Source organism: Rattus norvegicus, chromosome 5 (assembly GCF_036323735.1).
Source record: "Rattus norvegicus strain BN/NHsdMcwi chromosome 5, GRCr8, whole genome shotgun sequence".
NCBI classification, from domain to species: domain Eukaryota; kingdom Metazoa; phylum Chordata; class Mammalia; order Rodentia; family Muridae; genus Rattus; species Rattus norvegicus.
The window spans coordinates 20,677,984-21,254,699 of NC_086023.1; the positions used below are offsets into that span (position 1 = coordinate 20,677,984).

General features: G+C 39.5%; 1 protein-coding gene, 2 long non-coding RNA genes and 1 pseudogene across 4 annotated transcripts; 2 read left to right on the plus strand and 2 right to left on the minus strand.

Annotated features, from left to right (window-relative positions):
- The first annotated feature begins 16,449 nt into the window (after positions 1–16,449).
- Positions 16,450–417,367, plus strand: Xkr4 (XK related 4). 2 transcript variants are annotated; one of them, XR_010066347.1, is made up of 4 exons: positions 16,892–17,692; positions 264,125–264,324; positions 400,048–403,639; positions 409,901–417,367. XR_010066347.1 is itself a non-coding variant. In NM_001011971.2 (3 exons), exons 1-3 carry the CDS (start codon positions 16,896–16,898, stop codon positions 400,992–400,994), a joined length of 1,944 nt encoding a protein of 647 aa, NP_001011971.2. In that variant the 5' UTR covers positions 16,450–16,895; the 3' UTR covers positions 400,995–402,596. The 2 variants fall into 2 exon arrangements, 1 of the variants encoding a protein (NP_001011971.2); NM_001011971.2 differs by lacking the exon at positions 409,901–417,367 and having other exon boundaries at positions 16,450–17,692; positions 400,048–402,596.
- Positions 80,792–135,746, plus strand: LOC134486915 (uncharacterized; annotated as a pseudogene).
- Positions 307,387–317,191, minus strand: LOC103695237 (uncharacterized). Its single transcript, XR_005505167.2, has 4 exons — positions 316,347–317,191; positions 315,504–315,629; positions 314,803–314,902; positions 307,387–313,508 (listed from the first exon to the last, which is right to left on the minus strand). It is a non-coding gene; the product is annotated as an uncharacterized LOC103695237 (long non-coding RNA).
- Positions 417,368–520,679: 103,312 nt separating the features above from the next.
- On the minus strand, positions 520,680–548,633 carry LOC120103059 (uncharacterized). Its single transcript, XR_005505160.2, has 3 exons — positions 548,109–548,633; positions 533,517–533,604; positions 520,680–522,203 (listed from the first exon to the last, which is right to left on the minus strand). It is a non-coding gene; the product is annotated as an uncharacterized LOC120103059 (long non-coding RNA).
- Positions 548,634–576,716: the final 28,083 nt, after the last annotated feature.

A 576,716-nucleotide genomic window follows, 5' to 3' on the forward strand; every position in this document is an offset into this window, starting at 1 on the left:
CTTTCAGAAGATCATACTCATTGCATGTATACATTAATATTGCCCGTGATCAAGTAGGCTTCATCCAGGAATGCAAGGATGGTTCAGTATACAGAAATCCATCAACATAATCCACTATATAAACAAACTCAAAGAAAAAAACACATGGTCATCTCATTAGATGCTGAGAAAGAATAAATTGACAAAGTTCAACATCCATTCATGATAAAAGTCTTGGAAAGATCAGGAATTCAGAGTTCATACCTAAACATAGTAAAAGCAATATACAGCCAACTAGCAGTCAACATCAAATTAAATGGAGAGAAACATGAAGCAATTCCACTAAAATCAGGGACTAGAAAAGGTTGCCTGTAGGTTGAAGTCTTTATGCAGGTGAAGGCAGACACAAGATAAAATGAGGGCTGTCATTGGATGAGGAAAAAGGAGGGAACAAAGTATTAGAAGGAAAGGGAGAGGCAGAAAGGAGCAGAGAGACAACATGGAGGCAGACGTAAATGATCCTCAACATGTATCTCTATATAGATACAGGTTGTTATGAATATTTCTTATAAGATAGATTTTTATAGGTCAATTTATCTTATCTAGGTGGGTGGTTTTTATCTTTATCAGTTAGTTGTGAGTTTTATGGATTGAGATTTATCATATAAATCTGACTGTTGAGTAACAGTTTATTGAGTTATGATTAGTTTATACTCTAAGTACCAGGGGACTATTATTGGCAGTGTAGACAGGATCCGTGGCAGGAAGCCTCGATAGGCCAGCCCCATGCTGGACTTCTAGAGCCTTGATTTTACTGAGTAGTTGGAACCAGAGAGTTCACACCTAGTAGAGAGCCTCCAGGAAAGATCTAAAGAGAGATAATTCATGGTTAGTTCCATGTGGCTCTAATGGTGCTAGTACCAGCTTGGGATAAAAAGGGCAAGTTTTTTTTTTTTTATATTTACTACAACAGATGCATACTCTATCCCTCCCTATTCAATATAGTACTCAAAGTCCTAGCCAGAGAAGTCAGAAAACAAAAAGAGGTCAAAGGGATATAAATCGGAAAGGAAGAAGTCAAAATATCACTATTTGCAGATGATATGATAGTATATTAAGTGACCCCAAAATTTCCACTAGGGAACTACTACAGCTGATAAACAACTTCAGCAAAGCAGATGGATATAAAATTAACTCAAATCAGTAGCTTTCCTCTACTCAAAGGATAAACAGGAAGAGAAAGAAATTAGGGAAATGACACCTTTCACAATAGTCACAAATAATGAAGAATAATTTGGTGTGACTCTAACCAAGAAAGAGAAAGATCTCTATGACAAGAACTCCAAGTCTCTGAAGAAAGAAATTGAAGAAGATCTCAGAAGATGGAAAAAAAATCTCCCATGCTCATAGATTTGCAGGATGAATATAATAGAAATGGCTAACTTGCAGAAATAAATCTATAGATTCAATGCAATCCCCATTAAAATTCCAACTCAATTCTTCATAGAGTTAGAAAGAACAACTTTTAAATTCATTCAGAATAACAAAAACCCAGGATATTGAAAACCATTCTTAAAAATAAAAGAATTTTTGGGGGGAAATCACCATCCCTGACTTCCAGCTGTATTACAAAGCAATAGTAGTAAGAACTGCATGGTATTGGTACAGAGACAGGCAGGTAGATCAATGGAATAGAATTGAAGACCTAGAAATGAACCCACACACCTATGGCCACTTCATCTTTGACAAAGGAACAAAAAACCATCCAGTGGAAAAAGAGAATTTTCACAAATGGTGCTGGTTCATGTAGGTCAGCATGTAGAAGAATGCAAACCGACTCATTCTTATCTCCTTGTACGAAACTCAAGTCCACGTGGATCAAAGAACTCTACATAAAACCAGATACACTGAGACTAATGGAAGAGAAAGTGGGGAAGAGCCTTGAACACAAGGACACTGGGGAAATTTTCCTGAACAGAATATCAATGACTTATGCTCTAAGATCAAGAATCAACAGATGGGACCTCACAAAATTGCAAAGCCTATGTAAGGCAATGTATACTGTCAATAGGACAAAATGGCAACCAACAGATTGGGAAAAGAACTGTACCAATCCTACATCTGATAGAGGGCTAATATCCAATATATACAAAGAACTCAAGAAGTTAGACTCCAGAGAACCAAATAACCTATTAAAAAGGGGGATACTGAGCTAAACAAAGAATTTTCAACTGAGGAATACTGACTGGTTGAGAAACACCTAAAGAAATGTTCAACATTCTTAGTCATTAGAGAAATGAAATCAAAACAACCCTGAAATTCCACCTAACACAAGTCAGAATGGCTAAGTTCAAAAACTCAGATGACAACAGATGCTGGAGAGGATGTGGAGAAAAAGAAGCACTCCTCTATTGTTGGTTGCATTGCAAGCTGGCATAACCACTCTGGAAATCAGTCTGGCATTTATTCAGGAAATTGGACATAGTACTACCTGAGGACCCTGCTATACCACTCCTGGGTATATAACCAAAAGATGCCCCAATCAATGTATAACAAGGACATATGCTCCACTATGTTCATAGCAGCCTTATTAGCCAGAAGCTGGAAAGAACCCAGATGCCCTTCTACCAAGGAATGGATACAGAAAATGTGGTACATTTGTATAATAGAGTACTACTCAGCTATTAAAAACAACAACTTCTTGAAATCCTTAGGCAAATGGATGGAATTAGAAAATATCATCCTGAGTGAGGTAATCCAATCACAATTATATGCACTCACTGATAAGGGGATACTAGTCCAAAAGCTCAGAATACCCAAGGTACAATTCACAGACCATATAAAACTTAAGAAGGAAGACCATAGCATTGGATACTTCAGCCCTTCTTAGAGGGGGAACAAAATACTCAACGGAGGAAATATGGAGACAAAGTGTAGAGCAGAGACTGAAAAAAAGGCCATGTAGAAACTGTCCTACCTGGGCATCCATCCCATAGACAGAAACCAAACCCAAACACTATGGAGGATGCCAAGTACTTTCTGACAGGAGTCTTATGTAACTGTCTTCTGAGAGGCTCTGCCAAGAGCCTGACAAATACAGAGGCAGATGCTAACAGCCAATCACTGGACTGAAAATGGCATCCCCAATGGAGGAGTTAGAGAAAGGACTGAAAGAGCTGAAGGGTGTTTGCAACCCCATAGGAAGAAAAACAATATGAATCAACAAGATCCCCCACCCCAAGAGCTCCCAGGAACTAAACCACCAACCAAAGAGTACACATGGAGGGACCCACGGCTCCAGATGCATGTGTAGCAGAGGATGGCCTTCTTATACATCAGTGGGAGGAGAGACCCTTGGTCCTGTGAAGGCTGGATGTCCCAGTGTAGGGGAATGCCAGGACAGGCAGGTGGGACTGGGTTGTTGGGTGGGGGAGCACCCTCACTGAAGCAGTGGGAGGGAGGATGGCATAGGGAGTTTCTGGAAGGGAAACTGGAAAAGTGGGTAACATTTGAAATGTAAGTAAATAAAATATCCAATTAAAAATACATTAAATTTTTAAAAAGAAGATACTAAATTATATGGAAAAGGAATAAAGGGGAAACATATACAAATCAATCAGTGAATCAGGATACATGATAATTTTTAAGATAATAAAAAATATTGTCGCTGCTAAATAGTTGTGAGGGCATATGTGGATATTTAATACTTCTTCCTCAGTCAGTCTGTACTTCTTCCTTGGGCTGTGCAACCCTGGAAGAGAACAAGGCTTGGATCTTCACGTTCTCTTTTGTGTGTTGTTCTTTTAGGCAGTCAGTGAAAATATCTGAGTTACACATGTTGGGGAGCTTCTCTGAGGATATCAGTGTTACAGCTCTTTTATATGATTCTCAATGAAACAGCTCTCCTAGACACTACTCAGTGAAACAGCTTGTGCACATACACTTTATTTGAGGTGACCAAGGGCTTTGTGTGAACCTTGGAGAGTGAGTTTTCTGGCTGATGGGAAAATCATGGGCTAGAGATTAAAGTACTGGGAATGCCTCATTTGCATGGAAATGAAAGGTATTTCAGGAGTTCTAGGTACTTGCCCTGAAAGAAGAAATTGAACTTAAAGTTTGCCAAGGACTATGAGACATTCTTCAGGTTAAAAATTGGGGATCAGGCTCCGCAGATAAGGTCAGGTAGAGAAGAGGAAGCCCTACTGGAAAAAAGAGTTCTCCATTTACACTAAGCTCAAAGGACCTTGGTGTAACCTTAGTGCCAAGGTACACCAAGTGACCTAACTTGTGTTGGACCTTGTTCAAATGATTTTATTTTCTTTGATCACTATTAAAAAGTAGCAGAGGACCAAAATTCTCTAGGCTGGGATTTTCTATGAATAGATTAGCACAGTCGATTTCAGGAGCTGTGTTTTGTGACATCCTTCCAACTACATGCCAACCACCCACCCTGTCCCCCAGGTGACTCCATAAAGTCCACAAGGAAGGGTGGGTACCATGTACTTGGTGGAGGTGAAGCCATCTGTATGCTGACCATCACTCTGACTGTTAATTCTCTGTCTCAGGCTGTGAATATATCTGTCTGCTTACTCTGTCTCCAAGTACCTCCCTTACAGGCATCTCAAGCTACTGAAAGACTCCCAGAGCAGGGAGACCCTCACTCAAGTCTCAGGATGACACAACCCCTCCAAGAATTCACGAGAGATCGATCTTGAGGCAATCAATAAGAGTCTTATTGACAGGGACAACCGAAACCAGTGCACTGGGGTCAAGACTCGTATCCCACACAGGGGTAGAGGAGTTCGACCTCAAATGGCTGGGAGAAGGGGTATTTAAAGGAAAAACCATACCGAATCACAAGGAAGAACCTCCTGTTTCTCGTGATTGTTACTGAATCACAAGGGAGAACCTCCTGTTTCTCATGATTGTTCTTTAAGATTTTAATCTAACTTTATGGTTAACCAGTTCCTGCTACTCTGGTCAGCTGCTATTATGGTCAGCTGCTATTGTGGTTAGCTAGTTCCTGGAACAAAGTGGCTGAACCAGCTTGTACAATTACTCTTTCTGTGATCAGCTAATTTCTGGAACAGGCAGTTCCAGGGCCCAACTATTTTTCTTTCTTTTGGCTTCAACTTTTGTCTAGGGGGCAATTTTAAACTTTTTCCTTTCACTACAAGTCTGAAAGGGAATATAAGCTCTACTCTATTCTGGGTCTCCCACCCAAATCCCATGGTATGGGTTTTTCAATGAGCTCCTGTAACATTTTGCTGTGGGGACACACTGGGCCACTTAGTAGGTGCTGATTGGGTAGTGTGACAGTATGGCTGAATTCCAAGGAAAAGGAAATTTAGAAACTTATTTCCCAAAGCAGCACATTGAGTAATAACTTCTTAAGATTACTGTTATAGCCCCCACATTTACATCCAGCGGGTACTTGAGAAAACATAGTGCTTCCTTGTTAGGAGAACCTTGCCCTGTGTAGCCCTAGCATGGCTCACTCCAATGTTGTCTTAGGCATCTCTCTCATTTTTTCTTGTGGTGTCCCTCCCCTTTTCTTATGTTATCTATCCATTTGTTGTCCCTACTACACTCAATATACTCAGCTTTGGTTCAATCTTCTGACCATTTATATTTTGCCCATAGTTTCTAGGTTTCTCCAAGACTCTGTCCTCTGTTAATCCTCAGTGCGTCTCCCCAGAATTTGCCTGCTGAAGATAGTTTAAATTTTGGAATTCTGGGGACTCTGAAGAGGGTACAAAAATGTCAGAACCCTGAAAGGTTACAGAGGAGGCTTTTGCTCCCCTGACTGCTACTGGTTCCAGCTGCTGCTTTTCTTGGTTGCTGAATGCTTTTGCTGTAATGCTGCTTGCTGGTTGGAAATATCTTGACAAAGAAAGATTGGACTTGCCCCCAAAGAATTCAAGACCTCTAATCAGTAGGAAATAGTCTAAAGAGATCTACAGAGAGACCCCGTGGGAAAGAAACCTCATCGCCTGGTCAGGTGGGCACTCCTGAGGCTGCAGAGTGGAAGAGACCACCAACACTGCCCACCCAGGCCCACATCCCTGGCCCAAGAGGAAACTGTATAAGGCCTCTGGGCTCCCGTGGGGGAGGGCCCAGGAGCGGCAGGACCCCTGCCTGAGACACCGCCTGAACCTGAAGGAAACAGACAGGATAAACAGTTCTCTGCACCCAAATCCCCTGGGAGGGAGAGCTAAACCCTCAGAGAGGCAGACACGCCTGGGAAACCAGAAGAGACTGCTCTCTGCACAAACATCTCGGACGCCAGAGGAAAACACCAAAGGCCATCTGGAACCCTGGTGCACTAAAGCTCCCGGAAGGGGGGCGCATATCTTCCTGGTTGCTGCCTCCGCAAAGAGCCCGTGGGCAGCACCCCGCGAGCAAACTTGAGCCTCGGGACCACAGGTAAGACCAACTTGTATGCTGCAAGTGACCTGCCTGGTGAACTCAAGACACAGGCCCACAGGAACAGCTGAAGACCTGTACAGAGGAAAAGCTACATGCACGGAAGCAGAAACTCTGTCCCCATAACTGGCTGAAAGAAAACAGGAAAACAGGTCTACAGCACTCCTGACACACAGGCTTATAGGACAGTCTAGCCACTGTCAGAAATAGCAGAACAAAGTAACACTAGAGATAATCTGATGGCGAGAGGCAAGCGCAGGAACACAAGCAACAGAAACCAAGACTACATGGCACCATCGGAGCCCAATTCTCCCACCAAAACAAACATGGAATATCCAAACACACCAGAAAAGCAAGATCTAGTTTCAAAATCATATTTGATCATGATGCTGGAGGACTTCAAGAAAGACGTGAAGAACTCCCTTAGGGAAACACAGGAAAACATTAATAAACAAGTAGAAGCCTACAGAGAGGAATCGCAAAAATGCCTGAAAGAATTCCAGGAAAACATAAATAAACAAGTAGAAGCCCATAGAGAGGAGACACAAAAATCCCTGAAAGAATATCAGGAAATCATAAATAAACAAGTAGAAGCCCATAGAGAGGAGTCACAAAAATCCCTGAAAGAATTCCAGGAAAACACAATCAAACAGTTGAAGGAATTAAAAATGGAAATAGAAGCAATCAAGAAAAAACACATGGAAACAACCCTGGATATAGAAAACCAAAAGAAGAGACAAGGAGCTGTAGATACAAGCTTCACCAACAGAATACAAGAGATGGAAGAGAGAATCTCAGGAGCAGAAGATTCCATAGAAATCATTGACTCAACTGTCAAAGATAATGTAAAGCGGAAAAAGCTACTGGTCCAAAACATACAGGAAATCCAGGACTCAATGAGAAGATCAAACCTAAGGATAATAGGTATAGAAGAGAGTGAAGACTCCCAGCTCAAAGGACCAGTAAATATCTTCAACAAAATCATAGAAGAAAACTTCCCTAACCTAAAAAAAGAGATACCCATAGGCATACAAGAAGCCTACAGAACTCCAAATAGATTGGACCAGAAAAGAAACACCTCCCCTCACATAATAGTCAAAACACCAAACGCACAAAATAAAGAAAGAATATTAAAAGCAGTAAGGGAAAAAGGTCAAGTAACATATAAAGGCAGACCTATCAGAATCACACCAGACTTCTCGCCAGAAACTATGAAGGCCAGAAGATCCTGGACTGATGTCATACAGACCCTAAGAGAACACAAATGCCAGCCCAGGTTACTGTATCCTGCAAAACTATCAATTAACATAGATGGAGAAACCAAGATTTTCCATGACAAAACCAAATTTACACAATATCTTTCTACAAATCCAGCACTACAAAGGATAATAAATGGTAAAGCCCAACATAAGGAGGCAAGCTATACCCTAGAAGAAGCAAGAAACTAATCGTCTTGGCAACAAAACAAAGAGAATGAAAGCACACAAACATAACCTCACATCCAAAAATGAATATAACGGGAAGCAATAATCACTATTCCTTAATATCTCTCAACATCAAGGGCCTCAATTCCCCAATAAAAGGATATAGATTAACAAACTGGATACGCAACGAGGACCCTGCATTCTGCTGCCTACAGGAAACACACCTCAGAGACAAAGACAGACATTACCTCAGAGTGAAAGGGTGGAAAACAATTTTCCAAGCAAATGGTAAGAGGAAGCAAGCTGGAGTAGCCATTCTAATATCAAATAAAATCAATTTTCAACTAAAAGTCATCAAAAAAGATAAGGAAGGACACTTCATATTCATCAAAGGAAAAATCCACCAAGATTAACTCTCAATCCTAAATATCTATGCCCCAAATACAAGTGCACCTACATACGTAAAAGAAACCTTACTAAAGCTCAAAACACACATTGCACCTCACACAATAATAGTGGGAGATTTCAACACCCCACTCTCATCAATGGACAGATCATGGAAACAGAAATTAAACAGAGATGTAGACAGACTAAGAGAAGTCATGAGCCAAATGGACTTAACGGATATTTATAGAACATTCTATCCTAATGCAAAAGGATATACCTTCTTCTCATCTCCTCATGGTACTTTCTCCAAAATTGACCATATAATTGGTCAAAAACGGGCCTCAACAGGTACAGAAAGATAGAAATAATCCAATGCGTGCTATCGGACCACCACGGCCTAAAACTGGTCTTCAATAACAATCAAGGAAGAATGCCCACATATACTTGGAAATTGAACAATGCTCTACTCAATGATAACCTGGTCAAGGAAGAAATAAAGAAAGAAATTAAAAACTTTTTAGAAGTTAATGAAAATGAAGGTAAAACATACCCAAACTTATGGGACACAATGAAAGCTGTGCTAAGAGGAAAACTCATAGCGATGAGTGCCTGCAGAAAGAAACAGGAAAGAGCATATGTCAGCAGCTTGACAGCACACCTAAAAGCTCTAGAACAAAAGAAGCAAATACACCCAGGAGGAGTAGAAGGCAGGAAATAATCAAACTCAGAGCTGAAATCAACCAAGTAGAAACAAAAAGGACCGTAGAAAGAATCAACAGAACCAAAAGTTGGTTCTTTGAGAAAATCAACAAGATAGATAAACCCTTAGCCAGTCTAACGAGAGGACACAGAGAGTGCGTCCCAATTAACAAAATCAGAAATGAAAAGGGAGACATAACAACAGATTCAGGGGAAATTCAAAAAATCATCAGATCTTAGTATAAAAACCTATATTCAACAAAACTTGAAAATCTTCAGGAAATGGACAATTTCCTAGACAGATACCAGGTACCGAAGTTAAATCAGGAACAGAAACCAGTTAAACAACCCCATAAATCCTAAGGAAATAGAAGCAGTCATTAAAGGTCTCCCAACCAAAAAGAGCCCAGGTCCAGACGGGTTTAGTGCAGAATTCTATCAAACCTTCATAGAAGACCTCATACCAATATTATCCAAACTATTCCACAAAATTGAAACAGATGGATCACTACCGAATTCCTTCTACGAAGCCACAATTACTCTTATACCTAAACCACACAAAGACACAACAAAGAAAGAGAACTTCAGACCAATTTCCCTTATGAATATCGACACAAAAATACTCAACAAAATTCTGGCAAACCGAATCCAAGAGCACATCAAAACAATCATCCACCATGACCAAGTAGGCTTCATCCCAGGCATGCAGGGATGGTTTAATATACGGAAAACCATCAACGTGATCCATTATATAAACAAACTGAAAGAACAGAACCACATGATCATTTCAATAGACGCTGAGAAAGCATTTGACAAAATTCAACACCCCTTCATGATAAAAGTCCTGGAAAGAATAGGAATTCAAGGCCCATACCTGAACATAGGAAAAGCCATATACAGCAAACCAGTTGCTAACATTAAACGAAATGGACAGAAACTTGAAGCAATCCCACTAAAATCAGGGACTAGACATGGCTGCCCACTCTCTCCCTACTTATTCAATATAGTTCTTGAAGTTCTAGCCGGAGCAATCAGACAACAAAAGGAGGTCAAGGGCATACAGATCGGAAAAGAAGAAGTCAAAATATCACTATTTGCAGATGATATGATAGTATATTTAAGTGATCCCAAAAGTTCCACCAGAGAACTACTAAAGCTAATAAACAACTTCAGCAAAGTGGCTGGGTATAAAATTAACTCAAATAAAACAGTTGCCTTCCTCTATACAAAAGAGAAACAAGCTGAGAAAGAAATTAGGGAAACGACACCCTTCATAATAGACCCAAATAATATAAAGTACCTCGGTGTGACTTTAACCAAGCAAGTAAAAGATCTGTACAATAAGAACTTCAAGACACTGAAGAAGGAAATTGAAGAAGACCTCGGAAGATGGAAAGATCTCCCATGCTCATGGATTGGCAGGATTAATATAGTAAAAATGGCCATTTTACCAAAAGCAATCTACAGATTCAATGCAATCCCCATCAAAATACCAATCCAATTCTTCAAAGAGTTAGACAGAACAATTTGCAAATTCATCTGGAATAACAAAAAACCCAGGATAGCTAAAGCTATCCTCAACAATAAAAGGACTTCAGGGGGAATCACTATCCCTGAACTCAAGCAGTATCACAGAGCAATAGTGATAAAAACTGCATGGTATTGGTACAGAGACAGACAGATAGACCAATGGAATAGAATTCAAGACCCAGAAATGAACCCACACACCTATGGTCACTTGATTTTTCACAAAGGAGCCAAAACCATCCAATGGAAAAAAAGATAGCATTTCAGCAAATGGTGCTGGTTCAACTGGAGGTCAACATGTAGAAGAATGCAGATCGATCCATGCTTATCACCCTGTACAAAGCTTAAGTCCAAGTGGATCAAGGATCAAAGCAGACACACTCAAACTAATAGAAGAAAAACTAGGGAAGCATCTGGAACACATGGGCACTGGAAAAAATTTCCTAAACAAAACACCAATGGCTTACGCTCTAAGATCAAGAATCGACAAATGGGATCTCATAAAACTGCAAAGCTTCTGTAAGGCAAAGGACACTGTGGTTAGGACAAAACGGCAACCAACAGATTGGGAAAAGATCTTTACCAATCCTACAACAGATAGAGGACTTATATCCAAAATATACAAAGAACTCAAGAAGTTAGACTGCAGGGAAACAAATAACCCTATTAAAAATGGGGTTCAGAGCTAAACAAAGAATTCACAGCTGAGGAATGCCGAATGGCTGAGAAACACCTAAAGAAATGTTCAAATCTTTAGTCAAAAGGGAAATGCAAATCAAAACAACCCTGAGATTTCACCTCACACCAGTGAGAATGGCTAAGATCGAAAACTCAGGGGACAACAGATGCTGGCGAGGATGTTGAGAAAGAGGAACACTCCTCCATTGTTGGTGGGGTTGCAGACTGGTACAACCATTCTGGAAATCAGTCTGGAGGTTCCTCAGAAAATTGGACATTGAACTGCCTGAGGATCCAGCTATACCTCTCTTGGGCATATACCCAAAAATGCCCCAACATATAAAAAAGACACGTGCTCCACTATGTTCATCGCAGCCTTATTTATAATAGCTAGAAGCTGGAAAGAACCCAGATGCCCTTCAACAGAGGAATGGATACAGAAAATGTGGTACAGCTACACAATGGAATATTACTCAGCTATCAAAAACAACGGCTTTATGAAATTCGTAGGCAAATGGTTGGAACTGGAAAATATCATCCCGAGTGAGCTAACCCAATCACAGAAAGACATACATGGTATGCACTCACTGATAAGTGGCTATTAGCCCAAATGCTTGAATTACCCTAGATGCCTAGAACAAATGAAACTCAAGACGGATGATCAAAATGTGAATGCTTCACTCCTTCTTTAAAAGGGGAACAAGAATACCCTTGGCAGGGAAGAGAGAGGCAAAGATTAAAACAGAGACTGAACGAACACCCATTCAGAGCCTGCCCCACATGTGGCCCATACATATACAGCCACCCAATTAGACAAGATGCATGAAGCAAAGAAGTGCAGGCCGACAGGAGCCGGATGTAGATCGCTCCTGAGAGACACAGCCAGAATACAGCAAATACAGAGGCGAATGCCAGCAGCAAACCACTGAACTGAGAATAGGTCCCCCGTTGAAGGAATCAGAGAAAGAACTGGAAGAGCTTGAAGGGGCTCGAGACCCCATATGTACAACAATGCCAAGCAACCAGAGCTTCCAGGGACTAAGCCACTACCTAAAGACTATACATGGACTGACCCTGGACTCTGACCTCATAGGTAGCAATGAATATCCTAGTAAGAGCACCAGTGGAAGGGGAAGCCTGGGTCCTGATAAGACTGAACCTCCAGTGAACTAGACTGTTGGGGGGAGGGCGGCAATGGGGCGAGGGTTGGGAGGGGAACACCCATAAGGAAGGGGAGGGGGGAGGGGGATGTTTGCCCGGATACCGGGAAAGGGAATAACACTCGAAATGTATAGACGAAATACTCAAGTTAATAAAAAAATAAATAAAATGTAAAAAAAAAAAGAGATCTACAGAACCCTTCCTCTTTAATCGAGTTTTTGGGGGAGGGGCTTTGGAAGGGATTAGAGAGGAGAAGGGTGGTAGATATAAGAACCTGATAAAGTAGCCAAAACAGCATGACTATAGCACCATGTTCAAACAGTGCATCAAGCTTACAGATGTACAGAAGTCACCTGCATATAGATGATGCTTCCACTGTGCTATTTCATCAAACTGATAAGAAAATAAGAGCATATGAAGAAAAGTACAGGAACTGGTCTCATTTAAAGTACTGGAAATGAAGGAGAATTAGCAGAGGAGTAGAGCTAGGAAAAGGAAAGAAAGCCACTGAAACAGAGTGGAGAAAAGGGTGAGTATGTAGTCTAGGAAGGAATTCACCAAGAAAAGAACAGTATCCCATGTCAAATGTATCAGTCTTCATACGGGGATTCAGGAACTGGACGAGGACCACCTGTAACTTTCGGAGGCTACGCCTGGGAAATGTGCAAGAGAGGATGGGAGATAAAGAGTAAAAGAAAAGAAGTCCAGGAATATTTTTGCTGTAAAAAGCCTTCAAAAACTGCAAAAACCCAGGCTAGAAAGAAACTGGGGAGCAGAAGAAGTGGGTACAGATGCCTGCAGGTGACAGATAAAACAGTGAAATGTGTGTGCTCTGTTCTGATGGTGTTCCAATTTTTTTCTCAGTGAAATGAGGGCAAAAATGTGAAAGAATATGTCTAGAGTTTAAGTGAAAAAACCAACCAACCAACCAACCAACCATTTCAGTGGGTAGAATCTGAATGGATTAAGAAGATGGGGTGAGCCTGCTGAACAGCTGCAGGTTTCACTTTAGCTTGACAGTCAGGGGTGTAAAAGAGATGTAGTTAAGCACAGCTACGCCTCAGCCCGCAGCTCTGCATAAATGCCAACTGCACAAGCTCAGATCTGAATGAAATGGAAAGCAAGGTTTTGACCATTGTGTGGGGCCAGTGGGAGGGGACGTTTTCCCAATTGTGAGGAACTTCAGAGACTAAAATGCATTTGAGAATGAGCAGGCATGGTGCATAGAAAGGGTTAAAGCAAACAGGTGGAGGAAAAGTCTAAATTCAAGTGTAGTTTCTGGAATGAGCTGGCCATAAAATGGAGCTATTCAAAACAGGATGATTAAGGCTGAGATGATAAAGCTACAGACCAATGATAAGGTAGTGTTATATCAATATGAATTAATCTCCAGGATAAGGTCATTTACTATGAGATCACATTTCTGATAGACCAGGAATCTGTGTTGAGCAGGCGTTGATTTTGAGGTAAGTGGTGTGATCACTGTTTGTAGGTCTAATTTCAGAAGCTACACTGATACACAAAAAGGGTTAGTTATGAAGGGATGAAGGGTGGAAGAAATGGGGTGGGAGGGATGTGGCATAAATAACGTTCTGAGTATGCTGGACATGACACGGGACTGTTTCTTTGCAATTTTGAAAATGCGGTTCAGATATTACTGAATTCCAGAGATCAGAATCTCTGTTTTAGACAGAGTGAGCACTAAAGGCAGGGAGGATAAGTTTGGTGACCAATAAAAACTCTGAGTCTGAACTTTGATCTCCTATCCGTTATGTCCATCTTTTTTTGACAGGGGCAGTGATTATGGTGAAGTAAGTGAAATTAGTAACTAATTCTGAGATGTGGTTACTAGATCAATGGGATTAGAGACTATGGAGAACAATATTATGCTCAAAGCCTGGTTATATATGATCTTACCTAATCCTCATATTAATCTTGCTTATTAAATAATTTGGCAGGACCATGGGGCCAGAGATTGGCAGAGCATACCTATGAATATGCTCACTCTGACCTCTCTGTACTCCTCCTTCTAGCTCCGTGTAGCTATTTTCAGAGATGCACCAGTGTAACTTCAAAGAGTCTCTAAGTGGTTTGCAATAAATATACTAATAAGCATTACTAGCTATCTCTTTTTCAGAATCTACCAGAAAATTCTCGTAATTCCTATGTTTCCATGGGAACATTTGTCAGCACAGAATGTAGCATTCTTTGAGCTATGGAATGTTCTTTCTAGAAATTCATGCATTCACTTCACTAATATTTATTGAGCAAATAGTCTGTGCAAGTGCTGTGTTGGGGCAAAGGATTTGATCCTTTCAGTTGTACCGGAAGTGTCGATCTGATGATACCAAACACCTCAGCTACTCTGCAGAGCCTTCTGAGTCTAGTACAGTTTCAGACATTGCCTTTGACCTAGAATACACTCTGTCTCTGAGGACCTAGTTACCTAAGAGATCTCCCTAGTGGGTTTGGCACAAAGCACCATCAGCCTCAGTACACTGGAGAAGGATCTGAATTCTGGAGAAAAAGAACCGTGGTATTTTCCAAAAGGAACGTCCCATTCAAGATGGCCCAGTGTTGAAGTTGGATTTTAAAATGCCTGACGCTAAGTGACTCGGGGTGCCTCTCATCCTTGCCACCCATCTTTTACTAGAAAATTTGGTTTAGCACGTACATAAAACCACTAGGGCCCAGGGCCACAAAGTCTCCTAGGCAAAGACCAAGTAGCAGGAGCCCTGGGCACTAGTCTTTGAGGACAATTGGTCATGCATCTACTGGGTGAGAAGAATCTCAGTTTGGTCAGGTTGGTGCTAAAACAGTGGAGTGTTCCAGCACCGGGTGATGGTGTGTCAGTGAGGCTTTTTACCTGCAGAGAATGTCACTACACAGGAATGCAAACTCACCTGGAGCTGTCCAGGGGAGGGGTCAGAGAATGGGGAATGTTAAACTGTATCTCCAGATCCATAAAGAGGCTGACTGGAACTCTTCCTGGACCTATCACCACCTGCTTACTCTGAACTCCAAGTGTGTGAGTCACATTGCAGTTTAAGAATTACCCTCTTTGTCCCTTACATTTGAAAAGCTGAGAGAGGCAAACTAAAGCACAGCACGGGTTTTTCTTAATTTTAAAAAAAGTAAAGGATATCCCATATTTTACTGGGATTTAAAGATTTTTTTTTAAAAATGCAACATATTTTATTCTTACATTCTCTTCGAGGATAGATTAAATTCGAGTCATTTCTTCAGTTGTGAAACCACATAGTGAGTTTGTACGTTTATAGGTTTAAGGGAAGGTAATTGCAGTTTTGGAATAAGAGAGGTGGCATTAGCTTTGCGACCAGCAACTCCCCGTGGGGCCAATGGCTGGGCTGGTCCTCTTTCCCCTGGTTACTAGCCATGACCCTCCTCCCACTGCAGCCAGAGGTGCTGCGTTTCCCACCTGAAGTTAGGAGTAGCCCCACCAAGACATCTGCCTAGGACTGATACTTCAGGCTCATTAAACTCGCCGGTGGGGGTGGGGACGCACCCACCTCCTGAAATGGGTAGAGCCCCAGGGCCTTCGCATTTCTCCAGGCTGGGGTTTGCCAGTACAGCATCCCTGAGGCTGCCCTCTCCTTATCCCGAGGGCCCGCCCTCTGCTGCCGGCTTTGCTTTAGGTGTTCCAGCCCTACAGGTCCTCTGCCACCCAGGATCTCCAAAGCATGGCACGCCCACCACCGCTGCTAGTACAGAAGCCCAGCTTCCTAGTTGAAGCGTGCTGTTCACCCTCGCCGGCAACACACCTAGCACCGTACCACACCCAACCAGGTGCCCGAACTCCCAGTACAATACAAAGAGACCTGCTCTTCCCCATCCCTCGCCGCTGCCACGCCCGCTCGAGTCCACGGCCCCCTGCCCTCGGCGGTGGCCCAACACAGAGACTCCAACACGCGGCGCGCTCTGCCCACCCCATCCCCCCCAGCGTCAAGGAAATCCACCCAACGTTTTCCGAAATCCCACGAGCCCGGGCCTCCGACTGCTGTGCTGCTGCCCTCGGCGTCCAGCACTGGCCAGCCCGGCACCCCCACCCGCCGCTCCCCTCGATCTCGGCCCCTCCTCCGGGCCCTCCTTCTCGCCCCTCCCCAGCCGGGGTGGGAGCGGCGGCAGCTGGAAGGGAAGGGATGAGGTCATCCTCTCCCTCGGAGTCAGCTGGTGGAGGAGAGGCTGCGGGAGGAGGGAGCGCGCGCGAGGGGAGGAGAGGAATGTGCAGGTCCGAGGAGCGCCGCGGCGGCCGCTGCTGCTCCTGCTGCTGGCGGCGGCGGCGGCTCGTGCTGCAGCCGCGGGGCCGGGCTGGCGCGGAGCGCGGGCGGCTGTCAGGGGCGCGCGCGGGCCGGAGCGAGCAGCTGGGCTCGGCGCAGGCAGCCAGGCGGCGCACCTGCGGGTCCCGAGCGTGCGGCTAGCCGGGCCCAGCGCCCAGCCCCGCGGGCGGCGGCGGGCGAGCGGGCGCTGGAGTAGGAGCAGGAGAGCGGCGCGACCGGGGAAGGAAGCCGGGGCAAGGCGAGGAGGTGGCGGGAGGAGGAGACAGTAGGGACAGGTGTCAGATAAAGAAGGGCTCTCCTCCGCTGCCGAGGCATCATGGCCGCTAAGTCAGACGGGAGGCTGAAGATGAAGAAGAGCAGCGACGTGGCGTTCACCCCGCTGCAGAACTCGGACCATTCGGGCTCGGTGCAAGGACTGGCTCCAGGTTTGCCGTCGGGGACCGGAGCTGAGGACACGGAGGCGGCGGGAGGCGGCTGCTGCCCAGACGGCGGCGGTTGCTCACGCTGCTGCTGCTGCTGCGCGGGGAGCGGCGGCTCGGCGGGCTCGGGCGGCTCCAGCGGCGGCGGCCCGGGCGGCGGGGCGGGCTCGGCGGCGCTGTGCCTGCGCCTGGGCAGGGAGCAGCGGCGCTACTCGCTGTGGGACTGCCTCTGGATCCTAGCCGCCGTGGCCGTGTACTTCGCGGATGTTGGAACGGACATCTGGCTCGCTGTGGACTACTACCTGCGCGGCCAGCGCTGGTGGTTTGGGCTCACCCTCTTCTTCGTGGTTCTGGGCTCGCTCTCTGTGCAAGTGTTCAGCTTCCGCTGGTTTGTGCACGATTTCAGCACCGAGGACAGCGCCACGACCACCGCCTCCACCTGCCAGCAGCCTGGAGCGGATTGCAAGACCGTGGTCAGCAGTGGGTCTGCAGCCGGGGAAGGCGAGGCTCGTCCTTCCACGCCGCAGAGGCAAGCATCCAACGCCAGCAAGAGCAACATCGCCGCCACCAACAGCGGAAGCAACAGCAACGGGGCCACCAGGACCAGCGGCAAACACAGGTCTGCGTCCTGCTCCTTCTGCATCTGGCTCCTGCAGTCACTCATCCACATCTTGCAGCTCGGGCAAGTCTGGAGGTACTGTATCAGGGGTGGGGGGGGGGCGGTTAAAGGAGAGTACTGCTGTTTCTACATGCCTGTCCACCATGTCCACTGTTCTGCTTTTGCATGAAATCTTTCAAAAATGACTAGTAAGCCAAATCTCTCTGTGGTTATTTTCTTTTCTTAACGCTCCCTACCTAACTCATGTTAGGTGTGTGTGGGGAGTGGGGGGTAAGGGCAGGAATGTATTTGTGGTCTGTCACACTTCCCATCTTCTCATAGACTCACTAGCTTTTCTACATATGCTACAAGTCCTCCTCAGATTGTAGACTTATTATTTCAGTAGTAGAGGATTCCTCTCACACTTTCTAAAATACATTATGTAGAATTTGTGGTGTGCTTTACTTGGGTTGATTTCCTTTGTCCTGGGGGTGGGTCAGTTACAATTCTAATTGAATGGGAGTTGTTACTGCTCAAAGGTGCCCACACTTGAATGCTAACAGCTAAAGAAGTTCTAAGCTCAAAGTCCTGTTAACAAATATTTGACATATATATGCATATATAATGAATCAACATATATAATTGTGTGTGTGTGTGTGTGTGTGTGTGTGTGTGTGTACAAGTGATCAGACTTTAGGAGACTGACTTATATAGTGCACTTCTGTTTACTTTTCAGCTTCCCTGTGTCTATCTTCACATGTAACTGAGAACCTTTTAAAAAGGGCTAGCAAGCATGTTGGGTAAACTTTAATTGTGCATTTTTATTGGCTGATTTGCTGCTTATCACTTGACCCACCAAGTCTCTTGACATAGCTTTCGTTTTGCGTACACATTGAAGTACAAGACGAAACTTGTTGGGCAGGGTGGAGCCGTCACTCAGGCTTTACTGCAGAGATGTAGGAATGTGGTGGGACAATATGCTCAGAAATCTGTTCTTTTGACTTTTCTGTGTCTAGAAGGTTTGGAACACAGTGTTTAACACATAAAAAAGATATGTGTAGAAGAATATACAGGCTGTTACCTTAGCGACTCCTTGACTTTAAAGCAGCTTAGTAAATATGTAGTGTAATGTGTGGAAACTTCCTACCAAGAGGACAGACATTGGCCAGTACTCTGCACTTTGACCTGTAGGATTCTTTTTATGATAAAAGACATTGTAAGGCATTGGCATGATGAAATATCCCATAAAGAAACAGCTCAGAGCATTTAGATCATAGATTCACACACTTCTTGTTTCTGGCAAACAGCAGTGTCCTCACCTGAGGAGACTAAGTGTAGTGATCCCATTGTTCTTCCTAGAACCAATATTTGTAAAGCAGGGTGAGCATGGCCTTAGACCTCTTGCCTTAGAAAATATTCGTAGAAAAGATACTTTCTGGTAAACTGATGTACAGTGTACTGTCAGACAAATTGGTGTGGTAAAAATCTATATTTCAGACCCAGGGAGATTTTCTAAACTATCAGTTAACCGTGGCATCTCAATTTCCTACAGACAAGTATTGGAAGGCCCAGATTGGGCATTCTTCTTTAACTGGAAGTATTACTTAAGTACTCAAGTTGTTTAGTGGCTCTGATGTACAGTCTTAGCAGTTTTAATCTAGCAGTGTGGTACAGAAAACTTAACATCCTATCTGGTAACTTGTGAAAACTTTATAAAAGATTTTGAAAATTGCTTCCTTTTGATTATCTGTAAATGAGCAATAGAAGTACTTATTAGTTATAGTCGCTAAACACCCGTGCATGCTTCCTACAAATTGACATTTCCTGAGAAGCATGTGGTGTCAAACTCAGAAGTCATTTTAATCATAATGTTTATTAGACTTATGAATCTAAACATTGTTCCAATTGAAAAAAATGCTTCATCTCGCCAGGAAATTATGTGAAGAAAGTAAGAAGTAGGAAAACGTGGAGGACAATATCACAATGAGACAGTAGCCACTGGGTCAGTGGGTCTAATGGAGGACTCATGAGGGGGCAGAAAGTGAAAGGGTAGGGTTGAACATAGAAAGGAAACCACAGGTTGTTAGACAAGTATGTTACTGGCTGAACCTTGGAGAAACATGTGGCTCTCTTTTTGTTAAGATCCCTACAACATATTCCTGAGAGACTCTAGGGTTTATTTTGATAACTGGCTCATCTGAGTTGAGCGGTTCTTTTTGGAAATATCAGGCCTTTGTCATCACTGTGAAATGAGATGTCCACTCTGGAAATCTGAATTGTTTTTTGACCCATTGTTTTGTTTTGCTTAAAACATTTGAGGAATCTCATGGGAATCTTGTACAACTATGATCTAAAAGAAGCCTCTTTATTTCTTGAAATTATGCTTACTTTGAATGAATGTGGATAACTGTAAAGAATGAGGAGGAATGTGAAATTCAATCATCAGAGACTTTTTTGATATGTTCCAGTTTCTCCATGTTAAACATTTGAATAGAACTTTTGGGGGGGCAGGTACCTTTCATAATAAGTAATCAAAAGGGACTCATCTAAGAGTATTGTATTGGATCCAGTGTAATATCCAGTGTAGACCACCATACATCTTTAAATTAAAGTATTCCTTAGCCTGTTCCAGCTCTACTTTTCAAAGCATTCTATAAAAACATTACACTAACACCAGGGTATTGAGTGTTTTAAAGCTCAGATGTCATTATTCATGTTTTAGCATGCTGCTATCTTGAATAAGATAGATTTTTATTGAGATTGCTAAACTTTTGTTGCATTTGTCATGAAATCGTAGCTATTTTAGGGAAGGATCAGAGTCTAAAAATCTTTCTATATCCAAAACCTTTTAAAATAGCATCCATGGATTTGTTTGTTCTGAAATAAGCCACTTGAAACATCGTGAACAAAATTTGCATGTTTGTACATGTGTTATGAATACATGAAAGCAATGATACACGCTCATTTTAATTAACGTTTACTGATGGGAAATTAATGGAAGCTTTTACAGACATAGGAGGTGGTGCTGTGAAGGGGCCACACACAATAATGAAGTGAGATTTGCTACCACGTGGAAAGAGCAACCATAACTCTAAGGAACGGTGCCTGCAAATGAATGAGAACATGCTTCTTTATTATTCTCTTTATATAATTTCAGAATGACTAAGAATGCAGATCAGCCAGTGGGAATATGAATGGCACATTTGTTAACTCTGCCTTTAGTAAGTGCTATTCCTAAGCCTGGGCTAAAACAGTGATGGTAATATTACCAGGAAATGTTAAATTCTCACCTTTTAATATCCTCATAAATTGGAAGGGACTGGGCAGTATCTCTTTGTATAGAACTGGCCTAGAATTACTTTGTATTTTCTAGGGTCGCCCTGATAACTCACATTATATCTAGCATTCAGAACCATGTTCGTCTTACTCTAAAGTTGATGTTCTTTCTGGATTAATTGGCTAACTCCCTGTGTCCGCTTCGATGATAATGACAACAGTATGCTGGTTTTTCTGGAGGTTGGAAGGTAGAAATGGAGTTGCAGTTTAGCTAGGTGGAGGAATCTTTTCAGTAGTCACACATCAGATAAGGGCAGACTAGAGACATGTGCTCAGTCTGAGTCATGCCCTACTCTGGCTGCATCACTGGGTTATTGCATCAAGCCCTGGCTTTGTAGCATGATCCTATGGTAGCTCTTATGATTAGGTGGTACAACGTAAGTGAATATGCAGATAGCAATTTTAAATAATGCTGGTCCAAGAGAAAAGAAAGATGCAGAAAACAGAACATAGGTCACACTGTAAACTTTTAACTGATTCAGCATTAGTCTTGAATTCTGACAATATTGGTGCCATTTTCTGGTTAATTGAATAACCACTTTTTGTACATTTGCGTTTCTTCTTTGTACATACATATTATTTTATTTCATCAACCTATATTGAATATGTACAGAGTGAAACACACTGTTCTAGATACTAATTTTCCCAAGGTGGATAAAATATACATCATGGTATCTGCTTTCTCATGAGGAAGACAGAATACATACAAAATACATTAAAAATAAGTTTAAGCCCTTCAATAGAAACAAGAAATTCAAATAACCTTGATGGTTCATATGAGGCAGGAGATGTCTTTATAAGAGTTTAAACAATGATAAGACATTATGATTCACTTTATAGCCTTGAGAACAACTAAACATAAAGGCTGAGAGCAAAAAAAAAAAAAAAAAAACCGATATGGATAAGAAATGTGTGCGCCAAAACACAGAGTTGGGGAGAGTAGCTAGAGAAAAGACTGAATAGAGATTGAGATTTTATTCTGAAGTCAAGGAGGAACCTTTGAAGGATTACAAAGGACAGGGGCTTACAAATGTGTTACAACATTGTTTTATTCAAAGCAAATTTCACAGTTGAAAGTCTCAGAAGAGATGTCATTATCTCCTTTGATTGAACAATGTCTCTTCCATTCATAAATACACAAACTTCACAGGGCTTGATTTAGGTATTATTGAAACATATAAAGAAACACCATTTATCGAAGGGTTATTTCTCAAAGAAACGGAATGTTCAGCTCTGTGTATATAAAAGAAAGTTCTGTGTCAAAATGCATTTGGGGGTTTGCTGTTGTTTCAATGAGCTTTCCCACCCAGGGTATGGTAGAGTTTACTTTGTATAATTTGCTTTTCTTGATCTGTTAGGAGCAATTTTGCTAGTACTTTAAAATCTCTAAGAAGCTTGTTCTATTTTTTTTATTTGATCCTCAACTCATGTTTGAGGTCACACATCCATTTTACATATATGGAAATTGAAACAGAGACTTCTGAAGGTTATCCTCTCTAGATATCATGGTTCTGTGCAGATCCTAGACTTTAATATTCCCAGTTGAGGGTCGGGGGGAGGGGGAAGCAAGCTTAAAACAGTCAACAAAGAAAGCTGAGGGTGATGATGGAGGTAGAAAAGAAATAGGAAAATATGAGAGTGCTCCAATAAGAGGTGAAGACTCCTCATGGAAAGAGATGAGCGCATGTGGAGGCCCTCTGCCAAACGAGGAGGAAAGACTGAGCATGTGGCTTTACTGGTGGAGCACTTTGAATCTATACCAATAAAACTACCAAAAAACAGACAAGAACACAAAAGGAAAGAAGTCATGAAAAGAGATTTTCAAAGGAATTAAGTAAAAAAAACACCCACTTTCTGTAATTGGAGGGCCTCAACAATTAAAAATTACGCTACTTAATGCCAAGGTTGAGACACTTGTGTTTCGGGTGGAAGGCTGTGCTGTGCGTAGAGGGGTTGCTGGACAACTTCTCTTCGAGGCTTGAGCTCTTGTGACCATTCCCATCATTATATTCAGCTCCAAACTAAGCTTTTCGTGGATAAAGGAAGCAGAAAGCCTTTTTCCTTCAATCTGGCACTTGTGCCAGTTTAAAGCGATCTGTTGGTTTATGGACCTACTCTCTTCCCTAGAGCATCACAAATCCCAGTAATGGCCCCAGTAATCTCAGAGTTAGCTGATGGGTATAAATTCACACACACAGAGCTCCCTGTGCATTTACAAGGATTTCTCTATGAGTTGGAATAATTTACCTTCGGTAGGTGTATCTGTGTGTCATCCTTTTGATAATTAGAGGAAGAGTCCAAAGCTGATTGTATTTGCTTCATTAGAATGAATATTTTACACTCATTATTCCTCCATAGCATCTCAGCCTAGCTTATCGAGGCAATTGAATATAGCACCTAGGTGACTGTGTATTCCCTTGGTTTTAAACATTATCTATAAATCATTTGGATAGTAGTAATTTTGAAGACTTTTGATCAGTTACTTAAAAAACATTTTATTGGGGTTTGGGAGATGGCTCACTAGTTAAGTACTGCTGATCTTGCAGAGGATCTCTGTTGAATTCCCAGCATCCACTTGACAGATCACAACTGTAACTGCAGTCTCAGAGGATCCCATGCCCTCTTCTGACCTCTGCTAGCAGTAAACACTCATGTAGTGCCAAGACATGCATACAAGCCAAACACTCATCGCATAAGATAAAATAAATAAATCTTTAAAGATTCACATTGACAAAATTTTCAACATATTTGCTGTTAAACATTTTATGCTTTACAATAAAGACACCAGATAGTCTGTAAACCTAAATAGCACACATTACCATCTAACTGTGCAGTAACTTGTCTTTATATACTCACTTGCTAATCAGGCTACCCGTTTCTTTTACTTGTTTTAGAAAGCCATGTAGCTTACTCACTAGACCCACAAAGGCAAGGCTTGGGCCTTAGGATAGGATTGGTTGTTCTGCAGTGTGAAATGTGAAGTAATGTACAGAGCCAGTCGTGAGGATAAGAAGTACTTACCAGGTCTGAGTTTACAGTTCTGATGAGTTCTTAGATCTGAAGAAAAACCATGGCCAACAATTGTTGGCTGCTCTTTATATATTAGATTAGGGTCCTTCATGAATCTGACCACCCTAACCAAACCTCACCTCATTCCATCTACTGGAAGGCATCTCTGATACCTTTAGGGTATGGTCAGTTGGAGAGGTGACCATCAGAGTGAAGATGAAGTTCTTCTAGTGATTTACATAGAGAAAAATACATCTCCCTGATCTTGTTGTGAACTGTCGATAAAGCCCAGGCTGAGCTTGCTGCTTGGTGGTTTTGCTGGTTTTGTTGTTTAATGGTGCAGTGTATTGGAAAAGGTGCAGTGTTTTCTAGAACTGATAGAATAAATCAGCCTACCTCCATTTCAGTTTGCAAATACTAGGAAAGAAGGAGTAAAATGTATTTTTGTAGTCACTCTCTGAAGGAAAAAAATGCATCTACAAGCCTGGATTATAGTTCTATTCTTGGTGATAAATCAGTGAGCTTGGGGAAGCTTTGGGGTCCATGTTTTTGTTTAAATCTTAATTATATTTGGCTGATAGTATCTTTTCGTGAGGATTAGCTGGCCGTCTTTTGGGGTCTTAACCTCCTTTTCAAAGTTTGTAGCCTTATCATAAAGCATAATTCTATATACATAGTTACCATAGAGAAATTGATGTTGTTAAACACTCTGACCTAAGGTAAAGGTGGATAAAATTGGTAATTTAAACTGATAGTGTTAGAACTGTATGCATCCTAAGTAGTGGGATAAAGTTATAGTTAGATTGTAACTGATGAGACTATTTACAGATATATTTATACTTTTGAACTAAACTCGGTTTCAGAGAAGATGGTTTAACCATGCAGAAGCTGAAGTTTTACTAGGACATGTGCCACTCTGCATGATACATAGCACCGCTTCCACAATGCCTCAAAGCTTAGATCTTTCAGTTCACACCTGTCTTACTCTTAGGTTCTCCTTTAAAGGATATCCTTGATCAAAATTATTATCTATGGTTCTTTCCAAGTCTAAAATTCTGATTCTCTTCATGCTATAAATTCTTTTATGTATCTGATTCCCAGAGTGTATATACAAGGAAGTCCACATTAGTTCCTTCAGGGCCCTTGAGATAGACTCTTTTGTTTCTGTAAGTCACAAGAGATTTACAGTGGGCTTTTCAGGTTTGATAGTAATGTTGTCAGAACTTCTATGAGCTGAAATGACTTGCACATGAGGACAGAACCATAAACTGTAATGAACCTGCCATTATGTCATTCTCAAATTTTAGTTCCAATCAAATGAAACTGTTCTCATAAAAGCACATACTAAAGTATTGGAAATGGGTGCTAAAAGTGCTGTATTCACCAATTCCAAAATGTATATCATACAAACTTGGGAATTCAAAATTGCCATCTATTCATAGTGTGCCCCGCTGTAGCTCTGTCATTAACAAATAAGAACAGTGCTTCTGAGGTTTTGAACGCGTTCTCTGCAAGGAGAGTAAGAAGTCCATTGCCAAAGCTAGATTTACTTTACAATTAAAATTGGGTTATAATGTCACTCACAATGTGCTGGGAACTGAATTCAAGCTCTCTGTGAGATGTCATACTTGGGCCCATTCTGGGACAGATTGCACTCTGTTACAAAAGATGCATGTGTCAAACTTTCTTGGGTGGAAACTACCTGGATTCCTAAATATTAGAATAAGTTCTAATTCCATGTCAACATTTGAGATTTGAACAGTTGTAAAAAAAAAACAATTAAGCACTTATTTTAAGATTTCTGAACTGAGTATTATGTCAAAGTATATTCCAGTCTTTGTGGTTTATAAGCAGGCTGCTTGAACCAGTTCTGCTTCTTTTGTTCAATTTAAACACATGCTGAATCTCTCTGCCAGGAGATTTCTTTTGTGTAAGTGCAACAGTGGGCAATGTGTGAGGTGTGTGAAGATGAGTCAAACAAAGTCACCCACATGTAGAAAAGAGGGATAGACACAGAGTATGCCTTGTAAAAGACTTTAGGTGACTTTGCTTTGACTTCCTATCAAGTGTACTCTATTTACATGGGACAACAATGCCTATTTGAGTTGCCAACCTGAGAGATTTCATTTACATTGAAGCACAATTTGACTGGCTCCTTTCCTTTGCAGCTTTGACAATAGTCATGAGTAAAGATCCCAGTTTGAGGCTCAATTCTTTTCAGATTTCCAATCTTTCTTGTAGCAGAGAGTAAACAGTCAAAGCCAAGGAGGCAGTTGGAGCATAACGGTCCAAAGGCACTCTCCCATAATGCCAGCCATTAGTTCCTGGCACAGCACTGTATCATTGTGACAGTGATATGGAAGAGGGGATCTTCAGGGAAACAGGGAAAAGAACTTGGAAAAGCTTCTTTTGTCTTAATAGACTTTCAGCCTGTTAATTAATTTCCTGTTTTGCAAAAGTAAAATTAATAACCATCATTTAGAAAATGTAGGTCAATTCAAAAAGGCTTCCCCCAAACAATTTATCACCATTGGAGCTGCTACTGTAGCACAGATGAGAAGTGAGTCTCCTGAGGTTTTGTATTTCTAGGGGAGGTACTACTATTAAAAGTGGCAGTCACAAGTAACTTGTGGGTTTTTTTTTCCTTTCTGATAAAAGGATGGACTGGCTCAACATTTACTCAAGACTTAGAACAGTAGCCTAGCACTGACTAATGAGTGTACACACTAGAAGTGTTCTTATTTTGAAAAACAATCAAACAGCAACACTTAGCCGAAGTAATGTTACTTGCCTACTGTAAGGTTGAAATCACTTGAGTAGGGAGGCTGGAGCCTGCTTTTGTTATCAGATAAGCATACCCAAACATTCTCCAATTTGCACCTAAGATTTGCACCTAAGAGCCATCCTTAGGTCCACTCTATTAGCTGGAGAAAGAAGAAATTTAGCAAAGAGAGAAATAAACAAAAGCAGAGAATTTTATTCCATATCTAATATGGATGGGTTTTCAAATCTTAGAAACAGGAGTGGGGACATAACAATGAAGGCATTATTAAACTATGTCACCACCAAGCTTAGAGTAGTGTTTCATCAGTTTTCCCAAGTTCCTGACAAATGTGTCCATTCTATTGTAAAAAGAAGCAAAGTTTGAGTTGCAAAAGTGATCAGGCTGAGGAGACAGACTCGATATTGTGAGTGCCAGTGGGCTGTGCTGTTGGAGGGCTTTTGACTAGAGATTTTGAATTTCCTGTAACTTTGCTCTATTGCCTTTGCTCCACGAAGTGGCCATGCTACCAGCTCCCACCCAGCTTCCCTTGAATCCTCAGATAAAACACACACACACACACACACACACACACACACACACACACACACACACACACCGTTGTTCATTTTCAACCTGTCTTCTTGGCACAATTAATTGCTGTGCACTACTATCTCAAGTCTGGAAAAGTGTGCCCTTATCAATACTCTTAGCTTCGTACCTCTCACCTGCAGTAAACTTCAGTAGCTGGCTTTTTCTCCCTCCAAGGCATGGCAAAACATTCTCTCCCTCTCCCTTTCCCCCCTCCCCCTCCCCCTCCTCCCTCCCCTCCTCCTCCCCTCCCCCTCCTCCTCCTCCCCCCTCCTCCTCCCTCCCCTCCTCCTCCCTACCTCCTCCTCCCTCTTCTTGTGTCTCCTTTTTTCCCTCCAGGGACCCGGAAGTCCCACCTGTACCTTCAGTCTTGCAATTGGACCATGGCTTGTGTCTTTTTTAACTGACAGATCAAGAACTAATTGGGAACAGGACCTTAGCATCAAAAACTGCACCTACAATTTTTATTATAAGAACAAAGCAGGAAATCACCGTTCCTAGGGGTCAACCAAGCACACATAATTTAATGGAGAGAATATAGACTAAGAGCCAAGCATAACTTTGTGGTAAAAGTCATGTGTTCCTTAATTAAAATTTTGAGAGGAAAAGTGACTGAGATCTCCCATCTTTAATGGAGTTCTAAATATTTACAGATGTACAATGACATTTTTAAGGATGGGGTTCAAGTCTGAACACAGTTCATATATACAATACATGAACTTTCAATACACTCTATACATGTGCCTGCTTCTAATTTTATGCATTATTTTAGAGTAATTTTATTTATGAAGTCAAATTAGCACATCTTGACATATCAGAGAACAGATATAACTCTTACAACCACTTGTCTAGTTTAGTTTTGTCAATTTGAAACAAACTAGAGATGCCTGAAAAGAGAAAATGCATTACTTCTATCAGATTGGTTTATGGGCATTGTCTACGGGATATTTTTTGATTAATGATATATGTGAGAGGGCTCAGCCCAATGTGGGCAATGCCACCACTGGACATGTAGTCCTGGTGATATAAAAGAATAAGCTGAACAAGAGCTAGGAGCAAGCCAGTAAGCAGTGCCTCCATGGACACTGCTTCAGTTCTTGCCTCCAGGATTTTGCCTTTGGTTCCCCTCTTGACATCTCCTGATGATAGTCTATAAGCTGTAAGCCAAATAAACCCTTTCCTCCTCAAGCTGCTTTTAATTGGAATGTGTTATCACAGCAACCAACATCAGTTCCTCATTCTTAGGGCTGACTACCAAGGTCGAGCTGTCAAAATTCTTTATTTGGCTACACTGACCAATATGTCCAAGAGGGATTTACCAACTCACCATAGCACAAACTTCCCCCTTTTTTTCTCCTTAAAAATTATTCCTGGCTAGGTGTGGTGGCCCATATCTTTAATCCCAGCACCCTCTGTGAGTTCAATGACAGCCTACTCAGGACAGCCAAAACTGTTATACAGAGAAATCCTGTATCAAAAACAAAGAATCAAAAACAAAATAAATAAAACAAAACAAATATCAAAAACAAACAAAAACAAACAAACAAAACAAAACACCACTACTGCAGAGCCCACTGCCCATTCAGATTTAGTCACACTGTCTATCTTGCATAATAAAGGATCTTTTTGTGCAGGAAATTAGTGTGTGGATGTGTTCTGTGCCAAACTAACCTGGGGATGGGAAGGAACATCCTAGGGCAGTGCACAGGTCCCTTCAGTCTTTAGTAGACGTAGGTGATAATTTGAAATAGAGGGTATCAAATGCAAAGCTCTAGTGCTTCAAAATGGACAGAGGGACTTTCGGCTAATTTTTACTCTCAATATATAGTTTCCTCATGATCAAACATTAAGAAGAAGGCAAAGATTGGAGGTTTAGTTCTAACTCCACAGCAGAGAGGAGTAGTAGACCCCATACAATATCACACTTGACAATATTTGTGACATACAAAGCCACTAAGAGTTCCTTGACTAAATTACTTTAATCATTTTCCAGGACTAGAACAAAAACAATTGATTAGTAATAAGCTTTTAATTATGGATCCACATGCATCTGTTTAAATTTATAATAGAAAGAATATGAGAAAAGAGAATGTTTCCAAATTTACTAGCTAAGGAAGGATTTTGTACTACTAGAACTGTGGCCTTGCTACTGGGGGTGCTGGACCTATGCATGTGCAGCTTTAGGGGGACTCTCAGAAATACAGAATCTGTGTTCTACACCAGACTTAATGAATAACGACCTGCATTGTATAAGGACCCAAGTGATTAGTAAGCATAGGGACCTGAAAAGTACAAGGCAATACCTGTCAGTTCAGAAGTGTAATCATTCCCTTAAGTGGTCAAGGATGGTTAATTTGAGTTGGAATTTATCACAAACTAGATTATCCAGACACCATAACTGTCTTTTGTCCTTTGGTTCAAGGTTAGCTCATCTAGCATGGTGGTAGGAGTTGTTGCTTAGACACTTGAGACCCACGGATGACTTAGGTGAGTACACCACCACTTCCGCCTCCACCCCACACGGAGAAATTGCTCTGAAGATAATACTTTAAACAAAAATGTGAAGTCTTCTTCTAAGGAATGATTCAAAGCATTTAAACCTTTATTTATGTGGGTTTGGGGATGGAAAGATTGCTTACTGGTTAAGAGCAAGAGTTGTTCTTAAAGAAGATCTGAGTTCAGTTCCAAGCACACCTACATCGGGTAACTCACAACTACCTGTAACTCTATATTCAAGGTATCCAATGCCCTCTCTGTCTTCTACAGGGACCTGCTTTCAACTGCACGTGTACACACACACACACACACACACACACACACACACACACACACACACACACACAAACACTTTAAAAACTGCCTGAGCATTCATGTTTTTTCATGTCTGAGAATTGACCACTATGAAGTTAATTTGATGTCTTGAATGCCTTTCTTTTGCAGGGGCATATACAGTCAAGGTCCTGTGTAATTTCTGTCTTGGGGGAAGGAACTGTCAGCTTCGTGGTGTGAACTTTGGCAGTGTAGGAGGTGGATGTTAAGGAAAGCAAGGGATGCATAGTAAGAGATGCTGGAAGGATACAAATGGCATGTGTTTGCTCAGAAAAGCAGAGTGGGCTTGTAGTGACACCACACTCATATTTTTCTGAATTAGGAATTGTCTTGAAGATCAGCAAAGGCAACATGAGTTTCCCTTTGGTACAGAGGGATGAAATTTTTGGAGATCCCTAATTTCATTCTCAGTACTGTCTATACTGGGAAAGAAGGCTGAAACAGAAACTATGTCTCCAAGCCTAAAACAATTACAAATTCTAGCCACAAAGTCTGGGTATTAATGCACAACAATATAGAGTGTTTTCTCATGAACAAATGTTGCCTTGTAGTTCACTGTCTCACAACCTGTGAGGCCCCCAAGACACAGGCGTGGTATGAGAAATATCTGTGCTGGTGTCCTCCCAACAGAGAAATGCAACCTTCAACAAAAAGGCAAAATAGGTGTCTTTGTTTTATTTTATTTTAAATGTATTTTACTACTGATGTCTATATGTGGTCGATGGTGAAGACCTGCATGTCAGGATGTGCATGTGGAGGTCAGGGGACCAACTTCTTGGAGTTGGTTCTGTTCCTCTAACTTTATGTGGCTTTCAGGAATAGAACTAAGGTCAACCAGCTGTGTGCTCAATGAACCATCTTGTCTGCCCAGTGTCTACAGATTAGAATGGAGTGATAGTGAGAATAGTGACTGTGATGGTTTACATAGACTCCATCCAGGGAATGGCACTATTAGGTGTGACCCTGTTGAAGTAAGTGTGGACTTGTTGGAGAGTAGATGTGTCACTGTGGGTGCGGGCATTAAGAACTTCATCCTGGCTTCCTGGAAGGGAATATTCTGCTAGCAGCCTTCAGATGAAGATGTAGAGCTCTCAGCTCCTCTTGCTTGCATGCCACCATGATCCTACGTTCATAATGGACTGAACCTCTGAATCTGAAAGCTGGCCCCAATTAAATATTGTTCCTCCTGAGTTGCCTTAGTCATAGTGTCTGTTCAGAGCAGTAAAACCCTAACTATAAATGTGACTTAGTACACATGTATATCTGTGCATGGATCAGTTTCCTCCATATAGATTGGCATGCTAGAGAAGAGTGACTATCCAAGAAATGTTACTTTTCTAAATACTTCTCCCCTGGTTTCTCCTCCCTGCAGCCTGTGGCATTACTGTCTTGTTACTCTTGCTACCAGGGTCCCCATTCTTTAGGTACTAGTACATAATTGTTCAGTGATCACTAGAATCAGTGATGCAAATAGGAAGGTTGTGGTAATGGCCCTAGGCTCTGGACCTCTGTGAGATTTTGGTCTGTTAGCTAAACTTAATAAATGGCTATCAATAATCTAAAACATATTTGTTTCCTACTGAGATGTGATTGAGTAAAAACTTCGTTAATTGAAAGACTTGGTATGGTAAGAGGAAAATAGGTATCTACTAATAATTTCACACTGGCTATAGGTTAAACTCATGACAGTTTGTTTATTGGGTTAAATAAAATGTATGATTAAATACATTTCACCTGCCCATGGGGAGAGAACTGGACTCTCAGAAGAATGGACAATCCTGAAAACTCAGGAAAGACCACATGTTTGCTCACATTCCTGGCCCAAGAGGACCTTATTAGTGCCCTCTGAATATAGAAACTAATAGGCAGAAACTGGAAAGATCCCTGATGCCCTTCAACCGAGGAAGGGATATAGAAAATATGGTACATCTATACAATGGAGTACTACTCAGCTATCAAAACCAATGACTTCTTGAAATTCATTGGCAAATGGATGGAACTAGAAAATACCATCATTGAATGAGGTAACCCAATCACAAAAAACCACAAATGGTATGCACCCACTGATAAGTGGATATTAGACCAAAAGATTGAATTACCCAAGATCCAATCCACAAACCACATGAAGCTCAAGAAGAAGGATGACCAAAGTATGGATTCTTCAGTCCTTCTTAAAAGAGGGAACAAAAATATTTATAGGAGGGGATATGGAGACAAAGTTTGGAGCAGAGACTGAAGGAATGGCCATTCAGAGCCTGCCCCACCTGGGGATCCAGCCAATATATATACAGCCACCAAAACTAGACAATATCGATAAAGCCAAGCAGTACATGCTGACAGGAGCCTGACATAGCTGTCTCTTGAGAGGCTCAGCCACAGCATGTCAGATATAGAGGCGAATGCTAGCAGTAAGCCATTGAACTGAGAACAAAGTCTCCATTGGAAGATTTGAAGGAAGGATTGAAGGAGGTGAAGGTGATTGCAACCCCTTAAGAACAACAATACCAACCAACCAGAACTCCAGGGACTAAAAACCACCACCAAAAGACAGACCCATGGCTCCAGCTGTATATGTAGAAGAGGATGGCCTTGTTGGGCACCAATGGAAGGAGAAGCTCTTGGCCCTGCCTAGGCTGGACTCCCCAGTGTAGGGGAGTGTCAGGGCAGGGAACAGGAAGGGGGCTGGTTGTGGAGATGAAATACCCTTATAGAAGAAGGGGAAGGTGATGGGATATGGGGCTTGTGTCTGGGAAACCAGGAAAGGGAACAACATTTGAAATGTAAATAAAAATACCCAATAAAAATATAAAAATATATTTCACTTGACTTCCTTAGTGTGTGTGTGTGTGTGTGTGTATCAGTGTCTTGTATCTACTAAACATACACTGAACTACATGCCCAGCCCTCTTTTCCTATTTTTACAGCTTGATTATTACATTTTGTTTGTATTAGACATTGTTAGGCTTGGAGTGTCAGAGCTTCTGGAAGAAAGAAAAAAGAGAAGTCTAAATGAAATGTTTCAAATAATTAGGAAGACTTACTGGAAATAACTAGGGGAAGGACAGTGTGCTGACTCTCTCCTTAGGGGTGTCAGCAATGGAGTTTACAAAATAATTCCCTATTGACTCTTTGGGAGACAAAATCCCCTTCTGTGTGGAAGCTTATTGTGATTCCTACCTTTGCTCTGCTTCATGCCTACTAGCATGGTGGGCCTGTTTGTTATACAGAAAGCATCATTCAGTAAGGACATTAAGGATGCTATTTTTGCAACCACTGTAGTTGTCCTGGAAGATGGCCCAGCTGAGGTTCAGAAAAGAAAAAAGACTTGGCTGGGTTCTCAGAGGAATCAAATAGCAAACACTCATGCTTACCTACAACATTACGTTATCAAGCCTCAAGCTTCCTTTCTTTATTAATATTCTGTGTGTTAATAATTAATAAAACTGTGACTTGGAGAAGCATTTTCCTACCCTTTACACTACTGAACTATGCTGATGACCACAGGGAGTTTGCTTTTACTATGACAAGAGTAGGAACTAGTCAAGACCAACTATAAACGTTTCTCTGACAATGAGAATAGGAGACACACAGTCTTGGCTTTGCTCTTATCTTTAAGAGAGAGCAGAGTCAGCTCAGCTACACTGAACATGCAGATTCTCATTACATACCTTATTGAATTATGTACTCAGGGAAGCCTTCCTGTTTATTGTCCTGGATTGGGTTCTTTTTTATAAAACATGATTGATATTGATGTGACAGATCAAACTTCAAGTACAGAAATTGTGGATCAATTACATCTATAATGCTTCATGCTTATCCGATACCTATTAGGAAGAAAATGTATATTGTTTCCATTGAGAAATGTGTAGCTAAAAGGTACTAAGAGCTAGAGAGATGGCTCAGTAATCAAGAGTACTTAGTGTTCTTTCAGAATACCCAGTTTTGATTCCCAGTACCCTTATTGGGTGGTTCTCAACTGGCTGTAACTACAGCTTAAGGGAGATTGAAATTTCTGCTCTCCTCGGGCACTCACATTCAAGTGTCTTTATGTTCTGTGCTTCAAACATGTATCTTTAGTGACTAGAGGGGAGCCTGTAATGTGTAGGGATCTTTGTGTCCCCATTGGCCAACAACTCCAAGAGTTAATTTATTCCTAAAACTAGAGTTTTAATTTGCTACCATGTGGTATATAGTTGAGGGTGTTGTCTCCCCAGTGTAGGACAATTCCATCAAACCTCTCTTTATATATGTATATATTTTATGATGTTAAAAATAAAAGAATACTGTCTAAGGTTCATTCCCATGTGAACAGCATGTAATTAACCTGTATTTATATGCTCATTTTCAGGCAGTCATCCTTCAAATATGCTAGTGCTATATTTCATGACTTAAGAATGAACTCTACCACAATCACACAGGCACAGAAGCACTCCCCCTCTCTCCTCCTTTACCCTCTCTTCAAGTATGTGACATTACTTGAACTTCATCTCCTGAGTTCTCTCTCAGAGGATCAGCATATGCAAATGCTAGAAGATTTGCAAGCAATTCAAAATTTTCAGAATAAGACACATTTAACAATCAAAAGAAACCCAAGGTGTCCCTTGAATGTGGAATGACTTGTATTGATAGGGCTCTCTAGCTGCAGGCTGATCCTACTTTTTTGTTTTAGTGACATCTCATTAAACACATACAGTATCATTTTCCTTTTAAATTCAAAAGCATTTTTGTAAAGCATAATTATACCAGAGATACTAGCTGATTCCCAATAGTTTCATGTCAGAAAAGTTTTTATTTAGTTTTCGTTTGATCCAAAGTCTTATCCTTTAAGAAAAATGTGTATCTATGTCTTCACTATATTTTCCTGATCTTGTCCTGAGGAAACATGCACAATCCAGTAGTTGGTGTAATATCCTGAAAAGAATGCCTATGATTTTACTTAACTCAGAATACTTATTTACTAAATATTATCAAGAGCTCATTTCAGGTAGTTTCCATGCTCACAAGATTAATGATAAATACAATCTGGGTGTTCAGATTTTTCTTGGTTTGTAAGAGTTTCTGTAATTCCTAATAGTTTATGTTCAAAGGTGGCCTACATTCTGAAGGTCAGGGGGACAGAACTGCTTGACAAAGTGGGAGTCAGTAGTAAGTGGGAGTTTCTGAGTGGCAACTGAAGGAACACGAAGCAGAAAGGAAAGAATATGTGTGTCTTAGTTAGGGTTCCATTGCTGTGAATAGACACCATCACCAAGGCAACGCTTATAAAGACAACATTTAATCGGGGCTGGCTTACAGTTTCAGAGGTTCAGTCCATTATCATCAAGGTCGGAACACTGCAGAACCCAGGGAAGCGTGGTGCAGGAGGAGCTAAGAGTTCTACATCTTTATCTGAAGGCTGCTAGGAGAAGACTGGTTTCTAGGCAGCTAGGAGGAGGGTCTGAAAGCCCTCATCCACAGTGCCATATCTATTCCAACGAGGCCAGGCCCTTTCCAACAGGACCACACCATGGGCTAAGCATATACAAACCATGCGGATGAAGGCATTCTTTTATTGTATAAAACAAGAGGTCTGAGGCAAAGGATTCCAGTAAATGGAAAGGGCAGTTGGATCTGAACTTGAACAGGGATTTATGAGTGACTTTCCGAGGGATCTGAACGTGGTTTAATTTTTTTTATTTTAAACAAGTGAACTTGAATGTGGTAGAGAGATGCAGGATGCCGTCGAACATTGTTTATATAAAGCTAATTTACGACCTCAGTTTAACCCTGTTGGAGGAAGGCGCCCGTGTGCTCCTCGGAGTTAGGAAAATGAAAATATGACTGGGAGTAGGACTTAAAAACTTTAAAGTACTCTATAATGAATGAACACAATAAAAACAGGGAGGGGGGCATGGCAGAGTTATCACTAAAGAGTAGGGTAGTAGTAGTTTAAGACTATTTAATGAGTTATCGGAAAAGGCATAAACATAAACAGAGTTGGAAGCATGTTAAGTAAAGATGCTTGGTAAATGCAGCCTCGGCAATTAAAAAGATTTACCAGACTACATCTAAATACAGTGTAGCGGGTAATTAATGGGCGTGTGACAAGTCGGTAATAACCACCCTGAACTTTCACAGTGGCGATTAACGCATGCGCATGAGGCGGGCTGGCTTTCACGATCGTACAAGCTAGCTAGAATATTCTCAAGAGAAGTTGAAGGGTCATGGAACCCAGCATGCCGAGTGACCCATCTCCAGAGCCAGATGCCTAATTTTGTTATTTATTTATGAGTTTCCATTTGAGGCTAGAAAGACCTTGATTAAAATTCCATCCCCACTTTGACTATTGCTCGGCTCCAGTGTCAGAAGAGGTTTTTGATTTGTTTTCTGTGCAGGGAGGTGAATTCAAAGCTAGTTAAGACCTGTGTAGCTTAAATGCAGCCAACCCACCCTCCCCGGCTGTGAACCATTCAGATTATTAGAATGTGATGAATCTTCTCCCTTTGATACCCAGTAAACAAATTTCCAAGGAAGGGACTTTTGAGACCTCCTCCTTTTATTCCACTGTAAATTCCTTTGAGCAGAAAGTTTACAGAAAATTTGACTGGAAAGTACAGAATGTCCCTTGTGCCCCTGTCACATTCCCCAGATGCCACTTGCATTGCCTTGTTGTGTTAACTCGGTGTATTTGTTCCAATTAGTATGACGATTGACACATTATTGTAAGGTGAAAACCTATAATTGTCTATTTTATGGGTTAAAGAAGTTTTTAAGAGTATATACTTACCGTTACATTACCATACAGACTATTTTAGTGGTCCCTTCCCAAATCCCCTCTGCTCTCTTTAGTTATCCTCCTCCCTTCTGCTTCAGCCCATGATGCTTGTTTCTGTCTGTAGTTTTTCCTTTTCAAAGTGCCCTGCAGCTGAAATCATACTTGTATGTCGCTGTCTACTGTCTCTTTCACAGCCGCGTGCATTGGGGCTCCTCCGTAGCCTTTGGTAGCTTGATATGAATTAATCACTAGTTTATTCATGTATCTCCTGAAGGATATGGTGATGGTTTTCAATTTGTACTAATTATGAAAAAAAAGCTTCAATAAATATTTACATGCACTGTTTTACCTGGGCATAAGTTTTCATCTTATTTTTTTGTTGACTCCAAGTGGCATAACTGTTGGATTATGTAGGATAAGAATGGTCAGTTTTGTAGAAAATTGCTAGCTGTATCTCAAAATGCACACACCAGCTTGCACCCCACACTTGCTAACTCGAGCACCTGCTCCATATGCCAGGTGAAGCTCTGTCGGGGGGGAAACAGATGAAGATTCCAGATGCCACACACACATTCAGGTTGCAGACACTGTACAGCTTGGTAGCCATTTATTACTTAGCATCCATGCTCCACCATATAAATGGCATAGTTAATTCTTGTCAAGACATATAAGTTATTAAAAAGCTGAATTATTCTAGTGATACTACAATACTATTCCACTGGGTAGTTGTATGAACTTATCCTAAGACACCAGACATTGAGTTCTAGTACCAATTCTGTGTTTCCAAGGTGAAAAAAACATATAGAAGAAATTTTCCATATGCCTTTAGAATTAATTACTATTTGTGGATAAATTAACTTGCTTAGTAGTTATTATTTTAAGATGTAGCTCTATGGGGCTGTCAGGATAGCTTGCCTGGCATGCATAAAGTTTCATGTTCTAATACTCAGCACCACAAAATTAAGGGTAGTTGATACCTACGACAACCCCAGCACTTGGATGGTAGAGGAAATCGAATCAGGAGTTCAAGGCCAGCTTGGGCTACAGGACATGTGTCTCAAAACAAAACCAATGACCCAAGGGAAATAAACAAATGCTTTTCCTTTTAGGATAAAATTGCACAGTGATCACACATACACATGAATATATACCATATACATACATGTACACACACACACACACACACACTCAGAGAAAGAGGGGGGGATGTTATGATCTTTAATTGCCATTAAGAATTGATATGTATTATTTTTGTAATTTTTAAAGCCAGAAAATGACTTACTTTTTTTTCTCATCTATTGGATGAGTGGCTAAAATGATGGCCATGTGAATACTTTTTTTGTTTCTCTCAAGACAGGATTTATTCCTATAACCCTGACTGTCTGAGAACTTACTCTGTAGGCCAGGCTGACCTTGATCTCGGAGATCTGATTGCTTCTGCCACCTGAGTGCCAGGTTTGAATGCACCACCACTGCTCAGCCCCGTGTGAATAATTTTAACCCGAGTTATTCAGTTGGCTATTTTCCAGTTCATTTAATTCTTGTGATAAATGTTGGTGTCTGGTGTCAAACAAGCATTACGTACATCTGTTCACCTGATGAACAGATACTCATTTCACTCTGTTACTAAGCTGGTTTTATATCTCTAATAGCTGTAGGAGTAGGTAGGTTTATAATTGTTGACAGGTTATTCAGGAAACTTAAGTTTTGTGTGGTGTTTTGGTGTGTTCTGACAATTCTCAAATAGCTATCTGACTGAGAAAGACATTAACACCTTCCTGATTTCATCAAACAGAATTAGTCATTCCATCTGGTGGAGGCCTCCTAGCTCTTAAAAGGATTGAGACCTTTGCTTCTCTGTAGTAAACTGTCTGTGGATAGAGGGGGAACTACTCTGTAAATGGGCAGTGTGCAGCTCTTCCTGTCTCTGGACTTGCTTTCAGAGACTTGTAAAGACTTGGACTTCCTGGTGCTTCATGGGGAAAGAAACAGTTTGCCTGGCTTAGACGTAAAGCCTCTGAAAATCCACTTTCAAGCATGAGATGCAGTAATAATAAAGAATACTGTTCATGTGAAATCTGGATCTAATCTCAAGGTTGTGTGATCTGTGGCAAACCACCCCCGCCTGCTGAGTTCTCTCTTCTTCCTTCATTTCTTCTCTTTCTCTCTCTCCTTCCTTCCTTCTTTTTTCTTTCTTTTCTCCATTAAGTCACAATCACTTAATGCTGTTCTGTGCTCTTACTTTAGATGCAGCAAAGAGTTTTCCTACAAAAGTGTGAAGAAATGAAATATAGAACAGAGGAAGCAGGAAGGGAGGCCATGGCCCTCTAGGTTCCCTGGGTCGGTGAGCAGATTTCCTATTTGCTCAGTGGGATCCAGTGTTCCTGTGAGGCTGATACTTGCACAGGAACCTCTCCTACTTTCTGTGGGATACAGCAAGTTGTTAATTCAGCAGGACCCACACTTGTTAGATCCATTCCTCAATGCTGCCTCTTTCTGAGTTTTATTTTTTATTTTTTTTGTGAAGATAGCAACAGATGTGTTCAGTGCCCATGGAAGCCCTTGGCAGTTAAGACATTGTCTGATGATGAGTACCAAGTGGTTGATGAAATGAGTGGAATTAAAATTTAAACTGCTAGAGCACTTTCCCTTTATCCTAACACTAGATGCACTCCTAATTTCTCTTTGTTCTATTTTATGTGTGAATGACATCCTGCCTGTGTCATGGGATGCATGTCAATGTCCAGGCCAACCCCATGAAGCATGGTCAGTACCACACCTGATGCCTGTCAAGTATTATAGTAGGCGTTATGCAGTGGATGGAGGGAGAAGATTTCTGCAGCATCAGACAGACTTTGAGCTCAAAATGTGAGCTTGGAGAACCACATGATCATCACAGTCCCAGGAGTCCTACTTGATTTAATGTTGCCTCTTAATTTCCCATGAGACCAGGAGTGGCAACCATTGAGAATACTGAGTACCTTCCATCACAGACCACACCAAACAGCCCTTAACAGAGGGTTGGCCCTGCTGTTAGCTATATTCACTTCCTGAAGCCTCAGAGACCAGTGTGTCGGACATGCTCCTGCCTACGTGTTTGCAGGGAGTGCCACTATGCCTTTGCATGACAGCCATGACTAATTACGACAGGTGGTCCTGTTCTTCTTTTCCCTTGTTGAGTGAGCATGAACAGATGAGAAAGTGTACGCCTTTATTCAAGATTCTAAACCTACACCTCTCATGTAATGGCTTGATTAAGGGATAAAAAGTGCCGAGCCACCCTCTTTTGAATTATTCCCTTGTCACCTGAGCAGTAGCTTATAGTAATCCCTTTGCCCTTTGCCACTGTAGTTAAAACAAGCTGAAATCTCTTGTTGTTTTGTGCTTTTGTCTTGTTTTAAGATTTATCTTTATTTTATGTATGCTAGTGTTTGCCTATATGTTTGTATAGGTGCCTGTGGAGGCCTGAAGAAAGTGAAAGTCAGATCTCCAGGGACTAGCCATCATGGAAATGTTGGAAACTGAACCCAGGTCCTTTGTAAGAGTCACAAATGCTCTTAACCACTGTTACTTCTCTCCAGCCCCACAAAGTCCCTTTGTGGACCATACTACTCAAAAATTTTTACCAAAGAAGTTTTAAATTAAATTATATTAAAATTGTGTGTGTGTGTGTGTGTGTGTGTGTGTGTGTGTGTGTGTGTGTGTGTATCGGGGACTTGGAGAGATTCACATGCCATATGGGGCTTGTGAGGGTCAGAAGACAACCTATGGAAGTCTGTCCGCTCTTTCTACTGCATGGTTCCTAGATATCTAACAATATAGGTCTTCAGGCATGGTAGTGGGTGCATTTATGCATTGAGACAGTTTGCCAGCCCCAGTGCTGTAATCTTAATACTGTACTGTTCAGCTTCTAAACACATACCTGCTCCTGGCTCTGCCTGCTTGTAATGCCAGCTTTTTCCAAACAGCAGGAATGCTGTCTCCTGTGGTCCTTGACCATTCACTTATACTTACTGTTTCTGCCCCTCCCATCACCTCAGGGTCTGCTCTACCAGGAGAGCAGAAACTTCTCCCTTTGTCCTCAGCTATTGGAATCCTTAAGGGAACAGAACTCCCACACCCATGCCAGGGCCAAGGAGGTTCTAACCAATCACTGGCTGTCTTTCATTTGTTTCTAACACTTGACTGCCACTGGATTTAAAGCCAATTGTGAAGCTGTTTCTACTGGTATAATAGTGTCTCCTTGTATTAGTTCAGTTAAGATTCTATCATTGTAAACACATGTGCTCAAGAACATTTAAAGCTACATGTATTTTGATTACAATTGCACTTATTTTTATAACTTGGAAGTGAAGTCCATAAAAGTCCAGCCATGCTTTTCCTCTTTTCTGAGACACGTATGCCATCCTAGCCTTTCTCAGTATCCTTGTTTGTAGGTGGAAAGCCTACGTGAGATTTTCAAGTGTAGCACAGGATCACTGTCATTTTCTACAGGAATAGTTTCCCTGGACTTGAAATATTACTCTTACATTCATCAGAATGTGAGGCAGACACCTAGGCTTTGCTAATAAAGATCTTTTCAACTCAAATAAGTTTTATGATGTAGTTATTTTTCTAGAAATTCTGCGGATGAGAAAAATAAATACACCAAAATTTAACAATTTTCAAAAGATCGGATTTATCAAGGTTCTTGTTGTTTTGTTTTCTTTTGCATTGTTTTATAGTGACACGGTTGTTAAATTCTTTGGTTTTCAAATTGTCACCACATTGCCGTTTTAATTCCCTTACAAATACATTGAGTTGATTTGTCTATGAAGACCGTAGAATTCTTTTGCAAAAATATAAAGAAAATCAGCAGCAGCTGAAGGCAAATGGAAAACGAAACAACTTCAAACACACATTTCAAAGAATTACATTGTCTCAAGAAAATTCTCACCAACCAATCAGAAAAACTGACAAGCAATCATCCCTGAAAAATGAGCCAAAACCATACACAGACAGTTCTTAAGGAAAATAATGACAAGGGGATCAATTGTTTTGTCTGGTCCCGAGTGTTTTCACACTGTCTAACATCTCTGTGTGGGAATGTGTGAAGCCAGGGTGAACCCTTTTGCCTACCCATGGCTCTGTGTTACTGCACTTGCTTGAACCTCTTAAAGTGGCCCTGAAGTGCCTGAATCTTTTTTTGGTTTTGGTTTTGGGTTTTGCACTCCCTAGTTTATATAGAAGATAATAGAGCTGGCTCCCCAAACACCATGTTAGTTCTCATCTTCACATTCTAGGTGACAGACACTGGAAAGCTATGAAAAAAATAAGAGAGAATAAAAGTTTCAATCTTTTCATGCAGTCCAGAGGGCAGTGCCGCCGGACGAAGTCCATGCAGTATGGACTCTTGGTCCCAGCTTGTGTTTTGCTCTTCCTGGGATGCTGACAGGGACTGCTATGTCCTGTCCATCTCTGTTGTCCTCCTGCTGCTCAGCAGGCACTAGTGAGGCTTGTGTTTTCAGCTGCTTTGCTTCTGGCCTTGGGACAGCTGTGCCTGACTCCTTGATCACTCCCTAAATATCTTGCACTAAATCTTTCTCCACTTAAGCCAGTTGGAGTGGACTTAAAAAGAAGTGTATTTTGGCACATGGTAAACGCAAGGATTGGTAGAGAGAACAGAGGCCATTAGCAATCAAGCCAAGTCAAACCCAGAGAAGTTCACTAATTTTCCGTTCCACTCTCTACTAAAGAAGAAAGCGTTTATTAGTTAAGTCTAAATTTGCTTTAAGGTCTCCCCACCCAAAACTCATATAACGTTGTTTTTTAAGTACTCATGTGGTCAGCCAAATAGTCCCTGTCACTCAGTACTTCTTCAAATTAGCTAGAGGAACCAGGCATACTTTCATTTATGTAATATGTCTTGCTTAATATATACAAAGCCAGCTGGGCAGTGGTGGCCCAGGCCTTTAATTTCAGTATTCAGGTGGCAGAGGCAGAAGCAGGCAGATATCTGAGTTTGAGGCCAACCTAATCTGCAGAGTAACTTCTAGGTGAGCCAGGGCTACACAGAAAAATCCTGTCTCAAAAGACCAAAATTTAAAAAACACAACAAATTACATATATATATATTGTTTGGTGATAATTTGTTATTCTTTAAGTTATGAATAGGAATCACTTCACAAAGTAAGGATAATTAAAATATGAATACTATGTAGTCTCTCCCATGGGGACATTTCATCTATTTGAGGAACCTGGATAGAAAACCTGTATCAATGCAACGTGGCAACAGCCCTACATGCAAAACTCAGGCATACAAGAATCTGAGTTACAGAGCAGCCTTTTCCCACTTTAAACCAGTTTTCTTATTGAACAGAAGTGTTGCTGCCTACAGAGGAGCACTACTCTTAAGCAGAGGGGAGGTCCCCTGGAATTCTTCAGGCTTAGTCCTCATATACAAGGACGTTTTCGTGCTCCAGAGCTGGTACTCAAAGATGCACACAGCTGCTAAGGTAGCGTGAGCAGCCCAGGCTTCACTGCAGTCAAGTATGTCACGTCTCTGACAGAGGTCCAGAAATAGTCTTCGAAGCAAACAGACATGATTTCATTTTAAAAGGGCATCATGTGTCTTTGTAACGAAGAGAAGAGGGTGAAGGCTGTCTTGAGTGACTGTATGCATCCTTCACTTATTTGAACCTTGCCAAGTTAGTATACAAAGCAGAAGCCATCTAAGTCAATACAGGCCTGAAGACACTGTCTGGGTGATGAATCAGGCAGGTGATCCCTCACTTCTTTGACCAGAGCAGCAAATAGATGGCCTCTTAATTTGCTTTCCGAAGAAATCTTGTACAAGAATTCTTCTTTAATGAAAATTGACATAGGTAACAAAGATATCAGGGGCATCTGTTGCTTTTTATGTAGCTACTTTCTGTAGAAATGTTGAAACATGTGTACTTGATCCTGAGGGAGATTAAGGACTGACATTTGAGGGACATATATTTGCTTTAGGTTTATCTCACTGTGACTCATTGTAGCAAGCTGACTGGAAAGGCAATGGGTCAAACCAGGACATAAAAGAGCAAAAGAGGTTTAATGCTAATAGCAAGTAAGGGGCGCACAAAGATCATTCTCAAAGCAAAGGGCTTTGGTGGGAAAATTACATAAGTAGCACCGATCCCAAGCAGAGGGGCCACACTTCTGAGCATGTTCAGTTTGAGGTTATAAAAACATAGGAAGTTCACTATTATAAAGAAAAGATTTATTCTAGGCTATGTAAAAGGCATTAATCAGGGTGATTGGAAATTATGGATAGTAGTTCTGGGTAAGTTTCACTGGAGGGCTTGATTGATTTTGAAGGAACATTGATAGGCGTTTAAAGGAGCAGCTGCTCTTGGGAAGCAGATAGTCGGTCCTATGTGTGTTTGCTTAGTGCCTAACAGCCCTGTCTATGACAGAATTCCTTGAATTCTTCAGCCACAGGATTCTAAGAAAAATAAAGGCTTTTTACAAATATTCCTACAGGCCAGAGATACTCATGAGCTTTGGAGCTCAAATAGAGAAATATTAATCTCTTGTCAAGCAAGGCGCTTTTCATCAAAATCCTGGGAAGACACATACCTTCAGAGCTCTGACAACGGAGAGAACAAAAGGTCTGGGCTTTAAAAGAAAACAGACACTTGTTATTTTTGGCTTATAAGGCTGGTCAATCTATATTTGGAGTCAAGAAAAGACTTTGTAAGATAATGCTGTGCTCATGAGGGAGTTATACCTTTAAGCAAATTATGAGGAAAAGATTAACATCCTCTCCCATTCTTGCAAGTCTGAAACTAGGAAGTACATCTGCCTTGTGTTCTATACTATTTCTTGAGGATCCAGATGTCTGTGGACATAGAGTGTGATGAAAATTATCTTTGTGTTCTCTTCACTAGCATACTACATCATTTGTAAAGGTCACACCCCCAATCTTGACTGTGGGATATTTGTTGGCTTTAGTGACTTGATGACGGATTGTTGGAGAACAAGCTCAAATGCTCTGCCATAACTGATACAGAAACTGTACCTCTATTGATGGTGGTGAACTCGGAAGGAAAGGAATGGGGTAAGGTGAACGGGCAACATGAGCAAGAGCAAGGATTGCTGCGAGGATATGAGGAAAGGATGGAGATGCATGTGGTTCTAGGAGGGCAGTTCCAAGCAAAAATCATGGCTTCCACTCTGAAGGGGGCAAGAGAGAGTTTTCTCTTAAGCCAAATAGGGTTGTACCTGGTAGTGGTCATTGCTCTGACTGGGTCCTCCAGTAGTAGAGGATATCTAATGATGTGACACTTGATTGAAAATGATTCCCAAAGATCATATATTTAAATACTTGTCCCCAGTTGATTAAACTGAAAAGGATTAAGAGGTGTGACCTTGTTTCAGGAGGTGGGCATGGAGGTTTCGAAAGACTTGTACCATGGTCAGTGTTCCTGTTTGCTTCCAACTTTTGGACCAGGATACAAGTTCTCAGTTGTTCCTGCGGCCATGCCTTGGCTCGCCATCATCAACTCTCTGAAACTGCAAAGCCCCAAATTAAACACATCATTTTAGAAGTTGCTTTGGTCATGGTGTCTTATCATAGCAATAGAAAAGTAACTAAGACAAATGGTGAAAGACAGGAAATGTGGAAAACCTAGGGAATTGGCTTCGACATAGACCCACACTGGAGATAAGTAATTCATCAATGCATTAGTTGCGTGAATTGGTTAATTCTTTTGTGAAGGCTAAGCCTCAGTCATCTTTTAAATGCCTTACCTGGTTCTACGTTTTAATATCTCATATAGTGATTAATTTTTTCTGCTTGCACCCTTCAGGTCTGAATGAACAGATGCTCTTATTGGTGAAAGTCATCTGGTCATTTAGACCTGCAGAACGGGAGCAGAGACAGGTACCAGAGCTACGGGTATTGCGGACAAAGGCTCACCACAAAGGTATTCATGTAAGGTAAAACTGAAGAATGGGGGCTTCATGCTGGGCTGTATGCTCTTACTTCTGTCATTGTAGATAGTGGCCCCTAAAATCCCCATGTGAGGTGCCACCTCTCTCATTCATGGGACATTTCACCAATGACAGTATTCGCATAGTTTCTAAACTGTTTGTGTGTGTGGTTGTGTACAAGAATGTATATGGGGACGTGGTACAATGCTCCATGGTAGAAAGAAACAAAAGTCACTGCCTGACAATCTTGTATGAGCTGATGACCTGCAGTTGACTTTGCATTGCTAACTAGGACCCTTGCAGCTTTGCTACTCCATGTCTGCAACAACCTGCTGGTTAGATATGCTGATTCAGGCACCATCTCTGTTCTACTGCAGCAGATTGGGACCACAGTTAATTAGATCACCATGTGGTATTCTTATACTTTAAACCTGAGAATTCCTGCTCTTGAGAACCTCAGAGAAAACGGTTTTCCCCTTTGCTTAAGATCATTTTTCTGAGATTTTCCTTGCTGCAAGCAGTCCTAACAGGCCTTTGCTACTCTCTTTGACCAAAGTAGAAACATTTGTATAATTACTTTGCTCCAAAGTGGAGCATGTATCATCTAATCTCTGCTGTAATGGGAAATCGTTGCCGTTTCATCTTATCTGTCCTTTCAAGATCCAGATCTTTTGTCTTTCTTGATAAGAAGTCTCCGGCCTTGAAGCTGCCGTTACTCCAGTTACATCAGATGTCTGCCTTTATCGTATCTTGAATTTAGTGAAGCTAAGTAGCTCATACTACATAATGCTTATCCCAAAGGCTTTATATAAGGCGTTTCAGCACTTCCTGATTCCTAGTTCAGTCAGAATATAACTGTTCATGCCTGCCTCTGTGCACAGTTGTCATGAGAGTCATTTTGTGGATAAAACATTGCAGCTTCATTTAGTAGACAAAGCACAGAGCTACTTTTGTCATTGGTCAGGCTGTAAAAGTAACTGGACCACGTGGTAATATAGATGGATAGTAATATGTTTCCCTGAGCTTGGAGTGCCATACACTGTGCTTTGTATCTATAACTTTTCATCTTCATAAGACCCATAATATACTGTTATGCATCCCACTTTTCAAAAAGGTTGAGAGAGAAATTAAGGGTCTACCCATGACCATAAAATTAACAAGCAGAATTAACCTTTAGTTCCCAGTAAATCTGACTCCAGGAAACACTGTTAACCTCTGCACTTAAACTCCCTATCAGAATGGAGATCCTCAGACCACTGATTTCAAGGATCTGTGACTGATGGTCACAGCTCACCTACCTGACCGATAAAGAAACCTGGAGGGAAACATTGATAGGCAGTGAGCCAGTGACATGGATGGGCTAGTGTCATGTGGGGCAGTGGCCTGTGCCACCAGACAGAAGACTGGTAAAGTAGTAGCAAAGTTCAGAACCCTGATAAGACTCAGAATTGAGAATGGCAGGAGTTCAGACTAGCTCCCAACCAGATTCCTGCCCTGGACATGTGACCATGACATCCCACTAAGAGGGCCATGACAACAGGTCAAGTAGGAAAGTACCCAAAGTTCTTCATGCTATGAGGTATCTAGAGGCCCTGACTGTTTAGCCAATAGGCATCCCTTTGTAGGCATCCCTTCCTACAAAAGGTGTTTAATCTCTGGTTCATCTTGATTAAGTTGTGTGCATCCTCATTCACCATGAATAAACAGTTTGGACAAGCAAAGAATGTCTTCTTTATCAAGGACCACCATGGTGGGAGTTCTTCCCAGTGCCTAAGTCTCCCATAGAGGGTCTCTACTCCACTTTGAGCTAAGCCAGATTCCTCCAACTTCAGTAGTGTGGCGTGTTAGAGTCCTGTGCACCTGCCACTCCAGCAGCAAGGAAGAAATATATCCTAGTGCCCCTGGATTTTGCCTCACTGAGGGATATATCAATAGCAGAAGCTATTCCATAGCCCAGTACCAAGGCAGAAATGTGGAACCATACTGGCAGGCTAGAATTGTACCAGAAGGAGTAAAAGGCCGAAGTAGAACAGTTTATATACCAAATAGAATAACCAGTCTTGTATGATAGTTTAGACGTCTGCTGAGCATTGAGGAGTACAGCCTAAAGAGTATAACATGTTCTGGCTGGGATGTGCTTTAGTCTGAGAACAAGAAATGGCTAATTAGCCAGACGACCTCAAAAAAAAATACATTTGAGGAAATAGGATGGAAATAAGAGAAAAATATTTTTGTTTAAGTGGAAAAATGTTTCACGTGGCTTATTTCTTCAATTTCTACAAACACGTGCTTATAAAAATAGGGACAGTTAATAGGAAACATTCCTGAATTCAAGAGATGAGGGTGTAGTTCAGTAGGGTGAATAGCCTTTATCTGAAATGCTTAGATATGGACGTCTTTTCACTTCCATCCATTTGCCAATTCATTGTTAATGTTCATGAACAGCTGATCTCACATACAGTCACCAAACCCATTCACTATTAGGGATGCCAATAGGTGCATGCTAACAGGAGCCTGATATAGCTGTCTCCTGAGAGGCTCTGCCAGAGTTTAACAAATACAAAGGCAGATGCTTGCAGCCAACCATTGGACTGAGAACAGGGTCCCCAATGGAGAAGTTGGGGAAAGGACTGAGGTAGCTGAGGGGGTTGTGACCCCATAAGAAGAACAGTATCAACCAATCAGACACCCCTGAAGACCCAGGGACTAAACCACCATCCAAAGAAGACACATGGAGCAACCGATGGCACCAGTCGCACATGTATCAGAGGATGGGCCTTGTCAGGCATCAGTGGGAGGAGAGGCCTGTGGTCCTGTGAAGGCTTGATGCCCCAGTGTAGGAGAATGCCAGGGCTAGGAGGTGAGAGGGAGTGGGGGAGCACCCTCCTGGAGGCTGGGGCTGAGGATGGGGATGGAGGGTTTCCAGAGATGAAACCAGGAAAGGGGATAACGTTTAAAATGTAAATAAAGAAAACATCCACTAAAAGAAAAGGAAAAAACAAAACAAAAACAAAAGAGTCCAAATTAATCTGTGTATAAACTTAAAAAAGGGGGAATGGAAGTTTTTGTCATGTTTAGAAATATTCATAAGAGAAAAATACAGAGACAAAGTTTGGAGTAGAGACTGAGAAGTGCATGTCGACAGGAGCCTGATATAGCTGTCTCCTGAGAGGCTCTGCCAGAACATGACAAATACAGAGGTGAATGCTTGCAGCCAACCATTGAACTGAGAATGGGGTCTCCATTAGAGGAGTTAGAGAAGGGATTGAAGGAGCTGGAGGGGTTTATAACCCCATAAGAACAACACTACCAACAAACCAGAACTCCCAAGGACTAAACCACCAACCAAAGAGTACACATGGACAGACTCATGGCTCTAGCTGCATATGTAGCAGAGGATGGCCTTGTTGGGCACCAATGGATAGAGAAGCCCTTGGTCCTGCCAAGGCTTGATGCCCCCGTTTAGGGGAATGTCAGGGTGGGGAGGTGGGAAAGGGTGGGCAGGTGAGGGAACACCCTCACAGAAGAAGGGGGAGAGAGGATGGGATAGGGGATTTATGGACAGGAAACTGGGAAAGGGAATATTTGAAATTGTAAATTTTAAAAATAACCCAATAAAAAAAGACATATCTTCACATACATACTAGATTGTCTTGGAGATGAAAGCCAAATAAAAACCACGAGTTCATTTATGTTTCATATATACTTTATACCCATAGCCTCCAGAAATCTTACACAAAAATTTCAATGATTTTTATATGAGACAAAATTTGTATATAACTGAATCATTGAACTTTCAGGATTTAGATCAGCACTCACAAACTTCAGATTTTGAGTAGGGTTTCGTTGGCAGAGGGAGATGATCAACAAATACATGAAACAGAATTTGTAAAGTACTTAGCATGAAGCACAGAAAGAAGTATGAACAGCTTCCGTCACACTGAACAAACTTGGTTCTGATGTGCATCTTGTCTGTTGGTTTACATCAAACATTAGTATGTCAGATTAGCATGAAATAACGGTTCATGAGTGGGAAGTGTGCGCTGAGTTGTCACAAGTAAGAGTCGGCCGCTGAGGCAGCTCATGTCTGAGTAAACAGAATGATTAGCTCTTATTATGATTTCGATGAGAGGTGATATAGTCAGTTACTACTCAGAGCCTGGGAAATAGCAATGGGTTAAATCAGCATGGCAGCAGTACTGCTTTGCATGGGAAAAAATTGCAGTTCCAGCCCTTTTTCGCCTGGTTTATTTCATGTAGCATGAAGACTCTGTGGTGATGGAAGGACCTTATTCTTTATGTGGAAGAACTGCACTCCATTTCAAATTCTATTCTGCTGTCACAGAACTGACTCTGTGATGAACAAAGGTGTGCCTGGGTCTCTAACATACTGACCTCATTTCCTTTACACACATGATTAACAGAGGCTGTAATGGGTTATAAGGTGCCTGTCTTTTCAGTTTATAAATGTTTATTATTGTTTGTGTTTGAGTGCATACCGAGTACAGAGTGGTATAGATGCCTCTGAGCACATGTGGAGGTCAGAGGACAACTTTGTGAAGTTTGTTCTCTACTCCCTCGATTACATGTATTCCAAGGATTGAACTCAGAAACCGAGATTTGTGGAGCAAGGTCCTTTACCTGCTGACTTGCAGTCCCTAATTGTAGTTTTTGAAGAAACATATTATTTAACGTGTAGGGCTCCTGAGTTTAATTCCTAGAACTGCTAAAAATATATTATTTAAGAACTTTTTAGTCTTAACTAAAGCTAACTCAACTTAGTCTGGAGAATATGCTTGACATATTTTAAAATGAAGATCTTTGAATAGTTCTAATACTAAAAAAGAGAGGGGTTTTTTTTTTGTTTGTTTGTTTGTTTGTTTTTTGGTGCGGTGGGTTTTGATAATTTCTAATTCAACCATAAAATGGACCACAAAATATTCAGCTACTTAACTTGCAAAATGGGAACGACTATAGTTGCTGCATCAGAAGGTTTTCTGAGTATTTTATGTGCATCTGAGAACCAGGGCTCAGGAATAGTAAGCTCTTACTGTTGTCTTCCGAATCTGCATCAAGATAATGTCTGCTAATTTAATGGAATATGTGCACCCTTAATCACATGCCATCTATTTGCCAAATCATATTCTATTGAAATTAATGTATTTAAAAATCATTGAGTTTTCCACTTTAACTAGCTAACAATTGATCAGTAAACTAATAAGGTTGACATTTATTTATCTATCCACTTATCTGTTTAGAAAGCAATGTACTAAGACATTGAGGACTATGGCCTGGATTCCTCTGAGTGGACTAGGGAATGCGGAGGATTTTCAGGTTGTTTTCTATATGTGTAGTAGACAAAAGCATTGGAGTTGTATGGCAGAAATCAGTGAGCATTGCCCTGTGGATCCAGAGCTAACTGGTCCTTTGCTGTCTCCATCTCTGTGTGCCACTCCTCCGTATGCCCAGGTTGGAGCTCAACTGTCATAGCCAAGGATGCTTCCCTGTTGGAATATGACCTCCATTTACAAGACTGTTCTCTCTCAACGAGAAGAATGTCATTCATGTCACCTGGCAAAGCCTTTCATATGAACTATAGTTTTTTTTCCTCTGTCTATTCTCATTACATGCCGAAGAATTTTATAAATAGCTCATTGAGATAAAATCTATATACTTTACAGCTCATCTTTAAAAATGTACAATAATTTTTCTCATTAAATTTACAGGCTATAAAAGCATGGCCACTTATTTTGTACCCTCAGTAAAGAAAATAAATATCCTTGTGCCATCAGTTTGTGTTCCCTTCCTCTCCACACCCTTCTGTCACAAAGCAACCACCAATGTACTTTCTATCTTGAGAACTTTTGTAGCACATGCTTTATTTTTAACTTTCTACTAGGACATTCCTGGACAGCAACCTCACTGCTAAGGTATGCTCCCCAAACTCCCATTCCTCCATATCCTTGTGCACATTCATGGCTGAACTTTTGCTACGTCGCGGGTTCCCTCCTTCCTCCATCCTTCTCCAACCCTCTTTTTGTTCCTTTCAAACAGCTAACTCTAGGCAAGAGAGAAATAAGGACAGAGCAGAAAGGGGGCAACAGTTGGTTAGGTCCTGCTGATTAGGGATATTGAGTTCCTTGGGGCAAGTTTTCTTTTCACCTTTAGGATTCCTTCTTGGCTCTCTGTGCACTGACTGCTTGACAAACTGCAGCAAACCTCCACCAGCAACAACCCACAGCATCCACATACCAAGGAGCAAATCGGCCCCTTCTACTGTGGCTCTAGCATCTCTATACCCTCGGAAGGGTCCCCAGGATTCCAAACAACACACTAGGAGGAACTCTCTGCAGCTGCCGAATCATAGCTGCTGTGGACAATCTGTAGCAGCCACATATCCCACGCCTGGGATTGAAAAACAGACATTCTTATGATATGTCTATGTCTTTAAAGAAACCAAAATTCTTTTTTCCCTCCATCTTTATTAAATTGGGCATTTCTTATTTACACTTCAAGTGTTATTCCCTTTCCCGATTTCCTGGCCAACATCCCCCTAACCCCCTCCCCTCCCCTTCGCTATGGGTGTTCCCCTCCTCATCCTTCCCCCATTACCGCCCTCCCCCCAGCAGTCACGTTCACTGGGGGTTCAGTCTTGGCAGGACCAAGGGCTTCCCCTTCCACTGATGATCTTACTAGAATATTCATTGCTACCTATGAGGTTGGAGCTCAAGGTCAGTCCATGTATAGTCTTTGGGTAGTGGCTTAGTCCCTGGAAGCTCTGGTTGGTTGGCATTGTTCATATGGGGTCTCGAGCCCCTTTAAGCTCTTCCAGTCCTTTCTCTGACTCCTTCAACGGGTGTGCCATTCTCAGTTCAGTGGTTTGCTGCTGGCATTTGCCTCTGTATTTGCTGTATTCTGGCTTTGTCTCTCAGGAGAGATCTACATCCGGTTCCTGTCGGCCTGCACTTCTTTGCTTCATCCATCTTATCTAGTTTGGTGGCTGTATATGTATGGGCCACATGTGGGGCGGGCTCTGAATGGGTAGAAACCAAAATTCTTACTGCTCGTGTTCTTCATCTTTGTCCCGTCCTCCTCTCCACTACCCTTGTTGTGGATTTGCTCTAGGAGTGCCTGCCACACTAACGATGCCCATTATTTTTTTCTTCTGCAAGCTGTTTCTTGTTTTCCACTGAAACTTCAAAGTTACCTCAACTTTAAAGGCTATTGGGTCAGACAAATCAGGAATCTACAGAAACCCCAAAATCAATATGATTAAAGGAAGAGTGTGGGGAGCACTTTGGGAAACCCCCTATGGGGACTGAGTAGAACTATCACCCGTTGAATATGCTTGGCCCATCTCATTTCTGTTACTTTGCACTGTTTCTCCTCCTTTACCCATTCCCCCAGTATCTACCCCGTTGACACCACATCTCTTTCTCCTCTCCTTCCCCTAGTCTATCAGCAGTGCTTCTAAGTACAGCTTATAAGACTTTCAAATCTCACAACAAAGAGCATAAATTGGACCAAATTTGGCTTTGGATCTGTGAACTCCAATAGACAGAGGTAGAGTGGTCTGCAAACCCTTTACATTCACAGGAGCTGGCTCTCCCACTGGTGACTTCCTGTTTAGAGCAGCCCTTAAGCTTCCATCCAGAGAGGAGACAAGGGCACCATGGTTTGTCCTGAGTGGCTAAAGGCTTGACTCATTTGTCCCTCCTGATTCTTTGGCCTTACAGCCTTACAGGACTTTTCCAGCTTCTGGAGAAGTAACATCACTTTCTTCTTCTTCACCCCTCAGACCTCATGAGCCTCCAGACAATGAACCCAGAATTCTTAGCACTCTGTCTTTTATGCTCTTCATCTGCTGGGCAATAAGGTTTTTAGTCTCTCTTCACTCTCCTGACTTTTCTCATAGGTACAGAAATTCCCCATTCTTCTGGAGAATGCAGAGGGAGCAGCAGAATGCTCCCCTTCAACATCTGGCTGACCATGTCCCTTCCTCCCTCCTTACCCTTGCTAATGCCCATTTCCTATCTGTCAACCCTCTCGTGGGTTCCATGTGGCACCCCAGAGGTTTTCAGTGGCCCAGTTTTCCCTTCTGGGCTCTCCCTAAGGGTAAGCTTTAGGTTCGTAATGCAAGGTGAAAACTGAAAATTGCTTTAAAGTGTCTTCACTTGCTCCTGATTTCTGTATTTGGAAATTCAGATTTATTTTTAAATGCTCATCTATAGCGCATATCATTTCTCACTCCTGGATTGAATTATTGCAGTAACCTGATGGTGTTTTCCTCAACTGCATCTTGTCATCACTGACGTATCTCAACAGATTATTACTCAATTTGCATCTCTTCTGCTCAATATTCTTCAACTGGGGTTATACACCAAATACCTAGGAGGCAGGTAATAAAAATAAAAATGACTTTTCCATGTTCAGCATTCAGCAAAATTCATTAAGTATATAAATGATCTATTTCCTCTCTCTCATTTTATAGCATTCACAAGAAACTTTCACTTCCCCTTTAACGTTACCAACAATAAGAACACTAACCACACCTGTTCCCCTAGAGATAACAGAAGCCAAGAAGACCACAGTGAAAGAGAACTGACTGGAGCTCTTTAGCCACCTTCGCTGGCAAGGTCTCCTCCCGCTCTCACAAGCCATGCTTCATTTAGACACATTCCTCTCTGTCCTGCTTCCTTCACAGAACAAGTCCTTTCATGCCTGTGGCCATCCTTGCTCATTTAGAACCTAACTCCTCAACAGGTTCCTGCTACCAACCATGTCTTTCCCTTCTCTCCTCCATGTTAAGCCAACAATCCATTTTATCCAAGAAGCAGGCATACTGGTGAAGGATGAACTTAAACACTCTTTCTCTGAATAGACTATACATAACATAGGAATACATAATATCCCTGATAAATACAGCTAACAGTTAAATTAACAAGGAAGGAGTTTAGTTGAATAAGCAGAATTGTTTGCTTTCACATTTTAGGTTCATTTAATAACACTCTCCTCCCAGCAACATTTGTTGCCCTTTGGGGCATTGCAAGAGAGGGTTTGTTTGCCTATATGTGTTCAATGAAACAAGATAGCATCTAAAGGATCAAAACCTTTTTAGCAAGTGTTTGGTTACTTGTAGAGCATACATGATTTAACTCAGGATGTATTGTTTGCTGTTTACAAACCTAGAAGAGATTTAAGTACTATGGATTTTAAAAAACTAACTTCCTTAATTATATGTATGGTCATAAAAGTCCCTTTCCTTTATAAACAGCTGTCTATCTGTGTTCTGTGGCATGATTTTATTTTTTGTGTGCATGAAATGCATGTTGCCAGCCAGTTCAATGCAGAGACTCATGAGGAAGTTTGAGTGCTTTCATTATTGGGAACACATGAATCTTTGGAGCCATAACATTAGCATCAATTTAGATTTGGAAAAAATGCTTTTGGCTCATTTTGACTCATGATAATGTAAACATTATCTTTGGTGATTTCACTGATTACTTGAAATGTAAGGCAAAGCTGCCGCTTTAGAAATGTGAACCATGAAATGGCATTAACCTGAACTGGCAGTGTGACTGAATGTGCTCTGTGAGCCTTGTAGGTTTTGGAAGGTGACTTCACTAGGGGCATTCAGAGAGGTCCTGGGGCATAATTCTTTACCCACTGTAAAGAAAGGCAAACTTTCCAAGAACCCTGCTAATGAGCAGCCACTAACCTAACCAGAGAGCACAGGAAAGGGCAGATTCAAATGAGAAAGAGTGTAATGATAAGTCTGTGCTGGCCAACTTTCTTATTTGCAGTGTTGACATATGGCAAATGTAGCAGCTATGAAGAACAGTCATGTGCTTGTGGCAACCATGTTGGAGAACACAGTGCTGGAAAGTAGACTTTCTCTGTCTTTGGAAGAGACTCAGAATGCTTTTTGCTCTTCTATTTGAGTCAAAGATCAAAAGTTTTCACTAACCCTATTTAGTTCTAAGTTTCAAGGTGAAGAGTCCGTGGGAAATAGGGCATCAGAGTTCTGAATGTGAGGTGGGGCTGCCATGAAGCAAGAGGGAGAGTACTTTCTGTCCACTGCCATACTGCTGGCCTCTACTTCTGTCAGAACTGGTATTTGGGGTAGGGAGACTTCACAACACATGATTTAGAGAGAATGCACCAAGTATGTAACTCAAGAAAATGCTGGGCATTTTGAAAAAGTGTTGGGCACTTCATTAAAAACACAACACATCTCATAAGTCACAACATTAATCATGGTTATTGTTCCAGAGATTCTTGGTCTCTAAAGCCAAGTGTCTGCTTTTCAATATGTGCACCTCACTGGTGGTAAGATCCTCGACTACAAGAAAAATAAAATTTCATTAAGTTCCTCTCTGATCTAAACCAAACAACTTGAAGGGTCATTTGGGGAAAAAAACTTATTATTTATAAAATAACAGAATAAAGTAAACAATCAAATGATATAAAAAATAAACTTTAAAAAGATTTGAAGAAAGACCTGGAGTCAATGATTGGTTAGTTCACATCAAGAATGCAGGAATCACACTGAACTGAGGGCAGTTTCTCCTATACTAATGACGTGTAGCTAATGACCTTCTTCAGTAATCATGTCTTCTAATAAGGAGCAACCTACTTTGTGCTGAGCACCATGATTCAGATTCCAATTTACATGATCTCCAAACTCTTTTACAAACCCATGTACTGGGGAGAAGCTGTGGCACTCTGGGCTCTCTATGCTGTGTGTCAGAGTAAAAGTTTCTGCCTTGTGGGAGGAGGAAGAGGGCCTCAGTGATGTTCCAGTTCCCACTGGTTGAAACATGGGTTCTAGTAGGACACTGAGGTGAGGTCTAGAACTCAGGAGATATCTGTAGACAAAAGCAGGAGATGGCAAGTGGATGAGTTACCAATAAAAGCAAAATACTGAGTCATTGAAGCTCAACACTATGGCCCTATTTTATATATGTTTTATCACAAACATGAGAATTAAATTGTGGCCACTACAAGTATGAAACAAGATTGTTATAAGGTGATTTCAGTTTAGAACTCAGGATTTGAATAAAGAAGGAGAAGAGCTAGGCTTTCTCTCTTTCGTTTCTTCTTTCCCCACATGCCCCAGAGGGTTGGGTTTGATTGGCAGCTCATGGCTCTATGCTATATGTTAATATATGATAACACATGCTCTAGTAGTTCCATAAATCCTAAATCTCTCATACTTACTTAACTTCATTCATTCATTCATTCATTCATTTTTTAATCAGGGTCTCACTTAGAAGCACAGAGTGGATTGGATATACTATGTACTTAGCCAGTTTGACCGTGAACTCTGTCTTGGGATTACACATGGGTGCCATCATATCTAGTTTTGGTATATAGATGACACACAGAGAGATAATGTCTGTTTTTAGTACTGAACTGAGGTTAAGTTGGCTAAAGCCAATGAGTTTCATCCTTTATGGGGAAAGTATCATGTCCACATCTGTGTTTTTCTCTTTCAATTAATTGCTAAATCACAATTTTTCATTTATCTGTGAAGTAAAGGTCATTTTTCTTCACAATTAATAGCAGTAACCATCTCATGAAGTGAGCAGTGAGCTTACTACCCTCATTCTGAAGGGCACTTGGGTTAAGAGTGAAAAGGCAAAATGCTAATAGGGAGGCCAGTCCATGTGAGATACTTTTTATGTGAAAGCTCCAAGGCAGTGGCCATCAGGATTTGGGAGATAAAACTGACCCAAATGTTGAATGTGGGCATACAGCTTTAGCTCCCCACTAAACTCACTTCATGAGTCTGGGAGTGTGCTTTATTTGTGAGGAGAATTAAGACAAAATAAACTTTATTTCAGAGATAAACAAAACATTATAGTCTTACAGACATTTTAATTGAATAGAATCTAATGCTTTTTGTTAGGGAATATACAAAAGGCCAGAACTTAAAAATATAAGTATTTTTAAATAGTATGGCTACAAATTAGCCAAATCTATATGGTTTAATTAAGGGACTCAAGCATTGCTTTTTTTTGAAAACACACTATCCTTTCCTGTTTTCATCCTTCTTTTATTAACATTTAAAGTACAATATTATTTATTTTTTCTGGGAAACAGGTCACAGTGATCTTATTTGGTAATACACAGTATAGCGCTGAAGCATAGTCTATGCCAATTAAATGTCTGTGATGAATTCATGCTATGCTTGATTTGCCCAGGCATGTTAATTGCCCACAGATTCTCCTTATGACTTCTGCCATTGCCCTCTGCCAATTGGTCCTCATATGCCCATAGACTCCCTTTTTCAGCTGCTGAGGGTGGGGGCTGGGGGATAGTATGTCAGGAAGAGCTCCCCTGGACAAAGGAAGAAGAGAATTCTGAGAGTCAGAGGTGTGTGCAGAAGCAGAGGTTTTGCACAGGAGTGAGAGAGAAAAGAAATGGAGGAAAACAATGGGCTACATTGGGAGTGATGGAGGGCCTTTGGACCTGAGAAGAAGTTTAAATTTAGACATTGCATAACGGTCATCAAGGTTTTACAACCATGTAACTCTTGTTTTTGATAACTAATAGACTGATGGTTCCCAAAATGGTCTTCAATTTGGAAGAGCATTTCAGAAAATGCTTTGCTACAAGCTCTGTTCTTTAGAGTATTTATAGCTTGGCAGGATGTACAGACAGCAGGAAGAAATTATGACCCTCGCTCCTATATTAGAGCTTTTCTTTTTTCTGCCTACCACAGAAGCAAATGCCCCTTAAGATCTAACTCATGAACATTCCTTTTTGGAGCATTGGTTTTTGTTTTTTAATTTGCAGTACGATTTATTAAGAATAATCTCTATATAATATATGTGAAGACTTTAAGTTTACTGATAAGTAGAACATGTTCAGAACCCCACTTTTTCTCCTACAGTTTCCCAGACAGAGCCATTTGGTATATCTTGTTTGGTTGATTTTTGTTTTTTTCAAATGTGGGGCTGGTGAGTGAGCCCAGGGCCTTACCTATGCTAGTCAAAATGTCTCCCACTGGGCTAGTTACACCCATTCTGAAATGTATCAAAAGTGTTAGACTTCTTTGACTCACTCTTAGATTCCTGCCTATTATAATCTGTAGCAGTTGTTGCCTTAATTTTAGTCCCTCGATCAGTTCTTTTGGAGTAATTTTACTATTTGTTCTGGTTCCGTTTTTATAACTTTGACACAGCTTGATATCCTTGGATCCTTTGAGGATCCTCTATTGAGAAAATGTTTCTACCAAATTGCCAGTGAGCAAGTCTGTAGAGGACATTTTCTTGATTGATGATTGATATGATAGGGCCAGAACCACTGTTGCTGGAACAACACCTAGCCCAGAAGTCCTAAGTTTTATAAGAAAGCAGGATGGACAAGACAAGAACAGTAAGCACAGTTTCTCCATGACCTCTGCTTTACAGCTTCTGTCTCTAGGTTTCTGCCTTGAGTTACTGTCCTGAATGTCCCTCAGTGATGAACCATGATCTAAGAATGAATAAATCATTTCCTCCCAGAGTTGATTTTTTGGCATGGTGGTCCATAACAGAAATAAAACCCAAATTAATTGATGCTTACATTTTATACAAATGCTATAATGAGGTATTTTTTGTGAGAAAATCTAATCAATTTTAATTGCTATATCTAATCCTACATTTTGGGATATGCCACTTTTTTAAACCTACTTTGCTATTAATAACTACTAATTTAGTTTTATAATTGTTCCTCATTTTAAACAAGTCTATAATAGTATTCTTATATAGAGAATTCAACCCACCATTTCTGGGTAAATTTCATGAGGCACTGTCTGGCTTAATAATCTAACACCAAACGGGTAAAAGACAGAGGCAAGAGAAGATGTGGCTGTGGAAAGAGAACTGAGGATATGAGGTGGATTTCTACTGCCAGCTCCGTCTGTGACACGGGGCATGATGTCAGTCACACTGGCTCCTCATTGTCTGAAACAAGACTGGACAATACGGTGACCAGCAAACAGCCACATATGACAATTCAGGAACCCATACTGTCTGGGCTCCTAGCACAGGTATTAAACTACATGACGAAAATAAGACCACAGTAATTTGGCATGCATTTTAAAATATATTTAAATACTGTTTTCATAGTGATAAAACATATTTCTCATAAAATTAGGAAGTTTAGGAAAATTTAATCCACTCTACTCATTATCACTACTTTTCTACCTTTTAAAATTGGAAATAGAAAGACCACAGTAATAGGAAGAATTAGACTCAAGCTCAGAATGGTCTGAGCCCCACTATTTCTACTTAAACGTTCATTGTGAACTTTGGGTCATATCATCAAAAAGATCTCTGGAACATGACTTAATTCTATTTAATCCTTCAGTGAGCAAATTTGCCATGATTTATTAACCATTTACCAAACACCTCTGCTATTTTTACAGTCAAAGCACAATGAAACATTCTGTGAATAATTCTTTCTAAGTATCTTGATTTGTTAGAACTAAATCCCACAAGTATAATTGCTGGGTCAGAATATGAAGATTGTTGCGGTCCTATGAGAGAGGATGGCAAGTCTCCTGTCTTATCTCACATGCCTTCTAATGGCAGGAATGTCCACTTAAACGAAAAAAAAAATCATTTCTGTTCTGATGACAAAAAACGTAACTTTGAAGTTGACCTTGGCTGGGAAGCTTCTTGTGAATAGGGTGAATACAAAGACAATAGAGTGTTTTAGCAAGAATTGTTGAGCAGTAACTGTAGAGCATAGCCTCATCAGAGGCTAATGGGCTTGGAACTTTCTGGTAGTTTTGATTATCTCTCCAGAGAGTTTCAAGAACTGAAATATGGTAAGATGTTCACTCAGTACCCATTCCTCTTCCCTTTGAAGAAAAAAACGGTAGATTTTAAATTAAATATTCTAGTGATGTATAAACAAAACCAAGCAAAAATAATACATTAGCTATGAAAGTTATGTATTGTTTTTAAGGAATGATAATGCAATGATCAGTTATCATTTAGACTACAGAATACCTGTGTCTTGTGGAGAGTAAATACTTGTTAATTGATTATGTCCCACTGGCATATAAAATCTAATAATAGTACTTAAAGCAGTGAAAAATGGTGTGTGAACAGGAGTCAGGAAGATCATTTGCCAAGAAGCGAAGAGGAGGCTGGATGTATAGCTCTGTAGCAGAGCTCTTTCCCAGAATGCCTGAGGCCTTCAGTTCAGGCCTGCACTAGAGAGGATTTTCTATAAGCCCATTCATCAGCAAAGAAGAGGCACTATGTTTGTGATTGACACTGAAATCTAATTCCACCTTTGCCTTAAATAGATGTCACCCCAGGCCTGCTACTTTAGGGTTACAAGTTTCAATTGCTTTCACTTAAAATCAAATGTCTGTGCTTTAGAATGTGGTCTCAGGGCTTTTAGATTGAAACGGAGTAAGGAGAATAGGGGCTTCTATTTAGGCTCGTGACTTGACCAGTAATTTTTTTGTTCCTCCTCTTCTGGGAGAGTCCAGGCTTGTTGAGTTGATCTTCCTGTGCTCACATGATTGAAAATAACCAAAACTCAGGATATACATGTGGGAAACCATGACTGTCTTGATTGAAATTATAGTATCATAGTTCTGGCCTCCACACTATCCATTTTCCATTCCCCCAAGTTCAAAACCAGGCAATTCTTATTCCAAGTGTGTTACAGGAAGTCTTTTGCTAGAGAAACCATCAAGGAATTGATATTTTCAGTGTTCTCACCTTACAGCATTTCTCTCATAGGAATAGGTAACAGTGAATAGATATTTCTGAAAACACTGCAACCCTATTGGAAGAAACAGTCAAGGTCCATTCAGTAGCCTGAGTACCTGTTAAGGAGAGAAGTGACAAATTAGCATCTGTTCCCAAGAGAACTGTCTATGCATATGTGAATACACTATTGTGGTAAAGATGAAAACTGTACAAGTCTAATGAAATCACTTGTTTATTCAGCCTTTACTCTATATGCCACAGTCTGAGAGCAGACATTCCACAAATATCAATACAGAAGCTTTACCCAGGGATTAGAAACACTTTCTCTCTTCCTAAAGATTTAATTTGATGTCAAACTTTAAATACCCATTAGCTGCCCATATCTGGTATACTTCTTAACATGGAGATAAGGATCATGCCCTTAGTGTACATGGAGCCAATATTTGCTTTGGTAGGATGAGTGTTGTCTTAAGTCTGTGTAAATCTACTCAGAGAAAAAGGAAAAGTAGGTTTTTGAATGCATGGAAATATTAAAATTAAAGGCAAGTCAAAGATACTTGGGAGCCGACAGAGCATGTTGGCTTAGTGTGTACTTTTGATAAGAGTGTATTCCCAGGGAAGGTAAACACATTGATAAATTCACCCCCCATGATCTGCCAACACAGCTTCTCTTGAATTTCTTTCAGCTCCAGATTATGGGTATGTGACCAATGACTGTGTTGAGTGCTCTTCCTGACAAGGGGATTGAATTTCTTGCCATATGTACATAGATGAAGTTAGTAGCATTTTTGCCCTAGCCTCAACATATTCTTGGATTTGTAACTGTTTTAGGATTCTGTTTCCAGTTCAGTAATTCTTTTTTTTTTAAAGATTTATTTATTTAACATATATGCACTGTCACTATCTTCACACACACCAGAAGAGGGCATCAGGTCCCATTACAGATGGTTGTGAGCCACCATGTGGTTGCTGGGATTTGAACTCAGGACCTCTGGAAGAGCAGTCAGTGCTCTTAACCGCTGAGCCATCTCTCCAGCCCCCAGTAATTCTTTTAAAAAGATGTGGTCATCATTATCCTTGAACATTTGATATTGTTGTTTTAAGCATGATGATCCCAGTCATGGTTTTGAACTGTGTACATTTTAAGAAAGTTATTTGAAGAATCCTGGTATAATTTTTATGTCATTGTGTATGTTTTATGTCCATTGTGTATGATCAAATATAAATCTAAGTCAAATACCTGTGGGAAATTTTCTATTTGTATCTTCTTTTTTTTTTATTATTATTAACTTGAGTATTTCTTATATACATTTCAAGTGTTATTCCCTTTCCCGGTTTCCGGGCAAACATCCCCCTCCCCCCTCCCCTTCCCTATGGGTGTTCCCCTTCCAACCCTCCCCCCATTGCCGCCCTCCCCCCATAGTCTACTTCACTGGGGGTTCAGTCTTAGCAGGACCCAGGGCTTCCCCTTCCACTGGTGCTCTTACTAGGATATTCATTGCTACCTATGGGGTCAGAGTCCAGGGTCAGTCCATGTATAGTCTTTAGGTAGTGGCTTAGTCCCTGGAAGCTCTGGTTGCTTGACATTGTTGTACTTTTGGGGTCTCGAGCACCTTCAAGCTCTTCCATTTCTTTCTCTGATTCCTTCAACGGGGGACCTATTCTCGGTTCAGTGGTTTGCTGCTGGCATTCACCTCTGTATTTGCTGTATTCTGGCTGTGTCTCTCAGGAGCGATCTACATCCGGCTCCTGTCGGTCTGCACTTCTTTGCTTCATCCATCTTGTCTAATTGGGTGGCTGTATATGTATGGGCCACATGTGGGGCAGGCTCTGAATGGGTGTTCCTTCAGTCTCTGTTTTAATCTTTGCCTCTCCCTTCCCTGCCAAGGGTATTCTTTTTCCTCATTTAAAGAAGGAGTGAAGCATTCACATTTTGATCATCCGTCTTGAGTTTCGTTTGTTCTAGGGATCTAGGGTAATTCAAGCATTTGGGCTAATAGCCACTTATCAATGAGTGCATACCATGTATGTCTTTCTGTGATTGGGTTAGCTCACTCAGGATGATATTTTCCAGTTCCAACCATTTGCCTACGAATTTCATAAACTCGTTGTTTTTGACAGCTGAGTAATATTCCATTGTGTAGATGTACCACATTTTCTGTATCCATTCCTCTGTTGAAGGGGATCTGGGTTCTTTCCAGTTTCTGGCTATTATAAATAAGGCTGTGATGAACATAGTGGAGCACGTGTCTCTTTTATATGTTGAGGCATCTTTTGGGTATATGCCCAAGAGAGGTATAGCTGGATCCTCAGGCAGTTCAATGTCCAATTTTCTGAGAATCCTCCAGACTGATTTCCAGAATGGTTTTACCAGTCTGCAATCCCACCAACAATGGAGGAGTGTTCCTCTTTCTCCACATCCTCGCCAGCATCTGCTATCACCTGAGTTTTTGATCTTAGCCATTCTCACTGGTGTGAGGTGAAATCTCAGGGTTGTTTTGATTTGCTTTTCCCTTATGACTAAAGATGTTGAACATTTCCTTAGGTGTTTCTCAGCCATTCGGCATTCCTCAGCTGTGAATTCTTTGTTTAGCTCTGAACCCCATTTTTTAATAGGGTTATTTGTTTCCCTGTGGTCTAACTTCTTGAGTTCTTTGTATATTTTGGATATAAGGCCTCTATCTGTTGTAGGATTGGTAAAGATCTTTTCCCAATCTGTTGGTTGCCGTTTTGTCCTAACCACAGTGTCCTTTGCCTTACAGAAGCTTTGCAGTTTTATGAGATCCCATTTGTCGATTCTTGATCTTAGAGCATAAGCCATTGGTGTTTTGTTCAGGAAATTTTTTCCAGTGCCCATATGTTCCAGATGCTTCCCTAGTTTTTCTTCTATTAGTTTGAGTGTGTCTGGTTTGATGTGGAGGTCCTTGATCCACTTGGACTTAAGCTTTGTACAGGGTGATAAGGTTGCATCGATCTGCATTCTTCTACATGTTGCCCTCCAGTTGAACCAGCACCATTTGCTGAAAATGCTATCTTTTTTCCATTGGATGGTTTTGGCTCCTTTGTCAAAAATCAAGTGACCATAGGTGTGTAGGTTCATTTCTGGGTCTTCAATTCTATTCCATTGGTCTATCTGTCTGTCTCTGTACCAATACCATGCAGTTTTTATCACTATTGCTCTGTAATACTGTTTGAGTTCAGGGATAGTGATTCCCCCTGAAGTCCTTTTATTGTTGAGGATAGCTTTAGCTATCCTGGGTTTTTTGTTATTCCAGATGAATTTGCAAATTGTTCTGTCTAACTCTTTGAAGAATTGGATTGGTATTTTGATGGGGATTGCATTGAATCTGTAGATTGCTATTGGTAAAATGGCCATTTTTACTATATTAATCCTGCCAAACCATGAGCATGGGAGATCTTTCCATCTTCTGAGGTCTTCTTCAATTTCTTTCTTCAGTGTCTTGAAGTTCTTATTGTACAGATGTTTTACTTGCTTGGTTAAAGTCACACCAAGGTACTTTATATTATTTGGGTCTATTATGAAGGGTGTTGTTTCCCTAATTTCTTTCTCGGCTTGTTTCTCTTTTGTATAGAGGAAGGCAACTGATTTATTTGAGTTAATTTTATACCCAGCCACTTTGCTGAAGTTGTTTATCAGCTTTAGTAGTTCTCTGGTGGAACTTTTGGGATCACTTAAATATACTATCATATCATCTGCAAATAGTGATATTTTGACTTCTTCTTTCCCGATCTGTATCCCCTTGACCTCCTTTTGTTGTCTGATTGCTCTGGCTAGAACTTCAAGAACTATATTGAATAAGTAGGGAGAGAGTGGGCAGCCTTGTCTAGTCCCTGATTTCAGTGGGATTGCTTCAAGTTTCTCTCCATTTAGTTTAATGTTAGCAACTGGTTTGCTGTATTTGGCTTTTACTATGTTTAGGTATGGGCCTTTAATTCCTATTCTTTCCAGGACTTTTATCATGAAGGGGTGTTGAATTTTGTCAAATGCTTTCTCAGCATCTAATGAAATGATCATGTGGTTCTGTTCTTTCAGTTTGTTTATATGATGGATCACGTTGATGGTTTTTCGTATATTAAACCATCCCTGCATGCCTGGCATGAAGCCTACTTGATCATGGTGGATGATTGTTTTGATGTGCTCTTGGATTCGGTTTGCCAGAATTTTATTGAGTATTTTTGCGTCGATATTCATAAGGGAAATTGGTCTGAACTTCTCTTTCTTTGTTGGGTCTTTGTGTGGTTTAGGTATAAGAGTAATTGTGGCTTCGTGGAAGGAATTCGGTAGGGCTCCATCTGTTTCAATTTTGTGGAATAGTTTGGATAATATTGGTATGAGGTCTTCTATGAAGGTTTGATAGAATTCTGCACTAAACCCGTCTGGACCTGGGCTCTTTTTGGTTGGGAGACCTTTAATGACTGCTTCTATTTCCTTAGGAGTTATGGGGTTGTTTAACTGGTTTATCTGTTCCTGAAATAACTTCGATACCTGGTATCTGTCTAGGAAATTGTCCATTTCCTGAAGATTTTCAAGTTTTGTTGAATATAGGTTTTTATAGTAAGATCTGATGATTTTTTGAATTTCCTCTGAATCTGTAGTTATGTCTCCCTTTTCATTTTTGATTTTGTTAATTTGGACGCACTCTCTGTGTCCTCTCGTTAGTCTGGCTAAGGGTTTATCTATCTTGTTGATTTTCTCAAAGAACCAACTTTTGGTTCTGTTGATTCTTTCTATGGTCCTTTTTGTTTCTACTTGGTTGATTTCAGCTCTGAGTTTGATTATTTCCTGCCTTCTACTCCTCCTGGGTGTATTTGCTTCTTTTTGTTCTAGAGCTTTTAGGTGTGCTGTCAAGCTGCTGACATATGCTCTTTCCTGTTTCTTTCTGCAGGCACTCAGCGCTATGAGTTTTCCTCTTAGCACAGCTTTCATTGTGACCCATAAGTTTGGGTATGTTGTACCTTCATTTTCATTAAATTCTAAAAAGTTTTTAATTTCTTTCTTTATTTCTTCCTTGACCAGGTTATCATTGAGTAGAGCATTGTTCAATTTCCACGTATATGTGGGCATTCTTCCCTTATTGTTATTGAAGACCAGTTTTAGGCCGTGGTGGTCCGATAGCACGCATGGGATTATTTCTATCTTTCTGTACCTGTTGAGGCCCGTTTTTTGACCAATTATATGGTCAATTTTGGAGAAAGTACCATGAGGAGCTGAGAAGAAGGTATATCCTTTTGCTTTAGGATAGAATGTTCTATAAATATCCGTTAAGACCATTTGGCTCATGACTTCTCTTAGTCTGTCTACATCTCTGTTTAATTTCTGTTTCCATGATCTGTCCATTGATGAGAGTGGGGTGTTGAAATCTCCCACTATTATTGTGTGAGGTGCAATGTGTGTTTTGAGCTTTAGTAAGGTTTCTTTTACATATGTAGGTGCCCTTGTATTTGGGGCATAAATATTTAGGATTGAGACTTCATCTCGGTGGATTTTTCCTTTGATGAATATGAAGTGTCCTTCCTTATCTTTTTTGATGACTTTTAGTTGAAAATTGATTTTATTTGATATTAGAATGGCTACTCCAGCTTGCTTCTTCTGACCATTTGCTTGGAAAGTTGTTTTCCAGCCTTTCACTCTGAGGTAGTGTCTGTCTTTGTCTCTGAGGTGTGTTTCCTGTAGGCAGCAGAATGCAGGGTCCTCGTTGCGTATCCAGTTTGTTAATCTATGTCTTTTTATTGGGGAGTTGAGGCCATTGATATTGAGAGATATTAAGGAATAGTGATTATTGCTTCCCGTTATATTCATATTTGGAAGTGAGGTTATGTTTGTGTGCTTTCATTCTCTTTGTTTTGTTGCCAAGACGATTAGTTTCTTGCTTCTTCTAGGGTATAGCTTGCCTCCTTATGTTGGGCTTTACCATTTATTATCCTTTGTAGTGCTGGATTTGTAGAAAGATATTGTATAAATTTGGTTTTGTCATGGAATATCTTGGTTTCTCCATCAATGTTAATTGAGAGTTTTGCTGGATACAGTAACCTGGGCTGGCATTTGTGTTCTCTTAGGGTCTGTATGACATCAGTCCAGGATCTTCTGGCCTTCATAGTTTCTGGCGAGAAGTCTGGTGTGGTTCTGATAGGTCTGCCTTTATATGTTACTTGACCTTTTTCCCTTACTGCTTTTAATATTCTTTCTTTATTTTGTGCGTTTGGTGTTTTGACAATTATGTGACGGGAGGTGTTTCTTTTCTGGTCCAATCTATTTGGAGTTCTGTAGGCTTCTTGTATGCCTATGGGTATCTCTTTTTTTAGGTTAGGGAAGTTTTCTTCTATGATTCTGTTGAAGATATTTACTGGTCCTTTGAGCTGGGAGTCTTCACTCTCTTCTATACCTATTATCCTTAGGTTTGATCTTCTCATTGAGTCCTGGATTTCCTGTATGTTTTGGACCAGTAGCTTTTTCCGCTTTACATCATCTTTGACAGTTGAGTCAATGATTTCTATGGAATCTTCTGCTCCTGAGATTCTCTCTTCCATCTCTTGTATTCTGTTGGTGAAGCTTGTATCTACAGCTCCCTGTCTCTTTTTTGGTTTTCTATATCCAGGGTTGTTTCCATGTGTTCTTTCTTGATTGCTTCTATTTCCATGTTTAATTCCTTCAACTGTTTGATTGTGTTTTCCTGGAATTCTTTCAGGGATTTTTGTGTCTCCTCTCTATGGGCTTCTACTTGTTTATTTATGTTTTCCTGGAATTCTTTCAGGCATTTTTGCGATTCCTCTCTGTAGGCTTCTACTTGTTCTCTAAGGGAGTTCTTCACGTCTTTCTTGAAGTCCTCCAGCATCATGATCAAAAATGATTTTGAAACTAGATCTTGCTTTTCTGGTGTGTTTGGATATTCCATGTTTGTTTTGATGGGAGAATTGGGCTCCGATGGTGCCATGTAGTCTTGGTTTCTGTTGCTTGGGTTCCTGCGCTTGCCTCTCGCCATCAGATTATCTCTAGTGTTACTTTGTTCTGCTATTTCTGACAGTGGCTAGACTGTCCTATAAGCCTGTGTGTCAGGAGTGCTGTAGACCTGTTTTCCTCTCTTTCAGTCAGTTATGGGGACAGAGTGTTCTGCTTTCGGGCGTGTAGTTTTTCCTCTCTACAGGTCTTCAGCTGTTCCTGTGGGCCTGTGTCTTGAGTTCACCAGGCAGCTTTCTTGCAGCAGAAAATTTGGTCTTACCTGTGGTCCCGAGGCTCAAGTTCGCTCGCGGGGTGCTGCCCACGGGCTCTTTGAGGCGGCAGCAACCAGGAAGACCTCTGCCGCCCCTTCCGGGAGCTTCAGTGCACCAGGGTTCCAGATGGTCTTTGGCTTTTTCCTCTGGCGTCCGAGATGTGTGTGCAGAGAGCAGTCTCTTCTGGTTTCCCAGGCTTGTCTGCCTCTCTGAAGGTTTAGCTCTCCCTCCCACGGGATTTGGGTGCAGAGAACTGTTTATCCGGTCTGTTTCCTTCAGGTTCCGGAGGTGTCTCAGGCAGGGGTCCTGCCGCTCCTGGGCCCTCCCCCACGGGAGCCCAGAGGCCTTATACAGTTTCCTCTTGGGCCAGGGATGTGGGCAGGGGTGAGCAGTGTTGGTGGTCTCTTCCGCTCTGCAGCCTCAGGAGTGCCCACCTGACCAGGCGGTTGGGTCTCTCTCTCTCTACTTGTATCTTCTATTAGTTAAAGTTGTAGAAAGTAAAATTCCATGAGAAAAAATTATCAAATGCAATATTAAATAACAACTTCACCCAAGATGAGTAAAGCATTGAATAGGAAGTTGTTAACACTCAGTTCTCATGCCTTGCAATACAGATCCTATATAATCCATCCATATTTTCATGCACAGCAAAGCCTCCCCTGAGGATGCTTTCAGGAAAGATACACTGGGGCCAAAACACTCATCAAAACACTGTGCTTCAGTAGAGGTGAGAAACCCATTGCCATCATTAGGTTATTAGTAGCGGTAAATAACTTAAACTCACTTAAAACACTTTAATAGGGTACAGTAGTAATTAATTAAAATATAACCTGATTATTGAGAAGAAAAGAAAAGTGGTGAAATAAACAGAGATGTCAAGGAATGTATTGACCAAATATATCCATAACATTTGGACTGACATAACTAGGAAAGTTTTGTGAGTGTGTACCATAGAGACTAAGCTAGCACTTCAGCGTGAACATGAGAGAACTGGCATGGCCTTCATGGTGCTCTGTGAAGCTCCTCTCTCCTCCATCCACGACTGACAAATGGATTATTTTTCTTACTCTTTCTACAGACAAGAAACCTATTTCCCCAGAGAAACTGATTTTAACCCTCTGGACCTGGGTCAACAGGTCCAAAGAGAAGCAGGTTTTGCAGTGGAGGATCAGAAGTCAGACATAGACTATAAAAGTACACACTGGTCTGTGAGGTTTCCATCATTTCCCACTTTCACGCTCCAGAGACTGCAGCCAGCTGTGGGCTCCACAGCAATTCCCTGAAAGAGGAAATGAAATAGCATAAGCTTGATGGTAAGCAGACAGGTAAAGATCAATGGAAGCAGAACACCCACGCTGTAAAACATAGCCCCAAGCTATTTAAATGTATGAGACTTCTTAGGGAAAACATAATAGAGGGTTATAAGAAAAGTATTAAATTAAATGTCTATCATCCGTGCTGATGTTGCTTATAATGTAAAAATTAGATTCTATTGGAAGAGCAATACAATCAAATGATCAAGATAAATAAAGAAAAGATGTTAATGGTTTTGATGAAATTCATGAATCTCCTATAGAGCAGAATGAAAAATTAATTAGCTAAAATTAAACTAAGACTTAAAGGGGAAAGAGACCTCTTAGATGATCACCTTGAAAGAATTTACATGAGTAACTGTTCACCTCAAAAGGAAACAGACAAAAATCACAAGATATCTGAGAAATACAACATAAAAGTGTGAAAGACACATAATTCTTGTTTTAAAATGGACCACCAGATATTTAGAGTAATCAACAAGTTTTAAAAACCACAATCTAGTCATCATTAAATAACAAGAATAAATAATAAACCATAAGCGTTAAAATGAAATTCATCTACAAAGAACAGCAGCCAATGCTTATATCAGCATTAAGTAGTAGAAACTATTATATGGCATCTTAAATTCAGAATTATATGATTTTCAGTTAAAAATTATGCTACTTTCTATACTCAAGAACTCAACACACATGCAATTATCTCTCACGCTGTCTGAGAAACTTTCAGCAAAGAAGAAACTTAACTAAACATGAACATTATCAAGGGCAGTTTGGAGCACAGGAGGCTAACCATTGGGAGTAGGCTGTTTATGATTAGTGCTAAGAAGCAGGACAGTGGGAAAGCAGCCTTTATGGGAAAATGTGGGATAAGGTATTATTGTTTTGGGGTCTTTAGAAACAATCTTCAGACGTAATAGAGGTAGTTGGTTCCAACTATTAGAAAATACAGGGCACAGGGAAAGAAACAACCACATTGGAAAATTAGAAATTTTTGAGTTAAAAATGAATGCTCAGTGACTTCCTAGTAAGGGCTGGCAATCATAACAGGCTGAATTGTAGCTGTAGATGCTACTTTTGAAATATGTAAAGATAAAAAACGTGCAAAGTAGAAGGGAGGGCTAAGGTACAGATCTTTACCTTCTCTAATGACAAATGATCGAAATGTGATTTTCTAATTGCATATAAAATTCACAAGTCAACCAACACAAGGCATATGCCAACTGTGCTTTAAGAAATAACTACAAGGAGTTGAAAGTGAACCATTCAAGCCAGAAAATAAGGAAACATGAGCTTGCTTTTGTCCCCATTATGTCTCTTGGTTCTCTTTAATTTTTAAAATAGGCTATAGAAGTTTTTAAAGAATTGTAGAGAAAGGAAAAAATGTTTGTTTCAAGTGTTCAGGGAACCACAATCTTGTTATACCTCCCTAAGTCAGTATATGGAATTCAACCTACAAAGATGTATACCAACAAGTTGTTTTGTACATGATCTGTGTAGTAGTCCCCAAGAAACTGGTCACAATGGATGCTACCCAAGCCTGGAGTTGCAAATGTTGTTACAGACCATGAAGTATACAGCAGATCTTCCCAGACAAGCATTACACCATCTTCAGAACAACCATCAGTGAATATATGAAATTGTTTTTATTATGCTTTAAGGTAATGCATAGTTCTGTCATCTTGGCTAAAATACTAATGACTTGGAGAGCTAACAAATTAAATTAATCCCTGTCCATCTAGCCATTCGACCCACTAGCTAATGATCTTCCATTCAAATCAAGGTTTTAGGTTTTCTGCTCACCATACCTTAATTTTTAAGTCAGAATATGTGCAAAGTGTGTGTTTAATTAAGGTTTATGCTATCTTCCCTCAGTGAGCTGTTCTCATCAGCATTCACTTGCACGTTTATTCAAGGTGTGGATTCTGCCAATTTAACAATGGAAGAACAAGTAGAATAAAGTAACTTCTACCTCACTCACCAAGGATGAGCTGACTTATTTTTTCTTGCTGTCTGTTTGCTACTCTCCTTGCTCCTTTTGTAGATAATTGGGTGGAGGGATGCTGACTTTCCAGCATTCTGAATCATCTTGCCTACCTTACTTGGCATTCATTCAGGAGGAACATTTTTCTCTCTGGATTCTGGCACTCTTATAGTGAGAGTTGATGCTTGCTCCTGCTGTATTCATGGCCTCCATGCCATCACTGACCGTCCTAACCCTACCCTGTCCTGGATGTTAGTGTCACTGCATAGCACCTCTCCTTGGCCTAGTCATCCCCTAGAAATCAATGACAAACCATCACCTACCTCATGAAATTTTGAACACGTTATAAACTTAGTGATAGTTCTTTCTCTGTTGAGCAAACATTGATCCATGCCCTACATTATTTATAGAGATATTTATGAATATGTTTAAAAGTTGAAGTTGCTGAAGCTGTGATACAAGACTTCTGCACTCATTGCAGAATATTTATTTATAGAATATTATAGAATATTTTATATAGATATCAAATATCAAATACAGAATATAGGATATAGACTAAAACTATAGAACATAGACTATAGACAATAGATAGAATAGAAAACATAGAATATGGAATATAGAATTGATATGGTCAGGCAAAAGAAAATACAACCCAGAAACATTACTATGGACACAAGCATGATGGTTTTCACCAACACACCTGATGTTGTAGACAGCCTGTGTGAAATGCTGATCCACTAACTGACAGGAAGCATTCATATCTCCTTCTTGTAGCTACCAAGGCATGCACAGCATGGTACATTAATGCTTCTCCCAGTCCAGAACCACAGAAGGCAATCATCCATCCCTGAAATATCTCTCACTACTACTAAGCCAGAAGTCATCCCAAAACTGATCACCACCTTCCTTAGACTCTTGAGGGCAGTAAAGTTCTGTGAGAGATGAGAGAGGCATTCTCTTGTAAAAGGACAATACCTCGCAGGCCTAATATGACACATTGGATAATAATAAACTAAACCCAGCATGTTAGTCAGACTTTTATCACTTTGAACAAATATTTGAGACACACATATACAGCTTTTGATGTAGAAAGGGGAAATATCTATTTTGAATCATGGTTTCAGGCTATTCAGCCTAGAATTGCTCAGCTACATGTTTTTGGGTGAATATCATGGTGATAGGTCTATATCCTATCTTCATTATTAAATGAAGATTATATATAAATGAAGATTATCTTCATTTAATGACCATATGGAAGTAGGGAGAGGCAAAGGGACCTGAATCCGGCATTACTTTCAGACACTCCCCACAGTAATTAATTTTCTTCAAGAAGGTTCTGTTTACTGAAGTTTCTAGCACTTTCCAAAAGATTACTATAAGTTGGGGATCACATGGACTTTGAGGACAGTTTCAATCATAATGCTCAGGATAGAACAATGGGCTGGGGGACCACTGAGCTAAAAGAACTAGAGAGAAAGCAATGTATATGGTGGACAAAGCAGTTTGCTTTCTATGTCTTTATTTCAAGCCATCTTTTTCTCTGATCAGTACATGCACCGCAATGATTTCAGCAGAGAGAAGGTGACAGGAGGAGGCCTTCTAGAATCGCAGGGTCTAAATAAACTTGGAAAGGATCTGGATTGATATGTTCTTTACATAAACCTTAGCCGATAGCACATGAATCCCAGAGATGGCCTTTGGGATTTCCAGTTTTATAAATGAGTCCATAATAGTCTCTCCAAATCTCTTGGAAGCATGAACAGAGGAGAAATTGCTAAATCCCCGATAGAATGTCAATTTCAACCAAATTTGGGGAGATGTATTTTAAAATACTAAAATGTATCTCATTTCAATGGTAAATTTAGTGTATACTAATTGAAAGCAAATTTTGAAAATAAAAAGTAACAATAAAATTATGTAATCATAACCAGGCTGTTTAAAGAGCTTTGTGTGTGACATTTATCACAGTGTCTCTTATATAGTTGAGATTCATTAAATGTTTGCTAAGTAAATTAATGACAATCCACCAATAAAATGTACCTAAAATTTGAAGGGAAGACCTGCCATCTTTCATTGGATGGGAAAAATCATACAGGCAATATCAGTGATTAGCAGGGAGGTTCAGTGACTTCCTTAATCTAAGCAGGTTCTGTTATATGAGCTTCAACATGCATAGATGCATGAGAATTTTTTTCTGTCTGGCCAGCTGAAGGATCCCTTGTGACCAATCCTGTTATGGCTAGTGTTTCTGAGAGTGGGTGTCCTTATGGGTGTGTGTGTGTGTCTGTGTGTGTGTGTGTGTGTGTGTGTTATCCATGTGCTCTATAAAGCACATGGCAACATACAGAAACACCCTTTTGTTTTTTACACAGCCCCTAGTACAACACAGATAAAGTCCAACTGGATGATCTTGTTGCTGCTTTTGCAGACACAATTTATTATATCTGCTGACATGTTTTCACAACAAAATATAACTTTTATCTTATCCAATGTATCAGTGACAGTGTGTGTGTGTGTGTGTGTGTGTGTGTGATATGACATGGTAGACATACCTGTGCATATCAAGCATATCATGACTTACAGCCTTACAGCTTCTCTGTAAAGTCCCAGGAACAGCGAATTGCCAAAAAGTAGTACAGCGATGAGCCTTTACAGCCACTACCTGGAGAAAGGTAGGAGCAAGATTCTCTCCACCTCTGCTGTTCCAGTACAGAGCTGCTTTTAATCCAGAGCTGTGACTGCACAATAGATTAGATCTACAATTCTGGGTTGTAATAATGATTTCAGGTAATATCTGAGTAGTGTTTAGTACCTGGTACCTCCAATCAGTTGCTCCAATGATATAGATACTCATTTTACCATCATGGATTTCATTCTGTATTACACACTGACACACTGCAAACTTAAATATTCAAGGTCTTAACAACATTTTGGATACCCTTTCCCTTAAATTCTGCTGTACATTAGTGGTTTTAATAAACTTTTTTTATGATATGTTTCTGCTGTTCACCATTCTTGCCTTTTATTCTTCTAGCCAACACAGACAGGTTTTTGGGTCTACGGAAGAACTGATTTGCATATGAGAAGACCATATATATTTGCTTTATATAATACTGCCAGTCATTTATGCATTACTTGCAGAGAAACTTGTTTTCTACTTGGCACAGTGTACTCTAGTTCTGGGAAACAGACACAATGGACTGGAAGCTTAAGGACAGGAACCACTATGTGTATTTATTTGTATGGTAACACCAGCATTTCCCATCATGTTACAGGGGAGCACAATCAGAGCCTATTAAAATAAGTGAGTTAGGATGAGTCAGGTAGTTCATCTCCTAAGGACTCTTGTCTGCTACCAAACCTGACAATCACACGTGGGAAGAAAAGAATCAACTCCTGAGAGTGGTCTTCTGATTCACACACACACACACACACACACACACACACACACAGATACATACACACACACACACACACACACACACACACACACACACACACACACACACATATAGAGAGAGAGCTAATGAATCCTTCGATGGCATGAGAACCCATATCACTTCTGTGGGTTTGAAGCTCAGTCCACTATGCTTCCTAATTCTCAAAATAACACCTTTTCCAAAATCAAAACAATGATGTCTTCTCTGTGTAAGCTTTGGGAGGATTTCATGAGACAGACTTTATAAGCTTGCTCACATAAAGTGACACACAAGGTATTGCCATGATCAATGTTTTGAAAGCCACATTCAAACTCAGGCTGTTTGTTTGCTCAGTATTGCTAAAATTCCCCCCATGAAGACAAGGTAGGACCTTTCCAAGCAGTTTGTATTAGAGTGATGGCCATCAGGAGTTTGAGAAATGCTTATTCAGATTGCCAATTTCTTAATTGTGCTGCTTGTTTTCTTTCCATTAGGTTTCTTTACAACCCTTACATGTTTTGATGTTAATCCCTTCTCAGATGGAAATGGTTTCTCCATATTGGTAAATGAGTACTTCACTTTGTGAAGTACAATTCCTTTTGTATAGAAGTTTTTAGTTTGATTGTATCCTGTTTATTTTTGCTTTATTTGACTGTGCTTTGGGGAGGGGACCAAATCTATAAAACTCATGCCCAGGATAAGTCTTGGTTTTCTTATGTGTTCTAGGAGTTTAATACTTTCAGGTTATCTGTTTTAAGTAATTTGCATACTTCAGGATGATTGTTTCTCTTTTATTGAAAAATAGGTATTTTTCATACAATATATTTTGATTATAACATCCTCTCCCCCAGTCCATCCAAGAGCCTCCCCATCTCCCCTAGCACCCGAATCCACACCCTTTCTGACTCTTAGAAAACAAAAGAGCACCTAGAGACGAATAAAATAGTACAAAACAAAGACTGACAAACCTAGGTAAGACAAGGCATACAAACAAACAAAAATCACAAGGATATTTACACACATTTATACTGATATACACACATTTGCACACAAAGGACATGCATAAAACAGAAGAAAATAAGTTGTATATCTACACTGAGGATCTGTAAGGTAAACAAACAAACAAACAAACAACAACAAAAAAAAAACCTAACCCAAACCAACCAAACAACCAAACAATCGAGCCTGATAAGGCACTTTGAAACAAAGAACCTCCAAAGTGCCATCGAGTCTATTTTGTGTTGGCCACCTACTACTGTGCCTGAAACCTGCCATTGAGATTGGTTTGTATCCCAAGTGAGACTCATTTGGAGAAAACTAACTTTCCCTTTGTGAGCTGTCATCAGTTATCAATCAGTGGAAATAGCCTCTGGGATATGCGTCTACTTTTCTTAGTTCCAGGACCCCATCTTATGCAGACTCATGCAGGCCCTGTATATGTTGCCTCAGTCTCTGTGAGTTCATATGTGCATTGTTCCTTACTGGCTCCTTTAATGCCTCCATTAAATCCCTCCTCTCAGGTTCAGGGATCTCTGTAAAAGTCAGAGAGATTGTAAGAACCAGAAGGTATGGAGGACACCAAGGAAATTAGGTTATGTGAGATAAGAGTCTAATTTCATTCTCAGCATTGGTATAACCATTGGGGTAAATATCACGAACACTTGAGTTCTGTATGTGTCAGTGTCTTGGGAGTGTGGGAATGGATACTTTCATCATAGAAGATATAAACTATTTCAGGTGTTGAATAGGCCGATTTTCTTGATTTGGTCATTTCATATTGTATTAAAAGCATGACATCATTTGGTACTCTATAACTATAAACACCTATATGCAATAAAAATGACATAAATAAATAAGGAATAAAAACCAAGTAGTAAAATTTGAAAATAAAAAAAATCTAGGCATGGAAAAAGAGTATTTGTTGTTGAGAATCCAGAAAACAGTTCAGGGTTTTCTGTGTGAAACTTGAATGCATGAACTTTTGTCATTGAATCTTGAAACTGCTCAGTAAAAATGGTCAAACTCTACACCAATTTTTTTTCTAAAAATATGTACTATCTGTATGTGTAAAATTATTGCTTTTAGATAATCTGTAGAATATCTGAACCATAATACTAAGTATGCTCATAAAATTATTATTCTTAGCTAAATAAATTCTTAGCTAAATCTTGACTTCAGGCAGCATATTCCAGAACATTTTTAAAAAGCTGTATTTTGTAAACTTTAATATCCAAGTTGTTATACAGTGCATAACTGTGGGGTGCTGATGCTTCATATTTTTCAAGACTACCCTGGAATTCCTGTACATTCCTAGTTCTTCCCTCATCTGATTTCAGATAAGAGCCTTTGTGTTGCAATTCTAGTGACAGTGGAACTACCTCATTTTCTAAAATAGCCTTCCTTTCTACAAACCTGCTGGAACATTGGAAGCTTCTTCAATTACTTAAGTTTAGTAAACCTAAGTCTCTAACAGGAGAGAACTCTGGAAAGAGAGCTCTTTTGTTCATTTTTATATAACTGTGTAGCAACTTTCAGATGTGGCCATTATAATAAATATACTTACTTAGGGTTTTAATTCAAGATTAAAGGATCCCAGGAGACATGAAAACCAGTAATGGTACAAAGGACAGCTCCGTTTTTGTAGAGGTCTCATGGAGTTGCAGATAGACTCTCACTCCTTTTAGGCAGGTTCTTAATTTGCCCTGATGGATTTGTGGATCCATACCCCAGTTCACTACATTAAAAAACATGTTATAATAAGTGTTCAAAATATTATATAAAAATTTTAATCACACAAAATGAATATTTATGCTCACCATAAGTTGACTAGTGCTGTCACATCCTTTCCAGTACAGAAGGATGGGAATATGTGTACCATCACCCCATGCTCCACTTTCCAGTTTCAAGATAAGTGCTGTCTGAAAACATTTCATAGAAAGTTTCAATTTCAGAATTTAACAATTCATAAATTTTATGTTTCAACTGTTCTCACTTCATCCTGATCATGGAATGAGTTATCCATTTATCTATGTCCAGAGTATGCACACTGTAGGTAGGTTCCTCCAGTGAGTCATATAGGAGGCCATGTTATCAGATTGACCATAATGGTATGCAGTGATTATGTTCAAAATACTTCATTATAATTAATAATGACCCAGAAGCACATAAGTAATAATGCTTGGAATTCACAGAAAAATAGGGCCTATCAAGTACTTTCTTTAAGCCAAGAGGTGGAAGTCATTGACCTAATGAGTTGAGAGAAAAAAACTCCACATATTGAGGTTGATAAATCTTTATAAGAATAAAATCTTTGAGACTGGGAGGTAGCACAGTCAAGAAATGCCTTTTATAGAAGTCTGAGGACCAGAATTTAATCTTCATAACCCATTTGAAAAGCTAAAAGCCTTTGGCTTTGTTTGGCATGGTAGTGTGTACTTGTAACCCTAGGACTGGAGATTCAGAGACAAGGTCACTTCTGGGCATCACTGGTCAGCCAGACTAAGCTAATAGGTGAGTCCCATGTCAATGAAAGACCTTGTAAAAAATAAATTAGACTGTCTTTCTGAGGTATGACACACAATGTTGACTTCTGACCTTTATGTATGCGTATATATGTGTGCTCTCACACACACCTGCATATACATACATATATAAACAAAGACTATATCTATGTGTGGTATTTTGAAAAAGTAAAGTATAATAATTTTGCTGTTATTACTTACCTGTCAGAGGTTATACCCACAGTATATAACAAGGGCTTAATGATGACAGAAGACATTAACTATTTGGTTTGAAAAAACACAGAGAATATAGTTTTAGGACGAGCCATGGCTTCAGGCACAATTGAGAGTCTTCAGGTATATCATTTGAGGATAAGGAGTACACATATGCACAAACACACATACACACAAACACACACACACACATGCACACACATGCACACCATGCTCACACAGGCACACTCACACAGGCAAACACCACACCCATCATTCAAAAGGCTCTTTCTCTTTTATCTGTGAACTACAACTAATACTTTCAACCTCTCTCTATACAGACCATAGCCCCATAGCATTGCCCTAACTACAACTCTGCTGGTGCTTATAGGCACCCTGCTTCTTCTTAATGCTGCTCAGCTTCCATAGATTAAGAATGCAAGCTCTTCTGTAGCTCACTTCTGATGACATGCGTTCAATATCTTGCTGTGCAGCTTGGTAGAGATTGCCACCGGATATAAATAATCCCACATTTGTGTGTAGGGATTCAGCCTCTAAGAAGCTGATGTCCCTGGTTCACTGCTGTATCCTCAAAAGCAAAATGTAAATACCTAGGAGGGAGAGGTGGTTACACTTGTTGGATATTCTCCACAGCAGTAAACACAGTGTCTTGACAAGGTATTCTTCAAGAAACTCCAAGGATCCCTATTTTACCTTAGATATGTACATGTGGGCAAAATGAGTGGCCTCTGGGCCATCCCTGAGAAAAGATTCACTATATGTGAATAGTGACAACAAATTTTTAACATAATTGGTGCCAACAAAACTATTTCAAAAATATAGGCAACATAGATAAACATCTATCACCTGATACAAGATTGGACAGTCCATAAGATTTGGAAAAAAAATGCCAGTGTTAATATCACTTTGTGCCATCTAATCCAGGTCAGTCAACAGTATATATGTATATATATATATATATGTATGTATGTATGTATGTATGTATATACACCAATCTAGACAATTTTGATGAAGCCAAGAAGTGCAAGCTGGCAGGAGTGTGATATAACTGTCTCCTGAGAGGATCATCCAGACTGTGGCAAATACAGAGGCGAATACTAGCAGCAAACCATTGAACTAAGAACAGGGTCCCAGGTTGGGGATTTAGCTCAGTGGTAGAGCGCTTACCTAGGAAGCACAAGGCCCTGGGTTCGGTCCCCAGCTCCGGAAAAAAAAAAAAAAAGAACAGGGTCCCAATTGCAGGAGTTAAAGAAACAATCAAATGAGCTGAAGGGGCTTGCAACTGCATAAGAACAAGAATACCAACCAACCAGAGCTCCGAGGAACTAATCCACTATGCAAAGACAACACATGGACAGACCCATGGCTCCAGCTGCATATGTAGTAGAGGATGGCCTTGATAGGCAACAATGGGAGGAGAAGCCTTTGGTCCTGCCAAGGCTAGACCCCCAGCGTAGGGGAATATCAGAGCCAGGAGGCAGGAAGGGGGTGTTTGGAGAAGGGGAACACCCTTATAGAAGTAGGGGAAGGGGGGTTGGGATGGGGGGCTTATGGATAGGGAACCACAAAGGGGAATAACATTTGAAATGTAAATTAAAAATATCCAATTAAAAGAAATAAAATAAATCTGATTGCTAAATAAAAAGAAATGAATTGACATCACTTTGAGCACAATTAATGAGAATAGTGAACCATACATGTAGGAAGTTGTATTTAACTTTAATGCAAACAAATTGGGAAAATAGAAGATTTGGTAATGCTGAGCATATGGAAGCTGTGTGCCAATAAAACACCATTTCTTCTCCTTTGTACCAGGCACAATTGGTAATCTTGAGAGGCAATTAGACCTGGAGTCTACACTGGTATTCTGACACCCTCATTCTGTTAACTGAACATGAGGAGATGGGCTAGAATAAGCCCAGGCTGCTGGACTCTGTGTTTAAAGGGAAACGCTTCATTCATTCATTTCAGAAATACATATGCAAACATTGTTCAACAGTCTCATAACATCTGTGGGCAATGTATTAGCTTGTCTTCATCAACTTAATAAAACTAAAACTATTTGGAATAAGAGAGAGCAAATTGAGTAACTGCCTTCATCAGATTGATCAGTGGTCAGTTTTTTAAATGTGGGATGGCCCAACTCACTGAGCATGGTGCTATCCTTGGGAAGTACTGTAAGAAAGGTTAACTGATCAAGCCAGCAGAAGCAAGTGAGTAAGCAATGTTGCTCAATGCCCTCTGCTTCAGTGCCTGCCTCTAGGTTCCTGTTTGAATTCTTGTCATGGCTTCCCTTGGGGATAGACTGTAACACGGAAATAAAATTCAGATAAACCATTTCCTACCATGAATTGATTTTGGTCATGTTTTAAAAAAAGATTTATTTATTTATTTATTTTATATAAGTACATTGTAGCTGTCTTCAGACACACCAGAAGAGGGCATCAGGTCTCATTATAGATGGTTGTGAACCACCATACAGTTGTTAGGATTTGAACTCAGGACCTCTGGAAGAGCAGTCAGGGCTCTTAGTCACTGAGCCGTCTCTCCAGCCCTGGCCATGGCTTTATGAAAGCAACAAATAAGCAAACAAAGACATATATATATATATATATATATATATATATATATATATATATATATACACACACACAAATGTAAGTGGACAAATAATGCAATGTCATTTACAACAACCTCAAATAATATAAAATATCTAGAAATAAACCAACCAAGGAAGTGAAGGATCTCTACAATGAAAACTTTAAACCTCTAAATAGATAATGAAAGATACCAGAAAATAGAATGACATCTCATGCTCATGGATCGACAGAACTAGTACTATGAAAAATAACTATTTTACGAAAAGCTATTTATAGACTCAATGCAATTCCAATCAAAACCCCCATCTCAATTTTTACAGAACTAGAAAAAGCTATCCAAAAATTCTTAAGAAACCACAAAATATTCAAGATAGCCAAATCAATTTTGTTTTTTAAAAACTTAATTTGTTTATTTACTCTTTCCCAATGCTCCATGACTACCCCACATATTGTGTGTCTGTGTGTATGTCTGTGTCTGTGTGTGTTTGTGTGTGTGTCTGTCTGTCTGTCTGTATCTGTGTGTCTATGTGTCTGTGTGTCTGTGTGTGTGTTCCTACATGCTATGAATACTGCATGAATGTGGAGGTCAGAGGATGACTTGTCCTAATGAGATTTCTCTGACATATATTGTCAGGTTTGGTCACAAGCTTCCTTATCCACCGATACGCATGTCGTCTTAGGGCTTCAAAGTCAGTTTGCTGTCTTTTCCTTTACTGTTTCATTTCATAGAAAACAGGATGGGTATCTCATACTGAAGGGCAGGGGCAAGTGACTCCATCATCACAAATTGAATTTATCATGCTATCATGTTTCATTTTAAGGAATGTGAGACGCTGGTCGATTATTGCCACAAAATGATTTAAATATTTTGTAAAATGTACCTGTTTCCACTTCTGTGCCCTTTCTTGCTTGGCTGTACTTTACTCCTTAGTCCAGAAACTCAGCTTGTGAATGTTGCTCTGAGATTTATATTGAATTTACAAAGAGATCTATTCTAATTTAGTGTTTAATACTTATTTAATGACTTGCGTGTGTCTGTGCATGCATTCACAAGCACACAAATACACATGAAGGTAAATGTGTGTGTGTGAAGGCAAGAAGTAAACCTCTGGTGTCATTTTTCAGGGCTGTTCATCTTTTTCTTTCTTGAACACGGGTCTCTCTTTGGCTTGGAACTCACCAACTGGACTGGACTAGGCTGGCAAGATAACTCCAGGGATTGGCCTATGTTGTGTGTCTACTGCTGAAATCATTAGTGTACACTAACACATTTGAGTTTTTAACAAACTCTGTTTACATAGGTATTTGGAATCAAGTTCTTCTCTTCTTGTTTATGCAGCAAGCACTTATTGACTAAGCTATCTTCTTAGCCTCTAAGGAGCGATCTTGATCTTCATCTAGGAAGACATGTTGCCCCACTGTTCATTCACCTTGCCTTATCTCAGCTGTTTGCTTCAGATTTTGTCTCATATATTGTTGTCACATCCTAGGGAACATTTCATAGTGTGATGGTTTGTACATGCTTGACCCAAGGAGGTGTGGCACTGCTGGAGTAGGTGTGTCACTGTAGGAGTGAACTTTAAGACCCTCATCCTAGACTGGAAGCCAGTCTCCTCCTCTCTGCCTTCTGAACAAGAGGTGGAACTCTCATCCCTTCCAGCCCCATGTCCTCCTGGACACTGCCATGCTCCCGCCTTAATTATAATGGGCTGAACCTCTGAACTCTTAAACTAACCTCAATTAAATTTTGTCCTTTCTAAGAGTTGCCCTGATCATGGTATCTGTTCACTCAGAAAACCTCTAAGACACACAGCGAAATCAAGATTATGATGAGCATTGGTGAGATGGCTCAAGATTTAAGTGCACACACTGTTCCTTTGAAGGACTACACTTATTTCCAACATTCATGGTCACCTGTAGCTACAGCTTTAAAGAATTCAGAGTCCTCTTCTAGCCTTGGCAGCCACCTGTGCATACACACACAGACATACATACAGAAATCATATTAAATAAAAACTATGAAAAAGTCAAGATTATTACAGATCATGAGGGAGGGGCACTTGTCAGGTGTTTCACATTTCTGACTCAGCTTTCTGTGAAAATCATACTCTTCTTTGTAATTCACTAAGTTTCTAGCTTGTCCTAGAGATGCTCCCAACAACATTCCAGTTCTCTCCCAGTAGTACTCTCCCCTCCATCCTCCTCTCACCTGATACTTCCTGTCCTCACCCCTCTCACCACTATCTACTAGTCTATCCACAATAAGTATTCTATTTCCCTGTCACTTGGAGATTCGTTTATCTCTTTGTAACTTAGCTTCTCTGAGTCTGGATTGTAGCACAATTAACCTCTACTTTACAGCTATTATCTACGTATAAGTGAGTACATACCATGTATGTCTTTCTGGGTCTAGGCTGCTTAACTAAGGATGAGTTTTTTCTAGTTCTATCCATTTGCTTGCAAACTTCATGGTGGTGTTTTTTTTTAAACAATTGAGTAATGCTCAATTGTGTAAATGCATCACATTTTCTTTATCCATTCTTCATTTGAGGAACATCTAAGTTGTTTCCAGTTTCTAGCTATTATGTATAAAGCAGCATTGAACATAGTAAAGTAAGTGCCCTTGTGGTAGAATGGAATGTTCTTTGCATATATGTCCAGGAGTGGTTTAGGTGGGTCTTGAGGTAGATTGATTCCCAACTTTCTGAAAAAACACCACATTGATTTCCAAAATGGCTATACCAATCAGCACTATTGCCAGCAATGGAGGAGTGTTCCCCTTACTCCAAGTTCTCACCAGCATGAGCTGTCACTTGTGATTTTGATCTTAGACGTTCTGACAAGTGTATGAAATCTTAGAGTCCATTTGATTTTCATTCCCTTGATGGCTAAGGATGTTGAACATCTCTTTAAGTGCATTTTGGGCATTTGAGATTCTTCTACTGAGAAAACTGTTTAGATCTGTATTCCATTTTTAAATTGGATTATTTGGTTTGTTGATGTATAGTTTTTTAAAGTTCTTTATACTAATTTTGGAAATTAGTCCTCTGTCAGAAGTGGGGTTGAAAATGATCTTTTCCCATTTTGAAGGCTGTCAATTTATCCTATTAATAGTATCCTTTGACTTACAGAAACTTTTCATTTCTTAATTATTAATCTTAGTGCTTGTGATATTGGTGTTCTATCTATTGTCTCCTGTGCCAATGAGTTCAAAGCTATTTTCTAATTTCTCCTCTATAAGGTCCAGTGAATCTGGATTTACATTGTGGCCTTTGATCCCCGTAAACTTGAGTTTTGAAAAAGATGATAGATGAATCTAATTGCTTTCTACTATAAGCTAACATCCAGTTAGATGACCACCACTTGTTGAAGATGCATTCTTCCATTGTATAATTTTAGTTCTTTATCAAATATAATATATCTAAATGTGTGGATTTAATTTGGATATTATAATTAATTCCATTGGTCAACCTGTCTGCTTTTATGCCAATACTATGTAGTTTTTATTACTAAAGCTCTGTAGTATAGATTGAAATTAGGGATGGTGATACTACCAAAAATTCTTTTATTGTACAAGATTATTTTAGCTATCCTGGTTTTTGTTGTTATTGTTTGTTTGTTTGTTTGTTTGTTTTTCCATGCGAAGGTAAGAAATTCTCTTTCAGTGTCTGTAAAGTATTGTGATGGGATTCTGATGGGAATTGTGTTGAATCTATAAATTGCTTTTGCTAAGATGGCCATTTTTTTTCTATGTAATCCTGCCAACCAATGAGAATGGGAGATCTATCCATAACTTCTTCAATTTCTTAATTCAGAGACTTGAAGTCTTGTCGTTACACGCCTTTCACTTGCTTGATTAGAGTTACACCATGATATTTTATATTATTTGTACCTATTGTGAAGGGTATTGCTTCCCTGATTTCTTTTTCAGACACTTTTTCATATGTATAAACATATATGTGGGGTGTGTGGGGTGTGTGGGGTGTGGTGTGTGTGTGTGTGTGTGTGTGTGTGATTTCTTTGAGTTAATCTTGTGTGTGTCCAGATACTTTGCTGAAGTTGTTTATCAGGTGTTATCTGGTAGATTGTTTTGGAGTTGCTCCTGTATACTATCATATTATTTGCAAAATGTGATACTTTAACTTCTTCCTTTCCAATTTATGTCTCCTTGATCTCCTTGAGTTTTCTTAATGCTTTAGCTAGAGCTTCAAGTTCTATACTGAATAGATATGAAAGTAGTGAACAGTCTTGTCTTATTCCTGATTTTAGAAGGATTCCTTTGAGTTTCTCTCCATTTAATTAGATGCTGGCTATCAGCTAGACATATATAGCCTTTATTATGTTTAGATATGTCCCCTCTATTCCTGATATTTCCAATTCTTTTATCATGAAGGGGTGCTAGATTTTGCCAGAGGCTTTTTCAGCATCTAATGAGATGATCCAGTTGTAAATTTGTTCATTGCTATATTTTCATACGATGGTCATCCTTGTTTCTTGTCATCATAGTGAATGAAATTTTTGATATGTTATTAGATTCAAGCATTTTATTGAAATTTTTTCTGTCAATGTTCATGTAGAGAATTGGTGTTTCTCTTCATCGAGTCTTTTTGTGGTTTGACTATCAGGGCAACAGTGGCCTTATAGAATGAGTTTGGCAGTGTCCCTTTGTTTCTTTTCTGTAGAATAATTTGAAGACTATTTGTATTAACTCTTCTTTGAAAGTATGGTAGAATAATATGCTAAAACTATATGGCCCTGGGCCTTTTCTGTTTGGCAGACTTTTAATGACTGCCTCTTTTTTCTTAGGGCTTATAAGTATGTTTAAATTATTCGTGTGATCTTGGTTGAACTTCAATTAGTGTAATCTTTCAAGAAAATTGTCTATTTCAGTTAGGTTTTCCAATATAGTGGAGTACAAATTTTTGAAGTATGATCTAATGATTATTTGCTTTTCTCAATGTCGGTTGTTATGTCCATTTTATTCTTTCTGACCTTGTTAATGTTGGTATTCTCCTCTGTCTTTTAGTTAGTTTGGATAAGGTTTTGTCTATCTTGTAGTTTTTCCCAAAGAATCAAATATTTGTTTCATTGATTCTTTTTGTTGTTCTCTTCTTTTTTATTTTATTGTTGTCAGTCCTCAGTTTGACTATTTCCTGCCATCTACTCTACTTGGGTGTATTTGCTTCTTTTTGTTCTATAGCTTTAAGGTACACGGTTAAATTATTAGTGTGAGATCTCATTTAGTGCTATGAAATTTCCTCTTAGCACCACTTTCATTGTGTCCCAAAAGTATGGATATGTTGTGCATTCATTTTCATTAAATTCTTAGAAGTCTTTAATTTCTTTCTCTCTTCCTTTTTCTTCCTTCCTTCCTTTCTTCCTTCCTTCCTTTCTTTCTTTCTTTCTTTCTTTCTTTCTTTCTTTCCTTCTTTCTTTCTTTCTTTTCTTCTTGGCCCAGTGGTCATCCATTAGAGAGTTGTTCATTTTCCATGAGTTTGTAGCCTTTTTGTTTTTGTTTTTTTTGTTTTGTTGTTGTTGTTGTTGTTGTTGTTGTAATCCCATTTAAATTTATGGTAATCTGATAGGATACAGAGAGTTATTACAGTTTTCTTGTCTATCTCGAGACTTTCTTTGTGAAGTAGTATTTGGTCAATTCTAGAAAAAGTTCCTTTTGATGCTAAGAAGAACATATTTGTGTGTGTTCAGATAAAATATTCTGTATATATTTTTGGTCTATTTCAGTCATAATGTCTGTTAGTTCCAAGATTTCTCTGTTTAGTTTTTGTCTAGATGACCTGTCCATTGGGGAGAGTGTAATATTTAAGTCTCTCCCTATTAATGTGTGAATTTAAATGTATGATTTTAAGCTTTCAGAATGTTTCTTTTACAGATGTGGATGGGTACCCTTGAGTTCGAGGCATAGATGTTCAGAACTTAGACACTTTCTTGGTGGAGTTTTTCTTTGATAAATACAAAATGTCCCTCTCCTCTTGCAGTTAATTTTGATTAAAAGTCTATTTTGTTAGATATTAGAATTGCTACCCCATCTTGTTTTTTGGCTCCAAATATGGAGTGTCCTTCCCATTCTTTTTTGATTAATTTTGAGTGAAAGAATATTTTGTTAGATATTAGAAGAGTCACACCACCTAATTTTAGGTCAACTTGCTTTAAAAATCATGTTTTCTACCCTTTACACTAAGGTAAATTTTATGTTTGATGTTGATGTATATATCTTGTATGCAGCAGAAACATGAATCATGCTTTCCTATCCATTCTGATGGCCTGTGTCTTTTTATTGGGGAATTGAATTCACTAATAGTATAAGGTATTAATGAACAATGATTGCTACCTCTTGTTATTTTGTTGTTGGTGGTGGTGGTGATGCTTTTATGTTTTCTTGGGCATGGTTAATCTTCTTGGGTGAAACTTTCCCTTTATTTAGTACCTTCTGTAGGGTTGGGTTTGTGGAAAGATTTTGTTTAGATTTTCTTCTGTCATGGAATATCTTGTTTTATCCATCTATGGTAATGGAATGTTTTTCTGGATATAGTAGTCTAGCTTGGCATCTGTGGTGTCTTAGAGTCTGCAAGGTATGTATATAGTCCCTTCTAGCTTTTAGAGTCTCCATCGTGAATTGAAGTCTACTTCTAATAAGCCTGCTTTTATGTTACTTGGCCTTTTCCTCTTGAAGCTTTTCATATTTGTTCTTCATTCTATATTTTTTTGATTATTATGTGTAAAGCAGACTTTCTTTTCTACTCCAATCTATTTGGCATTCTGTAAGGTTCTTGTACCTTCATAGGCATATGCTTCTTTAGCTAGAAAAAAATCTTCTATGATTTTATTGAAAATACTTTCTAAGGCTTTGATCTGGGAATATTCTCCATCTTTTATTTATAAGAATTTTATGTTTGGTCTTCTCATACTATCCCACATTTTTCTGGATATTTTCTGTAAGGAACTTTCTAGATTTAACATTTTATTTAACCAATAATATATCAATGTCCTCTACTGTATATTCTTTCCCTGAGATTCTCTCTTCTATCTCTTATATTATATTGGTGATACTTGCACCTATAGCTTCTGTTCACTTTCCATCTCAAGGATTACTTCAGCACTGTGTGTTTTCTTTATTGTGCCTCACCTTCAGGTCTTGAACAGTTTTATTCACATTCTTTACCTCATTCGTGTTTTCCTAGATATCTTTAAGGGACTTGTTCATTCCCTTCTTAAGAGCCTTGTCATCTTCATAGGATTAGATTCAAGCAGAGTTTCTCGTGCTTTAGCTGTGCTGGAATAACTGCTCTTTGTAGTAGGAGAGCTGGACTTGGGTGATGTCATATTGCTCTGGCTATTGTTGACTGTGTTCTTATGTTGACCTCTATGCAGCTGGCTGATTTCTGAGTTTAGCTTTGTTAGATGGATATTATTTAAACTTTTTCCCTTGGTTTCTATTTTATCTCTGGTTTTCTGACCTGAGTAACCTGTTGTTCTTGTGAACATTGAGTCTTTAAGTCTAGTAGGGTGTCTTTACTTGGGATTTTGTGATCTACTTGGGCTCTGCAGTTGTGGGTTCTGGCATTGTCTTTTTGGTTCTGGGTTTCTGGGAATTGGTATGGCCTCTGTACTTCTATATACCAGCCTAGTCTATGGGGTTCCAGGTACCTATGTGGCCTCTGAGGTTCCTAGGACCAGCTTGGCTTCATGATGTTCCTAGACTAGTGTGGCCTCTGGTAGAGCAGACATTTTCTCTGAGAGTCGTTTGCTGGAATGGGAAGCTGAAGGAAGGAGTGCTGTAGGGAACAGCTAGAAGGACTCTAAGGAGTATTATCTTGCTTTGAGGGTCTCTTACCTAAGGTTTCTAGTACCAATATAGCAATAGAGCAGAAGTCTTCTGCTAGTATTGTGGGTCAAGATATAGAACTAAGAGGGAGGGCGCTCTTGGAACCTTTGGAAGCATTTTCTCGTATATATTTTTATTCTTTTTGAATATCAATTATTAGTAAATTTTAAAATTTAACTGCATTTTTAACATGCACCCTGACACATTGACAAGATCAAAGTTGTAGTATTAATAGCCACTTGTTAATGTCTTTATATGAAGGATGAAATATAAAACACGTCCATTTGGTTGTTATGACAGTGGATGCTGGCACAGACCTTTAATCTCAGTGGGCAGGAAGATCACTGTAATGTCAAGGCCGATTTGGCCTGCAGTGAATTCCATGCTAGCCAGGATTAAATAGTGAGTCTATGTCCTACCCTCTCCTGTTTCCCCCCAAAAAACTTTGTAAAAAAGCCTAAATAACTCATCTTTATTATTTTCCATTACCTCTATCCTGGGAATGGCTTGGTAGCTTTCTGAGCCTTTCTGCTAATATTGGATTCTAACAAGTCTGTTTCCATAGGATGGTGAAGGGAAGGAAGAATCAGGAAATGGTGGTAATGCCCATCAATGCTTTTATCCCTTTACAAAGATTGAATCTGAGCTGTAAATGCCAAAACTAATATGGAAGTCATCAACTGACGGTCACAAAAGGCCACCAACTTGTTACTTTCTCAGGACCCTCTGTATTTATGCCCCATTTTCAGCACAATACCAGGTAGACGAGGTTTCATTCTCAGGTTGTCACTTCCACAAAATCTTTAGGATCTAATTGATACCCAGGCCAGGAAAATCTCTCTTTTTCTGGCATCAGAAACACACAAGTGTACAAAAATCATTCCTATTCCCCTCGTGTTCTGTCTCAGTGCTCTGCTGATTTCAGTCAGTGATTTTTTTTTTCTCAACTGGATAAAGACTGAGGCTGAAGCACTTCAGTGAAATGATCATATTCAGACTATTTCCATGGTAAATTGCATAATGATATTTAGGTACCAAAAAGCCAGATATAAGGAAGCCATTTTGTATAAGGAGTTCTTTTGTACTGTAACCAATATGGCTTCTTATAAGGACAATCGCCGTCATCTTACTTGTCTTGACCTTAGACTAGCTTTCATTAATCTGTTATTTTATAATGTCATGTAAATCTTGACTTATTGCAGTAGACAATTCTATTGTATTCCAACAGAATGCTTGTTCCTCTCCTTTAAATTATTTGTATCCTTTGTTATCCAATCAGTTTGGAGTCTGTTCCATCATACCAGTCTTGGATTATGATTGAAAAGTTGATATGCAAAACACTATACTTGGCAAAATGAAGATTGCATTCTTTCCACAGAAAGGTGTCTACATGTTAATCCCTGGACCCGGTCACTATATTTTGTTTCAAAGAAAAGGGTCTTAATGACACAGAGGAAAATATTGTTACCAATCAACTGATTCCAGTGCACAGAAATTATTCTGAGTTATGTCAAGAAATTTCAATTTAAAAGTGAGAGAGTAGCGGGGCTTGTGGCATATGTTTATAAATCTACCAGTCAGAGGCTGAAGGCAGAATGTTGCTGTGAGTTCAAGGTTAGCCTGTACAACATTGCAAGGGCCTGTCTCAAAATAAATAAGTAAAAAAAATTTTATAGCGTATTTCTTTAAGTAGAAGAGTAAAGCAGAAATGGGAGCCAGAGAGAGACTGCATATCAGGCTTTGGGTATAGAGGACCAGACTCTCTAATCAAGAAATATGGATGGCTCTAGCACCTAGGAAAGATAGGAATTAGATTCCTTCCCAGATTCTGCAGAAGGGATACAACCATGCTGACATCTTGATTTTAACCCAGTGATTATACCATACTATTGACCCAGAGAACTATAGAAAAAAAAAAAGAGGTTTGATTAAGCCCCTGTTTGTGAAAGCTTTTGACAGCAATGATAAGAAATTTAAGAAGATACCCTTGTGGCATGTGCATTCATTTTTAATATCCATTGATTTTACTCTCAACAACAATGGTTACAGGCTTTATAAAATTATTTTGGTCACTTAGCAGAAAACATAGCACTTCAAGCAGCTATGCTCTCCATAGGTTGGTGTCTTAGCCAGGGATCTTATTGCTATAATAAAACACCATGACCAAAAGCAACATAAGAAGGAAAGGATCTATTTCATCTTTTACTTCCAGGTAATACTTTATTACTGAAAGAAATCAGGAAATGAGCTCAAGACATTCAGGAACCTTGAGGCAGGGCCTATAGAGGAACACTGCTTATTGGCTTTTTCCTCCTGTCTTGCTTAGCCTACTTTCTTATACTATCTACAACTACAGGTCCAAAGGTTGACACCACCCCTCAATGTGCTTGACTTTTCCATATCAATAATCAGTTAAGAACTGTCCAACAGGCTTCCCTACAGGGAGCTTGATAGGAGCATTTTCTCAATTACATTCTTCTTTCTAGATATTAGCCATCAAATCTGGGTTTCTTTGACGTTCCAATATGTTTATTGTCAACAGCCATGTATGTAGCAAAGATTAAAATGAACAGTTTGCTGTTTGTCAGATTTCAGAAAGTCAAAGACTCTCAACCCTTCCTTAACAATGAACTTCCTATTTCCTGTCAGAGTCCAGTGTCATTGTTTTTTAATTCTTCTAAAAAGTTTTTTTTGTATCAGATCATTATATACTTGCTGAAAATTAACATGTTTACTTATAAATTGTGTATTTTCTTCATAAGTGAACAGTGAAAATTGGTTATAAAACACCAAAGATTATTTTTGAGCTTATAATTAAGAAAATAAAAAAAATGCATTTCTGAATGACTAAGACTGTTTTCAGGTGATTATATGGGCATCTTATTTGATAATGAAGTTTTTCAATAGTAAATATATCTTTATATATGTAAGGCATGGCATGTAATTGAAGGGATAATAGGATAGAGAATGAATGACATTGAGACAGGTTGAGCACCAGTCCTAATATTTAGCAAAGGACCCACAAAAAATTAGTCAGCCCCTCAAGGCTCTATAAGTCCACCTGTACAAGTGACACAGGTCTTACAGCACAGTGTCTCATGACTTTCACCTCCATACTCTTTGTGTTTCCTTATTTGAAGCCCTGATGTGACACAGTAGTTTATCTAGCTGTTCCCCACACACCTATTCACATTTCCAAGATAACACTGTGTTTTGCATTTCCTACCTCTGTTTGGACCTGACAGTTCTTATAACACAATGATCCACACACCCTTAAACAGCTCTGACTGTTTCTTCCTTTTCCCCTGCCAGTGGATAACAAGTCCAGGTAATACTGATGTTCAGTACTCTTGAATGATATTTCTATTACAGATCATCCTTCTTGAGTTAAAATTCACCAACTGTCACCCAGATTCAGGCTGTCACTGGCTGCCTTATCTCCATCTCTTACTCCTGCCAATTCATTCTTTCTGCTGGAAGCTTTATAGTATCACATACCGTTTCATCAGAAAGCATATTCAACATACAGGATGCAGTCCTCAGGAGTTACCTGCTGTTTCAGTCCTCAATTTTCTCACTTCCGAAATGAAGATAATCATTATTTATAATTCATCAATTATTCAAATGTATAAATTATTTCAGAAATGCATGTCTTGTTCCTATGTGGAACTACCCATTCACTTATTTCGAGGCTCACAATTTATATAATTTTAAAGTATTTTTCTGCATCCCTTCTGAGTTTCTTCATACAAATAAAATGTACACACAAAAATACTATTATATAGAGTTGCCTATGGAAATAACTCCCCAATTTTCTATTTCTTACAGTAGAATCTAAGCATTTAGAAATAGAAAAAGATAAACAAAATACTCATTTGTACATAAGCACAAAGAATACATCCAAATTTTAAATAGTATAAGTATTGAAAAATTACGAATATATTTTAAATTTAAATTATTTAGAAATTTTTAAAAATAATTTTTAAATTAAATTATTTTAAAAAAATAAAAAAAAATCACACAGGGTTTTATAAACTTTTCCATGCAGCCCATAGAGAAAACATTTTTTCATGATTTTTACATGATTATCATACCCACAAAAGCAAGAAAAATACCCCCCAAACACCAAACAGTAATCAAATAAAAGCATACAAACACACACACACACACACACACACACACACACACACACACACACACACACAACAACGTGTGGAGTTCATTATATGTTGGCCATCTAATGCTGAGTATGAGCTCTGTCCTGGAGTAGTTGATATATACCCATTGTCATTCTATTGGGGAAAATGGACTTTTCCCTTCCTGGCAGGTATAAATGACAGTTCAGTTGTTAAACTTTACCCTAGTGGCTAGATTTTATTTATTTATTCATGTTTAAAAATATAACAAAATAAAAATAAAATAAGATAAAAAGGAACACACTGAAGTTGGACAAGACAAACCAACAAAAATAAAACAGCCCGGGAGAACCCACTTGTTTGCATGCTCAGGAATTCCATAAGAACACTAAACTAGAAGGCCTAATAGAGGATGACTTAGATCTGTCCAGGCCCTGTGCATGTTTCCTCAGTCTCTGTGAGTTCATGTGAGCTTTAACCATGCTGATTTAGAGGGCCTCGTCTTCTTGGTGTCCTCCATCCCTTCTGTCTCCTATAATCTTTCTATCTCCTCTTCCTCAGGGTTCCTGATCCCTGAGGGGAGAGATATGACTAAGACATCCCATTTAGGCTTGAGTGTCCCCCGCCCTCTCTCCTCTCTCTGCATAATATCTGTCTGTGGGTTTCTGTATTTGTTGCTCTCTGCTCTATGCTGACGGGTGAGCAAGACACAGATCTGCAACTGTAGCAGAATGTCATTGGGGTCATTTTATCACTACATTTTTTAAGACCACTATTATTTGGTCTTAGTCTAGGTCCCTGGGCTAGCTACAAACTGAATAGTTTATATACAAAAATTATGAAAGTACAAAGTTAAAGGGTCTACAAGTGGCCAAGGACATCTTACTTTTTAAATTGCTGTTAGAAGGCAGAATGGCATGAGTAGCAAGAAGAAAAAAGAGAGATACCAAACTCATCTATTTCAAGAATTCCTTCACATGATCATTAAATCACATCAGTTTAAAAAAATCATTAAGCCACTTGTACCTCTGATGATCTCTGTTTAAAAAATCATTGAAGCCACTTGGACCTCTGATGACCTAAGCTGTTTGTAAAGGTCCCATTTTCCAACCTTGTCCCACTAAGTATTGTCTCCAACATGTCAACTGTAGGGGACATAGTCAAATCATGGCAACCCTTCTTTCTACTTCAGATTGATTTCTAAGCACTCTTTTTCCTGCATCATCTTGCGCTTCATGTGCCATCAGCGGCTGATGTATACTATTTTAGAATATATAGAATGGCTTCATGCTTTGCTTGTTCTGTCTTCCCTTCTGGGACATTTTCCTACTCTTTAGCCAACATTTTTCTGTTTATTCATAAGGAAATTGCCTTCAATTCTCATAGGGCTTCCTTCCATAACTCCATTGCCTACTACATTGTTAAATGTGTGTGTGTGTGTGTGTGTGTGTGTGTGTGTGTGTGTGTGTGTGTGTGTGTGTGCGTGTTGGTTTCTGAAAGTATCCTTCTTAAGATTCTAATCAGGTTACTATAGAGACAGTGGCATTCACATCACCATTCACAATAGCAAATTATAGAATAAGCCTAGGAGCTCACCAAGGGATAAACGGATAAAGAAAATGTGGAAAATACACTGTGGAGTTTTAGCTATAAAGAATTGGATTATGCCATTTCAAGGAAAATGCATGTTGCTAAAGATTATCATGTTGAGTGCAGTAAACCCGATGCAGAGAGACAAACATCACATGTTTTCTTTTGTGGTAGACTCCTCTTAAGTCAAAAAAAGGAGACCCATGAAAGTAAACAGAAAACTACTCTGGATGTGGGAAGGATACAAGAGAAAACAGTAGTTTAGATACAATCAAGTTTATGACTGTATGGAAATAATGCAAAGAAACCCTGACTCAGTGCAGCTTCAATGTAATCCTAAAAGGTATACTAACCTTTTCCCAGAATGCACAGTTTAGAGGGCAATACCCTAAGAGATATGCAGGCAATGTTTGATCCAAGGACAGGTTTCATCTTTCATGGTAGATTTTTATTAATTAGCAACGGGGATATTTAGGAGCTTTTGAAGGTTTTTCATGTCAGTCCATCACTCTGAGATGTTATCTATTCAGCTCTTATGGGACTTCACTTAGGATGAAAGCACTTGAGCAAATGATACATGCTTCCACCTCAAAAAAAGAGTGAAGCCGGGTGTATTACATCCTATGTTGTTCTCATTCTTAAGATAATAAAGAATGATTGTCTTAAAGATGGATGGGGACACAGTTTTTATATCTCGGTGTGCACAACCTTGTACAGTGCTTGCACATTAGGCATTTAGAAATGCTGGGTTATTCCTCCAGAGGCCAACAATTAGGTCCTACCCACGTCTATCTGTAGCCAAAGGTTTCTTATTATAAGGTTTTGGTCATATTTAAATATGGAATGGCCTGGGGCTTTGACCTCATTCAATCCTATTTTATCAGGTAGTTAAAGTAGTAAGTGTGCATCCTCAGGCTATCAGTTGACAGCAAATATTATAGCAGTTGAAGATAACTCAGGGATGCTTTGTTGTTAAGGAGGCATGGCCAGAAATGTCTCACAGGGAGACAGGTGATGATGTATTGATCCTAAGTCATGGCCTGTTCATCTCAGGTTGTTCCCCTGAGTCTCACTGGAGTCTAAGATTTTACCTCTGAGAAGAAGATAATTAAAGACCAAGATGACTAAGACAGTATTATTTTTTAGGGATAATATAGGGAGAGGAATTATATGTAGCAAGACTTAAGATTTTCACATGTATATACACATTAATAAACAATGTTGTAATTCAAAATAACAGATGATAAAATGCTATTTCATTCTACTGAGAACATGCTGGAAAAGAGGACTTTAACAATTACAGTCATCTTATGAGCTCTGTCAGGGTCTCCAGGGAGATGCAATCTACCTGGAATAATGAGAGACCTAAAACTAACACTAATGTTATTTGTATGAGAGGTTTGGATTTTTTTTCAACAATAAAACTTTCATTGAAATTGTCTTTGTCAGAAGAAAGCTTTAGATCACATTTTTTTTGTATTTTTGAAAGTCCGTTTAAGCAGATTATGTATAATACAAGAAGAAAACAAGGTCTGGCTTCCATTGACTTGGTGCCAGGTTTGAGAGGTGCAGTTATTTGATAAATGATTGTTGATTCCATTTTGAATTGTCCAAGTTCTGCAACTGACAATACTTGCTGACACGGTCAAGATTTATGTTTGCTCACTAATCATTATACACACGACCTGTTGCAACATGCAGATCTGGATTGTCAGAACCAAAGAACAAATTGTGCATAGTCACTACTATCTCTCTATGCACATAGAATTTATGCTATATCATATTTCAAGGAGCTCAGAAGTGCCTCTTTTAGAACCAATTGTCTTGGGATGGGAGGTAGCCCTTGCTGCAGATGGGGTGTAGCCCCTGCTGCAAGCAAGAATTGTTCCTTTGTTGCTGACAGTTCATGGTGTTGAATCTGACAGCTTTGTGTCTTCAGCAGCTCCTAGCCCCTGCTTAGCAAATTACATGTTTAAAGGTAGAACCCTATTCACAAAGCTGTGTGTGTGTGTGTGTGTGTGTGTGTGTGTGTGTGTGTGTGTGTGTGTCCGATTGTCTGGATTGGAAGTGCACCACGAAGCCATTCTTGCTGAAGCATATCCACTTGATTTATGATAGACACCAGACATTCCCAACAGTTAGTCCTCTAGACCACTTACATTCTGCACTTCTCAACCTGTCAGGCTCTGACTTTAGTTTGACCTTGGTTCTATTAATAATCACTTATTTCTTGTTCATAAGAATCTTGGTGTAGTTGGATATAATTTTTGCATTCATTGAAAATTTCTCCCACAACACTGTCATATGCATATGTATTTGAACACACACGTGTGTGTATAGGTGTGTTTAGAAAAATAACGAAACTACCTAGGCACTTAAAATAACTGTAGCCAGGCATATTAAATGTGATTAAAGATCAATTATCTACCTGATTTTATTAATTTAATATATTCATCAAATTTCAGTGTGTAATTTTTTTATCATTTTTCTCTCCTCACCCTCCAACTTCTCTCATGTCTCTCTCTACTTCCTCTCAAATTAATGACTTCCTTTAAAAATATTATTGTTATTTAATCTATCAATCATCCTTTTATTTCCTATTTGTCTATATTTCTATCTATTATCATCATCTATCTATCAAACATCTGCCAAATCTAGTGAATCCATTTAATGTTGCTCAAATGTGGGTGTTTTTATCAATGATCATTTGGGACTAGATAACCTATCATGGAGTTCATCTCTAAAGAAAACTGATAAAGAAAACTCTAAAGAAATCTCTCTCTCTCTGTCTCTGTCTCTGTCTCTGTCTCTGTCTCTGTCTCTCTCTCTCTCTCTCTCTCTGTGTGTGTGTGTGTGTGTGTGTGTGTGTGTGTGTGTGTGTGTGTGTGTGTACCCAGTATGAGTGGTTACTTGCACAGGAGGGCATCAGAATCTATGGAACTGGAGTTGCATGCAGTTGTAAGCTGCCCAAAGTGGGTGCTGAGAACCAAACTCATGTCCTGTGGAAGAGAAGCAGGCACCCTTAACTACTGAAACATCTCTCTATCCCCATGCCTGGCATTCTTGTTCCTTCTCTTGACACTTCTCAAGCTCTAGAACTATAGGCACATACAACCAGTTGACAGCCAATTTATAAAAGATGCAATGCTTATAATTTTCCTGTTCAAGGTAGTTCCTTATTTCCTCAAATGCCCTTGACCTGGCCAGAATTGCATAGACCTCAGAAAATTAGTGTCTTATCAGGTCCAGAATTGGCTTATTTGGTGACATTTACTACAATGTAGGGATATTCTCTGATAAGCCTCTTTGAAGATTTAAAATAACCCGTTAAGAGCAGCAATTTCTAGGGAAAAGAAATCACTATGTGCAGATTTTGCAATGCCCTCTGATTTAAAAACCAAGGTTGTACAGATTCTTGTGCTATGTGCATACAGATGTAACCCAAGGTAAGAAGTAAAATAGCTACAAAACACATAGCATTGTTTGTCCATTCATTGACCTCATGTGAGGGTCCTTAGAGGTCACAGACCTCGATCTTACCATTGCTGTGGCCAAATCATAGCTTTAAGGTTTAAACATTCTAGTCATTCAGATTCAAAGACCAACAAATTTAAACTTAAGTATTTTGTATAGTTCTGGGTGGCTCAAAACTTCAACTCTATGCCTATGTTTCTGATCTCATCATGAAGAGATAGTAATACTACCTAACTTCCTGAGTTATTACTGAGGTGGCAAAAGATCTTGAATATCAAGTGTTTGATATAGTATTCATTGTCTTTTAACAAGTTTTCTCTGTAAAATTATTTCCCACCACTACTAAATTAGATCTTCCAGTGTTAGCCAGTGGAAAGCTTCTTCTGTAGTCTGACCTGTGTTGTCTTCACACAGTGTCTTACCCAAGTTTATGCCTTGTGGCCAAGGAGAGAGCTCTGAGCTGATCGTGAGTACTAGATCCCTGAATTCTAGGCTGTGGTGTTACTAATGAGTCCTGCAAAACTAATGTGACCTGTAAAAAAAAAAGTCAAAATCAGGAGACAGAAAATTTGTTGCCCCTCTCTCAACCATGGCCTTACATATATGAAAGGATCCATTTCAGGGTTTACTTTCATGATTCGGGGTCTTGATTATTACTGAGACTCAACTGGTTTAGCATTTCCCAGAAAAAATCCTTCCCCAGAGCGCATAATTCCTTATGCTAACTCTTTACATCTTGTCAGTGGGGTGGAATAAAATAGCAGATTTACCTGCATGCTGGGGAGACATGAGAAATAGTGACGACCTATTTGTTTTCCCAGAAGAATTAGACAGGAGGCAAGCATGTATCCGGCATGTCATGCTGGAAGTTGTGAAATTGGACACGGAGCTGGAAAAATAGAATATGGACTTGTTATGGGAGAGAAAATGAGACAGGCCAATTTCCCTGAGTTGGATGAAATAGACACTTGTATGGCAAATGCATCCTGTCAATCTACTCACTCTACTGTGTAGAGTAGGTAAGTGCCAGCTGGATGCCAGTGCTGACTTGTAGGACTTCCCAAAATCCCCTTCCATTATGAAAGTCTTCTGGCATATTCAGAGGGATATTATTTTGCTCAGATGACAAATAATATCTTCCATTTGTGGATTTCTACCAGTTAATGGTTTTTTTTTATACTCCTACTTACTACAGAGTGATCTGTGGTCTAGATACAATTGATTCAAAAACTGGTTCCTTAGCTTATTTGGAAGATTGAAGGAATATGCTTTAGTTGTAAATATCAGTGACATTAGATGCTTGAGGCAGAACATTTATTTTTATATTTCTACTTAGAGGATCATTGTTTGTTTGTTTTGCTAGCTAGGTCTTTGTTCTTGGATGGGTAGCCATCATGAAGAATGTATGAAATGATGGAGAGTGTCTCATGTCCTGGAATGTTGTAGGAAGTCTCACTTTTGCTCTTTTTACTTTTCATTTGTGCTGTTTGCATGAATATCCTTATAATCAAATTGTATAAATGGTCATAATTCTCTTCATCAAAAGCTATAAATTTTGAGAATGCTTTCAAGGAGAATTTTATCGTATCTTATCTGATGCTAGGGTACCCTGCTCTCCTGGAAAACCTCGAGTGTAATCATTCTTTGGGGCAATGATGTTTGAATATAGCATTATTATGGCTACTTGTATAATGAACTATATCATAATATCAATACGTGGGTTGTAAAATTTTGTAATTGAATGAAATACTGGTTCAGATGCTCTGAATCATCTTCTATTGGGTATTAAGAAAATTTCATGAGTCAGAAGGTGCTCTGAAAAGACCATTAATGACATATCATAGTTCAGCATTTGTTGGCTTTTTACGATTGTTTTATAGACACGGGTGCATAGAGTGGTATATGAATATTCTTGCCTTGGAGATAACACTGGTAGAATGTATATACAAGTCTTTGTTAAGGAAAATTGATATTCAATTTGGCAGTACTGAAGCTACCTCTTCAGGATTTATTTTCCAGTGTATATTTGTATAAAATGCCATGTATTTTCTTGTAATTATTTCTGTCTCCTCAGCCTTTCTTGTGTGCAAAAACAGGGATTAATTTGGTTTTCAAATGGTACAGCATCTCAAATTTCCTAAAGTAATAGTGACAAATGACACAGTGTCTGGTGATCAGAATGCAAGTTGGTTGATTGGTGTATTGAATCGAAATGATTTGGACTTAGTATACTATGGGAAAGTCTTCTGTGAAGATGTCTCACTTCTTACCATCTCAAGGAGCAAATCTGTAATTCCGTGAACATTAACTAAGTGTGAGATATATTCCCTGACTAAACTAGGTTCTGGCATTGTTCTAGGGCTTATGAATGTCAAAGAATCATCTAGGTTTTTAAGATCATCCTTGGACATGGCGTTCGATTTTACCATTGTTCTCCCTCCCCTGCTTTCACCTCTCCTCTTTCTGTTCCTTTCTTCTTCTGTTCTTCTCTCCATCTCTGTATGTCTCATCATGACCTAAATAAGCCACCATCAGCATCTTTTTACATGCCTCTTGAGTGCTATAGATCGTTTCCTCTGATGACTGTCCCACAAAACCATAGAGCCCTTTCTTCTATGAACCTTAACTTTTCCTCTGCTCCCCTCCTGTTTTCCGCTCTTCTTCCTTTTACCCTCCTAGAAAACATTTGCAAACCTATATTAGTAGGCATTGATACACATGGAGGGAACAAACACATGAATGCCTGGGTCATTTTAAAGTGTTCATCTGGGAATTAGCTTAAGGTTACACAATGCTCTTCTCTCTTAGCCTCTGTGACACCACCTTAAACTGGAATTGTTGGTTTCTGTAAAATTCAAGCATATCAAAGTTATGACCAAGTATAAGCTAAATATGATGTGATGCTGCATTGCTCTGATGGCTTTAGGTCATGAATATCAGGCCGAGACCCATGTAAGGAGACTTCTGTTCTAGGCTAGACATACTTCTTTTCCGTGAGAATGCCATACTTTTCTGTGAGAGTGTAAAATACATTTCACTCCTGTTAATGTTTTAGACTGTCATGTAGTGTGCATCAGAATTTGTCCAGTAATTTATATTACTATCCTGCATGGCCATGACATAATTATAAAAATTTAAAAACAAATAATAAGATTGTATAACATATACCTAACTAGCTCGTGTAATTAATCGGTGACTAATGAAAAGACTATTCTATAAAATAGAGATTTTATTATTATTTTCTCAAGTTTTCTCAGCAATATCCTTTTTCTGTTTCATTATTCAATAAAAGATCTTACAAATTGTTTTAATATTATGCTGGCTTCCTCCAGTTTCTCCGAGCCCCCCAGTCTTCAGGTCTGAATCTGTGCTTACTGAGTATCTCAGTTTGGCGTTGGCTGAATTTTCTTTCTGACTAGGTCAAGATCCTGAAATTCAGGGGAGAACAGCACAGGGTCCAGAGTTCCCCATCACACAATACCAGAGGAGCTGTCCCCAAGCTCTCTTACTGTAATATTAACCTGAACACTTGACCCAGATGATATTTACTAGGTTTCTTATGTACCTGAAAACACCTGTCTCTTTTCAGTCTATGTTCTTTGTGATGGAAATAATTAGATACAGCTTATACTTAAGGGAAAATGTAAATTCAAATGACTTATGAACATACATTATAACTATGTCTTAATTAGGGTTTTGATGCTGTGAACAGATACCATGACTAAGGCAAGTTTTATAAAGGAAAACATGTCTTTGGGGCTGGCTTACAAGTTCAGGGGTTCAGTCTAGTATCTTCCAGATGGGAGCATGGTGGCATCCAGGCAGGAGAAGCTGAGAGTTCTGCATCTTCATCTGAAGTCTGATAGCAGAATACTGACTTCCAGGCATCTAGGCTGAGGGTCTTAAGCCCACACGCACAGTGACATACTTACTCTACAAAGCTGTATCTCCTAATAGTGACACATCCCGGGCCAAGCATATACTAACCATTGCATACTACTCTCTGGCCCACATAGGCCTACTCAAACCCATGTGTCTATGGGGGCTATATCTAGCTATAGCATAATAAAAACATTTATTTAGTCCAACTTCCAAAGTCCCCATAGTCTCTAGCAATAGCAACAATATTAAAAGTGCAAAGTTCACAGTCTCTTCTGAAATCCATCCAATCCCTTAACTGTAATCCCCCAAATCAAGATAGGAAACCAGCTGGGCAAACTCCAGACATTGCATCTGTCCGATGTCAAAGTGGACTTCAGACCTCCAACTCCTCTTTCATCTTCGTTGACAGCAACAAACTTCCTGGGCCGGTTCCACTCACTGTTAGCAGCAGCATTACTGAACAGCTATCTCCTGCCTCTGGCATCTGGAATATCTTGAGGCCTCCAAGGCAACTTCAGTGTTGCAGCTTCTTGTTCCAATGTCTGCGATCCACACATGATGTTCTGGGTTCCCCTAAGGCCTGGTGTCACTCCTCCAGCTCTGCCCTCTGTAGCGCTCTAAGATCAGGTTGATCCACTCCATTGCTGCTGCTGTTCTTGGTGATCATCCCATGGTCCTGGCATCTCCAGTACGCTTGGGTCTTCTGCTACAACTAAGCTTCATCGATAGCCTCTTATAGACTCTCTTCATGGTGCCAAACCTCAAATCCTTTGCATGATCCGTTCAGTCCTGGACTACAACTGAGCCTGCACCTTCACCAATGGCCTTCCACGGCCTCTCACGGTGCCAAACCTCAGCCGTTCTTCAGGATGTCTTCATGCCTTCAAAACCGGCATATTAGCTACACATTACCAAGTACAGCTGCAACACAAGGTACAGCCTTGAGTATCTTGGGAACATCTTCTTTGTACTTTCAGAAAACACTTTCCAGAAGATTTCACCTCAGTGATGCTGGTCTCTTCTTAATCACAGCTAATTTCGTAGCTCCAGTTAACCAGCGTCAATTGTCCCAGTATTCCCTTTTATTCTTGATGCTAAAGCAAGAGTCAAATGGCAGAAACTGCTTGCTGGGGCTGGAACATGACTGACCCCACCCCTACCATCCACGCCTGCTGCCTTGTTCAACAGCAATGCTAGGATTAAAGGTGTATACTACCATACCTGGACTTAAGCTCTTCTTTACCTAGAACCTGCTCTGTCCCAAGTTGGCCTTGAACTCAGAGATCTGTTTGGCTTTATCTCCAAGGATTAGAGGATCTAAAACTAGCTGGGTAGGATCTTGCCCCCAAGTTCTTAATCTTTTCTCTCCTAGAACATAGGATTCAGCTCCATTCTACTTCCTGGTTCCTCTGTAATCATTGAACCATTTACTTTATATTTTTCCTTTCTAAGCTTGCTACACTTCTTCAAGACACTCTTCATGAGATTTAACCAGAGAATGAAGTCTCTGCTGGGCTCTTTTCAGACTTCCTTCATCAATGCAATTAATCTTAGTTTCCATTTTAGCCTTAGGCAGACTGTTCAGATAAGGCCAAAAGCAGCCAGGTTTTTCACCAAAAAGCTAAAAAAGTCTCTATGCCACATGCTGAAGTTCTTCTCCACTGAAACTTCTTGGGCCAGGTCTGTGCAGTTGCAGTCACTCACAGCAACAAAGTTTTCCATATTCCTACTAGGATAGCTCATTAAGCCCATTTAAAACATTCCATGGCTTTCCAAACCCAAAGTTCCCAAATCCATATTCTTCCCAACAAAAGCCTATCACAGCAATGCTACATTCCCGGTACCAACTTCTGTCTTAGTTGGGGTTTCACTGCTGTGAACAGACACCATGACCAAGGCAAGTCTTATAAAGAACAACATTTAATTGGGGCTGGCTTACAGGTTCAGAGGTTCAGTCTAGTATCATCAAGATGGGAACATGGCAGCATCCAGGCAGCCATGGTGCAGGAGGAACTGAGAGTTCTACGTCTTTATCTGAAGGCTGATAGCAGAATACTGACTTCTAGACAGCTAGGGTGAGGGTCTTAAGCCCACACCCATAATAGCACACTTACTCTAACAAGGCCACACCTCCTAATAGTGCCACTCCCTGGGCAACCATATACAAACCATTATAAATGAGTCCTATTTTGAAGGTGATTTAATGAGACTGTGTATTTTTGATTAATTCAAAGTTTCACCACTAATTTTTAATGCCTATCAATACATTTTTGCAGTAACTGTTGTCATAATTATTTAAAACATATTCTTGTTTCTCTTACTTATTTCCATTTATTGATTAGAATAGAATTCTTATGTAAAGAAAATGCATCTTTTCCCTTACATTTTTTGATTTGCTCATTTTTAGAATTTACTGATATCATGGAGCAATTTATGATAAACTGCACTTATAATTGAGTCCTAAAAGATAATGACAGAGATGAATATTTCCTATAACTTGGTATTTTATTGTACTCATCTGTGTTTGGATGTGTTTATGTATACAAAAATCATTGTCTCAGAGTTGCCTACAGATTGAACACAGTAATGTGCTGTGTTAGTCTGTAACCTAGAACAGTAGACTACACAACATAGCCTCCCTGAATAGTACAGTAGACTATTCATGTTTGTGGATGTATGCTCTGTATCAGTGCAAGAACAAAATGGCTCATGGATACATTTCTTGGGATGCATCACATTGCGTAAGTAATGCATTGCTGTAATCTTGTTATTTATGTTATTGCTCAAATTGTTCTAGTTTTGGCTGTAGAATGATTTTTGCAAATAATAGCCTTTTCACTCCCAGTCTCTTTTAACAATTAGAAAATGTAAGTTTTTAACCATCCCTCAGTAGCCACAGGGAGGTGGTTCCACACATAGATATTCAAGTCATATAAATGGTACACTTTACAAGTCCTCCTGTAAACTCTCCAGTGTACTTACTTGCTTAATAATGTATGTAAATGCTATATAGGTTGTTATTATGATTGTTGTTTAGGGAATAGTTTAAAGAAGAGTCTGTACAACTATTTTCCAGATGTCAATCATGATTGAGTTAATATATAATCTGTAGATACAGAAGATGAATTCTATGGTCATAAACATATCTATATTTCTGCCTTTATCAAAAGCCACCTTTGTAGTATTTTTTAAAAAAAACTATTCTTGGGTATTATACTCTGTTTCAGATATATTTATTCCTGTATTTTTACCAATACCACACAGCCTTGATTATTGTGGATGTATAGGACTTTGTAAAATTTTGTGATCTGAGTGCTTCACCTGTGTTTTTCATTAAAAATAGTTTACTTTTTCTTTATCTTTGATATAAACTTAAAACCAACATGTAAATATTGTTGCGATTTAATTGGGATTACATAGGATCTTTAAATGAATTTAGGGAACAAATTAGATGTCATTAATAATCACCTCTTTATCCAAGATCATGGCACTTAACTCCATTTGTTTGTCGTGAACCATTTCCATGAGCAATGTGGTTTGAGTGGCTGTTCAGAATGGGACCCTGTTCTGCATTCACTCCAGTTGCTCTTTGCTGGCATTTAGAAGTAAAATTCATGTTAAGATATTCACCTTATAGTGTATGACATTGCAAAAGCCTCTTATTAGGCATAGATACATGAGGGAAGCCATCAGAGAAGAGATTTCTTTTTTCAAAATATGCTTAACAGAATTCAGTCTTAATACATCCAGGGTATTCACAGAATGGTTTCTTGTTCAATGACTTTCGGAAGTTTGTGTCTTCTAGGAATTGATTGATTGGACCCAGGTTGTCCAGTTTCTGAAGATAGAGTTGCTCAGTGTATGCTATTCTATTATTAGCCTTTTAATGTCTGTAAAATCAATATACATTTCCTTTTTCATTTCGATGTTAGCAACTGTGTTTTCTATCATTTTCCTTGTTTAAACTTTATTTTTATTATTTTTTGTGATATCATGGGTTTACAAAATTATCTACTCTTGATTTCTACTCTAATATTTATTCCTATCTTTCTTCTGCATACTTACCATTTAAATTGATATTTTTGTCTGATTCTTAGTTGAAAATGCAGGTTCAAAATTGCAGACCTCTCTTCTATTTGAAAGTAGACTTCCATGCTTCCCACACATCTATATTTTCTACTTTTACTCCAGCACACAAATTTTATGTTACATTTTTCAGTTTCATTTAACTCAAAATACATTTAAACTTTTCCTGAAATGTTCTTCTTGGTCCACTGGTTATTTACAAGACTTGTTGAGAATTATCTGTATTTTAATTGTTGGTTTAGAGTTTAATTCTGTTATGATTGGAAAGCACATATTGCTTCCTCCTCCTCCTCCTCCTCCTCCTCCTCCTCCTCCTCCTCCTCCTCCTCCTCCTCCTCCTCCTCTTCTTCTTCTTCTTCTTCTTCTTCTTCTTCTTCTAAATTTGTCAAGTTTCATTTGTTCTACAGAGCTTATTTTGTTGTGGTTCTGCTCTGAGTACACTTGAGAGGAATGTTTTCTCAGATGCTGTTAGGGGAAATATTCTATAACTGTCACCTTGGTTCAGTCATGGAGCCTGTTGTTCACGTCACAATTCTTGTTCTATATCTTTTGCCCACTTGTCCCATCAAGCAAGAGGGGAAGGCTGAAGCCGTCGAGTAGAACTGCATGTTTGTCTATTTCTCTTTCCCTTTGTATGTAATGTGAATTTCTGTGCAGGTTGAACATATTTCATTTATTATTTTATCTATCTATCTATCTATCTATCTATCTATCTATTTACTTTAGCACCCCTTTTCTGTTACCATCCCCTACACACATACACATACACAACAACAACAACAACAACAATCCTGCCTGCTCCTCTTCTTTTTGTCTTCAGAAAAGGGTATGTCTCTCAGTCAGCCATAATATATCAAGTTGCAGTAAGACTGGGCACCACCTCTGCTATTATTGTTAGCAGGGCAACCCGGTGTGTGGAGAAGGGTCCCAAAAGCAGACAGAAGAGTCAGAGATATCACCCCCTCCCACCGTTATGAGTCTCACCAGAAAACTAAGCCTCACAACTGTTACACATGTGCAGAGGGCCTAGGTCATCACACCCTGGCTCCCTGGTTGGTGGTTCAGTCTCTGTGAGCCCCTATTAGCTGGGGTTGATTGATTTTGTGTATTTTCTTGTGATGTCCTTGACATCTCTGGGTCCTTCAATCCTTCCTCTGACACTTCTGCAGTATTCCCCGAGCTCTACCCAATGTTTGGCTGTGGATCTCTGCATACTAATATTTGGCTTTAGGTCTGCATCTGTTTCCATCAGTTGCTGGGTAAAGTCTCTCTGAAGACAATTGGGCTAGACACCAACCTATGGGTATGGCAGAATATAATTAGGAATCATTTCATGGATTTGGGGGAGCATACTTATATGGTTATATCCTAGGTTTCTGGGCTCTGCCAGCCTGCACATATTTAGATACTACTTACATTTCCCTCCTCAAGCCAGCTTCACTGAAGAGTCTTAGGATTCTTACCAAACTGCAGATTTTGTATATTCCAGTCTTCCATCTCCATGACATTACTTTCAATTCTAGTCCATATTTCATCTGAACAAATGTAATTCAAAAGAATATAGCTGAATCTCACCAGCTTTGGAGTCTAAATGTAAGCAGCTGCTAGGATCCACCACTCCCTGCTCACATCTGTACCTTTCTCTCCCCAGACTTTCCTTGTTGATGGCTTCTAACTCCAATTTTCCTGCTACTTAAAAGCAGGAGCTAGCTCACTGCTTCTGCAGTATTTTTCTATTGAAGGGATAGTGTGTGTGTTTGTGTGTCTTCAAGCTCAAATCTGACATTATAAATGCTTAGAGATTTATCTTTTGGGGAAGAATTTTAGGGAATTGAAACATCTGATGTTCTGTTTGTTCATATTTTACCTTTCATGTTAAAGTGTGTGTGCATGTATGAGTGTGAGTGCATGTGTGTGTGTATGTGTGACTGTGAGTGTGTGAGAGAAAAAAAAGACAGAGATAAACACAAATAGAGGGACACAAAGAGAGACAGACAGAGGGACAGAAACAGTAAGATAGAGAGAGAGGGGTATGCAAGAGTATGCATTGTGTATGAGAGACAGACAGACAGAGGGACAGAAACAGACAGAGACTGACAGAGAGACAGAGAGAGACAGCAGACAGACCAAAAGATACACACACACACACACACACACACACACACACACACACACACACACTCACACACTCACACACACACACAGGGGGAGGGGCAGACAGGGAGAGGTTGTATTTGAATTTAGGAGCATCCGTGCTCCTAAGTGTTCACTGGCACTTTCTGTGGTTAGGAAAAAGGCACCCAATTAAATATATAGTTCTGAGCCAGGGTTGGTGGCACACACCTTTAATATCAGTACACAGAAGGCAGAGGCAGGTGGATCTCTGTGAGGAGGAGGCACAACTGGATATACATAGTTAAGTTCCAGGACAGCCAGGGCTACATATAGAGATCTTGTTTCAGAAAACAGACACAAAAAACGATCTTAATAAAATAAAATATGTGATTCTAGGGGAAAATTACATAGCTCATAACCATAGCTCAATGACGTCATCCTTCACTTATTAATGGATAATGGAAATCTCAAAGAAAAATATCTTACAATATTTTTTTAAAAAATTTTATTGGTTATTTTGTTTGTTTACATTTCAAATGTTCTCTCCCTTCCTGGTTTCCTCTCCAAGATCTCCCCATCTCACCCCCTTCCCCTGCCTCCACGATGGTGTTCCCCCTCCCGCTTGCCTACTCCTGCCCGCTGCCCTAGCATCCCTCTATGCTGTAACCATTTCTACCAACTCTGGGGCCTTCATGCAGCCAAGTCATTGCTGAGTCACTGTGACACACTTCGGATTAAAGTCCACATATGTAGCTGAGGATGACCTTGTCAGGCCCTTGGTCCTGTCAAGGTTAAATGTCCCAGTGTAGGGGAATGTCAGAGCGGGGAGGTGGGAGGGAGTAGGTGGATGTGCGAGGGAGCAACCTTGAAGAAACATGAGGGATGCCATAGTGGGTTTCTGGAGGGGAAACCAGGAAATGGGATAACATTTAAAATGTAAATAAAAAAGTGGAATTAAAAAAGTTCAATGGTTGGAACCCAAACAGGGAAAAAAAAACGATTATTAAAAATTTGGGTACTGTAACTTGGATCTTGAGTGCAAACCCCTCCCCCACCCCCGTATTAAAGCATCCGTACCTAACTTATAGTGTAATTTGGTAATGATAAAAAAAGTCTAAGACCCGGAGCCTGGTGGAAGTGGTCATTAGAGGTGCATCCTTGAAAGGAATGTTACAACCCCAGTCCCTTTCCCTCTTTCATGTCCTTCCTGGAATGGGGTGGACAGATTTTGTCTGACCGTGCACAACAAAATAGTCATGCACGGAACATGAAACACTGAGCCAAGCTGTGCCTCCTCTCATTTTGAGATGACTACTTCAGGCATTTTGTCTGAGTGGTGAAGAGCTGACTAACATATATGGCAGTTGTTAAACTTATATTTACATTGAAATTAAGTTCCATACATCACCATACCCCAAAGAATGTGAGGAGGGCAGAACGGAAGCCCAATAATCTAGTTGCATAATTCAAAGGGTCAGTTTAAGTACCGAGTTGGCCTTTATAATAAAACTGCCGATCGGTGTTCTCCTACAGGATAGGACAGTAATAATTTTATAATAATAATTTTTTATGATTCCTTGCATACTCATCCACTAACGTTATAATATTAAAATGCTAATTAAAGCAAATAAATAGTAAAAATCAGTTAGAACTGAAAATAAGCCTTGGTTTTGAATATCAATATAGGGCTGATCCCTGTGACCAGGAAGGCATGCTATAAAGACTTTCGTATTGAATATTAATGCATGCACTTTTCACCTGTAGATGCGCTTCATAATATAGCCTGCTTCTCTTGAAGAAAAATATGTTCCCCACATTAACATAATACTAACAATAGTAATGAAATAATAGATTGTTATATTTGTAATTAGTGATTATGTATTCACCAAATAAGTGGCCAGTATCTAGGGAATAAGCAATTATATGCGCTATAATTACTAAAGAAATAACAATGAGAGATAAACCTCTTAGCTGTGGTTTTTTTTTTTTTTTTTTTTTTTTGCTTTTAGTGAAAATAATCTTTTTCTCAAATAATATATCCTGCCCCTTCCTCTACTCATCTCACTTTCTCCCTATCTCCCCTCCCATCTGGATCCATACTCTTTCCATCTCTCATTAGAAAACCAAGAGGCTTCTAATGGAATATAATATGATATGGTATGATATGATATGATTGGTATGATATGATAAAATTGTGTACATTTGTGTAGGAGAAAACAGGAAGCAAGGAGCCTGAGTAAAGGCACATGTAACAAATATCTATACAGAGACCCAGTTGATGGCCCTCTCAGGAATCCTGTAAAAACACTAAACTGGATGCCATAATAAATAGGCAAAAGCCTGGAGAGTAAACAGATATGTGACAAACTTTTAAGAAGTACTGGCGCTGCATCACGAGACAAGGAACCTCCGATAGCACCACTAAGTTTGTCTTCGAATTGTCCATCTAGTGTGGGCGTGCAGCCTACCCTTGAGAGTAGTTAACCTACCCTGCAAGACTCCCTTGGAGAAAACTAAATTTGTATTTGCAAGTGGTTATCAACTGAAGACAGCTTCTGGGTTAGAGCTGGGGCAGGTACACCCACATTTCTCCTTTCCGTGTTGGAACTCCTAGTACAGATATGTGCGTGCTCCTTCAGTCTCTGTGAGTTCACAAGCTTTCAAATGTAAATAAACAAAACAACCAAAGAAAAGCAGACCTGGATTAAAGAAAGGCGTGTGCTTTCAGCCTCAAGTCGAAGGCGTGCTGTCCTTCTACCTCAAAGTCTAAATCACAGATGTGCCCCCACTTCCAGATTGCAGTTCATTCAGATTAGTTAAGTTGACAATAAACTATAGTCCTCATACTGGTGCTGGAAGCATCACTTGGTGACAATATTTGTCCAATTGGGGATTTGTCTCACCAATCATTTCTCAATCTCATTTAGAACTCCTTCATATATCTATGTATTATAAGAAGCTTCTACCATGTTGTGTTTTTATACTACCCTTGAAATGGCCCTTAGTTTTAGGTGTCACTCCTTATAGTCCCTTCCTTTTTCTCCTCTTCACTCCAACTCTCGACTTGATGCTGCCATTCCAGTCTCACCCATCCATCTACAACTACCTATTCTATTTTCTTTCCTACCGAGATCTGTCTGTCACTCTTCCCCCAGGTGTACACTTTATATTTACTCTCTATGGGTCTATAGATTCTAGCTTGGTTATCATTGACTAATTGCCTAATGTCCACATATAGGCAAATACATACTATGTTTGTCTTTCTAGGTCTCAGTTACCTCACTCAGAATTTTCAGAGTTTTTTTCCCAGTTTTATGAGATCCAGTGTATTAATATTTGATCTGAATACCTGTGGTAATCATGTTCTGTTCAGAAAGTCTTTTCTTGTGCCAATGAGTTCAAGGCTATTCACGACCTTCTCTTCTATCAGTTTCAGTATATCCAATTTTATGTTGAGATCTTTGATCCATTTGGAGTTGAGTTTTGTTTAGTGCGATGAGTAAAGATCTATTTGGATTTTTCTATCAGGAATTCAATTTGTATAGCAAAATATGTTGAAGGGTCTTTCTTTTTTCTCACTGTGTATTTCTGGCTTCTTAATCAAAATCAAGTATCCATAAGTATGTGGCTTTGTGCCTGCATCTTCAAGTTAATTCCATTGATTGAAGTGTTTCTTTTTGAACCGATACCATTGCTGTTTTTATAACTATACCTCCATACAGCATGAAACCCTAATGGTGATACTTGCTTTAGCTCTTTGCTTTGCATGTTTCCATATGAACCTGAAAATTGCCGTTTCCAGATCCATGAAGTATTGTGTTGATGTTTTGATGGTGATTGAATCTGCAGTTCATTTTTGCTAGGGTGGTCTTTTATGATCTTAATCGTGGTGATCTGTGAGTGTGGAGATCTTTCTGTCTTTCACACCTTCCTCACTGTCTTTCCTCAATATCTTGAAGTTTCTATCATACAATTCTTTCACTTGTTTGGATATAGTTAGCCCAAGATATCTATATTATTTGATACTACTGTAAAAGTTGTTGATTGATTTCAGTATGTTTGTTGTTTTATATATAAGAGGGCTACCGTTTTTCTGAGTTAATTCTACATATTTTGCTAAAAGTAAAGTGTTTATCAGCTGTAGAAACTCTTCAGTATACATTTTTAGGGGCATTTTTGTAGACTATCATATCATCTCAAAATAAGGATACTTTGACTCAAATCTCAAATCTCTCTAATACTTTCATTGTGAAAACGTGTTAAATTTAGTCAGAGGTCCTTGCTACATCTAATGATATGATGATGTTGTTTTCATTTATATGGTTTATGATAGTGCTTATTGATTTAGATTTGGTGAACCTGATAGTCTTTGTTTAATGGTTCAGAGGTCCAGGTTAATTGACTCTGTTCACCTTCCTGTGGTGTTCCTATCTGCTTCAGGGCCCTTGATCCTCCCCATAATTCTTCAGTAAGAGTCCCCAAACTCCATCCACTGTTGGTCTATGGGTCTCTGCATCCCTCCAAATCAGCCGGTGGGTGAAACCTCTCAGAGGATAGCCATGCTAGAGTTCTGTCTGCAAGCATAGCAGAGTATCATTAATAGTGTCAGGGATTGGTGTTTGGCCATGGGATAGGTCTCAAGTTATTTGTTGGTCATTCCCTCAGTCTCTCCTCTATCCTCCATCCTTGCATTTCTTATAGACAGAATAGATTTTGAGTAGAAAGTTTTATGGGTGGGTTGGTGTCCTTATGGCTTCACTGAAATACTTGCTTGACTACCAGGGTGGCCTCTTCAGGTTCCATATTTCCAATGCTGTGAGTCACAAGTAAGGTCATCCCCATGGATTCTTGGGTGCCTCTCCTATCCCAGGTCTCTGTCATGTCCTCCAGAGGCCCCTCACCTCCTCACTCCCATCAGTTACAGACTTCCATTCATTCTCAAGGCCATCTCTCCATCCCTCATAATCCTCCCCACACATGATCCTGCACCCCTCACCCCTACTCTCTTCCCCATTCCCTCTTCCACCCAATCTCTCCCTCTATCTGCCTCCTATGACTGTTTAATTTCCCCTTCTTGATAAGATTCAAACATCTTCACTTGGGCCTTCCTTGCTTACCTTTATTTGGTCTGTGAAATGTAACATGGGTATCCTGTATGTATGGCTAATATCCATTTGTACATAAGTGAATACATACCATGGATGTCCTTTTGGGTCTGGGTTACCTCACTTAGGATGATGATTCTCATGTTCCATCAATCTGTCTGCAAAATCCATAATGCCTTTGATTTTAATAGCGGAATAGTATTCTATTGTGTAGATATATCATGTTTTCTATATCCATTGTTCAGTTTGAGGGACATCTAGGTTGTTTCCAGTTTCTGGCTATTACAAAGAAAGTTGCTATGAACATAGTTGAGCAAGAGTCTCTGTGGGATGGTGGAGTATCTTTTGGGTAAATGCCTACCAGTGGTATAGGTGGGTCATGAGGTATAACTATTCACAGTTTTCTGAGAAACTACCAAATTAATTTCCAGAGAGGTTTGCACTCCTACCAACTATGGAGGAGTGTTCCCCTTCATCTGTATCTTCAACAGCATGTGCTGTCCTGTCACTTGAGTGTTTGATCTTAGCCATTCTGAAAGATGTAAGATGAGATCTTAGAGTTGGTTTGGTTTGCATTTCCCTGATGACTAAGGACTTTTGACATTTCTTTAAGTGTTTCTCAGCCATTTGAGATTCTTCTGTTAAGAATTGTCTGTTTAGCTCTGTACACTTTTTTTTAAATCTTGTTATTTGTTTTGTTGCTGTCTAACTTCTTGAGTTCTTTGTATGTTTTAAATATTAGCCCTATGTCAGATGAAGGGTTGATGAAGATCCTTTCTCAAAAGCTGCTGTTTTGTTATAGTGACAGTGTCCTTTGCCTTACAGAAGCTTTTGAGTTTCATAATGTCCCATTTATCAATTGTTGCTCTTAGATCCTGAGCCTTTGGTGTTCTGTTCAAGAAATTGTCTCCTGTACCAATGAGTTCAAGTTTATTCTCTATTTTCTCTTCTATTAGATTTAGTGTATATGGAATTATGTCAAGGTCTTTGACCCACTGGGACTTGAGTTTTGTACACAGCAATAAATATGGATCTATTGGTTTGCAAGTATTATATTGAGATTTTTTTTGTATTTTTGCTCATAATGGAAGTTGCTTTATAATTGTCTTTCTGTATTGTGTTTTACATAGTTTAGTTATCAGGATAATTGTGACCTCATTAAATGAAATGTTTCTCTTTTTTCTATTTTGTGGAATAATTTGAGAAGTATTGGCATTAACTCTTCTTTGGAAATTTGGTAGAATTCTCTGTTGAATTCATCTGACACTGACTGGACTTTGTCTTGGGAGAATTTTACTTACCAGTCTAGTTCACTGATGATAGTGGGTCTGCTTCCATTGTTTACCCGTTGTTAATTTCACTTCTGTAGGTGCTGTCTTGAGAAAACTGTCCATTCCTTTTAGATTTTATAATTTGGTGAAATATAGGTTTTTAAGTTATGGTCTTATGATTCTCTGAATTTCTTCAGTGTTAGTTGTTTATGCTCTCTTTTTCATATTTAATTTTGTTATTTTGGATACTCAGTCTCCACATTTTACTTAATTTGGCTAGGAGTTTGTCAATTGTATTGATTTTTCTCAAGAATCAACTGTTCATTTCAATGAGTCAGCATTTTTGTTCATTTCTATTTTATTAATTCTATATTTGACTTTCATTAATCCTTTTGGGTATGATGTATTCTTTTGGTTTTAAAGTTTTAAGTTGTGCTATTATATTACTAGCATGATATCTCTCCATTTTTTCATGTAAGCAGTTAGTTGTATGATCTTGTCTCTTAGAACCATTTTCATTGCGTCCCATAATTTGGGGTATGCTATGTTTTCATTTTTCTTCAATACTAGAAAGTTATTGATTTCTTTCTTAATTTATCTCTTGGCCCATTTTTTCATTCATTAGAGAGTTCTTCAGTTTCCATAATTTTCTGTTGTTTTTATTGTTGATGATATATATCTTCAGTCTGTGGTGGTAAGATGGGATAAAAGGAATTATTTCAACTTTTTTGCATTTGCTGAGAATTACTTTGTGTTCACATATATGGTCAATTTTGGAGAAAGCTTCATGAGGTTCAGAGAAAAAGGTGTATTCTTTTGTGTATTGGTGAAATGATCTGCAAATATATTAGGTGCATTTGGTTTATAATATCTGTTAGGTCCAATATTTCTCTGTTTAGTTTTTGTCTGCAAACTGTTTATTGTTGAGCATCCGGTATTGAAATCTCCTACTATCAGTGATGAGGGTCAATATATTACTTTACCTGTAGTAGTGCTTCTTTTATAAACTTGGTTGCCCTTGTATTTGGTGCATAGGAGTCAAGAATTGCAGTGTGCTCTTGGTGGATTTTTTTTTTCTTTCATGAGTATGTAGTATTCTCTGTTACTTCTGACTATTTTTGGCTTGAAGTCTATGTTGTCAGATACTAACATTACTGCATAAGCTTGCTTCTTAGGTCTATTTGTTTGGGATTTCTTTTTCCACGTATTTACCCTGAGGTGATATCTATCCTTGATTTTGCAGCATGTTACTTGGCTGCAGCAGAAGGATGAATCCTGTTTTGTAACCATTGTCTTATTGTCTTTTATTAGGGAGCTGAGACAATTGATGTTGAGATGTATCAAAGAGCAGTGTTTGTTGATTCATTTTTTGTTGTTTTTATTGTTGTTTTGTTGTTGTGGTGGTGGTGATAGTGGTAGTGGTGTGTGTGTGTGTGTGTGTGTGTGTGTGTGTGTCTGTGTGTGTGTGTGTGTGTGTGTGTGTTTGCTTATTTTGTTCTATTTATTCCTTACATTGACTTTAGTTAGTTAACTTCTTTACAATGGGATTTTTCTTTTATATGTATGTATCAATTTGGTTTTACTATAGAATGTCTTCTTTTCTCCATCGACTGTGAGTGAAAGTTCTTCTGAGTATAATAGTAGGCTGGCCAACTGTGGTCTGTTTAATTCTGCAGTCTTTCTGTCCAAGCCCTGTTGACTTTTAGAGTCTCCATTAAGAAGTCAGATGTTATTTTAATAGATCTAACTTTATATGTTTCTTGTTCTTTTCCCTTTCTGCTTTCAGTATTCTTTCTTTGGTTTGTATGTTTTATGTTTTGATTATTGTGTACCAAGAAGAAGTTCTTCTCTAGTCTAGTCTATTTGGTATTCTCTATACTTCCTGATGTTTATAGGCATCTTCTTTTTTAACAATTTTCTTTTATGATATTTTAAAATAGTTTTGTGCCTTTGATCTGGGGTTTCTTCTCTCTCTTCTATTCCTGCTATTCTTAGACTTGGACTTTTTAAAATGTCCCATACTTTCTGGCTGGTTTATGCCAGAATATTTTTAAATTAAATGTATTTTCACTGAGGTATCCATTTCTACTTTCGTTTCTTCAATATCTAAGAGTCTTTCTTCCTTCTCTTGTATTCTACCTCTGTGTTTCCTAAAATTTGTGTTCCTAAAATTTTCATTTCCAGATTTCCTTCATCTTGGGTTTTCCTTATTTATTCTATTTTCACTTTCACGTCTTGAACTGTTTTATTCATTTCTTTCTAACTGCTTATCTCCATTTTCATAGGTTTCTTTAAGGGGTTTATTCACTTCTTCTTTAAGGAAGTGAATCCATCATACTCATAACGGCTATTTTAAAGTCTTGTGCTTCAGCTGTGTTTCAATCCTCAGGACCTACTTTGGAAAGTTGCCAGACTCTAGAAGAACTATGTTGCCATGGCTGCTATTGATTATGTTTTTATGCTGGCATCTAGCTATCTGGATTTAGGATAAATGCAATTCTAGGTGTTGATAGCTGGCCTTTCTTTGTTGGGTTGATGTTTTTATTTCTTGGCTTATATCTTAGGAGGATGTGGTGTTTTGTTTCTTGGTTTATCCCTTAGGAATATGTGGTGGCTATGTGTTGCCTGGAAGGTAGTTCTGGGATCCTGCTAGATGTGGCCAAGGGTAGTTCCTGTTAAAATGTGTTTTTAGGTAGTAGGAGTTGGTACTTTGGAATTGAGATTTACAAGAAGGGAGCCTGTGTGTGTCCACAGGGAGGAGAGCAGTATGTTCACCCAGTATCTGCTTGGTCCACTGGAGATGTGGGCAGGGAGTGAGCAAAGGCTCACTAACAGATAACAGGCTGTCTGCTAAGGGATAGAGATGAAGCTTTGGGGGTTGGATATGAAAGAGAGGAGGAAGAATCAAGATCTGAAGTGACCTGCTTTTCTGGCCTACTTGCAGTTCTGCTGGGCTTGGCTGTTAATTCCTAAGGAATGCCTATTGAAGGTGGGGACTGGGATAACAGGAAGAGTGATGAGGAAGATCAGGGAAATCTACTTTATCTGGTGGAGATGAGGGTCAAAGAAGAGGTGGAGGCAGCAGACTGTGTTCTGATACAGAGATGGAGATTTCACTCATGAATTAGATAAGGAGGAGCAGAGGGGAAGGGGAAGATTTTCAGTTAGGCTACTTGCTTCCCTGGCCAGTAGGGTGGCCTGAGGGTTCCCAGGAACTGCCTGCTGGATTTGGGGACTAGGATAAGGCAATGGGTGGGAAGAAGAAAATTTGGGGGGAAGATTTGTGTGATCCACTGGAGATAACCACACAGATGGAGTGGGCTATAGCCGGCGTTCTCCAGATCTCGGAATCATGCTGGGGAATGGACTTCAGGAGATGAAGAAGGAGTACAGGTCTGAAGTGAGCCTACCTAGTTCCCTAGGTTTGGTGATTGCATGCTTTTCCTTTAAATCGTTACCCTTTATATAGTTCATATGGAATCTATAGAGAATGTTTGTATTTGTGAGAATGTGTGTGTGCCATGAATAATTTTGAAGAGAAACCTGTAGCATTCATGTGTGACAGTGGAGCATCCACAAGAGTGATGGATGCTGGTCCTCATATGGGCATTTCCTTCTTATTCAGTCCAGGTACCAGCTAATGTGACTGTGTCACCCCATTTAGTGTAGGTCTTTGTCACCCATATTTGTTTTCATGGTGACTATAAATCTTTTCAGGTTGACAAAAAAAATATGAACCATCAGAAATCTACATTTATCAACCTGGCACCTGAACATATCAGGTCTAAGCCACTCCTGGCCTCAAACATTCTATTTTCATTTCATTGTACATAGTGTATTCAATATATCTCTGAGCATGCTCACAGTATTTAACAGTCTGAACAACGTCAAAAATCTAGGGTCCTTTCTGATACTCTATGTGACTTAAAATAGAAGTCCTTCTATGTACAGTAAAAAACAAGTTAAATATTTCTAATATATAATGTCAAAGTAAATACATCCATCCAAAAAGGGAGGCATAGTAATATGTCAAGGAAAGATCAAATCAAATCTCTGAAACTCAACAGAGAAAACAAACCATGTAGCTTCATGTGGGATCTGAGAATGGTAATGGATCATATAGGCTCAGGATGTTTAAATTCCCCTTCAATTATGCTGCCTACAGCACTTAGAGGTTCTCTCTTGGGCTGTCTCCTCTCCATGTATGCAACTTGCTCTGTGTCCTATGTATCTGGAATATCCACCATCTGAGAGTCTCCGTTGCATTTTAAGTTGGGCCTTTCAATGGCACAAGATTCCATGACTCTCTCAATCTTTCATTTTTTTGAAAATAAATGCCCTAAGGACAATGCTACAACCCATATTCACTGGGGAACATTTTCCTACCTGGCTATATTGAGCAAGAAACCCCTTTAGTGGCATTTTAGTATTAGCTCTCTCAAATTGCCTTTTATTTTCACAACATGGAGCCTTGCATTGGTAGACCTTGTTTCAGAATATCTCCTTTGGTCCCTCATTTCAGAGACCAAAGATTCCCCTGACTGGCACTAATCTCATTAACAACTTGTTGATTTCAAATCTTTACTGTCTACAGCTTTGAACTTATTACTTTATCTACTAAATTACACATTTTTCATATTTTTGCTTCCCTTGTTGCTCTCTTTCTCACCCTACACATGAATGAGAGCATTGAGCAGTAACCATGGCATCCAGAATGCTGTGCTGTCCTGAAATTTCATTCACCAAACATATTAATTCATAACTTTTAAATTCAACCTTGCCAAAATCACCAGGAGACATGAATGTTACAGACAGATTCATTTCAGGAATATAAATTGTATGTGCTGTAGCCAGCTCCATAGCCTGATAAAGTCATTGTTACTCTCTGAAATTTCCTAAATGGGGCCTCCACTGAATACATTTCTCTAGGCATTCTGGTTTTCCAAACTCTATGCCAAATGGCCTGTTGAACTCCACTTATCACATTATAGGGCTTTCTCTGGCCCACCATTCCAAACTCTTCCAGATTAATCCTGCAAGCTAGTTCCAAAGATCTAAGAATGACATAATAAGGTTTATCAAAGCAGCCACCCTCCTCTTGGTACCAATTTGAGTATTAGTTGCTTTTCTCACTGCTGTAACAAAATAACTGACAGCAGAGGGCTGGGGGTTGAAGGAAAAAGAAGAAGGAGGAGGAAAAAGAGAATTTACTTAGACTCACAGTTTGAAAGATCACGGCACAGCATGAGGGATCTGGTCAAATTTCATTTCCCATTCATAAGCAGAGAGTGATGAATGCTAGTGCTCAGCTGGCTTTCTCCATTTTTAAGTGCAAGATTCCAGTCCATGGCACAGTAATGCCCACATTTAGGCAACATCTCAGTTAACTCATTCTTACAGACATGACCAGAGGTTTAACTCTACAGTGATTCTAAACCCCATCAAGCTAAGAATATTAATCATCACAGAGGTTTTAGTGAGCTTGTTAGATATTTGAATCAAGTTAAATAAACTCCTTCCAACAATCCGATTATCTGATATCAAGATTGAGAACTAGAAATCTAAATGCATGCTTGTCACTCCAGGCCCAAGCTTAGGTAGATAGGACTGAGACTCATGACTACTTTCTGCCTAGACTCCTAAGAGCTCACTTTCATTTCAGTGAAATTGGGGCCACTGTGAAGTGCATAGTTAATTTTAACTTTTTGCTCTGAAGATGAGTCTTTGAGCTCAGAAAAGAGATTTATGTAATTTGTGGGATGTCCATCTTCTTATACTTGTATCTGTCGAGTTCTAAATTATAGATGCTGGGGACAAGATTGGCATGCAGTTTTACAGAGTGGAAGCTATGGATAGAGAAAGGACTGTGCCCTCAGGAGCAACACTGGGAGGGCTCAGTGCATTGGGGTGCTTGTTCAGCAATCCTGACATTGCTAGTTCAGTTCGCATCATCAGTACATATGAAGAGAGATCCAGCTCCATGTAGTTGTCCTCTGACTTCCACAGCATGCATGCACTTGTGCATATACACATTCATGCACATGCATGTGCAAGCACACACACACCAAATGGATACATGAATGGATATTTAATTATAAACATCTTGAAAACACATAAACATTGCCCGGCATTTACAATGGTTACTTAAAAACTCTCCTTTCCTCTGCTCCCTCCTCTGTATGTATATACAAAGCCCTGTCTCCCCCCCCTCTCCTTTCCTCCATCTCGCCCCCCTCCTCTGTGTATCCATAGGCACATCTTTCTCTCCCCCTCCCCCTCCTCTTTATGTGTACATAGGCATTTGTGCCTATGTATATCACTAAATTACAGTTTCCAGCATTCTCTGAGGGTGTTCCCCCAGGTACAGTATCCACCTGGGACTTTTCTTTCTCCTTTGTGGCTTACCTGTGCACAGGTGATGCACCTGAAAGTAAGATCCTTGATGAGACTCTCTGACTAGAGGTATACAGTTTCGGGGACTGAGGAGCGGAACAGTTTTTGCATGTCTTGGTGTAACTGTTACCAATTGCCTTCTAACTGGAATGGGAAATAGGGACCTTTTATCTGGCAACGTCTACCACCCTTTCCATCTTATTTGGCACCCTCTCTTTTGGCCCAATCAGTCTCCTCCAGTGTAATCTGGGCAATGAGGCAGGTTAGGTACAGGCAATGTCACAAAAACAGAGAGGGCCTCTTCTGGTTCCAGGACAGTCTTTCTGGTTGCTGTGTGCTGCCCTGTTACCTCATGCTTCTGAGGAATCTCCCTCTTTGTGTCCTTTGCAACGGACAGTGGACGCTATTTTGGGTGGTGTTTTTGTTAAGGGTTTTACTGCAGTGAACAGACACCATGACCAAGGCAACTCTTATAAGGACAACATTTACAGTTCAGAGGTTCAGTCCGTTATCATCAAGGCAGAAACATGGCAGTATCCAGGCAGGCATGGTGCAGGAGGTGCTGAGAGTTCTCCATCTTCATATGAAGGCTGCTAACAAAATACTGACTTCCAGGCAATTAGGTTAAGGGTTTTAAAACCCACACCCACAGTGACTCATCTACTCCAACAGGGTCGCAGTTTCTAATCCTCCCACTCCCTGAGCTAAGCATATACAAACAATCACAGGTAATCAAGAGGCTTCAGAGAGTACGGTGATCTCCTCTTTGTTTTGATCTCCTTGCTACTGAAGTGAGGAGCTCTTTCTCAGCACAGGGCTCCATGTAAAGGCTATAATCATAAGTAGGGCTGGCCTTGTCTTTTCCCTACAGATCCCTTGAGTTAGTATTAGGAGCTCATCTCATTGAGCTGAACTTTCTAGGTTAAGTAACTGCACCCAAACAGCCCGATCTGGCTTACCATTGCTGCCCCACTGCACCTGATTCCGTCCTGAGCAAAACTGCTCCCATCAGCATACAGTACTTCATTTGCTTCCTGCAAAGGGGCTTCAGTTTTGTTGGGCCTGACAGAGTGCTCCATTCCCTCAATACAGTCATGGAGAGTGTCTGCTCAGGTCATCATCTAGTAACATGCTAGCAGGGTTGAGGGCTGATGTTTTGCAGATGGATACAGGGCTGGTCCAGGAACAGTGCTTGGTAATGGGATACCTGGATGTTTAATATTCCATCTTTTCAGAATGCTTACCTGAATGCATGGCTGTCAGGAAGTTGGGCAAATAACAGTTTATTTCATTTTATACCTTGTAGTTCATAATCCAGGAGTCAAGGCAGGAACTAAAGCAGAAGACAGAGAGAATGCTGCTTATTGACTTGCTCCCCACTGCTTGCTTATATATTTTAGGACTACCTCCTCAGTAGTGGCACTGCTCATAGTGGGCTGGGCTCCCCCACATCAATCACTTATTAAGAAAATGCACTACAACTTTGCCCACAAGCCAACCTGGTAGGGGCATTTTCTCAGTTCAGGTTCTCTTTTCTTCAAACAACTCTAGCTGGTGCTAAGTTGGCATAAAACAAGCCAGCACAATTAACCCATTGCCTACTTGACACAGAAACATGTTGCTGTTAAATCATAACCTTTTCTTTCTTGTGAAGGAAATACTATGAATAATAGTATCATAATATCTTTTAAAATTCCAAATTCTAAAACTCGCCACTCTTTACAAATTTAAACACTAAAAATTCAGGCTCTTTAAAATATCTGAAGTTTCTTTCAAAGTTCAAGCAATATCCAAAGTGTCTTTAAAATTCCAAAATCTGTCAATTATGGGCTTCTGAAAAGTCAAAATAATTTACATGCTTTCTTATTCTAAAAGAGAAGAATCAGGGCAGAGTCACAATGAGCCCAAACAAATACCATGCCCAGCTGCATAAAGGTCAGTACCAGACCGCTGGATTTCAATGATCTCCTAGGCTCAATGGGCTTGGCAGTGATAGTTCTCCAGTTCTACAAGCCATGGCAAACGCATCTTGGCTCCATTCTAGTGGTTCAGGCAAGCTCCACTCCTGTAGTGATCACCCCACATTACTGACATCTCAAAACTAAGTAAATGTCAGTCGCTACTGAGCTGAAACGTTTTAGGTCATTTTAAAACTCTAAACACGCCTTCCACAAGCCACAGCTTCTCTTCATGACTGCTTCAGTCCCAATGCTTTTACTGCAACCAAGACTGCACCTTCACCAGTTGGTCTTCTCTGGTCTCTCACAGTGCCAAGCCTCCATTGCCGTCCATGACCCCTTTATGAACACTTCAGTCACTGTCTTATGTCCTTCAGATGTTTTAAATGTAACTCTCTTGTACTCTGTGAGATATTTAATAGACTTTAGCCATCCATAGGCTCCTCACTATGTAAAACTTTGCTGGTATATTAATGACATTTGGTAAGAAGTACCCATAATGACAGCAACTGTTACAGATCTGTTGCAAAAGTGGGAGTGGAGATTTTGATACAAGATATTATCTTTGAGGTATCTCTCATATGATTAATATAAAATGTATAAAATCGGCTTCTTATGAGAATGAGAATTTAAACTTTGAAATGGAGCCTGCCCAACACCAAGCCACAAGTTTAGTTAAAATTTAACAATCTCTGATTAAAGCTACAGGAAGTTTTAACTGAAACCCAAATGTGAGAGTGGCCTAAGAATCCTGACACTTTAAGAAAAAAAATAAATTTCCAACTCCCCAAAAATATCTTTACTGGTCAAACAAATGGCATCAATGAAAATAAAGATATAGATATATGGACAGTGTCAGAACCCCTCTACTCTTGATAAATTTCATATAGTATCAGAGTGACTATGAAAGATTTTAATGTGTCATCCAAAAACTAGATCAGTATCTTTCATCAATATCAATAATGGAGATTAGGTCTCCATGACATAACACTTCAGCCACTAGCCCACTACTAATGTGAGCAGGGCAGAAGCTCTTCCCTGGTGATCATCTGAAGTAAAGCAATCTGACAGTAATTACATGCCATGGGAGACACATTAACCAAACCCTACTCCCTACCCAAAGAGTGACCAGTGTCAAGTCACATTAGTCACACATTAACTAAGCCTGCTTCCTTACTGTCCAAGATCTTCTTCTCTCAGAAACCAAAAACAATGGACACCTTGCTTTGTCTGCTGGGTCTGGTGCCTCTTATTTTAAAACCTTGTATTCTGTGAGGCCTAAAGGGTTAGCAAAACTCTTCCCTAAAGGACACTGGGTCAGTACAGTCTTTTCTGACACTAGCCTCAACCTCTGTCTCCACAAAATTTTGCATGTTGTTGTCTTGAGTATTCTCTTAAGTAATGACTAGCCAATGCAATTAAGCTCATCTCCTGCCTGGTAGCTTAGAGCTTGATGACAGATCTAAAACCCAGCTTTCTGGACTTCAGTATATTCATGAAGAAACACCATGTAGATGATAAAAATCAATTTTAAAAAGTCAAGTATGGTGGCTTATGCTTGCCAAACCAACTCTTGGGAGGCCAATGCAAAAAGATAGCTATGATTCCAAAGCCAATCTGAGCTATATATAGGAATTACAGATCCTGTTTCAAATCAATAACACACATAAAAAATTTAAAACTAATAATGAGAATTAAATTATGGAAAGTTTATATTGAGAATTAGAAATAACATTTCATAGATAATTTTTACATTTATAGGTATATATTATTCATGCATATTTATATAAGTAAATACAACACATGATTGCCTTTGTATAAATTAAGAAATGGTTTCAACTTTTGAACACACAATTGTCATTAGTTAAAATCTATAACAAAAACATTGATGTTGTTAGGAAAACCAGACTCTTATGTTAGAAAATATTAGAAAAATACATTCCTATCTATTATGAATTTGTGGTAATAACCATTTTAAGATGAATCACATCCTGTGTTTGCACAATAGACAATCTCAAAATGTAAGTAGTGGCCAAAATATTTCTGGAAGATTAGGATAATTACAGCAAATGACCCAGCTTTCTATGAATGTATTATGTTTAGATGTATCATGGGGACATAGTCTTGAATCTTAAGATTAACAAAGGAACAGTCTAGTTTTTCAATCAGACATAAAAGCCTTGGCTTCTGCAATCATAATGGGCAGATAAAGGTCATTCAGCCTACATATAGGAAATGTCAAAAATTTTGGAGGCAACAAGATGAAGCCCTGTGTACATTCCTGGGACTATTGCTTCTCACACATTTGCAGAAAATAGTCTTTCTAGTGCTAAAGGTCAAGGTCCAAAGCTTTTCCCCAAACTACTAGAGACTGGTTAAAATTATTAAAAAGTAAATAAAGAAAGTCTTAAATCATTAACGAGCTCTGCAGATAGCCAAACAGGATTTTTTTTCTCCATTACAACTAGGAGTAGGTAAAGTGTTCAGTCCCATGTCTACCTGACAGTAATTATTGATTGTCACCATCAACTTCATATCCATTCATTGTAAGTGCCCATTAATAACAATTTCTACATCTCAGGTGCTTTGAAAGTTTGTGAATCATTTTTGTGCATGACATCTTAATTCATCACTCCCCTGGACCTTTTCCATTGTGCTGAGAAGGAAACCGGTTCAGTGGTGCTGATGAGCTGCGGTCAGTAAGTGGTGAATTACAACGGTTCGGCTCTGCATCTCACAGTCTCTTGTACATCCAAGTCTGATCATAGCTGTGGACCAGTAGCACTGGAGAAACAAACAAAATGTCTTCTTATTGAATCAATGAGAATCTGATGTGGACAAAGAAGGCTGTTGGAAAACAACCACTAACATTTCTCTAGGGCTTAGCATGTGGTATGTATTGTACCAAGCATTTCACAAGCACTGGTCTTTAATCTTTGTGAATTGAATTTGAGGTAGGTGTTAATGTCTGCATTTGTCACATGGAGAAACTGAAGTTTTAGAATATTCCATTTCTTGCCAGAAGTGCCATAGAAGTTTGCAGCAAACATCATGCCTCATTCCGGAATCCTTGGTTCTTAACTCCTCTGTGTTGGTTCACATCCATGATAGTTCTGAAAAAAAAAGAGACTTGTCCTAGTTTAAACTGAGGAACAGACAGGAGACAGGCAGCCAGAAATTGAGTACAAATGTAAGTAAATGCTCAGAACCCTTGGTAAGGAATTTACCTAAGTGTAAACATCAGTTTATACTGATCAAATTACAAAGAAAATTAAATATGAAAACAAGAGTAAAAATGTTTCTGGGCCTGCACCAAGAGCCTAAAGCCAGTTGCCAGAAGTGCAACATACCTGAGAGCAGAGGTAAGACCAACTCTTCTACTCAAAGTGACCCTGCCTGCTGACCTAAGGACACACAAAGGCAGAAGTCATCTGGGACGGGACCCTTCTGGTTTTTGCCTGCACCTGGAACTGAATTGAACTAGTTCCAAAGCTTTCTGTACACAAATCCCATGAGGGAGAGAGCTGGACTCTCAGAAGTGTAGACAATCCTGAGAGCTCAGGGGAGACAGCAACTTCTACTCACATTCCTGACCCAAGAAGAACCTGCCTAGTGTCCTCTGGATCCAGAAACCTAGGAGGAGTCAGGGGCAGGACTCTTCCTGTTTTTGCCTGAGCCTATAGAAGAAATCCAGTTGCCAGAAGGGCTGACAAACCTGAGAGCAGAGGTAAGACCAACTCTTCTGCTCCAAGCAACCAACCTGGAGGCTTCAGAACATACAAATCAAGGAGCGGCTCTCTGTTCCCAGATCCAACTGAAAGAAAACAAGTCTACAGGAGTGCTGACACATGGGCTTCCAGGAGGGTCAAGCCACTTTCAGGAGGGTCAAGACAATCTAACACCAGAGACAACCTGATGACTAGAGGCAAGCACAGGAACCGAGGCAAGAAGAAATCAAAAGTGCTTGCCAACATCAGAGCTCAGATCTGCCATCAAAGCAAATACTGGATATCGAAACACACCAGAAAAGCAACATTTGGATTTAAAATCACATCTCATGATGATGATAGAGGACTGTAAGAAGAACATAAATAACTCCCTTAAAGAAATACAGAACAACACAGGTAAAGAAGTAGAAGCCCTTAAAGAGGAATCACAAAAATCCCTTAAAGAATTAGAGGAAAACACAATCAAACAGGTGAAGGATTTGAACAAAACCATCCGGGATTTAAAAATGGAAATAGAAACAATAAAGAAATCACAAACGGAGACCACCCTGGAGATAGAAAACCCAGGGAAGAGATCAGGAGTCATAGATGCAAACATTACCAGTAGAATATAAGAGATAGAAGAGAAAATCTCAGGGTCAACAGATACCATAGAAAACATTGATATGAGCATTAAAGATAATGTAAAACACAAAATGTTCCTAACCCAAAACATCCAAAAAATCCAGGACACAATAAGAAGATCAAACCTAAGGATAATAGATATCGAAGAGAGTGAAGACTCCCAACATAAAGGGCCAGTAAATACCTTCAACAAAATTACAGAAGAAAACTTCCCTAATCTAAAGAAAGAGATGCCCATAAATATACAAGAAGCCTACAGAACTCCAAATACATCGGACCAGAAAAGAAACTCCTCCCATCACATAATAGTCAAAATACCAAATGCACAAAATAAAGAAAGAATATTAAAAGCAGTAAAGGAAAAAGGTCAAGTAACATATAAAGGCAGACCTATCAGAATCACACCAGACTTCTCTCCAGAGACTATGAAAGCCAGAAGATCCTGGGCAGATGTCACACAGGCTCTAGGAGAATATAAATGCTAGCCCAGGTTACTGTATCTAGCAAAACTCTCAATTAACATAGATGGAGAAATCAAGATATTCCATGACAAAGCCAAATTTACACAATATCTTTCTACAAATCCAGCTCTACAAAGGATAATAGATGGAAAACTCCAATAAAAGGAAGGAAATTACACACTACAAAAGGCAAGAAAATAATCTCCTCACAACAAAACAAAAAGAAGAGAGCCACACAAGCATAATTCCACCTCTAACAACAAAAAATAACACAAAACAAGTCACTATTCCTTCATATCCCTAATATCAATGGACTCAATTCCCCAATAAAAAAGATATAGACTAACAAACTGGATATGTAAAGAGGATCCAGCATTTTGCTGCATACAGGAAACACACATCAGTGACAAAGACAGATACTACCTCAGAGTAAAAGGCTGGAAAACAATTTTCCAAGCCTGGTCCCAAGAAACAAGCTGGAGTAGCCATTCTAATATTTAATAAAATAGACATTCAACCAAAAGTTATCAAGAAAGATAAGGAAGGACACTTCATATACATCAAAGGAAAAATCCACCAATATGTACTCACAATCCTGAGTATCTAATATCCAAGTACAAGGGTACCTACATTCATAAAAGAAACCTTACTAAAGTTCAAAGCACACATTGCACCTCACACAATAATAGTGGGAGATTTCAACACCCCACTCTCATCATGGACAGATCATGAAAACAGAAACTAAACAGAGACATTGAGAAACTAACAGAAGTTATAAATTAAATGGGTTTAACAGATATTTATAGAACATTTCATCCTAAAACAAAAGAATATACCTTCTTCTCAGCATGTCCTGGTACCTTCTCCAAAATTGACCATATAACCAGTCAAAAAACATTAAAAGGTTGAAATAACCTCATGCATCCTATCAGATCACCACAGACTAAGGCTGGTCTTCAATAACAAAAATAATGACAGATAACCCACATTATATGGAAGTTGAACAACACTACTCAATGATAACCTGGTCAAGGAAGAAATAAAGAAAGAAATTAAAGACTTTTTAGAATTTATTCAAAATAGAGGCATAATATACCCAAACTTATGAGACACAATAAATGCACTGCTAAGAGATTCATAGATCTGCGTGCCTCCAAAAAGAAACTGGAGAAAACATACATTAATACCTTGACAGCACACCTATGATCTCTAGAAGAAAAAGAAGCAAATACACCCAAGAAGAGTAGATGGCAGAAAATAATCAAACTTAGAACTGAAACCAACCAAGTAGAAACAAAAAGATCTGTACAAAGAATCAATAAAACCATGAGCTGATTCTCTGAGAAAATTAACAAGATAGATAAACCCTTAGCTAGACTAACCAGAGGGCACAGAGTATCCAAAGTAACAAAATCAGAAATGAAAAGGGAGACAAAACAACAGAAACTGAGGAAATTTAAAGACTCACCAGACCTTACTACAAAATCCTATATTATACAAAACTGGAAAATATTGATGAAGTGGATAATGTTCTAGCCAGATATTAGGTACCAAAGTTAAATCCAGATCAGATAAACCATCTAAACAGTCCCACAACCCCTAAAGAAATTGAAGAAGTTATTAAAAGTCTCCAACCAAAAAGAAGCCCAGGACCATGTGTGCTTAGTGCAGAATTCTATCAGACCTTCATAGAAGACCTCATACCAATCCTATCCAAACTATTCCACAAAATAGAAACAGAAGGAGCACTACCTAATTCCTTCTATGAAGTCATAATTACTCTTATACCTAAACCACACAAAGACCCAACAAAGAAAGTGCTTCAGCCTAATTTCCCTTATGAATATCAATGCAAAAATACTCAATAAAATTCTCACAAACGAAATCCAAGAACACAACAAAACGATCATCCATAAGTAGGCTTCATCCCATGGATGCAGGGATGGTTCAATATATGGAAATCCATCAACCCCATAAGAACAATACCAACCAACCAGAGTTCCCAGAGACTAAACCACCATCTAAAGAGTACACATGGACAGATGCATGGCTCTAGCTGCATATGTAGCAGAAGATGGCTTTATTGGGCACCAGTGGGAAGAGAAGCCCTTGGTCCTACCGAGGCTGGAATCCCCAGTGTAGGGGAATGTTAGGGTGCAGAGGGAGGAAGGGGGAATGGTTGGGGAGAAGGAACACCCTTATAGAAGAAGGCGAGGGAGATGGGATAGGGGGGTTATGGACGGGAAACCAGGAAATGGAATAAAATTTGAAATATAAGTAAAAAAAATCCAATAAAAGAAAAAACTTAAAAAATGTTTCTGAAGAGAGAAGCAACTACAGCTTTTTCAAGCTTTCAAAATTGTGTATTATTTTACCTATCCAATAAATTATGTCCTTTTCTAATTCAGATTTGCAGTATATTGTCCTAGTGTCATGCTTCAGTTTGGTGTTTTACTATTAAAAGTAAACCGTTTTGTGTGACGAGCATATGTGGCATGATTATTTTTGTATCTGAGTGTTACCTGCTTGGATTCCATGGCACATATCAGCAGGAACAATACTATTATCACGTCTTAAAAATGACTAAATCAGTTAAACATGGGATGGCAAATTCACACAGGGCTGTATATTTTAAACTTTGTCTTAGCTATGCCAGTATTGATACCTAGTTAACAAAAAGCAGCAGAGTTAACTAAAACACTAATGTAGCATTTACTAACTAAGCAGTTACTACTTGGATGTTATCTCCTGTCAAAGGTACATGGCATGGCTCTCTTTAGAGGTTCTATCATTGTTGCTTTTTAAATGATTTTCATTGGCTTTAACTAAGATGGTGAAACAAATGTGAATTTACATAGAAGTCAAATTAATGAAGCTGACTTTAGATCTCCTCAGCCAAACCCTTGAGGAAACTGGTTTGAAATTTCTCTGTCTTTTTGACATCTGTCTACAGACAGGGAAGACAAATAAAATGGAATGAGTCCTAGCTGCAATCAAATTGAAGAGACAATGCAGCTGGAAGATTATCACATCACAGACATGCTTCCTTGTCAACAATTGCTATGTTGGCAGAGTCCTGCTGTGGTAATGCATCCTGTTTTAACCTGAACACTGAGGAGAATACTATGGTATGATAAGTATCTCTGTCCTGTTCAGGATTCCTGTGAAATAGATATTGTCACTTGTCTCATAATATTTCTAGGGAGTTTTGTAACTCGAGAACAGGCCCACTAGTGCTGTATAGCCTGCAGCCTGCCCTCTAGTCTGTCCTTTTGTGTAAGGATGCCAATGTTTGACATTCTCAGGAGACTTTACAACTGTGAGCAATAGAGAGTCAAGCCTTAGACGTTTCCCGGAAATAGCCAATGCTTTATGTAAAAGGAAGGACAATTATAGAGACAGACTGAAAATTTGAGTTCTGGGGATTCAGGAGTGGCTCTGCAATAGCCATGTCAATCTGTCCAGACTGTAGTTGCCTGCAGGAAAGGAATTTGTTGGGAGATGAGTTCTGATCATTATCTTCAGGTATTTATACATCTTGCTTGAGTTATTAATCAAAAATCATCTAGTCAACAGGGCATTATTGGTATTTTTCCGCTAAAACTGAGCTTTGATTTGTTTATTTAGAGGATTTGGTGTTTTTTGTTTTTCTTAATATTGCCTGCACTAGAACAGCAATGGCTCAAGAAATTTCCCCACTTAGACAAATAGTGAAATGTGGGAAGATCTGGTGCCCAAAGCTTATAGAGTCTCAGACTTTAATGAAAATGAAATCCTCACATCTGGTTATATTTGAGCAGAACTTTGGTAACTGGGAAATAACCTTTCTAATGGTAGTAAGTACGTGTGGATGAAGAGATGGTTTAAGAGTTAAGAACACTTGATGCTCTTGCAGAGGACCCAGATTTGTATCCCAGGATGTAAATGCAGATTTACAAACTTAGGTAACTTTAGTTCCAATGATTCCAGCACTGTATCCTGGCCTCAGCAGGCATTCTGTACACATGCAGGCAAAACACTAATACATGTAAAGTAAGATGAATAACTTTATAAAATAAATGGAATATTTAATTAGTCCTTGACAAGAGCATTCTGTGATTCAATATTTATTTCAAATAATTGACTCACAACCTTCCTGGAAGGCCCAAGGACAGAGGCTCCTAAGAAAACCTGAGAATTTCCTAAACAGAACTGGAATCAAGGACTCAGTGATGTAGATCTTAGACTGGACCAATATCCTGAAGAGCTTTTTCATAAATTTAATTCTTGTTCAATGCTGCTCCAGTGACTCTGGACCAACAGTGAACCTGCCCAGGTGTTACTAGAAATAGAATATTCATGCTTCTTTCGGCTCAAATTTGCTGCTCAGAATTTTCCTTTTTGTCAGTGGGAGATGGCATTTGGAGAATTTTGTCCCAGCCCCTGCTCAGCTTTTAGCTCATAAGGGAACCCCTTTAACACCCTTCTAAGCTCACCTGGAAATACTCTAAGTTTATATCTGAGAGTTTCTTTGGTTCTGCAGAAGTTTTTTTAATTACATGTAATACCATTTGTCAGTTCTGCTTATAAAATCCAGTAGAACAAACAAAGAGATAAAGATTTCCAAAGGTGATGAAAAGTCTTTGGAGTGGTGCTGCTCACTCCCTGACCTTTAGAGTGTAGCTTTAGCAGCCAATCTACACTGAGGTGTTTATCCTGAAGGGTTTGGCATTTGAATGACCACAAAAGCACTCTCTTGAGTTCTTATTGAGTACAGAAAGTTCAAACAATTTCAGGCTTAGTAAGATGACGTGTGGAGCTTGGCATAGAGTAAGCCATCAGAGTGAAGGGTAAGGTGGCAGGCATGTGGGAAGCATGTCATAGTTGGTGTCAGCTATGATTCATTGTAAAAGTGAGCAAACTTGAGTGCCTGCCAGACTTAGCCCTGTATCCAATAACTGTAACTTGCTGTGTCTTATTCCCCATGTTGTCCCACTTGCTTCTCCAGTCTGCATCTTAGTCAGGGTTTCTATTGCTGGGCCAAAATGCTATGACCAAAAGCAACCTGGGAAAGGGTTATTTTGCTCGCACTACCATATCCCAGTCTATCATGAAAGGGAGTTGGGTATGAATTCAAGAGAAGAACCTGAAAACAAAACTGAAGCAGAGGCTATAGAAGAACGCTGCTAATTTCCCTCTCCCCCATGCTTTGCCCAGACTGGTTTCTTATACCAACTAGACACCAGTAGCAGTCATCAATCAATTATTAATCCACGAAATATGCCCGTAGACTTGCTTACAGACAAATCTTATGGGGGTGTGTTTTCAATAAAGATTCTCTCTTCCTAGTTATGTCTAGTTTTATGTCAAGTTCACAAAATCCAAGCCGTACAATTGAACTTTTGCCAACATGGTAAATAAACACATCGCTTGTCACTTCATAACTTTTTCTTTCCTGTTCATTCCCATGCTCTCATATTAATATCAACATCACAATACAAAACACTCCAACTTTTAAAAGTCCCACAGTTTTAAAACAGTCAACCATTTTAAAAGTTCAGTTTTTAATTCAAAGTCCATTTCAAATTCCAAGGTCTCCAGCTGTGGTCTCTTGTAAAATGAACATTAAGTTACATCTTACTTCTTGTAAGAGGGAAGAACTAGGCTACAATTCTAATCAAATCAAAGCAAAACCTAAGTTCAACAATGCGATATGCCCTGCTCTCCATGACCCCTTTATGCCTTCGAAATCAGTACCACCTGGGACCCCCTTCCACATTACCAAGTCTGACTGCTAGCACAATGTGCAACTTTGGCTGCCTCTGCAGAACAGCTTTTGTGTGCTGACTCCAAGGAAACACTTCCAAATTTATGACCCTCAATCATATTGGTCTCTTCTTAATCACAGCTAATTCCTCAACTCCAGCTGACCAGCATCAATTGTCCTAGCAAAGCAAAAATTTCTCCTTAGTAGTTCCTAATTTAAAACATCACATAAATGTCTCTGAAAGAGTCTTATCTTCTCCCCGAAACTCCAAGCAAGGTCGCCATCATCTGCCATGCTATCATCTGCCATGCTTTTGGCCTTATCTTCTACAGTCCAAACAGGCTCACTGAGCTCTGAGCACATCATGGCTTTTCTACCCCAAAGTCCAAATGATGCACGATCCTTCCCAAAACACATAATCAAGTCTGTTACAGCAATAATCTACTCTCTGCTTATAATTTCTGTCTTAATTAGGGTTTTGATTGCTGTGATAAAATACCATGGCCAATCCTAACTTGTACAGAAAGGCTTTATTTCAGCTTAGAGCTCTCAGCTCATAGCCCATCATGAAGGCAAATCTTGCTAAAAACTTGGAGTCAGGAACCGAAGCGGAGGACATGGAGGAATGCTGGTTCCTGGTTTATTCCTCTTGGCTTGCTCAGCCTGGTTCCTTATATCAAAAAAGGACCATAAGCCCAGAGGTAGCATTACCCATGGAGAACTGGATGCATCAATAAATCAACCATTAGTCTAGAAAATATCACATTACTTGCCTATAGGCCTATATAGTCACAATGACTTTATGAAATTCATAAGCAAATGGATGGAACTGAAAAATATCATCCTAAGTGAGGTAACCCAATCACAGAAAAACACACATGGTATGCACTCATTGATAAGTGGCTATTAGCCCAAATTTCCAATGCTCAAATTACCCCAGATGCACAGAACACATGAAACTCAAGAAGGATGACCAAAATGCAAATGCTTCACTCCTTCTTTAAAAGGGGAACAAGAATACCCTTGGGAGGGAATAGGGAAGCAAAGTTTAGAACAGAGGCTGAAGGAAAACCCATTAAGATCCCGCCCTACATGTGGCCCATACATATACAGCCACCAAACTAGATAAGATGGATGAAGCAAAAAAGTGCAGGCTGACAGGAACCAGATGTAGATCTCTCCTGAAAGACACAGCCAGAATACAGCAAATACATAGGTGAATGCCATCATTAAACCACTGAACTGAGAACGGGACCCCGTTGCAGGAATCAGAGAAAGGACTAAAAGAGCTTGAAGGGGCTCGAGACCCCATATGAACAACAATGCCAACAACCAGAGCTTCCAGGGACTAAGCCACTACCCAAAGACTATACATGGACTGACCCTGGGCTCCAACTGGATAGGTAGCAATGAATAGCCTAGTAAGAGCACCAGTAGAAGAGGAAGCCCTTGGTCCTGCCAAGACTGAACCCCCACTGAACGTAATTGTTGGGGGGAGGGCGGTAATGGGGGGATGGTGGGGAGGGGAACACCCATATAGAAGGGGAGGGGGAGGGGTTAGGAGGATGTTGGCCTGCAAACCGGGAAAGGGAATAACAATTGAAATGTAAATAAGAAATACCCAAGTTAAGAAAGATGGAAAAAAAAAAAGATTCCCTCTTCCCAGATTGATGTCTAGGTTGGTGTCAAGTTCACAAAAAACAAACTCCTCATTTTGCCTCTTAGTGCATTTCCCATTGGCAGTTACTAGGGGGAAAGCACTTGATAGAAGAGATGAAAATAGCTTGGTATTGATGAATATGTGTTGAGGGCTATGCACATAATACCTTTAGGAACTAGTCTTCTGTGCTTCCTTCAAGATTCTTGAAAAGAAAAACTAGTGAAGGGGGGCAATTTAGATTATACATGGGAGGACACAGCACTATTCTACTGAATGAAGATACCATAGGATAGGCATGGTCCTCTCTGTGATTAAGATACTGCCTGGTCTTTTTGCCCTGGAATGTTTAAAGAATTGAGTAACACAGAGTAGTGAGTCTCAGCCTTGGATAAAGTCAAACCACGTAAATTCTAATGTAAGAGCCATTCTCAGATTATCTAGGTCCTCATGAGGGGACCCAGGCAATTTTAAACCCAGGTATTCTTTTAAGCCCCACAGGAAACTTGAATGTGTAGCTGAGACTGCAAACCCCTGAGCCAGAAGGAGTAACCGGTCCATCAAGGGATCAATAGCTCTCGGACAGATCAGTCTTCAGAAGCGAGTTGGGTGCAATGTGTATTTGACACTTACAACTAGAACAAGATCTGTTGTGATGTCTTTTTTTCAGTGGCAGAGTGATTCCTGCCCTTATAGAACCTTTGATTCACAGGCAGAGATACCAGATGACCTTTCAATCCACAACCCAAAGCTGTATTAAAAACCACATTGTACAAAATTGACCACATTTTATGCCACCATCTAACACTTAACATCATCTTGCATTTGTATCGCATATGATTTTTCTGTTAAGTCACGCGGTTATGAAGAGGCTCATATAAGGTGTGCAATTCCCTGACATTCTGGATCAGTCCCTCAGCAATAAAGTTCACAGGAAAGGAATGTATCATTTTTAAGAGTGTTGATAAAATACCGACAGATTATCACTCACAAAAGCTTTACCCATTTCCTCTGTTGCAATCCAAGCCCACAAACAATATTCCACACTTGAGATGTCATTTACAAAATGAAACAAATCAAAGGAAGTCTGAATAAGACAAATGTGAGAATGCAGAATAGAGAAAGACAGGATTTGGATGAATGAGGGAAGACCGTACTTGGAAAGACTAATTCAGGCTATAATCTCAAGTGTAAAGCTCCTCATCTCTGTAAACACCTGAGCAAAGTTTAGGGTACACTTCTATATTTTTCATATTTTATGATAATAATGGAAGTGACAAAATGGAAGACAAAAGACTCATCAGTTTTATTGTCTGAATCTTATAAGTCCCACAAGGCTTATATACTACAGGCTTGTGTTATTGTTGAAATATTGTAAAACCTCTAGGATATGGACCCTAGGGGGAGGAAGTTAGGTCATTAGAAGTACACCCTTGAGAAGAATATGAGGATACTAATCACTTCATCGGTCTCTTCTTCCTGCCCACCATGAGGTGAGCTGCTGTGGTATCATACAGTGCTTCCACCTAGATGGACAACCTCAGCATAGACCCCAACTGAGGGCCAGAAACCACAAATGCTACAACTTCATTTCTATAAGTTGATTGTCTTAGGTAGTTTGTTGGAGATGACTAACATAATCAGTGATACGTTTTGAAAGATCACAAATTTCCCCAATTTTACTTACTGAGTCGACTACTGGTGAAAGAATAGGCTGGCTGAGTGGCTCTCTGACTGCAATGACTGGTTATGAAGGGACCTTGCATTCTGTAATTGATGAATAATAGGACAGATGGAATAGTGGAAAACACACACTTGATTCTGTTTTCTTACATGTGCTAAAACAGCAAACAATAAACCTTATTTGGGATGGCTACTGGTACAGCCTTTTGTGATGCTTTGGTTTTCTAAAGAGCAAAAACATTCAGTTGTCTTTCTAGTTGAGCATGCGTTTAAATTTCATGCCATTAAAAATACACATTGCAGCAACTTTTGTTGCATTTTTAACATAAGCGCTGTTCCGTGCATTTGACATGGGAGCACTTTCATCTGAAAAGAGAAGAAAGTCGTTCTTTACTGATTTCAAACTCTAGTATTTTGTGCTCAAAGGAAAATAAACATGCATGCAACCCTACCAAAGCAAAAAAGAAAAAAGTTTCTGAGGAAACGCAGAGTTATTTCATTGGGCATGCTAGCTAAAGACAGTGCATATAACTTCTCCTGAACAATAAGCTAATAATAAAATAATTGACATAGAGATATCATCATTTCCAGATTTCTATTCTTCTGCAATATATTTAAAAATAATTTTAAGGAAGTAAAGCTACAGCAAAGTTTCTGTGCTTCCGAAAATATCTGTGCAAAAGTCCAACTAAGTCATTTTCCTTTTAAATATCACAATCTGCTAATTTGCAGAAGGTGGGGGTTAGGCAGTAGAACCCCACAAAACTCACAGCATTTCATCTAGTAACAGAAGCTCAGGAAAAAGGTTTCATACTCCAAGCACACTGTTCAAATCAGGAATTAGTCAGGGGGATTCATGACCCCCACTCCTTTTCAGTATGCTGATTGAAGCTTTAGATAAAGCAGTAAGATGAGAAAAGGAAATGAAGGGGCACAAATTGGAAAAGAAACAAGTCAAATTATCCTTATTAGCAGAGTACACATTATACATAAGCAATGCCATAACCTTCACAAAAAAACTTTCAGAAACAATCAACACTTTCAGCAAAATAGCAGCATATAAAATCAACTTACAAAAATCAGTAGCCTTTTCATATACCAATAATGCTAAGAAAAAAGAATATCCAATTTCTAGTACTCTAAAACAATAAGACTAGGAATTAGACTACCCACATAGGTAAAGAATTCTACAATGAAAAATTTAAATCTCCAAAGAGAGAGATTGAAGAAGACATTGGAAGTTGGAAAGACTCCCCATCTTCATGAATTGATAGGCTTAATATTTTAAAAATGACAACAGATTAAGTCCAATTCCAATCAAATTTCCTGTGGCATTCTTCTTAGAATGGGAAAAATAACCTAAAAGTCATGCGGAAGTACATATGACCTCAGACAGCCAAAGCCATTCTGAACAAGGACACTTCTGGAAAGACTATTATTCTAGATTTTATCTGGATAGTAAAGAACTATAGCAATAAAAAAAACTGCCTGGTACTGGCTCTCTAAGTTACAAACTGATGCTGAAGGCACACTATTCTTCCCTAAAACCTCACAGAGAGCAGACACCAATGCCTTAGTGCTTCCCCTATTTTGTGTTTCATCTGCCTGCTTCAGTGGAAAGCACGAGTCTTTGGAATAGGTCAGATTACTTGGACAGGAGATATGCTCAGTAATCCTTTTTGTCATGCCTGTGTATAATTTCTGCCCTGAACATCCTATAGGTGGAAACTGCATATGCTCCATACCCTTCTTAAATGAACTGATGGATTTCCAGGATGTTTTGAAAATTTTTTTGTGCATGACCCTGGTCCCCTGCACCTTTTGCCTATTATCTTATTAGATCTAATAGATCTAAATATTTATATTTTTATCAATTCTATTTCTGGGATTCTTTCTTCTGGATATTCTTCAGCTCCACTAAAATTTGAGTTTTACTCTGTCAGGTATCATTATTTCATTATTGTAGTCTTGACTTTCTTGTTCCCCAACTGCTTTTCCCATGCTCCCACAAAACACAGACTTATCAATACACACACACACACACACACACACACACACACACACACACACACACACACAGGAAAAACCCATAATATTGTAATTTCCATACACCTAATTGCCTGATTGTTACTGTCAAGCCAACTGACTTATTATCTCACGTAGATACCACTTTATATACATCAGTTCCTGGAGTCAGAGAAGCATGTGATCTTTCTAGAGCACAGCAGACAAGTACATGTCACAGGCTGGATAGAGAAGATGAAGGACGGGAAGTTCTGTCATTTTGATGGCTATAATTTGTCATTGTCTTTGGTTTTCCCTCTTTCTTGTTCTTTCATATTTCAAATTATTTCTTCACCCAAAGACCAAAGATTGGCAACCATGCTTATACTGGAGGCCTGCTAGTAGCCAAATGGGTAATTAGAGAGTTGATGTGATCCAGTTTATAACCAGGCAGCATGTGTATATTTTTTCTCACATGCTCAATCCATGTTTTTCTGGGAAGTCATTGGGCTAATGGCTCTATGTGCTGCTTTGTGCTAGACTCACTTCCATTTCACTGGGTAAGAGACTGATTTAGACAGATCAGCTAATCAACCGGGCACTCAGTCTATCATGTTATCTGGCCTAGAATTTGTTCCTATTCATCCTGATACTGTAACTCGTTCCCTTGAATTCTTCCTAGCATGGTTCCTTCTGACCCTGTTCAGTAGAAAAGTAAGAAGACACACAGTAACTGCTAGTATAAAGTTTGCAAAGTTCTTTCATTTGTCTGCTGTGCCATGCTCGGCAAAGAACTGCTGGAGATATCTAGAGTTGTAATCTAGATGTGGAATGTCCCCTAAAGCCTTGACTCTTTTTTTATTGGATATTTTATTTATTTACATTTCAAATATTGTCCCCTTCCTCACTTTCTCCTCTGGAAACCCTTATCCCATCCCCCATGTGCACCTGCTGCAATGAGGGTTCTCCCCAACCAACCCACCCACTCCTGCCTTCCTACCCTAGTATTTCCCTACACTAGGACATCAAGCCTTTACAGGACAAAGGGCTTCTCATCTCATTGATGTCCAACAAGGCCATCCTCTTCTAAATATGTGACTGGAGCCATGGGTCCCTGCATGTGTACTCTTTGGTTGGTGGTTTAGTCACTGAGAGCTCTGGGGTGTCTGGTTGGTTGATATTGTTGTTCTAAGAAGAATAAGGTTGTTCTTATAAGAATAAGGTTGCAAACTCCTTCAGCTTCTTCAGTCCTTTCTCTAACTCCTCCACTGGGGATCATGTGCCCAGTCCAGTGGTTGGTTTGCCAGCATCTGGCTCTGTATTTGTCATGGTCTGACAGAACCTCTCAGGAGACACCCATGTCAGGCTCCTGTCATCAAGCACTTTTTAGCATCCACAGTAGTGTCTGCGTTTGGTGTCTGTAGAAGGGATGGATCCCCAAGTAGGGCAGTCTCTGAATGGCCTTTCCTTCAGTCTCTGCTCCACACTTGTCTCCATATCTCCTCCTGTGAATATTTTTGTTCCCCCTTTTAAGGAGGACTGAAGTATCCACACATTGGTCTTCCTTCCTCTTGAGCGTCATGTGGTCTCTGAACTGTATCTTGGGTATTCTGAGCTTTTGAGCTAATATCTACTTCTCAGTGAGTATATACCATGTGTGTTCTTTTGTGATTGGGTTGCCTCACTCACGATGATATTTTCTAGTTTCATCCATTTGCCTGTGAATTTCATGAAGTCATTGTTTTTCATAGCTGAGTAGTACTCCATTGTGTAGATGTACCACATTTTTTAAATCTATTCCTCTGTTGAATGGCCTCTGGGTTCTTTCTAGCTTCTGGCTATTATAAATAAAGATACTGTGAACATAGTGAAGCATGTGTCCTTGTTATATGTTGGAGTATCTTTTGGGTATTTGCCCAGGAGTGGTATAGCTGGGTGCTCAGTTACTACTATGTCCGATTTTCTGAGGAACCACCAGGCTGACGTCCACAGTGGTTGCACCAGCTAGCAATTCCACAAACAATGAAGGACTATTTCTTCTTCCTCCACATCCTTACCAGCATCTGCTGTCACCTGAGTTTTTGATCTTAGCTACTCTGACTGGTGTGAGGTGGAACTTCAGGATTGTTTTTATCGGCATTTCCCTGATGACTAAGGATGTTGAACATTTCTTTAGGTACTTCTCAGCCATTTGATATTCTTCAGCTGAGAATCCTGTCTTTATCTTTGTACCCGATTTTTAATAGGGTTATTTGACTCTCTGGAGTCTAACTTCTTGAGTTCTTTGTATATACTGGATATAAGCCCTCTATTGGATATAGGATTGGTAAAGGTCTTTGCCTAATCTGTTTGTTGCCATTTTGTCCTAAAGACAATGTTCTTTGCTTTACAGAAGCTTTGCAATTTTATGGTCTCATTTGTTGATTCTTGATCTAAGAGCATAAGTATTAGTGTTCTGTTCAGGAAATTTTTCTCTGTGCCCATGTGTAAGAGACTATTCCCCACTTTCTCTTCTAATACTTTCAGTGTATCCAGATTTATGTGGAAGTCCTTGATCCACTTGGACCTGAGCTTTGCACAAGGAGATAAGAGTGGATTGATTTGCATTCTTCTACATGCTGACCTCCAGTTGAACCAGCACTATTTGTTAAAAAGACTTTTTTCTACTTGATGTTTTTAGCTCCTTTTTCAAAGATCAAGTGACCAAAATGTGTAAGTTCATTTCTGGGTCTTAAATTCTATTCCATTTACCTACCTGTCTGTTTCTGTACCAATACCATACAGTTTTTATCACGATTGCTCTGTAATACAGCTTGAGGTCAGGAGTGGTGATTCCCCCCAAAGTTCTTTTATTGTTGAGAATAGTTTTTGATCTCCTGGATTTTTGTTATTCCAAATAAATTTGTAAATTGCTCTTTCTAACTGTATGAAGAATTGAGCTGGAATTTTGATGGGGATTGCATGAATCTTTAGATTGCTTTTGGCAAGATGGCCATTTTTAGTATATTAATCCTGCGAGTCCATGAGCATAGGAGATCTTTCCATCTTCTGAGATCTTCTTCAATTTCTTTCTTCAGAGACTTGAAGTTCTTGTCATACAGATCTTTCACTTGCTTGGTTAGAGTCACACTGAGGTATTTTATATTATGTGTGACTATTGTGAAGGGTGTCATCCCCCTAATTTCTTTCTCAGCCTATTTATCTTTTGGGTAGAAGAAGGCTATTGATTTGTTTTGGTTAATTTTATATCCAGCCACTTTGATAAAGTTGTTTATCTGGTTTAGGAGTTCTTTCCATAGGTTAAACAACAACTCCACTGAGAAACCTTGGCTGAGAATCACAGAGTTAATTTGCCTCTGCATCTGCTTCTGCCTCAGGATCCTGCTCTGCTTGGTTTTCTGGCCTCATCTCCCTAGAAGATGAACAGTGATATGGAAGTGTAACCCTTTCTCCCCAAAGTTGCTTTCGGTAATGGTGTTTTACCACAGTGACTGGAACCCTAGCGAGGACAGTCTACTAAAACATAATTTGGTAAATGAAGCAAGTTCTTATGTGCAAATTGTGAATAGCAATAACAGACAGACCTCCTGCCGCATCTTATCCCACCAGTACAGCGGTCAGAGATGTGTCCCTTGACCTTTGCCAGGATCGTAAGTCCAATAATCCTCTTCATAACATGAAAAATGCTGGCCATTATACGTACTAAAGGAAAGATTTTTCTTATACTAACCAGAAGCAACAATACTGCCATACTTAACTGCCTTTTTCGCCTATACTTGAAGTATGATCAATCGCTTACTTAATCGAGCATGCTATTTATGCCTCATATTGCAGACTGGTGTGTTTTCATTTAAAAAAAATCAATAATTAGGAAAGCAAGTCACAAAATCACATTGATCTTGAGGTTTTTATACTTCTGTAATGACTCTTGTACCTGATGAGCTGGAGAATGGAGTGGTAAAGATTCCAGCTCAATGGAGAGTGGCATAGACAAGGGAGAGCCTTCCTATTTTTAACTGGAAAAGTGTCAAAATAAAACAAAACATAATTCTGGAACTGGAAAATATCATCCTGAGTGAGATAACCCAATCACAGAGAAACACACATGGTATGCACTCGTTGATAAGTGGCTATTAGCCCAAATGCTTGAATTACCCTAGATGCACAGAACACATGAAACTAAAGACGGATGATCAAAATGTGAATGCTTCACTCCTTCTTTAAAAGGGGAACAAGAATACCCTTGGGAGGGAAGAGAGAGGCAAAGATTAAAACAGAGACCGAAGGAACACCCATTCAGAGCCTGCCCCACATGTGGCCCATACATATACAGCCACCCAATTAGACAAGATGGATGAAGCAAAGAAGTGCAGGCAGACAGGAACCGCATGTAGATCTCTCCTGAGAGACACAGCAAGAATACAACAAATATAGAGGCGAATGCCAGCAGCAAACCACTGAACTGAGAATAGGACCCCCGTTGAAGGAATCAGAGAAAGAACTGGAAGAGCTTGAAGGGGCTCGAGACCACATATGAACAACAATGCCAAGCAACCAGAGCTTCCAGGGACTAAGCCACTACCTAAAGACTATACATGGACTGACCCTGGACTCTGACCTCATAGGTAGCATTGAATATCCTAAGACTGAATCTGATTGTTGGGAGGAGGGCAGCAATGGGGAGAGGATGGGGAGGGGAACACCCATAAAGAAGGGGAGGAGGAGGGATTAGGGGGATGTTGGCCCGTAAACCGGGAAAGGGAATAACACTCGAAATGTAAATAAGAAATACTCAAGTTAAAAAATAAAATAAACATAATTCATTCATAAGTTATATTTCTTGTTGTCTGAGAAAATTGAATTCACAGAGTACATATATTTTAGAACCAAATGTGAGAGAACAATGCAAACATGATTGCTCCAGGTGTTTCTTCAGCAACGTAGGATAGTAAACTGTAATCCACTGTCAGTGTACATTTCCTGTACTGTGAATTTTGGCATTGTTATTTTGTGCCCATTAAGCTAACTGAGGGATAGAGGATGGTGTGATAGTGATCATCTAACTCCCAGGCTAGATTTCTTAGTGATGAGAACATCTCATAGGATACATCAAAACTCTATCATCCTATAGAAATTAATGTTGATTCTATAATGTTCAAACCTTAGAAAGGGTATGTAATTTATTCTGGTTTGGTGGTATCCTTTAGTTATATACAGAATGATAATACATTCTCTAGAGTTAACAATGAAGATTATGGCACTCTTACATTTTTCCACTGAAGGATAACAAGCGACCACAGTCCTAATTCGTTGTCTAATTTTGAACCTGTAAAAAAAAAACAAATGTTATAGCCAAATTATACTCATTACTATAGATCTATAGATGTAATGTTGCTTTACCAAATATTTGTAAACTGTATCTAGCAAAAGTTGGATTCATCTTAGAACAGAAGAAAAAATGATATTAGGAAGCCTATAAATATAACTTTCTGTAATAATAGACAATGGAGTTGGGAAACATTTGATTCTTGGATTTTTAGATTTAAAAGCTTTATTTAATAATCCTCTTACAGGACATAAAATTGTATTAAGTTCAACCAATAATCATTTTAGAAAAATTATCAGTCAAACACTAAAACATGCTACTTTATCTTGTTCAGGACATTTACTAAAAACCTACAGCACATTTTTAATAATGAGATATTGAAAATATTCCCTTTAAAACCAAACAAACTATCCGGTATTGTTGATTTTGCTTAGTAATGCTTTTGAGGTGTTGATTAATCCAAGAACCATGTTCAAAAATAATTGGTAGAATTGAAATTAGTAGAGTTGTTTGCCTGGTCTCAGCACTCTTGAGGCTAAAGCTAAAGGAAAAAGACTCCTTTTAGGGATGCCCTAGGCTACATAATGGTTTCTAGGACAGCTTGATATCCAAAATGAGGCTCCTCTTCCATAATCCAACTCAGATCATAAATCTAGGATTGTGTCTATCATCTATAGTCTTTATCTATAAGGATATATCACACGTACATCAATTTCTGTAGCTGGCTTGTAGCTGTGCTTCATTTGCTTACAGTTGGTGATTCATTTTCTTTGAGCAATAATCTATTGTTTAGATTATACCACAAAATTCCATACTCTGTATTACACATCCACTCAGGAAGAGACTCAAGAAGAGACTCATAGTTCAGATTTAGAAGACATTACTGTATTCATTTATAACAATAGAAATTGTAACTCAAATATCTTCTAGTGCTAAGTATCACCTGAATTTTTCAGTTTTAATCCAGAGGATAAATGTAATTTTTCAGTTTTCATTTGGAATTTTCAGATTGCTAATGCATATTAGCAATTTTGGTCATTCGTATAACTTTCCTAAAAGAGCATCCATTCCTGTTGTGAACATTTCTTTTACACAATTTTGCTCAAATGTGTTTGTTTATTTGCAATTCATAAGCTTTTTAAAACTTACATGTGTGAAGAATATAATATTCTAAGTCAAAAATCTCAGGAATATGTAGCATAGAATTTATTTTTGACATTAAATTCATATTGCCTTAAATTAAACAATTTTTCCTTATCCTCGGTTCATAAAGACATCTTTCTGTAGACTTTGAAATATTTGATCTTCATTATCTAAGCCTTTAACCCACTTGGAATTGATTTTTACTTATAAATGGCATAGGATCTGATATCAGTTTTTATACGTTGTCTATCACTACCTCTTCTGTCCACTTACCATTGATGCCTCCTATATTGTAACTGAGGGACAAGTCCATAGGTTTGTCTATTTCTGGGCTTTCGGTTCTGTTCCATTGGTACATTTATCTGTGCCTGCATCAGCACCACCATGCTGCCTCATGGAACAGAAATAAAAGATATGGGTTTGGGGGTCCAGTCTGTACTTTTAAGAACATGTTCAGAGTGATAAGAAAACCCCTTAATAAGCATTGTCTCTTAAAGTTTCACATCTTCCCAATAAGTATTAAGCTAAGCCTTTACCCTATGGAAGAACTTATGGCAGACAAAAACACAGATAGGCAGGAAGGTCAACAGATAGTTTGGCCAATGGATGGATAGATGGGTGGGTGGATGGATGGATGGATGGATGGATGGATGGATGGATGGATGGACAGAAGTGCATGGTACACACACACACACACACACACACACACACACACACACACGTAAGCACAATCTCAGAATACTGTTGCAAAGACAATAAAACCTTGATTTAAAAAAATCTTTGGAAAACAGTGACTTCTGTGTGGAGAGTTTTAACAGTGGATAGTAAAGGTAAAAGAGCTTCTTCTACAGAGTGTTTGGGTGACAAAAACAAAACACACACACCCATTGTAACTCATCCCCACCGCTTTCCTTTTCTTTTGCATTGACTGTTTTCAAACTCTTCTCTGAAAACGTTCCAGAAGTGCAGGAAGGGAAGGATCTGTGTGCCAACACGAAGCAGGGCATTAGCATTTGCTTCTCGGAAGGTCCGCTAAGCTGTATGTTACTTTGCTTTCTGTAATGATAGAAAAACCAGTGCTAGGGAAGTTTAGTTACCTGCACAGTGTCTCACAGCTTTGAAATAACGGAGCTAAGGCTCAGACTCATGTCTATGAAGAGCTCATTTTATAACAAGTGATACAATTAAGATCAAAAAACATTTTTTTCTAAGAAGAAAAAGAATTCCACTTAGTTTTTATCAAGAAAGTAAACAGTATACGATGGTCCAAAATTTAAGGGGATATAAAACCCATACTCTTTCGTTGATAAGAGATGAGAAATCTGCATATCTGTTTTAAAACAGGCTTTCAAACAATCCTCCTAGGCGTGGCCATAGATGCTGCATTTCTTCACTAGGTGAATCTTCATGCAGGACATGTCCATTTTCAGTTGCCAGATATCTGTAAGTTTTCAAATAATTTTGATTCGGATGAGAATTTGAACAAACAATGGGCAACAATTGCACAATCTTAAGATATGACATTCTTGTAAAAAGAACTGTCTTCCTTCCATGCTTTCAGTCCTGGCTTGACTTATTGAGGGGCTCTTGGAATTGTGGAGAAATTGGTTTCACTTCTAAGACATAAAGTGCTGGCATCTAAACTCCCCACATGCCAAGACATACTTGCCTTTACTGATAATAAAGTTTGAAAGCACATACCAGATTCTAGGAATGATCATTGTCTTTCTTTTTAGACACCCCGGATTTTATTCAGTCATGAGCATTGCAAAGAGGGAGAGTTGTAAACTCCTTATTAGAATTTGATATTCTCTGAGCTGCTTCTCAAGCATTCAAGAGTTTCCAGCTTCTCAAGTGAACATAGAAAATAGCTACCTATCAAAACCACTGCAGTTTTGCTGTGTTCTTAAGTGATTTATTCATGGTCCTACAATGGGTCTTAGTTCCTTTTCCATTCAGAATCTCTTCTCCTTTTGTCTCATTCTGGATGTTTGCAGTTCCTGCTGAGGAGCAAATTATTGTTGGCAGAGGACCCCCTAAGATGCAGATTGCAAGGCTCCCCTGCAGCTGTGGCCTGCAGGAAGTATAGTCAGCTGAGGTGCAGTGGGCCTCACTGGTTTTAATTTTCCAAGCTTTTAAGAAATTGATCTGTTCAGGAAAGGGGCCCAGAGAAATATCCCAAAATAACTCAGCTATTTTGGCTGAACTCTGACTTCCTGATGAATCAGGATAGCATCCAAACCCTAGCTTGCAAATTTATAAATTTTCAGTCCATCTAGTACCGAATCTCTCTAGAGTGCATATCCCTTTAAGAAGTCAAACCAGAAGCCCAGAGGAGTGTAAACCAGTCAATGAATTTACTTTTCTAAGGAACAGCTTTCATTGCTTTCTTTAATTAAATGATAAATACATAAAAAGAAAAATGACTTCTTAATTTTCTGTCTCTGGAAGCCTTAAGGGAAAAAATTATAATATCCCCTTTTTGTTGCTTATCTACAAATTTTTAACACGTCCATGCCCCAAAAATTATGTAGGTATCATTTTTATTTAAAATTTTATAAAAACTATTTTTCTGTTTGAAACTTTATGTGTGATGTACACACATGTATGGATTTGTTAGTGCACATGTGATTTGTGGGTACGGGGTATTCACATATATGTGCATATGTGTAGAGACATGTGTGTCAGGGTATGCACATATGTGTGCATATGTGTGGGTGTGCACACATGTATAAGCACACAGAAACCAGAAAAGGATCTTGTGTTTATCAGTCTTTGCCACCTTTAAGGAAAACTTTATTCCTGAAATCCTGAAATGTGGGTTTGTTATCTAGCCAGCAATCCCCCTGTCTATGTTCTGCAGGAACTAGAATTACAAGTACGTGTTGATATCTACTTGGACACCAAGAAACAGTTGCTCTAAACTCCAGAGCCATCTCTCTGGCCCTGTTAATTGTATTTTATGTGCACATAATCAGGTTATTGTGTTCTGAGAACTTATTAACTTCTCATGATCTTCCCTGTCTTACCTCATCCTGTTCTCCTCAGTTTCTTTGCTTCCTCCATCTCCTTTCTCCTTCCCTACGTGTGTATTCCCATGGGAAGGAGAGGTGTGTGTGTGTGTGTGTGTGTGTGTGTGTGTGTGTGTATGAATATGTGTGTGAAGTTGTATGTCTCTATACAATCTAGGATCCACAAATGGGATGAAACTTGTCATGTTTGTGTTTCTATATATGTATTTATTTATCTAATATGATGATTTCCAGTTATATACACTTTCACTAAACTAAACATAATTTTATTCTTTTTCATAGATAAATACTTTATATATACTTGTGGTTTAGTACTGTACCACATTTTCTCTATTCACCTGTTGATCACATCTAGGTTGAGCCCTCAGCCTTTTAGCTCAGGACACCAGGCTTAATATATGGCATCACTTCAAGAATAAGATACTAATTACAAAAGCATCACAACTTGTTGACTCATGAAAATGCAGTAACATCTAACTGAAAATAGTGGCCCCTTCAAGTCACTAATGAGGGACTGGCATAAAGAAACAAGGGTAATACAATGTGTAAGAGATAATCGATATTTAGGGTAGAAATGGAAAGAAAAAAAAAAAGCACAGCAAGACTGTTGATTAGGACTAAACCACAGGAAAAACAGAAGTAACAATAAACAGAAGGCGAGACAACAAAGATGAAAAAAAGTGAGATGGCTCTGTTAAAAGCAGAATGAAAACTGAAAGGAATGACATTGGCAAAAACAAGGAACCAAACAAGTACACAAAAGTCAAACGTTTTCAGCATTTGGGAGCCTCAGCCCAATCCCTTTGCGTAAGGCTTTGTCCTATCTCCGTTCATTGTTGTGGGTATAGTCATTGTTGAAAGAGATAATGTTTGCAAAATGACCCGTAGAGGTAAAGCTTTCCTAAGAATGATACACCCTTAATATTTTCTATTCTAGTCTAGTCATCAGCATCTTTTCAAAAGGCTTGACACAGCATATCACGTTGCTTTTAAAAAAAACTTATAAATAACCCCAAGCTCATACTCTGGAAAGAATATTCTGTAATGAATGTATTTACATAAAACTGTTGGCAAATTGCCATAGTGTATTACAGCAGTCTGGGGTCACTGAATCAAAAAACTTTAATAGTCCTTTGGATCATAAAACATGAATCTCCAAATCACTAATTATCTTTATAACTTTACAGAAACCTGTGTGCATTTTATTCATTTCTTTAGCCCTTATTTCTTTGTCCCCAAAACAGGAGATTCTTCATGGCAGAGATGTCTTACTTGTAGCAAAGTCCCTAGAACTTTTGGTAGCATTATTGAAAGAGTGAACAAAACCTTCCGTACATGTGTGGACAGCAGGGAACTTGGCTCACCAAGACCATTTCAATTCTGCAGAACTGACTCAGGCTGATTTCAGATATTTTAAAGGAAGATGATGTTGCAGGAGCAACATTTGTAATCACAGAAAATCACATCACAGAAAAGGCATGAACAGAGACATCCTTTGGGATCAGGCAGTTGATACAGGGGGATATGAATCTTTAGACCACACATAAGCTTGTGACTTAAGTCTTTCTCTTGTCCAAGAGAGGCTATATATAGTGAGAGGCATGGTTAGTTCTTCAAAAACAGCATCTGAAACTGACCATAAGTACAGATGGGAAGGCAGAATTAAAGCCATGTCCATTGTGTGTAAGCTTTTTGCTCTTGTTGTTCTTGTAGGAGTTTACATCTGGAGTGTGATGTTGGGCAAAGAACACAGGTTGTACAGAGTAGAATTCTCAGATATTTGAATCTCCAAACCACAGACACCCACAGGTCTCCACAGGTGTCTTCTCATGTTCCCTGGTTCTGTATTATTTTTTAATGGTGTTAGCCCACATACTCTAAAAACATTTATGATTGAACCATTTTGTATTCAGTAGCATATAGAACAATGTGGAAGTTTATAAAATAAAGATGTGATATTGAATGTCCTTCTGTTTCATAATCTAACTGACAGGAGTGACATTGACACCGGATGGAAGTGGTGAAATCATAGCACTTATTACACTTTGTAACAGCTTATGACCACATTTTTATTCTGTCTTTCCAGAAATGGACTACAGTATCCCAATGAACTTGTAGAAAATAGATAAAATTCCCCAAAAATCTTTGCACTAATGATAGTAAAACTTTTGATATTTAGCATAAACATCTTTAAACTATTTCATGAGTTATTAAGTGAGCTAACTCATGGGTTCAGGGAAAAGATTGCTCAGGGCAAGACCTCCATCAAAGACATGTGGACAGACACTGTTTACCCTTACTTGGAGGAGATGGATTTCTGATTCCCAGGGTTTATAGTTGAATTGTCGACTCAGTAAAGCTAGGCTACTTGATCTTATCTTATATTAAACATACATTTAATATATTATGTGTAAGTTAATATAAATATTATATTATATTAAATATATTTCCCAGTACAGAAGTAAATGATAATAATGTCATTTGTCCCCCCATAGACAAGTAAAGGAATCAGAAATAGTTGGCAAACACTAAAAGATAGAGTTCAGAAAAATAATTATTTAAACATACTTATATCATATTTAGTTAGGCTATAAGAACATTACATTCCTGAATTTTTATATATTTACACATTTGTTCCATCTATTTTTTTCTGCACCTCTCTTTTCTTCCTTCTCATCTTTACTTCCTCTCCTGATAAGTTTCTCTTCTTCTGATCTGTACTGTGTAACCTCTTTATCATAAAATAGTCATTTTTACAAGCATGGTGACTTGTAACACATAAAATCAGCTGCAGCTTACCAAATAATGGATTTCAGATATAGACATTGCCCAAATAAAGACCATAAAAATTATGGTTGCATTATGTTAGAAAGTTTACTTGTGTTATTATCAGTTTGGAAATGTATAAGCTGAAATACTAGGGTAAAAAATTAAGTGGTATTTGTACCTGAGCACTGTAAAAAGATACTTGGTGGCTTTATTATGGCTTTTGTTGACTCTCAACATTTGCTTTTGCAATTAACGCTCCACACTTGGCCTGGATCTTAAAATCTCTTAGAAATATACTTCCTAGTGTCCAGTATATCCAGCTACAGCTTTTTGAGTATTTAATTTTTCATTATGTGAGGACATTTTCATGAGGGCAATAACAGGTTATACAAATTTAACAAATTTCATTTTTCTTTTCTTTCTTTTTTTTTATTGCTCAAGTGTGTTTCTAGTATGCAGGAGAGTGATGGGTCCTGTTTTCTTTTTGTTATTAGATATTTTATCTACTTATATTTCAAATGTTATACCCTTTCTCCAATCTCCTATCATCCCTCCCCCTTCTCCTGCTTCTATGAAGATGCTCCCACTCCCACACAACACACTCCTACTTCAACACCCTGGCATTCCCCTACACTGGGGAAATTGAACTTTCACAGGACCAAAGGCATCTCCTCCTATTGATGCCATACAATGTCATCCTCTGCTATATATGCAGCTGGAGCGATGGATTCCCTCCACGTGTACCCTTTGTTGATGGTTTAGTCCCCAGGGGCTCTGGAGGATCTGGTTGGTTGATATTGTTATTCTTCCTATGGAGTAGCAAACCCTTTCAGCTCCTTCAGTCCTTTCTCTAACTCCTCCACTGGGGTCCCTGTGCTTAGCCCAATGGTTAGCTGCAAGCATCTTAATCTGTATCAGTAAGGCTGTGGCAGACTCTCTCAGGAGACATCCATATCAGGTTCCTGTCAGCAAGCAGTTCTTGGCATCAATAGTGACTGGGTTTAGTGTCTGCATATGGGATTGATCCCTAAGTGGGGCAGTCTCTGGATGGACTTCAAATCCATGGTATTCATGAAGATAAGATGTAATATTTAAAACGTTTTAAACATACTTAACTCTACATCTTTCTATTCCTTACACAGAATATTTGACAAGTGTGTTGCTAAATGCTACATTACCCCTTTCTGCAAAAGAATTATCTCAAATTGTGATATTTACATATTGTTTGCAAAAACACTGAAGAACTATAAATTTATTTGGAGGAAAATAAAAGGACTTTTCTGATATTGGTTTACAATGACAGTATAAGGACTGTAGCTATCCTGGTTTGGGTGCAATGGGAAATATTAATGAGTTAAAATAAGTGTAATGTTTATTACCGTGGTAAGTTACAGTAGAAAGTAGATTAAGCTGGCTTTATCTTTTCCCTCTGTCTTTATTGTTGTACACTTTGCCGCGTCCCTTGATCAGCTCCAGTAAGTGTATCTGTCCCTTTTGGTGCTTGCATAGCATGAAGTTCCGCCACGTGGTTCAAATTCCAGCGCTCACATTTGCAGTGGCTTTTTTATGTCTTCATTTGGCAATCTTAACTCTGGCAAGGTGATGTGTCACTCACAGTGAAGAGTGAACAAAGATAAGGACTAACTCTCCACATGGAAGTTGCCTAGAGAAAGCATGTGTAGTGTAGCACAACTGTCATACTGGACACTGCACCTCAGGAGGCCTACAGCGTATAATGAGCCATGTGATATCTTTGCCTCTCGGTCATTTCTCCTGCATACAGCCTCATGAAGGGACCGTTGCTATCATTGGCCACAGCATGGTGCTTTGTGGCAAACCGGCGCATGGAAAATATTCTAGTTCTGAAAAAGTTCATGGGGCCATTCTGTGGAGAAAGATGGTGGGTTTAGCAATGACCTACCCTACTCCTCTTCCCACTTTTGTTTTACTTGTAAGTCTTCAGCATCCAATGCTGAATTATGAGGGAAACTGCAACACCATCAGTACATACACACAATTACATGTGTTTTGATTAAGCGGTTCTGTGCCACATGTATGGGGCTGACAACGGTTTTCTACATGTCCCACACAATCTTCAGCAACTGCATTGTCAGACATGCATCTCAAGGGTTATTAGTTTGTTTGCTTTTTAAGAGTAGGAATTCTGTCTTATAGTATGACTATAATTGCCAAGAAGAAAGAAAGCAAACTCATAGGACCTACACCTGTCCACAATGAGACCCCTCTGACATGCACTGTAACTTCCCACTGTGCATTGTGAAGTAACTGGGGTTTACTCTGATAGTCAGCACAAAGTGGTAAATAGGTCAGAACCCCTGAAAATATATCCAGGAACCTCATAGCTTTATAGATGGCAGTCAGTAATATCTTTATATGTAAACATTAACAAATAAAATTTTTCCGAGATTCTTGAAAGCACAAAGGAGAGTCAGGAAATGTGATTTCATGAACTTTAAAAACAATGAAAGAGCATAGAGTGGGAGCTTTTGTTTTAATTCATAGAAGAACGTGTGAGCACAATGAACACACGAATTAGGCTGAAGCAGAAACTAAAAGACCGAAAAAGGAAGACATGGGGACAAAGGGGACATGGGGGTAAAGGAGGACATGGGGACAAAGGGGACATGGAGGTAAAGGAGGACATGGGGGGTATTGCCTATCACAAAATAAAGCCCTCTGTTCTTCACAAGAAGGTGAGCAGTAATGCTAGAGGTAGAGGTTTGGGGAGGGGGTGCATTCTTTTGACTGAAAAAGTCTCTCTCTCTCTCTCTCTCTCTCTCACACACACACACACACACACACACACACACTCCTTTAAAAGCTTCACCCTAGATTCCTTCCTCTTCCCAGTATCCAATAAATCATCCAGTGACCTGACCTACTTTCTAAATATCTCACAATTTTGATTTCTTCCCATCTTCACTGCTGCTACACTAGGTTCAGCCCTTATTGTTCTTGCCCAGATGACTGAAGTAACCTTCTAACACTGTCTTCCCACTTCCGTTCAATATCTCTTCTTGTTAGACATAGTCATCTAAAACATGAATCTAACCCATCATTTTCATGATTAGGATCTCCCCCCAGGCCCCTCCCTCTCAAGGTGTGAGTCATGAAGCCGAACAAGGCGTGTGAGGATATACATTCCCTTGTGCACCCTTTCCAGCCACTTCTTAATGCCTCACATACATTGTCACTTATCTTTGTGAAGTCCTACATATCATTGTCTGGGGCATCAAGTAGCCCTCATGAAACAGACAACACTGTGTGTCCTCCAGTGTGTAATAGGAGCTCTGTATCTACTGCTAGGTCATCTTGTGTATTGTCCTCATGACATCACAGATAACACAGCTGTCTATATTCTTATTTGTGTCCCTTTCTTACATGTGAATGACCTGCACACTTCCTGCTACTTACACACATGAAACACTTCATTTACTTCCCAGATATGATCTCCAGAAAATGCCTTCATTCAATCAATAATCAGTCAAGAGCCATCATGAGCACAGACTAAAAGTGGCACATCCATCCATCCATCCCCCTCCTAAAGGGATTGCATGGTCTAAATGCTCATTCCTTCCTTGGATGAAGAAGTGGGAGCCTCACTCGACATGAAGAATGAGCGAGCCCATTCACGAAGCGTGCTGGAGTTTAGACCTATGCTCAGCCCAGCTCTGATCAAGGCTGATCAATGTCACCTCCTTAAAACATGGGAACAAAGTTAGTTCTAAGCTTGTCTAACTCATACAAGTAACAGTTTTGTGACATCTCTGCAAAAACAACCTGGGACAATGCAGAGAGAAATGGAGGAAAAGAAGACACTTGCCACAGCACCTCTAGTGAAATTTATTTCAGGCAGGAGCTCCCTGTAACCTGCTTAGGCATAGCCTGGGATGAAGACTGAAAGTCTTCTGTAGATGTTCCCTCAAATTAGTTATGCATATCCAACATAATGCCATCACTGTTGAAATAGCTATACCCTGTGAAAACTGAGGTAGTCAGAGATAGAGACAGAAAGCAGATGTGGCTCAGAATACAGCGGATCTTACAGCACAGTAATTATGTGGAATTCACTGTAAAAATTAGACATTAAAAGAGAGTGACTTTTTTTTATTAACTTGAGTATTTCTTATTTCCATTTCGAGTGTTATTCCCTTTCCCGGTTTCCAGGCAATCATCCCCCTAATCCCTCCCCCTCCCCTTCCTTATGGGTGTTCCCCTCTCCAGCCTCCCCCCATTGCCGTCCTCCCCCCAACAATCACGTTCACTGGGGGTTCAGTCTTAGCAGGACCAAGGGCTTCCCCTTCCACTAGTGATCTTATTAGGATATTCATTGCTACCTATGAGGTCAGAGTCCAGGGTCAGTCCATGTATAGTCTTTAGGTAGTGGCTTAGTCCCTGGAAGCTCTGGTTGCTTGGCATTGTTGTACATATGGGGTCTCGAGCTCCTTCAAGCTCTTCGAGTTCTTTCTCTGATTCCTTCAACAGGGGTCCCGTTCTCAGTTCAGTGGTTTGCTGCTGGTATTCGCCTCTGTATTTGCTGTATTCTGGCTGTGTCTCTCAGGAGCGATCTACATCCGTCTCCTATCGGCCTGCACTTCTTCGCTTCATCCATCTTGTCTAATTGGATGGCTGTATATGTATGGGCCACATGTGGGGCAGGCTCTGAATGGGTGTTCCTTCTGTGTCTGTTTTAATCTTTGCCAGAGAGTGACTTTTTAAAGATAAATGTTTGTTATCAAAAAGGTTAATCCTTTAGGAAGTGTTAACTGGTAAAAGAACCCCAAATCTAGACTTATCCTTTGAAAAATTATTTTATTTAATATGTATTTCTTTCATATTAAAAGTTCTCATTTCTCAAAAGCTGAAAACAGACATGTGCAATAAAAATGACAAAATTGAATGTGGCACTTAAAATGTTTCAGAATGGAACATTATTTATTTGCGAATTGATTGAAGAAATTATTTAACAACTATAAAGTCTCCAGAAGTAAATAAAGCTTCCACTGTGGTCCAAAGAATGAGAAGACCAACCTGGTCATTTTGTTATTATTTATATAGGAACATCAAATATAGATTCTTCAAAGTTTACTGAAGCTGCTCTTACACTAATTGTTGTCTATGTACATATTTCTTTAAACGTTTTTGCATGTATATATGCCTGTGTTTATGCATGATAGCATTGCATAAATATACATGTATGTGTAATGCAGATCTCTCTTTACACACACACACACACATACACACACATCAATCATGCAAAATGCATTTGTGTATTATTTCTAGTTCTGGATTTAAACTGATTCAAAGTTGGGCGACTCTTCTATCTTGTTCGCTTTTTCTGTTTACAAGGTGTCCATTTGGTTGGATTCACATTGAGTACAGTCCATGATGTGGGAAATACTAGCAGGAACTTGAGGAAGCGCCTGATTGTACTGTATTCACAAAGCAAGTTTTGACCATCCCTATGTAAATAATAATTCCTTTGTGTCACTGGACTTAGGACCACTGAGTCATTCATCTCCAGTCCTCAGCAACCCACTCTTGTTTGAGCAGGGCGTAGGCAATGCTTGTGCTCAGTTCACTTTCTCCTAATGAAATCCAGGGCCCTGTGCCAGTGAATGGTGTTGCCCAGAGATAGCCAGTCTTTACATCTCAATTAACCTAATCAAGATAGTCTTCCCCAGGAATCCCAAAGGCCTGGTTCCCAGGTGATTTTACATCTCAACAACTTGGCAGCTGACATTAAACATCACAGCTTTGCTCATTCCTGTGTAAACCACAATCCTTTTGGGCAGTTAGACATAGATACTTTGAGTCATTTGCCTGTTGTCCTTGGCACCCAGCTCTTGTTTCAGGCTGGGCTGACTTCCTCCTACTCCACATAGCTTGTGTTGCACTGGTTTTCTAAGCAGGCTTCATGGATCCATTTTCTTTCCACTAAAGTTGATAGTATTCATTAAAGCACAATTAATTTTACCAAATTACTTCTCTGCTCATGTTAATCCCTGATTTAAAAATCTCTGGTGCCTTGTTATGGCTTAAGGCAGTAGCTTCGCAGAATGTTAGATATGACAGAGGAGTATATAAAACGATTAGAAAAAAATCAAAACTAGAAAACAATTAAAAAGGTAAATCACTTACTACTTATATAGAAAATAAATAATATAGATTTATTTCAATTTGCCATCTAAAATAGACCCTTTTGTATTTAGGGAAAGACAGTCTAAACCTAAAATGTGTGAATGAAATCCTCAGAATAGAACATAGTCTGGAACAACAAAACAATAATGATCAGTGTATAGTACCTTTCATGGGAAAGGTTACATATCCATCACCATTATCTTTTTGCTCCTCTGACTAATACCTCACAAGATTTCCTGCTGAGCCTCTGGCTTAGTTGAGAGCAGAGCTGCAGTGAGCTTTCACAGCACTGGGCTTGTCTACTCAGCCATTTAGCTTCTCATTCTTACCGTGTCTGAGCACTGGGGATTTGCTTCAGAAACAATTGCATGTTGCCTGACCTCTGTAGGACTTAGATTGCTCCACTGTACAAAGTCTAGGTAGAAAATGATGAGGAGGTTCATTCTGGTGCTATCACTTGATTGACTTGCTTATTCATTTAAGTCTGGCTTTCTGTTTCATAAAGCCAAATTAAAGTGTTGAGAATTAAAATCAAGGATAAAACAAAGGAAATGGCCGAAACCTTTTTATTCACTCCCAGTTAGCTTGACATATGCAGGGAATAGAGTAGAACAGGGTAACAAAAACTCTTGCTTCACACCCGGTAGTCTGATGTTTTCTGGGAAACATAAGAGAATATCTGCCCTTAGGTTTTAGTTAGCTATAAAAGAAATGTTATTGAAATTACACTGCTGACTTTGATCCCTGTCGGTTGTATATTTATTCACCACAATCCATATCTATCCTTCTTGCCCCAAGGTAGAGTTCAAGTAGATGTAGGCAAGACAGAAGAACAAGGGGACAATCATTTGATCAGTTTATTTTGTTTGTTGCTTTTTTTTTGACAGTGGAATTTACCAAGCTTGGGAATCTTCATCTTGGATGACGGGTACAATCTGGTGTGTCTGAGTTGGAGACTTCAAATGCCATCTAGGAAAAACCAAATGAAAACAGCCACATGGAAACACAAACACGGGGTTTAGCATGGAAAATATCACCTTCAGAAGATAACTTACAAACCCACCATAATTCTTCATTTTTGAAAGATTCTATTCTGTGAGTGTGAGGAGTGGAGATGAAAGAGCTTCATATACTGGGCGGCAACATATTCACATCCATTTCCCCCTACCTGACAGCCAATAACCATCTCAGATATATTCCATCATTACTGAGAGTTTCCCAAATACCTCTTTGATATTGACATCACTATTAAACTGACAGATGGTCTCATAAACGGAAGCCTTTGTCCCTTCCCATTTTACATTTCTCCAACAAGTCGTGGCTGTTCCAAAATAGAATTCCATCTCAGTTTTCTGTTCTGACCACAGATCACATCTGGCCTCTCCAATGTCATTTTCTATCATACTGTGTAGCCAAATCCCCTGGCTTTTGTGGCCAAGTGAAGGGTCTTCTGGGTGGTTCTCTGCAAATATGAAAGTGCTGTTCTCAGTTCAGGAGTGGGCAGGCAACTTGCTAGCCATTAGTGATGCTTGAGTGAGTGCCAGGAAGAAGCCATTAGCCGGTGCATTGCTGGGAAGAGCCTATTAGCACCCAGCTGTCAGGCAGGGTTTAGAATGTGTAGCATCCCATACATCCACAACCTAGAAATGGTTCTTCTCTCAGAGTACTGCAGATGGCTTGGCAAGCATAAAAGACGAATTGTCCTCTATGCTCATCGTGATGCTTTACTTCCTAAGACATGAAAAAGGTGGCAGAAAAAGAGAAGCATGGTTATTTTTCCCAGACATTTCATTTACATGAGGCTGCATAGGAGGCATACAATTTCTTTTTTAATCTTTGTAGGCAGACATATAGAGAGAATCAATTTTGAAGTTGCTTGTATACCCATAATATGTTTTACACATGAAACATTTTTTTGTTAAATATAAACCCATACAGTAAAAAGAATATACTGTGAGCAAGTAAAAATTATAATAACAGTGTTTCAAAATCTTAGGCTAATGACCTCCAGCCATGTTCAGGAAATGATAGGCTTTGCTCCTCTAGTCTGTGGTTTCGCTTACTCAGGCATTTCTAATGGGATGAGGGATAGCCTTGCTTGTGTACATTTTGTTGGTTGCTGGAACCTCCTTCAAGGCCCCAGTCTCTGTGTTCATATGTCTTGGTCTCCTTTGTTCTCTGCCTTCTGGTTCTGTGTAGTCTTTGGTCATGGACTGCTTTCCTGGGCCACAAGCTTTTCAAGGTATATCTGTCTATCTTTGCTGCCTGCTGGACAGGCCACAGGGACACTGCATGGGTTAAAAGTGAAGAGGGTGTATGTAGGTATATACTGGTTCTTTAAACAGCATTTTCTAGTTTATACCCATGCAGGAAAGTAACTATAATTCAATGCGCTCAACTGAAAATTGGCGTACATTACAAGGATACATAAATGCTTTGCAGAAATCCAGAAGGGACAACACCTGGCACCAGAAAAGGCAAGAAGCAGAGTATGTTTGTTGATCTCTACAGCAGTGGTTTAGAATTTCACCCAGGTTTTCCACTGTTTGTGTATTCTGTTTTCCTGACTGCTGTCAACTTAGTTTCTTCTCCTGTGCAAAGAGGAGAATATGGCCCATTACCAGGCTAGATAGAGTTCGAGCCAATCTGTAACCAGTTCCCTTTATCTCAGGAGAATCAGATTGGGTCTAATCAACCACATGTGAAAAACAAGTGGCCTCATGTGTGCGAGCATTTCATAGCCTTCAGAAGGAATAGGGTGTCCTTGAGCAGGCATAGGCATGGTACACAGGCAGAACATACAGAATCATGTCCAAGAGACATGGTCTTGCTACAGTACTGTGTGCTGAATTCTCTAGTCTCAGGGTACATTGGAAGTATGAAAGATGCCCCACATATGTAGTTGCCTGAACACTGATTTAAAAGAAAGTTAATAAAAGTATGAATTTAGACGTTTGTTTTATCTCTTTTATCCAACCCAAACACTCTGATTTGATGTTGCACCAAGAAAATACATCAGGTATATACTTGTCTCAAGCTTACTGCAGACAGTGGGCTTAGGAATAATGCAGCAGAAGTGGCATTTCAGACTGTGGCTGATAGATGAAATATAAACATCAGATAGGCACACTTGTCCCAAATAGGCAACCCAGAAGCCACATGTTAGAGCCAGAAAAACTACAGCGTTGAGTATCTCAGTCAATTTCATTATGAGTCCACAGAAGTCCAATGGCACACTGGAGTTAGGAAATTGTGGTCCAGATTGACAGTAGGAAAATCTAATCCTGTGGACTAGAGAGATGGCAGCTTCACTTCCCACGCATTCAGTTTTGAGTTTCACGTGTGTAACTTTAAAGCTCAAGGCTTCGCAGACACAGAGTGCTATCCATCTTGTACACACCCAGCCTTCTACTGAGTCTCAGGCCTTCTACTTGGCCCAGAGTTTGGGTCTTCTTTGAAACTGAATGGCCTCTAAGGTATCCAAAGCAGTGCAGGATTATTTTTCTTTATTTGAAAAGGAAACCTTGTTTTTCCATCTTTTTTCAGCATGGAGCAGCCTTGAAAATATTTCTCATTAAAGATGACCATGATAGCTGACTGAAAATGGTTAATAAAACAGAACTTGCAGTGTTTCCTTGGTTGCTGCATGTTGAATATAGACATTTAGGAGCCAATCTGAGAATTACTTTGGAAATGAGATTTTTTTCTTTAATCCCAATCAGACATGAGTATCTCTCAGCATTGCATCTCTCACAAAGCCTCAGTACCTCCAAATCCAAAAGTCTTGCTAAAACTTACAGTTTTGTAGTCTGTGTCAGTAGTTTGGGGCGGTAGGACACTGACAATGTTGAGTGACTCTAATGTAACTGGAATATAGTTATGTTAACAAGCATTTGAATCTGGAAGTCACTGTAGCCAATATTGGCATATTTCAACAGATTAGCATATTAAGCATATAACAAGCAAATGCTTAAATGACATGTGAGATCCAGGCTTAACAGCTCCAGAGAAGCCTCTCATGACACAGACGTCCTTCACCTATTAAGGGGATGAAGTAAAGAGCCTAGGAATATGGAGTTAGGATTTAGAGAACTTGGTTTGTATTAACAACCTCATGTCTCCGGACAAGAACCTCAGTTTTTGCATTAAGTTTCTATGGCTGACATATAAGTTACGTAAAGTGGGTGAGTTAAAAATACATTCTTGGGGTTGGGGATTTAGCTCAGTGGTAAAGCAAGCGCGAGGCCCTGGGTTCTGTCCCAAGCTCAAAAAAAAAAAAATACGTTCTTAAAGAATGCATTACTTGGGCTGGGGATTTAGCTCAGTGGTAGAGCGCTTGCCTAGGAAGCGCAAGGCCCTGGGTTCGATCCCCAGCTCCGGAAAAAAAAAATGCATTACTTAACAGTGCAGGACCAGAACTCCAAAGTCAGTCTGTGGAAGGATTAGCTAGTGGAGATTTGTCTCTACAACCTCTCAGTTCTAGAAGACATGTTATGCTTCCTATGTGTATAGATATTTGGTCATTCTCAGATTTCTGACGGGGTTGAAGACTGATTATAGTCTCATAGCCTATCAGGCTGTATAACTCTGAATATACATATTTTATTGAATAGTTATCAGATAGTATACAAGCTAGCCAAAATATAATATAGATTTTAAGCCTTTCTTAAGCTGGAATGAATAACTAAATGTTTTGTCTAACTGATATAGTGATGGACTGGGTGTTGAGTATATCATATGCTTTATAAATTGTAGAATGGTAATAATTGTACTCAATTTATATATAAGTAAAAGGCTTTTTAACTGGACAAAAAGGGTGAAATGTTGTGATTTGCCCTGAAGTTATCTGTATTTTGATGCTAATTCCACTGTCCCAAGGACAGCTGCCTAATCATGTACTCAGGAATCAGGTGACTTCACCAGAATCTTTTCCCCATTGAATTTGTAAAGTACAGGTGAGGGGCAGGTACAGGATAGAAGGAGGCCTGTCATTGGAGGAGAAGGAAGGATGGGTGGGAGAGAAGTTTGAAGGAAGAGGAGGAGTCTAGAACAGAAAGGAAAAAACAGGGAGAGAGAGGAGAGGGTGAGAAGCCATGGCAGGTGATGGTAAGATTCTGCTCTGTGTATTTACAGGTTTTTATTAATGTTCCTAAGGGATGGATGGTACCGGGCTTTGTTTGTTTAAGTGGACAATTATATCTTATCAATTGGATCTTTAAAAAAAAAGAGGGATAAAAGACACCTTACTTTTTTATTTATTTATTTATTTTTTTTTTACAACATATGACCTTTGGTGTTTTGTTTTGTCTCTGGTGGTTGCTGCATCTGGTGAAGTTTCTTGACTTATAAGTGCCTCTGACTCCACTCTAACACCTCACATCCTTCTGTGTAGCTCTGCCTTACATCTCCTCTTTGTATACAGAGTGGATGTAGAGTCCACACACAGTCAGAATGTGTTCCTCACCACCCTTGCTTTAATTAAACCTACAAAGCTTCTTTCTAAATGACTTTGTATTCTGAGATTTCTGGCAGACGTGAATTTTGAAATGGTCAATATTCAACTCTGCAGAATTGATTTAGGAGTATACATTATGTTCACCAAGAATATCAGCCTCCCAGATTGTTGTCATATGCCTGTTGATGAAGTAAATAGTATAGGATTGTGTAAATTTTGAACAGTGTGTGTGCACACGTGTGCGTGTGCATGTACGTACGTGTGTGTGTGTGTTAGGCATTAATGATAATGAGTTGAAAGTTCAGCTTTGCAGAATCCATGGCTGATTGCTTCTGTTGTAGACTCATTAGCAATGTATTTTTAATCTCTATTCCTCAAGCAGGTATTTCTAGTCCTCCCTTCTTCACTACCTTTCTCCTTCCCTTTCTTCTCTCCCGCTCTGACTTACCTTAACCTACAAACCCTTCCTGTTCTTCTGTGTGCATGTGTCTTTGTTTGTTTTTATAAATTAGAGAATGCAGGAAAACATTGGCACAAAGTGATGTCATAGCAGTCAGGAGCAAGGGAAAAAGAAACCTAGCCAGCCTAATTCTGGGTGACAAGGAATCCAAAACTCATTAAAAAAACAAAAACAAAAACAAAAAAAAAAAACCTCATGGCTGAAGATTGCCAAGTTAGAAATTGGCAAACCTTGTTGGGCCCAGATCACCAACTCATTTTAATTAAATGGCCACTGTTCGAGCTTTGGGCTATGTCTTTTCATATTGAATTGGCTGTGTGCAGACCCAGCTTGGCCCTCTTTGTTTTACATTGTTCAGAGATGTGTTCATTGGACCATAGTTTAACCCCCACCCCAACATGACTCACCGTAGGCTCGCTTCACTGGTGTTCCCAACAGTCATGGTTTGTACTGACCATGACCAATAGCATGTTCCCAGGTAGGTAGCAGAGCTTTTCCTCCCTCTCCCTGCTGTGAGAGAAGGACTGTTACAAGGAGACTCTGCGATGCTGTAGCTGGTCGATGCTGGCCTGGCTTCTAGTGCACCCAGCTTTGTGTCTTGCAGTCTGCATGAATGAGTACTTCTTTTGGCAGAGATAATGCCTTTGATTTTCCTGGCCTGCAGTCCAGATGGGGCTGGATGCCTTTTCAAATGCAGATGTTAGGGAGCCACCTGCTCCTACAGTCCTCAGGAAAGACACATAGAGCGGGCCACGGGTGTACTATCTGTCATCAAATACGGCATGACTAATGAGACTTGTCCCCAAACTGCGGGTGACCGTCACTGACTGGTGAAAATCAATATAGTACTTTTATGGACTGATGCTCCTGTCCTTACTTCTGCCCCATCTTGTCTCACCCCAGTGCCCATCCCCTGACCATCAGTTAAATTACCCTTGACTCCTCATTATTTTCGTTAACTATTACCCCAACATTCTACCCAGAAAATTGTTATTTCTCTTTAAAGCAGAGTCTTGGGTGGGAAGAGCTCGTACTTCAGGGAGTGAGCCGGGAAAGGGGTTGGCAGAAAAAGAGCCATTCCTTATCCAACCTGCCTACACTCTTGATTAGACACTTTCAGTCTCTCTTTCTGCTGCTGCTCTTGATGAATGGGTCCTTTAACCCTCCTATCAACTTTAATGAACTGACCCTGCATCTCACCTTGCAGTGCTAGAAAGCTGACCCCAATGGTATGCACGCAGGAAAGCTGTCCCTGCTCCTCACCTGGGCTCAGTGGAAAAATGGCCCTGGTGGGGTGCATGCAGGAGAGTTGGTAGGTTGAGCTCAGCCACTACCTAGGCTCCCAGAGCTTTGAGTTGGCTCACTCCAACATGTACCCCACTTATAAACTGCTGGAACATGGGAGGGGCAGGCTCTGCAGAACCAAAGCTGTAGGATCTTCATGACACAGGGCAACAACAGAACATCTGAGAGGAGTCCCAGTGAGAATGCCATATTGATAGTACAGCAGAAGCCAGAGGCCTCTAGTCAGACCGATGACTCATTGCACTGAACATTTTCAAGTAAAGCTGTTTGTGCGAAAGGGTGTGACACACTGTGACATCCATAGCTTCCACTGTAAGATTCTTTTGTTTTGTTTTGTTTGGATTTGTTTACTGTTTTTTAAATTACAAAAGGAAATTTATTTCAAAAGTATAAGGAAACATTTGCATTTAAACAAGAGGATAAACAGGTGTCCTCGTGGAAGAAAAAGATTCACGGCATGAAGATTTTCTTTCAAATTTCTGAAGCAAAACGAACACTAAGTTATGAACCACTGACTAGGTAAGGGAAAGGAAGCAAAAGGGTGAGGAGGGGATGAATGCAGGGAGCTCTGTCGTAGACATGGGGTCAAGTTACTTCTGCTGAGTTTACAAATACCCTCAGACAAGAGAGGAAACATGACTGTGTTCAAACTATATTGCTATAGTCCAATTCATTTTCGTTCTTGAAATGGCTTTAGGCCATGACTGACCTATCTCTGAAGTCCATAACTAGATGGTCAGAGTATTCAACTGACAATCCCATGTTCCTGTGTGTTCAGATTCCAAGGGAGCCTAGGTTCAGCTCTGTCCTGTGGAATGCTCAGAGTTTATTGCCAGCACTCCTTAGTCAAGCTGACCAACTTCCTATGCTCATTTGCATCATTCTAGACTTGCAGAAATATTTTTGCTATAAATACATGCAGTGATTCTCAGAAAGGAGATTGGTTTTTCCCCCAGTGGAGAAGTGACAGTAAAGAAGACACCTGTATAGGAATCAAAACCTCAAAAAAAAAAAAAAAAAAAAAAAAAAAGGCCAAAACAACAAACCATTACAAAGGTCACCTGAATTTCTGATTTGGATAGCAAACTTGGAGAAGAAAGATTAACTGTGGAACAAAAATTTATGGAACATTCAAATGAAGAACAGAGTCTAGGCTACTAAAAATGCCCAACATAAGACATTCCACAAACCTCCCAGCTGTTGTCTTAATCTAACGATTATTGGCTAACATACAATAATCTGATTAATAACCTAAGAATTTAAATTTTGAAAGTGGCAAAAGCAAGCTGAGTGAACAACTCTTATGGTAGGTACTACGTCATCAAGTCACTTTCCTGGGTAGCCTGATTATTAAGTCTCCAAATCCTAAATACACTATCACATCCCGTGGGAACCTGTATGTACACCAGATCTGGCTGTATTTCACCAACAAGAGTCTTTAAATTTGTCTCTGAAAAATCAGCCTTTTCTTTTAGTTTTAAACAATAATAATCATGTGAGTTCAACTGACTGAAATTCCTCCCTACTGGAGTAGAAACCTCAATACCAAGTCAATAATGGATCCAGTCTCAAAGGAATAATCAGTACGTCAGATGACCCATTCTAAGATTTTAACTTTTTATTTTTTTATTTTTTGTTATCTTTTTGTTGTGAGGTTTCAAAGGCAGACGGCAGATACAGAAGGACTGGGAGATGAGTGAGATTGGGGTGCATGATGTGAATTTCACAAAGAAGCAATCGTAAGGTTTGTTAAATCCTCATGTCTATTACGCATCTGCTGTTGAGAAGAAGTGCACACTGTGTGTCAGGAAGGAACTCACTCCTCATGTGCTCTGTTGTTACACTTTGCCTCAAGCTCAAGTTCGAGATTTGAAGTTTTCTTTTAGCCTTAAAAAGAAATATTTTCTTTTTCTTTTCTCCTTCCCCTTCCCCTTCTCCTTCTTCTTCCTCTTCCTCCTCCTTCTTCCTGAGTTCACAGGATTTTACAGAAAAAAATTTGTCCCCTTCTTTGTCTCCCCTCCTCCTCCTCCTCCTCCTCCTCCTCCTCCTCCTCCTCCTCCTCCTCTTCCTCCTCCTTCTCCTCCTCCTCCTCCCACTCCTCCTCCATGAAGCTTAGGTCCGTGGATAAGTGTAAAGACACAGAAGCTATACCTATGCCGTTGCATGCCTTGGCTACAAACAGAGATCTAGTAGATAACAGAAATTCAATAAAATTGAAGGAAAAATATTGTGTACTGTCATTAACAGCAGTGTTTATGTCAATGACTTTACCCTGATATAGGATTTCAAATTCTTAGGCCCTCAAAACTCTAGCAGGAAATGAATAATCAATTTATTTTCTATAAATCAACTGGATTTGTAGCACCAAGTTCATTTTGACGCCGGACGTTGAGAAATTAACGTGGCACACTCTTCCTCTCACTCTTTCTCTATCTCCAGGTTGTTGGTATTTGGTTGAGGGACTGTGGCTGGTACTTCATCCTGGGTAGGATGCAAGTGTGGCTCAGAGTAGCATGCTACAAGTGGAATGCCCATCCTGTGATCAAACACTCCACTGGACACACCTACACTCTGGACACTGATACCCTCTCTGGAGTGGCGGTTCTTTCTGCCTCTTGCCCAAGAAGACAGGCCTAGGCCTATGGTCTTGGCTTTTAAGCTCTTCCTTCCTCTTCTCCATGAAAAAGCTAAATGTTTTCTGTAATTTTGACTGGGCTACGGAAAAGCAAAAGAGAGAAAGCAAAGTCAGGGGGATGGGTTTTATATATATATATATACATATATATATATATATATTTCTTGTATTAATATTGTATAGAACTGATAGGATTTGGAAAAGTCAAGGGCCAAATGGTGCCACTAAGCAAAGCAACCTCCAAGTGCAGTAGCCTGACTCAACATAAACCTTCTTTTCATTTAAAAACAAATCCGGAAGTAGGCTGGCCACCTGCTACATAAACACCAGCTGCACACATGGCTATGAATCACAAGGTCAGTGGCACTGTCCTCTACACGCAGCCCCCATTTATGCATCCAAGGCTCCTGCTTTGCCTGCCTCACTCTCCAACCAACAGGAAAGAAAAGTCTGATTCAGGGCAAGCATAGCCAGGGCAAGAAGATGATGACCAAGAGCTACACATACCTTTGCTCACTTCCATGAACCCAGATGTAAATTTGACTACTCAGCCACAAGAGAGATTGGGGTAGAAGGAAAGCCCAGCCTATGCCAATATACCAAAACGATTCTATTAGTGAAAATGGGAGAGGAGTAATAACAAACCACAGATCATACAGAGAGATCAAGACTGCATACATTCCATAGCACGTGTCATCCAGATGTGCTGGCAGCAAGGCTATCTTATTCACTTTGAAGATCATAAGTGGAGATCAGACACAAACAACAACAACAAAAAAACCTCATTTATCTGCACAAGCAGAAACAAGCTCAGTGGTAGAGGTGGGACTCAGGTCTAACCCTGACTTTTATGCTTCTATGTTTCCGAATACTGCAGTGGTAATTGTGGTTCAGTGAATTGGTTCTAAGGTCATCCTTAGTTTCTGAGAGCAGCTAACAGACTTTTATATCAAGATATAGAAAAAATGGTAGTAATTGGGGCTGTGTTTTGATATTCTCTGTTACAGTGATATGGTCTATTAGTGCAGAGGTACTTGACATATCAATAAATTTTTTAGGTATTAAGTCTTCGAAGGCTGTTAGCTTGACTGTTCAATATTAAGTCGAGAGGTCATGAATCTATGTCACTTTTTACATGAAATACCTTGTTTCATTATGAGTGAAAGCATGAATTGTGTTCAGATAGGACAGAAAGTCAAGCCATCAATATCAATAAACCACACGCTGTTATATATGTGGCATTTTTATATGCAAAAAGCATAATGCCTAGAGCTATGTGGCATTTTTATATGCAAAAAGCATAATGCCTAGAGCCCTTAGCCGTTTTTGAAGTGTGACTTGTTCCCTGAGATCTAGGCAGTTTGTTTGCACTGACTGTTGGCTCTGCGGAGCTGGGATGTATCTTGTTGATTAACCTGTACTGGTTCCTGTCTGTTCTCTTCCCGGACATCTGCTGAGTTCGGCTCACTCCCTTCCTCCTCCTCCTCTCTATCAAAGATCCAGTAAATGGGCATAGAAACACTAGAGCTTTTGATTTCCATCTGTGGAGCCAAGTTTACAATAAGATTTTAATCTTTCCTTTCTAGAGACATGCAATACTATAAATGCTTTCAAAATACCTGATTAATCCAACCCAAAGAAAACCATCCTCTGTTATTAATTTAGAATCTGCATTTTAATGTCAATGCATGGGTATGACCATAGCTCAAAATTAGTGGATATTCCAGCCAAGCATGAAATCAAATCTCCCCACACACAGCTTTTTCCTTCAGGACCAGCATCAGTAATGAATATTTTATTTTATATAAAAGAATTTATATAATGGGAGCAGCACCATGTATTCATATTGGGCCTATCTTTCTGTCAATGCCCATTGATTTGCCCTCTCTCATTTATTTTCACAAGCTTTTCTAGTTGTTATTGTTGTTGTTGTTATTTTGCATGGAGGGGAATGACAAAACATAATTTAAGAATTCCTCAGTAAGGCATATATACACCCAAGCATATTTTCAAATGTAATATTTTTTCACATAAGACAAACGTTTTATATTTTTAAAGTTTTTAAAATTATTATATAGTTGCGTCATCTCCCCTTTTTCTTTCTCCCATTCCTTTAGTGAAGAACTCCAACTCTCTTTCAAAGTCGTGGTTCCTTTTTCTTTTATTTCATTACACACACACATACACACACACACACACACACACACACACACACACACACACACACACACACAGCCCTCAGGCCACATGTAACTTGTATATAAGGTAAACTTTTATTTTATTTTCTTCTACTAAACTCTGTCTTGCCACCTTCCCCTGTTAACTGAAAAGGCTCTGCTTTAGTTTGGGGGTGGTTTGTCTCCAAGTGTTTCCTGTGCCGAAAATTTGGCCCCTGTGCAGCAGTGCTCAGGGGCGGATCCTAGTAGAAGATGGTCATGATAGTTCTCTCCTTGAGTGTGGGTTCAAGGTTGTCTCTAGGAGGGGCTTAAGTATCATAGGAACAAATTATTTCTTAGGTGTGTTAAAATATGTGGCCATCATACATGCTTAATTTCTCCATGTGCCTGTATTTCTTCCTGCTTCTGTGCCATGCTGTCATACCAACAAAGACTTCACCAGAATACCAATGACAGGCTGTTTGGATGTATTGGTTACTTTTGTCTTTCCTGTGACCAAATACCAGATTAAAGATTCATACTGGCTTGCAGTTTAAGAGGGTACAGTCCATTATTATGGGAAGGCGTAGCAGAGTGCATGGTAGCAGGACCATGTGACCCCGGTTGTGAACATCTGAGCAAACCAGGAGTCTCAGAGCTTGCACCCAGCTAGAGTTCTCCTTTTCCCCATTTTATTCAGTCCTTGACTCTGCTCATTGATAATGCTGCTCACATCCATGAAGAGTCTTCTCAGTGAAATCCCTCTGGAAAAGCTCTTACAGAAATACCAAGGGGTGTATCTTTCTGGTAGTTTTAAATATAGTCAAGATAACAATTAATATTGAGCATCTCACTGGCCTTTCAGTCAACAAAATTAACTACTTTTCTTATAAAGTAATTGACCTTTGGTATTTTTCTATAGTAAATGATGTAAGACTTGAGAAGAGCTGCAGTCAGAGGTAGGAGACCCAGGTCTCAGAACAGCCTAGTGTGCTGTAAATTCACACTGACTTCTGACCTATATTCTCCTTGTTCTGCTTCATTATCAAATCTAGATAAACTTTCTAGAACCTAAAGCTGAGAAAAGAAGGTGTCACTGTCGCATCTCCTCAGTTCTTTTAATTTTTTAAAAATAATTTGGCAGATAGTTTCCTTATGTGACCCCAAATCTATTTGTCTCTCTGTGTGTCTTCCTCATCTATTGTACATTAATCAATAATCTTTGCTGACTGCTTAGTGTAGTTTGTAAATGATATTTAAAAGATGGAATCTGTTTGTGAGGCTCATACGCTGTCTAAAAATTGTTTTGGTATATGAAAATATCGCCCACACAAGGTCATTTGAGCCAAATCAAAACAAAGCAAAGTGATACAAAAAGACTATTGGATGGGGTGTTTTATGCAGTTCAGGTGTAAATATGACCAATAGTCTTGAAAAGTTAGACTCGGAAATTGAAGATCAGGCATAACTACCAGACTCTAATCCCAGCACTCAGAGTCTGAAATAGGAAGACTAGGGTGAGCTGAACTCCAAACTGGGTGACATAGTAAATTCTGGGACAGCCCGATCTACCAACGAGTGTTTGTCTCAAAAACACACAATGAAAAATACAATCCAAACTCTGTTGCTCAGCCATCACTGGAGCCACGGCCTTAACTTCTTTCCTTCTTCTCTTGCTGAAGCCTTGTGGCCTCTGTGTCTTCCTTTCCAGGCAGTATCATTCTTTCCCCTACTCACTGACTCCCTCAACTTGAGTTGTATATGCCCAAAATAGTTGCCTCGATGTGGTGTCAAATGAATTCCTTATAGAGTCTCAGGATATGCAGTTCTCATGATTTACCTCATAAGAATGTACAAGGTGGTCGTCACTTTGAGTAATTTAAATACTAAGTAAATCTTTCCTTTAGTGCCATAAAAACATTTGTCTTAGTCATGTTGAAAGAATGGGAGCTGTCACTTTCTATGGCCTTGATCATTCCTATATCTGGAAGAACCATGTGCTCATAGATTCTACAGATTTTCTATGGAGCGCATTGTGCAGTGCTGGAGACCCAATGGGGATGAGTACAAGTAAGGAATAGGTGTAGGTGGAGATGTAGGTAATGAAGTTACCATTTACTCTTGTCTGTTACATCACTGTTAATACTTTTGAGTTATAGTCTAGACCTCTGTGCATTAAGGGTAGGGAGACTGGCGTCAGAAATAGCTTTTCTGCCACCGAGTATGATAGGGATAATGAATATCAAATTTCATGTAAGCAGCAGACAGGTCTTCTGCTGGCTTATGTGGGAATTTGTCACTGCCACAACTGTGTTTATTAACTCTCTTTAAACATAAACAGTACCAAGTAAGATATTAGGTATGGGTCTGAACTAGAATGTATTCTATAGACCCATCTAGCTTTGAGAGGAGCTTTTTTCTTATGAATGATTTGGAGGCGTGTTGAATAAGAGCACAGAATTTTTCTAGACGCTGTTAAGACTAAATCTACAAACTGTGAAGAAAGCCTATTATCCCTTATTTGATTTTAACAGTATAGGACTAGCGGATGGGAATAAGCAAGTTTCAGGGGAATTCCTACTCTCGTTTGATGTGCTGCTTCTCAAGCTCAGTAATGAGGGCTTGTTACTGGCCACTCACACTTCTGTAGGGACTTGGCAATCCTGAGGATCACAGCTCATCAGCCTCTAGAAGAAGCATCCCTCCCTTCTCATTGTCAAGGATACTTTCCTCCAATATCTGGCGAGTTTTTATAGCTTGTGCTATTTGTCATTATTGCTGAAACCAAACCCTTTTCAAACCTGTCCTAATAAATGGTAACCCCGTGAATACTGGAGGCTTTGGCTTCCCATATAAAGGCACTTTGCTCTCAAAAGGAAAGCTCATATTTGTTCCATGTTGGGATAGAATGGATAAAACTTGGTAAAAAAAAAATAAGTCATTCCTTGGCCAGCAGGTTTAAATCACAGGCATTTGTGGAACAGTTCATGAAGATCATGTGTCCCAGGTGTTACGACAGATGACCCTGCCATGGCAACAGCTACACACCGAGCATGTGAAAAGCAAACACGTTGCTGCCAGTGCTTTTGCTTAATTTCTTGATAGCACTGTGGCAATACCTGTTTAAACCTCTTATACAGAACTCTAAAATGCAGATATGACACTGTATAAATAGTTTGCTCTCAAATATGCACCCTGAAAGGCATTGGTGCTGCCTGTGCTTGAAAACAAGCAGACTTTGAAAGACCGTTGAAGATGGGAGCCACAGGCTGATGGAGGGTGGAAAAGTGATGGGAGGCCTGAGCAATTTCCATAGCTAGAACATCAGGCTGCTCTGCACATGCTATAAAATTGACCTGGTCACATTGCTGAGCATAAGCAGCCAACGATGAGCTGCCTTAAGGACACACAAAAATAAAAGTACTCGTGTTATTATTTATGTCAGGAACTTCGTTGGTTATTGCCTGCTTATGGGCCATTTTCTAGGTTATTCTTCCCAGAAGAATTTCTAACCTAACAGAAACTGTGAGGAACTAGAGCTCGCCTTATTCATGGGTACAGGAACTCGGCAGTCGAAGACATAGTGGAGAGAGTGTGGATCAAATTCAGCAAGAGCCAAGAGCAAAGGGGAGATGTGTGGCTATTTCTGGAGTTCCCTGCCTCTGGCTTGCTCTGCTTTGAACTAAATTTAGGTGGAGCACAGAAGAGGGTGAAGTCATCATGACCCCAGGTTTTCTAAAATCACAGTGACTAGAATTTGATATAAAGAAGAAAATGGGAATAGCAAGTCAAGGAAGAGAGATCAGGAACCAAGTAAGTTTGCTTTATTTTAATAGTTGAGAAGTTTTGGGAGCTGAAACAGAATCTATTTACAGAAAATTGACTCTTTCAGTTATCTTATTTTAGTTTCTATACTATTCTCTTCTTTCCTGTACAAAGACTCTCTTCCTTCCTCAGCTCCATGGAAGTAAAAATCACCACTAAATCTTGTCTTCCCAGTGGGCACCATATGCAAGTCAGGATGTACTACCATGCCTTGTCCCTGAGACACCTTTTCAGTACAGTGATGGGTTGGATTCTTTTTATCAGATACATGCTATACGTGTTAGTAATTTGTATTTACAGGTTTTTGGCAGGCTTGCTTATATTATTATAATATAAGGTACAGTACTCTGAGTTCCAATCCTGTGATTTTTTTTCAGATTAGCCACTATGAAAATTCAAAGGCCAGCACATTCATACGCTGTTTCTTTTTGAGGATAGCCTATGTTGTGCCATATTTCAAGATCTTCACTGGTTTCTGGTGATCCTTAATGTAAGCAGCAAGTCTCATTTCATTCTAAAAAGACCAAAGCTCAGGAGGGAAGGGTCATTATTGTCTTTATGAAATGACATAGGTTTGTCTGGGCTATCTCAAAAGCTTATCTTGTGTTTACTGAATAATACATACACACACAAACACACACATACACACACACACACACACACACACACACATATTACTTCTGCTTGGTTCTACCATTTTCTCCACCCTTGGACAACACTAGTAAAATTTTTCAATCAATCCTCTCTTAATATTTGGTGCCAAGAAGAGAAAAGAGAGAGAAAAAGGGTTAGAAATAGGGGTAAAGGTTGATCTATGCTTCCTGCTATCAGAGCCCTTGTTTTCCTCTTTAAATATGAAAAGTTATTACTCACTCATATAGTGCCTGGAAGAGTAAACCTGAGCAAATTTAAGCACATAGTAACAGCTTATCCCAAGCAAATCATCAGTGAATGCATGCTTGTCTACAGTTGTCAGATATGGAGTGTGTCATAGCTCAAAGGGCAGAGTAGAAAGCAAAACCCCAGAAGACTTCTCTTCTTTCAGACAATGCCCATGAATCTGTCAGTTACCCCATTCAATACCTTGCCATATAACTTCATAAGAACAGCTATTCTTTCCTAGAATGCAAAGGAATGTTTATGATTTGGTAAGGAATCATCAACACCACAACTATCCATAGTCTGTCATGCCAAGAGCCATTAAGGAATTAGTCAGGGGCACAGATTTTGCCAACAGACTTGGAAGAGCATGCTACACTGGACGCATGAGCCCTATCAGCCAAGTGACCCCTACGGCCAGTCAGTCACTCTACTATTCAGCATGCTGAGCCCTGAACAAAGGACTAGATCTCCTAGCCATCTAAGTAGCCGTACATATAGGCTGAAAACTTTCCGATTAACAAAGACTCCTCCTGATGATGCTCACTAATAGTATCCCCCACCCCAAAATAGAAGCATTTGTTGAAAAAGCAAATTGTTTTTCTGAAGTAATAGTCTATATTTATACTAATGGATGTCATCAATTGTATTTCTGAAGTAATAGTCTATATTTATACTAATGGATGTCATCAATGACAGACAACCCAAGCTTCTGGGTGCCAAAAGAGACCCAATACCATCACAGCTTGTTTAATTTGCTCTAAAGCAAAGCAAAAAGAGCATGTGTTTTAAATTATTCTACAAACATTCATGATTACAAAGGGAATACGTAGTGGATTCCTGTATCTCAAGCACTAAAGGGCTTTAGAAACACAGTGACTGATCTGTAAAGATGTTCTCTTGTCTTCCTCTGGTTGGTGAAAGTCTGGCTTTTTAAATATAACAGATCCAGTTTGAAATTTTACTGCATGTGTGACCTTTAACAAATTCTATTACTTCTTATTGCCTGTAGGAAGAGCTGAAGACAAGATATATTAAGTGCTTGTAACTCTAGTTGGTACATGAGAGATCTCAAGGCATGTGTCATTTTTAAAAATTAGCAAGATTTTTTACTAACTACCACTCTCAGCAGCCACACAGTTTTGGGCATATAGTGCTATATTTTTAGTTTTGTGCAATAAAAGTTGACATAATAAACTTCCCAGGGAATAGTAATAACCACAGTGGGTGGGTCTTTTCCACTAAACAAGATAATCTTCTACAAACATGCTCACCGATTACCTGACTGTAGACAGTGATGACTCAGTAAGAACCTTTTCTGAGGTGACTGTAGATTGTGTTCAGTGGTATATAAGATTAAAAAATAGAAATAAGTATGTGTTTATTTAATTTATGAATGAATGACCAAATATAAAGAGTAATATTAAGTAATCATCACAGTTATATATTTATATATGTACAGGATTCAAAACAAGACATACGAATGAATCACTTGGTGAGAGCTATAAGAACAGGAGGTATTTAATCTTATTATTATGAAAAGGCTCTTTTTAAGTTTGTGAAGTAAAGACTTAGCTGTCTTAGAGAACTTAGTAAATGAGGTTTTGTTATATATAGGCCTGCTTCGTTACTTGCATGTATATCCCTCATTCTTCTTGGTGTCATAAGATTGGAGTTTTCCCCAGGATAGGCTGCCACTCATCCTGTTTTCTGCATCCTACTTGGCTGTACCTAAAGAAGGGATTGACATTCACTCTCCTGTTATAAGCCCTGGGGCAGCACAATCTGTTTATGATAAATTCAATAACAATTTTTGTCCGTGAAAAGACCTGTCTATGGCCTTTTGGACTTTATTCAGGACATGAAATAGAAAGTTCTACCCCAAACTACCCAGAGAGACATAAATAACCTTCCTCAAAAGAAACTTTATGCAGGGAAGGTTGGGTTGCCTGGCATGATACTCTATATGAGGGGAGCCATATTTTATGGAAACAGATTTGTAGGCAGTAGTCAGACATAGTCTAAAAGAACAGCTAGCTGTTGCATGAACCTTAGGAACAAACAAATGGTTTATTTATCTGAAGTAGTCTGAGGTTTTAAGCCTCAGTTGAAGAATTTACTAAGTAACTTCTGTATACAAAACATGGACAGCAGGGAACAGGAAACTGGGGATCCCCTGTCTTGCTGGTATCCCCACTGGCCTCTCTCAGTATGTCTTCCTTTTCCCTCCATTGCTTGGTTTTCCCTACCTCTTCTCCATTTCTATGTACAGAAGGACCTCCCATTCACATTGTTAAATTTCAGAATTTGCCTTTGGCTAAATTCAAAAAAACCAACGACCCTAGGTTGTAAAGCAAGTTTGGAGTCACCACACGCCCTTCTTGTGTCCATACACCATATACACATATGACATCATGTGTAAAGACTGTCAGGAATAGTGAGCAAATATAACGCTGGCCATCTGATCTCAAATTTTCTTTTATTGTTACTAACAACACTTATGTGAACACAAGGAACTCCCAGCAGGTTGATGGACCCATTAGCCATGCTTTTCATTACAGGGATCCACTGATTTCTGGGAGGGGCTTGGTTCCTTAAGTTTCTGGTATTCTGCTCATTAGAGCAGTCATCTTTGAGAAACTGCTGATAGTCTTTAGTCATTTACACTCATTGCTGCGATGAAGAGAAGAGATGAGGGTAATGTTGACCAAGTAGCCTTGTGGTTGCATGTCCTTTGGTGTTACTGTATCCCTAGAAGGAATGGCTGACCGAAAAGTGGCCAGGGCTTCAGATCTGTAACTCAGGATTCACGCTGTTTTAGAATATTTATATTTCTAACTCGTGGCTTTCATGCATGTGAAATGGTAATGAGTTCAAATTGAGAAGAGCACGGAATATTCCATATGTAAGCTGCTTAGTGCAGTGTCTTTAAGCATGATACAGAAGTAGGTTTAGTTTTTCTCCCCTAACAAAGCTGAGTAGCAAAGGTGCTGTATTTGAAGAAGGACTGCCACTGTAACAGATCTATTAGGAAGTAAGTGGGACCAGGGGTTGTTTTCAAGTATTTGTAACCACAAAGCCCCCTCTCCAAAGGCATGGAAACACAATTGTCAAAGTGTGGGCAGTCGTACTTGGTGTATGACAGGATGGAGCAATGCCCAGGGAACTGAGAAAGTAGCTTTTCTTTTTCAGTGCCTCTGCGTGGTCGGGATATAAATCATTAGCCCTACTGATCTTCTCGTTTGATCATTTTTATGGGGCATTTCAGTGTAGAACATGAATAAAACTACTAATTAATAAATCTGAATTCTAACAGGCTATCTGACACTTAGAAATAAGAAGGTACTATTAAATATAATTGAACCCAATTACTTTTTGGCCTGTATTCAAACAGTGCTTTGATGAGCCCTGTTTTAGCCATTCCTTCTACAGTTTCAGAAAATACTTGGGCGTGTACACGTATTTTTCCCTCTGTGTAGGAAAAATCCTATTCCCTGCCTTTCCTTACATATTCTTTTAGCACGCAGCAGTGTAGAGGATTTTCTGTTTCTCCTTCTCTAGAATATAATCCATGCAAGGCTATGCACATATTCACATCTTCCTGCATTAACATCTACAGCAGACCAACAATGAATGTATAAAAGGCCTTCTCTGATACCCTACATCTGTTCACGTTTCATTTGGACTTGATTGTAGAGCCAAAATTCTCCAGCTGGTTAAGCTCCCTACCATTTCACAATTGGATCCTAATATTCCTGGCATTCCAGCTCTGCTCTGTTAATCATTGTGACCTCAGCTCGGCCTGTAGATAAATATCAGAGATCTGCATTTCTTTAGTGATATTTAAGTTATTTGCTGGAAGGAGCTTACTTGACATTTCTATTATCCCACCTGCAGGATGAGATGTTAGAGAAATCATTTAACAGTGAAAGGGGAATGAGTGCAAGAAAAGATACTGTGGAAAGAATAACAGACAGAGAATAGGGAGAATCACTAACTCGTAGCCACTAACCATGTTTCCTTGGAAAAGCAACTAACCAACTTTAGTTCTCAGAAAAACCCTCAAAGCTCTCCAATGGACTTCTCTTATAAATCTGCTGCTCGTTAGTAGATTTTGTCAGCTCTAATGTTCTGACTGGGATAGGCAGGGGAGTGGTGGAAGGGAAGCGGGGCTGGAGAGGGAGCTCAGTAGTTAAGAACACTGTTTACTCTTTAGGAGACTGGGTCCGATGTGGTACATAACCACCTGTAACTCCAGTTACAGGGTATTAGACAGCTGTTTCAGGCCCACCCGGGTACCAGGCATGTACACGGTGTACAGACATAAATGCAAGCAAAACACGTATATTCTCATTCTCTCTCTCTCTCTCTCTCTCTCTCTCCCTCCCTCCCTCCCTTCCTTCCTCCCTCCTCCCCCCCCCCTCTCTCTCTCGTTTAGTGTGCGTGTGTATGACATTAAATGCCCTTATACAGATACTAGCCTTGGTCCCACAAGGTTTAAGTGAAAGATCTTTTTATTTTGTACTTTTGAACCTAACCCTTTATCTTTTTAAAGACTATTAGAAATAAATTGTCAGGATTTTCCAAATTGAGGGAAGATAGCCTTTGGCAATCCTTTAAATTTGTCCTCTAGGCTCATGTAATATAAGTTTCAAGCTGGCTTTGGAATTAAAATTGGCTTTCAACTAATAGGGATTTGGAAACAGCTAAGCAGACTCTTCCTGGGGCATGGGAAATTCAACAGGAGTGAAGCCCTGAGGGCCAGCAGAATAAATAGGAACAGACAATCTTGGGAGGTGGGGGACCCTCTAGAAAGTACTAGAGAACTGGAAGGTAAGAGACTCTCAGGATTCAAAGAGAGGGACATTAGATGAAATGCCTAACAATGGGGAGATGGAACTTGTAAAGTCCACTGCTAGAAGAAAGACAGGGCATCAAGGGGAGGGATAGGTTTGCTATCTCACAGTCAAAACCTCTGACCCAAAATTGTTCTTATCTAAAAGAACTGTAGGGACAAAAATGGAGAAGAGACTGAGGGAAAGGAGGTCCAGTGATCATCCCAAATTAGGATCCATCTCAAGGGGAAGCTTTAAGGCCTGACACCATTACTGATGTTCTGGTGTGCTTACAGACAGGACCTAGCATGGCTACCCCCTGAAAGGGTCAACAAGCAGCTGACTGAGACAGATGCAGATACCTACACCTGAGCAATGGACTGAAGTCACAGACCTCTGTGGTTGAGTTAGAGAAAGGCTGGAAGAAGTTGAAGAGGAAGGACACCCAATAAGAAGACCAGTAGTCTCAACTAACCTGGACCCCAAGATCTCTCAGATGTTAAGCCACTAACCAAGCAGCATACATTAGCTAGTCTGAAGTCCCTGACATATATACAGCAGAGGACTGCCTGACTTGGCCTTAGAGAGAGACGAGGCACCTAACCCTTTCGAGACTTGAGGCCCCAGGGAGAGGGAGGCCTGGCGGGGTGGAGTGGGTGAGGTGGAGTGAAGTGGGGTGGTAGAGATATCCTCTTGGAGACAGGGGAGAAGGAATGGGATGACAAACTATCAGAGGGCAGATCAGAAGGGGGATAATGACTAGACTAAAAAAAGATTAAAGATAATTTTTTAAAAATTAAACTCTATACTGTGGTATTAAGTGACCATCCAGTGGGCATGGTTTTGCAAACAGATTCAGGTGAAGAATAAAATGCTTGTCCTTTAAATTGGTTTGTAGAAAAGAAAGTGAATCTCATCCTATAATAAAAAAGAGGTTATTATTTAAGCCAAAGAGTTCCTTTTCCTGACATTGCTTTGATACCAAGTTCTTTCCACGGAAGACAACATGAGTTGTCTTCTCCTTCTCCTTTTCTTATTCAGCTATGTCTAGACTAATCATCTCTTTTGGACTATATTCAGTGCTTTCTCCAGGATCTGTAAAAACGATGGTTATTGGTTTTAATAAGATGAGAGGTCATAAAAGCAGAAAGTTTGGAAACTTTGGTGAACAGTGTCAGGACCAATATGCTTCGCAGAGATCATCAAAAGTATCCTAGATAAACTTGAAAATGGCTTTGGCTTTGGATAAGGAGTAAAAGGAAAAGTAATGGAACTAGTTTATGAACACATTAGCAAATAGGGAGTACACTGATAAATTAACCTGTTAATAAAAATGTTAACAAGAATGACATTAAGAACATTTCATGAACAAATTTTTTTTTCTTCCATTTTTTTTTTATTAACTTGAGTATTTCTTATATACATTTCGAGTGTTATTCCCTTTCCCGGTTTCCGGGCAAACATCCCCCTCCCCCCTCCCCTTCCTTATGGGTGTTCCCCTCCCAACCCTCCCCCCATTGCCGCCCTCCCCCCATAGACTAGTTCACTGGGGGTTCAGTCTTAGCAGGACCCAGGGCTTCCCCTTCCACTGGTGCTCTTACTAGGATATTCATTGCTACCTATGGGGTCAGAGTCCAGGGTCAGTCCATGTATAGTCTTTAGGTAGTGGCTTAGTCCCTGGAAGCTCTGGTTGCTTGGCATTGTTGTACTTTTGGGGTCCCGAGCCCCTTCAAGCTCTTCCAGTTCTTTCTCTGATTCCTTCAATAGGGGACCTATTCTCAGTTCAGTGGTTTGCTGCTGGCATTCGCCTCTATATTTGCTGTATTCTGGCTGTGTCTCTCAGGAGCGATCTACATCCGGCTCCTGTTTGTCTGCACTTCTTTGCTTCATCCATCTTGTCTAATTGGGTGGCTGTATATGTATGGGCCACATATGGGGCAGGCTCTGAATGGGTGTTCCTTCAGTCTCTGTTTTAATCTTTGCCTCTCCCTTCCCTGCCAAGGGTGTTCTTTTTCCTCATTTAAAGAAGGAGTGAAGCATTCACATTTTGATCATCCGTCTTGAGTTTCGTTTGTTCTAGGGATCTAGGGTAATTCAAGCATTTGGGCTAATAGCCACTTATCAATGAGTGCATACCATGTATGTCTTTCTGTGATTGGGTTAGCTCACTCAGGATGATATTTTCCAGTTCCAACCATTTGCCTACGAATTTCATAAACTCGTTGTTTTTGATAGCTGAGTAATATTCCATTGTGTAGATGTACCACATTTTCTGTATCCATTCCTCTGTTGAAGGGCATCTGGGTTCTTTCCATTTTCTGGCTATTATAAATAAGGCTGCGATGAACATAGTGGAGCACGTGTCTCTTTTATATGTTGAGGCATCTTTTGGGTATATGCCCAAGAGAGGTATAGCTGGATCCTCAGGCAGTTCAATGTCCAATTTTCTGAGGAACCTTCAGACTGATTTCCAGAATGGTTTTACCAGTCTGCAATCCCACCAACAATGGAGGAGTGTTCCTCTTTCTCCACATCCTCGCCAGCATCTGCTGTCACCTGAGTTTTTGATCTTAGCCAATCGCACTGGTGTGAGGTGAAATCTCAGGGTTGTTTTGATTTGCATTTCCCTTATGACTAAAGATGTTGAACATTTCTTTAGGTGTTTCTCAGCCATTCGGCATTCCTCAGCTGTGAATTCTTTGTTTAGCTCTGAACCCCATTTTTTAATAGGGTTATTTGTTTCCCTGCGGTCTAACTTCTTGAGTTCTTTGTATATTTTGGATATAAGGCCTCTATCTGTTGTAGGATTGGTAAAGATCTTTTCCCAATCTGTTGGTTGCCGTTTTGTCCTAACCACAGTGTCCTTTGCCTTACAGAAGCTTTGCAGTTTTATGAGATCCCATTTGTCGATTCTTGATCTTAGAGCATAAGCCATTGGTGTTTTGTTCAGGAAATTTTTTCCAGTGCCCATGTGTTCCAGATGCTTCCCTAATTTTTCTTCTATTAGTTTGAGTGTGTCTGGTTTGATGTGGAGGTCCTTGATCCACTTGGACTTAAGCTTTGTACAGGGTGATAAGCATGAACAAATTTTTAAAAGAAATTGTGAAAAAATAACCCATGCAATAGATATCTGATGGGAGTCATATTTACCCATTGAACTCATGGAAAAAAAACTTTGAAGTTCAGCAATTTCCCAAAACTAACAGTTTCTGGATTGGCAACACACACACACACACACACACACACACACACACACACACACACAGAGAGAGAGAGAGAGAGAGAGAGAGAGAGAGAGAGAGAGAGACCGAGGCAGAGAGACAGAGAGAGACAGAGAGAGACAGACAGAGAGACAGAGAGACAGAGACAGAAAGAAAGAGAAACAGAGAGAGAGAGACTGAAAATAGGCCTTCTAAGACATCTCAAGAGTGTGATTGTATACAAGCTAGGAACTTTCATGAGAAATATAGTCTTCCAGCATCTTGATCTTGGACTTTGTAGCCTTCAGAACTGTGAGATATCAATGTTTATGTGTCAGCCTACAAGGTCTGAGGTACTTTATTATAGAAGTCCATGTTGAGTGCCAGAGCTGATTATGGAACTCTGGTGTATCCATGCTGATGGGGTTTATGATGGACTGTGTGGAGAATGATCTACAGTAGCCATGCTTTCAGTTTGGAGTGAATGAGTTTATCAAGTCTGTAGCTTTCCCTTGGTTTTCTCACAGTTGATATAGGGCTATGGTTGATACAGGTTGACATACAGTTGATACAGGGTTCTATGATTACATCATCACTTCTTTCATCATTGGCCTCATCATCATTCCATCTCTTCCTTTTAGCTTTTACAATAGTCACTCCTTCAAAACAGAAATAGCATCTCATAGGTCGTGAGGATTATGCAATTATGTTTTGGACATGAAACTATTCACAACAGCCATAATATAGTTCTCAATGAGTGGATTTATTTAAAGATACAGCAAAAAGGAATGAAATTTTTATTTCAAAGCGTCAGATCAAATTGAAGAAATCCCTAAATCAGAGATTTTCAACCTGTGGATCCAGGGTCCTTGTGGGAGTCAAACTACCTCTTCACAGAGGTAACAAGATAATTGCGTGATTGGAAAACACAGATATTTACATTATAATTCATAACAGTAACAAAATTATACTAATGAAGTAGCAACAAAAATAATTTTGTAGTTAGGGTCACCACAATGTGAGGAACTATATTAGAGGAAATTTCATATGTATAAGCTTCAGGGAAGTTGAGAACCTCTGTTCTAAATATAGCAGCCACCTGGAGATCCTGGTTAACAGAGAGGGTCCCAATCAGAATGTCTTACCCCTGGGCAAGACTTTCCATTGGCCATTTCCATTGTAGTCATTTCTATGTACATCATGAAATAAATAGTAGTTGAGCCCTTTGCTTTGGGAAAGGTAGCTGGGATTGATTTCCCTTCCAGCTGTGCTCAGGAATATACTATTTTTAATGTTTTTCTGGTTTTTTTTCTCCAATCAAGAGTTGGGAGCTAACCTGGCCTAAGACTAGAATTTTGGGAGGACACAATACAAAATTCTTGGGTCTGATGTTGGAGGTTCCACTCCACTTCTAGAGCCAGAATCTTGATGTGCACAAACAGCACATGATAATCTACCAACATAATATACATTAAATAAGGATATGGTTTAAAAGACAGCAGAAGAGATGTGGATGGATGATGGATGGATGGATGGATGGATGGATGGATGGATGGATGGATGGATGGGTGGATGAGTGGAGCAAAGGACTGTGAATCTGTGTGGCTTAACAGGAAAGAACATGATAGAAGTGTCCTTTTCTACAGAGATAAATTTCCAGAGAGAAGGTATCTTCCTCTGTCTTTTGCTTTCCCAGCTTCCTGAGTCCTACAGCATCTTTCTGATTGGTTTCACAACTATAATGAAGCATCCCTTGTCTTCCTTCCTTAGGGCTAGCACATGCTATTTTCCTTTGATTGACACTTTCAGTCCATCTTAATTCAGGAATGATCTTCTTAAAACTATTTCTTTTGCTTCCCTGCTTTAAGTCCTTTATACAGTATAAGGATATGAGACATAAACATCTCATTAAGCAATATGGAAATTACCTGGTTTGCACTCTAAGGAGAACATAAGGATAGATAATACTGTAGTAGCCATTGATTGTGTCAAAAGTGGTGCTGAGGGCTGAGTTCTGTATATTAATCCAAGTATTATGAGTGACCAAGTATTGTCCATCATGACCCCATCATGACCTAATAACATTATTCTTAAACCTACCCCTGCTTTTCTTCTCACTATTGCTTAAGTTGCACTAAGAAGTATGCTAGGCAGGTAGGCTTTCCTGGGAATAAAGTGAGAAATAAATTTTAAAAATAGAACATAATGATTTTGTGCCTGAAATTGTATGCAAATACAATCAGTACATATTTAAAATAATCACTCTAACGCTATCTATAAAACACTTTTTAAATATTTATTTATTTATTTATGCAGATTTTTATCCTGCGTGTATGTCTGCATGTTCAGATCTAGAACATGTAGAAGCCAGAAGAAGATATTAGATCCCCAAAACTGTGGTTACAGATGAATTTTCACTGCTATGTTGGTCCTAGAAATTGAATCCAGGTCCTTTGGGAAATAGCCAGTACCCTTACCAGCTAACCAATTTCCCCAACCTTTTATATTTTTTTCATCCAACATGACAATGCAGTTTACAAATACTCTCTGTTCTTCAATAGATTGTTCTGTCCATGTTGTTTTAAACCATAACTTTTCCTAGCTTTCACCTACCTACCAAATGACCTTGTGGTTATTTGTTGTGTTGACAAAGGGACCACATTCAGAGGTAATGTCTTTGTAGATGTACACTGAAGGGCAGCACAGATGAGACAAACATCTGGATGTCTACAGACTCTGCAGTCATCTGTCAACACTTAGGTTGGCAGAAATTTATCATAGATCTATTAAAAACACTTCTTGATTAAAACTAGGTGAAATGATTATTGTGAGGGAGTTGACTGTTGGGGAATTTCTGTGTATGAATTGTTTTAATGGTGCATTCTTCTCTATCTATCGATGACACCATGTCAACTGTCTTCATTCACTGTCTTGCCTTATCCTCTGTGCCTATTTGACTCAGATCTCTGTTAGTAGAAGAACCAAATGCCAGATCCATTTGGCAGTCAAGTCCCATGTGAGCTCACTGGCTGCCCCAGGCTCTCCTCACATGTTATCCTATCTCCTTCCCTCCCTTTGAGTTCAAAGTAATATCTAAACAACCTTAGCTTCCCCTCATCCTATATCATATTTTTGCAGATTTTTATTGAGTTACTATTTTTTCTTTGTCATATTACAGCTTGAATGTGAACATATACTGAATCTTCTCTATCTGCCACTGCCAAAAACAATGTCCATAACATAAAAGGCCTCAAGAAATGTATTATGAATGAGCAAGCAAGTACATAAGCAACCTGCCTTGTCCAATATCAGTGGGTCAATGAGAATTAACATAATTATTTACAGCTGTGTTTGCTACCTATGCTACTGTTGTTTCATCTGCAGTGAATACCTTCATGTGAACAGGTGTCCAAAGGTCCATAGAAGTTGTAATTCTACCTAAATAGTCCCATAAAGGAAGATAGTTTTATGATCTGCAAGTTGTTGTTAAGGAGAAACTCCTAACTGCCAAGCAGACAGAGGATAAACTTGAGTGATGAACTACTGGGCACAAATGCTATCAATCACCATTCCTTTCATGCCCCAGAGAGCCTCTGTCTACATAGCATCTGAGACAGACTAAATCTGCATAGTACAATATATCACATGCAGGCTTTTCAGTTGCTTCTGAAACGCAGCCATAATGCAGTTGTGATATATGTGGTATATGTCAATAATTTCAAAGACTTTCTAAACCAAATCAAACAGAAAGTCTCTTTCAACTGCTAGATGCCAGATGGTTCTGTCTGTTACAGCTGTTTCCCAGAATTCCACAGGCTATCTGCATTGTCTTCCATTATGACTTTGACGCATTTCATTTGACTACTCTTGACAATCACTGTAGAATATTCTGCTTCTGTATTCTATTGTCAGCTCTCATCCATCTAAGATCTAAACAAGCAGAAAATATTTCAGCAAGTAGATAAGATTCCAGTCCTACCAAATAGATCAGATTACACAGTCTCATTCCTGCTGATGGTTCATTTAATCCCATTGCCCAGAGAAAAAATAGTTCCCACATGAATTTTGACCATCAGGAGGACCATTAGCCAACTATGATTCTGTTAGATGTTATTAATTTATCAGGTGATACTTTATACGGAGATGGAAAGGCAGAATACTTAAAATGTAACTTCACAGTTAGGCTAAAAACAAGAAAAGACATTTGTAAGTCTGGTTCTAGACTGATGATGGGGTGTCTGGAAGTGTATACATGAGATATGATGAGGAGTTGGGAGAGAGTAGATAGAACAGTTCAGAGGAGAAGCATGAGCCATTCCATTGTTCTCTGAGGCCTGTGTTCCCCACCAACCCTGTCTTTTTATAGAGCCTGATTCAAAGCCCACAGAAAGGTGGACCCAGACTTTATCCAAAATAGAGCAAAATAGGCCATGGCATTGTTAATGATAAAGTACAAAGAAAGGAGGAGTGGCTGGTCCTTTCAAAAGAAGATAGAAATTCGATACACCTTTGAACAAGTTAAGAAATGATCTAGAATCAAATACGGGAAGAAAGAGAAAAGCAATTTGCTCAAACACAAGATTAGAAATGAAAGGTTATGTGACTTTTTGGATGGTGTGGTTCGACATTGCTATTAAAACACAGGAAAACTAAGATCCTCACACAGGTCTATGAGCAGCAACTCTACTTCTCATGTTTGGGCCCTAGGATGTGGTCTTTTTAGAAAGACATGACATGACCTCTTCCTCAAATCACTACGAGGTAGAAATCACTGAGGGTACAGACCCTAAGTTACCATTCCTGTCATGATAAACTGATCATTACCCACTCACGGTGCCAGGGCAAAAAACTATGGAGCAAAAAACTATAAACCATGCATTTGTGTACTAACTAGGAGTGTAAATTCCTAATGAAAAGTTGCATTTTAACTTTGGGTGTCTGAGACATTCTGAGTAGAAACACAAATGATTCATATGTTTGAGTATATTTTGACACATTGGTATCTGTCTTTGTGCTACTGTGTAGTTTGATTCCCTCGTTTTTCTTACACAATTAGTGTAAATATCAGCAAAGACCAAAGAGAAAATTATGTATGCAGGAATCAAAAGAAGAGTTCTGAGTTCTGGCCTTGTGGATTTGGTGAAATGGTATAACAGATTCAAAGGAACCTGATGACCACACTTTGAGGATTATTCTTCTACTAGATTAGTAGTACAGTTCTATGCAAACCACAAACGACTTTTCATGAGTGATTTTTAACTTTACCTCAAAACTTAGGTCTTATTAATACTGAATTTCTTGCACTTCCTGTGCCAATAATTCTTAAATGTACTTAGTCTTGACCAAACTAAGTTCATTCATGTATTTCTGCTTCCTTATAAATCTCCCAGCCTACTTGATGCACTGTGATACATAGTGTCATTTCTCTTGCTCTTCCAGACATTTTGACACATTCTGTTAATGCCAATTTCTTCAATAAATTTTTATACGTTCCTCAAAAAAAAAAAAAAAGCTATGGAGCTCATGCACATGCTCACTGACAATAATTTCCAAAGTGAGTGTCTTGTCTCTTCTCCTGTCATACAGGGGGACATATCAAAACTTAGCCATGAATGAATGCCAGAACAAATAAAGAGGGGAAAACTCTGGTGAGGCTGAAGCAAGAAAATTTTGCATGTTTTAGTATATCCAGGGCTTGTGAGAGGTCAGAGTATCAAATACATATGGAAAAGGCAGTTAGATAGAGATCAATAGGGTTAATTTGGGCACTCATACAAAAATGTAAGGTAACTGGAATTATTCAAAATAGAAAGTATCTCTAGACATAATATGTACCTTTTATCAATTGGGTATGACAAATAAAATAAAATTCCACCCTGCAAGGAGTCTAATTCTCATAACTAATATTTATTAGCCCTTGTTCACTTTACAGTGAACAATTGTGTGAAGTGTAAACCTCAATTTTCTAAGCACTCCGTGGAGTTCGGTTGGTGTGATTTGTCTCACTTCACAGGTAAAGAATTAAGACCCAAGAAATTCAGCGATAGTCTTGAAGGCACAGCACAATCATTAGTTAGATTAATGGACCATGTGCTGATGAATCAAACATCCCCAGAGCAAAGTGGCCCCATAAGACATATGTTTTTGAAATAAATAAATAAATAAATAAACAAACAAACAACAAACAAATGTAGCAATAGGTTGAAGCATCATGTTAACATACTAATAGTAGTTGACAAGTTTGGTGAGTTTAGGTGTTCTATTCTTTTCTATTTTTATAATTCAATTCTTATTACCTTGTAATGACTCTCATGATGTCATCAATGACAAAGCATGCCTGGTTCAATGGAAAATCTTACTACTGTGAGGGAAGCCAATCTGGAGCCTCTTTCTCTTTGTGTGTCTCATGGGCATTATTCCACAGCCCTGTGCAAGAGGTCATAAGGAAAATAATGAATTGTATAAAATGTTGTGGCCCTACTGGGTAGTCATAGAATTAAGTAACTGAGACAAACTTAATTTCCTTTTTGAAAATGTTAATTTAGAAGAATCTTGATGAAGGAATGGAAGAGGAGGTAAGGGACTGAGTAGAAAAGAAAACTTGAGAGATTAATTGGTGAAAACACCCAGAACCATTTGCCTCTGCTTGATTTGGGATGTTCATTACACTAACTAAACGATGACACATAATGATGAAAAGACATCTTGGAATCAGCACAATTTGGACTTCATGTGTACTTTGAACTCTTCCATTCAACAGACTGAAATGAAAGGAGGGAATAACAAGTTTCTCTGTAATTTAAAGCCATTCCTTTTCATTTTCAGAGTTTAAAATGATATCAAATGATTAGCATTTTAATTGAACTCTAGCAGATGAGAACTTTACAAGGTAACTATTTTAAAAGAAACTTAAATCGAATAAATAGGTCTAGAGACAGCAGTGTTAGCCACAAGGTACAGTGTTGAAGAAAATTATGCTGTCACACATGCTTCAATATGTGTTAGGTGTTAGGGGTCGGTCTTCTGCGCTGTATATTCAGATGCTGATTTCTGTGCCCAGAGATCTGGTTACAGTACTGATGATAATGTTGTCATGAATATTGAACCATCTCCTGTATGTGTAGTGTAAAGAAAGAATGCTCCCCTATTATCTCTAATTGGGAATAAAGAGATGAACAGCCTGGGCAGAGATAGGAAGACTGGACCCAGCCAAGAATACCAGATTGAAAGAGAAGGATGTGAGGAGGAAGGTAGAGAGACCACATGGAGATACTAGGAGAAGTCACCACGAGGTTGAGATGAGAGAGCAGACATGAGGACACACATAGACAAAGCAAGCCAGGGCAAGAACAGATGGCAAGTAATGGGCATTTATGTAGGTGTTAAAATCCTAGTTGGGTTAGAATAAGTCAGAACCTGCCCAGTTTAGGCTTGCAGCTTGTTCGTAAAATTGCTGGGTCTCTCTGTCAATTATTTGGGATCTAGAATGGGAAAAGATTTTGATTTCATCTTAAATTACAATCTACAGTTAGATACAGTAATATTTTTAAAAAATCAATTTTTAATGTTAGAGATACGTGGTACAAATATACCAAAAGCAAGCCCCTCTTCTAAGTAGTTTAGAAAATAAAAAAGAATTTTAGTGTGTGGTTCTTGCCAGAGAAATGGAGGCTGAGATTAGAAAGGTAACACTAATAGAGTCCTGGGTTCTCAGGACCAAACCAACAAGAAGCAGAAGAAGGAGAGCCAGCCGGGGAAACAATGTCAATAGCAACTGTATCTGTGTTGGCAGAGCCTTGCACAGAATTGTGCCTATTGTACTAAACTAACCTGGTGCTGCCTCCATTTTCCTGTGCCATGCCTGGTATGTGGGACTTGTCCTGCTCAGGTGGAGATGACACTCTGATGCCAGCTGGAAAAGAGTTCTGCTAAAGTCAAGTTCCAGAGAAGCAACTCTGCATGTTCTCATTGATTCTACACATTTTAACCATCTTGACCAAACTTGGGCAAAAGTTTGGGCCCAAATTTAATGGAACTCTAGCTGCAATAGGTTCTCTGAGGAGTGACAGCCTGACAAACCAAAGATCATATGAAAAGTAAGAAAAATTGTCTCTAAATGAAACTGTGATGAAATGGCTATTTAAAAATGTGCGGGGGCTGGGGACTTAGCTCAGTGGTAGAGCGCTTACCTAGGAAGCGCAAGGCCCTGGGTTCGGTCCCCAGCTCCGGAAAAAAAAAAAAAAAAAAAAGAACCAAAAAAAAAAATGTGCGTGTGTGTGCGTGTGCGTGCGTGTGTGTGCGTGTGTGTGTGTGTGTGTGTGTGTGTGTGTGTGTGTGTGTGTGTGTAAGATGTATATGTGGGGCAGCCACATGAGCACTTATGCAGAAGCCAGATGTCTATATCATTTTTCACCATATTTGAATGTGATGAACCTGACGCTCACAGGTTTGCTAAACTGTCTGGACAGTAAGTCCTCAGATCATCTATGTCTTTTCCATAGCACTGAGATTACAGATACACACTGACAGTTTTTGTGGGGGTCACTGGGACCTGAAGTCAGGGTTTTAGGCTCTAGGCTTTTCACCAGAGGAACAAAGAAACAATTTGTGGTTGCCCTAGGGTTTCAGTCCCTTGTTTACTTGAATTGATCTCTATTGTACCTCCCTGTTCTAAGGTATTAAGTCCCTCCCCCACAAAAAGGATTCTGTGGGGTGTACTGCAAAGAGAAACTAAAGGCAATGTTTGCAGCTAAATTTATTTAGGATCACTAAATTATGCATAGCTGGTGAATTTAATTTGAGGGCTTGACATCAATGAAGGGACCCCTACACCCTGGTGTGCTCCCTTCCATACCCTAATTAGGCAGGCTACACCCAAACACCAATTTCCAGCACAAAGAGATCCTTTATTAAGGAAGATAGAGAGACAGGGCAGCTGAATCTGAATGGGCAGAAGCAGCAGCAGGTGGCTCTGTAGGAATGGATTTTAAGGAGAAAAACGGGGAAGTCCTTGCTAGGATGAATTGGTAAGTTGATCAGTGTAGCTACTTAAGGAATTTTGAGTAATCAACCTCAGCAATGAGGAAGTGACCAAGATTTTAGTAGGTAGCCTCAGAAATAAGGAGATATTCTAATAAAGGAATCTAAAGAAAATTGAAGGTAGGGGTCAGGGCCATGTGTGGGTCTGCTGAGCCCACCAGTCATCATTAGCCTTCATGATAAACAACTTGTACTTTTATGTGCGCAGTCTGGCCAAAGTTGTAGAAGGTGGATAAACATTCCTCTCCCAAAAGCCAACATACAATTACTTATTGGCTGACAATGAAGATATATTCAGAGACGTTCATATTCTGGTGACAATGTCATGGTGTGAGCATCACAGAACAGCACATTTATGACTAAAGAAGCTAGGGTCTCACTGATGATACCATCTGGTGAGCTGTTGCCATGGCTGCAGTCCTGTGCGTCCTTGAGCTTCTTTGTGCACAGGTAACTAACTACATTTCAACAGACCATCCTGGATTTAAATACCAGATGCACTGATGGCCATATCCACCTTCTATCCAGTCCTTCCCTGCCCTCCCTAGATTTGCTGAGTACTTTTATTCTACTCTACTTCTATATGATCAACGTTTTAGCTTCCAACAATGGGTGAGGCAGCTCTAATGTCCTATAACTCAGTAGGGTACTACGAACTACAATTACACACTTCAAAGTAACTAGAGGTGTCAGGTGTAGAACATAAGCTGTTGTTCCAGGACCTCCGGAGGCTGGAGTAGGAAGATTGTGACTTTGAGAACATCCTGAGCAAGTCTGTAAGGCCCTTTTTTTCTAACTAAAACAAACAAGCACAGCTATGGATGACAATAACTCCAAAACAACACTTCCCAACAGCACCATGACATCACCAAGCTGCCTCAGTGACACTCTTCTGGCCCTCCTAGTCAGAACCTTTTCCTGACAATTGCATAATTTGGGTTCCCAGACTTACTCATTACTGCCAATCTCTCCACATTTACAATGCTGGACCAAGTGTGAGTTAACTGTTATCACTTTATCACCAGCCCCTAGCTTTAACTCAGTATAAATGGAAGTGTATTGCAGGAATCTTCCCGGAATAAGCATTTTAACACCAATGTCAAGACTCACAGGCTGAGAACTGCATATATTATAGTTAGCAGGTGTAAGCTTTAGTGGTCAGGTTGCTGAGGACAATGGTGCATTGTTTCAGCTATTACTCCAGTCATTCTGTTCCAAGTAGCAAGTGAAGCCATGCTGTGGTACGTTCAGTGCTTTAAGTAAGCCAACAAATAAATCAGTAAATCAGTTCCTACTTGTTACCTTGAATGCTCTGATTCCACTGAGGTTTCCTGTACTTTAATCCTGTTTTCTTTCCTTTCTTCCTTCTTTCCTCCATTGCTTTCTTCTGAGATATAGGCTTGCCAAACTCCCAGGCTAGTCTCAAACTCCTACATTGTATCAATCATCCTACCTCAGCCCTGGAGGAGCTGGAAGTATGTATGACCTCAACTCTTCGCTTCACTATTTCATCTCGGATGAGGTCTTGGCTGCTTGGCAACTTTCTAATCATGCATTGAGTGGCAGCTGAAAGTCTCAGCACTCCCCCAACTAATTGCCCTGGAAGAATTAGGCATTTCCTCCTGACATGCCTCACTGTATTTGACCCAGTTTTACTGGGGCATTGGTCATACCCTGTTGTCACAATCTGGTGCTTATCACTGAACCTCCCCCACAAGAAGCACCATATGTTAATTAGGCTTGTGTCTCTGAATTCAAACAGAGTATCTGTAATGTTCCAGAACTCCAGTAATATTTGGTCTTGAGTGCGTTCCTCCCCAAGAAAACAATGAATCCTCTGAAATCCTAGAGTCCTCTTCCAGAGAGTCAACCAACTGTGGATGGAATATTCAGAACAACTTTGCAAGTACACTGACATGAACATATTTCACTTTATCGTTATTTCTTAAATAATATACTATGATTACTTATATATCACTTGCTTTGCAGTAAGCATCATAAGAAGCCTACAGGCAATCTGAAATCTCTGAGGGACTGTGTGGGTTATGTGTAAATTCTATGGTATTTTACATAAGGGACACAAACATCCAAGGGAATCCCATCCCAGAACTGACCTCCATAGATACTGAGGAACAACTAAATAGTCAAATGCATGGATATTAGACAATGTTGGACATACTGCTTTAACAGGAAGCCTTAAATTACCTGGAGTTAAAGAGTAGGTAACAAAACTTAGCATTCCACCTTGTGGATGGCTCCCTTCAAAGAAGAACTAATTCATTTGAATACATGACTTTCTAGGCCATTGTGCATATAGTCATGTTTGGTAGAGAAAGAGGAGAATATATGGACTTGGACATTTCAAGTGGCCAGAGCACATGACTCAATCCTGTTCTCCAGTGAATCATGGAAACATACCTAATGTACACAGGAATGGAAAACATAAACTTGGAGAGGCAACTGACATTCCCAATTACTAGGAACCTCTATCACTCCCTGTTCTTTACATTTATGAAAGACCAATTACATGTTTTATATAATATATTTGGATGATAATTTCTTCCACCAACAACTCCCAGATTCTTTATACTCTCTACTGCCCTCATTCTATCCCCCTTTCTCTTTACAAAACAAAAAGGCAAACAAACAAAAAAGAATTAAAAGTGAAATAGAAAAACACAAGAGATACATGCACATAAAATCCATATAAACACAAAACCAAAAACCATAATATACAAGTAAAAGCCTGTAGGACAGTACAAACAAATGGACAAACAAACAAAATAACCAAAAAGCACAAAGTAATAGGAGACAAAGAATCTACAAAAATAGCATTTAGTTCATTTTGTGTGAGTCAACTAGAAAAACCTAATTTCTCCTTGGTACATGGTTTTCAATTAGAGATAGCTTAGGGATGAAATCAGTGGGATGAACATCAGTGTTCACTTACCCCTTTCAGTGCTGGGACCTATCTGGCTTGAACCTGTGCTACATGGTCTGTCAGTCTTTGTGAGTTCATACGTGAGTCAGCCCTGTCTGTGTATAAAAGACATTTTTCTTGCTCTTATCCATCCCCTGTGGCTTTTACAATCCTCTACCGCCACTTCTACATAACTTCCTGACCCCTGAGAGGAATGACTTGATGACAGTATCCCATTTAGAGCTGAGTATTCCAAAGTCATCAATTATCCTCACACAATCCAGTTGTGAGTCTCTGTATTGGTCCCCATCCAGGTTAGGGTCCTTGGTCACTTTAGCAGTGTCAGGCAGGAGTTCCATCTCATGGAGTAGGCACTCCTGTCAAAGCAGAGAGTGGTTGGTCTCTCCCACAATGATTGTGTCACAGTTGACCCAGTATATTATGCAGACAAGTCACCATTGTCGATCTCAGGGTTTATAGCTGTGTTAGTGGTTACGTTTCCTCTCTAGTAGAATCCAGCATACCCTCTATTGTCAGGGTGAAGGCAGTAGTTAGGTTCTTCTTCTCCATGTTCAGACAGAGATGTAAGTGTTGATCTTCTACCCATCTAATATTATATTAGCAGTGGGATTATCATATAAGACATTTAATATATTAACTTATATTCCCTCCATCCTTAGTCTTTCCATGACTTTTATAATTATGGGATGTTGTGTTGTTCAAAGGCTTTTCTGTGTCTATTGAGATTAACATGTGTTTTAATCTGTTTATATAATGAATTCAATGAATTGATTCATAGGCTAAATAATTCCAGATAGCTACATTAAAATCAACTTGGTCATGATGAATGGTTATTTTAATGTGATCTTGAATTTTATTTCCAAACATTTCTTTCAAATTTTTATGTCTATACTTATTATGGAGATAAATCTGTAATTTTCATTTTTTATGATTTTGGTGTCAGGGAAATACTGACTTCATAAGGAAACCATTCTTCTTTTTCTACTGAATGGAATAATTTGTATAGTTTTGGTGTACAATCTTTGAAGTTCTGAAAAAGTTCTGCATTTTGTCCCACATTTTCTTAAATGTGCAGACTCTTATTACTGCTTCAATCTATTGCTGGTATAGATCTGTGTAAATTATTTATGTCAGCGTGTTTAATTTTGCATATTTATATGCAGCTAGAACTTCATCTGCTCCTTTCAGGTTTTCCAGTTTAGTGAAACATCTTCATGATTTGTGTCTGTTGTAGTGTCTCCCTTTTTATCGATAATTTTATTAGAATTGATTTTCCTCCTTTGTTTGGTTAATCTGGCTAAGAATTTGTAAAATTTCCCTATATTTTAAAGGAACCAAATCTTTTTCTCATTAATTTTTTAAATTAATTACATTCCTCTTTCATTAATTTCTGCCCAAGATTTTGATCATTTATTTCAATTTGCTATTTTAGGTTTAGGTTTGTCCTTATTTTCAAAGACCTTTGGTCTGTATATCATTGGTTTGCTTACTTGAATCTCTCAAAATTTTTCATGTAGGTAATAAGTGCTATAGCCTTTCCTTTTAGGGCTATCTCCATTATGTGCCAAAGATTTTGATGTGTTGTGGCTTCATTTTCATCCAATTCTTAAAAGTTTTAATTCCCTTCTTGATTTCTTAGTGACCTATAAATCATTCAGTGATATGTTGTTTAGTCTCAATGAGTTTGTGTACTTCTGTAGTCTCAGTTGCTGTGGACATCTAATTGTTTTCCATAGTGACATCGATTGCGACGTGAGTTCAATCCTCCTATATTTTCTAAGACTTGCTTTGTGTCCTAATATGTGATCAATTGTGGTAAAAGTTCAATAAACTGCTGTAACGTATGTGCAGTCTTCCTTTTTAAAGGTGAAATGTTCTCTGGGTAACTGTTGGACCCATTTGATTTAATGATGTTATTTGGTACCAGCATCTCTCTGTTTATTTTTCTTTGAATGAGCTGTCAGTTGTTGAGAATTGGGTATTGATGTCTCCCACATGAGTGTATTCAGGTTAATATGTGACTTTACATAGAGTAGTACTTACTTTGTAAAATTATATTCTTGAGTTTTTCATTTAAATCATTATTTCAATTTGGTTTCTTCTCAGCAATTCTTTTTTTTAAATAAAATTCTATTTTTACATCCTGGATGGACTTCTTGGTTTTGACCCAACTGTACCCTACTGGACTAGATCACACTGTACACCAGGCCAGACCACAGACAGTAACATAAGACAATATACCAGACAGCACTATACTGTACTGGATGGGACCAGACAAGACCAGACCAGATCAGATTAGTTCTGACTATACCTTTATAACATGATCCATTTATCCATTGATGGGCAACAATGTTGATTCTGCATGTTATCTTTTTGTGTCTACTGCTGTATTAACTTTAGGCATGAAACTGTATCTCTTTAATGCTATGTTTATTTTCCCCAAATATGTACTCAGAAGTAAGATAGCTAAAATCAGATGAGTTTATTTTCAGTTTTATCAGCAAACTCCATATTTTTTTATAATTGATACACTGCTTTACATTCCCATAAATTTTCCATTCTTTACATTTATGGTATTGATTTATATTTAATTATCTACTTATTTACAATAGCCATTCTAATTGGGATGATATTATAGCTCATTGCAGTTTCAATATGCATTTCATTGGTGGTTAATGATATTAAGCATGTTTTATACCTATGTTTTCCATTTGTTTCTTTGAAGAGTTTTGTTACTTTTATGAGGAGACAGTTCACTGGGTAAAAGGACGTTCTGGTGAACCCTATCCCCAGAGTTTCTCATGGGTAGAACACACATGAAAACTTGATAGTAGTCCAAGAACCTGTAATTTCATTGTGTCTATACAGGAAGATGGAAAGTGGGAACACGAGAATCTTCAAATGTTCATGGCCAGCTAGCATGGCTAACACATAAGGGGGAAAAGTACTGCCCTACACAAGGTAGAGAGACAAAGTAGTTGACACTCTGATCTCCATGGGTGCATGTGGCATGTAAGCAAGCACATATACGAACAAGCTTCAAGCACATTTAGCATATATACACCTTTAAAAAAATCTACAACAGTGTAGTTTAAAATTATTTACCCTTTATTAGATAGAATTATTTATCAGTTAATCAGCAAGCATTTTCTCCCATGCTGTAGTTTGTTTTGGATATTTCCTTAGATATTTAGTTTTATATAATTCTACTTGTCTGTATTTCCTTTTTTCTCTGTTAGAGCAATTAAAATGCCATTGCCTATTCCATTGTCTTAAAGAATATCGAATGCCTTCTCCTAGTGGTTTCATAATTTCAGAAGTTACATATATATTTAATCCATTTTGACTTGGTGTTTATACAGTTAGGGAACACAATATCAAGTTTCATCCTTCTGCATGCAGATACCACGTCTTTCCAGAACCATATGTTGAAGAGGTTGTCCTTTCTCAAGTGTATGCTATGGAACCTTTGCAGAAAACCAGTTGGCTGCAGCTGCACCACCAGTTGGCTGTGACTGCATGATCTGCCTTAGCCTCTCCTCTCTTCTCTCCTCCAGTGGTCTGTTTTTATGTTAGTGTCATAATACTTGATGTACTATGCCTCTACACAAGGAGTTACATTCAGGTCTGTGACCCTCTGGCTCTGTTCTTTTATTTAAGCTTCAGTTGACTACAACAGGTCTATCATGCGCCCTATGACATTTAGGATCCAATCTCATTCTAGTTCTGTGAGGAATGTTTTGGTCTTAGTTTATGTTTTGTTTTATTTATTGTTTTTGTTTACTTTAGGAACAAATTCTAGATTGTTTTTTGTTCTTTGCGTACTTCTACTTTGTGTTTTTAAATTACAATATAATTACATCATTCTCTCCCTTCTTTTTCCTCTCTTGAATCCCCCTTTCATTTTGATATTTTTAATTGCACTACATTCAAACAATAAATCTTTAGGTACTGTTGATCCATGAAGTCTCCTTTCCTTATTCACTGCTTCCCTCTGAGATCAAGAGAGAAGTGCTATCGCAAGGTTCATTCTTAATTCACATAAAGATAAAGGTAAGGTAATGAGAAAAGTGAAGAGCAGAGTGCAGCGGTTAGAGTACATTTTGGCTCCAACTAATTTATGTAAGTTGGAAGCAGCAGAATGGATAAGGGAACTGTTAGTTGTAAATCAAGATCAGACCATGTAGGACTAATTGTTACTGGAGTCTTTATATAACTTTTCTGAATGTGACTGCTCATGGAAATCTGGCTTCATGAGAGTCTGGATGAAAACAGGCAGCCTTTCTGAATTGTACGTTCTCTATTAGGGACATTGGCTTTATGCAAAATTTGAGCAAAGGAAGAGTTTTTCAATTTGTGCATAAGAGTCATAATCACAATAGTGGAGGAGAGTTGGGTACACAGATGTTCAGGTGGAGCAAGACCCTAAGAGAAAGAAAACATTAAAAGAACAAACACTAAAAACCAATGCCCCAGGACCTGGAGAAATAGATCAATGGCCAAGAGCACTTAGTGCTCTTCTAGAGGACCTAGGTTTGATTCCCAGTGCCCACTTGGCAGCTCACAATTGTCTGTAACTCATCTTCTATGAGATTACAACAACCTCTTATGATCTTCTCAGGCACCAGACAGACAAATGGTACACAAACAGATGTGAAGCCCAAAAACTCAAGTACATAAAACTGTTTTTAAAACCTTAACTAATTTTCTTCTGTATACAATAAGCAGTTTCCATGGTGGCTCGGGGCATTTCATCCAAGAATAGCTCAAGTGCTACCACTGTCAGAGCAAGCACCCAGCTGACAGCTTTTGATCTTACAAAGAAAAGGAGAGGAAGGAGAGATAAATTCAGGGTTCCTTAAATCAAACCCACAATAGTAGCCTGAGGTGGAAAGGCAGCCAAGTAGTAAGCGAAGCATAGAACTGGGTAAGTTCTGCCTTAAATACGTTTCTTAGTCAAGTGACTGTGTAATTGAAAACCCTAAAAACAGTAATGGCAAAATTGAAGTCTTTGCATTCAATTTGGGATTCTTGCATAGTTTTCTCTGCCAGCCTCCAGCTCTGACTAGGCTAAGTCTGTTCTCACTCAATCCATCTGTGATCCTGCCCGATCCAACATTAACCTGAGTCAACCTTGATTTCTGTCTCTTCTAACCCCCAAGAGTGCTCCACTGGGCCAGCCAGCCAGCACTAGGTTGGTACATAGTAAACATTCTCATGCCCTCAGATTTGTTCCAGATGGTGCGTCTGTTCAGCTGCTATTATGGCAAATAGTTAATTAATCTATTCTGTTCTTTAGAGAAGAATTCCAAGAATTATGTTTCAGAGTAAATTTTAATTAGCTGTGGAAAGACTTATTTTCCTCTATTAATTAATCATGTCTGGAGATATTGGACGTAAACACTGCTGATAAATACCCACTGCCCCCTTTGACAATTAGCTGGATTTTCAATTAAAATGTCTAAAATTCTTCTGCCTGTTTCAAATGGTGTGAAGTGGTGCTAACATTCCATTCCTTGAAAGAAAACAGTGCAATACGTTTGAGCGTCCCTCTACCAGGATCAATGTGACCAGCACAGGATCAAAGTAATGTACTTTTAGCAAAAGAAGGATGTATGTATGGGGTGAAATGGGTGGACATATGTGTGCATGTGTAGTCGTGTATATCTATATATTGCTATGGCTACAATAAGGAGTGACATTGCCAGATTCCTTATAGGCCAGTAGCACTATGGTGTGAAGCTAAAAGTGGGGACATATGGGTGCCATCGAATTCTGAATTGTTGCCTTAATGTGAAAATTATATAATGGGCATATGAGACATGTTCTGATCTCAGTACTGAAGAAGCTGAAGTTCAAGGAAAGCCTAACCTACATAACTAGTTTAAGTATAGCCTAGACTATATAGCAGCATCCTCACTTTAAAAAACTATGAAAACACAGAAATAGCCTTGGTTTTTTAGAAAAATTTATTTATTTCTGCCCACGCATATTTCTAGCAATTTACATGAAGTTCCTGAACAGCTCAGGACTTGAAGTGACAGACAAATGAATAGGAGAATTCATACAGAGAGATGGGCAGCAGTGTTTCACTAGGAACATTTGTCACTAAGATTGCTGTGAAAACTGCCATGGGCTGGATGGCCAGAGCGAGGGAGTTAGCTTGGGTGCAGTTCTAGGATCTATGAGGCTAACATCAAAGGTATCAACAGGTGTGGCTTCACCTGGGGCCTTCCTTGGCTCTTGCCTGGCCGATGCTGACCTTCTCTCTGCTCAGTGACACGTGTGCATGCAGCAGGTTTGTGTACTTCTTTCACTTTTTTAATTAATTAACTTATCTACATCCCAAATGCTGTCCTTGCTCCCCTTCCCCTCTCATAGAGTCCCTTCCCCCATCCTCCCTCCTTTCCTTCTCTGATTGCATGGGTGAATCCTATCCCACTGAGGCCAGACAAGGCAGCCCTGTTGGGGGATGAGTTCTTCAGTCAGCCAACAGCTCTAAGGGCAGCTCCCACTCCAAGTGTTGGGGGAACCCATATGAAGACTGAACTACACAGCTGCTACATTTGTGTCAGGGGCTCAGGCCAGCCCATGCATACTTGTTGGTTGTTGGAGCTGTCAGAGCTCCCAGGGGTCCAGGTTAGTTGATTCTATTAGTTGTCCTGTGGAGTTTCTATTTACTTCAGAACCTTCAATCCTTCCCCCCAACTCTTCCATAAGAGTCTCTGACCTCCATCCAATGTTTGACTGTGAGTATCTGCATCAGTTTCAGTCAGCTGCTGGGTTGAGCTTCTCAATGGACATTTATGCTAGGTTTCTGTTTGAAACATACCAGTATTATTAATAGTGTAAGGTACTGCTACTGGCCCATGGGATAAGTCTCAAGATTGGGTTCTGCACTTCTTTCTGTATCTTTTAAGGACATCAGCCATATTAGACTGGAGTCCACCCACACAGGCTTTATTTTACTTTATTTTCTCTCATTAAAGAACTTATATCCATTTACAGTTTCATCTATGGTACTGATAATATCTGATTTGAGAATTAATGGTTTGCAAATTTCAATCCATAGCAATACAAATTTCAATAGTAACAGGGTTTTTTTCTTGTGTGCCTGGGGTGAGAAATAGTATTTCAATATGGAAACATATCTCAAACTACATCTTCTTTCCTAGGGAGTGATTAGAAAATTAGAATTTTAAAATCTTACTTTAAGTTCATCAAGAATTTTATGTATTTTGCATAAATCATTGCTACTAAGACATCTGAACATATTTTAAAATGATATGATGTTTTCATTTTGAAGAAAATCATTTCAATTCAAAATATAAAAATATTGATCTTTCAAAAATCTCTGTGTTAAGACACTAAATGGAAATAAATCATCCAATAACACCTTTTGAAGCATGTGGTTTTTGGAGGGCCTTGGGAGATGGATCACTCAGGAAACTGCTTGCTGCACAAATGCGAGGACCTGAGTTCAGGTCCTAAACACACACATAAAAAGTGGCAGTGTATGCTTGTAATCTCAGTGCTGTGAGACACAGTAATGTAGGTCCATGAATTTCTCTGTCTAACCAGTATAGCCAAGTTGAAGAGCTCCAAGTTAAATGAGAGACTACATTTCAAAATTAAGATATAAAATAACTGAAGAAGATATCCAAGGCCAACCTTGACCTTCAACCTACATGTTTGTACACACACATGTGCATCTGCATGTACATAGCATGTGTACACACACTTATAAACACAAACATGTACCCATATTTCATATGAACACATATACCATATGCACACATATACCATACATATATATGTGGACATAGAAACACACACATATAAGCAAGTGATAAAAGCAAGATATTGCCAAGAGCTACCCCATGCTATTGCTATATATTGCTACATATTGATTTTATATTAACAAATGTATGATAATTCAAATTAACTAATTGCAAAAAAGGAAATATGGAAATTAAATTTGATTTTCAATTCCACAGGGAAAGAAAACTGGTAGGCTAATACCCTTGGCTCTTTCAATAAATGATATAGTAAATACATTCATTTAGAGGTAAACAATAAAAAGATTTTGGATTAGATGTAACTAAACTAGGAAATGTCAGAAAATAATCTTAATCTTGTTCAATTTATACATTTCTTTATAACTGGGCAATTTGAGGAGAAATATATTCATTAACTGAGGACTTAGATCCATGGCGCTCCTATTTTAACAGGATACCATGTCTACTTACACATGTCTCGTTGAGCAGTTTGCTCCGCCAAGCAAATTTCAAAAGTTTGTTGAGTTCATACCCAGTTTATAGCTAGTTTATAACTAGTACATGGTACATCTCAAGTAAAACTGGGAAACATGTTTTTATTTTTATTTTTTATATTCCTTTCAGAATGCACAATGCTCACTGAAAAGTCATTGGCTAAAGACAGCCTCCTGAGGTGACCTTTCCGCCCAGCTGTCTTCCTCCATGTGGAACATCTGCTTCCATTTTTGTTCAGTTAAGAAAATACTAACAAACATTCTATTAACATTAATATTTTGGTGCTTTCTTTGAATTTGCAAACATCTCTTAAGACTGTTTCTCAAAGTGGAATTTCTTTAAGACCTCTGGCCAATATTTCTTTAAAAGGAAAACAAGTACTTTTCTTAAAAGATCAAAATCATTCCACATGGTACATCCCTACTAACTGAACTGCACTTCCCACAGTATTTAGAGTGTCATTATTCTCCTGGGTCTCTGAGACCATGTCCACATGACATCAACAGTGCTTGCACTGCCAATGAATAATTTAAAGTCAAAAGTACTTTTACCAACCTCAGAAATACAGCGTTTGTTCTCTCCAACACAGAAAGTTCTGGATGTTATTCAAGTGGTCTGCAAAATGTCCAAGAAGATTATGTGCTCTCCTAATCCCCTGTGCTCAAGAAGCTGCAGCATCATACTAAACCCTGCAATATAAAAACCCAGTGAAGAGATGAGAACTTAATGTAGAAATCAGTAACCACCCTTCCCACCACCCACCTTTTGTAGAAGACAGCTTACACACTGGCAAACTGAAATGGAGTTCCTTATGTTGCTTGGCTGTTAGAGATCTAATGATAAACTCTGTATCTAGTTTTTCTACTTATTACTCAATTCTTTGAACCCTATAGATATTGAGAGTCTGACTATAGAAATGAGCCATTTTTCTTACCTTTAAAGTAACAAGATAAGTTTGATTTACATTATTTTGGTAAATGTTAGACACAATAATTGCTGTTTTTTGAAAATTCAGGATAGAAACCACTCATTACCTATCGTTCTGTTTTGCAATCAAAATCATTCTGCTTTACAAAGAGGGCAATTATTTTTATTTTATTACATAGTATAGAAAAGCAACAATATCCCATATCTGAACTGGAAAGGGAACAACAATATAAAGCCAAATCAGACAACAGAAAAAAAAGTACACCTAGACATAGCTATGCAAACTACAGTATTGCCGGGAACATTGATTGTTTCAATGGTATTAATGGAGGGTTTAAACAGTAAGGACCTGGTTTCATCAATTGTCTTTGACAGCACTCAGAAGAAGCCTACGGGGAGATAAGATGGCTGAGCTAGGATTTAATATAGCACATCCTGCATGCAGAACACTAAGACCTCACTGTAGTCACCTTGAACTACACATATATGATCTTCAAGACAGTCATTGCACAGTTGAACACATCTCATAGATGCCATGATCCTTTATAAACTGAATATGCCAAGATGTTACCAGTAAAATGGTTAGTGACTGTTTAATGGAATGGAAAAGCAAACCACTAACTGAAAACAGACAGAGCTATGGTGTAAGTACAAATATATACATACATACACACAGCTGCAGGGCAGTCTAGGTTGTAGGAAAATACACAGGAGGCCCATCCGTTATATCTAAATAGTTTTTAGGGATTTATTTTATCCACTTGGCGTGTATGTCTGTGCACATGTATGTGAGAGGCTGCTCGCAGAGGCCAGGGTCAGACTTTAGATCCCGTTAAGCTTGGATTAGAGGCATTTATGTATCTCCTATTGTTGGTCCTTGGATTGAACTCTGTGCCTCTGATAGAACACTAAGCGCTTGTTAATTGCTGAGCCATTTCTCTGCTCCACCATGTGTACATATTTTTAAGTTATACAAAAAGTATACAAACTATTAAGTAGATTGTTCTATGTTTATCCTTTGACATTGATAATAAGAATGCATCCAACTCATTAAAATAAAACAGCACATAAGTATTATTTAAATGACTTATAAATGACTGCAGGTCAGAGAAAGATCAATCAATACTCATATATAAGATTAAATATTAGGCTTTGGATCAGAAGCACTTGCTAAGTAATAAATGAGGCCTAATTTACAAATTATGTATTATTCGAAAATATTGTATTTCTTTACTTCAACAAAATCAGTAAAGACATTTTTGTAACCAACATCCCCACATTTTTGTCCTAAATAATCTGCTTCCATGGGTCACTGAAATGTTTGTGGAGTAGAATAGTCAGTCATATTTTCCTATAGCTTAAAGATATGACACACCCTTCTTTTTCATAGTTGAGCTCTAGTAAAATTTAATTAGAAAGGCATAGTTTTGCACTTGAACTATGCATGGGTATGATGAATATTTATGTATTTGTAGATGCTATCTTTAAAGTCTGTGTACACCTCTTGCCTTGGTTCAGTGGCAAGACCAGCCTATTAACAGTTGGTGATATTGAGACATTACTAAGAAGAGAAAAGGGACAAAGCCAGACATTGCTTCTGTCGATTGTTACTGTGATAAATCTAAATGGAACTTCTTTAGGGCTGAATCTTCTGCCTATCAATTCCACTGGGATTCCTCAGTGAAGGTGGGTCTGTAACAGAAGTTAAAAGTGAGTATCGGACAGGTGCAAAAGTTCACACCTTTCTGTCCATCTCACACTGATGACTGGAGAATTTTCTATCACTTACTTCTCAGATAAGAGGTATAGAGGTTTTAGTCATGAGAAGAGAAAGAAAACCTAGAAATCATAGCTATAAATATGCTAACTTGTATAATGTGACACCTCATTGACATTTGTAAACATTATCTTGGATTTTGGTTAGAATGATTTTAAAATTGAATGTTTATTTTCTCCTAATTTCTATGGATCAGAAATTCAGAATTAGCACAGAGTGGTTTCCAGCTCAGAGAGCTGTGAGATTGCTGGAAAAAAAAATCACATAGGGCTATACCATACAAAGGCTTGATTGGGTTGCGGAATCCGTTTCCAAGATGCCTTTACTTATTTGGCCCCTGACATAGCCCATCTCCCCTACTGCTGTGGGTAGCAGGTCTCAGCCTCTTCGCTTTGTGGCTGCATGAGCACCTTCAGAGTATGCCGCCTGACTTCCCCCAAAGCATGCGGGTGTACACATGTGGGATTGACACTGATTTTGTGGCCTTGACAGGTAGTGTTAGATGAGACACACAGCATCACATGTATCCTATTCAATCCTGAAGAGCATATAAAGTTAACCTCAAAAGGGACATAGTCAATCCTCACTGTCCTTAGCGGTATGAGAGTTTGAACGCAGCATCTCACCCATGCAAGGCAATCCTATCTCTAGTTCAACAACGACTTGTACCTGGACACTGAGAAACAGCTCCATGCTTATCTTCTGGTAGAAATCGGGAGAGGCCTGCAGAAATCCCCAGGGCAATGATGACTCTGTAGCCTCTAAGAGTGCTGCAGAGAGCCCTGCTTACCTAGGTTGGGAACAGCCATGGCATTTGTTTCTATGGAATGAACTCCCACAGATATTATCAGCTTATCCCCAGGCCTTAGGGTAGCAACTGTGAAGTGAATGGCTCTGATAGGAGAGATGGCAGTCTAGAAGAAAGCCGTTGTCCCCCCAAAGAGTGTCAGAGAAGGCCTGACATTAGGGACAGTAGAATTAGCCTAAAAAGGGAAACACGGAGTTCATAAAAATGAGAAGTCAAGTACCCTGGAAACCAGGTCTTAGTTGGAGTCCCCGCTCCTGTAATAGGATGCCATGCCCAAGGAACTTATTACATAAAAGGTTCATTTCAGCTTGCAATTTAAGAGAAGTGAAGACAGCAGATCGTATCCCACCCAGAATTAAGATGGGTCCTCCTATAGCAGTTAATCTAATCAAGATACTCCCCATCTTCCTGTCTGAAGGCTCATGCACCAGGTCGTTCTGGATCTGGCTGAGTTGACAGTTCACACTATTTATCGCTGCCTATTACATCTCCAGGTCTGCTACCTAACATCAAAACGCATCCATTTCTTGCTTCTCTCTATTGTGAGTACCAAAAACAGGAGTCCACTGAAGACTTTATTCCACCAGGTAACCTAGGCTTAACCACGAGATGGAGGGATACAAAGCCTGGGACCTTCAGGGAGATGCTACAATGAGGGAGGAAGGAGAGGCTTTGGAGAGAGCTGGTAAAGATGGGCTTCACTAATAATACAGAAAGATTTAATCACTACTTTTAACAACAAAATAAGCTGAAGTATAGAGGAGCAGATTAGAAATGCAGATGGGTCTCCCAGTCTGCATGTTTAGTGATCAGGTGCTGGTGAGGGGTTAGTTTCAAGGAGACCATCTGTGTGGCGCTGCTAAGTTTGAGGCCATACTGGAACTTGGCATAATAAAGTGCTAGAGATTTCAGGTCGGCATGCTCCTTCTGACATGCATGCCAGCATCAGCCACCTCAACACACAGGACTCCAGTCTTCTGAGAAGCCCTGGGATTCCAGCCAACGAACAAAAGAAACCTTAGACAACCAGCTGTGCCCTGTGCTCCCCGGAGACCTCTGTGCGGGCAAGCAGTGAAGTCCCTTGATAGTGGTAGCTTCTCATGTGGAGTCACTGATAGCTTGCTATTTGCAGGAGGACAATAACCCGCTGTGTCCTCCTCCCCTTTACCTCCCTGTTCTCCCCAAAGGTTTTCCACCTCCAAACCCAGTTAGGAAAATGGGAGAGCACTCTGCCTTGCTGTTAGAACCCAATACATCTCACTGCCCACCACGGCACCTCTTCTATTTCCCCCAATATGTACAAGAAGATTAAGGGGACTTGCTATCCATTCTCAGGGCACTGTGTCCTCTCTGAGGGAATGCTTGGCATTGAGGCACACACAAAGGCTACCATTCAGCTTTCAAGGGCCGAGGGAAAGAGCTCTGTTGTATGAGAAGAATACGATGCCTGGTGACTTAATTTTAGGCTTTGCTGTTTTGCAGTTAATTAAAAAATAATAGCCGAGTGTGTTGCCAAGAAAAGTAAGGGATGTAAAATTCATTTAATTCACTTAAGAACTTTATGTTCAAATTTTCAAAAATAGTGCCTCCACAATGGATCCTGAAGGAGGTGCTTTCTGGAAGGAAACCAGATATTTTAATTCACTTGTAAAAGTAATTTCAGCCTCAGTCTCATTCTGTGCCAAATAATAATGAATTTTATAGTTGGAGAATATTCACCCTGAATATAGAGCAAAATGTCTTAAAGTAGACATCACCTGGTTCCTCCAACTCTCATTTCTCTATTGTGTTTTTAATTTCATTTTTTTTTGTTTGAAGAAAAATGTAAGTTGACATGCATTTGTGAAATATTCTTGTTCCTTTTACTCAGCTGGCCCAATGGACAAATCCTGGATAGGTTGAACATGACACTCCAGCAGGAGAGTTCCTCATGCTACCTTCCCAGCCAATTTCAATCCCCATTTGTCCCACACAGTCTGAATAGTGGCAACAGTTAATCTGCTCTCCATATGAAACACATCATAAAAGGGCTGGAGAGAGAGTTCAGCCTGCATAGTGCTTGCTGCCCAAGCCTGAGGATCTGAGTTTGGATCCCCAGCAGTCACATCAAGAACTGGCTACTTGTCACATGTCTAGTCACATGTCTATAATAACAGCTCTATGGAGGCAGATATGGGGAGATCCCTACAGCTCACTGGCCAGCCATTCAAGCAGAACTGGTGAGCTCCAGGTTCAATGAGATACCCTGACCCCAGCAATAATGTGGACAACCATTGAGGAAAATATCCCATAACCACCTTTGGCTGTCACATGTAGTACACACATTCACTCACATGCAAATGCAGTGAGCGTGTATACATGAACATACCACATGCATAATGTATAAATAAAGTTGCCTGGATTATTGCCTTGGAGGCTTGATGTATTTTTTTCACCAAGTGTATTTCTCTGGAGATACAACCCATTTGCTGTGTGTATCAACAGTTTGATCTTTCTCTTTCTGAGTGGGTTTGCTTTGTTTCTCTAACGGATTATGGTAATGAATATCTTTACACATATTACTTTGGCATTTTCATATCCATGTAGCTAGAAAACTCATTGTTTTTTTTCTTTTCCTGGCTATATTATTTATTTATTTACTTTTATTAACCACAGTCTAGATATTAGTCCTTGGCCATATATTTAATTTGTAAATATTTTAAAATCTTTGTTTACATCAATTAATTGAATGCGTGCTGGTGGTGGAGGTCAGAGGGTAGGCTGAGGAAATAGAGTCTCTTCATCATGTTCATCCTGAATAGAACTCAGATTATCAATAGAGGTGGCATTTTGCATCTTTACTCACTGGCCCATTTTCTGGTAATATTTCCTCCTGCATTATGGGTCCCTTGAAGATTATAATCTGTAATTTTGATGCAAGTGTTTTCATTAATCTTTCTTCGTGGCTCATATTTTTGGTTTCAAATTTAAGAACCTTTGCCTATTCTAAATCCAAAAGAAAAATTCTCTGTTGTTCAGTATAAGTTTGAGAACTTTATGTTATATATTCAAAGCTAAGATGCATTTCAAGTTGTGGGGATATATAGATTGAAGTGTTAAAACTCTGTATCAATTTGGGAAAGAGCTGACATCTTCGCTATGCCTTATTTTCTAATGCAATAACATAGTAAACCTTCCACCTCATTATGATGCTGTTGTCACTTGGAGATCTAGAAGCTTTCAGATACATACCTAAGTGCTTCATCCATGTAAGAGGTAATAATGTTAACTTCACTGTCCAGTATCTATTGCTGTCAAGTGAGAACACTACTGCATATGGTTGGGATCTGTAGCCAGTAGAACTGACTCCATAGCTCAAGAAAGATTGTGTTGTACTATTTGTTTTACATTCAATGGGATTTTTCACTTAGAAAAATTTTATCATCTACAAATAGGATCCAAATAGATACTTTTATAGATGTTCATATCATTATTGGAAGTGTCTTTTATTCTGATATAACCTTCACATTATGAATGTTTTATATTTTATGTTTTACTTTCATATTCTGAGTTTTTCTTTTATATTTTGAAAAGATGTTGGCTTTTACAGATTATGTGTATCATTTAATATAATCTTATGATTTTCTGTCAGTCTTTTAAACTGATACGCAAATATAGAATAATCTTATATCTCTAGAACAAACTGTTGATTATGCTGTATAGTTTTTCTTTGCTACTTAATTCTACTTGCCTATATTTTGCTAAAGAATTTGCTTCTATATTTTAGAGGCATGTGGATCTGCAATTTGATTTCTATGTGTTCTAGCTCTCTAGTTTTAAAATAAGGTAAACTATAATATAATAAAATAAACTAGAAAGAGTTCTAAACATTTCTGTATTTTCTGTGACATAGTATAGACATGGGATTAATTCTTTACAGAAACAGGAAAAGACAAACATCTTAAAATGTAAATAGAACCACTAAAGATCACAGATAGCCAAAGCAATGTTGAGGAAAAAAAATAATGTTGGAAAGATTACCATACAGGATTTAAAGTTATATTAAAAGACTATAGCAATTCTTGGATGGTCTTTACTTTTTTCTAACAATAATATGATTTTCAAATTATATTTCATGTGGAAGAATTATGGGAGTTTCTCGTGGAAGTGGTACATTTCATTTGAGGTGTCAGACTTCTTTGCATACACTGTTCATGCCTTTTCTTTTCACCGTGATGCCTGTTATCCTTCTTTATTATTTTTTATTGAGAATTTTACGCATAAGTAGAATATGGTTTGATCAAGTCTACTCAAGTCTTTCCTTTCTAATCTCTTTCCTATCCCTCCCCACCATGATTCCCTCCTAACTTCATGTCTCCCTTTTAAAAAATCCATGGACTCTACCTAATGCTGCAGATATATTTATAGGTATAGGATATCTACAGTGACATTGGTAACTTCTCAAGGCCTACACCCCTGAATAAAACTGACCCTCCTTCCAGGAAATAGCCATCAGTTGCCAACACCTCTTCACTGAGGGCTAGAACTTTAAGAGCCTGTCCTTCATTCACACTGGAATTTTGGTTGACTTAATTTTGCATAGATCTTATACACATAGTCACAGATTATATGAGTTCATGAGTTCAACAACTCTGTCGTACCCAGGAAATTATTTGTTTGTTTCAGATGTCCACTTACTCTGCCTCTGACAAATATTTTGCCATGCCTTCCATGATGATTCTTGAGCCCTCAGGGTGTGGTATATGGTTCAGATGTTCCATTTTGAGCTGAGCACTGGCCAGTGTCTTTTTCTCTGTACATTACCTACTCGGTGGTCTCTGTATTCTCCATGTATTGGGCTATAATCTGTGGGAATAATGATAAGAACTCAGGGACCATTTACTATTTCCTCTCGTTTCTCCTTTCCAGTCTTGTTGAAGATTTGTTGCTTTTACCAGTGTAAAAACAACCATCTCATCGGTTTTCTCTAATTTTCAGTTTTGTATCTCATTGACTTTGGCTCTAATTTTATTATTTTTTTGCTTCCTGCTTTCTTGCATTCCCTTTACATTTTGAAATAGACTTGAAGCAGTTTTACAGAACATTGATCAAAGATTTTTCTTTGCCAACAGGAGCCTTATTGTTTTAATTGTGTCCTACAAATTTTTGAAACCTATTTTACTGTCACAATAACCCTCATTTAATTCAATGTCACATAGGTGCTGGGAACTGAGTATGTGTCCTTTGGAAAAGCAACAAGTGCTCTTATCCACTGATCCATCTCCCCAGCCCCTGATTTTCTTTCTGTATATTTGTTTTACCCCATGCCTAATCAAAAAAATCATTAAGACAACACATGAATCTAACACTTTTATATGTATCTCATTCTGTATAAATAAACAGCTCTTTTTAGACATATTCATACTAGTAAAAAATCAAGAGACAGTTAATGATCTTGATCTTTCCCTTTATTTGGGGCATTAATTGCTTTCAAGCTCCAATAAGAGGATATGTGAATGAATATCCTAGTAAGATCATCTGTGGAACCGGAAGCCCTTGGTCCTGCTAAGACTGAACCCCCAGTGAACGTGATTGTTGGGGGGAGGGCGGCAATGGGGGGAGGGTGGGAAGGGGAACACCCATAAAGAAGGGGAGGGGGGACTAGGGGGATGTTTGCCCGGAAACCGGGAAAGGGAACAACATTCGAAATGTAAATAAGAAATACTCAAGTTAATAAAAAAAATAAAATTAAATTAAAAAAAGAGGATATGTGAGTGTGTATAGAAGGAGTAGTTATGGATAACTGAAAGAGGAGAGAAAACAAATATGTTTATTATGAAGAGTTCCAGTGAAGGGGAAAAATGCTTGTTGGCAGGCATAATTTTTAGACTTATATTGAGACCACTAAAACTGAGACACTTGGAAGTAGGGAATAAGATTGAAAATCTAGTATATGATAATAGCAGGAACCAAGATATAACCACAGTACATTAATTTTTGCATCGAACTTTAGATACCACAGTTTGGTTAGAAATATAAGTTGAGGCAAGGAAAGGTGTTATATGAGGACAACGCTGTAAACAAGTTAAGTTGAGTTAAGATCCATGCATTAGTGTGGCCCCATACAAGATGAATTCCTTTGACACTGTATCTCAGCTATTTTTTTAAGTGAAATCTGCATCTTCCAAATATATTGCCAAAACCAAATGATAATAAAACTATTGAATGGAGAATAAATACTAATTATCTCTGTAGTCATGATTAGCTTACAAGTGGTACAAATTTATTGATCCTACTTATTGACATTATGTTTAATCCAGCGGATGTTTTATTCTATTTTGTTACTTTGTACAAATCTATTAAGAATTTGATTAAATAGGATTAAATAAAAATTGTAATTTATAGTCTATAAGTTTGCAGCTGCAACAGAAGAATTCAAAATAACAATTATAGAAATAAAAGTAAATGACTTTTATGCAAAAGTTGGGAGAAGTTGTCCAGAGCTGGTAGGGAGAGGACCTTTCAAGAGCAACCCTGTGTCCACTGATCATCTTGTCCAATGTTCTTGTTAATGGTGAACACTGCAACAACAAATCAGGATTCCAGCTGGCATGAAGGAAAGAAAAAGATGAGAGTGTATCCATTGTATTAAGGATATGGAGTTGGAAACATTTTATTCTGTTCTTTTTTTATTGGATATTTTCATTTACCTTTCAAATGTATTACCTTTCCTAGTTTCCTGTCCATAAGCCCCCTATCCCATCCCCCTTCCAGTTCTTCTATATGTGTGTTTCCCCTGACCAAACACACCCCTTCCCAATACCCCACCCTGGCATTCCCTACACTGAGGGGATCCAGCCTTGTCAGACCCAAGAGCTTCTCCTCCCATTGGTGCCCAACAAGGCCATCCTCTGCTACATATGCAGCTGGAGCCATGGGTCTGTCCGCGTGTACTCTTTGGATAGTGATTTAATCCCTGGGAGTTTTGGTTGGTTGGTATTGTTGTTCTTATGGGGTCTCAAGCCCTTCAGCTCCTTCAATCCTATCCTAAACACATCCAACAGAGACCCTGTTCTCAGTTCAATGGTTTGCTGCTAGCATTCCACTCTATATTTGTCACACTCTGGCTGAGCCTCTCAAGAGACAGCTATATCAGGCTCCTGGTGGCATGTATTTCTTGGCTTCATCAATATTATCTAGTTTTGGTGGCTAAATTTATATGGGCTGGATCTCCAGGTGGGGCAGGCTCTGAATGGCCATTCTTTCAGTCTCTGCTCCAAACATTGTCTCTATATCTCCTCTTATGAATATTTTTGTTCTCCCTTTTAAGAAGGACTGAAGCATCCACACTTTGTTCATTCTTCTTCTTGAGCTTCATATGGTCTGTGGATTGTTTCTTGGGGAATTTGAGCTTTTGGGTTAATATCCACTTATCAGTGAGTGCATACCATGTGTGTTTTTTTGTGATTGAATTACCCCACTCAGGATGATATTTTCTAAGTCCATCCATTTGCCTATGAATTTCATGAAGTCATTGTTTTTGTTAGGTGAGTAGTACTTCATTGATAGATATACCATATTTTCTGTATCCATTCCTCTGTTGGAAGAGCATCTGGGATTTTTCAAGCTTCTGGCTATAAATAAGGCTGCTATTAACATAGTGGAGCATGTGTCTTTACTGTATGTTGGAGCAACATTTAGGTATATGCCCAGGAGTAGTATAGTTGGATCCTCAGGTAGTACAATGTCCAATTTTCTGAAGACTGTCCAAACTGATTTACAGAGTGGTTGCATCAGATTGCAATCCCTCCAACAATGGAGGAGTGTTCTTCTTTCTCCACATCCTCACCAACATCTCTTGTCACCTGAGTTTTTGATCTTGGTCATTTTGACTAGGTGGGAGGTGGAATCTCAGGGCTGTTTTAATTTGCATTTCCCTCATGACTAGGGGAGGGAACGTTTCTTTTGGTACTTCTCAGTCATTCGAAATTCCTCATCTGAGAATTCTTTGTTTAGTTCTGTACCCTCCCCCTTACTTTTAACAGGGTTAATTGGCTTTCTGGGGGCTAACTTCTTGAGTTCTTTGTATATATTGGATATTAGCCATCTATCAGATGTAGAATTGGTAAAGATCTTTTCCAATTCTGTTAGATGCCATTTTGTCCTAATGACAGTGTCCTTTACCTTACAGAAGCTTTGCAGTTGTATGAGGTCCCATTTGACAATTCTTTTTCTTAGACCATAAGCTATTGGTGTTTTGTTCAGGAAATTTGCCCCAGAGCCCATGTCTTCCAGACTCTTCCACACTTTTACTTCTATCAGTTTGAGTGTGTCTGGTTTGATGTGGAGGTCCTTGATCTATTGGACTTAAGCTTTGTACAGGGTGAAAATAATATATCAATTTGCATCCTTCTACATACTGACCTCCAGTTGAACCAGCACCATTTGTTGAAAAATGCTGTCTGTCTTCCACTAGATGGTTTTACCTCCTTTGTCAAAGATAAAGTTACCATCGGTGTGTGGGTTCATTTCTCGGTCTTCAATTCTATTCTATTCATGTACCTGCCTGTTTCTCTACAAAATATCTTACAGTTTTTTTTTTTTATTAACCATTGCTCTGTAATACTACTTGAGCTCAGGGATGGTGATTCCTCCAGAAGTTCTTTTATTGTTTAAGATAGTTTTTGCTACCCTGGGACTTTTGTTATTCCAAATGAACTTGCAAATTGTTCTTTCTAACTCTATGAGGAATTTACTAGGAATTTTGATGGGGATTACATTGAATTTTGCTTTTGGCAAAATGGTCATTTTTACTATATTAATCCTGCTAATTCATGAGCATTGGAGATCTTTCCATCTTCTGAGATCTTCAACTTCTTTCTTCAGAGACTCGAAGTTCTTGTCATACAGATCTTTCACTTGCTTGGTTAGAGTCACACTGAGGTATTTTGTGGTATTTTGGACAATTGTGAAGGGTGTCATTTCCCTAATTTCTTTCTCAGACTGCTTATCCTTTGAGTAGAGGAAGGCTGCTGGTTTGTTTGAGTTAATTTGGTACCCTGTAACTTTGCTGAAGTTGTTTATCAGGCTTAATAGTTCTCTGGTGGAACTTTTATGGTCACTTAAGTATACTATCATATCATCTTCAAATAGGGATATTTTGAGTTCTTGCTTTCCAAATCATATCCCTTTGACCTCCTTTTGTTGTCTGATTACTCTAGCTAGGTCTTCCAGTACTGTGTTGAATAAGTAGGAAGAGAGTAGGCAGCCTTATCTAGTCCCTGATTTTAGTGGGACTGCTTCAAGTTTCTCTCCATTTAGTTGGATGTTGGCAACTGGTTTTCTGTATATTGCTTGTACAATGTTTAGGTATGGACCTTGAATTCCTGACCTTTGCAGGACTTTTACCATGAAAGGGGTGTTGAATTTTGTCAAATGCTTTCTCGGCATCTAATGTGATGATCATGTGTTTTTTTCTTTGAATTTGTTTACATGGTGGATTATGTTGATGGATTTCTGAATATTGAACCATCCCTGCATCCCTGGGATGAAGCCTCTTGATCAGGGTGGATGATTGTTTTGATGTGTTCTTGGATTTGGTTATCAAGAATTGAGTATTTTTTGTGTCAATATTCATAAGGGAAATTGTCTGAAGTTCCCTTTCTTTGCTGAGTCTTTGTGTAGTTTAGTTATAAGCATTGTGGCTTCATAGAAGGAATTGAGAAGTGCTTCTTCTGTTTCTGTTTTGTGGAATAGTTTGGACAGTATTGGTATGAGGTCTTCTCTAAAGGTATGATAGAATTTTATATTAATCCCATCTGTTCCTGTGCTTTTTTGGTTGGGAGACTTTTAATAACTATTTCTTTATGAGTTATGGAACTGTTTAGATGGTTTATCTGATCTGGATTTAACTTTGATACCAAGTATTTGTCTAGAAAATTGTCCATTTCATACAGATTTTCCAGTTTTGTTGAATATAGGCTTTTATAGTAGACTCATGGTTTCTTGAATTTCCTCAGATTATGTTGTTATGTCTTTCATTGCATTTCTGATTTTGTTACTTTGGATACACTCTCTGTGCCCTCTGGTTAGTCTGGCTAAGGGCTTATCTATTTGTTGATTTTCTCAAAGAACCAGCTTCTGGTTTTGTTGATTCTTTGTATAGTTCTTTTTGTTTCTACTTGGTTGATTTCAGCCCATGTTTGATTATTTCCTGCCTTCTACTCCTCTTGAGTGCATTTGCTTCTTTCCGTTCTAGCGCTTTTAGCTGTGCTGTCAAGATGTTAGTATAAGCTCACTTCAGTTGCTCTTTGGAGGCACTCAGAGCTATGTGGTTTCCTCTTAGCACTGCTTTCATTGTGTCCTGTAAGTTTCAGTATGTTGTGCCTTCATGTTAATTTGATTCTAAAATGTCTTTTAATTTCATTTTTTATTTCTTCCTTGACCAAGTTATCTTTGAGTAGAGTGTTGTTCAGCTTCCATGTATGTGTAGGCTTTCCGTTGTTTTTGTTGTTATTGATGACCAACCTTAGTCTATGGGTATCTGATAGCATGCAAGGGATTATTTCAATCTTCTTGTATCTGTTGAGGCCTGTTTTATGACAGATTATATGGTCAATTTTGGAGAAGGTACCATTAGGTTCTGAGAAGAAGGTATATTCTTTTGTTTTAGGATGAAATGTTCTATAAATATCTGTTAAATCCATTTGGTTCATAACTTCTATTAGTTTCCCTATGTCTCTGTTTAGTTTCTGTTTCCACGATCTGTCCATTGATGACAGAGGGGTGTTGAGATCTCCCACTATTATTGTGTGAAGTGGAATGTGTGCTTTGAGTAAGGTTTCTTTTATGAATGCAGGTGCCCTTGCATTTGGAGCATAGACATTCAGGATTGAGAGTTCATCTTGGTGGATTTTACCTTTGATGAATATGAAGTGTTGTCCCTTACCTTTTTTGATAACTTTTGGTTAAAAGTCGATTTTATTCCATATAAGAATGGCTACTCCAGCTTGTTTCTTGGGACGATTTGCTTGAAAATTATTTCCCAGGCTTTACTTGTAGGTAGTGTCTGAGGTATGTTTCCTATATACAGCAAAATGCTGGGTCCTCTTTACATATCCAGTCTGTTGGTTTAGGTATTTTTATTGGGGAATTGAGTCCATTGATGTTAAAAGATATTAAGGAATAGTGATTGTTGTTTCCTGTTATGTTTGTTGTTAGAGGTGGAATTATGTTTGTGTGGCTCTTCTCTTTTTGTTTATTGCAAGGAGATCACTTTCTTGCTTTTTCTAGGGTGTAGTTTCCGTCCTTGTGTTGGAGTTTTCCATCTATTATCTTTTGTAGGGCTGGATTTGGGGAAAGATAATTTGCAAATTTTGTTTTGTCATGGAATATCTTGGTTTCTCTCTATGGCAATTAAGTTTTGCTGGATATAATAGCCTAGGCTGGCATTTGTGTTCTCTTTGGGTCTGTATGACATCTTCCCAGGACCTTCTGGCTTTCATCATCTCTGGTGAGAATTTCGGTACACTTAGTATAAGTCTACCTTTATATACTACTTGACCATTTTCCCTTATTGCTTTTAATATTCTTTCTTTGTTTTGTGTGTTTTATGTTTTGACTATTTTGTGATGGGAGGAATTTCTTTTCTGGTCCAATCTATTTGGAGTTCTGTAGGCTTCTTGTATGTTTATGGGCATCTCTTTCTTTAGGTTAAGGAACTTTTCTTCTATAATTTTCTTGATGTATTTACTGGCCCTTCAAGTTGGGAATTTTTGCTCTCTTCTATACCTATTATCCTTAAGTTTGTTCTTCTCATTGTGTACTGGATTTCCTGGATGTTTTGGGTTAGGAGCTTTTTTTGAGTTTTACATTACCTTTGAAGGTTGTTTCAATGTTTTCTATGGTATCTTCTACCCCTGAGATTCTCTCTTCTCTCTTGTATTCTATTGGTGATGCTTGTATCGGTGACTCCTGCTCTCTTTCCTAGGCTTTATATCTCTCAGTTGTCTCCCTTTGTGCTTTCTTTATTGTTTCTGTTTCCATTTTTAAATCTTGGATTTTTTTTTCAATTCCTTCACCTGTTTGGTTGTATTTTCCTGTAATTCTTTAAGGGATTTTTGTGTTTCCTCTTTAAGGGCTTCTACTTGTTACCTGTGTTGTCCTGTATTTCTTTAAGGGAGTTATTTATGTCCTTCTTAAAGTCCTCTGTCATGATGATTTTAAATCCAAATCTTGCTTTTTTAGATATCCAGTATTTGCTTTGGTGGGAGAACTGGGCTCTGATGATTGCAAGTAGTCTTGGTTTCTGTTGCTTAGGGTACTGTGCTTGCCTCTGACCATCAGGTTGTCTCTGGTGTTAGCTTGTCCTGCTGTCTCTGACAGTGGCTTGACTCTCCTGTAAGCTTGTGTATCAGCACTCCTGTAGACCTATTTTCTTTCAGCCAGATATGTGAACAGAGAGCTGCTCCTGATTTTTGTTTCCTGAAACCTCCAGGTGGGTTGCTTGGAGCAGAAGAGTTAGTCTTCCCTCTGCTCTCAGCTGTGCCAATGTTCCTGGTGACTGGCTTTCACCTCTGGATTCAAGCAGAAACCGGAAACATTCTTCCTCTGACTGCTCCTATGTTCCTGTATCCAAAGGTCACTAAGCAGGCTCCTCTTGGGCCAGGAATGTGAGCAGAAGTGCAGCTCTCCCCTGAGCTGTCAGGATTGTCCACACTTCTGAGAGTCCAGGTCTCTCTCCCATGGTATTTTGGTAGAGAGAGCTGTGGGAGCAGTTAAGCTCTTGGTGCAATCAGAAACTGGGATTGTCCTGTCCTAGACTCCACCTGCCTTTGTGTGTCTGTGGCCACCAGGTGGGTCACTCGGAGCACAAGAGTTTGTATTACTTCTGCTCTCAGGTGGGTCAGCACTCTTGACAATTTGCTTTCAGCTCTGGTTTCAGGCAGAAAGTGGAAGAGTCCTGCCCCTGACTGCTCCTTGGTTCCTGTGCCCAGAGTGTACAGAGGGCATTAAATGGGTTCCTCTTTGGTCAGGAATGTGAGCAGAAGTAGTTGTCTCACGATTGTCCACACTTTTGAGAGTTCAGATCTCTCCCCATGGCATTTGGATACAGAGAGCTGGGAGACCAGTTCAGTTCAGTTCCAGGCCCAGGCAAAAACCAGTAGCTTCTTGCTCCTGACTGCTCCTATGTTCCTGTATTTAGAGGGCACTAACCAGGTTTCTCTTGGGCTAGGAATGTGAGCAGAAATGGTGGTCTCCCCTGAGTTCTTGGGATTGTCTGCACTTCTGATAGTCCAGCTCTCTCCCCAATGTGATTTCATTACAGCTATTCAGTTCTTTAGAAGCTATTCACATAACCACATAACTGGTGCAGCTAGAGAGTATGCACAAGGGTCCTTGAACACCCATTGGAGCAGATAAACTGTGTCCCTCCATTACTAGCAGAAAAGTATAGAATAAATATTGGACAGAAAAGTGATAGCCTAGTCATAATTACTTGTTAAGAATAAAGAATTCATTTTAGTTATAAAAGACTGTTTTTGCAGAGAACCTGAGTTAGGTTCCCAATACACATGTCAGGTGACTCAGAATTTTCTATAACTCCAGATTCAAAGGAACCTAACCTCTTTGGACTCCATGGACACCTGCATTTCATGTACACACACACACACACACACACACACACACACACACACACACACTTAAAAGTTAAAAGTGTTTTAAAAGTAAGAATGAACACAATTATACATAAAAGGAAGAAGAATGGACAGCAGTTAGGAGTTATGAATTATCAATTCTTAGACTTTCAACTGTATGACCCTGAGCATGTCTTCACCACCTAGGCTATCAATTTCTTCATCTATAAAGTAAGCAACAGGAAATGTCCTTTGAAACATCTTCTGGGCTGAGGGACATTATAGATCAGTGCTTCAGGGAGCCCTTCCTTTTCTAGATTGGAGCTTGGGATTGTCTCAGACCAGGGAAAGGACTGCTGCAATAGCCTAAATAAAGCACCAAAAGAAAGAGTCATTGGGTGCTTGGGAAACATCTGGGAATTCAAAGTAAGAGCATCTGGTCTAATGAATGAGCAATGTAGGACTACAATTTTAAGACAAATCCAATATTACACTAATCTTTGCATTCATCTTTCAGGAAGAATAAAATATTTGCTTAAGGCAAGATGGATTACCATGATGCTATAGCCACAAAATGCATTTGGTAAAACTCAGTATATGCCTAATACATAATAGAGCTTGGAACAGGAGGACCCTTGCCCTCAAAAAAACTATAACAATGTACTGTTGCCATAGAGAATTCTGCATTCAGGATTGTGAGATTTAGCATAGAGAATTATGTAACATAATTGTGAATTGCAAAACCATGTCCTTATAGGAAAAAAGATCAGGCTTGCCGTTTTACTGGAAAACTGAGGAAAATAAGAACAGGAGAATTGTCATAATTTTTCAAATTATAAAGTTTTGTGGACAGTTCTCTTAAGAATATGCAAAACAAGTTCCCTTACACATATAGCTAATCAACCAACCTAAGAAATTTCTCAAGAGGGCTGTTTCCTCCAAACATCTTCTGCCAAACCTCTGGGGAGAACAGACACACACAAGCTTTCTTTTCTTTATATTCATGTTTACAGCAAAATTTTCTGACTTTTATCTAGAAACTTTTTAAACTAAATATATATTAATAAAAGAGAAAATGCAAAATACCCCTTTCAGGAAACATAAATATTTAATCCTTTTCCACTCATTACAACTTGCTTTGTCCTTAGAGCAGGGCTTGATGCTCATAAGTGTGCACTCGTGACTTATTCCCAAGTTCACTACAGTGAGGGCAGTGCGGGTGGGAGCAGAGCATTGAAGGAGAGAAAGACATCAAACGCCACATCTAAGAATAAACAGTTATCTGCAAATCCAGCATTTCTTAAGTCCATCTTGTGACTTATGCAAAATTCTTTATCATGGTTTCACTGACAATGCTAGGGATACTACCTTGGGCACTTGATGCAAGTGCTAAGGCCCACCATAATATTTCTTTCCAGGGTAGAAGCTACTAACAGAAGCTCATTATTCAGAGTGTTTAAATAAAATATTTATATTATAAAAATTCTATAGCACCTTTTTAATTTTAGCTCTTACATTCTAAAAATAATCTTGAAAACATAATCCTTCATATCTTCTTAACCAATATTACAAAGCTTGAATCAAAGTATCCTAGAAATTCTCTTTAATTTTTATAAAAAGAACTTCAAACTCACAGAAAAGTCACTAGGTTAAATACACGGATCCCCTATGTATTTTCCCGCCAATTCAACTAAATTAACATATTAACCTGGTTATTATATTTTTTTCTCTCATTTTGCTCCTGCTCTCATAGTTTCTCTTTATATTTATTTATACACCAACATGTATATAATAACATGGTATAAACATATTTAGCATCATACAACTACAGATATACACATAATAATTCATGTGCATAAAATTTATTTTTGACATACCATAAATTTGAAATATCATGCACCTTAACCCTTAAATACTTGATGGGTAGCCTCAGGAAAAGTGTTGCTCTCTAATGTGACAGTCATCCAAGAAATTAGCACTGATCCAAAGCCACTACATATTCTAGGTTCTTTAATTGCCCAACTCTTACAGCATCTTCTGCTGTTTAGGATGGTGTGTACCTTGCATCCACTTACTGCGTATAGTCCTTACATTTCTTCAATCTAGAATAGGTTTATCTCCCCGTTTCCCATTCCTGACATTTTGGAAAGCACCAGCCAGTGACTTTACAGAATGATTCTCAAAACAGATTTGTCTGGCTCTGCTAATTTTAATAAGTAGGTGCTAATAAGTATTCACTTGGAAAAAATAGAGGATAAAGATATTCCTGGCAGCATGAACAGCACAAGACAAAGAGGGAAAAATAGCCTTGTTACAAATGATCATATGACGGGGGCTGAGTGTGCTGTGATTATCATTTGAGGAGGTAAAGAGCAAAAGGACCAGAGAGTTCCTTCAGCGGTCAAAGATGTTAGAATGTGAACTTGATCCTAAGGGTGTCAATCATTAAGAGAGAATCACTAAGGAATGCTGGTTAAGGATATGATAATTTTTGTTTCTGAGAAACAAATGTCTTAAAGAGAGTTCTGTACCTAAGAATGATTGAGACTACAGAAAAGGAAAGAGGAGTACAAAAGGTCAGATTCATAATCCCCCAAGGTTGGGAACACAGAGGAAACACTGTGGTAGCAGAAGAGGCTGGAAGCTGTTGTGGACATTGTATCCGTCACTTTGTTGTTGCTGTGATAAAAGACAGTAGCTAAAAGGAACATATAGATAAAAGTATTTATTTTGGCTTAAGATTCTTGAGAAATAAGAGTTTATCATGGAAGGCATCTAACGCTGCAGCAGCAACAGGAAGCTGAAAGATTCTATCTCAGCAGTGCATGCAACAAGCAGAAAGAATAAGCTGGAAGAAGGGTGAATCTATATGTCACTAGAGCCCACCCCTAGTGACATATCTCCTGCATGAAACCCCCACATTCTAAAAGTTTCATACCCTCTCCAAACAGTGTCACCAACTGGGGACCAAATGTACAAATACATGAGCTTCTAAGGGGGATGTTTCTCATTCAAACCACATTGGACATGTGTTTGACGTGCTATGTGGGAAAAATAAGGATGCATTAGGTGAGAGATTTGGTCCAGAGGGACAGATTCAGCAATCATGAACTCATGATGACTAGGGAACTGAGCTAGGAGTTCCTACAGGAGAGGGGAAACTCCCTGGAGAAGAGAACTGAAGGAGGTTGTGGAGACCATCAGCACTGTGGAGTAGTAACTTTGATGGTCCCAAGAATTTAAAGAACCACAGGTTTGTGACCACTATCAATTGATCTGGTGCCTTTTCCAGTCACACATTTAGTTCTTAAAGTAGGAGGGGAGCAAGACAGATCAATTGCCTTTGGCTTGAGGTCAGCCAGATGAATGACAGAGATCAACAAAGGAAGGGAGCTGAAACCATTAGTAAATGAGCAACTTAAAATGATGAATAGCAGATTCTATGCTGCATAGAAGAGCGGAGAGAGAGGCTGAAAAAAAATGAGTTCTGGGAAACTCTCACTGGTCAAATAACAGTAGCAGGAGCCATGTTTCAGTGAAAATGATGAGGCTGTTGCTTATAGTAGATATGAGTCAGAGAATGAGATGTGTGCAGCATCCAACGTCCTTGAATGGGCTTTTCTAAGTGATAGATAGTTTTAGGGTAGCAAGCTAAAGCAGAGTGATATGAATTTCAAGGGTAAATAACTCCATTGGAACCATGTTTTAGATGTTTGCTTTGTCCACACTTCATGTTAAAATTTAATCCTCTCTGGAGTGGTATCAGCAAAAGGTAGAAACTATGAAAGAGCAGAACTAGGTTCTCCCTTCACTAAGATGCTCTTATGGAAGAAGGTTGTTATAAAGGAGAGCCAATCCTTGGGTTTTGCCTATTCTTTGTAAGTTGCTCAGTCTCAGATATCCTGTTATAGCCATAGAAAACAAATTAAGGCAAAGGTGATCAAAATGTTTGGATAGTGATGGGTGTGGGAATGAAAAGGATATAAGTGAACAAGTGACCCAGAAGTTCAATGTACCATTGAAAGGAGATGTGGTAAAGTAGCAGAATGTTGACATTTCTGGATATGTGAGAGGTGCTGCTCTATCTTCCATGGGACATCACCAATGTGGGGTAATGAGGTGTTTTCTCCTGAGAACCTTAAAGACAAAAGTCAAGGATAGTGACCTCCTATCCAATAGGATATTGACCCCCACTCTTACTAGAAGACTTCCGAGGGAAGAATTCCTGAAGGCCAATGGTTGTGTAGAAAGAGAAAACAAATGTAATAAAACATTGACACCATGAGGTTAAGTATTCTTTAAGAATACTTGTAATGAGGCAAGGTCTAAAATACAGTCTCTCACCTTCTCATCAATGCTTTATCAAGAGAGGCAGAAGGAGCAAGCTTATAATGTCAGAGATAATAAAATGAGATTTTTAAATACTTAAATAAGATTATTAAACTTTAAAATACTTTATTTGCGTTTTTAAAAGCTATGGAATAATATCAGACAAAGTAGAAAATGAAGGGGCAGCCAAATTCTGATCAGCTAATAAAGACAGGCAGCCAAGGAGGTCTAGACCCAGATCCTTGCCTAATTTAAATTTTAATTATCAATAAAACTCCACTGCCACAGTGCCACATGTTGAATTTGTAAGTGGCTATAGAGAGCCTGGTCACTGTATTAGGCAGCACAGATGCAAGGCATTTCACTCATAAAGAAGGAATATTTGACAGTGCTGCCCGTGACCAAGAACACTGACTTGAGCAGGCTGGGACCTGATACTCCCAGAGTAAGGATATCTAAAAATGTTGTTGTTCTAAAGATGGTACAAAACATTGGAGCAATGTTGGAGAGAATTTTTCATCTTTTTCAAATTAGCCTGAAAGATCTATGCCTCTTAACAATGACCTGATCACTGATGGTCCTCAAGAATGATGTTGTCCCATAAAATTTTATCTCCAGTGACATCATAGCCATTTTAGCTCATAAAAATGCACTCACCAACCACAAAGTCGGCTAATAGTGAATCTTTCAGAAAGCATATCCACGTCTAAGCAATGTACATCTATATGTTTTAGTGGGTGGAAATGTTAACTTTGTGCTTTGGGTATGTCATTTAGCAACTCCAATTTTTAGACTCTATTTACTCAGACTGGGCACTGTACATCACAATAGTCATGAGCATATAAGTTTTAAATATTGTGTAAAAATTATTGTCATCAAACATAAAACTATTCAATCATGTTACCAATGATAGTAAGACAGGGGAAATAAACCTGATAGAGAACCCAGCAATCTTTGTTTCCAGTCAACCAAACTCAAGAGACCACCAATCACTATCAAGAAAAACGCAATCTGATCCATTTATGAGGGTATGACTTTTTCTCACACTCTCCCCAGTACAAATACAATTCTTATTAACTCCTTAGGCCTCAAAATATAAATTAATGGTAGATATGACAAGAATAAAAGAACAATAATGGTCTGAATTTTTAGTGGGTATGTAGTATAAATTACCTCTTCTGTGCTTGATCCAGATACTAATTAGTGAGGTTACAGGGATTGAGTGACCAAGGGGGAAAATGATGGGTCCAAGCATTAAACAAGCCAAGACCATGTTCACAAAAGGCATATCTACCTACTCCTAAACAGAGAGGAATAGGAGCTATGTGCACATTTCCTAGAAAGCTATACATGTAGGAAGATAAAGTCCCTGTAACTTGAAAAGAGTAGTAGTCTGCATTCATTAAAGAAGTGTTTCTTGAGAGATTATTATTATACCTGGCTATTTAGCAACTCCATCTTTTAGGTAAGGATTCAACTTTCAACATAGAGACACAGAAGAACTGTAATACAACTAGAAAAACTCATTCCTAAGCATTTCAAAGAGTCTAAAAAACATAGTTTAGAAAGACTAGGACCCATCACATGGGCAGAATTGATTTGTTTTCACTTTTACTGCAACAAATTTTTTAAGAAGGAAAATAAAATATGAAATATGAAAATAGGGACTAATGACATCCCAGTCAATAAAGTTCTTGTGATAGTAGCATGGAAGATGGAATTTCTTATCACTCAGATAAAAAGCCAGCAGGATGTCTTTTGGCCTACTGCTGGGGAGGCAGATGAGTCTCTGGAATTCACTGGTAAGCAAAGCTAGCCAGATTGGCGAGCTTCCTATCCAGTGAGATTTCCTGAATCAAGAAACAAAACTGAGAGACCGAGAAAGATATCTGATAGTAACCTCTTGCCTCCAAATGTACATAGAAATATATAGTCAGATCTACCTTGAGAATGGGACACCAATAAACACAATGTACTTAAACATTTTAGAGAATTTTCATCAGATTATGAAATCTGGAAAGCATCCCACACAATCTTATGCCAGGATTTTACATAAATTGATTTTGAAAAGGATGTATGAAAAATTCAATAGAAGTGTGGCTTCAGAGATGGAGAAATAAGAAAATTCTAAACTTCTGCATGAAATACTAAGATTTCCTTGAATCACCATGGTATTGGGAAAATTAGGCATTCATATGCTAAGAAAAATGTTAACCTTAACCTAAACCTCATATGTAACACACAACCTAAGTCATCATGGATCACAGACATAAGTATAAAACTATCCTATAAAATTGGGAGAAAAATTAAAATCCAGATCTGAATAATACATTCTTTCATTCAACAGCAAAAGCGTTCACAAAAGCAAGTTGGTGGCATGACACAATGAAAGTTAAAACCTTTGCCCTGAGGAAGACTTTCCTGAGGAATCCTTACTCAGGAAAAATTCATGGAGAGAGAAGTGGGACAGAGAAGGGAAGATGTCAATCCTATAGTGAGATGGCTCACATAAGGCATCCAGAATCTTCCCTTCTGGAAATTAGGGTATGGATGAGACTATGGTAGTTCTTATTTAAGGGCAGTTCCCAGATATTTCCTGTTATGGATATGAGTCAGCTCAGAAGTTCTAGCCTTAAGGGATGTGCCCCTGGTAAAGTGGTATAAGTAGCTTGAGGGAGTGAACCACACAGAAGGCTGCTGCGTTTGAAATTGGAAAGGGGACCCAAGGGAATACTGGAGAGTGTGAACATCATCTGCAAGATAGGGCCTAAAACTCTTCTGTGGAGGAGACTGGGAAATAGGACAGCAGCTTCTCCCTCACCAATTAGAAAAGGGTAGACACAAGGAAGCTGAACGTCATAGGAAGGGAAGCGTAGGCAGGAGCAGTAATATTGGGCTTTCACCATGAAAGAAGGGAAGAGGGAATGATTTAGCAAAATGGAGGAAGTGAAAATGATCCAGTCACCTACAGAGAACTTGACACTGGGGAACTAAAAGAAATGTAACACAACCAGATCGATGAGGTTGCAGAAAATGTGGAAGCCGGGTGATAGATTGAATTGCATGAATTCCTTGTTAGGGCCACACACAGTTTGGTAAAGACATGAGGAACAGCCAGGAAGGAACTCAAGCTGCTTTCTTGACCTAAGAGAAGATGTGTTTCATTAAGACCCCACGTTACAGAGGAAAGAACATCAGGAACATGGGATCCCCTTTGAAAGAACCAATGTTAGGGAGACTAAAACTCCTTCATTTTCCTTCCATGCTGGATGGTAAAAGAAAAAAATATATGAGTACTAAAAATAACTTTAAAAATCTGCATAATTTAGCTTTTACTAAAGAAGAAACTTAAGGAACAGCTTCTGTGGCTCATAATGCTACAGGTTTTCCTTATTTTTTCTGTCCAGAGTACTCGAACATCCACTAAACCTGATTCTGGTTTAGAAGTGTTCTGAAACATCCTGTTCTAGGACAATTTAATTTCATGGTCAAATGGGGATAATTATTCCATAAAGCTTTCGGGCGGTCATGTGGCCTCTTGTAACATTTTTTTTCTCTTATAGCACAACATGAAACCACTTCTAAACCTGTGCTTCAGTTTTTAGGCACATATTCAAGAAAGAATTTGCCCATGCTTGCCTTGGCTTGTTTATTTCATTCATTTTACAACTAGAAAAACCAGACATTTCCATTTGAAATTGGGAGGCCAGCCCAGAGGTTTCTTTTGCTTTATGTTCCTACTTTATTTTCTCAAGAGAATTAGAGGTACTACCATAATTCATACCTTTGCAACCCTTGATGAAAATAAATAAATATATTAAAACGAACTGCCTTCTTTCAAGAATTAGAAAGTGAGATTTTAAATAAAACTTCAAGGTCTACTTTATTTCTTTCTTTGACAAATTACAATAGCATTTTAATTGCCTTTGCATATTTAATAAGTTGTCTTCAAATGGCTGGAGTTCCACCGTTCTGACCCATGTTTACGTAGGAATATAATTTAGCACCAAAGGATTTGAACAATTAGTCTCCAAATCATCAAAATTGCAAGCACTTTAAGGTATGATCATTGAAATTTAATCTTAACATCAGTATGTTTATTTTAGGACATTAGAACAAATCCATCTTTAATGTCATTAACTCTTAAGGATCTTATTTATAGATGTTCACTTTCAATGGACTTCTGAAGATTACTTTTTATGTAACGATTACTTTTTATATAATGCCTTGGTTCACTTTCTGTTGCTATAACAAAATGCCGAAGGCTGTAGGATTGACAAGAGAGATTTGTTTTGACTCGTTGTTCTGAAAGTTAAGAGCTCCATGGTGGGTGCTTCATGAGGAAGAGCAGATGGCTTTGGATGCATTTAGAAAAGCTAGTGTCCCTTAGAGCAGCCTACATTCTAGTATGCTCACCCAAGTCCTTGGGGAGCAAGAACTTAGGGAAGCAAGTTTAGAAACTCCAACCTTAACACTATTGCCCTGGCCTTGAATGACTGTTCCAGGAGAGACAAAACATTTCTTCCCTCCAGATACTGCAACAATAGACCAAGATATGTCTCTAACTAAGCCTCACTTAGAACCAATACATGCAGTAGGATTACTTACAGAAGTATGGGTGACTCACAGCAGCTTCATCATGGAAAATTCCCACCCCACAATAAACCTTCCTCCTCCTCAGTGTCTAACACAATGCAGTGCAACGGGAGCCAGAAGTGAATCTTAGCTAGAACTTGGGTTTGAGTGTGATGACCTTCCACCGTTCACAAGAGAATGCTAATAGCCTCATTATATTACTATTGGTCAAACTCTTACTGTGTGTTTTATCACTGTGACCTACCACAGGCATGATGCTTTACGTTGGCAGTGAACAATATCTTCCAAAGAAGTTAGAAACACTCAATAATTTAGAAACAAGTCTCAAAATAAAATTGGTCAGGGACAAACTGTATTCAAATAACAGAACATGATGTTCTTTTTCCTCCTTTTGACTTACGTTTTTGATAGAGCGCTAGCCAATAGAACCCTAAGTAATCTACGCTCCTTCTGACCATCTTGCACCTGTAAATGGGACGGAGACAAGAAGAGTCTAGACTGGAATTACTGGATTTTCATGTGGAATCTGCACTTTCCCCTATTTTTAATTAAAAATTTAAGATTAAAATTTAACAAAATTAAACAAAGTTTAATATTAAAATATAAAATGTTCAAAGAGGTCCTCCTTTCCTTCCCTCCATCCTGTTCCATGTTACCTCCCTCTAAAACCCTGCCGTGCCCCTTCTTGCTTCCTGTCAAAATGACCTACTTTTCTATGATTATTATTCTTACATATATATGCATAAATATGTAAATATGAGCTCCCAAACCCACTGAGTGTGGCTTGTGTACATATGATTTTTTAAAAAATGATCAGAGCAAAAGGACTAGGAAATCAGCTGCGAAATTATGTATCCATGTGGGATCTTTTTGGATTCGTCTCCATTTAGATTCTTTAAATAAAATGGAGCATTTCATTAGCTCATTCTTAAAGAATCGAACATAACATAGTTGTTTGGTTTCATTCTTCTGCCTCCTTTCTCTGGGTTTATAGCATTTTAATTGCTGTTTTAATCCTGTGTTTTATATAAAGCATCCATAATTCCCTTGGAGGATAAAACCCATAGAAGTAAAGAGTGTTGTTATTATTATGCATTTCCCAGTCTGTTAGTGTTTTGATAGATTTCCTAATTCACTCTTCAAAATAAAATTGCTATATACATTGTGTTCTTTTTTTGCAATGTTATTATCATGAGTAGGAGGAATATTTGAGGGTAAGCTAAACAGTAATTGGCAAGGAGCTCTATAACATTGATTTGCACCAGCTTCACACACAGCCCATTCTAGGATACTATTAGAGTAATGGATGAATGGCAAGAAGGGCTAATTGGCTAAATTTCACTAGAGGAAAAGATCAAAGTGGTGTTTAGGCTTTGGAGAGCCTTGGCAGATTCCTGACATGCTCTTTGTCTCTTGTCAAAACAAGTGCACAAGCTAACAGAGTGACAACACAAGATCTGGTGAGAAGCAGGGTACTGTCAAAACCACTAGATGGAGGTATCTACTAATTTAATGTGGTCAAGTAAGTAGTTTACAAATATACTGACCTGAAAGAAACAAGGAGTAAGCTTGGCTCAGTGGTTAATAACACTTGTTGCTACAAGAGGACCCAGCTTTGATTCCCAGCACCCACATTGCAACTCACCACCTTTTTGGGTGCCAGGCATGCACAGATGTTCATGCAGGCGGTACACATATATACATAAAATAATAACAAATAATATTCCATATTGCTCAATGCCATTCTCTTACAGAATATCAATAGTAGCTTCAAGGTTAACCCAGTCAGCCAGCAGATACTTGCGATGATGAATCTGGGTAGGATCATCTTTACGTCTTTCCCTGAGATTACTGACATCATGGTGGAGCGTAGCATTCTTTGCAGCCAGTGCATGCCAGATGATGGATTATAGCAGAGCTAAGGCCTAGGGCTACTTCCCCTCTCATATTATTATGAGTTTTTCTGGCCTGGCATTTAAACCATAGACACCTGCAGTTCTCTACCTTTCCAAAGACTAGATTAATCCCTGTCAATCTCAACTGCAAATAATGACAATAAGTTATGACCTATAAACAAGCCACACAATTAGGAAGTCTTAAAATAAGTGTACCCAACAGTAGTAGCCACATCTCCAGATTTAGCCAACACCAGATGGAAATTCCATCATTTGGTTAAAATTCTTCTAAGGCCTTAGTCAACTTGCGAACTTGGCAGATGCAATTATTAAAGCAATTAAGACTTTTCAATGTGACTCAAATTATAAGTCAGCTTCATGCCAAGTGCTAGCAGGCAGATATCCTGAATTTAGGTCAGGAATATTGTTCCTCCTTCCAGAGGTAATTCAATTACATCCAGCCCCAGGCATGCAGGTCAGACCCTAGGAGACCTGAGAGTCATAATAGCTCTTCTCTAGTCAGAAGGCTCCCTGGTGCAGCCATCCTGCTTCAAGCATCCTTTTCTGGGAGGCACAAAACAAGGGAATAGCTGGAGATGCCACCTTTACTTCTGACATTCAGCTTCCTTGGAAATTGTCACACTGAGACAAATGTCTCTGAGGGCCAAGTTTGCCTTGTTACAGTTACTACAGAATCCTAAAGGGCTGCCTGTAATCCTGTGAGATCTTGAAATGAAAATTGTTTTCTTTGAGGTGCAGATTTTTCTTCCTACAGTCTTTGCCTTTTAGCATTAAAAATTCTGCCTTTAAAATATGACGATTTTTAAGGATTTCCACTGTTATTTAGTTGTATGTGTGACAAAAACGTTTCATGTAGTAAAATTCTACATATCACTACATTAAAGAAAACATTTTTTTATGATTTTGAGTACCTAGCTAAAATGATGTTTAGAAAGTGACATTAAAATACATTTAAAATTAAACAGGCCTAAGTTTTTTTTTCTTCTGTTAAGAATATTAAACCATTTCCCTACATTTTCCATATTATAATACATGAAAATATATAAAATATATTTGAAAGTTTAGAGGACTTCCATTTGTCTGTTTTGCTTGATGATGTTCAAACCCTGTTACTAAGCTTTCCCTCAAAATAGTAATAACAACAACAACAACAAAAGATAGGGTAATTTTGAAAGGGAAAAGGAAGTAAGAGGGGGGAGGGAAATGAGGGGGGGGAGAGAATGCATTACAGTCTATTGACTTCTGAGAACCCATACTCTCTTCATATAATTCTGAACATAGGTTTTCAATCCTGAAAATGCTGAGGACGAGGTAGATCCAAAAGAGTCAGTTTCTTCTACACTGCCAGCTTAGGAAATAGGCAAGTTATATGAAGGCCTCCACTTAATCAGGGTCCTGGTAGACCATTTTTGCTATAGGATCTAGAAAGAAGAGATTGATAAATGCACAGGAAAGACATTACCGGAGTAGATGATGTCATGACATCTCCATGACATGGAGAGTCTTCAAGATTGTATGTGCACTTTGTGAATGTTAAGGCATCCCATGTTAGACCAATGTATTGACTGCACCTCTGAGTGGAACTGGACAGAGAACTGTTTGAAGTGGCAGGTACTAGTTTCATTGGCAATGAGCTTCAAGACTCATGCACGGACAATTGTGTTGCCATAATGATGCTGAGCTCCAAGGACATACAGATCAGTTACTAATGTTCAAACGTCAAGAGTTCTCAGTTCAGTGACTTGAGAGAAACTCTTGGAAGCATGACACATGCTTGCATTTTCTCTTCAGCCTTGGTCAGTGTCACTGACAAGTATGTTCCAGTCAATGCTGCACAGTAAGCAGAGGCTTGAGATAGTGCCATCAACTCTGTGCAGGGGGGCTTTCTGGGAAGGACTGCTTCAGGTGACTACAAATCAGGTTGCGTCAGTCACAAAAGACAGCTGGTGCCTGGTGCAAAGAGCTTTTATCATATTCTTATACCATGCCAGTACAGAAATTTGCAAGATGTGCCTAACCAATAGTCTAGGAAAACAAGAAGTGAGTATGCATTTAAGAAACACAGACATAATGAATAAACTTCCCTTGTTGTCAGTAGGTTTTGCCAAAGGAAAACTTTACTGCAAAAACATAGCAACATACTTCTCTAAAATTATCCTAAAATTTTCTTGGGCTCTTATGGTCTAATAAAATAAAATACAAGGCATACTGATGGACTTATAAAGTCCTTGCATCCTTGGACTGTAGGTCTCTCTGTTCCTTGGACTATAGGTATCTGCTGTGGCCTCTTGTGCATCTGTCTCATGCTCCTCATTCGTTGTCCCAGCACAGAGCTGGTGTTTTTGATTCAGAATTAAAGTTAGGGCATGTCTAGATAAATCCTTCTCTTCAGAGTTGGTACTGTCATATATTCAAATATACTACAATGGAAAGCACTTAGAAGCATTCATTGTAGGTGGCCTTTATTTAGATTTAGGCCATGATTGTGATTTAGAGGTATGGCTTACAGAAGAAGTTCATGTGGAATGGTTAAGAAGGCTCATGTTTCAGCCCACACTCTTGATAACATTTTCTTTGCTCTTTCTTATTTATTTATTTATTTATTTATTTATTTATTTATTTATTTATTTATTTATTTATTTATTTATTTCCCTTTTCTCTGGATGCTTGTATTCTGCCCTGGCATTGTAGCTAATTCATTCGGAATCCTAAATTCCTCCCTCCTTTCATCCCTTACTCTGGTTTCACTCACTGTGTTGCCCTTCAGACCTCAGATGCATTCAGTGTGACTCAGGGCCAGGGCAGTTCAGGCTGAATTAGAAGGATAAAAGAAGAAAGGAAAGCTTACACTCTTCTTGTGTCTAATGAATTTCCCTCGTGCAAATTCAATAGTCAATGCAAATCGCAGCCAAAAATGCTTCTTAGGGGAATAAATATGGACATCAGATTTTAAGGGAACTGCTAATCGAAAACATTAGCTGCCTGGGAAGCTTTTAATAAACATTTATTATCTACAGCTTAAAAAAAATAAGCCTGGTGGAACAGTGGGTGGACTGTGATAAGGTGTTACAGGGGGAGTACATCCAAGGACTGATTTACTGTTGCTAGTGTACTTATACACTTTCCTCTTCAATGTGTGAGAAGCACTCGTTTGGTCATTTGCATCTATATCCAGTATTTCAAGGAAATGGTTTCAGGGAAATGATATAGCAGGGCAGGTATTCTGCGGATGGTTCATTGGCATCCCTTGGAATTTAATTTGCTACATGTCTGTTGCCTTTACAGTTTCCAACTGGAAGCACCATTTGCACTCTATCTGTGCTCAAGGGATCCTGGTTGTCCTTTTCCTCTTACATCCTGTCTGCTGGGTCATTTTTTTTAATCAGACAAAATGTCCTTGAAATTTCATTTACTGAACCTGTCCTCTATCCATCTTGGGATGGGAAACATTTCATTTGCCAGAAGTGCAAGGTTTTGTTAGTAAACTGACTTTCACCTTGAGGAAAGTGACTCAAATGTATACTTGCCTAAACATTTGGAAACTTCAAGCAGAGTCCTGTGGAAGCAGAGGGTCTTCCCATGTCTCCAGAGATTGGAAATTTAACACTGTTGCTTCAGCTGGTCACCGATCAAATTGATCTGCCCTGTCCTAAGATAAATGTCCAGGAGTAGATCAAGACAAATATTCCAAGGCCATCCTTGGAAAACTATCTGTGGTTTTGTGGTATTGGGTTCTGAGACCCTGAGTGAATATTGTTTCACCATCTTGTGGGAAGAACAGTGCTATACCAGGAGAGGAAAAATACAACTCATTTCATCATACCTTAACAATTTATTTTTGTTTTCTCACCTTCAATTCATCCCTAGTCCACATACCTTGCTTACTAATCACGTTTCTAAATTTGCAAATTGGTAAGTAGAAAAAATATTTTAATGCCTAAGCCTGTATAGATAATAGTTCTGCAAAGCTATAAACTAGAGAATGCCCCCCCAATTTCTGATAATATTTCTCTTGATCATTAGGAAAGTATTTTCTAGTCATTTACCTGAGTTCTTAGACGTTCTTTCCTGATTATCACTGATGATAGATCAAAACAACCACTTACATATAACTCATCTGCACTTTACTCTTAAATCTCTCTGCAATGACTGTTCAGAGGTCAAAATAAATAAATAAACAAACAAATAAATAAATAAAGTATCCCCTTCCAGTCAGCCAGTGTTCCTATAAGCTCAGATTCACTAACTCTTTGAGCTTGAAATTTCAGTCTAAGTTCCTTTAGCAGGGATTCAGAGAACTAAGAGTCCCATATTTTGTTGTCAGTAGAAAATAATTCAGGGCTCACATGATGCTTCCTTGGATAAAGAATGACAACCATATATTTGTCTGCTGGAGCGCACATATACTACCCATTGTAACCTTTCTAGTTCTGCAAAACTACCAAGACTTTTGTCATTCCAAGTAACAGTGAAGACACAACTTTCTTCAGATTATGCTTTATTTCTTTACATTGAATGAGTGATATAATATGACTTAGTAAAAAATATAATTAAAGCACAGTTCTAACTAATTTTGTCTATATTATTTTGCTATATAGATGAATATTACAAATTTACTTGATTCTTCTCTGAGGGTATTGCTATTTAAGGAAAGGGTCATGCTGGCTAATGGTTTTTCTTCCTTTCTTCTACCTCTGTTTTCTATTAACCATTATTTTAATGTTTCTGTGTTCACAAAAAAAAGACCTGAATTTTAACTGTTTCCACACTATTTATTAATAGCATCCTATAGCCCTTTTTGATACATGAATATAGATCAAAGAATGTTTCAAGATATTACAGATTAATCTGCATCTAATTGAGCTCATCTTTTGTTGTTGTTTTATTTGAACTGTAATACATATCCATCAAAAGAATAGAAAATCCCGAGATCAGTGAAGCCAGAAGTAAAATTATAAGTACTTCAAACATCACCAGATATTGAATATAGCTTGAATATTCTGAGTCTCAAGTCCTACAGTTCTCTAAAATCTAAAACTTTTTGATGTTTTACATTATTTTGCTTTAACATCATAAGCAGAGAGTTTCACAACTGGCCTTGTGGTGCTGTTAAAAGATAAACACACTCCAAATATTTTGTAAAGTGATTTTCATGTGGGAGTGGTAGCTTATGTCTGTAATATCAGCAGTTGTGAGGCTCAAGTCTGGTGGATTTCCATGACTTTGAGGCTAGCCTGGGCTACATAATGGTTTCAAAGTCAACCTGGACATCAGTGAGGTTGTCTCAAAACAACAAAGTGGTTTCATTTGATAACAACAACAAAAAGTTTTTGATGCCCTATGTCTTAAGCTATACACAAAGCATAAATGAACTTTACATTTGAATCTCTAAGCTATTTCATTTTCTATATGTATATGCAAGCATTCTCTTTTTTTTTTTTTTCCGGAGCTGAGAACCGAACCCAGGGCCTTGTGCTTACTAGGCAAGCACTCTACCACTGAGCTAAATCCCCAAACCCATGCAAACATTCTCAAATCTAGAACATAAAGCAATGTGATCTCAAATCTTCCCCATGTATTTTAGACAAGGAATATGTGCACTGTACTTAGTATCTATTATTTAACTGGGAAAAGTAAAGGAAACTTGGTTTGTGCAAAGAATATGATTAGACCTCAGTGACTCCATTGTGCTCTCTTTAACACTGTATCTCATTCACCCTGAACCAGTTCTCAGCCCCAAATCAAGGAGCAGGCAAAACATGATGATGAAGGATTTGCTTGCTTCTTTTGTCAAGTGAGAAGCATTTTGTTTGGGGTTTGCTCTTGCTATCTAAAAGTGTTCACTGAGATCCTGCTATGTCCTGAAACATCACACTGTGCTAAAGTGCTTCATGCAAGGATGACGACAGAATTGGTGCTGTCCTGAAGCACCTCTCAGTGAAAATAGGAAGGCACGCGCCAAGAAGGCTGCCTGAAACAGGAGCAAGTGCCTCCCGTCTCTATTGTATTGACCCTGCACTAGCGTGTCATACAATTGCCACTACCAGACTTGCAAGAAAAGGGTGTTTTAAGTTTCTCTCTTATCAAATCCAATGAACACACATCCAAAGCAAGAAAGAGCATTTGAGGAGAAAAGTGTTTGGTTTCAAAATTAAAATTAATATAATAGGATTGGAACATTCTAGGACAGTACATTTTGTTTGGACAGATCAGGGATTCCTAAGAAATTGTTAACTTGTCTGGTATTTTGTTCTTTTATTTTTTTTCATCACTTTGTGGCAATTTGCTCTCGCTGCAACTAATTTTTAAGGTCATAGTGACATCGTATACTAGAGAAAGACAGAGAAAGAATTGCAACTTATATCAAAGGAACTCTTACATAAGCTAGTTTTTCTCTGTTATTTTTGTCAGAGCATTTCTCAATAATAGTAAAACCTACACCTAGAAGCATCAACTTCACACTAAGGAGAAAGGAACTCTTCACTATTCCATAGTCTTTGATGAATTTTCATTTTACTGTAAAAATCAAAAGTGCTATTTAACCACTATCATAATGTATTATGAAGTATAATATTCATTGCACACATGAGGTGTGTTGCATTTTGGCATGTGCACTGTTAAACAAAAAACAAGTCACATACTGAAGTCATTTGCCATGTTCGTATTGGACTATCTGTTGTAATTCTACTAGATAAAAATTTGGTTGTTTATATCAATTCCTGGGCAAGAAATTATAATTTGTCATCACTCACCAAAAGAAAGTTAAGTAGTGATTCCTTCTGCTAAGGAGCTTAAAATATGCTGGGGTCCATTATATTGAAATTCAAGGGAGATAAAATGCAGTTGTTCCTCCATACCCATGAATTACATGTCAGTGAATTCAGTCAATCAGGAATACTTTAAAACAACACTCTTCTACACTGAACATAGATAGATGACTTTACTGGTCGTTATTCTCTAAACACTATGAGTATTTAAAAGGCATTTATACTGTGAGAGGCATCTAAATCACCCAGAGTTGACTTAAATTATACAGGAGGATATTCACAAGCTAAGTTCAAATACAAACTATTTTATAGATGGAACTTCAGCCTCCATAGATTTGGGTACCCAACAGACACCCTGAAAAATATCCCCCATCAAAACATAGTGGCAATTGTACATGCATAATATACACTACAGAGTGCTAAACACCTACATTAGGTAAAACTACTTTTATCTCTTTTGACTTTATAATACTATTATATATATAATATATATATAAAGGATATATATAAAGGATATATATATATAAAGTATATATGTACATAACATATATAGTCCTCTAATCTGCCCAGATAGACAATGGAGAAGTTAAATTCACTGCTATGTATATGTATATGTATGTATATTATAAAATCTATGTTTCCTAGCCCCTCAGGGTCATCAGTTGGAGATAGCATCTACTGATAAAGATAAAGGTGAATAAAAGCAGAATAAAGGTGAACTCAAGCAGGAGTCATTAAGCACATACCCCCATGCTTAATCTCTTGCTGAAAGGATGAAACTTGACTTCTCTTGTCTCCGCATTCATTTCAGTACTCAATCTCCTCGTGCCATCTACTGCAGAATTCAAGGGCTTAATGACCCACCAGTCAATGCATTCAATGGGCTTTATCAGGCTAGGCAGGCTAAAGAACCTTATTAGTTATTGACTGGAAACATAGCAGTTGAAAAGCTAAGATTTACCTGTGCAAAACAACAGATCTAATGGTCTATTCAAACAGCAAATTGTTTCAGTGAGAGGAAAAAAGTGAAACCACTTGATTGCCTTCCAGGCAACTTCTGAGCCCAAGAGGCACAAGACTGAGTACACACACACACACACACACACACACACACACACACACACAAAGAAAGCTGACTAGCCGAGGATAATAGATTCAAAGAGGTAGGCTGGAATACAATACACAATGTGTTAATATATGGAGAAAGTTGTAAAAAGAAATTAAGAACGTTAAGAATGAAAAGTATTCAAGATCAATTGCTGAGAAGTGGAAGAGGGTTATGAAGTGCAATAAACTAAGGTATCCACAATCTTCTTTAAAAGAACCCTCAATCTGCCCTCTTCTTTTATGTGGTCTGTGGATTGTATCTTGGGTAATATCCACTTATCAGTGAGTGAATACCATGTGTGTATTGTTGTGATTGAGTAACCTCACTCAGGATGATATTTTCTAGTTTCATTCATTTGCCTATAAATTTCATGAAGTCATTGTTTTTGATAGCTGAGTAGTACTCCATTGTGTAGATGTACCACATTTATTTTATCCATTCCTATGTTGAAGGGCATCTGGGTTCTTTCCAGCTTCTGGCGATTATAATTAAGGTTGCTATGAACATAGTGGAGCATATCTTTGTTGTATGTTGGAGCATCATTTGGGTATATGACCCAGCAAATTATATAGCTGGGTCCTCAGGTAGTACAATGTCCAATTTTCTGAGGACCCTCCAGACTGATTTCCAAGTAGTTGTATGACCTTCCAGTGCCACCAACAATGGAGGAGTGCTCCTTTTTCTCCACATCCTTGACAGCATCTGTTGTCACCTGAGTTTTTGATCTTAGCTATTCTGACTTGTTGTTGTAAAAATATATCAATAATAAAGTATGGGTGTCTTTTACCCCACTAGATCCAGCACCTCAGTGCCCCAAGATATCTGTTAGATATATTGGCGGAAACACATCCCAACTCCTCAGCGGCCCAGTCTCCTGCCGCTGCACACTTTCCTACACTCAAACCCTCACATAAAAGAACACACAACACAATAATCTTAGATCCAATTGATAAGATATAATTGCCCACTTAAACATACAAAGCCCGGTGCCATCCATTCCTTAGGAACATTAATAACAACCTGTAAATACACAGAGCAGAATCTTAACATCACCTGCCATGGCTTCTCACCCTCTCCTCTGTCTGGTCTCTCCTTTCTCCTCTAGTCTCTCCCACCCATCCTTCCTTCTCCTCCAATGATAGGCCTCCTTCTATCCGTACCTGCCCTTCACCTGTACTTTACAAATTCAATGGGGAGGTTCTGGTGAAGTCACCTGATTCCAGAGTACTTGACTAGGCAGATGACCTTGGGGCAGTGGAATTAGCATCAAAATACAGATAACTTCAGGGCAAACCACAACACTGACTGGTGGGAGGTGGAATCTCAGGGTTCTTTTGATTTGCATTTCCCTAATGACTAAGGATGTTGAACATTTCTTTAGATACTTCTCAGTCATTGGATATTCCTATACTGGGAATTCTTTGTTTAGCTCTGTACCCCAATTTTTAATAGGGTTATTTGGCTGTTTGGAGCCTACTTTCTTGAGCTCTTTGTATATTTTGGATATTAGCCCTCTATCAGATGTAGCATTGGTAAAGATCTTTTCCAATTTTGTTGGTTGCCATTTTGTCCTAATGACAGTGTCTTTTGCCTTACAGAAGCTTTGAAGTTTTATGAGGTCCCATTTGTCGATTCTTAATCTTAGACCATAAACCACTGGTGTTTTATTCAGGAAATTTTCTTCACTGCCCTTGTATTGGAGGCTCTGCACCAATTTTTCTTCTATTAGCTTGAGTGTATCTAGTTTGATGTGGAGGTCCTTGATCCACTTGGACTTAAGCTTTGTATAGGGTAATAAGAATGGATAAATTTGCATTCTTCTATATGCTGACCTCCAGTTGAACCACCACCATTTGTTAAAAATGCTATCTTTTTATCCATTGGATGGTTTTAGAGCCTTTGTCAAAGATCAAGTGACCATATGTGTGTGAGTTCATTTATGGTCTTCAATTCTATTCCACTGATCTACATGCCTGTCTCTGTACCAGTAAAATAGAGTTTTTAATCACTGATGCTATATAATACAGCTTGAGATCAGGGATGGTGATTCCCCCAGAAATTCTTTTAGTATTGAAGATAGTTTTAGCTATACTGGGACTTTTGTTATTCCAAATGAATTTGCAAGTTGCTCTTTCTAACTCTATGAAGAATTGTGTTGGAATTTTGATGTGGACTGTATTGAATCTATAGATTCATTTGCTTTTGGCAAAATGGCCATTTTTACTATATTAATCCTGCTTATCCGTGAGCATGGGAGGTCTTTCGATCTTCTGAGATCTTCTTCAATTTTTTTCCCTCAGAGACATGAAGCTCTTGTAATACAGATCTTTCACTTGCTCCATTAGAGTCACACCAAGGTATTTTATATTATTTGTGACTATTGTGAAGGGTGTCATTTCCCTAATTTCTTTCTCAGACTGTTTATCCTTTGAGTAGATGAAAACTACTGTTTTGTTTGCATTACTTTTATACCCAATCACTCTGCTGAAGTTGTTTACCAGGCTTAGTAGTTCTCTGGTGGAACTTTTGGGGTCATGTAAATATACTATCATATCATCTACAAATAGTGATATTTTGACTTCTTCCTTTCCAATTTGTATCCCTTTGACCACTTTTCCTTGTCTGATTGCTCTGGCTAGGACTTAGAGTACTATATTGAATAAGTAGGGAGAGAGCGGGCAGCATTTTCTAGTCCCTGATTTTAGTGGGATTGCTTCAAGTTTCTCTCCATTTAATTTGATGTAGGTTACTGGTTTGCTGTATATTGCTTTTACTATGTTTAGTTATAGCCCTTGAATTCCTGATCTTTCCATGATTTTTAGCATGAACAGGTGTTGAATTTTGTCAAATGCTTTCTTACCCTCTAATGAGATGATCACTTGATTTTTTTCTTTCTTTCTTTCTTTCTTTTTTTAAATTATTTTTATTTATATGAGTACACTGCAGCTATCTTCAGACACACCAGAAGAGGGCATCAGATCCCATTGTAGATGGGTGTGAGTCACCCTGTGGTTACTGGGGATTGAACTCAGGACCTCTGGAAGAGAAGTCACTGCTCTTAACCACTGAGTCATCCTTCCAGCTGTGATTTTTTTCTTTGTCTTTGTTTACATAGTGGATTATGTTGAAGGATTTCTGTATAGTGAACCATCCCTGTATCCTTGGGATGAAGACTACTTTATCATGATGGTTGATAGTTTTGATGTGTTTTTGGTTTCAGTTTGCAAGCATTCAATTGAGTATTTTTGCATGGATATTCATAAGAGAAATTAGTCTAAAGTTCTCTCTTTGCTGGATCTTTGTGTGGTTTAGGCTTAAGCATAATTGTGGCTTCATAGAAGGAATTAGGTAGTGCTCTTCTCTTTTTATTTTGTGGAATAGTTTGGACAGTATTGGTATTAGGTCTTTTATGAAGGTCTGATAGAATTTTACACTAAACCCATCTGGACCTGGGCTTTTTTTGGTTGGGAGACTTTTAATAACTGCTTCTGTTTCTTTAGGAGTTATGGGCCTATCTAGATGGTTTATCTGATCTGTATTTAAATTTGGTCCCTAGTACCTGTCTAGAAAATTGTCCATTTCATACAGATTTTCTAGTTTTGTTGAGTATAGGCTTTTGTAGCAGGCTCTGAGGATTTTTTCTGTTGTATGTCTCCCTTTTCATTTCTGATTTTGTTAATTTGGATACACTCTCTGTGTCCTCTGGTTAGTCTGGCTAAGTGTTTATCTATTCTGTTGATTTTCTCAAAGAACCATCTCCTGGTTTTGTTGATTCTTTGTATAGTTCTTTTTGTTTCTACTTGGTTGACTTCAGTCCTGAGTTTGATTATTTCCTGCCTTCTATTTCTCTTGCATGTATTTGCTTCTTTTTGTTCTAGAGCTTTTAGGTGTGCTGTCAAGCTGCTAATGTATGTTCTCTCCAGTTTCTTTTTGCAGGCACTCAGAGCTATGAGTTTTCTTCTTAGCACTGCTTTCATTGTGTCCCATAAGTTTGGGTATGTTGTGCCTTCATTTTTTATTAAATTTTAAAAAGTCTTTAATTTCTTTCTTTATTTCTTCCTTGACAAAGTTATCATTGCATAATGTCTTGTTCAATTTCCATGTGTATGTGGGCTTCTGTCACTTTTGTTGTTACTGAAGATCAGCCTTAATCCGTGGTGATCTCATAGGATGCATAGGATCATTACAATCTTCTTGTATCTGTTAAAGTCTGTTTTATGACCAAATATATGGTCAGTTTTGGAGAAGGTACCATGAGGTTCTGAGAAGAAGGTACATTCTTTTGTTTTAAGATGAAACGTTCTATCAATATCTGTTGAATCCATTTGGTTTATAACTTCTGTTAGTTTCTCCAGGTCTCTGTTTAGCTTGGTTTCTATGATCTATCCATTGAAAAGAGTGGGGTGTTGAAATCTCCCACTATTATTTTGTGAGGTTCAATGTGTGCTTTGAGCTTTAGTAAGGTTTCTTTTATGATTGTAGGTGCCCTTGCTTTTGGAGCATAGATATTCAGGATTGAGAGTTTGTCTTGGTGAATTTTTCCTTTAAGGAATATGAAGTGTCCTTCCTTATCTTTGTTGATAACTTTATCCAGTGTGTTTGGATGTCCAGTATTTGCTCTTGTGAGAGAACTGAGCTCTGATGATACCAAGTACTCTTGGTTTCTGTTGCTTAGGTTCCTGTGCTTGCCTCTTGCCATCAGGTTGTCTCTGGTGTTAGCTTGTCTTGATATCTCTGACAGTGGCCTGACCCTCCTGTAAACCTGTGTGTCAGCACTCCTGTTGACCTGCTTTCTTTCAGTTTCATCTGGGTACAGGAAGCTGTGGGACCAGGTCAGCTCCAGGTGCAGGCAGAAAGTGAAAGTGTCCTGTCCCAGACTCCCCCTCACTTTGTGTGTCCTAGGTTTCCAGGCAGGTATCTTAGAGCACAAGGGTTTGTCTTATCTCTATTCCCAGGTGTGTCAGTGCTCCCAGTGACTGGCTTTCAGCTCTGGGTGCAGGCAGACTCCAGAAGGGTCTTACCCCTGACTGTTTCTAGGTTCCTGTGCCCTGATAGCACAGATGGCACTAGGTGGGTTCCTCATGGGCCGGGAGTATGAGCAGAAGTAGTTTTCTCCTCTGAGGTCTCAGGATTGTCCCCACTTCTGAAAGTCCAGATCTCTCTCACATGGGATTTGGGTACAGAGAGGTCTATTAGCAATTTCATGTAAGAAGTTCTCACTACAAAGGCACCAGTTTCTTCCTCATAGGAAACTATGTGAGAAGTGTTTGTCTTCATTTTCATGCATTTAAGGCCACATTTGAGTTATATGACCTTGACTTCTGTGATACTATATTCTATTTTTAGTACAATTTTTTGTCTTCTTGATATTATTGTTCTTCTCTACTTACTCACCATAAGGTATGTTTTTTTGTCTGTGAGGGTGAGAGCATGTGCTAATGAGTGTTGGTGGGCTAAAGAGATGGCTCGGTGGTTAAGAGCACTGATTGCTCTTCCAGAGGTCCTGAGTTCAAATCCCAACAACCACATTGTGGCTCATGTAAATGAGATATGACACCCTCTTCTGGTGTGTCTAAAGACAGCTACAGTGTACTTACATTAAATACATTAAATAAATAAATCTTTTTTAAAAAATGAGTATTGGTGTTTTAGGAGGCTAGCAGAAGTAGCAGCTCCCTGTGTTTGGAGTTATTGGCAGTTATGAGCTGCCGAATGTGGGTGCTGCTGACAGAGTGCTGGAGAACTAAACTCATCCTCTGCAAGAATGGCGAGAGAAGTACGGCCTGGTTTTTAGCAGCTGAGCCATCTTTATGGCTCTGAGAATTTTTTTTAACTTTAATGCCGAAAATATATTTTAATGACCGGGAGAACAAAATGCACAAAGTGCCGTGACTCAGCACAAGAATATATCACTTGTCTTAGTGAAAGTTCCTATTGTTATGATATGACATCATGACCAAAAATCAAATTGGGAAGAACGGATTTATATTTTATATTTTCAGTCCCACATTACTGTCTATCACTTATAGAAGTCAGTACAGGAATTCAAACATAGAAACTGAGAGGCAGGCCTGGTGCAGAAGCCATAGAAGAATGCTACTGACTGGCTTCCTTCTCTTGCTCAGTGTTTGTTTACCTTATATACCCTATAGCCGCCTTCCCAGGGATGGCGTCATTAACAATAAGCTGCATCTTCCCACATTAATCATCAATAAGGAAAGTGCCCTGGCAAATCACTATAGGCCAATCCTGTGAAGGCATTCTCATGATAAAGATTCATTTCCTCCAGATGAGCTTACTGGTATTAAGTTGACATAATATGAGCCAGCACACCTATTAAAAATTCTTCTCATGGTCTTAAAGTCTCCATGGTTTCTTCAGTTCCGTCTTGATTTTCTCTACAGTGATAACTTCTTTTCTAAATTAGTTGCTACTTATTCCTATATGATTCATTACTGCTGGACTGTGTATTTATATGCCTAATAAAGGCCATTGATTAGTTAATTTAAACCATTTTTCTGAGTGTTGTGTAAATGCAATGCAAAGAGGATAGAAAGATTGGGAAATGACTCTGGCATGAGCAGAGAAGAACGGGCCTTTCTTGGGAATCCAATTCAATCCTTTCCCGAGAGAGAAGCAGGAACTTTAACACATTTACAACAGCTCAAGGCCCTCTTCCTTCTCAGCTATGAACTTTGCAGTTTCCCCTCTTTGCAACGCTAATGATTCCTGACTTTTATCAGCTAAAAATTCCATCCAAGACACCTCCATAGCCATCCTATAATATCACTTACCAAAAGAAAGGGAGAAATTGTTTCTCTGTGATGTTTTGAGATGGAACTTGTAATTCTAAGACTATTAATTATGCTCTGCTTTGAGGAGCCTGTACCAGAGCTGGGCATATCTTTCTCAAGGTATGTAGTACTTCTTGGTCATGTCTTCCTCAGTGAACACTTCCCTATCTCTGAACTCTCTTGCTTAACTGTCTAGTACTGAAATGTGTTTTTGCATTAAAGCTACAAATCCTGAATTTGGACTGAGTTAAAATCTCTGAAAGATTAGAAGATGTCCATAAGCTCCTGAGGCTGACAGTGTAGAGCCATGTGTCTTTCCCTCACCACTGACACAATCACGTTGGAAGTACTTCTTTCTCAACATACTTTCTTCATTCAATAATCTATTTCTAAGCCTTATTCCTAGTCTCCCTTCTAAATGTAACTGCTTTATCTTCAACTTGTAGTAATGCTATGTGCATCTGTTTTACTCCTTACACACATTTTATGTACACGCATTATTTCCTAGTACAAACACAATGGCCATGAGCATTCGTGCATGGTTTCAGATGGGGCTATGACTTGTTAAATGAGATTATAAACCAACTATCAAGTATTCAAGGCATGTTGTGTTAATTCCACCAGTTAAGAAGAAGACCATTAGCATAATTTATGATCCCAATTTGAAGCAAAGTATATTAAATACTGGCCAGAACAATGGACACTGGCCAGATCCATACCTGAAATTTACAGAGAATGGCTTCAAATTATCTTAGTGCAGGAAAGTCCCATATGGCTACATACTTCTGGTCTTCATCCAATCAAGGGCAATCACACATCCTGACATACTCCCTGCCTGTGTACCTCCACCCACCTATGTGTATGATCAAGTATATTCTGTGCAGTTGGGACAAAAACCTTGTTTAAGAAAGTGAAAACACACGGCTTGTTATCCGAACAACAGACCCCAGCACTCCAGGAGGTTATGTGTCCTTGGGGAAGTGGGGTTTACAGGTTAGAGGAATTTTTCTTTTATAGATCTCTTGAGCACAATAATGAAAACTAAAAATGTAACTTTAGCTGTCTCAGCTGCACAACAGCCCTCTCAACTAGTTTTGAAACTTGTGAAAGCTGAATGGGTTGGGTTATAAACATATTCTTCAAGTCTATATTTGGGCTTCTATGTCTCGTTGATTTGAATTTTTAAAGCTAAAAAAATCAGTAAAAATCCAAAAATTGACTGTGGTTAGTAGTGAAATGAAATATTAATAATGTAATTTTCAGGTGCAATGATGATGCTCATCTCACAGGAGTATTTACATTTGATATTGCTTTCAGAAAGCCAAACCTAAGAAGCCCGTCAAAGCAGGAGACTCCAAAAATAGCAATGGTAGATGTGGTGTGCAGCGATGGTTCTCAATGCTTTTCATCCTGCAAGTCTTCAAAACAGTTCTGCAACCCCCAATCCTAGTATTGTGTGGCTAGATAGGGTTGACAGATTTTGCACAACCTAGTTTGCCTCCAGAACCATAAGGCAGAATAAGCCTTATGTTTGACAAATTACCCAGTTTTAGGAATTCTGTTATAACAGCAGAGAACACACTATGGAAGGAGTTAAAAGAAAGGAGCAAAGACATAAGCAGAACCCTCATTTAGATGTGGCATGTATGATAGGGTGATTCTATTGAACTTGCTAGGTTTTCCTCCTATTTAGTAAAAAAAAAAGTGTGCAACATTTGCCAAAAAAATCCATATTTTTTTATTTTTCTTTTGCTTTAAAGAAAGCAAAACAGTAATTGATTTCTTGTTTTTAAGGCCTTTTTATACTGCCCCAGAATCAAAGGAATAAAGGGAAAGATGTGTTCTTCACATAACCAATGAGACAACATTGTGTTTAAGAGAATGCCCCCTTCATTTTCTAACAAACAGTATCATCTATTCATTGCTGGAGATGGCAGGGAGGTCACTCTGGACTAAAATAAACCTCTCCAGTGTTTCATAATTAAGGTTATTGTCAGTTTGAATAGCCTGAAGGTTGTACTTCACCAGAATGATTGTTCAACAAGGCCTTGCAATCAAATAGCACTGTTTCCTTTAATAAATACAAATGTAGCAAAATGCTACGTTTAGTGATTGTGTTCATCTTAAATTAACATTCTTTAGACATAAAGAGCCATGTTTGACATAAGATTGGAGCAAAATATATGAGTGAAAACAAATATTTCCCATAATAACTTTGACTTCTGTGACATTTTAAATGGAGAAAAATAAGCATGCCTGACCTTTGAGCCAGCAAAAAATAGGATGCCAATTGCCAAATTCATAAAGTTTTCAGCAGCAGAAAATGAGGCACAGTTTTGCAATAAAAACACAAGCATGGTGTGGCAGTGGTGGTGACAAACCTTAAGAAAGCAGGTATTCCAGTTTCTGTCCTTTGAATTTGTCACATATAGGTTACTTGTTCAAATTTATCATTCCTCAAATGGCACATAGTGAATAAGAAAAGAGTAATCCCTGACACCAGATAGCCCACTTTCTCCAGTGTCCCAAAAATGTCACTGGTAATTAAACAATATTTGCATAATGTCTTCAGCTTTCTCAATGGCCTTGAGAGGTTTGCTCCTCCTTCCCACATCTGGCCATTTAGAAAATACCAGGATTTCAGTCTCCTGCACATTTTCACCTGGATGTCCTCCAACCCAAAGTCTCTTGACAGAAGATCCCAAGAGCCATCACCTCTGTTCCAAGAAAAGTCAGTGTGCACATAGTGGCATGTTCCAGTGCATCTGTACTGAACACAGCCAGAGCCAGCCATTTTTCAAGACTTCTTGGTCTAGTCTGATGCAGCCTATCTCCTATTCTAATCTCTCGTGAGTCATAGCGATGTTACATCACATCCTCATCATTGAGAAAGGTCCTTCCATCAAAATGCTCATTAGGAAAGAAAGTGCTTCCTAGAAATATTAACATGGAGCTTCTGGGACCAAACTGCATTCAAGCATCCCTCTGACTAACTCATGCTTTGCTCGCTGTTTACCTCAGGAGGTCTGTTGACAACTCAGTATAACTATAGACATTCAGTGGTCAAAAGCCACATTTTTCACCTAATAATCCCAGGCCTCACATGTGTGATGAACTTGACTCCAAGTCAAGTACCAGACTATATGTTTTTCTCTTCCTTTTGTTAATTTATATTTTGGCAAAGGGGAAATATCTTGTCAGATGATATTAAAATTTTGAAGGGCCAGGAGAAAGAAAGCAATGAATGAGAAGAAGGACAATCAGGTAGGGATGAGAGAGAAAGAATTCAGGTACAGTAGAGGAAGTTATAGAAAAATGGGTGGACATAAGGGATAACTGTGAAAATTTTGCATGAAACAAAACTGTTATGGAAATACGTTCGATATAGGCTTTCTAGGGGAAACTGTCAGCTTCCCTAACTCTATATCTGATGTTCCTCCTGAAAAGGGAAAACCATTTGTTGTTGTTGTTGTTTGCTTGCTTGTTTGTTTTTTTATTCTTGACAGAAAAGAGAAGGTATTTCTCTCACCGTGTTGTGAAAAAAAGTCAAACAGGTGGCATCTTGTTACCTGCCTGTCATATGCGATATGAAATAGCTTCCTTTGCTGTGAAAATTGTGTCTGCTCTTTTGTCTCCTGCTCACACTGCCTGCAAACAAAAGTAAACCTCAGAACTAAGCAGAACTTGACATGCCCTGTATGGTATAGTTCACTGGGCAGTAAATGTACAAATGAGAAAGTATGCCAAAAAATGAAAGGCCTGTGCATGTAAGAGATACATTTGCCTTTAAAAATAAAAAAAATCTGTTTTTTAAAATGTTAATTATACTCCCAATTTTTAAAAGTTTGCATATTTAACTTGGGCAACTTTTATGTTCCTCATTCCCCCTCCAATGAAACTCTTGAGAAAAACGAAGCTGTAGCGTCACTAGTAGTAAACATCTTAGCCTATGTCTCTGCAAAGCAGAGCCAGACAGAAGCAGAAGTGTGGTTTACTCAGGGTAGTGTCCCAGAGAGTAGAAGGGGAGGAAAAGCGGGGAGTGACAGCGAGTTCATAATGTACAACCCACCTGGTCATCACTGTGGGAAACAGAGCATACACACAGGAGAGATAGGAAGAGGAGAATGACTCCTTCACCCTCACTCATCAGTACTCGGTTAACATCTTGGCATTTCTACCTAAGAAACTTGGACATAAAATGGGAGAAGAAACCAAGATGTTATTAGATTGTACCTGTGAAAAACTTTGTAAATGATTTCAGTAGATATGGAAGAGGTATTGAGAAATCTGGTACAATCCAACAAAATATATGCTGTAACTGCCCTCAGTAGTTTGATTTAGAAAAGTCATCCTTGATTGTTACCAAGCTCCAAAGTTAAGATTCCTCAGATGATGCTTAAGGTTGTTTCAGAGAACATTGAGCTCTATGTGAAGCCAATGACTAGGAATTAACTTGGTGTTGGGCCCCATACCACAGTTCCAGCCTATCCTTCCTGAACCAGCACTTGAAACTGCCTCTAAACTATCCAGTATATCACAGTCAGATTAGGAGCATAATATTTTGCACCCAAAACAGAATTTTAATAGAAGAAGGTCAAGGGTCAATTTGGCAGGAGTAATATACATTTTCCTGAACTAGCAACATGAGTTTGGAAGTTCAGTAAACTGAGGAATTGGATCTGGCTATGTGGAGAGAGCATGAATTTCCTGCTTACTGTGACCATCATACATGACATAATTTTTCCATGTTGATGGCTCTTGATAAATCAAAAGGACTGGATTATAGCACCTTCCTCATGCTTTGGAGAAGACTGATAATGAAACAAGTAAAACACTTTCTCGGGGGTTGGGGATTTAGCTCAGTGGTAGAGCACTTGCCTAGCAAGCACAAGGCCCTGGGTTCAGTCCCCAGCTCCGAGAAAAAAAACAAAACAAAAAAAAAACAAAAAAAAAAAAAAAAAAAACACTTTCTCCAGCTGTGTGTTAGGCAGAATGTGACTGTGGATTTCATGTGCATTCATCAGAAAGCTGAGTAGCATGGCAAACTTTGAGACTTTCCACGCCCATACAGTGCTCACAAGTGTCCCTGGAGATCCCTATAGTAGCTACTGTGTGCCCAATTGATGGCTAGGCATGGGGGCCATGGTATAATAATTTTTAAAAATTTCAGTAAGTTTAACTTTAATATACTGGGCCACAGAGAAACAACAGAAGGATGTAGGCAGTCTTTGTTATTTATACAGCTTGCTAAAAATTGTGTGCTAGACAGTAAATTAAGAAAAGCTACCCTATAAATTTAAATTAATCTTACATTAATTTTAATATTTGACACATCATCATGAATCAGTTTTCAAAAATCTGCAACAGAAGTTCAGGAGAAATATGTGTGTGTTAGATTTTTGCTGTTGTTATTTTTATTAACCAAAACCATCCACTAAATCTACTGGATTTCCTTTATTGTCTGCAAGACGGATCAAGTCATAATTGACAGTGATGTAATGAATCTTCAGTATAATGTTAAACATATCACAAGAAACAGGGATTTTTCATATTGCACCCTAAAAGAATTTATGTTCACACCCTCTCTTTATTATTTTTTTTGAGTCTAAAGAAAATCATTCAGCAGATACTAGTTGATAATAAAAGACTTAAGATGAAAAAGAAAGGACAATATTCACAGAAATCTAAATAGCAGAAAAAAGAAAAAATTAAAAAGTTTTTATATTCCATTGTACATATAAGTAACTGTGATCAGACAACCAATAGAAGTGTGATTTTCACTCAGCTGACAGTGTATAGTGTTAAGTTGTTTGTTATACTTTACATATGTATGTGTACATGCGTACATGTGTGTTCATTTGAACTTCATATTTAAGCTTTAAATTTTGATTACCGACTCAAGATTTAGACTTATGAGACATGAAGGAAATGGAAAGCCACTCTATTGTTACTTTAATGTCAATGTAATGAGAAAGTTAAGAGTAAATTCCACAAATGTAACTCAAAGCAAAATATTGTTGCCCTAGCTCCTGCTCATCTATGGGCAATGTCACTCACCAGTCGCAGGGAGCTCCAGTGGCTTCCCCAGAATCCTCAGCAAAGATGCCTGCAGTGGATCAGAGTCAGCATTCACAACAAAGCTTCTTTTTTATTTCTTAGTTAGAAATCATCAAGAATTAAGAATGTGTTCATGTGTGAAGCAATTATAGTAGAAACCTCAGAGATCATAATTTCTGTGGAATTCACAGCTATTAGGAAGATTTGAGCTAACTTACAGGCGGTTCTTATACCTTATGTGAATGGAGCCATCTATAAGGAGAACTGTGAACATGCAGAACCCAGGGAAATAATTTTCACACCTTAGTACAACGGGATACCACTAATAGTGCACTTGATACTAGAAAATTCTGAAGAATCTAGATAGAATGATGGAAACTGCTTTGATGTTTTGAACACTGCACTGAAAATGTAAATGTCACATTTGGAATATTTGGGCCCAGAGGGAGAAAATACACTATTATGAGAACTTCTCGAAACCTACACTAACCAATATAAAGATATGTATATAAGACATCTGTCTGAAGGTCATTCCATTCAAGGAAATAGTGGGAGTGGACCATCCTACATCAATGAAAGCAATCAGGTTAGTTTTTCAGATGAGGCTTCCTACTCAAGTGACTCTGATGTGCAGCAAGTTGACAATAAAATTAGACATAATAGTAAAGCTATCTTCATTGGTGGCACCAAGCCATCTTTCACTAAGAAAATACATTAAGGTTATTTAGGGTGGATGTAGAAATGTGACTATCTGGTCTTATAAGTATTGCAATACCTGAATAATTACATACCCTTTAGATTAGACCTTATTTCCAAGCTCTGACATCCACCTTCTCACTCCCAATATCTGCTTGACTATTTAGTAGAGATTTCAAGTGTAAAATGTCTAAACTTTAGGTCTTTCTCTGCTAATCTACTGATCTAAATGGACTCAGCTAATAGTAACACATTTTCCATTATCTCGGAACAAACTTTAGAGACCCAACACAGTTTTTTCTCTACCTTGGTCTTCAGACATAAACAATACCTAGCACTCGTCTCAATACCACAGTCGTTTTTTGGAAATCTGCATTTGCTTCCCTTTTTTCTGTTTTCCATTCAACCACTGTAAGTTTTTATGAAATAATGACCCTGGCCTTTTAAATCTTGAAACTCTTCATCCCATGATGAAACTTTTCCTGGGGAGATGCTACACACATGTCTATTCACATGTGGGAGCCCATAACAACCAAAGTACTAACTTGGCAAACCATGAGTTTTACTGGGATTACTTAGAGGAAAATAGGTACGGCCTTACTTAAATGAACAGCAATGACTCAAGGACAGCTACATCACCAAATCCTGCTCCAGCATGGATGATAGCTCACAGAAGCTGGGAGCCTGGAGCACAATGCACATCCTGTTGGTACTTCAACAGATTGCTCTAAGTGACTCAACAGATCTAAACCTCTTCCAGGCAACTCAACTAGATTCTCTTCCTTCAGGCAGCTGGTCTTGTCTTAGAGTCTTCTTTATAGCTTGGCTTGTTTAAAAGTCTTCTTTGCAGTTTGGCTCTGCAGGTCTGAGAGAGACTCTCAGCCATTATTGCTTATTCAGGCAGGAAGGATCCTTGTGAATCTGCTCACTTTCAGGAAATTCCTGAAGCTATTATGAGTTGTTTACTTTCCTGCTTAAGAAGCTACCGAGAAGGAAGGAATGTTTCAATCTCAGAAGAAACTGTTCCAGGATAACCAGTTCCTGGGTTTGAAATGGAAAGGGCTTGCTTTTTCATACCTCTTTAGATTTCAACAAAGACTCAATTTTTCCATTGAATTTTTTCGAACCCATATCTAAACCAACAAGTTTCTTGACACTCCTTACTGGACCCCGACTCCTGGCTTACTTCATACTTGATACTTAGCATCTGTTTACATGTTTTATCTGGTTTATTGCTTGTTTTACCCCTAACATGCATGAACATTTCTTGTTCTGCTACCTACCTTTAGACCAAGATTAAAAAGAATGCTAATCTTCCAGTATATGTACGGTAAATGTTTACTAAAAGAATAAATAATTTAAAAATTGGACTTTTGTTTTTAGACACAAGCTGAGCAGGGTTAGAAGTATTTATAGTAATACCTTGGTAAATAACCACCAAGGTTGGGGTCTTCCTGAAAAGATTCTGGAAATTAGAGTCTTTACATGGGGGATCATCCAAATTCAGCTTTTTAACACGGTGCTTTTCACAGTCCGTTTGTCAAATTCATACAGCCATTTTTAGTCTAACAGTTTTCCCTGAAGTATTACAACAGGTGAGAGCACCGTTGATGCACAAATGAGACAGGAAAATAGCTAGAATTAATTTCTGCCATGTTCTATGGAGCTATTTCCAGGAATACTCCAAGTATAGGGCAAGCAGGCTAACAGTAGACACATGACTGTGTGCTTTCTTCCTGATAAACTGACATCACCACCTCATAAACTTGGTCCCCAGAGTATGGTAAATTCTAGGCTAAGTCCTCCAATGAGCACTTAGAGCAGAAAGAACTTTATCCTTCTTCCTTCTGAGTCTTACTACCCAGGGGATGGCTGATGACCTCCATGGGGAATGAGCTCACAAGATAGGCTCACAAGATATCAGGAGGGAACACTGCACTCATAAGACATCTCTTAGTCACAAGCAATTATTTCAAACCCATTGTGTCCAGACTAAAGAGACTTTAGTCATTGTCTTTCGGTGTTACTATACTTACAGTCTCAACTCTGCCATGATTTTAGAGAGAAAGAGTTTTAATTTCTTCTCCTAAAATGGAGAAATGGATGGATACTTACTAAAATTCTAATTAAATTTTAATGAAAGTAAAAATAATCTTTAAAATAGTCATTGCCTTTGTACCTAAATAGCTTGAGCCATTCAGACAGGATCTGGTGTAGACAGATGCCCTAAAATTCCAAGCACTTGCAAGTTGGCACTTTGCTTGCAAAATCATCCTATAATATCCATCTTCTTGTAGATAGTTCATACAAAACCCCAGGATCACTAGAAATATAGAAACCCAAGTTTTACATGGTTCCCACCTCTCCTCCCTACTTCACCAATGGTAGACATGACAGGGCAGGGTGCTCCAGGATGATGTTTTAAGATGATATGTGCCATAGATCTGCTAAAATTAAAGGCTAAACAGCTCTTTAGAACAAAGCACTATATATGACTATATACACAGAGCGTGTGTGTGTGTGTGTGTGTGTGTGTGTGTGTGTGTGTTTGTGTGTGTGTGTGTGTTTGTGTGTGTGTGTGTGTGTGTGTGTGTGTGTGAGAGAGAGAGAGAGAGAGAGAGAGAGGGAGGGAGGGAGAGAGAAAGAAAGAGAGAGAGAGACTTTCCCCTACTTATTATAAAATCTATCAAACGAGGTGTAGGTGAAGGTTCTGATTTTATCATGAATAAATATTGTTAGCTACCTTCTAGAAATAAAGCCAAGTATTTCTGCCAATGATCACAGTCATTAGAGGGCTTGGATTACAGCAACTGCCATGCCAGAGTATCAAACACTAGTCACTGCTGTATTTGTTTCAGAACTCTCTTTTCTATTTTAATATGCACTTTACATTAAAATGTCATTGCATAGAAGTGCATGAGAAAGACATGATTGCACACAATAACAACCTCAACATGTGGGAAGCAAAGACAGGCAAACTTCACATCTGAGGCCAGCCTAGGAACTTGTCTCAAAAATTGTTAAAGAACTGGTCTTTATTATCTGAGGGACAGCTAAGATCATCATTATGTATTGTGTGTGGTTGTGGAACTTCCTTTTCACATTCAGGGATTTCTTATGCTCCCTCAGCTGGATTTCCCATGCTGTCCCTGACACTGTAACCATACTGCCGATTACCAGAGAAATTGCTTAGCAGAGTAAAATCTCCATTATTTATATCTGAAGGTTTGGGGAATTCATGCAAGAAACTGATTTTTAAAACTGATATCTTTATACAAGAGGTATGCCTGATATCAAACAAAACAAAACAAAACATGTCCCATAGATGAATTGAATTTTCATAAAATACATTTGAAATCAATAAAGGTCAAATGCAAAATATCTGTATTGTTCAAGCAGACAAGTCTACACCCCATGAAACATAGCTACTTATTAGATCCATGTTCTTCTTTGAGACCCAGATTAAGTCTGATTATTTTCTGTGTGGTGGGAGAGAAAATAGACTGAATACAGCCTCATGGTTGACCAAATGTAGACAGTTCTAAAACTTGAATATCTGGAGAGGCAATGTAGCCCTCTCAGGGAGAAAATGTAGGTAATTCAAGGTGGAAATTGTTGTCAGCTCCAAGGATTTCCAGAAAGATCCAGAATCTGTTTTCTTGTGTTTCCTTCTGTGAATATCGCAGCATGCCCTCTGGGAAGGACACTGCAAACAGCTAATTATTGGGGGAGAGGTTTTGTGCTGCTGATGAAAGGTAGAGCAGCCAGACATTGTGACAATGGCCACAGGAAATGTGATAGTGTCAGGAACTGCAGTGTGGGTCACAGAACTGTCTGGTCCTGTAGGGGTGGGAGGAATTGTCCCATCTGTCTTCATTGGACTGTGATCCTAATGTTTGTGTCAAATGATAGGTCAACTCATTCAGTTTTCTTCCTCATTCAGCAAATGCACAACTTTTCTGTTTGGATGATTAATGGGAAATAGAATCTATTCTTTAAATAACAGCCAGTTGGCAAATTTCTCACATAGAAATACAGGACAGTTGATATCAAGTTCACTGTTTTGCAGCATGAAATGGAAATCACAGATCTCTCAAAACACCAGCATTAAAAAAAAGTAATGACTGTCTGGTCCTTAACTCCAGGCCCCAGGGAGGGCCCCAATTTTCTTAACAAATTCTCAAATCAGCAATATTTCAATTTCCTAATTTTTTATATATATTCCTAAATTTTTTTTGCCTATCCCTTTACTTCCAGAGTGACTGGGATTATAGGCATGCACCACTATATATGGTGTGATTGTGGGTCCTCCCATGCCCAATGGAGAACTTACTGTGATAGCAGATAATGATTGTATTGGCCATAGAGGTGTCATAAACATACCTGTACTTATCAAGCTTTGTAGCCAAGCAACAGAAGAAAATAGCACTCTCTAGAATCATTGCTTATTAATGATGTCTATCTAAAGTTTTTCTGCCAAATTTTACTTTGTTTTGCAGACAGTAAAAATAGCAGCTGCTAACAGCTAAATTGCTTAATGTGCCACGAGTTAATAAAAGAGAATTTCAGAATTCAGTATTATAATGCATATGTATATCTTCAGATTTATTCCTGTTTCAGCCATGAATATATCAGAACCTAATAGAATACTTGATCAAAAATATATATAACCTACCTGAAACTATATATATATATATATATATATATATCTGTAAAATTAAAATAATGCTTCTTTTATCCTGCACTTGAGTCCTAAACACACACACACACACACACACACACACACACACACACACACACACAAACATTGAACCTCATACATACATATTCAACCTCACTCAACTTTAAATGTCCATGGTTTTAAATTATCCATGAAATGTTTCACAAGCCAAATGTCTGAGACAACCTATGCTCCAACAGTTTATCACATTTGCTAAATTATATTGCAGTCTGAAATTTGTGACTTAAGTCTAGGTTACATATATTTTCCCAGAATTGGGGATTGAATTTTGTGTGTGCTAAGTAAACTCTTTGCCATGGAGTTATATCCAAATTTTCTATTTTTAATTGTGTAGTTGAGAAAGGATCTAGCTAAGTTGGCTGGGGTGCTTTGAACTTTCTCTGTAGCCAAGGCAGGAGTTAAATTTGAGATGCTACTGCCACAGTCTTCTGAGTAGGGTAGCAAAGGCTATGAGGTTTTTGTCACAGTATGTAGCTCGAGTATACTTTTCACATTTGAAAAGGGTTAATTAAAAGGAGATAAGAATTTAATGCATTTCAATTAAATTGAAATATTGCTGTTTTGAGAATTTGCTAAGAAAACTGAGGCATAATGTCTGATGGCTTTTGATAGTGTAAGAGTATGATACTTTCCATTGGCATGTTTTCCTGTGGAATAAATAATGATAGAGACCCTAAAGGAGAAAGAATGGCCCTTACTGTAAGGAAGGTAAATGCTTTGTCCATGGTTTTCCTCCAAAGAGGTGGATGATGCGGTGACACTTCAAAGAGTGCTTTATAAGGAGCATCCCTCAGTAGCAATGATGAGAGATCCATGCTGTCTAATCTGTTCTTAGGTCCAGAAGCACTTCACCCTTGACAGCAAAGCTTTCAAACTCTTTTCCTTCTTAAATGATGCTCTTTGGTAATTATGTCAAATAAAATGTAACCATAAGGAGCTTTGTTGTAAATCCTACCTGATATAGTATGAGTATCTCAAAATATTTGATGCCTCCATTATTTTAATTGTTCCTGGCCACCACTATACACTGCAGAGGGATGTTCTTTAGTCTAATCTCAAAAAAGAAAACTTCCTGAGTTCCCCTGATACACATGACCCCAGCTTAGGTTATAGATGTGCAGGAAGCCTAGAATATCACATTTCTCAGGTTAGTAGCTGGAAAGCTCTTCCCCATGGAACGAGCATTTAAAGGTCATGCCCTGCTAGGAACACAATTAGAATGTGATTTTGGATAAACATGACTGCAAACAAAAGGTCTAGTGAGAAATGAAACAAAAATAATCCTTTTTACTTTTTAGGGAAATATATCCATAATGTATGTGCATACATAGTATGTATATGTGCACGTATCTATGTATGTCCAGAGGACATTGATGACCATCAAAGGTCAATTATGAGGTTTTTGGTTCTAAAAGAGTTCCTGTCCCTTGGGGCTGCACACCTAAACCATAGGTGAAGAACAAATGTGAGGCAACCTGTCATCTACCCTGCACGTTAATTTTAAAGGAGATATCATCTTTCCTACTTCATGTATTAAAAACTCCAGATCAGAGCCCATAAAACCTAGTATCAAAGAGGAATAAAGTCTTGTCCAGTGATATCCTGCTAATGCTGCTGTACAAAGCCTATTTTTCAAAGACTGGCCGTTATCTATCTTTCTCTTACCCAATAAATATATAGTTACAATGTTTCTGCAGCACCTCAGTTTTCCAGATTAATGATTAATTATAATAATGATAACTATAAATGATAGATTAAATGAGTAAACAGGTGGCAGATAGATAGGTAAATGACAGGTAGATAGAGTCAGACAGACAGATGGACAGATGGAGGAATGGATTGATAGATGATAGATGTTTACATATGACACCGAGGAAATGGTAGAAGATAGAGACAAAGCTATGCTGTCCTCAGGTTTTGAAACCCCTGAGATAAGCTGGCCCTCACATATCCTTAAGTCAGATGATGACTATCCAATAATAAAAGAGAAAATCCAAAGTTTGGGGTATGTTTGATACTCTCTGTTTAACTCCTGAAATAATCAGGCTTATTTGAAAGGATATATGACATTACTGACTGCTCACTAGATAACTTATGCATATAATTTCATCTTATTTTCAATGATTTCAACATCTTTTTAAAAATCGTACAATTAAAGTCTTAAGCTAATAAAATCGTTCCAGAGCCCCAGAACTAAAATAATGATGTAAGTTCTATGTCTATAATTCTCCACCTTAACATCTATTTTCTCTCAGCTATAACAACAAAAGCATGTAGATGACAGGGAAAATGTAGTGAATTCTGTGTGGTTTATAGGTAGAAAATTTCAGAATTACTAAAACCAGATGGACAATGATAAAGGGTTGGAGGGGTTGGCATTAGACTCCCTGGGATCTTGGTCCAGGCTTCATTTTTCAGTTCGTAGCCTGGACAACTGATCTCTAAATCCCACTAGTTTATTCAGTCCATGATTCTAGGTTACAATGTAGTAAAACATGATGTGGGGGTTGTTACAATTTAGTTACTATTAGAAGCCAAAATGAAGACTAGCACTTTAAAAAGTCAGTACTGAAAATGATCCAAGGGGACATCATAGAGTCATGAGTGCAAGGGGAAATAGGCATCTGCAAACGGTAAATCTCAGGAGGATTAGATTGGATTTAAGCAACAGAGGATCAAAAATGGAAGAGAAGAAAGTCACATCTGAGCTGAATGTGCACACACCTCTTTCTTGACATTACATTATATGCTAAGCAACACAGATGGCTACTGTTTCTTCCCGTTCAATTTGGATCTAGAAATTATGTCCAGATACAGGAGGATGTACACAGGCTTCCCGTAAGGGACTTGAGCGTCTGAAGATTTGAGTATCACAGACGCATCCTGGAAGTAGTCCCCCAAAGGTAAAATGAATTAATGAACTGTGATTCCAGTCACACTCTGTTGAGCATTTGAAATTTAATCCTGCTTGTTCTATAAATACCACACTGTATATGATGTAGCACATTTTCAGTGGGGCGCTTGTGTGTGTTCTTAGACTGCAGCGATTGCTAAAGATAAAGCAGGCGCACAAGTGTGTCTCTAGCTTGGAACTTCACATGACCACCTCTGCTCCTGCCTCCTAGTTGAAAGACCTTCAAACTACAATGGACAGGATCTTATTAGGGAATATTTTCTCATTTCATTTGTTGTTGGCTATAACATATCAAGAAGTCTATTGTAATGCTTCATTCAAAAACTTTCCTATCTGGAATGAAATTTGGAACCCACCACAGTGTGGATAAGCGCTAAGGATATTATCATTTCTTTAATTAATACACTATTAATAATAAATTAATAAATTAATTTAAATAAATGATAGATGAAGTAAATAAATAATGAATTAATAAAGTATAATTTAGTATAACGAGTGTGGTTAATTCTAATTTAATATGATTTAATGTAATCATAACATAGTTTAAGTAAACAAATCATTGGACAGATACTGTTTATTTAAATGCTATATAGTTAAGCATACTTAAACAGCTAGAGGAAAGATACTCACAGAGACAGAAAGGAGATTGGAAGTTTCCCGAGGCCAAGGGCAGTGGAGGTAGCAGTCAGTCAAGACTTATTTGTGAATCAGCACAGGGACTTTCTCGGTTTTGAACTTATGTCATAGAGCTGTTCAAATAAATCAGTTGAGGGGCTAAATTTGGTGTTATTTATTCTAGCACATTATAATAATCTAAGAAAACTACCCAAAGCATAGGACAGCTGTGCTCATTCTCCTTGCTTTTTAAATGCTATGATTCTGTATATGTGTTGTTGGGAGGTTTCACTTCATGTTTCACACATGTAAAACTCTAAGGCACAGGATGCTTGTTTTCTTCCCCCAGAAGAATCCTATCAAAAGCATTAGGTGGACTGTGAGGTCACGGTGCTAGGAGAGTAATGGCCTCTTCTGCTGGTCCTTGAGAACCACAGACCAGAGAGCTGTTTGTGTCCTTTAAATCTGTGGCAGCAAAATGTCAAGAATATACGTGATTTCCTCTCAATGGGAATCAGAAATAAAGTAGTCTGGGGAGTCTCTTTGGAAGTTCAAAGACAATTGCTATCATTCCTTAATTTAGTCCTTCCATATGCAAATGCTGCTTATGAAGACATTAGGATAGGCCCTACCTTGGGTAGCATCCCACCATGAATATCACTGGCATCGTCTCTCTCCTGGGCTCCTCCAACAGTTCAAGCCATTGCCTCTGCTTCTACCTTTACCCACATGACTTCTGTTTCCCAAGCAATGAACAATGATAAAGTGCATGTCAGACTCCTTTTTTTCTATCCAAAACTCTCCATTTACCTGGGAGAAAAATGCAAAGTGATAGGTGCTGCATGTGTTCTGTATGAACTCACTGAATAGTATAAAAATTAACCAAAGGGAAAAAAGGATATAGACACTTCATTCTCTGTTAATTCATGTTCTGAAGTATATATGAACATAGCAAATCACCACAAAAGTGTTGTTTTTCCTCAGGTCAAACTATGAATACAAACAATGGGGCTGAACAGTCAAACATTCACTTCTACATAGGTTGGGAGAGAAGGAAGGGATTGCGGAGAGAGTGATATTCCAGGGTTGAGCATTTTAGGATTACAAGAAGTGTGGAAAGGCATGGCATGATAAGAAAATCACAAGAACTAAAGTTCAGTGGTGTTGATTCACATCCGAGGAAGAGTGATATGAGAAAGGGCAGGGCCATAGGATGTATACTGGGCAGACTGTAGAAGTGAGCACCGATCTCTCATAACACTGCAGAACTGGAGTGCAGGACTGAGGATACAAAGATGGGAAAAAAATGAATAAGACACAGGGAAGGGCATTGTCCTTTACCCCTGGGTTCTGTATGTCTCTGACTAGCTGAGAGCCAAGGATTTAGAGTGATAGCCAGACCATACTCAAAGTATTCAAAGCAGCACATGAGCCTCACTAAGTCAAAAGGTATATCTTAAAGCCTTAGCTTTCACTTCAACCACATCAACACTCCTCCTCATCCATGAATCTAAACAGTTAGCCACCTCATAAGCCATGGCAGGATTTCATCTATAAAGCTAAATTTCATAAGAGAAACAAACATACCAGTTTATATTTCTTAATTAATCTTAAAACTCCACTGACTTTTAAACTTTTCTTAATCTTTGAAACTACTTGTAAATTGAACCCTTTGAACAATATAACTTCAAAGCCCAGAAAATTAGGCTTTGATGTAATTTGATGGTAGAGTACTTGTCTAGATTACACAAGACCCTGGGCTCAATTACCAACATCACAAAAAAACAAACAAACAAACAAACAAAAAGACAAATACATAACTATAACAAAAGCCACCAAATCCTGTTTACAGTTATTGTTGAACGGCTCTTTGCATCTTTGTTTTACAAGCACACTCCAAACAGCCTCTGAGGGTGTACTTGTTCTCTACTTGATGCTGTTCCCCATCTTTGCTCACACTGACTTGTTCTGAAATTCTCCTCTGTGATGGGATCCGCAGTCAGCCCGGCCAGGTTCCATTTCCTGCTACAGGAGGCATTGCCAAAGAACTTTTATTCCCATCCATTGTAAAGTGGTTGACTGTGTATTTCTTAGAAATACTTAAAAATTCAAAGGATACTGTCACTATGTTCCTTTCTTGAGGGATCTACTAGAAAGCAAAATTCAGACAACCAAATGGACCAAAGTCCTGGAACGATTGCTCTAAATAGCATTGTCATGCGGCTCCAGTTTTGGGTGCCAGCATAGTAGAAGGGAAAGACAGGTCACGGTAGCTTCTCTTGATGAAAGTGAGCAGCGTCTTCTGAAGCGCAAGCTGTAAACTGTCACTAACTCCTTGTTTGAAGAAAGCACTAAGGTCAGATATAATACATACACCAGGAGAATGGAAATGCATGCAAGAAATAAGAAATGGAAGGGGAGCCATGGTTTAAAAGAAACTTTATATATATTAGGTAATCACTAGTGTGGGTCTTTTGTGATAAAATGTTAACAATTAGGAAAAGAGGTCTCTAGAGTATTTAATCGTTGAAGAATCTATCATCATTCATTGTGATAATAGTATTGCTTTAAAAATTGTTATTTTTTTAATAAGAGGGGGTGGGCAGATTGACAAAGTGCCTGTGGTACAAGCATAAAGACCTGAGTTTGAATCCTCAGTACTCATGTAAACAAACCTCCCAGGACTTGGTGGCATACACCTGAGGGCCAAGTGCTGTGTGGAAGAGAGAGCAGAGACAGAGAACCCCTGACATCATTCCCTGAATCCTCGCCGAAGCAGCTTCTGGTTCAATTTAAAAAGGAAAAGTGAGGATGGCAGACTCTTTATCAACCTCTTGGCTACGCATGCACACAGATGACTTCACTCTCACAGACAGCACATACACTCACACGCATATACACACGTACGTGCACACATCTCACAGGTAAGTACACGTTTGAAAAATACCAGCAACGTATCAATGATTAGCCAATCTTTATGGCAGACATAGTGGATTCATTAGCCTTCTCATCTTTCGTTATTACCGGTTTGAAATTTTAAATAATGCTAACATTTTCCAAAGGCATGAGATAGGTATAAGCACGTAACTGTTAGAACCCCAGACTTGCTCTGTGCATCGCCTTGTGTTCACAGTGGGGCACACACAGGATCTGACAAGGAATGATGGAGGTGAACTTTAAAGAGAGAAAATCCCTTCCATACCCCGTGTTCACAAAATTCCATCTCATATGTCTACATATTGTGATTCAGTGGGATGCCTGTAATCTCCCAAACTGAGCAAGTGAGACCGTGGGTGCTCATAAAGGCGCTGCCCTTTGAGCTTTAACAGTGAGAAAGTTCCTTGTTCTGTGTGCGTGCTTGCGTGTACGCCAGGAAAATGACTTTGGAGTTTGAATTTCAAGTTGCCACTCATGTCTCCCTTGTGTCTCTGTTTCCCTCCAGGTATTTGCACACAATATACTTAGGTATCCGGAGCCGGCAGAGCGGGGAGAGCAGTAGGTGGCGGTTTTACTGGAAGATGGTGTACGAGTATGCAGATGTGAGCATGCTGCACCTGCTGGCCACCTTTCTGGAAAGTGCGCCACAACTGGTCCTGCAGCTCTGCATAATTGTACAGACTCACAGCTTACAGGCCCTCCAAGGTAAGGGCTTGCCGTTTGGTTTCTGAATTGGGTTTTCTCAGTTGGCTACTTATGTCACATTCCGAAGATGCCTGGTGTCATTCTTGGGCGTCTTAGGCCTTTTGGGTGTCTGCTGGTTTAGACATGATTTGTGAATTATGCATGATATTTTCTCCATCATTGCCTGCCATGGTTCACTAATAGAAAGACAATCCCCTTTCCCCTCCAACTGTCCTTTTGGTGCGAGAAAATGTAATTTATGGTTTCTTACTGCCTATGGGCATAGAGTTAAAGCCTTCTGGTTTCCATGGTAGAATAATTTACAAAATTACAAAGATAACTATTATTTTCTGTCGTGTGTGTGTGTATGTGTGTGTGTGTGTGTGTGTGTGGTCTTTGACATTAAGAAATACAAAGAGAAAAATGAGAAAGAAATGTTAGAGGTTACCTTGATAATTCTTTTTTAAAATCACATGGAAAATGTCAGGAATATTTAACCATATATTTAAATTTCTGTACCATAGACTTCACGGCAGGTATATAATTATCTGGTTAATATTTTGTGGTTTTGCTTGGTCATGTGATCAGAGAAACTATTGGATTCATAATAAGCTGCACAGATATTTCTGGTGCTCAGAACTGTCCTACAACAAGGAATGAAGAGGAAAAATGGTTACTGTAGATAAGTGTGTGAGTAAGTTGGTATAAGTATGATGGGTAAGGGACATTCCTAATTAATTCATTTCCTGGCATACTTGTCAATCCTGTTATCAGATAGATAACACCTTGTGAATAGCACATTACACTGTGACTGCTGTGTCCTCCTAAGCAGAGCTGTTTGAGCTCTTCTGACCATTATCATGCTCTGTCTTGCTCCAGATAGAGACTTGATCTGAATGGTGTTTGAAATTTCCAGTGTCTCTGTAGCTGTTATGGGAAGATTATATTTAATTGGGCTGGGTGCTTCATTTAGAGAAAGAGGCCAGGGTAAATATGACATTGAAAGAAACACAGAAAGTGCTGTGGAGATGAAAATACCTAGTCTGCTTTATCGGTTTATTCTGAGCTAACTATAAATGATTATGACTTGGAAACAGAGACTCTGTTATGAATGCATGTTACACCAGGGGAAAGTTCACTGTAATTTTATTTACTTACAGTTGTTAATGGATTTTTTTCTCTTTAAGACAGAAATAAATGTAGCATAGGCTGCCCTCAAATTTGTTGTGTAGCAGAGTCTGGACTTCTTTATCTTCCCGCCAACACAGCCCAAATGTGGAATTCCACTTGACATCATGCACAGCTTCATAGGAACTTTTACGATCACAGATAATAAAAATACATGAACTAGTATATACAAAACACAAGCTAAGCTCACCAGACAGGTGAGCTATAGACAGGGAGGTTATGTGATTTGTGTCCTTGTCATATTCTCAGTTGCATTGTTGGTAGAAGATCAGTGTACAAGCTTAGGAAACTTTCCAAAAGCTAAGAGGTGCATGTCTGCTACCGAAGTGTCACAAATGCTACTAAGCACAGCCCAAACTAAATTTCGTCCCTTTTCTACAGTCACAGTTCTGCTCAGTCAAGGTCGAACTGGTTGCATATCCTTAAAGAATATGGCTGCTTCAGAGAATTTTATTCATCTCCCAGAACCCTAGTATTAAGTTGCCCATTAGTTAAGGGATGTTGTGTCCAACCCTGATGTTACACTAGAAAGCATTGTTTCCAGAATCTTTACAGAAGTATACAGAAACCACGGCACCCATTTTCTGTTGGCCATTTTCTCTTGGAGCATGAGGTCTGCTCTGGATACATGGGTGCAGCGAATGCACCTAGTTCCACTCCACTGGAAAGACTGGTGGTCACTTTCTAGAAGGTATCAATTGAGAATAGTTTCTTCCTAAGGAGTGGAACATTGTATCCACTTTCCCTTCTCCATGCTAACTTTTTTCTGGTTTTGTTGGTTTTGATTTTCATTCTTCTTTTTTAGGCGGGAGGAATGAACTTAGGTGTGTAGGAATGTGGGAAAGATCCAAGAGAAATGAGAGAAGGGAAAGAATATAAGAATATGATCAAAATATATTTTGTTAAAATAATTAAATAAAAGAGAGAAACAAAAACATCCATAGGGGATGATTCTAAAGTGTCAGAAAACAAGCTGGAACAAAGAGAAGGTGACCCTGCATATAGAACCACAGAGAAAAGCACAAAGGAGAAAGGATGCCTGCCACATAAATCATTTGTGGATGGCTGGTGAGTGAAACATGATGGATATAGACAGTGGTCCAGCATGCAGAGTTCCCCACAGTAAAACACTGCACAAGTTACCTAGTGTTCTAGACAATCTTGAGCTGGGTATTGTTACTTAGTCCCAGTACTTTGAGGATAAAGGTAAGGGGGTTAGGAGTTCAAAGCCAGCTTCAGCTACATGGTGAGTTTGACCCAGACTGGGATACATGAATCCTCATCTCAGTAGAACATAACACAAATGCAAAATAAACAAAACAACAACAACAACAAAACCTAGACGATCTTTAAGTCTCTGAAAACTCTAACATCTCCTCTAGTAAATGAATGTCTAATGAGTGGATGATTCCAGGTAAATGCTTACTGTTCTGTGAGTAAAGCTGTAAATGAAATCAAAGCCAATCCAAACTAAAACACCCTCCGAGAATGCAGTTTGCATCTCCAGAGCAGCCTAGTAACTCTAGTATAGTTAAACAAGTAATTTTCTTCCTGTTCCTGCCTCCTGAGTGCTGAGATTCAGGTATGATCAAAAATCAGGGACACTCAGAAGAGCAATGATCAAGGGTTGCACCCTATTGTGACCAGAATGTATCCAGTGTACAGAGGAGGAAAGGCAAGAGAGGCCAAGAAAACATCACCTTTTGTTTGAGAACATTATTAAGAATGTCACACACACACACACAGCACAAAACATACAACACACATGCTCACCCGCATATACACATGAAGGGAAAGGCAGTCCTTGGTACACTGATTGGTTTGGTTTTGTGTTCTGAGTCAGGGTCTCATGCTACGGGCCCAAAGGACCTTCAACCCATGATTCTCTAAAGTACTGGAGTTACAAGTATCTACCTCCTAATGCTTAGTCTTTCTCAGATTATCTATCCTAAATAAAGTTTAACTTTCTTTAAATTGAACCTCTTCATTGACAGTTTCTGTCTCCTACTTCTACCAAAACCTCCACATTTATGTCAGACATACTCTGGGCTTACATGTTGGACCTCAGTGTTGGCCAGAGAAAGCTTACTATCAAGTTTCAGAGTCCTGGAACACCAGGACCTATGCCATATTTGCAGGTGATCAATGGGCACAGTGACTAAAACTTATCAGTAGATTCAGGCAACTCATTTAATTGCAAGGAAACCTATGAGATTGATTTTATGATTTATTGATTTTTGACAAAAAGGGGGGGCTAGAATATTGTTACAAGACAACAGAATGAAAACTTGAAAAGCAAACCTACCACAAGGTTCCCAGTAGCTAGAGACCAGCTCGGGCACTACTCACTGGCTCCTTGCTGTAAAAAGAAATCTATTATCAGAGGCACTTCTCCACACAGATCATCACTTACGAGGAGACAGCTGATGAATGAAATTGATGTGGGTTATAAGAACAGAGCATTTTTCCTCTGGAGGAAAAGATAAAAGTAAATTCAATAAAAGAGCTTAGTTTGACATGTATTCGTGCATCTTTAGTGATGAAATTCTTTGGCTTTGAAAGTAAAAGCAGGGTCCCCTCAGAGTGCAGATACCTTACAGAAACCCATGAGGTATTTTCAAATAGCCCTCAATTAAAATCTCACAACATTGTTATTTAGCAGGCTGAGACTCACCCTAAGTCTGGGAATCATTTCACGTGACTATGATTAAAATTACTATTATAGTGTAAAAGTAAAATTGCTTTTCTGCCTCAATTTCAACCAACTACCCTCGGAAGGGCACACTTAGAAAAGAAAAAGAAAATCAAACAAGAAGAATGACATTTTAAAAATTAAGGTTGGAAATGGAGTTCTCCTTGTGGAAGTGGGTTATGCCTAAAATTCTGTTAACTGAAATCCTTTCTCTCTCCTCACTTACTGGGTCATCGAGTCAGGGCTGCCTCATTGTGTTGGAGGCTGACAGGCTTAGGGGAGGGCTGGTGGATATAATCATCCTCCAGTCCCTCCTGGTCCAGGAACACAGCCTGAATGCTCTTCTGAGACTATGAATGAGGGCAGTGCTGCATCTCAAACCACAGCGGCCAGTGCTTTTCATCCACACTGTCAGCTGAGTTCTGCTGACATGTGCTACCTAGCTGCTTCTCTGTAGGTAGAGCATTCCTGGGCTCGGCTCTGCTCTATGTAAGAAGCATGCAAGGAGGAATAGCTATGAAAGACAAAGTGTTCAGTGTGCCCTGGACTTCCTGTTGCCAGAGCATCCCCATATCAGTCTCATATCCCAGGAAGAGAGGGAGAGGGGAACTCATGCCAATCGGGAGAGAATGGGGAGTGACAAGCAGAGATAGAGAGAATGCTACAAACACACTCTTCTGTTGGCGCTCCTTGAAACCTCCATTCTTGAGCAAGTTTCAAGGTCACTAGATTTCCTTCAGTAGTCATTGCCTTCTCTTCCTTTCTGCGCTGAGAATGTCTTCATTTTCTTTCTTCCTCAGAGCCTAGGAACAGGCATTAGCCTCTCTTCAGACATTAATTAACTTGTCCTATACCTTAGCCTGGTACATTGATGCTTACGTTCTAGAACACAGCTCAGTTTCCTTGGCTGGGACTGTTGCCCATTCTCTTACTGTGACCCAATTTGTGTTTCCTCATAGTATCCTGAATTTCAGCCAAGATCCTTAGGCAGCTCCCTCATGATGGCTAAGCCATTTGCCTGGGTGTACTGGAGGATGAAAGTGGTACCTAATTCGCAGGACTGTGGAGATTAAGGGAGATGGTGAATGCAAAGCACTTAGCAGAGTCGATTTGCATACAATGCAGAGCTTCCAGGACGGTAATGTGCATACCATTTATCTAATCAACGCATTTGCTAAAATAAAAGTTCTGAGTGAGTGGCCCTTAGGGTGGGGTCTGATGCTTTAAAACAAGAAAATAACAGCATGTGAAAGTAGAAAGAATAGTTCAAATTTTAGATGCAAATTGATGGGTCTATATTGAAAAGTAAGCACAAGACATTCTGTGAAAAATGAGCGGACCACTACTTGTCAGGCATGGAGGAGAAAAAAATAGCCTTGGGATGGAGAATGACTGAACATCACCAAGGGAAGGCTGGTGACACTGAAAACAGCGGGTCTGCAAGAACAGCCAAGATCTAAATATTCATTCTGACATATCAAGAGACAATGAATTGCAAGTCCTAAAGATCTGGGGGAGATTAGGACTTGGGATATATGACCAAAAACTCAGGAATTTTGATATCATCTTAAAGCAAAGGTTAGTGGTCACACTTGTGCCCACATTCCCTGTCCAGGAATCAGTAAAGACCAAACTGAGTATAGGATCTCAGATATGTCACTTTTAGCTTTGTGGTGGTGATTTACTGATTGTAGCGAGCCCTCATACACATGGGTTCACATCTGTAGATTCAATTAACAAAATATGCAAGAAGAACTTGTTGGGACTAAAGTGTATTTGGTCAAGGCTTGTCTACTATTGTTTTTCTTGTCATTGTGTTCTATCCATAATAATTTGCCCAGCATCTACATTGTATAAGATATCATAAGCAACACACAGATGATTTGATGTACATAAAAGGACATATACTCCATTTTATTGTAGATGTAAAACTACAGATTTGACATATGTAGGAAGTCCTGGAACCAATCTTTTGAGTATACAAAGGAACTGTGAACTCAGTTTAGTTTGTTTAGAGCTGGGCTTGCAGAGAAGACATTTACTCATAACAGACTATTGTCTACAGACCTTCCTCAGCAGAAGACCATTGCTTAGTGTCAGGATCCCTCTTTCCAAAGACATACTCTGTAAAGCAGTTCGAAGACTGCTGTGTAGGACTACAATGTACTATGTAATGTTTACCATGACTATTCCTCTGACACAGCCAAGAACAGTACAGCACTTGGCTTTGATAGCCAGGTACACACCTGGTTACATACTGAAGCCTCATTCAAAAGCTGTGTTCCTCACAGGAGCTGAGGGTTATGAAACGAAACCAGGATTTCCTACATTGGGCCAGTGCCAGTCTACCATCCCATGTTTTCCAGGTGGTTTTAGTTGTTCACTTTTAACTTCCTACTTTGCTTGCCATCATTGGAAAGATCACATTCTATCTTTTAAGTGCGTTTCATTGTGATGTTCCAGATGAGTTACGGACTTCTCTATTTTGGATATAAAGTGTCTCCCAAAGGTCCACTGAGATGTTGAAATATGGCAGAGTCTTTGAGAGGGGACTTAGCAGAAGAAGCTTAGACATGGAGGGCGTGCGTTTGAAAGTGGTATTCACCCTCTAGCCTTTCCTCTCATCTGCCTCCAGATGTGACATGAGCAGCATCTTCCACCACATGTTACTGCCTCCAGGGATTTGCTCAGCCCACCCAAACCACCTTAACCAGTAACCATGGACCAAGACTTTCAAGATTGGAGGCCAAAGGAAACCTTACTCTTTCTAACCTGATAATTTGTTAGTGATGAATCACATATATGGACCAGTACTGTCCCCAAGCCACCTGCCCAGAAAAGCTTTGCTAAACAGTAGCCAGTAACTAATACCAACTTTTACTTACATTCGCTCATATCCCAAGTGTCCTTGTATGCATTTGGAGTCCTTTGTATGAATTCGTGCATCCTTTTCACCTGCAGTTTCAACTGGGTACTTTGTGACAAGAGAAGGGAGTGTGACGTACCTCAGTCACTACAGTACTTGCCTAGCATGTAGAAGCCCCGGATTCCATCCCAGACAATGAATAAAACCAGGCTTCCCTTCTTGGGAGACAGAGGAAGGAGAGTCAGAAGTTCACGGTCATCCTTACAAGAGTGAATTTGAGGCCGCCTCTGTACCCTATATCAAAGTGGAAGGCCTAGGGATAGAAGAAGTTCTCTTAAAGAATGTTTTTTATTCCTGTCTCGGATCATGTGAGACTACTGGGAAATTAGCAACTACGGGCTTTCTTTGAGCATCCAGGAAAATGCTGTTACCAGTAACTAGCTAAGAAATCTACACATTGTAAAACTCGCCTCATGTGTCAGAGCCTAAGAGCCGCAAGACCTAAATCTCAGGGTTTCGAGCTGATCTACACTTTATTAAAGGTGGTGGAGACAGAGCTAGTGACCTTGCTATGACCTCTTCAGAGAAGAACCCCTCTCCTTTGCCTCTCCTGCCTCCAGCACTCACCACTGTGTTCTGAAGCTGCCAGGTTTCATATCTGTATTTTTGTAGAAGAAACAAAGCACAGGACAGCATGCCAGGCTGGGCACAGACTGCCTCCCAACTCCCCTTAGACCTATCTGCTTTGCAGTTTCTATTTTGGTTAGTTCATTAGCACGTTTATTGAATGTCTATTATGTGTGTAATGGTGTGTGAAGCACTATGCAAAATCTGCCCAAGAACTTCATGTTGTGATAAAACTTTATAATGTAACGTTACAAACTGCATAGCAAAGCTTTCGTAGACACACATAATACACACACACACACACACACACACACACATACATACATGTGCACACGCGCGCACACACACACACACACACACGATGCACAATTAAGAAGAGTCCTCAAAGCTTGTGTGTGTGTGTGTGTGTGCGCATGTGTAAAACTTGGTGTTTTATTAGCATGCATTAATTATACATAATAATAGGCTTTGTAACGATATTTTCATAAATGTATAAGATGATCGTCATTATAGTTACCCCATAATCTTCTCTCCCCCATCACTGATCCCTTTCAGCTTCTTAACCAGTCCCCTCAACTGTGATCTCTAGCTAGCTAACTAGCTAGCTAGCTTTCTCTCTCTCTCCCTCTCTCCCTCTCTCCCTTGTTTTCTTTCTTTCATTCACTGAGTTGAGGTAGGGTTGCTTTCTGAAAGTAAGTTACTTAGAGGGAGACATACTAATAGTTAAACCCTTGTAGAAAATGTCTCTCTCATGGGCTTGCCTCTTCATAAGGTTTATGTTTGAGAGGCTCTTGGTCCCTTCCCAAACAGTTCTGACAGATTTCAGACTCCAATTTAAAGAGAATCATGTGATATATGTGCTTGATCAAATCTCTTTCACTTACCGTATTCCACCACAGGTCCACACTCACCATGGAATTGCAGTTCAGTGACTGTAACTGAGGCAATAAGAATTCACATTGGGCTCTTTTGCCTGGTAGTACTCAAAGGGTAAACATTTCACCTGTAGTCCTCCAACAGAGTTTCCCTCATGTTGAGCTGAACACTCAACCAGAGGCAACTTTGGCTCCTGGAACTGTTTACTTTAATGTTCTTTACATTTTAAACTTAAGTTCATGTTATATAATTTGGTGCAATGAGCTTAATTAAAAACAATAAACTGATAGATGAAAGATGAACAAGCAAGCAGAATTTTGACAGCTTTGGAAAGTGAAGTAGGACCAAGGTAGAGTAAGGAATTCCTTATTTTAGATACCTGGGTGCAGGGGTCTTCCCTAACATTCAGTCGATGGGAAATGCTGTGCCCCGACTCTTCCCCACCTCAGCATGCTGTGTCCTGCCTGCCTTTCCCTGCACTTCATATAAAAAGAAATTCTGCAGAGCTGCAGGCAGCCCCGGGCCACTCTAATTCTCACTATAGTCTCTAAGATAGCTTGGTGCTGGGTTTTTCCTTTTGCGGTGGCGTGTTAATTAGAGGATCTTCTCCTCTTGGAAAAGAAGAGCATGTCAGATATTTTGAAACGAAGGCATCAAATCAGGCAATCATATATACATGTTCCGGAAGGAAGAAGAGATGAGAAACAGCTGCTCATGAAACAAGAGATGAATGCCTAGCGGCAGATGTGCCTGCTTCAGGGCTGGGGCCAGGATGGTTCTCAGATTAATAAAGAAGGGCTCATGTAGGCAAGATCTGAATGACCTAGAGGACCAGGCTTTGACACAGCTGAGACTTTCATGAAGCAAGCCAGGCAGTGCAGGAGCAGGGCATAATGTGAAAAGAGAGAAATACAGCAAGTCTTCTTTTTCACATTGCAATTGGTTTTGTTTGCAACATTTGAATACGGCAGCATGTTGGCTCTGAAATGCTAGAGTGCTGGGCGCAATCACAAGGGCAACTTACATGCATAGCCATAGAAAAGCAAGTGACATAAAAAAAACTGAAGGGAGGTACAGATGCTCCAAGTAGCTCGATCGTTTGTCTTAAGAAGGAAAGGATAGGAAAGCTGCCTAGTTGGAGCAGTAGGCAGCTTGTGACAACTTGACACTCAGCTGCTTGTGGCAAGAGGAGGATCTGGTGACCTAACACATCTATTTATGTCAAACACAAAGAAACCTTTCACGATCTGAACTCGTACCTGCTATATTCTTGCTGCCCAGATGTAACTGCTTTCTCAAGCTGTGGGGTGACCGGTAGCCAGGGTGACAAGAGCTGAAGATTTGAGGCCAGAGCTTTGAAGGTCTCGATCACACAATTCTAGTTTGAGCTGGCGGCTGGAATAAAGAGCTGCTTGCCACCCACCTTCTACCCTCCCACAAGGGCTATCTATTAACAGAACCCAACAGACATCCTGTCAAAGAGTCCGGAAAATGTAGTCCACAGAGCGTCCATCGACCTCATTCTGTCTGAGTGCCTGCTCCCAGTTTAGAGGCTCTGTAACCAAGCCCATCACTGCAATTTCAGAGGGAAAATTTCCCTGACAAGGATTGCAATGAGGCACGAGGTACAACCTCCCAGTGGGTGAGTGGACACTTGGTATGTCTCTCCTCAAGAATACATCCAGAGATCTCAGGTGACCACTCAGCATTATCTAGCAATCCTACCTTATCGCCTGCTTCCTCAATGACTGATTCCTACCTTCTGTGACCTCACACTTCTAATGAGAAACTTTCATCAGTCTGAGCAGGTGGACTCACTCCTCACTCTGGTGACAAAGCATAGGTAATAAAAGTCAAGCTCCTCGTTTCCCACCACTGTATCTACCTCCCGCTTCTTCTGCTGAGTGGACCAAGCATATGGGCCGATGCCTCCTCCTCTTCACTGGATTCTAGCTCCTCTGTTTATATTTTATTTAATAAGACTCTCTCTCTCTCTCTCTCTCTCTCTCTCTCTCTCTCTCTCTTTCCTCCTCTCCTTTTCCTCCTTCCTTCCTTTTATCACCTATTTAGAAAAAACCAAACAGAATCATTTTTGTCAACATATAAATATACAGACTATAGTAATTTTCACCTTTACTAAGAAAAAAGTGGACCCATATCACTTCTCACTTAGCACTAGGTTACTTTCTTGTTTTTCATAAAACAAGCAGACAAAACCCACAGAGAAATAAAAGTTCTTCCTTAGATGCTCTGTTTGGATCCCTATCTCTTCTTCCTTCTCACCTTCTGTGTTTTGCCTAATATTTTTGAGTATTATACTATATGAACAATATATGCAGTCTAGCATATTATACAAAAAGATATGCAACTGTTTGGAACTGCTGCCAAGGGGAAAGAATGTGAACAATACCAGAGAAACTCTGCTCTTACCTCACCTGATGTTATGGCCCTGTTTATAAGTAGAACCTTTATCCTGAAGAAGGATTTTCAGCTTTTAATAGTTATGTGCAGATATGTATATTTGAACTCCATTATTCAGAAATATTTTTGAGCTTCAATTGTATGTAAACATGCATAATCTATTCATTTTTTACTACCCTAAATTGATTTACTACAAAAGTTAGCCTCAATTTATTTACGCATTCAATAGTTATTGAAATGTTTCTTAACTGTAGAGGTATTAAAATTATTACCGCTAGGTATGTTTTAATGTCTTGCTGCATGTGTTGCATATCTGTGCTCGGTTAATAGTAGATATTAACAGTGAGTAGTGACTTTGCAGAGTCATCAGGTGCACAATGCATGTTAGGAGACAATGGTAAGGCACTTTCTGGAGTGACAGTGACAACTTCCATTCCTAGCAGCAATGAGAATGTGTGTATGAGATTATTTCACATTCTCAGTAAAGTTGGACATGGTGAACTTTTATAGTACTATTCATGAACAGTGCTTCAATTTCATTTTAATTCACTTTAAGAGAAAAGATTCTTTTTTTCTTTACTCACTTCTTAATGTGTTCCTTTAGAAATTGTGTCTGTTCTACATACAAATACTATCTAAATCTGACTCTCCTTCACCATCAGCATCAACAATGCTATAGTCCCAAGCACAGCCCAGCTGTACTCTACAATGGGCCACGTCTGCACTTTGTATGCTATACAGAAAATATGGGTATTCTTTTCCCTTTAGCCCCTCATTATAGTGCAACCAACCAGAAATATGAAGAATGTGTGACAAGATGCTCTGAACACCATGTCGCTCCTTTCTTCCCATAGTCACCCATATCCAGCAGCACTAATCATGTGCTGTTTCTTAGACAAGCCATGCCTGCCACCTCAGTGGACGTTTTGCTTTGTTTAGTCCTTTCTCCCACTATTCCCCTCATACCTTCTCATGTCTTCAGTTAGTACTGAGATCAACAATTACTTTGAAAACACATAGTCCCTTCTCTCACCAATAGATGCCACCATACTTTCTCCACACATTTGGAAGAGTCTCTCTCTCTCTCTCTCTCTCTCTCTCTCTCTCTCTCTCTCTCTCTCTCTCTCTCTGTGTGTGTGTGTGTGTGTGTGTGTGTGTGTGTGTGTGTTATTAATATTCTCCATCACCCACATTGAAGAGCAAGCTTTATGGAAGTGGAAACTTCAGTGAAGAGTCTGAACACTATAGGCACTCAAAATATGTTGGCTCGAAGACTCCTGGCATGTGTTTATCGTTTTCAGAAGGCTATTGCATTTTTTGCTAGGAAGTAGGAAGGTATCACAACTCTATCTAAATAAAGTATGAAGGAATGTTGATAGAGCAATAGGTTTTCTGAGAGGATCGAACTTCCAGCTGGGTTGGAAAGAATAATTAATATAGTTTTGTGATGGAGACAGAGTGGGGGAAGCACGCTCTACAAGGAAACATTGGCAGAGTGAAGAAAGCTGGAGAGAAACCCTGGGTTCAGTGCATGCATGTGTCTATTGAGCAATCCCGATAATAGCCTCCTCAAAGTAGCAGAGATCAAGGAGGTTTACTGCACAAAATTGGATTGAATCCTAACACTTGAAATATCTGTCTAATGGCGGTGATTTTCCACCAGAAACTATTTTCTTGTCATGTTTAATATTTATCTGTATAGTGCTTCTACTGATCAAAGCCTTGTGCATGCTAGCCATGTCCTCTGTCACTGAAGTATATCCCTAGCCCCTTCAATTTTTTATACAAGTAATTTTTATTACCTAATGCCTGGAGATATTGTGGAGATATCAAACATAAATCAATAAAATAGTAAACTACTGTTCTGCTCAGTCAATATATACCTTCATTACACTTTCAAAGACTCACCAGCAATAACTTTGAAATCATAGTCTCATAAAGTTCATGAGCTCTGAGGGCCATTTTTTTCTACTCTACTTAAATGTATTGACAGGGTAAAGGATAGGTAATATTATTGATCTCTTAATTATACCCCACCATGTCTGAGTCACGGTACCACCCAAGTTATACTTAGCAGAGCAGAAAGAGGCTGCATCTGCTTATCACTGATTCAAGGGCTTCAAATCAGCTCTGTGTGGTTTATCAGCCCCCAGCACAGCTGTGAATAGCTCTGAATTTGAATCATTTTGAGCATAATATGAAATAAGAGGCCTGCCTATTTTTAGGTTCTCTTAATTATCTCCAATAATCAAGCACAAATCTTGGTGTTTTTCCACTCAGTATTGCTCCTCTCCCCTTTCTTCTCTTGCTTCTAATATGTGAGCAAATCCATGTGTCCAGGTGCAGGGCAATAGACGGAGCTGCGGTGCACAACTTGGCCACACAAGTGTGGTGTGGTGATGGAGAAGGATCCTGGAAGGAGTGACTAGTCTGTTCTTTCAACTTTGTTTGGACAAAGAGGAGGCAACCAAAGGCTATGTGCCATCACTAATGTCCAAAACCAGGGTTGCCTTCTTTGGTAAATGCTAGCCTCCTGAAATTGCGGTAGTGTTTTAGCACTTTGTACTTTCAAGGAATCAGAACCCCACTTTTATTTTCCATTTACTTCACATTTAACCAGCTCTCAAACTGAGAGCTGATGTTTGCTGTCATTTTGAATGAATACCCAAGTCCAAATACCACCTCTAAATGCTAAAAATAACCATTGTAAATAGTAATCAAATGTTCGCTCGGTGAAGACAAAAAGAAAGGCAGGTGAGATCAACCTTTAAAGAAATTCAAAAGGGTTTTGCTATATTATCTGTTCAAGTGTTTTGTTTTGTTTTGTTTTTTGGCACGGGGACATTGTTTTTGAATGAAATTTCAAGCAGTTAAAAAAAATCACAATTTCTTGACCAGACTCTGATTGGGTGGGTTGGTAAGGGTAACTCCTGGTTATTGCATCATAAAATGTAAACCCCCATATAAAAATATATTTTTGTTTATTCCATAGTTTGAAGTTAGACTGATTTTTTTTGTACTTGTAAGCTAATTTTCTGATGACTCAGCAGAAATAAAAAGTTATTCATGATGGAGTAATAGGGAAAATTTCCTATGACTTACATAAAAGAGATCTTTTAGAAAGAAAACTTCTTGCACATAAAACTTTGTGCAAACAGAAAGAGAGTCAGAGATGGACAGAGGGAAAGTGGGTGGGGGCAGAAAGAAAGGGGGGGACTGGAGAGAGCAACTGATTCCATCAGTATGTGGAACATTTGTTAGTATAAAATCTCACAGAGATTCACTCTTCAAAGCTCACAATGAGCCTCTGATTGCAGAAGGACAGGCCTGCTGGGTGCTGCCTGACTAAAGCTTCGTCAGCATTTCCATTATAATTCTCAGTTTCCACAGCTTAAAGCTCAGCTGTAGGAAAAGACTGGGGAAACTCGAAAATCCCAAAATCTCTCAAGCATCCATAATTTTATCAGCTCAAACACTGGGAGAATTCTATCAGACTTGCAGTTCTCCAGGGCACTGTGGGAACAGCTGGATCTCTATGCTGGGCAGCTTCCCTTTATGATAAGGAAATAACTGGGATTAATTTAAGAAGAATGAAAATTTACTTTGACCTATGCTACGAAAGGTTGAACTCCTGGTCATTTGACCTAGATGGTTTGAACCCATAACAAGGCAGCAGAATACCAAGGCAGAGGTCTCTAGTTCAGCTCATGGTGACAGGAAATTAAACAGAAGAGAACATTGAATTTCCTTCAAGGACATGTCCACAGTGACCTACTATGAGGCACCAACAATTAAAAGTTTGACCAGCCCCCATTAGTACCAAGCTGAGAACCAAGTTTAAACACATAGGCCTTTGGGGAAATTCCAGATATAAACAATAGCACAAGGTTTCAGCCAAAGCTGGTACTTCTAGATTTATTGTTGTTGTTACTAAAACCTTGAGTTTAAACACTCAAGTTTAAATCAACTAGAACATATTTCCTGAATGTAAATAGAACGCAAATATTTTCACCATAAATCTTTGGAATAAGTAGCTCAATAAATACAAAACACTATTTTAAGGACTTAAATTTAGAAAAGTGAAAGTGAAACTTTTACAAAAATTGTTTGGAGTATATTTCACATCGTAATGTTGTCTAAATCTAGAAGATGTGTATTTGAAACCAGTCAAGGCCAGAGGTTTCCAATCAAGTGAGAATAACAGAATCATGGAAAAAGTGAAGTAATTCAAAATAAAAAAAAAAAGCTTGGAGAAATATCTGATGAAAAATCCGGGTCTGGGATCTTTGTGCCCTTACCAAGACCCAGAGCTATTCATTCACCTAGGAGGCAGAAAACATTGACTCTGATCTGTGGAAGTTTAAGCATCCTGTGAACAATTCTGTTTCATGGGTCCAGCAACACACCTTACAGAGACAGACTATTGTGATTTTATTAGGGCTAAAGGAAATCTTCGTTAATTATTATGTTCATTTCCTTTGAATACATTTATTGAACATATGTACATATCAAGAACTGATCTGGATATTAGAAAGTGAGGATAGCTAAAGAGTTTATGCTTAAAGGGTTTGTAGCCTATCACTGGGCAGCAACATACGAATCAGTGCAAGAGCCCCTGTCGTAAAATCAAAGAGCCTAACAAGAAAATTTTCCTCCCTGTTCTTTTCCACAGAAGAGAGCTGGAAACTGGCAAATTCATAGGAAGAAAAATTGTACATCCAAAAGGGAAAATTGCAGTGTTCAAATCAAACACCAAGTATGATTTTCTTGAAGGTCAATACTTAAATAATTCCGATGCTATGGGTTGGAAGAGAGATTTGAGGCTTGGGTAAGGAGGATGTTACTGTATCCTGAAGGACGGGAGAGGACCTCCATGATGAGAAACATGTCATGGGTCAGCTCTCTTTCAGTCAGTCATCACATAGGCTGCTTGTACTAACCATGAAGAGGCTTGTTTGCTTTGACAGGAAAATTGAATTATCTAAACAGCAGTGTTATATTTTTGAAAAAATAAATAATATAAATATCATAAACTCTTAACACAGGAAAGGAGTCAGAGAAGAAAGCAAACCTTAAATATTTCAACAACATTAGCTGCAAAAATCACATTATAATTCAAAACTGAACAGAAGTCTTGAAGAAGTAGTTCTGTATAGAACTATAAAAATGACCAATAAGCTCATGAAAAATGTCAAACAATACCAGCCAACAGGGAAAAGCAAGTTAAAGACACAATGGGACATACCTTACACCTATAGTGTTAGGATAGCTACCATCAAAAACAGACAAATAGAATATCCTACTCAAAAACAGTTGCTGGAGAGCATTGTAAGGAGTTGACGCACTGATGCAGAATTGATACAGATATAAAATGGTGCAGCCACCAGAGAAATCTATACTGTGTTACATGGAGAAATTACAAGTATTATCAAACAATGTTGTCTCTGGGTCTTTGTTCAAAAACTTAAAAATGAGGTCTGGAAAAGACATGTGTACAGCTGTTTTCATACCAGAATGATGTGCAATAGTTAATCCTTGTAGGAGCCCAAGCATCCACTGGTAGATGATAGATAAGCAAGGTTTACAGCAGCCACGGAATATAATGCAACATTCAACACAAAAGGGTCATAGGTATGACTCAGAGGTAGATATCAAGCTTATTGTGCAGGAAGCCATGGATTCAAACCTCTGTAGCACCAAAGGGATGAAAATCCTGACAGCATACAACATATATTAACCTTGAATGCTAAATAAACATGCCAATCAGAGCAATGATTCCACTCATTAAAATGCCTAGAGGAGGCAACTTCTTCAGGTAGAAAGGAAAACAATGGTTGTCCCCAGGGTGGAGGTGCAGTAAACTGCCCAGGGTGTGTTCTCACTTTTGCAGCATGAAGATGTCTAGAGGTAGGTGGTGGTGATGGCTGCATAAAGCATAGATGAACTCATTCCTGTTGACATGGGCACCTGTAATAATTAAGATGGAAAGTTTATATTGTTTGTTTTCAACACTTTAGAAATATTTTTGAGATTATAACATTGCACTACTTCTTTCTTCCCCTTTCTTTCCCCTCCATACTTTCCTGTATGTCTCTTCCTTGCTTTCCTTTAAATACATGTCCTCTTTCTTCATTCATTAATATTATATGCATATACATATATACATACATATTCCTAAATATGACTTCTTCAGTCTGGACAGGTTATTTGTATATATGATTTCAGGGCTGACCATTTGGCACCCAACAACAAGTTGGTGTGCTCTTCTCTGTGGAATACCACCTTTCCTGATTCCAGCTTTACTCGGTTCTTTGTGTAGAGTTGAGGTTTCATGAGCTTTACCCTGTCTAGTTTGATACCTCTTTTGGTGTTTGCCTTATTCAGCTCCCATTTGGGAAGTTGGTCAGACTTGATGGGTATAGCTTGTCATGTTGCTAGGAGACACTGTCTCACAGCAAGCTTCCTGATCCTGTGACTTAGAGCTTTTTGGCATCTTCTTTGGAAGTGTTACCTGAGTAACAGGGGTGTTTCATAGATGTGGAGCCCATTGGGACCGAGCTCCAAAACTCTGCACCATTTATAATGGCAAAAATAAATAAATAAATAAATAAATAAATAAATAAATAAATAAATAAATAAATAAATAACGCTGTTCTACTGGATACGAAAGACTCTAAACATGCTGATGTCTGGAAGGCCTTCATCCAACCTCTGTCATTTTCCCTTCTTTATAGAGTCAAACGGACAAGTGGAAGAGAGCCCTTGGTGTGTTTTTAAACTCATTAAGAAACACATTTCTTAATTCACATTTTAGTTCTCTGTTAAATGCATGTAGGCAAATTTGAATTCCTTTTGATTAACAAAGATAAATATTAACTGGCTCTCCCCAGAACTTTCTGTCTGGCCTTAGGTCACCTATGCCTTCCAGGGCTAACCACTGTGTTTTGTTGTGATTTTTGTCTTTTTAACCCAAATTATCCCACAGGGTTTGAAAACCTCAAAAACATCCAAGACAATGCCACTTCTATGCTCTCTTATATTTTTAGCAGGAAATAGTTTACCCTTGATACTTTCTGAAAGAATGTACATTTATTAGAACAATAAAATTGTATCTTTTCTCTTGACATATCCCCTGTACTGCATTAGACATGGAAACTAATGTCTCCCTGCCTCCTTGGTATATCTACTGTGTGTGTTAAAATCGTTTCTGTAGTTCTGAGACAGTTGAAGCATGGCTTCATTATGTTAGGCATCGGGGGTGAGTACGAAGCCTGAATGCAGAGAACCAATCCTAGAAAGTGAGTATTTTCACCCCCCTTCCTCATTCATACCCAGCCCCTGCTCAGAAAGCTTATACATACCTGGGATTGCAGGTACCCACCACCAATTCGGTAGCGTAAAAGAGAACCACCACCGCCACTGAACCCTAAAGAATGAAAGAAATAATTCCATGCTCCCTCCTCACCTTGTCATATAGTGCAAGTTCAGAATTAAAAGACCTTGTTGGGAATCTTGGCTCTCCTCCATCCCTGTGCCTATGTCCTCTGTGGAGTGGTGGAAGAGCAAAGTATATGTTACAGGGCAGGCATCTTGAAAGAGTTATTGCAGCAAAGTGAGGGGCAAATGTCCTCTATCAACGTGACACATGGTTGACTCGATCTAGATCCCAGACACAGGCTTCTCATAACCCAAAGTTTCCACCTCATAGCCAAAGTTGCACCATCAAAGTAATCCAAAAACCAGGGATTCAAAGAGAAGAGAAAGATGCAGGAGAGGGGAGCGAACCTCAAGAACCTAAATTATGCAAAGATAAGCAAAATTAAACCCTAACTTTGGATGATTGCGTCTTTGCTCCTGGCTGCTGTCCCTAGGCTGACCCCCCACCCCCACTTTCACTAGGGCTGAAACATTCCCATGTAATTCTTATACTTTGTGGACCTGGACGGGGGACGGGGGCGGGGCGCAGTTTAAGCAGTAATCTGATATTGCCAAGCCCAGAACTGCACTTCTGCAAACACTAATTAGATTTTCTGCAGCCTTTTTTTAATTTAGTGAGTTCCAGGAGCAGATCACACCTCCCTTAACACTTACAAAGAGAATTTGTGAGGGAGATTGCGCGGAGTAATACCTATTCAGGGCTTAAGGCAAAATGTTGCCATGGTACCGATCAGATTTTTGTCTTCACTGGGGAATAGAAATTAAAACCGACAGCGCTGGAGTACAAGTGTTTTTGTTTGTCCCTCTGAGCAGTGTTAATGCTTACAAAGGGCTTTTGCTGTTAGTGTGCTCTGGTTTTGAAACAACAGTATGTTAAAATGTGGGACACAAAATAATGCAATAAATGAAAAAAGGGGGGAAAAGAATTTCCCAGAGGAATTCATTATTTTTACAAATTTACATTATCAAGCAATGTGCACATGCCAGAAAGCAAGCATTAATGGTCAAGATCTGTGGCATCATCTCAGAGCTGGAGAGACTTGGTGGGTAAAATGTGCAGATCAAGTGGAAGATTGATCTGAAAGCCTAATTGGCTGTTTTTTATGGCTTGAAAATTCTTATCTTATATTAGAGCTATAAAATATCCATTGTGCTTCAGGGAACATCTGTGCATTTGGCGCTCACAATAAAAGAAATATTGAAAATCAAGAGAAGTGGCTTGCTATAGACAAAACAAGGGAATGATTAATATGAAATTCGGGAAAGTAGACCTGCCCCTGGGACTGAGACAGGGGGAAGGAGGGCCTCAGAGACATTAGTAATGCCCATTTCTTTACGTTGAAGGGCATTTTGTCTTATTTTATTCTTTTTTAGAACTCCTTGTAGACCTTATCTCTTCTCATTGCAATAAAACTGACTTACAAGGAGAAGGAGGGTAAGTAGAATATGGCAATGCAGAGCCTCCAGGCGATGGGTCCAAGTTTCAGAAGGACTAAGCCACTGAGAGAGCAACACTATGACCTGTTTCTGCACCTATGAAAGAAAGACATGCTACTGCCCGAGTCCCCAGCCGCCCTTATGGGTTAAAAACTGCCCGGCTAATTAGACATGTCACTTCAAATACAGAAATGATGAGCTAATTGTGTTGGACGAGTGGTCTGTAAGCAAAACCAAACCATATAGAATCCCTGACAGTGACCATCTAATTACTCGTACCAGGTCAATCCCTGTGACTTAGCCTCACGCTCCAGATAAACCTGTCATGGATACCCTTACTGTTTGTCGAGCAGACAAGCAGAGATTTCCTCAAAAGTGTGATAGTGTAAAGTCACCAGGAGGGCTTACGGCCAAGGAGTCAGAGGGAGTGTCTGTGAACAGCATTCCATCTCTCTGTGGATGGATTTTCACCTCGTCTGAATGTAGACCGGCAATGCAATATATTCATGAGGCATCTTGTTTCACAGTCATCCGAGTCAGGTTTTCATCTTTCACCCTTGCCCCATTACCAAAGAAATATTACACTTGCGTGCAGGTTCATCACCAAGCCACTTGGAAATGCTTGGCAAAAACATCCCTTCTTAGTTCCCACCACGGAATCATACATGCCCTCTTTTTCGCTTAAAGTTTCTGTTCTTTGAGCATTTGTTCATTGTTCAAAGAAATGAGGTTCACTATCCATATACTTCAGAACTTCTATTTCATCACTCCCTGTTACCCTGTCCTGCCTTCTCCTCTCTCTCTTCCCAGCCTGGGGTCCTTCTTCTTGGTGTCTCTTCTGCTTTCAAGTATTTTTAAATTCTAAACCCTGAATATAAAGAAACATGATGCAGTTATGTTTCTGAGTCTGGCTTATTTCACTTAATGTGCTGCTCACAATTTCCATTCATTTTCCTACCAGTGACATAATTTCATACTTAGCAGGGTACTAAGAATGAATCTCACAGTGCACCCCAGAAAAGCATGGATAGCTTCGCTGAGAGAACATTTGCACCAATAGTGTGCGAGCTACCCGCACAGTCCCAGCACTTGTTTATTTTCTTGGTGTTTACCATTCTGACTGTGGTGAGATACGGTTTTGTTTTGGTTTTGATCTACGTGTTCTTGATTACTAAAATTGTTCAACATTTCTCCTATATGTATTATTGAAAATTGGTAATTCTTCCTTTGAGAAGTGTCCTTTTAAATCCCGTTTTTGCCCATTCGTCGGCTGAGTTAACAGTTGGGTTTTTTTAATAGTTCTTTATGTATTCTGGATCTCAGCTCTACTGGTGGCAGAAGATATTCTCCCATTCTCCTTGCTCTCCTCAATGTTTCATTTGCTATACAGATGGCTTTTAGTCTCATGCAATCCCAGTTGTCAATTCTTGCTATTATTTCCTTAACCACTGAAGTCCAGAAGCACAGTCTTTCAACATTCATGCAATCGGTCCTCATACAACCCTTTCTGCAAATGAGACTTGGGTTGGTGGCTCGTCCTTACTTAGTCTCTCAGAGCAGATTTGCCCCTACTAGCTTTTTAGCCTCTTTCTAAGACTAGAGTGCCCTGCTGCCTTCTGCTTCTGCCTGCTGCCTCTGCCTGCTGCCTGCGTTTGAAGACAGAATGCGTCTTTCCCTGTCCCCATCCCTGTTGCTCTCCCTCACCATCTTCCTTTCTTCTCCCTCTCCATACTGAAAGAGACCTGAAACTGAGCATCAAACTGAAAAGTAGGACAATTTTCTCATCCTCTCCAGGGCTACCAAAATCTACAACTTCCTCAAGTACTATGAGCACTGTGGTCACTCATTACCAAGCCGAGTACCTTAAGGCACTAACCCCAAGCCTAATCTGGCTCAAATGATATCATCGGGTTCAAGTAACAGCTTAATGGGAAAGGGTCTGTATATGAAAGGAACTCTGCCCTTGCTCTTGCCTTACTGCTCTGTGTGCCATGATGAAAGCCTAGACTAGGCATTCTGGCAACATCATCTCTCTTTGAATATGCCCAAGCATCCCTATGGGATAATCAAGTGTGGCACACTTTTAAATGAAAGGGCAGAATGCTGGGCACTAAATCCATCATAGCATCTTTGAAAATTGAGTCAAATGCCTGATGTCATCAAAACCCCAGCTGTCAGTGATGTTCATTTTTGTTACTCCAGCCGCCTTGAGTGGGGGCTTAAGTGATAATGGCAGAAATTAGGAAAATATATGGATACCAAACAGATAGTACAAATTAGCCTTATAATAATCAAAATCATCAAGAAAATGCATATTTATTCTATATATTGTAGGAAAATCTCTGTAGGAAATCAAATGTGTGTTCTGTGACATCTCTTTCCACAAACCTACAAGACAACACAAACATAAAAGATATTTGAACTCTTGCTTTTTTATTTCATTAACAGAACTAGAGAAGTGAAACTGTATCACTAAAAAGAAAATCCAGGTCTCTACCTACTCACTGCTGTTGAACTCACAGTGTACCTTTTTGTTAGTCCCACCACTGAGCCTACTACCGATTCACAAGTAGACAATCAACTAAATACATACATTTGATAAAGCAGTCAAACTAGGCCATAGCTAAACCTATACTTCAGAGTACATAAATGTCATTTACTTCAAGCCACAAAGCACATTACTAATGTTCTGTTCATCTCCATTGTTGGTGAATTTAGAATTAATATTCACCCTTAAAGCAATCCCCATACCTAAGAAAAATTAACTGTAGGGCTGAAGAAGTGGCTTCATGAGTAAATGAAAAAGTTAAAATTACTCTGAATATAGTGTATTTCAGATCTTAGCTTTTACATTTTCCCATCTTATTATTGATTGCAAATTATCTTCCTTTGTGGCTCTCTCAACTTAGAAATCTTATATGTTTTCTTGCCAAGGCAGAGGAAAGTAATTTGGAATCAATAAGAGCACATCTTCATTTTCAACTCTGGTTTATTTTGTGAATGCTTAATAAGATGCTGGGCTAAGTGGAGGCCTAGCAATGCACGTTTCTATCAAATTATGTCTTTGAAGCTCTGTACTCATTTCACACAGACTTCTTCCTAGCATGTGGTCAATATAGAGTCTTATCCACCTTTCCCAAACAAGCCAAGACTCTGAAGATTAGACACTAGAACAAGGGGACAGTTCAAATCAGAGTCAGATACAGACACTTGCTTCATCTCCCTTCTAGGTGTTATTTCCATGGTGAAGTACCTCAAAAATGTAAATAGTTTGCAAATTTTGAAAACCCCTAGTAAAGAGCTACTCTGCAAAACTTCCTGACATTACTGGAGATGCATTTGTCAATTTGCCTCATCTTAGACCGCTAGGGATGCTGTTTTATTTGGCTCATGCTGACGTTTGATTTTTTTGGAGAACTCAAACTATGGCGTGTCTTTAATGGAATTCCAATGAGGTCTTTAATGAAATTCCTCCTTCCAGTGGAGGAAGTCACTGACCTGGAACAAGATCACTTTGAACATGACACCATTACATAAGTAGTAGCATTTATTTTCAGATAGCCACTTCTTTAAAAAGCAGTTACGAATATATTCCAAAGAATAAAATGCAAGCTGGTAGGTTTTTGCAAACAGAATAAAGATGATACTGAGTTACTGGAGGGTGAACATACTTTGGCTAACGTGTCTGAGGCAGTTTGTTCTGGACAGTGTAGCAGTGAAGGTAGTAGGGTGATTCTTAATGTCACCAGGGCTACTTCAGTGGTTTTATTGAAAAGGAGAAAAGGACGGCAGATAGAAGACAGAACTTCAGTTCTAGAAGACTACAATTAAGTATTGATTCCATCCATGAAGCATTCAAAGGGTGGGTAATTGGGTTGTGAAAAATTGCTGTGTTCCAATGGGTCATTTGGATAACCAGCCAATACCAAGTTTATCAGCTTGTGTCTTGGGCAAACATCCCACTTCTTAATGCTTTCTTTCTTAACATTTTAAATGCATGTATAAGAGTATACATTTGAACTACGGTGTGATACAAAATGTGGGACGATCAAAACAGCATGGCTAGCATCCCACATCGCTATACATTTGTAAGTATATCCTGTTGGTCGGGTGTTACTGTGTACATGTGTTTAGGACTCACCACATGGGTGAGTTACCTATCAGGAGGTTTGTACCTGGAGAGGAATAAATCTCCCTTCTCAGCAGCCATCAGTTGCCTATAGCTTGCCCTTTCTTGATGTGTCCTTGGGAGACTCTGCCCATCTGCATCTACTTGGTATTGGTGCTGTCCTGGTTTCTTCAGGGGACTGTACTGTTGAGATGTCATGAGTACTGCTTTTCCATCACCTGTATAGGACACTGTCTAGTAGCAGACATCCTGATCTTCTGACTCCCAAGAGTTTGGGAGGCAGTGATAGGGACCCAGAATGTGGAAGGGACAGGATAGGAAAATGATATAAACACAGCACAAGTGTATGAAATTCTCAAAAATTAAACTGAAAAACAAACACAAAGCATTATAACATCTATGTGTTTGGAATTTGTGAACACTTCGTGCTCCTTATAACACTTTTATGCTGTTATGAACTAGTCACTCAGTGTGCTATACAGCATTCTACCTCCTTTTAACTGGGTTTGGATGGCTACCATCCATCCTCTAACCTCTCCGATCTCCTGTCTTAAGATCTATTAAAGATTATTCTGTTGAAATCAACTTTCTAAACTTCCACAGGAGTGAGAACATGACATCCACGCCTTTCTCTGTCTGGCTGATTTTATGTGACAGAATGGCCTCTAGTTCTGTGTGTTTCCAACAGTGACGGGATTGTCATTCTTTTTATAAGAAGTCTCTTTTTTGCCATTGGGATTTTAAGTATATGAACTCACGTATTGGCAAATTAGTATAATTTGGCTGAATCATGTGTAGAAATATAAACCACAGACCAGAACAAATACTGACCAATTAAATGAATAAATCAGCAAATACTCAACGGAAACAGGCAGGCCCAGCAAGCGTGCTCACCCAGCTTTTGATCTTGCCAGTGGTAACTGTGGCCTGAAGAAGCTTTTTGTAAATCATAACCCTCTATTTGGATTCTTCGCTCACACAGAAGATTCTATAGGCACTGGACATGTCCAGGAGAGGGACAAGGGGGCTAAACCACTTCAATAGAAAGGGATGTGAAGGTACTTTGTATATGTCTTCTTCATGTTTGAATGAAGAAGAACTTTTGATGTGGGTTTTAATTCTTTGGTTTAACTGATTCTTTATTATAGAAAAATTAAAAGTAAAATTTGAAATTTAGTAAAATTATGTTAACTAAAGTGAAAATTTTAGAAATCATTCCTATTAATTATGATATAACTAATACACTGATTTAGTTTTTCTAATACTCACCAAGTTTTATTATTATCCCCATTGTATATGTTTGATTTGGATGAGAACAATTTTAAGGTATTTTGGGATCCTAATTTCATTTATAAAAAGCAGCTTGTTTAAAGTTGCAGGAAGAGACGAAGCAGAACCAGGGTTTATAGTCAGGAAACCTGGCCCCAGAGACAGCACTTATTAATTTGTCTCACATCCAGTTTATGCTATAATAGGCAACTAGTGAGGGAGACGTCAAGTGAGAATTTGCAGCGCAATCCCACAAGTGTCGGGACAAGTGGCATTGCTTTTGGACCCAGAGATATAATATTGGGAAGGGTGTCATTCATCCTTCCAAGCAAGGATTAGTAGCAGAACATTACCACACACCCAGAGCTGATACATAGGCTCCAGAGAACAAGCCCCAGGCTGAATCCATATGAGAAAACCATTCAGGGAAAGCTCCTTATCACTTTCTTGAGGAAAGGTCAATTCATGCTAGGATAAATGTGTAAGGCAGCATCATGTGTATTGTTTATTTTATTCCTTTATTTGATATATTGAACTTATCAGGCCATGACTATAGTACTGGAGTAGGGAGGAAAGGTGTTCTACAAATTGTGTTTGTAGCTTAAATTTGAACTTCTGAAGTGTGTGTGTGTTTGTGTGTGTGTGTGTTTTCCTCTTTCTTTCTTTTGCTCTTAGAGACAGTTTGTCCAAAACTCCATATATAGCCAAGAATAATCTTTTTTTTTCTTTTCTTTTTTTTCGGAGCTGGGGACCGAACCCAGGACCTTGTGCTTGCTAGGCAAGCTCTCTGCCACTGAGCCAAATCCCCAACCCCACCAAGGATAATCTTGACCTTCTGGCCCTGCTGCCTCAGCCTCCTGAGCCTGTATTACCACTATGTAGGGTTGTATACAGATGCAATGTAAGCCCTCCATTGACTAAGCTACACAGTCATCCCTGGTACATGTATTTACATACTCAAAGGGGCAAAGAACAGCAAAAGTTGGAAGGACAAGGACAAGAAATGTCAATTCTAAATGAAGGCTCTACACTTCGGTTTGTTTATTTATCACTGAGCCATAGAACAAGAAGGACTCATGGAAAGTTTATCCTGACTGAAACCAATATGCTTCTGAAAACAGAGAGCTAGGAAAACATCTAGGAGACATTTCGAAATTGGCGATGGGAGAATATGGGCATGAGAACAGCACTTCCGTGCTGTCCAGAAACCAGACGAGACCAGGAGAAGTATGACAGGTGCCTCTGAAAGTGACGGCCCATATACAGTGTGGTAAAGGGGAATAAATCTGGTTTGTTAGCAAATATACCCAAAGTGCAAATTTCACATCACTTTTGTTACTATCAAAGCACAGACCAGTGTCCACATCATGAAAATTAGGAAGGCACAAATATTCTAAGACTACAGTATCTGAAGATGGTGTGTTTAGGAGGTGACTAGGATTGGATAAAATCATTCGAGGAGAACTCTTCTTCCACATGTAGCTCCTTAGCTTTATAAAATGAGTGTGCATTTTTGGACTCATGCTGTTTCACTGTGTATGAGTGTATCCCATTCCACACAGTAGCTAGCTGAAGCTCCATTCTGGGTAGGTACTTCTAGTGTTCCTCTTCTCACACCACAGCTACAGTCACCGTGGAATCCATTTGGAATCCATTTGGAAAGAAGATCAAGGCTTCTTGGCTACACGTATGAAGAACTTCTATAACTCAAAGCTGGGAGATGAGATGGCCCATCTCCTACTTGAAGCATTGAAGCTCTCAGCTGGTTCAGAAGCCACACCCTTGTCTCCCTTTCCTTAGCTTACACAAAGGCAGAAATTCAATGCACCCTGATGCACCCTAGGGTTATCTGTCACCTCAGAACCCCAACAGTAGAACAGGAGTTCATTCCAGGAAAAAGCATGTTCTTCTCCTACTTGCCAGGCGATGGCATAAAGGCTTTGCCAACAGAGAAGCAAGATTGGCAAAGATAACTGCCTTGCTTCTGCCTCAAGTGATCTAAGTTTATTCGGAACAGAGGAAGTACAGGCTCTAAACTCAAGGGTATTGTCAAAAACAATGGCAGTCTTGGGAATGAGCAAGATGGTGACTCACAAAACATCAAGCGTAAAAGCGGATCGGCAAATTTAGCACTCCCTTTGTAAAAGAGCACTGGAACAGAGAAACCTGAAAGATGGCCATTCCCTGTCCCTCCTGGGCTGCGTTATCAAAGGCAAGTGAGTACTAGTAAGCTAGTACTTAACAGATAGGCATAGCCAAGTGTGATCGCCACAGAGGCAGACTCCATGAGAGCTTAAGTGTGACATTGGAAAGAGCAAGAAAGTTCCCAGCCACTGAGACATTACCAAACCAAGTCCTAGATATGAAAATTGTTTGATGCACTATGCCACTTTATGTAATATAAAATATTGTTAATAACTGCCGAAACCTTGGGTATTTGCTGTATGGTATGCTGTGTGAGCTTTGAGGTTTTAGAAGGGACTTTGGCTATTCTGCTCCATAGCCAACTCTCCTATCTGGGTTGTTTGTTTTTCCTGGAGTTTGTTGACTATAGTCAGTCATGGGTCGAAAGTATTAAATGGAAAGTCCCAGAAGTAAGTAATTCACAAGTGTTAATGTTCACTCTTATGACTAGTTTGATGATATCTTAGGATATCCGGCTTTATCTTGTCAGACTGTAAATAACTATTCCATCACTTAATGTCCTGCCAATACTATTTGTGTAGATACAGAGAGCCTGGGCAGGTTAGCATGGCACCATTCATAGTTTCAAACTGTTCTGAAAAAATCCCTCTATCTGTGCTGTGTACATTTGGTATATTTGTTATAAGATAACCGCGATAACAGAAAATGGCCTGGGTGTAGAGTCTCACCACTCAGAAAGTGCCTAACCACACTCACGTAAGCATGCTATGCTTAATCCATTCAGAAGACTTGAGGAGATATATCACTTAGTACTTACAAGATAAATTGACATAGAATAAGTGCAATAACAAGAAATATACTTATATACTTTATACTGCCTTTCATAGAGTTTTAGAAATTGTGTGTGTGTGTGTGTGTGTGTGTGAGACAGAGAGAGAGAGAGAGAGAGAGAGAGAGAGAGAGAGAGAGAGAGAGAGAGAATGTGCATGCATGTGCAAATATGTAGAAGCCAGGGGTCAGCTTTGGATGTCTTCTTCAATCACATTCAACGTATTTTTGGAGACAGGGTGACACACTCATTGAGCTGGTAGCTCACTGACTTCCTGGGGTCTACCTATCCACCCAACCCAACACACACACACATGGTCTCACTGGATAGCCCAGGCTGGCCTCCAACTTTTGTCTCAGCTTCCCAGGGACTGAAATTACAGACTATACTTTATTCTTAAAGACACATTCTCAAAAGAGTTTTTCTGGAAAATGAAAATTGAAGAGTGGTTTATTCCTTTCAAGTTTTCCTTATCAATAGTCCTTTCTGGCTCCTATAAACAAATGTAATAGAATAGATGGCTTACAAGCAAGAGGAATTTTCTTTTTCATTTTTGGAGGCATGGACTAGTATTTTTGGTGTCTGCTAAGTGTCTACTTCCCAAATCTTGTGTGTCACTTTCTTTCTATGAGGTCACATAGAAAGAGGTAAGAACACATAAGAGGTAAGAACGCTCCATATGTCACATGGGTTTTAATCTAACACATGAATTACCCTCTTCATAACCTACTTACCCTCTAGAAAAGCCTCCCCTTTATATCAAATTTGAGGTAAGGATTAAACAGCAATTTTGGAGGGCATACACATCTGGATTATAGCAGGAGCTTGCTCTGCCATTTGGGTAAGAGTGTGTTCTACTAATACTGTATTAAGGTCTTGAATCCTCAGATTGCATCCATGCACTTAATTACAATGAGCTGGTTTCAACTGATAATTTACCACTAAGATTGCTATGAACTGAATTATGGTGTTGAGATCCTAATCTCAGGACCTCTGATTATGGCCTTGTTTGGGAACAGGGTCTCTGAAGATATAATGAAAATGAGAACATTAGAAAGAACATTGATCCAATATACCTCCTTATAAAATATTGTTCTGAAGTGTAAGCATGCATGCTTGGCAGACCCTATACAAAGGCAAGTGGAGCTTCCATAGTGTAAGGACCTAGGAAAAAGGCCTGAATGAATATTTCCTACCACCTCCAGAGGGGGTGTGGTCTTGCAAACATCTTGATTTTGGAGTGCTAGCCTTCAAACCTATGAGACAATAAATTTCTCTTGTTGAAGCCACCTGGTCAAATACTTCATTAGTGCAGCCATAGAAAGCATACAATCCTTATGGTAATAGAAAATGATTTCTTACTACCTGTGATGTCACTCCAAAGTCCCTGTAATCTATGCCATGTTTAGAGGTTTTAGATCAATATGAAATTGACCCTATAAGACAGCTATGCAATGAACTCAACATAGGCACTAGTGTAGTCTGCTTGCTTCAGGAAATCCACAAGAAAATGCTTAGAAAGAAATGAGTTTTAGTATAAATTTTCAAGAAAAGAGTGGAATGAATCCACTGGCAAGTAGTAAAAAAAGAAATATGGTTGTGCCAACCATGTACGAAAAAATAAAGTTGGTACTAGACTTTATCTTCCTAGAGAGTCTATTCCAGGTTTTGACAGTCACTTCTCATTTAACAAGTATTTACTGAGTACCCCTGGCTTCCTGGGCTCCTCTAGCTCTAGTGCTTTTTAAACGTCTACTGAAATGAAGTTGTAAGTGTATTTTTATATCCATGGCAACACTCTCCTCTGCTTAGTTACTGCTGTTTCCAGTTTCTCGGAAACATGTCCCTGTCCTCAAGGTTTAGTAACTGCTAAAACTAATCTATCCAATAGTTCTTGTATTCTCCCTCTGACTCAAGGTTCAAGGATCTACATTCTTGAGAAGGGACATTTCTTCCATTCTAATTGTTATGTTCTGCCTGTGGAGATGCTCCCAAAGGGACTGTTGGTCACATGGCAAAATGCTAAGGGCAAGAACAAAACAGTGAGAAGTGAAAACTGGCTTGATGATTGAAGCTTGCAGAAAGGTTGTCTTTAAGGCCAAAGATAAATTTAACAACTCATCTGTGACCAGATGGAGGCTTGTGGCACAGTTATATTTAAAAAACAAAACAACAGCCAAACATTCATCTCCTGTTAACTGACTTGCCTCAGGCTTCTCCTGATGTCTGTGTGAATCACAATGAAAACATGAGTGCATTAACTAAGGGTATAATTTGTCAATTTCAATTGAACCCATGATTAACAATAGAAAGCAGAATAAGAAATAAAATACTTCAAATATGTTAAACTAGGGGTGTAGGTAAACTTGCTTACCAAGAGCCAAAAATCTAAACTGAAATAAGGTAGCACAGGAATCTTAAACTTTATTAATCAAATTTATAATTGTGATATTAGTTTCAATCATTTAAAAACTAGCCTAGAGAATAGTGATGAAAAGAGTATAAAAACATTCTAAGTTTAAAAAATCAAGGCAGTAAGTAAAAAGGTAATTACTTATAATTCAGATCTAAAAACCTAAGTTAATGATTTTTTAAAAAAATCATTCATCTCCAACCTAAGTGTCCTTGAAGGAAGAGTTACTCCAGACCATGGAGGAAACATTCAGTGGAGATGAGAATATGGCTCCCAGGAAATAAAGATGTTTTGAGTCTTCTGAGATCCTATTGAAAGGAAATCAAAGACAGCATGGCCAAATTGAGACAATTTTAGTTACAACAATAATAGATACATCTTGCAGAAACATATTAAACATATAAAAATACATTTGTTTTACTCTTTTGAAAAGTAAAATGTCCCAATGCTGGAAGTACGTCTTGAAAATGGCAAGAATATCACCTTGTCATTTGAAAGTTGAATATATATATGGAGTTGAATGATAGGTAGAGATGACTGACAAGGCTCTTACCATGTTCACTGCAGTTAGATTGGTGTGTGTGTGTGTGTGTGTGTGTGTGTGTGTGTGTGTGTGTGTGTGTGTGTGAGTGTGTGTGTGTGTGTATAGCATTTACCTTGAGTTTCCATAAAGATCTACATTTCCAATTCATCAGATGCCCCTGGGGGGTTGAGGGAAATTTCTACCAGATAAAGAATTGTACCTGACAAATCTGAGAGTGTTTAGAAGTATAGACTTCATTGTGAAATGCCAATGGATTCATCAAGGATCAGTAAGTGCATAGAATCAATTTGAAGAAACTTGATGGGGACCTTCATGAGGCAGCAAGGCATTGTGAATCTCCCAAAATAATGAACCATAGAAGGCACATCACGATGTTCACTTTCTCAAAACAAAATTTTAATCAGATTAAAGGTACAGAACATTCTATAGTCTGGGATTGCTAAAGGATAAGTGGTCCTATTTCTTCTGAAGCATGTAAAACCATTTAGGTAGAAAGTACTTCTTAAAGAAATGTCCTAAAGAAGAAAGAGAGGAAGAGAGGGAGGGGGAGAAAGGGGCAAAAAAAAACAAGAGAATCAATTATGGCAAAATATATTTGAGTCTACCTATGATAGAAAAAGGAAAAATTACATTTGTTTCATTTTGTTTTCATTTAAAACTCCAGCTTTATCAAAAAAAATGGGAGTATATTTTGTTCCATGGTATATAACAAACTGGGAGCCATTTTGGCCTGCTCTGATCTTCCCATCACAATTTTAGACAATCTATAACTGTCAAGAGGGTGAATGTTAGAAAATGGAAAATGAAATGATAGTTTGAGCTACGTATCTTAAGCATAGAAGCTGTGCTGATAACATAAGCCAACATACCCTTTGAGGAGACTGGGCTATCAGAAATCACTGCCCATAAAATATGGATGCTTCTTCTTTCTAGAATCAGTTCTAGAAACGTCTTTTTCTTCATACACACTGTGATGCTGCCTGTGTGCCTCCCTATGTTAATTCCCAAGCAATGTAGTGACCAGCTAGGGTTTCAGAGCTTCGCCATCATAATGACAGTAAGAAATGAAGACGAGAAAGCATCCCTAGCCTGCCCGTGAAGGCTGATTTGGGAACACAGAACAAATGTAAAAAAAGAGATGCATGGAGTAGACAAAAATAACCTCTTAGTTTGGTAGCCAAGATTACAAAAATAGACTGTTTTTCTAAAGTTAAGAGAACTTCATTCTCAACATTCTCCCAATCAAAAGGAACCCAAAGCAGGGCTTGCTCTCAGTATAGTTTTGACTAGCTCTCCTTCATTCTGTCTCCCTTAAGTACTTCATTCTGATTGCATTCTATGGATGGAAGGATGAAGAAGTGGTTAATGTCTACGATGTCTTTGCCATCTACTACAGTATTTACACACTTGAGTCTAACTATAGAACACCCTTACTATTTGAGGGAAGTTGTTGCCAAAAGGGAACCAATGAAAATAGCTCTCATTCATCTAAAACGGTTATTATATTTCATCTTGAGAAATACAACAAAGCACCACTAAAACAAATTTGCTTTATAATGTCTGATAAAACATGGTTTGGATTTTTGTTATGTACTGATTTTTAGAACAAAGAGTTATACATTTCGATGGAGGGTGAAGGTAGAATCCTATGATAACATGATATAACATGTGCATTGTCGTAGAGAGTTATCAAAAACCACACGGGTTTTACTGGCTTTCCCATAGCCTTTCAAGTTCATCTGTCTTCCCAACATTCTTTCTGGGAGCGTCTAATATGCTGCTCACTCTACTTCACCTCAATTATCTGCCTTCCATATGCCATAGTTCACTTTTCATATATGATTTGATATTACCTAACATCAGAATATCTGCAAGGATATTTTCTTATTTTTATTTTGGCCTTCAATTTCTCCATTTTCTCTTATTAAAAATAGATTTCCTTCACACAATATGTTCTGATTATGGTCTCCCCTCCCCCAACATTGACATTCATGTTTAAATCACTTTGTACTAAATCGTCATTCAAACATTAACAAGGCTGGTGATACCGCGAAAAATAGATGCTAGTGTTTATCAGATGGGGGCATGACTTAGAAAAATAATTTTATAAGTGCCCACTCTATTAGTGATATTTACTTTTGTAGAGAGTGTTATAATTACTGGTTGGGATGATGAATACTCAAATTATGAGCTTTTGTGTATAAATCAAAGCAATTGTGTGAAATATCTCTGCCTTTGAGAGTTGTCAGATCACCAGTGGGGCTTGAAAGTGATTTTGGGAGTCGTGACAAAATGGTTAGAAATTACTTAAGACAGTACCTCAAATGATTATGGCATACTCTTCTCCCCATGAGAACAATCGAGAAAGAGTGGTTGGAGCTTCAGTCACCTCAGTAAGGGGTTTCGCAGGATTTACTCAGAAACAAGAGCAAAAACATCGAGATTCTGTAAGCAGACAATGGAGGAAGACACCACACAGGCAAAACCAGAAAAGTACACGTGTGTTCAGAGAAATCTCAGGGTCATGGCTTGAGGGGACATGTGCATTATAGCACACTAGTGAACAGGAGGCATGGACCACAGTCGATTGTTCTCTTTCTCTGAATTTCAGCATAAATTTTTTGCATATAAATTGACTGTGACATCTTCATAAATAGATCTATGAATTATATTTCACTCACTCCCACCTTCACTCCTTTCCTTCCTTGAATGCAAATGTTGTAAAGGCATGAATTCACTTCTTTACTAGAAACCATATATGTATAAATAAGACATTCTGTATTTAAACTTTTCCAGTGCTTGTAGCCTCTATTGTATATGTTCCATAGAAAGAATTTGAAGATAATTTCTATTTGAAAAATGTCTAACTCCTGCACACTGGCAGCATGCCCAAAAGTCAAAACAGGCAAGCTTTCAGCATGTTACAATGAAGAGCAGAAGCTTCAAAATGTCATCATCAAAAACAGTCATTGGTACTCACTCACAAGTCAGGGAAGCATAATCACATGTCATTAGAGGGCCAGATCCTAGAGCAGGAAATTCAGTAAAGGGAGTTGAAAATAGCAACCTGGCCCTCTCTCAGCTACATGAGGGCTGCTCAACAAAATAAGTGTCATGGATAAACTGAAAAATCAAGACATAAAAGTAATGGCCTTCAAAAGTAGATGGGTTCCATCCTGCCTTTCCGGGTCTAGGTGAAAAGCAGAAGGTAATAGGATCATGCAAGAGGTATTAGTTGAGAGGGATAGTGGATAAAATGGAATTAAACCATAGTTCAGGTTGTCAAGACAAGACACTACAGAATAGACAGCTTGAATAATAATAACTGAAGTCAGGAAGTTCAAGATCAAATTTGATGTTTAGTGAGGAGTCACTTCCTGGTTTGTAGAAAGAGCTTCCCTGACCTCAAATGAGAACAGGAAACTCTTTCCCCTCTTCATAAAAGGACCATCAATCCTATCATCATCTTCCAAAGTCACTTCTCGGGTGTTAGGATTTGAACATATCATCTTTAGGCAGGTACAACTACTCAGTTGATAATGTGCCCTTCTATAAACTATCTTCTACTGGGCATCATACAATGGTGATTTTTATATTATTCAATCCTTTCAAGGACTCACATCTTTTAAAATATATATGTAATTTGTAAGGGAGGAGCAAAGCTGGACTTTATAATCATGTGTGTATTGCTGAGATGCCCAGCAAATAATCTTCTGAGAGTGATAAAAGGGGAAGTTTTCTTCCAGGGATAAAAATCAATGGAAAGGAAAATTCAGAGCAACTGGGGACCCATTGGAGAGCACGATCAAGCTGAAGGAAACAAGAACTCAACAGTCTCACAGCAACAGCAAAGATTAAAGCCAGTCCAGAAGGAAGTCGTTCCCTCCTTGAAATCTTCCAGAGCTGAAAGGATTCTCCAGGCAAGAACTGACTTCCCCTAGACGCAGCCAACCATAGTACCACAAAAGAGAAAAGGAATTAACAAGGACTTCCATAGACCAATATATATCTGAATAGCTACAAAAATTAGAGAATAAATGGAAATCAACCAAAGGTTGAAGTTCCTTGTCTAGACATTTACCTAGAATCAACATTCTGAAGATTAAGTACTTATAAATTTCTATACCTATAAATATCTAATATAGCACATTATTTTAAAAGTAGTTTGGGGGTAGTTTTTCCTGGTTTGTAGAGTTGGAAATTTAAAATACAATACAGAGGAAAGGAGCACCTGCAGAAGGGAATTGTCATTCTTTGCTTGATGGTTAATTGGTTTTATAGCTTCCAGAATATTAGTCACTTCTCTGAACCCTCACTGTTAAAGTGAAAACACCAAATAAAAATCCAGCATCAGATTCGTGGTTTCAGAATGACACGTGAAGGATCTAGGCTGAGTAAAACAAACAAGGTTGGAACAAAACAGCATGATGACATAGCTGAAGCTGCTCGTATTTAACTTTTATGATCACGTGGCACACATAGACAAATTCAGTGCCAGAACAGCAAAGGGACCTTCGCTCTGAAAGTCTTTAAGAACTTCAAATATTGTCAACTGAAAAAAAATGATATTTTGCTTTGTTGGATCCTCATCAAAAATTGTAGTTTTCTACAAAAATCCCTTATGCCTGTTTAGAAGTGATATTTCAAATTCAAATGTTCTTGTGAATCATGTAGCAGTTCACCCTAATTCCTCCTCTGAATATCCCTGGAAAGATGGCTGGAAGTAGTGCGCTAATACTGTTAGTCTCTAAGATTCAAGTGGGATGGCAGGCTGTCTCTGGTGTTGAAGTCCTAGTAGAAGGTTGAGAATTGAAGAAAATCTTTTTCCTGACCAGAATACAGAAGACATCTTCGCAGGAATGGTGCCCATATGTATTTCATCCACATGCAAATACATGCCCAGCATAAAACAAGGCAGGAAAATGTGATGGAAAATGTACCACTTAGCCTGAGGCAAAGGGCACATTTATAACCACTTTTTTTCTGGACTAAGCCAGTAACTAAACAAGAGGTTTGTACCTCTGCAATGGGTTATACTTCACTGAATGAACAGCATAGTCTGGAATCTTGATTCTTGCCTGATTTTATTAAACTTCTCTTACTATTTCTATCCCTTAAAATGCAAGTTCTTATCCCATCTCCACCCACAAAATGTGCAGAAATCCACTACAGACCTTGAGAGCTCAGAATAAGTGCACAGACAGAAGCCCAAATACTTGATCACAGGTATCTACAAGAAGGAGGGAGGCTGTCCCTCTGGTTCTGTGGCTTGGGTGCTTTTGCCTATGAAGCCATGGGTAAGGGCAGAGCTCAGCAAATTGACAAAAGACTCAAGGTTTCTTGCTTGGAGGAAGAACTGGTGTTCAGAGTGAACATAAGAATAGAGGTGACTGGGGTGCTGTTAATCTTGGCACCAAAACCCACTAAGGACAGGCTGTTTGTATGTAGAATGCTAAATCTCTGAGAAAGGAGCAGCCAGGTACTTTGGGCCAGGAAATAAACATCCAGAATTCCTATGTCATAGCCCTAGTGCACTAACGTGCTATTACAGTTGTCCTTTAGTATTACTAGGGGGTTGGTTTCAGGGGACACATGAGTACGAAAATCCTGGGGTGTTCAAATTCCTTGCATAAACAGAGTCATATTTGTACATAAACTGCATTTATCTTCCCATAGACTGCAAATCCCTTCTAGACTACCTACAACACTTAATGTAATGTGAGTACTTTATGAACAATAGTTCTATTGTTGCCTTATATAGTGAATAATTGTAAGACAAAGTGTTCAAGTTTAGAGTTTTGTGTACATGCGAATTTTCTCAATTACTTTCAATCCAAGGTTATGTGAAATGAAAGATACAGAATATAGAAATACAGAGTTTGTATGTGTAAAGTTCACACTTCACTTAGGGTACCTAGACCTTCCTCTGAACCTTTGTCTCACAACACAATAGAGATAGATTATAAGTCTCCACACATTTGTAGTTGCTGACTGAGAGAGAACCAACTCCTATAATAGATCTCCGAGCAAGTGATTTCAGGTTCAAACTAGCAGAAGTAGAAAAAAAATCCTTTTGAACTTGAGCTAAAATGCCCTGCGTATGACTGTCAGTCTTTCGATTCTTGTGTCTTCTTCCAGCTTACTTCCCATGGCCTGGGAATAATCTGTCTAAAAACTACCTCTCTAGACAAAAGTATCAAGTTAACATCTAGATTCCCACATCTCCTTCATTACAGAGCTGCCCACACAGTTCTTTGTGTCTACAACACGATGGATTTCCTCCTTATCCTGATAATCAGCTATGTACACATCTGGGATCTTCTGTGGAAACAATTAAGTAGGGTTCCACCCAGAAAGTTATAGAAGAATTCTTTTGAAGCTCTCTAAATTGCTGTCATGACATGCACATATCCCATGATCATCACCAACAGGTCTTAAGTTCGGGTTACATGAACTCCATTCTGAAACATACAAGACTTTCCTGTCTGTCTCTTGACACTGATCACTCTGATGCCACGTATCTGAGCTGGAGCTGAAGAAGACACGAGACCAGCAGGCCTTACTGAAACTACAAGGCAGACTAGCTGCTCGAGGTCATTTCCTCTTCAAGGCCATGGGGTCAAATATGGAGGAAGAAACACCTTTAGGTAGTAATGAGGAAGTCAGGGCACCATTGGCAAACTGGGATAGAAAGACTAGGTAAGAGCTGATACACCCGTGCTTCTGAATCTACAGAACTAACTCAAATCTTAAAAGGCTTTCACTATAACAGTGGAAAGGGGTAGAATTCTGTGAACGTCATGAGCACATTTTACTAAATGATATAGGCCTGGACTAAGGTACTATGTGCTCCCAGAGTCCAGAGAAGCTATACGTTGTACTTCTTGCTCAATATGGTGACCACAAGCTAGCCTGTCTTTGATATATTGTTGGGAGCTCATCACCAAGTTGGCTGTGGAAGGCTACAGTGGCACTATTGATTGCCTAGAGAAATTAGAAATTACAGCCTTAAAAGTAGACACCGTAGGAGAAACAACAAACTGGTGACGTTCTCACTCTACCACGCCTACTCGCTTATATCTTCTCAAAGTGATGCTCGACCTCAGTACAAGTCCAGGTACCCTCTTAGAAAAAAGCACAATATAGGCTGAGCATCCCTAATCTAAAGACCAAAATCCAAAATGCTCTGAAATCCAATAGAGGTGGCACAAGTGTAAACTTCTTCATCTGATCTTATGTCAAATACAATCAAAGCAGAGGCACACTTAAATACAGAAGATTATCTTTCTACTCTATGCATAAAATATATAAGTAACAAATGATTTTGTATTTCAGTGCCAGCATCCAATATCACACTATGTATATTCATATGTACTAAAATGCCTTATATCTACAGACTTCTCACACATTTAGTGATACTTAACCTTCTGACCGCAGGCTACCAAATGAAGATACAGAGGAGAGGAGACTAGAATGCTGCTTCTCCACTCTGCCCCCGGAAGTATTAGCCACATGCTCTATGCTCTACTTTGCTCTCTGAATGGCTGGGAGATATTGGCTATGATGATGTTTATTGAGTCTACCCTCACAGTTTCCTTTGTGAGGGAAATGGCCCGTTTCTTTCCATCTGGCATCTCAGAGCATAGCCCAAGTGGGAGGTATCGAGATAAGCATGAAGCTTCAAGACAGCATGGATAAAGATACAAAGGGAAGGCAGTAAAAAATCAGATCCCAGAAGGACATAAGAGCAGCTTCTTTTCAAGAATCTGGGGACAAAGAGACCAACACAACTCATGACCTCTCCACCTGGCAGCCACCAAAGCTGAAAAAAGCTACCAGGCCAGCAGCCAAATCACTCTATCCAGTTGTACTGCTGCTTGATATATTGCTTTCCGGCCCCATCAAACCTACAGCATCGCCCTCGCCGTGAGCACTAGCCATAGCCAAAGATCAAACGCTAAAGAGAAGCTTGCAAAATCCCTAATGCTAAGGCATGTCTCTGATTCATGCCCAGGCCTGTGCATATGCCCTGAGACAAACAACCCACAAGATGCCTGTGAGTAGGGTTCTCTTCATTTTCAAAGATTATTGAGGACTGGAAAAGGCGTTTGACTGTACTGATTTGGTATGCAAATAGATAATGCATGTATGTGTGCATATGATCTTACTAAGAATTAAAACAAAAATTTAAAAACTCATTTATCAAATTGTTAGTCTTAGTAATGATGAAGTTAGAATTTACATGTTAACGAAGTAATTTTCTGAAAAACATCAACTGCTACCCACATTTTTTTATACTTCTGAGAAGTCTTACTTCTTTGATCAATAACAGAATATATTCTTATTTCTACTATGCTTAACTGGTGACGTAGCATTATGTAGCCTTTACAAAACTCTAATGGTGAGCCAGGCCTGGTGGTTCACGCCTTCCATCCATTTCCTGGGAGCTAGACACAGGAGACTCAGAAATTCAAGAGTCATCTACGTAATGTTCAGGGTAAGCCAGGGCTACGTGAGATCTCCCCCTTGAAAAAAAAGAATTAAGTAAAACTAAATGAATTAAAAATTCCAGTGAATAAATCCCAAGAAGTGTGAAAAATGTCTGAATATAGATAGTCTGAAGGTTATTTTCTAAAGTCTTTTGGGTAAACCATCATTTTGAGTCCAAGTATTGAATTCTCCATTAGTGATATCATGTGGTTGCTCAAAACATTTTGAATTTTGGAAAATTTCATATTTTAGATTTTTTGACTTAGGGATGCACTCAAGTTCAAAATAATTAGAGGCTTTTAGCATAATTCAGTTCCTTTTCTCCCCCCCCCCTTTTTCACAGTGAACTCCTGTGTAACATGTAAGGCAGTGAGCACAGTTTGACACTGGGAAGTTTGTCCACACTCCCGCCCCAGCTCCACATCACCACAGGACTGAGATCCTGATCACCATTTGAGCTTTGCATGTCTATGAGATTTTGCTCCCCCACTACAGGTCTCCCTAGGAAATAAGGGTTGAGGTTAGGAGGGCCTCACATGTTTATCTCTTTAGCTGTTCTTTATTTATGGAATGGACAAGGTCAGGGTAGCAGGGTGCCTCAATCCATCCCCGGGCCCATCTCCTTTTCTTCGTTTGCTCTGTTTCTTGTCATCTTCCTTTGCCTCTCATAGAGAATGTGCAATGCCCTAGTTTACAGTCCCTCTGTAACTTACAAGACTGAGAGACAAGCCTGTTCTATTATTTAGATGTACATTATTTATCCACTCTTTTCAGTACCATTTAGCCAAACTCCTATATATCACCTCACCATCACCAGTTTTCTTTGATTCTGTGATTTCTCTTTCTGTGGGAGTTCTCTCTTCTACTTCCTATCCCCACTCCTCTAGCTTTTTTTCTGCCAACTGAATCCCACTGTGATTTTTTTTCTTTTCTCCACTTATACCTACAATAACTATTATACTTATATATACAGTACTACGAACATCCCTTTTCTCCCCCAAACAATTTTATTTAAGGAATGACTGCTTAGTGTTAAACTGACACGTTTTCACAGTGTATTTACCGCTGGAAAATGACTCCAGTTATAGACAGTGCACAATTGTCACTGAAGGTCTGGTGTTAAAGCCTGGTGCCTGGAAGAACAATTTAAAAGAGAAAAATGTTACATTATCCTTACTACGACTTGAGTTTTCTGAACACTGCAAAAGCTTCCACTAAACCTGCAAAGGTGACTAGAATGAAAATAACAACAAAAGTCCCGAACAGTGATCTGACCCTAGAGGACCAGGTCTTCATACAAAACCCCTGGGGACAAGGAGAGCCAAGAAATCTCCTCAAAAAATTACCAACCCCATTAAAATGACCACCAATGAAAATGACCTAAATGAAACTCTAGAAATGCAATTCAAAAGAATAATTATAAGTGTCTTCACACAACCCAAAGAGAACGTGAGTATATTCCAAAAGAACACAGCAAACACTTGCATGAAGTAAGGAAGTCGGATGAGGATATGAAAATAAAATTCAATAAAGGAAATGAAGCACTGAAGAAAAACAAACCTGAAATGGTGGTCGAAATGAAAACCACAGAAGCTCAGATAACAAGTGCACGGGAAAGCTTCACTGGGAAGAAGAATCATGCAGAAGATAGACTTTCAAGACAACGGGGAGGAGTTGTATCATTCAGTGGAGATAAATGATAAAGCTTCCAAAGCTTATGAATGAAGCCCCTAAGAGCATTGGACACAGGAAATGACAACACTTTCAAATGCTAGTTACAAGAATGAGAAAAATCCCGTGCCAACAAAATAGAAAATATTTTCAATAGAATCACAGGAGAAAATACTTCAAAGTTAACAGAAGAAGTGTCTATATAGATACAAGAGGCTCACAAAACATCATAAAGACCGAACTAGAAAAAAAGAACACCGGGAATCCCTACATATATATATATATATATATATATATATATATATATATATATATATAATCCCTACATATATATATATATATATATGTATTAAAAGCTTCAAGAGAGAAGGGTCCAACTACATTTAAAGGCAAACCCATCAGAAAAGTAGTTTCTATATCAATGGAATCCTTAAAATCCAGAAGCTCTCAGAAAGTTGTATTTCAACATCTGAAGGACCCAATTACCAACCTAGCCTAGTATGCCCAGAAATAATATCATAATTGAAAGAGAAAGAAAAACGTTCCATAGCAAAATCACACTGATGAATTTATAATTACCATGCCAATCCTCACAGGATGCTGGAAGTAATACCTAAGATAAAGATTTCCAAGATATTACAATGAAAACATAAACAAGGCTACAATAGCTATCAAAACAGGGCTTAGAAAACACCCCAAACAACAAAACAACAAAATGATATGCACCAATAAAGACTTTTGAGTAACTATGAATATTAATAGTTTTAATTGTCTTGTTAAAACTACAATAATACATTGGATTAGTAAATAGGATCCTTTCTTTTGATGCCTCTAAGAATCATGTCTCACCCTCAGAGACAGAAGCTAGGTTAGAGTGGAAGGATTGAAAAATATTTTTAAAATAGGACTGCAGGGGTTGGGGATTTAGCTCAGTGGTAGAGCGCTTGCCTAGGAAGCACAAGGCCCTGGGTTCGGTTCCCAGCTCCGAAAAAAAAAAAAAAAGAACTAAAATAGGACTGCAAAACAAACAGGGGTCACCATTCTCTGTGTAATAAAATGGACTTCCTACATATGATCAGAATAAGCAAAGTGACTTCATATCTATTGAGAGAACAATTCATCAAGATAACTTTACAATTATAAATATATATGTACTAAATACAAGTTTACACTATTTCATAAAATGAGCACTATTAAATATGAAATTACATGTCGATCGTGACACATTAATAGCGACTTTGTTGCTCCATTCTGACAATAGATGAACTGGAAAAATGTAAAAGAGAAACATTGGAGTTAAATAGCTCTATAGATCAAATGGACCTAACAGACATTCATGAATAGTCCACCAAGCATTTCTTCTCTGCAGCCCATTGAACATTCTCTAAAATATAACATACAATGGGACACGATGCAACAGTCAAACAAAACAGGAAAATTGGAATAATCATTTGTATTCTATTTGATCAAAATGGAATAAGATGATAAAATAATAGCAAGACAAGTTACAGAAAATAACAAACTCCTAGAAATTAAAAAAAAAACATAATTGAATAATAACTAGATCAATATACAATCTAGGAGGAAAATTAAAGTTTCTAGAATTGAATAAAATTGGTGCATCCCACAGTAGGCTAGACTCTCCTACATCCATTAAATCAATCCTTCACAGACATGCTCACAGACCATGCTCACATGGTAGAAAATTATGTAATTTAGACATCTTTTTCATGTATTTCTAGGCTATGTCAAGTTTACAGCGTAGGAAATATAATGTTAAATCCTTGTAAAAATACTTGATATTCTTAGAAATTAGAGTAATTTAAATTAAAGTTGCCTTGAGATTTCATCTGACTTCAGTTTGAATGGCAATTATCAAGTAAACAAATAAAAATAAATTCTAATGGTAAAAAGGGACCCATATTTGCTGTTAACGGGGACAGTAAAATAATGTATTCACCACAGAAATCAGTCTGTACGTTCCTCAAAAAATAAAAGAACTTCCGTAATGTTCAACTACAACATCCTTGGCATACGCACCACAAGGACTCCATACCATACAAAAGACATATTGCCACTTCTGCATTCATTGCAGTTCTATTCACAACAGTGGGAAAATGGTATCAGCCTTGATGTTCTTCAACTGATGAATAGATAAAGAAAATGCAATACATATACACAATGGAGTTTTATTTAGCAGTAAAGAAGAAATTTTGCATGAAAATGGATGGATCTGGGAGATCACCCAGGCTCAGCAATGCAAGTACCACATGCACTCCCTCATAAGTAGATCCTATGTCTAACTCTTCAGAAGAGTGTGAGTACTATTTAATGCTGGTAAGAGTCCAGAGGATGGAAAGAGCCCCTTAGACCAAGCTATGTGGTGGAGCAGAAAGCATCAGGCCTGAAAGAAGAGGAGCAGGAAACAGCTTTAAAAATAAATATGTAGGCAGGGAGTTGAGTCTAGGATAGGAAAAAGACAAGGGGAGAGGCATGGTAACCCAATTTATGCATATATAGGTTTATCAAAAATATAATCTAAAAACTAGAGTTTGAATATCTGTTACCCAAAAGAAGGATAATGCTCTTCTCAAAAGTCATAGGTTAGTCAATAAAAACTCTCAGTGCTGGAGGGGGGGACATTTCCTTATGAGTTGTTGGTTGGAGCATGGGTGGTTGGCAGAGGCCTCCCAAACGAGATAGGCTCTTAGAGGCCCACAAGAACTTGATGGTAAGACCCTATCTGTAGACACTATATACTTTGGTCACAAGACAAAAAATAAATCCAGCTGGGGCTAAGCTGGATGCCTCTTCTATTCTAGCTAGACTTTTTGATGCTGTGATAGGCGATGCACCCTGCTGGGAAGAGAAAAGTTTTACCCAACTATGAATCCTGTGAGTGATGGCCAGCTAGGGACAATAAACATTAGTGTGCTGCAGTCGCATGACTCTTATGAGAGTAACCAATTTCTTGCTGTTCTGATTTGAGACCACTCCACAGGAAGGAATTCATCCCTTGTCCTCGAGCTTAGTAATAGGCCCTATCCTAGAAAATGCTAATATTTTGCTAAATGGTCATGATGTCCAGTTACCTTCTAAATGTTCATGTTGGTATTCATAGATTAGTGCTGTGTTCAGCCATGATCAGGGAAGCTTATTCTTGAAGCAGACAGTGGTTAATGAACAAACACATAATATGTCAAAACTAAGGGATAGTAAGGTGTGTTGGGCTCTAAATAAGATATGTATGTTGCCCCCTCTAAAGATCGGGGATCATCACCATGAAAGATAGGTTAGAAAGATTGCAGTAAGTATTGGGTGGGGAAATGTGCCTCTGGACAGCAGGTTTGAAAGATAGAAAGGATCCCACAACAAGCATCCTAGCAACAGTAGGAGTTTGACTGGGAACTGTCTCCAGGGAGAAAGGTGGAAGAATGGTTGAGATTGATTCCTGGCATCAATTTTGAACTCTTATATGCATATGTATAACATGTACACGCACACATTAAAATGGAAAAAGAAAAAATTAAATCATAGGCATTAACTGCCTTTGTAATTCTGTGAGCTCAGCAGAATTAAAATGGCATTCAGGATAATGATCAACAAAGTGAATTATTGGGCAAGTGAGGCAGACTTAGGTTGAATCACGGTCTCAGTCATTGCCTTAAAGTGGATTAATGGAACCGTGTTTGCTGCTCATGACTGGCAAGTATCCTGTTGCACAAATCCACCTGAACGTCAGGACACATTTGGCTGCTCTCCTCACAGCTAGAACACGATGCTGGTTTCCCATTGGTGGGGACCCTGAATCCTCTCAACCAGCCTTGGAAAAAAAGAAGGGCAGAGGATAGATCCAGAAGCAGCTTCTAAAAGAGTATGCATATATTTGTGCAGAGATTATTTTATAAATAATCTAAAGTAAATATTGTTTATTATCTGGTCTAAACTCTGTTTTAAAGTATCCTCATATTGTTTCAAGATAATGATGTGCTGTTTCTCTTGGTATCAGTTAATATTATAGAATTACGATAAGGACAAAATTGATAGAACTGGGTGGATAGATGAATGGATGGATACAAACATAGACAGATGCATGGCCAGTTATCACATATAACTGCTATAATAGTTTTGTGAGACTTGGTCTTTCCCTGTACTCTGAAACATGCTGTATAGCTTGGGCTGAACATAAATTCATGTCCCTACTGTTTCTACAATATTAAAGCTCAGATTGCAGATATCCACCACCTTGCCCTGTTATCAGTCCTTCAGAAAAAGAATTATCATAATTCCTCATCCCTTGGTTAAGATTGCTAAAATTATACTGGAGTTTTATTCTATCGTAAGTATTAGCATGAACTCTTATTGAGAGCCCTTGTATGTTAAACTGCACTGTGCCTTGCAGTTGAGCCATTGCATAAGGAATCTCTTCTAGGAAGAAAAGACAAATCAGCACACATCACTTCCATGTTGATCACAGAAATACTCTGCGTTCTCCTTATCGTCTTCACCTGCTTTGTTACTTTAATTTCCATTACACAATGATTTCAGTATTTAGGCACTGTAATGTCCAGTTTAAGCACATTGTATGTTTTAGTGTAAGCCTTTGACCAGAGCTCTCCTGATTTTATCTGCCTTGTTTTGTGCATGAGATAGAAAAAGTAGATGTGCACGTGCAGCAGTTACTACAGTAACTCTTACCTGTCCATCATGGCAGAGCTGCTCTCGGTGTTTGTATTTTGCTTCATTCTCTGAGTATGTTCCTAGTAACTTCTGCCTCCCAGAACGACAAGCACAAATTATGTCTTTGATGCTGTGTTGTGCCTGCTGCCTTATGTGGTTTGACATCTTTGCAAAATCCCTGTTTCTCCACAATGAAAAAATGTCTGGTACAATTTGTGGAGGAATTTGATGCCTTAATAGACCAGATGATTTAGACATTCCTTTTAAAGTGCTTCGATGCTTCTGGAGAATGAGAAGTTGGCTTGGGTTTTCAGCAGAATGCTGGTTGTCTTAGAACTCAGTGGATAGGAAAAAAAACCCTTTCCTAGGTGTTTGAAATCAAGGTACCAATATGTAATGGTCAGGTTGGACATGTGCAGTAAGGAATTGATCCTGGCAGCTAGATGGACAAGTCAAGAGAAAACTAATTAGCATGTGGTATAGTGTAACGTGTAGAAGAGAAAACAAGAAAGACTGAATAAAGGAGATGGGGAAAAGTTCAATGTAGCAATGTAGATAATGAACATGGGTTATAAAATCAGGCTATAGAGCTAATTGGTTTTCTTGTTCTAATTCTGTCATGGATTTTTCATTTGTGATAGTCCATGAGTACATAAAATAGCATTGATAGTGAAAGTATAAAATCCACTGTGAAGCTCCAAAGTTTCTATTCCAAATGGCTACTCTAACTATATAGAAGCTCATTGGGTAGGAAAGTGTAGTGGGTGCGAATCCCTGAACAATGGTAGACTAGGTGAGGAAAAAGTCTGAGAGAGGTTGTGTCTCAGAAAATAGCTAGGAGGATCCTGTCTTCACAAAGTGGGGATGGGGCAAATGAGTTACAAGAGTTTAGGAGAAAGGATGCTTGCAAGCAAGCTACTATATGACTGAAGGGGACACTGGAGAGGTCATAAAGGAGAGCAGAAAAGATAATGAAAGTCACCTACCTTACTCTAGGCCCAATGGTGTAAAATAGTACCCTCTGTAAACTTTCTGTTAACATCACCTCCACAGCCTGAGGGCTCTGATGATGTGAAGCCTAAAAAAGGCTGATGAACTCTAGCTGGCAGTCTTCAACCTGAAGGGATCCTGGAAGGCACTGGGTGATGGCACCTGCCACACCAGACCACCACAGAAAGCACACAGAGATGGACTTTTTGACTTATTCACAATCTGATCTAAGCCAGAGAAGTCTCCAGGAAAGGAGAGATCCCTGGGATTCACACAGAGCTTCTGATTATCATCCCCTAAATTGTGACCACTGAGGATAAGGGAAGGAACTCTAGGATTATGGAGGTTCGGTGATCAAGGTTATCTTCAATATCTTACCTGACAGGCACTAACTCGAAGAGCTTCCAAGTCAGTTGCAGCTCCTATTGTCTGTGGATGTCACTACCAGTTTGACATACCTGGCCTCTTATCCATGACCCTGATCACCTAAGAGGCAGCAGCATACATAGGTCATGATAAGTGGGCCTGTGCAGCAAATAAACGTTTTTGGGTCCAGCGTTACCTGAGCTTATTTTCTTCACCACACAGATTCCCCCTTCTTAAAATTGTTTTTCGATTCCCACCTTCAGACATTTCTTGGGACAAAGTAAGGTATTAGAGATAGAACAACGGTGCCAGCAAGTACTCCTAACAGAACTACCCAAAGGGCAGAAGGCGCTGCCCATTAGCTTGCCTCTGTGAATATTATATCTGTGAAATATTATCATATTTTTCTTCTCATGTGGATATGTCTCCCCTCAAATCTTTCCACATTTGTACATGATTGACAGATGTCAGATCCAGACCATACAGAAAATGCACATAGAAGTCTGACACAATGACAGAAAGCTAGCTTCTTAGGAGTCTTATCCCTCCTCTGTGTCCTAGCTCAGGTCACGGTCCACAACACTAAGAAGCACATGTTTGGGACCCAAAAATAGTCTCCTCTGTTGGATAGTGCTGGTTCCTAAAAAACAGACACACCCGTCAAAGGGTTGAAGTATCCAGAGCATCAGGCATGAAGACATTTCAAGTGTCTAGGCTATTTGTCCTGACAGAGCTCTCAGGTCTCCTGACAGATGTGCAGTTTGGTAAATGGAAAACACAGCCTAGGTTTATGCACTCTAGAGATGTGGCAAAGTTCCAGACACTAGCCAGAAAGATACACGTGTAATACCAAGTGCGTTTGATAGGGGATGAGGGAAACAGTAATTTTTGATGACAAGTGGATGATAACATAAGACTTGGGGGCACAATAGAAACTGAGTCACAGAAATAAAGCAGGCATATACTTGCCATACGTGGTGCCAATAAAAGGAGACTGACCCAGAAGAACAAGGCAGACACCATGTAGCCTTTGTGTCAGGAAGCCATCATAGACTAAGACTTTAATTTGTTTCTGGGATTCTTTAAATTTCTCCTGCCTGAACCAAACTTCACCTAGCCGGCTAAGCAGGGAGTGATGATAGATGGGTGGTGGGGAGTTGTGGAGTTTTACAAATGCTGCCCAGGAATATCTGTCTCCAGGATCTGGGTTACATCTTCTACCAAAGTGCACTTCCAGTAGTAATAAGAAGAGTCAGTGTACTGACATTTACAGTGGTTTCCATGTTAGTACCTGAGAGGTAGAGTGAGTCACCAAAACCAATGTGACTGTTACCTGTCAGAAGGGGTCAGAAAAACATGAGACAAAAACAGCCAGAGCACTTCGAAGTCACCTACGACTTAACAGCTGATAGGAGAACTTTGACCTGTGATTTGCTCATCCACGAGTTGAAAGGGAGGTGCGAGTTCTTCAGGCCTGTCTCTGATTTAACAGAAGACGGTCTTGCTGTGCTAGGTGGCACATATAGCATAAACAGCTGTGTGACTTGGGCTACTAATATTGTATTGGATATTTCAAAAACATTCTACATCCTCATTTCTGTCTTCATTGCAAAGAAGCAATAAAGCAATCCGTGCACCAAGCAATAAGATACTGCTAAATGCCCAGATGCCAATGGAGATGCTTAATGCCCAGATTTCATTATCCTGCAATGAGAGCCTGCTTGTGATAGCAGCAGAATTAGTCCTGCAAATATGTGCCATTGGTACACGTCAATTAAAAGCAGTTACAATTTAGAAATAGTTACAATCTATGGTCCTGGGATCTCTTTTTAAACACAAACCTGTCTGAGAACATGAGCGTTTTCATAACTCCAGTAGCCAGAAAAGACAGTGGGTCAAAGAGTGTTGACCTCTGAGAAGCAGAGGACACGCAGCTGTATCAGAAACTCCACCTAAATGCTCCTGCACCAGCAGCTCTGGTGCCTTTCTTCTCTCTAATTGGCTGTTCCCAGTGACAAGAAAACACAGCTTCATCTACTTGGAATCAATTTTGTTCAATGGTCTGGTGAGAAGGGGAGATGATAGAGAATTGTCATTGCTATTCTCAATGGCTGCTTGATTCCTCTGTCACTGGCCTGAAAAAGAAAACACAAGACCCTGTTAAAATGACACTGGTAAAGACTTCTCTCATGAACCTTACCCTCTCATCTCTTGGCCCATTCTTTGTCTACTGTACATCTCAAATAGGACCCAACTTTCACCTGGCCCCTTTGCTACTTCCTGGTAAAATATCTGTCAACCTATCTTTGCCTTTGTCCCCTCTACTTCCATTGACCCATGATGTTGGCTTTCTAAATCATCTTCTGAGTCACCCCAGCACTCATTTCTTCCTGAGCTTTCAAACTATGTTGGGTAAACCAGGATAGGTCCACATCAGGGATCTACAGGATCTCCTGCATTCACACGAACTGAGTCTGCACAAGGATCACAGTCCTGGACTGTGTTCTCATAGTTGCTCTTGATCTATGTCTTGCTTCCTGGGCCAGGAGCCACCACCAGCCTTCTGCCACCTATGCTGGTATCTACTGCTCTCTGTCGCCACCCTTCTCCTTTATATGAAAGCTATTCTTAGGTTTAGAAATTTAAGGCTTCTACCTTGTCTCCAATTATCATGACACATGTCAATATTACTACTTCAATGGCTGAAGAAGGAAACAAATAAAAATTGATTACCCATTCTCAATAGGAGGAATATAATTAACACTCCATCACCAAGTTGTTTTAAGGACAGAACAGCACAAAGCATATAAAGTGCTTAGCACAAAACCTGGCACATAACATGTGCTCAGTAAATATGCTTTGACTTTCTAAAATTTGTATTATTAAGTGTTCTACTTAGAACAATAAGTAGTGTGTCAGAAGTAAATTCTTACAAGAAAAACTAGTACAGAACCCTGGGACATATTCAGGAAAAATTTTGGAAATTTCTTTTTCTCTTGAACATTTACTTACAGATACCCAAAAAAAGCAAAATCTTTAAGGAGAGCCAAAAACTGAAGTTTCTGCCCCTTGGCTTTAAAGGAATTGGACCAACTCATGAAGTAGGTAACGTTCTCTCTCTTTCCCGACACTCAGCAACTGCCCTCAATCTGAGCAAAACAAAAATTCATAGAATACTTGACCCATCACCACCTATTGAAATGGCCTACGTACAGTAATAATCGTTCACAGGAGCCTCTATGGTCCTTCAAGACTAGAACTCCTGACAACACTGAGCTGCTGTTGTACATGAAGGTCAGTGGCAAGATGTCTTGGTACCTATTGGACTTGTATGTGCTTCCCTGAAAAGCCACTTCTTTAAAGTCACTCACCTGAGTGAACTCAAACTTAGTATCCCCAAGTCAGAAATGGAAATAGTCCCAGAATTACCATATCTCATTTCAGCATCTTGAAGGCAGTAGGAACTTCCACAAGACTCGTCAGTTGGAGAAACCGCACATCTTCAGCTATTGGCAGGTGACAGCAAAGCCTGTGAGGATGTTCATGGAGTTGGATATTGATTCCCTGACTAGTTAATGAGGGAAGAATAAAAGACACAGAGTAGACATCATGTGGTTTTTGGACTCAGGCCCCAGCCAACTCTCACTGAGGCCTAGCCTTCAGTGATCAACCAAGAAAATGGAATTCACCTCTGTGTAAAGTTGGATTGGGAAGGGACAGCTAGATGATTAGAAAGCTCTTTTAGGCTGTGATTTTAGTGCCTAATCGACAGTAAGAAAGGAAAAAGCACAGCCTCTCAAAGCAGCAGCTGCAGCAGTGGAGAAGGAGGAGGGAAAGGAAGAGGGAGAAACAGAAGAAAACAAAAACAAAAACAGCAACAGCAGCAAAATTCTGAAAGTTACAATGGCACATCTAAGCCATCCAGACCAGCAGCCATGGGTCTAGCTCCCAGAAAGCATTTGCTTACTTATATATTCTCCGGGACCTTTTTTCTCCAAGGTTCATTTGCCCGATCTTGAAACAAACGGACCAGATAGAACAGAGACGAAACTGAAACACTTGAAAGCCCACCAGAAAGCAAATCCACTTACAAAGATATTTGAAACACAGAAAATTTAAAACCTTCTCACCAGTGGATCTGATTTGGGTCAGAGATGCCTGATTCAGGAAGAGCCATCCATATTGAAGATTTGAAAAGACCTGGGCCTAGCCCTCTCACTTTTCTTCCCACAGCACATATCCAAGTTCAGAAGAATCTGTCCAGGGGAGTGAAGCATATATTTCCTGATATTAGTGATGAGCAACTGAGACTAGAGAATCATTTGTCCTCTAAGGTGTCCCAGGAAGCAAAAGTTAATGAAACTGCTCAATGAGACTTTGATGGGAAATATAATTAAAGCCTCTGACAAAATCATCCCCATGTTTGAGTCTGATAACGATATCACTGGCAGGAATCTGTGAGGAAGGGAGAGATTAAAAGACAAACCCGCATCTATATCTTTTATCATGGATATCTTACTGGAAGTCCCCTTTTATGGTTAATAATATTTAGTGCAGAAGCACATACATGTACACACACTTTTAACTGCTTCCACTTTTTTGTGAGAAGAAATGAAGACACATCATCTTCTGTGCTGACCCCATGATGAAGAAATATGTCAAAATTTCTTTCCTATAACAGACTTTACTTAGTAATATTTACTTAATTATCTTCCTTACTGCTGACTTTTTTAATTCATTTTTTTATTAACTTGAGTATTTCTTATTTACATTTCGAGTGATATTCCCTTTCCCGGTTTCCGGGCCAACATCCCCTTAACCCCTCCGCCTCCCCTTCTTTATGGGTGTTCCCCTCCCCATCCTCCCCCCATTACCACCCTCCCCCCAACAGTCTAGTTCACTGGGGGTTCAGTCTTAGCAGGACCCAGGGCTTCCCCTTCCACTGGTGCTCTTACTAGGATATTCATTGCTACCTATAAGGTCAGAGTCCAGGGTCAGTCCGTGTATAGTCTTTAGGTAGTGGCTTAGTCCCTGGAAGCTCTGGTTGCTTGGCATTGTTGTTCATATGGGGTCTCAAGCCCCTTCAAGGTCTTCCAGTTCTTTCTCTGATTCCTTCAACGGGGGTCCTGTTACTGCTGACTTTTGAGATGGTGGCAAATTGCATCTCTTAAATATCCTGTAATAGCAAATATAATGAAATAGTTTACCAAAAAATACCTTTTTATACTTAAGACTTTTTTGTACTTTAAGACTCAGATGGCTGAGTAGGATGGTACACACGTATACCATTACCACTTCAGAGCCCAAGGACTTCAAGTTCCAGGACAGCCTAGGTTACCTAGGGAAATAGTGGGTATGATACTTTGATACATGTTGTAATTTTCTACATTGTAGAGAAACAGTGAACCCATGTCATCTACTCAAACTTAAATTGGGTCTTGTAAAATAAGAAAGAAACCTCATGCAGAAACTGTTTATAAATCATTCATTACTATATTAAGATACATGAAGGATCAAAGACAACAATCAGAAGACTAAATTGAACCCTTGTGTTCATTGAGCTAGCTGGCCATTCTTTGGTCCTTGAGGCAAAATGTGCTTGCATATTTATTTACTAGTCAGATACTTAGTCAGTATCTGCATTGAGAATGACACATTTCTGGGTCTGAGAGGAATTTAAAACTCAACAGCAGGGAGTCTTTGTTCTCCATGCATTTATAGGAAAGCAGACACATGGGGTGCAGAACAAAAGATGAGGACTGCCAAAAGAAAGAACATTTGTATCTTGTTATAAGGTACCAAGGTCAGAGAAAACAACTGTAGGTCATCGAAGGGAATCATTTTGTCTATGTTTATTATTGCATTTATTATATATTACTAGTTAGCAAATTAACAAAGTTGAAACAGTAAGTTCTTCTTTGCTTAGTTTGGGCCGTGTGAGAGGTCGGCTGTAATTGATGACCTATCTGAAATGTCTCATGGCATCATAAATAAGCTGGCAGATTGGACCTCCATCATCACTCAGAGATTCTGCTAAGATTTAATGTGAGTTACTTATCTGGTTGCTGTGAGAAAATAACTAGCAAAGGTAATCAGGACTGGGAAGAAAGGGTTGATTTGGTCTCCTAGGTTGAAGGTGTAGGTCAGCATCACCAGGGAAAGGGGCGGGCAAGAGCACAAGGTCACTGGTCCAGTTTCATCCTCATTCAGGTAGCAGAAAAGATGTCTGCCATGGCTCAGCTCTCTTTCTCTTTTTTTATTCATCCCAGATCTCCAGCCCATAGGACTGCCCTCATTCAGGGTGGGTCTTATCTCATCAATTAAATCTTTCTGGAAATGTCCTTAAAGAAATGCCTCGAAGTATGTCTCTTGGATGGGTGTTTCTACATCCTGTCAAATGAACAATGGAGATTAACCCTCAGAGGTGGGGAGGAGAATGTCTGTTTCTGTATTCTCAAACACATCTACTAGCCAGTCTTAGTGCTATTCTCATGGGTCTCTGAAAGGGAAAATTCCATGCCAAATAGTCTAAGAAATAGCTCCCAAGATAGAAGCTTCTGTGTGTAGTTTAATAAACAAATCTCCTTTCCAATATATGCTATATGGTAAGGCCATTGTATGCTCAAGAAAACAGCCTTGCACAAGTCATAAATGCCAGAAACTTGGGGTTCATCAAACACTATTAGAGAAAATACACAAATATATTGTTGTTCCTATTCAAATTCTAAGACAGAACCACAAGATCCAGTGCTATAGACTATGCTATTTTCCAAAATCATCTCAAGTCATAAGTGTGTTAAGGATACTGGGAAGAAGACAAAAGCACAATATGGGTCTCCTGTGCCTTCTATGTATTATTAAAGGAAATATTATTTTTCTGGCCAGCACCAGGAAGGTATTATATTTCAGCACCTACAGCGGTAGAGGCTAAGAAGAGAAATCCGGGGTAGCTATACTCTATTCTCTTTGCTTCCCATTCAGAACATTTAGTCCTGTCAAAACAGGGAGAGTACATCTTGCATTGCTATCAATAGTCTGTAATCATGCAGAAGAAAAAAAAATCCCTGAAATCTTAAAAACAGCTTGACAGTAAAATGCCAGACAACAATATGCGCTGGCCTTAGAAAGTGCTGCTTACATCCAAGATTATGCAGTTCAGGTACTGGGAAAGTTTTGCCCTTCAGAATTTCTGATTACCCTGCTCAGTTTGTTAGAGGCAGCAAAGCCATTGATTTAGAACCAAGGAAGGTAACACCTAGACACTGGGAGAAGGTAGAACAAAGGATGTTACAACATCAGTTGTAAAGAAGCACAGTAATGTCAGAAGCTAAACTCATGCACGCCTTGGTTACTTTCATGTAATACATAAAGAAATAAATCCTTTGGCCCATACCTTGCCATTTATTTATTGAGCTCCTGATGCTAATGCCAGGGATTAAAGGAAGAAGAAAGAAATCCGAATACAAGTCAACAAATTATCATTACTAAACATTAGTGACATCTTTGATATTTGTAAATCATTAGTGCTCCTTCAAAGGACACTACTGAAGAAGAAAGCTGAGTCTACCTTATTTTATTTTCCAATATTCAGACAAGTTAGACTTTATTAAGACTCCAAATGTGCTAGTTGGTAACTGTAACTCAGTACTCTAGAAACTGAAGCAGGAGGATCACTATGAGTTCAAGGCCAACTTTAGCTATATGGTGGATTCTAGGCCAGCATCATCAAAACCATGCGATCCCATCTCAAGTAAAAGAGAGTTCAAAAAGATTTCATTTAAAAGCATTTTAAGGTTAGAACATGCAAAAAGGTTCATAAATTATGTAATTAGAGACAGAGATCATGGTGAAACAAAATCAAAGACTATTTCTTTTGGGGAGGGGATATAGCTGTGGTCAATGTACTTACAGCCAAGTGTGAGGACCTGGGTTCAATCCCTAAGACCCACATTGAAGAGCTGGATATGAAAGTGCTTGCCTGTAATTCCAGTGCTGGAGAGGTAGAGGTAGGATAGTTTCTATTACTTGATAGGCAGCCAGACTATCAGAGTCATCAAGATCCATTGAGAGACTCTGTCTTAAAAATAAAGAACAGAACTATCCCAAGAGTACACAGGGATGGACCTATGGCTCCAGCCGCATATGTAGCAGAGGATGGCCTTGTTGGGCACAATAGGAGGAGAGGCCCTTGGTCCTGTCAAGGCTCAATTCCCCAGTGTAGGAGAATCTTAGGGCCAGGAGGTAGGAGGGAGTGGGTGGGTGAGTGGGGGAGCACTCTCATAGTAGCAGGGGGAATAGTGGGTTTCTGGAGGAGAAAATGGGAAAGGGAATAACATTTGAAATCTATATAAAGAAATACCCAATAAAAGAAAAAATGTTAAAAGAAAAAAAAAGTAAGGTATAGAGGGGTTGAGGAAGACACCGGACATAGAACTCTGGCCTCCATACATATTCACACTTATAAGCACACTCACCTACACACACCCACATGTGCACACACTTACATACACAGTTTATAGTTAGAAAAGTTGTATCACATCCTCTACTTTGGTACCTAGCTTCAAGTAACCCAGTGGTTAATGGAAGTCATCATAAATATCAAAAATGATAATACTGATAAAACCGTGGTAATGGGATAGCTTGTAGCTTGGCCTACTAGAAGGGCCAAAGCTGAGGCCCCAGAAAATGTGTGATGTGCCTTTAGGAGCAGGTAGAGCACGAAGCAATAGGAGGCTATTATGTTTCTATTCTCACCATAATTTTCAAATTTGTAATTAAAGGCCTGGTCTGGAGCCCTACAAGTTAAATGAATATGCAGAGCTAGGAAAGAGCACTCCAGGGAGGCACTGAATGAGATTAAAGAGTTGGATAATGCAGCTAGTAAGAAACAAAGCAAAAATGTATGGAAAAGAGAAAGCAAGAAAGATTCTAGCTTAGGGCATGTGTCCAGTGCTGATGGTTCTTTCTCTTTGGGCTGCATTACAGAAGAGACCACCGCTACAGCTCTTCCAGGGATGCTCTGGCTGTGCGTGTGGATGCATGCCCACCTCTTGTCTACTCTACCAGTTTCTTCACCTACGCTTTCACTTGCTGGAATAAGAATGACTCTGCACGAGGGGATCTAGCTGTATATAATTTGGCATAGGTTGTGTTGATAGAAAGATGGTTCTGAATTAATGTGCTAAAAAATCCCTGTGAGAGTATAGTATTCTGTGGAAGGCAGCACAGCTGGAAGATCATGATCCAGGGGCTGACTAGAGATGGACTATGTCAGGGAACGGTGCAGGAGCCTATCAGGCAACTTGATTACATCAACTACTTTTCATTATATCTAGTCAAATGTTCTATTTGTTTTTAGGGAAAAAATTTCAAAGAAAAGAGGTTCTCAACCTGACGTGTACATCAACATCACCTTGGAAACTTTTACAAATGCTGACACGCAAGGCATACCTCATATGGATTGACCAGTCTCTGATTGAGAGTCCAGGCACAAGGTATCTGAATCTCCACAGGAGATTCCACAAGCAGCCAAGGGTGAAAGCCATTGCTATGGAGGGTAATAATAAAGCTCAGTCAAGGAACCCACAATGGATTGAGATGACTCACCCATGTACACGGTGGGCAGGGGCATGCACACACACACACATACACACACACACACACACACACACACACACACACACACACACAGAGAGAGAGAGAGAGAGAGAGAGAGAAAGAGAGAGAGAGACTCCAGAAATTGTTAACACCTGATAAACAGTAAATTCCCAGCTCCCCTTTCCCTAATTCCAGTGTTTAGCAATCCAGTGGGTAGGCACATCCCTGGTGCACTGTCTGAGAATGAATGAGAAGGAAGTTTGTCCATCTACTCTACACTGAGAACAGATGCTTCCTTTCCTGTTCTCTTCCCAGGCTCAGTAAGAGGGTAAACATTTCACACAGGTCGGTCTACTCAGGATGACACAGTTCAGAGCCATGCTCTCTGCCACACTATGCCGAAAATAGTTGCTGATACTTGATTAGGTTTTTCTGGTTTCAGTTTTTGCAGAATACAAATCCAATTAGGGATTGGAGGCCTGAGGAAAAAATTAACTACAAACATGCCATCACACTAGCAGAATGGTGTGAAACTCCAAATTGAAAAAAAAAAGTAGCTAAACTGTATTATAATTGTGCTTGATGTGTGTGAGTGGCAAGGAACATGACCTCAGAGTTCAGTTTAAGGAGGTACTTTCTGTCTTCGACTTCTCAGTGTCTCTTCAGGAATTCAGTTATGTGTTAATTTCATGGTCAATGTTCAGTCCATAATAACCAAACATCTAATACCAAGAAGGACTTAATATAGTGCAGTCTGGGTCCTATTCACTGTGGTTCTCCAGAAAAGACGCGGAATGAAATGCAGAGAACAATTTCTGTGCCAAGAAAAAAGAGACCATTTCTACATGGGGTCCCCACATCAGTGGTCTCCTGGGAAAACGAACTGAAGTGTGGAAGTAGACACATTACCGGCATGAGCTCCTAAAACATGGTCATGTGAAGGGCACGAAAGGCAGGATTTGCCAGGAGAGGAACTTTATAGATGTCACTGTCAGAAAAGCCTCAGCCACACCCCATGAAGCTGGAGGCTTCGAGCTGCTCCTCATTAAGGAAAGAGGAAAGCTCCTCTTATTTCTACCCAAAATAGCCTTTGCACTGGACATGACTGCCCACCAGGAGCCATAAATTTGGTGTCGCATGGCACACCTGAGGGCTCTGCTGCATCTAGGGATCTTCTCAGTCCCTCTGTCAGCTAATGACAAATTTATTTTTCTAGCTGCTACAGTTAAAAGCCTTGTTCTCTCCATGACAACGTGTCAGTTTACACTCAGGCACACACAGAGACAGACACATAGATGCACACCACACACAGATACACACACACACACAGAGATACACACACACACACAGAGATACACACACACACACACACACACACACACACACACACACAAACACAAACACACACATCACCTCTTCCCTCAACAATGACCACTGGTTTTAACTTAAAAATAGATCCATAGTTCTACAACCTCTTATGCTTGCACAAGCCTGATCCTATCCAGGGTCATCACAGTTTGGCTTAGCCTGGGTCTCATTTGTCTCCTTTCGTCTGCTGTTGCTTCCCTATTTTCAGCACGGCAGCCAAACCAACCTTGTCAAAACAGAAAGAAAAAACACTGCTCATCTGTCCAAAATCTTTCAGTGTCTGAACTTTCTCTGACCAAAACCACAGCTTCAAGCTCAGCAAAGCTAAGTCTGCCCACAGAATTAGTGGCTCTTCCCAAATTCCATAGTCAGTCATTTCACTTCTTTGGACATTGGATATAATGTCACCTTAGAAAAAGCCTACAATCCATACTTTCCTACCCTGTTCATGCTGAAGGCCTTGTCAGTTCCTTAGTATCTTATTTCCAGCACACTTACACGTATGACATTGGATGTGTTGGTGGACTCTGTCACAATAGGCTGTGAGGTGGAAGAGTTTGGAGATACTCTGTTTATTAAATAACTCATAGCATCTACTGCAGTGTCTGGCATGTGCTGCAGGCTCAGTTAATTAATATGAAAACTAAGAAGAGAACAGGGAATTAATTGCAAACCTTAGAGGCCTAGTGTGACTCTTCGTCATTCAAATGTATTAGACTCTACTCTAGTCTAATGGATCTAGATTCCATGATCCAATCTACTCCATGAGTTTTAACAATTTTTATTCTAATGTTTTATTACCACTCTAATAGTATCTAAATATTTTAATGCATGACATAATTGGTCTAGCTTCCTGAGGCTTTTAAACAGATTGATACATTATTAAATAGATAAGGAATCAACAAGTGATCTCCTGGGGTCTAGTTATGGTCCTGCTTCTTAGCAAATTAATAATAAATTGATTTGTCCTTCGGTACTGCTAAGATACTCATTCTCATCAAGAGTTGACTAGTCTCTTCATCATAATCAGGGTCAAGAACATTTTTGTTTGGATTTGGTTTGATGATTTTTTTTTCCTCATGATGCACAGGAGAACTGGGGAGAAATATAGAGATGTTGAGAATCTTCCTAATTTTTTTCATGCCTTAAAATTATTTACTTCTACATTTAGTTCTCAACACAACCCACTGATAACAGCACAACACCCTTCTGAATTTACAGGGGGAGTCTTGTTAAGATTTGGGAACTTAGGATGGGTGCACACAGTTCAAATAAAGAACTCAGGATCTCCAATCCAAAACAGAGGCGATTGTGTTACATTGTGATTTGGGTTTTGTCTTGAATTTGTTACTTGTTTTACATGCTTGATTAAATAAATTTCTCTAAGAAGGCAAGCAATAAGCTAAGCAATCTACTCTCAGAATATTATGCATAAATATATAAATATAGATATATATTTCTGTAATTTAGAGCAAGAAATTTACATAAAGGTATCTATCAGTACATTGGCTATTATATAGTGAGGATGCTAAACCATGTGTTTTTTCTATTTAAGTTTTTATTTTCTTTTTGGACTATAAAGGTTCCTATCCCCGGGTGCAATCACAAATACAATTAATAAATCTGAGCAATATAAAGCACTTGAAGCACTCAAAATAACACAGCAAGTGCACTGTTACCTTGGCTCTATAGACCGCTTCTCTAAGGCAGTAATAAGCGAATGATTAGACTTTTAATTTTGGCTTTGGAAAGGATTGAATTCAAGACCTTGCTTTGTTTTCCTATCCTAATAACAATAACACTGTTAATAACACTTCACTTTTCTGAAGTGCTTTGATGTTTATCAAGTGTTTCCCCATATATTATCCTATTTGATTCTCACAGTAACATTATTTTGAAATTTAGTAATGAAAACTCTTAATATCTTAGGCAATTTCCCAAGGGTCCGAAAACAATTTAAGAGGCTAAATGAAATATGAAAACTTGTCTTTGAAGTCCAAAAATCTTCCAAATTTATCAAGTGGTTTACATGGTTAAGAAGGACAGACAGATACAGAGACAGACACACAGAAAGACAGACTCCTGGTATACCCAAGGGACCACAGTGATATTTATAAATATCAAGCCTTTTAAAAAAAGATTCCTGAACTTAATCTTCAAAGACAAGTTTCATCACTAAGTCCAAAAGTATACAATTAGGGCTCGCAATTCATAAATAAAATAAATTATGGAAAATTGGTATAGAATTGATAGACTTCAAAAGATGTTGGTCAGTTACAATGTGAAAAAGCTTTGCTAAAATATATCAAAATACAATATGGACTAAGGTGAAATCTACCTAGAGTCCATCAAAATGTCTTTCTAGTACAATACCAAAAAATGCACAGAGTACTATATATTGTATATGGATACAGGACTTAAAAATTAAAGGGAAGAGAAAATATAATAGTAAGATCAGCAGGCGGAGGGACAACTTCTCAAGGAGTAGAGCATTGAATAGGTGTTGGAGACGGATATCTCAATACATCCTAGTTAAAGAGAAAAGTTCATTCGAAGCTGAAGGATAATCTACACAGAAGCTAATGAAACAATAAAGCAACAGAAAAGCCAACATTCCACATGAACTCCCAGGGAAAATAGTGTTTGATTCTCAGAATCAATGGAGAATGAAGGATGAGATCAGACAAAAGGCTTTGACTGACAGATTGAAAGGGTACTTACTAGCAACTCAGACTGTGGAAACAGTATGGTAATCTTTAAGCACAAGAATGAGAGGGTCAATGTTACAGTTCATGAAACAATTTTGCAGCATAACATAAAAGAAATTTGAGTAGGAAAACACACCTGGAGGCAAGGATATCCATGAAAACAGTATTGCTTTAGTTCAATAAAAAGTGACAAGGTCTAAACTAGAGTGGTGCTGATGGGAGAGGAAAGGATAAATAAGTAATGGATTAGTTCTGTGTAACATCAATATATACATGAATGTCTTTGAAATGTATACAATGAACAACATGTATGCTCATTTCAAATGGAATTAATGGGCTGGATATTAATGTCTCAGTGGTTAAGAACTGACAGCTCTTCCAGAGGTACTGAGTTCAATTCCAAGCAACCACATATGTAATGGGTTCTGATGCCCTCTTCTGATGTGTCAGAAGAAAGCAACAGTGTACTCAAGTACATAAAACAAATAATTTTTAAAATAAAGTAAAATAAAATAAGGTGGAATTAAGTTCAAGAAAAAGTATATTTTAATCATCTATTCCACTGAACAATGACACCTTGAAAATCATTCTAATACCAATTTGACACATGATTTAAACATTTAAGTTAAAATGGCCAACTGAGCAGAAAGGTGATCTACATAACTGAGTTGTGCAATAAACACTTGTTCCTTCTCCTCTTGAGTCTCTCGACACATTTCTTCATATTGTTTGCTCTGCTACTCTACTGTAAATGCCACTTTCATGTCACTTCTGTTTGGAAGCCATGCTGTTCTTCAGACTGACACTTCATGCTATATATTACCCTACGACCCTCAACTTCCGTGAGTACTTTCTTAATGCCTCAATTTCCTCTTTAACCTATAAACTTCAAGAAGAATAGGAATATAACCCATGGCCTACTTTAATGTAGTATTTTTGTCAATGTAAAAACTTTATACTGAGAGATATTTTGAATTGCATAGTTTTTTGAGGTTTTTGTAAGTTCCAATAAAATTCAGAGGTTCTGTCACATGAACTCAGCTAGGCCAAATCTCCACAGAGGGTCAATGGTGGGTTTTTTTTAATGAATCTGTCCCCTCCACAGACAAAATTTGTGGTAATGAGAACAGAGCTTTAAACACCCCTGTTGTCAAGAGCAGCCCCATCACCCAGCCCTCCAGCATCCAAGCATACCTTACCCTCTCACAGGAGCTCAGCTGAGGGATCTTGTTTGTATGAGCATATGTTTTGTGATTAATTGAGCATTAATCTATTTTTTCAACTGCTTTAGATCACCTCGGGACATTCCTGGAGATCAGGAACCAATATCTTTATAGTTTTAAAACATAGGCTTGTCTCTCAGATGTTTACTCCTAGTTCCATAATAATAAATCTCACATGTACAGCCTCTCAGCACTTAGAAAAACATTTGCTTTGAACCAGGGGAGGGTGCCAAGTCAACCAGGCATATAACTGTTATAGCTGAACTTCTCCAGTTGATATGAGCCAAAGCATTGGTGTAATGCCTTCCCGACATTAGCTCACTTTACTACGGTAATGTATCAGTTACTATTAATGTTGTTCATTTTATAGGCAAGACAGAAAGAAACCCAAAGAAGTTCAGAACATATCTAAGATCTGTTTCTGATAGTTTTAGCTCAGTATGTGCTATCTGGTAAGGAAAACCTAAATATGAACCCAAGGGTTGGAATAACCAAAGGCCATATGGTTCTTTCTCCACTAACACCAAGATTTGTCTCAAGCACATGTCAATACCACTAGGAGAATAACTACAGATAAAAAAGAGTATTTTATGGAGTGCATTTTATGTAATGTTTTACATGGATTTCCAGTAATTCTCCTGGATCTGGCACATACTGGGGAAGCAATAATTAATTGCCGATGAATGCAGTATGATCATCATTTCTTCAAGTCATCTCAACTCTCCTTTATTCCAACCCAATCTGTCTGTCACAGAACTCACAGCAACAAACAACAAATTTTCCATGGGCCCCAGTGTACAATTCCAAATCTACCCTGACCAACATGGTAGAAGGTTTTACATAAAATTTCAGAGCTGAGGAGATGGCTCCATGAGCAATACAGTGAAAGGTCAAAACCTGAGTTCTGATTCTCAGAACCCACATTATAAAAGCCAAATGCAGCAGCACAAGCTTATCCCAGCACACCCTTTTATATGCCACAACACAGTCACAGGCATGTGCATATGCTCACTCAGAAATACATACATATATACATACATACATACATACATACATACATACACACACACACATCACTAGAGAAATATTCTTCAAGTAAGAATAAAAATGGCATCTATTATTACCTTGAAAAGTTCTGAACTTTTCAGAAATGTAAAAAGATGATGTGTAAATTCTATTAAGTCTAATGACAAATGACAAGAGAGTTGGGAAGGTGGCTCCGTGGGCCAAGTGCCAGCTGTACAAACATGAAGACAAATGTTCTGATCTCCAGAACCCATTGTGGCCCACCCTAATACCAGTCACCCAAGGCAAGCTGACCTTACTGGCTTACCTAAACTGGCTTAACATACAGAGAGACCTTACCTTAGTTAATAAAGTGAAACTCTCTAAAAAGATATTGGATATTACCTAACAGCTCCACCATCACCACCACATACACACACAGGTAAGAAAAGAGCAACATGAGTATATAAAAATGTAGGGGGGTATACACTGCTGCTAACAGGGAAGGACAGTGGATGTTATCGATTTTAAGGAAATTTTCTAGGATTAGATTATAGAACATCTAACCTACAGATGCTGAAAAATAAGAATGTATTATTCTTCATTTATCCTCAAAAACAATCAGAAAAGAGTTTAAATGAATAAGAGAATAAATGAGCAAGCAATTTTTGACAGAAACTTACACTTGAATCAGACACTAAAATTAGACTCAGCGATGTAGAATAAAGTGGATTAGAGTCAAGTCAACCACAGCTTTGAAATTGGAAAACCAGCACAAACCATGCTAAAAAGCTAAGCAGTCAAATCTTCTCTTTATTATATAAATATTTAGCATTTGAACACAAAGGAATAGAATCCTTCTGTCATAGAAATGAATCTATTTTTAAATATTGACTAACTTTCTGTAAGTTCATGGATGATGTAATAACCTTTGGGGAATAATGATTTTCTACCACAGCTGCTATTCACAGCAAATTATTTACCAGAATTGCCATGTAGTAAAAGCAAATTCAGTCAATGCTGCATATAAAACATCATAATTGTTGATAAAAGTCCTTTCAGATTATTACTGTAATACTGTATTTTGTGTTCACATAAACATATATTCAGATAATAGCAGCACTGTTGAATTTGATGTTCAGTAGCAATCTAAAAACATTAAATAAATGGTGCTCTACCATGATAGAAGTGATATCCAGTAACAGAAAGAGATGTGCTCAACAGAAAATTATATAGGATGGTTATTAGGATGGTTATATAATAAAAGGCTATGGTAACAGTAATGTAATTATTTTGCAGTTCAACATGAACACTAAGGCTATATTTTTATAATGTTAATTTTGACCAATTGTTTATTACAACTCTGGCTAACACAGAAGTATTTAACAAAATGTGGGCGAATTTATGACCATTTCTTCATAAAGTTTCAAAACAGAAATGTCTCTATGTGCACTATGTGTCAACTTCGCTGTGCAATTGCCTTATTTCCTCTGAGAAGCACTGATTCTTCTGAACTAAATGACAGTTTCTCCTATTTCAAATACAAATGTTCTTGAACAAAAGTCTTGCTACAGAAGGACTTTACCTACTAGATGCTATTATCATCTCAGGTGTATCAAACTATGTATTTATCCAATACCTGTGTAACGAGTCCTGGGTATGAACTCCAAGTCTAGAATAATGGTAGGAGGATGATGCCCTCAGCGCTACAGTGTGTACTTGTTACTTGATCTGCAGTTGAGCACAGGCCTGAGACATCACCTGAGCTTTCAGGTGGTAATGTCACTTTGTCCAAATCTTCCTGGTGTCAGTAGAGACATATAAGGACATGGGACTTCCAACCTTCCACACCAATGTAAATTAAATAAAGCATGCAACTATGTTAAAAATTACAAACCTAGTTAGATAAATCAGAGAGAATACAAAGAAATAGAAATGCCCCATGTTTGCTATTTAAAGAATGAAAATGATAAAAATATTATTTCTACTTAATACATGATGAATAATTTTCCAAAAGAACTCAACCATTTTCTTTCTAGATATGGATGACACTGTTTTAACATTTATTTAGAAGGAAATGAGACTACATAAATTTGGAATGGTAGGAAGAAACAAGGGGGACTCGGACTGTTCAATTGCAAGGCACAGTGCAGACTGCATAGACTTAGAGAGGTTCTTAGACGGAGTTAGCACAGACTTGATACAAAGTTGTACCCAAATGATTCTCTTTATACAAAAACCATGAAAGACAATCAATAAATAAAGATAATCTTTCAACAAATTGTGTTGGTGCAACTGGACATCTGTAGGCAGAAAACAAGTGCAAATATGCATCTACAACCTGAGTTCTTTTGCCCAAAATCTTGCCAAAATTTAACTCAAAGTGGGTCACAGACTACAATATACAGCTTGAATCCCCAAAACATTGAGAAGATATGCATGACAAAAACACTTGTGCCTAGAGTTAGATCGTGATTCTTAGACTTTACCAAACGCACATGGCAATAAAAGAAAGCATTATAAATTGAACTATGCCAAAATTAAAGATTATTACCTCCTCAGGAGGCTCTATTAAAAAGAGTCTAAAAATAAATAATTAATTGGTAGAAAATATTCAGAAATCACACATCTTATGAAGACTAGTAGCCAGAAAACCCAAAGAACTCTCAAAATAAAACACCAAAACCCAATCTGTGGAAAGATTGTAAAAAGAGAACATCACCAAAGAGAACTTGCACATGCCCTGAGCATGGGAAAAGATATTCTGTGTCATCAACCATCACAAACACATACATTTAAACTACATGGAGACACCCTTTAAAAAATACTGTCTTTAATTATTGTTTAAGGATTTTATTCAATATATTTTTTGATTAGATTATTTCTCCTCCCCCAGCTCCTCCTAGGTCTCCTTTCACATCCTTAACTACCCAACTTCCTATTCTCCCCCTCCCCTTAAATAATAATAGAGTAAAAATTGTGTTGTCATGCCCCTCCTAAACACAAAGCCTGCCCAAGAGTATGGTTGACGTACCCAGTGTCAACTGGCTTGAAAACTGATTGACCCTTTCTAGGTAGCTGTCAATTGCAAATAGCTTCATAGCTTGGAGTAAGAATTTAAGTGTACATCCCTACTCTGTGCTGGCATTTTATCTATCTTAAGTTCACTGAACACCTTTCTGAAGGGCTCTACTAAGAAACAGTGACAATGACAAATGCCTATGAGGATTCAGAGAAGCAGGCTCCCTCATACAGAGATAATGGAATGAGAGAGTGCCCTGTCCAGAGGACAGTTTCAGGAATTCATAAAAGCTGCACCCCTATATTATATCACTCACCCACTGCATTCCTGAACACATGCTTCAAAAACTGAAATCATGTTCACGCAAAGCATGATATAACAATATTCTTAGCAATCTTGCACTGAATACTCCTGAACTAGAAGCATGAGATAAATAAAAATGAGCAATCAAAACCCCATCACTTGTGTAAAACTTTTGAAATTGTAAGATTGCATAGATAAAGAACACATTGTAGCGAGGATAAAAGTATATATCTGAGGGATAGAATGGCTAACAAGTATGTACCATGTTTTAAACTCAGTGTCCAGAACTGGTGAAAGAAGGGAGAAAGAAAAACAAGAAGAAAGAAAGGAGATAGGAGGGGAGGAGATGGGAGGAGAAGGGAAGGGGGAAAAGATGGTTGTTCTCACAGGATAGAGATGAGGAGAGGCAAAAAGAGGTGGGTAGCTGTTGAGGAACAGCTGGAGGAGCTCTTGTGACTGGGGAAACACTTTACTCAGCTGTGCCAACATTCGGGCCTGTGTCTATACAATGACATTTTAATTCTGAAACAAAGGTGCAGTGACAGTTCACAAAGTTAAGACTTAGCAAAATGTATTCCTCACAGCAAGACCTGGTTGTGTGAGATCAATTTGTCATCAGAGTTGGTTTCTGGTAAGGCCTCTCTTCTCATCTTAGCTCTTCTTCCTATCCCAACATGGTTTTCTCTGTACCAGCTACATTGCAGCACGGAGCAAGCACAGAAGGGACAGAATTTTAGTTAAATCACCTCTTTAAAGACCCTGTCCTTGGACACCATAACATGCTGAGTGATCTCGACATGAAGACTTCAGCATGTGAATTTTGGGGTGCCTGGACATGGTTCAATCTGATTCAGCCAAGAATTTGAGTGTGGGTGTGGGAAGGACTGGGAAAAGAGTTTATAGATTGCTCTGCAAAATTTCTTACAATTGCATGTGAACCATAATATCTTAAAAACCTTAATTAAAAATATTTTAAAGGAATTCGATTAATAATTCCAATGTCATGGAAATGTCTGGACATCGATTAAGTAGAAAAATAATTAGAATGTGCTCACATAAAGTTCAGTTTTTCTCTAGGAGATGACACAAAATGGTTCCAGAGGAGTGAAAAACCATCAAGGGCCTGCTTCACACAGAGAGAAGCATCTTGGTGATTTAATCGGGCAGAAATTCTTTATTCCCTTGAATATTGGGTTGTATCTAGACAGACTGCAAATTCACTTCAGTTAAAACTTGTTCAACGTCAAAGTTCAAAATGCATGTAAATGCCAGTATGTATTGATAGCAGCGATTACAGCTAAAGATCAATTGCCTTGGCCCACAGAATTTGGCAGAATGGAAGTTGTATTTCTCTTTTAATATAAACTTTTTGCTTTCATTTGGAAATATGCTATCATTTAAAATAGTGAAATATTTTGTCTATGTTTGTTATGCACATTTTTTATCAGAATAGCCATTTAAAGCTTCAGTTCCTTGGCAATTTCTTTTTACAGTTTCTAATGACTTTATTATGGATAGATACAGGGATCCTCAAAAAGCATAAAAAATTGAGAGGTTTATAAAAGGAAAGGCAGTAAATTATTATTAATTGTATATAAATCTTTTTCTTTTTATTGAAAATGGATTTTTTTAATGTAATATATCCTGGTTGCACTTTCCCCTCCCTCTGCCCTTCCCAGTGCCTCCCACTTCCTGTCCTGTCCATCTCCACCAGCTTCCTGCTTCTTAGGAGAAAGCAAACAGGCTCCAAAGGGAGAATAAAAAAGCATACTATCATAAAAGCAAACACACTAGAATAGGACGAAACAAACTAACATATGAAAAAGAACGCGCCCCCAAAAAGCAGAAGAAACACATACAGACACAAACACCCTATTGAGCATACACAGGAGCATCCTATAAAAACCCAAAACTGCAAGCCATGAAGTATATGCAGAGGACCTGTGGGAGGGGAGGGAGATAGAGAAAGGGAGGGAGGGAGGGCCAGAGGACTGAGGGTACAAAAAAGATAAAATATTTTAAAATTAAAAAAAAGAAAGGAAAAAGAAGTTCTGACATGATAAGACAAACATTTCTCTCTTCAGAGACTTGAAGTTCTTGTCATAGAGATCTTTCACTTGCTCCATTAGAGTCACATCGAGGTATTTTATATTATTTGTGACTATTTCTTTCTCTAATTTCTAATTGCCTAATTTCTTTCTTAGCCTGTTTATCCTTTGTGTAGAGGAAGGCTACTGATTTGTTTGAGTTAATTTTATACCCAGCCACTTTGCTGAAGGTGTTTATCAGGCTTAGTAGTACTCTGGTGGAATTTTGGGGTCACTTAAGTATACTATCATATCATCTGCAAATAGTGATATTTTGACTTATTTTTGATTTGTATCACTTTGACCTCTCTTTGTTGTCTGACTGCTCTGGCTAGGACTTCGAGTACTATATTGAAAAAGCAGGGAGAGAGCGGGCAGCCTTGTCTAGTCGCTGATTTTAGTGGGATTGCTCCAAGTTTCTCTCCATTGAGTTTGATGTTGAGGAGTTTGTTTTCTGTTGACCAGCTACTGCGGGGCATGTGGACAACCCTTAAGAGCAATTTGTTTTCCCAGTGAGACTACCTAGGAAAAAAAGTGGTGATAGATTCTGGGTTAGGATGAACACTTCTCCTTTATGCTCTAGGAGCCGGCCTGGTGCAGACCCGTGAAGGTCCCACACACGCTGCTTTGGTTTCTGACTTCCTATGTGCTTCGTTCACTTGTGTTAGACTTGTTTTCTTTTGTCTCTTTTTCCTGGTGTCTTCCATCCCCTCTAGCTCTGACACTCTTTCAACCTCGTCTTCCACGGAGTTCCCTGACCCTGAAGGGAGGGATTGGATGAAGATATCTCACTTAGCACTGAGTGTTCCAAGATCTACGGTCTCTGTATTTGCTCCCATGCGCTACAGGAGGAAACTTCTCTGATGGCGGCTGAACCACACGCTGATCTATGAGCAGACTGTCATTAGCAGTCATGTTATTGCTGTGTGCCTTTAGTAAAACAGTCGTATTTGGTTTTACCCTGGACTCTGGGGCTCTCTAATCTTAGATTCTTGTTCACCCAAGCAGTATTAGGTATGGGCTCTACCTTATGAGTGAGCCTATAGTCAAAGCCGATATCGCCCGGTTACTTCCATAAGCCTTGGGCCGCCATTGCACAAGCATAGCTTTCATGCAGGACACCATTGCTTATCAAAGAATTTGTAGCTGGATTAGTGTTTATGTTTTTTCCTTTGGTAGCATATAGAGTGTCTTCCTATACCAAAGGAGCTGAAGGGCCTATGTGGGTGCCAGCTTGACTTCTCCATATTAAATTAGCTGTGTAGGAGCTGTCTTCAACAATGAGACTTGCCATCGGTTTGTGGAGAACTACCCATAGTCTTAGCAACAGCCCGGGCTGTTTGGGAATTCCCATTGGACCCCTTCGACCAACAACTCAATTAAATGTAAGCCATTCCCACTTCTGGAAGCTTCATTTGGAGAGAAGAGATATCTAGTTGGGGCTCTGCCTGTTATTTGAAAATTGCATTTAGAACCCCTTCATAGATGAAGCTTCTACTCTACTGGGTTTCCGTACTTCCCCTCAAATACCCTTTAATTTTAGATGAGTCCTTGCATTCTTTTCCTCATCTCCCTCTTCCTTTCCTATCTCTGCTTGATCCTCATATTTCAGCCCCACATCCCACCCTCACATATCCATAACTATTTATTCTTTTTCCCTTTTGTAAGATAGTCTTTCTGTACCCCAGTCCCTTACTCTATGTCTAAGCTCCGAGGTTCTACCATTGTAGCTTGTTTATCATTGCTATAACAGCTAATATACACTTACGAGTGAATATATACCACAACAGAAGATGTTTCTCCATCTATTTACCTGCAAGTTTCATGATGTAATTTTTGTTTGTTTGTTTACATCCCAAATGCTGCTGGGACTGCCCTAACAGAGTCCCTTCCCTACCCCTGTCCCCTTCACCTCTGGGAGGGTGGGGACCTCCTGGGTATCACCTCCTGGGTATTGCCCAAACTTGATGCATCAAGTCTCTACAGGATTGGGCACATCCTCTCACACTGAGGCAGAACAAAGCAGCCTTCTGTTTCATATGTACTGGGGACCTCGGCCCACCCCATGTATTTTCTTTAGTTGGTGGCTAAGTCTCTGAGAACTCCCAGGTGTCTAGGTTAGTTGACAATGTTGGTCTTACTATGGGGGTCCTATCCCCTTCAGGGCCTTCAATCCCTCCCCCAACTATTCCAAAAGAGTTTCCAACCTCCATTCAATATTTGGCTGTGGTTATCTGTATCTGTTTCAATCAGCTGCTGGGTAGAGCCTCTAGGAGGAGAGTTATGCTAGGCACCTGTCTGTAAGCATAACAGAGTATCTTTAATAGTTGCTTGCCCATGGTCTAGATCTCAAGTTGAGCCTGTTACTGGTTGGCCATCCCATCAGTCCCTGATCTATCCTTGCTCCTAAATTTCTTTTAGACAGGAGATTCCACCTCACACCAGTCAGAATGGCTAAGATCAAAAACTCAGATGACAACAGGTGCTGGTAAGGATTTGGAGAATGAGGAACACTCCTCCATTGTTAGTGGGATTGCAGACTGGTACAACCACTTTGGAAATCAGCTTGAAAGTTCCGCAGAAAATTGGATATAGTACTACCTGAGGACCCAGGTATACCACTCCTAGGTATATACCCAAAAGTGCTCCAACATATAACAAGGACACATGGTCCACTATGTTCATAGCAGCTTTATTTATAATAGCCAGAAGATGGAAAGAACCCAGATGCCCTTCAACAAAAGAATGGATACAGAAAATGTTGTACATCTCCACAATGGAATACTACTCAGCTATCAAAAATGACTTCATGAAATTCATAGGCAAATGGATGGAACTAGAAAATATCCTGAGTGAGGTAACCCAATCACAGAAACACACACATGGTATGTGCTCACTAAGTGGATATTAGCCCAAAGCTCAAATTACCCCAAGATAGAATCCACAGACCACATAAAACTCAAGAAGGACAACCAAAGTGCAGATGCTTCACTCCTTCTGAAAAAGGGGAACAAAAATATTCATAGAAGGAGATATGGAGGCAAAGTTTGGAACAGAGACTGAAGGAATGACCATTTGAAGCCTGCTCCACATAAGTATACAGCACATATATATATATATATATATATATATACATATATATATATATCCACACTATATATATATATATATATATATATATATATATATATATATCCACCAAAACTAGATAAGATTGATGAAGTTAAGAAGTGCATGCTGACAGGAGCTGGATATAGCTCTCCTGAGAGGTTCAATCAGACCGTGTCAAATACAGAGGCGAATGCTAGCAGAAACCATTGAACTGAGAATGGGATCCCCATTGGAAGAATTAAAGAAAGGATTGAAAGAGCTAAAGGGGCTTGCAACCCCATAAGAATAACAATACCAACCAACCAGAGCTCCCAGGGACTAAACCACTACCCAAAGACTATACATGGACTGACCCATGGCTCCAGCTGCATATGTAGCAGAGGATGTGGCCTTATTGGACACCAATGGAAGGAGATGCCCTTGGTCCTGCCAAGGCTGGACCCCCCAGTGTAGGGGAATGCGCGAACGGTGGTGGATGGGGAGGGGAACACCCTTATAGAAGAATGGGAGAGAGGGGGATGGGATAGGGAGCTTATGTCTGGGAAGCGGGAAAGGAAATAACATTTGAAATGTAAATTTAAAAATATCCAATAAAAGAAAAAATAAAAATAAATGAATTGTCTTCTTGGATTTTTCCTTTGATAAGTAATAGTGACTTTTCCTATCTCTTCTGATTAGCTCTGACTTAAGTCTATTTGGTCAGACATTAAAATTGCTACAACCCTCTTGCTTCTTAGGTACATTTGCTTGAAAGATTTTTTGCATTCTTTTACTCTGAGTTGATGTCTTTCCTTGATGCTGAGGTCTGTTTCTTGCATGCAGCAAGAGTGATGGATTCTGTTTCCACATCTATTATGTTAGTCTTTTTTTACTGGGAATTGATTTCATTGATATTGAGAGTTATTGATGACCAAAGATTGTTGATTCCTGTTATTTTGTTGCTAATGTGTGTCTTTTCCCCCTCTTTTGATTTGCTGGTCTGGGAATATTTATTTTTTATATTTTCTTGGGTGTGGTTAAACTCTTCATGTTGAAGTTCTTCTAGTACTTTCTAGTACACACTAGGACTAGATTTTTTGATACATACAACTTAATTTGGTTTTATCATGGAATGTTTTATTTTCTACATGTATGGTGATTGAAAGTTTGGCTGGGTATAGTATTCTGGGTGGCATCTGTGGTCTCTTGGCATTTGTAGAACATTGTTCAGGTCGTTCTGGATTCTGGAGTCCCAGTTGAGAAAACAAGTATAGTTCTAATAGGTCTACCTTCATTTATTAGTTGATCTTTTTCCTTTTCAGCTTTTAAGATTCTCATCTTGTATATTTAGTGGTTTTTGTTCTGATTAAATTTATTTAGAGAAAAATCAGACAGGGTAATATGACAAATATGTGGGATAACGAGTACAATCCTATGCAATGCTCCACAGAAAGCAGCCTTCCAAGGTTCCAAGCCATGTGGTGACTCTGGGACACATTTAGTTTACCTGGCCATCACACTCTGGTCGTCTGCTCTTGGGATGGCTGCTTCAGGGTTCCCTCAACCTTGATTTCCTTCTTGTGATCACTCCTAGTGCGTATAGCATCTCCTAGACCACCATAAATATTGAGCCATTCTCTGGAATCACTCAGTCATCTGCAGCCCACGGGTCCCACGTTTAGTGTTTTAATTATTATCTGCTGAGGGGAATTTCTCCTATAGTCCAATCTATGTTCTTCATTTTTCTTGTACCTTTATAGGTATTTCCTTCTTTGGGTTAGGAAATTTTTCTTCTATGATTTTGCTGAAAATATATTTTGTATCTTTGACTTAGCTTTCTTATACTTCTCTAATCCTATTATTCATACACTTGATCTTTTTAATGTGACCCTGATTTCCTGGATGTTTTATGCCAGGTCATCTATCGTGTCTTCAATGCCTGAGACTCTTTCTTCTATCTCTTACATTCTGTTGGTTAGGCTTTGCCTTTGAGATGACTGTTCAAGTTCTTAAATTTTTTATTTTCAGATTTTTCTCTAGTTTTGAATTCTTTATATGGATTCTCTTTCACTTTCAGGTCTTGAACTGTTTAATTCATTTCCTCCCACTGCTGCTTTGTGTGTGTGTGTGTGTGTGTGTGTGTGTGTGTGTGTGTGTTTTATAATTTTGTTAAGGGAGTCAATCTTTAACTCCTGACAGAGTTGTATGACATTAATAAAGACTGTTTCAGGATTCTTATCTGTACTTCAGCAATGTTGCCTATCCCAGAGTCTACTTTAGTAGAATTTCTCGGCTCAAGTGGAGACAGATTTCCTTGAGTGTTACCGATTGTGTTTCTATGCTTGTGTCTACGTACCTAGGTTTGGGAAGATTGTAATTCTAGGTGCTACGATCTGATATCCTTTTTGTTAGATGGGTTTTCTGCTCTTTGAAATACGTTACCCTCTGGTTCTTAGGAGAGTGTGGTAGCTGTGTGTTGCTGGGATGGGAATTTTTATGGGATTCTGCCAGGTGTGAGGTTTCTGTGTAGAATATGTTTTTAAGTATTGGAAATGACAATAGGCTATAAAGAGTGAATATTTATATGTAATATATAATATTTATTTATATTGCTAGAACATATATAAAACAATAAATAGAATAAATATAACAATTTTGATAGAATATAAATAATATATATGTATATATTATATAGTGCAACTCCTTTAGTTTTTGGTGTATTTTGAATACTATCACTTTATGCAATAGTCTGATTTCAGTTCTTGGCATGGACCATTTCTGTAGTGCCATGTTTGTACTCTGATCAACAATGAATGATTATTCCCTTTGTGAATATGAAAACATTTTTAGAAAAGAAAATCTGAAGTTCTAAAGAAAATTCTGCTTTTCAGAGATACTTTGTTAACTGTATTCTGACAGTCCCCCTTTATTTTAGAAGCTTTCCTATTTTCCTCTACCTTTTCCAAGATAAGGTCACATGTCACCCTCTAAAGTGAAACTTGGTCTCACATTATTTTCTTCTTGACAAAATAAAAAGAGGCATGGTTGTGGGAGTCTCACTCAAGCAAGAGAATTTCTGTAGATGACCCAGAGCTTTCTGACTCTTAATCCACAGTTGAACTTCCTGAGCCTGTTTTACTGAAAGGAGAGACTTAGCTTTTTCACGAGATTATTTCTGCTGAGTTAATTTTGAGTGCCTCAAGTCTAGTCTATTTTCAATACTTTAAATTGCAAACTAAAATTTAGTTTTTGCATGCATGGTATGCTTTCCTCAAGCAATGAACATATGAGATTTGTCTTAAACTCACAGTGTATCAAAGAGACATTTTCATGGAGTAAGAATAAATCTATATAGAAGCTACCTTAAAGGTTACACAGAGTCCAGCTCCCATTATAGTAATTGTGACTACAACAGACAAAAATAGCAAATAATTAATTTAGCTTCACTTACTTTTTGTGTTCTAATTTCCAAGGGTCCTGGATTCTGTTTTAAGTGACTTTTTTTCTTGGGACTCCATTGACATTTGTAAATGAGTTTCTAGTGTCTATTTTCCCCTGTGAGGTAAAAGCCCTATCGTCTGTGGGGTGGGGTAGGCTTCATTCCTTGAACAAATGAGACTCTAACAGCAAGTTTAATCAAAACAACTGAAGAGAAGGCACTAACTGTTTAGTGCACTGCAGACAGATGGTTGGTGTTTGCTGAAGGAAGGATAAGAAGGAGGCACAGAGCACAGGAATCAAACCTTTAAATGACTAGCAATTGTCAGAACAAGTCACCTTTGACATAGCATGAATTACTTTTCTTTTCCCTTTTTAATTTTTAATTTTATATTTATAACTTGGCAATAAAAAAATGTCATTCCATGAAACTAACCAGAGTCAAAGAAGAGAAGTTAAAACAGGGATTCCCAAACTGTGGTGTTTCTTACTCGGCTTTACAGTTTCACTCTCAAATATGCATGCTTGCTGTGAATGCATAAGGACCTGAGTATGATCAGCAGTGTATGTAAAAGAAAAGCAGGAGTAGAGGTGCACACTTGTGGTCCCAGCACTGAAGATGAAATAGTCTCACCAGCTGGAGGAGCTCTGCGGTTTGCTGGCCAGCCTAGCTAATTAGTGAGAACTGTGTCCCAAAAGTGCGCGCGCATGCGCACACACACACACACACACACACACACACACACACACACACACACACTCACACACACACACACACTCACACACATACACACACTCACACACACACACACACACACACGCATGCACGCACACCTTTACTTACTAAACTGGAAACATATACACAATAATGTAAAATAGATTCACTTTGTTAGGTACATTTAACAGTGACTCACAATATTACACCATTTTCTCGCTAGTCTTTTTTTCATCCAGTTTGTCTGTCTCTGTCTCTGTCTGTCTCTGTCTGTCTCTGTCTCTCTCTCTCTCTGCCTCTCTTTTTGTCTCTTTCTGTCTGTCTCTTTCTCTCTGTCTGTCTCTGTTTGTCTCTGTCTCTCTCTCTGTCTGTCTTTCTCTCTCTACCTCTCTCTCTCTCTCTCTCTCTCTCTCTCTCTCTCTTTTCTTTCTCTGTCCTTGCTGGGTCCTTATACAGTGTTTGCAAATAGTCTCCTGTGGATATGCTGGGCTTGGGGGTGCAAGCTATTAATAGAAATTGGATTTCTTTTGACTCAGTATGAAGAATATCTGCACTATCTTTTACTTTGGGACTTCTATGTTTATTCAGTGGAAGAAAAATTCAATTAAAGCCACCTTTACATGAGAATACTGTGTCTGCCCATTGTGTGACATGTGTCCTTGTCTTCAAAGTCAGTGTATACACATGTGCCAGCTGTGTTTACCTCACATGCTAATTAACATTATTCATCTAGACCTTGTCTTGGTTCCCAGTACCCACATGGTGACCATTAACTCGTGTTATAAGGGATCCAATATGATCTAGCTTCTGGGGACACTGCACATACATGATACATAGACATTCATAAAGGCAAAACACTTTATGCATAAAAATTTTAAAAAGTCTTTAAAGTACTACAACAAAAAAGGTTGTCCCTCTAGCTTCACATCCAATGCCTTGCCCTGGTGTAGGGTATCCACCAGAGAACACCATTCAGACATGAATTTAAGTGAATAAAAATTATTATTAGCTTGCTGGAGACTAAACTGCAAGTTAATGGATTGGGCCTTCGTTCTTTTGCAAAGTTCCAATGCCTAAATGCTGGGTCCAAGGCCTGAATGGAACCTCCATCATGCCGTCTGCTAAGATCGTGGAGCCTAATAAGGTCCAGAATCTGCTGCAACCTAAAAGAAAGAAAGAAACCAGTGGTGCTTTGGTTTGGGACTTACTATACACTCTTAAACACGCTAAAGTCACTTTGAGCGTCCAGGTTTAGTGAACAAGACCACTTACACAATCACAATGGTACCAGGATTCCTAGATGCCCCAAATATGTTCCCACCCATCTGCCCGCGTCTGCAATTGTCCTGGTGTTGGTGTCAGGTACTCAGGGTTCAAATATCTAGCCAACCTATAGAGCTAATAGATTTAATTGATGATCTATTAAATAGGATTAGCTTGAATTCCTTAGGAAAGTCTCCTTCTACGCTCAGAAGAGAAAAACAGCCATGTGGCAGAGGAGACATACTTTTGAGCTGAGGATATTCCTCAGACACTGTAAATATCCAAAGGGCAGGGCACAGACCAATGCAAAACTCAGACCACATCACTGCAGCAGGAAAGAATGGAATGTTGAGGCAAATTTTCACGGATTTTGTTAATTAGCTAGCTCTGACAGGCACCCTAACTGCACGGTTTTTTAAGGAATATACTAGAGACATGTTAGATACTCCTGTTGTCTTCCAGTTGATCCTTGGCAAATACAGTTGTGGGGCAGCATGCAGTGAAAGGTACCCTGGTTCTTGGTTTAGGTAGGTCGAGTCCCCGGGAGACTCTAAAAGGGATGGCAGGTGCATTCCCAGTCTCCCAGAACATCAGGGCCTCAAGTAGCTGTGCCTCCAAAAGACCCCTGTACAGAGATTTGAGACAGACCGGTCATGTAGGGCAATGCCTCAAGCCCCTCCTCCACAGGTGTAGATGTGACCCCAGGTTACATAGACCCAAGACAAATCAGTCACAGAGGACAACATCCCAAGCCCCTCCTCCACAGGTGAAGTCATGACCACAGGTTACATAGGCTCAAAACAAATCAGTAGTAGAGACAGGACCACCTCCAAATATGTAGATGAGGTCTTTCCAAGCTCTCAGGCCAAACCAATAGGAAGTACCTGCTATCAGACACTGACCCATCCAAAAAAAATTGTATTTAAGTGTCTTGTTCAGAAGTAAAAGTGTGCAGGAATTATTCCATCCTTTGAAAGCTTCTGTCATAAGAGCTGTAACACTGCCAATGGGGAAGAGATCCGCTCTCCCGAAATCACTACCAGAAGCCCTCCTGTGCCCCTTGCTAGCTAGCCAGTCTCCTGCTGGTTCAGCGCAGCCCAAGACACCCAAGGAGAAAGACCTGCAGCTGGGGGTGGCAAAAGCTGTCCCCCTCCCTGCCTGAGTTCTCTCTTCCCTCATCTGAACCTGAGAACCTAGCCGGGTAAGAGATCACCATGAAGAGTCCCTGGGAGCCCGAGCCCTACGTATAATCAATCATTCTGCTCGAGGATGAAACATGCAAAAGTATGTGTGTGATGTACTAGCCCAACCAAGGCGCCTTACTACAAATCACTTTCAATATAGTTTATTGTTCCCCAGTGTTACTGCTTACCAAGCACACCATTTCCCCCACATATGCAAAGCTTTCTTGCTCTATGGTAATCATTAATGAACACATTCTGTTAGGTATAGGATTTTATGTGAGCTGTATGAGACATTTGATCAGAAACACTTTCCTTATTCAGACAATTTAATGGGCTCTCAAATCCCATGGAATGTCTAGATGCCTTGCTTTATTGTGGTTCTATTTTTAGTGACAATATTTAGACAGCCAAGATGTAACTCTTACCCATCTCTCATTGGCACTGCCATCGAAGGGAACAGCAGCTCACTGGTGCTGCAGCTCTACTGAGATTCATCTGCAGATGTGTTTTTAAGCACAGAGAGATTTAAAAATAAATGGATTTGACAAGTTGCTGATCAGAAGCCTATATTTACCACAGCGGAATTAGAATGGTGTTGTGCAGAAGTTGATGTCTATCCTGGAAAATTCCTGAGCCGTGTTCACGTTTGACTTGAGAAGTCTTCTACCATCACTTTGGAAAGGCATTCTGCTTCCTCGGGTCATGCCTTTTCTTCTAATTCAAAGAAGACTTTTCTCCCCAAGGTCTACTGACCTCCAGCCTCAAACATTGACAATTTATTGCAAAGTGCATGTCACCAAACATGGCTCTATCCTATGTCTCTACAGAGGGATCCGCAGAGTTCTGGAACAGAGCTCAAGGGTGGCCACTCTACAAATCACTTTTCTCCTCAGAATCTCCATTCCCCCTCTCCCAACCCCCTGTAAGGTAAAGGTGCTGGGACTGATTATCTCTATGGACCTTTCAAGCTTCACAGGTTTATCGATCCAAATACCATAGAAGCACTGACGGCAAGGATACCTGATCTCTGAGTCTGTGTGTGTCAGGAGGCTCTCAGAGTCTGTGTCTGTGCCCTGCATTTTTATTACAGTCACTAGTTCCACTGGTTCTCTTCTATCTAGTCTTTTAAACAAAGAAGAGGATTCTGTGATATAAAAAGTTATGAGACTTACTGTTCCAACTCAAGCATTCAACACAGATTGAAAATGTGTTTACCACAGAGAAGAAAAAAATATGTTTTTGTTAAGGAAGTATGTTGAACATAAAGGTGTTGATAATAAGATTCTGCTGTCCAAACCAAATCCATAAATAATTTTAGCAAAGAGTTTATTAAATTTACTATATTAAAGTGGGAGATTCCTAGCCCAAATCAGATTTAGGAGTTTACTTCTGGTTCTTGAATTGGTCTTAAGTAGCAAAACAGCTGCCTGTCATCTCCTCTCAGAGTTGGTGGCAGCATCTTGAGCTTCTCAGCATGGTAACGCTCATGGATATCTAAATGCTCAGCTTTAGAGCTCTGTGGGTAAAATGTTATCACCTCCTCCAACTTCTACAGCCATCAGAATGTGAATGGCACAGGAGGGCCACCACTGGCCAGATGCTTCTCTGTGACCTACTAAAGGCTGTTACTTCAGACAAGTAGTGTGGTGCATAGAGTACACTGTGTCTCTGAAAGAAGATTGTCTAGGTATTGGATAGAAAGAGAAAAACCAATAATCATACCTGGGCTTCAAGTCCTCATCTACAAAACTGGAAGTTTTAATTATGACCTGCATTGGGGGATGGTTGGGAAGATTAAATGACACAGTGCTGCATTGTCTTTAAAGCAAGATCTGGAAAATAGTAGACATCAAGAAAAACTAATAAGTAATAGGTTTGTGTTTGTTAAAAAATGCATCACTGAGTAAAAATTTTGTATGTGGTTTCAAGGCAGGCTTGATGGTGACAGTTTGGGTGTGTTAATAATCAAAACTAGAAAATCCTTAAAAAGGACTTGCAACAAGGAAAGCAGTAGCAATGGGGTGAATTGTAGAACCTTCATTAAGTAAAGTGGGAAGGAGCAGAAACAAGACGAATGAGGAAAAGCTGAAGACATCCTGGGTGCAGTCAGGAGAGGATGAGCTATCCATTGTGACTGCAAGAGGGAGAGAACCAGGATGCAAAATGACTTGGTGAGTGAAGCTCCAGGGATGTAGAAACAGAGGATACCTGTTAACTCAGTCTGAGTTCAGTCCAGAGGGAACCACCTCCAGCAGTGCACAAAACAGCCTCAATGGCTCAGCGAGGTTCCCCATGCCAGAAGGTAAATGAAGTGTAGACATTGGAAGCAGGTCACAGAGAGAGGATAAAAAAGAATCCTAATAAAAAAAGATGCCAAGAAATAAACCTGCCAAAATCAATGCTGAGTGGCCAGTGATCTTTTGTTCCTGACAACATGGCTTATTACAGAGATAAACATAGCCTCTGGCTCAAAAACTCAAAACCTGCTTGACAAAATACATTTGTCTCTGAAGCCTGGCTCATGAGAATAAATACATTTTAGACTAAGTGCTAGCACTCAACAGGAGAGATGGAAGCCATATTGTTTTGGAATAATATATTCAATGTGCAGAGGTCAGGGAGAGGAAGGAGAGGAGAAGGAGGAGGGGGCAGAAGAAGAGGAAGAGGAAGGGGAAGAAAGGAAAAAAATTATCAACCTAGAAATGTATGTCAAGTGAAACATGTTTTGTTCATATGATATAAAAGCATGGCTAGAAGACTTATTATGAACACGCAGACATTAAATAATCTCATAAAACAGTTGATGTTTAGATAGAATAACTATCTTATAAAGAAAGCATGGTGTGCAAGAAATGACGAGGCAGAAGGCAGGAGGATATTACCGTGGGGGTAAACCTAAGCAACAGTGATAGCATTAAACAGTAGAATAGCAATTCCAGATAGAATTTAAATCTTGGGAAAAGAATAACATGTGAATGGGGTACATAGATTTTAAACAAAGCCATAGTCTGGGAAATATGTAGGAAGAAGATTTAGATTCAAATTTAGCCTTTTGGTCAAGATATCTAGGTAATGATTTCTAAGGCAACCTCTAAAGATACGACTAAAACATGTAGCCTCTAAACCATTATCAAATGGAATGGAGAAAGAGAAATTCTTCAACAAAAAAATGGCAACAGGAACTAAAAGTAAAGCATGTGTGTAACAGTGCACATCGGTAAGCTCTGCACTTGGAAGGAGAAGCCAGTCAGTTTCAAGGTCAAGCTAAGCCACACGGCAAGTTTCAGCAGCCTATACTATCTAAGACACTGTCTCATAAAATAAATAAATAAATAAATAAATAAATAAATAAATAAACAAACAAACAAACGTCAGAAGAAAGGGGAAAACAATTTTGAAGCTTGTTGTCTATAGTTAATACATAAGAATTGTCAATTTCTTTCTACAGAAAGAATAGTTGATGATCAGCTGGTTCAGTGTGTTAAGGCATGAGCTACATGAACAGGAAGCCTGAGGTTTAGTCTTCACTGTAGGAGAACTTTATCTCCTTGGTTAGATTCACCCCTAGGTACTTCTCTGGGCTCTTGTGAATGTCATGCCATTGTTTCTATTCTTAGTATGTTTGCCATTTGGTACAGAGAAGTAATTTTGCATCTTGCCATTTTTCTGAAAGTTCTGGAAGACCCAGAAGTTCCCAAAACAACACAGGAGTTTACATTCTTCTTGGTTTCCCATTAGAAGTAAATGATAAGACATTAATGATGAAGACAACATATGTTTTGTAGTTGTAAGGCCTGGAGAAACTAACCTGGAATTGTGCTCAAAGCTTCCTCCCTGCTAACTACCTTTCATGGTGCTGGAAGTTACTATGTCAGCTGCTGGGGAAGAAAAAGATATCAGTAGTCTTAACCAGCTATTAATCCTACAAACTGCATGAGCCTGCAAGACAAGGCATGCCCACTTGAACAATAGGGACATGACTGTTGTGAAGGTAACCAATCAGATTTATAGCCTACTCCACAAGACAGAATTCTGAGTATAAGCTCAGTAAGAAACCCATTGCTAAGGAATTTCAGGATCTATGGAGAAACGTATTACTTTTATGTTGGTAAATTGGCATGTCCCCAAACTGCCTTCTAAATATTATGTTTATACTCATAGGCAAATGTTACTCTCAACCTTAATTAGATAACATTCTCTTTGCAATGAACAATAGTGAGAGCAGAGACACACAGTGCTCCAAGTTCTTGGAAAAAACAGTGACGGTTGAGTCTTTAGCCCTAAACTAGACTTGTATTCAACTGCTTCTAAGGCTCAGAGAGCACCATGCAAAGGGGGACAAGACGATCATCAGATCCAAAAGACAGGAGGTCAGGGGATGGCATATGTTGTGCATGACACAAACATTATCTAACATCAGCTGAGGCTGCCTTCCCTAGGCCTGAGCAGAACTAGACCTGACACTAGTCAGTCATGAGCCAGGGAAGTTCTAACAGGGCCATAACTGCCTTGTGGAACTATTAGCTACTCAAGGGTTCTAAGAGTCTAAGGGACAAGTAATCATTGTCTCCCATCACAAAGGCAAGAAGCACAGTTCAAAATCTATGGTCACACAGACAGCCTTAGTCAAGTTAAGCTCAAAGGGCCACAAAGTAAAACAAAATGACATAAAAGTGAGAAAGCGAAGTATAGGGAAGAGGTAATTGACATAGAAGGGACTAAAAATCATAGATTCAACTCTATGGCCTTAAGATACCAGAGGAAAGTAAGTAGTTTTGCAGAGCAATACAATCCAGGGAGCAGGTGGAATGGCCCCAACCAAGCGTGACTATGCTCATACTTAGATCAGAAACCATGGTCTCTACCATCACCCAACACAGACCCAAAGCTGTTAGAAGAACAATGACACCTACATGATGAGCTGTTTGCCCAGAATGAGCAGTGGTGGCTCATGCTGGGTATTCCCATTCCTGTGCCACCGACCAAAACAGCTTCCTTGTTCTACAGGAGATGGCTGATACAAAAGCTCACATTGCCCATCAGAAAATGCTGCAGCCATCTATAAAAACTGGGCTAAGTTCCAGCCCCCAGATTCCTGGGTAAAAAGAAAGAAATGACTCGCACAAATTGCCTCTAAACTGTATAAGCAAACTACACACACACACACACACACACACACACACACACACACACACTTATTGTCACACAAACCTCAAAACAAATTGCTTTGTGCTTCCTTCCTGAGTTCAAAGAGTTGTGAGATATTACTGTTGCACTCTGCAGCTTCCATGCACCTCTGCAGCTAAATGTCACCTTTCACCTGATATGAAACCATCCTTTACCATAAATCTACAGAGGGCAGGTGTGTTGAAGGGCTGACCCAGTAGTCACACAGAAACGGTTGGCTTCTGGTTAGTCTTGGAGGTTAAGCCTCCATGTAGCACTGGAGAGTTAATCAAAAATGAGGTTGCAAACAACTTTTAAAGAATATTAGTGTTTGTCCCATTTTATGAGTTTTCTGAATAAAGTTTGGGGACAATGACTTAGTGTCTTCACCACAATGCCCAGTCTGAGACTTCTGCAACTGTCCAAAGCAGTGGACATCTCCACTAGGAAAGGAGTTTCCAGGGAGCAAAGCCTTATAAATAGTCAAATCATAGATTCAGAGGTAGCCCTTTCTGATAATATTGGCTGTTTTCTTGTGTATTTTCTTTTCCTCTTTCTTTCTTCTTTTTAAACATCAACTCTTATGTGAAAAATTGGACAGGAAAAATTCATTAACTTTAGACTTAAAGGAAATCTTAGTTCTCATTTATTTAAGATATCTCTGTGAACAGATAAAGTCAATGGTAGGAGGAGATATGAGGTGGATAACTACAGAAGCACACTAGACCTTCTTGAGGTATTTATTGTGGTGGACCCAGGATGCAGAGCCAACCAGAAAATGATCTGCCCAGGAAAGACTGAAACTTAAAAGATCAGAGAGTGAAAGGAAACAACCTCATGCCTAAGAGTGGAAGGAGGCTAAGGATTTGAGGCATCACAAGATTGAAATCATAGAGGACAGGTGAGCTCTTCACCCAGAGTGAGTACGAACACTATTTAGGAAACAGTTGACCAAGGGAAAATGTAAGCTATGGTAACAAGTGCAGAAGTAACCGTTCCATTTGCAAGGTCTGTAATGCTCAGACACTGTTTCTACGGTGTCAGTATCAGAGTGTTCCTTAACCATGATTCTTTCCTTAAAAATGAGTACAGGGAAGTGGTTTCTGTCTCTTACTGTCTAGGAGATAGCCTAGACTGCCCAACACAGAAAAGGGCAACTGTTACCATCAATGGTGTTTCAGCTTGCAATACAATTCAGGCAAGCTGTTTTTCCTGAGGCCTTTCCTTTTAGAATGCTATGATGGCTAACCTATAAGATTTTAAGGGAGAGCTAAGAAGCTCTGCCCACTGCCCTTTGTGCTTTCACTGGAGCGGAAGAACTGGGAATGTGAGACTAGGGAATTTAGACTTAACTTGGCTTTAGTGCTTGGCTTCTTGAACTATTCTTTTTGAAAAATGGCGACATTAACTTCTCACAGTAAATGGAGCCTTCATGTCAAAACACTCTGGGTAGCAGTAGGCTATCAGTCAGACAGTAAGCAACACTCAGATGCCTCCCTCACTCCTAAGTCTGAGCAAGCCCTAGTGACAAGCTTCCCCCGCAGACAAGATGCCTGTCAAATTTGATAAAAAGAACAGCCAAACGTCCACAATTTTTGTAGTTTCTGTCCTTCTTTCAGTTATTTTTAGGATGCTAGGAACTGATTTCCTCTTCTGTGTTTTCTGTATCTCTATTTACAAAACTGGTTTTACCAGCCATCTTTTTAAACTTTATTTTATTTATATACAGCTCTGGGAAGGAATGACTGAATAAAATGACCATCTTCCTCTCTGGCTGAACTTCTAGCCAGAGAGCAAGATACAGGATAATACAGTCACACAAGGGCCAATTGATGGCATGAAGTGTAGCTTGTATAAAATAGAACTTAGCTTTGAAAAGTCTAAACATTTCAGCAATCATGATTGAAGAGGTCTTAACCATCCACGTGGAACCAGGACAACCCATGTTACCAGGTTTCGATCTATTGAACAGAAATCTGCCTGTCATGTAATGTCTAGCTTACAAGTGAGATGTTTTTATCCAATGATGAGTATATGTTTGAAAAACAGGCTCTAGGGAGGGTTTACTATCATGTCTCATCAAATTTTCTCTTACTGGGCCTCTGCTATTTCATAAAGTTATATAGTCTTTGAATTTTTTATTTGGTACCCAATATTCATCTTGGCCACAGCTAGAGATCTCTGACATAATTGGCACCATAATATTAGTGAAATACTGTGTGGTCACCCTGTGGATTAGAATTTTCTTCCCTGTTAAGGAGAGGAAGCAAAAAACAAAACACATGTCTCATGCTTGGTGGCATCATGGTGAAGCAAAGAGGACAGGACAGGTACCAGCAAAGGCCATGTCAATGCAGGTGGCTCTGTGGCCAGGCGAATATCAACCAGAAATAGCTTTCCCTTAGACTCTTCCAATAGTCCTGAAACCAATATGATATTTATTATTATATAAGCAATATAACATCCACTCTACCTAATATTAAAGAATAGTCAATATAGCATGTTTTTAATGTACAAACTAACAAATTAATATATCTTTATGAAAGATACCTTTATAGAGTTTCAGACGTGGCCAGTGGAAGTCTGTGGTTTTCTACACAGAGCTCTTCTCATCCCTCTTCCCAACTCAGGTCTGACAGAGGTCTTTTCTCACCTGAAATTGGACATGGAGTCGGTAGCACTAACCATCTCAATTGTGAAATGAGTAAAAAGTGCTGTTGCCTTTGACTGGCAATAGAAAACCATTAGGGAGCAAAAGAAGACTTGCAGCTTTTCCGGAGGCTCAGCGGCCATGCCAGCCGCAGGCTGCAGGTGCAGTTTGACAAGCAGTGCACAATCATGAATTAAACAGAGTGCATTAGTCACTTTACTGTGATGAAATATCTTAACCAAAGAAAGGAGAAAGGGTTTATTTGGGATTACAGTTCCTGAAAACGATGCCCATTCACAGAAGGAGAGAAACTTCATAGAAGGGACCAGGAAGTTGGAACATCACATTTTCATACATACAAAGAAAGCAGAGGGAACACAGGGCTTGCTTATACCGAGCCCTCACATTCTCCCCAGTGACAAACTTCTTTCAGCATGGTGGTACCTTCTAAAGGACCCGGGATCTCTACAGACAGTGCCACCAGCAGTGACTAGGTGTTTAAATATATGACCATATAGGGATGATTCTCATTCAACAAAACCACCCAGGGCTGTGCTAGAAGAGAGGCATCCCTGGCATTGCTGCATGAGCGTTTTACACAGTCCTGACCTGCAGGAGAGATGCCTAGGAACCTGTCAAAGCCAAACCTGAGAGTGCTAGAACTCAAAAATGTGCTTCTTTACCCCTACAATACCAGTCAGCTGTGGGAAGAAGCATTACTGGTTGGAGGTGATTGAGAAAATCTTCCCAAATGTATCACTAAGCTATGCAGACCACCCCAACAGCTGTAAACCATTCGTAAGAAATATGGAACAGTTTAAATGTATGAAAGTCACTTAAATAAGAACAACAGCATCGTCAGAAAAAAACCCAGAATTCAGAATTGTCACAATCTATTTTCCAAAGTTTCCATTTTCAAGGAGAATTAAACATCCAAGTAATCAGGAACATGTAAGAAATACCCAGGGAAAAAGCAGCTATAACCATAGCAATGACTCGGAGTAGACTCAGGTGATCTATTTAACAAAGAACCGAAGAAAAATACCATTGCTGTGACTCAACCAATAGGGAGTTTTGATAATGAAATTGAACCAAACACTTAAAAATATAAAAGAATCAGATAGTAATTGTAGAGTTGAAAAGTACAATAAATTATGTGATGACTTTGCTTATATTTGACAGCACATTTGATATGAGATCAAATGCAGTGAGCAGAGAGATAGATCAATACAGATTATATCCATTGAACACACACACACAAATTTATTAAACAATAATAACCTCAAAAACATATGAGAAGATATTAAACATCTCAGGGTAAGTGAAATGGAAGTTGTAGAAAGAGGTGTAGGAGAGAGTATGTCTTTAAGTAAATAATACCCAGGATCCACAACCCACCCCTAATACACACACACACACTCTCTCTCTCTCTCTCTCTCTCTCTCTCTCTCTCTCTCTCTCTCCTCTCTCCCTCTCTCTCTGTCACACTCTCTCTCTGTCACACTCTCTCTCTGTCTCTCTCTGTCTCTCTCTCTCTCTCTCTCTCTCTCTCTCTCTCTCACACACACACACACACACACACACGGACAAACAAATACACACTGGCACGTATACACATATGCACCCCACACACAACACACACACACACACACACACACACACACACACACACGGACAAACAAATACACACTGGCACGTATACACATATGCACCCCACACACAACACACACACACACACACACACACACACACACACACACACACACACACGGACACATACATGGATGGACACATACATACACACTCACAGAGACACACACATGCCAGGATTTACCATGTTCACAAACTGTAAAACCTAGTTGTTTATGTGACTATCTGTATGTTTTATTCAATCCTATGACATTTTTCCAAGATGATGTTTTGTTTTGCTTTGTTTGGTTTTGCTTTGCTTCGTTTGTTCAGTCATTGATTAACAGATCCTAAAAGTTTATATGGAAAAAGCATAAAGTTTAGAAGAGTCAAAAATTGAATAGCAAACAGAAATTTGGTGACTGTACATGGACTATTCAAAACTAACCATAATGCTACAGAAACCAGGAGGATATAATTACATCATAAAAAGCACAGGTGAGGCAGTAGAGCTTCAGACTCCAGAAGTAAATTCTCACACAACCAATTTATTTTTGACAAGGGACAAGGCTAATCAGGGGAAAGGAAAACCATTTCAACAATTGCTAGGGGTATGGAATATTCATCAGTATGAGTGACAAACCCTAGACCTTTGGCTCATGTCAGACACAACAATAATCTCTAAATAGAACAAAAACCTGAATATAAGATCCAAAACTAGAAAACTTTACAAAGCAAAGGGGAAAATCTTTATAAATTCTTATTGAATGTGACACCAGAAGCCTGACCCACAAAATAGAACTGAAAATTAAATTTCATAAAAATGATAAATCCTCATTTTCAGAAGACGGCTTTATGGAAATGAAATTAGAAGCCATAGGCTGGAATAAAATGCTTTAAAGCTGTATTGTAAAATAAGACTTGTATTAAGAGCTAGTAATATTCCAGCTCAGTAACACCGCAAGCAACTCAGGAAGAGTGAGCAGATAGCTGGACTCTTCCCTAGAAAAGGACATGTAGGCACGTAAGGCCATAGTCAGTTTAAAACAATACTCAACATCTCAGTAATTGAGAAAATGCAAATTAAAGCCAAGTATCCACCAAAATGGCTTCAGTGTAAAAATATTAGTAGTACCAGTTGATGATATGAATGTAATAATCCAGAGTCTTTATCTCTTGTTGGTGCTGATATATTGTAATAGGGTCACTTGGGGAACAGTGTGGTCATTTCTTTAAAATTAAGTATATACTTAACACATGGCCAGCAACTCCATTCCCAGGCATCGTCCCAAAATAAATGAAACCATATGCTCGCACAAAACTTTATGCTTGTCATTCTTTTCCATGTTTTCGTTTCTAAAAAGTCAAGTGAGATTTCTGGTTCCCATCTCAGAAGACCATCAGGGATGATGGAGTGGAAAGTAACATGCATAGATGTTTGAGATACAGTGTCCTCCAGTCATTTGTTACATAAGCCCATTCTTAGCCTGAGGTATCCAGCCAAAGCGAACACATAATTCCCCTCAGAAGGGAAATACATCACATCACTCAGTTAACAGTCCAGACCCAGATGTCACCTCCAATTTTGTCTCTCTAATTCTTGGCTTTGGGTTATCAAATTACAGCTCTGGGTATTTGGAAACAAACAGAGGGATAAAATCAGCATTTTCTAAAGTGTTTTGCTTTGATCTGGAGTGTTCTCTCCATTTGCGAGCAATGGTCTCTGCTTCACTGTCATTTTAATCTGGGATCTAAAACATGTTACAAAGACAAACAAGCAGACAAAAGCCTTTGCATGGCCAAAACAGGTGTGCCTTTCAGAAAGATCTCGTCTTCCTGTAGATGCTCAAAATAACAACGAAGTGTTTCCCCAAGAACAACATTAGCCATTTTATGAATTATCTATGAATGTCTGTCTCAGATTCCTCCTTCATTGACACGTGATTAAATCATAACTAAAGAGTTTCAGGTCCTTATCTGCTGCACCGATGAAACAGGAAGGACACATCAATCACTTCCTGTTCCAACCCTCTAGGTTTTCTGCCATTTTTCGTCATTTAACTTCAGTGAGGACTGCATAAATCTCTTCTCTCTGGTGCCTCTTGATCTGTCCATTCCTTGCACTTATGCCTTAGTCCTCTTTGGTGCTTGGGCATGAGTAACTCTTCATCTTTCCCTCACCCTATTTCTGTCCACTACTGAAACTTCTGCCTTCTTAACTCCCTTGCATTTCTTCCCATCTCATAAGCCCAGACTTCTGGTGTCCTGTGGATAGTGTTGAAATTTCTGTCTCATTTTGCCTCTTCTGATAGAATTATTCCGAAATGTTTTTTTTTTTTACCATATTAGCATTCCCACAGTTCTCTGTTTCCTGCTGGATAAGAACAAACTGCAGCTCCTGGCAATGAAGCTCTTCTGTCTTCAGTAGGAATCGTCAGTCCTTGCTTTCTAAACCCTGCTGTCTTCCCCTTTTGGGAGGGTCCCTAAGATCTAGCTTTACAAATATCTGCTGCTGCCTAAACACACTGTATGCTTTGTCAGTTATTTGACTTCTATTGTGTTTTAAATTCTTACTTTCAGTGTTTCACATTTCTGTAAATATTTGAGAATATATACTTTAAGACAAATAAGTAATCATTTAAAACCTCTTTCTTTTAAAAAGTATGCATAATTAAATAATGGGGCAAAACAATATAACCCACCTCTTGATATTCATGAGATTGAGTCCAGAATCCCCTGCAGATTTAAAAAGAAATCTACAACCACCAAATATGCTACTTATACTTGTATCATACTTGTATAGAACCTATGCCCATTATCCCATACATAACTCATTTTGATATACTTACAATACTTAATTTAATAAAAATGCTATAAATCTTAATGCTACATTGGTTAGGGAATCAAGACAATAAAAAGTCTATGTGTTCAGTACACATGCAAATTTTCTACAATTTGCAATTGGTCATAAGCACAGAACCAGAGAAAAAACGGAGGGAATAGCTAGAAAAAAAATCTCTGCACAGTGTTCCAAAGAAGCTTCTCTTTGTAACTGATCGAGACCATTACAGAAAACAACGACTATTTGAAATGCAACATTCTGGAGCCTAGTCCTAGCTGATACATCCACAATACAATCCCTGCACGTAAAGCTTAGGATCATTAAAAAAGATTGTAAGAACCAGAGGAACAGGAAGTTTGCTGTAAGATCGTGTCTCCTAAAAATGTCTAACATGAAGTCTCACCAACATGGTTATCTGAGCATTACCAAAACAAGAACAAAGACACACTTGCTAATGTCAATAGGGGAAATATCATCCCTACACCAGTTGGCTGATGTGAGGTCATATAGCTAGTTAGAACAATCTTGAAACAGAGATATGAATCACTTTCTATTGATCAGGTAACAATAAGATCTTCCTTCTGTACATTTGGCAACTGTTAGTGCCTACAATGTATAACGTACTGGGTCCTGAAAAAACAAACTGAAAGAGGATATGATTTTACATTAATGCATCTTAGCAAAACATCATTGTGGACAATAAAACTAACAGTGGGTAATTGGTTCTACTTTATGTTAAAAATAAGTTAGGTACTTAGAAATAGTTCTTTGATTGGTCAAGTGACCAATACTATATAGTACAATCTAGAAGCATGAGTAATATTGACATATTTAAGGGAAATGCAAATAATTCAGAGAACTGAGAAGTTATTATATAAAACAAAACACGAAACTTTTGGTTAGAAAACAAGATTGTCACAGATTTAAGAAGGGACTTGAAAATCCTACAAAGATATTTAAATTAATAATTATTGTTATGGCTAATGATTATAATTATAACTATAATTAATGCATTCTGTCAATCACTTTCTGTAATCACTCTGAAAAAGTGCTTTACATTGACAGACAAGGATACTGAGAAGCAAAGTGAAAGCAACATGTCTGCTAAGTACTTGATCTCAGGGTACACTCACCCCTCAACTGAACCTGACTCAGTGTATAATCCACCTTTAGCCTGGAAGAACCGGAGAATTTTAAATGGAGAGGAAATCTGGAGGGATTCTTGTCCTGAATAACCTGCCAATGAGAGAGAGAGTTATGCAGTCCAATACGGTATCTACCAGCCACAGTGAAAGCCAAATCACTTTTAACAACAGGATCTAGGTCCTCCCCTGCCATTGCCAGAGTTAAAGGGCTCAGAAGGTACACATGTCTAGTGGCTGCTGATTAGTGCAGTGTTCATCATCTTTAACAGTTCTGAAGGAACAGGGCCATCATCTTTAAAAGTTCTGAGCCTCAAGCTTCTGTGTTACCTTGCCAATTGTTAGAAATACCTCAGGGAAGAGGCCTGCTCACCTGAGCTGTAAGGCACCTGTCAGGAGATGCTGTGGTGGCTGGACTGTGAACTTAGTGAAGGACTTAACAAATCATAGAGACATAGATAATCTTTAGGCCACAGGACAGGTGTGGTGAGAGAAAATGTATCTAGACTACTCCTAAGCAGGCTGTTGAGAAGAAAACAAACATGTGAGATGTGATCAGTCTGAATTCCAACTCCCAGGGGATAATTATTATCAAGATCCTATCAGAACTCTCACCCAGAGATCTAAAGAAAATTCTGAAGTAGAGATGAATCCGTGAGAAACATTGGCCAGGAATGGAGGGGTCAAGTAGGCCGATTCTCTTGAGTACTTAGATAAAGTTTTCTGTGTGTTTAAAGCCAGGGGTATGTCTAGACTTACATGCAATTCTCCAACTTCAGTTCCTCTTTCTTCTTATTCTAAGCAGTCTTTCAAAATGCAAATTCAGTCAGGTAACTGTGAATGTATTCAACCTTAAAAAGCTAGAAAATTAGCATGCACTATTATTCCATTATTAGCATTTATAACTTGTTAAACAAATACGTACAATCTGAAAGTACAGTGTTCAAAAGAGAACAGGTGCAAGATGGGACCCTGGTTTTCCCCAGACCTGAAGGGTGAGCTACAGTAGGGGGAGCAGCAGGAGGGAAGAGAAGGACTAGTCTGAGGGAGCAGAGTGCTACAAGTTCAAGAAATCCCCAAGAACACGTGATGAACCCTGTGGGACTCTGAAAGAGTTGGTACAATGAGAAGTTGGAGGTGGCTATTAGAAGGCCAGAATTCAACTTGGTCAATGAAATTTCTAAAGTTGCCCACAGACTATACAGACAGTTGGGAAAACAGAAAGGATGGGAGTAAATGGAGACAGTAAGAGGAGGTTTAGTTTCGCCCATTGACTTGATTGTAACTGAGTTGCCTTATGATCTCAGTGCATCACAGGGGATTTAGTGAAACTATTCTCCTACTTCCTATACCTTCTTATACCTATACTTCCTACTCCCAAGAAACTCTGGCATCAGTATGGCTGGAAGGGCCAGCAGGTCCTAGATAACATCATTCCCCCCACTGACATCCATACTCTCAGATACAAAGCTAGCAGCTAGCAATGCCTCCCTCTCTGTAGGGCAGATTCCTTTCCAGGGATCCTTTCTGCCCTTCCCCTCTTTCTTCACGTTTCCACACCACACAGTGATGACTCCAAATCCTTAGACCAAAGTAGCTCAATGCTGGGAGCTTCTTCCAAAATGTGAATTGTATGGTTCCTGACAACTGAACTGGCCAAAACCCTTCCTCACACTGCTGTGATAAGGGAAAACCATATCTCCTTCTTTTGTGTATAAAAACCAAGGCTCAGTGACTTGCCCAAGACCTTCACCTGACCTATACTTCAAAGCAACCAGGCACCCTATTTATCACACTGATGTATTTGCTCCATAGTTTTCCATGGAGGCACCTGAAAAAATACTGAGGAGATTGTCAGGACCAGGTGACAAGACAGCACAGACATTTAGCTGCTATGCTGCTACAGAGCTGGCATGACTGAGCTTTAAATTTAGCTCTAAGTTTTTTTGGCAGCCAAACAAAAAGAGAGACACTGTCAATTATGCAGTTCCTGTTTTCAGAAAGGAGCCAAAGAGCTTTCTTGCCTAAGTTCCAAAACAGGTTTCAAGTCCTCATCTTCATGGAGACAGCACAAGTGCAGTGCCTTATACTGTTGTGGTAAAATTCCACAGAAACCCTCAAGTTAAAAGAGCTTCTGCAATACAACCCCAAACACACTAATGTAATGATCAGGTAGTGGATAACTGCCACAGATATGAAACCTCAATGTTTCATATCTTGGGTTAGACCTCCATATTAAATTAATACTTGTGCCTAAATTGTAAGCATTGATTAGCATGGATTAATACAGCATGATAGCTCTTCGGCTGATTTAAGTCAAGTAGCTTTTCTACATATCTATACTGGTATATCAGTGCACAAATATGCATGCATGTGCACCTACATACATGCACATAAGCCACACAAAGAAAAGAGAAGAAAGGAAAAGAACCCAAAGTCTTGTCACTTTTCGAAGTGATTGAACTGAGTGAAATGTCACCTGTCATTCTATGTTCTCCAAACAAACATACCCTGAGAGAACTAGAACAGACAAAATAATCACCATAGACACCAAAGAATGTTTCCCCTGACTCACAGGCACCAGTGCTCACTATGCCTTTAATTAATCACAGATCCCTATCGGATGCCAATAAGGTTGTATTGAAAAGCTCCCTTCCCACATATAAAGCGTCAAATGAGCCGTGCATGCCACACTGTAGCTCTGTGTCTCATTAGGTAGTCTGTACATGGATACCCTGGCGCTGCATCACACAGTGCTCCCCAGGCATGATCAGTGTTCTGAAACTGTGTATATACGTAGGAAGCCAGTCCTTTGAAATGCATTTAATGAACACCTACCAGCCTCCGAGACCTGAGCAAGGGCCTGGTTCTGACTGTTAAAGAAACAAGCCATTCTCTTCATCCGTGAGGAATTTAAAGACAAAATGTACAGACATGTTATGCAACTAAGACTACATGTAAACTAATACACAAATAACAGCTGACCAATGATAATATAGAGACTAACTACCTGTGAATAAAGGTTTGGCGAGATGAAGAGTCAACTGCTGACTTCCAGGTACAGCGTCTGATACAAACAGCACATAGAGACAACACACCTTCTCAATACCCCAAAGACAGAGCTAGTCCAAGGATCCCGTGTGAAAACCACTGCTTAAGGCTCTAATAATACAGAAAGAGCCTATGTGGGCATAAAGGTGAAGACAGTCTTAAGGCCCACAGTGCCTGTGATACTGCACATAGAAAGGGATGGGGATCCTGTAATGATCCCACAAAAGAGCAGGATGCTACGCAAGGCAAGGAACTGATGCCTCTTTAACTGGTGAATTTCACACTAAATAGAAGTCACAAGCACACACACAAGCCTGCATGGCAAGTATTATTTTATGATTAATTTACTAACCAAAAAAAATCATTTAATTAAACTCACTGAACTTAGAAAGGAGCACAATATAAATTCAAAGGGTTATAATAAAAGATAATTGTTTGCATTAAATTTACTACCTAATAATTTTCTTTGAATGTATTTTCTAAAAATGAATTTCTATTCTTTATTATCCAGCAGGCTTCAATTAGATATATTTGTTCTCTCAAGCTAAAGACTATAATCATATTCTGTGAAATTGCATGCCATACTGTTATTAATTATATATTTTTTAAACTTTGCAGACACGAGATTTTCTTACTCTAGACATTTTACCAGTGAATAGCAATCAGCTCTGTTCAGAAAAAAAGTCAGCAAACATGAAAAACTCCCTCCCCATCTCAAGAACATGAGTGCAAATTGCCTACAGACTTGACCTATCAGGTGGGGTGACACATCCTATGTGCCATCAGGTAGGGTGACATGTCACACACTCCTGCAACAAGCAAGTGTTTCCTGCTGTGGGCAAACTGTTGCTATCCACAGAGCGAAAAAACTGTCCTGCACGATGTCCTGATCGCTCTTTCAGACCATGACTTTTCCCAGAACTATCACTCTTTATTCTGTCTCTATGGACACCAGTGTTCTTCTAATCAATGGACTGAAATTGGGGACCCCTGTGGTTGAATTAGGGAAAGGCTGAGGAGGAGGGCAACCCCATAAGAAGACCAGCAGTCTCAACTAACCCGGACCCCTGTTTGATCTCTCAGATACTGAACAACAACCAGGCAGCATACACGAGCTGGCCCACAACCCCTGACACATATACAGCAGAGGACTGCCTGGTCTGGCCTCAATAGGGGAAGGTGTACCTAATTCTTGAGAGATTTGAGGCCCCAGGGAGTTGTGAGGCCTGGTGGAGGGAGCAGGGGTTGGCAGTGGGGGTGAGGACATCCTCTTGGAGATAGGGGGAGGAGGAATGGGATAAAGAACTGTGGGAGAGCAGACCAGGAGGGGGTAAATGACTGGACTGTAAAAAAATTTAAAAAGTAATAAAAAAGAAGAAAATGTTTAAAGTATTTTTTAATAATTATATTGATCTGGATGTAACTATAGCACATAAAAACCTATCCGTGTCTATAGCAGTTGCCAAGGAGATTTCACAGCACTAAAATGCCTCTATTCCATGCAGAAGACTCCAAAGGCCTCTTGCCCAAGAAAAAAATTAGTTAGTTAATAAGAACATATCCCTAGAAGAAGAACAAAATAAACTCAAAATAATGAGGAGGAAGAACATAATAGAAGTCATAAAAGGACAGACACGGAATAAAAGTAATGTAATTTAAAACAGGAAAGATGATGAAACAAAAATCTAGACCTTTTAAAAGAACCACAAACCTGACAAATCTTGGACATGAAGGAGCAGGCATGTTAGACATCACTACAGATGCTGCGACCTCCAAAGGAAAATATGAGAATACTGGGAATAACATTGTACTCAAGTTTTGAGAACTTAGATGAAATGAACAAATTCCTCAAATAAACACCCCCAACTCAAATTTCTGTGAGTTATACTGAATTAACATTAAGACTGCAAAAAAAGAAAGAAAGAAAAAAGAAAAGAAAAATCCTCTCCAGGCTAAGCTGGCTTTTCTCAGAATTCTAGTAAATATTTTAAGAATTACCACTAAAGCTTGAGAACCTCCCCCAGCAAAGAATGGGGAGCATCTTCACCTCACTTTATGAAGCCACTATCGTCCTAACTCCAAGACAATATGGGACTAAGGAACTTCAAACCACTATCCTTCATGAACACAGATGCAAAATATCCTTGATGAAACACTAACATCGGGTGTTGACCAATATGTAAAAAAGAATTCTATATTATGACCGTGTTATAATATATATACCCTGGCTTATATTAAACTCTGGTTAAATCCAGGGTTTGCAAGTCTGGCTCTATATCAGAAAACCAGCCACTGTAATTACCTGACTGACATGCTAAAGGACAAAATTATATAATTTTATATGTCAACTTGAATGTTGTTGAAGTATGCCCAGCAACTTGACTGAATATTGTTCTGGGTATGTCTACATGGGTATTTGCAGATAAGATTAAAATTGAATCATTAGCCTGAGCAAAACAATTGCTTTCTCCAATTTACATAGGTTCCATCCAGGCTAGTGCTAAACTTGAGTAAAACAGGGTATCTCTATTGACATTTCTGTTGAAACATCAGCTTTGTCCTCCATTTAATCTTAGAATTGCACTGGAACTTGGACTGCTGGTATTTCTGTTTCATGGGACTTTGTAATTGTGTTTGGCGACACCTTAAAAATGATTATATTGTAACAACAATCATGTGATGGTTTAAATAAGCTAGGCCCATGGAAAGTGGCTCTTTTAAGATGTGTGGTCTTGTTGGAGGAAGCGTGTCAGTGTAGGCAGGCTTTGAGGTGTCCTAGGCTCAAGCTCCACCTAGTGCATAAGAGACTCTCCTTCTGGCTGCCTGTGACAGTCAGTCTCATCCTGGCTGCCTTTAGAACAAGATGTAGAACTCCTGGTTCTTTCAGTGCCATGTCTGCCTGGTCACTGTCATGCTTCCTTCCCACCATGATGACAATGGGCTGAACATCTGAAACTGTAAGCCAGCCCCAATGAAATGCTTTCCTGTATAAAAGTTGCCTTGGTCATGGTGTCTCTTCACTGCGATGGAAACCCTTATTGAGACAAAACTTAACTGATTTTCTAAAGAACAGTAGATATCACAGCTTATTAGTTCAAAGGTATAGTTCACTATTGGAGAGGAGCCAAAGCGGCAGGAGTTTGGATGACAATCAAAAGCAAGAAATGAAGAGTTTCTCAGTTTCCTTTCTCCTCCTGTACATTCAGGAAATGGTGCCACCTACAGAGGACAGGTCTGCTGACATCAATGAACCTAATGAAGACACTTCTCTATGGACGTTCCTAGGCCCATCTCCCACTAGTGACTTCAGACTTGTCAAGTTGACAGACAGTACTAACCACCATGTATGGCATGGCTTTCAGACGTATTTGTTTCACTTTCCATTACGCCTTCAAAGCTTCTTCAAAGCTCTATGCCTTGACAGCTCAATTCTCTTTTAATTTAATAGTGAATTATCCCGATGCAATACAATTCACTGACCTGTTCTCCTACCAAAGGTCTTGTCGGTTGCTTCCAAACTGTGGCAGTTAGAAATTAGCTGCTGATAAGTACCTTCATGCACACTTTGGTGTGAGCATGAGTTTTCAACTCACTTGACAGTACATATGTTGGATTTTAACAAACCACTGAGCAGTCTCCCAAATCCGCTGTACCACTCTGTATCCTCACCAGCAGGGCGTGCGCCACAGTCTTAGAGTTGAGTGTTGGCAGTGTTCAGATTTTAGCCATTCAGAGTGTACTTCTTTATGATCTTTATTTTAAATTCCCTGATGGCATGACATCAGGCAGCTTCTCATATTCTTATTAAAGCCATTTGTATCCCTTGCTTGGTCAAGTATCTCCAGTGGGCTCACATACTTGAACACTTGGTTCCCCTGGTGTGGTCTGAGTGGTTCTGTCTCAGGAGGTTTTGGATCCAGTAGGAAGGGCAGGCTTGTCAGAGGAAGTGTGCTATTGGACAGGTGCTGAAAGTGTATAACCTCTATCCATTTCCTGCTTGCTCTTTGCTCCCTCTCTGTGTTTAGTTAAGATGTGACCTGTCGGCTTTCTGTCCCTGTTATCAGGCCTTTCCTGACATCACGGACAGCTATCCCTCTGGAACCTTGAGCCTACAAGTTGCTTTTGGTCGTGGTGTGATGTACTGTGCTCAGTGGACCTAAAGAACCAAACTGTGCTTCCTTTACACAAATCTAGGGTCATTATGGACAGTGAAACTCTTACCTTCTGTGGTCCTTACTATCTGTTTGTGGCATGTAGGAGCCATTATTTTCTCCTATGTTAGTACTACACAGTCTGCACAGTGCCTGAATCTCTAGTGTTAAGCATCCCTCCTCCTTTTCTGTAGCAGCTCGGCAACTTCAGACTTTATCAGTACTCTATACTGATATGCCCTCCAAAGTGTAGAGTCAGTATAGTCCCCTTCCACTCCCTTTTCCTTTCTGTAACTCAGCTCAGCCTTTAAATTGTCACCCTAACAATTTACATGATTCAGTAATTTTGTTTATGTCTTCTTTATATACTGTCCAATTTTACCTAATTTTTTATTTAATTTTTTTTACTTATTCACTTTATATCCCACTCACTGGCCCCTTCCTAGTCACCGCACACACACAATCCTTCCCCCCTCCATCCTCCTCTTCTCCTCTGAGTAGAGGATAAGTGGAGGCTTCCCTGAGTACCCCCCACCCTGGCTCTCACTTCAAGTCTCTGTGAGGCTAGGTTCTTCCTCTCCTGCTGAGGCCCAGACAAGGCAGCCTAGCTAGAAGAACATATGTCATGTCCAGACAACAGCTTTGGAATAGCCCCCATTCCAGTTGTTCAGAACCCACATGAAGACCAAGCTGCACATCTGCTACATATGTATGGGAGGCCTAAGTGCACTGCATTCCGTATATGTTCTTTGGCTGGTGGTTCAGGCTCACTAATAATCGGATCCTTCTTAGCATCTTCAATATTGAATTCCAGGTAACTGCCATAGTCACTCCTTATTTCCATACCTGGCATGTAGACCATTGCCATGAAAAATGCTAGAACACTACCATTTGCCCATCTACCCCATTTATATCATTTTCCCTCCACAAAAAACAAACAAACAAAAAACTACAATGGGATTTGTAATTTCAACTGTGCATTCTTTGCCCAAATCTGTTATTTTATTCAGCTGAATAAAAAGAAACAGCCTTTCTTCTTCCCTGATCAGTGCCATAGAAGAACTCACTCTTGGTGCCAGGCCTTCTTGAGAATGACAGTCTGCATTCCTCTAAATGGTCAGCTGCAACAAACACTTGATCATCTCAGTTGCCTCTGCTAAGATAGGAGAAAAGTAACGTCTGTGTGGTCATCCTGAAGTGTGAAGGTCTATGTGTGCACTTGTACAGAGTTTTAATTGAGCGATAAAAGTTTCAGATGTTTAAGAAATTAAAGCTGCTTATAGCATATTTTGTATGGACATTTTAAAGTGGAAACGTTGCATGCTCCTCTAAATGAATCCCAAATGATAGGAATGCCAAGGGAATTGGTTCCCATCATAGCAGTTACAAAGCATAGGGTTCTTTACTCCCAAAGCTCCACCTTTCTTCTTAGTGTTTGAGTTTGTGTTCTATGCTGCTTCCCCTGAGCTTTATTCTAAGGTGGCTTTGTGTTTAATGTCACCCGCTCATAAGTTTATGGAACCACTCTACAATAGACTATGAAGGACCAATAATTCCCCCTGACTATAACATCACACATTTTTAAAGCTTTTCTTTTTCTAGACTGGGCTACCATGGAAACTGTTATATAGAGAATTACTCAAAATATGATAAATACATGACAGATTTTGAGAAACGTTTCTTAAACATTGCATTGGAAATTAGAATTACTAATTAAATTACTAACATAAAGAGCTAGATTCCCATTAGAATATGGAATTATTTTCTTATAACACCTAAGGCTTTTCATACCTGGACAATGAACAGAGAAGAAGCCAGCTGTGTTTTGAGAAAGTGAGGTTAGGGAGGTGAAGGAGAGTAAGCAGAACCATTCTGATCATTTCTACAGTAACTGCTTTTAAGCAAGAGTATGCAGAGACAGGAGGATCAAGATATCAATTCTGTTTAAACCCTATAACCTGTGCCTTCAGCGATCCTCAGATCCAATTTTGAAACCATTGTCTGGAATTCTCTTCTTCCTGCAAACCCTAGTTCCTAGGCATTGTGGAGTGATCAAAGCTCATCTCTCATTCACCACTGCTACAGAGACCTAAGCTCCTCCTACTCATATTTTCCATACCCCAAGGCTAAGGTCTTATTGATTATAAGGTAAAGATCTTCCTTCGATGTGTCCAGGTAAACCTTGTGGTCAACCTGACTAGCCTAATTGTCAACTTGGCATAGCCTGGAATCATCTGAGAGGAAAAGACTGAGCTGAGTTATCTAGGTTAGATTGGCTTGTGGGTAACAAAGAATAATGTTCTGGAAATGGTAATACTGTAGAGACAGTAAAGAAAAAATCAGAAGTCGAAGGGGGAATGATAAAGCAGAGCACACCATGAATTTACAGCACAGAACCTGCTCTACATATCATAAAGATGAATACAGGAAAGTGAACATTCATCCAAGACCATAGAATATACAAAATAAACAGAAAATGAGACAGAGCAAGGCTGCATTTAGTATTAATGCATCAATATCAGCCCACCAGCTGGAATAAGGTATAACAACAGTATCAGGTATCAGCAGTGAGGGAAAGTGTTGCAGAAAAGAATTGAAATGGCTTATGCTTCCCACTGTGTTCTCGCTCTAAATCCAGTTATGATGCTCTGAAAACCCTCTATTAATATTTTTAAAGACAGAATTTAGGAGTGAAGGGTTACTATCTCAAAAATTATTTATCCATATTCCCAGCAGAAGGTATCAAGCCCATGTTATTTGTTTAAAAAAGCACAATTATGATAAAGATTGTGCAAAGTGAAAAACCATAGAGAAATGTGTTTGAAAATAAAACTAGAAGGGAAGAGGTGAAACTCTGGCTAGATGATGGCTCTTGATGTTCTGTTATTTTTGGATCAAGTTAACCTCTCTGGACCTCCACTCATCACTTCAGTTTAAAAAAAGATACTCGTGACATAGCAGACATTTTAAACTAAATGTGCGATTTAAAATTGCCAGCTAATCAAGAGACAAGTCATAAGAATGAAAAGAGAAGTGAGACTGAGGAAATATTGGTAAAGCACACACCAGACAAACTTCCAAAATATGCAAAGAATTCTCAAAACCTCAACAATAAGAAAATAATGTGTCCAATACAAAAATAGATCAACACAAAGCAAAAACAAGTTGTTCAAAAAAGACTTGAAAGTTAGAGGGAAATTGGTTGAGACTTGAGGGAAGTATGGATAAAGAAGGTAGCTGTGATTGGGATGCAGAGGAGGGGGTGGGGAGAAAGAGGGAGAGAGAGAGAGAGAGAGAGAGAGAGAGAGAGAGAGAGAGAGAGAGAGAGAGAGAGAATTCGGTGTTTCCTGGAAATGAGAGAAAAGCTTTACCCGTGGTACCTCACCAACATAGCTGCCTAAACAAGACCTGGAGAAGCACTGCATCAATGGACATGCTAATACAGGAAGATTAAACGTTATGGGGTCCCAGCCCTAGACAAAAGCAATTATGGAAAGCTGATAGTGAGAGAAATTGTCTTCTCCAGGGATGAGCCCCTTAATTGGTTATCCAATATGAAATTGCTAGGCCTAATGTCACACACGCCCAAGTAACACTAAATGGCTGAAAAAAGATTTGTGTCCACATTTAGACACAGACACACACACACATGCACACACATACCCATGCACAGGCGCACACACACAGGCATACATACATGCTCGCATATATAACAATAATCATAAAAGAAAAGGTCATGATTTTGAGAGGATGCACGGGAGTATATAGAGGTGATACTTAGCTACTTGAGTTCCTGCCTCAATCTCCATAAAATTATGAACTATAATGTGGAATTGAAAACCAAATATACTCTTACCCTAAAGCTGTTTTTTGGCAGATACTTAACATAGATAAAAACAGAAATGAAACTAGAAAGGCTTGTTTGGGCTTGTGGTGATCTCAGGGGTTCATTCCTACCTCTTTCTCTGCATAAATAGTATATTTTTTTCTGTCTGACTAGTTTGGGCATTTTGTCATGGCATTTTAGCAATTTGTTCAGGAAGTATTTGAGAGAGAGAGAGAGAGAGAGAGAGAGAGAGAGAGAGAGAGAGAGAGAGAGAGTGTATACATGTGTACACATATATACAAGTATATATTTATCTTGTGGTTTATTGTGATTCTCAGTTTATACTTTTGAAAAACTCAGAAGCTTTCAGTCCCTACTGCTCCCAGTACTGTTTCTGTTTGTGTTTGGGGTTCCAGTCATACACGTGATACAGCTTTCTACTGATTCATAGGCTAGCGCGTTTTTTCATTGCCCCCATTTTTCTCTGTGTGTCCAGCTAGGTATTTTCTAGTAGAACACATCTATTTGTGTTCGCTGACTTTAAATTTATGAAACCCATTTTTAATAACCACATCCTGGACAGTTACTGTTTCAGGTCTTGGGTTTTCCTTCTCTGAAACATCGTTTGTTCTTGGCTGGCTGTATCATGTTTACTACTCTGTTCCATTCATATGGGCTGATTTTTTTCTCATTATTAATAGTTGTTTTGACCATTTTTACATGCCAGTGGTTTCTGTGTAGATGTTGGGCATTATCAGTGTAAAAGCTTTTGTCTTCTTTCAAATTGAAGAGTTCTGATTTCTGTCCTAGAGGAAACTAACTTGCTTGTGAATAAGCTTGACATTTTCAAGACTCGTGTTTAAACAATATTAGACCACATCTGAAGGATTCATCATTCTAGAGCCTATACAGGCAAGGAACTCCTCATCTTCTTGCTTACTTTCATGACAGGTACATGACTGGCTTCAAGTTTTGATTTGGGCCGAGAACTGGTAATCCTGCTGTCTTTTTTCTCAAGTGATGGATTACAAGTATATGTTAACATGTCCAACAACTCTAGAGACATTTCTGACTGTTTTCAGCACTGTCTGTTCATCAGAAATCATGATGTCCCTGCTGCTTGTAAGCTCTGAGACTGCACAGTGTGGAGTCATTGATGCTTGTCTGGCATATGCACGTATTGCTTCATATTCAGCAAAAATCTGGATAGCAGATATCTGAAGCTCTTTTAGTGCATAAGCACTAAATCCAGTCTCTTTCCCACACACTGCAGCCCACTCAGTTTCCAGAACACCAACATCAACCTTTAGAACACTTGCCTACTGAGCCCCCCTCCCCCTTCCTATACCAAAACACCAGGGAAATTACTGGTCTTGTTTGGTTTCCTTTATGACAATAACCTAGACCCAGATCTTTTTTACTTGAACTCTCAGTTTCTAAAATGTTCCATCTCTATGTCTATATGTTTAGTGTGAAAAAGAAGCCTAGAGCCATGTGTCAATGCCTTGTGAATTCAGCAGTAGCTTTGGACTACCTTCTGCATAGGCCAGATTTCTTAAAAATCACAAGTACCTTTAAAAGTATGCACATGTTCTTTCTTTACCCACAACCCTGATGCCACTACCTTACTTCTCTTAACCTTTGTTGCACATAATCCTCAACCTGATTAATACTACAAATTTCCATCCATTAAGACAAGAAATAGTTGCCCTAATTAATTGAACAGATCTCAACTATAATATGGGTCCTCAGCAGACTTGCTGGGCCCCATTTGTTATTGTTGCATAAATGATGACATACTTCAAAAAAAAACACCATTAATCCTTCTTCTTTGGGTTTAAAGTAAACACATTACCTAATACATCCCTCTTGTCAAATAAGTCCAAAACCCCACTAAGATAATAAATTCATTAGACTTGGGAGTCTTTTTTTTTTCATAAAACAGACAGACAAGTTAGGCAGGCAGGCAGATTAGGGACACACACACACACACACACACACACACACACACACTCACTCACTCACTCAGTCATGCTCACAAATAACATGCCAAACTGGGAATGAGCTCCAGGTTCCAGCAGCCAAGCTTTTTTGACTTTTTTCTGACTATTATCTCCATACTACGCATGCCTTCCTCTAGAGATACTGTACCTACTAGCCCTGGCCACTGCCAGAAACAAGATCGCTTCCATTTTCTTCCCATGTTTATTTGTTGAGAGTGTTTCCCAGAGCAAGCAGCAGATCCCTACTGAGAAGAGAATCTGGAAAGTGAAGTTTGCAGATTGCCAGCCACAATGATTTAGAAGGGAGTAAAAAACACTGAGCACGAGAGTGAGTCAACAGCATCACTTGACATAGTTTCTGAGGCCAACTTCTCTCCCTGTCCATAAAATAGCAATGGTCATAGTCCCTACCTCATTGGGTTATTGTGAGAATTAGTAGAACCATGGGTTTACAGGCATATTTCTAAACTATCTATCATGTCAGATTGCTGGTAATTGACTGCAATTTTTGCTTCTTCTCATGAGTAAATACTGGAATGAAGTCAGCCTGGATGTCAGTCAAGCTACCGATGATCATAAACTTCCAGTACAGTGCCCATTTTTCCAGTTAAGGAATGAAATGAAGTATATTGATTTCCTGCCCACCGTGATATTACTTGCTTGTGGCCTTGAAGCACTGCCCCAGATAATCACTTTTGTATCTGTATACTCAGAATGAGTGAAGTTCTTAACTAAATGCTCATATTCACCCACTTCAAATTTATATGAATAAAAATCTTTACACTGAGGTCTTTCAATCAAGGACACACTACTGCTGGCCTTCCCTAAGCTTCTCTGACATTTGTAGGACTTTGGCATGTGTTTTGTAAGGAGACCATGGCACACAGACATTTACAATCATTAGGCAGACGTAAGGAGCAATGAGTATGTGCGAACTTAAGTGGGTGGAGATGTGCAGGTCAAGGCAAGCTCTTCTAATGATGCCTAATGGAGAGAATACAGCTCAGGAAACATTCCCACCAACAACCTTGTTTTCCCTTATCCTACACATGAGCCAGGCCCTGGACTTGGAAATGTTTATGGTGTATCCCTAGATAGTAGTCATCAACAACAACTTATCCAGCATTTTTAAAGACATTATCATTTTAAGACGTCCACTGGCCCCGGCTCAGTTTCTGATCCTATCCCTTACTCATATGATATCAATACAATAACTGTTGTGAGCCTCAGTTTAACCTTTTAAAAGTAAGATCATTGAAACTAACACCTTCTGGCTGCAGAGTACATCCCACATAAATCACAGGCATTGTGATCGAAAAGCTAATCTGCAATTAGAAGGGTCTGTGAACTAATTATCCTCCATATGCAATAACAACCAAACAGTAGGCCTGAGAAATGAACAGGGGCCTAGGAACCTGTTCCATGTTATTTTCTATTTGAATATTTTTATGTCATATACACTGTCAATGCAACTCACATAAAATAGCAAATATTCTGCATAAAGCAGGAAGTTGATTTTTCTGCCTTGACACTTTCCACATAGTTGCGTTGTCATGAGCCATCGCCACATCAGAACAAAGTGCATCTGACATATCAGCTTTAATCCAACAGGCGAGAAGGTCAAAGGGAAAACTACAAGTCAAGTCTTCATGTCTGTCCGTTTTTGGTGAGCCTTTCCTGTAAAATAGGACTTGTCTGGGTCCCTCCCAGCTCATACCTAAAATTAAATAAACTTTCATTCTCACAATCATTGAACTGACTTATCCAGAAAGTTTGCTCTGTGAAAATGTTCTATATTTCTCCAATGATTTAGAGGAAAAAACATTTCCAAGCTCTAATAACTCTTCACAAACTACCATTCACAAACCATTCACAAAACTGATTCCGTGTCATTTTATAATTAATCTAAATACTGAAAGTCAAATAGGATATAAACTATTGACTTGTTTAATTCAAAATATAATTATGAAAGTCTTCCACTTGGATCTATACAAAATAGCCACAAAAGAACGGTGTGTACTTTTCAACAGGCCTTAATATTCATATGTTCTTTATTTGTCCTGTGAGGTTTTTAAATATGACACTTCTCTGGAATAAAATGGCCAATACATACTGTTTACTAGTTTTACTCTGAAGGGGATTCAGTGAAGTCAGTCCCATCGGTGTCTTCATCTTCCTTGTTTTCTCAGAAGACTCCTACTTTGGGAATCATCAGTGTCACCCCTCTTTTTATTCAAGCAAACAGCAGAGTTATCCCCTACTCACATCCAATTCAAACCCAGAAAAGCATGTAGTAAATACCTAATGTTTATTTGAAAATGTTTCTCGCCCTCACTTCCACCTCCTCCTCAGTTATTCCTGTGGTCTCCTAACTAGCTAGCCTGCTTCGGTCCTTATCCCTAGATCTAGTGGCCATCCCACAGCCTGAGTGAATGCTGGATATTTAGTTGGCCTGCTGGACTCCTTGAAGCTTCTTCATCATTCAGACCCCATCAAAACACTGGGCATTAGGATCTTACTCTGTCTGGGCAGCTGCTTCTCAGAGCCACAGACTTCAAGTTGCCACCATTCTACCTTGGACTTTCTGCCTAGCCAGAATTGGTGTTTCATATTATTCCTCTAATTATTCTTCATCAAACTCTTCAGAAAACATTGACCCTCATCGGCATGTGTTCCTCGTATCTTTGTTCCCTTCAAAGCCAAGTTCCCAGGAGCAAGGCCATCAATGTTTTCCTCATCCCTTCTTCCTATATCCTTAACCTTGTAGACTTGTAATATAACTGACCAGATATTGGTGGAAACTGAGTCCTGATGTCATAATTAATGAAATGGGCAAAGATCTGCAGTGTGGAGGGACTTACCCAACCAGTACTAATCTAAAGACCCTTGGCTTCAAGGACCCTGCTTTGAGAAGCACTGAGGCTGGATGACAACATCTTACCTAGATACACATAAAGCCAACTTGTCAGTGGTCATTTGATTCAGACAAAGGGGCCACCAGTTTTATTTAGCTAGATGAGGAACTATCTTCAGAATCCAGAAAGTACCAATGCAATGTAAAGAAATTCAAACTGAATATCCACAAGGTAAGAAACCTGTCTCTGAAGAGCTGGAGCACAGGGTGCTCAGGTGACTAACTCAGGTGACTTGCTCTAGAGGAGACGTCACTACTCACTCAGCCAGATGCCAAGCACTGAGCAGTCAATGGAAAACTTCTGCTGCAGTTGCAAAAGAACGGGGCTATGTGAAAGAAGCTGTGTTTTAGCAAATTCTAAAGAAAAAACTGTATCAACCAAAAAGAGGTGTCTGTAGACTGGAAAGAGTTAGAAGACCTCTTAATACATATCTAAGTATCTGGCACTCGAAAGCAGGGAGTGACACAGAGGTCACAGGCAGCTAGCAGCTTCCCTCCAGCATACCGCCTGTGTGCTAGAGGGCCTCAATTCCATTCTCACTTCATACTTAAAGAAGCTAAACACACTAAAGTCAAACACTGGAAGTGGCATGCACAATATGAAGCCTACAGTGTATACTAAGACAATGCGCAGGCAAGCACTTTCAAATTTAAGATCAAGGTGTAATTTTAAGTGATATATATATATATATATATATATATATATATATATATATATATATACATACATACATATATATATATATATATATATATAGAGAGAGAGAGAGAGAGAGAGAACCCCTTTAAAGTAATCAGTGACTAGCATGCTCCTCAGTCAGGTCAACTTTCCTCCCAACACTACCCGTGTTTCCATTTTAAAAGCATTTCCACGTACCGTGTGGCATATCCTGTTTATTCCATGGAATCTTGGAGGTAGAAATTAGTGGAAGGGAATTTTATCTTTGGAAAAACGAGTGACTTACATGTCCTTTCTGTTACTGCTTTTGTAAATTCATGAATCAGGGCCCTGGACATTGTTCCAGATGGGTATTCTGTCAGGGCAAGAGGGCTTGCTGTGCCCATATCTACAAGGATGGGTTATAGAATATCTGCCTGTGCAGGGATGGTTTAATATACGGAAAACCATCAACGTGATCCATTATATAAACAAACTGAAAGAACAAAACCACAGGATCATTTCATTAGATGCTGAGAAAGCATTTGACAAAATTCAACACCCCTTCATGATAAAAGTACTGGAAAGAATAGGAATTCAAGGCCCATACCTAAACATAGTAAAAGCCATATACAGCAAACCAGTTGCTAACATTAAACTAAATGGAGAGAAACTTGAAGCAATCCCACTAAAATCAGGGACTAGACAAGGCTGCCCACTCTCTCCCTACTTATTCAATATAGTTCTTGAAGTTCTAGCCAGAGCAATCAGACAACAAAAGGAGGTAAGGGGATACAGATCGGAAAAGAAGTCAAAATATCACTATTTGCAGATGATATGATAGTATATTTAAGTGATCCCAAAAGTTCCACCAGAGAACTACTAAAGCTGATAAACAACTTCAGCAAAGTGGCTGGGTATAAAACTAACTCAAATAAATCAGTAGCCTTCCTCTACACAAAAGAGAAACAAGCCGAGAAAGAAATTAGGGAAACGACACCCTTCACAATAGACCCAAATAATATAAAGTACCTCGGTGTGACTTTAACCAAGCAAGTAAAAGATTTGTACAATAAGAACTTCAAGACTCTGAAGAAAGAAATTGAAGAAGTCCTCAGAAGATGGAAAGATGTCCCATGCTCATGGATTGGCAGGATTAATATAGTAAAAATAGCCATTTTACCAAAAGCGATCTACAGATTCAATGCAATCCCCATCAAAATACCAATCCAATTCTTCAAAGAGTTAGACAGAACAATTTGCAAATTCATCTGGAATAACAAAAAACCCAGGATAGCTAAAACTATCCTCAACAATAAAAGGACTTCAGGGGGAATCACTATCCCTGAACTCAAGCAGTATTACAGAGCAATAGTGATAAAAACTGCATGGTATTGGTACAGAGACAGACAGATAGACCAATGGAACAGAATTGAAGACCCAGAAATGAACCCACACACCTATGGGCACTTGATTTTTGACAAAGGAGCCAAAACCATCCAATGGAAAAAAGATAGCATTTTCAGCAAATGGTGCTGGTTCAACTGGAGGTCAACATGTAGAAGAATGCAGATCAATCCATGCTTATCACCCTGTACAAAGCTTAAGTCCAAGTGGATCAAGAACCTCCACATCAAACCAGATACACTCAAACTAATAGAAGAAAAACGAGGGAAGCATCTGGAACACATGAGCACTGGAAAAAATTTCCTGAACAAAACACCAATGGCTTATGCTCTAAGATCAAGAATCGACAAATGGGATCTCATAAAACTGCAAAGCTTTTGTAAGGCAAAGGACACTGTGGTTAGGACAAAACAGCAACCAACAGATTGGGAAAAGATCTTTACCAATCCTACAACAGATAGAGGCCTTATATCCAAAATATACAAAGAACTCAAGAAGTTAGACCGCAGGGAGACAAATAACCCTATTAAAAATGGGGTTCAGAGCTAAACAAACAATTCACAGCTGAGGAATGCCGAATGGCTGAGAAACACCTAAAGAAATGTTCAACATCTTTAGTCATAAGGGAAATGCAAATCAAAACAACCCTGAGATTTCACCTCACACCAGTGAGAATGGCTAAGATCAAAAACTCAGGTGACAGCAGATGCTGGCGAGGATGTGGAGAAAGAGGAACACTCCTCCATTGTTGGTGGGATTGCAGACTGGTACAACCATTCTGGAAATCAGACTGGAGGTTCCTCAGAAAATTGGACATTGAACTGCCTGAGGATCCAGCTATACCTCTCTTGGGCATATACCCAAAAGATGCCCCAACATATAAAAAAGACACGTGCTCCACTATGTTCATCGCAGCCTTATTTATAATAGCCAGAAGCTGGAAAGAACCAAGATGCCCTTCAACAGAGGAATGGATACAGAAAATGTGGTACATCTACACAATGGAATATTACTCAGCTATCAAAAACAACGAGTTTATGAAATTCGTAGGCAAATGGTCGGAACTGGAAAATATCCTGAGTGAGGTAACCCAATCACAGAAAAACACACATGGTATGCACTCATTGATAAGTGGCTATTAGCCCAAATGCTTGAATTACTCTAGATGCCTAGAACAAATGAAACTCAAGACGGATGATCAAAATGTGAATGCTTCACTCCTTCTTTAAAAGGGGAACAAGAATATTCCTTGGCAGGGAATAGAGAGGCAAAGATTAAAACAGACACAGAACGAACACCCATTCAGAGCCTGTCCCACATGTGGCCCATGCATATACAGTCATCCAATTAGACAAGATGGGTGAAGCAAAGAAGTGCAGGCCGACAGGAGCCGGATGTAGATCTCTCCGGAGAGACACAGCCAGAATACAGCAAACACAGAGGCGAATGCCAGCAGCAAACCACTGAATTGAGAACAGGACCCCCGTTGAAGAAATCAGAGAAAGAACTGGAAGAGCTTGAAGGGGCTCGTGACCCCATAGGTACAACAATGCCAAGCAACCAGAGCTTTCAGGGCCTAAGCCACTACCTAAAGACTATACATGGACTGACCCTGGACTCTGACCTCATAGGTAGCAATAAATATCCTAGTAAGAGCACCAGTGGAAGGGGAAGCCCTAGGTCCTGCTAAGACTGAACCCCCAGTGAACTAGATTGTTGGGGGGAGGGGGGTAAGGGGGAGGGGAGGCAAGGGGGAGGGGGGAGGGGAACGCCCATAAAGAAGGGGAGGGGGGAAGGGGGATGTTTGTCCGGAAACTGGGAAAGGAAATAACACTCGAAATGTATATAAGAAATATTCAAGTTAATAAAAAATAAAATAAAATAAAATAAAATATCTGCCTGGCAAATTTGAGCCCTAAACTGAAACTCACAAAGAGAGGAAGTGAAAGCAATGGAGAGCCATCATGCTCTACCTACACCAGATAGTTCCTAAGTTCACACTTGCACAGTGGTACGAATGGGAAACTCCCACAGAGGAAGAATCCAGCTTTTGCTCGTCCTTCAGCTCACATTGTTTTCTGTCCTGATTCTGTTTGGTTTGAAGCCAGAATTCATTATGAAACCTATATTTCTCCCAGTCAATGAATCTGCCAATCCCTACATGTATCTTCTTTGTGTCTATATGACCTAGAGCATTTGTGGGTTTTCAAGGGAAGAGAGAGGGAAGAGATTGGTGATGTTGTTTTGCTCTTCTCACCTCTACCGTCTTCCTTGTGTTGAGTTTGGTAGGATATTCTCTTACGACCCGCGGCATCTCCCCTGGGATGCTCTGTGTGTCCGAGGAAGGACCAGCAATCTGAATGCAACTTCGTCAGAAAGCATTTTCTCTCTCAAACAAGATAAGAAACTTAACAGACACACACAGCAGCAGCAGCAGCAAGAGGAAACTGAAGATGTGCATATCCATGGGTTACCTTTTATCTGGCATTAATTTAATTTTTATCTAGATTTCTGAGAACATTGGTATTCTTTTTCACCAGGGTTTAAGTGTATATCCCAAGCCAAATTCAGAAAGGCAAAAATTATGCTTCCTTTCAAGTGAAGAATATGTGTATGCATCTAATTTGAGGGGAAATATATTTATGTATACACATGACATGAAAGTTGGACAATTTTAGTGGGAGAGAAATGAGCCTAAAGGGAGAAACTGGAGAGAAGGAACAAGAAGATAATATAGAAGACAAAAATTCCCATTTTTTTAATATGCAGAATCTAGCTTAACTATATATACACGCATACATCGATGGCATAAAAGCAGAAGAAGGGACTGCAAAGATGGTGCCCTCGCTCTCAGTAAAGTGCCTGGAGCACAAGCCAGAGAATCCAGCATCCTCATGAAAAGCCAAGCATAGCAGCCAGCACCGGTAGCTCTATCCTTAGGCTGTAAGGAGGAGATAGCCAGGTAAGCTCAGTGACTAGCCACCTTATCGTCATCAATAAGCCTCAGTTTCAGAGAAAGGAGGTCTCAAAAAGTAAAAGCACCCAATGCCAACCAATGTCCACACACAGACACATGCACCTACGCACCCCTCACGGTTTTTAAATTTACAAATAAACTCATAAAAAGCAGAAACATAAGGCCCATGTGAGGAGAGGAAGGACCAGGATGAGAAAGAAGGAACAGAAAGAGCTGTGAGATATCAAATATGAGCAAAGTACAGTGGTACCTAAACATTAAAATACCATAATGAAACTCATTACTGTATATACTAACTAAAATATTTATATCAATAACTAACCATATTGTATTCACAAAGACGCTTATGTCTGACTTTCTTCTCCTTGGGATCAGTCAGGAAAGCTAACTGAATGCCTTTTGACGCTTGGTCTGCCATGCTGACAAACATACAGCTATTATTCTCTTCAGCATTTGCAAACAACATGTCAAACTTCAAGTCAAGAGGCAAAGTAGACAAGATTCTGTTCGTGCCAGAGGTGATGGCTCATACAAGAGGTCCCCACGTGAACTACTAAACCACTTTTCTTGGTGTTCTCCCACTGTTGAAATATGGACCGTTACCAAGGATTTCTGGGATAAAGGAGAAAGCTGACATGGAATGACCCTCAAGTGTCTGATAGCAAAGGAAGGGTACTGTGTATGTGTGGCATCCTTTTTTCTTCTCAATACTCTGTAAGACTGATGTCATTTCTACTTTATGCATGAGGAAATTGAGGTCCACGTGTCAGACTGATAAGCAAAGCCTAACAAATCTAAAGCAACAAGAAGACCCGTGACCCAGCCTCTTGACATTACAGCATGAATTTCTGTGTATCTGAGGGTATCTCTTCACCCAGCAGATCTATTACGGCAAGATGATGTAAGTTGATCGTGGGAGGTGGAATTACATGGCTCTCAGGCCTGTGAAATACTTGAGTGCTGGCAGATAATGAGCTAAAAAACAGGCACGCGGGGTGTAATATTGACAAGAATGTTGGAGCTGCCTACATAGGCCCGTCGCTCTAATGCAACGAATTTGACTTACTTCTGTAGAAATTTAGACATATCTTGTGTTAAGTTTGATATTTAGTGAGCCTATAGCTTTTGAGTATTAGCCAAGTATAATAAGGAGTTACATTTGGTTATTTTTACTGTGGCAAAATATAAAGAGCACAAAGTGGCTATAGTGTAGTCACAAATGTTAGGTGAATGGTACAAAAGTAATCATATTTACCTTGCCCTAAAACAGTGTTTTTCTACCTTCCTAATGCTTCAACCATCTAAAACAGCTCCTCATGTTAAGGTGACCCCCAACCATAAAATTATTTCATTAATACTTTATAAATAGTATACATTTCATTTGCTACTTTTATAAATCATAATGTAAATATTTGATATACAGGATATTTGATATTTGACCCTGTAAAAGGTTCATTCTAACCCCAGAGGGGTCATAACTTATATGTCAAGAACTGTAGTTCTAACACTATTACTACCATCCATCTCCAGAAAAATTTCGTCTTCTCAAACTGAAATTCTGTTCCTACTAAATACTAATTTGCATGTTTTTAACAAAGGCTTAAAATGAAAAGCCTTCATTCAGTCTTTCACCACTGATGGTTCTCTTAACTGTGAGTTTTTGATACATAGCCTTTAGTGTCATAAGGAAAGTCCCTTCTGTCCTAAATGGATAAGATGATTATCATTGCTGTAGTTGTTATTGTCACTATCATCCTCGTCATCATTATTGTCGTCGTCATCATCATCATCATCATCATCATCATCATCATCATCATCATCATCATCATGGTGAATTTCATTAAACACTCTTTCTGGCTATGGGGATGATTATTTTTATCGCACATCCTGTCAATGTGTTTTGCACTACATTAGTTTCTTATTGTGTGTGTCAGGTGTGTTTATTTTCATTGTTGTTTTGTAATCCTGGAGGTTAAACCTAGGCATAACTTCACACGCCAGGGAAGCTCACTCACTGACTATATCCTCAGTCATGTTGCATTTACATATTAAGCTCTACATTTCATCGTTTGATTCCAGAACACAAACCTTCATAACATTTTCAAGTTGAACTTATTAGTATCTTGTTGAGCACGTTCGCTACACTCAATGTTGATTTGCCTGTACACATTTCTTGTCGTGTCTTTGCCTTTGGAATCAGGTTAACGTTGTCTTCATGAAATTAGACAGAAAATTTCAGGTGGTAGTAGCAAAAGATTATTGTTGTGGTTTTTTGTTTTTTGGTTTTTTTTTTTTGACTGTCGGATAGAATTCACCAGAAGCTCTATCAGCTCTTTCACCTGTTCTTTAGTGACAAATATTTGTGATTGATTCAATAACCCACAGGTAGAGGTTTGTTCAGATTCTGTATTCCTTCATGATTCAGTCCCAGTAATAGGTGTGACAAGGTATGTATCCATTTCTTCTAGATTACCCAAGTAGTTGGGGCATAGCTGATGGCTGTACGCTTACAGCCTCTTCAAAGCCACACAAGTTGTCAGGTTTATTTATGATTTCAACAACTGAATGCTTTCTTCTTTGCTAGTCAGGCTAGAGAAAGACTGGTCAGTTCTGCTGGTTATTTCTGTAAACAGCTGTTGTAGCTGGCTGCAAAGTCAGTTCCAAGTGACAATGAGCAGCTCTGCGTAGTTGCTGGGTTTTGTTTTGTTTTGTATATTTTTTATTAGACATATTGCTTTATTTACATTTCAAATATTATTCCCTTTCCCAGTTTCCTGTCCATAAGTCCCTATCTCTCCTCCCTCCTCCATATGGGTATTCCCACATCCATGCCCCTTACTGCACCCCAATGTTTGCCTGGACTGCGGGTCCAACCTTAGCTGGACCAAGGGCTTCCCCTTCCGCTGGTGCCCCAACAAGGCTATTCTCTGCTACATATGCAGTTATAGCCCTGGGTCAGTCCATGTATAGTCTTTGGGTAGTGGCTTAGTTCCTGGAAGCTCTGGGTGGTTGACATTGGGGTTGCAAGATCCTTCAACTCTTTTAATCCTTCCTCTAATTCACCCCAAGGGGGTCTCATTCTCAGTTCAGTGGTTTGCTGCTAGCATGGACCTCTGTATTGGACATTCTCTGGATGTGTCTCTCAGGAGAGATCTATATCCGGTCCCTTTCACATGCATTATTTCGCATCATCAATCTTATCTACTTTTGGTGGCTGTATATATTTGGGGCAGATGTGGGGCAGGCTCTGAATGGCCATTCCTTCAGTCGCTGCTCTAAACTTTGCTTCCATATCCCCTCCTATTCATATTTCCCTCCTTTTAAGAAGGAGTGTGAGCATCTGCATTTTGGTCATCCTTCTTCTTGAGCTTCCTGTGGTCTGAGGATTGCATCCTGGGTAATTTGAGCTTTTGGCTAATATCCACTTATCGATGAGTGCATACCAAGTGTGTTTTTCTGTGATTGGGTTACCTCACTCAGGATGATATTTTCCAGTTCATTCCATTTACCTATGAATTTCAGGAAGCCATCGTTTTTGATAGCTGAGTAGTACTCCATTGTGTAGATGTACTACATTTTTTGAATCCATTCCTCTGTTGAAGGGCATCTGGGTTCTTTCCAGCTTCTGGCTATTATAAATAAGGCTGCTATGAACATAATGGAGCATATGTCTTTGTTGTATGTTGGAGCATCTTTTGGGTATATGCCCAAGAGAGGTATAGCTGGGTCCTCAGGTAGTGTAATGTCCAATTTTCCGAGGAACCTCCAGACCGATTTCCAGAGTGGTTGTACCAGTTTGCAATCCCACCAACAATGGAGGAGTGTTCCTCTTTCTCCACATCCTCGCCAGCATCTGCTGTCACCTGAGTTTTTGATCTGAGCCATTCTGACTGGTGTGAGGTGGAATCTCAAAGTTGTTTTGATTTGCATTTCACTGATGACTAAGGATGTTGAACATTTCTTTAGGTGCTTTTTGGCCATTCAATAATCCACAGCTGAGAATGTTTTGTTTAGCCCTATACCCCATTTTTAATAGGGTTATTTGGCTCTCTGGAGTCTAATTTCTTTTGTATATTTTGGATATTAGTCCTCTATCAGATGTAGAATTGGTGAAGATCTTTTCACCTAACCACAGTGTCCTTTGCCTTACAGAAGCTTTGCAGTTTTATGATGTCACATTTGTCCTTTCTTGATCTTAGAGCATAAGCCACTGATACTTTGTTCAGTAAATTTTCCTCAGTGTCCATGTGTTTGAGACTCTTCCCCACTTTTTCTTCTATTAGTTTGAGTGTATCTGGTGTGATGTGTAGGTCCTTGATCCACTTGGACTTAAGGTTTGTATAAGACACTGACCTCCAGTTGAACCAACACCATTTGTTGAAAATGCTATCTTTCTTCCATTGGATGGTTTTAGATCCTTTGTCAAAGATCAAGTGACCACAGGTATGTGGGTTCATTTCTGGGATTTCAATTCTGTTCCACTGATCTATCTGTCTGTCTCTATACCGATACCATTCAGTTTTTATGATTATTGCTCTATAATACTGCTTTAAGTCAGGGATGTTCTTTTATTGATGAGTATAGTTTTCGCTATCCTAGGTTTTTCTGTTATTCCAAATGAATTTGCAAATTGCTCTTTCTATCTCTAAAAGAATTGAGGAGGAATTTTGATGGGGATTGCATTGAATCTGTAGATTGCTTTTGGTAAAATGGCCATTTTTACTATATTAATCCTGCCAATCCATGAGCATGGGAGATCTTTCCATCTTCTGAGATCTTCCTCAATTTCTTTATTCAGAGACTTGAAGTTCTTGTCACACAGATCTTTCACTTGCTTGGTTAAAGTCACACCAAGATATTTTATATTATTTGGGACTATGGTCAAGGGTGTCATTTCCCTAATTTCTTTCTCAGCCTGTTTATCCTTTGAGTACAGGAAGGCTACTGGTTTGTTTTAGTTAATTTTATACCCCTACATTTTGCTGAAGTTGTTTATCAGGTTAAGTATTTCTCTGGTGGAACTTTTAGGTTCACTTAAGTACACTATCATATCATCTGCAAATAGTGATATTTTGATTTCTACCCTTTCAATTTGTATTCCTTTGACCTCCTTTTGTTGTCTGATTGCTCTGCCTAGGCTTTCAAGTACTGTGTTGATTAAGTATGGAGAGAGTGGGCAGCCTTGTTTAGTCCCTGACTTTAGTGGGATTGCTTCAAGTTTCTCTCCATTTAGTTTGATGTTAACGACTGGTTTGCTGTATATTGCTCTATGTTTAGATATGGGCCTTGAATTCCTGATCTTTCCAGGACTTTTATCATGAAGGGGTATTGAATTTTGTCAAGTGCTTCTCAGCATCTATTGGAATAATCATGTGGTTCTTATCTTTGAGTTTGTTTACATAGTGGTTTTAATTGATGGATTTTAGTATATTAAACCATTCTTGCATCCCAGGGATGAAGCCTACTTGATCATGATGGATGATCATTCTGATGTGTTCTTGGATTCAGTTTGATAGAATTTTATTGAGTATTTTTGTGTCAATACTCATAAGGGAACTTGGTCTGAAGTACTCTTTCTTTGTTGGGTCTTTGTGTGGTTTCAGTATAAGAGTAATTGTGGTTTCATAGAAGGAATTTGGTAGTTCTCCATCTGTTTCTATTTTGTGGAAAAATTTGGCCAGTAGTGGTATGAGGTCTTCTATGAAGGTCTGATAGAATTCTGTTCTAAACCCAGTTTGGTCCTGGACTTTTTTTGGTTGGGAGACTTTTAATAACTGCTTCCATTTCTTTAGGAGTTAGGGGGTTGTTTAGAAGGTTTATTTGTTCCTGATTTAACATTGGTACCTGGTATCTGTCTAGAAAATTGTTCATTTCCTCCAGATTTTCCAGTTTAGTTGAATATAGGCTTTTGTAGTAGGATCTGACGATTTTTTTTTAATTACTTCAGATTCTGTTGTTATGTCTACCTTTTCATTTCTGATTTTGTTAATTTGGTTGAACTCTCTGTGACTTTGGGTTAGTCTTCCTAAGGGTTTATCTATCTTGTTCATTTCCTTAAAGAACCAGCTCCTGGGTTTGTTGATTCTTTGTATGGTCCTTTTCATTTCAACTTGATTGATTTCAACCCTGAGTTTTATTATTTCCTGCCTTCTACTCCTATTGGGTTTATTTATTTCTTTTTGTTCTAGAGCTTTTAGGTGTGCTGTCAAGCTGCTGATATATGCTCTCTCCTGTTTCTTTTTCCAGGCACTCAGAGCTATGAGTTTTCCATTTAGCACCACTTTTGTTGTGTCCCATAAGTTTGGGAATGTTATACTTTCATTTTCATTAAATTCTAAGAAGTCTTTAATTTATTTTGTTATTTCTTCCTTGACCAAGTTGTCATTGAGTAGAGCATTATTCAACTTCCCTGTATATGTGGGCTTTCTGTCATTATTGCTATTATTGAAGACCAGTCTTAGTCTGTGGTGATCTGATAGGATGCATAGGATTATTTCTATTTTTCTGTATCTGTTTTCTGTTTTGTGACCAATTATATGGTTAATTTTTGAGAAAGTACCATGAAGTGCTGAAAAGAAGGCATATCCTTTTGGTTTATGATGGAGTGTTCTATAAATAACTGTTAAATCCATTTGGTTCATAACGTCTGTTAATTTCTTTGTTTAATTTCTGTTTCCATGATATGTCCATTGATGAGAGTGAGCTGTTGAAATATCCTAGTAATATCATGTGAGGTGTAATGTGTGCTTTGAGCGTTAGTAAGGTTTCTTTTATGAATGTATGTGCCCTTGTGTTTGGAACATAGATATTCAAGATTGAGAGTTCATCTTGGTGGATTTTTCCTTTGATGAATATGAAGTATCCTTTCTCATCTTACTTAATGACTTTTGGTTGAAAGTCAAATTTATTTGATATAAGCATGGCAAAACCAACTTGTTTCTTCGGGCCATTTGCTTGGAAAGTTGTTTTCCAGCCATTTACTCTGAGGTAGTGTCTGTCTTTGTCTCTGAGGTGTGTTTCCTGCATGCAGCAAAATGATGGGTCCTCTTTATGTATCCAGTCTGTTAGTCTATGTCTTTTTATTGGGGAATGGAGACTGCTGATGTTGAGAGATAGTAAGGAATACTGACTGTTGCTTCCTGCTATTTTCATTGTTAGAGGTGGAATTATGTTTGTGTGTCTCTCTTTTAGTTTCATTGCAAGGAAATTATATTCTTGCTTTCTGTAAGGTGTAGTTTCTCTCCTTCTATTGGAGTTCTCCATCTATTTTCCTTTGTAGGGCTTGATTTGTAGAAAGATATTGTGTAAATTTTGGTTTTGTCATGGAATATCTTGGTTTCTCCATCTATGTTAATTGAGAGTTTTGCTGGATACAGTAACTTGGGCTGGCATTTGTGTTCTCTTAGGGTCTGTATGACATCTGTCCAGGATCTTCTAGCTTTCATAGTCTCTGGAGAGAAGTCTGGTGTAATTCTGATAGGTCTGTCTTTATATGTCACGTGACCTTTTTCCCTTACTGCTTTTAATATTCTTTCTTTGTTTTGTGTATTTGGTGTCTTAACTATTATGTGACAGGAGGAATTTCTCTTCTTGTCCAATCTATTTGGAGTTCTGTAGACTTCTTGTATTTTTATGAGCATCTCTTTCTTTAGGTTAGGAAAGCTTTCTTCTATGATCTTGTTGAATATATTTACTGTCCCATTAAGTTGGGAGTCTTCACTTTCTTCTATACCTATTATCCTTAGGTTTGATCTTCACATTGTGTCCTGGATTTCCTGTATGTTTGGGGCAAGAGCGTTTTGCATTTTACATTATCTTTGACAGCTGTGTCAATGTTATCTATGGTATCTTCTGCCCCTGAAATTCTCCCTTCTATCTCTTGTATTCTGTTGGTGATGCTTGTATCTGCGGCTCCTTGTCTCTTCCTTAGGTTTTCTATCTCCAGGGTTGTCTCCTTTTGTGATTTTTTTATTATTTCTATTTCATGTTCAATTCCTTTACCTGTTTGGCTTGGTTTTGTAAGACCAACTCCTGGCCTTCCTTTTCTGTCGTCTGCCCAAACTTCACAGCATTATCAGATCCTTGGGCTGCTGGCTGTGGACTTGATGTCCCTTACATTTCTAAGCTGTGAAGTGAGATTGTTCATCCAGCACTTCTTTGTTCCTTCTTATGTTACTTTTAAAACTGTGATTGGGTTATTTTCTGTTATCCCTTGCAAGTTCTGCTTTATCCTTGGACTGCTAAATCACATTTTACCCCCCACTTATCTGCCAGTGATCATTCATTTTATTTCATCATAAATTTATTCTTTGTATTTTTCTGAGATCATTTTTTTAGTTTTTGAGATTATAATATAATTATATTATTTTCTCCTACTTTTTCCTCCTCCAAACCTTCTCATGTACTACTCCTCTCGTCTCTTTCAAATGTATGATCTCTATTTAGTGTGTGTGTGTGTGTGTGTGTGTGTGTGTGTGTGTGTGTGTGTACACATTCAACCTTATTAGCACCTTGGAGCTTCTCTGTGGCTATACAGTACTCTATCTGAGATAGTGCCATTTAGGTTAGTTAGTCTATGTTCTTGTTTCATTCCTGTTTCCTTATTGATTTTTTTTATGGTTGGCTAATGTCTAATATATTAAGAAGAAAATCTTAGGAAAACTAAATCACACAGCAGGATACTTAAAAAGCTCTGTTCTAAGAGCATCATTATATTTTCATGCCATTCAAACCTTAGAAGCAGGGTTATCAGTTTTAGTGACAATTGGGAATAATTTGATGAATATTTTTGCTAATATTTTTACTTACAACAAATCAGTGGGTAGAGAAAATATAATGACGTATTCCTCCCAATACACAGCATGTATCCTGATAGAGATTCAATATTCAGACCACTAAATTAGTGTTTCTGCCAGTGCACAGGACATAAGAAAGCACCTAGAGAGGTTAAGGTACTATATGATGTAGAAAGAGATCTCGTGAGTTTGTTTTGGGGACTATGCCTGAAAAGCTTCTAGTAGAATTAGATCTCAGCTCCAACTGCTGCCCCATTGCATACCTATTGTGAATGGGAATGGATTGTTTAGTCTGTCCATGCTTTATATAAACATCACTCTTTGAATCCATTCAAGGCCCCAAAACAGTTTTCTGCCAAGGTACATACAGTAGGTGTGTCTACAGTGCCTTGCTCTGCGACAACTCTCAGCAACAAGCCTTCACATATATCTTGCTTTCTCTCTGTGTCTCATGAAGAACTAGTTGAAACTGTTAGATTGTCATTTTGCATTCCCTATCTAGCTCTGTTTTAATATTGTCTATCTTAGTTGGGGTTTTATTGCTCTGAAGGGACACCATGACCAAGGCAACTCTTATAAAAACAAACCTTTAATTGGGAGTGGCTTACAGTTTCAGAGATGTAGTTCATTATTATCATGGTGGGAAGCATGGCAGCATCCAGACAAACATGGTGCTGGAGAAGAAGCTGAGACTTTCAAATCTTGATCTGGGGGTTGGGGATTTAGCTCAGTGGTAGAGAGCTTGCCTTGCAAGCACAAGGCCCTGGGTTCGGTCCCCAGCTCTGGAAAAAAAATCTTGATCTGCAGACAGCCAAGAGGAGACTGTGTCCCACACTGGCCAGAGCTTGAGCATAGGAGACCTCAAAATCCTACTCCCACAGTGGCACACTTCCTCCAACAAGACCACACCTACTCCAATAAGTACCACTCTCTATGGGTCAAGCATTCAAACATGAGTTTATAGGGACCATACCTATTCAAACTATCATATCTTCTCTTGCTAGAAATGTAGATTACATGCTAACCCACTGTCCATGAATACATGTCAGCCCATTGCATCAGATAACATGACAGTCAATTGTCCAAGATCAATATTCCCCTCCCAATCCATTAAGTATCCATTAAAAGCTAATTTTCTGTGGTTTCTTGACTTAGAGGCTAGGTTCATTCTACCTGAATTATATTTCTCATTTCGGAGGTGAAAACCATTGCATACCTACTGTGAATGGGAATGGATTTAATTTATTCTGCCCATGCATTATGCATACAAAACTCTGTGAACCCATTCACTGTGTTATGTAAGAATAGTACAGTTTTGGTGACCACAGTTAATCACTGTGGCTTAATAGTCTATCAAAGCCAGTACTACTTGTTTTTATACAATAAAGAAATCAAACCAATCATTTTCCCTTCATTTTGGCTTTCTGGAACCTTAGGATTAAGTGCTCAGTTGAAAATAAATAGTCAAGAGTTATAGTATTATTTTTTAATTGTTTCTGTTGATTACTTATTTAAAGTTTTTCTTGTATACTCAAGTGCCTCAAGTCTTTCTTGTAAGCTCATTATTCAAAACAGACATAATAGTGTCAGAATGAACATATCATTGGCATAAATACATGTGTGTGTTTAAATTATATGCACAATTTCCTGTACATTATTAACTTCCAAATTCTGAGACAAGTATAATCCAGACTTAACTCTATCAAAATCATCCTCATATGCAGTTGAAAAGCTTATATAATTTATTCCCACATATTCAGAAGACTTGGAGGGAACCTGAATCTAGAGTTGATCAATTTCACATAAAGGTCTGTCTTGGGGAATCACTGCTCCTTTGCTGTTCACTAGCATACAAAATCCCAATTGAAAAACCTTTACACTTGCTAATGGCATGCATTTAATTTACTTCTGTCCCATTAGCAGCATGTCTTCATCAGGGAATAAACGCACATTGGATTCCTGATAATTTGTGTTTTATACAATGTCCCCAAGGGCCAATTCTTCCCTGGGGGACACTAATAAACAGTCCCAGAGCCAGATCATTTGTGTCTTTATTATGGACAAGAATGGCACCCAAGCAATACTTCAATTTATAACATCTCCAAATTCCATTCAGTTCAGTCCGATGTAATTTATCTAGTAATTATCAGTGCATGAGGCATTTTCAGAGTCTCCTAAAACACAGCAATAGACAGACTCAATGCCTACCTTTCTGAATTCCACAAATAAGGAAGACTAATTAATAGCTTGAAGCCTAACTTTAAGTATGCCTAAAGACAAAAGGGAACACAGAAGAGGGGGTTCGCTCAGGCTGACCTTGAAATTTTTATGTTATCTAGGCTTGTCTCGAACTTGGGAATCTCATGCCTCTGCTCCCTGAGTGTTGGGGTACATGTGTGTGATATTACCAAGCCCAGCTTATAGGCTAATTTATTATTCTACCATCCTTGGGATTTGTTGTTTTCTCAGTCTTTTCACAAATTCCTATTGTCTGTTGGACGAAAATTTATCCCAGTATTTTTCAGGTGTACAGATGTAGAGTGTATAAATCTATTGAGTCTAATGGGCTTCTATGCCACTAAGAGCAACATAGTATGGGTGGTTTGACTCACTAGGCTCCTAATATGGCTATCTAGAAACCTCAGAATGATTGATTGGTGTTCACTCTGATGAGCAGTGGGATAGACTTCAGACCAAGACAGGTTTTTGGTTTTTTGTTTGTTTGTTTATTTGTTTTGCTTTGGTTATTATTGTTCTGACAAGCATAGTGTCATGGGAGTGTCCACATAACTCTAGGAAATTAGAGACAAGTACACAGATAAATCTCAGGGACTTTTGACAGAAGAGAATCCAAGGAGTGCTCCCCAATTAAAAGTCAACCCTAAGGCTAATTGAGGTCAAAATATGATTGCTTTAATTAATGGATCAGTGATGAGAAGTGAGGGTGGTGTTCCCAAAGCTAGAATGCAATAGCCCAGACCAGAAGAAAGGTCACTGCCAACATCTGTTGTCTCCAGAGGCTATAGGGGGAGTTTCTGTCCTCCTAACTAACAGGAGTTCACCCACTATGAGGTGCAGATCATCCTGCAAAAGGGGTGTGTCAGTTCACCACAGCCTACATGTACCACAAAGGTCTGCCAGGCAGGCATGTTCCTTAGCCTTGCAAGCACAGCATGGCCCCCATCTCTTCATTTATTTTCTCCATTTCTCTTTCTTTCATCTTGTCCATAAATACTTATAGTCTTCCAAAGCTTTCAGTAACCTTAAGTCATTTCAATTTCTATATCTTCCTCTACAGAATCTTATTCGAACATATTAAGAAAAAAATCTAAAACTTTTTATTTCTTCTACTCTAAGGACTATGATTAGAAATAAACCTTGCCATGGTTATTTATGGTAAATGTGTTAGTTAGCTTTGTTCTACTGTAAGAAAATAAATAAAACAGTCAGCATATGAAGAGAGACGGTAAACCATGCTTGACAGTTTTGGGGGGCTACTAGTCCATAATCAATTAGTACTGCTGCTTTGGGCCAATGGCTACACATAATCACCAGAGCACTTGTCAGCAAAACAAGTCACTACAAAAGACCCCTTTTTGGTGGTGGTGTTCTTATATCAGTCAGGGGCAGAGCAGATGGTAGTCCTTTGTTCATCCCAGCTTGATGCCTGACTTGGTGGCCAAATCTGTTTTATGCCTAGGACTCATAAAAATCAAATCAAATCAAATCAAATCCACGTAGTGCAGTAAAGGAGGAAGATAAACAGAGACCCATGTCTGCCATGCAACATGATGGGGGCAGGGAAAGATACCCAGAGACCTGCCCTCCACCCCCCCAGTACAGGCAGGCCATAGACATCCACTTGTCTCCATACCACACAACACAGATGAAGGGCGTCACCCAGGGGCCCACCAGCTGCCTGGCCAGGCCTCAGGGAAAACCATCACATTGTGCAAGTATGTGGTAGACATATGGGAGAGCAAGAAAACTGGAGCAATTGGAGCATCATGAAGAGAGATGGAATTGTGAGGACTATAGAATAGAAAAGAGTAGCCTATTGTGAGTAGCCAAACCCAGTAGCAGGGGCTGTGGTGAGGTCCCAGCCTGAGCTATCTCCGCAGGCCATGTCTGGGTTTGTGGTTACATGTCAGCAAGGGTCAGTGTCAATGTCCATGGCTCATATTGCTAGTAGAAAACATGGGAACATCCCTGGTCAGGGCAGCCACTGGGGACCACATGGATGTCCAGGTGCTCTGCAGAATGGACTCTGACCTTTGCCAACTTCAGCACTCTGGAAATCGGGCCCTGCACCTTGCCTGGGCAGCACAATAGAGCTGGCCTTGATGGCAGGAGTGTGAGTGAACCAGTTTGAGGGTGAGAGCATGAGAGAGCTGGCCCAAAAAATTGCCACTCATCTGCTGTGAGGTGGCATGGGGGGTGTTCTTCCCACCTTGTCACTCATGGTAGTTGAGAGAGCTGTCTCAGAGGACATGAGAGCAGGACAGCTAGCCCTGATGCCTCCCTGGCTACGGCACTCAGAAGAGCTGGCCCTGCACCTTGCCTGACCAACACAGTGAGGTTGCCTGATGGCAAAGGCATGGGTGAGCCAGCCTCAAGGGTGTAACAGCACGAAGAGCTGTTCCAGACCCTCACAGACTGCAGTACTGGAAAAGCGGGCTCCACGCCTAACTGAGCAACACAGTAGAGCTGGCTCTGGAGGCATGAGTGCAGGTAGCTGATCCCTAAGGGCATCAAAGCAAGAGAGCTGACCCTTACTCTCGCTAACGATAGCACTGGGTGCCCTAGCTGAAGCTCTCCCTGGTGATGTGTACAAGGGAAAGGCAGCTCAGCTACTTCCTATGCCCAGATCTAGATCCAGATCCAGGTCCAGATCCAGGGCTCCAAGTTGGCGCACACTAAAATTCTATATCATCTGCAAATGGCTGATCCAAAGCTGAAGGGTCTCCGTGACACAGGGCAACAACAGGATAACTGGGAGGAGTCCTGGTGAGGATCCAAATCCATGATGGTGTCAGAGAAGCCAGACAGCGCAAACCAGACCAAACAAGTGAGGAGTATGGACAGAAGGATATACTGTTAGATACACTGTGACATACAACAGCTTCCATGATGTTTTTTTCTATGCATTGGCTTTGTTGTTGTTGGTGGTGGTGGTGGTGGTAGTAGTGGTGGTGGTGGTGGTGGTGGTATGGGGCAGTAGGTGTGGTGTGGGGCAGTGTGTGTGTGTGTGTTTTATTTTCAGGGGAGGTTGCAAGAGCAGGGTACAGGGAAATGAGCAGGACTAGGACACATTATGTGAAACTCACAAAGAATCAATTAAAAAAAGTGCAAAAGATACTGCATAGCCAAAATTTATAAAAAGCAGAAGGGGTACTGGGGAGCCATCTGGCCCTACCTCTTCAAAGCTTCTACTACTCCCCAATTGCACCACCCTGGGGACCATGCCTTCTAACACTCAACACTTTGAGAGACACTCATGATATAGCTAATGAAAGGTTTTTCATTTCTCAAAATAAGGTTGTGATAGAAAAGGGCGGTTGAATTGGTCTCAAAACTCCCTCATCTGAGACCCAGTTGTCACTTAGAAGCCTTGAGGGCTCCCAAAGGGCCATACCCTGTAAGAGGGAAAGACCAGAAGAGTCCTTGTCAAGTATGATCATCTGTCCTTGTAGAAGGAAAGCATCACCCACACCCAGGGATTTTCTACAAAAAGTTTTTTAGCCATATTCAGTAGCCCACAATGCTGGCACGTTCTCTTAGATGCTATCTTTTGAACACTGAAGACAATGCCTAGTATTTAAAAACGTTCTTGAAAACGTTCCCATAGAGCCCCATTTCCTCATGCTGAGCGTTAATAGTCTAATCTAGTTGCAGGTGATTAGGGCACACACTACCATGCGGTGGGCAGAAGAGCCCATCTCTGTCTTTAGGGGAGAAAGAACCAAGCATGTCTGGATAAAGGCAGACGCCTAGAAGGGAAGGATTGCAGAAGGATATGACAAGAAGCTGTGAGGCCAGGCAGGGACTTGTGATCTATCGTCACATAGAGTGGAAGAATGGGCCACTCAGTTTCAGAATTGTGGAAGATTTTCTTGGCAGGACAGGAAGTAGAGACTGTACAAAGACTCCATGATCACCTGTTTTAAGGGGCCATGAAGAGAGTCTTTGAAATTTACAGCTAGAGAGAAACTTGAGTAGATAGCATTTTGGACAGTTCAATTTAACTATAAGGTAGCATTTGAATCTAACAAGGTCTCAGACTAGGGAAGAGATCAGAGGGAATGCAGTGGGTTAATTCACCCAAAGCCTGCAGAATGAAATACAGACCATACCCAACAGATTCTAATCTTTAATCCTGAACACCTTCAGCTTGGCTCAGCAGCTGCATGGAGAAGCGGTATGACACACTCTGAGGTAATTTTCTTCCTGTGGCCAGTTGCTCTGAAGGACTTTCTTCTATGAAACTCTACTTTCTCAAAAAGTACTATGTGTCTTCCAGAAACAGTATACACAGTGTTATACAGTAGTATAAATGCTACATGTCTTCTCCCCGCCCATCCCTGAAACAAGAAAACACTTGAGAAACCATGAAGAGAAAAGGGGATAAGTAGTGAGCAAGCCATAACAGCCACAACAGAGGTACATTCTTTTCATTAGTAGTATAAAGAATTGAGGCACCCCAAGGAAACAGGACACCAGAAAATAGAGCAGACACAAGATTCCAGCCTCCCTTTAGGTAGGCCTCATACTCACCTGAGCATGAACACAGAGCAATAAATGCTCATTCCTTGCCTGTGCTCATGAGCTGCAAACACTCTGGGGAAGCTGTAACATTTCTTACCAAGCATCAGTGCAAGGATCCTCTGCAATGGAGCAGTGAGTTAGTTTAGCCATGCCATAAAGAGAAGAGCATATTCAAAGCTTTTAATTGGTTTATGAGGCATCAATACTAATATCATTCTCTCTGCTGTTATGCTTAAAACTTTTTGAAGCAACATCTTTCAAAGTGATTTGGATTTGTTTATTTGTTTGCTTTCTTGTTTATTACTACCCACAGTCCATTGATAAATTGGCTGATGGCCAGATGATTGACACCACAACTTTTGGCTTCCCCAGTGCTTGAGGTTAGGTACTCCTTTCCCTAGGAGAAGGAGAAAGACAGGACCATTCCTCTTGCTGGAGACTCAAAGATTAGAGCACTTGATTTAATTCCCCTGAATCTCCTCCATCCAGGGAATAGGCTATCCCTCTTATGAAGCAGACTCCAGGGATTCCCAAGAAGCTAGAAGTTTGTGGTTTCCAGACCACAAAGTAACAGATTTTTCTTCCACTGTATTTGGGAAATTCACAACCCAAACTGAAATTGCACAAGAACAGTATAGCAGTGCAAAGAACTGTGCAACCCTTCTGCACATCTCAGGCCCTCCATGGTTCTAGCTTTGTATTTGGAGCATAGTTTCTTTGCCTCCCTAACTTGTCCCTTCCAATCCTGATGTGCCAGACACTGTATAATGCATTTAGGGCAATAGAATTAGTAAGTAAGATGATATTATATTTGCCTAAAGATTCCTCTAACAAGAAACATAATGATGAAACAAATACAAAAAAATCATAAATTGAAATAAAAACTCTGCAGAAGGCAGGTAACTGAAGATGGTAATGCACCTATGAAGGAGCCAATTTACATTTAAAAGCTAGAAATGCCTCCTTCATACTATAGAAACTACAGAATCAAAGGACATTTTATTACATTCCCAAGTGTCCCAGCTCTGTATCCATTAATCCCTAGAGGAAATATTTAAGTTAAGATGATAGGGCTTTTGCCTGCAAACCTCGATACCTATGAGCTACAGTTTAAACCATCATCTTTTCAAATCCTAATATAAATAATTTCTTGCACTGCTCATTAAAGATGCATGTAGATAAAATCAGAGGAAGATGGCATGAGCACAGGTTGCTTGGGATCAAAAGCAAAGGTTTACAGTGCTGTGTCCTTTTGATGGAAAACCTTGAAAGCAGATCAGGATTTGGAGCAGAGTTGTGGAATATAGTTGGGCCACAAGAAGAAAAAATACCTACAGAAAACTCTCTTCTTTCATTTTCTCGTGCTGTAACAGTATGCCTGAAGCTGCATACTTTACAAAAAGTGAAGGTTTGATTTAGTTTGGTTATGGGGTTCAAGAAGAACAAGATGGAAACGTGTGCTCTCTGACACGGACTAGATGATCATTTTTCAGTGTAAAAGTCCTAAGAGGCAGGTGGCCAGTAGATAAAAAGACTAAAAACATAGATAGAAGATAGGAAAGCTGATTGGGAAGTCTTGCATAAATTATGCCAAGCAAGTTCATTAAGAAGTACAGTATCTGATATACATTTCTTTTCCTGAGAAGGAAAGTGGAATGAGGTCAGCAAAAGCCATCATACAATGGGAAGAAGTCAGCGGGGAGCTCATCAAATAATTTACACAAGAGGGACACAAAGTATCTCAGGCATATTACAGACTGGGCACACAGTAGCCTTAGACTGATAACCATAGCCCTTACAGGCAGGAAGAGTTGGGTTCTCTTGTTCTGGAGCCACAGGTCACCCAAGGCCCTGGCTCTAGACATGGCTGGGCTGTTTCTGTCAATATTTTTCCTGGTTTTAGTGAAGGAGTTGTGTTCCTTCCCCAGATATCATGGCCTGAGGGAGATAGGGTGATTTACATCAGCCCAGCCTTCAACAGCTCTCTTCTAGAGAAAGCCTAAAAGCAGATGGCATCATAGCAGCAGTTATATGCATGTCTGTAACAAAAGGCATTTGGAGAAGCACTAGACTCACGACAATCCATTCAGGTGGGAGAGCCATCCCTAAGGAAGGTGATTATCTATGCGTGAAGTTAGAGCCCTCACCACCTCCACACCAGATCCTACCTCTCTTTCCACCATGTCACCAACACCACACTGGGAACCAAGGTTCAAACACATGAACTTTGAGGGTCAAACTACAACCAACTATTTAACAAAGTTTTAATAAATTACTTTTTAAAACTTTTTACATTTGAGAGCAATTTTGAGGCCAGGAAGGGGCAACGTGTAAACTTACTTCATTAATAGAATCATTTATTTTGAAACCGTTCAGTTCCAAGTTATGTTTAATAGCAGCCCAACACAGGTGGAAAGAAGAGTAGGAGTATAATCAAAGAAAGGAGGAAAAGACAAAAAGATGGATGAGAAGGAAAGAAGATAATGGCAGACCCATGGGGAAAGATATCATAGGAACCAAAGAGGAAGAGGGGAGGGTGACCAGTTCCTGTGCACTTAGAGTGCCTGTTGGGAAAAATGTCAGCTCACGAAGTCACTAGTTCACTTACTGTTACACACATATATCTGAAAACTCTTTCAAACTATACAGACTTCTTGAACAATTGCCAGGAACTTGCCTGTGGCTTCCTAAGCTCTACCTTTGGTATTAAAAGCACAAATTGGAAGCTCCAAACCAAGCTTCTCTTAGCCTAGAGAACACGTGGAACACAGTATTTCTAAGGGTATTTTATTCTTTACAACTCTAGTCCAACGGAAAGGATTATTTATCATTCCTCTATCAACTGTGTATCATCAATCTATCTGGCTTCCTGTCAATGATAGAGTTATCTAACTATCCAACTATCAATGATAGAGTTAACTGTCGCTCTAACCTCATGGTCATTATATTCACAGTCAGACCAGTTGGCAGACTGCAGTGTAGTAAGAAGCAAAGCTCCCAGATCAGGTGGACACGGCCTGACTGAATGATGAGGAGTTCACCAGAACATGGATTTGGGTGGCTTTGCAATATGACATTTCACTCAGGCAGCACATAAACCCTGTTCTTAGAATTGCAGCAGCCAGCCCAATCATGTCCTCTCTCATTCTAAGAATAATGTTAGATGAACAGTAGGGAGGTTAAAGGGGGAAATCTTGCTGTTTCCAAGAGAAAGTGAAGGTTGTCAGTAAAGAGCCAGGCTGCTTCCGGGTGAGGCCTCAAATAAAGAGACACGACTCCAGAGCTCAAAAAGAAGGGATGGATGTCAGTTTGAGGCGTGGTAGGATTTGGAATGACTCAGACGGGTAAATGAAAAGACCTAGAGCTGCATCCCAAGAGATGTCAGAAAATTGAAGACCATCAGACAAAAACAGAAAGACAAAAACAGAGGAAGCAATGTCTGAAATAAAGAAGGAAGAATCTTATGATGAGACAGTGTTTCTTCAGATGATGGAGGCCCAGGCAAGGAGCTTGGACAGATATGAAGAAAAGACAAGGATATGGAGAAAGACGGACATAACCAACGATGTCTACTTTTAAGAAAACCAGAGTCAGCTTTGAGGTAGATTAAGATGGGGAGATAAATCGTTCAATTTCTTCTGTACAAGATGAGGCCAGTCAATGAGTTAGGTAAATGGAGAGGTCTTATGTCAAGATTAACACAGTAAGGAATAACTTAGCCCCCATTAAGTTCCCTCTGGCTGTTTTTTAAACACTAGAATAAAGTTTTCATAAGAGATATGTGTGGCATTCATTGCTTTGAAATAAAACACACAGAGACTGCAGAAAGAATCTTTACATTTTAACATTTAATGTAGGGGAAAATGTTTAATGCCATTTGTGTATTTCTGCCTCTAACCCAAATAAATATAATCATAAGGAAAGAAAAAATAAACTCAAATGAAGAATACTGATTTTCTTTTTTCAAGTATTGTGCTCTTCAGAATATACAAGTGTCACAATAAAGCAAAGAATGCCTGGAGAAACCGTCCATATTAAAGAAAACTAAATTCAGGAGCTACTGAATGTAAAGCCCTGTCCTAGATTCAACCTTGTACTGTGGAAAGTCCAGAATGGACAAAATTAAGGTCATTTGACAAAGGTGGAAAATTGATGGTGGATTAGTAAAATTTGTTATATACATAGAAAATTGGCTAAAGGTGATAGTTTTACTGTGGTTATGGAAGAAAATATACCTATTGTATAATAGCATGCTGATGTACTTTAAGGTAAGGGGCTTTACAGTCCATGTAATTTAGCATTGCAAATAACCAAGCTGTTGTAAGTTGCATTAAGAGCCTATACTAAAAGCACTCCATGGCAGGTATGAGTTCATGTCTGATCTCTTGTAATTTGTAAAAAATGAAACTGGGTTATTGAAGGTAGCTTTAGAAAAATAAATTAACACAAGGGAGCTTAACTGAAGAAATGTGTAATATATTTATGCATGCACATATATAATACATACATATATACATTCTAATGTGACAATAATAAAAAAGGCTATCAACTTGAGATTGAGGGAGCCATGAGAAGGGCTCAAGGGATGGTATCTTGGAGGGGCTGTAGGGAGAAAAAGGAAGAGGGAATTCTATTTCATTAAAAACACAGTTTTTAAGAAAAGAAAAAATAATTAATCGATTGGAAAAAATGAAAAGTAGAATCCACTCATGGTTACAAGGGTCAAGACTAGCATGAATGTCTCTCCAGTGTAGATTGTAATTTTAAGTCATATGTGCAGAGGTCAAAGCAAGTCAAAGCTCTCCTCTTTGAAATCCCAGCCTGTCATCTTCAAGTTCTAGTGTGTCACAAAGGCAGAATTGCTTGTGGAGAGTACAGGAAAATTTGGAAGCAATTAATTTTTTTATATTTTTACACTTTGACAGATATTGCTGTAAATTTTTTTTAAATTGCTATCTTTTATCCTGTACTAGGTCTGGCACCATAATGTCCCAAGATATCTGGTGGATATCTTTATCTCAGTCATCAAAGCGTCTCACCCACTTTGCTCCACCCTATATTACACTGCCAATGGCTACTCTCTGAGCCTGGCAATAATCTCTCTACCCATCTAGTTCCCAAGGGAGACCACCATGCCAGACATACACATCCCAATCCCCTGGCAGCCTAGTATCTCCAGCCACCACATACTCTCTTGAATTCAATTAAATCACCACATGAAAGAACACACAACACAATAACATTTGAACCAATTGAAAATATATAATTGCCCACCTATACATTCAAATCCCTGTACACATCCATCCCTTAAGAAAATTCATAAAAACCTGTAAATGTGCAGAGAGGAATCTTACTTAACATCTGCCTCCATGTTCTCTCGGCTGCCCCCCCCCTCCTCCAGTCTCCTCTCTCTAAAACTTTTCTCCTGCCCATCCTCCCTTCTTGTCCAATGACAGGCCTCGTTCTATCTTGTACCTGCTTTCACCTGCATGACATCACCCTACAGACAGAAGGTAATTTTATGGTGCTATGTGCTTACAGCTATTACAAGTTGAGAATTTATCTAAATAATTGATACTACTACTACTAATAAATAATAATAATAACCAGAAGTATTTCAAATTTGAGTTGTAGTATAGAAATTCATGTTTATACATCTTAAACATGAGATTCAAGTCATACACAAATTTACTCCTTTCATGTATGCCTTACACATATGCTCTAAAACTCACTTTACATAATACTTTTGGTGCAACTGCATTTGTCTGTGACCCAACTCATGAGTCTATGTGGGAAGCTTTCTACCTGCAGTGTCAGGTAAGCAAACCAAAACTTGGGGGTTTAGGAGCAGTTAGGATTTTTTTCTTTTGGATTAGGAAAGTTCAGCCTGCTTCTGGGCTTTAGAAAATAAACGTGAGTAACAGCTTCTCTGGTCCAGGTGAAAGGGTTCTTCAGTCTACAGAAGCTTGACCAAAGCAATTGGTCTTTCCCAAATGTTCTGCACTTGAGCACTCTTTGAAGAAAGCTAGCATCTGGAAAGAGAAGAGGCTTCATAGCCTTTCAAACACTCAGGAACTGCCTTGAAAATAGTGTACAATCTATCCTCTGACTGGTGTTTTTTTTACCCTTTTTTTCTCTTTTAATTTCTGAATTTTGTATAATTGATGTTTTCCAATGCATAGAAATGTAGTTTTCATAAATCCGTTTGTGTGGTGATCTCTGACCATCTATAACTGAGTAAAATCTATAGCAATTAGCAATGTGTGTGCTGGTTGGAAAAAATTCTGAAGGTCCCAGTGCCCACAAAAATCCACAGATTTTCTGTTTGATTCATTAGGAGAAGGGTGAGAAGTGACTACTGAAAACTATTTATTATAAATATTTGTGGGCATTCACTTTGATCAGAGAGGATTAATAAGAAGTTACTGTAGGAGTTCAGAGGTTATTTTTTTCTACGAATTTTACTCTTTTCCATCATAGTTGCTTTTTAAAAATTCATTTCTCATGAGTGGAAGAAAGGGAGGTTTCTTCAATAAAGGTATTCATAAAGTTCCAATTCCGTATGCCTTCTACTGTTTCCAAAGAAGAGCGAAAGCAGTGGTACACCCCACCTATAATGAGTGACAGATCTGCTGAGGGAAAAGCCAAATGAGACCTTCTGAGTCTTAGCAACCCTTGTCATTGCTCCGGCAGCCAGCCAACTGCCACACAGGTTGACAAAGCCCAATTCTCCAAATGAAGTCTCTCCTGCGAGGGTTTGTGTTTTATGGTTAATTGTGTGTACATCTGGACACACACATAAACTCTGAGACACAGTGACCGAAGTAGGGAATCAGTGGAATGCTCCTGCTTTATCAGAGATTTCTAGCCAAGTGGAACTGATGATAAAGGATGAAAAGTGGCTAAAAAGTGATTTCTGTATAATTTTTATTTTCCAAAAAGCTAAAGGAGAAATGACAGTGAGCAGGTATTTCTTCATCTCAGGAAAAGGCAGTAAGCAGGTGCAAAATCTGACAGAATACTGAGATGCCATTAAGGGAAACAGCATGACAGGTGTCTCAAGAAATAAGAGCAAGCTTGCCCCATGGACTCTGGTCTTTATCACAAAGAAGGAGTATGCTGCCTTTGGGAACAAGGCCCATCATTCTTGCTTGGAGCAAAGAAGACAAACCAGCTGCTAGTCTGTCTGGTATCTTCCATCACTGTCCCTTTCAAAAACAGAAAGACTCTCCAAGCTGATAGGAAGCCTTGGAGATTGGCAGCTTTAAACAAAAACACCGATCTCAAATGCCAGCCACAGTCATGCATGAAGGCTATATTTTCTCAAGTTGAAGCAACAGCCAGTTCTCAACCTCTAGCACATGGTAGTTTCCCTGCTAAACAAACCACAGCCTTTGGACAAACCTACAAAACACACTGAAAGCTAGACCTAAAATATTTCCAGATCTCGAAATTGTGCTGGCTTTGTGTTCCCATTAATTCGGGCTTTTTGGTGTATTTGTTGCTTCACAGACAATTACTGGGATTTCCAAGTGCTCATTTAGCTCAGTTAAAACTCAAATAAATTAATAACCTCTGCTCAGGTCTAGCTAGTCTGTCCCAAGCCACCATGCCCATGTGACTTGACCTCCCATGCCATCACTCTCTCTCTCTCTCTCTCACTTTTGACCAATGTCTTTCTGTTTGCCTTTCTAGGTTTTACAGCAGCAGCCTCCCTTGTGTCCTTGGCTTGGGCCCTAGCCTCCTACCAGAAGGCTCTTCGGGACTCCCGAGATGACAAAAAGCCTATCAGCTACATGGCTGTCATCATCCAGTTCTGCTGGCATTTCTTCACCATTGCTGCCAGGGTCATCACATTCGCCCTCTTTGCCTCGGTTTTCCAGCTGTATTTTGGGATATTCATTGTCCTCCACTGGTGCATCATGACCTTCTGGATTGTCCACTGTGAGACAGAATTCTGTATCACCAAATGGGAAGAGATTGTGTTTGACATGGTGGTGGGTATCATCTACATCTTCAGTTGGTTCAATGTCAAGGAAGGCAGGACACGCTGCAGGCTGTTCATTTACTATTTTGTAATCCTTTTGGAAAATACAGCCTTGAGTGCACTCTGGTACCTCTACAAAGCTCCCCAGATTGCGGATGCATTTGCCATCCCTGCATTGTGCGTGGTTTTCAGCAGCTTTTTAACAGGTGTCGTTTTTATGCTGATGTACTATGCCTTCTTCCATCCCAATGGGCCCAGATTTGGGCAGTCACCAAGTTGTGCTTGTGACGACCCTGCCACTGCCTTCTCTATGCCTCCAGAAGTAGCCACAAGCACACTACGGTCCATCTCTAACAACCGCAGTGTTGCCAGTGACCGTGATCAGAAATTTGCAGAGCGGGATGGATGTGTACCTGTGTTTCAGGTGAGACCAACTGCACCACCTACTCCATCATCTCGACCACCGCGGATTGAAGAATCAGTCATTAAAATTGACCTGTTCAGGAATAGATATCCAGCATGGGAGAGACATGTGTTGGACCGAAGCCTGAGAAAGGCCATTTTAGCCTTTGAATGTTCCCCATCTCCTCCAAGGCTGCAGTACAAAGACGATGCCCTTATTCAGGAGAGGCTGGAATATGAAACCACTTTATAAAACACAAAGAACCGTAATGTCCATATAAAGGGGTAACAGCAGGGCTGAGGCAATAATGACACCTTATCCAAGAGTAGGGCAATGAGCTATATGTTCTTAGTCCAAACATTGTCACGGTATGGTTTGATCTTCCATCAGCTGACTGCCTGCTGCCGGTGAGCATTCAAGCCAGTAGTGCTGAGAGTTTCTTACTCCGCTGAAAGGGGCGATGTCAGCTTAGTATGACTGTTGCTACAAATTCCTCCAGCACAGGCTTGGGGCACATTCACTGGAGGATAACATTATTGTGAGGAAATGTTGCCTCTAATCATTAGGGTATTTTAATGGAGTTTACTAATCTTTGCATAAATATGTTCATACCACCACCACCACCACCCCTCTATCAAAGGAGTTAAGGTGGAGCTGGAGAGATGACTCAGTAGTTAAGAGCACTGACTGCTCTTGCAAAGAACCCAGGCTTGAGCCCCAGCATCCATTTGATAGTTCACTACAACTCTAATTCCAGAATATCCAATGCCCATTTTTGGCCTCCTCAGGCACTGCACTCACATGGTGCACAGACATATATGCAGGCAAAATACCCATACACATAAAATAAAAATAAATCTCCAAAAACAAAACAAAACAAAAACAAAAAAAAGTTTAGGTGATTTCCTTGATGCAAAGCTCACAACAGACTCCAAGAAGAAAGCAACATGCTTGGAATGACCCTAGAAACCATTCTCTCCTTTGCAAACCAGTAGCATCAATGACAAAACCTGTGCAGTGGACAGCAAGACTCAAGTGTTTACACTGATACTAGCATCGATGGGATGATTCTTTTTCTACGCATTTCAGGATTTGTTTTTTACTTTTAAGTTTTGCAGATGAGAACATTCTTTATGACAGAAATCCTATGCAGCACATGTATGGCTTTTGAAGAGACCAAGGAGCTCAATATTCATCCGTGATGTAAATTAAATGCTAATCATGATTCAGTATTCAATTGCAAAAATAAAATTTATATACAAAGAGCCATGGCGGGAGGGACAGAATGAGAATCAGATTCTCAGGTGTGTGCATCTCCTATTGAAATACACCCACAAAGCCACGGTCGAGAAAAAGGGACTGTTTCCAGGTCTGTTTCTAGGTGCAGGATGAGCACGGGTCAGCAGGTGTGATTCCGGAAACCACATGCCACACCTTTCTAGTGCCAAACTTCGTTCAATCACAGAACTGATACGGTATTCCCCCAGACTGAGAATAAGTGGTGTCCCAAAACAGACAAGGACAGAATAATCAGGTTCTTGGCTGTATACAGACTTACCCTCTTCCCATCCAAGGTCAAAGCGATGTGTCTACTAGAGACTTTGGGACACCTTTTAGCAAGCGAGTGCATACAGATGCAATGTGTATGCTATCAAAAATAAAAACTGCCTGGACTGCTTGAGGGCTTACCACTCCATCAGCTAAGATTTGTATGTGAATCATCTGTAAAGTTGTGCTTTTACAAGCTTCTGAGTTTTAAATACCTCCATACAGCAAGTAAACATTCCCGCTTTCTGTTCTTGGTGTCATTGGTCATGGTGCTTTTTGTTGCATTAAAAGTGCCGGTCAAACTTTGATAGTATTTTTTTATAGTTGGTGCAGAGTGGAATAACTCATGGATTATTTCAATATTTTTGTAATAAAAATATAGGGTGTACATATAGGCATCGTTGCTTTTTTATAGACTTGGAATTATTTAAAATACATTAATGTCATATTCACTTGGGATGTCAGAATCCGGTCTACAAATCCATCAGCCTGCCTCAGCAGATGGAAAACACTTGTCTCTGGCAAGATCACCTTACTTTTAGCAATTTGATGGCTCTGAGAATCTGAGCAGGGGTGCTATCAGAGTTTCAAGTGGGAAGGGAAGTGGCCTAACTAGAAAGGGCTGGTGAAGACTGGCCAATGTCTCCCAGGAAATCAAAGATGTGATTTCTTTCACCCACCCATTAGAACAACCTGACCACAGTGGAAGATGTCTTAAACTTCCTTGCCTGGTTTTATACTAACCCAGCTGATATATTAAAAATTAGTCAAATCACAAAAAAAGGACAGAAGACAGTCAGTTTAATTTAAGTATTCACTTAAAATAGTTAAGATCTAGAGCCACCACCTGAAATGGATGTACCATCCAAAGACTGTGACTCCCAAAGTAACATCCACAGGGAGAGAGAGGGCTCAACCTGGGACTTCTTTTGGTACAAAGCCCCAAAGTGATTTTGTAAGACAAATAATTTTTATCAGACATATTTCATAATACTCAATGATGTGTCCCTGCAAGTGAGATTTCCACTACAACACTCTAATCTTTTGTTCAAATGAAGAAATATTACATTGACACAATAAGGTTCCAGGAAGACACTTGGCTTCTAGCAAATGGTGAACACATCCCATTCCAGTGTTGAAGAAAATCATAATAATTTGGGCAGATACTTCGCTGATGTGCAGAACCATGAATCATTAACTTCATTAGTTCCAAGACAACTTTTAACTGATGAACTCTGAAGACTGACCTTCCCAGATGGACCTCAGCTTTGACTCTGTGAGTGGATAACAGTTCCAATGTAATAGTGTCCAGCCAAACAACCCAACAGGATCCACCACTCTTCTATCATGTAAGTTCTAAGTTACTTCTCAACTTGACTTCACATGTAACATGCTAAGGGTTAAAACATCTGTGGTATAAATAGAAAGTAATGTGCTGGGCTTGTTCTAATAGTAATATAAGCAATCAGACAAATGCAAAAAGCTTGATTTTTTTCCAGATATTTCCCAAATAATGAAAATATTCTTGCTCCTGACTTATGAGAAAATTATGATGTTTCAGTGAATGATGAATTCTTGTTAAGGAAACAAGTTATCAAGCATGTTACAGTTGTGACTTCCAAATGTAAGCAAAGCAAACAATCATAGCATGGCTCCAGCAGGAGTTAATCTTGCTTTGTTGATTCAGAAAGCACTTGCTGTCATCAGGCTGTTGAAGAAGGTAAACACAAACCCCAGAGTTAGTAGGCAGGATACAATGAGGCATTGATAATACACAAAGAATTTTCATTTTTCCTAAAATTTAATTTTCTTCTGACATGAAGCTCTGCACAAAATTGCTGAAAATAATCAAAAAGGATGAGCACTGGCTAGAGTGAGCACTGGCTAGGGTGAGCACTGGCTAGGGTGAGCACTGGCTAGGGTGAGCACTGGCTAGGGTGATCAATGGCTAGGGTGAGCACTGGCTAGGGTGAGCACTGGCTAGAGTGAGCCCTGGCTAGGGTGAGCACTGGCTAGGGTGATCAACGTCTAGGGTGAGCACTGGCTAGGGTGAGCACTGGCTAGGGTGAGCACTGGCTAGGGTGAGCACTGGCTAGGGTGAGCACTGGCTAGGGTGAGCACTGGCTAGGGTGAGCACTGGCTAGGGTGAGCAATGGCTAGGGTGAGCAATGGCTAGGGTGAGCAATGGCTAGGGTGAGCAATGGCTAGGGTGAGCAATGGCTAGGGTGAGCACTGGCTAGCACACAAATATAAATGAGGGACTTTTTGTCTTGGGCCAAGACTTCCTGGGCCTGAATCCACTTTGATTCACTTAAAAGCAGGAACTTACTATCTTGTGGGAGTCAATGTTTCCGCAGGATTGCCATGTTTACTAAAGAGAAAAAAAAATCTCTCTAGCATTTATAGATTAATCCATACTTAAAGAACACGGTTGTGCTGAGACTTCATTTGTGTCCATTTTTCAATCAAAGTCTGATTCCCAAGAAATTATGTTCTCTGCATACTTACAGTATCCTGCTTAACTGTGTCTTGTCCAGTTCAATAACTGCTTTTGCAGATACTTCATGAAAATTCATTTGTGAAGAATGCTATTAGCCCAACAGATGAAAAAAATTCCTTTACTAAGAGGTTCAGATTTTGAAATTCAAGTGTTAGCAACAAACAAATTACAAAGATAACCTGAAGATAACTAATCTGAGGATAAATGTAAAAAAGTGAATCTCTAAACACCCAGTTTACTTTGCTTTATGTTTTAATGAAGTGATATAGTTTGGCAAGATGGTTTGGCAGGCAAGTCAAGGTGCCACTAAATCTGATAGAATGAGCTCAGTCCCCAGAACCCACCTGGTAATAGGGAGAACTGACTTCAAGTTGTCCCTTGACCTCCACACATGGCCCCACATATATACATTAAATAAATAGATTGAATGATAGATGATAGACAGATAGATGATAGATGATAGATTGATAAATGATAGCTCATAGATAGATAGATAGATAGATAGATAGATAGATAGATAGATAGATAGATAGATAGATAGATGAAAAGACAGGCAGAAAGGCAGAAAGACAGACAGTAGACGGATGGGTAGATGATAGCTTTTTTTGAGTTTTATACCTATAAGATGGCTCAGCAATAAAGCTAATCACTGCAAAAAGATGCAAACTTGACCTGTGTTTGGCCCCTGGAACTCATATAATGTAAGGAGATATCAATCTCTACAGATTTGTCCTTTGACCTCCACACATATACCATAGCACAGGTTCTTTTCACATACAAGCATTATACATGCAGGCACAGACAGAAAGAAAGGCAGAGTATCTTATAAGTATATACACACAGACAAATTTAGAAATGCATTAGAATAGTTTAAATCTCCATGACTTTTCGAAATCACTTATAGGTGTGTTGTGAACATATAAATGACAAAGATAAAGTACGTTTTGCCTTTTAATGCATAGGAAGTGGCATGTTATTGGCATGTGACCTTTTAGATCAGAAACTTTTTTTAAAAAATCAACTGTCCAGGCCTATAAAGCATGCAATTCCTTGCTCCTTGACTTAAGTGAACTTTATCATCCTTAAGCATCTCATCTTTTTTTTTTATAATGAACAGCATTTAACTGGGGCTGGCTTACAGGTTCAGAGGTTCAGTCCATTATCATTATGGCAGGAAACATGGCAGTTTCCAGGCAGACATGGTTGTGGAAAAGGAGCCAAGAGTTCTATATCTTGATGCAAAGGCAGTCAGGAGAAGACTGACTTCCAAAGCATCTCATCTTTTAAGGGTTTATGTCACTTCCATGTTCTTCGGATTAAGCAAAGGAGAATGCTTATGTCCAAACAGGGTTGTGTAAAGTTGACAGTCACTTCCAAATGCACTAGATGCTACTGAGTGGAAACAAATTCTGACACAATGTTTAGACAAGAATCCTGTGAACTTTTTCTAATGAGCCAATTTCTAGGCTAAATATATGCTCCCCTGCATTCTCCACATATCTTTGCCATTAGCCATGGTGGCTTCTATATAAAGCTTGGGTGAGATGCCTGCATTTTTATGTTTCCAAGGAAAATTCCTTAAAACCTCTTTTAAAAACAGTTTCAACTGTCTTTTAGAATCAGTCTGGGAGGATGGGGGAGGCAGAAACTGACAGTACAGCACAACCAAGGTGGACCTTGTTATAATTTTAGTGATGACACAAGTCATTTCATTTTTTCTTGACTAGTAATCCAGTGTCACTTTTGAAAATACTCAAAGTCTCTAGTTCTGCCAGCGTTGACTCATGGCACCCCTCTGTTACTCAACATTTGATACTTCCAAGTGACTAGGAATAGGTGATTTCCCTGTAGTCCCCCTTCCAGAGTCATTTTCCCAACCTGTATCCAGATGAGAGATGACTTAAACACTAGGTGATATCCTTTCTTCTTTCTCAGGCATGTATAGTAGCGTCAGGTCATGACAAAGATCTCTGTCAACAGGTCTTGTCCAGTCGCTGCCCCATGGGCTCATTTCCACATTCGAGATATTTCCCCGTGATGGACAGCCTCAACAGGATCATTACCCACTAGAAAGTAAAACTGCAGCTTGTGGGCGGAATTGGATAAAAATGTAATGAGTCATTTAATTTTACTAATTGTAGCAATTAGGCCAGCTCACAAGCAGCTACCACAGCAGAGAGACAAATGGAAGAAGTGGGGAGCAGCCATGTGCCCACAGAAATAAGGGGCTCAGAAACTCTTCAAAGAGTGGTCAAGGCATTAGATAACCTTAGTGTCTACCTGAACTTTCCCCTAGATTCCATGAGGAAGCAACAATTTAGACTCTTATTATATTGCAGGCAGTAATCTTGCCCAGAAATGCAAAATGTAGCAACCTGGGTGGCCTAGGCTTTGCTAGGTAAGGGTGCTGGCTGCTCCTGACTTGCCTAATCATTTTATTTAAATGCTTCCACATTATACTGATATGACACAAACTCATAAAGAAGTTGAGTTCAACTCTAAGTTGAACATTGCTTTGATTATTTTGTTTGCCTATAGATTTCCTCGTGCCTTGATGCCCATACCAGAGTATCATGATTAAGAATTTGCAATGTTAGTGCTGTACTGAAGACCCTTACCTCTGCCCTCTCTCTTGTCCCTCACAACCACCAGTGAGTGACATCATTTTCAGATGATACAGCCCAGAGATGGTAAATGGCTTGCCAAAGGCACCACAGCTAAGCTAGGGAAACAAGGCAAAAGTTTGACCCAGCTTCTACCAACAGAAAGATTTCCAAGAGCAGTGGTTATCGCACCAAAGCCTATGTTTTGATTCAGCAAGTCCAATGGAAAAACCAATCGTGTTTCAATTTTTCCAGGAACATTTCAGGAAAGTCTAAAAGATCTCTGGGTGATGAGAAACGGAAGTCTCTATTGTGTAGTCCTGAACAGTGCTTGACTCACTGTGGGTGGGTCAGTGTTTTTTGTTTTTTTCTTTTGTTGTTTTGTTTGTTTGTTTCGTTTAACAGCAGTCCTCACCCCATGACCCTGCTCTGAACTAAATTAAGTCCAAAATGTAAAGTAACCTGAGGCTTCTTTCCTTGTGTTCTGCCGTGTCTCCCACAGTTATCCAATTAAGCAGACTGAAAAAAATACTTCATCAAAGCTACTTATGAAAAAGAGAGACCTTGAGATGACATTGTTTTATATAAGATAATTATTTCCATATCTTATGTCACCAAATTAATGTGTAAGAGGATTGCTTTAAACATGAGTGCTAATCTAGAAATGTTATCTCACACTGAGTGAGGTTCCGAATATACCAAATGTTTATCAAACATGTATTGAATTCTAAAGCATTTAGTATGTTCTTTTTCCTCCCAATTTAAAAGCAGTGAAATACATGGTTGAATGCTAACCCACCCATTGATGCCAGTGCATGGGAACAAGTATTATACAGGAACTGGGCTCACTGCTTGAACAGATGCTGAAAATGTAGCAGATAATAAACCAATTTCCCAACCCTGCTGTTTGTTTTTAAAAACCTTTTGATGTTCAGTGTCAATGGCACATCCAGAGTAGCAATATTACCTTCCTACTTTAATTTAAGCAGATCTTGAAGAACTCAGGTTAAGTTTGAGGTCAGTAATTTTAACAGGATATTAAAGGAAATCTGCCCTAGATTATAGATGAAGATCAAGCACGTTTTATAGTCAGTACCATATATTCAACCCTCGCTGATTCCCTTGGTCATTTGTTGAGCAACCCTCCCCTGTGACTGTAGCCACTAGACCATCAACAAGTATAAAAGGGCCATGCCTCTCAGTAACTCACTCACGGTAGGTTCTAAGCTGCTTAACTGGTTCCTAGTCTTCATTTCTAAATCTTTTCTGCACTAGAACACTGACATTTTTCTTATTTCCATATATACTTAATTCTACATTAAAATGGTAAAGAAACGTGAACTTTTTTAGGATTTTCCTACAACCCTACCAATAAGCACCTGGCACACAGAGACGGGTATGAGGAAACTACATCAATGAGATGCTATATCAAGACAAGTAAGGGAAGGAAGGGCCTAGTGATGCTGCTATATCCTGATCACAGAGGCTCAAGTCACCGTCAATACATTCACCTGCAGGTTATCACTTTCTTAGACATTTAGACACATAGATAGTTACCGATGAAATGGTTGCAGAACAAAGATGCCATTTAATATCGAATTAATTAATTAAAATAATAAGCAAATATTAGCAGCATTGTACAACACAAAATTTCCTGAGTTATTATTGAAGCCTGCCACCTACCCCGTTATTAGAGTTTCAGAAAATGTGAGGTTCTGTGTTTTTATTATACTTCCACCGGCCAGATTAAACAGGTTTGCCCTTTCCTTTCTCTACAGCTTAATTTGCATTAAAATGGAATTAATCAAATTCTTACTTTAAGTGTTGCAAATAGGAACAAATGGAGATGTTGTGTTTAAGCTAATTTAATTTAACTATTGTAGTGGCACTCTGGCATGGAGTTATATCCAATCAACAATTTTAATTATTTCAAATTACTTCACTACCAGTAAGTTCTAGGATGCCCCTAAGTATGTCGAAAATAGATTTTGAGTTTCCATCACTGTAAGAAACTCTTGTTTCTATTACAAACCAGCAAAATGTCTTAATGCATCACTCACTGCAGTCCATTGTGACAGGAAAGCCAGCAATTGATTTGAGTGTGCTGGGCACCCTGAAATTTATATACCTATTAGACCTGTGATTCTCTAAGGAGCCCCCATGAATTTTTTATTCCTCTTAAGACAGGAAAGGGGGGAAAAACAGATTACCACCCTACAACCAAAGGACAGTAGCCTGTCATTTTAAAACCTGATTTCAAATCATGAAAATACTCAATTTCCCTTATGAACACATCAAATGTGTTGTGCATAAAAAGGGAGGGAGTAGATGGGTCTCAAAAGTCAGTTTCAGTGGCTTGGGGTGAAACATTTTCCTTGGCTTGAATTAGAAGCAAGGAGCTCTGTGAAGAGAGCAGTGGAGTGCAGTGAGCCAGGACCTGCAGACACATCCCAAGCTGTCACAGTTCAGAACACTGATGCCTTGATTCAATTCTTCTTTTTTTACAGAAACATCTTGGAACTTATTGAGTTTTACTGGAGATGAATTGCAGTTAATTAATCCAATAGACGATTCAATCTTGCAAATTCTTGACTTGTAATATTGTAATCAAGCTTCTGGAAGAGACGACTCAGTTAATGGGAAAGGAGAAGTTGGTTTAACACAATGCCCTGATGTGTCCAGGCCTGAAGAGACAGACCTCTGAGAAGCAGAGCTAACGAAATTTTGTTACCTGGTCCCTCAACATGAATGTCATTAGTGTCCATGATATCCATCTGCTATCTTTTTTTTCCAGTAAGAACTGCTTTAAAAAAAATCAGCCAATGAATTCCTGGGAGCTTTTATAGCTCAGAGAAATGGGTATGGGTAAAGGGACCTACCTGCTTCAAGTGGATTGAAGCCTACTTGTTTAGAAATGAAAAAATGTCTCTGTGATCTGTGATTAATCCATCTGTCTTGAGTACCTTTGCCACTTTCAATTTGTTCCATTTTCAGCATTATAATAACCAATGTGTGAAGCTTTCATTTATTACAATTCAGCTTTAAAGGTTAAGTCTGCACAGGTGTAGTTATAGAGAGATTTGATGCCTGCCTTGCTATGTGATAACATTGCCAGCCCTAAACTAATATCCATTTCCACAAGGAACCACTAGCCTATAGCTTCTCAGATCACATGAAATCTTGGTTAAAGATGACCAACCAAATGGCCTTAATGCCTACATTTTCATTCATAAGAAAACAGGACTGCTGAGAGTGTCTAATCATGATCCCTTCCATTTCTCTTCTTCAAATAAAGGTGAAAATGAAGGTGTCAGAAGTTCAGATATAGTTTCAGAGTATGCAAGAGTCTAATGTGTTTGTGGTCTTGTTGAATTTTCTATCCAATCATGTGACATGGGTTTTAGAGGTTAGATTTAGATAAAAGAGTGAATGTCACTAAGTGTATCCATTATGCACTCGAAGGAAAAAAACAAAGATGGAGCAAGGACCATTGCGTTCCCTAGATAAGCATCTTGGTTGCTCTATCAAAGATTTCTCTCAGGCTTCTGAGAGGCATTCCTGGTCATCGGCTCTCATGTCCAAGCAAGTCATTCCTTAGAACTGTGTCTGTGTATAACCACTAAAATAGAATGATAGAAAGGCAACCTCCTACCATGTAACTTATTCTAACATGCCAGGCAACCAGAACAAGCAAGTTTAAGGAACTGTTCATGTCCTGAATCTACAGCCTCCTGTGTAATGTATAAATTGGTTAACTGCAGGGACAGAGGGGCAATAACGGTCCTCTCTATCAAGGCTCAGAAAAAAGGCCGTAGGAGTATTGAGCACCAAGACAGAAGATCTGTACCAATGTATAGACCCAAGAAAACCTGTCCATCACTTGTCAGGAACATTTGCCTATTTTACAAACTAGACACATAAACTAATCTCTGTTGTTCCATAATTCTGGCAACTCACATGTCTTATTATGAAAGGACAAGGCCAAGCTAACATGGAAAGGTGGAGGTGACATAGGAAACTTCATATCAAAACTGGCTCTGTCTAAGAAAACCTTCCTTCCAATAGTTCTTTTCGATTAGTGGCCTGTGGAATGATCTGTATATCAATAGCTTCTGATGGATTATAAGTCACTCTTGCTTATGCTTAAATGCAGACTACTTAATTATCTCTCTTTTACTTACAATAAAATTCAGGGTTACCATGGCCTTACTCTTTATGCCACTGTAAATAGGTCATAATATCATAAGAGGCCCATGTTCAAACAGACTTCACCCAACTAAATCAGTATCATAGTTCTTGCAAAACAGTTTGAATCTTGACTCTACCAGTCAGTCACCCTATCTGTATACCTATTCCCAGATTCATAATTCCTGTGAGAGTAATTTTCAGAACAATGGAGTAAAAATCAAAGGACAGTTATGCAATTTTTCCACCTGGACAAAAAACCATTAGATGGTTGATCGCCCCAAAATTCTGACTTTTCCTCATGACTGGGTTTCTTTTCATTTGCCGGCTTCCAACATTTGAATTTTCCAGATGACTGCTGAACCATGTTCACCAAACCAAAGTAGACAGTGCGGCATTTTTAAAAAGGGAAGTCTGTCCGCGTAAATGCAAATATCCCTAAGAAAACTCTAGAAGTCGATCATTCAAGCAGCATATGTGGTTTTGTGGTAGCACACATCTAGAATCTGAGAAAGAGTCTAGATGTTTGAAGCATACATTTTTTCCATCTTCTCATATGATATGCAGATGAACAAACTGTCAGGTGTTGCGAGAGGAACTTCATTTTCTTGTGCAGACATCTTTCGCTGGCAACATGCAGCAGCTACGCGTCTCTTTGTTGTACAAAGAGAAATCTCGCAAAATAACCACAAACTAGTTTTATTTACTTTCTAAAAATGGTCGGCTGTTCTATACATTGCTGCATGGGGATATCCTACGATGAGGCCTTCCACTGCCTTTTCTGGGCAAGGAAACTTCTTTTAGCCTTGTCTGTGCAGTGTTTCTTCATTTTGTCATTGATGTCCTGCTGTTCATAAATCTTAAACATTTACAAATGTATCTGACAGAAGGATTTAAAGGAAATACAAAATCTTTAACTTTTTATTGTTCAAATAGAATATTTCATTTTAAGTCTCCCCTGTAATACCTTAAAGCTATAATTGTTCAAAAATTGTTTTATCCAAATACTTCATGGTGAATTTAATGGCTACAGTCGGAGAAAAAGGCAATTTTTCCAAAATCAAACAAATTATCTAACTTTTGAGATTCGATTTACAGACATCATTCCAATTAACAACTGTTTGCTGGTTACCATGAATATTGTAATGTTGGTTATTTTCCCAGTTAATCCCTGCCACATTTCTCCACGAGAAAAAAAAGTCTACAATGAAGGAAATTCACCTTTCAGAAGGGGGGTTGAGGATATTCACCCTGCCCCAGATTTGTTTCTTCCAGGTCGTCTTGGGAAGTTAGTCTTACTCCTCCTGGTATGCTGGATGGCAAAGATGTTGATCTCCTCAAATAGAGCGCCTGGCTCATCTACTGATTTGACATTTGGCAGAAAACACACAAATTGTGTGACCTACTCCCCTCTAAGGGCACTTTAGCTGCACAGCTTGCTCTGAGTCACTTACTGGAGAGATCTTGGAGAGGCATTTGGCTATGCAAACATTATGAGGGATTTCTAAACACAGTGCAAACATTCCCAAGTCCCTAAGTAGTATTGTAATCGTGTATAATTCTACATTCAGAGCCAAGAATAACATCCTGAGGCAGATGATGAAATTCATTCTTGAATCTTTCCTTTTCCTCGAAGTAGTCTCCCTGCACACCAAAGCCTCACCACTAAGCCATGTTTGTCCACCTGCTATGTTATTTTGGACTCTTCCCAGAACTCAGGCTGTGGCCACAAACCTGGTGCCTATGACCCTTCAAATGCAGCTGACACGTACACGGAAGGTTTGGCTTTGTTTTCCTTTTGTCTTGAGACGTTGGATGATCAGTCTCTGCACCTGTACATCACTGAGAGGATGTCTGGCTAACAGTTGATTGGCAATCACACCCAGAAAACAAAAGCTGTTTCTTCTATTGTCTCTGATTCTGGGGTGATTGATATAAAATTTATACATTAATAGAAAAACAGAAATCTCTGTGTTGAATATTATGACTGTTTAAAGATATTCTATGAAACAATATTCTCTATAGTGTGAAATGTTACATTCAGGTATAGTGACACGAGGTCATGTGGTCCAACAATACCAGCAAAGAAACAAGGAATCTGTACACATCAATCCTACTCTATCTTTATTCCTCCAAACTTACTTTGGCCTTATTACCCTCCCCACTCCGACCCCACCCCCATATAAAAGAGTGAGGATATTTGTTTATCTACCTCACAGGTAAAGTGTGTGAGGGCTGGTAAAGCACTTGGATTAGAAACCACCGGGCCTCTCACTAAATTGAAGAAACATGGAAAACTTTGTGCATAACAGGAAAGAGAAGGGTGGGTTGTCTTCAGTTGCCTGAAAAGCAGCAGCTACACCAGTGAATACAGGAAAAACTATGCCCTCAAAGTTCTAGGCAGAAATTAAAAGCTTCCTAATGAGAAGAGTTAATCCCTCGTATAGACACTAAGTATCTCCATATAGATGGACCACCTTCTCCTTAAACAAACTAAATTTTACTGTTTATAAACACAACTAGAAAACTTGGCCCTTTCTAATCCCTGAGGACTTTGTATGGATGATCCCATTTTCCAGGCCCATGAAGAGTTTCCAGTTCAGCCCTGGTGAGGCTAATTGATGCTCTGAAAATTAACTCCTGGAAGATGAGTAACGTATTATTCCATTAGATTTGGAATGGTTTAACTGGTCTTACATTTCATTTCTAACATGACACCTTTGCCACAGAAGAATGTGGAACTTTGCTCCTGCTCAGAAATCTTGAGTTGATTCATCTCCACATTATAAATGTATTTTAAATATTTCAGTGAAGCACTTGCTCAAGGCTTCGGCAACATATTGCAATATGGCTACTAGCATAAATGAGATACACAGATGTGAGCTCCACCAAAGGTTAAAGAAAGTGGGGAGATGGTAGGAAAAATAGCCTCAGCTAAGATCCTGTACAACTCTTCCAAAGCAATGCCTGTTCCCTTGCCTAAATGACTGAACTAGGTAGAAATAATATAATCTGGGGTTATAAACATTTTGTAATTTTTGAGTCAGAGTAAATATTATAAAATAAGAATGCACCATTGAACTATGCTAACGGTTAGGGTAATGTGTTAATGATGTGGCTCCATTCAGTACCCTTATTTAATAACTATATTCATTTACACAATAGAATCCACAGTCTTAAAACTAGGAAATAGTTTCCAAATGTTCTCTTGAGGAGTGAATTAGATATCAGGTTGTGCTTGGATTATATATTGACACCCAATATAATCACTTCTGTTTCTCTAAAATTGAGTTCAAAGATTTAAATTTTCAAATTGGCTAAACAATTCTAATTCATGACATTAGATTTTCCGAAGCATGACTGTACCATAAAAATTATGTTAAAATTATCCACCAAAATTTTTCTACTCTATTGCCAAAATAGAGTTACCGTTATGATAGTCGGGTTATGTAAGAACAGTAAATGGGTACACAGTAATTTTAATATTCCTGATTTTTCTATCCCCTTCTAATATTTTTCTACCCCAAAATGCAAAAGTGTATCCTTTTATCATAAAAATAAACATCAGTCTTGATTCAGTTTTATACAGAACACTGAAGTTGACTATGTAGTCTAGTTTCAGGTGGGATTGGTAGGACTAGTAGAGGCGGTGGAAAGGACACGCTATGGAGAGACTCTATCACAAAGTGCAAGATAAAATCTAAATATGTCAGAGGGAACTGGGCACCTCCTTGGCATAACGGCCTAGCGTTCTCAACGGAAGAGAAAAGCACAAGTCCCAACAACATGCCATCTAGATAGAGAGACCCAGAACAGCAAAGCATTGCTGGGAGAAAAAGAGTTGAGTCTTTTTCCAGTGGTTTCTATTCCACATGGAACCCTCCAGAACCCTCCCAGAAAATCAGAGTGTCTTAGAAAAGCCTAGCTTTTAGCACAGGTAGATGTGACTATTCAGCAATGGGCCCATCATTCTGTAAACCAAGCTTTATGGCTACAGTCAGCTAACATTCTTTTCAATAGGCAAATGAAACACACAAACCACAGAGAAAAATTCTCTACCTCCTAAATGAAATAGTTCCCAGTTTATTTATGTCAACTATGCTACTGACATATTATCCTCACAACACCTTTTTTCATGAACCCTTTGGCCAATAGTTTTATTTAGGTCCCACTTAAAGCCTTTCTCTGATCAACAAGGGGCAGTGGAGGAGAACATAGCTAGCCTTAGTGGGAATCTCGCTTCTATTTAAAAAAAAAAATCTTGCTTTTCTTCTCTGTAGCCAGATAGCTTAGTAGGCTCAAGAGTAAGTGCACAGGTATGGGTGTGAAGATGGCTTCCTGTTCCCAGAAGGAAGAGAACCAACAGAGAACCAGAGATGGAGATCCTCTTTGAGACCAAACAGTACTCGAGCTGTAAAAGTGGGAGAATATCGTCCCTCAATCTTTTACAGTAGGATCGGGATTTCTAGTAATGATAAATAATGCCATTTTGTATAATGGCTTCAATACACATTGTAAAAGAATTATTTATAGATGAGCAGACTGGAAAGCAGACTTCCTCTGTATTTGCATCCAAGCAAGCGCTTGGGAAAGCACTAGTCGTGTTGACACTGGCTGAAGCAGTGGCATCCAGAGAACAACTGCTTTGCTGCATGTGAAGCCATCATACATGGTGAGCCTGCCTCCGAATGGCAAGAGTTTGGGCTCCTGACAGTGGTTCTCCATTCTCTCATTATTTTAAGTTGTGTAAGTTTCACATTTAACTACCTCAGCTGCTGTTGTTTGACTTCAAAATACAAAATCATCCACTTCACAATTAACAAATTATCCCATGGCGAATTTCAAATGGTTATTTGGCGCAAAACAATTTTCAAAAAAATTTTAAAACACAAGGAACCCAACTCCCGCCAGACTTGCTTTATTTGTAATTTTTAAAGCATGGGTTGGGACTAAGAAAAAGAGTCATGTCCTACCAACACAAGGAGATACTGTATATATTTGCTTAATTTGCCTTAAATATTTTGTGCTTTCCCTTTTCCTTTGTCCAGTTTTTGCTTTTTAAATGTATCTCTGAACAAAAGAAGAGTAGTAGGTGGTAGATAAAGACAAACCTGAAGAGAACGGGCCACGAGGTTCTCAGCTCCCCGACGTCAACTGTACATAGTATCCTGACACATAGCCGTCGACATTCTTGAGTTTCTCTCTCCATTTCAGAAAAAAAAAGGTGTGTGCAGGCAATGTGAAAACATTTCCCCCGGACAGCACGGTGCCTGGCCTCGGGTGCAAACCTGCCAGTCCTGTCTCTCACTTTGTAAACATTGTACAAATGTATTTGGAATTTTATTTGAAACAAAAAAAAAATAAATGAGTTATTAAATTTTTCCTGTAAATATATATATAGATATATAGATATACATATGCCAACCCCACATAACCGGACCTTCCTTTAGCATTCAGATTGTAAGTGTGTCTTTCTTGGTTGGAGGCTGCTGCCCTGGGCAGTAACTCCGAGTGCTAAAGCACAGTGCGTGGAGTATTCGCTATACCGCAGTACCATAGTTATTTTGGTCAGTTAAGTAAGTTACAATTTGTGATGAAATGAAGTGGAAAGTAGTACTTCATATGAATAATTTTCCTTGGTTATTTGACCTTTTTTTCTTGTAAAACTTTAAAAGAAAGAAAACTTGAAATTTTATATATTTGGATTTTGTAGAGTTTTTTTTTTATTTTATTGCAACACAAGGTACCAAAATCATAAAATAAAGTACACTGTGGTCATTTTAACAGAAGTTTGGTCCTCATTTTTTTTTCAAAGTCTAGAAGTGTTGAGTAGAATTCGGGTGAGGTGATGGGCAGGGCCATGAACACAGACTTATGTTCAAGACAATAAGATCCAAAGCTATAAATAAGTAAATCTGAGTTCTGACAAATTTGAAGCACATTTAGGATTACACTACATCACTTTTTTCTTCTTCTTTCTGTTTTGAGATATCTTACAACCATGTCCTCCAAGTTGAAATTTGAGATCCTCCTGCCTTACTCAGCTTTCTGAGTAACAACTCATGGTGGGGGAAGAGGGGGAATGGGAGGGATGTGCAAGATATATTTCTCTATGCCCAGCTTCATTTTTTAAGGTGTTTATTTTATTTAGTATACTTTTAGAAGCATTAAAGAATATCCTTCCAGAACAAATATAAAAGCTAATAAATAAATAAATAAATAAATAAATAAATAAATAAATAAATAAAATGTGACCACAGGAACTTAAAAAGGAAACTAAATTGCTTGACTTTATATGAAAATATTTTCTTACAAATGTACTTTCTAAATTACAACACGTCTAATTGCTTTCTTTTTCTATTTAGTCCTACATTCCATGTAACTGTTGGGCATAAGTCTGTTTTCAATAAAAATTAGAAATGGACATGGAGGAGCTTGAAAGACGCTCAACACCAGCGGCATTAGCTGCTTTCCTGTGGGAACCAGTGTTCAGACACCAGCCCCCACACAAGCAGCTAGCAACAGAATCTAGCAACAAAATCTCCACATAGTTAAAGAAATTATTTTAGGATTATGGTCATTTCAGGTAAGTATAAAAAAGATGGCGTTTTAAGCAATGGTCACCACAAAGGACATTGTACAGGAAAATAAATAAATACACATAAATAAATAAACACACATTGTACAAAATACAACTACTAAAATATCATACTGATAGTCTTGAAATGAAAACTATCTCCCAAATTTATATGCCAAATACAAGAGAAAGTATGATCAATTCTTTCTTTCTTCTCTCTTAAAGTTCTTTTTTAAACACAGATGTCCAGGAAACAAGAGATGGTGCCATTGTATTTCCTTTGATCGGGCAGAAGTCCTAAGACAAGCACACAGATGCCCATTACAGGGAAATCTGGGAACAACAGTAAACAAGAAACTAACCAGGTGGCTGTTCTTACAGTGAGAGGGAGGCAAAACAAGAGAAGAAAATACATCCACAGTCACTGGGTTGTAATAATGGGAATATTAACTGCTAAAACTCATTTTGAACACTAAGAGCTGAGTGTATTGTTGTTGGTTGAACCATAAATAATAACACAGAACAAACAAAATACAGTACATTAAATATATTATATACAACAAGCAAATGGTGAGTTAATGAGAAGATTCCTGAAAAGAAAACAGTGGATGGAGACAGCGCACACAACAGCCTGAGACTCATCTTGTCTGACACAGTCACCTGTGAGTAAGAATCCTATAACTGTGTTAATTGTAAACAAATGTCATTTGACAGGTTTATTTTTAAGGAAGGAAATCTTGTAAGAGAACTGTATACGAATGAATTTACATACTATACAAAACTCTTCTATATAGTCTATAAGAGTGACTTTAGGAAAAGGCTGGGTTGTTTTCAGACTAAATGCGTATTAGAAATTTAAGCGGACCTGGAGAGGTGGGTCAGCAGTTAAAAGAACACTTGCTGATCTTGCAGAGGGCCAAGATTCAGTTCCCAAGAGCCACACTGTGGCTCCCAACCATCTGTAACTCCAGATCCAGGAGATCAGAATCCTTCTTCTTACCTCCATAGGCACTGCATGCATGTGGTGCACATGTGCACATGTAGGCAAAACACTGAACACATAAAACAAAATAAATTTAAGAGCAAAAAGAAGAGACAAGGAAATCAACTTGGATGGGAAGCTGAGCCTACTGGAGATGTGAGAGAGAGATTCTCTGGGTTATTCAACAGTGATTCAAATTTGGCAGCACTGAATGTCCACAATGAATCTCAGGTGACTTGTAAGAGACCCAGAGCCCTGGCTAAGATAAGCCATCTGTGGAATTGGTGCTGATTTTCAAAGCCTTTGCTATTACTTTAACATGTGTTCCCAACCCAAGCCCATGTTCATTGTCATAGAGGTTGGACCTTTAGAGACCACAAAGCCATTCAGGGCCCACCACATGAGTAGATACTGTTATCAGAGGGAGAGTTAAATCCTTCTTGCTTCTCTCTCTCTCCCGGCGTCCTTCTATTACTATGATGCCTTCCCCCATGCTATAAGGCAGTTGGAAGGCTCTCATTAGGCACAGCTCCTGCACCATGGTCATCTTGATGTTTAAAATGGTAAACCCAATAAATTTCCCACTTTGTACTATTCTGTTATCACAACCAAGAGTGATGAAAGCATACTTCTACTCCTTTATAGGCAATCCCCTCTCTAAAAAAAGAAGCATTTTGGGGGAGTTCCCCACAGTTACCATATGCACAGTGCCCTTGTTTCCTTGTGACAACCATTAAGATATCTTTAACAGGACAATAAAATGTAGGCCACTTAGAAAGTAATTAAGTCTCTTTCAAAACGTTGGATAGCTACACCCATGAAATCTTAACAATATAGTCATCTAAACCAGACCTGCTCAGCTCCTCTCTGACAGCTTGGGCTGACATCCCAGGGTGGATGAGGAAATCCCAAAAGTCCCCACACCTAGATGAAGAGCTATGAGCATAATAACTACTGAGAGAAGAAGAATCTGTCTTCTCTAGGGAGGAGAAAGCATTCTCAAGTGGTAAGTTAAGTGATATAGACAGAGGAGAAACACTGAATGGGCTCAGCAGAATATATATATATGTATATATATATACACAAATATAAATAATATCTGTTTACATGCCATATATCTCAGAGATATATAGGTCATGTATATATGCTAGATACCTATATGTACTTATATATTATATAGTTATATATAATTTAAAGACAATATATAATTATAGAGAAAGAGAGCTGGACTCTCAGAAGTACGGACAATCCTAGAGCTCAGGGGAGACCACCACTTTTGTTTACATGACTGGCCCAAGAGGAACCTGCCTAGTGCCTTCTGAATACAGGAACATCTGAGAAACAGCAGCAGGAACCTTCCAGTTTCTGCCTGTGCCCGGAACTGAACCAGTCCCACAGCTCTCTGTTTCCAAATATCATGGGGGAGAGAGCTGGATTCTCAGAAGTGCAGACAATCCTGAGAGCTCAGAGAAGACAAGTGCCATCTATGCCCTCTAGGCATAGAAACCTAAGACCAGTCAGGGGTAGGACCCTTCCATTTCCTGCCTGCGCCTAGAGCTGAAAGCCATTCATCAAGAGTGCCTGCACACCCGAGAGCAGAGGTAAGACCAACTCTTCTGTTCCAAGCAACCTGCCTGGAGGCTTCAGGACACACAAACCCAGGAGAAGCTCTCTGTTCCCAGATCCAGCTGAAAGAAAACAGGTCTACAGGAGTGCTGACACATAGGCTTACAAAAGAGTCAAGCCACTGTCAGAGACAGCAAGGCAAACTAACACCAGAGATAAGCTGATGGCAAGAGGCAAGCCCAGGAATCTAAGCAAGAGAAACCAAGAATACTTGGCATCATCAGAGCCCAGTTCTCCTGCCAAAGCAAATACTGGATATCCAACCATACCAAAAAAGCAAAATCTGAATTTGAAATCACACCTAGTGATGATGATAGATGACTTTAGAAGGACATAAATAACTCCCTTAAAGAAATATAGGACAACACAAATAAACAAGTAGAAGCCCTTAAAGATGAAACACAAAAATCCCTTAAAGAATTACAGGAAAACACAACCAAACAGGGGAAGGAATTGAACAAAACCATCCAGGATTTAAAAATGGAAATAGAAACAATAAAGAAAGCACAAAGGGAGACAACCCCAGAGATAGAAAACCTAGGAATGATTTCAGGAGTCATAGACGCAAGCCTCACCAACAAAATACAAGAGAGAAAAGAAAGAATCTCAGGGGAAGAATATACCATAGAAAACATCGACACAACCATCAAAGATAATGTGAAATGGAAAAAGCTCCTAATCCAAAACATCCAGGAAATCCAGGACACAATGAGAAGATCAAACCTAGAGATAAATGGTATGGAAGAGAGCAAAGACTCCCAAACTAAAGGGCCAGTAAACACCTTCAACAAAATTACAGAAGAAAACTTACCTAACCTAAAGAAAGAGATACCTATAAAAATACAAGAAGCCCACAGAACTCCAAATAGATTGGACCAGAAAAGAAATTCCTCTGGTCACAAAACACCAAATGCACAAAACAAAGAGAGAATATTAAAATCAGGAAGGGGGAAAAGGCCAAGTAACAAATAAAGGCAGACCTATCAGAATTAACAAGACTTCTCACCAGAAACTATGAAAGCCAGAAGGTCCTGGACAGATGTCATACAGACCCAAGAGAACACAAATGCCAGCCAAGGCTATGATATAAAGCAAAACTCTCAATAAACATAGATGGAAAAACAAAGGTATTCCATGACAAAACCAAACTTATACAATATCTCTCCACAAATCCAGACCTACGAAGAATAATAGATGGAAAACTCTAACACATGGAGGGAAACTACACCCTAGAAAAAGCAAGAAAGTAATCACCTTGCAACAACACCAAAAGAAGAGAGCCACACAACTATAATTCCACCTCTAACAACAAAAAATAACAAAAAACAACAATTACTATTCCTTAATATCTCTTAACATTAATGGACTCAATTCCCCAATAAAAAGACATGGATTAACAGACTGGATCTATAAAGAGGTCCCAGCATTTTGCTGCATACAGGAAACTCCCCTCAGTGACAAAGACAGATACTACCTCAGAGTAAAAGGCTGGAAAACAGCTTTCCAAGTAAATTGTCTGAAAAAACAAGCTGAAATAGCCATTCTAATATCAAATAAAATTGACTTTCAACCAAAAGTTACCAAAAAAATAAAATAAGGAAGGACACTTCATATTCATCAAAGGCAAAATCTACCAAGATGAGCTCTCAATCCTGAATATTTATGCTCCAAATGCATGGCACCTACATTCAGAAAATAAACCTTACTAAACCTTAAAGTACACATTGCACCTCACACAGTAATGGTGGGAGATTTCAACACCCCACTCTCATCAATGGACAGATGACAGAAACAGAAACTAAACAGAGGCATAGAGAAACTAACAGAACTTATGAGCCAAATGGATTTAACAGACATTTGTAGAACATTTCATCCTAAAACAAAAGAATATACCTTCTTCTCAACACCTCATTGTACCTTCTCCAAAATTGACCATATATTTGGTCACAAAACAGGCCTCAACAGATACAAGAAGACTGAAATAATCCCATGCATCCTATCAGATCACCACGAAATAAGACTGGTCTTCAATAACAACAAAAAGGACAGAAAGTCCAGATATACATGGAAGTTGGACAACCCAGTACTAAATGATAACTTGGTCAAGAAAGAAATAGTGAAAGAAATTAAAGAATTCTTAGAATATGATGAAAATGAAGGCACAACATAACCAAACTCATGGGACACAGTGAAAGCAGTGCTAAGAGGAAAACTCACCCCTCTGAGTTTCTTCAAAAAGAAACTGGAGGGGATATGGAGGAAAAGTTTGGAGTAGAGACTGAAGGAATGGCCATTCAGAGCCTGCCCCACCTGGAGATACAGCCCATTTATACACAGCCACCAAAACTAGATAATATTGATGAAGCCAAGAAATGCATGCTGACAGGAACCTGTTATAGCTGTCTCCTGGGAGGCTCTGCCAGAGTGTGACAAATACATAGGCAAATACTAGCAGCAAATCATTGAACAGAGAATGGGATCCATGTTAGAGGAATTAGAGAAAGGATTGAAGGAGCTGAAGGGGCTTGCAAGCCCATTAGAACAACATTACCAACCAACCAGAGCTTCCAGGGACTAAACCACTACCCAAAGACTACACATGGACAGACCCATAGTTCCAGCTGCATATGTAGTACAAGATGGCCTTGTTGGGTTACAATGGGAGGAGAAGCCCTTGGTCATGCTAAGGCTGGATCCCCAGTTTAGGGGAATGTCAGATCGGGGAGGTTTGAAGGAGGGGAGGGGGAAGACCCTTATAGAAGAATATAGGCGGGGATGGGATAGGGGCTTATGGACAGGAAATCGGGAAAGGGAATAACATTTGAAATGTAAATAAAAAATATCCAATAAAAAAAACTTGACACATTTAGGTATATGTTAAAAAAGAATATATATTGTATATAGTATAGGTCATATATAAACACATATATTCAGAGACATAATATATATATGTAATTACATTTATAGTTATAGAAGAATTTTGAGGGTGTGAGGGGAACACAGAAGGAGCTGGAGGGCCAGAGGCAGGATGAAAATGATGTAAATGCATATTCATGTATGAAATTCTCAAAGCTAAAATAAAACAAATGATAAACGTAAAAAGAGAGGGAGGAAGAGGAAGCCAACAGATGGCTCTTTCAAAAAGCAAAACAAGGCACACGACTAGATGGTCTGGAAATGTGATGTTAATCACAGTTAATAAGTTTTTGGGTAGCCAATCAAGTGTTTTAATCAAGATTAGTGTCAATGTTTTTTGCATATTACTGCCATTCCAATCATAGTCCTGTTTCAGCCACCCTTGGCAAATCAGAGTGCTTTTCCTCTGAATAAACAACTCTACACTTGTTTCTAAAGGGACTCACAGTGGCGTGGAAACAAATGCTTGGTTACTTTTGAGAATACATATATATCGAATGAATGCTAAGGATGCCATTATCCCCATGAAGTAAGTTGGTGGAGAAGGAGGTCCAAGTGGTTTGTGTGACCTCCATGTTCCTAAGAATAAAAATGTCACAAGAGGATTTAGAAACAGACATTCACATAACATCATGAGATGAGTCTCAAAATACTAAGTTAGCACATGCCTGTTGCATGCTCTTCACCCACTTTGTGACTCTACAAGATCTCTCTCAGAATTAGTCATTTGCCATCTTCTCCATTCTTACTAAATCTCCTCTCCATGAGCATGGTCAAACTCTAGCTAAGACTGATTCCCTGCCTCCTAGTGATTTTCACCCCTGAGTTCCCCTGAGAACCTACACCACCTTGTAGAGTGAGGGGTGCTCCAGACAAATAGAAGGTTGGGACAGGAAATTGAAATGAAATTGGTTGAATCACACACTTCACCGTGTTCTGTGGTTTTGCATAATATTCCCACCTTTTGTCCTGTCTTCTTACCATTTTTATTACCTCCTAATAATAGCACTAAATTATGAATCCATCAGGGGACTGATTCACTGATTAGGTGAGAGACCTCATGTTCGAATCACCTTTAATTACTGTCCACAAGTTTAAAACATCCTTCAACACTCAGATGCTTTTAAGGAACACTTCATATCCAAGCCTTAAAAAGTAGCTTCCAAGTAGTTTGTTTTCAGCCAGTTCTCACAGGCTAATTCCATTATTTAAAGCTTCCAGTGTCTAACCACTCTTTAAATGTACCCACGATATACAATAGCTTTGAATTGTTGGATATTCACCAGAGAATACAGCTCTGACGTGGGCTTAAGCCAATCGAAAGTCTTTATTAGCCAGTCAGCATCTACACTGGGTCCAGATCAGGATTATAGTACAGCCCCAAGACTTTCTTAGGGTGAGGTTTTAATCAAAACACTATGTCCTGGGATTACACAATTCAGTTAACACGAACAGTTAGCCAGAAACAGAAGTATAGAAGCCAAAACACCAGGTTAGTACATTTACAGACTTTCACAGAACTAGAAACTTGGATGGATTAGGTCTTTGTTTAGTTTTGCAGGCTGGTGCTGTCTCCATGCTGAGTTTACAGACTGAATGGCGCTTCCAGGATGAGATCAGTTGTGATAATGTCTCAGGGCCTACTAAGTCTGAGACCCTGTTAAACTAAAGACCCTAAAAAGTCAGTTGTGGTCATCAAATATGAAAATAGGGCTCTGTATTTACACAAGTGAAATTAATTCTTACCTGGATTATTAGGAATTATTGGAAATAACTTCTGATTTAAAGCATTTTGCCAACAAAATTTATTAAACTGAGTATTCCCTATTTTTTACTTTAGAACATAGGCAAAATGTAGGGTATACACATGAGCTTTGGTATAAAAGCTCTTACTATAACATAAATACTTGGGAATGCACAATTTCAGTAATAAGGATGGTGGGATCCTAATCATGAATGAGACACAGACTAAAATGTCTAAAATAAAAAGTAGCTGAGGGTGGAAAGATAGATCAACTGGCCAAGTGCTTGTGGCACAAGCATGATGACCTGGACTCACTTATTACCACCCTTTTTTTTTTTACACTAAAGATTTCTGCACCAGTAAACTCCTGTAATTCCACGTGATGAAATGACAGAGATAGCAGGATCTAAGAAGCTTGCTGGGCAGCCAGCATAGCCAATCTGTAAGCTAAAACTCAGTGAGAGACCTTGTCTCAAGATATAAGATGAAGAACAATCAAAGAAGACACATGACTTTTACCTCTGGCCTGTACAAACACATACATACACACAAGCGCACACACACATGTATAGCGGTAGGAGATAAATCCTACTAGAATCACCCAGCAGCAGCAGCAGCACAAGTTCCTCACTACTGCCCAATGCTCTGTATTCCCAAAGGAAAGACACACATAGACACACACACACACACACACACACACACACACACACACACACATCTACTTTAATATGCCTTAAACAGCTCAATGGCTGGGCCACTTCAATCCCCCATGTTGCTAGCACACTCTCCCTTCTGATATTCCTGAATTATTACTTTCTAAAACTTATACTCCATCCTGGTCATCCCGGACCCAGGCTTGCAGCCCTCCTGCCACAGTCCCCAACTCTTACATGTTGGCAGTCTCTCTGTCTCTCTGTCCTACACTTCTCAGGCCTGAACCTTCTCCTTTCCTGGCAGGGCGCCTTCTTCTCTTCCTGTGTCCTTGCCCAGGAATCCTAGAAGTCCTACTTCTGTCTCCCTGACCACCCATTGGCCACCGACAACTTTATTTACCATTCATTGTCAACTGGGGGCAGGGACCCTTAGCATCTCTCATGCAGAAGTGTGAATTCCTACCAAATTTTGAAAATCCAAATAATATAATGCAAGCATTAAACCAAATCCACAATGCATATTCATACTCATACATATATACACACTCACATGCACATTTACATTCATACTCACATGCATACACATACCCACACACTCACACATTTATGCACAATCACCCACTCCCAAACATATTCACAGACATACACACATGCACACTCATACTCATACCTACATATTTATACCCACATGCTAAATACATATAATACATATGGTCAAACACAGCCACAGATATACTCAAACACACACAGAATCACACACCCACTCATTCATATTAAAACATGCATATACACACTCAAACACACAGGCAGACATACACACATACACTCACATACACACAAACAAACACAGAGAGAGAGAGAGAGAGAGAGAGAGAGAGAGAGAGAGAGAGATGGATAGTTGGTTAGATGTGATATATGTATATACAGTGAAGAATTATGAAATCAAACATAATAGTAGGAAAAGAAATAACATTGGACTAATAACACAAATACATTTCTATTTTTTAAAGGGCATAAAAATGGCCAATTTCTTCCTTAAAAAATCTCACTATCACTAATCACCAGGGATTAAGTTACAACCACCAAAAAGTTATCTCATACCTATTAATAACTATTTACAAAAAGACAATAAATAATTAAATACTGGAAAGAATATGAAAATGGAATCCTTACACCATGCTGGCAGAAATTTAGATTGGTGCACCATCTGTGAATAGCAGCCTAGAGATTCAAAACAATGTCATTGTATTACCTGGCAACCATACTGCTGGTATAAAACCAAAGGGAATAAAATCACCATGACTAAGTAACACCTGCTCTCCCACGTTTACTGCAGCCCTAGTCACAGTAAATAAAACGGAATCAGACCTCATGCGCATTAATGAATACATAGGTTGAAAAGACAATGGAGAACCAGCAAGTGAGCTCAGCAGACAGTGGCTGAGTCACCAAGTCTACCTAGCTGAGTTTGATACCTCGGACACACGTGATGGAAGGAAGGGTCTGACTACCCTTAGTTGTCCTCTGTGTGCCATGACATGCACTTCATGGTCTCATCTGGAAACAAAAATTGAAATGGGGATTCCCAGGGGCCAAAGTTAGTAGTTGCTCAAAAGGAATGACATCAGTTACACAGGAAGAATCTACTCTGGAGGCTCAGCCCGCATTGTCGTTACCATGGTGGCTAATAATCGACTGCTCAGATGGATCTTAAATATTCTTCCCTTAACAATATTCACTGTGCAATAATAAATAGATTATTTACCTGAACTATAATAATTATGTCACAGTGTGTGTGTGTGAGAGAGAGAGAGAGCGAGGGGGAGGGGGAGAGGAAGAAAATGAGCCTGTAAATCATTTTCCTCCTTGAACGGTAAGCCTAAATGAATGTTTGTCTTGGCAGGTATTTTGTCACAGCACGAGGAAAGTAACTAATATGGCAAATTACCTTAAAACTTAGTGATGCTAAATAACGGGAAACTACTTTGGCTGGTTGATGATTTTGAGAAGCAAGTGGTAACCATAACCAGATAACTTCCTTTGTAGACTTCAACTAAGCAGATGTGTGTTCACAGACGTGTTCACAGACGCTGAAACAGCACGCATGGCTTTATGCCAGGTCTGCTGCATGTATGTTAGAGTTAGCTATTAGCTTAGTATTTCTACGAGATTCCTGACTGTGAGAATGAATGTGTCTCTTATTCTTGCCTGCTCTTGGGACTCTTTTCCTCTTGTTGAGTTGTCACATCCATCTTCATTATGACAGTTTTTGCTCTGTCTTATTTTGTTGCGGGGGGGGGGGTTGCATCTGGGGAAACTGCATGCAGAATGAAACTAGACATTTCTCTCAACCTGCAAAAAAATCAATTCTAAATGAATCAAGGACCTCAAAAAACCTGAAACTAGTAGAGGGAATGTTACTGGAAACACTGCAAGATATAAGTAAAAATTTCTGAATAGTATTCTAGTCACTCAAAAAAGAAAGTCAATAATCAACAAATTACATTAAAGGAGACAGTTAATTGAGTGAAGAGACAGCTTACGGAATGGGAGAAAAATATTTTCTAACTGTACATTTGACAGAGGATTTAATGTCCAGAACATATAAAGAACTCAATAAACAAAACAAGATAATAAACAACCAAACCAAACCGGAGCAATGGAAAGGAATGGGGAGTTGTCAAAAGAAGAATTCCAAATGACTAAGGAATACTTTTTGCAAGTGTCCAATATCCTTAGTCTCTTAGTCGATGTTAATAGGGACTGGCTTACAGTTGAGAGGTTTAATCACCATGGCAAGAAGAATGACAGCAAGCAAACAGACATGATGCTAGAGAGGTAGTTAAGAGTTCTACATTGGGATGAGAAGAAAGCAGGAAAAGAAAGATACATTGGGCCTGGCTTGAACTTTTAAAACCTTAAAGCCAACCCAGAAGTGACACACTTATTCCAAAAAAGCCACATCTACTCCAACAAGGCCAAATCTTCTAATCCCTATCAAATCACACCACTCCCTAATGACTAATCACTCATATATATGAGACTATGAGGGCCATACCTATTTAAACCACAACACTTAGCATTAGGAAAATGCAAATTAAAATTTCTCTGAGGACTGAAGAGATGTCTCAGCTACTGAGAGAACTGGATTGTCTTCCAGAGAACTAGGGTTCAATTTCTAGCATCCACGTTTCTTCTCACAATCATCTATAATTCTAGTTCCAAGACTGCTGACAGCTTCTTCTGACCTCCACAGTGGTGCACATAGAGGCAAAACACTCATAAGATAAAAGTGATAATTTTAAAAAGACCTCAGATTCCATCTCACCCAAGTTAGGATAGCTGCTATCAAGAAAACAAATGACAACAAATGCAAATGAGAACATGGGCTAAAGGATATCCTTAATCACTGTTGGCACTAGTGCAAACTGATGTTGTCACTATGGAAATCAGTATTGAGCTTTCCATAGTAATAATAATAATAATAATAATAATAATAATAATAATAAATATACTGTATCATATCAGATATATTACTTCTATGTACATACCATAAAGTTTCTATAACCTATCACAGTGATACCTAAACATCCATGTATATTACTGCTGTTTACTTATAGCAAGTTAATTAAATCAGCCTAGATGTCTATGCCCATCTAATGAACAAATTAAGAATATGTAGTATATATACAAATTGAATTTTGTTCACTGTAAAGAAGAATGAATAATAACCATTTTATCAAATGGGCAGAACTGAAATATATTAAGTGAGAAAATTCAGGTTCAGAAAGATACACTGAGCTTGCATTTTTCTCATAGGTAAAATCTAGATTTTGACTTTTATATATGTGCATGTATAGTGTGTGTGTGTGTGTGTGTATGTGTGTGTGTGTGTGTGTGTGTCCCCTGGGACACTAGAGAAAGAAGCCCATGACAAGGAAAACATATCCTTCAAGCAGACGGAAGGTTGGAGAACACATGTGATGTGAAAGTGGAAACAGAGGGTACTGGGGTGCAAAAACTCAAAATGGCCCTTGATAAAGTTGAATGCCCCCTTCATGATGAAATTTTGACATAAACTAGGAATAGAAAGAGCATACCTCAACTTTATAAGGACTATATGTAACAACTTTATAATCAGTATTATATTAAATGAAGTAAAAATGTGAGCACTTCTACTAATATTGGGAATGGAACAAGAGGTCCTATGTTCTCCACCATTATTAAATATAATGCATAAAGTCTTAGCTGTGGGAGTCACAGAAATGTGGAAGAAATCCTAAGCAATTCTGGGCAAAATGAACACTAGCAGAAGTGTTAACATGATTTCAAGTTACACACCAAGCCTTAGAAAAATAGCCTGTGGCACAAAAACAGATGTGTAGCTCGACAAAATAGGAAGAAATCTGTACAAGAGGAACCACCTGAGCTTTGACAAAAATGTCAAAGCCATCACTGAAAAAAGAAAGATGTGGCCTCTTCAACAAACGGCACTAACAAAACTGGATATCTATATATAGAAGTGTGAAACTAGATATGTATGTATTTCTTAGCCTATGCAAAGTTCTATCAAAATCAGAGTTTACAGTGAGACCTAAAACTGTAAACAGAAAATATATCAAGATATAGGCACAAACAAGGGATTTGACAAGGGGACTTTCTCCAGTCAGGAAACAAGACAAGTACTGGCACATGGTATTTCATAAAATGGAAATATTCTGCACAGCAAATAAAGCAATCTATTGTGTGAAAAGGCAGTCTACACGATGGGAGAAATTCATAGCTAGCTGTACTTTGGATACATTCCTAACATTTAGACTATATAAAAACATTAAAGACTAAATGCCAAGAAATCAAACAACACCATCTATAAATATATAGATAAAATAAATATAAAGCTCTCAAAAGATAAAGCATGAATTAGAGTAAGCCTGTGGAAAATGTTCTGTGAAAATACTGAGAACATGACATACAGGGTCTCAAAGAGATACCTGCACATCCATGTTTACAGCAGCATATTCACAAGAGCAGAAAGGCAGACATGACCCAAATGCTCATTTGGTATGTAAATGAATAAACGAACAAATAAACAAGACCCATGCCCATTCAGATATCACTGAACCTTAAAAAAGGAAGGGAATTCTGACACATGGCATAACATGAGTAAAACTTGAAGACATCGTGAAACAAGCCAATCGCAAAAGGACACATACTATATATGTGTCTATGTATGGGAAGTTTCCCAGATTCATCAAATCCATACAGCCAAGAAACAGAATGGCAGTTGCCAGGAGCTGAAAGAAGATGGGATTGTTTAATGGGCACAGGGTACCAAGTTTACAAGATTCTAGTGATGTTCTATAACATTCTGAAACAGTTCTACAGATGGATGCTCTGTTGGTCATCCATTTAATTTCCCTGACTCTATAGTTTAAAATGCTTAGGATGGTAGCTAGTATGCTCTATATTTTTTACTACAATCTTGAAAAATAACTCATGAATACATAGTTACTGAGACCAATGTGTGACACAATAGATAAAGGCAGTTGGCAACAACCCTGATGACCTAAGTCTGATCTCTGGGATCCATATGGGAGATTCAAGGTAGAAGAAAATCACTGACTCCCACAAGTAGTCCTCTGATCTGCACATGTGTGTGGTGTCATGGGAAAAGAGGACATGTACACATGACTGATCATGATAGTATGAATAAGGCCAACTGCTATTAAAATCAGTATAGAGGTTCCCCATAAAGCTAAAAATTAGAACTATCACATGACCCACCTATAACATTACTAGGTATTTATCCTATTGACTCTAAATCAGCCTGTCACAGATTCACTTACATATCTGTTTATTGCGGCACCATTCACAACACACCAGCCAAGACATCCAGAAGCAAATGGATGAATAAAGAAAATGAAGGATATATATAAAATGTAGTTCTGTTTAACCATAAGCAATGGAATAATTTCCTTTGCATGAAAATAGGCACACGTAAAGTTCTTCTATGCTTTATACAGACACAAAAGTTTATATGTGTTCATTGAATATGAGATTGGAAGCAAGGAAAGGGAGTGGAAGTGCCAAGAGCAGGGAGGGAGGGAAAGGGGAATGTGTGAATTAGTATGATAAAGGTATATGAGATATTTGTATGAAAATATCTTTATGAAACCTATTACTATATACAATAAATATTTGCCAACATAAAACATTATGAGATTACCTTAGTTTATGTCAGCCAATCACCATTAAATGACATATTAAATTCTTCTTTGCAAACAAGAAGCAGAAATAATGGGCCAACAGATATATGCATAAAGAACATGTGATATATCCCCTCCTAGACTCTGAAGAGAAAAATAGCTCTCACTCTTTCTGTAGTGGAGGGGCTGACTTTGCAAATAGTTCTCAAGACACTGGTTTATGATGTTTAGGTGGTACTAGGTTCACCGGTAACAGAAATAACACAGAACAGTTCTCTCTGGCTAAAGCTTTCCTACAATAATACAGCCAGATCTTCATATCGCTTCTCTTTCAATACAGACACCTGTTCTTAAAAACACTTCAGTTAACACCACACACTTAGAACACAGAAATCAGGTTTTTCAATATGAATCTAATATTAAAATCTGTTCCCTGCAGTCAAGCTTCCACAGTACCAGCTGCCAAGGGAGGTATTAATTGCTGCTAGCATTAATTACTACTATTAATTAATAGACCTACCCAGCTGCAGCACCTATGAACCATAACATTGACGAGCATGACAGGATATCCATAAAGGTGCAGTAAAAGGCACTCTCAAGTTGATGGTAATCAACTACTATTTAACTGAACTTAAGGCCCCACAATACAATAATAATAATAATAATAATAATAATAATAATAATAATAATAACAATAAATTAAAAGTTTTTACTAAGAAAATAACAGTCATACTGAGCTCATATTCTACACTTTTTATTCTATTCCTCCCAAGAATAAGTCATTTAAAAAAAACAGGTGAAGGGAAAGCAAAGAAGAGGAAAGAGAAAAGAACTAGCATCCTTTCTGGTCCGCTGCTGTGGTGTTGCAGAACAGTCGTCAGTTTTAATAGGATTTATAGGTCCCCAGATACACCCCACCCCTAAGCCTTGTTGCCACGCCCACATGTATCTTCTCTTCAATGAATACAGAAATGGGGAAATGAATACAAATGCACACAGTGAAAAATCCCAAACATGATTTTGAAGAAAGTAAATTAAAATTATATATTCTCTCACAGAATAAAACTATTATTTTTAAAGAATATTTACAGTTGTAAATGATGTAATGGAATTAGAATAGCAGAAGCTTCATCGGGCTCTATGATAAAGGTTATTCATGTTCTGTTAAGGCCTATAGAATGGGGCCCCTGCCTTAAAGTTTGACGTTTCATAACATTAGTTTGCAGTCAGTTCAGAAGATTTCTTTGTTTTGTTAAGCCTAGGAAAGAGAATCATGCTAACTAAACGAGGAGGAATTCAATTACTGTAGAAAAGGGAGCCGTCCCTCAGTAACCTCAGGTGTCTACCACTCTTGATCGCTCACTCTTATGCCAGAATACAGTTCCCATTCTGTGCAGACCCTCATCACAGTGTGGGACTAGCCAACAAGAATCACACATCAAACATGGAGCATGTGTGCTGCCTCCCAATCCATTCACACTTGCCGTTTCTCCAGAAATTGGGAGATAAAAGTTCATGTAGAATTAGAGAAAAGGCTAAAGATTTCTGTCACTGTTATGTCTCTATTTCTCAAAACCTACAAGCATACCACAGACCTTTTTTAAATAACATCAGGACCAGACAGATAACTTTTCTATATATTGTTATAACCGCTTATTGGGACAAGAGACTTCACTCAGCACATCTGCACCTCTGGTCCTGTGCCCAAGAACCCTCATTCCCACAGAAGGCAACTGTGTCCCAAACCATTTTTCAGGAGTAAGAGGTCTGTAACTGAGAGTAGGTGGCATGTTTGCTCTCACCCAACCCTAACTGTACCCAGTCTTGAACCAGCAGAGGCTAATCCTCTCCTTCTAAATCTCACCTATCCTTGACTCAAGTTAGCCTGCATCTTGATAAAATATTGACAGTTAGGTAAATTTGAATTTCAGATAAGTATATTCGAGATATTCTTGTTTTAGTATAGAATAGAGTTTATTCAGGGCAGGAGAAGGGGGTTGAGAGAAAGGCAGAAAAGGGGAGAAACACACACACACACACAGAGAGAGAGAGAGAGAGAGAGAGAGAGAGAGAGACAGAGAGAGAGAGAGAGAGAGAGAGAGAGAGAGAGAGAAGAGGATGCTACTCTTCCTCACGGAGCTGCTACTAAATGCCCTCAAGCAGTCTACACACCACTAAATAGACTCAAAGGATTGCATTTACATCCATTATATAAACAAACTGAAAGAACAAAACCACATGATCATTTCATTAGATGCTGAGAAAGCATTTGACAAAATTCAACACCCCTTCATGATAAAAGTCCTGGAAAGAATAGGAATTCAAGGCCCATACCTGAACATAGTAAAAGCCATATACAGCAAACCAGTTGCTAACATTAAACTAAATGGAGAGAAACTTGAAGCAATCCCACTAAAATCAGGGACTAGACAAGGCTGCTCACTCTCTCCCTACTTATTCAATATAGTTCTTGAAGTTCTAGCCAGAGCAATCAGACAACAAAAGGAGGTCAAGGGGATACAGATTGGTAAAGAAGAAGTCAAAATATCACTATTTGCAGATGATATGATAGTGTATTTAAGTGATCCCAAAAGTTCCACCAGAGAACTACTAAAGCTGGTAAACAACTTCAGCCAAGTGGCTGGGTATAAAATTAACTCAAATAAATCAGTAGCCTTCCTCTACACAAAAGAGAAACAAGCCAAGAAAGAAATTAGGGAAACGACACCCTTCATAATAGACCCAAATAATATAAAGTACCTCGGTGTGACTTTAACCAAGCAAGTAAAAGATTTGTACAATAAGAACTTCAAGACTCTGAAGAAAGAAATTGAAGAAGACCTCAGAAGATGGAAAGATCTCCCATGCTCATGGATTGGCAGGATTAATATAGTAAAATGGCCATTTTTGCCCAAAGCAATCTACAGATTCAATGCAATCCCCATCAAAATACCAATCCAATTCTTCAAAGAGTTAGACAGAACAATTTACAAATTCATCTGGAATAACAAAAAACCCAGGATAGCTAAAACTATCCTCAACAATAAAAGGACTTCAGGGGGAATCACTATCCCTAAACTCAAGCAGTATTACAGAGCAATAGTGATAAAAACTGCATGGTATTGGTACAGAGACAGACAGATAGACCAATGGAACAGAATTGAAGACCCAGAAATGAACCCACACACCTATGGGCACTTGATTTTTGACAAAGGAGCCAAAACCATCAAATGGAAAAAAGATAGCATTTTTAGCAAATGGTGCTGGTTCAACTGGAGGTCAACATGTAGAAGAATGCAGATCGATCCATGCTTATCACCCTGTACAAAGCTTAAGTCCAAGTGGATCAAGGACCTCCACATCAAACCAGATACACTCAAACTAATAGAAGAAAAACTAGGGAAGCATCTGGAACACATGGGCACTGGAAAAAATTTCCTGAACAAAAAACCAATGGCTTATGCTCTAAGGTCAAGAATCGACAAATGGGATCTCATAAAACTGCAAAGCTTCTGTAAGGCAAAGGACACTGTGGTTAGGACAAAACGGCAACCAACAGATTGGGAAAAGATCTTTACCAATCCTACAACAGATAGAGGCCTTATATCCAAAATATACAAAGAACTCAAGAAGTTAGACCGCAGGGAAACAAATAACCCTATTAAAAAATGGGGTTCAGAGCTAAACAAAGAATTCACAGCTGAGGAATGCCGAATGGCTGAGAAACACCTAAAGAAATGTTCAACATCTTTAGTCATAAGGGAAATGCAAATCAAAACAACCCTGAGATTTCACCTCACACCAGTGAGAATGGCTAAGATCAAAAACTCAGGTGACAGCAGATGCTGGCGAGGATGTGGAGAAAGAGGAACACTCCTCCATTGTTGGTGGGATTGCAGACTGGTACAGCCATTCTGGAAATCAGTCTGGAGGTTCCTCAGAAAATTGGACATTGAACTACCTGAGGATCCAGCTATACCTCTCTTGGGCATATACCCAAAAGATGCCCCAACATATAAAAAAGACACGTGCTCCACTATGTTCATCACAGCCTTATTTATAATAGCCAGAAGCTGGAAAGAACCCAGATGCCCTTCAACAGAGGAATGGATACAGAAAATGTGGTACATCTACACAATGGAATATTACTCAACTATCAAAAACAATGACTTTATGAAATTCATAGGCAAACAGTTGGAACTGGAAAATATCATCCTGGGTGAGGTAACCCAATCACAGAAAAACACACATGGTATGCACTCATTGATAAGTGGCTATTAGCCCAAATGCTTGAATTACCCTAGATCCCTAGAACAAATGAAACTCAAGACGGATGATCAAAATGTGAATGCTTCACTCCTTCTTTAAAAGGGGAACAAGAATACCCTTGGCAGGGAATAGAGAGGCAAAGATTAAAACAGACACAGAAGGAACACCCATTCAGAGCCTGCCCCACATGTGGTCCATGCATATACAGCCATCCAATTAGACAAGATGGATGAAGCAAAGAAGTGCAGGCCGATAGGAGCCAGATGTAGATCTCTCCTGAGAGACACAGCCAGAATACAGCAAACACAGAGGCGTATGCCAGTAGCAAACCACTGAATTGAGAATAGGACCCCCATTGAAGGAATCAGAGATAAAACTGGAAGAGCTTGAAGGGGTTCGAGACCCCATATGTACAACAATGCCAAGCAACCAGAGCTTCCAGGGACTAAGCCACTACCTAAAGACTATACATGGACTGACCCTGGAATCTGACCTCATAGGTAGCAATGAATATCCTAGTAAGAACACCAGTGGAAGGGGAAGCCCTGGGTCCTGCTAAGACTGAACCCCCAGCGAACTAGATTGTTGGGGGGAGGGCGGCAATGGGGGGAGGGTTGGGAGGGGAACACCCTAACGAAGGGGAGGGGGGAGGGGGATGTTTGCCCGGAAACCGGGAAAGGGAATAACACTCAAAATGTATATAAGAAATACTCAAGTTAATTAAAAAAATTAAAAAAAATTTAAAAAGATTGCATTTACATATTTAATCATATACACACATATATGCTATTATTCTTTTACATACATACATACACACACACAGACACACACACAGACTCACACACACACACACACACAGTAGCCATGAAGAATTTGAGAGGGGGTTTGAAGAAAGGGTAGGGAATAGTAAAATAGTGTGATTATATTTAAATTAATTTTTTTACGTTAGTGGGAAGGCCACTTTGTTTTTTGACTTTTGTTTTTGTGTTGTTGAATTGCCAGAAGCAAGAAAGTGGACATGGAGAAAGACTGGCAAGGCAGGCTGCAAGCCTTGAGCCTAGCTCTGCTGTCCTTTCAGACTTTGCCAACAGAACACAGATTGAGGGATAAAATTACTGAAGATGAATAGACAGTGAACACCACAAGCTCACGTATGCTGTCCCTCTCCAGCCACCAGATGGACTGTTTCCTGCTCCTCGGCAGTTCTTCAGAACTCTTTCCTGCTAAGCTATGCTCGGCTGATTTGGGCTATTTTTTACAGGGGAACTCTATAATACACCACACTTTTTGTTTGTAAATCAAATGGCAGTGGAAGCAGCAAGATCTACTGCACTGTGATCAATTTCTATTCCCAGACTTAGAGAGGACATTTCTTCCTAAGGCATCCAAAGCTATGCTGAATTCAAGAAATACTGAATAATTCTTATTTGTCATTATTTCTTTTCTAATCTCCACACAGTGTGTCATGCTCCTATCCTGATAATATTGTCATCATTAATTAGACCAAGTTTATTAAATTATATTTATATTGGCTCCTTGAGAATTGCTCATATGATTTAAAAGACTTCTTTCCCAGCCATCAGTAACAAATTATCTCTGAAGGTGGTTTCCATACTTTCATTTCACCATCCAGCCCTGAGGGTATACTCTGTTGGTGGTGCACATCATTTTTGTGCAAACTATAGATTCTGTTAAAATTGCATCTATGGGAATTTTGCAATCAGAAAGCTTTCCTTTCCCATAGATCATCTCTTCAGGAACAAATCTTTAAATCAAAAGGGACATACTAAGGTGAACTCGTTTATCAACACAAACTTACAAAGTTAAGTGTCAAACTGCAACAATCCAAAGGGGCTTGTACGAAGGTCACTCTCTGGGGGACTAGAACTACTGATTATTTAATAATTGTTCTTTGATTGTCTGTCTCCCTTCTTAAGATGGATTTCCAGACTACTGAAATCAATACTTCTGCCTCAAATGTATACAGTACCTCAACATAGCTGATCCTAAACTTAGTGAGTTGAATAACACTGAGATCAAGTGAATGAGATGGTGGGGAAAGGAAGAGTTTATATAGACTTAAGCTCTCTGGAGTCTAAAGGTTAGCATTGAAGTAACAAGAAACTAATGCCCTAAGTTGATAAAATTAATAAAACATCTATAACAAATCTATTTTAAATCTATTTTTAAAGTATTTTGAACATTAACTTACTTATCATTTATATGCAATAAAACATGCTGGGTTTAAGCATATTACTACATAAATTTGTACTGACTGAAACACCTACCACTAACGATCAAGATGTAGGGCTTCCAAAGTCTTATTAAGTCACTTTGCAGACAAGCCCCTCACCCTGATACATGTATTTTAAGATTAAAGTATAAGTGAATAACGAAAAGAGATATATGGAAGTTTATTCAAGTAGCAGGTATAGCAATATTTAAGTGTGAAAGATAAAATTATCACATTAATATATAAATAATAGTATCAAAAACAAATAAATAATATATGATGTGAGATTAACAGGATTTTAATCCCAAATAGTTGAACACTGTTCATGTTTTTATCAAAAAATATTTTCATTGTCTACCTGTGGTGATACTGAAGGATCCTTGTGGTCATTGCATGCCAGCAGGACATCAGCCTAACATTTTCCCTCACATTCTATGTATCAATTCCCTCACACTCTGTGTATCAAGAGTGTCTAGCAAACTGCTCAAAGCCCTAAAAACAAAAGGCAAGAGCAGGCTATCACAAAACGCCATACACTGGGTGACTTAAAGAGCAGATATTGACTTCTTTGAGTGTTTGAAGATGTCAACTCCAAGATCAAGGTACCAGTGTAACCCTGATAAGACCTTTTTCTCTATTGGCAGATGCTACCTTCTGGTTATAACATCTCCTGGAGAAGAAAGAAAACACTGTTCTTTTCCCATCTTGTAAGGTTATTAATATCATTAAGGGAAAGGGGTCTACTCTCATGACCTTACCGAGATCTGTGCTCTCAAACAGGTCCAACTTTTTAATACCATTACAATAGAGAGTAGGGCTTTGGCGTATAAATTTTGAGAAGTTGGAAACATTCAGTTCAAAAAAACCTGGAAATGGGCAATAAATAAAATGTAGAGACATCATAGTATCCAGAAAATAAGTAGTTTTTAAAGAAAAGCATTTGAAAGTTGTTCAAACCAGATTTTATTTAGATGAGTGTATTATTTTAGACAGCACTATGGATTAACTATGAAGAACGAGGAGGATGTCTGAAAGGAAATGAGTAAAAAGAAACTGAGATGTGGGTTTTAGGCATGTCACTAAATCTTTCCTTCTGAAACCTGTATAAAATGCTTTTGGGCAGATATGTTGCTCCTGTGTTGAGTTTCTGTAACTTAGAACATATCTCTGTGTAGTTACAGTAGTGTCTTTTTGGATATCCTGTATTGATATTCTCAAACTCTCTTCCAGACCTTCTCACATGCATGAACTCCTTCCAATATCATGTATTTTCGCAATAAAGTAATTAAAAACACTTGTAACTGTATGGGACCACATTGCCACGTTCTTAACTTTGCGCTTTTAAATACCAGGACAAAGAACTCATATAAAGGAATTCTTTCTCAAATTATTTCTGCCACACTAATCCATGTCTACTTTGCCATATGGATCCAGAATGCCTTATTTATTAGCGTGGTGAAGTTAATATTTCTCCAACTATGAGCACAAAAATACATGAACATAGAATCTTCCAACCTATTCTTCAGAAAAATTAAATAAACTCTGAAATAATTATAAAGTTGTTTTTTCTTACCAAAACGCTGGTCTTTTCTCACAGATAATTAGTATTTAGTTTCTTATAAAATGTATCTGTATTTTCCAGCCATTTGGAAGAAAGATTCACATTCTTAGTGCTCTCAGCTCTGTAACTATGAACTTGTAAAATATATTCTGTTTTAGCATTTGGGCATGTAATAGGCATCTCTGTCCTTGGCTTCATTGAGAGCCTAAAAATAAGATGTTTTTTTTTTTACATTCTTTTCTTTCCTAAGAATAAAAATATTTTTCCGAGCATACCTCAAATATTTCATGCGCAACCTCTACACTTGTATCCCACAGAATCTCTTTTCAATAATTTACCACACTCTTGGCTCTGGTATCTTGCATCTTTAATATGTCATTATGCAGCAAATGGGTAGAGCAGGGAGGGAAAGAGAAGGCTGAGGATGGGGAGGAGGGATCCATGACTAACAGGGAGGAAGCATTCATGACCGAACCCGGGAAGATGACACAACCAACCCGTCTCATCTCAGTTTTGTCTTCTGAAGCTTCAACTGTAGTCTAAAATATTAAAAATATGTTTTAAGAAATAAAAAAAAGAATATTCAATTACCCTGAGCAACTCGATGAAGTGTGTCTGTGCTGGAGCTCTGTCCCACCAAGGTGTACTCATCCCTTTGACCAGCATGGTCATGCTTCCCTTCATCTCTAGCTCTTCACTGTCTGAGTATCAGACTGCCTATCAGTGTAGCTGTGCTTGAATTCAAACAACCTGTATATTTTGATCCGATGAATAAGTATAATAGTGCTGGCGACACAGATAACCCAAGAAAACGCTCTTCTCTTACATAAAAACTCATAATAAGTATATACACATAAGAGAAGAAATATTAAGTACAAGATGTAGAAATGATCCCTATGGGTAGTAATATATATTACTAGTATTTGAGTATATATAAGACACTGGTAGGGACTCCCCAGTTGGACAATACAAGAACAAGAGTGGTACCCAAATTTAAGTTTCAGATCCAAGGCTCTCTCACTGCACACCCAGTACTCAGCTTGTGGTTTCACCTTCCCCCAGAGACCTTCCCATGGAGATCAGCCAACCTAAATAATACTGACTTGAATGAGGAGAGAAATAAAAACAATGGAACTTGAGTGAATGCTCTCTTGTATGAGGATTGTGGCCAGTACACCAGGTGAGACTCAAGTACAGGTAGTCATGCACACTGTAGCTGGTATTCCTGGGATAAACCTAACTTCAAAGAACCCTGGGAAAGGAGAAGAGGAGACTCAAGCCAGGAAAACTATAAAAAATTCAGCAACTACATAAAGTAGGGGCCAGTTCAAATGTATTTCATTTTAAAAAATTTAAATATTTTTTGTTTTATTCCAATACTGAGAAACAATATTATGTGTGTACTGACAAACATTTTCCATGTATAATAAAAATTTAATTCTATAAACTAAGTTGGGTTGAATCTATTTGGTTTGCAACAAAACGAGCTGAATACAGCACAATTGTTTTTGAAATCCAAACTGCCCCCCTGTGATTTTGTGATGACATCAGTAGTCACACCAGGAAGATCCTGATGATTTCAGGAGCAAAACTTGTAATTAAGCCTCACTCCAGACAGGGAAACTGCTGACGGGCTGAAAACAGACGGTGGTCACAGAAAGAACGCTTTTAAACTCTTCTTTAGCATTTCCATGTTTTTCCAGCCTCTAGAACAAAGCTTAAGCTCATTTATTTGTGTACTTTTATTTTCCCAATCTTTAGGCCATGAATTTGATGCAATGAAAAATAACAGAAAATATCCAATAAATATGAGAAATTATATGGCAACCTAGTAGATCACCAGATGTGCTGTAGATCGCTGCTGTTATAAGCAGTTTTCATAGTTCCCTGAGAATTCTAGACTAAATGACCATACTCATAATAACTTCAAACACTGATGGTTCTATAAGTCCAAAGACTGGAATTATCAACAGGACACGCCCTTCCAGATGCTCTGGTAAAGAAGCTGATACCCCACCTCTACCAGGATCTGAAAGCTGCCTCTACCCCTTAATTCAAAGCCTCCTGTACATCACCCCAAATCTTGACTCCATCAGTGTACCTCATCACCAATTCTGGTTATCTGTCTACCTCTTAAAAAGATCCTTATGATTGTGTTTTTCTGGAAAATCTCAAAATACTTAAGAAGACCTGCAAGATCCCCTTTGTGAAATAAGGCGACCTATTTACAGGTTCCAGGGTGAACACAGACAACCCTGCTTGAGAAGAGGCATCAGCTCACTTCACCTGAGTTCCCCAATCTAGTTTAGGCAAATCTGAATTAAACCATCTCACCTAGTTCAATAAGATAAACCATATTTTTCATCACCAATGAGTAATCTGTGTTTTTATAATGATAAATGCAAATAGAAAGTCACACTTTCCTCCCCAAATACAACAGTTTGAGTCTTTTCTTAAAGAATATGGAAAGCACAGAATGCTGTTGCTGCTGAGTTGCACTTAGCAGTATGAGGCAAACAATGACTCATGGTGAAGATGTTCCAGAGTCACTGAGTTCCCATGTTGTGATGTATGGCTAACTGTACAGACCTTGAGCTGTAACCCTTTTACAAATAGTCTGTTTCAAAAATTAAAGGTTTGTCCTCAAGTACTAATGACACGCTCTGTCATCATGGCTTCTTCAGGCAAATTAAAGCATTCCTTGATACAGCAGGTGGCCACTCCATTCACACTGTGAAAAATATTTATTCAAGTACATTATTCTGCTGAAAACATTTTAACTTCAGGAATTTGGGCAACACCGTTAATTTAGGATTGCCTGCCTATAAGCCCCAATATTATCAAGGATCATGGGGGTATGAAGATGTGAATACGCAGAATCTTGCAAAAGACATCCAATGTGAGCATAGCCTGACCTTTGATATCAAAAAATCTATTGACAAATAGGACAGAGAGAGCTCAGGGACGAAACTCATGATGGGGAAGGCTTAGCAAAAAGCACGTTATTTGGATGTGGGGAAATATCTTTAAAAGAGGACTACAACTTTGACATATGGAAAAGATATAGTTTTCTGGGTTGACTAGAGTGATTGACTAACAGAAGAAAATGGAGGAGGAGGAGTAAGAGGACAATGACAAAGAAGGAGACAATGACAAAGAAGAAGAAGAAGTAGAAGAAGTAGAAGAAGAAGTAGAAGAAGAGGAAGAAGAAGAAGAAGAAGAAGAAGAAGAAGAAGAAGAAGAAGAAGAAGAAGAAGAAGAAGAGGAAGAGGAAGAGGAAGAGGAAGAGGAAGAGGAAGAGGAAGAGGAAGAGGAAGAAGAGGAGGAGGAGGAGGAGGGAGGAGAAGAAGGAAGAGGAGGAGGAGGAGGAAGGAGGAGAAGGAGGAGGAGGGAGAGGAGGAGGAAGAGGAGGAGGAGAGGAGAAGGAAGCTATTTCCTTCCCATTTACATTCTCAAGAGAAAGAGAAAGTTATTTCCTTCCAGTGTCATTTACATTCTCAAGGAATCATCCATAATAATTGTTCTTCTCTCTCTCTCTCTCTCTCTCTCTCTCTCTCTCTCTCTCTCTCTCTCTCTCTCATTGTTTCTCATTGTCTCTCTTCTTGCTAAGCTGACATAATGTGCTCTGTTTTTGGTGAATTTAAGGTAGTATTTTCCTTTTTCACCAGATACCCAAAAAGGTCCTATAGCAAGTTTGACTCTTCAATAAATGTTCCTCCAAAGACCCATTTATTGAAAGCTTGGTCTCCAGCCTGTGGCTCCAAGTGGCTTGGGAGGTGGTGGAGCATGTAGGTGGAAATCATTATAAGCACGAATTTAAAGAGGATTTGGACCCTAGTTTCCTTTCTTTTTGCTTCCTACTGTATTGAGATAAGTATATGCCGCTTGTTCCTGTCCTGATTCCTGCCTTGATGAAAACAGAAGAAGTGTGCCTCCTTTGATGGACTGAGACCTCCACACTACTAGCCAAAATAAATTCTTCCTTTTTAAAAACTAGCCTATTTGCCATCAGAACAAAAGCTGCCTAAGGAAAGATGAAACAGTCAAGCTCTTTCTCTGAACCTTTCCTCACACTGCATCTCTTGAAGAGGCCCCTCTATGCAGTGTGAAATTCATGAATACAAACAAAAAAACAAAAAGTCCTGAGCATGCAGCTTATGCTTAAACATAAATGCTAACACTACCTTTGCAACATCCTAGGGCTCAAACTCACAGAGAGTTTCTGAAAACAGAATGTGTCACAGGAGGTGACAGAGTGTGATGTTACTCGTCTCATCACAAATGAGCTCTACCTTGATGATGCATCTCGTATTCTAACAGGAATTCTTATTTTGCTTTCGGGATTCAATTTTCAAAAACTATGGACCATAATGGCCTCTCACCCCAAATTTAACTGTTACAGCATTGAACTACTTGACACTCAGGTGTTAGAGTAAGGCAGCCTGTCCCTTTAAGATTGTACTATCAGAATAAAACAAATCTAGTTATATTTTTGACAATGAAATTATTAAAACTTCCAGTGAATATGAAGAATTCATGTTTATTAAAACTCATACATGTAGGTAGATGCTAGATGTCTCTCTTGATGTGCACTAATGGAATTATATGCTATTTCAAGAATGGTAGGCACAGCTCTTTCCAACAAGGTTGCTGATTTTGTAACCTGAACAAAAAAGGAATGTTGGTAGTTTCAAAATTGTCTGTTGATGGTTGACTGGCCCATTGCTTTCAGGGCTAGTACAAAGCAGAAACTTCATAGTGGAAGGACATGATAAGAAAAATAACTAACCTTTTGCAGCAGGGAGAGGGACAGTGTCCTGGTATATCCTTCTCAGACATACCCCTCAGGACCTACCTTCTTTAACTAAGTCCTCTTTCATAAAAGTTCACCACATCCCACAATGCCATCAGTGGCAACATGTAAGACTTTAGAGGACATTTAAATTTCAAACCATGATGATTACCTTGGTTAAATCAATGCCAGGACTGTTTGGGCTCTTCTGATTGTAAATAGAAGCCTAACCACATAGTGGGTTTTTTTTTAGTTCTCTAAAAAAAAATCTAATTTAAACTCACTATACATAGACAGGCCTTTACTAAAGACTTTCATCACTGGAGGTTCCTGAAGTCCGATGAGTATGGTGGCCCTCCCCTTCCTCCCAAGCCATCATTTCTACTTCACCATTTCTTAGCTCACATTATGGCACACGCCCTTTAGGCATTGTTTGGTTTAAAGCTCAGATACTATCTTTGTGACTGTCTCTCACTTACTATGTCTCACCTCGGCCTTGTCCTTAGCTAGACTCCAGGCTTCCCTCAGCCCTAACTTATCAAATGCTTATCATAAGCTCTTCTCTTTTGTCTCCAAGAAAATTAAGGTAGTGTCTCAACTATCCCAAATGAACCAATGTTAACTTGGCTGTGGGTGGATCGTGTATTGTCAACCAAGTACTGAAGCTTGGAGCTGAGGATGAAATAAGAGAATGCCTGGATTCTCTATTCTCGCCTGTCCATGTCTCAGTTTACTTAGTTCTTCTCTACCCTTGTTTCATTCCTCCAATGCTTTTAAGGTATTGTTTTCTAAATAAAATATTTGAATTAATTCTTTGAGAGTTTTATACACGTGAAGAACTTATTTTGATCATATTCATCCTCTACTCCACCCCATCGCTACTTCCAAATCCAACCACAACCGCCCTACTCTCTCCCATTTGCTTCCTATTTTATTGTTTTATTATAACTCCCTGTAATGGCTATTCCTGGTTGTCAACTTGACTATATCTGGAATGAACTACAATCCAGAATTGGAAGGCTCACCTGTGATCCAGATCTTGAGCCTGGGAGATACAAGTTTCTGACCTAGACCTTGGCATTGAGATCTTGAGGCATAGTATCTATAAATCCCAAGACACTGAGGCAAGGGATCTCTGAGTTCAAGGTCAGCCTGGGACAAAACAAGTCCCAGATCCAGGTAAGGTGATACACACCTTTAATCTGAGACACACTTTCTGTTGGAGACCTACATAAGAACATTGGAAGAAGGAAGATTTGCTCTTCTTCACCTGCTTGCATTTACTTGCTAGCATATCTATTAGATCTACAAGACTTGTGGGACTGAGAAACTACTAGATCCTTGACTTCCCATTCACATATAACCATTGTTGAGGAGTTGGACTATAGACTGTAAGTCATCATAACAAATTCCTGTACAATATAGATACTACCCATAAGTTCTGTGACTCTAGAGAACCCTGACTAATATACTCAGACATACACACACACACACACACACACACACACACACACACACACGAGTTTTTATAATTATTGATTTATAGTTCACACTTTTCCATTAGACTAATTAAAAGACACCGTGTTTCTAGTCTCCTTAAGTTTGGCTTTTGTACCTGATGTAGACTGCTGTCTCCAGTGGGTCTTTAAGAAATAAATCTAAGCAAAGAAAGAAGGGGTATGGGCTTCACTCCAATCAGCTCGGAGCTGATGTTCTAGTCCAGCCAACTTGAAGAAATGTTCAGCACCAGCACCAGCAAATTAAATAACAACCAAAATATGTCAGAGTTCAAATCTTGAGCTGGCCATGCCACTACATAAAATAATTTGGCCTGTGAAGCCATGCCTACTAGAGGAGGATCTACAACCACTAGTGTACTAAACCAGCACATCCCTGACAACAACATTTATACTTTTTGCCTTCCCTCAAGTAAACTTCTTGCAACAGAGATCACTACAGAAAACTACAACCAATCATTATACAGAGCTGAGGAACCCAGTTCATACACACACACACACACACACACACACACACACACACACACACACACACAACACACCTATACCTACAGCTCAGGGAATGTTGCGTAAGAGGGAACAGAAATATTGTAGGAGTCAGAGGATCAGTCACTTTGCTATGAGACTGTGTTTCCTAATAACATCAGAGGTTATGTTTATAAAGTCTCACTGATGTTACTGCCCAAAAGTGACCTGAACAAAGACACCTACAAACATTCCAAACTGTATGGGGGAGACATTAGGCCTCAAATCTACACAAAGAACTATACCTAAATAAAGCTGGGAGTGAGAAAAGTAGCCCTCTTCCGAGAAGAGCACACCAACTGATTGTCCAGTGCCAAATGGTCAGCCCTGAAAAACACACATACAATTAACATCATATGGAAACACCATGTTATATTTGGGAATATATGTATATACATATATATATATACTATATCAATTTATGAAAACAGCCATTAATTTGAAGAATAGGGAAAAACATATGAGACAGTTTTGAAGAGAAGAAAGGAAAGAGAAATGTAATTAACATACAATTTCAAAAATAAAAAAATAATCTGGCATTTAGAAAAAAATGTAGCTAAGAAATTTTACAGAAAATATGGGGGGAAACATATAAACTAAAAAATCTTCTTCTAAGACACTGAGCATTTCTGCCAGTCAGAGGATCTCTTTATTCAATCCTTGGGAACTTGTTAGTTTGAGAGAGCTACCATAACAAAGAACCGGGAACTGGGAGCTTAAACAATAACAATATACTAACTCAAAGGTGTAATGCCTACAAGGCCAATACTGGGTAAGTGTCTGGAAATCTGTGGTGCCAGGTGGATCAGAGAACCCTTATTGCCACCTCTGTCAGCATCTTCACAAGAAACTCTATCTAGGTATACTCCTTAGCATATTTCCAAATTTCTCCTCCTTGTGAAGAACTTATCATTGGACCAGTGGCCTACACCATTGCTCTGTGATTCCATCTTAACTGATAACATCTGCACTAACCCTATTTCTAAATGAAGTCAGGTTGTGAGGCACCAGAGGTGAGGACTTCCATATTGACATCTGGGGGAAGTGAGCGGTGTATCAGCAGTCACTCTTCTTATTATGTTGTTGAAATACTTTGCAGAACAACTTAAGGGAAGAAAGATTTATTTGGACTTGAGGTTTAAGAGGGTACAGTTAATCACAGCTAGGATGGCAGAGCATGTAATAGCAACCTATTGCCTGCCACTGGCTGAGAAGCAAAGACAAATGAATGTTGACACTCATGGGCTTTCCCATCTCCCATTGGCATTCAGTCTATGACTTTAGCCAATGGAATGGTACTGTCCACGTTTGTGGTAGTCATCTCCACTGATTCTCCCTAAAAATACCTTTACATATATTCCCAAAGATAGGCATCAACAATGCTAGGTATTTAATGGACCAAATTAATCTGATAATCAAAATTTCCCAGTATAAGAATGATACATTTCAGCCCATCAGAGACCTGAAATGTTAGCTATATATTTTTAACAATCAATCTCAAGTTTAGAACTCATAGATATAGTTCATTTTCTGCTTTAAGCCTAATTTCGTTTTGTAGAATATTAGTCACATTTCTCAAAGTTTAATCTTATAAACAGCACCCAATGGTGTCTATCTCTGTGTGCATACTGGGAAGGACAGATGGAAAACCAACAAACAGTGGTACTGGGGAACCAGGCTAGAAATACTGGGAGGCATCATCCTCCAGCCTTCCCTTTTGGATACATAGTAGATGTCTGTCTTAATCTGGTCCTGTTCTGCCGGATTCTCTGTTCCTCACTCTACATGTTGCTCTTCATGATTCTTCCCCTCCTATCCAGAATTTTCTCTTGGATAAATCCATTTCCTCACCCACTAAAGATTTTTCTCTCCACCTCCATTATCTTTATTGCTCTAAAAATTCAAATTTTCTTAAGCACAATCCTTCAAACTCCTCCTCGGTATACCCTTCCTCCATCCAGTACTCCCATGCATAGATACAATCTTTTGCATGGGTTCTAGGTAATTTGTTCTAGAGAGGATCATTGCATATAATTATTGCATGGTTCAGTCTCACTGAACTGTGAACACATGTGATAACTGAACAGACTTTGGCAACAAAATAAGACATAATCATTCATACCTCACTTATCATAGATGTGGGGGGTATGGTTCCAGGTTCCAAGGGCTGGTTCTAATCTCTGCAGGCCTAAATGTGTTTGCAACCTCACACCAAGGATTATATCAGCTGAAACCATTAGTATGCTAGCCTTTTATGCACAATATTTACCTTTGTAAAAGTGTCCTATTTTGTGCAGCAATCTGTGATTATTTTATTACCTATGACACCACTTTAATAATGTAAAAAGTGTATGTAATTCAGGCAGAAATCTCTGTGCAAGCAGCTCTCTCTCCCTCTCTCCTTTTTAGAAAGATGTATCTAGCACTTCGCACTAATCAGCTGCTATTGTTTTGAGCATCCACTTACTGTATTGACAAGTTCACAGCTGCAGGAAAACCTGCATGCTGTAGGGTTTTTCATCTTCTTTCCATACTTAACCATTTTATAGCACATAAAAGCTGCACCTGGGTTCAGAATTGTGACTATCTTGGCGAATATGATTTGAGGAATAAGGAGAAACATATTTGAGGTTAGTGGCAGAACTTAGATGATATCATTACCTTAGAAGAAACTGTTCTTATAAAAAGATCACATTTCTCTAACATATAAAATTTTGTTTTCTTGTGCCTTTCTGAGTACTGGACACAGGGTTTTGCATCTGATAGGGAACTGTTGGACTACTTCACTACTTCCCAGTCCTGTTGACAAATGCTATTTTGAGAAAGTTGCCCAGACAGGAGTTGAACTAGCTGTATAGTCTTGACTGACCTTCATACCCATAATCCTCTTGCCTCAACTTCCCAAGTGATGAGATTATAGGCGTGCACTGCCATGTCTAGTCAATACTATGTCTTACAGTGACATCTGTAGACAAGATGAATCTGGAAAGCTAGAGATCAGGAGAGTTGGTACCTGGTATCTTGCATAGCAAGAATTGCATGAGGTAGACATCACATTCTGCATGTGGAACCAAAATTATTCAGAAATTAATCGGGGGTCCTGACTCCATAATTTTTAAGATTATGTGAAAGAGTTTCTGAGATGGTACCAAAGTATTATCCACAAGACTGGAACAAAAAAGACAAAGACTTCCCTGAAACTTCTTTAAGAAAGCAGGGAGTACACTTCAAAGGGGCTCAAATAAACACTTTCTGGAAAAAGGATGAATAGTCAACAGGTGGAGCATCATGAAGTTAAAGGCCTACTTACAGCAAAGGAGACTGTTGACTGACATAAGAGGAAGCCTACTGGATAGGAAGGATCTTTTCCAGAAGTAAGTCTGACAGAGATTAGTGTGTAGACTGCAGAGAACCAAAAAACCTAAACATTAAAGTAAACAGCCTACTTAAAAATAGGTTATAGGTGGCTAGAGGCAGGGGTTAAGAGCACTGACTGCTCTTCCAGAGATCTTGAGTTCAATTCCCAGCAACCACATGGTGGCTCATATCCATTTATAATGGGATCTGATGCCGTCTTCTGGTCTGTCTGAAGACAGAAATAGTGAACTCACATACATAAAATAAATACATCTAAAAAAGAAATAGATTATAGAATGAAACAAAGTTCTCAGAAGAAAAAATAAAATAGATTTTTTAAAAATGTCCTTAAAAATGTTCACCATCCTTAGGCATCAGAAAAATGCAAATTAATACTTATTTGAGATTACATCTCACCCCAATCAGAATGGCTACCATTAAGAAAATAACTGAGGGCACCCAAATCCTGTGGGGGAGAGACCTGAACTCCCAGAAGTGCAGACAATATTGAGAGCTCAGGGGAGACAGCCACTTCTGCACAATTCTGTTCGAATCCCTGGCCCAAGAGGAACATGCATAGTGGCGTCTGAATACAGGAATATAGGAGCAGTCAGCAGCAGAAACCTACTGGATGATGGCCGCACCCAGAACTGAACTGAACTGAACCAGTCCCACAGTTCCCTGCACCCAAATCCCTTGGGGGAAGAGGGGTGGATCCTCAGAAGTACAGACAATCCTCAGAACTCAGAGGAGACATCTACTTTCTGCCCACATTTCTGACCAAAGAGGAAACAGCCTAGTGGCATCTGTGCACTCTGGGCACAGGGACCTAGGACCTGAAGGGAAACACACCTTTCAGGTTTCTGCTTGGGACTAGAGCTAAAAGCCAAACGCCAGGAGCACCAACACAACTGAGAGTAAAGCTAAGACCAACTCTTCTACACCAAGCGACCTGCCTGGAGACACAAACCCAGGAGGAGATATCTGTTCCAAGATCCAGTTGAAAGAAAACAGGTCTACAAGAGTGCCGGCACATAGGCCTACAAGAGGCCCAAGCCACTTTCAGAGACAGCAACACAAGGTAACACCAGAGACAACCTGATAGCAAGAAGTAAGTGCAGAAAACAAAGCAACAGAAACCAAGACTACATGGCATCATCACAGCGCAGTTATCCCATCAAAGCCAATACTGGATATCCAAACACAGCATAAAATCAAGATATAGATTTAAAAACCACATTTTAAAATGATGATAGAGGACTTTAAGAAGGGCAAAAATAACTCCCTTAAAGAAATACAGGACAATACATGTAAACGAGTAGAATCCCTTAAAGAGGAAACACAGAAATCATTTTAAAAATTACAGGAAAACACAACCAAACAGGTAAAGAATTGAAGAAAACCATCGAGGGTTTAAAAATGGAAATGGAAACAATAAAGAAAGAACAAAGAGAGACAACCCTGGAGATAGAAAACTGAGAACAAGCTTAACCTAAAGAAAGAGATGCCCATAAACATACAAGAAGCCTACAGAACATCAAATAGATTGGACCAGAAAAGAAATTCCTCCTGTCACACAGAAGGAACACAAATTCAGAGCCTGCCCCACATGTGGCCCATACAAATACAGCCACCCAATTAGACAAGATGGATGAAGCAAAGAAGTGCAGGCAGGCAGGAGCCGGATGTAGATCGCTCCTGAGAGACACAGCCAGAATACAGCAAACACAGAGGCGAATGCCAGCAGCAAACCACTGAACTGAGAACAGGACCCCCGTTGAAGGAATCAAAGAAAGAACTGGAAGAGCTTGAAGGGGCTCAAGACCCCTTATGAACAACAATGCCAAGCAACTAGAGCTTCCAGGGACTAAGCCACTACTATACATGGACTGACCCTGGACTCTGACCCCATAGGTAGCAATGAAAATCCTAGTAAGATCACCAGTGGAAGGAGAAGCCCTTGGTCCTGCTAAGACTGAACCCCCAGTGAACGTGATTGTTGGGGGGAGGGCGGCAATGGGGAGAGGATCGGGAGGGGAACACCTATAAAGAAGGGGAGGGGGAGGGATTAGGGGGATGTTTGCCCTGAAACCTGGAAAGGGAATAACATTTGAAATGTAAATAAGAAATACTCAAGTTAATAAAAGAAGAAGAAGAAGAAGAAGAAGAAGAAGAAGAAGAAGAAGAAGAAGAAGAAGAAGAAGAAGAAGAAGAAGAAGAAGAAGAAGAAGAAGAAGAGGAAGAAGAAGAAGAAGAAGAGGAAGAAGAAGAAGAAGAAGAAGAAGAAGAAGAAGAAGAAGAAGAAGAAGAAGAAGAAGAAGAAGAAGAAGAAGAAGAAGAAGAAGAAGAAGAAGAAGAAGAAGAAGAAGAAGAAGAAGAAGAAGAAGAAGAAGAAGAAGAAGAAGAAGAAGAAGAAGAAGAAGAAGAAGAAGAAGAAGAAGAAGTTGTTATTGGACCCAATTATAGCAAATTGTTGTAAATTCAAATGCCAAAAAAAAAAAAAAAGCCCAGGAGCGGCAGGACCCTGCCTGAGACACCGCCAACGTGAAGGAAATAGACCAGATAAACAGTTCTCTGCACCCAAATCCCGTGGGAGGGAGAGCTAAATCTTCAGAGAGGCAGACAAGCCTGGGAAACCAGAAGAGACTGCTCTCTGCACACACATCTCAGACGCTAGAGGAAAAAGCCAAAGACCATCTGGAACCCTGGTGCACTAAAGCTCCCGGAAGGGGCGGCACAGGTCTTCCTGGTTGCTGCCGCTGCAGAGAGCCCGTGGGCAGCACCCCACGAGCGAACTTGAGCCTCGGGACCACAGGTAAGATCAAATTTTCTGCTGCAAGAAAGCTGCCTGGTGAACTCAAGACACAGGCCCACAGGAACAGCTGAAGACCTGTAGAGAGGAAAAACTACACGCCCGAAAGCAGAACACTCTGTCCCCATAACTGACTGAAAGAGAGGAAAACAGGTCTACAGCACTCCTGACACACAGGCTTATAGGACAGTCTAGCCACTGTCAGAAATAGCAGAACAAAGTAACACTAGAGATAATCTGATGGCGAGAGGCAAGTGCAGGAACCCAAGCAACAGAAACCAAGACTACATGGCACCATCGGGGCCCAATTCTCCCATCAAAACAAACATGGAATATCCAAACACACCAGAAAAGCAAGATCTAGTTTCAAAATCATTTTTGATCATGATGCTGGAGGACTTCAAGAAAGACGTGAAGAACTCCCTTAGAGAACAAGTAGAAGCCTACAGAGAGGAATCGCAAAAATGCCTGAAAGAATTCCAGGAAAACATAAATAAACAAGTAGAAGCCCATGGAGAGGAGACACAAAAATCCCTGAAAGAATTCCAGGAAAACACAATCAAACAGTTGAAGGAATTAAAAATGGAAATAGAAGCAATCAAGAAAGAACACATGGAAACAACCCTGGATATAGAAAACCAAAAGAAGAGACAAGGAGCTGTAGATACAAGCTTCACCAACAGAATACAAGAGATGGAAGAGAGAATCTCAGGAGCAGAAGACTCCATAGAAATCATTGACTCAACTGTCAAAATAATGTAAAGCAGAAAAAGCTACTGGTCCAAAACATACAGGAAATCCAGGACTCAATGAGAAGATCAAACCTAAGGATAATAGGTATAGAAGAGAGTGAAGACTCCCAGCTCAAAGGACCAGTAAATATCTTCAACAAAATCATAGAAGAAAACTTCCCTAACCTAAAAAAGAGATACCCATAGACATACAAGAAGCCTACAGAACTCCAAATAGATTGGACCAGAAAAGAAACACCTCCCGTCACATAATAGTCAAAACACCAAACGCACAAAATAAAGAAAGAATATTAAAAGCAGTAAGGGAAAAAGGTCAAGTAACATATAAAGGCAGACCTATCAGAATCACACCAGACTTCTCGCCAGAAACTATGAAGGCCAGAAGATCCTGGACTGATGTCATACAGACCCTAAGAGAACACAAATGCCAGACCAGGTTACTGTATCCTGCAAAACTCTCAATTAACATAGATGGAGAAACCGAGATATTCCATGACAAAACCAAATTTACACAATATCTTTCTACAAATCCAGCACTACAAAGGATAATAAATGGTAAAGCCCAACATAAGGAGGCAAGCTATACCCTAGAAGAAGCAAGAAACTAATCGTCTTGGCAACAAAACAAAGAGAATGAAAGCACACAAACATAACCTCACATCCAAATATGAATATAACGGGAAGCAATAATCACTATTCCTTAATATCTCTCAATATCAATGGCCTCAACTCCCCAATAAAAAGACATAGATTAACAAACTGGATACGCAACGAGGACCCTGCATTCTGCTGCCTACAGGAAACACACCTCAGAGACAAAGACAGACAATACCTCAGAGTGAAAGGCTGGAAAACAACTTTCCAAGCAAATGGTCAGAAGAAGCAAGCTGGAGTAGCCATTCTAATATCAAATAAAATCAATTTCCAACTAAAAGTCATCAAAAAAGATAAGGAAAGACACTTCATATTCATCAAAGGAAAAATCCACCAAGATGAACTCTCAATCCTAAATATCTATGCCCCACATACAAGGGCACCTACATACGTAAAAGAAATCTTACTAAAGCTCAAAACACACATTGCACCTCACACAATAATAGTGGGAGATTTCAACACCCCACTCTCATCAATGGACAGATCATGGAAACAGAAATTAAACAGTGATGTCGACAGACTAAGAGAAGTCATGAGCCAAATGGACTTAACGGATATTTATAGAACATTCTATCCTAAAGCAAAAGGATATACCTTCTTCTCAGCTCCTCATGGTACTTTCTCCAAAATTGACCATATAATTGGTCAAAAAACAGGCCTCAACAGGTACAGAAAGATAGAAATAATCCCATGCGTGCTATCGGACCACCACGGCCTAAAACTGGTCTTCAATAACAATAAGGGAAGAATGCCCACATATACGTGGAAATTGAACAATGCTCTACTGGATGATAACCTGGTCAAGGAAGAAATAAAGAAAGAAATTAAAAACTTTTTAGAATTTAATGAAAATGAAGGTACAACATACCCAAACTTATGGGACACAATGAAAGCTGTGCTAAGAGGAAAACTCATAGCGCTGAGTGCCTGCAGAAAGAAACAGGAAAGAGCATATGTCAGCAGCTTGACAGCACACCTAAAAGCTCTAGAACAAAAAGAAGCAAATACACCCAGGAGGAGTAGAAGGCAGGAAATAATCAAACTCAGAGCTGAAATCAACCAAGTAGAAACAAAAAGGACCATAGAAAGAATCAACAGAACCAAAAGTTGGTTCTTTGAGAAAATCAACAAGATAGATAAACCCTTAGCCAGACTAACGAGAGGACACAGAGAGTGCGTCCAAATTAACAAAATCAGAAATGAAAAGGGAGACATAACTACAGATTCAGAGGAAATTCAAAAAATCATCAGATCTTACTATAAAAACCTATATTCAACAAAACTTGAAAATCTGCAGGAAATGGACAATTTCCTAGACAGATACCAGGTATCAAAGTTAATTCAGGAACAGATAAACCAGTTAAACAACCCCATAACTCCTAAGGAAATAGAAGCAGTCATTAAAGGTCTCCCAACCAAAAAGAGCCCAGGTCCAGACGGGTTTAGTGCAGAATTCTATCAAACCTTCATAGAAGACCTCATACCAATATTATCCAAACTATTCCACAAAATTGAAACAGATGGAGCACTACCGAATTCCTTCTACGAAGCCACAATTACTCTTATACCTAAACCACACAAAGACACAACAAAGAAAGAGAACTTCAGACCAATTTCCCTTATGAATATCGACGCAAAAATACTCAATAAAATTCTGGCAAACCGAATTCAAGAGCACATCAAAACAATCATCCACCATGATCAAGTAGACTTCATCCCAGGCATGCACGGATGGTTTAATATATGGAAAACCATCAACGTGATCCATTATATAAACAAACTGAAAGAACAGAACCACATGATCATTTCATTAGATGCTGAGAAAGCATTTGACAAAATTCAACACCCCTTCATGATAAAAGTCCTGGAAAGAATAGGAATTCAAGGCCCATACCTAAACATAGTAAAAGCCATATACAGAAAACCAGTTGCTAACATTAAACTAAATGGAGAGAAACTTGAAGCAATCCCACTAAAATCAGGGACTAGACAAGGCTGCCCACTCTCTCCCTACTTATTCAATATAGTTCTTGAAGTTCTAGCCAGAGCAATCAGACAACCAAAGATCAAGGGGATACAGATCGGAAAAGAAGAGGTCAAAATATCACTATTTGCAGATGACATGATAGTATATTTAAGTGATCCCAAAAGTTCCACCAGAGAACTACTAAAGCTGATAAACAACTTCAGCAAAGTGGCTGGGTATAAAATTAACTCAAATAAATCAGTTGCCTTCCTCTATACAAAAGAGAAACAAGCATGGGAGGGCCTTGCGCTTCCTAGGTAAGGTGCTCTACCACTGAGCTAAATCCCCAGCCCCTATTTTCCAATTTTTAAAAACATTTTATTGATTCTTTGTGAATTTCACATCATGTACCCCAATTCCACTCATCTTCCCACTCCTTTATATCAGACCTCCACCCTTGCAATCTTCCCTCAAAAGAAAATAAAAAAATAAAAATAACAAAAACACATCTCATCATAGAATATGTAGCATGTATAACACAGTATACCCTTTTATCCACACATTTACTTACAAATATTCATTGCAATGAGTAATTGGTCTGGTTTGAGGCCTCTAGCTTCTGCTACACTATTAATATGGGATATTCACTGAGACTTCTCTCGGATATCCTGTTGTTGCCCTGTGTTGTGGAGATCCCGCAGCTTTGCATCAGCGGGATCCCATGCACTCAAGAAATTCACAAATGAAGTAGATGTTGGGGTGAGCGAACTCAAAGCCTTGGATCTGTATGTGTATGGCAGCTGAGTTAGTCAGCCTGCCAGCTCTCTAGCACTCGCACCACTAGATTGAGTTCTGCAGCACTGCCCTGGCTAGCTTATCCAATGCTGTAGGGAGCAAGGGGCAGGGCCAGCTCTCCTGTTCTCATGTCCCCAGAGCTGACCCACTTGCACCTTCATTACGAGGGTCAGCTCTACTGTGCTGCTCAGAGGAAATTCAGGATCTGCTCTCCTGAGTGGTACAGCCTGCAAGGGGTCAGGCCAGCTCTCCCATGGTCATATCCTCAGGGCCAGCTCCCTCATGCCCCCACCAATTATTTTAGTTGTATCAATACCTCATTTATTTGTGATCGTTCTGATCTTTTAATGAATGCACTTAGAGATAAAAATTTTCCCACAGGACTATTTTAATGTGTCTGGGTATTTTGTTGTGTTTTCATTTTCATTTATTTCCAAGAAATTTTTGTTCTACTTAGCTATGACAATCATAAAACACAACAACTAGCATGGAATGGTAATCCTGAGAGTGTGTTAGGAGCATACGGACACTAGCAGTAACCAACAGCTCCATAACTAGACTTAGACCCTAAATAATGATAGGGAAATCATGCCTTAGACTGGAAACCTAGTCAAAATCAAGGCTAGTGAGATAATGGATCATGGGGAAGAACCTGTACCCACCACTCCGAAACTATCATACTCCCTAACTATAGCCTAAATATTTGTCCTTATACTAACAGGTAAGTGTAGTCCTAACCCTACACCAAGGAAAGTTCTCTTTGCAACAGATAGAGATCACTGCAGAAAGTCACAACTAAACAAAATGCAACAATGTGGAACCCAGTCCCAATTAATACATCTACATAGCAATTCCCTAACCTAAGGCACAGACTTCATGTGGAGGAGGGAGCAGAAAAATTGTAGGGGCCAGAGGGCCAGGAAGTGTGCTTTGAAACTGAGAAACTGCACTCCTGAAGTCTTACCAATGTGACTTTCTAAACATTCCCCGAACAAAATTGATGCAAATGGACATTGCTAACACTGCCAGGGGAAAACTAAGGAGGCCTCAATTTGAGACAAAGAACTACAGACAACTAAGGAATGATGAGAATATGGTAAGTCATCCTCCTCAAGGAAGAGAACATCAAATAGTTGACCAATACCAAATGTTTAGCCCTGAAAACATGTACGATGCAAGTAATATTATACAGACTGAGGAGGTTGTATTTCTGTGTGTGTGTATATGTGTGTGTGTGTGTGTGTGTGTGTGTGTGTACATACATATATATATGGCCATGGTTATAAAATAGGACAAAGAAGCATACATGAGAGGGTTTAGATGGAAGATATAAAAGGAGAAATGATACACTTATAATATCAAAAAATAATACATCAAAAAAAGAAACTTCTGAATTTTTAAAGAATTTTTGTGTATTTAGTTTTTATTTTTCCATGTCTGTGTGTGTGCATGTGCATGTGTGTGTACACATATGTGTGTATGTGTCTGTTCCTATGTCGGCGTCACTATGTGGCTGTGTGGTTTTTTGTGGCTATGTGGCTGTGTGTGGCTGTTTCTGTGTGTGAGTGTATGTGTGTGTTTGTCTGCAGGCATGTATCTCTGTGTATGTGTGTGTGCATGTGTGTGTCTCTGTGCCTGTGTGTATGTCTGAGTTTGTGTGTCTATGCTTCCATGTTTGTATGATCGTGTGTGTGTGTGTGTGTGTGTGTGTGTGTGTGTGTACATGCCTCTGTGTATGGTGTATGTATGTATGTATGTGTTTGACAGAGTACATGCCCATGGACACACGGAAACCAGAATATCACTCCCTGTTTTGTTCCTTTAAGGAAGGTTCTCTCATTCAACCTGGATCTGGGCTGGCAGCCAGAAAATCTTGCCAACCTTTCCATCTCTGGATTCACGCTGACTCTCAGCTTTTTCCCTGGAGATTCAGACTTGAATACTTATATGCCCATAGCAAGAGTCTCTGCTACTGTACTATCTCTCCAGGCTCCTGATCTTGTTTTGTGAGTGGACTTTTGTTATAAAACCCAAGCTAGCTTTAAATTTGTGGTCTTCTTGCTTCTGCACTTGTAATTCTGAGATTTAAAGGTTTCTATTGTTTAGGTGTCCATTTTGTGGTATTTTGTTATGACAGCCAGTGCAAATTAATACACAGTTATCATGGAGCTAATAGAATCCAATATTTAGAAAAGAGCGGGGAATGTTATTGCTTTTATAGTCTTTTTTGAAGCCTTTTTATTCGTCCTTTTGCTTCCCTCTTCCATGTCCCTAATTCATCACAAACATTGATAAAAATCTATTAGCTAACTGCATTTTTATGTAATTTCATGAACCTTTACGAAAAGAATTTACCATCGATCTCACTTTTCACATCCAAATAAAATAGGGCAATTGCATGTATCAACAACAACAAAATAAAAATCATGTTAATCTAAAATGCAATGCCTTTACACTGGATTCAGACTTAGTTGAACAAACTACTGCAGGGAACAGAAACAAGCCCAGCAATTGGCAAAAAGCCTGCCCTGGCAAGTGATATTAAAAGGGTGTCCTGGTGTTGTCCCAACTCAAGCAGAGGCCTCTGACAGCTTTTACAAGTGTTGGTCCCCTGGGCCAGAGTGCAGGCAAGAGAAGGGTTTGCAGAGCCGATGGAAGAACAAAAATTAAATCCTAAAAAGCCAAATATAAAGTTAGGAAGTGGATAGGGTGCCTGCGACTTCACTAGACAATCACCATGTGAGCTCGGATACCTGGAAGGGATCTAAGCTGAAGTGAGAGAAGACACGGGGAGGAAGATGTGACATTCACTCCCAAGTCACAGCTAGCACTTTAGGAGAGAGGGACACAGTGGAGATGAATGTGGGGAGCAGATGGCAGACACAGAGCACTTTATAAATAGCCGTATGCACTTCAGACTCTTATCATATCTGGCCACATAGCTCGACTTCTTCCTGGAAGAAATATATTTTTAGAAAATAGGACATAAAATTTTGGCCCAAATGAAGAAAATCTGCATGCATTTGTCTCACATTTTAGCACATTTCAAGCTGTCTTTCACAAAAATGGAAAGTAATTAACACAGATACATATCACCAGTAATAAACATGAGATAGCAGAGATATTTTTATTCAAATTTAACCCTTGGAAAATAAACCCAGGCTCTGCACTTCACCCACAGCTAATCTTCATCCATTTTAATTTAGAAGCTATCGGCTTACGCTTACTTGTCTGGAAATATTATTCAAACTCTTGGCATTAAGTAAGTATGCATTTGGGACCCATGATGCATAATGTTTGTTATCCAAGCAATCCCTCAGAGGGTTCTCTTGCATGCTCCTGCTCCGTCACTGTGGAGACAAACATAGTTATCTCTAGAACTGGCAGCCAGTGGCTAAGAAAATGGTTTCTCCAGGGACATCTCATTCTCCTCCCTTCGCTTCCAAAAGTGTTATTGCTGCTAAAGGATATAAAGCTAAGCTCAAGCTCCCAACAGATGGGAAAAAATATTTTATCAATGGGGAGAAAATGAAAAGCTGAAGAAGAGACGTAAAGCGTACCTATGCCTATATGAACTCTGCTTACTATTTGCATAAACAAAATACATTCTCAGCTGGGCATGGTAAATCCCATCTGGAGTCCCAAATCTGTAGACAAAGAAGGTGCAGAATCAGTGCAAGTGCAAGGCTAGCCTAGGTTAAATGTGAGCTCCGGCCCCACCAGGACCTGTGAGCTAGATCCCATTTCTAGATAAACAACAAAGGAAAGGGGTGAGGGTGCAGGGATGGAGGGAGGAATGGAAACAGGCAGGTGACACAGAGAGATGATAAACCTCCATCTTATGCTTCTACCCTTGCTACCCTTGTAGGCTGGTGAAAATAGAATATGCCAGAGTCTTCATGTCCATATATTTCCTTTTCCTTCAGCATGGACCTTTAGTGAAAAAAAAATTGATGGAGAAGGATTAGAAAGAATTGAAGTCTCCCATGTTGATTTCAAAACCAAGAAAGTCTGCTGCTACAGACTCTACAAATTGGGATGCATCTTGCGGCAGAAAAACAAATTCCACCAAGAAAAAGAATCGGGTTCTCATCTGCAAGCTGCTCTCTCAGGGATTGACTCTAGCCAAGTCCTTAAATCATCCCAACACACTGTTTCCTCACCTCTCCAGCCACAAGTTAATCTTGAAACTCCAACCCCACTGTTTATTTCAGTATCAGGAGCAAAGGACTTGTGCATGCTAACCTTGTGCTCTACCACTGAGCTACCTGCCCAGTTCCTAGCACAGACGTTTGGCTGCTCAGAGAACAGATCCTACCCTCCAGTGTTGTATATCTTCTTCCTCCTCAAGGAAGTAGAAGCCCCTAAGATTCAGGAAGCTCAGAAAACTAACGAGGTTTACAATGGCCCCTCCCCGATATTATAAAAAAAATAGAGTCCCACACCGGCGGATCCCGGCCCGCAGCAGCTCTCTGCTCCCAAACCCCGTGGGAGAGAGACCTCACCGCCTGATCAGGTGGGCACTCCTGAGGCTGCAGAGCGGAGGAGACCACCAACACTGCCCACTCCTGCCCACATCCCTGGCCCAAGAGGAAACTGTATAAGGCCTCTGGGTTCCCGTAGGGGAGGGCCCGGGAGCGGCAGGACCCCTGCGCCTGAGACACCGCCGGAACCTGAAGGAAATAGACCGCATAAACAGTTCTCTGCACCCAAATCCCGTGGGAGGGAGAGCTAAACCTTCAGAGAGGCAGACAAGCCTGGGAAACCAGAAGAGACTGCACTCTGTGCACATCCAGTCACCAGAGGAAAACACCAAACGTCATCAGGAACCCTGGTGCACGGAGGCTCCCGGAAGGAGCGGCGCAGATTTTCCCGGTTGCTGCCACAGCGGAGAGGACTTAGGCAGTACCCCACAAGCAAACTTGAGCCTTGGAACCACAGGTAGGACCAACTTTTCCCCTGCAAGAAACCTGCCTGGTGAACTCAAGACACAGGCCCACATGAACAGCTGAAGACCTGTAGAGAGGAAAAACTACATGCCCGAAAGCAGAACACTCTGTCCCCATAACTGGCTGAAAGAAAACAGGAAAACAGGTCTACAGCACTCCTGACACACAGGTTATAGGACAGTCTAGCCACTGTCAGAAATAGCAGAACAAAATAACACTAGAGATAATCTGATGGCGAGAGGCAAGCGCAGGAACCCAAGCAACAGAAACCAAGACTACATGGCATCATCGGAGCCCAATTCTCCCACCAAAGCAAACACGGAATATGCAAACACACCAGAAAAGCAAGACCTAGTTTCAAAATCATATTTGCTCATGATGCTGGAGGACTTCAAGAAAGACATAAAGAACTCCCTTAGAGAACAAGTAGAAGCCTACAGAGAGGAATCGCAAAAATCCCTGAAAGAATTCCAGGAAAACACAATCAAACAGTTGAAGGAATTAAAAATGGAAATAGAAGCAATCAAGAAAGAACACATGGAAACAACCCTGGACATAGAAAATCAAAAGAAAATACAAGGAGCTGTAGATACAAGCTTCACCAACAGAATACAAGAGATGGAAGAGAGAATCTCGGGAGCAGAAGATTCCATAGAAATCATTGACTCAACTGTCAAAGATAATGTAAAGCGGAAAAAGCTACTGGTCCAAAACATACAGGAAATCCAGGACTTAATAAGAAGATCAAACCTAAGGATAATAGGTATAGAAGAGAGTGAAGACTCCCAGCTCAAAGGACCAGTAAATATCTTCAACAAAATCATAGAAGAAAACTTCCCTAACCTAAAAAAAGAGATACCCATAGGCATACAAGAAGCCTACAGAACTCCAAATAGATTGGACCAGAAAAGAAACACCTCCCGTCACATAATTGTCAAAACACCAAACGCACAAAATAAAGAAAGAATATTAAAAGCAGTAAGGAAAAAGGTCAAGTAACATATAAAGGCAGACCTATCAGAATCACACCAGACTTTTCGCCAGAAACTATGAAGGCCAGAAGATCCTGGACTGATGTCATACAGACCCTAAGAGAACACAAATGCCAGACCAGGTTACTGTATCCTGCAAAACTCTCAATTAACATAGATGGAGAAACCGAGATATTCCATGACAAAACCAAATTTACACAATATCTTTCTACAAATCCAGCACTACAAAGGATAATAAATGGTAAAGCCCAACATAAGGAGGCAAGCTATACCCTAGAAGAAGCAAGAAACTAATCGTCTTGGCAACAAAACAAAGAGAATGAAAGCACACAAACATAACCTCACATCCAAATATGAATATAACGGGAAGCAATAATCACTATTCCTTAATATCTCTCAATATCAATGGCCTCAACTCCCCAATAAAAAGACATAGATTAACAAACTGGATACGCAACGAGGACCCTGCATTCTGCTGCCTACAGGAAACACACCTCAGAGACAAAGACAGACAATACCTCAGAGTGAAAGGCTGGAAAACAACTTTCCAAGCAAATGGTCAGAAGAAGCAAGCTGGAGTAGCCATTCTAATATCAAATAAAATCAATTTTCAACTAAAAGATATCAAAAAAGATAAGGAAGGACACTTCATATTCATCAAAGGAAAAATCCATCAAGATGAACTCTCAATCCTAAATATCTATGCCCCAAATACAAGGGCACCTACATATGTAAAAGAAACCTTACTAAAGCTCAAAACACACATTGCACCTCACACAATAATAGTGGGAGATTTCAACACCCCACTCTCATCAATGGACAGATCTTGGAAACAGAAATTAAACAGAGACATAGACAGACTAAGAGAAGTCATGAGCCAAATGGACTTAACGGATATTTATAGAACATTCTATCCTAAAGCAAAAGGATATACCTTCTTCTCAGCTCCTCATGGTACTTTCTCCAAAATTGACCATATAATTGGTCAAAAATCGGGCCTCAACAGGTACAGAAAGATAGAAATAATCCCATGCGTGCTATCGGATAGGACCACCACGGCCTAAAACTGGTCTTCAATAACAATAAGGGAAGAATGCCCACATATACGTGGAAATTGAACAATGCTCTACTCAATGATAACCTGGTCAAGGAAGAAATAAAGAAAGAAATTAAAAACTTTTTAGAATTTAATGAAAATGAAGGTACAACATACCCAAACTTATGGGACACAATGAAAGCTGTGCTAAGAAGAAAACTCATAGCACTGAGTGCCTGCAGAAAGAAACAGGAAAGAGCATATGTCAGCAGCTTGACAGCACACCTAAAAGCTCTAGAACAAAAAGAAGCAAATACACCAAGGAGGAGTAGAAGGCAGGAAATAATCAAACTCAGAGCTGAAATCAACCAAGTAGAAACAAAAAGGACCATAGAAAGAATCAACAGAACCAAAAGTTGGTTCTTTGAGGAAATCAACAAGATAGATAAACCCTTAGCCAGACTAACGAGAGGACACAGAGAGTGCGTCCAAATTAACAAAATCAGAAATGAAAAGGGAGACATAACTACAGATTCAGAGGAAATTCAAAAAATCATCAGATCTTACTATAAAAACCTATATTCAACAAAACTTGAAAATCTGCAGGAAATGGACAATTTCCTAGAGAGATACCAGGTACTGAAGTTAAATCAGGAACAGATAAACCAGTTAAACAACCCCATAACTCCTAAGGAAATAGAAGCAGTCATTAAAAGTCTCCCAACCAAAAAGAGCCCAGGTCCAGAGAGGTTTAGTGCAGAATTCTATCAAACCTTCATAGAAGACCTCATACCAATATTATCCAAACTATTCCACAAAATTGAAACAGATGGAGCCCTACCGAATTCCTTCTATGAAGCCACAATTACTCTTATACCTAAACCACACAAAGACCCAACAAAGAAAGAGAACTTCAGACCAATTTCCCTTATGAATATCGACGCAAAAATACTCAATAAAATTCTGGCAAACCGAATTCAAGAGCACATCAAAACAATCATCCACCATGATCAAGTAGGCTTCATCCCAGGCATGCACGGATGGTTTAATATACGGAAAACCATCAACGTGATCCATCATATAAACAAACTGTAAGAACAGAACCACATGATCATTTCATTAGATGCTGAGAAAGCATTTGACAAAATTCAACACCCCTTCATGATAAAAGTCCTGGAAAGAATAGGAATTCAAGGCCCATACCTAAACATAGTAAAAGCCATATACAGCAAACCAGTTGCTAACATTAAACTAAATGGAGAGAAACTTGAAGCAATCCCACTAAAATCAGGGACTAGACAAGGCTGCCCACTCTCTCCCTACTTATTCAATATAGTTCTTGAAGTTCTAGCCAGAGCAATCAGACAACAAAAGGAGATCAAGGGGATACAGATCGGAAAAGAAGAGGTCAAAATATCACTATTTGCAGACGACATGATAGTATATTTAAGTGATCCCAAAAGTTCCACCAGAGAACTACTAAAGCTGATAAACAACTTCAGCAAAGTGGCTGGGTATAAAATTAACTCAAATAAATCAGTTGCCTTCCTCTATACAAAAGAGAAACAAGCCGAGAAAGAAATTAGGGAAACGACACCCTTCATAATAGACCCAAATAATATAAAGTACCTCGGTGTGACTTTAACCAAGCAAGTAAAAGATCTGTACAATAAGAACTTCAAGACACTGAGGAAAGAAATTGAAGAAGACCTCAGAAGATGGAAAGATCTTCCATGCTCATGGATTGGCAGGATTAATATAGTAAAAATGGCCATTTTACCAAAAGCAATCTACAGATTCAATGCAATCCCCATCAAAATACCAATCCAATTCTTCAAAGAGTTAGACAGAACAATTTGCAAATTCATCTGGAATAACAAAAAACCCAGGATAGCTAAAGCTATCCTCAACAATAAAAGGACTTCAGGGGGAATCACTATCCCTGAACTCAAGCAGTATTACAGAGCAATAGTGATAAAAACTGCATGGTATTGGTACAGAGACAGACAGATAGACCAATGGAATAGAATTGAAGACCCAGAAATGAACCCACACACCTATGGTCACTTGATTTTTGACAAAGGAGGCAAAACCATCCAATGGAAAAAAGATAGCATTTTCAGCAAATGGTGCTGGTTCAACTGGAGGGCAACATGTAGAAGAATGCAGATCGATCCATCCTTATCACCCTGTACAAAGCTTAAGTCCAAGTGGATCAAGGACCTCCACATCAAACCAGACACACTCAAACTAATAGTAGAAAAACTAGGGAAGCATCTGGAACACATGGGCACTGGAAAAAATTTCCTGAACAAAACACCAATGGCTTATGCTCTAAGATCAAGAATCGACAAATGGGATCTCATAAAACTGCAAAGCTTCTGTAAGGCAAAGGACACTGTGGTTAGGACAAAACGGCAACCAACAGATTGGGAAAAGATCTTTACCAATCCTACAACAGATAGAGGCCTTATATCCAAAATATACAAAGAACTCAAGAAGTTAGACCGCAGGGAAACAAATAACCCTATTAAAAAATGGGGTTCAGAGCTAAACAAACAATTCACAGCTGAGGAATGCCGAATGGCTGAGAAACACCTAAAGAAATGTTCAACATCTTTAGTCATAAGGGAAATGCAAATCAAAACAATCCTGAGATTTCACCTCACACCAGTGAGAATGGCTAAGATCAAAAACTCAGGTGACAGCAGATGCTGGCGAGGATGTGGAGAAAGAGGAACACTCCTCCATTGTTGGTGGGATTGCAGACTGGTACAACCATTCTGGTAATCAGTCTGGAGGTTCCTCAGAAAATTGGACATTGAACTGCCTGAGGATCCAGCTATACCTCTCTTGGGCATATACCCAAAAGATGCCTCAACATATAAAAGAGACACGTGCTCCACTATGTTCATCGCAGCCTTATTTATAATAGCTAGAAAATGGAAAGAACCCAGATGCCCTTCAACAGAGGAATGGATACAGAAAATGTGGTACATCTACACAATGGAATATTACTCAGCTATCAAAAACAACGAGTTTATGAAATTCGTAGGCAAATGGTTGGAACTGGAAAATATCATCCTGAGTGAGCTATTCCAATCACAGAAAGACATACATGGTATGCACTCATTGATAAGTGGCTATTAGCCCAAATGCTTGAATTACCCTAGATCCCTAGAACAAACGAAACTCAAGAAGGATGATCAAAATGTGAATGCTTCACTCCTTCTTTAAATGAGGAAAAAGAATACCCTTGGCAGGGAAGAGAGAGGCAAAGATTAAAACAGAGACTGAAGGAACACCCATTCAGAGCCTGCCCCACATGTGGCCCATACATATACAGCCACCCAATTAGACAAGATGGATGAAGCAAAGAAGTGCAGACTGACAGGAGCTGGATGTAGATCGCTCCTGAGAGACACAGCCAGAATACAGCAAATACAGAGGCGAATGCCAGCAGCAAACCACTGAACTGAGAATAGGTCCCCCGTTGAAGGAATCAGAGAAAGAACTGGAAGAGCTTGAAGGAGCTCGAGACCCCAAAAGTACAACAATGTCAAGCAACCAGAGCTTCCAGGGACTAAGCCACTACCTAAAGACTATACATGGACTGACCCTGGACTCTGACCTCATAGGTAGCAATGAATATCCTAGTAAGAGCACCAGTGGAAGGGGAAGCCCTGGGTCCTGCTAAGACTGAACCCCCAGTGAACTAGACTATGGGGGGAGGGTGGCAATGGGGGGAGGTTTGGGAGGGGAACACCCACATGGAAGGGGAGGGGGGAGGGTGATGTTTGTCCGGAAACCGGGAAAGGGAATAACACTTGAAATGTATATAAGAAATACTCAAGTTAATCAAAAAAAAAAATAAGCAATGGCTGAAGGGGGAGAATTCTTAAATAAAGCTGCCTGCGAGGTGAGCAGAATTCTTCAGAGATGTAGTACACGTGAGGTGTCAAACATTCTGGGGTGGGCTTTCCAACTCATCTTCTCCCTTAAGTAACCCTCGTAGTAGTAAATATTTAAAAGTCAGCTGTATGCTCCTGGCGGGTGCGCAACGCAGCTCCGTGCTTGCCCAAGAGCTCTGGATTCCTGAATGAAAGACATGCACACACAACCTTTATATTTTAATGTGCCTTAACTAGCTAATGGACGGGTACTTCCAAACCTCCCCGTGGTAAGCACACACTCCCCTCCAGGAGTCCTGAGTCATCACTTACGAAATCTATATTTTATCTTTGCTGCCCTGGTTCTTTCTGGGGAGCCCCCACTGGGGCTGCTTTTCCCTTTGCACATACATTTCAGCCATCTCTTCCTCCTGATCGTCCTATGCCCCTCTCGTGAAGGACCCTTTCTTTTCCTCTCCTGCATTTCTTGCATGGGAATCCTAAATGTCCCGCCTCTGTCTACTTGCCCAACCATTGGCCATTGGCAACTTTATTTCCCAATCAAAGCCAACTGGAGGCAGGCTTCCTTTAGCCTACATGTGGACATTGTAAACAGGTTTTTGGGTAATATAATTATATGAGAACATAAGCCGCTACAAACCCCCTTTCCCATAAGTGACCCCTCAGTCAAGCTCTCCTGAGTACCTTCAATAAATGATTAGTTCACCGAGCTAGCTTTCAGTAAAATCATAACTTTGGTGCCATATGTGGAATGAATGGACATTTGTTCACGTTCCATGGGGAAAGTCACACAGGACTAGCTATAGATCTCCCTGGTCTTTGCTCAGATTGCTGAAGCAAAAGTTCCATGGTTTCAGTATCTTTAAATGTATTTGCATTATTTTAGTTTGTATGTATGAGTGTTTATCTGCATGTATGATGGGTACCTTGTACATGGGGTACCCTAGACATCAGAATGGGGCTTCCGATCCTCTGGAATTGGAATAATGAGTGGTGGTGAGCTGCCATGTGGGTTTGGGAAACTAAACCCAGGTCCTCTAAAGGAATAGCAATGGCTCTTAAGTACTGAGCAACAATGTCAACTCCAGGCTAGGTATTTGAAACAAATGTTTCTTTTTCACAGTTTTAGAGCCTGTGAAGTCCAAAACCAGTATACTAAAGAGATAAAATGTCTAGTGAAGGCCTGCTAGACAGGTCCTTCATATCAAAGTCCCCACCTAACACCATCTCACTAGAGGTTAGCATTTCAACGCACCTGAGAGAACATAGACCTCAGTGGGCCCTATCTTCTACGTGTGTGTGTGTGTGTGTGTGTGTGTGTGTGTGTGTGTGTGTGTGTGTGTGTGTGTCCTTCCCAGTCAGCTTGCCGGCTCTATACCAGATAATGGCATGCAGTGTCTTTTCCACTTTACAGCAGATTACAGTTACAGCAGTATCTAAATCCCTTTGTCCAAAATCTCAAAGGAATTTGTGTTATTTGTGTGTTCAACGTGCACACATCTAGGCCACTTCTATAAAGTCAAGTTTTAGAACAGAACGGGGAACAGGTGCATAAAAATAGTAAAAAAAAAAAAAAATGTTCTAAAGACCAAGATGAGTTGACAGGAGCAGAGCCCTTCTGAGGACTTAAATACATTACAAAATGGTAGCCAGCAAACAGCACTGATGGAGCCTGGATGCCATCCTCCACACTGACACCCCCCAGGGGAGGGAAAAGGTAGCTGATTACAGCACTGGCAGACAGGATGGCCTGGAAGGCAAGGAGGATAAGTTGATCGCTGGTTTTCAGTTTGCATGAAAAAGAAATCTGGGTGTCTGAGAAATCTCACTCTTTCTTTTGAAGATGAGGAAAGTAATAAAATATACCATAGTAAAAGGATTAAAGGAACTCTTGAGAGCGCAGCAATGCTCCAAAGTCAAGGGACTGAAAATCTGGAAGCCTCCTTCTGTAAGAGAAGGGATTTGACTGGATTTGTAAGTGTCCACAAAGGGGAAAAAATACATAAAGCCATAAAGATAATTACACTTTTCAGTCTATTACCCCAGAGTAGAACAAAATAACAATATCGCAGTAGGGTTCAAGTACATAAGTCCCTGAGTACCAAGTTTTTAGTCTCCAAAAAATGGGAAGCCAGCAGCTCCTCCTTCAAGGTAACAATAGGTGACGGAGAATGTGCATGGCTGTGCAGTGGCTACATGAACTTCATTCCCACGGACAGCTTTTGGTTAATCTCCATCCTGTCCTACGGCAGATACTTTTGAGACTGGGGGAAAGTTAATGTCAGCATTAAGAGGGGCTCTTAAGACAAAGGATTGACAATTAGAGAATAAGCCACAGAAAACAGGCTCTGTGAAGACTAGGTCACACTTCCACACAGGCGTACATGGGAAAATTTGAGCCACAGAGCATGCTGTGAAGACAACACGCACATCCAGCCATTTTGGCCCACTATGAAGTTCTTTGTAAGTAAAAAGTGTTTGCTTTGTGCTGGCCATATTTGGATTTGAAATTTTGCTTACTGATAAGCTCATCACAATAAAATCAGTGCCCATTGGATGCTAAATACGTGATTAGCCATCTTGTAATCCCTAGACCATTAGGGCTGTAAATCACTGATTTCACATTTACTTAACACCTATTCTTGGCTGGTCACTTGACCAACTACTAGTTCCATATCCAGTCAAATATTTCCCAGTGTGAATGTTGTCACAATCATTTTGAATGCTGTCTGTGACCATGGAGCTCAAAGCTTAGTGAGACACTAAGTGCACTAGTGCACAGGACACTTGACAACAAATGTGGCAGAGAGGAATGTGAAGGGAATCCTTGTACCTGCTCTTTCCTCAGATAACAGATCTCAAACATTTAACCTTCTTGGTCCCAGGAGTGAAAGGTTCTGAAAACCACTGAAGGAAGGCTGCAGACTCAGGTAGTATTCAAAGACAAAAACTGTATTCTACAGAAACAACCAGCATGCGGGGCATCAACCATTTTTCGAAATGACCACCCTAGACAAAGGTGAGCAGGCCTTCTTTAAGGGAATTAAGGGAATTTTCTAGAAGGATTAGGCAATCTAAAATTTCATTGGTGGGTACTAGGCAGTCCCAGGGGTTGGTTTCTGCCAGGTGATCAGTGGTCTACATTCCTACATCTTGAACTTTGAACCATTGGATGAGATAGGACAGACCAGCCCAGATGGCCCAACTTGAGATAAAATATGAAATGTGACATTTTCATACATGATATAATGTATTTTTATCATTTCCACCCTCCCCCTTAACCCAGGTTGTCCCTTTTACACTGTGACACCCTTTGCCTTTCCACCCAGCCTCTTATTGCTTTCTTGTGCTTTAGTGTGTGACTCAATGAGTTTATTAGGATGTTTCAGAGGAGCAGCTTGGGTAAGGTTTAGGTTACAGAAGCATGGGCAGTTTGCCAGTGGCTACGTCACAGACAAATACCCTTTTTCTCACATTAACCACTACCTCTGTATAAATCATCAGGAAGGGGTAACATCCAAGATCCACATCCTTCTTCCATGACAAGATGTTGACAAGTCAGATCTTGTACAGATCCTGTGCATGTAATAATGTCCACCACTAAAAATTTACTAGAGCAGTATCCACAACCTCAGATGTCAGCATTGTACATCTATCCACATATCGTCTATCTGTTAACATTTTTTTCTCTCTTCCTTCCATGACATTCCCTAAGCATTGGAGGGACTGATGGTGATGAGTTTATAGCACCAGATGTGAATTCCTTCAGAGCAGGAATCCAATACAATGAGAAAGATGTGAGCTATCCATATAAAAGACATAGTGATTATGTCGATGGGCTCATCTTCCCTGGATGGTTTGTATTACTGCATATATAGGTCCCACTGCTGAATAAGACTGGTGATGACAATTCTTTCCAAGTGGCCTGAATAATACTTTCTGGTACTATGAGTCCTACTGAGTAGGAGCCAAGTTCCAGCTCTAATTTTTTATGTCCAAAACCAATGTGTGTAATATCTTCATTAATAGGGTCTTACCATCTAATTCTGTGGACAAACAAGGGCAGTGACAATAACCTTTATTTTTGGAGGGATTCAGGGGGTCTCCTTTCAAACATCTCATTATATACGTCTTCTGGGAATAGCATTGTCACTGTCCAAACTGTTAAATTTTGTTTTGTGATTGGTTTATTACTATCCAGACTTCTTCATGACTTGCTCATACTTGGTTAGCTTAAGCTGACCCTTCCTTCTATACTTCTCCTTCAAGTACTGAGCATGCCTCAACAATGGCTTAGAGCTTTCCATTTGCAGTATCCTCCTACTTCTACTTCCCCAAGAGAATCTCTTTCTCATCTCAATAGTCCCTTTTGAGTTTCCCATACTCTATATATCCACAGTCCCTCATGTATGTGCATATATAAAAGTTAGCAGCTAAGATTTACATGTACAAAATAACACAAGGCATTTGTTATTCTGGCACTGGGCTACCTTATTTAATATTTTCCAGTTCTATCTATTCTCCTGAAATTTTTATAATTTCATTTTTGTACAGCTGAATAAAATTCTATTATGCATCTGTGGCTTTGCATGTGTGTAGCACATTTCATTATTTATCCATCAGTTGATGTGATTCCACTCCTTGTTATTTTGAATCCAGCAGCAGTGGATGCAGGTGTACAATAAATATCTCTGAAGTATAGTCTATGGATATATGCACAGGAAAGGTATGTCTGCATCGTGTGGAAGTTCTATGTTGTTTTTTTAGACACATCTATGTAGATTTTTCCTAGTTCTCCATCATTTTATATGCCTATGAACAGTAATGAAAGGTTGTTCTTTCCTACAATTGTTTGAGAATTTATCATCTTTTGTTTCCTTTGCCATTCTCCCCTGGAGTGAAATGGTGTCTCTCAAACTAATAATTTTCATCCACATTTCCTGATGACTGTTGCTTGTTTCTGACATTGTTGTTTTGGTTTGTTTGCTATTTAGTTGTTTTTATGTCTTCATTGAGACCAGATCTCACTCTGTAGCCCAGGATTTCCTGATAACCCAGGATTGCCCAGTACTCAATACTCACTCAGTCATCATTGATTTCTACCTCACCACCATCCTTATACCTCAGCTTCCCAAGTTCTGGAGTTATAGACAGGAGCCATGATGGTCATTTTTATGCCCTCTTCTAAGGAAGCAATGAGAACAAAGAAAATTGATCTCCAATATGAGTGAGTATGCATCTGTCATTACAGACAGAGATTTGCAAAGTCAAACAACTCTGGACACAAAAGGAGACTAGCAACGCTTGCTGAGAAAGCTGGCAAATCCAAGTGTGTTGACTTACACAGTAATTTCTTGAGTAACCAGGCTAGAACAAAGATTTATCATTCAACATTTGGTTTTATATTCAGCCCTTTAACTAATCAACTCTTTGCTCTGAAACCCACAGTCAGAATTAACTGCAAGAGGAAAGAAAGAGGATGACCTTTCTTACCAGTTCCTTTACTATCTCTAAGCACCGTTTAGTTCTGTTTCCATAGCTGCTGAAGAACATCGACTCTAATCTGATGTAAATGTTAATTCTCTCTGGGCTTTCTAAAAGCAAATGCCAGGCAACATTTTATGGCTTTGCTATTTCTTTATCATCTGAGGTAAGTTCTTGAGAGCCATTTTTGGATGACATGTATGTTTTATGTATATTATATACAGCTTATATAGGACTTAGGAAAAGTCCTTATTGAGATATTCTTACCTTGTTTGTTTTGGATTCTTTGAGTTCTAACTCACTCTTCTCCTGATGTTGATTGTCTTAATGAATGTCTCCTGCTTTGCTTTTATTTTATTTTATTTTATTTTATTTTATTTTATTTTTGGATTATGTAAGCATGCAATGTGTTTACCAAGCTGATCCTGGCCAGATGAGTTTCTACAGCTCCATTATATTGCCATTATAAACATCGGGAGTCTCTTGTTTAGAGTTATATTTTCTCTATGTCATTTCATGGATATACAGATACAGTTTCACTTTGTCACTGGAAGAGATGGTATTTCCAAGAAAAAGTAACTTACACCTTTTCCGTAATGTCATTTGGGAAATCCAGGAGCCATGTCCATGAAGCAACATGGGGGAAACTAAGTTTAAATTATTTCACTATTTAAACATTTTTTTGTACCATCATAATCGCTGTCCTCCTTTCCTGGGTATGCTGGCTACTTTTATGTCAACTTGACATACAAACTAGAGTCATTTGAAAGAAGGGAACCTCAATTAAGAAAATGCCTGCATAAGATCCCGTTGAAAGACTTTTTCATAGTTGGTGATTAATGCGGGAGAGCCCCGCCCATTGTTTGTGATCATCTCTAGGCTGATGATCCTGGGTTCTGTAAGAAAGAAGGCCATGTGAAGCAAACCAATAAGCAGCACCCCTCCATGGCCACTGCATTAGCACCTGTCTCCAGGATCCTGCCCCATTTAAATGTCTATCCTGACTTCCTTTGGTGATGAACAGCAATGTGAAAGTGTAAGCTAAATAAACCCTTCCCTCCCCACCTTGCTTTTTGGTCCTGGTGTTTCAATGAAGCCATAGAAATGCTGAGTAAGACATTGAGTTAGAGATACCTTTTTTTTTTTAACCTGGTTGAAAAGAGTTGTTCCTAAGGATCTGAAGCAAAGAGAGTAAGTATGCTTTCAGAGGACCCATTAGGCTCCCAGCCACCCTGTCAGGTGGGTCATGGCCACCTATAACTCTAGCTCCAGGCAATAAAACACTTTCTTCTGGCCTCCATGTATACCTGCACTCATGTGCACATAAACCCTCACATAACACACATACATGCACACTAGACATGGTTAAACGTAAGTCATAAAAGCAATAATAATTTTTTATTAGAGAAGATATTTTACTTTTGTTTTTTATATTTCTTTGATATTCTTTCTGAGGTAGGCAATGAAGACTAAAGCTGTGGCATTAGCCTTTTTCATCACTCTATCGCTCTGTCAAATATCTGAGATACACAACTCAAAGGAGGAAAGATTCGTGTTGGCTCACAGCTCCCAAGGTTTCAGTCTCTGGCTTGCTGGCTCAGCTGTATTCTTATGCACATGAGGCAGAACATCATAGTATCAGAACATGGCAGAGGTAGTTGTTTGTCTCCACCTCATGGCATTTAGGAATAAGAGAGAGAAAGTAAGAGGACAAGAAGGAGGATGGTGAACACAGGCATGGACCTGTACCAGTGGGCTTCATCTTTCTGCTTTTGTCCGATGGAGGCCCAGCCTACAAGATGGTACAGCTCATGTTCAAGATGAATCCACAACTTTCAGTTGCTGTTCTCCATGTCAGTCATCTCTGGAGAGACATACTTAGAAGTGTGCTTCACTAATCTACTAAGTATCTTCAACACTGGACCCATTTTGTGGTTGGACAATGCATTGAACAGTGACTTCCAGGCCTCTCCTGCCACCTGGGTACTCATGGAAGAATCAAATGACAAAAGACTAAGTTGCACACAATTATTACTAACTGGCTGGATGCAAACAGTTTATCTGGGAGACCAATGCCAAGTTTCCTGAGATAGTAAAAACAAGAAGATGAGAAAATACAATTTGGGACAAAGGTAAAATGCTCAGCATGAGTTGAGACTGAGAATCTGAGGGATGGCTAAGTGGAGTGGGGAAGTGAAAAGAAGGGATAAGGCTAAGCTGTGGGTGGGGCATGGAAACAGTCTGGTCAATGAACACACAAAGGGCATCCGAAGTGCTCGGGGTAAGATACTTAGAGAAGAGACCTAATAAGGCACCTTGAGGAATTGCAATGTCATTTTAAGGAATGAAATCAGAACTCAAAATAGCCAATGAAATAAAAAAGGGGAACATCTCAGAAATAAAGAGAATAACAGGATAGTCTATCACAAAGAAAAATAAAGGTGAATCAAGACAGAGACCATGAATAAGAACAAAACACTCTACTCAGGGGCAAAACACAGTGAGGACAGAAATAGCCACTGAGATTTTTACTCAAACCAGTCATATCATATAAAATTAACCTATTAAATAGCTATACTATGGTCACAATGCTGTATGCTTAGCATACAATATAATTCCAGAATATTTTATCATCCACAAAGAAAACATAGACCCTTTAGTAGTGGCGTCCCACTCCCTACTTCCCTTCTAGCAACTTCTAGCAATTGTTACACTACATCACATTTCTATGGAATTGCCTATTTTGAGTATTTCACATAAATATAGTCAACCTTTTGTGTTTGGCTTCATTTACTTGGCATATTTCCAGGATTCACCCATGTTGTAATTTCTATCAGCACTTCGTTCCTATTTATAATATTCTAATGCATATCAATTTTTTCAGCCTATTTGTTCCATTGCTGTCAGAGAGATGAGAAAACCTTAGGAGTAAAGGAGACACAAGTAAGGTTTGCCTAGCAGAACCTCCACTAATTCCTTTGGGAACCACAAAAAGGTAGACCTCGCCAGCCATATCTCAAAAGAAACATTGACCGAAGTCCCTGCGGTGGCTCAGAGATAGCCTAGAACATGTATCATATGTACCCTCCTGTTGCTTGTATATTATATGTGTTGTTGAAATATTGCTTTAGCATTAAATTTTTTTAGGTTGTCTCCAGGTTGGGGTTATCATGAATTAAACTAATGTTATTAATATTAAGAAGAAAGTCTCCTCGTGGACATAACTTTCATCCCCTTAAAGTAAATACCTAACAGTAGAATGGCTGGTCTTAGAAGGTGATGTATTCAAATTGGTGATATTCAAAAGAGTTGTATAACTCTATCCTCTCTCACAGTGAATTTAACTCATTGTACACAGCTGGCCACACCTGGACTTTCAGAGTTGAACAGTTGAGTTAAAGTAGTATCTTTCTGTGGTTTTCACTTACACTTTTCTGGTAGTCAGTGATATTGATTATACTTTTATATACATTCATAGTCTTGGTTTCTTATATCCTTGTTCAAATATTTCATCCTTTTCAAAAAGGACTACTTTGTCTTACTCTCATTGCTATACATTAAAGAAATTTGTCATGCATGCATTTTGAGTATGTTCTGAGAGCATATAATTAGTCATTTCCTCAACTTCTTACTATATTTTGAAGAGTAGAAACTTTTTGATTTTGATGGAATCCAATATAAAATTTTTCTCTTATTGTTAATGTTTTATGTCTTCGAAAACTTGATCACCCAAGGTCATAAATATTTTTCTTTCTTTTAACTTATACATTTAAAGCAATGGTACATTGCTGATTAATTTCTGTACATAGTAGGAGGTAAGCATTGTATCACATTTTGAAAATTCAGTTAGACCAGTTCTATCTCAGCTCCAATGATGAGGATAAGTTGACCTTATTATGTAAGTCTCTTTTGGGATTTCACTTCATGCGTACTCTTGCACTGAGTTCTGTTTTTATTTTTATTTTACATAAGGACCACAGTTCCTCCTCTCCCCAAGCATCCCCCTTCCCCCAGCCTTCTGTTTGTCTTCAGAAAAAGCCATATCTCCCATGGATATCAATTAGCCATAGCAAGTTTCAGCCAGATAAAGCATTTCCTCTTCTATTAATGATAAATGAGGCAGACCAGTAGAGGGAAAGGGTCTAAAAAAGAGTCAGAGAAAGCCCTTGCTTCTTTTCTTTTTTTATGGGTGCCACAAGAAGTCCCAGCCACACAACTGTAACATATGTGCAGAGGGCCTAGAACAGCCCTGTGAAGACTCCCTAGCTGCTGGTTCAAAGTCTAGTAGCGTGGGTTTTTCCAATTTTCTTGCTCAAAAATGATTTCTTTCACCATATACTAACAGATTTTAGGATCTGAGCAAGATTTTTTTCTACCTTCTTGTCCAAAGAAATAATGCTTGAATATTTTTTAATTGGAATTGCATTGATTCAGTGAATCAATTCAATTTTGAGTTTTGCTGTTTAGATTTTTACATCTTGTCACTACTAAATTTCAAGAACATGCTTGTTCTTGAAATACATCTCTATTTATATAGGTTAAGGTTTTTATTTCTGTGTATGTATATGTGTTTATGTGTTTGGGCATCTGTGTGCTGCTGTGTATATACATGCATGCCAAAGGATTGTGTCAATCCCAACTGGGAATACAGCATATATATATATATATATATATATATATATATATATATATATATATCCACCAAAATTAGACAATATTGATGAAGCCAAGAAGTGAATGCTGACAGGAACCTGATATAGCCATCTCCTAAAGGGCTCAGCCAGAGCGTGACAAATACTAGCAGCAAACCATTGAACTAAGAATGGGGTCCCTGTTGAAGGAGTTAAAGAAAGGATTAACAGAGCTGAAGGGGGTTGCAATCCCATCAGAAGAACAATACTAACCAACCAGAACTCCCAGCAACTAAACCACTACCCAAAGAGTACATATGGACAGACCTGCATATGTAGTAGAGGATGACCTTGTTGGGCACTAATTGGAAAAGAAGCCCTTGGTCTTGCCAAGTCTAGACCACTCAGTATAGTGGAATGTTAAGGCAGGGAGGTGAGAAAGGGGGGATTGTTGGGGAGGGGTAAAACCCTTAGAAGAAGGGGTATGGGGATGGGATAGGGGCTTATGTAAGGGAATAATATTTGAAATGTAAATAAAAAATATCCAAGAAAAAAAAAGAATCTTCTTCAGTAACTGTCAATCTTATTTTTGAAAAGGGGTCTTTGCCACAGTTCTCTGTACTCAAATCCTGTGGGAGAGAGAGCTGGACTCTCAGAAGTACGAACAATCCTGAGAGCTCATGGGAAACCAAGATTTCTGCTCACATTCCTGGCCCAAGAGGAAACTGCCTAGTGCCCCCTGGATACAAGAACCTAGGAGCAGTCAGGGGCAGGACCCTTCTGGGTTTCTGCCTGTGCCTAGAACTGAAAGCCAGTCTCCAGGAGCTCCAACACACCTGAGAACAGAGGTAAGACCAACTCTTCTGCTCTAAGCAACCTGCCTGGTGGCCTCAGGACAAATAACAGAAGCAGCAGTCTGGGACAGAACAATTCTGGTGTCTGCCTGTGCCTGGAACTGAAGCACTCTCACACCTTTATGTAAACAAATCCCTTGAGGGAGAGAGCTGGACTCTCAGAAATACAGACACTCCTGAGAGCTCAGGGGAGACTAACACTTCAACTCACATTCATGACCCAAGAGGAACATGCCTAGTGCCTTGTAGATACAGGAATCTAGGAACAGTCAGAGGCAGGAACCTTCTGGATTCTGTCTGAGCCCAGAGCTGAAAACCAGTTTCCAGGAACACTGGCACACCTGAGAGCAGAGGTATGACCAACTCTTGGGCTCCAAGTGACCTGCGTGGAGGCTTCAGGACACACAAACCCAGGAGCACCTCACTGTTCCCAGATCCGGCTGGAAAAAAATTATAAAACAGGTCTACAGGAGTGCTGACACATAGGCTTACAGGAGAGTCAAGCCACTGTCAGAGACAGCAAGACAAGCTAATGCCAGAAACAACCTATGACGGCAGGAAAGAACAGGAAACTAAGCAACAAGACTACTTGGCATGATCATAGCCCAGTTCTCCCACCGAAGCAAATACTAGATGTCCAAACACACTGGAAAAGCAAGATTTGGATTTAAAATCACATCTCCTGATGATGATAGAAGACATTAAGAAGGACATAAATAACTCACAGAAATACAGACCAATACTGGTAAACAAATAGAGACCCTTAAACAGGAAACACAAACATTCCTTAAAGAATTTCAGGAAAACACAATTTTCATATATTAAACCATCCCTGCCTCCCTGGGATAAAGCCAACTTGATCATGATGGATGATCATATTGATGTATTCTTGGATTCGGTTTGCAAGAATTTTATTAAGTATTTTTGCGTCAATGTTCATGAGGGAAATTGGACTGAAGTTCTCTTTCTTTGTTGGGTCTTTGTGTGGTTTAGGTATAAGAGTAATTGTGGCTTCATAGAAAGAATTTGGTAGTGCTCTGTTTGTCTCAATTTTGTGGACTAGTTTGGACAGTATTGGTATGAGGTCTTCTATGAAGGTCTGATAGAATTCTGCACTGAACCCATCTGGACCTGGACTCTTTTTGGTTGGGAGACTTTTAATGACAGCTTCTATTTCTTTAGGAGTTATGGGGTTGTTTAGATGATTTATTTGTTCCTGATTTAACTTTGGTACCTGGGATCTGTCTAAAATATTGTCCATTTCCTCCAGATTTTCAAGTGTTATTGAATATAGGCTTTTGTAGTAGGATCTGATGATTTTTTTAATTTCTTCAGATTTTGTTGTAATGTCTCCCTTTTCATTTCTGATTTTCTTAATTTGGATACACTCTCTGTGACCTCTGGTTAGTCTGGCTAAGAGTTTATCTATCTTGTTGATTTTCTCAAAGAACCAGCTCCTGCTTTTGTTGATTCTTTGTATAGTACTTTTCGTTTCTACTTGGTTGATTTCATCTCTGAGTTTGATTATTTCCTGCCTTCTACTCTTCTTGGGTTTAATTATTTCTTTTTGTTTTAGAGCTTTAAAGGTGTGCTGTCAAGCTGCTGACATATGTTCTCTCCTGTTTCTTTTTGCAGTCACTCAGAACTATGAGTTTTCCTCTTAGTACTGCTTTCATTGTGTCCCATAAGTTTGGGAATGTTGTATCCTCATTTTCATTAAATTCTAAGAGGTCTTTAATTTCTTTCTTTATTTCTTCCTTGACCAAGTTGTCATTGGGTAGAGCATTGTTCAAATTCCATATATATGTGGGCTTTCTATCATTGTTGTTATTGAAGAACAGTCTTCATTCGTGGTGATCTGATAGGATTCATGGGATTATTTCTATCTTCTGTATCTGTTGAGGCCTGTTTTGTGACTGATTATATGGTCAATTTTGGAAAAGGTTCCATGAGGTGCTGAGAAGAAGGTATATCCTTTTGTTTTAGGATGGAATGTTCTGTAAATATCTGTTAAATCCAATTGGTTCATAACTTCTGTTAGTTTCTCAACATCTCTGTTTAATTTCTGTTTCCATGATCTGTTCATTGATGAGAGTGGGGTATTGAAATCTCCTACTATTATTGTGTGATGTGCAATGTGTGCTTTGAGCTTTAGTAAAGTTTATTTTATGAATGTAGGTGCTCTTGCACTTGGAGCATAGATATTTAGGATTGAGAGTTTATCTTGGTGGATTTTTTCCTTTGATGAATATGAAGTGTTGTTCCTTATCTTTTTTTAATGACTCTTGGTTGAAAGTCAATTTTATTTGATATTAGAATGGCAACTCCAGCTTGTTTCTTTGAGCTATTTGCTTAGAAAATTATTTTCCAGGCATTTATTTTGAGGTAGTGTCTGTCTTTATCTCTGAGGTGTGTTTCCAGCATGCAGCAAAATGCTGAGTACTCTTTACGTATCCAGTTGGTTAGTCTGTCTTTTTACTGGGGAATTGAGTCCATTGATATTGAGAGATATTAAGGAATAGTGATTGTTGCTTTCCATTATTCTCATTGTTAGAGGCGGAATTATGTTTGTTTGTCTCTCTTTTGGTTTCATTGCAAGGAAATTGTATTCTTGTTTTCTATTCGGTGTAGTTTCTCTCCTTGTATTGGAGTTTTCCATCTATTAATCTTTGTAGGGCTGGATTTGTAGAAAGATATTGCATAAATTTGGTTTTGTCATGGAATATCTTGGGTTCTCCATCTATGTTAATTGAAAGTTTTGCTGGATACAGTAACTTGGGCTGGCATTTATGTTCTCTTAAAGTCTGTATGACATCTGTCCAGGATCTTCTGGCTTTTGTAGTCACTGGTGAGAACTCTGGTGTAATTCTTATAGGTCTGCCTTTATATGTCACTTGACCTTTTTCCCTTACTGCTTTTAATATTCTTTCTTTGTTTTGTGCATTTGCTGTTTTAACTATTATGTGACCGGAGGAATTTCTCTTCTAGTCCAATCTATTTGGAGTTCTGTAGACATCTTGTATGTTTATGGGCATCTCTTTCTTTAGGTTAGGGAAGTTTTCTTCTATAATTTTGTTGAATACATTTACTGGACCCTTAAGTTGGGAGTCTTCTCTATCTTCCTTATAATACCTATTATCCTTAGGTTTGATCTTCTCATTGTGTCCTGGATTTCCTGTATGTTTTGGGCTAAGAGCTCTTTGTGTTTTACAATATCTTTGAGAGTTGTGTCGATGACTTCTATGGAATCTTCTACCCCTGAGAGTCTCTCTTCTATCTCTTGTATTCTGTTGGAGATGCTTGTGTCTACGGCTTCTTGTCTCTTCCTTTGATTTTCTATATCCAGGGTTGTCTCCCTTTGTGCGTTCTTTATTGTTTCTATTTCCATTTTCAATTCCTTCACCTATTTGGTTGTTTTTTCCTGCAATTCTTTTGGTGATTTTTGTGTTTCCTCTCTAAGGGCTTCTACTTGTTTACTTGTACTTTCCTGCATTTCTCTAAAGGAGTTCTTTATGTCTTCCTTAAAGTCCTCCATCATTATCAAAAAATGTGTTCAAATCTAAATCTTGCTTTTCTGGTATGTTTGGATATCCAATATTTTCTTTGGTGGGAGAACTGGGCTCTGATGATGCCAAGTAGTCTTGGTTTCTGTTGATTAGGTTGCTGTGTTTGCCTCTAGCTATTGGGTTGTCTCTGGTGTTTGCTCATCTTGCTGTTTCTGGGAGTGGCTTGGCCCTGCCGTAGGCCTCTATGTCAGCACTCCTGTAGAACTGTTTTCCTGTTTTCTTTCAGCCTTTCCTGAGAACAGGTGCTCTGTTCTCAGCTGTGGTGGTGCTCCTGGAGACTGTCTTCCAGCTCTAGGAGTGAGCAGAAATCAAAGGGTCCTGACCCTGATTGCTCGTGTGGGTCCTTGCACCCAGCAGGCACAGTTGGCACTATGTGATTACCTCTTGGGTCTGGACTGTGGGCAAAGGGTTTTCTCCTCTGATTTCTTAGGTGTATCCACACTTCTGAGGTTCCAGCTCTCTCCCCCATGGGATTTGGGTCTTAACAGATATTTATAGAACATTTCATCCTAAATCAAAAGAATATACCTTCTTCTCAGCACCTTGTGTTACCTTCTCCAAATTTCACCAAAACAGGCTTCGACAGATACAGGAAAATAGAAATAATCCCATGCATCCTATCACTTTACCATGGACTAAGGCTGGTCTTCAATAACAAAAATAACAACAGAATGCCCACATATACATGGAAGCTGGACAACACTCTCTTCAATGAAAACTTGGTCAAGGAAGAAATAAAGAAATTAAAGACTTTTTAGAATTTAATGAAAATGAAGACACAATATACCCAAGCATATGGGACATGGTGAAAGCAGTGCTAAGAGGAAAACTCGTTCCTCTGAGTACCTCCAAAAAGAAAATGGAGGAACCACACATTAGCACCTTGACAGCCCACCTAAAAGCTCTAGAACAAAAAGAGGCAAATGCACCCAAGAGGAGTAGAAGGCAGGAATTTATCAAACTAAGGGCTGAAATCAATCAAGAAGAAACAAAAAAGAACTATCAGCTGGTTCTTTGATAAAATCAACAAGATAGATAAACTTTTAGCCAGACCAACCAGAGGGCACAGAAACAGTATCCAAATTAACAAAATCAGAAATGAAAAGGGAAACATAACAACAGAATCTGAGGAAATTTGGAAGTAATCAGATCCTACTACAAAAGCCTATACTCAACAAAACTGGAAATCTGGATGAAATGGACAATTTTCTAGACAGAGACCAGGTACCAAAGTTAAATCAGGATCAGATAAACAATCTAACAGTTCCATAACTCCTAAATAAATAGATGGAATTATTAAATGTCTCCCAACCAAAAATAGCTCAAGACCAGATGGGTTTAGTGCAGAATTCTATCAGAGCTTCATAGAAGACCTCATATGAATACTGTCCAAACTATTCCACAAAATAAAAACAGAAGGAGCACTACTCAGTTCCTTCTTTGAAACCACAATTACACTTATACCTAAATCACACAATGACCCAACAAAGAAAGAGAACTTCAGACCAATTTCCCTGATGAATATTGACTCAGAAATATTCAACAAAATTCTCACAAACTGAATCCAAGAACACATCAAAATGATCTTCCATCATAATCAAGTTGGTTTCATCCCAAGGGATGGTTCAACATATGGAAATCCATCAACCTAATCCACTGTTACAAACTCAAAGAAAAAACCACATGATCATCTCATTAGATGCTGAGAAAGCACTTGACACAATTCAACACCCCTTCACGTTAAAAGTCTTAGAAAGATGAGGAATTCAAGGCTCACATCTATACACAACAAAAGCAATATACAGCAAACCAGTAGCCAAAATCAAACTAAATGAAGAGAAACTTGAAACAATCCCACTAAAATCAGGGACTAGATAAGGCTGCCCACTCTCTCCCTACTTATTTAGTATAGTACTCAAACCAGAGCAATCAGACAACAAAAAGAGATCAAAGAGATACAAATGGGAAAGGAAGAAGACAAAATAGCACTATTTACAGATGATATCATAGTATCATATCACTTAAGAGAGACCACCAAAAGTTCAGCCAGAGAACTACTAAGCCTGATAAACGACTTCAGCTAAGTGGCTGGTACAAAATTAACTCAAAAAGTCAGTAGCCTTCATCTACTCAAAGGATAAACAGGCTGAGAAACACATTAAGGAAATGACACCCTTCACTATAGTCACAAATAACAAAATACCTTGGCGTGACTCTAACCAAGCAAGTGAAAGATCTGCATGAGGAGAACTTCAAATCTCTGAAGAAAAAAAATGAAGATCTCAGAAGATGGAAAGACCTCCCATGCTCATGGATTGGCAGGATTAATATGGCCATTGTGCCAAAAGCAATCTACATATTCAGTACAATCTCCCTCAAAATTCCAACTCAACTCTTCATCCAGTTAGAAAAAGCAATTCATTTGGAATAACAAAAAATCCCAGGATAGCAAAAACTATACTCAACAATAGAAGAACCTCTAGGGGAATCACCATCCTTGATCTCAAGCAGTATTACATAGCAATAGTGATTTAAAAAAAAAAACGGTATTGGTACAGAGACAGGCAGGTAGATCAATGGAAGAGAATTGAAGACTCAGAAATGAACCCACACACCTATGGTCACTTGACCTTTGACAAAGAAGTTAAAACCATCCAGTGGAAAAAAGATAGCAATTTCAACAAATGGTGCTGGTTCACCTGGAAGTCAGCATGTAGAAGAATGCAAATTGATCCATTCTTTTGCCCTGTACAAAGCTTAAGTCCAAGTGGATCAAGGACTTCCACATAAAACCAGATAAACTCAAACTAAAAGAAGAAAAAGTGGGGAAGAGCCTCAAACACATGGGCACTGGAGAAAATTTCCTGAACAAAACACCAATGGCTCATGCTCGAAGATCAAGAATTGACAAATGGGACCTCATAAAATTACAAAGTGTCTCTAAGGCAAAAGACATTGTTGTTAGGACAAAAGGGCAACCAACAGATTGGGAAAAGATCTTTACCAATCCTACATCCTATATAGCAATAATATCCAAAGTATACAAAGATCTCAAGGAGTTAAACTCCAGAGAGCAAAATAATTCTATCAAAAATGGGGTACAGAGCTAAACAAAGGATTCTCAGCTGAGGAATACCAAATGGCCGAGAAGCAACTAAAGAAATGTTCAAAATCCTTAGTCATCAGGGAAATGTAAATCAAATCAACCCTGAGTTTCCACCTCACACCAGTCAGAAGGGCTAAGATCAAAAACTCAGGTGACAACAGATGCTGGGGAGAATGTGGAGAAAGAGAAACACTCCTCCATTGTTGGTGGGATTGAAAACTGGTAAAACCACTCTGGAAATCAGTCTGGAGGTTCCTCAGAAAACTGGACACAGTACTACACTACCTGTGGACCCAGCTATACCACTCCTGGGCATATACCCAAATGATGGTCCAATATACAACAAAGACACATGCTCTACTATGTTCATAGCAGCCTTATTTATAGTAGCCAGAAGCTGGAAAGAACCCAGATGCCCTTCAACAGAGGAATGGATACAGAAAATGTGGTACATCTACGCAATGGAGTACTCTACTCAGCTATCAAAAAGAATGACTTTATGAAATTCATAGGCAAATGGATGGAACTAGAAAATATCATCTTGAGTGAGGTATCCCAATCACAATAAAACCCACATGTTATGCACTCACTGATAAGTGGATATTAGCCCAAAAGCTTCAATTACCCAAGATACAATCCACAGATCACATGATGCTCAAGAAGAAGGACGACCAAAGTGTGGATACTTCTTAAAAGGTGGAACAAAAATATTCATAGGAGGGGATTTGAAGACAAAGTTTGGAGCAGAGACTGAATGAATGGCCATTCAGAGCCTCCCTGCCTGGGGATCCAGCCCATATATATACAACCACCAAAACTATGTAATATTGATGAAACCAAAAAGTGCATGCCAACAGGAGCCTGATATAGCTGTCTCCTGAGAGGCTCAGCCAAAGCATGACAAATACAGAGGCAAATGCTGCAGCAAACCATGAACTAAGGATGCCCATTGGAGGAATTAGAGAAAGGATTGAAGGGGCTTGCAACCCCTTAAGAACAACAATACCATCCAACCAGATCTCCCAGGGACTAAGCCACTACCCAAAGAACATACATGGACAGACCCATGGCCCTAGCAGCATATGTAGCAGAGGATGGCCTTATTGGGCACCAATGGAAGGAAAAGCCCTTGGTCCTGCCAAGGCTGGAAGCCCCAGTGTAAGGGAATATCAGGGTAGGAGGCAGGAAGGGAGGGTGGTTTGGGAGGGGGAACACCCTTATAGAAGAAGGGGAGGGGGTTGGGCTAAGGGGCTTATGGTTGGGAAACCAGGAAAGAGCATAACATTTAAAATGTAAATAAAAGATATCCAAATATATATAAATGAAAATCAAAAAGAAAGAGAGAGAGCGAAAGAAAGAAAGGAAGAGAGAGAGAGGGAGGGAGGGAAGGAGGGAGGGAGGGAAGGAGGGAGGGAAAGGGAAAGGGAAAGAAAAGAAAAAAGAAAGGAAAGGAAAGGAAAGGAAAGGAAAGGAAAGGAAAGGAAAGGAAAGGAAAGGAAAGGAAAGGAAAGGGGTGTCTTGCTGAATCTGGAATGGTTTACATTGACCTACAAGCCACAGGAATCTTTTGGCATCCACAACACCCTACACTGGTATTCTAGAGCCTCAAACCACTTCTAGACTTGTCATGATTGACAGTGATCTGAACCTAGATCTTCATACTTGTATGGCAAACACTTTACCAACTAAGCAATCTGCCCAACCCTTCAGTTTCTTCCTGATGACCTCTGACAGCTTGTGTCATTTAAGTAATTTTTACATTGCATCTGTTCAATTTTAATATTTCACCCTATCTCATGTCTTGTGTTCCTATAACAAAATACCTCAGATTCCATAATCTGTAAATGATAAAATTAATTTCTCAAAATTATGAAAGCTAAGAAATGTGAGGCCGAGGCACTGATGACTTCAGCTGTTGCGGAAGACCACTCTCTCTGCTTCCCAGCTACCCAGCCGCTTGGTTCTGTGTCATCCACAAAAGAAATGCTCTGAGTCTTCATATATAATAAACACAGAAGAGGCAAACTTGATCACTCAAAGCCTCTATAAGTCATACACCTGTCCATGACATAGCATTCTTTATGTTCTGATGGCCACATAAAATCTCCTTTTTTAATAACATCACCTTGGCGACTAACATGAATTTTTAATGTGACACACACATGTAGACCACAGCAATCAACTAATATCTATGGCATCTGCAGCGATGTCTCCTCTTTTGTTTGTGGCATTGTTCATTTGTGTTTATGCTGTCTCCCCCTTGTATGTCATTTTGGTGTTTTAACACAGTCTCACTCTGTAGCCTTGCTCGTCTTATGCTTGCCATGTATTGCTTTGTGCTTGACCGTAATCTCACAATCCTGTCCCATCCTCTCAAGTTCGGGAACTTCATGTACGTGCCCCCTCATCTGGCTTCCTTTTCAATCTCAACTGATGTTTATCAATCTTATTAATCTCCCCAGAGAACTTACTAGTTTGTTGGGGGATTTTTGCTTTGTTTTTAGTGCTTGTTTTTTCTTTTACTGTAATTGGTATTGCTGTCATTCTGCTTTTTTTTCTGGAAATTATTTCTGGAAGTAATTTTTCAAAATATTTCTGGAAATAATTGGGTTTACAAAAAGACAGTCATTTTACTACAACTTAACTGAAAATGATATCTAATTAGCTTATGGTTTATTCTCTACTCATGAATTATTTAGACATGCAGTGTTAAATTTTCAAATAGAGATATTTTTAAGTAATGTTTAAATTAACTTCTAATTTAGTTTGTTGTTGTCAAAGAGCATATTACATCATTTCAATCCTATACCACAGCACCTATCTGAGTGAGAAATCAGACACTAGAAAAGAATGAGTTGTTGCTGTCGTTGGTTATCATGTTTTATAAAATTGGTGGTGCTTTTGGATGTTTTTAAATTGTTTTTTTCCCACTTACAGAGTGCATATTGAAGTCCCCTGTGTGATTGTGGCATACTCCTTAATTCTGCTAGGTTTATTCACATATTTTGAAACTCTGATATTAGATTCAGGTACATCGTGTTTGGAATTTCCCATTGTTTACCATCTTATTATTTCAAACAGCTCTCTCTCTTAGAACCTACTCATTTCTCACCTCTATCTTGTCTTGTAATTACCCGGTTTCCATGTTTACGATTGGCCTGGCATCTCTGTTGCTACTTTTTCACCTTTAGTCTGAGCTCTCATTTGGATTAGTCAATCGCTTTTAATTTTCTATTATTTTTGTATTAGCTTTTTAGGAAAGTCTCTATTATTGTTATTGGCATTGTTTAGTTGGTCCACTTTCAATTCACCAATAACTGTCAGCAGGCCTCAACCTCTGGCCACACAAGGTGGTATGGAATCAATTTACCTTCCTGTCCAGAACTAAAACTTGTTCAAAATGTATAAAAACAGTAGTTTTCAGAGTTTCCAGCGCCTTCTATTTTTTGTTTTCAAAGGCACGCTTCATGCTTTGTGCCAGCTTAATGTTCACAATGAAAACTAAGTCCTGGAGTTGCTGACTTTTAACATGAGGCATGCCCTAGTGTGGAAAGAGTATTTCATATTTTTATTACTCAACACTTATATGTTGATACAAGAAACTAGACTTGAGTCATTTGAGTTTAACTTGTCTGAAAAATAGAAGCTCTTTGGAATTTTGAAAAGGAATGTTAGCAGTCCTGTAACCCTAGAAACTGTAACCCTGTAACTCTGCTACATGTGATGTCCCCATTTTATTCTTCATAGGCATTCTACAAGGACCATGTGATGTCCATTAAAAAAATGAGAAGATTGGACTCTAAAGACTTATGTATCATATCCAGTGGTATCCAAATAGAGATTAAAGTCTATTGATCAAAAGCAGAAGCCAGAGTTCTCCTTTCATACACACCTTCTCTTCAGATTTTTCATACTAATAATATGAGATCGATTTCAAAGGTTTAAGTAAGTCGAGATTCAGGTATCTTTTTGTGTGTAGACATGAATGCCATAAAAAATAATGAATATCAAAGTGCATTCCTAAGTGCATAATCTTTTTTAGTCAAAATAATATTCTGTTATAATTCACTTGATGAGAACATGTCCACCTTATCTTTGATGGGTGAAATTCCAAAAACTATTTTCAGCTAATTGCTACTGGCATAGTAATGTGTCCTAGGATTGTTCTGTTATTATTAGTATTGTAGATGGAAAAACTTGATGCTTTGATGTTGTTTCACCTTTGGCTTTGATTACCCTGGTGCTTTAGTAATAGAGCATATAATCTAGACAACAGCTGCTGCACAATGTCGCACCCAAAGAACATAGATATGACTACAGAAATAGCCAGTACTCATGAACATTCCCCAGCTGTTTATCACTGAGATGCACCCTGGAAAGCCATGGACTATGTGCCTTTCTCTCTCCCTATCCATTTTTCCAGGGACCTATGACACTCGTTAACCACAAATAGAAAAGGAGAAAGTACGGCCACAGCATGGAAGGACATGCCCTGTCTCATAACTGCATTCCACTGGAAGATTCCCTGGTGGCATTAAGGAAATAAATGACAGTATGAGGATTATGAGTCACTCTCCTCAAAATGAGTATGTCTGCCGCAGAGTGACAAATCTGAATGCTCTGTTGCTTGTGATGCTTCAAACGAAGAGTGATCACTGGGTGTCACTTGACACTAAATTTAGAAAACAGTAGACTTTGATTAACTAGAAGCGTAACAAAACTCTCAGAAATTTTTATGGCTTATTACTTTTGGGGAGAAAGCTTAGTTTATAAGGAAACAGATTCATTTTAATATTTTATTCAAAGAATGGAAGCTCTGCTCCTGCTGTCAAAGCAGAGCCAACTCTGGGGTAGCCTAATACACTTCTAGAAGAAACAGCTTGGGGCCTGGACATCATCTTTGCCTTGAGGCATTATAGTAGTTGTGACCTTCAGAGAAAAATTTCATTCTGTTTAGAATATCGTGCTAAGTTATAAAGGCAGAATTGTTGAGATACACTTCAGATGTGACAACAAAATCAAACAATGAAACTGTGTAAAGCTAATCTCTACAAAATGGAACCATTTCATGATAATATTTTGGATGCTCTGCCGTGTGCCTATTCTGTCCAAAAGCATAGGAAAACGGAATTTATATGAAATTAGAAATAGTAATCCCAAGTGGCTGGTACCCCTATGTCTTTATGCTAGAGCTTTCACATAAGCATATACTCCTCTGTCCTCCCCAGCATGCTTTAGTTAGGGTATTAATATTCTGCTGCCATTGCTGGTTTGCAGTCAATATTTTCATACTGTTTTGATGGAGCTGTGTTTGTGACATCATGTTCACTTATTTATCTTTTTATAAAAAACACAGTGTATAGATGCTGTTTCATTTAAGGTTTCTACTGCTACAATGAAACAACATGACAAAAAAGCAAGTTGGGGAGGAAAAGATTTATTTGAATTACACTTGTATGTTGCTGCTGTTCATTATCAAAGGAAGTCAGGACAGGAACTCCAATGAGCCTGGAAAATGGAGGCAGAAGTAGATGTAGGTGCCACAGAGTGGTGCTGCTTGCTTACTTACTCTCCATGGTTTACTCAGCCTAATTCCTTACAGAATCCAGACTCAGCAGCCCAGGGGTGGACGGAACCACCCACAAGTGGCTGGTCGCTCCCTCATCAATCACTAACTAAGAATGCCTTACAACAAGATCTTATGGGAGCATTGTCTCAATTGATGTTCCCTCCTTTTAAATATGTATGCCAGGTTGACATAAGACTAGCCAGCACAGGTGCTCTACAGAAAGCTAAATAAAAAAAATCAGACAATCTCACACTCGAAAGAACAACATGGGTTTACAGTTAGAAACCTTCCAATCACTGGAGTGGACAAGGACAAAGTAACATGGCACACAAGCTGTGCAGACCCATAGGGTTAGCAATCAATTGCACTAAGGCAAAACAGCATAGAAAATTATTTGGCTGAGTCTTGAACAATAGCATCCATCAGATTTATGAAGGGGACATTAACTGTGCCCACTGCCACCCCACTCCTACCAACAAAGCCATCCTCTGCCTGTTCTGTTTCCTGTCCAACAGATGGTGACAGACCATCCACAAGCATCCTCTCCCTTCGCTATTTACCTTCTTTCCGTGGCTGTATCCTCTTGGAGTAGGAGAAACGTATACCATGATGAAACCACCACAGTTAAGACTACAGTGACCAATGCTGAGGTAATTTAAGGGTATGTAATTAGACCATACAGAATGATAGATGCATTTGGTTGCCTCTTTGTTGCTATACTAAAGCACTGACCCAAAGCAACTTGGGAAGGAAAAGGTCTATTTGGCTTATTCTTCCACATCACAGTCCATCACTGAGGAAATTCAGGTTAGGAACTCAAGCAAGAGCAGAGAGACCAGAGTCAGGGAGGAATTCTTCTGATTGGTTTGTTCCCCATGACTTGTTCAGCCTGCTTTCTTCTGCCACTCAGGACTACCTCTCCAGGAAGTAGTATTGCCCACAATAGTCTGGGCCCTCCCACTTCAGCCAATAATTCAAAGGCATGACTACAGACCAATCCAATGGGGGCATTTTCTCAATTGAGATTCTTTCTTTCTAGGTGACAAGTTTGTATCAACTTGACAAAAATAAATAAAAAAAATAACCAGTATGGTAGAATGAAACATGCTTTAGAGCTCTAAGTTTTCCAGAGGTTTTTTGATATAACACAAACCTTATTCCCAGGAGCTACTTCTAGAAAAAGATCCACATTCTTAGTTCTACAGTCCAACACCCTAGCTCAGTCGGGCACCTGTCTCCTTTTCCTGCATCCAGGATTCATTCCTCATCAACACCTACAATTTCAGGTTATTGTGGTGAGGGAGGGGGGTGATGATTACTGCTTATGCTGCTCCAGTCTGTATAATCTGCACCACTGTAGGAGTACTGCTAAAATGCCAGATTCTGGTAAGTGGTCTTGGCTAAACCACAGTTCCAATAAATGATTGGTAAATGGATCTTACTTCATGGAAATAGTTTGAAACCCAAGCTAGTGCTATGGAAAGTCTCCATTTAACTTGAAGCTGAAGATAAAAAGATCCCATTTTCTATAGGACCCAAGGGAAGAATGCTTCAGGTAGAGGGAACAGTAAGCGCAAAGACCTGGGTTTCAGAATAAACTAAAAAACTCTCTCTGCTTCTCACCTCAGTGATGGATCCTACCACTTCCCTATGCCTTCTTCCCATCATCTCTTGCATATGTAACAATCACTTGTTTTTCTATCTCCTGCCAACCCAAGTGGAACTGATACAACTTGGGAAGACATTTACCAGAAGTGAACTTTTAACCCAAAAGGTGATTCAGTAACTTACAGTTACTTAGTTCCTTATGCTCTGTGTTAACCAACAGAAGCATTGTGAGCTTTTCTATCTGAATTGTGAGAAGGAAACCAAGCCCTTTCTTCATAACATTGTCTTCCTCACAGAGTGCAGTGCAAGCTGGTATGTAGAACTTTTGAAGATGTCCTGAGTGTACCAAGCATAACACAAATATGAAAACTTCCATTGCTGTATAGTGAGTCTAAATAGCAGCAGTGTTAATGTGGCTTAAGAAGTATGATAAAATAAAATGACCACAGCATTAAAGCATCATGCAAATTATTTTAGCGCACACACCACTGAGACTAATGAAGGCTCAACTTGAATTCTGTCAGAAGCACAACTCATGAAGTACATGAAGCAGAGACTCATCTACTAGTGCACATACGTCCAAAAAGGTCTAGGGATCTTCCTTTAAGAAAATACCAGTTTTATAGTCTGCACACTTATAAAGCTTCAAAAGAGCTGTCTTCTCCTTAGTGCCATCCCCAGGTTGTATTTGAAGTGAGAGTATTCCACACCCCTCCAAAACCCTTCTTGCTTCACTATTCTGGACAATCTGCTGTCCTGTTGCCTCTTCTGAAGGTTCTCATACAGATGAAAAGCAGCTTGATGTGGGGAGAGGGAGAAGCATTTTGCCAATTCAGCTGATTCTTCAGCTTCAAAGTGACTGAGTGAACTGAACTAATTCAGGGATCCACTTTACATTTTTGGCAAATGAGAAAATATGCAGATTGGTACACACAGATGTGTCTACTAGTTACCACAGGAGCAGATCCCACAGCCAAGTTCATTGAGCTGTGCTCTAATTAGTCAGAGCATCATAGCAAGTATACAATCATCCTGCAACCTGTTGCACTTTCATCTGCTCTCAATTCCCTTTCATTTAAGCACATTCAGGCTGAAACTTACAATGAACTCTCTAGATTAAAAGTGGCAATCTTAAGAGTGAGACAACTTCTGTGCCTATCCTGTGTGCTTTGAAATGGTTGAGTAACTGCCTTTGAAGCAGCCAGAATCTGTTCGCATCTATTATCTCTGGTTGACTCCAATGGTGTAACCATGCTATGGTTATGATTGCTTACAGTGCTGTCCAAAATTCTATAGTAAGTTGTTTCCTAAAGGTAAGGGGGTGGTGGCTTCTTGATTCATCACTCAGTTCATTCTTTCAGTTTTTCTCTCAATCGCACTGTACCAGGCCCCTTGCTGGAAAGACAGCAGCTAAAAGGTGGCTTCTGTGGCTGGAGAATTTATAAAGAGGAGAGACAAATTATACTATAGTGTACTGAGCACAGGGTGGAATTATCAACTGGGTGTCATGAGTTTACACGTTACTCAGCAGCTACCCAATGATAAAGGATAGAAGGGGAGAAAAAGGGAGAGGAGGGAAGGAGGGAGGAGGGAGGGAGGGAGGAGGGAGGGAGGAAGGGAGGCAGGGAGGGAGGAAGGGAGGGAGCGAGGGAGGGAGGGAGGGAGGGAGCGAGGGAGGGAACACATGTGAAGGACAACTTTTAAGAATCATTTTCTCCTTCCACCCTGGGATCCAAGGACTGAAGTCAGGGTGTCACACTCAAGGTTTTTTGTTCTGAACCATCTCAACGCCATAGTTTATTTTCATTTTCTTGTGTCTCTATCTGCTTTCTGAATTAGAGTAACGCTGGTCATATTAGATGAAACTAGAACAGCAGTTCTCAACCCTTTCACAGGGGTCAGCTAAAACATTAGAAAACACAGATATTTACCGTATGACTCATAACAGTAGTAAACATTATGGTTATGAAGTAGCAGTGGAAAGAGTGTTATGTTTGGGAGTCACCACAACATGGTGAACTGTCTTAGAGGAACACATTGTAAGGAAGGTTGAGAACCACTGCCCAAGGAGGTCCATGGAGGCCAATAGGAAGAGGGCATGTGGGAACTAGGTATTTTTAAAATATTTTTTAATTACTAAAATTTAGCTACTTCCGTTAAGAGTGGATGGCCATTTCAACACTAGAGAAGGACAGAGTCCATTGAAATGACAACATTTTAAAAAAAAAGAAAAAAAAGAAATGACAACATTGTGAACCCGGGGTTGAGTTACAGCTCTGATGGTAAGCAGAACAGCAATCCATATAGAACTGGAAATGCTGGTAAAATGTCTATTTAACTAACTTTCCAAGAAGTTGTGTAGTGCCCAACTAACACACACTTCCAAAATAAGCAATTATGGTTATGCTATAGGGAAATAAAAATGTTTTCTTTTCATTAAGACTTAGATGTTTTTAAGCCTAATCAAATAAATGGAAATTATAGGTATTTTGTTTGACCCCAGATGTATTATGAAAAATTAATACCAAATCTTCCCTATATCAAAAATTTGGAAACATTTCTATTTTAAAATTTTTGGTAGCTCAGAGACCATCCAAGAAGAAAAACTGGAAAAACTGCACAACCCAGAATACCAGAAAGCCTGCAGGCTATGAAATAATCTAGCTGAGAAGTGGCTGCATATTTATAAGAGTAGAACAAGGGAGATATATATATATATATATATACATATATATATATATATTTATAACTTGAGAACATGGAGGAACATAGGAAGGGTTTAGAGGAGGGTAGCTGGAAGGGGCTAGAGAAAGGAAATAAAAGAAGGAAAGTGGTCTAATTCTATTTCAATTAGAAACATATTAAAATAAATAATAAAATTCTAATATTTGAGAAGTGAAGAATTCTTGAGAATTCTCTGTACCCATTTTTAATTGGGTTATTGGGGTTTTTGAAGGTTATCTTCTTGAGTTCTTTATATATTTTATATATTAGCCATCTATCGGATGTGGGGTTAGGGAAGATTTTTTTCCCAATCTGCAGGTTGCCATTTTGTCCTATTGACAGTGTCCTTTGCCTTACAGAAGCTTTTCAATTTTATGAGGTTCCATTTGTCAATTGTTGATCTTAGAGCATGATCCACTGGGTTTCTATTCAGAAAATGTTTCCCCAGGGGCCATGTGTTTGAGCATTTCTTAGTTGCCTGCAGTTCTTTGTCTACATATGGTGTCCTGTAAAATTTATCTCCTCCATGTTAGTGTGTCTCTTTCTGTTTTATTTCTTCAGATCTTGTTTAGGCCATCATGGTGTAATAGTAGTATGGATGAAACTTCCCAATCATTTCTAGAAAACACAATCTCACAACAGCTTTTCTAGTCCTCACTCATAACAGTCTTTCCAACTCCTCTTTCACATTGTTCCCTGAGCATATATATATATATTATACATATCAACTTGGTCTAGGCACCCTACAATAACCTTTGTATTTTGACTACTTGTAGTGTTCTGTGATGGTATACTTCTATTGCAAAGAGAAGCTTCTCTGACAAGGGGTAAGAGCTACACTAGCTGTTGCTATGAGGATAAATATTTAAAATGCAGCTTACTCAATGACAACTTGGTCAAGGAAGAAATAAAGAAAGAAATTAAAGACTTCTTAGAATTTAATGAAAATGAAGATTCAACATTCTCAAACTTATAGGACAAAATGAAAGTAGTACTAAGAGAAAAACTCATAGCTCTGAGTGCCTGCAAAAAGAAACAGGAGAGAGCAGATGTCAGCAGCTTGACAGCACACCTTAAAGCTCTAAAACAAAAAGAAATAAATACACCCAAGAGGAGTAGAAGGCAAGAAATAATCAAACTCTGAGCTGAAATCAACTAAGTAGAAATGAAAAGCTCTATACAAGGTATCAACAAAAGCAGGAGCTGTTCTTTGAGAAAATCAACAAGATAGATAAACCCTTAGCCAGACTAACGAGAGGTCACAGAGAGTGTACCCAAATTAAGAAAATCAGAAATGAAAAAGGAGACATAACAACAGAATCTGAAGAAATTAATAATATCATCAGATCTTACTACAAAACCCTATATTCAACAAAACTGGGAACTCTGGAGGAAAAGGATAATTTTCTAGACAGATCCCAGGTACCAAAGTTAAATCAGGAACAAATAACTCATCTAAACAAACCCATAACTCCTAAAGAAATAGATGCAGTTATTAAAAGTCTCACAAACAAAAAGAGCCCAGGTTCAGATGGGTTCAGTGCAGAATTCTATCAGACCTTCATAGAAGGCCTCATACCAATACTGTCCAAACTATTCCACAAAATTGAAACAGATGGAGCACTACCAAATTCCTTCTATGAAGCCACAATTACTCTTATACCAAAACCACACAAAGACCCAACAAAGAAAGAGAACTTCAGACCAATTTCCCTTATGAATATTGATGCAAAAATACTCAATAAAATTCTTGAAAACCGAATCCGAGAGCACATCAAAATGATCATCCATCATGATCAAGTAGACTTCATCCCAGGGATGCAGGGATGGTTTAATATATGAAAGTCTATCAAAGTAATCCATTATATAAGCAAACTCAAAGATGAGAACCACATGGTCATTTCATTAGATGTTGAGAGAGCACTTGGCAAAATTCAACACCCCTTCATGATAAAAGTCCTGGAAAGATCAGAAATTCAAGGCCCATATCTAAACATAGTAAAAGCAATATATAGCAAACCAGTAGCTAACATCAAACTAAATGGAGAGAAACTTGAAGCAATACCACTAAAATCAGGGACTAGAGAAGGCTGCCCACTCTCTTCCTACTTATTCAATATAGTACTCGAAGTCTTAGCCAGAGCAATCAGACAGCGAAAGGAGGTCAAAGGGCTACAAACTGGAAGGGAAGAAATCAAAATAAAACTATTTGCAGATGATATGATGGTGTACATAAGCAACCCCAAAAGTTCTAGCAGAGAACTACTTAACCTGATAAACAACTTCAGCAAAGTGTAGGGGTATAAAATTAACTCAAACAAATGAGTAGCCTTCTTCTACTCAAAGGATAAACAGGCCGAGAAAGAAATGACACCCTTCACAATGGTCCCAAATAACATAGAATACCTTGGTGTGACTTTATCCAAGCAAGTGAAAGATCTGTTTGAAAAGAATTTCAAATCTCTGAAAAAAGAAATTGAGGAAGATCTCAGAAGATGGAAAAATCTCCCATGCTCATGGATTGGCAGGATTAATATAGTAAAGATGGCCATTTTGCCAAAAGCAATGTATAGATTCAATGCAATCCCCATCAAACTTCCTACTCAATTCTTTATAAAGATAGAAAGAGCAATTTGGAATAACAAAAAACCCAGGATATTGAAAACTACACTCAACAATAAAAGAACTTCTTGGGGAATCACCATCCCTGACTTCAAGCAGCATTACAGAGCAATCGTCATAAAAACTGTATGTTATTGGTACAGAGACAGGCACGTAGATAAATGGAACAGAATTGAAGACCCAGAAATGAACCCACACACCTATAGCCACCTGATCTTTGACAAAGGAGCTAAAACCATCCAATGGAAGAAAGATAGCATTTTCAACAAATGGTGCTGGTTCAATTGGAAGTCAGCATGTAGAAGAATGCAAATAGATCCATTCTTATCACCATGAAAAAAGCTTAAGTCCAAGTGGATCAAGGACCTCCACATCAAACCAGATACACTCAAACTAATAGAAGAAAAAGTAGGGAATAGTCTCGAACACATGGGCACTGGAGAAAATTTCCTGAACAAAACACCAATGACTCATGCTCTAAGATCAAGAATTGACAAATGGGACCTCATAAAACTGCAAAGCTTTGTAAAGCAAAAGACATTGTCATTAGGACAAAATGGCAACCAAGAGATTGGGAAAAGATCTTTACAAATCCTACATCTGATAGAGGGATAATATCCAAAATATACAAAGATCTCAAGAAGTTAGACCACAGAGAGACAAATAACCCTATTAAAAATGGGGTTCAGAGCTAAACAAAGAATTCACAGCTGAGGAATGCCGAATGGCTGAGAAACACCTAAAGAAATGTTCAACATCTTTAGTCATAAGGGAAATGCAAATCAAAACAACCCTGAGATTTCACCTCACACCAGTGAGAATGGCTAAGATCAAAAACTCAGGTGACAGCAGATGCTGGCGAGGATGCGGAGAAAGAGGAACACTCCTCCATTGTTGGTGGGATTGCAGACTGGTACAACCATTCTGGAAATTAGTCTGGAGGTTCCTCAGAAAATTGGACATTGAACTGCCTGAGGATCCAGCTATAGCTCTCTTGGGCATATACCCAAAAGATGCCCCAACATATAAAAAAGACACGTGCTCCACTATGTTCATCGCAGCCTCATTTATAATAGCCAGAAGCTGGAAAGAACCCAGATGCCCTCCAACAGAGGAATGGATGCAGAAAATGTGGTACATCTACACAATGGAATATTACTCAGCTATCAAAAACAATGACTTTATGAAATTCGTAGGCAAATGGAATGAACTAGAAAATATCATCCTGAGTGAGGTAACCCAATCACAGAAAAACACACATGGTATGCACTCATTGATAAGTGGATATTAGACAAAAAGCTCAAATTACCCTAGATGCAATCCACAGACCGCAGGAATCTCAAGAAGAAGGATAACCAAAATGCAGATGCTTCCACTCCTTTTTTTTTCCATCTTTATTAACTTGAGTATTTCTTATTTACATTTCGATTGTTACTCCCCTTCCCGGTTTCCAGGTCAACATTCCTCTAACTCCTCCCCTTCCCCTTCTTTATGGGTGTTCCCCTCCCCACCCTCCCCCCATTACCGCCCTCCCCCCAACAGTCTAGTTCACTGGGGGATCAGTCTTAGCAGGACCCAGGGCTTCCCCTTCCACTGGTGCTCTTACTAGGATATTCATTGCTACCTATGAGGTCAGAGTCCAGGGTCAGTCCATGTATAGTCTTTAGGTAGTGGCTTAGTCCCTGGAAGCTCTGGTTGCTTGGCATTGTTGTACATATGGGGTCTCGAGCCCCTTCAAGCTCTTCCAGTTCTTTCTCTGATTCCTTCAACGGGGGTCCTATTCTCAGTTCAGTGGTTTGCTGCTGGCATTCGCCTCTGTATTTGCTGTATTCTGGCTGTGTCTCTCAGGAGCGATCTACATCCGGTTCCTGTTGGCCTGCACTTCTTTGCTTCATCCATCTTATCTAATTGGCTGGCTGTATATGTATGGGTCACATGGCTCCAACTCCTTAAAAGGGGGAAAATATTCATAGGAGGGGATATGGAAGCAATGTTTAGAGCAGCGACTCAAGAATTGGTCACTCAGAGCCTGACACACATGTGGCCATATATATACAGCCCCCAAAACTAGGTAAGATTGTTGAAGCTAAAAAATGTGTGCAGAAAGGTACTAGATATTGATCTCTCCTGAGAGACACATCCAGAGCATGTCCAATACAGAGGTCAATGGTACCAGCAAACTACTGAACTGAGAATAGGACCCCCTTGGGAGGAATTAGACATAAGAACAACAATGCCAACCTACCAGAGCTTCCAGGGACTAAACTACCACCGAAAGACTATACATGGACCGATCCAGGGCTCCAACTGCATATGTAGCAGAGAATAGCCTTGTTGGGGCACCAGTGGAAATGGAAACCCTTGGTCTTGCCAAGGCTGGACCCCCAGTTCAGGGGAATATGGGGGAAGGCAATAAGGGGGATCTATATGGGGAAAATCCGTATGGGGGAGGGGGAGAGGGGGGTATGGGGGCTTATGGATGGGAAACCGGGAAAGGGAATAACCTGTGAAATGTAACTAAAGAAATATATAATAAAAAAGAATTATGCTGATCTAGAAATGTGGTTGTCATAGCTTGTCTTCAGGCCTCACTAGCACTGAGTGGTTAGCTAGGTTTTCCATATCAGGCATGATTTCCCTCCTGGTAATGAGAGCCTTGAAAGCTATTAGAGAGCTATTGGTTGCCACCACGATATGAGTACCACTATTACAACCTTTGGATTATTCTGCTATGTAGGCCAGTCTTGTGGTCCAGTCTTGTGTTGCAGCTGGGTGGAACTCTTGGTTGCTTACAAAACACATCTCAGTAATGTAAAATCTAACACTCAAGGATAGAGCTCAGGTTCTTCAGGTCTCGCACCTAAAGTGAATGGTTCCTTTGGTCATAGAAGCCAGCATTCAGCTTCTGGAAATCAACCAAGGGCAACAGCAATAACCTTTATTGTTTTGTAAGTCTCTTGTACTATCCTAACCAACTCAAAACGGGGGTTTCTCATCCCTGATATTGGGGGTTTGTTAAAGAGTCTGTGGCTCAAGTTGCAAAAGTATTGTCACCAAGAGAGTAACTTCATGTGAAGTTATATATGTATATGTAAGCCCAGATGTACATGATTTCCTCCCTTTACAAATCTCCTAAGAGTTATTTTAACCCCCTATTCTCTCTCCTTCTATATTGATGTCTTTCACTCACTCCAATAAAACATGTACACAGACAAGTGAACACATGCACATACATACACACACACACACACACACACACACACACACACACACACACACACACACATTTCACCCTTCCAAATCACTTAATTTTTCTACTCCTCTCTATAGTTATCTCTCCCCCATGGACGCATTTTTACCTTCCTGTTTTCTCCAATTACGCCAAGTTATATACTCACATGAAGATTCAGAACTAGAAACCAGAAATGAGAGAGAACACGTGATGTTTGATTCCCTGGGTCTAGGCTACCTCAATCAATATGATCTTTTTAGTTCCTGTCAAATTTACCTATGAAATTCATGATTTCAATTTTCTTTACAATTGCATAGTACTCCATAGTGTATGTGTACTACATTTCCATTATCATTCATTGATTATGGATATAAAGATTTCTTCCATCTCCTAGTTATAGTGAATAATGCAGCAATGAGCAAAGCAAAGCTAGTATCTATGGATTGGGATATTGAGTCTGTTGGGCATATGCTAACCAGTAGTACAGCATAGTCATATAGTAGATTTACTTTTAGCTCTTTAATGATTATCTGCAGTGATTTTCAGAATGACCACCAAGTTTGCAATACCACCAGTAAATGAGGGCTTCCCTTTTCCCACATACTCTTCAGAATTTATTGTTTAGTTGATCTAGCCATTATGATTGGGGTGAGAAGAAATTTTAGAGTTCTTTTGATTTACATTACTGCAATTTCCAAGGAAAATGAATACTTTTTAAAAGATATTTGTTCACCATTTTTATTTCTTCTTTTTTGAGAACTCTGTTTTATTCCATAAAATATTTAAATGGATTGTTTAATTCATTTTCTTTGGAGGGAGGGTTCTTTATATATTCTAAATACGAATTCTGTTAGATGCATAACTGGCAAAGATTCTCATTCTATATGCATTCTCTTGACTCCATCTATTATACCTTTATGATTTTAAGCTTTTTAGTTTTATGAAGTTTCATTTGTAAGTTTTTAGCTTCAATTCCTGGGCAAATGGAATAATATTCAGGAAGTCCTTTCTTAAACTTATGTCATTAAAGGCACTGCTTTTCTTCTACACTTTTAGTGTTTTTCTTCTAACAGTTTAAGTGTTTCAGATTTCACATTGTGGTCTTGAATATATTTTGAGTTAGTTTTTGTACAAGGTGGTGAGTATAGGTCTAATTTTCTTCTTCTACATAAGGACATCCAGTTTTTCTAAGGCCATTTGTTGAAGATGATGTGTTTCCTCCAGTGGGTGGTTTTTGGTATCTTTGTCAAGTATTAGATGTGGTGTTTATGTTTATGTGTACTCACATTAGTCTTTTGTTTTATTAATTTACATATCTATTTTTGTGCCATTCATACATTGGTTTTGTAACAATGGCTCTGTTATATATCTTGAAATATATCTGAGAATTTTGTAGTTCAAAAGGGGAGGAAAATGTTAGAATGGGTATGTTTATTTCTGAAAACAATAAAATGAGGATTTTTTTGCTGAACTTTCATTGAATCTATAATATTAATTCTGTCAACACATGAGTATGGGATTTCTGTTTTCTAGATTCTAAAATCTAGAATATTTTTCAAAATTTTTTCTTCAGAAATTTAAAGTTTTCATTGTAAAAGTCCTTCACTTCTTGGATAGGATTGTTTCTAGATATTATTTTCTTTGAGGATATTCTAAATATGTCAATAATCTCCTCTATATGTTTGTTGGTAATTATAGGGAAACTATTTCATAATTTGATTCTGTAACCTGATACTTTGCTAAAACTTTTTATGATTTCTAGAAGTTTTTGGTAGAAGTTTTGGGATCCCTGTTGTACAGTGTCACCTGCAAAATAAGATAGCTTGACTTCTTGTTTCATTCTTTGTATCCCTTAGCTTCCTTCTTTTGCCTTATTTCTACAGCTAGTGCTTCAAACAACCCTGTCTCATTCATGATTTCAAAGGGAATACTTCAAATTTTTCTCCATTCAAGATTATGTTGGCAGTGGGTGTGTAATATGTAGTCTTTATTGTGTTGAGATACATGATCTTCAATTCTACTCTCTTTTGGACTTTTATTAGAATTTCATCATAGAAATGACTTTATGAAAAAGTTTTTCTGCAGCTTTTGAGATAGTCATATGACTGCGGTTTTATATCCACTTATATAACTTATTGCATTTATTCACTTACATATGTTGAACCAAACCCACATCTCCAGGATAAAGCCAACCTGGTGATGGTGGATGATATTTTTGATATACATCTGTATTCAGTTTACAGATATTTTCCTGAAGATTTTCAAATGTATGTTTATTTTGTCCTGTGCCTGCCTCTCTCTCTCTCTCTCTCTCTCTCTCTCTCTCTCTCTCTCTCTTTCTCTCTCTCTCTCTTTCTTTCTCCCCCCACCCCCGTGTGTGTGTGTGTGTGTGTGTGTGTGTGTGTTACCTGGTTTGGTCATTAGACTAATACTGGCTTTATATAAGGTGTTTAGGAGTGCTTCTTTTATTTCTAGTTCTTTGACTGATTTAAGAAGGACTGAGTGTAGGTCTTTGATAGTCTGATAGAATAGTCCTGTGAATTTATCTGGACCATAACTTTTTCAGTGTTTAAGCTACTATTTCAGTCTTAGGTTTAAGTTGTAAGTCTTTTCTTGGTTAAAATTCAGTGTCTTGTTCAGTAGTCTGGATGAGTCTAGAAGTTAGTTTGATTCTTTCAAATTATTCAATTTAATGGAGTACACGTGTTTTAAATATGCCCTTACAGTATTCTTATTTTCTTTGGTGTATGTAGTAATGTTTCCCTATTCGTTTCTAATTCTATTAATTTTGGTCCTCTCTTCTTTATTTTGGTTATTTGGTTCAAAGGTCTGTCAATCTTGTTTATCTTCTCTTGAGCCAGATCTTGGATTCATTCACTCCTCGTATACTACTTCAGAATTCATTAAGATTTGTTTTGTGCCCCAGAATTTGACCTAGTTTAGAAAAGTTTCCATGTACTACTGACCAGAATGAGTGTTAGTAGATGTTTAAGTGGCATATACTATAAGTATATACTAAGTCCATTTAATCTCTGATGTCTTTCTTAGAGACTACAAGAGTTCAGCTTTTGTTCTCATCACAGGAAAACAGTAAAGTGAAAGAACTGGATACCCTAAGTATCTTGAGGCATCAATGCACCATACCAACATCCTGAGCCATCCCACTCTGCATCAAGAAAATGCACAATTATAAGAGTGGCAAAGTAAGAGGGAGGTGGGATGCTTTGCATATGCTTGGCCCAGGAAGTGGCATTATTAAAAGGTGTGGCCTTGTTGAAGTGTGTCACTGTGGAGGTGAGCTTGAAGATGCTCATTCTAGCTGTCTTAGGATGCTCAGTCTGTTCCTGGATTCCTTCAGGTGAAGACGTAGAACTTAGCTCCTCCTGCACTATGCCTGCCTCGATGCTATGATGCTGCCATCCTCCCCCCTTGATGATAATGGACTGAACCTTTGGACCTGTAAGCCAGCCCCAATTAAATGTTGTCCTTTATAAAATTTACATTTGCCATGGTGTCTGTTCACAGCAATAAGGGGGTATATTGTCAAATTATCAGAAAAATAAATAAACAAATACAAGAAGACTGAAATCATCCCATGGATCCTATCAGAATAGCATGGGACTAAGGCTGGTCTTCAATAACAACAAAAACAACAGAAAGTCCACACACACATAGAAGCTGTACAGTGCTCTACTCAATGATAACTTGGTCAAGGAAGAAATAAAGAAATGAAAGAGTTTTTAGAATTTAGTGAAAAAGAAGGAACAACATACCCAAACTAATGGGACACAATGAAAGCAGTGCTAAGAAGAAAACTCACAGGTCTGAGTGCCTCCAAAAAGAAACTTGAGAGTGTATACACTAGCAGATTGACAGCACATGTAAAAACTCTAGAACAAAAAAAGGAAATACACACAAGAGGAGTACAGAGAAGGAAATACTCAAACTCAGAATGGAAATGGACCAAAAGAAACAAAAAGAACTATACAAAGAATCAACAAAATCAGGAGCTGGTTCTTTGAAAAAGTCAACAAGTTAGATAAACCATTAGCCTAACTAACCACAAGGCACAGAGACAGAATCCAAATTAACAAAATCAGAAATGAAAAGATAGACATAACAACAGAATATGAGGAAATTCAAAATCATCAGATTCTACTACAAAAGCCTATACTCAACAAAACTAGATAATCTGGACGAAATGGACAATTTTCTAGACAGATACCAGATACCAAAGGTAAATCAGGATCAGATAAACCATCAAAACAGTCCCATAACTCCTAAAGAAATAGAAACAGTTTTTAAAAGTTTCCCAACCAAAAGAAGCCCAGGACCAGATGGGTTTAGGGCAGAATTCTATCAGACCCTCACGGAAGAACTCATATCGATACTGTACAAACTATTCCACAAAATAGAAACAGAAGGAGCACTACCCAATTCCTTCTATGAAGCCACAATTATGCTTATACCTAAATGGCACAAAGACCCAACAAAGAAAGAGAACTTCAGACCAATTTCCCTTGTGCAATATCAATGCAAAAATAATAAAATTCTCAAAAACCGAATCCAAGAACATATCAAAACAATCATCCATCAGAGTCAAGTAGGCTTCATCCCAGGGGTACAGAGATGTTTCAAAATACGGAACTCCATCAATGTAATACACTAAAAAAACAAACTGAAAGAAAAAAAACACATGATCATCTCATTAGATGCTAAGAAAGCATTTGACAAAAAAACTTTTACTAAAAGTCTTGGAAAGATCAGGAATTCAAGGCTCATACATAAACATAGTAAAAGCAATATACAGCAAACCAGTAGCCCACATCAAATAGAGAGAAATTTGAAGCAATCCCACTAAAATCAGGAACAAGACAAGACTGCCCACTCTCTCCCTACCTATTCACTATAGTACTTAAAGTTCTAGCCAGAGCAATTAGAGAACAAAAAGAGGTCAAAGGCATACAAATTGGAAAGGAAGAAGTAAAAGTATCACTTCAAAAAATCATCAAATCCTACTACAAAAGCTTATACTCAACAAAACTGGAAAATCTGGATGAAATGGACAATTTTAAATGATATGATAGTATATGTAAATGACCCCAAAAGTTCGATGAGAGAACTACTAAGCCTGATAAAAATTTCAACAAAGTAGCTGGACATAAAATTGGCTCAATCAAATCAGTAGCCTTCTTATACTCAAAGGATAAACAGGATGAGAAAGAAATACGGGAAATGACAGCCTTCACAATAGTCACAAACAATATAAAATTCCTCAATGTGACTCTAACCAAGCAAGTGAAAGGTCTGTATGTCAAGAACTTCAATTCTCTGAAGAAGTTGAAGAAGATCTCAGAAGGTGAAAAGATATCTCATGCTCATGGATTGACAAGATTAATATTATTAAAATGGCCATACCAAAAGCAATCTACAGATTCAATGCAATCCTCATCAAAATTCCAACACAATTCTTCATAGAGTTAGAAAGCACAATTTGCAAATTCATTTGGAATAACAAAAAAATCCAGGATGGGGAAAACTATCCTCAACAATAAAAGAACTTCTGGGGAAATCATCATCCCTGACCTCAAGGAATATTACAGAACAATAGTAATAAAACAGTATGGTATTGGTACAGAGACAAGCAGGTAAATCAATGGAATAAAATTGAAGACACAGAAATGAACTCACACACCTATGATTACTTGATCTTTGACAAAGGAGCTAAAACCATCAAATGGAAAAAAGATAACACTTTCAACAAATGGTGCTGGTTCAACTGGAGGTCAGCATGTAGAAGAATGCAAGTTGATCCATTCTTATCACCCTGTGCAAAGCTCAAGTTCAAGTGGTTCAATGACCTCTACATCAAACCAGATACACTCAAACTAATAGAAGAAAAAGTGGAGAAGAACCTCAAACACATGGGCACTGGGGAAATTTTCCTGAACAGAACACCAATGGCTTATGCTCTAAGATCAAGAATAGATAAAGGGGCTTCATAAAACTTCAAAGCTTCTGTAAGGCAAAGGACACTGCCATTAGTACAGAATGGCAACCAACAGATTAGGGAAATATCTTTACCAATCTTACATCTGATAGAGGGCTAGTATCTAACATATACAAAGAACTTCAGAAGTTAGACTTCAGAGAATCATATAACCCTATTAAAAAATGGGGTACAGAGCTGAACAAAGAATTCTCAGCTGAGGAATATCAAATGATTGAGAAGTATGTAAAGAAATGTTCAACATCCTTAGTCATCAGGGAAATGCAAATCAAAACAACTCTGAGATTCCACCTCACACCAGTCAGAATGGTTAAAATCAAAAACTCAGGTGACAGCAGATGCTGGCAAGGATGTAGAGAAAGAGGAACCCTCCTCCATTGTTAGTGTGACTGAAAACTGGTACAACCACTCTGGAAATTAGTCTGGAGGTTCCTCAGAAAATTGGACATACCATTACCTGAGGACCCGGCTATACTACTCCTAGGCATATACCCAAATGATCCTCCAACATACAACAAATACACATGCTCCACTATGTTCATAGCATCCTTATTTATAATAGCTTGGAGCTAGAAAGAACCCAGATCCCCTTTGACAGAGGAATGGATACAGAAAATATGGTACATCTACAATGGAGTACTATTCAGCGATCAAAACAATGACTTCATGAAATTCATGGGCAAATGGATGGAACTAGAAAATAACATCCTAAGTGAGGAGATAACCCAATCACAAAAAGAAGAAGAAGAAGAAAAAAACCATGGTAATGCACTCACTGATAAGTGGATATTAGCTCAAAAGCTGGAATTCCCCATGATACAATCCATAGACCACATGAAGCTCAAGAAGAAGGATGATCAAAGTGTGGATGCTTCAGTCCTTCTTAAAAGGGGGAACAAAAATATTCATAGGAGGGGATATGGAGAAAAAGTTTGGAGCAGAGACTGGAGGAATGGCCATTCAGATCCTGCCCCACCTTTGGATCCAGCCCATATATACAGCCACCAAAACTAGACAATATTGATGAAGCCAAGAAGTGCATGTTGACAGGAGCCTGACATAGCTGTCTCCTGAGAGACTCAGCCAGGGCGTGACAAATACAGAGGCAAATGCTAGCAACAAACCATTGAACTGAGAAAGGGGTCCCTATTGGAGGAATTAGAGAAAGGATTTAAAGTGCTGAAGAAGCTTGCAACCCCATAAGAACAATACCAACTAACCAGAGCCCCAGGGACTAAACCACTACCCAAAGAGTAGTAGAACAGATCCATGGCTCCAGCTGTATATGTAGCAGAGGATGGTCTTGTTGAATACCAATGCAAGGAGACGCCCTTGGTCCTGCCAAGGCTGGACTCCCCAGTGAAGGGGAATGTCAAGGCAGGGAAGAGGGAAGGGCATGTGGTTGGGAAGTGAGAATACCCTTATAGAAGAAGGGGAGAAAGGATGGGATAGGGGGCTTATGGAAAGGAAACAAGAAAGGGAATAACATTAGAAATGTAAATAAGAAAAATCCAATAAAACAAAAACACAATGACTTCATGAAAATCACAGGCAAATGAATGGAACTAGAAAATATCATCCCAAGTAAGGTAACCCAGTCACAAAAGAACACACATTGCACTCACTGATAAGTGGATATTAGCCCAAAAGCTCAGAATACCCAAGATACAATTACAGACCACATGACTCTAGGAAGAAGGAAGATCAAAGTGTAGATGCGTCAGTCCCTCTTAGAAGGGGGAACAAAATAGTCACAGGAGAAAATACACAGAAAAAGTTTAGAGCAGAGACTGAAGGAAAGGCCATCTAGAGATTGTCCCATCTGGGAATCCATCTCATATACAGTCATCAGACCCAGACACTACTGCAAATGCCAAGAAGTGCACACTGACAGGAGTGCGATATAGCTGTCTCCTGAGAGGCTCTGCTAGAACCTGAGAAACACAGACGTGGATGCTTGAAGCCAACCACTCAACTGAGAATGGGGTCCCCAATGAAGGATTTAGAGAAAAGACGGAAGGAGCTGAAGGGGCTTGTAACCCCATGGGAAAAACAACAATATCAACCAATCAGACCTCACAGAGCTCCCAGAGATTAAACCACCAGCCAAAGAGTACCCATGGCTCCAGCTGCACATGTAGCAGAGGATGGCTTTGTCTAGCATCAATTGGAGGAGAGGCCCTTGGTCCTGTGAAGGCTCAATTCTCCAGTGTAGGGGAGTGTCAGGGCAGGGAGGTGGAGGGGGGGTCAGGTGAGGGAAGAGCACCCTTATATAACCAGGGCATGGAGGGATGGGATAGAGGGTTTCCAAAGGGAAAAACTAAGAAAGGGGATAACATTTGAAATGTTAATAAAGAAAACATACAATAAGAGAAAATTTTAAAAAATGTCATCCCTAAGTCATACAGACATGCACACATACAAACACACACACACACACACACACACACACACACACACACATGCATGCATGCACACACACAACCAAACACTTCATCTAATATTTTACTTTCCTTTCCAGAGAATGCCACTGTTAAAATGGACTGTTTCCTTTCATAAGTAATTTACTGAAAACCTTTGAATTGTAACAATATAAAAGAGAGTCCATGAGAAAAGTAATAGTCTCAACTTTTTTATGTCCACCATTTCCCAACCCAGCATCCCAGGGATAAGTTGTCTGGTGGTCCTAAAATGAGCATGAGTGGGGGCTACACACATCCAACAGCTGAATCATCATTTATTTGAACAGGATGCTGCCTGGCCCATAAGAATCCTCAAGCCATGCCCTACTTCACACCTGTATTCACCAGTTACCTTTCAATCACCCTAGTATGAGGACTCGGGACTCTGCTCCTTCTTCTTTCTCCTACCTAGAACAGTTCAGAAAAGTTCATTAATATTTGGGGGTATTTTTTGAAGCATCTGGAGACAAGAGACAAGATTCTTTTCATTGATAACTATTAAAAAAACCTTTTTCAGTAAAAACTGACTATATTGAAAAGGAGAAAATTAAATGGCTACAAGTCAGTGACCATGGGGACCCCAGCCCAGGGTAGCAATTCAGCAGTAGCATACAGATTGAGTCCCTTATGCAAAAGTGCTTCAGATTTCAGAGGTTTTCCAGGTTTAGAATATTTGAATATATTTAATGACACATCTTGGAGATAAGGTCCAAGTTTGAATACAAACTCCATGTATGTCTCATACACACAGTACACAAATAGTCTCCAACATTTGACTTTACAAACAGGTCACGGGTGGAATTTTCTGATTATTGCACCATCTCGGCCAGTGAAAAACTTCATATTTAGTGGGGCATTTCAGATTTCAGATTTTTGAGTTAGAGGTGTACAACCCATACTCATAAACCAGCCTCACTTAGCTTTTTTTTCATGTTGCACAGAAAAAGGAGAAGTTCCCTGCCCAGTGAGTTACAGCACTTCCCTCCACAGTGGTGGAGAAGCCTGGACTACAAGCTGGCAAGTGATCCTCAAAGGTACAAAACCGAAGCCTCGTGCCTCCCTCTGTTGGTGAGTTAGTGAGTTCCTTAGTGCTGAGAATCATACCCATGGGTTTGTGCATATGATTCAAGCGCTGGTAAATAACTATATACCCAACTCATAGTTCCTTTTCATTCTTCTTTTACTGGTATGTATGTGTATCATTAAACTTACATTTCTGTTCTATTCTTCCACTGAATTCTGTTCAAACGATGTTTTATATGTAAAGGCCTTCTTCTTGATTATACCAAATGGACAAAAGTCAAAATTTTTAATTCAACTTTTTGTTTCCTCTGAAACCATGGTTTTAAATGAAAAATATCCATCTGGATTTGAATTATCAGGATATAACCCAGGCATGCGATTGCAGCATCTGAGAACCTGAAACAGAAAGATTGTACTAAGTTCCTGGTCATCCTGGACCATATCACAGATTCTAGGCCAGTGTGGGCTACAGAATAAGATTTTTGTCTCAAAACAAACAAAAACCCCAAAAATAAAATAAGACATCGAAAAGAACCATTCTGCTTTCTGACTGTGAACACAATGTGGCAGGTCATCTGATGTTCCTGCCATCACATCTCTCCCATAGCGATGGACTGTAGCCCTTCAAACTAGGATTATGATTAAAGAAGGCAGACAAGAGACAGAATCTCCAAAGGTGGTGGGTAGGAAGGGATAGACAACCTCTCAGAACGTCTTGATGAATCCTTGCTTCAGAGTCTGATAATCTGAGTTCAATCTCCACCATTCGCATGGTCTAAAAAGTAAAAACTGACTCCTAAAAATGTCCTCTGACCTCCACATGCATGCTGGGACACATGTACATGCATGAGTATGTGAGTATGTATGTGTATACAAATATACACATGCATGCAAATAAATAAGTAAATAAAACTTTAAACTAGCTATCATTAGCAATAGAAGTTGCATAAATAGCTTCAGTTTTATTTAAAAAAAAGAATGGTATAGGAAATCTACATAGCAATAGACAGAGCATAGAATCTACCCGAGAGGGGGCACAAACAGCAAACCAGCAGGAGCTACACCTTAAGATGGGCATGGGAAATCTGAACTATATCTCCAGTAATGGAAATTTTTAAAAAGCAGAAAAGAATGGGGAGCCAGACAGAAGGGGTACAGGGCAACACTGAAAAAGGTAGAAGAGGGTCCATGAGAGTTCTTGCCATACCCACCAAATCAGCTTCACGACACCATTAATAAAGACCTGCTGAAACAACAGAGAGCAAGACCCAGCTTTCTCAGGAGACTCTAAGCTCATGTTCTGACTTAGTGCCAAAACAAGACCAACAGAATACCCCCAAACTGAAAAAAAAAAGAAAAGAAAAGAAAAGAAAAACTTCAAACAGCACAATACATTGATCATTGAGGTAAAAATCTGGTGAGAACCAGTCTGCACAGGAATGTAAACACAAGTTCCAAGCCACACTCATATCAGGTTTTAGACAAGGTCAAAGCCAAATTTTGCAATAAGACTCATTAAGACAAAATACAGCTCACATAAGAAAGCCTGGGAGTCAGTCTAGCAGTGGTAAAAAGTTTCCTGAACAGACGGGAATCTGGGGTTCAGGAAGGAATTCCAAAAGTCTCCAGATGGAAGCTGGCAAATGGAGCAGACAGATTCATGGGAAATGCCCTTCGCACTGTTACAGCTTGAATCTAAAATACCTCACAAAGGTCAGGGAATTAAGGACTTGGTTGCCAGCTAATGGCACTGTTGGAAGGTGTTAGAAACTAGGAGCAGGGAAGAGACATGGCTTCTCCTTTTTCCTTTCTTGTTCTTTCCCAGCTACCATTAGATGAGCAGCTCTCTGCCACGCCCTTCCGTCATGATACCCTTTCCTTATCAGGCCTCAAAGCAGGGGCACTAGCACATCACAGACTAGAGTCTCTGAACTCATCAGTCAGAATGAACATTTCCTCCCGTAAGCTGCTTATCTTGGGTATTTGATTACAGCAAGGAAAAGCTAACACACTCACTAAATAAACACACAGGATGAAAGCAGTTAGCATAGCAAAGCTACTTAGTTGCAGAATTCCCAAATCACGGCATAGTTCCATATTGTCAGTATAAGTAATCACTTGACAATTCAGCCATATGTCTCAATTAAATCACAGTGCAAAGAATGGAATACTTCACTGGCAGTTATTGGTCAGGGAGACCGCAGGTGTCTCCAAAAAATCAAGACCATTACCAATTACTTTGGTTATCTACTGAATATTTTGGCAGTAGTGAATAAAGAAAAACAAACAGGAAATGTTCTTCCCTTTCAGCTAAATTCCTAGTCCTGGAAGGTACTGTACAGACCGCTGATGGAGAATGGTCAATGGTCTTACCCAGCTTTGGACCCTGCGTGCAATATGACCCTGCCAGACAAGATGTGCCCTCTCGTGCGATAGTAGTATGACCATTCGAGAGTAACTAGGGCGGTTAGGTTGGATTTAAGGTCTACTCCAATGGAGAGAATTTTGTGGATGAAGTTATAATCTAAATCAAAAGCCCCCAGTTTGGGAGGCCATGACGTCAATGTCTTCTAAATATCTGTTTATAAACTTTAACCTAGGCTGCTTTCAACTTTGGTCAAATAAGATTCTTTTTGCAATGGGCAGGAGCTAATGCAAAGGCATAATTGGCCAAAGTGTTAATAATAAGAGACTGAGTGCTCATCCTATGTGGAACAGCTTTATCAACTTCTACATCGCCCCACCAGGTCTCAAAAAAAAAAATGTTAAGGAAGAGGAGATAACAATGCAAAAGGAATGGTGGAGAGGAATGTTGTAAAAGTCTGTCCTCTGGATCTGACAAAACGATTACACTCATGAACTCACAGCATCTATGGTAACCACACAAAACCACAGAAGATTAAGCCAACTAAAATTCTGGGAGGCGAGAGGAAAATGTTCCCTGGGTCACATTCATTCCTGAAAAGATATTGGTAGTTGATAGTGGCTTTAGAGGGGAAAGCATTGCTTATTGATAATGTGGCCACTTGTCGGTTCCTTTGCTTCATCCAGCACATGCCCCTAAACCTATGCACATATGAGCAGCTCTGATTGTAAGATGGATGGATGGATGGATGATGGATAGATAGATAGATAGATAGATAGATAGATAGATAGATGATAGATAGATAATAGATTATAGATAGATAGATAGATAGATAGATAGATAGATAGATAGATAGATAGATGATAGATAGATAGATAGATAGATAGATAGATAGATAGATAGATAGATAGATAGATGATAGATAGATAATGAATAGATAATAGATAGATTATAGATAGATAGAAAGAAAGAAAGATAGATAGATAGATAGATAGATAGATAGATAGATAAACAGACAGATAGATGATGGATGGATATATATATATGTATATATATGTTGGAAAGGATATATTTTGGGAAAGATTTGGAGAAGGAAATTAAGGAGTATATGTGATTACATTTCATTGTACATATGTATAAAATTCTCCAATAAAAAATATGTTTTTTACAAGACAGAAGGAAGAAAAATTGAAAATAAATGACTCAACATAGAAGGAATTGCAATCTACTCACTAGAACTTGTCACTTTCTTCAGCCCATACAAATATTTCCAATAATTCTTCTGTTAGAAAGTTTCAACAATGTAGGCCAATATACCAAAGCAAAATATAGATTGAGGGAAAATTTGCCTTCTAGAAAATAGTGGACAAGATTCACTATTAAAAAAAGAGACCTGGGCTGCCGCTGCAGAGAGCCCGTGGGGAGCACCCCACGAGCGAACCTGAGCCTCGGGACCACAGGTAAGACCAAATTTTCTGCTGCAAGAAAGCTGCCTGGTGAGCTTGGGACACACGGAAGCAGAATTTCTCTAGAACCGGGCACGTTCTGTGTTTACCAGAAGTCCCACACCCGCGGATCCCGGCCCGCAGCAGCTCTCTGCTCCCAGACCCGGTGAGAGAGAGACCCAACCGCCTGGTCAGGTGGGCACTCCTGAGGCTGAAGAGCGGAAGAGACCACCAACTCTGCTCACCCCTGCCCACATCCCTGGCCCAAGAGGAAACTGTATAAGGCCTCTGGGCTCCCGTGGGGAAGGGCCCAGGAGCGGCAGGACCCCTGTGCCTGAGACACCGCCGGAACCTGAAAGAAACAGACCAGATAAACAGTTCTCTGCACCCAAATCCCGTGGGAGGGAGAGCTAAACCTTCAGAGAGGCAGACAAGCCTGGGAAACCAGAAGTGACTGCTCCCTGCACACACATCTCGGACGACAGAGGAAAAAGCCAAAGACCATCTGGAACCCTGGTGCACTGAAGTTCCCGGAAGGGGCGGCACAGGTCTTCCTGGTTGCTGCCGCTGCAGAGAGCCCGTGGGCAGCACCCCACGAGCGAACCTGAGCCTCGGGACCACAGGTAAGACCAAATTTTCTGCTGCAAGAAAGCTGCCTGGTGAACTCAAGACACAGGCCCACAGGAACAGCTGAAGACCTGTAGAGAGGAAAAACTACACGCCCGAAAGCAGAACACTCTGTCCCCATAACTGACTGAAAGAGAGGAAAACAGGTCTACAGCACTCCTGTCACACAGGCTTATAGGACAGTCTAGCCACTGTCAGAAATAGCAGGACAAAGTAACACTAGAGATAATCTGATGGCGAGAGGCAAGCGCAGGAACCCAAGCAACAGAAACCAAGACTACATGCCATCATCGGAGCCCAATTCTCCCACCAAAACAAACATGGAATATCCAAACACACCAGAAAAGCAAGATCTAGTTACAAAATCATATTTGATCATGATGCTGGAGGACTTCAAGAAAGACATGAACACACTTAGGGAAGCACAGGAAAACATTAATAAACAAGTAAAAGCCTACAGAGAGGAATCGCAAAAATCCCTGAAAGAATTCCAGGAAAACACAATCAAACAGTTGAAGGAATTAAAAATGGAAATAGAAGCAATCAAGAAAGAACACATGGAAACAACCCTGGATATAGAAAACCAAAAGAAGAGACAAGGAGCTGTAGATACAAGCCTCACCAACAGAATTCAAGAGATGGAAGGGAGAATCTCAGGAGCAGAAGATTCCATAGAAATCATTGACTCAACTGTCAAAGATAATGTAAAGCGGAAAAAGCTACTGGTCCAAAACATACAGGAAATCCAGGACTCAATGAGAAGATCAAACCTAAGGATAATAGGTATAGAAGAGAGTGAAGACTCCCAGCTCAAAGGACCTGTAAATATCTTCAACAAAATCATAGAAGAAAACTTCCCTAACCTAAAAAAAGAGATACCCATAGACATACAAGAAGCCTACAGAACTCCAAATAGATTGGACCAGAAAAGAAACACCTCCCGTCACATAATTGTCAAAACACCAAACGCACAAAATAAAGAAAGAATATTAAAAGCAGTAAGGGAAAAAGGTCAAGTAACATATAAAGGGAGACCTATCAGAATCACTCCAGACTTCTCGCCAGAAACTATGAAGGCCAGAAGATCCTGGACTGATGTCATACAGACCCTAAGAGAACACAAATGCCAGCCCAGGTTACTGTATACAGCAAAACTCTCAATTAACATTGATGGAGAAACCAAGATATTCCATGACAAAACCAAATTTACACAATATCTTTCTACAAATCCAGCACTACAAAGGATAATAAATGGTAAAGCCCAACATAAGGAGGCAAGCTATACCCTAGAAGAAGCAAGAAACTAATCGTCTTGGCAACAAAACAAAGAGAATGAAAGCACACAAACATAACCTCACATCCAAATATGAATATAAAGGGAAGCAATAATCACTATTCCTTAATATCTCTCAATATCAATGGCCTCAACTCCCCAATAAAAAGACATAGATTAACAAACTGGATACGCAATGAGGACCCGCATTCTGCTGCCTACAGGAAACACACCTCAGAGACAAAGACAGACACTACCTCAGAGTGAAAGGCTGGAAAACAACTTTCCAAGCAAATGGTCAGAAGAAGCAAGCTGGAGTAGCCATTCTAATATCAAATAAAATCAATTTCCAACTAAAAGTCATCAAAAAAGATAAGGAAGGACACTTCATATTCATCAAAGGAAAAATCCACCAAGATGAACTCTCAATCCTAAATATCTATGCCCCAAATACAAGGGCATCTACATATGTAAAAGAAACCTTACTAAAGCTCAAAACACACATTGCACCTCACACAATAATAGTGGGAGACTTCAACACCCCACTCTCATCAATGGACAGATCATGGAAACAGAAATTAAACAGTGATGTCGACAGACTAAGAGAAGTCATGAGCCAAATGGACTTAACGGATGTTTATAGAACATTCTATCCTAAAGCAAAAGGATATACCTTCTTCTCAGCTCCTCATGGTACTTTCTCCAAAATTGACCATATAATTGGTCAAAAAACGGGCCTCAACAGGTACAGAAAGATAGAGATAATCCCATGCATGCTATCCGACCACCACGGCCTAAAACTGGTCTTCAATAACAATAAGGGAAGAATGCCCACATATACGTGGAAATTGAACAATGCTCTACTCAATGATAACCTGGTCAAGGAAGAAATAAAGAAAGAAATTAAAAACTTTTTAGAATTTAATGAAAATGAAGGTACAACATACCCAAACTTATGGGACACAATGAAAGCTGTGCTAAGAGGAAAACTCATAGCGCTGAGTGCCTGCAGAAAGAAACAGGAAAGAGCATATGTCAGCAGCTTGACAGCACACCTAAAAGCTCTAGAACAAAAAGAAGCAAATACACCCAGGAGGAGTAGAAGGCAGGAAATAATCAAACTCAGAGCTGAAATCAACCGAGTAGAAACAAAAAGGACCATAGAAAGAATCAACAGAAACAAAAGTTGGTTCTTTGAGAAAATCAACAAGATAGATAAACCCTTAGCCAGACTAACGAGAGGACACAGAGAGTGCGTCCAAATTAACAAAATCAGAAATGAAAAGGGAGACATAACTACAGATTCAGAGGAAATTCAAAAAATCATCAGATCTTACTATAAAAACCTATATTCAACAAAATTTGAAAATCTTCAGGAAATGGACAATTTCCTAGACAGATACCAGGTATCGAAATTAAATCAGGAACAGATAAACCGGTTAAACAACCCCATAACTCCTAAGGAAATAGAAGCAGTCATTAAAGGTCTTCCAACCAAAAAGAGCCCAGGTCCAGACGGGTTTAGTGCAGAATTCTATCAAACCTTCATAGAAGACCTCATACCAATATTATCCAAACTATTCCACAAAATTGAAACAGATGGAGCACTACCGAATTCCTTCTACGAAGCCACAATTACTCTTATACCTAAACCACACAAAGACACAACAAAGAAAGAGAACTTCAGACCAATTTCCCTTATGAATATCGACGCAAAAATACTCAATAAAATTCTGGCAAACCGAATTCAAGAGCACATCAAAACAATCATCCACCATGATCAAGTAGGCTTCATCCCAGGCATGCAGGGATGGTTTAATATACGGAAAACCATCAACGTGATCCATCATATAAACAAACTGAAAGAACAAAACAACATGATCATTTCATTAGATGCTGAGAAAGCATTTGACAAAATTCAACACCCCTTCATGATAAAAGTCCTGGAAAAAATAGGAATTCAAGGCCCATACCTAAACATAGTAAAAGCCATATACAGCAAACCAGTTGCTAACATTAAACTAAATGGAGAGAAACTCGAAGCAATCCCACTAAAATCAGGGACTAGACAAGGCTGCCCACTCTCTCCCTACTTATTCAATATAGTTCTTGAAGTTCTAGCCAGAGCAATCAGACAACAAAAGGAGATCAAGGGGATACAGATCGGAAAAGAAGAAGTCAAAATATCACTATTTGCAGATGACATGATAGTATATTTAAGTGATCCCAAAAGTTCCACCAGAGAACTACTAAAGCTGATAAACAACTTCAGCAAAGTGGCTGGGTATAAAATTAACTCAAATAAATCAGTTGCCTTCCTCTATACAAAAGAGAAACAAGCCGAGAAAGAAATTAGGGAAACGACACCCTTCATAATAGACCCAAATAATATAAAGTACCTCGGTGTGACTTTAACCAAGCAAGTAAAAGATCTGTACAATAAGAACTTCAAGACACTGAGGAAAGAAATTGAAGAAGACCTCAGAAGATGGAAAGATCTCCCATGCTCATGGATTGGCAGGATTAATATAGTAAAAATGGCCATTTTACCAAAAGCAATCTACAGATTCAATGCAATCCCCATCAAAATACCAATCCAATTCTTCAAAGAGTTAGACAGAACAATTTGCAAATTCATCTGGAATAACAAAAAACCCAGGATAGCTAAAGCTATCCTCAACAATAAAAGGACTTCAGGGGGAATCACTATCCCTGAACTCAAGCAGTATTACAGAGCAATAGTGATAAAAACTGCATGGTATTGGTACAGAGACAGACAGATAGACCAATGGAATAGAATTGAAGACCCAGAAATGAACCCACACACCTATGGTCACTTGATTTTTGACAAAGGAGCCAAAACCATCCAATGGAAAAAAGATAGCATTTTCAGCAAATGGTGCTGGTTCAACTGGAGGGCAACATGTAGAAGAATGCAGATCGATCCATGCTTATCACCCTGTACAAAGCTTAAGTCCAAGTGGATCAAGGACCTCCACATCAAACCAGACACACTCAAACTAATAGAAGAAAAACTAGGGAAGCATCTGGAACACATGGGCACTGGAAAAAATTTCCTGAACAAAACACCAATGGCTTATGCTCTAAGATCAAGAATCGACAAATGGGATCTCATAAAACTGCAAAGCTTCTGTAAGGCAAAGGACACGGTGGTTAGGACAAAACGGCAACCAACAGATTGGGAAAAGATCTTTACCAATCCTACAACAGATAGAGGCCTTATATCCAAAATATACAAAGAACTCAAGAAGTTAGACCGCAGGGAAACAAATAACCCTATTAAAAAATGGGGTTCAGAGCTAAACAAAGAATTCACAGCTGAGGAATGCCGAATGGCTGAGAAACACCTAAAGAAATGTTCAACATCTTTAGTCATAAGGGAAATGCAAATCAAAACAACCCTGAGATTTCACCTCACACCAGTGAGAATGGCTAAGGTCAAAAACTCAGGTGACAGCAGATGCTGGCGAGGATGTGGAGAAAGAGGAACACTCCTCCATTGTTGGTGGGATTGCAGACTGGTAAAACCATTCTGGAAATCAGTCTGGAGGTTCCTCAGAAAATTGGACATTGAACTGCCTGAGGATCCAGCTATACCTCTCTTGGGCATATACCCAAAAGATGCCTCAACATATAAAAGAGACACGTGCTCCACTATGTTCATCGCAGCCTTATTTATAATAGCCAGAAAATGGAAAGAACCGAGATGCCCTTCAACAGAGGAATGGATACAGAAAATGTGGTACATCTACACAATGGAATATTACTCAGCTATCAAAAACAACGAGTCTATGAAATTCGTAGGCAAATGGTTGGAACTGGAAAATATCATCCTGAGTGAGCTATTCCAATCACAGAAAGACATACATGGTATGCACTCATTGATAAGTGGCTATTAGCCCAAATGCTTGAATTACCCTAGATCCCTAGAACAAACGAAACTCAAGAAGGATGATCAAAATGTGAATGCTTCACTCCTTCTTTAAATGAGGAAAAAGAACACCCTTGGCTGGGAAGGGAGAGGCAAAGATTAAAACAGAGACTGAAGGAACACCCATTCAGAGCCTGCCCCACATGTGGCCCATACATATACAGCCACCCAATTGGACAAGATGGATGAAGCAAAGAAGTGCAGACCGACAGGAGCCGGATGTAGATCGCTCCTGAGAGACACAGCCAGAATACAGCAAATACAGAGGCGAATGCCAGCAGCAAACCACTGAGCTGAGAATAGGTCCCCCGTTGAAGGAATCAGAGAAAGAACTGGAAGAGCTTGAAGGGGCTCGAGACCCCAAAAGTACAACAATGTCAAGCAACCAGAGCTTCCAGGGACTAAGCCACTACCTAAAGACTATATATGGACTGACCCTGGACTCTGACCCCATAGGTAGCAATGAATATCCTAGTAAGAGCACCAGTGGAAGGGGAAGCCCTGGGTCCTGCTAAGACTGAACCCCCAGTGAACTAGACTATGGGGGGAGGGCGGCAATGGGGGGAGGGTTGGGAGGGGAACACCCATAAGGAAGGGGAGGGGGGAGGGGGATTTTGCCCGGAAACCGGGAAAGGGAATAACACTTGAAATGTATATAAGAAATACTCAAGTTAATAAAAAAAAAAAAAAAGAGACCTGACAGACTCCTGAGCCAGAGCATCCTAGGCAAAACAACCAACCCACAAATCAATGATCTTAAGATTGCTTGTCTTAAATTTCTCCAGAATCAAGCAGGAATAATGATCAATGCTTGCAATCCCAGCACTTGGGAATCTGAGTCAGGAGGATTGCATGCCGTAGTCCACTCTGAACATGAGAAAATAAATGAAAGAACCTGTCTTGAGAACAGAAGCTCCCCATACTTAAAAAGCATAGGGCACCTTTGATGGGGCCTCACCACAATGCACTGGCTTCTATGGCCACTTGGTAGGGAGAGGGATGAAGGCCTGAGTCTCAGGGCTGCCAATTGTTGGAAAGAATGAGGTCTCCCAGTGTGAGATGGTGGAAAGGTGCTATGGAGAGGAGTGTCCAATGGCCAGTGTTAACTTGACAGTCCGTATAATGTTCTTCATTCCCAAACTTACTAAATATCTGCTACACACAAGTGTATCCCAAAAGCAGGAAAGGAAACCGGTCTGATCATCTAAGTCCTACTTTCATCCATACAGAGCAGAACAGAAGTGAACCTAAGAGAAAAGATGAAGAAAAAAATGAGCTCAAGAACCTATCCGTGCAAGAACTTTGAGTCAGAATGTATGTGGGAGCATCACCATCGGGAACCCACAGACACTGGAAAATTTATTCAGTATGTGAAACAAGAGTTTCATTCCTTTTTATCTTGGTCTCAAAGGACAAGATGACCTCAGCTAAGAGTTGAGTTGCACAAAGCAAATTAATTCCTGGAACAGAGGCCACCGAAGCCAACCAGGCCTGCAGCTATTAGGTTGCCCCAATGTGTAAACTAGGAATAGGGTGTAAGACATATGCTCCAAGTGACTTCTTCAGCCCCTGATGATATGACGAACTCAATGTTCTTGATATAGATCAATGTCTTTATCTGTAAAATAAAAATTGTAGTTTCATGAAGCACATGCACTCTTTGTAGTAACTTAAATAAAATCACACACGCAGCAAGTATCTCAGAATTGGAGTCAATTACTAAAATTATTGTTGAATTGCTCAGGTTTTATTTTTTTGAAACATGATCTACAATGTAACGCAAACTGACTTCAAACTTTCTGTCCACCTGTTTCAGCTTCTTGAATCTTGACATAGTAAGCATGTGCTATCATACCCAACTAGATTATTAATTATTGGTTTATCTTTTGTCCTTTGCTAAGGTGTATTTGTGTGTGTGTGTGTATGTGTGTGTGTGACATATTTTCTATAAATCATTCAACAAAAATTTTTAAGTATATAGTACAGAACACAATAAGAAAATTAAATTCTTTATATACTATTGTTTCTATTTGGTGTTGAGTTCACATCTTCATTTTTAGAGGATTTACTGCCAAAAGGTGTCCTTTTAGAGGACAATTTAAGTCTAGCACATATATTAAAAACTCAATACAAAGGAGGGCTGATGTTGAGGGATGAGTAAAAACAAGGGAAGCATATCTTGGATGTCATAATGGCATGTATTGTTAGTTATTAAAAATGGACTATATATTTAATGCAGAATTGCTAATTGCCAAAGAAAAGCCAAAAACAAATTCAATTAGCTTCAAAGTTTACTTTAGCCATAAGATGTAGTAACTTTTATTTACTGGAGAAGCAATAACTGTCCACAGCTGTGAGACCTTAAGAAAATATTCTAGGTGACACTGAATGCCTGACATTGCCTTGGGTGACAAGAAAGAATTATGGCTGTAAGTCTACAGCACTGTTGTATTTCTACTGAATGGTTAAAATAAGAAGAAAATTGAAATATTCTCCTTAGACCCAAAGAGAAAGGAAGGAGACTCTACCTTGGTCAAGGGAGTGAGGGGTTACAGTAACCATCTCCCATACAATGACCCACCCACGTATACTCAAGCGAAGAAGCATAATGTATAGTTGCTGTACTCTTCAGAAAATTGGATGTTTTCTCCTTGCAAGTTTCTATCGAGGTCTTGTAAGCTCTATTCCACAGTAATACTCAGTGGGGATGGTTCTGGATAAGCCCTGATCAGTTAGAACAGGGAGAGTGCCAACTCTCCGTTCTGAAGAAGCATCGCTCTCCTAAGCACAGACCTCTTTGCTCCATTTCAGAGACATGGATTCTGTTACTCTAAGTGGAGCCCATGCCTTAGCAGTGAGTAACCAGGCTCCATTTTTGTGGAAAGATAGAGAGGAAGAATGAATAGTATTTATAGTGCCCATGTTTCAGTGATTGGTTGAAACCAGCAGCACTACTCTGGGATGTTGTAGAACCTTTGGGAGATGGGACCTTGATAGAGAAAGTATGTCATTAGGGATTGGAGGGGGGGCATGTTATTCATTACTGCTTCTTGGCTTTCTCCATACTTTCAGTTCAGCCATAAACTGAGCATCTGATGCTCCTGCCTCCATCACATCCTGCCCAAGTACAAAAGATCAAATGACCCTGACTGAGCTACTAAGCCACAAAGCCAAATTAGATCTTCATTCCCTTAAATTGTGTCTGGAGCTTGGTCACATCAATGAGAAAAACAATGCATACAGGTAAATCCCTCTCTCTGCTTGAAAAGGGCGTAAGAGAGAAGCAAGTTATGGTAACGTTTATATATACTGACAATATGTCAAACTCTGTATTCTTCCTGCAAGTTTTGAAAAGTCATGTATTTGAATTACTTATAAAAATTAAGAACACATGACACACTCCTATAATCTATGTTTTCAAGGGATCTTTGCAAGAGAGCTCAAAGTTCATCATCAACATAGTCTACATGGTGAGGGCATAGTCTACATGGTGAAAGCCTGTCTCAAAAACCAGAAAGACAGTGACAATGAATGTTAATACCCATGTCTAACAAGATTATGGGCCAAAAGTGTGTTCCCAACTTTGGGCTAACATTTCTTGAAAGCAAATTTCTATGCCAGCTTAGGACTGAATCCAAATATTCTACCCTAGAAGATGATTAAGCACTTACAGACTTATCACCACTGCCATTGTATGCCAGCCCTGGTAAAACTGTGCTGGTATGTTTCCAGCTCTCAACCCACCATCTTTATTTTCAGTGGTCACTTTACAGAACACAGCTAGATGATAGGGGGAAGTTAATCCTTCAAGACAATTTTTTTCCAACTAAATTTAGCCTGAGTAACTAAATAAGTAGACCCAACTATATCTGATCATTTGTCATGAGTCCGCTAGGTCCCAGAAATATTCATCTAAAATATTTTAGAATAGTCAGTTTAAATCACCCTTTATAACCCTTCTTATAGGGTAGACTAACTTCTAAAACCACTTTTATTTGTGACTATAAATCTCATTCTTACTGTCTTTTAAATTCAACTTTTTCATTAATTATTATATATACACATGTATTTGTATGTGTGTTTGTTTTGTGTTTATAAATACATAAATATAACCTGCAAGTCTGTATGTTTCTGATATGTATACACTTTGAGGGCTGACATTTTAGTATTGGTTAATCAACTGCTATGCTCTTCCTTAAAAACACTACTCTCCTAAGACCCATGATAGCAACAGTCCTGGGTAGTTGACTAGGTTTCCACTACCAGGCATGGTTTCCTTCTTGTTAAGGAGTATGAGTATATCTTTCCTTAGTCTGAGGAAGGTATTCTTTATGATCATGTTGAAGATATGTTCTATTCGACTTGTTCTTTTCCACTGACTTAGTATTCTGTTGGCTAGATAAATAAGGTGCACATCTTATTGTTTCTTGATTTGAGATTATCAGAGAGTTCTTGTCAAGCCAGAGCTATAAAGTTGATAACATTTGGTTTCTCCACAGGCTGTTGAAAAACTTGTAAAAAGAAATATGTCAATGCAAAGTTTATTTTTTTTTATTAACTTGAGTATTTCTTACTTACATTTCGAATGTTATTCCCTTTCCCGGTTTCCAGGCCAACATCCCTGTAACCCCTCCCCCTTCCCTTCTTTATGGGTGTTCCCCTCCCCATCTCCCCATTACCGCCCTGCCCCCAACAATCATGTTCAGTCTTAGCAGGACCCAGGGCTTCCCCTTCCACTGGTGCTCTTACTAGGATATTCATTGCTACCTATGAGGTCAGAGTCCAGGGTCAGTCCATGCATAGTCTTTAGGTAGTGGCTTAGTCCCTGGAAGCTCTGGTTGCTTGGCATTGTTGTACATATGGGGTCTCAAGCCCCTTCAAGCTCTTCTAATCCTTTCTCCGATTCCTTCAATGGGGGTCCTGTTCTCAGTTCAGTGGTTTGCTGCTGGCATTCGCCCCTGTATTTGCTGTATTCTGGCTGTGTCTCTCAGGAGAGATCTACATCCGGCTCCTGTCGGCCTGCACTTCTTTGCTTCATCCATCTCGTCTAATTGGGTGGCTGTATATGTATGGGCCATATGTGGGGCAGGTTCTGAATGGGTGTTCCTTCTTTCTCTGTTTTAATCTTTGCCTCTCTATTCCCTGCCAAGGGTATTCTTGTTCCCCTTTTAAAGAAGGAGTGAAGCTTTCACATTTTGATCATCTGTCTTGAGTTTCATGTGTTCTGTGCATCTAGGGTAATTCAAGCATTTGGGCTAATAGCCACTTATCAATGAGCAATGCAAAGTTTATATTCAGGATATTCCAGCTTCAAAATTATAGCAAGTACTATTGTTCTTTAGATACCTGCTTGTTTTCTAATGAGAGAAAAAAAGAATATGGATTTGGATAGGAGGTGATGGAAGTAAGAGTCTTGAAGAAGCTGGGGTGAAGGAAACCATAATCGGAATATATTGTATGAAAAAATTCTATTTTCAATAAAATAAAAATAGAAGGAAAAGAAAGGAACTAAAAAGACTGTGGCAGAAAAGCCTGGAGGTCACTGCCACACCTAGTAAAATGGGAAAAAGAAAGAAAGAAAGAAAGAAAGAAAGAAAGAAAGAAAGAAAGAAAGAAAGAAAGAAAGAGAGAGAAAAGGAAGGAAGGAAGGAAAGAAAGAGGGAGGGGGAGAGAGAGAGAGAGAGAGAGAGAGAGAGAGAGAGAGAGAATAATGAGATTAAAAAGCAAGCTAGGCAGACCTTTTAGGGTGACCTCACTTTACTGTCTAACCCAATCCCAAGGAAATAAATAAACCAATCCTGGTTGAATATTCTGATTCCTCCCTCCTGTGAACTTCCTTTTCAGAACCTGAGTGTCAGCTCCAATATACAGAAACACATCTTCCCTAAAACTGGCTATACTTAGCAGCTCCACAGAAAATTTTCTACCAGGCAACACACGGCCATCATACTCTCCTAAAATCCACACAGGAAACAGAAACTAAAAAACACTCACTCACTCACCACAGACAAAACAATTTCTCAGCACTTACTTGTTGTGTTAGTATCTGCCACCTGTAAAGATCTGCCCTTAATATTATTTTTATCTCTGCTCCTCCCACCTGTCCTAAACTTCAGTGGTTAGTCCAACTTAGCCCCTGCCAAACATTTATAACCACCTGCTTGTAGTAGTGGCCACAGGCCCCGGTTCCTCCAAAACCTCACATGGCTGCTGGCTTCTTCTTCCACCAAAGCATGGCAGAAATTCTCCTTCTCCTTCCTCGCCTCTAAATTTTTTTCCTGGGACATGGAAGTCCTGCTTATACCTTCTGCCCAGTAATTGGCCCCCAGATTTCTTCACTGACAGATCAAGAACCAACTGGGGAACAGGACTTAGCATTAGAACCGCCCCTTTCACCTACTACCATAATTATCCCAATGCCAGATGTGCAAACACCAGTGCAAAAGCACAATCAACAACAGTCAAGAGAATATGTTTCCACTAGAGACCAGCTCCCATACCACAGCAAGCCCTGAATGGCCCAACATATCTGAAGCAGGAAAAAAAATACCTTAAAACTACTGATATAAAATGACTGGGGACTAGAGAGATTTCACAATAGTTAAGATCACTGGCTGCTCTTTCAGGAGATCCAGGTTCAAATCCCAGCATCCACATGGCAGTTCACAACTGTTTTTAACTCCAGTTCCGGAGGATCTGACACCCTGAAACAGACATACATGGAGACAAACTCCAATGCAATTTTTTTTAATTGACTGATGTCCTTAAGAGGAAATTAATAAATCTCTTTAAGAAAGCCAAAATAGGGCTGGAGAGATGGCTCAGTGGTTAAGAGTACTGACTGCTCTTCCAGAGGTCATGAGTTCAATTCCCAGCAACCACATGGTGGCTCACAACCATCTGTAATGAGATCTGGTGCCCTCTTCTGGCCTGCAGTCACATATGCAGGCAGAATGCTGTACATAAAATAAATAAATAAATCTTTTTAAAAAAAGAAAAAGAAAAAGAAAAAAAAAAGAAAAGAAAACCAAAATAATATGAATAGTGGAAAAATATGAATAAAAGTTTTCAAGTCCTGGAAAAAAGTAAATCATAAAGATAACTCAAACTGCAGAAATTCTTGGAAATAAAAAATTTAGAAATTCAAAAGGAATTTCTACAGAGACAAACTTTGCCAACAGAATACAATGGATGCAAAGGGTAATTTTAAGCATTGAAGACACCATAGAAGAAATGGATACATTGGTCAAAGAAAAGGTTAACATTAAAATACTTCTGACAAAATATCCAGGAAATCTGGAACACTGTGAAAGACAATCTAAGAATAATAAGAATAGAGGAAGGAGAAGAAACCAGTCCAAAGGCCCGAAAATGCTTTTAACAAAATTATAGAAGAAACTTTTCTAACCTAAAGATAAGGATGACTACAAAGACATAAATTCATATAAAACACCAAATAGATTGGAATGGAAAGCAGAGTTCCCTAGGCATATAATAATCAAAACACTAACCATACTGAATAAGAATATTAAAGCTTCGTGGGAAAAAGACCAAGTAACCTATAAAGTAACCTATAAAGGCAGATTTATTATAATTATACATGATTTCTCAATGAAGACTCCAAAAGCCAGAAGGGCCTGGACAGACTCTAAGAGAACACAGATGCTAGTCCAGACTACTATACCCAGCAAAACTTTCAATTACCATAGATGGAGAAAATAAAATATTCCACAATAAAACCAAATTTAAACAGTATTTAAACAGCCCTACAGAAGGTTCTAAAAGTAAAACTCCAACCTAAAGCAGTAAAGTACATAAAAACACAGGGAAAATACAATCTCACACCAGAAAAATCAATTGAGGAAAAGCAAACACACACACACGCACATACACCCACCACCACCACCATCACCACCATCACCACCAACAACAACAACAACAATAACAACAACAAGCAAGCAAACAAACAAAATAACAGGAATCAACAATCATTGGTCATTGGTATCTCTCAACATCAATGTCCTCAATTCCCTAATTAAAAAAAAAAAACACAGACTAACAGAATGAGTATAAAAACATGATCTATCCTTCTACTGCATTGAAGAAACACACCTCAATATCACATACAGACATTACTTCAGGGTAAATGGTTGAAAAAGGTATTCCAAGACCTAAGAAGAAAATTGGTCTAGTCATTTTAATATCTAACAACATAGACTTTAAGCCAAAACTAATCAGAAAAGATATGGAATGACACTACATACTCATGAAAGGAAAAAATCTACCAAGATTATACTTCAATTTTTAACATGTATGCCCTAAACACAAGAATACCCAACTTTATAAAAGACTCACTACTACGGTTTAACTCATTTATTGATCCTCAAACAGAATGTAAGACTTCAATACCCAATTCTTACCAATAGACAGGTCATCTAGACAAAAACTAAATAAAGAAATGTTAAAGCAAGCATGTTATAAACCAAATTGACCTACCAGATATTTATAGAACAATTCACCCAAACATAGAATAATATAATTTTGCACCAGAGTCCGGTCTTGACAAAGGATTGGAGTTCTCAACTAGAAGCAAGGGTATCTGGAAGGCACATAATAAATATACACGGACTACTCTTTGTGTACAAACTGACAGACAATTTCAAGGCTTAAAGCTTCTCTCTCTCTCTCTCTCTCTCTCTCTCTCTCTCTCTCTCTCTCTCTCTCTCTCTCCTTGAGGCTGCACACACTCTGCATTCTCTTGCACACTCTGATTTTTTTATTGCGGTTTTCTTTTCTCGAACTCCCACACTCGTGCACATCTGTGTTCATTACCCTTTCATTCTCACACACACTCTTCATACACACCTCACACATATCTCACACACACCACATGCACTCTCCTTTCACTAACACGCAATCTTCATACACACCTCACATTCTCTCTTCACTCACTCTTTGCATTCTCTCACTCTTCACATTCTTTCTCACTCACTTTTCACATGCTCTTCTCATTCACCCTTCACATGTTCTTCTCATGCTCTCCAGCCTTTCTCTTGCCCCAGTCTTTTATTGATAATTCAAAAGTAGGTAGAAAAGACACATTGTATAATCATTGACAAATCAAATTCAAAAGAATAACCACTTCCCACAAAGAACTAAGGATTTTCAATTGTTCCCCAAAGTTTCAAGCTTCCCCTATTCCCAGGCCAGTGGCTAAAATAATAATAATTGTAAACTTATCATTATTTAAACTTTAACTTTTAACTTATTATACTTCATCTCTCAAAGCTCCAAGGTCAGCCACTTGCATTTTCCTGTAAAGCTCTAATGATAAATGAAATGGGCAAAGCTGCCAGGCAGTGGCCAAAAAGAATCAAGTTAACCCTTAACTCAGTGGTTCCACTAGCTTTCTGTTCCTTGTACACATGAAGAGTCCCAGAATTTTGACTTAGTGTTACTAGTATATAATTTTATATATTCTATACTTCCTTATCCAGGAACCACTCTCAAATATTACATAAAACTTATTTCCTAACTCAATAACTTTTTCCTTTCTTGGCTCTAATTCATTTTCTTATAATTTCCTTAAAGTTTCTTTGCAAGTCAAACATTAATCTGGAATTGCTATTGTGCAGTTATTACATTGTTTCCAAGATGAGAACACACAGCATGCACCTGGGCCATTAGGCCTATGCCTCAATTTCCAATTGTTTAAGAATCATAACATCAAGGAACATCTAGTTTCACAGAATTCACCAGAGCAGAAGGAGAAGGAAGTAGATAATAGAATAATTATGCACACCAAGGCCCACTGAAAGGCAGTCACGCACAAATGAAATCTATACAGCCGTTGTCCAGGGCTAAGGTTAGGAGAAATGGGAACAACCAGTTTTTACAAAGAGCTGCTATAGGCTAGTGAGAGGTCTCCATCCCGGCCTACTGCTGGCAGTCCCTGTCATTGTATGCTGTCCCAAGCACTTTTGTCTCTGCATTTCATGGAACTTTCTCCAGAATTGGCCACATACTTGGACACAAAGCAAATCTCAACAGATATAAGAAACTCGAATAACTCCATGCGTCCTATCAAAAGACTACAGATTAAAGCTGGATATCAACAACAGAAACAACAAAAAGCTTATAAAATCATGGAAATTGAATGATTCTCTAGTAAATAAAAGATGGGTTAAGATAGAATTAAGCAAACTAAAGACTTTCTAAAATTCAATTAAAATGAACGCACAACATACCTATACTTAGGAGACATAGGGGACACAGTGAAAGCAGTTTTAAGAATCAAGTTTATAGCACTAACTCACTACACAAAAAACCTGGAGAGATCTCCTACAAGCAACTTAAAAGCAACAATAGAACGAAACAAGAAATCACACCTAAGAATAGATTGTAAGAAATAATCAAAGACTGAAATCAATAAAAGTGAAACAAAGAAAAATAAAAAGAATAAATGAAACAAAAATTGGTTCTTTGAGAAAATAGACAAAATCAATAAATCCCTATTCAAATTAGCTCAAAGTCAGAAAGAGAATAACCAAATTAAAATCAGAAATTAAAAGTGAGACATGGCAAGAGACACCAGGGAAATCCAAAGGATGATAAGAACAAACTTTAAAAAGCTGTACTATAAAAGTTGGAAATCTAAAAGAAATGGATAATTTTCTCAATATGGACCACTTTCCAAAGTTAAATCGAGATGAAATAAGCAATTTCAATTTAAGCAGATTTATAGTGTAGCCCATAATTAAACAGAAGCAGTGATTAGAAGGGTTCCAACCAAAACAAAACAAAAATAGTACAGGGTGGTTTTATTGCACAGTTCTACCAGACTCTTGAAGGAAAATCAATGCCAATACTCCTCAAATTATTCCACAAAATATAAACAGAAAGGACATTGCCCAATTCATTTTATGAGACCACAGTTGTCCTTATATCCAAACCACATAAAGAAAGAGAACAAACTTAACAAAGAAAGGGAATTACAGAACAAGTTTCCTTATGTATACAAATTCAATAAAATACTTGCAAACTTAAAATATTTGCAAACTATATCCAAGAAACATCTAAGAAGATCATCCACTATGATCAAGTAGGTTTGATCCCAAGATGATGGGATTGGTAAATATATGAAAATCAGTAAAAGTAATCCACCATATAAACAAACTGAAAGAAGACAAAAATGGTCATCGCATTAGATGGGGGGAAAAGCCTTTGCCAAAATCCAACACCCCTTCATGGTAAAAGACCTGGAAATAAAAGGGATACACTTCAAAATAATAAGGGCAGTTTACAGAAAGCCCATAGTCAGCATCAACTTAAGTGGAGAAAAACTCAAAACAATTGCACTAAAATCAGGAATAAGACAAAGCTGTCAACTCTCTCCATATCTATTAAATATAGAACTTGAAGTTTTAGCGGGCAGAATGAAGCAACTGAAGGAGATCAAGGGGATACAAACAGGAAAGGAGTAAGTTAAAGTATCACTATTTGGGGAGGCAAAGTTTAGAACAGAGGCTGAAGGAATGCCCATTCAGAGCCTGCCCCACATGTGGCCCATACATATATAGCCACCAAACTAGATAAGATGGATGAAGCAAAGAAGTGCAGGCCGACAGAACCGGATGTAGATCTCTCCTGAGAGACACAGCCAGAATACAGCAAACACACACGTGAATGCCAGCAGCAAACCACTGAACTGAGAACGGGACCTCCGCTGAAGGAATCAGAGAAAGGACTGAAAGAGCTTGAAGGGGCTCGAGACCCCATATGAACAACAATGCCAAGCAACCAGAGCTGCCAGGGACTAAGCCACCACCCAAAGACTATATACATGGACTGATCCTGGACTCTGACCTCATAGGTAGCAATGAATAGCCTAGTAAGAGCACCAGTGGAAGGGGAAACCCTTGGTCCTGCCAAGACTGAATCCCCAGTGAACGGGATTGTTGGAGGAAGGGTGGCAATGGGGGGAGGATGGGGAGGGGAACACCCATATAGAAGGGGAGGGGGAGAAGCTAGGGGGATGTTGGCCTGGAAACCGGGAGAGGGAATAACAATTGAAATGTAAATAAGAAATACCCAATTTAATAAAGATGGAGGGGAAAAAAAGAAATGTTTTGCATATCTGTGACTGTATTTCTTCCAGTGTTTTTTTTACTAAAGTTTTTCCAAAAAAAAAAAAAGTATCACTATTTGCAGATAATATGATAGTATACATAAGTACTCCTAAAAATATAACTAGGGAACTCCTATAATTAATAAACATTTTCAGTAAAGTAGCTGGGTACAAAATTAACTCAAGAAAATCAGTAGCCCTACTAAATGCAAATGACAAAATAACTGAGAAAGAAATCAGAAAAACAACACCCTTGACAATAACAAAATATCTTGGGGTAACTCTAACAAAGCAAGTGAAAAATTGTATGACTAAAAACTTCAAGACTTTCAAAAAAGAAGTTGAAAAAGAAATCAGAAGATGGAAAGGTATTAATGGATGGATAGATGATCATGGATTAATAGGATTAACATAGTAAAAATGACCATCTTACCAATTCAATCTACAGATTCAATGCAGTCTCCACCAATATTCCAACTCAATTCTTCACAGATCTTGGTAGGACAGTTCTCAGATTCATACTGGAAAACAACAACAAAACAGGATAGATAAAACAATTCTGAATAATAAAAGAGTTGCTAACTTCCAAGTTTAAGTTGTTACAAAGCTATGGTTAAAAAGAAAAGAAAAAAAAAACAGAAATGGTATTGGCATAAAAACAGACATGTTGACCGGTGAAATAGAATTGAAGACCCAGACATAAATCTACACACCTGTGAATACCTGATCATTTCTAAAGAAGCCAGAAATGCACAATGGGGGGGGGGGACAGCATCTTCAACAAATGGTTCTCATCAAACTGGATAGCTGCATCTAGAAGTATGCAAATAAATTCATATTTATCACCATGCACAAAAGTCAAATTCAAGTGGATCAAAGACCTTAACAAAACCAGATAGAATGAACTTGACAGAAGAGAAATTGGGGACCAGCCTTGAACTCATTGACACAGAAAGTTTTCTAGACAGGCACTAAGAACAATAAATAAATGGAACCTCCAGAAACTAAAAAGCTTATGTACAGCAAAGGACACTCCCATTTGGACAAAGAGGCAGCCTTCAGAATGGGAAAAGATTTTTACCAACTTCACATCTAATAGAAGACTAACATCCAAAATATATCAAGAACTCAAAAAACTAGATACCAAAAACCAAATAATCCAATTTTAAAAATGGGGTCCAGACATAAACAGAGAATTCTTAATTTTAAAAAAATGAAATGGCTAACAAAAAAAAAAAAACAAAAACAAAAGCAAAAACAAAAGAAATGTCTATCATCCTTAGCCATCAGGGAAATGGAAATAAGAACTACTTTGAGATTTTACCTTATACCTGTCAAAATGGCTAAGATCAATATGTTGTCACAAGTGACAGCTCATGCTGGCAAGGATGTATAATGAAGAGAACATTCCTCCATGGACGGCTGGTGAGTGGCCATACTTGGACAGCCACTACAGAAATCAATATGTTGGTTCCTCAAAAAGTTGGGAATCAATCTACCTCAGGATCCAGCTCTACCACTTTTGGGTATATAGCCAAAGAATATGCCTACCACAAGGACACTTACTCCCCACGTTCGTTGCTGCTCTATTCATAATATCCAGAAAGAAGAATTGATAAAGCAAATGAGGTACATTTATACAAAGGAGTATTACCCAGCTGTTCTTCTTTTTCTAAAAATGCCATCATGAAATTTGCAGGCAAATGGGTAGAACTAGAAATAATCATCCTGAGGGAGATAACCCAGAACCAGAAAGATAAATACAATATCACTTACATGGATAATAGATGTTAAGTAAATGATAACCAAGCTACAATCCATACACCTTGTGAGGTCAAAAGAGGACTAGGGGAGACACATGGATCTCCCTGGGAGGGCTAAATAGAATAGATTTTATGGTTGAACTGAGGGTGGAGATGATGGAAAAAGGAGGAGCAGGTGGGTAGGGGGAGAGGATGGGAATGAAGAAGAGAATGCGGGGAGAGATTACTTGAGGGGCATTTGAGGGGTGGTATGCAAACTTTGTGCAATTGAAACTTCCTAAGATATATAAAGGCTATCCTAAATTCTCCTAATAATGAGAGAGACAGAGTCTCAGCTGGCCATCTCTTGTCACCAAATGATGTTTCCAGAACCAGTACTGTGCTATATCCAATTCAATTGTTGGTCAAAGAGGCCCCATAGGAATCGCCAAACAACCCAAGTCGTCAAGACAATAGGTTGCTTTCTGGAAACTGACAGCAGGGTCCCGCTTCTGAAGACACACCCATACAATTGACTGAACATGGAGAAGGTGAGCTGGTGTACAAATAGAACCTTCCCCCACTACACTCTACTGTCTCTGATATGGAAAGGTACTCCTAATTATATTCTGCTGCACTCATAGACCAGTGCCTTCATCAGCTATCATCAGAGAAGCTTCCTCCTGCAGCAGACGGAAACAAATAGAAAGACCTGTACCCAGCCCTTATATAGAGGGAGACCTTGGAACACACTGTTCTGAATGGAACGTCTCCATCAAATTCCCCCTGTCAGGGAACCCTGAGAAAAAAGAATAGGAGTCAGAAAGAGTGTATGAATCAGCAGGGATGGAGGACACCAGGAAAACGGGGCCCTCTAAATCAACTGAGCAAAACATCAGTGAATAAAAAGATGACTGCAGCTGGGGCATGCTTTGCACACATGTAATTCCAGCACAAGTTTAGTTTTCCAAGACATGCTTGCCATTAATGGGTACCTTATGTTAGAGAGCCTAAGTTTTTAAAACTTCTTGGCACCTTAAATTTATCGTGAATCAAATAAAAGAGCATTTAAATGAATCGATGTAATAAATTCATTAAAAACCAACTCGTTCATAGTAGCTTAAATATACTCCCCACAAAATTTTATGTGAAAGCTGTTGGATTTGAATAAGTGGTTCTAAGCATAATGATAGGGTTGAATGCCACCCGTGTTTGTGTGCAGGCCAAAGAAGCTACATGAGTACACATACGTATTACACGGAATAAGCAAGCTATGTTTCCTGAAAAGAGAAACAATTGGTCGCTGCCTTGGTTGATTTGTCAGCTTGATGCAAGCTAGAATTACCTGAGATGAGGGAACCATGTTCCAGAAAATGCTCCTGAGATGTGGGCAATTCTATGGAGCAATTTCCTTATTACTGATTAATATAGGAGGACTCAGAACACTGTGCATGGTGCCACTCCTGGACTGGTGATCCTGGTATGTATAAGAAAGGCAGCTAAGCAGGCCAAGAGAAGTAAGCCAGGAAGTCACATTCTGCCTGGCTTCTGCTTCAGTTCCTGCCTCCAGATGCCTGCCTTGAGTTCCTGTTCTGACTTCCCTTCATGCTGCTCTACAAAGGCAAGCTGAAATAAATTTTTTCCTCTACATGTTGCTTTTGGCCATGGTGTTTTAACACAGCAACAGAAATCCTAACTTAGTTGCTTATATTTTTATAGGTTTATTACAAAATTAATAAGGCTATATTCAAGGCCATGAATGTATAATAAAATGGGTTTAGGGGAATGGGAAAAAACATTTTCTTCCACTTTAGAGTTAAAAAGTATCCTAAAGATTGTGTTTAGTTATCTACTATTAAGGAAATTCAACTACATTCTTCCCAACTAGTAATTATTTCTTCTCTGAATATTTCCCATGATTAAGAAAACATTCATTTCTGAACTGAAACACTCATTTCTAATCATCATTTTCATTAGAAAGTCCTTTGTATAAATAAAGGTAAAATGCTCTGTTTGGCAAACTTCTTCCTGGGTTTTGGTTCTGTACCTTGAGCTTCACACAACTGTAGTGGGTTGGTCTGATGCTGCTTGTATTCTAATGCTAAGTACTGGCTCTCAAGGCCTGATTGCCCCCGTGAGCAGATCCTGTGTAAGTAATGCTGTGTAAACCTTGCTCCACAATATAGTCAATAAAGGTCAGAACTTGTGATTGGGCAGCAGAGGGAGAAAGGTGGGACTTGAGGATCCAGCGAGGGAGCTGTAGGGAGACAGGGGGGAAGAAAAGAGGATACGGAGGTGAAGAAGGCCTCCATGAGAGACAGACCATAAGCACCTGGCAGGAAAAAACAAGTAACAAGGGACATTTTGTCTGGGAAATAAGTTAGAATAGCCCCAAACCTGCCCAATCTAGGCTTACAGCTTGTAAATAAAATATCTGGATTGTGCGTCTTTTATATGGGCTAACTAGAGGCCTAATTCCTTTTACACAGAGTAAACCTGGTCCTGTTTTACATATAATCCCTGAATGTGGCAGACAGTCTGAACTTGTATGTACTTACTTGTACACATGTACGTACCGAGGCCTATATCTATATATACATGTACATGTGGAGGTCAAGAGTCAACACTAGAGTCTTCTGCAATTACTCTCCACTTTTATTAATTGTTTTTTAGACAAAATCTCTCACTGAACCTGGAGATCCCCAATTTGGCTAGACTGGCTGACCAATAAACCCCAGGGATCTGCCTGTCTCTACAGGACCGTGCCCTAGCACTGCGAATACAGAAGCATGCTGTTGAAACCAACTTTTATGGGGGTATTGAAGATTGAACCACAGATCCTCATGCATACACAGAAAACATTTTATTAAGCTATCTCTCTACCCCCAACTCCTAAGTTTTTGGAGGCATCCATATTAGTTGATAGCTTCTAACCTATTATTATCATTATTATTATTATTATTATTATTATCATTATTACTACTACTACTACTACTACTACTACTACTACTACTACTACTACTGTCACTTGTTTATGAATACATTCCAATACCTAAAGAGGGCTTCCAAAGAATAATGATTAGCCTAGATCTAATATTTGCTCATGTAATAAAAATGTACAAATGGAGCCTCTGGCTCCTCTGGTCTACACTACACACCACATGTGTGTTGTATTGCCTAGAACCACACATTATTTTATCCTACAGCCTCTGTGTCTTTTTTTTTAGGCAGAAATATACAACAAGAACACATACTCCACTATGTTCATAGCAGCCTTATTTATAATAGCCAGAAGCTGGAAAGAGCCCAGATGATTCCCTTCAGTAGAGGAATGGATACAGAAAATGTGGTACATCTACACAATGGAATATTACTCAGCTATCAAAAACAATGACTTCATGAAATTCATAGGCAAATGGATAGAACTAGAAAATATCCTGTGTGAGATAACCCAACAACAACAACAAAGAAAAAAAACAAAAAACAAAAAACAAAACGCATGGTATGTACTCATTGATAAGTGGATATTAGCTCAAAATCTAGAATTAGCCAAGATACAATCCACAGACCACATGAAGCTCAAGAAGAAGGACAACCAAAGTGAGGATGCTTCGGTCCTTCTTAAAAGGGGGAACAAAAATATTCATAGGAGGGGACATGGAGACAAAGTTTGGAGCAGAGACTGAAGGAATGGCCATTCAGAGCCTGTCCCACCTGGGGATCCAGCCCATATATATACAGCCACTAAAACTAGATAATATTGCTGATGCCAAGAAGTGCATGCTGACAGGAGCCTGAAAAAGCTGTCTCCTGAGAGGCTCAACTAGAGTCTGACAAATACAGAGACAAATGCTAGCAGCAAACCACTGAACTGAGAACGGGACCCCTGTTGGAGGAGTTAGAGAGAGGATTAAAGTAGCTGAAGGGGCTTGCAACCCCATAAGAGCAACAATACCAACCAACCATAGCTCCCAGGGACTAAACCACTACCCAAAGACTACACATGGACAGACCCAGGGCTCCAGCTGCATATGTAGCAGAGGATGGGTTGGGCACCAATGTGAGGAGAAGCCCTTGGTCCTGCCAAGGCTAGAGACCCCCCCCCCGTAGGGGAATGTCAGGGCGGGGAGGCAGGAAGGGAAGTGGTTGGGGCCTGGGGACACCCTTATATAAGAATGGAAGGGGGATGGGATGGGGGATTATGGATGGGAACTGGGAAAGGGTATAACATTTAAAATGTAAATAAAAATATTCAATAAAAAATACTTAAGCTGCCATTAAGCAGAAATCCACTGATTTCTTAGTGGAGTTTATTACATTTGCTCTGTCAAACTTTCATTTGTTTTAATCATTACAGTGGCAAAATTTTTGTTTAATGACTCTATTATTTTATTAAGTATAAATTCCTTTATTTATTTACTTACTTTACGTCCCAATCACTGCCCCCCTCCCCTGTCACCATCCCACAATTCCTCCTCTCACTTCCCTCTCCTTTTACTCTGAGAGGGTCGAGGTCCCCTCTGGGTACCCCTCCCCGACACACACACTCACACACACACACACACACACACACACACACACACACACACAATCTCTGTGGGGCACATTTTCTCTGACTGAAGCCAGATAATGCAGCCCAGCTAGATATCTTCATCTGTCTGAGTCGGCTGCTAAGAGGGGCCTCTCAGAGAACAGGTTTGATAGACTCCTGTTTGCAAGTATAAAAGAGTACCATTAATGAATGTCATTATTATTTAATGTAAATGCTATCTCACGCTTTTTTACTCATAATACTGACATGTTTTCTACATTTTTAACCAATTGAATACCAAAAAACATTGGCAAGATTGTGATGAAATAGGGAATCATCCTAAATTTATTAGTAGTAGGTCATCATTAGCCATGAGTGATGCCCTGGTGTTAAAAGATATAAGCTCACCCAAATCTGTTTTAAAATCAGCACAATGCATATAAGTATCAAAATTTCACATAGTATCCCATCAAGGTACAATTTAAATGTATCAACTCAGATTCTAGAAATTAAAGGTGGCAAAAAAAATTGCAGACATTGCGGTGTGTGTATGAAATGTCCTCTGAACCATTAATGTGTTGAAAACTTGGTTTCCAGTGCAGTGCTCAGAGGTATGGCTTTGGGAAACTGATTGGATCATTGGGGCATTGACCTAATTGATGGATTCATCTTTGGATGGATTCAGGATGGGACCATTGGGTGATGCAGAACACAGAGGAATGTGGAGTGAGTCAAGGGGCTTGTATCTCTGGTGGATTTGTTTTGTCTTCCCTCCATCTCTGTTTTCTGGCAGTCAGAAGCTTCCCTCCAACAGAACTGTCTGCCATACAGTTCTTCTACCTTTCCAGAGTCCAGAGAGCAGTGGAGCACATTGATTCAAAAAGTACCCATCATCAAGGCAGAACAGAGGATGAGAGAAGTCCTCATTGTGCTTCCTTTGCTTGCCTATTTAAGATGCTGGTCAGTGGAATTAGCCTCGTATACATGCTGGGCAAGCATTCAGCACTCCGAGACCCTAAATGTAGCTTTTGAGGGAGGAATGGGCATGCAAGATTAGCAGGGCAGGTTTGGGACTTCATATTTTGAGTAATTTCCATGGATTCTGAGTTCCAGGAATGATTCCTAATTCTTCAGTGCCTGGCCTGGGGGAACGCAGGGCACTCAGATAGTTTCTGGACAGCAAGGGCCTGAATAGTAGAGTGGGCTGGGTATGGACTGGGCTGTCCCCACCCAACTGTTCACTAACTATTCCTTTCTGCCCTTTCTGACACTTGTATCAAAGGTATCAGGCAATGTCTATTGGTCCCCCACATTGTCCAATATCTGTTGATTTAGATGTCAAGGGTGATTCTAGCCATAGTGTTTGCTATTGGCCTTGCAATGGGAGGTCAATCCCTTGATCAGTTAAGGCCGATGTATCAGTTTAGTCTCCTTATCATCAGGAAACATGTTTCATGAATACCATGCTGTGCTCAAAACTGCAGATACTACAAATCCTGTGTGCCTGCTTCTCCTTATATATAATTACCTAAAATTTAACTTAGATATTAATCACATTAAGACTGACCACAATAATTCACTATAAACTACAACAATTTTAACAATACACTAGAATAAAAAAAGTATGTTAGTCCAGAGTCTAGTACCTGCCATGGGCAAATAGCTTTCACTGCACTTATACTAGACAGAGGGTGATTCATGCCCATGACAGGATCAGAGGGACAGTGAAAGATGTCATCACACGCTTTAGAATGATGCACAATTTCAAACTTGTGAACCATTTATTTCTGAAAAATGTTTGCTTAATGTTTGTGGATTAGAGCTGATCTCAGATAGCTAAATCAATCAAATATGAAACTACAGCTAATTAGGAATGCTGGGGAGGGGGGCTGCTATACCAAGAATGCAGAAAAAGAAAATACAGTTAATTTGCTGTCACCACCTTGTCTCTGAGGATGATGTCTTGCCCTGACTTAATAATACCTTAGCTTATGGCATTCAGCTGATCCTCAATCTGAACTCGTTCACCATTATTCTTTAACGGCAATTTTCTAAGACAGGGGACTAACCTTGTAAGTCTAAGAATCTGCAAAATCACAGAGGTGTGAGTGTGTGTGTGTGTGTGTGTGTGTGTGTGTGTGTGTGTGTGTCTATGTCTGTGTGTCTGTGTGAGTGTCTGTGTGTGTATATGTGTGTGAGTGTGTACGGGTGTGAATGTGAGAGTGTGTGAGTGTGTGTGAGAGTGTATGAGTGTGTATGAGTGTGTGTGAGTGTGTGTGTGAGTGTGTGAGTATATGTGTGTGAGTATGTGTGTGAGTGTGTGTGAGAGTGTGTGTGTGTGTGTATGTGTGTGCGTGTGTGTGTGCATGCGTGCGCTTGTGTAAGACCTGCACCATGAAGAGCAACTAAGCACATTGGACCTCATGCAAACCTCCTGGGAACCACAGGCCTTGTGCAAGGCTATGAGCCAGGAGCAGCTTTATAGAAAGCTTCCTTCTTGAAACGGGTTTCTTGTTTTCTAAGGAAAGGAATATGATTTTCAGTTGTCTGGTGTATCTTACTTAATGTTCTCTGACAAGCCTGGTGATGATGATAAGTTCCCAGGTTTCCAAGTAGGGGGCATAAACAAAAAGAACTGTCAACACCGAGGGTATCTGTCTGTGCTCTCAGCCCAGAAGTGCTGACAGAGGATTGGAGCTGGACTCATCTCGCATTGACGAATATGGCTGGTAAAGCCCAGAAATGAAGGATCTGTCTGCAACTCTGACTGTGACTCTCAAATCTTTCTTCTCACTCACACTTCTGGATAAGATCTCTGCCAAGACACAACCACAGGCAATAAAGAATGAGCCCAAAATGTTACACGTGCCTCCCCTTCTAATTTATTACCTTAAAACCTGGAAAAGCAAAAAGAAATAGCTGAGAAAAAATGATGATCAGCCTCATTTATTTCTAACTGTAGACGTGACCCTAACTTGTTTGGCATGTGAAAGGGAGGCACACGTGACAGCACCACCTGTGTGCAAACTGTCCCTCAACTCAAACCTTGCTGGGGTTGTTACTCAGTGGTAGAACAAATTCTTAATATGCACATTTGTATTTTGAATATAAAGACAAATTTTTAACTAATAGAATATTGGTTTCCTCCCACATTCCTTCAGTAAGTGTTAAGACATACATACGCTGAATGCTTTCCTAGCATGCACAAAGCCTTAGATGCAATTTCCAGCACTGCAAAAAACAGTGTTAGTAGTGTGCCTGTACTCTCAGCACTCAGGAGACGGAGGAAAGAGGAACCAGGAGTTCAAGGACATCCTAGGCTATATAGGCATTCCGAGGTCAGCCTGGGGTGTTTGAGAACCCCATCTCAAAAAAATAAATGAATGAATAAAAATTAGAATTAAAAAAACAAATATATACATGTGAAAATGAGAATACAAACTTCAGGGAAGTGATAGTATTAGTATTTCACAGAACCTTACAGGTACATTACAGCAACTGTATGTGACTCTTATTGTTGGCACTAAGTGCATTGACTCTCAATAGAGACAGTCGCTAAAACAGCCAAAAAGGGTTTTGTACATAAATTTATGAAACTAAGAGAGTAAGTGAAATGGCTCAGATGGTAAAGGAACTTACTTCCAAGCCTGATAACCTGACTTCAATTCCCAGGACCTACATAGTTGGAGAAAATAAACCCTATGAACTGTCCTCTATGCCTGCACAGAGTGTACACACACACACACACACACACACACACACAGAGGGGTGGTGGAACTAACAGTGTTGGACATAGGGAGGCATGATGTTAATTCCAGCACTGTAGAAATAGAGTAGGGAAATCTCAGGTTTAAAGCCAATTGGAGTTAGAAGAGAGAAACAAGGGGGCGGAGGCGGAAGAGAGGAAGAATTAACTCATGGGTAGATTGTAACAGGCTCAATCCAGAAAGAAATAAAATAAAACTGAAGACCAGTAAACATGGAGCCTAGACAGTAAAGTCTTGTGAGTTGAAGATTTTTTTATCTAGAACCGCTAAATGCACAGAAATTGCACTGGTGAATTTCTGCTTCTTCATATGGGTACTTTACAATACCCTGGAAAAGCATTTCCATTTTAGGAACCATTAAAAGAGTATTTAAAGCCTAAAGTCAGGCATGATAATCAGTTTGTAATCCTAGCCCTTGGAAGATGGAAGCAGCAGGGACAAAAGTTCAAGGTCACCCTTAACTATATAGTGAGTTCAAAGCCAGCATAAGCTCTGTGTGACCCTGACTCAAAAACAGAAGGGACGTCTAAGTAGTCTGCATTTTAGCCTCATCACAGGTATAATGATAAAACAGGTATGATACTGTGATTCTTCATAAATTTGCTGAAAACATTGAGTTTAAAATGTGCTATGCTAAGAAAAGGGCGAGTATTGCTGCTATTTTCTTTTTCCCCATTTCTAAACCAGGAAACTTCTGGATTAATTGAGCATACAGAATTACTGACAGCGTGATGGACGCAGCGCACACTACATCCCAGCCTCATCCTAGCCCTGCGGATCCTGCAGACCAATAAATCAGCTCCCAGGCATACACACAAGAATCTTGTGAGTGGTCAACTCACAGTTTGGTTTTCTTTGAAATACTAGTAAAACTATGCTTAAAACTAAGTGGAAGTGTGAGGAACGCTCGCTCTAGAAATGACATTGGCTTTTGTCTTTGTCTGTTTTCTGCTGCCGTAATAAAGCACCTAAGGGCTGGAGATGTGGCTCAGCTATAATTACAGAGGTTTCTTCGGTGCGTTATTGTAGAGGCTACGAAAGGAGAACAGATTAGAAGGCAGAGCTGATCTGGCTCTCTTCACAGCAGACCAGCTTCTAAACCAACCCGTTTTCATGGGATTACATTAATCTTCACTTCATGGTTTCATAAAAGTCTTACATCTCAACTCCTCAAACTTGGAGAATGAAGCCTCCACACATATTTAGTGGAGCAACCCACACATGTGTGTCCTAATGCCCGCCACTGGGTGAAGCCAAAACCCTTGCTCTGATTTTCCTGTACCATCCCAGTGTCTGGTGACAGATTCTAAAGACATGGGAGCAAAGGCTAGAAGAAAAGCAGCCATCTTTTCATCAGCCCTTATGACACTGGATATTTGATGAGGTCGTGTAACAGGCTCTAGACCTTAGTAGACCTTGATGCCTTAGCACTATTGAGGTCATGATGAAGAAATCATTCACACTGTAAAATTCACCACCTGCCAAGACTAAACAAAGGCCTAATCTAGCAAACCATTCTGGGAAAGTCTCTGAATGTACTAATCTTGCTTTTGACTTCTCTAGTTCTGCTGCTGGCTAACTGTTCTTGTTAACTGAAGTGTGTCCACCCAAGGACTTGACTTTGAGGCTTAAAAGCTCACCCTAAGGGAAACTCAAAGCTGTACTGGAATCCCAAACACCTAATGCAGTCGCTAGTCAGCTAATAAAGACAGTCTAGAAGTCATCTCTGGTGAACACCCCACGACAATCAGATGAGACGATCCATAATTGCTTTCATTTTTAACTGCAGCTAAGGGTAGCCTACCACTTAATCCTAGCACCAACCTTGTGGACTCAGACTTGGAAAGGAGGCACTACCTTTTGTCCAAAAACTTTAAAAGTCTTGCCCTTAACCATGTAGTTGTAGCATGGAGTTAAATTCTATATAAATCATTCTACCATAACTTCTTACAACATGATATAGGGTTATATTTATACAGGCATAGCTTAGACATCAGCTTTAGCAGTGTCTTTTTCTTTTGAGAAAATGTTTCTCTTGCAATCACTTCTGCTTTTAGAGTGAAGTATTAATAAATAATAAAACTTTACATTGTAAAAAAGAGAGAAACATGTATCATGGTGAATGGGGGAGGGTAGGTGGTGAATGGGGGAGGGTAGGCTGAACTCTTGAACCTACAAAGGTGAGCTGGCAGCAGCAATCGTTCCTATTGGACCAATATTCAGGCAATCAACACTATAAAACTCTGAATAAACTGTAAGAACAACCACCTGAAAACACAAAAGAACAAATTAAGGAAGAACATTCTTGAGACACTGAGTTTCCCATTCCTATGGTTACAGCCTTGAGGAAGAGGTTCTAATACACATTGACCTGAAGACTAACAGAACTAAGATTAAGAGGGGAACACCCATAAGGAAGGGGAGGGGGGAGGGGGATGTTTATAAGAAATACTCAAGTTAATAAAAAAAAAATTAAAAAAAAAAGAAGCAACTGGAAGGTGGAGGGATAAGCCTCTGTCTGGAAGGAGAGAGCCAGAGAAAGAAATTCCAATGTAAACCGTGGCCACCTCCTACCAACCTCTGAATCGCATTTACCCAGCACTAGCCCAGGCTAAAGCAAAGCAAGCAGTCGACACCCACACACTGCACACGGCCCGCTGACCCAGACAGAGTATAAGTGCTTTGAGAATAATAGCAGAACCCAGAAAACACATAAAAGACCATTCGCGGTGGTATTCAAAACACACGCAGAACTGTTTGACATGCAAAGGAGGGCAGTGATTCATACTTAAAAGACAATGACCACGCACTAATCCCGAGGTGATGTGTAGGCAGGGGTTAGTAAACAGGAGTTCCAAATCAGCCACAAAGACTGTGCTCAGAACACAAGAAAATGTGTTCATTGTTGATGCAAAGAGAAAGTCTCAGCAGAGAAAATACCAAAGAAAATTTTGTAAAAAGGATGTTAAGCCTGCAAGTTTAATACTTGACATTTGAAATTCATTAGATAAACTTGAGAGGATTCAAAAATGTCAAGAAATAAACAAGGACATAAAAATAGAAATCATTGACCTGTAAAACAAAGAGAGAAAGACACATTTAAAAGTACATGGAACCACAGAGAACTGTGAGTCCTCCCGTGGCAATGAAAAATGCAACTTCTCGGTACTTGAATGCACAGAAAAAATTTCTCACAGTGACAGCCTAAATCTCAAAGAGAATAACCCTTTAATCACTTGAAATGAAAACACTGGGTGGCCTTGATAGATTATAAGGCAAAACACTCCCAAATCCCAAGAATACTAAGAAATTGAATCACAAGGACAAGATAAGCTTTGAGATGGACCTTCTTAGAAATACGCAAAACTTTTAATTCAAACAAAAAGCCTCCTGAAAGATGTGGAATTAAAAGACACTAATTTAAAAAGGGGAGGCTGAACTACAAGAAAAAGGACTAAGCTTCTATGGAAACTCACATAAAACTCATGGCCTGACAGTGAATGCTGTTTTCTAGCCAAGAACTAGTTGCTTAAGATATCTGCAAACTCAGCAGTCTAGGAACAAATATGTATATATCTCCAATCCACTCTCTATAAAGATATCTACAATTTCAGGAAAGCAGCTATGGAAAGATATTCTGAATGAACTAGTGTGAGTAGGTATAATTAGTGTTATAAGTATTAATTACATTTTTCTTTCCCTTTATTCTTTTCAAAAATATGTGAAACATTAACTGTATTAATTTGTTTATATTTAATGAAAGTTTGATTAAATAAGCTTATAATCAGTACTGAAATATTTGGGTAACTTGATTTTCAAAACTTATAAATTGTGAATCATTTATTTTAGGAGACATGAAAGTACTTAAAGTACATGTTATATATACCTGATGTTTACAATATATATATATTGTATGTATATATGTATTGGTTTATATATATATATATATATATATATATATATATGATGACATGAAATACAATAAAAGTAATTGACAATGTTCTTTATTGTTTGGAATGACTTTATCCATAGAGAAGAACACAGTGAACCTTCTTTCAACAAAGTTTTACAGAGGAAATGGGAAATTTATACATATTTGTATAACACTACATAAATTCCAACTTAAGATGTTTGGTCGTTTCTTTTAAATCTCCGTATCTGTTTATCTGACAAGTGCTCACACATAGGTAATGGGCAGTAACTGCTGAATGGGAGTAATGAAAGTGCCTTGAAAGTTCATTGAGAAAGAGATCGTGGATACTACGTCACAAGACAAAAAAAAGTGAAAAACCTGGTGGGAAGGTACTAAGATGTTCATAAATTAGTAGAATAATATTTTGAAAATGACCAAAAGCAATGTATAGATTAAACATAATTTCAGTCTAAATCCCATGACACTGACATTCTTTACAAAAACAGAGAGAAAGAGAGAAAGGAAGAAAGAAAGAAAGAAAGAAAGAAAGAAAGAAAGAAAGAAAGAAAGAAAGAAAAGAAAACGAGAAAGGAGAAAGAAAAGAATCTTCATAAAATTCATATGGAATAACAGAAAATCTTGAAGAACCAAAATAATCCTGAACAAAAGAAACGAATAAAGAGGCAGTTCAAGCTATTTTGCATAGCTAAGGTAATAAAAATATTCTTATGCATCTTGGGGAGATGGCTCAGCAGTTTAGAGCACTGGCTGCCCTTCCAGAGACCTAGGTTCATTTCCCAGCAACTCACAACTATCTGTAACTCTGGTCTCATAGGATTTGACACTCTTCATGCTTCCAAGGACACTAGGCACACACTGTGGTAAACAAACATACAGTCAGAGAAAACCCCCATACACATAAAAATAATAGATATTTTTAAAAAAAAATATAATACCATACTAGCATAAAAACAGACATGTAGACCAACGGCACAAAATAGAAGGCCTAAATAATAGAGATGCGTTAAGTAAATAAACACTTAATAAAATGCAGAAGAATAAAGTCACTTACGGATTTTTTTGAAAAGGGAGATTTTGAAAAAAGTTCAAGCAAGAAATTTAAGGTTGAAAAAAAAATGGCATGATTACATTAATGAACTAAAATGGCTGGCCTGTTTCGCAACCGTTCAGACTAAGATGAGGGCAGGATTTTCTTCTTTGATAATACTTCCAAATTCTTCTCCATTTAATTTTAAATATGTGATAAAAATGATAAATAAAAACCACAGCACAAAGTACCTGAACTACATGAGTATGCACAACTGTTTTTAGAACTATTAAGTAGAATGTCACCTAGGTCACTGTCACACTCAGAACATTGTGACTTCCTCAGCACAGGACTCCACCCTCGTAGGCTTCATAGATAAAGTGAAAACTTGCCTCAGAACAGGTCAGTGTTCTGCATCAGGCATTCAAAGTGAACAATATAATAATAGATAAAGTTATCTTAAAGAAATATGTGGAGAAACCAAATGTCATGCACAAGCGTGTTAGATGAGTCCTAACCAAAACAGCAACAAGCTAGAAAGCACGTTGCCAAGTCCTGACCTGCAGAAGAGATGGCCTGACACAGCTCCTGCCCCTAGAGCAGAGCTTACAGGGTATAGGTCTCCACAGCTGATGGTTGCTAAGCATACTTGTAGAGGGCCGCAATACGTTCGCCACCCCTAGTTGGCGCTGTCTTCCACTGCGCCCCACGTGGTAGGTCAGGATAGACTCCGCCATTGCAAGATGGCTCCAACCTTCACCTCACCAGCCGGCCCCCCCTTTCAGGTAGTTAACTGTGCGCATGTGCAAGAGTGCCTTCCTGCCAGGTCTTTGCCCATTCCGGGGCGTGCCTGATGAGATCATGAGTAAGCAACCAATCAGGTGTGGATGCGTGCTCGAGGGTTAAATAGGCGCGCCTGGCCGGCGCGCGGGGCTTCTCCATGAGATAGGAATAAAGTATCACTCATAGCAAGAATTTCTATGTCTCGCGTGCTTCTTGCCGGCGGAAAGTCGCGCACGGGACACATACTTGTTTGTATAATGATGCACATTTATAATTTATTAATTTACTTCATGTTTCTCCTTTAGAAAATATTCTCCCTGCCAAGGTCAATGACTCCATGATAATTATAAACAGCAGAAGTCCAGGAGGTGAAGGTGTGTAGGTATTCCTCAGCAAGATGGTGAACACTGTGCTCTTCAGGACAGTCCTTAAGGCTATGGGAAAGAACTCTGAAAACATGAGTCCAAGAATATATAATTTTTCACAATATGAATTTTATGAGGGACTTCATGGACCTAAAAGAACAAAGGCAGCTGCACTAATGAGCCAGCTGTCAGAAAGACACAAAGGCAGACAGATTCCTGAGTTAAAGGTCAGCCTGGTAAAAGCAAGTTTACCAGGAAAAGGAAGTGGAGATCTTGGAGCAAGATCCCACCTAGCTAACTTACTGTCTGTGCTTACAAAGGCAGACAAATCGGTGAATCCATTTGCTATGTTAAAAAAAAAAAAAGTACTTGCTCACTTCTTATAAGAATTAAGGGGCTTAGATCATAAAATTGTGACTCATGGGATAATCAAAAGGGATAACAATTAAATTGATATGTAAATAAAAGACTGGGCTTTGGTCTGCCAGAGATGAGCTTCTACCCAGCTGTCTAGAGAGCCATCCCAAGCAGAACACAGATTTGTCATCTTTTACCCACTATTGACTTCAAGCCAATTCTTTAGCAGTTCTGCAACACCATTTCCTCAGGAACCCCTCTCTAAGCTGAAACTGGCCCTTGGTAACATTCTTTTTTCAATTCTTAATACAGAAGTCATTAAATAAGTAATGAAGCTGTAGAATAAAATGTTACTAATAGATACTGATAATTAAGAGTATTGTCTATTGGAATGCCTATATTTTGTTTTTTAAAGGCTACAAATGTAGTATGCATAATACAATCATACTTTATGTGCATGAAAACATGATTTCTCTCCAGGGTCTAGTCTAGTAAGTTATTGAAACAAGAAAAGATCATATGGAGTGAAGTAACCCAGACCCATATAGAAAAAATACACCCCATGTTCTCTCTCCTACGTCCAAATCTTCAGATGTGAATATATATCTTGTAATTGCAGAAATCAGAAAAGGAAAAGGGGACCACTGGGGGCAAGGACAGTTGAAGAGAGTAGTAAAAGAGAATGGAGTAGAAGAGTACAAATGATCTATTTGGGGAAATGGAAAAAGCAGAAAGACTCTAATTAGGGAGGAGACGGGGGGGATAAAAGCACTAAGAGTACCTGAAAAGTCATAAGAGATCATACTATTAACTATCTAGAATTGTCAGGTCCCTGCCCCGAGCTCTGGAGGACGCTAGCTGCTTGGATTCAGCCACACCGGTGAGAACAGGTGATAGACGTGTCTGGCATAGAACTGTTCCACTCTCTAAACTCAGTTCCCAAGACCAATTCTACCCACTTCCCCCTCCCACCTCACTACCTATCCTACCTCTGGGCCCCTGCCCTTAATTCTAACAGACTTCCCTGTTCAAATACAGGCCACACCAGTCAGAAAAAAAAAAAAAAAAAAAAAAAAAAAAAACAGGTGCAGGCCATACTACTCAGAACAGAAACACCCTTCCCCCAACCCGCATTGCACCAAAGGCCAAGCTAGCAGTCCATAGAGGTCCCCAATGTGGTCAAAGATTCCGTAGTTATTCAGAGGTCATGATAGCCATCAAAAATCCAGAGCACAAAGACCAGAAGAGGAAACAGAAACCAAAGAACAAAAACCCGTCCAACAAAGACTCAGAAATCAGCACCTAGACCTATAATTATTTGATACCAAAATTGTTAACTGTCAGTGTAAGAACACAATCAACAACAGCCAACACAATATGGGACCACCAGAACCTATGACAGAAAGACCTGAATATTTCGATCTGCTAAAGGACAAGAAAATAACCTTTACAACAAACTCAGGATGATAGAGGTCCTCAGAGAGAAGTGAAAAAAAAAAATCTCTTAAAGAAATCAAGAAAAAGACAAATTAAAAATTGGAGGAAATCAGTAAATCCCTTAAAGATTTCCAAGAAAGCGGGGGTTGGGGGGAGACAGGAGAAGGAAACTGTTCAAAACCTGAAAATGGAAACAGAAGCCAAAAGCAACACAAACTGAGGGAATTCTGGAGAGGGAGAATTTAGGTAAGCAAATAGGAACTACAGATCTTCACAAAGAAATTATGGTGATATCATACTAGCAACTTTGAGGGAGGGGTAAATATGATCAAAATATATTACCTAGATGGAAAAAAATTAAATAAAAAATTCTGTATAGTGTGTACTTCAAAATATTTTTAAGGCAATATAGAAAGCAGACGTCAAAAATGTTCATGTGAATATCAGTAAGATATAGGAATAGGAACCTTCAGTCTGACACAGGTTAGCAATACGGAGCGCAAATGGCTTTTGAGAACTCAAAAACTAATTAAGACACCTAGACAAGAATAAAACAAATATTTCTAGAAAAAAAATGGAGAGAAAAATTCCTGGTATTGTGTGCACGTACCCATATCTCTCTCAATATCCAACCTAACACATTGCCACTTAGAGAAAAGTCTCCCTCATCAGAGATCTTCCCTTGAGTCAGAGAGGTAAATGAAGCATGTATCTGAAGTCCAGGTTAGCCTGGAGACCGCCAGAAGGACTACGGCTGTCTCACCGGATGTGGACCAATAGACCACCGACAGGCACTGGACGCACTGCTGATGGGACGAGCAGCTTTGTCTGGAAGCCGCTGAGAATTTACACTAAAACCACAGCATGCTAGAATTGTAGTTCCCCAGGCAACCAGCAGGCACAGCAACAGATTACAGGTTTCTAAAATGAAGCAAACGTAAGCTGCTTAAGGAACTAAAACTGATGGGGAAAGTTACTCTAGGAAAAAACTCATCCTCAGGAAAACTTAGAGGCATCCTAGAGTCTCCAGGAGGCTTGACTTGGTGAGGTCTTGGCCCACATGAAGTCATCCCATTCAGACTAAACTAGTCACTGCTTTATCTGTTTTCAGAAGAAAAAAAAAAGCAGAAAAACAACCCAAAGGAACACAATAAAGCTATGAAAATTAAAATATGTATGAACAAACTGAGAAGATAGATGAAAAAGATTGTCAAAAGGAACCAGTGACATTCTGAAGATGAAAATCCAAACAGGGAACTAAAATTTCGCCAGCAAACCTGACCTGGCAGAGTTAAAACCCTGTAGTTCATTTGAAATAGAATCATAGGCAGAAAAGACAATGAAAGAGAATGAGGAACTGTGAGAAGCCTGGGTGATTTACATATGTAAATGACAACCACTAAATTATGTGTTGGCTGTGAATGAGCCAAGGCTGTGTCAGAGCAAGAAGACAGAGTTCCAGTTCTCTGCACCCAAATCCCATGGGAGGGAGAGCTAAACCCTCAGAGAGGCAGACACGCCTGGGAAACCAGAAGAGACTGCACTCTGCACACACATCGCGGACGCCAGAGGAAAACACCAAACTCCATCTGGAACCCTGGTGCACTGAAGCTCCTGGAAACGGCGGTGCAGGTCTTCCTGGTTCCTGCCGCCGCAGAGAGCTCGAGGGCAGCACCCCACAAGTGAACTAGAGCCTCGGGACCACAGGTAAGACCAACTTTTCTGCTGCAAGTGACCTGTCTGGTGAACTCAAGACACAGGTCCACAGGAACAGCTGAAGACCTGAAGAGAGGAAAAACTACACGCCCGAAAGCAGAACACTCTGTCGCCATAACAGGCTGAAAGAAAAAGGTAAAACAGGTCTACAGCACTCCTGACACACAGGCTTATAGGGCAGTCTAGCTACTGTCAGAAATAGCAGAACAAAGTAACACTAGAGATAATCTGATGGCGAGAGGCAAGCGCAAGAACCCAAGCAACAGAAACCAAGACTACATGGCACCATCGGAGCCCAATTCTCCCACCAAAACAAACATGGAATATCCAAACACACCAGAAAAGCAAGATCTAGTTTCAAAATCATATTTGATCATGATGCTGGAGGACTTCAAGAAGGACGTGAAGAACTCCCTTAGAGAACAAGTAGAAGCCTACAGAGAGGAATCGCAAAAATGCCTGAAAGAATTCCAGGAAAACATAATTAAACAAGTAGAAGCCCATAGAGAAGAGTCACAAAAATCCCTGAAAGAATTCCAGGAAATCATAAATAAACAAGTAGAAGCCCATAGAGAGGAGTCACAAAAATCCCTGAAAGAATTCCAGGAAAACACAATCAAACAGTTGAAGGAATTAAAAATGGAAATAGAAGCAATCAAGAAAGAACACATGGAAACAACCCTGGATATAGAAAACCAAAAGAAGAGACAAGGAGCTGTAGATACGAGCTTTACCAACAGAATACAAGAGATGGAAGAGAAAATCTCAGGAGCAGAAGATTCCATAGAAATCATTGACTCAACTGTCAAAGATAATGTAAACCGGAAAAAGCTACTGGTACAAAACATACAGGAAATCCAACACTCAATGAGAAGATCAAACCTAAGGATAATAGGTATAGAAGAGAGTGAAGACTCCCAGCTCAAAGGACCAGTAAATATCTTCAACAAAATCATAGAAGAAAACTTCCCTAACCTAAAATGAGATACCCATAGGCATACAAGAAGCCTACAGAACTCCAAATAGATTGGACCAGAAAAGAAACACCTCCCGTCACATAATTGTCAAAACACCAAACGCACAAAATAAAGAAAGAATATTAAAAGAAGTAAGGGAAAAAGGTCAAGTAACATATAAAGGCAGACCTATCAGAATCACACCAGACTTTTCACCAGAAACTATGAAGGCCAGAAGATCCTGGACTGATGTCATACAGACCCTAAGAGAACACAAATGCCAGCCCAGGTTACTGTATCCTGCAAAACTCTCAATTAACATAGATGGAGAAACCAAGATATTCCATGACAAAACCAAATTTACACAATATCTTTCTACAAATCCAGCACTACAAAGGATAATAAATGGTAAAGCCCAACATAAGGAGGCAAGCTATACCCTAGAAGAAGCAAGAAACTAATCGTCTTGGCAAGAAAACAAAAAGAAGAAAAGCACACAAACATAACCTCACATCCAAATATGAATACAACAGGAAGCAATAATCACTATTCCTTAATATCTCTCAACATCAATGGCCTCAACTCCCCAATAAAAAGACATAGATTAACAAACTAGATACGCAATGAGGACCCTGCATTCTGCTGCCTACAGGAAACACACCTCAGAGACAAAGACAGACACTACCTCAGAGTGAAAGGCTGGAAAACAACTTTCCAAGCAAATGGTCAGAAGAAGCAAGCTGGAGTAGCCATTCTAATATCAGATAAAATCAATTTTCAACTAAAAGTCATCAAAAAAGATAAGGAAGGACACTTCATATTCATCAAAGGAAAAATCCACCAAGATGAACTCTCAATCCTAAATATCTATGCCCCAAATACAAGGGCACCTACATACGTAAACGAAACCTTACTAAAGCTCAAAACACACATTGCACCTCACACAATAATAGGGGGAGATTTCAACACCCCACTCTCATCAATGGACAGATCATGGAAACAGAAATTAAACAGAGATGTAGACAGACTAAGTGAAGTCATGAGCCAAATGGACTTAACGGATATTTATAGAACATTCTATCCTAAAGCAAAAGGATATACCTTCTTCTCAGCTCCTCATGGTACTTTCTCCAAAATTGACCATATAATTGGTCAAAAAACGGGCCTCAACAGGTACAGAAAGATAGAAATAATCCCATGCCTGCTATCAGATAGGACCACCACGGCCTAAAACTGGTCTTCAATAACAGTAAGGGAAGAATGCCCACATATATGTGGAAATTGAACAATGCTCTACTCAATGATGACCTGGTCAAGGCAGAAATAAAGAAAGAAATTAAAGACTTTTTAGAATTTAATGAAAATGAAGGTACAACATACCCAAACTTATGGGACACAATGAAAGCTGTGCTAAGAGGAAAATTCACAGCGCTGAGTGCCTGCAGAAAGAAACAGGAAAGAGCATATGTCAGCAGCTTGACAGCACACCTAAAAGCTCTAGAACAAAAAGAAGCAAATACACCCAGGAGGAGTAGAAGGCAGGAAATAATCAAACTCAGAGCTGAAATTAACCAAATAGAAACAAAAAGGACAATAGAAAGAATCAACAGAACCAAAAGTTGGTTCTTTGAGAAAATCAACAAGATAGATAAACCCTTAGCCAGACTAACGAGAGGACACAGAGAGTGTGTCCAAATTAACAAAATCAGAAATGAAAAGGGAGACATAACTACACATTCAGAGGAAATTCAAAAAATCATCAGATCTTACTATAAAAGCCTATATTCAACAAAACTTGAAAATCTGCAGGAAATGGACAATTTCCTAGACAGATACCAGGTACCAAAGTTAAATCAGGAACAGATAAACCAGTTAAACAACCCCATAACTCCTAAGGAAATAGAAGCAGTCATTAAAGGTCTCCCAACCAAAAAGAGCCCAGGTCCAGACGGGTTTAGTGCAGAATTCTATTAAACCTTCATAGAAGACCTCATACCAATATTATCCAAACTATTCCACAAAATTGAAACAGATGGAGCCCTACCGAATTCCTTCTACGAAGCCACAATTACTCTTATACCTAAACCACACAAAGACCCAACAAAGAAAGAGAACTTCAGACCACTTTCCCTTATGAATATCGACGCAAAAATACTCAATAAAATTCTGGCAAACCGAATCCAAGAGCACATCAAAACAATCATCCACCATGATCAAGTAGGCTTCATCCCAGGCATGCAGGGATGGTTTAATATACGGAAAACCATCAACGTGATCCATTATATAAACAAACTGAAAGAACAGAACCACATGATCATTTCATTAGACGCTGAGAAAGCATTTGACAAAATTCAACACCCCTTCATGATAAAAGTCCTGGAAAGAATAGGAATTCAAGGCCCATACCTAAACATAGTAAAAGCCACATACAGCAAACCAGTTGCTAACTTTAAACTAAATGGAGAGAAACTTGAAGCAATCCCACTAAAATCAGGGACTAGACAAGGCTGCCCACTCTCTCCCTACTTATTCAATATAGTTCTTGAAGATCTAGCCAGAGCAATCAGACAACAAAAGGAGGTCAAGGGGATACAGATCAGAAAAGAAGAAGTCAAAATATCACTATTTGCAGATGATATGATAGTATATTTAAGTGATCCCAAAAGTTCCACCAGAGAACTACTAAAGCTGATAAACAACTTCAGCAAAGTGGCTGGGTATAAAATTAACTCAAATAAATCAGTTGCCTTCCTCTACACAAAAGAGAAACAAGCCAAGAAAGAAATTAGGGAAATGATACCCTTCATAATAGACCCAAATAATATAAAGTACCTCGGTGTGACTTTAACCAAGCAAGTAAAAGATCTGTACAATAAGAGCTTCAAGACTCTGAAGAAAGAAATTGAAGAAGACCTCAGAAGATGGAAAGATCTCCCATGCTCATGGATTGGCAGGATTAATATAGTAAAAATGGCCATTTTATCAAAAGCAATCTACAGATTCAATGCAATCCCCATCAAATTTGCAACCCAATTCTTCATAGAGTTAGACAGAACAATTTGCCAATTCATCTGGAATAACAGAAATTCCAGGATAGTTAAAACTGTCCTCAACAATAAAAGGACTTCCAGGGGAATCACTATCCCTGAACTCAAGCAGTATTACAGAGCAATAGTGATAAAAACTGCATGGTATTGGTACAGAGACAGACAGATAGACCAATGGAATAGAATTGAAGACCCAGAAATGAACCCACACACCTATGGTCACTTGATTTTTGACAAAGGAGCCAAAACCATCCAATGGAAAAAAGATAGCATTTTCAGCAAATGGTGCTGGTTCAACTGGAGGTCAATATGTAGAAGAATGCAGATCGATCCATGCTTATCACCCTGTACAAAGCTTAAGTCCAAGTGGATCAAGAACCTCCACATCAAACAAGACACACTCAAACTAATAGAAGAAAAACTAGGGAAGCATCTGGAACACATGGGCACTGGAAAAAATTTCCTGAACAAAACACCAATGGCTTATGCTCTAAGATCAAGAATCAACAAATGGGATCTCATAAAACTGCAAAGCTTCTGTAAGGCAAAGGACACTGTGGTTAGGACAAAACGGCAACCAACAGATTGGGAAAAGATCTTTACCAGTCCTACAACAGATAGAGGCCTTATATCCAAAATATACAAAGAACTCAAGAATTTAGACCGCAGGGAGACAAATAACCCTATTAAAAAATGGGGTTCAGGCGCGCAAGTCCTCCGAAGAGACTGTGTGCCCGCAGGTACCTGTGTTTTCCAATAAACCCTCTTGCTGATTGCATCCGAGTGGCCTCGGCTCGGTCATTGGGTGCTTGGGGTCTCCTCCTGAGGGAAAGGTCCTCTCCGGAGGTCTTTCATTTTGGGGGCTCGCCCGGGACCTGGAGATCCTCCGCCCAGAGATCACCGACCACCCACCGGGAGCTACCATGGGACAATCGCTAACAACCCCCTTGAGTCTCACTCTAGATCATTGGAAGGACGTCCGAGACCGAGCACGTGATCAGTCGGTTGAGATCAAGAAAGAAAATGGCCGACCCTCTGCACGTCCGAGTGGCCCACTTACGATGTGGGATGGCCGGTGAACGGCACTTTTAACAAGACCACTATTTTGCAGGTTAAGGACCTGATTTTCCGCCAGAAGCCGTACGGACACCCTGACCAGGTGCCCTACATTGTCACCTGGGAGAGCTTGGCATTTAGCCCTCCTCCTTGGGCAGAACCCTTTGTGGACCCGAATTGGCTTCCTGTTTCCCCTAAACCTGTTTCCCTGAGCCCACCTGACCCTTTGGTTGCTTCTTCCTCTCTCTATCCTGCTCTAACTAAGGAAGAGTCTCCCAAAGTCCCTCCCCCGAAACCTGTCCTCCCAGAGGACCCAAATTCCCCCCTTATAGATCTCCTGTTGGAAGAACCTCCTCCGTACCCTGTACCTACAGCCCCGCCCAGAGAAGAGGAAGTGGAGCCGCCTGCTAGACCACAACACGAGGCAGCCCCTTCCCCTGTGGCTGGAAGACTGCGGGGACGACGAGAGGTGGCGCCAGACTCCACCTCCCAGGCCTTTCCGCTTAGACAAGGGGCCGGCGGCCAGACGCAATACTGGCCGTTCTCAGCGGCCAACATATATAACTGGAAACAGCACAACCCCCCCCCCCCTTTTCTAAGGATCCGGTGGCTCTCACCGACCTGATAGAATCTGTCTTGCTTACCCATCAGCCCACTTGGGATGATATCCAGCAACTTTTACAGGCCCTCCTGACCTCTGAGGAGAAGCAGAGAGTGCTCTTAGAGGCCAGGAAACATGTTTTTGGGGACAATGGACGCCCCACCTTGCTCCCGGAAGAGATCGATGACGCATTCCCACTTACGAGACCTGATTGGGATTTCACCACGGCTGAAGGTAGGAGACACTTATGCCTTTAACGCCAGTTGCTCCTAGTGGGTTTCCGAGGGGCGGCACGACGCCCCACCAATTTGACTCAGGTGAAACAAGTGGTACAAGAGGCTGCGGAGACTCCCTAAGCCTTCCTAGAGAGACTTAAGGAAGCTTATCGCATGTATACCCCTTATGATCCAGATGATCCAGGACAAATGACAAATGTCTCCATGTCCTTCATCTGGCAGGCAGCACCAGATATCAGGGCCAAGCTACAGAGACTAGAAAATTTACAAGGGTATACGTTGCAGGATTTACTTAAGGAGGCAGAAAGAATTTATAACAAGAGAGAGACACAAGAAGAAAAGGAAGATAGAGTACGTAGAGAAAAGGATGAGAGAGACCGAAAAAGAAGCAGAGAGTTGAGTCGAATCTTGGCTGCCGTAGTTCAGGGTTAAGAGAAAAGGGGAGAGAGGGTGGGAGTTCGAAAGGGGCCAAAGCTAGATAAGGATCAATGTGCTTATTGCAAAGAAAGAGGACACTGGGCCAGAGATTGCCCTAAGAAACCCAGCGGGCTCCGAAGACCCCGCCCACAGACCTCCCTCTTGGCCCTAGATGAAGATTAGGGAGGTCAGGGCCAGGAGCCCCCCCCCAATCCCAGGATAACTCTTGAAGTTGGGGGGCAGCCAGTCACCTTTCTGGTGGACACAGGAGCCCAGCACTCAGTCCTCACCCAGGCCCCTGGACAACTCAGCGACCGGACGGCCTGGGTACAAGGAGCCACTGGCAGCAAGAGATACCGTTGGACTACAGATCGACGGGTTCAGCTGGCTACTGGTAAGGTGACCCATTCCTTCTTACATGTTCCGGACTGCCCATACCCTTTGCTGGGCCGTGACTTGCTTACCAAATTAAAAGCTCAGATCCATTTTGAAGAAGGAGGGACCCGAGTAACTGGGCCCCGCGGTACTCCTCTTCAGATTTTAACCCTTCAGTTAGAAGATGAATATAGATTATATGAACCAGAACAGGACAAGCCAAAATCTCTAGAAATAGACTCTTGGGTCACGAAATTCCCGCTGGCCTGGGCGGAGACTGGCGGGATGGGGTTGGCGCTCCAACAGCCTCCCCTAATTATCCAGTTAAAGGCCACCGCGACTCCTGTCTCCATTAAACAGTACCCCATGTCATGGGAAGCCTATCAGGGCATAAAGCCACATATCAGGAGGCTCTTAGACCAAGGCATCCTAGTCCCTTGCCGGTCACCCTGGAATACGCCTCTACTACCTGTTAAGAAGCCCGGCACTGGAGACTATAGGCCGGTACAAGATTTGAGAGAGGTCAACAAAAGAGTAGAAGATATTCATCCAACTGTCCCAAACCCTTATAACCTACTCAGCACCCTGCCTCCCACCCATACTTGGTATACAGTCTTAGATCTGAAGGATGCTTTCTTCTGCCTCCGGCTGAGCCCAGAAAGCCAGCCTTTATTTGCTTTTGAGTGGAAAGACTCTGAAATGGGGCTTTCGGGACAGTTGACTTGGACAAGGTTACCACAGGATTTCAAAAACAGCCCAACGCTCTTTGATGAGGCCTTACACCGGGACTTGGCTGACTTTCGAGTCCAGCACCCCACTCTTATACTTCTTCAGTTTGTTGATGACCTTCTTCTAGGGGCCACTTCTGAGACAGCATGCCACCAGGGAACAGAATCCCTCTTGCAGACTTTGGGGTGATTGGGCTATCGAGCTTCTGCCAGAAAGGCTCAAATTTGCCAGACCCAGGTTACTTATTTAGGCTATCAACTAAGGGACGGACAGCGATGGCTGACTCCGGCTAGGAAACAGACCGTGGCCAACATCCCAGCCCCAAGAAATGGCCGACAGCTACGGGAATTCCTAGGAACGGCGGGATTCTGCCGCCTCTGGATTCCTGGGTTTGCCGAGATGGCAGCCCCCTTGTTCCCTCTCACTAAACAGGGGGTGCTCTTCCAGTGGGGGGCAGAACAACAGGAAGCATTTGATAACATCAAACGGGCCTTGCTGTCCTCCCCTGCCTTGGGTCTCCCAGACATCACCAAGCCCTTTGAACTATTTGTGGATGAGAAGCAAGGGTATGCTAAGGGGGTCCTAACACAAAGACTGGGACCCTGGAAGCGCCCGGTAGCCTACCTGTTTAAGAAATTAGACCCTGTGGCCTCCGGTTGGCCACCATGCCTGAGAATGGTGGCAGCCATTGCTGTCCTAACTAAAGATGCTGGGAAGTTGACCTTGGGGCAGCCACTCACCATCCTGGCACCCCATGCAGTGGAGGCTTTGATAAAACAGCCCCCTGACCGCTGGCTCTCTAATTCCCGCATGACCCACTAACCAAGCCTTGCTACTGGATGCGGAACGGGTCCAGTTTGGGCCTGTGGTCACTCTCAACCCAGCCACTCTGCTTCCTTTGCCAGAGGAGGCAGAACAGCATGACTGTCTGCAGATCCTTGCAGAAGTACATGGAACCAGACCAGACCTATCGGACCGACCTCTCCAGGATGCTGACCATACGTGGTACACCTATGGTAGCAGCTACTTGGTGAACGGGGAACGGAAAGCTGGAGCCACGGTCACTACAGAGGACAAAGTGATCTGGTCAAGCGCCTTGCCTGCTGGTACCTCCGCACAGCGGGCTGAACTCATTGCCTTAACCCAGGCGCTAAAAATGGCAGAAGGTAAGAGGCTGAATGTATATACAGACAGCCGCTACGCCTTTGCTACGGCACACATCCATGGAGAGATCTACCGGAGAAGAGGGCTGCTCACATCTGAGGGTAAGGACATTAAGAACAAGACTGAAATTCTGGCCCTCCTGGCAGCTCTGTTCCTACCAAAAAGACTGAGCATTATACATTGCCCAGGGCATCAGAAGGGACACAGCCCCGAGGCATGGGGAAATCGGCTAGCTGACATCTCAGCGCGTGAGGCCGCCATGGGCACCCAAGTTCTGTCCTTAAAAGACCAAGATCAACCCACGTCTCCACAGCCGGAACAGACCGGTTGGCTCTACACCACGGAGGACATGAAGCTCCTACAGAAAATGGGGGCTGTTCTGGTACCCACAACTAAAACGGTGGGTCTACACAGGGAAAACAGTCATGCCTACGAAGATGACCTTTGAATTAATCTCCTACCTACATAAATTAACACACCTGGGACTCAAGAAGATGAAGACCCTCTTAAGACGAGAAGAGATTGACACCTACCTCCTGGGACGAGATCAGGCCTTGCGGCAGGTGACTGAAAGCTGCAGGGCCTGTGCTCAGGTAAACCCAGGAAAAGCTAAAATTGGACAAGGAGTCCGTCCCCAAGGACATTAGCCTGGTACCCACTGGGAAATTGACTTCACTGAAATCAAGCCTGGTATGTACGGACACAAATACCTCTTAGTGTTCATAGCTACCTTCTCCGGATGGGTAGAGGCTTTCCCCACGAAACATGAAACGGCCAAGGTGGTGACCAAGAAGCTCCTCGAAGAAATCTTCCCCAGGTATGGAATGCCCCAAGTATTGGGGTCAGATAACGGGCCCGCTTTCGTCTCCCAGGTAAGTCAGTTGGTGGCCAAGTTATTGGGGATTGATTGGAAGTTACATTGTGCTTATAGACCCCAAAGTTCAGGACAGGTAGAGCGCATGAATAGAACAATTAAGGAGACTTTATCTAAATTAACGCTTGCAACTGGCTCAAAGGATTGGGTGTCCCTACTACCCCTAGTCCTATACCAGGCCCGGAATACACCGGGCTCCCATGGCCTGACTCCCTTTGAAATAGTATACGGGACCCCACCCCCATTTATCAATTTCTTTGATTCAAATATCGCTGAATTTGCTAATAGCCCTTCCTTGGCAGCACATCTTCAGGCCCTACAAATCGTGCAGAGAGACATCTGGAAACCTCTAGCCTCGGCCTACCAAGACAGGCTTGAACAACCGACAGTGCCGCACCCGTTCCAGATCGAAGACACCGTGTGGGTGCGCAGACATCAGACCAAGAATCTCGAGCCTTGGTGGAAAGGACGCTATACAGTTCTCCTGACTACCCCGACAGCCTTGAAGGTAGACGGAATTGCGGTTTGGATCCACGCATCTCACGCCAAGGCAGCCCGACCTGAGGAAACAGCAGATCACAACATCGCGCCCCAGACATGGAAGGCTCAACGCAATCAAAACCCCCTAAAGCTAAGATTTTCACGTTGTTGCTCTTAACTGTCTTATGGACTAGGGGTGGGGCGATTCTGGGGGCTAGCCCCCACCAGGTATATAATATGTCCTGGATAATAACTAATTTAGAGACAGGCTGGTCTCAAGTCCTAGCTAATGGTAAGTATGCTGAAGGAACCTGGTGGCCCCCTTTGACTTTCAACCTTTGTCAACTGGCTAAGGACTCCTGGGAGCATACTGAGCGGACTCCCCACAACTCATACCCACCCTGCAGACACTCTGATTGGTATACTTGTCCCGGAGGTAAGAGGACACGGGAGTGCGGAGGTCCTGAGACTTTCTACTGCGCTAAGTGGGGGTGTGAGACTTACACTCGAGGATGGTGGGGGACCAAGAAGGGGGACTTAGTGGCCTTCTCCCCTGAGACTCCAGGCGAATCTCGAATTACAATAGAATTCACGGATCAAGGTAAAAACACAGACTGGAAGGTGGGGCGTAGGTGGGGGATACGGTTGTATACCCCTGGCCAAACTAACCCAGGACTCCTGTTCTCCCTCTAACTGGTGAGAGAACGGGTCAGACAAGAGATTGGTCTAAACCCAGTCCTCATGGATCAAAAGCCCCCTTCCCGACCAGCACCGGCACTGCCCCCGGTTGGACCCCCACTATGGCTAAACACCACTCAGAACTCCGGGGATATCTTGACAACTCCCTCCCCGACTAGGGACCCTTCCACACCGGCCCCTCGGCTGCTAGGAATGGGAGACCGGCTAATCAACTTAGTGACCGGGCATACTTGGCACTCAATTATTCAGAACCTGACAAGACCCAAGAATGCTGGCTGTGCCTGGTCTCTAGCCCGCCCTATTATGAGGGTGTGGCAGTCATGAGGAATTATACTAATCAGACCACGGCCCCGGCCAGCTGCACAACCCTCCCTAGCCATAGGCTGACGTTGCCGGAAGTCTCAGGACAGGGACTCTGTATAGGGACCATACCCCCCACTCACCAGGTCCTCTGCGCTATCACCAAGAGGATCCCCACTGGAAGCTACTACCTAGCAGCTCCTACAGGCACCTATTGGGCCGGTAACACCGGATTGACACCTTGTATCTCCGCAGTAATCCTCCGCAGATCCTCCGACTACTGTGTACTGGTAGAAATTTGGCCTAAGGTCACCTACCATGGGCCCGAGTACATATACTCACATTTTGAGGGGCTGACTCGATTCAGGCGAGAACCCATCACCATGACCCTAGCTCTACTCTTAGGAGGAATCACCTTAGGAGGAATGGCTGCAGGTATAGGGACGGGGACCACCGCCCTCATCGAGACGGGTGACTTTCGTCAGCTACAAGCGGCTACAAGCGGCCATGAATGCAGATCTAAAGGCTATCGAGGAATCCATGAGTGCATTAGAAAAGTCCTTAACATCTTTGTCTGAAGTAGTCTTACAAAATAGGAGAGGGCTAGACATGCTGTTCCTTCACGAAGGAGGGCTATGTGCTGCTCTAAAAGAAGAATGTTGTTTCTATGCAGACCATACAGGATTGGTGAGAGACAACATGGCTAAGCTCTGAGAACGCTTGGCCCAGAGACAGAAGCTGTTTGATTCCCAACAAGGCTGGTTCGAGGGGTGGTTTAACCGATCCCCTTGGTTTGCTACCCTGGTGTCCACCTTGATGGGACCCTTAATCATCCTCCTCCTAATCCTCCTCTTTGGCCCCTGCATTCTAAACAGATTGATGCAGTTCATAAAGAACAGACTCTCAGTCATTCAGACGCTTGTTCTCACCCAACAATACCAGAGGGTAAGACAACAGAAAGAGATTCCTTAGAATTCGATTTGAGTAAAGGATTTTACTCAAGTCTAAAAGAAAATGGGGGAAAATGAAAGACCCACCCCATGAGTCTTAACTCAGAGCTGCAACAGGCTTGAACGAGCCCAGGCACGCCCAGATACCTAGGGCCGAGTCACCGTTAAAACTAACAGACCATAAAAGGAAAGGAATACAGAACAGACTAGGAGAACCGGATCTGACTCACAGGCCACCTGGCAGGAAGGGATAAGCCCCTAGCCCCCGACATTCAGGACTTCCCAGCCCGCACATACTCTCTTACCACGTTACAACCTCATTCGAATATGATTCAAACCTACCAATGTGTGTAGCTATACCTTATTACCTCATCATGTGAGATAACCAATCATATGGGAACATGTCTATATGCCTCGTTTAAACCCACCAATCCCCGTAACTATGCATCTGCTTCTGTATGCCCGCTTCTGCTTCCCCAAACCCTATAAAAGCCCCATGCTAGGCTGGGGATTTAGCTCAGTGGTAGAGCGCTTGCCTAGGAAGCGCAAGGCCCTGGGTTCGGTCCCCAGCTCCGAAAAAAAGAACCAAAAAAAAAAAAAAAGCCCCATGCTGGAGCTGCTGGGCGCGCAAGTCCTCCGAAGAGACTGTGTGCCCGCAGGTACCTGTGTTTTCCAATAAACCCTCTTGCTGATTGCAAAAAAAATAAAAAACTAAATAAAAATAAAAAAAATGGGGTTCAGAGCTAAACAAACAATTCACAGCTGAGGAATGCCGAATGGCTGAGAAACACCTAAAGAAATGTTCAACATCTTTAGTCATAAGGGAAATGCAAATCAAAACAACCCTGAGATTTCACCTCACACCAGTGAGAATGGCTAAGATCAAAAACTCAGGTGACTGCAGATGCTGGCGAGGATGCAGAGAAAGAGGAACACTCCTCCATTGTTGGTGGGATTGCAGACTGGTACAACCATTCTGGAAATCAGTCTGGAGGTTCCTCAGAAAATTGGACATTGAACTGCCTGAGGATCCAGCTATACCTCTCTTGGGCATATACCCAAAAGATGCCCCAACATATAAAAAAGACACGTGCTCCACTATGTTCATCACAGCCTTATTTATAATAGCCAGAAGCTGGAAAGAACCCAGATGCCCTTCAACAGAGGAATGGATACAGAAAATGTGGTACATCTACACAATGGAATATTACTCAGCTATCAAAAACAACGACTTTATGAAATTCGTAGGCAAATGGTTGGAACTGGAAAATATCATTCTGAGTGAGCTAACCCAATCACAGAAAGACATACATGGTATGCACTCACTGATAAGTGGCTATTAGCCCAAATGCTTGAATTACCCTAGATGCCTAGACCAAATAAAACTCAAGACAGATGATCAAAATGTGAATGTTTCACGCCTTCTTTAAAAGGGGAACAAGAATACCCTTGGCAGGGAAGAGAGAGGCAAAGATTAAAACAGAGACTGAAGGAACACCCATTCAGAGCCTGCCCCACATGTGGCCCATACATATACAGCCACCCAATTAGACAAGATGGATGAAGCAAAGAAATGCAGACCGACAGGAGCCGGATGTAGATCGCTCCTGAGAGACACAGCCAGAATACAGCAAATACAGAGGCGAATGCCAGCAGCAAACCACTGAACTGAGAATAGAACCCCCGTTGAAGGAATCAGAGAAAGAACTGGAAGAGCTTGAAGGGGCTCGAGACCCCATATGTACAACAATGCTAAGCAACCAGAGCTTCCAGGGACTAAGTCACTACCTAAAGACTATACATGGACTGACCCTGGACTCTGACCCCATAGGTAGCAATGAATATCCTAGTAAGAGCACCAGTGGAAGGGGAAGCCGTGGGTCCTGCTAAGACTGAACCCCCAGTGAACTAGACTGTTGGGGGGAGGGCGGCAATGGGGGGAGGGTTGGGAGGGGAATACCCATAAGGAAGGGGAGGGGGGAGGGGGATGTTTGCCCGGAAACCGGGAAAGGGTATAACACTCAAAATGTATATAAGAAATACTCAAGTTAATAAAAAAAAAATAAAAAAAAAAGAAAGAAAGAGAAGACAGAGTTCCTTAGCTGAACTCTGATGTCCTTTCTGTCTATCCTTTCTTGCCCTAATATTTTAAAATGAAGAATCAGAGGGGAAAGGGGAAGGGGCCTTTTTCTTCTTGTTTTTCTCTTTCTTTTTTCCCATTGTGTTACTCTTTTCTTCTATTTCTACGTACACTTTTACAGTATAATTACATCATTTCTTCCTTTTCGTCCCTTCAACAACTCCTACATTCATTTTCTTGTTCTCTTTCATGCTCGTGACCCCCTTTTTATTGTTATAGCATACATGTATGTGTGTGTGTATGTATGTATGTATGTATGTATGTATGTATGTATGTATGTATGTATGCATAAAATCCTAGATATAATCTGCTTAGTCTGTATAATGTCGGTCATATGTATGTTGTAGTTACTGGGTATTAGATAACCAACTGATGTGATCTCCATAGAGGAGACTACTTCTGCTGCTCTGAACATTCCTTAGATGCCTGTGCTTCTTTATATAGGGCTGAGGCCTCCCGGGCTTTCCCTGTCCACATTAGCATCTCTATTGATGTCCGTGTTCCTTGTTCAGTTCATGTTTAGACAGTTATGTTGGTGAGACTTCGTGGATGTAGTTTCTGACTTTACTGAGAGACATTCTCAACAAACTCCCTGATCCTGTGGCTCTTACAAGCCTTCTTCCACAATGATCCCCAAGCTTTAGGGGTAGATATTGTGTTGTGATATATCAGTTATAACTGGACTTCGCAACTCTGCATTTTGAACAGATGTGGGTTTTTCTTCATGTCTCTCTTTGTTGGAAAGAGAGATTTCCTGGATGAGAGGCGAGAAATATACTTATTTGTGGGTATAAGGACATAAACACAGGATGTAATTAAGGATTATGTTGGTTTATTAAAGTAAAAGTTGTAGGCTCCTCTCCAAGGCATATTTTTTCTTCTTAAATGAATTGTAAGTCCAACCAGAGGGCTATTGGTTATTGAATGCCACTACTATACCCTTAGGGTTATTGTGTCATGCTAGTCTTTGTTGTGGCCCATAGATGCCATAGCTGGATTGGACTTTGGTGGCTTCCCTTCTTTGGAAGCTTGCATGACACCTTCTGGTACCATAAAAACTAATCCTGAGAAAGTGGACTTTCAAGATAATTCTAGCTCAGACCTCTGTGTCTAAACCGCATGGTATCTTCATGAATAGGAATTTACCTTTGGCCTCTTGGGAACAGCCAAAGGTAATAGCCATAAGCTGTATGCTTTGGATGTCTCATGGAAAGCTCTGACTAAAAACTCAAAAGAGGACCTCTCATGCATGGAATTGGGGTTGTTCGTTTGTTTGATTGATTGGTTGTTTGGTTTGGTTTTTAGTAATCTTTATCTCTTAGAGGGGTGACCACCTAAGAAAAGTTCGTTTAAACTATATATGTATATTTATAAACAGAATTATGTAGTTATTTTAGATAAATAATGTGACCCTTATGTTTATTGTAGACATTCTTGTTATTTTACCTTCCTCCCCCCTCTGCCGTAATGAATACCACCCCATTCCCATTTCCTCAGTCAGATCACTTGTACACTGATTCCTGTCTTCATTGTTCATCCACCCTGCTGTCCCAGCAATGGTCCATTTTTAATTCCCTGCTTTCTAGAGTTCCTCTAGGATATGTATTCATATTGGAAGATTTAGACCTAGGAACCTCTGAGGAGACAGAACGTGTAATGTTTTTTTCTTTCTGGGACTGAATTACCTCACTCAACATGATCTTAGTTCCATCCATTTACCTGCAAAGTTCATGATTTCATTTTTCATTGTGACTGAATACATTCCCATAGTGTGTATGTACCACATTGTCATTACCCATTCTTCAGTTGGAAAACATTTTACAGCACTTCTATTTTATGGCTGTTGTACAGAGAGGAATGAACAAGGCTGAGCGAGTAGCTGTGGCATAAGATGTCAATACTTTGAGCATATGCCACAGAATTGTATGGCTGAATCATGTGGCAAATTTATTTTTAGCTTTTGAGGGCTCCCTGGTGCTTTCCATACTGGCTACATCACTTTGAACAACAGTGAGTTAGGGCTCGGTTTCTCTCAAACCCCCTCCAGTATTTGTTGTCAGGGGTTTTTGTTGGTGGTGCTGGTGGATTTTTTGTGGTAAGATGATATTTCAAAATTGTTTTGATATGCATTTCTATTATTTGTAGGAAAAAATAAACCTTTTAAAGGAATGTTTTCTTTTAGTCATTTTTATTTCTTCTTTAGGAAAGTTCCCAGGACCATTTTTTTAATGACTCAGTTTTTTTAAAAAAACATTTTGTTTCTTGATTTCTTTATATATGTTAGATGTTAATCTTCTGTAAGATGTATAGCTGGAAAAGATTCTCTTGCATTCATGGGCTTACTGCTCATCCAGCTGATTGTTTCTTTAGTTGCACAGAATCTTTAGTTTTATGAAATCCTACTTGAGAACAGTTGGCCTTAATTCTTATACAAACAGACTCCTGTTCAGAAAGTTCTCTCCTATACCAGTATCATAAACGGAACTACCTATATTTTCTTCTTTTTTATTTATTTTTCATTGGATTTTTCATTTACATTTCAAATGTTATCCCCTTTCCCAATTTCCTGTCCATAAACACCCTATCCCAGCTCCCCTCCCCCTTCTTCTGTGAGGGTGTTCCCCCACCCAACGACCCCCTGTCCAGCCACCCCACACCGACATTCCCTTACACTAGGGGGATCAAGCCTTGGCAAGACCAAGGGCTTCTACTCCCATTGGTGCCCAACACGCCCATCCTCTGCTACATAGGCAGCTGGAGCCTTGGGTCTGTCCATCCATACTCTTTGGATGGTGGTGGTTTAGTGACTAAGAGCTCTGGTTGGTTGACATTGTTGTGCTTATGGGGTTGTGCAAACCACGTCAGATCCTTCCATTCTTTCTCTAACTCCTCCAATGGGGACCCATTTCTCAGTTCAATGACTGGCTGAGAGCATCCCCCTCTATATTTGTCAGGCTCTGACAAAGCCTCTCAGGAGACAACTATATCAGGCTCCGGTCAGCATACACTTCTTGACATCAGCAATATTGTCTGAGTTTGGTGGCTACATATGTATAAGCTGGATCCCCATGTGGGGCAGTCTCTGGATAGCCTTTCCTTCAGTCTCTGCTCCAAACTTAGTCTCCATATTTCCTCCTATGATTATTTTTGTTCCCCCTTCTAAGAACTGAAGCATCCCCAGTTTGGTTGACCTACTTCTTGAGCTTCATGTGGTCTGTGGATTGTATCTTGGGTAATCTGAGCTTTTGGGCTAATGTCCACTTATCACTGAGTGCAAACCATGTTTGGTTTTTGGTTTTTTTTTTTTACCTCACTCAGGATAATATTTTCTAGTTCAATCCATTTGCCTATGGATTTCATGAACTCATTGTTTTTGATAGCTGAGTAATATTCCATTGTGTGGATGTACCACATTTTCTGTATCCATTCCTCTGTTGAAGGGCATCTGGGTTCTTTCCAGCTTCTGGCTTTTATAAATAAGACTGCTATGAACATAGTGGAGCATGTATTCTTTTTATATGTTGGAGTATCTTTTGGATATATGCCCAGGAGAGGTATAGCTGGGTTCTAAGGTAGTGCAATGTCCAATTTTCTGAGGAACCTCTGGACTGATTTCCAGAATGGTTGTACCAGTTTGCAATCCCACCAACAATGGAGGAGTGTTCCTCTTTCTCCGCATCCTCGCCAGCATCTGCTGTCACCTGAGTTTTTGATCTTAGCCATTCTCACTGGTGTGAGGTGGAATCTCAGGGTTGTTTTGATTTGCATTTCACTGATGACTAAAGATGCTGAACATTTCTTTAGGTACTTCTCAGCCATTCGATATTCCTCAGCTGAGAATTCTTTGTTTAGCTCTGTACTCCATTTTTAATTGGGTTATTTGTGTCTCTGGAGTCTAACTTCTTGAGTTCTTTGTATATTTTGGATATAAGGCCTCTATCTGTTGTAGGATTGGTAAAGATCTTTTCCCAATCCGTTGGTTGCTGTTTTGTCCTATTGACAGTGTCCTTTGCCTTACAGAAGCTTTGGAATTTTATGAGATCCCATTTCTTGATTCCTGATCTTAGAGCATAAGCCATTGGTGTTTTGTTCAGGAAATTTTCCCCAGTGTCCATGTGTTCGAGGCTCTTCCCCACCTTTTCTTCTATTTGAGTGTATCTGGTTTTATGTGGAAGACCTTGATCCACTTGGACTTGAGCTTTGTCCAGGGTGGTAAGAATGGACTGATTTGCATTCTTCTACATGCTGACCTCCAGTTGGTCTTACCTCTGCTCTCAGGTGTGTCAGTGCTCCTGGCTACTGGCTTTCAGCTCTAGGCTCAGGCAGAAACCAGAAGAGTCCTGCCGCTGACTGCTCCTATATTCCTGTATCCAGAGGGCACTAGGCAGGTTCCTCTTGGCCCAGGAATGTGAACAGGAGTGGTGGTCTCCTCTGAGCTCTCAGGATTGTCTGCACTTCTGAGAGTCTAGCTCTCTCCCTACAGGATTTGTCTTTTTGACCTTTTAATTTAGGCACATAGAGCCATGAATTTCTCCTATCAGACTACTTTCAATGTCTCTGGGAGGGTTTGTTATGTTACTGTTTCATTTTTATTGGTTCCAGGAATTTTATAATTTCCTTTTTAATTTCTTCTTTGGCCCATTAGTCCTTCAGTAATGAGGTATTTAATCTCCATGACTTTGCGTAGTTGCTAGAGATTTGTTTGCTGTCAAGTTTCAGTTTATTATATCTTGGTTAGATAGGATACAAAGAATTATTCCAATCTCTGTAAATTGGTAAAAGAGTTGTTTTCTGTCCCAGGATATAGTCTGTTTTTATAAAAGTTCTGTGTGTGTCAGGGTGTATCATTTGGTGTTTCATGTAGTATTTTGTAGCTATCTATTCAGTCTATTTGATATATGGTCTTAACATGTTCTGATGTTTTTCTATTTATTTTTTATTTCAGATGGGCCAGATGACCTCTTTATTGAACAAAGTGGTGTTACATGAAATATAAAAAATCATTCCACACTAGCCAGCAAGGCACCAGCAGACAGGTTACTCAGCCTTGTCTCACTCAGCCTAGCAGACTCTCTAACTCAGAGCTCTGAAATCTCTCCACCTGGTTCATTACGTTCTCATGGTGGGCTGTTGCCACACAAACCCACGCTTCCAAAATTCCATGGCTGGCTGGGGTGCCCACATGAAGGAAAACACCACACAATCTTAGTTTATAGTCAACAGGTAGCACATTCGCTGGGCGCAGAAATTAGCATCCTAATTTTGTCAGGTATTCTGAGTTACAAATCCTCAGGTAGCAGATCCCATTGGATCTGCCACCTGAAGGGGGAGAGGGGAGGGGGCCTCCCCCCTTTACATTGTGGTTTGGTTTCATGCTCTCTCCCTTCCAAAAGGAAGTTCCTTTCTCCTGCCTCCCTTCTTCCTCTTCCTGACTCAGAAGTCCTGCCTACTCGTCCAGTGATTGGTCCCTTGAAATCTTTATTCATTAGGGGAAGGTTTTGGCACATCTCCCCTTTTCTATTAAAAAAAAGCTTTCAGAGCCTTGAGTCAGAGTCTGCCAGGCTGAGAACAGGTCAGTCTGTCTGTTGGTGCCTTGCCAGCGGTAGCATGGATTATCATCTAATCATCTAATAATTTATGCAACAAAGTGAAATATTAAAAAACACCTATTATTAATGGATTAGTGTCAGTCTTTGTCTTTTACAATTTTACAAAATTCAGCACCCCAGAATTTATGTTTTCAATAGTAACATCTGATAACAGATTTTGTTTCTCGACTCATCCAGTCAGTCAGTGGTCTATGATTGAAAATTTGAGGCAATTGACATGTGTTAATTATGGTTACACTGCTGGTGATTTTTGGTGGTGTTTTCTGTGTTCTCGGTGATATCTTGTTTTAATGATTATGTCTTTGTATTCTTTCTACAGTCTCCCCGCTACGCTTATTCCTGTCTTCAGCTCAAAATAGTTCCCTGAATTCTCTTTATATTTGCTCTTTTTGAATCTATTTTCTTAGCCCATTTATATCATAAGAAGTTTTTCTTCTCCTTCAATTTAGGCAGATAGTTTTACTGGATATATTAATCTAGGCCGGCCATCAAAGTCTTTTAAGACCTGGAATGCATTTCTCCAGGTTCCTCTAGTTTTCTAAGACTCCATTGAGAAACCAGCCATTATCCTGACAGTTCTTCCCATATACATGACTTGCATTTTTTTCTCTTGCAGCTTCCAATATACTTTCTTTGGTATGTACTTCGAGCACTTTATCTATGTTATGTTGTGGAAATTTTCTTTCCTACTTTTGTCTAATTGATATTCTGTGTGTATCTTGTATCTGTATAAATATATTTTCTGTGATCTTGCTGAAGATCTACGCTACCCCATTGTCTTGGTTTCTTCGCCCTACCTATGCCTGCAATTTAAAGGTTTGTTTTTTGTGTAGTTTTGTTTGTTTGCTTGCTTTCATGGTGTACCACATTTTCAGTATATTCCTTTCCTGTGTTTTGTAATTTTTATACGTGCTTATTTGGACTAGATCCTCTATTTTATCTTTAGCTTCTGATGTTTCATCTTCTGCTTTATTCATTCTCTTATAAGGTTTCACTTTGAGGGGGTTGGGGATTTAGCTCAGTGGTAGAGCGCTTGCCTAGGAAGCGCAAGGCCCTGGGTTCGGTCCCCAGCTCCGGAAAAAAAAAAAAAAAAAAAAAAAAAAGGTTTCACTTTGAGGACTTTTTGGGTTTCTAATGACTTATTGGGTTTTGGTTTTGGTTTTGTATACCATCTTCATGTGAACTTGAGTACTCTTCAATATTTGTATAACCTTACTGGATTCCAGTGTCAAGTTCTTAGTAATTTTTATTAGCCTTGTCTGATTTTTCTTTGGCATCAGTCAGACATTTTTTTTTAATATTTTGTCCTTAATTTCACTGAGCTGTTTCTTTGTGCATTCTATAAACTCCTTGAATTTTTCGATGATGTTTATCATTGTTCTTTTAAATCCTGTGTCCTGGGTTCATCTAGGTATTCCTTAGTGGCAAACATTTCTACAGAACAGGGAGTTTAAGAAAAGATATTGGCTTGATGTTTCATAGTGTTGCTATTTTGTATGAAAGCTAATCATTAGACTTCTTTTCCTAGCTCTGGTGTAGACAGAGCGGGTTGGGGCATAAGAAAGAATGTGTGGGATGGTTAGGCCTAGAGTTTGGCTTAGATGGGATGAAATTGGGTAGACAAAGACTGGGTTCCTGTTCTTCCTGGCCCAAGTTAGAGCAAGTAATTAGATTTGATTGGGTGGGAAGGTTGAATATGGATGGAATTATCCTGTAGGTTCTGGGTAACAGGGGATGTTCTGACTAATGCCTAGAGGTTGGGGGTGCAGGAGGTGAGTAGACTAGGCCAGAGTACTGTTTATGGGACATTGGCTAAATGCAGTGAGTTGGGGAGAAGGCATGGAATGCCAGGCCAGAGATAGTGACCAGACTTGACCCTAGAGAAGGAAGGGGGAAGTCTGGCTGAATGGGCTGCTTGAAAACACAGAAGGAACCTATGGGTAAGATGGATACTGTCTGAAGCCTAAATGTTAGCTGGGCACTGTCAGGGGTAGACAGGTTAAACTGGTATACCGGATGAGAGACAGGCTAGATCTGGCATTTCAGAGATGAGATGGGTGAGTTGGTCAGGGAGAATCACCAAGCTAGATCCTATTTTGGAGAAGAATGTGGGAAGTTTAGAGTATATAAGCTGGTTGGAAGCAGAGCAGAATGGATCTGTGAGTGGCTGCAAGTAAGGCAGCCTGGTGATTGCTGGATCACATGCACTGCCAACCTCTGGGCATCTAAACCTAAAGATGGGCGGCAGTACATGCAGGGATGGCTGGACTAGGCTAGAGTACTACGTGTGGAACCTGGGTTAAACCTAGCAGGTTGGGTAGAAGATGTGGATCTGGAGATCAGGAAAATGCACCTGGCTAGACCTTGGAGGAGACCTGGGAAGCCTAGCTGTGTGAGATATTGGAAGGCATACAGAAGAGATCTGGATGGTTTGCTCTTTTTTTTCCTCCTCCTCTTTCTCCTCCTTTTCCTCCTCTTCCTCTTCCTCTTCCTCCTCTTCTTCCTCCTCTTCCTCCTCTTCCTCCTCCTCTTTCTCCTCCTCTTCCTCCTCTCCCTCCTCCTCCTCCTTCTTCCTCTTCTTCTTTACCTCTTGTTACCATGTTACTATCCTATTCTATTCTCTACCTCAAATTTGAGAGCAAAGGTGAAAAGATACTTTAAAGCACCCATCAGTTAAGGTGTAAGAGGACAGTTATTACTCTCTTTGGGAATCTAATGTTTCCTAGTATAACTTAATCCCTAAATTAGAGCAACACTTTGCCAAAAAGCACCATTATTTATTTTTTTCTATATCATGGAATGTCAAGATTTAAAATTAACAATATAAGTCTTCAATAGCATACATATGCTCCTTCTACTAAATCAAGCCCCTGATCAATGTGTCAGACTTTCTTTGTGTGTTCTATAACGCCAATGTTCATCTCTATTCACTGCCCCCAAGCATTTGTGTCCATGGTACTGCATCAGTGAAGAACTTCAAACAAATAATCTGCATCTCCAGAGGTGGCTAGTTTGCATTCTGCATGATCCAAGTAATTGACAAGCAAAATTCTGAACCCAAATGAAGTCACCGGAGTAACACCATGAGCAGATATCTGACCTTTCCTTGCTGCTCCTTGCTCTGGGTAAGTCATGAGCAGTTTGGAAGTGAGGTGAGTTCTTGTGCTTAGATAGCTCGTCACTGAATCTGCAGCACTCTTGGGGCTTAAATCCAAAGTCTTCTTCTTCCCAATTTTTGATTTCAAGAGTTACTTATATCTCTTAAATACTGTCTTAGTTCAGGTTTTAATGCTGTGAAGAGACACCCTAAGGAAGGCAACTCTTAGGAAAGAAAGCTTATACTTTCAGAAGTTTAATCCATAATCTTCATGGTGGGGAACATGACAGCATGCAGACAGACATGGTGCCGGAGGAGCAGAGAGTTCTACGTCTTGATCTGAAGACAGGTTGGGGGAGATTATTCTCTACAGGCAGCCAGGAGGAGACATCATCTGCTTGGGCAGATCCTGAGCATAGGAAGAGACTTCAAAGCCAATGCCTACCCCCACCATGACACACTTCCTCTAACAAAGCCATATGTACTCCAGCAAGGCCACACCTCCTAAAAGTGCCACTCCCCATGGGCCAAGCATTCAAACACATGAGTCTATGGGAGCCAAACCCATTTAAACCATCACACATACATAAGTCTATAACATTTCTTTCATCTGTAGAAGGGAAATATGAACATGCCACAGTGACCCCAATATAGGCATTTAATATAATCATACATGTTAAGCTGCTGCTATTATGCCTAGAACTCAAACGTTTTCAATAAATCATAGTGTTGCTGTAATTATTGCTAATTCGTCCTCACCATAATCATGATCCAGAGAGCTCCCACCAGTGTATCCACAGATGACACAGTCTGAAAGAGTGATGGAGAGATCCGAAAAGATGCTGTTTATCCAAATAACTGGAGAAAAATCGAAAAACCGCTCTTGTGCCAAAAGCAGAAATCACTGTCCCTCAGGCATAGAGAAGCAAAGAAAAAAATGCATCAGATATAGGAGAAGTTCACGTGGCAGGAGATGTAGCCTAACAAAGATTTAAAGCTAGGCATGGATGAGTTCCAGGGTCAGCAGCTTCTGTCTCCTCCTACTCCTATGTGTCTTTGCTTCTATTCTGTTGGCCCAAATTATAAAGCAGGGGGTCTTGGGAATGGCTTTCCACAAAGTACAAGCAGGGAGTAACCCAAATCTGCAGGAATAAGGGTCCAACAGCAAAAGTGTCTCTAAGGAGGACCAGGAACGAGAAATGAAGAAGGCAGATAGCTGGAACCAGGGAGTCCACATAAGCTCA

Coding starts and splice junctions, on each gene's coding strand:
- Xkr4 (NM_001011971.2), top strand. CDS start 16,896: ATGGCCGCTAAGTCAGACGGGAGGCTGAAGATGAAGAAGAGCAGCGAC. Junction 17,693..264,124: donor CAGCTCGGGCAAGTCTGGAG/GTACTGTATCAG, acceptor GTTTCCCTCCAG/GTATTTGCACACAATATACT. Junction 264,325..400,047: donor CAGCTTACAGGCCCTCCAAG/GTAAGGGCTTGC, acceptor TTGCCTTTCTAG/GTTTTACAGCAGCAGCCTCC.